The sequence below is a fragment of the Myxocyprinus asiaticus genome, chromosome 3 (assembly GCF_019703515.2).
Source record: "Myxocyprinus asiaticus isolate MX2 ecotype Aquarium Trade chromosome 3, UBuf_Myxa_2, whole genome shotgun sequence".
In the NCBI taxonomy this organism is placed as follows: Eukaryota; Metazoa; Chordata; class Actinopteri; order Cypriniformes; family Catostomidae; genus Myxocyprinus; species Myxocyprinus asiaticus.
The window spans coordinates 33939464-34463700 of NC_059346.1; the positions used below are offsets into that span (position 1 = coordinate 33939464).

A 524237-nucleotide genomic window follows, 5' to 3' on the forward strand; every position below is an offset into this window, starting at 1 on the left:
TTTTTCATTAACACTATTCAGACCACACAATAGCCTTTGGGTTATTTTTGCATTGGTTTCTTTTCTTTTTTCTTTTTTTTCTTTTTTAATCATATTAATAACAGTATTACATTAACAAAATAGTTAATTCTGAAAGTCTGGTTTCATTAAGCTGCTTTTGAAGTGTTGCAATGCAAAAGGGGGAGTAAAACCACATAACTTTCCATTATCAGCTGCTCAAGTATTGACTACATTCTTAAATGAAAATTGGTAAAATTTGGGGAATCTCATGACCCCACTTAGACAGCCCATCTGAAACGTCCATAAATTAGGTGACTAAGCAGACTTTTGAAAGACTTAACTGAGTAAATGCAGTCTCTTACAATTTCCTTAATATGATAAATAGAATCAAGTTAGTATATTAGTAAGGATGATAAAATCAATAGATCTTTCTTAATATTTAAACAGGGGAGACCACAGCTAGTTGTCACTTTTTACTCCAGTGGTTATTTCTTATATATTTTCTTTCTTTTTGTTAGTTTCTGTATACAACATATCTTAAAGTCTTGGCTTGAAAAAAAAAAAAAAAGAAAAAAGCTATTGATAATTTTTATATTCAAGTTTTATTTATTTAATGAAATATTACTCAATTCAATTTGATGAAATTTGTTATGAAATTGAAATGTGTAAATCTTAAAAATAGGCTCAAATATTTTTTAAGTGCATGTGACTTTAATAAAAATACCTTTGTCCTAAGAACAAATTTAAACCTTTTGGTAAAAATCTACCTTCAAAATATCATTAAACCTTGCCTTAATATGTGCCAGTATGGTTTGATTATTTTTGCTTGTTTACTCAAGAACTATACCAAAAAATGTATGATATAGGGTAGAATTCATAAAACATAAATCTAGGTGTTTAAAAACAACATTCAAAACCTCTGCTGGTGAAAATTGGACTTTTGACACCAAATCTAATTGTCACTGAGATATGGCCCTTGTGGCAACTTACCTGTGTGACAACTAGCCCTGGTCTTTCCTACAGCTTACAGTAAATAGTAGCTAACCACTTAAATACTGAAGACCAGAGCAGAGGTCAATACTATATATAAGAGTGCATGTGAACAGGATTCGAAGTGGGTTTGGATTTGGTATATTCTTATTGCATTTTGTCTTAAAAAGGCAACTATACCATCAGAAGCCCTTACCAATCTCTGTATAAGATCTGGTCATTTTTCATATGCTCTATATGCTCTTTGGGGTGCCATCACATGTGTCAAAGTGGTATTGCCAAATTTTCACGCCAAGGCGTATAACGGTAAAATAAGTGGGCTACCTGCTATAAAAGCATGTTTTTTTAATTTTGTGGTCAATGACATAAGCAAATTGTCACTACATTCTAGTAATTGCATACATTTACTGCCTGTTACTTAAATGTCTTCGCACATACAGTACATGTTATCAGGGCCACCTGCAGGATTTTATCTCTGGGTACACAGAGAAAGCTGACCAAGTAAAGAAGTGAACCCTTATTGTCTAGGGGGGTCCGGGGGCATGCACCCCTGAGACAAAGCGTTCAGTTCTGGTGACTTTGAGAGAAGCATTTATGTCTTCTTCAACATGTAACTATTAGCTACAAAGCATTTCTAAATTACTTGTTCACGTGACACAACACAAGTTAAATTTTCTCAAAGTTACCTCTCAAAAATGTGCCTTTTGTTTCAACTTATTGTAGATATCCACTTCATCCAGCACTCTCAAAAATCAAATCAAAATCAAATCAAATCAAATCAAATAAAATCAAATTAAAAAAATCAAACGAAGTCAAATCACTTTATTGTCACTCAACCATATACACAAGTGCAACAGTGGGTGAAAGTCTTGGGTGCAGTTCTGAGCAACATAGCAGTCATGACAGCGATGAGACATATACCAATTTACAATAAACATCAGGTTTACGCAACACAATTTACATATCTAATATACACATAATTACACACAACACACTATACAAATATAATATACAATATACAGTATACAATACACACAATATAGAATACACAGTATACAATAAAAATAGTATATCTAAAATATACAGTAGGTTGTATTGTACTGTATTGACATTCAGGCTGTTGGTTGATAGTCAGTTGCCAGTGTGTTGTTAAGAGAGAATATAATTTATGACAGTGCAGTCTGAGGCTAATAAAGTGCAGTGCTGATGTATATTGATTGTGAGAGATCAAGAGTTCAAAATTTGATTGCTTGGGGGAAGAAACTGTCATGAAATTGGCTGGTGCGGGTCCTGATGCTGCGATACCGCCTGCCTGATGGTAGCAGTGAGAGCAGCCCATGGCTCGGGTGGCTGGAGTCTCTGTTTTTTCTCTGTATTCTAAATTATCCCAAAACTATTTTACTGTGTGAGACACAATCCTAAATCTCACAGGGGGCTACTTTTCTCAATTCTTACCGTTTTATTCAAATGGAAAGATTTACAGCCTACATTATGGCCCTTCTCTTTAGTCACTTGTTTCCCAGCAAGACATTATGCCTTCAAGTGCTATGTAGCTCTGAGAGTTTCCGGCATCCCACCACCTCCCCATCTCCTCCTATCTATTCCATCAATACTAATCCAGTCCGGGGGGTATTCAAGCTCGGGTCAAGTCTCGAGCCTCGAGCCCTTCGCCCTGGACAGCGAGCCACTCATGTTTACACTATCCTTAATACAGGATTACATCCAATCTGGCCTATAATTTAAATTAGTCCCTTACAACCCTACTCTAGATAACATGTCATTATTAAGCGCCATAATTTGTTTCTCTTTTTGCCCTGTTATTGTACCTTTCCAAGATGCTACCCCATTGATGATTAATAAGTGTGATCTATTCACTGACTTTAGATTGCCAATTCTATATGTCAAGCTAAGGAACATTCAGAATTTGTTGATGTATTTAATATACAACGTCTTGGTGCTGTGAAGATGGATATTTTGTTATTTCTGTTTTTATTGTAATGTAAAAAATGCAACAAAAAAGACTTTAATGTAAACAAATGTAATTCCATTAACAAAATGCTTTTTTTTTTTAATGTTTGCAAATCAGTAGCAAAATGGTTACTACGGGATTCTCTGTGGAAATGCAATTGTATCACAAATTCATGGACATTTGTAATTTGAAAGTGATTTAAATAAATGCACTTGTACTTACTGCAATAAAGCTTGACATCTTAATCCATAAAAACTATTCATGGGCGTTTGCTTAAGTGTTGTCACCCATCATAGTCTTCATGCCATCCCCTGGCACCCCATAAAAAGTTTTCTAGATCCACCCCTGATGTCAGGTGATGGAGAAGAGGGATGTAACAGGTGTTCTGTTTTAAGCATTTCTTTTTACTTTGAGTAGTTCTGTTAGCATTAAACACACAAAGCATTTTTTGCTGTTTTTGCCTTTCTTGTCAAAGGTGCTGTTTTATAAGGGTGCACCACGGTGTGACAAAACTAGATTGCTCCAATGTCGTGCCCTTGCACTGTATAAACAGGAGTGATTATTTTATCACGTCGCTTGCTTGCAGAGATGCGGTTTATCGCCATTTCATGTGTAATTAACAGGTTTATAAACCCCCCACCTTCAACACAACACACCTTCTGTTCCCCACATTAAGAAAATATAATCGATGAAATATGCATACTCCAGCATTAGACGATCCACCATAAACCCTTTTAACATGTCTACTGGGTCTAGCCCTTCTAAATGAAGAATCTTATTTTTTCTCATAACCAAATTGCCATCTTTGCCTTGCCAAAAATAAAATTCAATAACACCACTTTGTTTATTACTGGCACAATATTTTGGCCCAAATATAAAAACACACTCCATTCAAAATGCACCAGTGGAAACGTACAATAAACGGTGTCATCTGTTTCAATATGGGTGCCGAAACGAAAATGCGCCGCTCGTGGAGGATGTGTGAACCCGGCGTAAACGCTAATCAGTCCTATAAACAGGCCGGCAGCAGTAAAGCACCACCCATCACCTGTCAGTCAACTGCTGCTCTAAAACAAGAGTTTAAACTTTGCCAATTATGAGCGGCTTTAAAAAGAAATAACCGTCTGATCTGGAAATGTTAAAAAGTGGATATAAACACAATCACTAGAACTTCACGGATCTTCTTCAGTGTGTCTGATATCAACACTAGGGTGACCATACGTCCTCTTTTTCCCAGACATGTCCTCTTTTTTGGACCTTAAAAAAGCGTGCGGCCGGGATTTCTAAATTTGCGAAAATGTCCGGGATTCGGCTTTTGTTGCATTATGATGTGCATGTGGTCTAATACTTCATTGTGTGTGCACGCATATTTGCATTGCTTTAACCCCTCTTTGTAAGCCCTGTCTTCTCGCACACCAATTGGTCGATTATAAGAGGATTGCAGCAACTATTGGCCAAATTCCTGCCTGTCAATCTCCCCGTGAACGAGCAAAGCGCTGTTGTTTTTGGCATCAAACAGTTGCTTGACAGTAGCAGCAAATGACAGCTGAGTGGAAACAATGCCCAAACATAAGTGCAAATTTACAGAAGATTTGCACAAAAAATTCCCATGCTTTCGTCCAGGTCGAGATCCGTGGGAAGCAGAATGTATGACATGTAAAGCTGGCACTTATGTGTCAGCTGCTAATAAAGGTGCAAGTGATTTAGAAGCACACATTAGCTCTGCAAAGCATAAAGGGTCAGCAAAAGGTGAAAGTTCATCAGGTAAATTAACGGACTACTTTTTGCGACCAGGTAAAATTGTTATCACATTGCTTCATTTTCCATGGCCATTCAAAATAGCAGTAATAGTAAATGAAGGTACACTTATGGCATCAAATATTTTATTTTAGTACATGGACATTCAAAAGTATGTTGGAAATTTTTATTTATTTATATATATTTATGTTATGCTAATAGAGTGTCTTTTTCACTGTATTAAAGTTTGCATTCATAGTAACACTGTTTTGATCCCTACCCCACACTGACATAATGATGCATGTCGTTATGAAACAGAGACCCTCCCCTCCAAATCCGAACACAAGTGGTCACAGGAGACGCATTTAAGTGCCCAGGTGTAAACAGCGATGTGTCTCACCTGACCACATGTGATCGGATCACCTGAGAAACATCGTAATACCAGATGGAAACGGGACCTAAAAATTGACGCCGGATATATTCTTTGCACTCCCACTTCACCTGTATTCACCCTTTCTGAAAGTAATACAAAGGTTTACAAATACAACTAACAAGCAAAACAATCATCAATCAATCAATGTTAAGATAATGAAAGTGTCTTGTTTTCCTGAAAATATATATATAGAAATGCTTCATTATATAAAAAGATCCATATTTCAACCCAGTGAACATAAAAAATGTTAGTTCTTTAGTTCTTCCATTTAGGGCTGGTATGACTGGCAGCATAATTTCTGCTGAGGATGATGTAATTTCTTTGAGAATGGAAATAAAAGGGATTTCCCATGGTAGCCCATATAAGCAAAGCCACTTTCAGATTAAAATCCATCATAGTTATCATCTTGAGATCAAACATGAGCCGGTACATCTTATTCCTGTCCTTGATCTTTCTGGTCTGCATAGCTTTCACTGAGGGTAAGTTATTTTTTGACACATACTGTTCTGTTAACCCATATATTTTAGGCCAGGCCTACATTTGTATAGCCTGTTTTATGGTTTATCCTTTCTTCGAACTAACATCCAAAAGTTAATCCTGACTCAAAATGTTATAATCAGTCTGAAATAAGTATTAATTATAATAATTACCTTAAACCTTAGCATAGACTATTTTCTTCATTCTCGTTGGGTAATTTTGTGATTCAGACATATCTTCTATAGCATTATAAGCACGTTCCGTGTAGACCTGTCAATTCTATGCTCTTTTGTCATAATAGTGAAATATCAGACAAACATGACAAGCAATCAGGTCACCTAAACAATAAGTTAGATATTTTACTCTTCAGTAATAACATCCAAATGGGGTACCATCCAGTTTTATTAAAAGTTTGTGTTAATCTCTGCTTGTAGGGAAACACATGTTCATGAGCAAGTGATGCCTGTGTTCCAAATTACATGAAAAGCTGAGGGCTGGAAACATCAAGGAGTGGAAAGTGCATAAACCAAGTGCATTCTGTGACACCGCTGAGATTATGTAATCTGATTTTAATTCAGAATGTGTGCGTGGGTGTGTGTGTACATATTTAACTATACTTTGGAGACAATTTGCACCCAGAAGTACACTAAAAAAATGAACCTAAAATTGGGCTTCATCTGGTAACATCTAAATTAACTGCTTTTATTACAGTAAAGTCAAAAATATTTTTTTAAATCACAAAATAACCTGAATAGATTAGTTTACAGCAACAATCTTTCTAAATTTTATGGGTTAGATCAGGTAGAAATAGCTTCTTAAACAATTGGAGGTTATCACTTTTCACAGTGTAGAAAATCTAACATTTGTGATGTTCTCATTTGTGAAAAAGTATTTATAAATTAAGTAAATAATGTTTTTTTTTTTTTCCTTCCTAGGAATTCTAAGAATGCAAAAAGTTTTCTTTTAGGGGTTAGGGTGTGAGTTAGAATTTAGTAGTAATTATAATCAACTGTATGAAAAAATAATAGAAATCTATGGAATGTCCCCATTCAGATAGCTAAGTTAACGTGTGTGTGCACGCGCATGCATGCCAGTATGTGTTCTACAGCTTTGATAAGTGCAAACTAAAAGCTCTATATTTTGCTCACAGTGTGACTTTGAAGAAACCTCCAGTCAAAGTCTGCCTGAATCCTGAATCACAACAGGGATGTGGAATGAAATCTATACAATAAACTCAAACCTGGATAGCTGAGCACCAAGTACAAGTAAATAATTATATAAATAAAATGCCAGCCTTTGCTTGTGTTCATAAAGTTCTTAAATCAGAACTTAAACATCAAAATTCTAGTTATTGTAATACATCCTGGGAAACCTTGTGTATTACAATATTAAAATATAAGAACAAAACCTGTTAAATCTAGAGAGCTGACAATAATCAGTTTAGCCAATGGATTATTTAGTTGTCTCAATTCAATTTTAAAGAAATTTATTTATTTTGTTAATATAACTTAAGTCAAAGCAAAAAGATAGCTAGCTTTATTTAAGTTGAGTGAACTTATTTTCTTTTCTTTTTGAGTGAAGCTTGTGGTTTAGCAGAAATAATTAAGATAAGACAATCTGTGTAAAAAATGAAATTTTGATGAAATGAAAAAATGAAATGACCTCCATGCTTTGGAGGTCACTGTACTGTCCCAATTAGAACAGCAGATGGCACTAAAAGAATTAACATTTAGGTATTAATTTTGCAACATAGTTGACTTTAGTGGCTCCAAAAAGAATTTGAACAGTTAAGCCATACTTATAGAACAAATGTATGAATGTCTTTGTATTAAATAACAAAATATCAAAACAAGTGGCATTTTAAATAAATTATATAATAGACATTACAGCCATTAATGGAATACTGTATGTGCAATATGTGGCCAGGATGAGACATTTAAAGGGATAGTTCATCCAAAAATGGAAATTCTCTCATCGTTTACTCACCCTCATGCCATCCAAAATGTGTATAACTTTCTTTCTTCTGCAGAACACAAACAAAGATTTTTAGAAGAATATCTCAGCTCTGTTGATCCTTACAACTGAATGGTGGCCAGAACTTTGAAGCTAAATTTAAAAAAAAAAAAAATCACATAAAAGCAGCATAAAAGTAATCCATAAGTGGTTTAATAAACATCTTCTGAAGTGATAGGTGTGGGTGAGAGACAGATCAAAATGTCAGTCCTTTTTTTTTTTTTTGTTTGTTTTTTTTTTACCATGTACATGTGTAGATTTATAGTAAAAAAGGAATTAAATATTGATCTGTTTCTCACCCACACCTATCATATCGCTTCAGAAGATGTATATTAAACCACTTAAGTCTTATGGATTACTTTTATGCTTTTATATGATTTTCTGAGCTTCAAAGTTCTGGGCACCATTCAGTTGTAAGGATCAACAGAGCTCTTTGTTTGTGTTCTGCAGAAGAAAGAAAGTCAAACACATTTGAAATGGCATGAGGGTGAGTAAATGATGAGAGAATTACCTACTTAGTCATAGGGAAACAAAGAGAATATGACACAAGACAAACCGAAAATGAGCCTAAGCATAAAGCAGCCATAAAAGTGTTGACCACAACTGTCAACATCAAAGCAAAAGCTAATTATGTTCTCTAACTCATTAATTGGGCAAATTATCAATGCAGGTAACACTTTACAATAAGGTTTGTTAACGTTAACTACATTAGAAAACATGAACTAACAATGAACAATACTTTTACAGAATTTGATAATCTTGGTTAATGTTAATTTCAACATATACTAATACATTGTTCAAATGAAAAGTTGTACAGTTGTGGCCAAAAATACTGGCACCCTTGGTAAATATGAGCAAAGAAAGCTGTGAAAAAAAATCTGCATTGTTTATCCTTTTGATCTTTCATTCAAAAAAGTAAAACCTTTCATTGAAGTAAAACAATTGAAACGGGAAATATCTCATTATTAAATAAATATTTTTCACCAAAACGCATTAGCAAGAATTATTGGCACCCTTTTATTCGATACTTTTTGCAACCTCCCTTTGCCAAGATAACAGCTCTGAGTCTTCTCTTATAATGCCTAATGAGGTTGGAGAACACCTGGCAAGGGATCTTGAGACCATTCCTCCATACAGAATCTCTCCAGATCCTTCAAATTCAGAGATCCATGTTGGTGGACTCTCACCCCACAAATTTTCTATGGGGTTCAGGTCAGGGGACTAGGATAGCCATGGCAAAACCTTGATTTTGTGGTCAGTGAACCATTTTTGTGTCGATTTTGATGTTTGTTTTGGATCACTGTAATGCTGGAAGATCCAACCAGGGCCCATTGTAAGCTTTCTGGCAGAGGCAGCCAGGTTTTTATCTTTTGGTATTTGATAGAGCCCATGATGCCATATATCCGAACAAGATGTCCAGGACCTCTGGCAGAAAAACAGTCCCACAACATTAAAGATCCAGCACCACATTTAACTGTGGGCACTGGGTACTTCTTCATCTCTGTGTGTGCCAAATCCATCTCTGGTGTTTGCTGCCAAAAAGCTTTTTTTTTTTTTTTTTTTTTGTTTCATCTGACCATAGAACCCGGTCAAATTTGATGTTCCAGTAGTGTCTGGCAAACTGAAGACTCTTGAGTTTGTTGTTGGATGAGAGCAGATGCTTTTTTTCTTGAAACCCTCCCAAACAACTTGCGGTGATGTAATGATCCGGATTTGGAATTCCCATGTTTTGCTATCCAGGATCAGGTAATCCATCTTACTTTTGTGCCAGATTACATCTGCTCTGTGCTGCCTGCCTCACTGGACTCATTGCAGTTTGCATACCGCAACAACGGCTCCACTGATGATGCCATTGCATCTACACTACACACTGCTCTCTCCCACCTGGAAAAAAGGAACACATATGTGAGAATTCTGTTTGTAGACTACAGCTCAGCATTCAACACCATAGTGTCCTCCAAGCTTGATGTGAAACAACTCTGGGCTTAAACAGCTCACTGTGCAGCTGGATCCTGGACTTCCTGTCAAGCAGACGCCAGGTGGTTAGAATGGGCAGCAACATCCCTCATCACTGACCCTCAACACTGGAGCCCCACAGGGCTGTGTTCTCAGCCCACTCCTGTATTCCCTGTACGCACATGACTGTGTGGCAACACATAGCTCCAGTGCCATTATTAAGTTTGCTGATGATATGACGGTGGTAGGTCTGATCACTGACAATGATGAAACAGCCTACAGAGAGGAGGTGCACACTCTGACATGCTGGTGTCAGGAGTACAACCTCTCCTTCAACGTCAGCAAGACCAAGGAGCTTGTGGTGGACTTCAGGGGAAGAGACAGAGAACAGAGTCCCATCACGGAGAGAGTCAGCAGCTTCAAGTTCCTCAGTGTCTACATCACAGAGGAACTCACATGGTCCATCCACACTGAGGCCGTTGTGAAGAAGGCTCACCAGTGCTTCTTCTTCCTGAGACGGCTGAGGAAGTTTGGAATGAACCACCACATCCTCACATGGTTCAACACCAGCACTGCAGAGAGCATCCTGACTGGCTATATCATTGCCTGGTACGGCAACAGCACTGTCCTCAACCACAAAGCCCTGCAAAGGGTGGTGCGAACTGCCAGGCACATCATCGGAGGTGAGCTTACCTCCCTCCAGGACATATATACCAGGCGGTGTGTGAAAAAAGCTCGGAGGATCATCAGAGACTCCAGCCACCCGAGCCATGGGCTGCTCTCACTGCTACTATCAGGCAGGTGGTATCGCAGCATCAGGACCCGCACCAGCCGACTCCATGACAGCTTCTTCCCCCAAGCAATCAGATTTTGAACTCTTGATCTCTCACGATCAATATACATCAGCACTGCACTTTATTAGCCTCAGACTGGACTGTCATAAATTATATTCTCTCTTAACAACACACTGGCAACTGACTATCAACCGACAGCCTGAATGTCAATACAGCACAATACAACCTACTGTATATTTTAGATATACTATTTTTATTGTATACTGTGTATTCTACACTGTGTATATTTGTATTCTATATTGTGTGTATTGTATATTGTACATTGTATATTATTATTTGTATATTGTGTTGTGTGTAATTATGTGTATATTATATATGTAAATTGTGTTGTGCAAACCTGATGTTTATTGTAAATTGGTATATGTCTCATCGCTGTCATGACTGCTATGTTGCTCGGAACTGCACCCAAGACTTTCACCCACTGTTGCACTTGTGTATATGGTTGAGTGACAATAAAGGGATTTGATTTGATTTTGATAGCTATGTAAGGAACAACAGGTTGAATAGCAAGTGTGGGGTTTCTTTAAATGTTTTTATTTGAAGAGACAGAAAACAGCACAATAAAACAATACAAACATCCCCCTCCATTTTCAATTTCTTTTAAACAGACAGACCCTTCATCTGACCCACAACAAATAAATAAAACCAAACAAACATACATTATTCACAAATACATTGTGGATATTTTGAACACGTGTTTTAAATCATAAAAAGGCTAAATGTCTACTAGTTAACAAAATAAAGAATGTTCAGAGGAGTTCTTCATTTGTGGAGAGACCAGCTTTTTGAAGCCCTGCTTTTAGGATGTGGATATCAAGTCCGGCTTTGGTTTGCTGTAGTTGGGTAAGAGTGTTGCCTGTACTGTCCTGCACAACATCACTACCAGGTGCAATGTCCCTCTCTGTGATGACGTTTATGATGCACCTGAGCCTGTTGAAGACCCAGACCAACCTCCGCTGTTCTCTCAGAATGAGGGACTGACTGGACATGCAATAAGAGATGCAATTGTTAGAAACTACTTTTGACTGGTTAATCTCTGATGATTGTGTCATTATGATTAATATACAGTGATAAATGACGGTTAAAATTAAATATATTATTTTTGCTTGATATTGACAGCTGTTTGGGGATTATTTTATGGGGACAAAATCTTTTTGTTTTTTTTTACTCTACTGTACTGAAATGCTTAATAGGTAGCCTAATGTCTACTTGATCTACTTTAACATTGTAAAGGCTAAACAAATCAAGTGAAAAATATAAATAAATGTATATATACTAAATGATACAAATGTTGTATTATTTGACCAATTTTAAAGTTTTATTACATTTTGTTCCTGAAATCCACCCTGAATCCACCCTTCTGCCGGGATCAGGATAATCCTGATTATTTGGATCAAAGGTATCCCAATCCTACTAAAAAGTTCTGAACAACACATACTGAAGGTTTGATCCAGATTAAAATCAAGACTGGATTACGTGATCAAATCTGATTTCAGAATCCTTTTTTTTTTCTTTTCATTTGAACAACATTTGATTCAATCCGATAGCCAAAATCAGATCAGATTACTTCTGAACAACTGGGCCTTGTTGATTGGAACTTGTTAATTATTGCCCTGATGGTGGAAATGGCATTTCCAATGCTTTAGCTATTTTCTTATAGACTTAACCCACTGTGACTGATGATTAAAGGAATTTGGCCTGTGTGTTACCTCATATTTATTCCCCTGTGAAACAGGAAGTCATGGCTGCACAATTTCATGTTCCTAGTCACCCAGGTGCACTAAAAAATGTAAAATATGAATGGGAATATACTTCAGATATATTTTACTCTGAATTTCTAGGTGTGCCAATAATTGTGGCCAATGTGTCTTGGAGAAAAATATTTATTCAATTATGAGATATTTCCCCTCTTTCAATTGTTTCACTTAAATTAAAGGTTAGATTTTTGTGAATGTTTTGAATGAAAAATCAAAAGGATAAACAATGCAGATATTTTTTTTTTTTCACAGCCTTCTTTGCTCATATTTACCAAGGTTGCCAATATTTTTGGCCACCACTGTATATGTTAACATTAGTAAATGCACTATAAACTAACATGCACTAACAATTAATTTTTATAGACTTACATTCACAAAGATTAATAAATGCTGTAAAAAATATATTGCTTATTGTAAGTCCATGATACCTACACTGTAAAAACATCCCGTTGTTTTTACAAAAAAAAAAAAAAAAAGAAAACAACACTAGCAGCTGTGGTTGCTAGAATAATTATGATATATAATACATTTACAGTAAAAATGTAAACAATTTTACAGAACAACCTGCAAATTTAACAGTTTAAAACGGTTGTTTATACCGTATATTTTACAGCGCAGTACCGTCATTTATATTATTAAATGATAAACTTCATGTTAACCATCCAAAACTGTCTCATTTTATAATGTATTGTTAATCACTGTAGTAACTAGAGAAGGGCACATGATAACATGAAGTTCATCAACAGTAGCCCATCCAGGAGCAATGGCCAATAAACATGTAGAGACAGTGTGCTCAGTGTCACTCACATAAACACTAAACACCATCAGGGTAACACATGTGAAATTAAAATAATGCAATAAACATGAACTAAACTACATCAAATATAACACAGAACACCCCAAAGTATATAACTGACATTAAAAATAAGAAGAAACATAACTATTCCCATAAAATATAATGAAATGTAATGGGTCACGCAGGGAATTCTGGGTTTTTTACCTTAATTTTAACAATAATTTACCGTAAGTACATGTACTCTCTTGTTAAACATAGTATAAATTGTAACCGTTAATTATATGGGAAAATTATACTTTTTACATCTAAAAATTTAATTTTGACATGTTTTGACAAGTTTTGTCTTTTTAAATATATATTTAAAACAATATACCGATATTTTACGGTAACTAATCGTTAACCAATTTACGTTTTTTTTAAAAAAAATTTTTTATATACTGTAGCAGTCTTCTACTGTTAAAATTACGGACATTTCTTACAGTGTAATGCATTAACTAATGTTAACGAATGGAGCCTTATTGAAAACCTCTGTTTAGGGTCTGGGTATTCTGATTATTATCCAGACCTTGGGAATGTATGATCAGTGGTAATAATAATCTTATGTAAAATTCTTTATACCATATGTGGTTGGAAATGGGAAGATGTGTTGTTTGTGCATGGTGGGAAAAAGAAAATTACAGACATCAGGTTGATTTTCTTTTTGAAACAAGAACACGATAAACATGAATATTTGGTTCTGTATTTCTACAAGCTAGAAACTGTTGAAATAAAACATACTGTACTGTATCTTCTGTCATTCCTTTTCTCATGTGAACAGGCATGGGAAATTGTATATGTTACACTGGAGAGAACATTTAGAGCTGTGACATCAACAGTGACATCAATAATGTGGGGAGAGGGAAAATAGACTATGGGATAGCTAATCACATAACAGTAATCATGCCTTGAGACAATTCATTTAATAGAGTCCTGATGAGTAATCTATAAAGTGTGAGTCATATAACAGCATCTTTACGTATACAGTAGAAATGAGTGGAACTTTGTGTGGTTACAATCCACAGAGTGCACCCACACCTGCTAAATATCAGTCCATAAAGCAGCATCTATTTCATGATCAGAAAGTGGAACTAATGCCTCAAACCTCCAGTGTAGGCAGACAACATACATTTATAACACCTACGTAGACTTCTAATGAACATGACATTAAAACCATACTTGCTGCTTTGGATATTATGGACAGGGTTGGGAGGGTTACTTTTGAAATGTATTCCACTACAAATTACAGAATACATGCTGTAAAATGTAATTTGTAACATATTCCGTTAGATTACTCAATGTCAGTAAGGTTTTCTAAATACTTTGGATTACTTCTTCAGCACTGGTAGATTTTTTCACTTGTTTTGACTATAAAAACTCTGCTAGTACAGTAAGACAAAATACACATGTTAAAAATACATTCTCTGAAAAAATGAAATATCTCATACAGTGTTGTTTCTAAAACAAAATAAATCAAATTGATCTTGTTTTAAGGATTTTTAGATATTTTTACAGGAAAACAAATACAAAAATTATTATCAAGAATACAATTTTTGCCCTAATATCAAAGGTCTTACAAGAAAAAAAGAAATTATGATCCAAAGTGAATTTTCTTGATAAAAAAATATGATCGTGCCTGGTAACGTGCATGTAAAATGTCTAGAAATAGCATTTTAGCTTAGCGTAAAACTGACAATTTACACAAGGTTTATTTCTATTTCTTCTGCTCCAAACTTACTTCAAACTTACTTCTCTGTCTGCTCATATGAATGTAACACATCATAAGAAAGTGTTTCACCGCTGTTCAAATGCACTTTGGATCGCATCATTTATATGAATAAATGTTTTCTATCTGAAAGGACTAAATATTAAATGAAACAAATTACAATAAAATGCAAAGTAATCTCTTCAGTAATTAAAATACTTTTTGAATGTAACTGTATTCTAATTACCAATGATTTAAATTGTATCTGTAATGGAATACAGTTACTTATATTTTGTATTTTAAATACGTATTCCCATTACATGTATTCCGTTACTCCCCAACCCTGATTATGGATAATATTTCAGAGAAACATTAACATAATAGGATTTTTGCAAGTTATTCAGTTTACTTAATGCAAAAATGACATTAATTAAAAAAGCAACACAATCCCAGAAGATTTAATTATGTTCTATTCAATTAAATTTGTAAAATTGGAGTTTACTTAATCCATTTGAGTTCAGACTACATAAATGCCTTTTGTTGCATTGATGAAACTGGGCAACAGATTTCCATTTCCCAGCATGCTATGATTGGGACTGGATGGGGTGAACAAATGTTATAATTAAATGTTTTTTATGCATTTTTGAGCAAGATGAGAATAGGAGGAGATTTGTTAATCTTTAATGATGAGTGTATATGTTAGACTAGAGAGTTTTGGGGGTTAACATTGTGGTGAAGATTGGTGCTTGTGCTGAAGTTGAGGGTGGACTTTCAATTCTGAGTGATTATGATTCGAGCGCTGCTTAGCTCTATAAGCATTTGCTATCAAATTGACAATGCAACAGTTTCACTGTCCTTACACTTGCTCACATGGCATGCTAATGATTAATAAAATAAATTATGTTGGACTAACATAAGAAAATTTATAAGATTAAATAGTAGTAAATTAAGTTTGAAGAACCTAATAAAGTTGATTTAAAACTACTACAGTATTGATTTGACCTAATCCAACTAAATTATGTTGGCTGAATGAAACTGACGTAATTTGAATGAAAGAAATAAAACTGCTTGTAAAAACATTCTCAATTCAATTACATTAATTTTTTAGTGAATAAAAAAATTTATATACTTGTGTTGCTCTGAAAGCAAAAAGAGCCTTTTGATTTAACAAACAGAAATCCTTTATTGGCCTGGACAGATATTGGTAAAGTTTAGACAAGCCTTGGACTTACTAATAAGTTAGCTCACAGAAAAGAAAAAAAAAAAATTTTTTTTTGTTTTTTATAAATTACGTTTTCAAATATTGACCAGTTTGGTATTCTCAGGTCATTGTGTAAACATTAATTACATTTCTTCAAACTGTCACTATGCTGCCCTGGTAGAAATGTGCTCACCTGACACTTCTCATTTCCATGATAAACACACAGATTTTATTTTATTTTTTTAGATAAAGAAGAAACAGTTGTTCTCTAAAATGCTTGCTGCAATAGTAACCTAATTATATCCGTTTCAGGGAAAGTGTTTATTTGTTATAGAAAATATAAATTGTACACCTAATATATATATTAGGTGTCTCTCTCTCTATACATATATATATATATATATGTATAGAGAGAGAGAGAGAGAGAGAGAGAGAGAGAGAGTTGAGGTAGCCTACTCAAGTTTGGACTCGGATTCAAGATGCATTTTTACTCGGACTTGGTTCGGACTTGATTGACTCGAGTCTTTCAGACTTGGGATTTTTTTCAGAGTCCATGACATTTGTGATGAAATGAATAAATAAATAAATAAATAACAAAACAGAAATTAATCTCTGTCTGCATGCAGCTGTATTAGCCCCTGAAGTAGTAGACGTAGCAAACACACGCACACACACACATACACACGTGTACAGGCACACTCAACAGTCAACCAATACGCCTGAATGTTACTACAGAGACTACTGTATAACATCGACTACCAAGGTGGCTTGCACGACAAAAACATAAGACGGTTATGTATCCAATATAATATAAACTAAACAAGGCAGTTTCACACGACACGGGAACCTGACAATTGGTAAAATTGTGTGTGGCCTTTGTGCAGCCAAGATGGTGCTTGCATTGCGATTTCATCGTGGTTAAAAACTTAAAATCAAGAACTTCACTGAGTCACCCACATCATGTCCCTCACAGTTTACTAAACAGCATATCGAAATAAAAATACATAAAAATAGTATTAATATTGGATATTATGTCTTGCAATGTATCTACACATGTAGGTGAACTTGAACTGGTCCATAATAGCTTGATGAATTTAACTGTGTAACTTTTTAAATAGTCGGGGAAAAAAAGCGTTATTGCTAAAGCAGAAAACAACTCAGATAAACAGCACCTATTTATTATTGATTGACTACTTTCAAAACATTGACGAGCTGCTTAAAATCCATTCTTTTACAGCATTTGTCCACCATTCACAACATTCAACCATACACAATAAAATATTAGGATATTTTGGGCAGTGAAGTGTTTTGTTTATAATTTAATTATAGACTATAAAATAAATGTATTATTCGATGACAGAGTTTGTGTATGAAGCTAAACTTCATGTTACGAGATGAATTTAGTTGGTTATGACGTTTTTATTTTAAAAGTTTATTTTATTTTTATTGTAAACCACCGGGTAACTTATGCACGTCATTTTATCAAGAAAATTCATGTTGGATCATAATTTTTTATTATTATATTTTATCATTCCTACTATGTAGTACATTAACATGTTCCCATCATACATGTATGTGTCTGAATATACTTTATTGGATAAAACATTAAACTTATTTACAATTTAATTGGATATTGAAGATGTTAATAATATTTAAATGTATTTATTTTTTATTTTTAATGATAATATTTAAGCACTGAAAATTAAAATTAAAATGTTTTAAGTTTTCCTGGTCCCACTTAATATTATGTCTCTTTACTATGTACTAACATTAAAATACATATAATACAATGTGTTTATTGTGTATCTGTAACATAGACAGTGAAAAGTTAATAGTAAAAAAGGACAGCAAAGCAAACATTTATACTGAATCTAGTCAGTGATCTTGATAACAGAGCTGCAATTACTTCCTTTAATTCTTTCAATGTGTTAGACCCAGATGTCAACTTGTATCCTGAACAAACTGTAGATGCCATTAAATTTCATTGGACAATTGTCTTTTTTTTAGCCTATATCTCTGTCACTTTTGAAGAACAATTCTGTTAAATGTATTACTCAAAATAATTATTATTTATGTTTTTGCGTTTAAAGAAGTGCTCAATGAAATTTTCTTTGGTTGGTATTTAAAGATTTCAGCCTGATTGCAGACCAACGCGGCTGCTGCTCAATCAAATATCAATTATTATTATTATTTTTATCTTCTGCAGCAGCAGCTGCGAGACGCACACGATTTAGGTAAATGAGCAACACGAAGAACTGCCCTGCATTGTGTGGTTTCCCGCAAATTTACTAGAAAATCATGTCTGTGATGACATGGCCCTAATATTATCAGTGGGTTTTTCCAGTGTTTTTGGATGTAGCATTTGCAGTCAAATTGTGAGATGTAATTTCTCAGCGAGTGCTAATTACTACTGTGCTGACTCATGTACTCTATTTTCCCAAAATCAGTCAGCAGATAGAGAAAAAAGATTCAGAAAGAAATCTCAGTATTAGACATTATTTCTTTAGATAGGGATAATTTTAAATAAAACGAAATTAAATTGAATTGACCAATTGAAAATTAAATAGAAATAAAAACAATTAAAATTCTAAACATAATAACCTTGGTTGTAATGACTAAGGCAGTTTTCACTTTCTTTGGTGTATGTTTGAGTGGAAGGGGAAAAAGCAACAAATAATTTAAATGTCAACAGAACGCAATAAGAATTGTGTTGAAGGACAGTTTTGTCTTCATACACTTAAAGCATATGCTTTCATCTGAAACCACTTTGAAGTTCATCAGGATACTAATCATAAAATATATATATGAAAGACAACAGAGGTGTTTTTGATACATTTATATTGACAAACTGTTTTTCTTATTTGTGAAGTTTAAAATAAGCTTAAAATATTGATGTTGAGTTTACAGTTAATTTTTATTCAGATTCATGAACAGATTCATTTGGACTCCGACTCGACTCTGACTCGGTCTGTTATGGACTCAATTTTGAGTCCAACTTGGCCCCTTTTGGACTCGGACTCAACTCAGACTTGATTTTTAAAGACTCGGACTTGACTATGGTGGACTCGAACCCAACTATATATATATATATATATATACAGGGTTGGGAAGTAACAGAATACATGTAACGGGATTACGTATTTAAAATACAAAATATAAGTAACTGTATTACACTACAGTTACAATTTAAATCATTGGTAATTAGAATACAGTTACATTCAAAAAGTATTTTGATTACTGAAGAGATTACTTTGCATTTTATTGTAATTTGTTTCATTTAATATTTAGTCCTTTCAGATGGAAAACATTTATACATATAAATGATGCGATCCAAAGAGCGTTTGAACAGCGGTGAAACACTTTCTTATGATGTGTTACATTCATACGAGCAGACAGAGAAGTAAGTTTGAAGTAAGTTTGGAGCAGAAGAAATAGAAATAAACCTTGTGTAAATTGTCAGCTTTATGCTAAGCTAAAATTTTATTTCTAGCCATTTTACATGCACGTTACCAGGCACGATCATATTTTTTTATCAAGAAAATTCATGTTGGATCAATTTCTTTTTTCTAGTAAGACCTTTGATATTAGGGCAAAAATCATATTCTTGATAATAATTTTTGTATTGTTTTCCTGTAAAAAAAAAAGAAAAATCCTTAAAACAAGATCAATTTGATTTATCTTGTTTTAGAAACATCACTGCATAAGATTTAGGTTTTTCAGAGAATGTATTTTTAACATGTGTATTTTGTCTTACTGTACTGGCAGAGTTTTTATAGTCAAAACAAGTAAAAAAATCTGCCGGTGCTGAAGAAGTAATCCAAAGTATTTAGAATTCGTTGCTGACCTTGCGTAATCGAACGGAATACGTTACAAATTACATTTTACAGCATGTATTCTGTAATCCGTAGTGGAATACATATCAAAAGTAACCCTCCCAACCCTATATACAGTGCATCCGGAAAGTATTCACAGCGCTTCACTTTTTCCACATTTTGTTATGTTACAGCCTTATTCCAAAATGGATTAAATTCATTATTTTCCTCAAAATTCTACAAACAATACCCCATAATGACAATGTGAAAGAAGTTTGTTTGAAATCTTTGCAAATTTATTAAAAATAAAAACGAAAAAAATCACATGTACATAAGTATTCACAGCCTTTGCCATGACACTCAGAATTGAGCTCAGGTGCATCCTGTTTCCACTGATCATTTTGAGATGTTTCTACACTTTGAATGGAGTCCACCTGTGGTAAATTCAGTTGATTGAACATGATTTGGAAAGGCACACACCTGTCTATATAAGGTCCCACAGTTAAAAGTGAACGTCAGAGCACAAACCAAGCCATGAAGTCCAAGGAATTGTCTGTAGGGTAGAGTGGCCAGACGGAAGCCACTCCTCAGAAAAAGGCACATGACAGCCCGCCTGGAGTTTGCCAAAAGGCACCTGAAGGACTCTCAGACCATGAGAAACAAAGATTGAACTCTTTGGCCTGAATGGCAAGCGTCATGTCTGGAGGAAACCAGGCACCGCTCATCACCTGGCCAATACCATCCCTACAGTGAAGCATGGTGGTGGCAGCATCATGCTGTGGGGATGTTTTTCAGCGGCAGGAACTGGGAGACTAGTCAGGATCGAGGGAAAGATGAATGCAGCAATGTACAGAGACCTCCTTGATGAAAACCTGCTCCAGAGCGCTCTGGACCTCAGACTGGGGCGAAGGTTAATCTTCCAACAGGACAACAACCCTAAGCACACAGCCAAGATAACAAAGGAGTGGCTCCGGGACAACTCTGTGAATGTCCTTGAGTGGCCCAGCTAGAGCCCAGACTTGAACCTGATTGAACATCTCTAGAGAGATCTGAAAATGGCTGTGCACCGATGCTCCCCATCCAACCTGATGGAGCTTGAGAGGTCCTGCAAAGAAGAATGGGAGAAACTGCCCAAAAATAGGTGTGTGAAGCTTGTAGCATCATACTCAAAAAGACTTGAGGCTGTAATTGGTGCCAAAGGTGCTTCAAAAAAGTATTGAGCAAAGGCTGTGAATACTTATGTACGTGATTTATTTTTTTTCGTTTTTTATTTTTAATACATTTGCAAAGATTTCAAACAAACTACTTTCACGTTGTCATTATAGGATATTGTTTGTAGAATTGAGGAAAATAATGAATTTAATCCATTTTGGAATAAGGCTGTAACATAACAAAATGTGGAAAAAGTGAAGCGCTGTGAATACTTTCCGGATGCACTGTGTGTATATATATATATATATATATATATATATATATATATATATATATATATATATATATATATATCAGTGGCGGGCTGTGCATTTAAAGTCTAGGCCTTCAGTGAGATTCATGCCATTAAGAAAACACAGTTTCACGATGACACCCTATGCCTTTGGGCATCATACATTATGTTGCAGCTAACTAATTATACCAATTAACATTTTAAAAACACGTCCACACACGAAAGCCAGAACTTGAAACAACACTTAATGCTCAAGCAAGCCTAATTTTAACTTCAGCATGACTGTTTGTGAAATGAATGTCTCCCGAACAGACATCCAAAAATCATAATATTTCATATTTCTACCAAGGAGGTCTATAATACCTGGAAAAATCTATCTAATAATATTTGCGATTTAAATGTTGCTTGAAATAAATTTCATTTCGTCAGGGTTCGTCATGCTGCGTTCCATTCAAGTTGGATATGGGATATTCCTACTTGATATCTCCAACCATAAATGCATTCAATTCCCCGATATTCGGAACTGCAACTCTCCCGTTAGCGTAGCAGGGGTTTAACTCACATTAGAGATGTCTCCTAGCAACCCAACTGATAAACAATGCTGCAGCACTAGCATTTGTGTTTCAGGTGTACGATTATCAAAAGAGATTATAATGTTTTATACACCTGTTTCAGCAGGCATTTGTTAAACAAGCTTTAATATCATGTAATGTGGAAACAAACTAATTTATCGATATTACTTAATAAAGTGAATGTTTATCACTTACTTTGTATATCTCCCTGAGTGTCGACATGTTTGTGTGACATCATGCCCCTGCATCTCGGTGAAATCGGAGTTGAGAATTTCTGCACAAGCCAACAAGTTGTAATTCTGACTTTAAGATGCATTCCATTTAAATGTAAAGCATGATTGCGTCACTCAAGGCCAGCTAGAAGGCCTCGATCGGGACATATCCTAAAGATCACACCCACCAAGAACAAATAAATCAATCTGATTGGCTGATGAATCTGACAATCTGACATTAGACGTGCATTCATTTGCACTGTTGAGGGATTCTGTGGAAGTTCTGAAGGCCTGACAGGGTGGAGCTCAGACTCACACGCTGCTTCGGATTCGGGCATTTGATTTGTGAAACAGTTGTCACGCTTCGCTTGTAAGCATCAAGGAATAAATTCTGACCGGATAAACTTTTCATTTTTCTCTATTTGTTTGAAGATTAATTAGGAGTGGAAAGTGATTAAAAATACATAGGCAAAAAGGTGATTGAGAATGAAAGGATGAAAAATAATTATTTCTTTGGCATGTTAGGCCAGCAGAGAAGACTTTGCTGGCCCTGACAATTCGCCACTGATATATATATATATATATACTGTATACATATGTTGGGTTCAACATTATGCTCCAAAATGCCTTGGTGATTGTTTGATTTCATTGTGCCAGCCAATGATTCATCAAAACACTAACTGATATTCCAATCTTAATCTTAAAATAAGACTACTAAGGAAAATACATTTGAAAACTATTACAATGGTTGTACCATCATCAGTGGCTGACAGTGAGGTGGTTCAGTGCCACAAATGTTAATTTCTTTATTGTTCGGAAATTCCTCAGATTATTATAGATGGAATGAGATACTTCAGTTACGGAAAAATGAGAGCTATTGTGCTCAGATCTGTGCTGTCTTAAAATAAACAAAATCTTCAGCTCTACACAGGCCAGCATTTTCTGTTCCTTTATTTAGCTATTTCTGTCTGTCCTACATGGCAATAGTGTTTACCATCAATCAAACTATTTTGGTAAACAAGTTTCAGCAAAAAAATTCATAAGTTGAAAATTTATTAAATTCACTTAAAAAAAAAAAAACTGTTAAACATAGATGGAAATGTGAGTCTATGGCATGAGCTCAAGTCACAAAAAATACTTTTGACTTCACATTTGCTTTTAAATAAATTTTATGTTAGGGTTTTACAGTCCCTGACTTATTTTTTTAAATAAATGTATATATTTCATGAGAGTATATCTCACTGATATGAGACCACGTTATATTTTACACTAGTGACACTTATTTTACACAGATCCCCTGCCCTAGCCCACAGCTCTGGTGTTGAATGAATTGTCACATTTAATTGTTTCAGATTAGACTGTTTGACCTTTACATCTAAAAAGTGGTAACCTTTTATTGTTACCTTAAAATCTATTTCTACCTGATCAAACTGTTAAAATTAGTTTTGTTGTTTTACCCTAATGTATTCAGCCTGATTCAGAGTTTAATAATATTTTTGACTTGAATAAAACCAGACAATTTAGATTGTACCACATGGTTTTTAGTGAAGCGATTAAATCAGTCTTTCCTTAGACATCACAACACAAATGTCAATTTACAGTATATTTGTGTACAGCATATCTAGAGAGGAAGGTGAGGCCACTGTGGTGCCACGTTGATGAAGAAACATCTCATTTCAATCCCCAAAACTAAAAACATGAAACTGAAATTTCTACAATTCAAAACCCTTCAAGAGAATGCAAACCAATTACAATGTGAAACAGTGAAAGTTCATGTTTATGGCCAATCCATTGTTATCAGTTGTGTGATAAATAATACATGTCCCCACCAAGAGCAACAAACATGAAAAAAATGAGCATTATTTATGTTTGTACAATGAATGTATGTATTTATGTATATGTTTGTGTGCATGCATGTATGTACTTTTATCTAATTGAAAAACTACTGAATGTATTGCTATCATTTCTGGTTATTGACATTTTATTAAATTGATTTTATCTTACAACATACAGTATGTTTGGAAAGATGAAAGATGGAAATTATTTATCCCAATGTCACTTTTAAACATTTAATAATGATGTGTTAAAACTTTCTTGACTAATCATGCATTAATTATTACCAAAGTATTACCCAAATACATTAATGGGATTGAGAATTACATTGCTTTGATATATAAAGTCTCCAAAAATAATATGGGATGTATAGATGAAATAAATCATATGTAATGCTATAATGTGAAATTAAATGACATGATTGTCTTTCCATCTTTGCTTAAAGCTAGATAATTATTTTCCTTCGACTGGTAAATTCCAACTCATATGCATATTTGTTTTTCACCCACTTGTCATTATGGGTTCCATTACTTCCTCTTCTGAACATCAATATAAGCTGGGCAGAGGATGTCTCTCATCCTAGACCTGCTCCACTGCACCTCTGATCTCAGCCTTAACATGTCACTGCGCACATATTTACTGGCAAACTCGAGTGTACTGAATGCTACTGTGTGATATTCATGTAGTCACAAATTCTGTAATCAGAAGCTTCCCACAAAACCTGTGAATAATATTGTTTTGAAATAAAGATTTCACAACCTTCTTCCTTGAAAAAGGACATTTTTAATGTCTTTAAGATGGAAAGACAAGGACAAGACATTCAGTTGACTGTGATTTTATTGTATAAACAGGCCACATGTAGCACCTCTAAATTTAAGGTGTAAAATTACCACAATAAAGATGAGTTTTGTTTTCCACATTAGCATTTGTTGTTTTTTAAACCAAACGAGATTTACAAAACCTGTGCTCCTCAGCTGAGAAGTAACTGCAAGAAAAGGCCATTGTTTAACACAAAAGTCAATGATAATTGCCTATAGGATATTGCAGTCATCATACAGGGAACAAATTCTCTTGTTTGGCTATTCTAGTCATAGTACCTTGGTAAAACAATGCTTTACATCGCCCAACAATCATGCCTTCTTCAGTCCTTCATCAATGGTAACACCAGTCCTTGGGTCCATATAAAGACTACTGCTATTTTCCACATGCTTTTACTTCTACTTTAAAAACACAAACTGAACATTCAGGATTAAAAAGAGTTTGGCAGTCAGTAAATATATTCAGCTGGTATAAATGCAGAATTCGCTCTTAGCAACATTCGAATTAAAGGGGAATAACATTTGTCCACCAATCTGACGAAATTTGGAGAACAGACATGAACCCAATATATCCCTGGGTGAGGAACACTTGTTTTTGTGGGCATTACTTGATTGGTTTCAAACATATTGAAGTGCAAAAAACATTCAGGTAGCAGTTTTAAAGGGAACCAGGGAAACAATTTTAAAGTAATTTCCTCTTCAGTGTACAGTATGTCAGTTCATAGCAAATATTTGGAAGATTTAGCATTTTTTTGGAAAAGCACTGGTAAACCACATCTTTTTTTCATAAGAATATTATAAGTGGATAAATGCAACTTTAGAAGACTTAAGATGTCTCTCCAGTGAAGAGAAGAGATGGATGAATGGATGGAAGGGTGCTGGGATGCTGGTGCTGCTGGCTCATTCTGTAAGCGTCTTGCTTTCACAGGCAGTACTACAGTAAAAAAGATGGTTCAGACTAGGCACAGTTTTATCAAAGTGGTGTGCACTTTATGCAATTCAGTATTTCTTATAATGTTCTGTAAAACTGTAAAAGAATGCTGTTTATGATCTTATACAGTGTGGATGGTTGTAAGATTAGGTGTGGGTAATTTTTGGAGAAATTTTACAATGCCAAACATTGCTTCGTTGTTTGCATATTGTTTTGTTGTTTTTGTTTTTTCTGATAGCCATCAACATGTCAGTAAAATATTAGGGTGGTGTCATTATCCTAACCAAAAATGGACTTGTAAGCAAAATTGACAGGGGCAGAAGTTTCTGGTTATGTGGTTTATGTATTTTTTGTTTGTATTTTTTAAGATTAATGGCAGTAAGTTAAAAGTGACATGCATCACACAGATTACAGTAGCTCTGACCTTTTCCTTATGAAACTATTTACTCATACCAGCTCACAAAACACTAAGCAAAGCACAGTCTGATAAAGCATGTTAGGGCAACTAGCCATGGCTTGGTGTCATATAGCTTAGGTGTGTTGGTTGATACTAAACCCAAAGTTTGTGGTGTAGAAATAGACAGCTACTAATAGCAAAGGGCAACTTATGCTCCTAATAGTGCCTATAATAAAAACGCTTTGGTCCAGCATTTTTACGAAGCACAAAATCTCGTTTAAGACGTTTTAATGATTGCTTGCTTGGAGAAAATTTGTTTAGTTTATTAAAGGAATATTCTGGGTTCAGTACAAGTTAAGCTCATTCAAAGGAATTTGTCGCATAATGTTGATTACCACAAAAATGTATTTGGACTTAAAAATAAAAATCGTTATTACAGTGAGGCACTTACAATGGAAATGAATGTGGCCAATTTTTTGAGGGTTTAAAGGCCGAAATGTGAAGCCTATAATTTTATAAAAGTACTTACATCAATTCTTGTTACAACTCATGTATTATTTGCGCTGTAAAGTTGTTTAAATCATAGTTTTTACAGCCATTTAAGGGTTTTAGGGTTTGTTGACATTGCATTGTCATGGCTTTGTAAAACTGGCTATAACTTTACACAGAAAAGGTTAGTACATGATTTTATCACACTAAAATCATGTTAACACATATTGTTCATGCCTTGTGGCTATACTTTTGAAAAAGTGTGTATTTTAACATTCAAAAATTGGCTCCCATTCACTTCCATAGTAAGTGCCTCACTGTAACCAAGATTTTTCTTTTTTTAAAAGGAGGGGCAAGTCAAAATTAACTTTGTGGTAATCAATATTATGCCACAAATGCTTTTGATTGAGCTTAACTTGTATTGAACCTGGAATATTCCTTTAATGTTTTATTTCACAAGAAACAATTCATTTTCTAACGAACAATAACATTAATGCCTCTAATATCAAATAAACTTTTTAGAAAAAGAAACACAAATTCAACTTATGCAAAGTCAATTAAGTGTAATTTAGTGAAAGCTGATATCTTAGTTGGCTGCCTCAAGAACCATAAAAAATGACAGATACAACATTGTCTCTAACAATGGCAATGCTCTTGATATGTATACTTATGCCAAACAAATGAGATAATGTCCTATCTAGAGTTGACAATGGCTAGGTTAACTATAGAAGCAATTATAGATTGTACCTTTAATAGCAATCACCTTGGCCAATCAGTGATTCTGTTGTCTATTGGCTTGTTACCGAGAACCATGTTATCTTTGCACTGTGTCAGTTCAAATCTGTGCTGGGATGTTATCTGGATGTTATTGCAAGCAGCCGGAGAAAACAGCAAACATAAACAGCTTGGTTATAATCAGTAGGGCTGGGATCCTCTTTAATAGTGTAAATTCTGTATTTAACAAAGACAATTTTTGTATAACATTTTACATTGTACTTTTAAGAATTTTCTAATAAAAATAGATTTGAAATTGAATGGCATAATTAAGGTTTGATGGAATTTTAAAGAGGATGCTGACCAAAACAGAAACAGCCTTTTTTGTTTTGTTTAGTAATACTCATGTGGTGGTTGAAACTGTTACACTACATAAGACATCGGTCTTTGCATAATTTGCACACTTCTACCATTGCTATAATGACATGTGGCTACACATTCTCACATTCAGATTCGGACAAACTGATCGATCTCCCTGAATGCAGCATTTATCACCGATACACAGTGAAGAATCCCAACCCTAATTTGGAATAAGGCTTTTGTTTTGGAAAAAAGTCATAATAATATCATAAAATCCTGTGCAAATGTTAAAAAAGGAACAAAGTGGATAATTTGAGGGCTTTATGATAAAGGTTCGTCCATGGATGGGGGCTTTAGGAGAGTAGGGGAAGGGGGCTGCACTACCTGTGGACAGGCAGATGCAACCCATTGAGGGAGGGCAAAGGTGGGTGGTACTCCAGCTGAGCAAGGAGGGAAAAGTGATCGGAGGGGATGTGAGGGTGGGGGCAGCCGGTTATGCTGTTATCTTTCAGCCACTGAGACTCTAGTGGACCCAGAACTCCCAGAATGCTCATGTGTGTCTTAGAGAAGAAGATGTAGTCAATCACACCCTAAAAAAAAAGAAAAAAAAAACAAAAAAAAAGAGGATGATGGAAGTTATTATTATAACGATGTAAGATTGAAAGCTGTCAAGCGCTTGGGGGTGGGGGTGCAATCAGAAACACATTTAATAATAAAATGTGAGAGAATGAACACTTGTAATGGTAAATATGACATGCTCATTCACAGAAGGGTAAGAAATTTACCTGAGCTTAAGGTAAAAATGCCCCAGAAATAATAATAAAAAAATAAAAAAAATTCACCTGTTTAATGTCTATTATCTAAAATTTGATATATTTCATGTTCCAGATAAACCTCGAACACACTGTGTGACCATTTCAATTAATTGATTCGAAAGAAGTATTTAACATAAATAGAAGCTGAATGTTATATGGAAGACAAAATATAAAAAACAAAAAAAAGTAAAACTAGACAGCAAAAATCACCCTCTAATAAATAAAGTTAAAGATATTGACATTATTGACTCATCCTCATGTTATTCCAAACCTGTATGACTTTCTTTATTCTGTGGAACACAAAAGATGTTAGGCAATATGTTAACTTCAGTCACCATTTACTTTTACTGTATAAAAAAAGAGCAGCATCAGTATTCTTCAAAATTTCTACTATTGAGTTCCACAGAAGAATGAAAGTCATGTGGGCTTTGAATGACAAGAGGCTGAGTAAATGACAACAGAATTTTCATTTTTGGGTGAACTATCCCTTTAATTTCTGACACTGATACACAGTAAAAAAAAAAAAGTATTTGCTGCACTGACATTATTTAATCTTTTTTAAAACTGCCCTACTTTCTGAAATGAATCAAACAAATATGAATAACCCTTTGAAATGGCTGACATCTAAGTATGCCCTCACTTTGAAGTCGTAAGTGTAGTTGGTGTAGGGCATCAGATTCCCCTCGTAGGCGCTTTTCAGCTGGAAACTGTGCGTGATACTGCCGTCGGGCTTGACATTTTTGCTGTTGCAGCTGAAGTTGGTTAAACAATCACTGTAGCGTAGTTCCTTAAAGTCTTTGTGATTTTCTGAAACACCACCATTGCTCAGATACTCCACTACACCTGTGAGGAAAGGCCAGGAAACCTAGTGATGCTGAGACAAGAGCTTTATGTCAAATCTAACTGAGGCAAGAGTTTGTCAATATTCCTCTTTAGACTGAGAATGACAACTAACATTAATCAGGTTTCTCACACCTTTTGACCAATGAATTTCCATGACTTATTCCATTCCAGAATTTCCATGACTTTTCCAGGCCTGGAAATTACAATTTTAATATTCCCTGATATTTCCAGGTTTTCCATGACAGTGGGAATGCTGATTTACGGTGGCAGTGGGATATATTTACTCACAGTTTTTCATATCCAAGTGTATATGTACAGAAAATGCATGTACACTGTAGTTAACTTTCAAAGGAGACCGGGTTTATGTCTGTAGTACAAAGTGTCCACGAATTGCATCTATTTTATTTAAATATGTCATTTTTCAGGCATGTGCAAATAAATCAGCAGTCCCATGTCCAAACGTCGGTGTGTGCAAAATGGCTTTTGTGCCATGAACATGCTGGACTGTGTAGCAGCGGCTCAGAAAACAAAATTAAAATCTCATATATTATTGATTGGTCAGTTTTCTTCGTCAGACAAAGAAAGAAAAAAAAGTAGGACTCCTCTCTGTAAAAAAACAATTCTGTGTGTTCACTGATGGGTCGATATGAATCCATTGTTTCTATTTAAAATCTTGTTTGCACTGAACATTCGCTACAATGTTACTAGACTCAAAGGAATAGCTCAACCAAAAATTAAAATTCTCTCATCATTAAATCTGCACTACAATTGAAGTCAGAAGTTTACATACACTTTTGCCAAATACATTTAATCTCAGTTTTTCACAAGTCCTGACATTTAATCGTAGAAAACATTCCCTGTCTTAGGTCAGTTAGGATCACTACTTTATTTTAAGAATGTGAAATGTCAGAATAATAGTCGAGAGAATGATTTATTTCAGCTTTTATATCTTTCATCACATTCCCAGTGGGTAAGTAGTTTGCATATAATTTGTTAGTATTTTGTAGCATTGCCTTTGAATTGTTTAACTTGGGTCAAATATTTTGGGTAGTCTTCCACAAGCTGGAATTTTGGCCCATTCCTCCAGACAGAACTGGTGTAACTAAGTCAGGTTTGTAGGCCTCCTTGCTCGCACACGCTTTATCAGTTTTGCCCACAAATTTTCTAACGGATTGAGGTCAGGGCTTTGTGATGGCCACTCCAATACCTTGACTTTGCTGTCCTTAAGCCATTTTGCCACAACTTTGGGGTATGCTCGGGGTCATTGTCCATTTGGAAGACCCATTTGTGACTGAGCTTTAACTTCTTGGCAGATGTCTTGAGAAGTTGCTTAAATATATCCACATAATTTTCCTTCCTTATGATGCCATTTATTTTGTGAAGTGCGCCAGTCCCTCCTGCAGCAAAGTACCCCCACAACATGATGCTGCCACCTCCATGCTTCAAGGTTGGGATGGTGTTCTTCGGCTTGCAAGGCTCCAAACATAACGATGGTCATTATGGCCAAACAGTTCAATTTTGTTTCATTAGACCAGAGGACATCTTTGTCCCCATGTACACTTGCAAACTGTAGTCTGGCTTTTTTATGGTGGTTTTGGAGCAGTGGCTTCTTCCTTGCTGAATAGCCTTTCAGGTTGTGTCAATTAGGACTCATTTTACTGTGGATATTGATACTTGTCTACAGGTTTCCTCCAGCATCTTCACAAGGTCCTTTGCTGTTGTTCTGGGATTGATCTGCACTTTTCGCACTACACTGTGTTTATTTCTAGGAGACAGACTGTGTCTCCTTCCTGAAGGGTATGATGGCTGTGTGGTCCCATGGTGTTTATACTTGCATACTATTGTTTGTACAGATGAACGTGGTACCTTCAGGTGTTTGGAAATTGCTCCCAGGTATGAACCAGACTTGTGGAGGTCCACAGTTTTTTTTTCTGAGGTCTTGGCTGATTTCTTTTGATTTTCCCATGATATCAAGCAAAGAGGCACTGAGTTTGAAGGTGGGCCTTAAAATACATCCACAGGTACACCTCCAATTCAGTACACCTCCAATCAGAAGCTAATTGGCTAATTGTCTAAAGGCTTGACATCATTTTCTGGAATTTTCCAAGCTGCTTAAAGGCACAGTTAACTTAGTGCATGAAAACTTCTGATCCACTGGAATTGTGATATAGTCAATTAAAAAAAAATACATTTAATGACTTCAACCTAAGTGTATGTAAACTTCTGACTTCAACTGTATGTAAGATTTTTTTTTGGTTACAATTAACAAAAGGTCTGGCTGTGTTGTAAGAAGCAGGAAACGAGAGCGACAGCAGTGGAGTGAAATCACTCTCCTAATGAATTTAACTATTTTTTCTGTTTGGTGAAGTTGTTTACCTGCTATAATGCTTGGATATATTTTCTGGTAGGGTTGTTGAAGCTTTTATTGTTTGTCATGCTTTAATTAATAAAAAATTACTTATGTGCACCGACTGCGATGTATTTATAAGTTCCCTTTTTTCAGTGAAGTTACTGTTACATGTTTACTAAGACTTCTGAGTATTTTATAACATTGCCGCAGTTTCTAGATTCCCAAATTGTGTGTCTCTAAGTGTGTGTGCCGCTGTTTTCTTAGGCTTTTTTTTTGTTTTGTTCATTTTTTACCTCAGTCACAGAAATGCACAAATTGTTGTCACTTTACTATTTTTTTTTTGTATTTATTTATTTTTATTTTTTTTTGAGGCTTATATATTGATCTGTTTCTCACCCACACCTATCATATTGCTTCTGAAGATTTGGATTTAACCACTGGAGTCTTATGGATTTCTTTTATGCTGCCTTCATGTGATGTTTTGAGCTTCAAAATGTTGGTTCCCATTCACTTGCATTGTGAGGACCTAAAGCTGAAATATTCTTCTAAAAATCTTAGTTGTGTTCAGCAGAAGAGAGAAAGTCATACACATCTGGGATGGCATGAGGGTGAGTAAATGATGAGAGAATTTGAATTTTTTTGGTGAACTATCCCTTTAAGAGGTGGAAAAGTCAGTTGCCTGCATCAACTCCATGGGTGTCCATTTATGGCGTGCTGCTGTGCTCTGAATTCTCAGACTTGTCTTAGTAAAAACTTACACAATAAAGAATCCACATGTACTTGTTCTAACTGTACCCATTAATTGAATGGAATGTTAGAAAGTTTACCTTTAATTACTAGTTAACTGAAAAAATATTAACTCACACATACATTTTTTTTGCTTGCCTCTACACTGATGACATACAGTTTAAGGAACCTACCAGAGTCTGGGAGTGAGTTGAGGTCAGCACACAGGACTATAGGGATGAAGCTGGTGTCTGAAGTGGGTGAGGCAGAGCTGATGGAGCCTGAAGCCTTTTCAGCAATGCTCTTCAGCTCAGACAGTAGCATCATGGTCTGGATGAGCTTCACATCGGAGTACTCTGGATCCCAGTGCATGTGGGCATTAGCTACCAGCAGGAGTTGTTTCTCTGGAGGCTGCTTTAAACCTGCAATTTAACACCAGTAATGAGTATGGGACAAAAATATATTTTCACTGAAGAACTAACAAACGAGCTGCTATAGTTTTGTAACTAAAACCTACATCAGATCTTTTATTATCAAAGTCAACACTGCTAGTTCAGAGAAAGGTAAAAACTGCACACAAACACAGGAAACTAGGGTTTAAAAGTGCAATATACAATGCAATATTTTTAAATCACAAAAACATCCTAGACTGCAAATTTCACAGATTTCCCAGAAAATAGGAAGCAAACTGAAGAAGAGGAATAAAGAATTCTATGAACCAGGGTCAGAATCCAAATCACCCCTGATAAATGTATTTTCATGAACAACAACAAAAACTATTGGAAGCCCTAACAAATTTTCAATTAAACAAAACAATAAAGTGTACATGGTGAAGAAATGAATATGTAAAGATTGCCATCAGTGAAATCAAATGAAGCACTGAATTGTTCTGTAGAATCAATGTATTCCAGCATTACTAATGATCAAAAGTTTGACAGCATAAATGTTTTTATTTTAAGTCAGATTGTATTATCAATAACACAGGGAGACTGCAATTTATGTTACTTTTTTCTCCCCAATTTGGCATGCCCAGTTCCCAATGCACTCTAAGTCCTCGTGGTGGTGTAGTGACTCGCCTCAATCCGGGTAGCGGAGGACAAATCTCAGTTACCTCCGCGTCTGAGACCGTCAATCCACGCATCTTATCACATGGCTTGTTGAGCGCGTTACTGCGGAGACCTAGCGTGTGTGGAGCCTCACCCTATTCTCCGCAGCATCCATGCACATCTCACCACGTGCCCCACCGAGAGCGAGAACCACATTATAGCGACCACGAGGAGGTTAACCCAATTTGACTCTACCCACTCTAGCAACTGGGTCAATTGGTTGCTTAGGAAGCCTGACTGGAGTCACTCAAAACACCCTGGATTCAAAAATGTATGTTCCTTTTAAGGTTTTCAATGTCCAGATATGCATTCATTTCTAAACATGTCAGACAGAGAAATTATTTGAAAAAATAAATTGGTGCAATTGTTAACGTTAGTTACAACGTTGAGTTGTTTTTAGGGTCAAAATTAATTATGCTGTCACATTACAAGTATGATCCAATTTATTGTCTGTAGTTGTGGTTGCACAATGTTGACCATCGTGAATGGCCAGAACAGAACACATTCACGCAACAGATCAACAGATGCACACGGGAATCCACACATGCACGCACACACGGGCTCAATTTACATATCCACACACAAGAAGAATGCACAAATATACGGGTTTCTTTGCTCACAATACTATCCACAAGTACCTAAAGTTTATGTGTAATTTAATACACAAATAAATGCTGAGCCGTTTGTCTTGGTATTCTTCTTCGAGAATGTCTGGTCTGCAGTCTTGACACACACAATGCTGGGGGCGTGGTTTAGCGTGGCTGACAGCAAATGCCCATTAATTAAAATGAAGGGAAATATCCAGTAGATTTGTCTATTATTATTTTTTAAGAACAAAAAAGAAAAGAAAAAAAAAGAAAAAAATGTGTTCAGAATGTTCAGTTTCGACCAAGAATTTTCATTTCTCAAGTGTAATGTTGTTATAGATTACATTGTTGTTACACATATAATCTCTATAATCTGAAATAAGTGTTTTATGTTTCTATTTATAATAAAATTAAATTTTTATCCATAATGGCAAAGCCCCATTTTCAGCTGCCATTACTCCAGTCTACTAAGAAAATAATATGTCACATAATCCTTAAGAAATCATTTAATATGTTAACTTAGTACTAAAGTAACAATTCTTTTTGTTAGAACGGTTAAAATGGTTGTGCTACGTAATGAAGTGTGGAAATCGCAATAGTGTCTTTTTCCTGCTGAGGTGTTTTTTTTAGTTACTGTACAGTAAGGTTACTTTACACTTGCAAGTCAAATTTCGGTTTTAAAAATAACCAAAAAGAAACATATTTCCCCTCAAATTCTTCAATCTATTGTTCGTTTGAGAGATGAAGGCTATTCCATCCATGCACTTCTGTTTTGAAAGAATAAAACAAACTTGATCCAACTGGGACAGAGAGAGAAGTGGACAACCAAGAAGCACAACAAGAATACAAGTACATCAGAGTCTCTAATTTTAGAAAAAGACTCCTCACAGGTCCTAAACTAGCAGCTTTAATTAACAGTATATACTGAACACTTACATTGCTGCAAGTAGAGGATTCTTGGATGAACATGAATTTTGAATACATCATTTATTTTAAAAGAAACAGGCAATTGTAGGGGACATTTCCACCATTGCATTGTGTCATGTTTTGTGATAACACAAAATAAACATTTTCAAGTTTGTGATCTACTGCCACCTACAGAAAAACGATTCAAATCAGTTCAATGTCAATCAAAGGATTGTGAATCAATGTCCTTACCACTAGCAAACAGGTCTTTTTTCACCTCCAATAGGACGGCTACTCCTATGTTATCTTTGGTCATGACTCTATTAAGCATAACCTCAGAGCCCTCAGAGTTTGCCATGGCAACCTGATTGAACTCCACTGTGTGTTTCTGCACCAGAGCAAATCTAAAATAAAAAAGCCACAAAATAAACTTGATGTCATTATACTGAAATTGTTATATTTGTTTATGTGGTGTTGGGCATTTCACTTTAAACCCTCAAAGAAAACGAGGAGACACTTACTTCTCAGTTTTGAAAAACACAGCACAGCCGTCCACATGTTTCCTCTCCTGTTCTGACACAAGTTTGGCACGAGACTTTGGACAGAAAAAGCCATCATATCCACGCTCTTTCAATGTTTCCAGAAAGAAAGTGTAGTACTGCTCTGTTTCCACCTCCTGCACAGGCAGTTGGAGAATTAGCATTGGAACAAAGTGGAAAACACTGCAGGTTTCAAAGCACCATACGCAAATTAAAGGAATAGTTCACCCAAAAATGAAAATTCTCTCATCATTTACTCACCCATATGCCGTCCCAGACGTGTATCACTTTCTTCTGCTGAACACAAACAAGGATTTTTAGAAAAATATTTCTGGTCTCTAGGTCCATACAATGCAAATGAATGGTGGCCAGAACTAAATCCATATCTTCAGAAGCGATATGATAGGTGTGGGTGAGAAACAGATAAGCATTTAAGTACTATTTTTTACTATAAATCTCCACTTTCACTTTCACATTTTTCTTCTTTTGTTATTGGTGATTCTAATTATTCCTGCATATAGCTACCTACTGGGCAGGGAGGAGAATTTATAGTAAAAAAAAAAAAAAAAAGGACTTAAATATTGATCTGATTCTCACCCAAACCTATCATATCACTTCTGAAAATATGGATTTAACCATTGGAGTCATATGGATTACTTTTATGCTGCCTTTATATGCTTTTTGGACCTTCAAAGTTCTGGCCACCATTCACATGCATTGTATAGATCTATAGAGTTGAGATATTGTTCTAAAAATCTTCGTTTTTCTTTTTTTCAGCAGAAGAAAAAGTCACACACTGGGATGACATGAGGGTGAGTAAAAGATGAGAGAATTTTCGTTTTTTGGTGAACTATCCCTTTAAGAGGAAATCATTACATCTCAGATTACTGAGTTTCAATGAATAGCAGCTGTATATTCTATTAAAGGGCTATTTCACCCAAAAAAAGTCATCATATCCTCACCAACACGTTGTTCCAAAGCAGTGTGACTTTCTTTCTTCTTTGGAACACAAAAGGAGATGTTTGGCAGTATGTTAGTCATTATTCACTTTTATTGCATCTTTTTCCATACAATGAAAGTGAATGGTGACTGAGGTGGTCATTCTGCCTAACATTTTCTTTTGTGTTCCATGGAAGTCATAGGGGTTTGAAAATACATAAGGGTGAGTAAATGATGACAGAATATGTATTGTTGGGTGAACTATCCCCATAAAAGGTGTTGATGCCCAAATGAGAAGTTACAGGCTAGAGAGGTAAGTCACAAGGTTGCTGATTGTAATCAATACTTTAAGGTTCTTTTGAAACATCTACAAAAACAACAACAGCAGCAACCTGCAGGCTGATGATGTCAGCGTCACAGTTAGTGATCTCTTCCATGATGCCTTTCTTCCTGTATTCCCAGTTAAGGGCCCAGGTGGGACAGTAGCCGTACAACTGCCTTGTTGCATACTTGTCACACAATACATTGTAGCACATAACTGTGAACACAGCTTGAGAAGAAAGAGATGTAATATTAGCTTTGTTGGTAAAATCAGGCTTATAACACCAGTGAAGTACTGGCGATTAGTACCTGTGGGCATCATTTGGTCTCGCTCCTTCAACGTGATCCAAGGTCTTTGGGGGAGTTGTTCTGGGTGGACTAATTTTAGGATGGGAAATAGTGGAAGAAATGTAAATGAATAACTTTGCGCTTTGTATTGACAGATCTGTGTTCATCTGTATCGTATTAACAAGCCAGTATGTACCCACGTCCGTTATTACCTGCTAGATTGTCAAGCATGTAATTCAATAACTTTCTTGTTCCATCAGGCTCCTGATAAAGGCTGAGTATATCCTGGGATAATGGATTACCTGGGAAAGAATAATCAGATCATAATGAAATTAAATATGCATGTTTGTCCTTTATGTATAATGTAACATTTGTCTGAGTAAAAAAAAAAAAAAAAAGACTTCACCTTTGAGACCGAGGGTTTGCAACTGAAACAGCCGACCAAGTTCATAAGGCAAAACTCGTAAACAATTGTTGTTCAAAAGCAATTCCCTGGAAGAAATGTTGAAAAATTTAAATAACCAGTTTCCTTCACGAAACACATTTTTACCATGTAACAAGGTGTATGTTTAGGCTAATTGAATAAAATCTAAGCTTCACACAGGTCTTAACTACAGGGCTCCCACGCTGTTTGATCAATTAATTTCCATTGACTTTTCCAGTTTTTATTGATTACTGGATATTTAAAACTCATTTTGATTTTTAGATTTGCTAATGAATCATTCAGACTGATTTGTAAACTGGTTTGACCTATTCATTGAAAATCACTGACTCAAGAGAATTACTCGCTTACAAATTGGACATCTCTTTGGCTTGCGAGGACATTTCACTCTACATAAGAGCAATTTTAGTCTACACAAGAACAGTATATAGCTGACAGAGCAGAACATAACTGGAACAAAGCATTTTATTCACTACAGAAATTTTCATGACTTTTCAAGGTCTGGAAAGAAATTTTAAAATTCCCTGATATTTGAGGTTTTCAATAACCGTGGGAACCCTGTAACCACAAAAGTCTGCAGAGATTGATTAGTTTGTCTATCAGTGTTCCTCTTTAACTATCACTTACCTGAGAGTCACCATGTTGCCGAGTTCTGCTGGCAGGCTGCGCAGTTTGTTGGAGGACAGGTTCAGGTAGACAAGATGGGGTAGCTTCGCGATTTCAGGAGGAATCCGGCTAAGGTTGTTGTTATTGATGTGAAGAGCAGTCAAATGTGTCAGCGCCCATAGTGAACTGCTCAGGATTCTGACCCGCCCTGTCCCATGGAGGACATCAGAAACATAAACACAGAATAAACACTTTTTCACCAAATATCCCAGGGAACACACATACTGATAAATGTATACCTTAAATGCACTGTAAGTCGCTTTAGATACAGTACACAAGCGTCTGCCAAATGCATTATTGTAGCCTAAATTTAAAGGTGCTGTAAGCAATTTTAGAATTCTGAAGCTTTCACGTGACTGAACCGTTGAATTAGCCACACCGCCTCATTCCAAAACCTCGCCTTCCGAAGAAAATTGAGACAAAAATCGTGTCAAACAGCAGTATTGTTTGTACTTTGGCTGTCAAATTCAACAGTGGCACGATAGAGCCCTCAACTGACAAATATTATGAATCATAGCCTCAATGAACTATTTAAAATAGTCCTTTAAATGAGAATGAGCAAAATGATTGACAGGTGAAAAGCGTCAATGTCCGCAGACACATTTTTGTTTGTTGTTTACAAAGTCTACAGCTGTCACAGAGACCGGTGAGATATCTCAGGACACTTATTTCATTAATAAGGAGGAGGAACATTTTTGCATATGTTTCCATGAAAAAATTGCTTACAGAACCTTTAAGATGGAAACAAAACTTTGTAATCAAGCAATTTGGGAAGCTTTATGTTACTACACCTCAACAAAGAAATACTTCTGACAAAAGCATCAATTAATGTCTGTCACATAGAAACTATTGCACAAAATCATCAGATTCACTTGGATGATTTATTAATTAATTGCTCTCATGTCAAGGTTCCTTCATGGATTGATGGATGGTGCACCATTCATTATTGAATGGAGCATGCCAGTTCAATTCCATTTCAATTCCAGAATTTCGATAGAATTTGAATTGAGATAGCAAAAAGGATGCAGAACTGCAATTCAAATATGAATTTGAGGAAGTAGAATTCAAATGGATTGAAATTTGTTCATCTGTTTTTAAGTTTATTTTAAAGAATATATTTGATAACATATTATCATATGCATAACAAATGGGTATATTTCCAGAAACATTACACTATAAAAAACGTTGTTTTTTTTTTAAATATATATATCAAGTAATCAGTGCTGAAAAACATGAAAGATTCACTTTATTTTTTTTTATTTTTATTTTTTGTGGCAACTTTCATTAATGCATAGCAGGGAGTTGGATTAATGCGTGGATTAATGTTCAGACTGGTCTACACAAAATTTTGAGTCCCATTTACCCTCTTCCCAGGATGCACTGGGGCAAGAAAAATATGGTTGCATTGTCTGGCCATTTGCTTGTTGTTCTGCGATGTCAGGATGAGTGTGTTTCTCTAATAACATTTTCAGTTTGTTGATTGTTACCCTTGTCATGTTTAACATACCAAGTGTCGAGTTCTCTGTGTGCCATTTTAAAAATACTTTATATGTTTTTTTTCTCATAAGTGTTCATGTGATGAGTAAAGATGTGATATTATTGTTTTAAGACAGTAAGCACCCCATATTTAACAGTTTAAAACCATGTAAATAAAGGAAGCCATTTTCATAGGACTAAGTCGGCAGAGTTTAGGAAATCTTAATAAAGTAAGTATTTCTTAAATATGTAAATTGAATATGCAATATGCACATCTAATTTGTAAAAGTCATGGCAGGTTGACATTTTAAGTTCAGTATATTTAATCAGTTAAAAGCAATGCAAACTTAATTTCTTTAAGTTCTACAAACACATCACTTTTTACACTATAAATAATGAATAATAAATATAATAAAATGTAATCATGTTTAAAATGCCACTTATAGAAATTTGTATTACATTCATTTCACTATATTTAATACATTTTCATTTTATGGATCATTGTGGAACACTTTATTTAGAGCAGTGCTGATTTTCTTAATATATTAAACAATAAATAGATTCACATTTTGAATTTATTTTTATGAAGCTATCTGAAAACAATGTGATGGACCATTTCTGGGGCTGTACAGCAAAAACAAAACCTTTTGATGGCTATGTTCATTTAATTATTTATTTTTAGAAAGAAATTTCATGGCTATAAATTAAAAATATATATTTCTACATATTAGGGAATAGATAGGCATACTTGGTCAAAAATGATAATGTAATTATTTGTTACAAAATGTGTCTTGGACTAATGAAATTGTGTAGTGTGATTGTGTTGAATTTCTTTAAAGTGGAATTCAGTAAATTTCACTTTCTATCATTCCAATTCCAATTCTAACTGATGAATTGAAAGGGAGGTTCATTCTGAAATTCTAAATTTTGCACAACCCTAATGGATAGATGGATAAATTATTTCAGTTAACGATAATACAAATTAAACATGGTATACTGTATGGCACATTTACAAAAATATGTTCATTTTTTAAGTTGAAGAATAAAGAAAATTTTCATAATGTTACAACAGAATCTACTGACTGACTGGAATAGCATTACTAACCAGAAATCTCTAACTCGGTCCAGTGCGACTTCTTCCCACTGGCCGCCTCCTCAGCTGACATGATGGTATATAATCTGCGCAGGTCTGGAGGATCATATTTTTCTTTTGGCATGCCTCTTAATCTGAAAATGTATGCAGAAAATGAATGATTACAGCACCAGACAGTAGAGATAAATAAAAGATAAATATCTGTATGAATAATTATAAACTCAAAAGTAACTTGAAAGTCTGATCTTTGAGTCAAATTGCAGTCTGTAATTGTGGGGGTCAGTTTGGGAAAGCCGCAAGAATAACTCCCAGACCGCCTTTAGAGCAAGATGACATTATGTAAACATTATGTAAATCATACAATAAACAAACAAGCTTTTGCTTGTGGTGACCTCCTCATTTCATGCACCCTCTGAAAATAACTTAGTGTACTGACAACAGTTGATTGTAAAGATGGCAAAGAAGTTGTATTTAAAATAAAGCTAATTTTAAATGAAAACAATATGCATCTACTGAGTGGAAAGGCTGCAAATGATCCGCATATTAGATAGTTTCTAAAATGCAGGACAGCTTGAGAGAGATCCTGAGTGCTTACTGAGAGCAGACAGCTGATGTTTACACACTGATATATTGAACTGTTTGAGTAGCGGATACCTCTCATGACAAGCCAAAACATCATTGTACTTAAAGAGTTTAACTTTGAGAGACACCCCAGACATTTCTTATTAAACTATCTTAAATTATCAGATGCAAAAAGACACATAACATGCACCCAGCATGCTATTAATAGGTAAAGCCATGGCAGAGCTTTTTTGCCTTGTATAGAAAGAACACGCGCTGCACTGTCGCAGCTGTTACATACATAAATGCAGACTGCCAAAGTGGACAACAGAAAGCTGTCTGGGCGGCGGTATCAAGCATAACATATTACTTTTTGCATTATAGCTTGTCATGCAATATGCAAATGAACGCAGGATTATAATAATGACAGCTGAGGGGTTACGTAACCTGTTTTTTGATGTTTCAAAGTAACTTTTATGACTGGTAAAAACATACTAAAACAAAGTTCTGAACTGATCATCGAATCGTAGTTGCACTTGCTTTTAATATCCCCTTTATTTAATTTATATAACTACAGCAACCGCAGCAGCGAGACCTTCAACAACGAAGTACAGTCAGTTGTCAACAACGAATTACTCTAGTGGACAAATAACGGGGCTTGTTCAGTGTAAGGCATATTCTTCTTCTTAAAATGTCAGTGAATGCAAACAAAAGTTATGATCTAGGCCTGGATTATTTAGATAAGTTTTGTTGGTGAGCGAGCCGACAACAACAACAACATGGAGCAGATCTGGCCATGCAACCAGTTCAGTTCAGAGGTTCCTCGTATAACCAAATAAGGTCATCTATTAATCAGCAGACAAAATTTTGCTTATATAGATTTAACCACTGGCCAGTTAACAGCGCACACTCTCTTTAACTGATCCTCTAGTCTAGAAGTAGAGAGCTGGAGGCACCAGACTCATGTGACACCGATCATCTACAAGAACGCAGTAACAACACGTAGGAATGCAGTAAATATGCAGGAGGCTCTTACCTGCATTCGGGAGGCGGGAGAGGAACTGTTGGTGTGAGATGATCAGACTGTGACCGATCCTCATCCTGAGAGTCGGCCAGAAGGAAGACGACACTCAGCGCTTCCGCTCCAGTCGACAGACCCCTTTCAAACACTCAGCTACTGAGAGCTTTACTTTAGGGGGAAAATATTGTGCTCTTTTAATAAAACGATGTATAGAACACGGTTTCAATAAGATAAGAGTCTCTTTCACGAGAATAACTTTTTCCTGCAACTGTGTTTTACTTTAAACGTGCAACTTTTCTGTAAATAAGCCAGTGTGGTTGTATTATACGAAATAAATAGGTAAAAAAAAAAAAAAAGGTAAATAGTTGCTATGTTTTTCTAATAGTTTTTCTTTTTTCATTTGACTAATTAAATAACTAAGCTAAAATAAGATGATTGTGAAAAGGAAAACAAAACATAAACAAATGATTTAAAATACTTTTTTGTACATAACATTTTTGTTTATACATTCGTGTACAATCATTTTAGACTCAAGCAATACATGTTTTTGGGTGGGAAAGCATAGATTATTTTATTTTATCTATCAGGTAGGAGAGAGCGTAACTACTAGCGTGTTACGACAGTAAGTCACCGTTTGCGGATACCATGCAAATGAATGGTGAGAGCCGTAAACTGACGCCTACCTGTCGCAAAATTGTACGTGTCTTCTCTTATAAAACAGCAATTTTATCGTAGTAAACTCCACACAAAGTTCATTCCAAAACTATTGTTTAGTGTAAAACAAGATTAGCGGACAGGCGGTGAATTCATTAAGTGATGAGCTGTTTCCTCACAAAAGCAGTTATTCTGCAACTGAAACATCTCTTCTCTAGGCATCCATTAAAAAACGGCCTCTATTCTGTTCGCCTGCCACCTTATTTTGCAACGCGGAAGTAAGCAGCGGTTGCATTTCCGGCGAATGTGTAAAAGTTCTGCTGTTATTGACCGCAATGCAAATAAATAGAAGGATAATAATACCAGAATTTAGTGATATAGGTTTATAAACTATCACACAACCACAGGATGTACAGCAGAATGATGGCCTAATGTCTGATAATTTTCTAACTAAAGCATTTATTGTAAAAAAGTAAGTAAATCATTCACTTGTTGCTGTGTGTTGTTGGATTAAAGAGACGGTAATAAAATCTGCTTCTTTACCGAGATCGTAACGATGCAGTGTTTCTTGTCTCCATGTATACCTCCATTCATATGTACCTGTATAACCTCCGATGATGCCTTCATTTATTTCCAAAGGCGATGTTTCATAAGCCATGCTGAATGTTGATCTGCGTGTCTGTTTACTATACACCGCTAAGAAAGAGAGAATGCTCTCTGACAAGAACGGAGTGTAAAATGCATTTATTAATTTGCTAAATTGTAACTTACCTATAGCTGGTGCAACCGGGCCCTGATCTCTCATTCATTCTGCCTGTGCAACAGTATGTGATAAAATGATGGCAAAATGCGATAAACGGTAAAACTATATGTGGTCAAAACCAATGAGTTTATGAAAATCATAATTAATGATAAAAATATGACGACATATATTGCCATTATATTTTCACATTCTAAAGGTTGTAGTAAGCTGCTATTGGACAGACTAAAGAGGAAATTATTACAGTAGCCCAATGCCTTATCATATGAGTGCAGTAATCAATTATTTTAGGGGGAAAAAAAGAAAAAGAAATCATAAAAATTCAACAAAATGATATTTTCACATTCCAAAGGTTGTATTAAACTGCTATTGGACAGACTGACATACTACAGATTAAATTATGATGAGAAAAAGATGAGAAACAGTTCATGCTTCCTGTACCACAGGCTCAATGGTAGATGAGGCATTATAAATTCTGATCGAAGCAGACAGGAAAGATCTCAGGTATCACTTCCTAGAGCAATGTGCTCTAAGAAACGCTGTTGTGCAGAGGATGCTGTAACAACCTCTTATCTGCCACTGACTCCAGTTAATTTGAAAGTCCAGTTGTACGGTTGTTTTTCCTCATCATGTTCTTCACACTTTCTGAGTCATCTGCTCTGATGTACTGTTGCCTCCTGTGCCTGGCTTATAATCAGACTCAGGTTGTCCTTTTTTCCCTTCAAAATCCACCACCAGCACTTTTATGTTTGTGATTTTCAGCTACTTTTGGTTCACACTAAAACACTAGACAAAGTAATCTATCTACCTCCTTTTTGTTTTCAGAGTCAGATCCATTTTCAAACATACACCTTGTTGAAGAATAATATTAATACAAGAACTTAATACAAGAGCTTACTCTTCAATACAACAAATATGTGTTGTTGTATGAGTAGTATCTCTGTAACTGGTTATTTCACAGGACATTTAATTTTATTTAAAGTAAGATTTCACATAAAAGTTATTTTACTGTGATAATAAATCAGCAATATGACATGTTAATTAATGTTTGTATACATTAACTTAACTTGTGATTGAAATGATTGAATTTATCATGTTAATACTGTCATAAATTGTTTCAGAAATTCTCTACTTTTCCCTTAATAAAACTGGCAAAATTTCTATACTAACATAGTTTATCACAATTATTATAATTGTATTACTACTTTAAGACAATTTTATATTAATTTTAGGTCTTCTTCAAAGAATGTGTGGGACCAGTTTGGTGTTGTATGTAGTTTTGTTAGAGTAAATAACATAATAAATTGTTACAAATTAATGTTATTTGAGTGACATTAAGGTGGTTATTTAATAAATACAATGGCTGTTTAAATAGGTGGTTGTTTCAGTTAGGACCACTTTCATCAAGTGTATAACTTTATTGACAGCTGAAGCAATCTGTTGGATGTATGGTTCTGTTCTTGGCCCTTCCTGTCCATCCATGCAGCCATGCATTGTCTGTGTGGGGAGAGCAACCCCTCTGTCTCCACCCCCTGGGATAACAGAACAGATCCAGCATAATTACATTACAACATGGTTTCATTTGCATTTATGTACATTATTATTATTATTTTTTTATCATTTGTTGACACTTCATATAACTCAGGTGTCAGGGTCCACGGAGAGGATAGGATTACCAATTAAGTACATGAATTTGTAGTGAAAGTCTAATCAGCAGGTGAAATGATGAAATCTGGGTAAGTAAAACATAGCAAGTGTCACAAAACAGGGGAGATCACAGACTGAAATAATGACAAGATGTTAAATTTTTAAACCAAGCTTAATCAACAGCATTTGTGGCATATTGTTGATTACATAAAACATTATTTTAACTTTGCACTCCTTTACTTTATAAATGCACGAAATCTGGGTCACAGTGAGCCACATAAAATGACAGTGAAAAGGGGCCAATTGGTAAATATTAAAAACTCACTATTTCAAAGTTATAGCCATATATACTGTATGTAAAGAATATGCATGTTAACATGATTTTAGTGTGAGAAATCACTTACAAATCTTTTCTTTGTGTAAAGCAATATCCAATTAAACAATGTTTTTGCCACGGGGGCTTCATGCCGTACACCTTAAAACCATGAAATGACCCAAGCAATGACTGTTTAAACAACTTTACAGTTGTAAGAGCTTTAATAAATGTTCAGTCTTCAAATTTTTACACTTGCCCCATTCACTTCAATAGTAAATGGCCCACAATAACGAGTGAAAATCAATGTTTGTGGTAATTAACATTATGTAAAAAATGCTGTCAATTGAACTTGTTTTGATAGGAAATACTGTAATAGTTTCATCTGTAGTAAGTCAGTCTGTCTAATAGCAGCTTACTACAACCTTTGGAACGTGAAAATATCATTTTGTAGATTTTTTTTATTTAAATTAATTTTTTTGCAGCTTACTACAACGTTTGGAATATGAAAACTTGTTTTACTGGGTTTTTATGTATAACTTGCCATCAACGGAATGAACAATTGGACACCACCTATGTTTTAGCATAGTGGGTGGAATTTGCAGACGGTCCCTTACTTGCTAGGCTGTAGAATTTCAGAATGAACCTCCCTTTCTGCCATACAGTATACCATGTTTAATTTGTATTATCGTTAACTGAAATAATTTATCCATCTATCCATTAGGGTTGTGCAAAATTTAGAATTTCAGAATGAACCTCCCTTTCAATTCATCAGTTAGAATTGGAATTGGAATGATAGAAAGTGAAATTTACTGAATTCCACTTTAAAGAAATTCAACACAATCACACTACACAATTTCATTAGTCCAAGACACATTTTGTAACAAATAATTACATTATCATTTTTGACCAAGTATGCCTATCTATTCCCTAATATGTAGAAATATATATTTTTAATTTATAGCCATGAAATTTCTTTCTAAAAATAAATAATTAAATGAACATAGCCATCAAAAGGTTTTGTTTTTGCTGTACAGCCCCAGAAATGGTCCATCACATTGTTTTCAGATAGCTTCATAAAAATAAATTCAAAATGTGAATCTATTTATTGTTTAATATATTAAGAAAATCAGCACTGCTCTAAATAAAGTGTTCCACAATGATCCATAAAATGAAAATGTATTAAATATAGTGAAATGAATGTAATACAAATTTCTATAAGTGGCATTTTAAACATGATTACATTTTATTATATTTATTATTCATTATTTATAGTGTAAAAAGTGATGTGTTTGTAGAACTTAAAGAAATTAAGTTTGCATTGCTTTTAACTGATTAAATATACTGAACTTAAAATGTCAACCTGCCATGACTTTTACAAATTAGATGTGCATATTGCATATTCAATTTACATATTTAAGAAATACTTACTTTATTAAGATTTCCTAAACTCTGCCGACTTAGTCCTATGAAAATGGCTTCCTTTATTTACATGGTTTTAAACTGTTAAATATGGGGTGCTTACTGTCTTAAAACAATAATATCACATCTTTACTCATCACATGAACACTTATGAGAAAAAAAACATATAAAGTATTTTTAAAATGGCACACAGAGAACTCGACACTTGGTATGTTAAACATGACAAGGGTAACAATCAACAAACTGAAAATGTTATTAGAGAAACACACTCATCCTGACATCGCAGAACAACAAGCAAATGGCCAGACAATGCAACCATATTTTTCTTGCCCCAGTGCATCCTGGGAAGAGGGTAAATGGGACTCAAAATTTTGTGTAGACCAGTCTGAACATTAATCCACGCATTAATCCAACTCCCTGCTATGCATTAATGAAAGTTGCCACAAAAAATAAAAATAAAAAAAAAATAAAGTGAATCTTTCATGTTTTTCAGCACTGATTACTTGATATATATATTTTAAAAAAAAACAACGTTTTTTATAGTGTAATGTTTCTGGAAATATACCCATTTGTTATGCATATGATAATATGTTATCAAATATATTCTTTAAAATAAACTTAAAAACAGATGAACAAATTTCAATCCATTTGAATTCTACTTCCTCAAATTCATATTTGAATTGCAGTTCTGCATCCTTTTTGCTATCTCAATTCAAATTCTATCGAAATTCTGGAATTGAAATGGAATTGAACTGGCATGCTCCATTCAATAATGAATGGTGCACCATCCATCAATCCATGAAGGAACCTTGACATGAGAGCAATTAATTAATAAATCATCCAAGTGAATCTGATGATTTTGTGCAATAGTTTCTATGTGACAGACATTAATTGATGCTTTTGTCAGAAGTATTTCTTTGTTGAGGTGTAGTAACATAAAGCTTCCCAAATTGCTTGATTACAAAGTTTTGTTTCCATCTTAAAGGTTCTGTAAGCAATTTTTTCATGGAAACATATGCAAAAATGTTCCTCCTCCTTATTAATGAAATAAGTGTCCTGAGATATCTCACCGGTCTCTGTGACAGCTGTAGACTTTGTAAACAACAAACAAAAATGTGTCTGCGGACATTGACGCTTTTCACCTGTCAATCATTTTGCTCATTCTCATTTAAAGGACTATTTTAAATAGTTCATTGAGGCTATGATTCATAATATTTGTCAGTTGAGGGCTCTATCGTGCCACTGTTGAATTTGACAGCCAAAGTACAAACAATACTGCCGTTTTGCACGATTTTTGTCTCAAAATTTTCTTCGGAAGGCGAGGTTTTGGAATGAGGCGGTGTGGCTAATTCAACGGTTCAGTCACGTGAAAGCTTCAGAATTCTAAAATTGCTTACAGCACCTTTAAATTTAGGCTACAATAATGCATTTGGCAGACGCTTGTGTACTGTATCTAAAGCGACTTACAGTGCATTTAAGGTATACATTTATCAGTATGTGTGTTCCCTGGGATATTTGGTGAAAAAGTGTTTATTCTGTGTTTATGTTTCTGATGTCCTCCATGGGACAGGGCGGGTCAGAATCCTGAGCAGTTCACTATGGGCGCTGACACATTTGACTGCTCTTCACATCAATAACAACAACCTTAGCCGGATTCCTCCTGAAATCGCGAAGCTACCCCATCTTGTCTACCTGAACCTGTCCTCCAACAAACTGCGCAGCCTGCCAGCAGAACTCGGCAACATGGTGACTCTCAGGTAAGTGATAGTTAAAGAGGAACACTGATAGACAAACTAATCAATCTCTGCAGACTTTTGTGGTTACAGGGTTCCCACGGTTATTGAAAACCTCAAATATCAGGGAATTTTAAAATTTCTTTCCAGACCTTGAAAAGTCATGAAAATTTCTGTAGTGAATAAAATGCTTTGTTCCAGTTATGTTCTGCTCTGTCAGCTATATACTGTTCTTGTGTAGACTAAAATTGCTCTTATGTAGAGTGAAATGTCCTCGCAAGCCAAAGAGATGTCCAATTTGTAAGCGAGTAATTCTCTTGAGTCAGTGATTTTCAATGAATAGGTCAAACCAGTTTACAAATCAGTCTGAATGATTCATTAGCAAATCTAAAAATCAAAATGAGTTTTAAATATCCAGTAATCAATAAAAACTGGAAAAGTCAATGGAAATTAATTGATCAAACAGCGTGGGAGCCCTGTAGTTAAGACCTGTGTGAAGCTTAGATTTTATTCAATTAGCCTAAACATACACCTTGTTACATGGTAAAAATGTGTTTCGTGAAGGAAACTGGTTATTTAAATTTTTCAACATTTCTTCCAGGGAATTGCTTTTGAACAACAATTGTTTACGAGTTTTGCCTTATGAACTTGGTCGGCTGTTTCAGTTGCAAACCCTCGGTCTCAAAGGTGAAGTCTTTTTTTTTTTTTTTTTACTCAGACAAATGTTACATTATACATAAAGGACAAACATGCATATTTAATTTCATTATGATCTGATTATTCTTTCCCAGGTAATCCATTATCCCAGGATATACTCAGCCTTTATCAGGAGCCTGATGGAACAAGAAAGTTATTGAATTACATGCTTGACAATCTAGCAGGTAATAACGGACGTGGGTACATACTGGCTTGTTAATACGATACAGATGAACACAGATCTGTCAATACAAAGCGCAAAGTTATTCATTTACATTTCTTCCACTATTTCCCATCCTAAAATTAGTCCACCCAGAACAACTCCCCCAAAGACCTTGGATCACGTTGAAGGAGCGAGACCAAATGATGCCCACAGGTACTAATCGCCAGTACTTCTCTGGTGTTATAAGCCTGATTTTACCAACAAAGCTAATATTACATCTCTTTCTTCTCAAGCTGTGTTCACAGTTATGTGCTACAATGTATTGTGTGACAAGTATGCAACAAGGCAGTTGTACGGCTACTGTCTCACCTGGGCCCTTAACTGGGAATACAGGAAGAAAGGCATCATGGAAGAGATCACTAACTGTGACACTGACATCATCAGCCTGCAGGTTGCTGCTGTTGTTGTTTTTGTAGATGTTTCAAAAGAACCTTAAAGTATTGATTACAATCAGCAACCTTGTGACTTACCTTTCTAGCCTGTAACCTCTCATTTGGGCATCAACACCATTTAGGGGGATAGTTCACCCAACAATACATATTCTGTCATCATTTACTCACCCTTATGTATTTTCAAACCCCTATGACTTCCATGGAACACAAAAGAAAATGTTAGGCAGAATGACCGCCTCAGTCACCATTCACTTTCATTGTATGGAAAAAGATGCAATAAAACATACTGCCAAACATCTCCTTTTGTGTTCCAAAGAAGAAAGAAAGTCACACTGCTTTGGATCGACATGTTGGTGAGGATATGATGACTTTTTTGGGTGAAATAGCCCTTTAATAGAATATACAGCTGCTATTCTTTGAAACTAAGTAATCTGAGTTGTAATGATTTCCTCTTAAAGGGATAGTTCACCAAAAAACGAAAATTCTCTCATCTTTTACTCACCCTCATGTCATCCCAGTGTGACTTTCTTTCTTCTGCTGAAAAAAGAAAAACGAGGATTTTTAGAACAATATCTCAACTCTATAGATCTATACAATGCATGTGAATGGTGGCCAGAACTTTGAAGGTCCAAAAAGTATATAAAGGCAGCATAAAAGTAATCCATATGACTCAAATGGTTAAATCCATATTTTCAGAAGTGATATGATAGGTTTGGGTGAAAATCAGATCAATATTTAAGTCCTTTTTTTTTTTTTTACTATAAATTCTCCTCCCTGTCCAGTAGGTAGCTATATGCAGGAAGAATTAGAATCACCAAAAACAAAAGAAGAAAAATGTGGAAGCGAAAGTGGAGATTTATAGTAAAAATGATGAGAGAATTTTCATTTTTGGGTGAACTATCCCTTTAATTTGCGTATGGTGCTTTAGAAACCTGCAATGTTTTCCACTTTGTTCCAATGCTAATTCTCCAACTGCCTGTGCAGGAGGTGGAAACAGAGCAGTACTACACTTTCTTTCTGGAAACATTGAAAGAGCGTCTCGTGCCAAACTTGTGTCAGAACAGGAGAGGAAACATGTGGACGGCTGTGCTGTGTTTTTCAAAACCGAGAAGTGTCTCTTTGTTTTCTTTGAGGGTTTAAAGTGAAATGCCCAACACCACATAAACAAATATAACAATTTCAGTATAATGACATCAAGTTTATTTTGTGCCCTTTTTATTTTAGATTTGCTCTGGTGCAGAAACACACAGTGGAGTTCAATCAGGTTGCCATGGCAAACTCTGAGGGCTCTGAGGTTATGCTTAATAGAGTCATGACCAAAGATAACATAGGAGTAGCTTATTTTGTGTTATCGCAAAACTTGACACAATGCAGTCGTGGAAATGTCCCCTACAATTGCCTGTTTCTTTTAAAATAAACGATGTATTCAAAACTCATGTTCATCCAAGAATCCTCTACTTGCAGCAATGTAAGTGTTCAGTATATACTGTTAATTAAAGCTGCTAGTTTAGGACCTGTGAGGAGTCTTTTTCTAAAATTAGAGACTCTGATGTACTTGTATTCTTGTTGTGCTTCTTGGTTGTCCACTTCTCTCTCTGTCCCAGTTGGATCAAGTTTGTTTTATTCTTTCAAATCAGAAGTGCATGGATGGAATAGCCTTCATCTCTCAAACGAACAATAGATTGAAGAATTTGAGGGGAAATATGTTTCTTTTTGGTTATTTTTAAAACCGAAATTTGACTTGCAAGTGTAAAGTAACCTTACTGTACAGTAACTAAAAAAAACACCTCAGCAGGAAAAAGACACTATTGCGATTTCCACACTTCATTACGTAGCACAACCATTTTAACCGTTCTAACAAAAAGAATTGTTACTTTAGTACTAAGTTAACATATTAAATGATTTCTTAAGGATTATGTGACATATTATTTTCTTAGTAGACTGGAGTAATGGCAGCTGAAAATGGGGCTTTGCCATTATGGATAAAAATTTAATTTTATTATAAATAGAAACATAAAACACTTATTTCAGATTATAGAGATTATATGTGTAACAACAATGTAATCTATAACAACATTACACTTGAGAAATGAAAATTCTTGGTCGAAATTGAACATTCTGAACACATTTTTTTCTTTTTTTTTCTTTTCTTTTTTGTTCTTAAAAAATAATAATAGACAAATCTACTGGATATTTCCCTTCATTTTAATTAATGGGCATTTGCTGTCAGCCACGCTAAACCACACCCCTAGCATTGTGTGTGTCAAGACTGCAGACCAGACATTCTCGAAGAAGAATACCAAGACAAACGGCTCAGCATTTATTTGTGTATTAAATTACACATAAAATTTAGGTACTTGTGGATAGTATTGTGAGCAAAGAAACCCGTATATTTGTGCATTCTTCTTGTGTGTGGATATGTAAATTGAGCCCGTGTGTGCGTGCATGTGTGGATTCCCGTGTGCATCTGTTGATCTGTTGCGTGAATGTGTTCTGTTCTGGCCATTCACGATGGTCAACATTGTGCAACCACAACTACAGACAATAAATTGGATCATACTTGTAATGTGACAGCATAATTAATTTTGACCCTAAAAACAACTCAACGTTGTAACTAACGTTAACAATTGCACCAATTTATTTTTTCAAATAATTTCTCTGTCTGACATGTTTAGAAATGAATGCATATCTGGACATTGAAAACCTAAAAAGGAACATACATTTTTGAATCCAGGGTGTTTTGAGTGACTCCAGTCAGGCTTCCTAAGCAACCAATTGACCCAGTTGCTAGAGTGGGTAGAGTCAAATTGGGTTAACCTCCTCGTGGTCGCTATAATGTGGTTCTCGCTCTCGGTGGGGCACGTGGTGAGATGTGCATGGATGCTGCGGAGAATAGGGTGAGCCTCCACACACGCTAGGTCTCCGCAGTAACGCGCTCAACAAGCCATGTGATAAGATGCGTGGATTGACGGTCTCAGACGCGGAGGTAACTGAGATTTGTCCTCCGCTACCCGGATTGAGGCGAGTCACTACACCACCACGAGGACTTAGAGTGCATTGGGATCTGGGCATGCCAAATTGGGGAGAAAAAAGTAACATAAATTGCAGTCTCCCTGTGTTATTGATAATACAATCTGACTTAAAATAAAAACATTTATGCTGTCAAACTTTTGATCATTAGTAATGCTGGAATACATTGATTCTACAGAACAATTCAATGCTTCATTTGATTTCACTGATGGCAATCTTTACATATTCATTTCTTCACCATGTACACTTTATTGTTTTGTTTAATTGAAAATTTGTTAGGGCTTCCAATAGTTTTTGTTGTTGTTCATGAAAATACATTTATCAGGGGTGATTTGGATTCTGACCCTGGTTCATAGAATTCTTTATTCCTCTTCTTCAGTTTGCTTCCTATTTTCTGGGAAATCTGTGAAATTTGCAGTCTAGGATGTTTTTGTGATTTAAAAATATTGCATTGTATATTGCACTTTTAAACCCTAGTTTCCTGTGTTTGTGTGCAGTTTTTACCTTTCTCTGAACTAGCAGTGTTGACTTTGATAATAAAAGATCTGATGTAGGTTTTAGTTACAAAACTACAGCAGCTCGTTTGTTAGTTCTTCAATGAAAATATATTTTTGTCCCATATTCATTACTGGTGTTAAATTGGTTTAAAGCAGCCTCCAGAGAAACAACTCCTGCTGGTAGCTAAAGCCCACATGCACTGGGATCCAGAGTACTCCGATGTGAAGCTCATCCAGACCATGATGCTACTGTCTGATCTGAAGACCATTGCTGAAAAGGCAGATGTGTATGACTTTCTTTCTTCTGCTGAGCACAAACTAAGATTTTTAGAAGATATTTCAGCTTTAGGTCCTCACAATGCAAGTGAATGGGTACCAACATTTTGAAGCTCACAATTTCACATGAAGGCAGCATGAAAGAAATCCATAAGACTCCAGTGGTTAAATCCAAATCTTCAGAAGCAATATGATAGGTGTGGGTGAGAAACAGATCAATATGTAAGCAAAAAAACAAAAAAAAAGTAAAGCGACAACAACTTGTGCATTGCTGTGACTGAGGTAAAAAAAAAAAAAAAGCCTAAGAAAACAGCGGCACACACACTTAGAGACACACAGTTTGGGAATCTAGAAACTGCGGCAGTGTTATAAAATACTCAGAAGTCATGAGTATTAGTAAACATGTAACAGTAACTTCACTCAAGAAAAAAAAACTAAACTTAACACATCGCAGTCGGTGCACATAAGTAGTTTTTGATTCATTAAAGCATGACAAACAATAAAAGCTTCAACAACCCTACCAGAAAATATATCCAAGCATTATAGCAGGTAAACAACTACGCCAAACAGAAAAAATTGTTAAATTCATTAAGAGAGTGATTTCACTCCGCTGCTATCTGCGACTGGACTGACTGACAGCTGTCGCTCTCGCTTCCTGCTTCTTACGACACAGCCAGACCTTCTTTCTCAGCTTACGGATATGACGTAAACATGCAAGGACGAATGACGTATGCCTTCGATTTCACACCAAATCCGAACCGAAAGCTCAAATTCTCTCAAAATAAAAATCATTATTGTAGTCTTACTGTAGTGAATCGGTGTAAGATAAAGACATGGTTTTGAACATGGATTTTTTTTTGTACTAACTCAATAATGAACTTTTGTTAATTGTAACCAAAAAAATCTTACATACAGTTGAAGTCAGAAGTTTACATACACTTTTTTTTTTAATAATTTTTTAACCACTCCACAGATTTAATATTAGCAAACTATAGTTTTGGCAAGTCGTTTAGGACATCTACTTTGTGCATGACAATTGTACATTGTGCATCCAACAATTGTTTACAGACTGACTGTTTCACTTTTAATTGACAATTTTAATTTTGGGGTGAACTATTCCTTTGAGTCTAGTAACGCTGTAGCGAATGTTCAACGCAAACAAGATTTTAAATAGAAACAATGGATTCCTATGGACCTATTCACAGTGGGCTCGAACACCCGTCAGCGAACACACAGAATTGTTTTTATGGAGAGGAGTCCTACTTTTTTTTCTTTCTTTGTCTGATGAAGAAAACTGACCAATCAATAATATATGATATTTTAATGTTTTCTGAGCCGCTGCTACACAATCCAGCATATTGATGGCACAAAAGCCATTTTGCACACACTGACATTTGGACATGGAACTGCTGTTTTATTTGCATATGCCTGAAATATGACATATTTAAATAAAATAGATGCAAATCATGGACACTTTGGTCTCCTTTGAAAGTTAACTACAGTGTACATGCACCTCTGCTTTTTGAAAAAAGGCCAGTGGGAATTGGCGAGTGGAATTTGCATGCCACTTTCCCGGACAAACGGGGTAAAAGGAGCTGGTATGCAACCACTCATTCAGGTTTTGTGCTGAGGAGCCGAGACAAAGTCCCGGACATTTCAGTGGGTAGTTCAGCATTGTGGCAAGAGGGACACAACGTCTCGTTCCCTGAACCAGGAAATCTGCTTCTTGCCTCCACTGGCTTCTCCCCATTCGAGCTGCTGAATGGGCGATGCCCTCGCGGCGTGCTTGATGTATTGCGAGAGGCCTGGGAGGAGGGGCCTTCAAACAGCAAAAATGAAATTCAGTACGTTCTTGATCTTAGAGCAAAACTCCACACTTTGGGGCAGCTAACACAGGAGAATTTGCTCCAAGCTTAAGAACGACAGCACCGACTGTATGACAGGGGAACTCAGCTAAGGGAATTTGCACCGGGAGATAAAGTGCTTGTATTGCTTCCCACATCGAGCTCTAAATTACTCGCCAAGTGGCAAGGACCCTTTGAGGTCACACGACGAGTGGGAGATCTCGATTATGAGGTTAAATGAACCGATAGAGGGGGCGCACATCAAATATACCACCTCAATCTCCTGAAATTGTGGAGGGAGGTGGTTCCCGTGACGTTGGCTACGGTAGTTCCTGAGAAGGCGGAGCTCGGACCGGAGGTGAGTTCAAAACATAAACAGTTCACCCTGGTCACTTGCAGAGACCACCTCTCACCGAGTCAACTCGCGGAGGTTGCTAGGTTGCAACAGGAGTTTGCGGATGTGTTCTCCCCTCTACCGGGACGTACAAACCTCATCCATCACCACATCGAGGCCGAGCCAGGGGTCGTGGTATGTAGCCGCCCCTATCGATTATCCGAACACAAGAAGAAAATCGTTCGGGAAGAATTGGATGCAATGCTCGATATGGGGGTAATAGAAGAATCCCACAGCGATTGGTCCAGCCCAGTTGTTCTAGTGCCTAAGAGCGACAGGTCTGTGTGATTCTGTGTGGATTATAGGAAAGTCAACGCGGTGTCTAAATTTGATGCATATCCAATGCCTCACGTTAATGAGTTGCTCGATCGGTTGGGCACTGCTCGTTTTTATTCGACATTGGATTTGATGAAGGGTTATTGGCAGATCCCCTTGACACCAATTTCCCGTGAGAAAACCGCCTTCTCCACACCGTTTGGATTACACCAATTTGTGACATTTCCGTTCGGTTAGTTTGGGGACCCGGCTACGTTTCAGAGTCTCATGGACCGAATCCTCAGACCACATTCAGCTTACGCCGCTGCCTATTTAGATGACATCATCATTTATAGCAATGATTGGCAGCGGCACATGCAACATCTGAGGGCTGTTCTGAGATCGCTGCGCCGAGCGGGACTCACAGCGAACCCAAAGAAGTGCGCGATTGGACGGGTGGAGGTACGGTATCTGGGGTTCCACTTGGGCCACGGGCAGGTGCATCCCCAAATTGACAAGACAGTGGCGATTGCGACCTGCCCGAGACCCAAGACTAAGAAGGGGGTGAGACAGTTCCTGGGGCTGGCTGGCTGTTGTAGAAGGTTCGTACCTAATTATTCGGACATCACCAGCCCGCTGACTGATCTCACTAAAAGGGAGCTCCAGACCCGGTCCAATGGACGGAGCAGTGTCAGCGGGCATTCACGCAAGTTAAAGCCGCACTTTGCGGGGGGCCGCTTTTACATTCACCTGACTTCTCTCTCCCTTTTGTTTTACAGACAGATGCTTCAGACAGAGGGCTGGGGGCCGTACTCTCGCAAGTGGTGGAGGGGGAGGAGCGCCCGGTGCTGTACATTAGCAGTAAGATCTCGTTGAGGGAAACTAAGTACAGCACCGTGGAAAAGGGTGGAAACCGATACTACCTGTTGGGGCGGGCCTTCACCCTCTGTTCCGATCACACCCCACTCCAGTGGCTCCACCGCATGAAAGATACCAATGCCCGGATCACCCGTTGGTATCTAGCTCTTCAGCCGTTTAAGTTCAAGGTGGTCCACAGACCGGGAGCGCAGATGGCTGTCGCCGACTTCCTTTCCAGGAATGGGGGGAGTGGTAGGCAGGCCGGATGCCGCCCCGGCCTGAGTCGGGCGGTGGGGATATGTGGCAGCGGGGGCGTGGCCAAGCATCTCTCCGGAGAGAGAGAAAGCGGTAAGGGTGCTTACACCTGAGTTAAATTATGTCTAACATCTGTCTCTAATTTCAGTGAGCACGGGGAGAGCGGCATAAATAAAGCCACACAGCAAGTAGACGGGAGAGAGAGCCTGGGCACCAGAGAGTGAAGTGAAGACTTAATTATTGTAAATGTTGAGAGTTTATTTTGTGAAGTGGCTTACTGAACAACATAAAAAGCTCTAAGAGTGTACACCTGCTGTAGAGAGAGAAATAAATTCCTTGTCGGCTCCCACACCCGGGGAACTGGTCTCACTGGCTGAAGTCCTCCTCGTCTGCATGGGGCAGGAACGGGACCTGGAGAAAGAGCAGAACGAGAGGAGAACCAGGAAATCTGCTTCTCGCCTCCTCCTTCCACGGAGAAGTGTTACAATCTCCCTGAGTGTCGACATGTTTGTGTGACATCATGCCCCTGCATCTCGGCGAAATCGGAGTTGAGAATTTCTGCATGAGCCTACAAGTTCTAATTCTGACTTTAAGATGCATTCCATTGCACTTTTACTAGTAGGAAGTTGTAAAATCCGACTTTCCGAGTTGAATGGAATGCAGCACTACTTTTCAAAACTTGATCCGACACTGAATGCTCAAGCAGCCTAATTTACACTTAGAAAACTGATGTTGCTATAACAATGCAAAAAGCACTTACCAATTTGCTTGAAGTGAAAATCAGTCCTCCTTTCCTGTTTAATAAATTAAGCAATCACACGGTCATGCAGAACATCTCTTGTTTTTAAATCCATAAGGATCTCTTTCTCAACGGCAATACCAGCAGTGATGACAGCCGACTCGTCAGCAATATCTTGTGCTCTTCGCTTTCAAATTACATCACTTAAAGCGTGATTGCATCACTCAAGGCCAGCTAGAAGGCCTCGACTGGGACATATCCTAAAGATCACACCCACCAAGAACAAATAAATCAGTCTGACTGGCTGTTGAATCTGACAATCTGACTTTAGATGTGCATTAATTTGCACTGTTGAGGGATTCTGTGGAAGTTCTGAAGGCCTGACGGGGTGGAGCTCAAACTCACACGCTGCTTCGGACTCGGGCAGGTGATTTGTGAAACAGCTGTCACGCTTCGCTTGTAAGCATCAAGGAATAAATTCTGACTGGATAAACTTTTCGTTTTTCTCTATTTGTTTGTAGATTAATTAAGAGTGGAAAGTGATTAAAAATACATAGGCAAAAAGGTGATTGAGAATGATAGGATGAAAATTATTTATTTATTTGGCATGTTAGGCCAGCAGAAAAGGCTTTGCTGGCCCTGAGAATTCGCCACTGATTTTGTTATTTTGGAAATTCCTCAGATTATTATAGATGGAATGAGATACTTCAGTTACGGAAAAATGAGAGCTATTGTGCTCAGATCTGTGCTGTCTTAAAATAAACAAAATCTTCAGCTCTACACAGGCCAGCATTTTCTGTTCCTTTATTTAGCTATTTCTGTCTGTCCTACATGGCAATAGTGTTTACCATCAAACTATTTTGGTAAACAAGTTTCAGCAAAAAAATTCATAAGTTGAAAATGTATTAAATTCACTTAAAAAAAAAAAACTGTTAAACATAGATGGAAATGTGAGTCTATGGCATGAGCTCAAGTCACAAAAAATACTTTTGACTTCACATTTGCTTTTAAATAAATTTTATGTTAGGGTTTTACAGTCCCTGACTTATTTTTTTAAATAAATGTATATATTTCATGAGAGTATATCTCACTGATATGAGACCACGTTATATTTTACACTAGTGACACTTATTTTACACAGATCCCCTGCCCTAGCCCACAGCTCTGGTGTTGAATGAATTGTCACATTTAATTGTTTCAGATTAGACTGTTTGACCTTTACATCTAAAAAGTGGTAACCTTTTATTGTTACCTTAAAATCTATTTCTACCTGATCAAACTGTTAAAATTAGTTTTGTTGTTTTACCCTAATGTATTCAGCCTGATTCAGAGTTTAATAATATTTTTGACTTGAATAAAACCAGACAATTTAGATTGTACCACATGGTTTTTAGTGAAGCGATTAAATCAGTCTTTCCTTAGACATCACAACACAAATGTCAATTTACAGTATATTTGTGTACAGCATATCTAGAGAGGAAGGTGAGGCCACTGTGGTGCCACGTTGATGAAGAAACATCTCATTTCAATCCCCAAAACTAAAAACATGAAACTGAAATTTCTACAATTCAAAACCCTTCAAGAGAATGCAAACCAATTGCAATGTGAAACAGTGAAAGTTCATGTTTATGGCCAATCCATTGTTATCAGTTGTGTGATAAATAATACATGTCCCCACCAAGAGCAACAAACATGAAAAGAATGAGCATTATTTATGTTTGTACAATGAATGTATGTATTTATGTATATGTTTGTGTGCATGCATGTATGTACTTTTATCTAATTGAAAAACTACTGAATGTATTGCTATCATTTCTGGTTATTGACATTTTATTAAATTGATTTTATCTTACAACATGCAGTATGTTTGGAAAGATGAAAGATGGAAATTATTTATCCCAATGTCACTTTTAAACATTTAATAATGATGTGTTAAAACTTTCTTGACTAATCATGCATTAATTATTACCAAAGTATTACCCAAATACATTAATGGGATTGAGAATTACATTGCTTTGATATATAAAGTCTCCAAAAATAATATGGGATGTATAGATGAAATAAATCATATGTAATGCTATAATGTGAAATTAAATGACATGATTGTCTTTCCATCTTTGCTTAAAGCTAGATAATTATTTTCCTTCGACTGGTAAATTCCAACTCATATGCATATTTGTTTTTCACCCACTTGTCATTATGGGTTCCATTACTTCCTCTTCTGAACATCAATATAAGCTGGGCAGAGGATGTCTCTCATCCTAGACCTGCTCCACTGCACCTCTGATCTCAGCCTTAACATGTCACTGCGCACATATTTACTGCTGGCAGCTGTTACAGTCTGCTGCTTCTCAACTCTGCTTGGTAAGAGACTTTTGCCCAACATCACTATCTTAATATCATACTTAAGATTATTATTAATTCTCATATTTAATTTGCCTTTTGTTTCATTATAATTGTTATTTTATTTTTTGTTTCAAACTTACTATACAAAACTTCTTTCAGCCATCTCAATGGAAGGCTTTACTCCCAATAACAAGTGTCACTGTCTGATCACCACTGATCACTTCATTCCACCTCAGTTTTTCAAGAGGATTGAGATCCTGCCTCCAGGAGCACACTGCCGCAAAACAGAGATCCTGTGAGTTATGCTGTTTGCTCACACACACTTCCATCACAGACATGGTGGAAATGTACTAGGGGGTGCACGTTTCCTTTGTTATGACAAACCTCAGAGCTCTCAAAAATTCATTTGATTATATGCATATTAGCCCATGCAACCCAAGATGAGCTCAGACAAATAAATGTCACTTAAAGAGCATCAAAAGTAGGTTAAGTTTAGTTATCCTAAGTGGTTTGTTGCAACAATTGCAAGTTATTTCATACAGTATATTCAAGTTCACAGACGTTTCTCTAAATTCCTCAGAATCACCAAAAAGGACAACAAAACCGTTTGTGTTGACCCCAAAGCAAAATGGATCAACAATGTCGTCTCTAAAGTGATGAAGAGGTAGGATATTCAGTTTGTCCCTAAAAAAATCCCAAAATCAATATGTGAGATAAGTCAATCTAGACAGTCTGATCTACAGTAGGCTACAGTACCTACTTTAAATGTGATTGAAAGATTTGACCTCCTTTTCTAACTTTCTTCTTCTTTTGTTTCTTTTTTTTCAGCAAAAGAGCTGTAAAGGAAACTACTGTACCCACCGTGGCATAAATCAACAGAGACAAGAGTGACCACAACAAAGATATTTTCCATATTCTCAACTTTTCCTGTCATTCAAAGGGCAAACTCGAGTGTACTGAATGCTACTGTGTGATATTCATGTAGTCACAAATTCTGTAATCAGAAGCTTCCCACAAAACCTGTGAATAATATTGTTTTGAAATAAAGATTTCACAACCTTCTTCCTTGAAAAAGGACATTTTTAATGTCTTTAAGATGGAAAGACAAGGACAAGACATTCAGTTGACTGTGATTTTATTGTATAAACAGGCCACATGTAGCACCTCTAAATTTAAGGTGTAAAATTACCACAATAAAGATGAGTTTTGTTTTCCACATTAGCATTTGTTGTTTTTTAAACCAAACGAGATTTACAAAACCTGTGCTCCTCAGCTGAGAAGTAACTGCAAGAAAAGGCCATTGTTTAACACAAAAGTCAATGATAATTGCCTATAGGATATTGCAGTCATCATACAGGGAACAAATTCTCTTGTTTGGCTATTCTAGTCATAGTACCTTGGTAAAACAATGCTTTACATCGCCCAACAATCATGCCTTCTTCAGTCCTTCATCAATGGTAACACCAGTCCTTGGGTCCATATAAAGACTACTGCTATTTCCCACATGCTTTTACTTCTACTTTAAAAACACAAACTGAACATTCAGGATTAAAAAGAGTTTGGCAGTCAGTAAATATATTCAGCTGGTATAAATGCAGAATTCGCTCTTAGCAACATTCGAATTAAAGGGGAATAACATTTGTCCACCAATCTGATGAAATTTGGAGAACAGACATGAACCCAATATATCCCTGGGTGAGGAACACTTGTTTTTGTGGGCATTACTTGATTGGTTTCAAACATATTAAATGTTGGTGGCATCCAAGCATTCATTCAGTTTGCATGTCCTAACTTAAAAAACACTATTGTTTGACTCCAGCCAGATCTCCTAAGCAACCAAATTGGTCCGGTTGCTAGGAGGGTAGAGTCACATGGGGCAACCTCCTCGTGATCGCTATAATGTGGTTCGTTCTCGGTCTCTTCTAGGGTAAGTCAGCATATCTAATAGCAGCCTTCTACAACCTTTACAATATGAATATAATATCTTGGTAAAATTTCAGCATTTTTTTCTAAAATAATTGAACACTGTACGCATAATTGGACATGCTGGCTTCAAACGTAGAAAGTGAGCCATCACGCCGGCAGTCTACTGCAACCAGGGCCGGAGTGGGATTCATATTCAGCCCGGGATGTCATGTCCAAGTCAGCCCACACCCAAAAGGGGGGTTGGAGGTGAAGGTGATAACAATAAAACAAGATCACAGCAAAAATATGCAATATATGTAATTACTTGAAAATTATTTAAGCTCTCCATGTCATTATACCACATACAGCATTCACTAAGATTTTAACTTTGTCATAAGACATCATTGTATGTGTTGTAAAAATAAGTCAATGTTAAATGGATATTTGATCATTTCCTCACCCTCATGCCATCCCAGGTGTGTATGACTTTCTTTTGCAGAACATGAATGAAGATGTTTAGAAGAACTGTTGGTCCATTCAATGCAAGTAAATGAGAAGCAGTGAGAAACAGATCAATAATTAAGTCATTTTTTTACTATAAATCTCCAATTTCACTTTCATAAGCACTCTTCTCTCTTAAGAGTTTTTCTTCTGTTTTTGGTGATTTACATAAGCATATCGCGCCCTACTGGGCAGGGAGGAGAATTTATAGTTTATAGAGAATTTATAGAGAATTTATAAACTTAAATATTGATCTGTTTCTCACCCACCCCTATCATATCGCTTCTGAAGACATGGATTAAACCACTGGAGTTGTATGGATTACTTTTATGCTGCATTTATGTGATTTTTGTACCTTCTGAGTTCTGATCACCATTCACTTGCATTGAAAGGACCAACAGAACTGAGAAATTCTTCTAAAAAGCTTAATTTGTGTTCAGCAGAAGACAGAAAGTCATACACATCTGGGATGGCATGAGGGTGTGTAAATGATGAGAGAAATTTCATTTTTGGGTGAACTAAGTTTATTTTAAAGACTATCTAGGCACATAATAACACTGTAGAACTTTAAATGTGTATAACTCTTTCAAGATGTACAGGCTCACACTTTAAATGGTCAGTGCTTTGTATTTTAGAAATTTAAATAGCAACAGATCCAGTGAAACAATTAAGGTTGAGTGATTGTTTTTACATGCCATTCAAAAACGTGCCATTTTACAGCGATAAGAGTGAAATAAAAGACTAAAAATAACACATTTGTACTTTTCTTTTACTTGGAATGTAAATGTTCAGGACAACGGCAAAATGGTTACTGTCCTTTTAAGAGGGTTTTATCGCATGATACAACACTGAAGGCACTCTGTGCAGTTTGTTTCGTTGACTTTAATCTTTTGAGAGCTGTATAGTCCCATTATTTTCATACTGTGTTGTGCCGTTGCATCTGTATTAATTTACTTTACGTATTCTGTTATTTTGTAACAAAAAATAATTTTGCTATTATCATTCTGCACTGCAAGGGAAGAGGATTTCAGAGATTAATTTATTGAGATTGTGAGACTGCAGTCAGTATTAAACTTGTGATGATCTTGTACCTGAAGCACGTTCATCCATTCAGCTATTAGTAGCCTATCTGTTCTCGATGGATCTTCCGTGATCCTTCCCGCGCTGTCAAGTGAAGCGGAACAACATCAGTTTCGTCTCTCACATGCTACTCTCTCATTTGTTTGGGTGTGAGATGATAAAATACAGACTGTGTCCGCTATAATACGGAACGCAATTCTGATCCTTTAAATACCGGATGTTACGGACTGTTGGCAATTGTTATGGGACATATGATAAAAGTTTGTCAATCAACATGCGGTCCTAAGCGGCCCAGTTTTTGACCGGCCCAGCGGGAATTCTCCCGATCTTCCCTATTGCCACTCTGGCCCTGACTGCAACCTTTAGAATGAGAAAATACTTTTTTAATAACAGCGTTTGTTATGTTAGAATAAACAAGTCAATTGAATGAACGCTTGGACACTGGCGTTTTAGCGCAGTTTGTGACATTTGTAGATGGTCCCTTACAACACCGTACTTAAAACTTTTCCCGCTCACTGTTTTTGCTCTCTGTGTTATAAAGTGTACCATTACTGTTTTGCTGAGTGACAAACCACTCACAATTTTCAGTAATTGAGCATTTGGAATTAATTTTGAAATAATTGCGCAAGTGGGCAGAGAACCAGTCCTTTCCGTTTCGACTGAATTGCCGTTGTGTTTTCTGAATTGCCGTTGTGTTTTCTGAATTGCCGTTGTGTTTTCTGATTTGCTGTTTTGTTTTCTAACTTGTTGTTTTGTTTCTGGATTTGGTGTTGTGTTTTCTGATTTGCCGTTGTGTTTTATGATTTGTTAATGTGTTTATGAATAGTTGTCTGGATTTGCTGTTGTGTTTTTAGATTTGTTCTTTTGTTTTGCACTTCACGGCCACCGTACTTCTCTGTTGGCCTAACATGCCAAATAAATAAATATTTTTCCTTTCATTGTCAAACACCTTTTTGCCTATGTATTTTTAATCACTTTCCTCTCTTAATTAATATACAATCAAACAGAAAAAATGAAAAGTTTATCCAGTCAGAATTTATTCCTTGATGCTTACAAGCGAAGCGTGACAACTGTTTCACAAATCACATACCCGAAACAGCGCGTGAGTTTAAGTTCCACCCCGTCAGGCCTTCAGAACTTCCACAGAATCCCTCAACAGTGCAAATGAATGCACGTCTAATGTCAGATAGTCAGATTCATCAGCCAATCAGATTGATATATTTGTTCTTGGTGGGTGTGATCTTTAGGATATGTCCCAGTCAAGGCCTTCTAGCTGGCCTTGATTGACGCAATCACGCTTTAAGTGACGTAATTTGAAAGCGAAGAGCGCGAGATGTTGCTGACAGTCGGCTGTCATCATCATTGAGAAAGAGATCCTTATGGATTTAAAATCACGAGATGTTCTGCATGACCGTGTGATTGCTTAATTTATTAAACAGGAAAGGAGGGCTGATTTTCACTTCAAGCAAGCTGGTAAGTGCTTTTTGCATTGTTATAGCAACATCAAGAGTTTTCAAAGTGTAAATTAGGCTTCTTGAGCATTCAGTGTTGGATCAAGTTTTGTAAAGTAGTGCTGCATTCCATTCAACTTGGAAAGTCGGATTTTACAACTTCCTACTAGGAAAAGTGCAATGGAATGCATCTTGAAGTCAGAATTACAACTTGTAGGCTCGTGCAGAAATTCTCAACTCTGATTTCGCTGAGATGCAGGGGCATGATGTCACACAAACATGTCGACACTCAGGGAGATATACAAAGTAAGTGATAAACATTCACTTTATTAAGTAATATCGATAAATTAGTTTGTTTCCACATTACATTAAAGCTTGTTTAACAAATGCCTGCTGAAACAGGTGTATAAAACATTATAATCTCTTTTGATAATCGTACACCTGAAGCACAATTGCTAGTGCTGCAGCATTGTTTATTAGTTGGGTTGATAGGAGACATTTCTAATGAGAGTCAAACCCCTGCTAAGCTAACGGGAGCATTGCAGTTCTGAATATCGAGGAATGGTTGGAGATATTAAGTAGGAATATCCCATATCCAACTTGAATGGAACGCAGCATAACCATGTACCCTGACGAAACAAAATGTATTGCAAGCAATATTTACATCTAAAATATTATTAGATAGATTTTTCCAGGTATTATAGACATCCTTGGTAGATTCATATGAAAAATTATGATTTTTGGATGTCTGTTCGGGAGACATTCATTTCACAACAGTCATGCTGCAGTTTGCTTGAGCATTAAGTGTCGTTTCAAGTTTTGGCTTTCGTGTTTGGACGTGTTTTTAAAATGTTAATTGGTATTATTAGTTAGCTGCGACATAATGTATGATGCCCAAAGACATAGGGCGTCATTGTGAAACTGTGTTTTCTTAATGGCATGAATCACACTATATATATATATATATATATATATATATATATATATATATATATATATATGTATATAGTTGGGTTCGAGTCCACCTTAGTCGAGTCCGAGTCTTTAAACAATCAAGTCTGAGTTGAGTCCGAGTCCAAAAGGGGCTGAGTCGGACTCAAGACCGAGTCCATAACAGGCCGAGTCCGAGTCCAAATGAATCTGTTCATGAATCTGAATAAAAATTAACTGTAAACTCAACATCAATATTTTAAGCTTATTTTAAACTTCACAAATAAGAAAAATAGTTTGTCAATATAAATGTATCAAAAACACCTCTGTTGTCTTTCATATATATATTTTATGATTAGTATCCCGATGAACAGACTTCAAAGTGGTTTCAGATGAAAGCATATGCTTTAGGTGTATGAATACAAAACTGTCCTTCAGCATACTTTTTATTGCATTCTGTTGACATATATTTGTTGCTTTTTCCCCTTCCACTCAAACATACACCAAAGAAAGTGAAAACTGCCTTAGTCATTACAACCAAGGTTATTATGTTTAGAATTTTAATTGTTTTTATTTCTACTTAATTTTCAATTGGTCAATTCAATTTAATTTCGTTTTATTTAAAATTATCCCTATCTAAAGAAATAATGTCTAATACTGAGATTTCTTTCTGAATCTTTTTTCTCTATCTGCTGACTGATTTTAGGAAAATAGAGTACATGAGTCAGCACAGTAGTAATTAGCACTTGCTGAGAAATTACATCTCACAATTTGACTGCAAATGCTACATCCAAAAACACTGGAAAACCCCACTGATAATATTAGGGCCATGTCATCACAGACATGATTTTCTAGTAAATTTGCGGGAAACCACACAATGCAGGGCAGTTCTGCGTGCTGCTCGTGAACCTAAATCCCTGATGCGTCCGTGTGCGTCTCGCAGCTGCTGCTGCAGAAGATAAACATAATAATAATGTAACAGACACCCAGACTCGTAGATGGCGTTGAACCCGGAGGCAGTGTTTATTGGAACAAACAAACAAAGTAAGAGATTAACTAAGGTGAATTATATATCAAACACAGAGTGGATATAAATAACAGAGACCTTGGGGAATCATCGGAGTAGCGATGGAGCAGGAACCAGGAAGACATAGCACGGGAACGTCTTCAAGGAAGATAACAGCGATAGCAGGTAAGTTAGTCTGTTTTCTAAATCGAGACCAGATGAAGAAAGAAAGGAGAATCCGGCTTTTATGTAGTGGAGCTGATTGATGCAGTGATGAGGGGCAGGTGCAGGTGATCAGTACTCAGGGAAGAGGGATGGTAGAATATTAGTGTTGGAAGTGGCAGGTAGATCCATGACACTATTCCCACCTCCTCCATGGAATGCTCCAGAGGGATGTGCTTCCCGACGCTGTGGACAACCACGTCCATGAGGAGCTGGACGATCTGGGTGAGTATCGTGGAAGTTGGAAAGAAGGGTGGGGTCCAGGATGTCGTCTCGAGGTATCCATGATCTTTCCTCGGGACCGTAACCCTCCCAATCAACGAGGTACTCGAGATGACCCCTACGGCGTCGGGAGTCCAGGTTGTCTCGGACTGCGAAGATCGGTCCATATTCCAGGAGTAGCGGCTGGGGAGGATTGTCAGCAGGATCAGATTCTGAGGAGTGAGGAGAGAAGGATGGGTGGTAAGGTTTCAGAAGAGAAACATGGAAAGCAGGATGGATGCGATATTCGGGGGGCAGATGGGTTGGAAAGTGACAGGGTTAATTTGTCTGGTAATAGTGAAGGGACCAATGTAACAGGGACTTAGCTTTTTGCATGGGAGGCGCAGCCTGATGACCTTCGTGGAGAGCCACACTTTCTGTCCGGGATGGTAAGTGGGAGTGGAGATCTCCGGGTATCTTCAAGGACTTTCTGGTGGCGCACAGCCCGTTGCAGGTGGTGGTGAGCCAAGTCCCAGACCCTCTCACTCTCTCTAAACCAATGGTCGACAGCTGGTAACTCTGATGGTTCTCCTGACCATGGAAAGGGAGGAGGTTGGTAGCCAAGTACGCACTGGAAGGGTGTAAGGTTAGTGGAGAGCCGACGAAGAGAGTTCTGTGTGTACTTGGCCCAGTACAGGAAACGACTCCAACGGTTCTGGTGGCGATGGCAGAAGGTTCTGAGGAAGCGACTGATCTCCTGAATATTCTTTTCTGTCTGAGCGTTACTCTGTGGATGGTAACCGGAGGAGAGACTGATGGTTGCACCTAAGAGTGAAAAGAAAGCCCTCCAGACTCTGGAGATGAACTGCGGGCTTCTGTCGGAAACCATATCCTCTGGGATACCATAATTGTGGAAAACGTGATTAAAGAGGGTTTCAGCGGTTTCTAGGGCAGTGGGAAGTCTGGACTGTTTTGATTCCAGAGAGGTTGTGCCCACTGCAGTGCTTGTCCAGTCAACAAAGAGATAATGTAAGTCACCTTAACCCATTCTGTGGGAAATCGTTGCAACTGCATCTCCAGAGCGAGCGTACACTGGGTCAAGAAGCCGCTGCATTTCTCCGCCGATCCAGAGTATGGCGATGGGTTAACCACGGGACTGGCGGAATAGACCGAAGAAGGAATTGCAGAAGTGCCGGAGGTTATCGGTGGTGCTGTGGGATCCATACAGTGAGTGATTGCTCGCTGAAATGCATCAACCAGCTCCTGGATGGGGTCCGGACCTGCTGGGTTCATGATTTTAGGTGGTCTGGTCTTCTGTAACAGACACCCAGATTCGTAGATGGCGTTGAACCCGGAGGCAGTGTTTATTGGAACAAAAAAACAATGTCAGAGATTAACTGATGTGAATTATATATCAAACACAGAGTGGATATAAATAACAGAGACCTTGGGGAATCGTCGGAGTAGCGATGGAGCAGGAACCAGGAAGAAATAGCACGGGAACGTCTTCAAGGAAGATAACAGCGATAGCAGGTAAGTTAGTCTGTTTTCTAAATTGAGACCAGACGAAGAGTGAAAGGAGAATTGGGCTTTTATGTAGTGGAGCTGGTTGATGCAGCGATGAGGGGCAGGTGCAGGTGATCAATACTCAGGGGAGAAGGATGGTAGAATATTAGTGCTGGAAGTGCCAGGTAGATCCATGACAAATAATAATTGATATTTGATTGAGCGGCAGCTGTATTGGTCTGCAATCAGTCTGAAATCTTTAAATACCAACCAAAGAAAATTTCACTGAGCACTTCTTTAAATGCAAAAACATGGAAAGTAATAATTTTGAGTAATACATTTAACAGAATTGTTCTTCAAAAGTGTCAGAGACGTGCATAAGTTACCTGGTGACGTGCATAAGTTACCCGGTGGTTTACAATAAAAATAAAATAAACATTTAAAATAAAAACGTCATAACCAACTAAATTCATCTCATAACATGAAGTTTAGCTTCATACACAAACTCTGTCATCGAATAATACATTTATTTTATAGTCTATAATTAAATTATAAACAAAACACTTCACTGCCCAAAATATCCTAATATTTTATTGTGTATGGTTGAATGTTGTGAATGGTGGACAAATGCTGTAAAAGAATGGATTTTAAGCAGCTCGTCAATGTTTTGAAAGTAGTCAATCAATAATAAATAGGTGCTGTTTATCTGAGTTGTTTTCTGCTTTAGCAATAACGCTTTTTTCCCCCGACTATTTAAAAAGTTACACAGTTAAATTCATCAAGCTATTATGGACCAGTTCAAGTTCACCTACATGTGTAGATACATTACAAGACATAATATCCAATATTAATACTATTTTTATGTATTTTTATTTCGATATGCTGTTTAGTAAACTGTGAGGGACATGATGTGGGTGACTCAGTGAAGTTCTTGATTTTAAGTTTTTAACCACGATGAAATCGCAATGCAAGCACCATCTTGGCTGCACAAAGGCCACACACAATTTTACCAATTGTCAGGTTCCCGTGTCGTGTGAAACTGCCTTGTTTATTTTATATTATATTGGATACATACCCGTCTTATGTTTTTGTCGTGCAAGCCACCTTGGTAGTCGATGTTATACAGTAGTCTCTGTAGTAACATTCAGGCGTATTGGTTGACTGTTGAGTGTGCCTGTGCACGTGTGTATGTGTGTGTGCGTGTGTTTGCTACGTCTACTACTTCAGGGGCTAATACAGCTGCATGCAGACAGATATTAATTTCTGTTTTGTTATTTATTTATTTATTTATTCATTTCATCACAAATGTCATGGACTCGGCTGGACTCGGAAAAAATACAGAGTCCGCGTCAAGTCCTTGTAAAAATGCATCCGAGTCTGTGACAAGTACAAGTCCATTCAAATTGTACTCGTGACTCGGACTCGAATCCGAGTCCAAACTCGAGTAGCCTACCCCAACTCTCTCTCTCTCTCTCTCTATACATACATATATATATATATATATATATATATGGTATTTAGGTGTACAATTTATATTTTCTATAACAAATAAACACTTTCCCTGAAACGGATGTAATTAGGTTACTATCGCAGCAAGCATTTTAGAGAACAACTGTTTCTTCTTTATCTAAAAAAATAAAATAAAATCTGTGTGTTTATCATGGAAATGAGAAGTGTCAGGTGAGCACATTTCTACCAGGGCAGCATAGTGACAGTTTGAAGATCAGAATTGTAATTCATTTTTACACAATGACCTGAGAATACCAAACTGGTCAATATTTGAAAACTTAATTTATAAAAAACAATTATTAATTTTTTTTTTTCTTTTCTGTGAGCTAACTTATTAGTAAGTCCAAGGCTTGTCTAACCTTTACCAATATCTGTCCAGGCCAATAAAGGATTTCTGTTTGTTAAATCAAAAGGCTCTTTTTGCTTTCAGAGCAACACAAGTATATACATTTTTTTTATTCACTAAAAAATTAATGTAATTGAATTGAGAATGTTTTTACAAGCAGTTTTATTTCTTTCATTCAAATTACGTCAGTTTCATTCAGCCAACATAATTTAGTTGGATTAGGTCAAATCAATACTGTAGTAGTTTTAAATCAACTTTATTAGGTTCTTCAAACTTAATTTACTACTATTTAATCTTATACATTTTCTTATGTTAGTCCAACATAATTTATTTTATTAATCATTAGCATGCCATGTGAGCAAGTGTAAGGACAGTGAAACTGTTGCATTGTCAATTTGATAGCAAATGCTTATAGAGCTAAGCAGCGCTCGAATCATAATCACTCAGAATTGAAAGTCCACCCTCAACTTCAGCACAAGCACCAATCTTCACCACAATGTTAACCCCCAAAACTCTCCAGTCTAACATATACACTCATCATTAAAGATTAACAAATCTCCTCCTATTCTCATCTTGCTCAAAAATGCATAAAAAACATTTAATTATAACATTTGTTCACCCCATCCAGTCCCAATCATAGCATGCTGGGAAATGGAAATCTGTTGCCCAGTTTCATCAATGCTACAAAAGGTATTTATGTAGTCTGAACTCAAATGGATTAAATAAACTTCAATTTTACAAATTTAATTGAATAGAACGTAATTAAATCTTCTGGGATTGTGTTGCTTTAGTTTATTTTAATTAAGTAAACTGAACAACTTGCAAAAATCCTATTATGTTAATGTTTCTCTGAAATATTATCCATAATCAGGGTTGGGGAGTAACGGAATACATGTAATGGGATTACGTATTTAAAATACAAAATATAAGTAACTGTATTCCATTACAGATACAATTTAAATCATTGGTAATTAGAATACAGTTACATTCAAAAAGTATTTTAATTACTGAAGAGATTACTTTGCATTTTATTGTAATTTGTTTCATTTAATATTTAGTCCTTTCAGATGGAAAACATTTATTCATATAAATGATGTGATCCAAAGTGCATTTGAACAGCGGTGAAACACTTTCTTATGATGTGTTACATTCATATGAGCAGACAGAGAAGTAAGTTTGAAGTAAGTTTGGAGCAGAAGAAATAGAAATAAACCTTGTGTAAATTGTCAGTTTTACGCTAAGCTAAAATGTTATTTCTAGACATTTTACATGCACGTTACCAGGCACGATCATATTTTTTTATCAAGAAAATTCACTTTGGATCATAATTTCTTTTTTTCTTGTAAGACCTTTGATATTAGGGCAAAAATTGTATTCTTGATAATAATTTTTGTATTTGTTTTCCTGTAAAAATATCTAAAAATCCTTAAAACAAGATCAATTTGATTTATTTTGTTTTAGAAACAACACTGTATGAGATATTTCGTTTTTTCAGAGAATGTATTTTTAACATGTGTATTTTGTCTTACTGTACTGGCAGAGTTTTTATAGTCAAAACAAGTGAAAAAATCTACCAGTGCTGAAGTAATCCAAAGTATTTAGAAAACCTTACTGACATTGAGTAATCTAACGGAATATGTTACAAATTACATTTTACAGCATGTATTCTGTAATTTGTAGTGGAATACATTTCAAAAGTAACCCTCCCAACCCTGTCCATAATATCCAAAGCAGCAAGTATGGTTTTAATGTCATGTTCATTAGAAGTCTACGTAGGTGTTATAAATGTATGTTGTCTGCCTACACTGGAGGTTTGAGGCATTAGTTCCACTTTCTGATCATGAAATAGATGCTGCTTTATGGACTGATATTTAGCAGGTGTGGGTGCACTCTGTGGATTGTAACCACACAAAGTTCCACTCATTTCTACTGTATACGTAAAGATGCTGTTATATGACTCACACTTTATAGATTACTCATCAGGACTCTATTAAATGAATTGTCTCAAGGCATGATTACTGTTATGTGATTAGCTATCCCATAGTCTATTTTCCCTCTCCCCACATTATTGATGTCACTGTTGATGTCACAGCTCTAAACCTAAATGTTCTCTCCAGTGTAACATATACAATTTCCCGTGCCTGTTCACATGAGAAAAGGAATGACAGAAGATACAGTACAGTATGTTTTATTTCAACAGTTTCTAGCTTGTAGAAATACAGAACCAAATATTCATGTTTATCGTGTTCTTGTTTCAAAAAGAAAATCAACCTGATGTCTGTAATTTTCTTTTTCCCACCATGCACAAACAACACATCTTCCCATTTCCAACCACATATGGTATAAAGAATTTTACATAAGATTATTATTACCACTGATCATACATTCCCAAGGTCTGGATAATAATCAGAATACCCAGACCCTAAACAGAGGTTTTCAATAAGGCTCCATTCGTTAACATTAGTTAATGCATTACACTGTAAGAAATGTCCGTAATTTTAACAGTAGAAGACTGCTACAGTATATAAAAAAAAAAAAAAAAAAACGTAAATTGGTTAACGATTAGTTACCGTAAAATATCGGTATATTTTTTTAAAATATATATTTAAAAAGACAAAACTTGTCAAAACATGTCAAAATTAAATTTTTAGATGTAAAAAGTATAATTTTCCCATATAATTAACGGTTACAATTTATACTATGTTTAACAAGAGAGTACATGTACTTACGGTAAATTATTGTTAAAATTAAGGTAAAAAACCCAGAATTCCCTGCGTGACCCATTACATTTCATTATATTTTATGGGAATAGTTATGTTTCTTCTTATTTTTAATGTCAGTTATATACTTTGGGGTGTTCTGTGTTATATTTGATGTAGTTTAGTTCATGTTTATTGCATAATTTTAATTTCACATGTGTTACCCTGATGGTGTTTAGTGTTTATGTGAGTGACACTGAGCACACTGTCTCTACATGTTTATTGGCCATTGCTCCTGGATGGGCTACTGTTGATGAACTTCATGTCATCATGTGCCCTTCTCTAGTTACTACAGTGATTAACAATACGTAAAGTGAAATGCAGATTTTTACAGTTTTGGATGGTTAACATATTAAGTTGGTCATTTAATTATATAAACGACGGTACTGTGCTGTAAAATATACAGTAAAAACAACAGTTTAAACTGTTAAATGTACAGGTTGTTCTGTAAAGTTGTTTACATTTTTACGCTATATTTTTTATAATTACTCTGGCAACCACAGCTGCCAGTTTTTTTTTTTTTTTTTTTTTTTTTTAAACAACAAGATGTTTTTACAGTGTAGGTATCATGGACTTACAATAAGCAATATATTTTTTTACGGCATTTATCTTTGTTAATGTTAGTCTACAAATAAATAAATAAAAATTAATTGTTAGTGCATGTTAGTTTATAGTGCATTTACTAATGTTAACATATACAGTGGTGGCCAAAAATATTGGCAACTTTGGTAAATATGAGCAAAGGCTGTGAAAAAAAAAAAATCTGCATTGTTTATCCTTTTGATCTTTCATTCAAAACATTCACAAAAATCTAACCTTTAATTTAAGTGAAACAATTGAAAGAGGGGAAATATCTCATAATTGAATAAATATTTTCTCCAAGACACGTTGGCCACAATTATTGGCACACCTAGAAATTCTTATGAGTAAAATATATCTGAAGTATATTCCCATTCATATTTTACATGTTTTAGTGCACCTGGGTGACTAGGAACATGAAATTGTGCAGCCATGGCTTCCTGTTTCACAGGGGCATAAATATGAGGTAACACACAGGCCAAATTCCCTTAATCATCTGTAGTAAGTCAGTCTGTACACTAGCAGCTTACTACAACCTTTAAAATATGAAAATTTATTTTACTGGGTTTTTATGTATAACTTGCACGTCAACGGAATGAACAGTTGGACATCACCTATGTTTTAGCGTAATGGGTGGAATTTGCAGACGGTCCCTTACTTACAGTAGGTTGTAGGCAATGAAAGCGCATCGCAGCGTTTTCAAGCATAATTCTCCAGCCACACCAAGCGTTGACTGTTCTGAGTACAATGATTTATGCATGTATAGTATTGTTATATACAGTTGCATTCAAAATTATTCAACCCCCCTGACCAGCAATACATTCTAGTGATGTGAATTAAAACACATCAACTAAAACCTCAGTAAACAGTCAAAGTAAGTTTTTAATACACATTAGAGAACAAAGAGTTCAGTTTACCAAAATTTTAAAATAAAAAATAACTAATTATCTCCACAAATGACATGTCAAAAATATTCAACCCCCAAAGTCAATCATTTGTGAAGCATCCTTCACGCTTAATAACAGCAATTAAATGTTTCAGGTAAATGTTCTCAGACTTCGGACACCTCTCTATTAGAATTTTTACACATTTCTCATGAGCAAAAGCCTCCAGCTCATTGACATTCTTTAGTTTCTGTGCTACCACTGCTTCCTTGAAATCCCAACAAAATTTGAAAAATTTCGATTGCAACTGTACCCTTTAACTCAACTGTGCTAGTGATATCTTTGTAAGATTGTCACCTGCAGAGAACGTGGGTAAGAGAAAATTAATATCCAACAAATATCGAACCTAAAACTAACTTTACCCCGCTGGCAAAGTGTCATGTGCAGTAAATACCTGAGCTGTGTCAAAGTCAGACAGCGCAACAGCGCGTGCACCTGTAGTACAGGAGCCAGCAGCATTTACCATGACCACTAGTCTGTTATAGTTATGCTTTTATGAATATATGCTGTATGTCTGAATGAAGGATAAAGTATGCATTTTAAATATTAGACAATGTGGACTATGGATTGAGTGGTTCCATGATAACCACATTAACTACAGCTAGTGTTACTAATGTAAAATCATAATAACTTAAAATGTGACCACTTCAAACAGTGTGAGTTTACAGAGGATTTTTAATTATTTTATTTAGTTAATTGTTTTTGGTTGTTTTAGTGTTTGTTTGTTTTTGACTACAGTGGAGGCTTTTTCCAATTTCTCACAGTTTTATTGTAGTAACTATGGTATTTTGGCAGAAACCATAGATTTTTTTTAAGGTAGTTGTCCTAATTATCACCTTCATCTGTCTCCTTATGTTTCCTTATTTTGTCTTAAAGGTATAGTTCACCCTAAAATGAAAATTGTCTCATAATTTACTCACCTTCATGCCATCCCAGATGTGTATGATATTCTTTCTTCTGCTGAACTCAAACAAAGATTTTTAGAAGTGATATTTTAGGTGTGGGTGAGGAAAAAAAAGAATATTTAAGTCAATATTTCAGAATGTGAAAGTGTGGAGATTTATAGTAAAAAAGGACTTAACTATTGATCTGTTTCTCACCCACACCTATCATATCGCTTTTGAAGACATATTTAACCACTTGAGTCATATGGATTACTTTTATGCTGCCTTTATGTGATTTTTGGAATTTCTAAGGTCTGGTCACAATTCACTTGCATTGTATGGACCTACAGAGCTGAGATATTCTCAGTAGGGGTTAATGCAATCTTCATTTGTGTTCAGCAGAAGAAAGAAAGTCACACACATCTGGGATGGAATGAGGGAGTGAGAGTAAATGATGAGAGAATTTTCATTTTTGGATGAACTATCCTTTTACCCTGAGTGTAACAAGTAATCAGATTGTTGTGATCATGAATACATCATCTGAGTTTGTCGGTTTAATTGTGTTATGCTTGTGCCTGTTTTCACACACACAGTATTATCAAGATGTCAGAGTCAGTTTTCCATACCCCATGCTCCCTCAGTCTCCTGTAGCTCACTGACTGCACACAGACAGCAGATCCTACGCTGCTGCATCTGCTAATTGAGTCCTCTGTATCTCTGCATTTTGCTGCATTCAGCTTTCCTTCAACCCTCACCAGTCCCCTAGTCCCTGCTGCTGAAAAACACCCCCACAACATGATGCTACCACCACCATGCTTCACCGTTGGGATGGTATTGCGCAGGTGATGAGCGGTGCCTGGTTTCCTCCAGACATGACACTTGGAATTGAGGCCAAACAGTTCAGTCATCGTTTCATCAGACCAGAGAATCTTGTTTCTCACAGTCTGAGAGTCCTATAGATGCTTTTTTATGTGTCTTGCACTGAGGAGAGGCTTCCGTCAGGACACTCTGCCATAAAGCCCAGATCGGTGGGGTGTTGCAGTGATGGTTGTCCTTCTGCAAGTTTCTCCCATCTCCACACATGATCTCTGGAGCTCAAACAGAGTGACCATCAGGTTCTTGGTCTCCTCTCTTACCAAGGCCCTTCTCCCCCAATTGCTCAGTTTAGCCAGGCAGCCAGCTCTAGAAAGAGTCCTGGTTGTTCCAGACTTCTTCCATTTAAGAATTATGGAGGCCACTGTGCTCTTGGGAACCTTCAATGCCTTCCCTAGATCTGTGCATCGACACAGTCCTCTCTCTGAACTCTGCAGGCAGTTTCTTTGACCTCATGGCTTGGTTTTTGCTCTGATATGCATTTTCAGCTGTGAGACCTTATATAGACAGGTGTGTGCCTTTCCAAATCATGTCCAATTCATTGAATTTGCCACAGGTGGTGTACATCAAAGTGTAGAAACATCTCAAAGATGATCCAGAGAAATGGGATGCACCTGAGCTAAATTTCAAGTGTCATAGCAAAGGCTCTGAATACTTATGTCAGTGTGATATTTCAGTTTTTTCTTTTTAATAAATGTGCAGAGTTATCAAAAAAATCTGGTTTTTGCTTTGTCATTATGGGGTATGGAGTGTAGATTGATGTGAACATTTAAAAAAAAAAAAAACATTTTAGCATAAGGCTGCAACATAACAAAATATGGAAAAAAAAATGAAGGGGTCTGAACACTTTCTGAATGCACTGTAGTTTCTCTTTAACCTTTAGCCTTTAATAACCTTTAGCTTGCTCACTGGGAGTTGTAAGGCAATATTCTCTGTAAAACTTCTTAGAACAATAGTTATTGTGAAAAGTGCTATACAAATACATTTGAATTGAGTTTAAACTTCTTTCTTGCTATAGTGAAATGACAATATAAACACCAAGTATTTAATTTTCATATAAAGCTTACAATTTTTCTTACAAAAGTATAAATGGGTCTTTATACATGAAAATGTAAAGATGCCTTTATATTTTAGGAAGGGGGTCTCTCACAAGAAGTGATATAGCTGTGTGCTATTCCATTAAAAATAAACACCTTTAAAGATTATTTTGTGCAAATGCCTAGACTGTTTTGAATTTCTTTGAACATCATGACAAATAATGACCACATGTTCATAAGCATTTTCATTCTCTAAAAGTAGATTTGACTTTGACTATAGGCCGAAAGTTTTTATCGTATATCTTGGCATCAGTAAAATTAATTGTATCTTTTCTTTCATCTTCAAGGGCCATTTATTGAGCAAGCAGTTGTCTGCAGTAGGACAAGTGAGGGTTTGCACATCAAAATTGAGGAATTACTACCACAGGAACACAAAAAGGCATGAGATTTTTGCTTTTGTTTATATTTGTATTGTACAAAACAATTACACTGTAATAAAATGTGATCATGTTCAACTGTGTGTTTATTATGTTGCGAGTATTTACTTTAGAACAAGTAGAAGTATGTTCTAGGTAGGGGTGCAACAGAGCTACAGGCCTACTGTGGTCATAGAGGCCACCTTAAACACTAAGGTTGGCAGAGAAGAGAGCTACAGAATGCCTGTATTACAACTGTTTTTTTAGTTTTTTATCCATGAGTGAGTGGGTTTGTTGTGAAGAATGTGTAAAGTGGACCCACATTGACTGCCTCAATAATAATGGAGATCCTTTTAGGAAATTAATTTGTGAAAGTATTTATTTAATAAATCTTACTCAGAAAATATTTTGCTAATCAAAAATGTTTGCATATGGTATCAAATTGTGCCCTGAAACTATAGATCTTACTTAGAGTATCACCATGTTTAATTTTTGATTGGAATAAAAACTGGGTTGTCTGGAATAGGACAGTCTGTTAAATGTGTTGTAATGTTGTCTAAATTGGTGTTGACGAAACTAATATTTTTGCAGACAAAAACACCTGAAAACATGAGCTGAGAATTAGATGTGATCTAGGACCTTTATACAGCGTTATACATTGCATGCTATTGAAGAGACTAGTTTATCTCTCACAGTCTTGTTTTCATTCAAAAATGTAATATTGTGCTGCTCTGTGTATGGTCTATTGCCCCTATTTCTAAACTAAACCTCTCTGGGGCCTTTTGAGAGGTATAAGCTCCAGCACCCTTTATATTTTCATGATTTTTTAATTGAAAACAAGCTTCTTTTAGCATTAATTTCACGCAAATTGTGTTGCTTCGTCAATATTCAATAAAAAATATGTTTTTGATCATCATACAACTTGAACAGAAAAGAGGATATTTCTGTGCACTACTTTTCAACACCAGGTGGCAATAGATACTGTCATACACAAAGTCAGCTTTAACAATGATTACACTGCTTGTAGCCTACATAGGAATAATAACTGTACTGCTTTGTCAAAATTTTTGTCATTTTCCAAATACCTTATAGAACACACATGTAAAGGACTAAGCTGAATAAAGAAGTGTTTTTCTGTAATATTTACTTTACACTTAATCATAAGCATTTAATTAGAAAAAAAGCATGTCTTTAAAAGTCATCTTTGCCTTAAGAGATTTTAAATAACCAAAAACAACTGAAAATAAACATGTTTATGGGATGAAATTGGGACTCCACTTGGAAATGCATTATTCTGTAGGTAGGAAATTTGACTGTAGCAAAAAGACATAATCCCTCTTTTTAATCTTACTGTAATAATCTGTTTTTGCTGCATTGTGACATTAACCATAAATAAGGGCATTTTAAGTTTTTGATTAACATAAGTATGAATTAAGTGTATTTATTAAGCATTTATATCATGTACGTTAAAATGCTCCCTGTTTGTCGAGTATTGCATTAAATGCTTTTTCATGTTGTTATAACTGCATAACACTAATTTATAATGCATTTCTAAATGATGTATTTGTCAGTAATAATCTACTCCTTTATAAACCCGTAACAAATGGAACATTAATGTAAAGTGTTACTAAAATTTCTGTTTTTATTCATGTGTGAGCACTGACCAAGGATCAAATTGCACAGTTACACATGACTCTGACCATGTCACATAAATTGCAATATGTATTGTATAACTAAATGTTATGTATATTGTATATGTATAACTAATTTCTAAATCTTCATTCTAATGTATGTACAACTATGTTGTATAATTTGCTTATCCAACAAAACATGACATATATGTATGCTACTGGATGTTGAATATTCACACATAAATTCATTAGTTAAGAAAAGAGCTTATCTTTCTATTCTAATTCTATTAACTTTAGAAAAAAAAGAAAAAAAAAAAACTCCACAGATGAAGAGAAAAAAAAAAAAAAAAAAAAAAACCGTATGTGGCCACAGGTTTTGTTCCCACGTACAGCTAAAGGAGGAGGGGGCTTCTGAACTCATGAATGCAGCTGGTAGCGTCTCCAATAACTCACTTTAAAGCGCACCTAGTACGTTCAAAGCGACTGTGGTTGTTAGGGCTTGTTCCTCTGTAATTATTCGTGTACAAGTCTTCTTTGCCATGGGTCCGTACTTTTAAGAGACAGCATTTTCGTGTGTGAACCGCTCTCTAATGGGAAGTTTCGTTGATCATAAAGTTGGAGAGCGCACTGGACTGCATCTATTCGGACTGGACGCTTCCCAGTAACGAAACCGACCGACTTACTGCAATACTTTAAGCTCAGGCACTGGTGCATCATTGATTTGAAGGCAACGATGAAACGCTCGAATTCACATTCAAGTTAAAGTGATTCTTTTGAGCATTTGGATTCAGATAACACTTTCTAAAGGGAATATGGGTCCTGTTTGGATCCTTATTGCTGCTTTTATTGGATATAGCACCAGCTTGCCTGGAGTAGAAGGTTGGTGTGCGTCTTGTCTTGATTTCACTGAATTCAGTGGTAAATGTCTTGCCTAATATAAAACCGGCATATCCATGCACATGTGTTTTAAGTGGTTAATTGCAATCAAATAGATTTACAAATGCGCACAAATCCGTTTAGCGTTAAAATAGGTGATCACATTAGCGATGCTTAATACAAAGAATTATATTGCATACTGTTTAATAATTGCATGACTGTTGACTGGGGTTTTCCTCTGTTCCACAGTAGCTACAAACATCTTAGATCTCCTCACATCAACTTATACATGTGATAGCTACATAACAAGTGCATACTAGAACTTACTAGTGATTACAATAGCTGAGTTATTTGACAGTGACAGTTAACAGTAATTGTAACAAAAGCTGATTTTGTGCTTGCCTTTCTTTGAGTTGTAAAACTTTGATTTATTCTTCAAAAACACTCCACACAATTTTCAAAAGATTTTTAGACATTCCTGAATCATATGCTCAGAAATATGCTCTCTATAAAATAAACACAGATCTTCTTGCTATCTGAAATGAATGATCTTGAAACCAGGAAAACATATAAAAACACATGAATTGTCTACACTGATAAGGATAGTTTTGAACACTATGCGTGCATAAGTACCCAGCATGATCCCTAGAAATATCTATGTTGACAGGAGAAGTTAATATCATATATTGAATGGAAAACTGATCAAGGTTATAATATTCTGACATCCTTTCTTTTTACCATTTGATAGTAAACCGTTAAATTCCATTTGAAAATCTTTTGTGTTGTCTCACAATGGGAGACAGGAAGGGCGTTCATGAATGCCCAAGACATTGTCTGAGACATGATTGCCATGACAGTGACATTTATACAGAAGTAGGCTAATAATGAACTTGTCAATTGGACTGTTAGTGAAAGCTAATGCATTGATTCTTTTCCACTCTTGTTCATCTCATTGTCTTCATCCACAGGAGCGTGTGTCCATCAAGGCTCATTGTTTGCGGTACGTATCCATTCCTCCTCTTAATTGTTTTTTGCTTCCTTTTAATCTGAGTATTAATGTACCTGGGTTGAGATCTAGGGCTTTAAGCAATAATTCTGGCCCATTTATGCAAGCCGGACATTGTGCCATTAATTATTAAGGAGACCATTATCACAGCACTGGCACTGAAAGGAGTCACCTGATAAAGTATTAGAATAGGCCTAACAGTCACTACAGTTATATTTGAGAAGATGTGCCTCATAAATAATGAACACATGCTGACTTTGTGAATTGAAATGAGTGTGAGATGGTCTAGATTATGTATCTTGAGAAATGGCTGGTAGAAAGAGAAAGAATTCAGATAGCTCTTCTACAGCTCAGTGCAATTTGCAGTCTCTCTGGTTTCCATGCATTTGTTTATCCTCATTTGTCACATTGCGTGGTTATGAATAATGAGATTGCCCTTTCGTTGTTCCCTTTACAGATCTGATTGTAATTTGGATGTTAACATTTGTGTGTAATTTTGAACTTCATCCATGATTACTTGCAGGAATAATAACTTCATAAGTGCTTAGAAACTGGTAAAATTGGGGGGCCAGGATAGCTCAGCGAGTATTGACGCTGTCTACCACCCCTGGAGTCGCGAGTTCGAATCCAGGGTGTGCTGAGTGACTCCAGCCAGGTCTCCTAAGCAACCGAATTGTCCCGGTTGCTAGGGAGGGTAGAGTCACATGGGGTAACCTCCTTGTGGTCACGATTACTGGTTCTCACTCTCAGTGGGGTGCGTGGTAAGTTGTGCGTGGATCACGGAGAGTAGCATGAGCCTCCACATGCTGTGAGTCTCCGCGATGTCATGCACAGTGAGCCACGTGATAAGATGTGCGGATTGACTGTCTCAGAAGTGGAGGCAACTGAGACTTGTCCTCCACCACCCGGATTGAGGTGAGTAACTGCGCCACCACGAGGACCTACTAAGTAGTGGGAATTGGGCATTCCAAATTGGGAGAAAAGGGGATAAAAAAGAAACTGGTAAAATTATTTGGGGAACGCTGGCTTGTGTTATAACAGAGGAAATATTTCAAAGATTCCTGGTGGAGCAGCTGGTAGTTCTTTTGAAAAATGTTAACAACCTTCATACTTAAAATTGTGGTGCACAACAGGTTTTCTTCATGTTTTAATGGTGAATAATAACAAATTTCACTCTCTGCCATTGTGTAATGACAGTATTTAAAAGCAATGTAAACACACAGCAGCAGGATTCCTCTGTCACTGCCCTGAGAACTGTGCTATGGCTCTGAATGGTATGTGTGCATAATGCCCTGTAACTCGGCTCCTCCTGGGATTGAAGAGGCTTTGTGGTAAAAAAACGGGGAGAGGGTTGGGAAAACGGTTGTGGGCAGGTGGAGGCATGCTGGAGGGAGTCAGGAAGAGGCTCTTTGGAGTTCAAAAGAAAAATCAGCCAAAACACCTGGACAAGGAGCCAAAGTATCCTGATAAAACAAGAGAAAATTTTAAGGATTTAGGGAACAATTATGGATTCAATCTCTATAGAAATCAAAAGAACTAATAAAGATAACAAATTAATAGTTGAAAACAGTTTAATGTGGCTGTACGGTTAAAGCTGAGTATACCAGTGGTATTGTGAGTCTTAAAATTTTTAATTGTTTTAGGTTATTTGAGTATTAGAAATTTATTAAAGGAATATTCCGGGTTCAGTACAAGTTAAGCTCAATCGACAGAATTTGTGGTATGATATTGACATCCACAAAAATGTATTTTGCCTTGCCCCTTTTCTTTAAAAAAAGCAACAGTCTTGGTTCCAGTGAGGCACTTACAATGGAAGTGAATGGGGCCAATCCATAAACTTTAAAGTACTCACTGTTTTAAAAATATAGCCACAAGACAAACGATATGCGTGTTAACATGATTTTAGTGTGATAACATTGCTTGGTAACCTTTTTTGTGTAAAGTTATAGCCAATTTTACAACTTTGTTGCCATGACGATGTGATGTCAACAAACCCTAAACCCTCTATATGACTGTAAAATTATAATTTAAACAAATTTACATCTCAAGTAATACATAAGTTTTGACAAAGAATTAATGTAATTGCTTTCATAAAACTATAAGCTTCACATTTCTGCCTTTAAAACATCCAACAATTGGCCCCATTCACTTCTATTGTAAGTGCCTTACTGTAACCCAGATTTTTGCTTTTTTTAAAGAAAAAGTGGGATGAGTCAAAATTATTTTTGCAGTAATCAACATTAACTTGTATTGAACATGGAATGTTCCTTTAGCATTTTACTTGAGTGTGCTCAGTAGGGTTTTTTTTTTTTTTTTTTTTTTTTTTCAACTATTTGTCTGCCTGGTATAATAATATTGAAAGTAAAGATCACAGTAGCCAGTAAGATCTTTTTTTGTTTTTTGTAATTAAATATAACAGTGGCATGAAGTTGTAATTTTAATCAAGGCTTGTAATTTGAAGGCCCTGTTGAGAGTTATTTGGCAATTGGTCCAAAGTGCTTTCTACAATTATTAATGATTGTGAAACAGAGAGTATACAACTGGAACAAAAACACTATATGACATGACAGATGCTGAGATTTCTCAGGAGTGTTTAATTTCTCAATATTCTGCATGCGAACAGTCCATGCAATTAATACAGTACAAAGATTTATGAGACCCAGTGCAATAACACTCACCCTTTCTATTATGCAGTACATTCTAAAATAAAGTACAACACCACATCTAAACATATCATGCGTGCCCTAGGGCACGAATTCCTTGCATTGCAAGTAGTCCGCCTCTAAGCAATCGAAATGTAGGGCAACTCAAGAATAGAACTGACTAAACACAGGCCACCAGAAATGACACAGGCGGATTTTGAATGTTTGATTGGGTTTATATGGCAATAGAAATATTTAGGAAATTGTCATGCATAATTTTCCACTCTATACTGGTTTGTTCCATAGTCCATAATGTAGTGCAATTCACTGCATGCTTAGAGTGCAAACGTAGAGTAAAATTAATTAATTAATTAATTGAAATGGAAAAATGTGTTATAAACTACTTTCTGCATAATTTCTGCTTATATAAAATACAGAATATTTGCCTTTGTATGATGAAAACAGATTTGGGAACAAAAATACATTATATTTTTATAAACCGATTATATATATATATATATATATATATATATATATATATATATATATATATATATATATATATATATATATATGTGTAGTGTGTGTGTGTGTGTGTGTGTGTGTGTGTGTGTGTGCATTCAGAAAGTATTCAGACCCCTTCATTTTTTTCACATTTTGTTATGTTGCAGCCTTATGCTAAAATGTTTTAAATAATTTTTTTCCATCAGTCTACACTCCATACCCCATAATGACAAAGCAAAAACCAGATTTTTGACAACTTTGTTTATTTATTAAAAAGAATAATCCGAAATATCACATTGACATAAGTATTCAGACCCCTTTGCTATGACACTTGAAATTTAGCTCAGGTGCATCCCGTTTCTCTGGATCATCTTTGGAATGTTTCACTTTGATTGGAGTCCACCTGTGGCAAATTCAATTGAGTGGACATGATTTGGAAAGGCACACACTTATCTATATAAGGTCTCACAGCTGAAAATGCATATCAGAGCAAAAACCAAGCCATGACGTCAAAGGAACTGCTTGCAGAGCTCAGAGATAGGACTGTGTCGAGGCACAGATCTGTGGAAGGCTACAAAAAATGTAGGCTGCATTGAAGGTTCCCAAGAGCACAGTGGCCTCCATAATCCAAAGAGAGATAAACTCCAGGTGTCATATGGCATTTTAAGAGAGTCATTGTCTATTTATCAGGATTCGGTGAAAAAGGCTAGGAAACAATATTTTTCTGATTTAATTACCAAAAACTGTCACAAGCCTCGAGTTTTATTTATTACTATTAACTCTGTGATCAATCTGATTAATATTTAATGCACTGATGTGTCTTTTAATACCTGTGAAAATGTTCTTAATTTTTTTTTAATTTTTAATTTTTAATTTTTTTGTAAATAAGATTGTTGATATTAGATCACATATTGTGCATTTTACTTATGACCCATCGGCCCCTTTTATATGTCCTGCTGTTTTTAATCAATTTGAACCGGTTTCTATCCTTTTTCTTGCTGAAATTGTAGGCCAAATGAAGCCTACTAATTGTCCCTGTGATGTGATACCATCTAGGCTTTTCAAACAGGTTTTTCGGCCTAGTATCCTGACTATAATTAATAGTAGTCTTGAAACAGGATCAGTGCCACTGTATCTTAAACATGCTGTATTGCAGCCTCTTCTTAAAAAACCAAACATGGATCAGCCAGTTTTAGCAAACTTTAGACCGATTTCTAAATTGCCATTTCTTTCTAAGGTCCTAGAGAAAGTTGCTCTTAGCCAGTTGCATAGTTTCTTGGTCCAAAATGCTGTTTTTGAGGCTTTCCAGTCTGGATTTAAAGCTCAACATAGTACAGAATCAGCTTTGTTAAAAGTACTTTGACATCTTTTTATTAGTTGATTCAGGACACTCTGTGATATTTATGCTTTTAGACCTTAGTGCAGCATTTGATACTATAGATCATGGGATCCTTATCTCCTGCCTTGAGGAGGTGGTGCGTATTCAGGGTACTGCTCTTAAATGGTTCAAGTCTTTTTTGTCAAATAGAAGTTTTTCGATCAATATTGGCCAGGTTTTTTCTTCTTCAGCCACTCTTACTAGCTGGGTTCCACAAGGGTCCATCCTTGGCCCTATCTTGTTTTCGCTATATATGTTGCCCTAAGGGTCTATTTTTAATAAGCATGGTATTTCTTTCCACTGCTTTGCAGATGTCATGCAAATCTATATGCCCCTGAGAAAAGATGATATGAGTGCTCTAGATTCACTTTTGAATTGTTTAAATGACATTAAAGCCTGGATGTCGGTACATTTTTTAAATCTAAATAAAAGTAAAATGGAGATTTTTTGGTTTGGGGGATCTGATGTCCCTGACATTTTTAAACTAGGTAAACTGGCCCCTTTTTGTAAACTAGGTTTTCTGTTTGACAATTCTCTGAAATTAACTCAGAGAACTCAAACAGATTAACTCAGTTGTCAAATCGAGTTTTTTTCATTTACGATTATTGGCAAAGGTGAAGCCTTTTCTTTCTTTTAGTGATTTTGAGAAGGCAATTCATGCCTTTGTCTCAGTAATGCTAGATTACTGTAACTCTTTATACGTTGGTGTTAGCCAATCATCATTATCTCGGCTGCAATTAGTCCAGAATGCCGCTGCTAGGCTTCTGATGGGCACTCGTAAGCGAGAGCATATTTCGATTTTAAGATTCTTATATTTGTTTTTAAATCTCTGAATGAGTTAGCACCCTCTTATTTGTCAGAACTCCTGCACATACATAAGCCTTCAAGGTCTCTTAGGTCTTCTGACCAGATGGTTCTGACTGTTCCCAGGTCTAGGCTGAAGCTAAGGGGCGATCGTGCATTTGCAGTAGCTGCCCCGAAGCGTTGGAATGAATTACTGCTCCACATGAGGTTAGCTCCAACTTTAAATATTTTTAAATGTCGGCTGAAAACGCACCTTTTCTCTCTAGCATTTGAGTAAATTGAGTTTTGTTGACTTGCTGTACATTTTTGTTTTTCTTTTCTGTTAACATTTAATTTTCTTTTGTATTTTTTCTTTTTTTGTGTGGTTTATTTTGTTATTCGTTTATTTGTCTTTCTCTTGGGGTTTTATATTATTTACTTTTATTATTGTACAGCACATTGATCAACGGACTGTGGTTTTAATAGTGCTTTATAAATAAATAAATAAATAAACTAAATTCTTTAATGGAAGAAGTTTGGAATAACCAGGACTCTTCCTAGAGCTGGCCGCCCAGCCAAACTGAGCAATTGGGGGAGAAGGGCCTTGGTAAGAGAGGTGACCAAGAACCCGATGGTCACACTGGTTGAACTCCAGAGATCATGTATGGAAATGGGAGAAACTTGCAGAAGGACAACCATCACTGCAACACTCCACCAATCTGATCTTTATGGCAGAGTGGCCAAACGGAAGCTCTCCTCAGTGTAAGACACATAAAAAAAATACCTAAAGGACTCTCATACTGAGAGAAACAAGATTCTCTGGTCTGATGAAACGAAGACTGAACTGTTTGGCCTCAGTTCCAAGCAGCATGTCAGGAGGAAACCAGGCTCTGCTCATCACCTGCAAAATACCATCCCAACGGTGAAGCATGGTGGTGGTAGCATCATGCTGTGGGGGTGTTTTTCTGCAGCAGGGACTGGGGGCTGGTCAGGGTTGAAGGAAAGCTGAATGCAGCAAAATACAGAGATATCCTTAATGAAAACCTCGTCCAGAGCACTCAGGACCTCAGACTGCGCCGAAGGTTCACCTTTCAACAGGACAATTACCCCAAGCACACAGCCAAGACAAGAGTGGCTTAGGGACAACTCTGTGAAAGTCCTTGAGTGGCCCAGCCAGAGCCTGGACTTGAACCTAATCGAACATTTCTGGAGAGACCTGAAAATGGCTGTCCACTGACGGTCCCGATCCAACCTGACAGAACTTGAGAGGATCTGTAGAGAAGAATGGCAGAAAATCCTGAGTACTGAGTTAAGGGTCTGAATACTTATGGGTCTGAATACTTATGTCAATGTGATATTTACATTTTTGTTTTGTTTTTATTATAAATTTGCAAGTTATCAAAAATCTGTTTTTTGCTTTGTCATTATGCGGTATGGAGTGTAGATTGATGTGACAAAAAAATAATTTAAAGCATTTTAGCATAAGGCTGCAACATAATTTTTTTTGAAAAAAATGAAGGGATCTGAATACTATCTGAATGCACTGTATTTATACACTCACTGAGCACTTTATTAGAAACACTATGGTCCTAATAATGTGTCTGACGTGGTCTTCTGCTTTTGTAGCACATCCACCTCAAGGTTCGACGTATTGTGCATTCTGATATGCTATTCTGCTCACTACAGTTGTACAGAGTGGTTATCTGAGTTACTGTAGCCTTTCTGTCAGCCTGAATCAGTCTAGCCATTCTCCGTTGACCTTTACTATCAACAAGGCGTTTCCATCCACAGAACTGCCGCTCACTGGATTTTGTTTTTCCAGCACGATTCTAAGTAAACTCTAGAAAATGTTGAGCGTGAAAATCCCAGGAGATCAGCAGTTACAGAAATACTCAAACCGGCATGTCTGGTACCAACAATCATGCAACGTTTGAAATCGCTGAGATCACATTTTTTATGTGAACGTTAACTGAAGCTCCTGACCTGTGTCTGCATTATTTTATGCATTGCACTGCTGCCACATGATTGGCTGATTAGATAATCACAGGAATAAGTAGGTGTACAGGTGTTCCTAATAAAGTGCACAGTGAGTGTATATAAACATACTTTATATGTATATTTCTCAATATCTTGTTCAGGGGACTTTCATGTTTTGAATGCATTTTACCTCCACAAGCATTCAGTCACATCTGCTGAGAATACAGCATCACTAAAGTTGAACTGGATTATTTGTTTAAGCCTGACAGTAATTCTTCAGTGGCAGTAGGGTCGCCAGTAACTGACATTCATCCTGGTGCTTTCACCCGTGCCACCCATGATGTTAGAAATCCCTCCTGTCTTTCAGGAGGGCAGCCATGTTTCTCAGAGGATAAAGCACTGAGCTTCAATACCTCAAGGCACATTGAGGTTGTCCTTGACTTAAGACCTATTAGGGTGTTTTCTAATTTTACTATGTTCACATAACCTCTGTTTAATGGCACAGGTCATTAAATACCTAGCTGGCCCATTTTATTATGTCTCAATGCACATAGATCTGAAGTTGAAACCTAATCTTGTATAATTTTTTATGGCCTTGTCAAAAAAAAAATTCAGAAATATGAATCAAAACAAGAGAATGACAAGAACATGTCCTCTTCAGATAATTTATATTCTTGGTTGATAGTAGTAACAAACATTTTATTCACTTATTTATTCTACTTTTACATAGCCACAGATTTGGTTGGATTTTATAGTGGGTGAGCTAGACTTGTTGATGCAGACTTGTTAAATTAATGGGCTGACTTAGTTCCAAAGGTTTTTTGATGTGAATAACTTCACATGGCTTTACTTGCAGGTGCTGAACCCTTTCTGGTCTACTGAACATAAGATTTTGCCCCACTGATTTAGCTAAACAGCAATTCCCATGGGCACAGAGCACACAGTGCTATTTGACTTAGCTGAAAGTGGCTTAGCAGCCTTTAAATTCCTGGATCCAGAATACTTAAAGAGAGCAGAGATTTTGAATTATTTCTCAAGCTTGCACATACTAGATTTGTCTTTCTTGTTAAAAAGCAAACACCCTGCTTGGCTAATAGACAAACACTCGAACAGCCTGAACTGTCAAACACCTTCTCAGACAACTAGTTCTGGCCTGACAGACTTATTTCTGAGTTGTTTGTCTAGAGGTCAGTGGTTTTTGTTCCCCAGTTCATTCCCAGTGATTATCTTACCACTCTGAGGTGAAGTAGGTTTGCATCTTGTCCATTGCTGTGAACAGATTCCTAGTCTTAAAGGGTGTGCATTCTTAAACCATGACCTAACAGAAACAACTAACTTTTGTCTAACTCCAATAATGTCCATCATGTTGAGACACCTGCATTCTCCACCATTCATTGTGCTGCGTCTAGCTTTTTTGACATGTTCAGTGTGAACAGCCCCTTTGGCCAGCCTTAAATGAATGTCTTGTATGTTTTGCAGATTGAAACCGCAAATGTTTACCTAAGGCTTCCTTGTGGTTTGAATCATGGTTTTCCTCAGATTATATTTTTACTCCAGCATATTCAGAGGGTTCAGCGTTCTATCAGGTGTCAAGAACATTTCTGGAAATGAACTCTTGATGAGAAGAGTTAGGCTACCTGTTGGTTTCCCTTAAGTGCAGCTGCTGGCAGAAGTCAACTTTCCAGCAGTCAGAATAATTCATGTTCAGACATGATTCATTTTGACATTTAGGATTCAACAATTGATGCACTACAATTGAATTCCCTGCTGATCGACCAAAAACATATGAGAACTGCTGAGAGATTAAGTGACAGGCCTCATTTCAAAGGTCAGTTTTAGGTATAATTGTCAGTCTTGTAAAGTCCTCTGGTGCAAAGAGCTCTTTATTTAATTTACAAATACTTTTGAGAAAATTTGAGGAAAGTTATGCTAGCTGTGAAAATATACTAATGTCAGAGGCTCCACAGCATCTCCACTGTCATTATTTGCACATCTGTAACTTCTCTGCTATTGTTTCCGTTGTGTTTTTGAACATGGCTCCCTCTGAATTCCATGGAGACAAGTGGAGGTGAAAAGACAGAGGTGTGGAAAGATGGCTGCTTGAGGAAAGAGCAAGCCAGACGGGGCCTGTCTTTGGCTCCAGTCTCCTCCCCCCTAAAGTGCCTAATTTTGGTTCTTGCTCATGTTCCTCTTCTTAGTGCAAAACAAAGCCTCCACGGTGTGGCCTGCCACCCAAGACATTGGGACTGAGTTTGCACTTGTTTTGCTGGTACAAAGAGATCTTCACACTTCAAATCTTTTAGGTCTTGGCTATAGTCCCAACTGATAACAAGGGATCTAACATGAGGTCTCAGCCAAGGAGTCTCTTCCAACTTAACTAGAGGCAAGCCCCCGGCAGGTTAATACAGCAAAATGAATAACCTTTATAATCAGCATTCATTTTGTTGATTCAGGCTGGCATTTTTGAATGGTAATTTAGGCATGATTTGTGGTTGAATTAAGATGCTTGATTGTGATCTTGATTGTGGCTTTGAATTTAATTACAAAGCACCTTTCAGAGTGTCTAATGGAAACTCCTCTTGTTTTGGCAGAAAACTCAATGTTGGTTTCAGATGTGGAAATATTAATCGTCCTCGTGAATGGCCCCTTATCATCAGTGGTATTTTGAACACAGCAGTCAGTCTAAACTCTTTGAATGCTCTTTGCTCTATAGACAAACCTGAACTCTGCTATTAGCAGAACTGGTCTTAAAACATAAGATACCAATCTCATTTCACCATGGCTAAGATGCACTGCAGACAGTCTCAAGTTTAAACCAACAGATAAAAAATTTCTAAGTCGAGGATTCACACAGTTGAGCATCATTCACAGTTGTTTTGCAATGCATTCTTGTAAAAACACTAAGTGACTACATTATTTACGGAACTTAAACAGATAGTTCACCCAAAAATAAAAATTCTCTCATCATTTACTCACCCTCATGTCATCCCAGATGTGTATAACTTTCTTTCTTCTGCTGATCTCAAATGAAGATTTTTAGAAGAATTTCTCAGCTCTGGTGTTCCTTTCAATGCAAGTGAATTGGTACCAAAACTTTGAAGGTCCAAAAGCACAGAAAGGCATCATGAAAGTAATCCATAAGAATCCAGTGGTTAAATCCAAGTCTTCAGAAGCGATATGATAAGTATGGGTGAAAAACAGATCAATATTTTAGTCTTTTTTTACTATTAATCTCCACTTTTTTGTTTTTGGTGATTCGCATTCTTCCTGCATATTGCCACTTACTGGGCACTGAGGAGAATTTATTGTAAAAAAAAAAAAAAAAAGAAATGAAAAAAAAAAGGACTTAAATATTGATCTGTTTTCCACCCACACCTATCATATCACTTCTGAACAAATAGATTTAACAACTGTAGTCTTATGGATTACTTTTAAACTGCCTTCATGTGCTTTTTGGACCACAGGCGGTGGTCTGAGTATGGTTTGTTAATAGGTTCTTTTGTGGTTCGATTGATTTGTGATGTGAAAACGAAGAGGTACCAATCCGCTTTGCATTTTGTTGTGACATAGCTAAGTACATCGGTGCTTGCCATACATAGCTGTGTTACATAATCGCCTGACTGAGATTATGTGATCGAACTGCGATTATTGTGTACTTTAAATTCCAATCACATTTTACTGACCAAATGAATGAATTTTAAGCAAATGTAGAAATATCATGACCACGACCGCGTTGTGTCTCATATCTTGTATTATCTGAGCACTCCAATCCAAACTAACTGTGGATCAGCCGGACTTGAGCAGCATCTGAAGAGCATGTGAAGAACTGTGATGCGTGTGCTGTCTGTGGAGGTTCGGGTCAAACTCCTGCGAAAATACAAGCAAGTATTTTGATAGTGAACAAGCGCTCCGTTAAGACTTTATTTTTAAGTTCATGAAATGGCACATGTTTAGGGTTCATTCATACATGCAGTGTTAATGACATGCAGAAGACATGCTTTATACCTGTGGAGAAACAAATTTTCAAATACTCATAAAATCTAAAACATTTTCCTTCATGTGAAATAAGGGTTCAGGGGTTTAATCTGAGAGCCTTAACATGTGAAAGTGAAGAATTTAGGACAGATATATACTGCATTACTATTGCATAATAAAATAAATTAGAATAGAATAGAATTTACTGTCTGTGTTATATTAAAAACAGTGTAAATAAAAACTCGACCAAAAAGGAGAGACATGTTTTAAGTATTTTTTAACATTTAAAATATTATTTTTCATGTAATTTTGTCCCTGTGCAATAATGTAATGTTTTAAAGCCTTATAGGAAATCATATTGCCTTATTTTTATTATGATTCCAAGTTAAATATTAATAAATTACTACTTAAGGTGTATGTGAATTAAGCACACACATACACCTTAAGAAGTATGACAATTTATCATCATGATCACAATATGTATGACAATTTATTGTTAGCCAAATGTCTTAATCGTGACTGCCATGGGATCTGAGTTCTTAAGGAGTTGTGGTGTGAACATCAAAGGGTCTGAGATCACGTCAAAGCAAAGAGGACCTAAAAAGAAACTGGGTCCTCTTTTAAGTCCACTTACAATTTAAACACAAAAAGCACTGAGGTCATTTGCAGCTGGTTCCCTTTTTGGTCCACTTTAACTGAACTGGGTTTGGTTAATTTAAAACGGACTATATGTGAAATTACCCTTAAATTCTTTTGAGCATTGTCTTAAGCATCTCAAGCATTTTAAAAGGGTTTATTGTCAATGTTTACTTGTTTAATTTTGATTTAAAAAATTTTTTTTATTGTTTTTATTTATTTTATTTTTTTTTGCATAGCTGCATGTATGCTGTTTAGTTCTTTTTATTAGAAGCTATTGAGATACAATGTTCAAATACCGAACCTCACAAACAGTTTACAAACATTTACCTTAGACCCCAATGCACTTAAAACACTGAATAAAAAATGAGACAATGCTATTTGTATGCAAGAAGCTTAGTGTGTATCTTGCATTTACCACATTATTCATTTAAAATACAAGGGATTTTTTATTTAGAAATGTTTATTTCCACATGTTATCTAAAAAAGACCCCTTCAGACCTCCCCCGATGAAAAGCCTCCCTAAAGGGTGTTTTTTTAAGGAGTGCATGAGAATAAAGAAAGACGGTGGGGGTTCCAAACAACACACAATGGAGTGGGAGGGTTCAGTGAGGGCTCTAAAGGTTAGTGACCTTTACACCATGGATCTTCTCGTAAGCAATACAGGTGTGGGGGTCAAATCTTGACAAGAAGTTTGTGACGAGTGACTATGTTAGTCTTGTGTATTTTAGTAATAGAATGGTCACAGAAATAGTTTTGAATCTAAATAGGCTATATTTAACTCATTAAGGAAGTAATCATTCTCATTCCCTGTTTTTGACTCACCAGATTGAGTTCATTGTCATGAAAGTATTTTATAGCAATCTTTTTATTTAGATGTTCTTTCAGTTTTCCTTGATCATTAAACTTCTGAAAGTTTAAGAAATTATATACTCATCTACATGAAAGATGTTTTTCACAAACTGACTTTGAAAAAAAATGAAAGTAGATCAAAGCTTGTCCTGAGTTGAACTAGTTTAAGCTTAACTTGGGTTAGGCTTATTTTAAGATATAGGGGCTTTTTAACAGAGGGCTGCCCAGCAAGCTCTTAGCCCTTGCTTTTCAGTGGTGTCAAGATGCCACAAACAAACCTGTGAGCGTATTTATAGCAGGCAATTACATCTGCTCGGGGTCATGCCCCCTGTGCCTTTGGACACAGGCATTCTTTATCTTGTCCTCTGGAAATAGCCGACAGCCTCTACATCTTTACAGAGAATCAAGTCAGCACAGTGTGCTTACATTTGTAGCAGTCAGACAAGGTAAACAAGCCCCTAGGATTCCTCATTTCCCTCCATACTCATGGATCCACAGACATCATTAATCTCATCAGTTCAAAGCCGCCTGTGCCTGCAAGCTCAGTTCAAGAGCCAAGGCCACTGAATCAGTGTTTTCCACAGCTTTCCCACTTTTAATTAGGTAGAAGGAGAAGTCGGACATCTGTATTAACATGCATCTCAAATGTGTCTCCTGTGACCACATGTGCTCGGATTTTGTCGAGGAGAGGGTCTTTGATTTTGTGACTGCATACATCACTTTATCAACTTAGATGTTGTCTCCTGCATATATACACTTCTGAGCACTTTATTAGGAACACTATGGTCCTAATAAAGTTCCAGACACAGTTCCACAACAAGGTTCGACATGTTGTGCATTCTGAGATGCTATTCTGCTCACTACAATTGTACAGAGTGGTTATTTGAGTTACCGTAGCCTTTCTGTCAGCTTGAACCAGTCTGGCCATTCTCCGTTGACATCTCTCATCAACATGGCGTTTCCATCCGCAGATCTGCCACTCACTGGATTTTTTTGTTTTTGCCACTATTCTGAATAAACTCTTAGACTGTTGTGCGTGAAAATCCCTGGAGATCAGCAGTTACAGAAATACTCAAACCAGCCCAACTGGCACCAACAATCATGCTACGGTCAAAATCACTGAGTTCACATTTTTTCCCCGTTTTGATGTTTGATGTGAACATTAACGTTATCTGCATGATTTTATGCATTGCACTGCTGCCACATGATTGGCTGATTATATAATCGCATGAATATGTAGGTGTACAGGTGTTCCTAATAAAGTGCTCTGTGAGTGTATGTATGGGCTTTTCCTAATTTTTCAACTGGATGTTTTTTTTTTTTTTTTTATAAGCTGTACCTAGCTTACAAAACCCTTGGATTGGCAGAATAATTATGTGAATTATGTATATAATTAGGTGGTCCTTTTATGTTGTCTGGGGCACATAAAGATGCATTTGTGTTTATTGTGGCCACATGCATCCCAGACCACCTCCAAAAGTAGCCTGGTTGATTGGACCACAATGCATTGCGACACATTGGACTCTCTTTGCCCCTGTATTTAGAGTTGTGCACTTGTGATTGGATCATCAGAGATGGATGTACACAAGGCCACAGTCATGGTGATATCAAATTTAGGATTTGCTATCTACCAATATAAATGGTGCTGTTTTATATTATATTGTTTAAACACAGAACATTTTTTTTCAACAGGCCCAGAGAAGATTAAAATATTTACTGTCATAATATAGGGGACTAAAATATTCCACAGTCTTCCAAGTATTCCAGTATTTAAGTTTCTGAGTCTCAAAAGGCTCTTTTTACATTTGAAAGGATATTTAAAGAAAATAATAACATCCATCTCAAAAACAAAAATATAAAAAAGAATACTAATTAATTCATAGGTGTAATGGATTTTAAGTATCAAATGACTGCAACAACAGTAAAATAAAAGATTTTGTATCACATACTGTATATTTTAGTATACTATTTCTCCAAAAACAAGCTTGTTTTCATCTTTTAAGGCCAAATTATATAATGATAATGGTAGTAATAATGGTAGATATCCTGATAGTAATAATGTTACTTTTACAGCTGTTGTATTAAACCAGTGTGTGTACTAGAATGTATATAACATAGAGCACATTCTTTCAGCATCCCTTTTTTCCATATCATTTGCTTTACCGCTATGGCTTTTTTATGTGTTGCTTGTATTCGAATATCAACAGTCTTATGTCTATCTACTGTACATTGCCTGTTCAGATTTCCTTAAAGCTTTTCTCTGATTGGTTGGTACGTTTTCTTCACTGTGAGTGTTTTTCACAACAAACATGTGAATAGGCCTTCTGAGCTCTCTGGACCCTAAATAATGCAGTTTGTAGATTGTTTTCAATTACTAATGCATGAGACATGTATGGACAAACGTATATGGATTCTTTGCAGGATACATACAGTATAGTGATACTAAAATATTCGCACCAAAAAAATTACATTTTTTCAGTTTGTTTGTTTCCTAAAATCAAACTCATAACCTTTGTGTTGCTAGCAACATGCTCTTCCAATTGAGCTAGAGAAATATACTGAAAGAGCTACATAGGACCCATATTCTCTATTTTTATATAGAGAATATTTCTTCTCTCATGGATCTTTGTTGAAAAGAATGTCCTTGTTCTGAGTGGTGTCTGTCTTTAGTCTCTGGCCAATGGTTGGTTAATGACCAGTTTCTGTAGAATGATTTACAGGTAGACAGGGCATTGAGACTGGTAGTGCTCAATTTCTCAGCATTCCCTGTGGTTATCCCACGCTTGTCTTTACCTCACCGCCTGTCTTTCCTCTTCCCCGCTCCTCTTATCCATCTTCACATCAAGCAAAAAACACTCTGCCCCTCTCTGTTCAGGTGTCATGATAGTTATTGTTAGCAGTACAGAACACCTGGATATGGTCTGCTATGCCTCTTAATGGGAAAAACTGTAATTTGCAGCGGAAGAATTGTAAAAAAAGAGAGGAAGGGAAGGGGAGGGATTTTCCTTTAAGGTATTTTCAGAGGCAAGTGCAGATCTGTCATTAAGTTAGTGTGTTTAGTCATTTCACAGGTGCATGGGCGAAAATTATCATTTGCACAATTGAGAAAAAAGCCCATTTGAGAGAAACTGAAAATGTTTTATGGGAAATGTAATTTATCCATAGAAAGTTTGCATTTTAATTCCTTCACCTGGCAGTTTTAGGTTTTTATAGAGTAGTACTAATTTTATATTGCCATAAAAGCAGGGGTAACAATGCTTCCAAACCTAATATGATGCGACCAGTAAAATGTCTGTCCACACTGGACATGAAACTGGAAATGGATTTTGGATGAGATCGCATGGAGGGCGGGGCTGCCCAGCATGATAAATAGAAATCAAGTGCTCAACGAAATGTTCTCCATCAGATCTCCCTTTTAATACACATTTTTTCTGTGCTTAAGATGTGTTTGAAGTAAAATGGTGCTGAAATGATCAAAGCAGTAAGCATTCAAGCTTTTCCTCTGTGCAGTCAGTGCTGAAGGACAAGGCTTCAGCATCAGGGGCCCTTGAGAGAGCCATGAATAATTCTCTGAGCTATTTACTCTTGGGTTAGAGTTTGAGGACACATTTGCTGACTTTGATAAGCTAGATCCAGGATTGTCATTCCTTTCAAATAATTTCATGGAGATGGAAATGTTTCTGAGCAGTTATATGAGTCATGTTACCTGGATTCCAATGAGATAGAGATTAGGGATGTGCAAAACTGTATTTTTTACAAATGAACTAGTAGGTGGGTTGCCTGAACGAGTTCACTAATCAGTCTTAAAGAAGGCCTGTAAAATTAGTCTGGTTTTGGGATGACCTGACCCCAATCAGACATGTTGAATGAGGGCATTTACTTAAGATGCTTTCCTGTGCTCAAAAATAGCTGGACGAGCACCAGTGAGTGGAACAGTGTGCAGGAGTCTTAAGACACATTTTCTATAGTTGGACAGTTTGGAACTTGACATGGCATCTTAAAAACGCAGCGCACGTGGTGGGACACTCAAATTTTTTTGTATCAGTTTAAATGTGGTTACGTTTTTCTGTGTGCAAATGATATAGCATTTTTACATTTTTACTCCAATGATGGTTAGGCTTAGGGTTTGGGTTTGGCCATATGGTTAATAAAATATGCCTTTTCTGTTTTACATGTAAAATCTATTACATGAAATACACTGTATTACATCATTTACAACTAAAAGCAACTCACAGTAAAACTCGCTTTTGGTGCTACTCTGTGGACATTTCACTGGCAAACTGGAGTTCACGCATGTGTATGTTCAACAACACTTCCAGGTTCGGCCACTGGGGACAGTAGTTTGCATTTCTGTAAGCACAGACTGATTTGAAGAACTTTTAACCTACAGTACTTTCGCCAAATTCACAGTGAGATCAGTATGAATTAATGCTAATATTTGTAAAAGATTTTAATGTTAAAATGCTTTCTTCTATCCCATCTTTATATCTAGAGATAACTATGTCATTGGTAGGTTGATTTCCCTGAAAATTGTAAACGCTGTTGTTCTGTTGCAATTTCCATACTTGCTCTGTTTGAATGAGTGACCCCGTCCAGCTTGACACAGCAACATCGGCTCAACCAACTCTAATTAGTTGACCTTACTTATATTTTTCAAGGCAATTGGTTTGCATGCTTTTTCTAAGTAAACATACTTATTTGGCTCAAGTAAACTGAACTTAATTTTTTAAGTACTGTTAACTAGTTACAAGTAAACTTAACTCATCTGTGATTAACGTATCGTTGTGTTGATTAAATGATTTAAAATGGGTTATAACATATATATTATACAGTGTAAAGGAATTTATGACTGGACTCTAGGTTAGCCATATGGCACATTGGATTCTATTCAGCACTTCTTAGTGCACATACGTAAATCTGCACTTTTGTAAAGTACAATTAAATAATGAAGAATGGCTTAAACTTAATAGGCTCCAAGTTCAAAAGAGGCAATACTAATCACCCTCATGGTCAGGGGCGGACTGGCCGTCGGGAGCATTGGGCATTTTCCTGGTTGGCCACTGGGTAATTTGGGCCGGCCTGTTGCTGCGCAAGTACCGGCCCATCCCACAGGCAATATAGGCGGCCACCCTGGGCTCCAACATGCCCGCACAGACCCCATTATAGAGTGAATATTCAAAAACTCTGTAAAGTCAATACAATGGCATATATTTTGAAAAACTGAAATTACTTTTATTTTGAATTTACTTACACATCGTAACGCATTCCCGTATGTGCACATTAACGCCGTGTCATGTGTGTACCTCATTATTTGACACACAAATCACAATAATGGTGACAACCAAAGACAACATATTAAGAATAAGATGAGCTCTGAATAATCAAAAAATGACAAATAACTGCAAGTTACAACAAATACAATAAAAGCAGCATATATAAAATCTGCAAACAGTAAAGCTATGAGCAGTACATAGTCATTTACATAATTTATTCATACCACAGGGAGCTGAAGTGCGGCTTGCTGAATAATGCTCATGCCTGATAAAAATGCAGAAAATAAGTCATGAAAAATATTACTTTGTGGCTATTTGAGTCTTTGAGGCTTACTTTGTTTAAAGGATAACAGAAACAGCACTTGTAAAAGCATTGGGCTTTTTACTTTTACTCAAGAATAATCTGGGGAAGGAATTAAAACACTGCAGACATAAAGATGCAACAAACTCACATAGAGTGAAAATATGAGCAATTAATCTGCAAAATATCTGCAAAGTTCTACACTTTAAGAGGTGTGTTTATTTTGTTTTACATATATTTATATTTGTTTATATTTATATATGTACATATTCTGGCCAAGTTTGTTTTCATTGATTTTTTTTCCCAAATAAACATTTACACATAGTTATGAGAGTAAATTACAGGACATTTTAAGCATTGTCATCAGTGTCCTGCTGTGTGACACTTTCTTCATCTAACTATTTTAAACAACATTTTATGATCTTGTATAGCTATATATATGTACATATACTGTATAATATATTATTATTATACTTGTTGTTTCCACAACCTCATATTAACTAAGATAATAGTTTATTTGCACTTCTAGAAAAAAAGTTGAAAGGTGATTAAGATCTTTAAAAACTTGTCATGTACATTTTAACCTAACATCTGTATGTTGGGAAAAAGTTTTTAGACATGTTATTTGTCTGAGCTATAAAGTGCTTATTTTAGTGCTTTCTCTAAAAAAATCCATTCATCACATTTACAGTGGTTTTATATTTGTTAAAGTTATGACAATTTTTGAACTGTGGGGCCCATTGTCATGACTAGCAGTCAATAGAATTTTATTTTATTTTATTTATTTATTTATTTATTTTTTAACACAAAAATTGGTAATTGAGCTGGAAAATGAAATCAATGAGCCGGTGTGTTATGGTGTGGTGTCTTGTGGGCCGGGTTTGGTGGGCCGCTCTGGGCCAGAAAGTCAAGGGTCACTTTTTAGTCCCAGTCTGCCCTGCTCATGGTGATTACACAAAAATCTCAATTATCAACCAGCTACAACAAAACAACAACAGTACTCATAAGAATTAAAACTACATATATTTTTAAACAAAAAAGTATTATTTTTCTACATAAGTTCCCTTGTTTTAAACAAACATACATAATGTATTTAAGTGCAAGGGCTTATGGGTATTCCACACAGCTGCAATTTTGTATTTGATAATTCTGAGTTAGTATTACTCAATGCCAAATTTTAAATAATGTATATTTTTGAGTTATGATTCCAAAATGTGACATTTGAAGTACTGTTTAATTAGGACCACTTAATGACAACTTTAGGATTTAGAGAGTAACGGTAACTTAATTAAAACTAGTAAGAACTGTAAAAACTTAAGCTCAAGTTGAGTAAACAATTTTTTTTTACAGTTTAAGATTAGTATTAGTATTTGCAGTGAATGATGTGAGTTTGGGGCAGGACTTTCTGTTTTTTTCCAACCAACGGCAGACGGAGGGTGTATTTGGGTGTATTGTTTGAAAACAATGTTTGTTTGTTTTTTTGCAGTTCTCTTGGTGAAGCTAGTGTCGCAGAGATTACACTTTATCTTTAAAAAAATAAATAAATAAATAAATATATATATATACACTGTATGCATGAAATTTTTTTGATAAACTAGTTAACTTCATTAATTGACTAGTCAAGTTACTAGTTGACCATCATGACCCATCCCTAACAGAGATGGCGGACCTCTCTCTGCAAAATTAAATGAACCATGTTTCTCATTAAACCATTAAAATAAAGTTGTTTACAATGTGGGAATAAAGGGAGTGCAAGTATTGAAACAGATTAATTTTAATTGGCTGAACTTTTGATGTGATATAAATTATAAACATGGTTTATATATGTTATTTCTTTTTGAATGTCCACATAAGCAATACCACATCAATTCACCATTCATGGTCAAGCAGGAGTTCAGAGCCTAAATTGGGTTTAACAGCCAGACAGACGTTCCACTCCCTACCCTGGAGTCATACCATAACAAAGACATATTAATGAATGCCAGAGGCACTCAAGCTAAGCCAAATACAAAAGCCTCTTCTTTTTGACCCCCCAGAAGAAAAGATTTAACATTTGGTACCCAATGTTTCTTTACAGCTGAACCCATGGAAAAGGAGTGATAATGACAGACTAGAGCTTCCACCAACCCCTACTTCATCCTACTTTTATGTGCGAGGATCAGAGAAAAAGAACTGTTGAGTGTCTCAAGTCGTAAAGCATGCTTCATCTATCATTATGTACATTTTTGCATTGATCATGTTGGAAGTTTGGCTCAGAGAAGCACTATAACTCTTCTCAATTGTGTTAGTTTTGAATGTCAAAGAAATTTCTTTTTATTTTTGGAAGTTACCGGTACATGAAATTATGTGATTCTGGCTTGTAAGTAATATTGGTAAAGCATAGTGTTAAAAACTAAATTTTGCTAAATGTTGGAGGAAACAGATCTTATATGATTATTAATGGGGCTTAAACATATCATTATAATAGGGACATTAAAAGTGCTATTGTGTCATGCTGCATAATTTGCTGGGAATAATTTGCTGTGAATAACTTAATGAGATATATTATTATTCTTGGGATATTCTTGGGATCTCACAAGCAAGAATCTAAATTTTTTTATTCCTTCCCAAAAGGAGCTCTTACAAACTCAACTAGGTTGGAGAACTCTGCTCTAAACACATAACAATAGTTCCATTAAAAGTGTTTCACAGTCTTTTTTAACCAATACTAGAGAACAGGATTTCTATTGTGCCTCAGCAACAGTAGCATGTTCCAACCCTCAGCTTTAAAGTTATGTGCTTAACATTAAGAGCTTACAAAAAGAATACTAAGTTGTCCTTTGAGAGGGCCATGTCGCTGTTTTTTCTCTCATACAAAAATGGGTCAGAAGGTTGACAGGTGTAAGCAGTCAATAGGGGAATGTTTTATTGAACAGACTTCTTCTGGAATAGAAGTGTTTTGCATTGACGGTCACTTGTTTAAAGAGAGAGTAATAGTTTAACAGACAGATAAGATATCCACTGAAGTGCTAAATATGTAGACTCAACCCAAATCCACAGAGAGGATGAGTGAGTGCTTACTGTAAGAACTGATTTAATATTGAAGGGGTGTGTGATTCATAAAGCGTTCACTTGTTTAAAAAGTTGTTGTAATGTGGCATCATAATTCTGTCAGCCATGAGCAGTCCTCTTGCCCTGTCCATGAGACAAATTGATAAATTAAAGGATGGAGTCACAGTGACGCATAGTATGACTCTCTCTTAGCTGTGGTAGGCATGTTGCCCAGTAGAGGTGAATAATGAACTAGAGAAGTCCCTACATCTCCTATCATAACCATTGCAAAGCAGTTATCTCCAGATTGTCCCAGGAGAATTGTGCCTGGCAAGATGCACTTTGAAACAACTTTTTTTTTAAGTAACTTTGGACAAGAGTAATGGTAAGCAACTAATCTAAAAGGGTATTTTAGTTTTTCTATAGGTTCCTTTGTCATTGTAGGATTGCAATGTAACTGTTCAGTCATGATATCAAATAGAGTGCAACAGTCTGGTTCCGGAAGTAAAAATCCCATTCATTTAATCTATAGACAAATAGATTTTGATATTAACAATAACTTATAAACCTTTAAAGACAGACCTACCGTGAGCACCGAGGTTGTTAATCCATGGTATCTGCTTGTGTTGAAGCCATCAGTCAGTGTTATTTTAACTTCATTGTTTAAAAATCACATTTAATAGTAAAATTCCTGGTAAACAACTACACTACCCATGGTACAGCAGTAAAAGATCCACCAATCAGAGAACTGCGGCCAAGCAAGCCCACGAAAAAAGCCCGGAAGAGACCGCCCTCTTTCATGACGCACTCTAAGTGACGAATTAGAGTCGGTCTTCCTTCACCCTCAAACTACCTATTAGTATATATTGGAATATTTTGCAATAAACTTCAAATATATTGTTTCTATACTTATAACCAAAAACCTAAAATCAATAGTTTTATATATTTCCATTGGTTTTTATCTGATTATGTCATCCGCAATGCTTCATGGGATTGTAGTTCATGATTTGGTGATGTCGGACGCCGAGGACTCGACCGGGCTGCCGCCTTTGGGTGTGGCAGCCTGGTCTGAGGCCGACGCGGAGCTGACCGCCATGCTTGCCCGGGCTGCCGCAAGTGTTGGGCTTAAGTGGAACCCTCCACCCGCCCCTGAGCACTCGTGGCTTGACGTCTGGTTTCTGGGTTCGGCGCACCACTCGCGGCCACGCCCCCCTCCAGTCACCTTCTTCCCGGAAGTGCATGACAAGCTGACGCGATCGCTGCCCGAACCCGATCCTTCAGTTCGTCTGCTCTCACTACCCTGGACGGTGGGGCGGCTGAGGGTTATGCCGTGATACCCCAGGTGGATAAGGCGATCGTGGGACACCTGTGCCCGCTGAGCACCACCAACTGGCGGAGTCAACCGGCACTCCCTTTCCGAGCCTGTAGGAAGACGTCATCTCTGGCGACTAAAGCCTACAGCGCTGCCGGTCAGGCCGCCTCCGCCCTGCACACCATGGCCCTCTTACAGGTCCATCAGGCCAAGGCTTTGAAAGAGCTAGGGTAGTTCTGATCCCGGTGTGCTACAAGAGCTGCGCTCGGCAGTTCGAGCCCCTAGAGTCAGTCGAGTTAAAGGCCGTCTCATTGAAGACCGCCCTCCTGACCGCGCTCACTTCCATCAAGAGGGTCGGGGACCTGCAAGCGTTCTCTGTCAGCGAAGAGTGCCTAGAGTTCGGTCTGGAAGACTCTCACGTGATCCTGAGACCCTGACCGGGCTATGTGCCCAAGGTTCCCACGACCCCTTTTAGGGATCAGGTGGTGAGCCTGCAAGCGCTGCCCCCGGAGGAGGCAGACCCAGCCTTATCGTTGCTGTGTCCGGTGCGTGCTTTGCGCATCTACTTGGTTCGCACGCAGAGCTTTAGAAGCTCCGAGCAGCTCTTTGTCTGCTTCGGCGGACAGTGGAAAGGGAACACTGTCTCCAAACAGAGGCTTGCCCATTGGATCGTGGACGCCATCGCTTTGGCCTACCAGACCCAGTCTGTGCCCGCCCCCTTGCGAGTTCGAGCACACTCCACAAGGAGTGTGGCATCCTCGTGGGCACTGGCCAATGGCACCTCTCTAGCAGACATCTGTAGAGCAGCGGGCTGGGCAATACCCAATACCTTCGCGAGATTTTACAATCTCCGGGTTGAGCCGGTTTCGTCCCGTGTTCTTTCAGGTACGAACAGGTAAGTTTTGTTACACGGGGCAGCTGGCCGGGTGTACCGCTTGTGTATAGCACCTTTCCCCTCCATGATTTGAAGCTGTGCGCTCTTCTCTCCCATGCGTGTTCATGACCTGTGAACCCTGGATGTCCTTCCTCCTAGCCCTCTGGCTCACGATTTCAGCGGAGGAATTCGTAGTCAGACCCAGTACATGTGCTAACATGCCCTGTACTTGGGTAAGTGCTCCACAGGTCTCAGTTACCCCGGTAACCTCCTGTGATGTATCTTTCACGGTATGGTCTCCTTTTTTCGGTAGACCCGTGTCTCCCATGGCAGAGCCCTCTCTGCCCCGGTCGCTGCATTTGTAGAGCTCCTGCCCTTCGAAGGGCAGGACCTACCACCGCGCCTCTTCCATGTGCGGCCTTAGGCCCATATGACGTATTCGCCACTTTTTTACCCTCCCCTTCAGGGCAGGGTGTGGCCTCCGCGGCGTCTTTTCCTCCTGAAAGAAAAGGAATGGAAAAGAACGCCTTCCCCAGCGCATTTTATGAGCATTTAAAGGCCCCAGCCAAATCTAATTTTCCGTGGAGAGAAAAACTTAGAGAGAAAAGGCCGCGGCTGCTCCCATACTAGATACGTCTCCTTCCCCCCCTTAGGGTTGTTGGGAATTACATGACGTTTTGGGGTGTCTGGGAAGGCTATGTGCAGTCCGAGTGCATCTGTTCCTACGCTCACAGTAGCTTGCCTATACCTGTATCGGCAGTTCACGTAGCACAGTTCAGCCAATGTGGCATTTCATATAGGGACCCCTAGTGTCACTACATCAACACAATGTCGAGTGAGTGACAGAAGGGGAACGTCTCGGTTACTGTCGTAACCTCCGTTCCCTGATGGAGGGAACGAGACGTTGTGTCCCTCTTGCCACAGGCTGAACTACACTGTTGTAATGGCCAGGACCTTGTATCGGCTCCTCAGTGCAAAAATCTGAATGAATCCGCATCCCAGCCTCCCTTTTATACCCATATGTTGGGGGGAGTGGCATGCAAATTCCACTCGCCAATTCTCAGTGGCCTTTTCTCAAAGATCTGAAGGTGTCTCTAGCTCTCAAGATCGACCCCTAGTGTCATTACATCGACACAACGTCTCGTTCCCTCCATCAGGGAACGGAGGTTACGACAGTAACCGAGACGTTCTTTTGAATTGGTTGAATTTTATTCTGTTTACATATTCTATTTTTAATATTGTATACATTCTAAATATATTTCCTGCCCTTTGTGTTACTTTTTGGGATATTCCTTTTTTGGACATCGGAAATACCAGCATTACATGCCAGTCATGGTCAAGCAAGTAGTCAAACAAATAGCAAATAGTCAAACCAGACAAATGTCCCACTCCCTGCCCTAAAGTCCATAACAAAGCCATAATAATGAGCACCAGGGGCATACAAGTTAAACAACATACAACAGCCTCCTCTTTCTGACCCGCCAGAAGAAAGGAAAAGACTCAGCATTTGGTACCCATTGTTTCTTTACATCTGAACAAAAGGAAAAGAGTGATTCTGAATTCAGATAGACCAAAGCTTCCACCAACTCCCTACTTTAGCCTATGTTGTTTTGTTTATATGTGTAGATCACTGAAAAAAAAAAAAAAAAAACGGTTGAGTGTCCCAAGTGGTCTGCAGTGAAAGAAGTGTGAAGTAGCATATCACTTTGCATGTTTCTTTATGTTGAGATGCTTTTTTGATGAACACATTATGGTACTTTAGAAGTGTGCAATGCCAGACATTGTACCTCCAGGCAGAGGAGGGGAATGATGTTGTACTTGTATATTATCCTTTCACATCCTTTCTTGAACAAGGAGTTCACTGAAAGTATTAGATTTTACATTCACTCCCAAAAATGTAAAGTGATAAACTCCCACATGGATCTCCCACAGAGCAACACTACGGATCACAGAATGAAAATTGCAAGTTTAAACACTAAGTTCTCTCCTATTTAGTGAAAAAAAAAAAAAAAAACTTGTTTGAAAGCTCATGTTACCAATTCTGACACGTCATTTTAACATTTCTGATGCAATCCAGGGGATGATACATATTTTTTAAACATATTTTTGTTGTTTGTTTTATTTGCTTTTTTTATTTACATCTAGATTCATGGATTTTGACCTGTTTATTTATATTAGTTCCACAAAAAATTGTTGGAGCCTTTCATAGGTTAAAGATAATGTTGTGGAATTTCTGTGTGGAATTGCAAAAATAACTAGATAAAAAAAATGTGTGGACAAACTTTAGGTTGCCTTGAAAAAGCCTGGTCTGAAAGTTTTAAATAAACCTCATTCACACTGGGCTCTGATCCAGGGATGTCGGCGTGATCAATGCCGGGGAGCATTCTGTGTGAACGCAAGCCGGTCCCGGAATGCCTGAAAATTTGATCCCGGGATCAGACCCTAGTAACATTGCCGGGGTCAATCCCGGGACGTGTCTGTGTGAACAAAAGCAGAGCCAGTACCGTGAAGGGTGTGTGTCGTAGTGATGACGTATTTATCATGCGAAGGAGAACGTTTGTGTGCAGAATAGAGATTCAACAGTTTTACGGTGTACCGCAGTATAAAAAACATATGGCTGTCATAAACCGTTGCTATTTATTTTTCATTCACGGCATTGTGTGACTTGACTCAAATCATTGTTTGATTTTTTTTTTTAAAGTTAAGATATTAACGCTTTCATTGAAAATATTAGTTAAATAAATAAAACAATCGGCTACATTTACAGCTTCACCAACCTGACGTGATAAAATAAATTCATTTTTCATTCAGAGCGCAGCACACCGAATGTCGGAACTTTATTTCCCCCTCATATATGGTGCAGTTGAAGTCCGCGATATAGAAATACATTGGGTATTTAAAATAATAATGATGGTTGCTCAGTTTGTAAATTGTGACACAAAAAAATTGCCGTCTCATGCAGGGAACACTCCAAACCTGAAGGGAGAGCTGTGGCTTTGTTGTGTATTCATTGTCAAGTGTCAAAATTACTGCTATATGACAAAGTTAATAAATTACTTTTATTGACATAATATTTTAGTTTATCTTCTATTTATTTTAAATCAAATACAGTTGTTATAGGGGGATTTACACTGTAATATGGTCGTGTTACCTGTCACCGTAGGCAGGGCACATTCAACATTTCACCTTCCTTTTTTCCTGCAGATTGTACCAGACATGTGTAAAATTAATGTGAAAAAATAAAAATACTTCGAACCCCAAGTGTATTTACACAAACGTAAGAAAACCAAAAAGTGTTCGTTTGTGCCCTGCTCTCCCCTACAACCTTGGTGAACATCATTCCACAGAAATCTGTAGTGAAAATACAGTAGGTTACTAAAAGACCCCCTTACATAAGAAACACAACCAAATACACTTTTTCCAGTTTTGAAATGACTCAGCATAGCTTTTTAGGTGACTAACTCGCCACAGCGCTTGCAAACTTATGACAGGCCAACTGTTTGTTCATACATTTATTTCCTTAACCCTACAAAGGGCATGAACATATCGATACAGGAAATTAATTTATTGCTATTTTCCAACACATTAAGTTCCAAATGATACATTTCTGTTTTTCTCCAAAAATAGCTTTTATTTTCAATTTTACAGCTTGTAGAAATCATGATCGAAAAGATGACATTTGCCTCGATACTTCTCAATGCTTAATCGCAGAGCAGCCATTAGCATACAATGTGTATATTACCAATACGTTTTATTTGTAAAGTTTAACAAGTATTTAAGGCATAGCCTACAGAAAAAAATGGCAGTTCTAGTCCAAAAAAAAAAAAAAAAGAAAAAGAAAAACGCCAACAAATAAATTGCAAATTAATAATCATTATTGATTGTAATAAATGCTAATGTCTGAAGAAAAAAAAAAAGTATAGTTTTACCTTGTCGGTGTAAGCTAGGAAGGTAAGCTCGTTAAGGATCAAAATAAATTACAAATGTGATTACTGAATCGAATCCACACAGATGATTAAATTAGCCTAACCATCAGTTTAGTTGTGCCCAATGCAGTTTATTTGTTTACAAGAGGATTATAGATCGGGCTTCTCGAGAGAAAAGACGCGGTTAGCAGTAAACTCAAGACGCTTTACATTAGATGTCACACCGTGATGTCACTTTGGTCTTTACGATTGTCCTGGGATGTGTGTGAATGCAGGCACAGATTATGGGAAAGCTCTTACAGTGTGAATGAACAAATTTTGCAGTCCCAGAACAGTTGCTGGAATGACTTTTCCTGGGATTAATACCGGGATCTCTGTGTGAAAGGGGCGATAGATATATGGTTGGATGGGTAGATGGATGGATGGATGGATGGATGGATGGATAGATAGATAGATAGATAGATAGATAGATGGATGGATGGATGTTCTGGGTGGTTGCTAGGTGGTTGTTAGGGTGTTATGGGTGGTTACATTCTTATATCTCAAAGAAACACAACAACAAGAGCGCATCCTCCAAATTAGCCAAATGTGGTGGACCAGTTCACATTTTGTTACCTCCATTCAGGGTATTAAACAGGGATGTGGGTGCCAGAGATGAGGGGTCCCAGGGGGCAGAAAGGGGGATAGGCTTTTGTCACTGTAAACCAACTATGCGCCCCACAAAGAGATGGCAAAGCTGAGTTATGTGCAAAATTCTGCAACAGTGAGTCGACTGGTCACCATGAATACGTCCATTGTTAGAACCCCCCTGAATGTGTTCTAAAGGAGCTGATCCCATTCCAAAACCTGCCCCTCCATCCTCATGATCCACCCCATTTATCTTCCAAGCATTTCTGCTTTCTTCCCTTTCGCTGAGGTTCAAAGAGTTAGGCCATTCTCAGATGTGCTTACCAAAGCACATATGCCAGAGAGCCCAGTGGCGGATTTAGGCATGGGTGACATGGGCAGCCACCCGGGTCGGCATCTTGAGGGGGGTGGCACGGGTCAACAACTTTTGTTAGCAGGAGGTGGGGTGGGGGGTGCTGAAGCGGGTTTCACTGCTGCTGAGAGAGCCATTAACTGTGTCCACAAAGGCTGTCAACAATATGCAAGACAACAGCTTCATCTCCAAGATTTGCTGTGAAAAAAATTCAAAGTTTTGGTCCACCAAAGCAATTTACTCAGATATTTATTGTCAACTTTGGATGCTGTTGTGTGAAAGCAAGCCGAGTGCATAGTTGAATTACGGACTGGGCCAATGGGGCCAGTGCCCAGGGGCTACAAGGTCTCGCGGCCCATCAACTTTGAAAACAAAGTTTATATATGCTTAACTAAGTGGACCCCTCAGCAGAGCCCTGTGAGGTCCTCCAGCCCTCTTATAGGACCCTTTTGCCTTCCTGTTTCTAATTAATTTTTTTGAGCAACTCTTTAACCTTATAATGCCACACGTTTCCTATTTGATACATGACTTTCTAAAGCCTCCACATCATCATCACAATGTGTATGATTTGTCTGCTGTCTCCTGGTGAAAGTTTTCATGCTGTACTGGACGTAGAAGACCTACCATCACGATTTGATGGACTCGTCTTTTTTATGTGAAATCGTTGCTGATTTTGAAGTAAAATTAACAATAATGTTTATTTTGATACTGATATTTCAAAATTAATATTTACTGAATTCAAGCAACTTGTGCTTAAAATTGTATTATTTTGTGGAGAAATAGGTTTAGGCTAAACAGGTTCAAAAAATATACTTTTTTGACTATTATTTCATATGTTAGGCTTTATATGGTTAAGCTTTATTCTTTGTATATAAGGGCTGTTGAACAAAAATGTGTATTATACTCTTCATTGCTATAATTCATGTTTGCCCTTCATTACAAAAAATAACTTGGCTTAGGTGGTTGGGAAAAGTAAAATATTGATATTTTACTTTGTGTGGTTCAAAAGTACTGATTAAACTAGATATGTAAAGTTTGTCAAAACAAACTATAATGTTGGTCTGACCAAACCTTGTCTGAAAGTTTAAAATAGTTTTAAATGCTAAATTAAATGCTTAATTACATTTTTACAGGTTTTACAACGAGAAAGAAAGAAAGAAAGAAAGAAAGAAAAGAGCATCTTAAACGATATAAAAGGGCTTGTGTGTAAGTTTTGACAGCTGAAGTTTGAAATCACAAACATTCCAAAACAGACTCGTAGCTCATTTTAACATTATGTCAAGTTAATGTAGTATAGGGAATTTTTGGACACTTTGAAAAGGCATAAATGATGCATTTGCAGTCGTTCCAAACAGAATTTCCCAAAAAATGACCAAATGACCACTATTTTTGAGCCCCACACCTTTCAGCCATTCAAAGCTCTCACGATGGAGGGTAAAGTCTTTGAAGGAAGGTATAGTGTGTAGGGATAATCACTTCTGAATGGAACGCACCCCATCATTCAGATGAGTTGAAAAGATAGCTGTTTCTCACCCAAACCTATTATATCACTTATCGCTTCTTATATGACTTCTGAAGATATTAATTTAACCACTGGAGTCTTATGGCTTACTTTTTTGTTTCCTTCATGTGGTTTTTGGAGCTTCAAAGTTCTGGTCACCATTCACTTGCATTGTATGGACCTACAGAGCTGAGATATTTTTCTAAAAATCTTTGTTTGTGCTCAGCTGAAGAAAGAAAGTCATTCACATCTTGGATTGCATGATGGTGTGTAAATAAAAAGAGAATTTTCTCACATAGCCTGTCCCTCTGGCCGAGATGAAGAAGGGGTTTTACAGCCCCTACTTCATTGTACCGAAAAAAGGCGGTGGGTTGCGGCCAATCTTGGACCTGCGAGTACTGAACCGGGTTTACACAGACTCCCATTCAAGATGCTGACGCAAAAACGCATTCTGGCGATTGTCCGGCATCAAGATTGGTTCGCGGTGGTAGACCTGAAGGACGCGTACTTCCACGTCTCAATTCTACCTCGACACAGACCCTTCCTGCGGTTTGCATTCGAGGGTCAGGCATATAGCCCCGTTAAGGGAAGTGGGCATTCGCATCCTCAACTATTTTGATGATTGGCTAATCTTAGCTCACTCTCGGGATGTGTTGTGTGCACACAGGGACCTGGTGCTCTCACACCTCAGCCGACTAGGGCTTCGGGTCAACTGGGAAAAGAGCAAGCTCCTCCCGGTTCAGAGCATCTCTTTTCTCGGCTTGGAGTTGGACTTAGTCTCGTTGACGGCGCGCCTCACGAACGAGTGTGCACAGTCGGTGCTGACCTGTTTGAAGGCGTTCAGACAGAAGACAGTGGTTTCACTGAAACTCTTTCAGAGGCTTCTGGGGCATATGGCATCCTCAGCGGTGGCCACTCTGCTCAGGTTGATGCATATGAGACCGCTTCAGCACTGGCTTCAGACTCGAGTCCCGAGATGAGCATGGTGCCACGGGACACATCGCGTGGCCATCACGCCGATCTGTCACCGCCTCTTCAGCCCTTGGACCGACCTCACGTTTCTATGGGCAGGCGTTCCCCTAGAGCAGGTCTCCAAGTGTGTCATGGTTGCGACAGACACCTCCAAAACAGGCTGAGGCACTGTATGCAACGGGCACGCAGCCACCGGCTTATGGACGGGCCCGCGGCTGCGTTGGCACATCAACTGCCTCGAGTTGCTGGCAATTCTGCTCGCCCTTTGGAGGTTTCAACCGTTGATCCAGGGCAAGCATGTGTTAGTTCGGACAGACAACACGGCAACGGTAGCATATGTCAACCGTCAAGGCGGTCTGCGCTCCCATTGTATGTCACAACTCGCCTGCCGTCTCCTCCTCTGGAGTCAGCAGCACCTCATGTCGCTGCGAGCCACTCACATCCCGGGCGACCTCAACACTGCAGCAGACGCGCTGTCATGGCAGGTTACCCTCAGGGTAGAGTGTAGACTCCACCCTCAGGTGGTCCAGCTGATTTGGAGTCGATTCGGGCATACACAGGTAGACCTGTTCGCCTCCCAAGAATCCTCCCACTGCCCGCTCTGGTACGCCCTGACCGAGGCACCTCTCGGTATAGATGCGCTGGCACACAGCTGGGCCCCTGGAATTCGCAAATATGCGTTCCCCCCAGTGAGCCTACTTGCACAGACCCTGTGCAAGGTCATGGAGGACAAGGAGCAGGTCGACCTGGTAGCACCCTACTGGCCCACCCAGATGCGGTTCTCGGACCTCACGCTCCTCGTGACAGCCCCCCCGTGGTGGTAGACACGATCACTCAGGCTAGGGCCCCCTCTACGAGGCGCCTGTATGCCTTTAAGTGGCGTCTGTTCGCTAAGTGGTGTTCTTCCCGACAGGTAGACCCCCAGAGATGCTCAGTCGGATCGGTGCTTTCCTTCCTGCAGGAGAGGTTGGAAGGACGGCTGTCCCCCTCCACCTTGAAGGTTTATGTAGCTGCTATAGTGGCACACCATGACACAGTGGACGGTAAGTCCTTAGGGAAGCACGACCTGATCATCAGGTTCCTCAGAGGCGCCAGGAGGTTGAATCCCTTCAGACCGCATCACACACTGCCAATTCACGTAACACAGTTCAGCCAGTTGCTGCGTTTCATATATAGGTGCCCCTAGTTTCACTACATTGACACAACGTCGAGTGAGTGACAGATAGGGAATGTTCTGGTTACTTGCGTAGCCTCTGTTCCCTGATGGAGGGAACAAGACGTTGTGTCCCTCCTGCCACAACGCTGAACTACCCGCTGAAATGGCTGGGACCTTGTCTTGGCTCCTCAGCACAAAACCTGAATGAGTGGTTGCATACCAGCTCCTTTTATACCCGTATGTCCGGGGGAGTGGTATGCAAATACCACTCGCCAATTTTCATTGGCCTTTTATCAAAGACCAGAGGTGTCTCAGGCTCCCAAGAGTGACCCCTAGTGTCACTACATCGACACAACCTCTCATTCCCTCCATCAGGGAACGGAGGTTACTAAAGTAACCAGGATGTTTCTTTACCACATCCGTGCTGTGTGTTTGAATTAATCTGACTGTACATAACAGAACAGGTATTAAAAGAGACTTAAATCAATGAAAATAGATTGCATAGATCTCAACTTAAAAAGATAGTTGGACCAGGGGGGCCCTAAAAGAAAATTGGCCCCGGCACCCTTGCTAGTCATAATCCGCCCTTGACCAAGTGAAGGGGGTGGTTGGATTTATGCACACACCAGCAAGACTCTGTCCCTATTTTTTACTTGGCTTTGATTTCATTTGTTGAAGTAAGAAGGCACCATTGTTTCTCTGAATGGTTCCCTGATGAATAGAGGGTCTCACCACACTGTATGTCCAAGTGCTATTTCACTCAATTGCATGATGCTCATCTTCAAAGTAAAGAAACTGATTTTTAGCAATTGCACATACTGCTTTTGCACATCTTGTCACAACAATATATATACTGCTAGTTTTTATACATAATAGAAGCGATGCAGGATCAACAGCTTTGATTCCAGATCTTCTCTCTTGCTGTTGTGCTATGTTCAACACATTAGACATATTCTCTGCTTCCAGTGTGACTCAGGCTTTCACATGTCCCTTATACTAATTTTTCATGTCTAACACTAGATTTTTGGCTTTGGTAGAGCTCTGGTCATGTTTCAAAATGCCATTTGTGCCTTTATGCTTTAAATCTTAGATATCAACAGTAACAGCATTAAAGTAATAGTTCACCCCAAAATTTAAATTCTGTCATCATTCAATCAAACATTCATGTTGTTTCTAACCCTTGTGACTTTCTTTCTTCAGACGAACACAAAAGGAGATGTTTAGGACTGATAGCCTCAGTCACCATTTACTTTCACTGAATCTCTTTTCCATACAAGGAAAGTGAATGGTGACTAAGGGGTCAGGGGTCAACAATAAGGATTATTTTCTGCTGGCACAGTTGGCCAGTAGTTTTTACTTGCCCTGCCAATATTTGCAGTGGCCTCACCACAAAAAGTTATGGGGCGAATTAACCAAACAGTTGCACCACTTTTGCTTGTGGTATTTCAGTGCAAAAACGTACGTCTTATTCACTAATCACCCGCAATCTAGTTGAAGCAGGCCCAATCAGCACTGAAAATGCACTGTGTCTTAAGTATTTAAATTAAGTTATTGTCATTTCTTTCTGTGCAAACACACCTCTTTTCTGTGTAAATTAGGCTCATTAGGCTCATAAAGATCATGCTTCATTCACAGAAATTACCAGGCTCAATTTGTATCATGCCTTTACCGCCTGATTAAAGCAGGCAGTAAAATTAATTTTATTTAAAAGAGATGTTTGTGTATATTTTCTGTCGATCATACCAGCTGTAATTAATTAAATAATGATCAACTGATGGAGAAGAGCGTTATAACCAGTGCTTAATTTGTAAGTGAAGAATTGCCAGATTAAAAACGATGATTATGAGACGTGGAAACCAATGCTGACCATACTACCTCAGCTTTCCTTGATCACACAATGATGTCACTAAACGCTGACCCATGGGCCACCTAGGCTCTTTTACGATTATATGAAAATTAATTTCATATCACAATTGAATGTGTAAGTGGATGCGTTTCTAAGCGATATATGGACCCTAAGCGCAGCCATACACAGGGTCGGGGAGTAACGGAATACATGTAACGGGAATACGTATTTAAAATACAAAATATAAGTAACTGTATTCCACTACAGTTACAATTTAAATCATTGGTATTTAGAATACAGTTACATTCGAAAAGTATTTTGATTACTGAAGAGATTACTTTGCATTTTATTGTCATTTGTTTCGTTTAATATTTAGTCCTTTCAGATAGAAAACATGTATACATATAAATGATGCGATCCAAAGTGCATTTGAACAGCGGTGAAACACTTTCTTATGATGTGTTACATTCATACGAGCAGACAGAGAAATAAGTTTGAAGCAGAAGAAATAGAAATAAACCTTGTGTAAATTGTCAGTTTTACGCTAAGCTAAAATGCTATTTCTAGCCATTTTACATGCACGTTACCAGGCACGATCATATTTTTTTATCAAGAAAATTACGTTGGATCATAATTTCTTTTTTTCTAGTAAGACCTTTGATATTAGGGCAAAAATCGTATTCTTGATAATAATTTTTTTTATTGTTTTCCTGTAAAAATATCTAAAAATCCTTAAAACAAGATCAATTTGATTAATCTTGTTTTAGAAACAACACTGCATAAGATATTTAGGTTTTTCAGAGAATGTATTTTTAACATGTGTATTTTGTCTTACTGTACTGGCAGAGTTTTTAATAGTAAAAATCTACCAGTGCTGAAGAAGTAATCCAAAGTATTTAGAATACGTTACTGACATTGAGTAATCTTACAGAATACGTTAAAAAATTATGTACAGCATGTATTCTGTAATCTGTAGTGGAATACATTTCAAAAGTAACCCTTCCAACCCTGGCCATACAATAGGAAAGCTGATAAATACACAAAATATAAACAGGAGATATATATAATAATAGACTCTCCAACATTGGTTATCTGCATCACAGGCATGCTTGAACATTACAGAAAGTTGCATCTCTCAGTTCATCCCTTTTAGGGCAACACAATAAAAAATATTAAACTCACTAATTTGTTGTTGGACGACTTGTGAAACTTCCTGTCCCATTGTTGTGTATCTTTAAATGATTTCTGTCCTCTGACTTTTTTTTTATATCTGCTGTCTTCAGTAAACCTTGGTCATTCAAATGCTCCCAAACAGATGATTAAAGATGCATTTATGATGGTTATGAGTCTAGCAGATCAAGTTCATCTGTTATATTTTGGAGTTTGTGTGATTAAACCCCAGTTTCACATGAATTAAAAGTTCCTCCTGATTAGCATTGCTATTAGCAGTGTCGTCCAGTGGTGCATTTTCATTTTCTTGGGAACTCTTTTGATCAGGAACACTATCAGCTTTATTTTATTTACTTGATTGTCTTTTTGACATTTTTGCTGAAATTAGCCTATATTTATAAGGAAATTTTGCCAGTTAGACACGCTCGCCCTGCGCTTTCTTATGCTCAGTGCGCATGCAACTACAAGCATCTACCAATGAGAGAGATTTTGCACCAATTAAGAAAGCCGGCACACCTGCACGCTCTCTCTCCCTCCCTCTCTCTCTCTCTCTCTCTCTCTCTCTCAAACAGACTCAAACACACACACACACAAACATATATGCATACCTGGCAATAAAGCTGATTCTGATTCTGATTTTGACACATGTTGAAGTGGCTATCCTTATGAGGACTCTTCATAGACATAATGATTTTTATACTGTACAAATTATAGATTCTATCCCCTAACCCTAAACCTACTCCTAAACCTAACCCTCACAAAAAACTTTCTGCATTTTTCAATAAAAAAAAAAAAAGTCGTTTAGTATGTTTTTTTAAGCTATTTGAATTATGGGGACACTAGAAATGTCCTCATAAACTACATTTATAGCATAATACCCTTGTAATTACCAGTTTGTAACCTAAAAATGTCCCCGTAAACCACCCAAACCCACCTGCCCCACACACACACACACACACACACATACAGACTGTTGCAGTTTGACAATGCTCTGGTTAATGCCAGATCGTCTAAATTAAACAACAAATAAGTTTAGGGTTAGGGTTAGGTTTAGTTTAACCAAGGTAAAGTTTAAATCAGCAGAATTTGCAACAAAATTCAATACATCATAAATCATAGAAAATCAAGTATGTTTAAGTTTGTTAGATATAAACATACATGTACAAGATTAATTGACAGCGCAGCACTGGCCCGAATTTGGCAAGTGACAGTTCTGTCAACTGGCTTGAAAATTTCTCACACTGGCCTTGGACCAGCAGGCCAAACCTTTTTGTTGAGCCCTGCTGTTTGTGTTCCACGGAAGAAAGTCATAAGGGTTTAGAACAACATGAGGGTGAGTAAATGATGACAGATGTCTTTTAAATTAACTATTCCTTTAATCAATAAACAAAAACGTCTAAAGAGAGAATATACTTTTATCTCAAGGTAGTTGAGCCTGTTGTTTAAAGGGGACACCTCAAGTGGAATTCAGTTATAGTCAGTTGTATTTTGGTCAAAGTCCTGATCAAATCCAAATCATATACAAAAAACCTAGCAGGGCTAGCAAAGCTTTGGGTTTACTGTGCTTTTAAGTGGTGCCAGTGGATTGCTGTGCCATTGTGTGTGGATGGGATGGGTTAGATGCCTGGAGTTTTCTGGAAGGCAGCCACTTATCCAGCTATGTGTGTCCAGGGACCTACCCAAAGCGTGACACATGCTAGGTAGCAGCAGTGCTAGTGCTGACACATGGCGCCATGCTTCAAGGCCATTTTTTAAATTGAACTCTGCAAAAAGGTCACATGTTGTCCCTAGAAATGCACAGCAACAGTACAATGTGAGATCATCTTATTAAACAACACATTCAAAATTTAGGACTTGAGTCCATTAGGATACACATTTACTAATCTCAGGATGTGATAGTGAGAGAAAGTAAAAGTATGATGATCCTGCTGAAAAGACCATGAATTTCCATGCTGGTTTATGCTGGTTAGTGCAAATTTGATATTGGTAATGCATAGCCATTCTGTACTCCAGCAAAACTAAGCTGACGAAGCTGGTTGACCAGCAGGTTTTCCATAAAATGCAGCAGTGTGTCTAGTCTTCAGTCAGCCAAAAAGGGCTCATGTAACTCCACTCTTGATTTCACTCCACTGGCTACCTATAGCTGCCCGCATCAAATTCAAGGCGTTGACTCTGGCATTCAGGACAGCCAATGGAACCGCACACACTTACTTCAGTTCACTTCTACAGATTTATGCTCCAACTCGCTCTCTGCAGTCTATGAATGAGCGTGCCTTGTGGTCCCATCACAAAGAGGCTCAAAGTCTATTTCACAATCGTTCACTTTCTCTGTTCCTCTTTGGTGGAATGAGCTTCCAACCTTCACATGATCTGCCGATACCATCTCAACATTCAAGAACCAGCTGAAAACATCTAATCCACAAGCACTTAACCAATCCACACTAATTGCACTTGCACTTACTGTAAAAAAATCTTTCTCTGCCTCTTTCTTCTGCGCTAGCAGAAATCTGTAGCTGATTCCACTCTGTGTCTTTGTGCAAAATCACAGCTATAATGAAACATCTGCTCTCAGAACTATTTGTAGAACAGGAGGTCAGGGAGATAAACACTTGCATGTTACATTCAGTGTTGTCTATCTCACAGGAAGCTGTGTGATAAGCTTGATTTGTGTGAACTCTAGCTTGTCAGAGTGAGTAAGCACAGAAGCAAAGATGTTGTCTGGAGCCTGTCCTTTTTTCATTTCTCTTGTGTGCAGGTTCTCTACTCCTGGGCTTTCTCTGTTTCTAGTTGTTTGGACCTCATAATGGTTAAAAGTATGTTAGCTCAAGAGACTCTGTCGGAAGAAGTGCATAGGAAGGTCAGATGTTTTCTGTCTTGTAGCATGAATTGCTGCACTTACAAAAAAGTAATTAAGGTGTGCTCTGATGAACCATGCTAGAGAGGTAAACTCATGGGTAGTGAAAGCACCTCTATCTATGGGAGCAACTCCACTCCCATCACATCCTGGGAACAAGTGCCTTTCAAAACGGCCTCCACTCCTTGATAGAGCTGTTAGGAACAAGAGTGCCTGTCTCTTGTTTTAATCTCAAACAAAATTTCAAAGCCTCTCCTTGAGGTCTGACTAGATTGAAAGCTTTAGCACACTAAGCCAAATGCACACTACACAAGTCAGCATCCTGCGATGCACAGTCTTATGTTGTCTGTCGTGTTAGTGCGCACACTACATGACTGATCGCAGACTGGGTATTTCAACTACACTATCCTTCATCTCCGACTGAAACTAAGATCCAAAAATTACAAACTCAACACACGTAGCTGAAAAAATCTGCTGAAAGTGATGATGAGACAGGGGTTCGGAAGACATGGGTGATGTTTTGTTTTATTTTCAAATTATTTTTTGTCTCCTGCTTCCCAATGCCTTGTTCTCCTCTTGCGAGATTTCAAGCAGGTTTGAAATCCGTTGTAGCATCTAAGACTTGTTAGGGGTTGTCACAGAAGTGTGCATACTACTCAACTGTTTGTTGTGCAGTCTGAGACTTCTAGTCATAGACCAGTTGCAGACTCAAAAGATCAATGGAGATTAGCTTGAGTTGTGTAGTCTCCACTAGGCTTAAAACAAAAACATTAATATCAGCTCTCCTTGGCTGATGTTTGCTCACCAAGCTTTAAACCTTGACTTGACCTTCAAGTCAACATGAAATTCTGTTCACAACCCATTTTATTTCTGTAATGTGACAGATTGTGAGTGAAATAGGATGTTTAAAGGGATAGTTCACCCAAAAATGAAAATGTTCTCATCATTTACTTACACCCTCCTGCCATCCCAGATGTGTATGACTTTCTTCTGCTGAACACAAACAAAGATTTTTAGAAGAATATCTCAGCTCTGTAGGTCCATACAATGCAAGTTTTTTTTTTTTTTACTATCAATTCTCCACCCTGCCTAGTAGGTGGCGATATGCACGGGGAATGTGAATGATGTGGAAATGGAAGTGAAAGTGGAGATTTATAGTAAAAAAGGACGTAAATATAGTTGTTTACCCACACCTATCATATCGCTTCAGAAGATGTGGATTTAACCACTGGAGTCGTATGGATGATTTTTATGCTGCCTTTATAAGCTTTTCTGACCTTCAAAGTTCTGGTTACCATTAATTTGTATTGTATGGACCTACAGAGCAGAGATGTTCTTCTAAAAATCTTCTTTTTTGTTCAGCAGAAGAAAGAAAGTCATACACATCTGGGATGGCATGAGTAAATGATGAGAGAATTTTCATTTTTGGGTGAACTATTCCTGTAGAGAAAAAACTGTAGGGTGGGATTTGATCGTGAGTTTTATATATTGGATTGTTAAAAAAAAAAAAGAGGCCGGTACATACTGTACCAGAAAAGAAGCCAAAAAGGAAAGTCGTTTCAGAGACACAGAACAAATTTTTACATTTTGATAAAAGATTATAAAACAATAATTATAAGACTATAGATTATAAGATTATGTTTATTTATTGGGGATAACATGCACCGATGAATTGTGCACAATAGGTAACACTTTACAATAATGTTTCATTTGTTAACATTAGTTAACAACAATAGTTAACATGAACTAACAATAAACAATACTTTTACAGCATTTATTTAATGTTTAATTCCTGCTTATGTTCTTAAAACTAAATATACATAATATTTTTGTATTTACACAACTATTTATACAGTAAGTTGAAATTTGATATCCCAAAGGGTCAGAAAAAGTAGAGGTCACTGTTTACCTCTGGGTGGTTTGTATGGTCTTTACTTAAAGGTACAGTATGTAACAATTTTCATGTAATATTCACCTTTTTGGCCAATGTGTGAACGGCTTGTAACACAACTTAAAAAATGAGCCCTTCCTGGACTTCCTAGGTTGCCTATTAAAGCCTGTATACTGATTTTCACGGTTTTGCCGGGAAAATCCAAAGGATGTGATGTTTATGCGCGCTCCCGAGAACCTCACTTCAGTGCTTCTCTTCCGCTATTCCACAGCGACAACAAACTGCAACACTAGGTAACGTTATCTTAGAGATGGAATCCAGCAAACGTCCGGCTCCCATCACAACACCGACTCCTACACAAACTCTGAGTAAGCCAAAAAAAAAAAAAAAAAAAATGTATCTACTGAATCCCGTCTGGCTAACGGGAACGTGATCGTGGTCGAGCGAAAACTAGAGTGAACATCGGCAGGGCATTTGATTCCTGGAGGGACCTTCGTTCGGTTTGGGAATCAAAACGACCCTGAATTGGCATTCTTCTTATTGGACAGGTAAGCTTACATAACTACAAAGCATGTGAAATATAGTGCCATAAGGATTGATCTGTGTAATTTTAGCTAACTTGATCTTGCCTGCTAACGCTGATGAATTGCAAGCTGCCTTGCTTTGTAACTTTAAAATAATGTCAATGATCTTCTCTTTATACTAAAAGTTAGGTATGCAGAATAAATTTTAGCAAATACGCTGGTTTCTTGATCGCAGTACAAAATATGACATACAAAACATACAATAGTGCAACAGTAAACTGTCTGCTATAGTTCGGTAGTATGTAGCTGTATGTGTGTATCAGTATGCTATGTTAGTTGATAAGTAGTTTTAGTTTAGTCTCAAAGTTTGTAGTAAAACAATCATAACTGTGTAATTTTAATTATTCTACCTCATCTGTCAGCATGATGCCGAGGAATCATGTTCAGTCTCTTTGTACGTTAAGTCATTATTTTGGCCGATGTTCGCTTGCTCGTGTCCCTATGGAGTGTGTGCATGAGCGCGAGCACGAGCAACGGGTAGCTGACTGCAGTTCACTTAACAGCCACAGGAGTCATTAATAACAAGGGTTTCTGAATCTTACGTACTGCACCTTTAAATATGAGAAATAATTAAAAGAAGTGAACCAGATTTTGTGTGGTCTGTTATTCATTCAAGCTATAAACATTTACTTATGGTTAAGCTATAATATGTCATGTATGGATTTTACCCCTACCTAAAGATCTACAGTAGATGAGGGCATGTGACATTTGCAAGATAAAGTTAGCTTGGTATTTGCTAAACAACTCAGATATTGATGCTAGAAGTATGGATTGGTAGTGAGGGTTGCTCAGACTGAATCTTAACACGCTGTAGCCTTTGGCTCAGCTCCAACAACACATGCCCATTATTTACATTTTTAGCATTTCTAATGTTTCTAGTTGCTATTCCCTTGAGTACCTGACTATCTCTGAGGTCAGGGTAAAGTAGCCAGGAAAATGTATCTCAAAATTGCACCATGACTACTACAGTCTTTCTTCTCTTTTTCTCCCACTGTCAGCTGTGTTTATTCATCTAAAATATGGATGATTTCTTTTTTTTTTAAACCAATACCCTGCCTAAAAAATACATCTTGAACCAGCCTAAGCTGCTTTGCTGGTCTTAGTACGTTTAAGCTGTTCTTCAAATAGTCTAGCCCAGTGGTTCCTAACCCTGTTCCTGGAGGCCCCTCAACACTACACATTTTGGATATCTTCCTAATCAAACAAATCTGATTTAACTCATCCGCTTGTTAGTGGAGACTCCAAGATCTGAATTGGGTGTGTCAGAAAAGGGAGATATGCAAAATGTGCAGTGTTGTGGGGCATCCAGGAACAGGGTTGGGAACCGGGGTCCAGTCTACCATCATGACCAAGCTGGTCTTCTGCTGGTCAAGCTGGTCTCCCAGCCTCCCAGATGCTCAGCTGGTTTAGCTGGGCGGCCAGCTGGTCTTTAAGCCTGACCAGTGGAAAAGTGCCCACAGTCCTTCTAAAATCAGCCAACAGACCAATTAAGACCAGCCATCCATCTTTGACAGGTTTAAAGGGACAGTTCACCCAAAAATGAAAATTCTCCCATCGTTTACTCACCCTTATACCATCCCAAATGTGTATGACTTTCTTTCTTCTGTAGAACACAAATGAAGATTTTTAAAATAATATCTCAACTCTGTTGGTCCTCACAATGCACGTAAATGGTTGACACAACTTTGAAGCTCCAGAAATCACATAAAGACCACATAAAAGTAATCCATATGACTCCAGTGGTTAAATCCATATCTTCAGAAGCAATATGATAGGTGTGAGTGAGAAACAGGTCAATATTTAAGTATTTTTTATTTCATTTTTTACCATAAATCTCCACTTTCCCTGAAAGTGGAGATTTATAGTAAAAGTTAAAGTGGAGATGTATGGTAAAAAAGGACTTAAATATTGATCTATTTCTAACCCACACCTATCATATCGCTTCTGAAGATATGGATTTTACCACTGTAGTCATATGGATTACTTTTATGCCGACTTGTGATTTTTAGAGCTTCAAATGCCTGGTCACCATTCGCTTGCATTGTAAAGAACCAACAGAGCTGAAATATTCTTCTAAAAGTCTTATTTTTTGTTCAGCAGAAGAAAGAAAGTTATACACATCTGGGATGGCATGAGGGTGAGAAAATGATGAGAGAATTTTCATTTTTGGGTGAACTATCCCTTTAAGCTGTTTTTTTTTTTTTTTTTTTTTTTCAGCAGGGTAATACTCTGTTGAAAATAATATGGCATTGTAGGCTCATTCATTAAAATAACATACACCTAATAAGATACTATATATTTTTAAGTCCTAACCATTAAATCGCAATCATTCAATTACCTAATCCCCAAATGGAATAAAAAAAAGTAAAAAACAGATCCCAGAAAATGTCCCATGTCTTCCATTGATTTTACAAACAGATGGTGCAACCCCAAAGTCACACCTTTGGTTGAGCCAGTGTTGGTGTGTCAGGCTGGATTGGCCACTCAAACTAGAAATGTTAATTATAGTGCCACAGTATTATAGTTTTAGGTGAAATCAACCTACAAATGGCTTACTTATAGTTGTCACTGCATATTAAGCTGGCATACGAGAAAACATTTTAAACAATTAAACAGATCAGCTTTAAATGAATCTATGCTGATATTTTTGCAGTTGTTCTTTTTATAGGGTTCTCCGAAATGTAGGCAGTCCCTTATTTAGAAATGCTGTTTGAAGCCAGCACACAGTATTACTGTAGCCCTTGTCCCTAAATACATCACAAGGCATCTGAGGCATATAAGTGTTAGCTATTTCCTTTATGGAGTCACAAATAGCTGGCCAGCAGTATCGTATTTGCCCCTCAAATGTAGGCCAGTCCATAAAGGGTTCACTACAGTCATTACTGACCAGTCCACTGGCACCCAGCAATCAATGAGAGGAATGTTGTACAGGTGTCGCTGTTTCTCAAAAGGCATGAGTGTGTGTTTCTTACATGCAGTGTGTACAGCATGCATATAACATCTCTGTCTCTGAGTTACGACTCTGTAGAACATACAATAGTCTAACTATTAAAACATTATTATTTGTGTGAGTTGTTCACCCTAAGGGTAGGCTCGATATTCATACTGTATTATTTACCTCCTATATACAGTTTCGACAAAGCTAAAATAGAAAACATATTTTCCGCCTTGGCGCCAGGGTCATCTGTTTTTCCTGATGTGTTCAAAGCCAGTACACTAAAATAATCTGTTCTCTGGATATCAAAAAGAGTATCACAGGGTTGGCTAAATATGGATGGGACTGAATTAAATATAACCGAACACCTGCTTCAGCTATCCAAAGGGTAGGCCTATAGGTAAAGCATCATTCCCAGAGCTTAGATATCAGCAAGATTTCATGTCATCAGCACGTGCTTTAATGTACTATAAGAAGTCATTATTACATCAGACTGAAGGGAAATTGGTAATGTTTTAATATATGAGAGGTAAAAAGAGGTAAATTTTTTCTTGAATTGGGTGTTAGGTGTATTGATTTTAGTCTGACATTTTAAAGGCTGGGAGGGGAGAGGACAATTTGAAATAGCTGTGTTCAGCTCCTCAGACTGTTGAAAGTTAAATCCGTCTTTGAAAACGTCATCTTAAATTGTTAAGCCTACCCCTCAGACTTGTAAATTTTGGAAGCAACTCCTCACTGGGCAGGATGCTATAAACCATCCTAGAGGAGATACCTGAGTTAATCCATTCTTCCATTTCCAAACCGACAAATTGATTGAAACTAAATACCTCTGTGTCCGTGCGGCTCTGTTCCTGCAGGATAATGGACTGTAATGTGAAGGAAATTACTGTGCCATTCAGTGCCAGTCAAGGCTATCCCTGCATGGGCCATGATTACCCTGTATGACACTTTCTCTTACAGGGTTATTAGTAGTGGTGGGGAATCAATATTTCAAAGTATTGCAGTATTTTACCTCACAATACTGCATTCATAATCTAATGCAAAGAATCAATATTTTTTGTGACATTTTTGAAAAATGAATCAATTGCAAGTGTTTGAGAAGATATTGAGAAAGATATTGCAGCATTAGGTCAACGGACACTTGATTATTTCTGTTTGCCCAAATTGTAAACTCAGAATGAGCAAAGTGTAATATTTGTTTCATTTGTAAGGATTTATGTAAAGTGAATGTAAAATTCATGTAGTGAATTTTTTTTTCATGTTGCTTCCAAAAGTTCATGCACCCTGAAATCAACCCCATTCAGCTGAATTACTGACAGGCACCATCTCCGATTAGACATTTTCATCCATTCAAGTTAGAACACATTTCCCTCTAGCGCTACTGATAGCGAATTGTGTGAGCAATTGCACGGTTCTGGTCCCCTGGGAACCAAAAGTTATCACATTCACAAAAACAATAGTGAGGGTGATTTGGGACTCTAAAATAAAAAAAAAATTACTCCATTGACGGTTAGATTTAAAGTTGGGGTTTATGATTCACATTGTAGTTAGCCAGCAGGGTTGGGCTGTAATGGAATATATGTAACAGTGTTATATTCAGCATACAAAAATTAAGTAACTGTATTCAGCCCCTGTTATGTTTTCAAGCACCTGTATTCAGAATACAGTCACTTTATACAATTTTGTTAGAATACTATTAGAATACTTCTCTCACAATGACCATGGTCCATTTTTAAAGTAAAATGGACCACGGTAATCATGAGAGAAGTATTCTAAAAGTATCCTAACAAATAGTTTGTTTTTTTGACACAATCATTACATTCGAGCGCATGATACATTGTTTCGCACGACTGTAATTGCTGTGTAAATACATTTATTTCATGGATCATACGAAGCGATTCACCAAAAAATCTAAAATTGACAATTAAATTAAAAGTAAAAGAAAAGTAAAAGAATTAAAAGCACCCCAAAAATAAAAGTGTCAGTAATAAAAGTCCAAAATATGAAAGCAAGCCTAGTTAAAATCTATATATATATATATATATATATATATATATATATATATATATATATATATATATATATATTACATTGTTGTCACAGGACCTCACTATGTTAATTTCTGCAAGTGGCATCCAGTTATCATCTCGAAAATACGGTAATTTGCATTTCATATCCAATTTTGTGTCAAAATGTGTACATTTTTGTTAGTCCAATCAAATAATGGGTTAAGAAGAAGAAGAAGAAAAAAAAAACACAAGTGCTTATGCTCTATGTGACATCTATGGCTCCACTATGAGGTCAATAAAGTAAGTGTGTCCTTCATCAAATACAGTACATTCTGTGACAGTACCTGGTTTTGGACACAGCTTATATCTTCAGAAGCAATATGATAAGTGGAGGTGAGAATCAGATCAATATTTAAGTCTTTTTTTACCATAAATATCCACTTTCACATTCTTTCACATTTTGAAAGTGTAAGTGGAGATTTATGGGAAAAAATTACTAAACTATTGATTTAAAAGTTTCATTTTTGGGTTTACTGTCCCTTAAAGCCTCATATTCAAGGAATTACAACTGATTTATAGTATATATAGACCTTGTTCGCTCTATTAAAACATAATTGTGTATGTTTTAATGGAGTGGAGACACAGCAGTTTTTAAGATGGCACTCTTTGAAGCTGAAGAGCTGATTTGTGCACAATGGTACAAAAAACAGAATGAGAAGTTGTTATATTCATCATTGTTAGAGATTAATTGCGACCATGTTAACTTCCACTCACTTAAAGTAATGTTTCATTCCAGAATCCATCTGCTTATGTATGTAGAGGCAGATTTACAAGCACTCACTCAAGAACAGCCTATGGAAATGTTTAATTGTAGTTGCATACCTGAATTCTCCAGGACCTGAGGGCACAGTTGTTGTGTCACATGCAAACATACTCATACTGCCACTGCAAATATATTCCCCCCATTAAGACTGCCATACAACATGATGTGTTTACACTCAGGTTAGCCTATGTTCAAGTAAAAAAAAAAAAAAAAAAAAAAAAAAGGTTCTATAATCATTTCAAGCCTCCAGGGAGAGGTGTATTGAGAGAAAAAAGTTATTATTTCGGGATACTGTAGCAGAAAAATCACTAGCTCTCAGTGAATATCTTCTCAGTTATTCAGGAAATTTGTTATATGCTAGCTTTGCTGAAAAAAAAAAAGGCAGTAATTCTAAGTATACATTGAGCTTTTGAGACACAATTTCAGGGACCCCATGTATAAATGTTTATAGATACAAAATGGGGGTCAAAAGTGTGTATGCTTTTTCTTTCACGTACATTTTACGTAAAAACTTGACCTGCTGTGAACATATGTGTCCTCAATGCTTTGTATGTACTTGGATGTCTAAACAGTGAATTAAACACGTTTCCAAAATGTGCAGGTTATGATCGGAAAGTAATTTGCTGTAATCACAATTACAAATCCAATCAGCACAATTAACTGGACTCATGCTGAAGTACTACTTAATGAAATTACATTCATCAATAGAAATCACTTTAATTTCATCAGCATGCAGTTAATCTGCAATGTGGAAATAGCTCTGACCAACATGTCTAGTTCTGAGGAAGTCAAGTTTATCAGATGGTAGTGTTGGTAACTGACTTCAAACTCAGGCTGTGCGTATCATCTTTTATTCATTCAACACTCAGATTCTGGCTCTTCACACCCAGATGGAGCGAGAGACGACATTGCTTTCCACATTTATGGTGATAGAACAGGCCAGTGGAATGATAAAACTCTATGAAAATGAATGGACTCCTTGCTTTGTACAGTCTAACTAAGGTTTGTCTCATTGTGTGCAGTACAGCAGAACATTGACTTTCTGACTCCCAAATGCAGTAATGAATGCAATCCTGAGTGTTTGATGCAACAGCAATTTAAAGACTTTTTGACGTTGTAGTCCAATGTGAAGAATGGTGAGCCTTGTGCACTATTTTTACTTAATTAAACTTTTGAAAAAGCTCTGTCAATAAGCTTTTTTTTCCTTCAGTTTAGCATGTACGCTATATGCACAGCCTGTGCCATCCTTTTCTGTGTTGCAGGCATGTACAGGAGTTCAAAAGTCTGAGTCCATATGAATAGAAATTGTTATTCAAAGTCTGATTAAACCTAGAAATAAACAATGTTTTAGGATTTTGAAAACGTATAAAACAAACTAAAAAACATATCATATAAGCTAATTTGTGACATCGACTATGTTAGATTTCATTGATTCCATTGAAGCACACAAGAATTCTTTGGAACATTCTCAAATCATGCGGGGATAACATGGATCATCAGATTTTGCACAAATTTATGGATACCATGCCAGCTCGATTGAATGTTTTCTTTAAACCAAAAGAGGCAGATACCAAATATTAGGAAATCTGGATAATATAATTAGTAATAATAATTACTAATAATTACTACTACTACTAATAGTAAGTAATAATAATTATATAATATAATTTGCAAAAATTTGAAAAATGCTATTGAACCCCACTAATAGCCTGTAAGTAACACTTTAATTGTGAGTACACAATTATGCTGTATTAGTATGGATGGAAGCTTCACAAAGTTGTATACAGGAAGCCCAAAAGCTTAAGCTCTAGGAGCATTGCTGATTAACAATTTACTCTTGTTAATGTTCTATGAAGCAAGGTGTATTCAAGCAATAAAAAGTGAATTGTATCAATTACCCAAAGTACCCCTTTTAATCCCAAACATATGCTTATAATCCTCTTAGGCCTTTTCTGTAAAATGTCCTTCATTCCTTGCATGCCCTCGAATGCTGTCTGTGGGAGGAATGATATGGCTCATTGCAGTTGTCCTTGAAGTTTGACATTCGTCAGTCCCCAGTTCTCCAGCCCCCAGTGGGGTTCGGCTCAGCCGCAGGCCCCTTTGAGTGCTGCTCAAAGGGTTTGTGGGATTGACCGCAGCTTTTTCTCATAGTCATTCTGTGTATCGCCTGCTTCCTGTGGCTGGCACCTGCTGGCCTCTCAAGCTGTCAAAACCCTGGGCAATTTGTAATCCGTGCATCCTCATTTCCACCCAGAGGCCTTGTCATAGCCTAGTCTGTTTTCAGTACACAGTTATATTGATAATGCAGGTGGACATGTGCACAGTCATGCATATACACTAGCTATAGTATATATATATCATGTATTTTATACTTTAAACCATTTTTGATGGTGATTAAAGGGATAGTTCACCTAAAAATTCTCTCATTATTTACTACCACTCATGCCATCAAAGATGTGCTTTCTTTCTTCAGCAGAACACAAACGAAGATTTTTAGAAGAATATCTCAGCTCTGTAGGTCCTTGCAATGCAAATGGATGGTGATCAGGCCTTTGTAGCTCCAAAAATCGCATAAAGGAAACATAAAAGTAATCCATAAGACTCCAGTGGTTAAATCTATATCTTCAGAAGCAATATGGTAAGTGTGGGTGAGAAACAGATCAAATTTAAGTCCTTTATTTCTTAAATCTTCACTTTCAGATGTGAAAGTGAAACTAAACAGTCACCACATGTGGCTTTCGGATGTAAAAGTGAAAGTGGAGATTTAGAGTAAAAAAAGGACATAAATATTGATCTGTTTCTCACCGACTCCTGTCATATCACTTCTGAAGATATGGATTTAACCTCTGGAGTCATATGGATTACTTATATGTTTCCTTCAGAGGTGGATAGAGTAGCCAAAAACTGTACTCAAATAAAAGCACAATTACTTCAAAAAAATAATTACTCAAGTAGAAGAAAAAGTACTAATTTAAATAATTACTTGAGTAAGCGTAAGAAAGTATCCAATTAAAAGAGTACTCAAGTAGTGAGTAACTCCTTACTTTCACAAATGATATAATAAACGTTTACTCCCCTATATTCCATTACATAATACACATTGAACGTACTACAGAATTATTATTATTATTAATCGAAATTCTGTCATCATTCACCATCATGTTGTTCCAAACCCATATGACTTTCTTTCTTCCATGCAACACAATAAGGAGATATTAGACAGAATGTTTGCCTGAGTCACTATTTACTTTCAGTGAATGTTTATATATATATATATATATATATATATATATATATATATATATATATATATATATATATATATATATATGTATATTGAAAGTGAATTGTAACTGAGACTGTCAGTCCCTAACATTCCGTCTAACATATTTTGTGTTCCACATAATACAAAGCCTCACACTGGTTTGGAACAACATGAGGGTAGAGAAATGATGACAGAATATTAAATTATGGCTGAGCTATCACTTTAAAGAAATAGTTTACCCAAAAATGAAAATTCTCTCATCATTTACAGTACTCACCCTCATGCCATCCCAGATGTGTATGACTTCCTTTCTTCCGCAGAACAAAATTCAGATTTTAAAAGAATATTTTTATTTTTTAATATTTTAAATTTTGATGCTCCAAAAAGCACATAAAGGCAGCATAAAAGTAATCCATAAGACTCCAGTGGATAAATTAATGTATTGGTATGATAGGTGTGGGTGAGAAACAGATCAATATTTGTCCATTTTTGCTAGACAGCAGGGGGTGATATGCAGAGAAGAATGTGAATCACCAAAAACACAAGAAGAAGAATGTGAAAGTGATCTGTTTCTCTGTTTCTCATCCACATTTCTCATATCACATCACTTCTGAAGATAGTGGTTTAACCACTGGAGTCTTATGGATTACTTTCATGCTGACTTATGTTTGTTTCTTTAGCTTTAAAATGTTGTCACCCATTCACTTGCATTGTATGGACCTACAGAGCTGAGAAATTCTTCTAAAAATCTTCATTTGAGTTCAGCAGATGAAAGAAAGTCATACACATCTGGGGTGGCAAGATATGAATTAGTCAATAAGAAGAGAGGTTTGGAAACATTTCTAGTAATTATTACAGTGAAAATGTGAAAATGTCCCACAAGGACATTATATATAATGCTGAAATATAAACCAAAGCAAGATCATGCTTTATTAATACCTGCTTTCGCTATTTCATAGCTTTTAAAGTCCTGTGCGGATTCTTATTTCAGTGTAGTTACAGTTTTCAGTGTCATAAGTATTTAGATTATTAGTTCTGTACAGCAGTACTGCCGCTCTCTAAATGCAGAGGATGCAGCCTGTGTAGGGCACCAACTCCTGTCGTGGAACACTCGCTGTGTCTGAAACCGCCCCTATCCACTGTATAGTGCACTATTTCAAGTGTCCGCTATTTTGTAGGAGTGTCTGAATTCTGAGTGAGCCACTCGTTCCTTATTTTTGTTCACTCATTATTACCCACAATGCACTCTAATTTAAAGTCAACAATGGTTAATTTCCCACAATCCACCACGGGAAAGACGTATGAGCTGGAAGTTTACTGCTTCCTCCACTCCTGCAATGATTTATTTCATGCTGAATGTAGTAAATTACTTTTTGACAAACCATTACTTGATTAAAATAACATAATAACATATAGAGAGTTTAAAATGTACTCTTCATTTGATAAAATGTGCTTACTCTTTATATTAACACACAGTATATATTAAAAATGACAAACAGAATGAATATTTATTGTATTAATATATTATTTGATAAGAATAACAAGTAAGGCCCAAGTATTTTAAAATTTCAAATGTGAGGTTCCTGCGACAGCCCCAGAGATCCGACACTCACGTCCGAATTCACTGATTTCGTTCACTTACTGCTGAGATATAGTGCACTAACTGCCATTCACTATATAGGAAATAGTGAATGAGTGAACGATTGCGAACACAGCCACTCTCTTCGCCATACGATTGTCTCGCGCCCGCACATCTCACACACGCGCGCACACCTCGCACCTCCCTGTGCACGCGCAGAAATGCTGTCTGTTCGCGCTTCAGTTGTCGATCATGTGAATGGCAGTGATTTACACTTAACTTGGATGTTTACATGGATTTATACAGTTAATCCGCCTGAAGTAGCTGGATAGTTTCCAGTACCCCCGCGAGGGCGCGGAGTAAATGCATAAATACTGCTTATTACATGCAGGATGCGGGACAAAGTGCACTGATATATTGCTGCACTGATTTAAAAATGTACACTTAAAAACTGATGTCATAAGAGCCCAGTTACATTATCACCCTGAAAAAAGTAAGAGGCAATAATTGAGAAAAGCTGGTCTGATTGAGATACGCAAACAATGAAAGAGTAATACTATTTTTGATGTGTTTGTGTCACGGGTACAACCCTCATCCCCCACCCCCAATTTTCAAAAATGAAATTAGGGCCCTGAATGTCACATATACTATATAGTATTGTTTACATACATTCATCTAGAAATAACAACACTTGAGACTTTCTATAAAACATGGAGTGACAATCAGTGTCAGTATACAAATATGCGACCTTTGATTAAAAAAAGTGCCAATGTATCAGAATAAAGATGGTGAGTAGTAAATTGATGTCTGTCTACTGTCTTCTGTGTTGCATAGCATTCCTTGACATAGCACTGTTACATAAACAATAGTCTGAGGGTGCATTTTAGTCAATAGTCGAGAGCGACAGAAGTTCCTGAGTGTTTTTGATTGTTTTCATTTTACACATTTTATATAAAAATGAAAAAATTAAAAAAACGTTTCCTTTATTTTAATCTGACATTGATATAGCAGCTCATGAGCCCCTGGTTGGAAAACCCTGATCTAGATGAAACTGGTAAAAATAAAAAATTTACCTAATTATGAATGCTGAGAAACATGAAAAGATTTTGATTGTGCCATTCCTTCTGGAGAAAAGGAGTTAGCAAAATTTAATAAATAAACTTTAATAAAAAATATATATATTTATATTCTAAATGTATACATTATTTTAAAAGCAAATAGTTTCTTTTGTGAATGGAATGCCCTGTTGTTATAAATCTGTTTGATCAACCATATAGCACATAAGCGTTAACCATTAACAAACGCAACATTGCCTGCATTCTTTAGTATCGGAAATGGCTCGCTCACTAGCGGTTACTTTTTCCATGGCAAAACTCTCACATTGTCTGCCAGAACCCACCCCAAGAACAGGATTTACAACTATTTCTTGTGAAAAATTTACCATCACTCTCTTTCATGGTTAGAGAAATTTCACAGCCTGATCCTTCTAGAGAGCATTCTTTGGTCACACAAAACGATTCTGAGTTTCTGAGGTGATTACAAGAGATTTACCTGGGTAGAGTGTGGTGGTCTTGTTGTTTTCCTCTCATCTTATATGTTTTTAGCATTAATAATTAAATGGCTGCATTATGCACTCACACTGAGGTGAAGCGAACTTTGATTTTTGAAAAATTTCACTGCTGTGCCTTGGATGGCCATGTTCAACTCAACTCAAAACACATACTTTTTTGTAGTTTTTATTAACCCTTCAATTGTCTTAGGGTCATATTTGACCAAGTACAGAAAGAAAGAATATGTTAAAAATACAGCATTGTTTTTGGTACTGGAACCAAACATTGTGACTTTGTCAAGACCATCAAAACAAACAAATATAATAGAAAATGTATTTTTGTATGTAATTGTTTACAAAAAATAATTTAAAATAAATTGTTCCTTCCATTGTCTTGATGGGCCAATTTTGACCCACATGGGAAGAACCAGTTGTGACCTTTCTTCTTCTGACTTTCTGGATGTTATACAGCTTTAAATAGTTTTTTGTACATCTGTGAATCAAATTTGTCCTAAAAATATTTCAAATTTTCTCAGATTTAGCCCCAAGCCCCATACTGTTCTCTTTTTCCCCCACCTGCTCACTGCGTACTGCATCTTTCCCACAAATTGCAGACTTTCCTATCACATGGGGTTTGTGCACACATGCACATGTCCACACACACAGAGAGAGTATTTTTTACAGCTTTGAACAGGTAATATGGATTTTTTTGCAATGGATGTGAAAGTGGTCCCATTTGACTGCTGAAAAAAGCGATAGTGATTCATTTGTGAAATAGGCATGTTCTAAAATTGGAACTCTAAAATGTACATTGTTGATTTTCTACTAACAGGATGAATCAGAAATTGTTTTAATATAGTTGATATATTATAAAATGCCAAAAGTGATTGAAATAGATGTAAATTGAGACATCCTTGGCCAATGTCTATCAAGTTTTCAAACTTTTCTTTAAATAAAAAATATTTTAAAATGATTGTAACAGGGTTCAGGATGGGCAAGGAGGAGGTGGGAACCGACAGAACAGTCAACATAACTTTAATGACATAAATCAACTTAAACATAAATACACAGACACACACACACACACACACACACACACACACACACACACACACACACACAGCGGTTGCATGCGTCGCTCTCTCTCTTTCTCTTGAACTGGTGCCTCTGGCTCATCTTTATCCCCCTCCCGGCTTATAAGGACAATTCAGCGCCGGGCGTGCGTTCTCACGTCCCGGCCACGACCTCCTCCTCGTCACAATTATGTTGCTCCATTAATATTCAGTATATATAATTTTTTTCCTCTATCATTATACGCTTTGAGACCACTATAAAACAATTTAAAATAAAATTGTTAAGGGGGGTCTTTAGTGCCATTGTACACTAATCAAGAATTAATGCATTTTGAATGGTGTTCAATATAGGTCAAAAATGACCTGAAGGACAAAATGAGGGTGCAGTTTCTTAAGACAATAGGAGGGTTAAGGGAGTAGAAATAATCCCAGAGGCAAATTTTATTGCTTAGATGTTGCACTTTCATGAATAAGGAGACTTAAAGGAGCTCTCTGTAATGTTTCATTTAAGTATAAACTTTAAGATGTTCTTTTTAAATATGCTTTGGAGTAATAAAAATAGACACAAATGAGACAAACCTGTTGACATACCCATACAGTAAGAGTATAAAGCCATAAATAAAAGTGGATAGAACAGACCGGATGAATGTTAGAATTCATACTGAAAACTAAGACTGTTAAATAGCAGATTTTGGTATCTTGGCAAGGTTTGAGACAGTGTTGATAGAAGATATACAAGTGAAATTCTTGGGTCTTTTTCTCAGGAGAAAAATCTGAGAAGCAGGAGATGTCTTAATTTCTTCTCCAATTAATCTCATTGCTGTCTAGTAAAAACAACATATACTGTATCATTTTTTCCTATGGGGTATCACGCGGTTGACGTAAGTGAAGCATTGGTGACAGAACACAGCCACTTAAAGCTTCAATAACAGTGACATTGATATAGTTCATGCTTTAATGTTTTAAACATAAGTTAAAGCTCTTGCCTCTTTCATCTCTTTTTGATTAGATATAATGAGCTATAAGACAGAAAAAGTGAATTATTGAAAAATCTGTCTGTGCTGGTCATGGTGTTCGGCCACATCCAGTGGAGTTGACTCCACTGTTGAAAGACATTTATATCAAAAAAATGTTTGATCATGTTCCTTTTCCTCCTTATTTTCATTACTGCTTCTTCCTTTCCTTTTTATCTGAACACTCAGTGTCTCCATTTATACACTCATATGCATCAACTACTGTATATCAATGGCACCATTATTTAGCTACCCCCCAGTCAAATTGAAAGTTGACTGTGATCAGCTAAAATGTCCTTGATATATCTGAATGCTCTCTGTACTGTTGGCTCTGTGAATTTTAATACACAGCCCTTTCAAAGGGTTAGGTTAAATGTTGATAGGCCTATTCAATGGCATTTGAAACTTTCTCTTTGTCAGTTTTAGAGCTGACAACCACATTTATGCTGGTCATTCACAACAATAATAAGATTTGATGAAATTTTGCATTGCTTTTACTTCAATGAGATCAGGTTAGTTGTCAATAAAATTATAGAGCTGAAGACTGGTAGGTTTCAAAGTCATTGACAAAGGAAATTTCCAGTGGTGTGCAGAGTCGGAATAGTGTTGCAACATAAAACTGCTAAATTAAAGCTATCATTTATTGTTTTCTCTTCATTTTAGAGCTGAGCTACATGTCTTGACAACATTCGTTTTACAGTCATAATTTCATTCTTTACAATGGGGGCTAGACTGCGGTAAAGATTTTGAATTGCACATGGGAAAAAATATTATTCTGGTGAAGGTGAGGGATGATTCACATTTTGTTTTTTCATTAGACATATCTCTACTCATTCAGAAGGCAGTAATTATCATATTTGCTTTTTAAATGGAACAACAAAATACAGTTCTATTGTTCTATTTTTTGCAGGCTATTAAAGAGATAGGACACCCAAAAATGACAATTCTGTTGTAATTTACTCACCCTCATGTTGTTCCAAACCCGAATAGCAAATATCCTGGGGTATCAGAATTACAATTTAAATATGAAAGGAAGAAGACTAAGAACATACTAGATATATGTATAATCCCTTCAGCATTCTTATGATATTTCTTCCTGCTTTAATGTTTTCTTAAACAAGATGTGACCATTTAAGCATATCTGTGTGGTGATAAATAGATTTAGATGTCCTTTAGCTTTCTGGCAACATTATAGTCTCACCGCTTGCCTTGCAAAAATTAGCATATAATATGCTTGGCATGCATTAGAAAAAGGTTGTAGAAGGCAGTTCAAGTGCAGAGACTGAATACATTTAAATGTCTTGAATCCTGGATTTATTCCAGGAACAGGAATCATAGAGCTGTGTCTTCAACATAACACCCATCCCTGAAACATAGCCAGATGTCCTTCATGCATTTTACATCATTTTGTAAGAAAAGAGACATGGGCTCATACAGGGCTTTTTCATACATGCCACACATAGACACATAACACCAACAAATTCTCCTTTCTGCTGAGGAGGTAGGACTGAGAGTGGAATAGAAGACATGGATGTGTTTTCCTGGACTGGCAAAAAAACTTACTAATGGGATTTTTTTTTTGTCTTGCTATCCATCTTGATTCATATTGTGAATCATTCAGTACATTCAGAGAGCAAAATGTGCATGTTTCTTGCCATTTTGTTTTGTGAGAGCACCAGATTTCTCAAGAGAAAAGCCTATATAAAGCCATAATATAGTGTTTATCTGTATTCATGTATTTATGTTTTGTAATTGGATACTTCCCTTTCAAAAAGACCTGCTTTGACCAACACGGCGCTTCACTTGCAAAACAAAAGCTAGTTGACTAGCATGGTCTTTCTGGAGAAGCTGACTGACCAAGGAGATCTGGCTGATTAAACCCTTTAAGGTCGCATCCACACGAATGCATTTTTAGTTGAAAACGCATTGATTTTGCTATGCTTACACCTCTGAGAGGTGACCTCTCATCCATACTAGATCACCGTTTTCCACCATCAAAAACGGAAACTTTCAAAAGTACTTTCTAGTACTGCATTCTTTGGGGAAAAAAGTATGCAGTACTAGAAAGTACAGTACAAAAAACTTAAAGCTGATGTGTGTATTTTTTTTTTTTTTCAATGTCTAAAAGGAGACAACTATAAGTAAGACATTTTTTAAGTTGATTTTACCTAATACCTAGTGTACACTACACGAATCAAGCAAGTCAGCAACTAGTCTGGGACTAAGTCTCAGATCGCAGCACGTGCCCGATGCCGACAGTCATGTAGTGTGCACATTCTTCACTACAACTGATCTCAAACCTATTTGAAATCAGGCTGATGAGTCGTCAGGTGTGTACACTGTCCTAACGAGCAAGAGACAGCCAATAGAGCGCAACAGTGCCCGCCAACTTATTCAGCCATCTGGGTTCCGGAAGTATTTTTCCCATTAATTTTTTTCCATAGACTTTTAATAAAATCCTTCATGAAAGAGTTGTAAGCCATAAACCAAACCAACCAGCTCCGATGCAAATCACAACATCACAAAGTTTGTTTTGAGGCAAAAAAGTATTTGATAATCAGAAAAAAGACAAATGTACAAGTCTGCGTAATTACTGCCTTTCATGAGGGCACGGACTACAATCCCATGAAACATTGCGAATGATGTCACTGAATAAAAAAACTATGGGAATATATAAAACTATTGATTTTAGGTAGTTGATTATAAGTACAGAAAGAATATATTTTATGTTTATTGCCATATATTCTGATATGTACAAACAGATACATTAAGTAGTTTAAGGGTGAAGAGACACTGACTCGATTACATCATTCACAGAGGGTCATGGGAGTGGGCAGTCGCTCCATGGCACGTTTTGTGGTTCTCTGATTTGTGAAGCTTTCTCTGCTGGACCATGGGTAATGTACTGTAGTTGTTTACCATGAATTCCACTATCAAACACGATTTTTAAACAATGAAGTTGAAATAATGCAGACGGATGGCTTCAACCGAAGTATATACCATCGATGAACAACCTCAGAGCTCAAGGTAGGTCTGTCTTTAAAGATTTATAAGTTATTATTGAAAATCAATTAGTCTTTGGAAAAAAAATTAATGGGATTTTTACTTACGGAACCAGACTGTTGTGTCTATGAGCAACAGCCAAAGAAATATACAGTGAGCACAAGAGAGCACTGCATTGGGAAAGAAAAAATGATTAGAAAATAAAATAAACATCAAACTGCTACCCACATCTCCCCACTCGCTCTTTTCTTTCTCCCATTCTGTGCAAATCAGTACCAAAACAGCCGCAAGCCCTTTTTTCATGTAGTTTTTTCCCCATGTTTTCATGAAGAAAAATCTCTTTTTTTCCCTGTGTGTGAGTTTGTGAATGAATTTTGTGATCATAGCTTCAGTCGGGATGATGGTCTTGTAATTGATCCCAGTCTGCGATCAGTTGTGTAGTGTGTGTGCATCAACCTCTGTTTTCTAGAGCGACCCTACTAGCCCTACACAGCAATACTGGCTTAACCAGTGTCATGAGTTTGGGACAGGTCTATTTGTTTGACAACCAAAGGAAAATGGGGGGAGGAGGGAGTTTTCTGGAATCGATTTGAAAATGTACATACTTCAGCTTTAAGAAGTTTCTGTAATACGACCCCAGCATCTGAAACACAACATACTGTGTGCTGTTGAACATCCATGCTGTGTTTTTTTTATTATTTTTTTTTTAAAGGGTATGAATAATTGCAATGTTTTACAATTTTTTTAGACTTCTTTGTCATCCCACATGGCTAATATCCTCCATATAATTGATTTAGTATGTGCTTACTCAAAATTTGTTATACTGTTAATCGGCAGGTAAGATCTTTTATGCTGTATGTTAAGTTGCTTTGGTTGTATCTGTAGTGATCAGCCACTACTTTAGTGGACTAAATTGGCTGGGGACGTTATTTAGCACAATCCTTAATTGAATTAGTGTGTGCAATGGTTCGGTTCTGGCTGATTTCTCAGCGCCTAAATCAAGGCCAGCACAATCTGGACTCAATTACCATCTGCTAGCTTGGCAATTGGCCTTTCGCTTATAGAACTTGAATAGGGAAAACATAATACATGCATACAACTTGCAATCCACTTTGGCCTTGAGGTTGTTCAGCTTTTAATTTGATGTTTTCTCTCAGATAGTTCTTTTATCTCCATTTAAATACCCACTGCTGCTATACCTTATTGAGTAGAAGGCAGTCACATGATACTTTCGAATGATGCAGCAACAAAAGGTAAATTGTTTTCTTTGTTACAGACAGTCTTGAAACATCCACTAAACACAAGAGACCGTTTGTCTGTGGTTAATGGTGTGGATCTGAACTTTACCTTTGAGGCCCACCAGAGATGTCACATTACTTCCTCAACTGATTTATCAAATATGTACTCTCACATAAACTCTTAATGTTCCCTGGAGATAGTGCAGGTACACCTTACCCAGAGTATGCCCCTGTTAGCTTAAACATGTCAACTGGACCAGATCCAGACCTATCCTTAGCTTCGCTAAGTGTCCTTATTTGTCCACTTTTCTCATACCTTATTCTAAGCAGTGCCAGAGGCTTTTTCAAACGTACCTTGTGTTTCAGACAACCCAATACATCAACCAAGCAGCTTTATGACACGGATACACACTCTATCTTTTTTGGGGGGGAAGACTTCCATGTTTATGTGCCTGTGGAGACACCTTTTAGAAAAAATGCAACCACAGTGTTTAGCAAATTAGGTTTCAAAGCTGTCACAATCAGTAAAATCAGTATAAAGAACTCAAAATATGGTTAGCAAGGGCTGAATGCATGCATCAAACTGAATTTGTAATTTGTTAATTTAAGATGCAAAGATTATTGTGATCAGATTCAATGACCACATTTACAGTGCATGCACTTAAGGAAACGTTTTATTTCAGGGTTTTTGCAGAAAGCGGCGTTCAGAAAGGTCATGTAAACGAGAACACCAATTTCCTTACACCATTTAAGGAATTAAGAGAAAGTGGTTTAACACACCTGGGATTCTCCTGGTCTCCGTGGTCATGTAAAAAACATAGTGTTTTTCTAATGGGTGTTTGAAGACAGCGCATGTGCATAAACAGACCAACAACAAGTCAACACAGCGGAAAGAATTCAACATTTCTCGAAGTACACTGGGAAAAGCACATACACTATAAACTATACCCATTTATACACACCAATGTAAAATATCGACTCTCCCTCACATTCAGGTGTATGCGTATTACGTAACATGTATATTACGTTAGAGTGAAACCCCACTATTGCAATGCAGTTCCGCTGCTGGTCGTGATGCAAAGTTAAGGAATCAAAAACAGTAACAACTCTTGAATATCTGGAAATAAAACATAGCAACGGAGGATAAAATAGCAAAGTCTTTCTCGGATACCATGTTAGTTATTTACACAAACATCGCGGGGAAATTATGATGCTGTGGAGAACGCTGCTTACTGACCGAGCCGCATTAATACGGGAGTAAAAATATGCTGCTTATACAATGCATGTAAACCAGAACACTGCTTTCTCACAATAAGTCGCTTCCTGGTGTCCATGTAAAAGTAGTCAATTAGTAAATGCATCACTGCATTTGAAATACAGCATACAGCTGATCAGAAATGTAAAGGGATAGTTCACCCACAAATGAAAATTCTGTCATCATTTACTCACCCTCATGTTGTTACAAACCCCTTTGACTTTCTTTCCTCTGTGGAACACACCAAAAGGAGAATGTTAGCCTTAGTCACCATTCACTTTCCTTGAATGGAAAAAAGATACAATGAAAGTGAATGGTGACTGGAGCTAACAGTCTACCTATCATCTTTGTGTTCCATGGGAAAAAGAAAGACATACGAGCTTGGAAAAACATGAGAGCGAGTAAATGATGACAGCATTTTTTTTTTTTATTTATGTATTTTTTTATTTTTTTGTAAACTATCCTTTTAAGTTGCCAATTTCAAAAAATAAGAATTACAGTTGTTCATTGCTCCTTGAGGAAATGCTTTGTGATAACACATCTAGAAATTAAAGATCTTAAATGTGAGAACCTTTTCCTCATATATAGCTCATACTCAAGAATATAGTCTCATTAGAGAGACATCAGACAGAGACCATTGTATAATTTTATTTTTATGACTACTGCCGTGCTGGGAGCACAATGTTGTAGTTTCTTAATTTGTTGTCATGCCATTAGCTCAAATGTGTTATTCACTCCAAAATGCTTCAAAATCTGCTGGAGAAATACAATACAATCCTCTCTTTGTCATCACTTAAACCAGCTTTTAAATATTCAATAACTCATAGTTTTGCTTACTCATGTAACACACTATTGAACAGGAACAATATCTCAATGAACAAGAAGCACAAGTTTTGGTGGTAGACAACTAAAATGGAAATATTCTTGGTTCCAACTAATTGAGATTGTTTTGTAGGCTTATTTCAGGCTAATTAAAATCTGTTTTGTTCAGATTGGTCTTATTTGATTACCATTTATGAAATCTCTGAAAATAACTAGAGTTTTGTAAGTAATTTACAATAGAGGGTATTATCAAATTATGAGTCAAAAAAGAAATAGTTTTTTTTATAACTTTTTTAATTTTTTTTATCCTGCATAGCTGATGTAAAAACAACCAAAAAAACAAGCTGATTTCCAGAGTCACTTGATATTTGGGCTCCTGCTTAACACTTTAATGTTTTGAAAGGCATTTCCCCCAGTATATCACTATATTCGTCCTAATAGATGCAATGTTGTATTGTCAGCAGAAGAAGATGTTGCGTGCCACACATCAAACAAGGAGCATTTTTAAATCTCTAACAAAAGAGATTCTATCCAGCATTCTGGGCCTCTGGAATCTGGATACCCATGGACAGTTTGCTGAGATATTCACTTACCGTAGATCTATGCGAGTTAGCCATTCAAAGCCACACTGGAGCCATTCCCCATTAAGACATCTGTGCCGAGTGTCACTTTAGAAGCTAGGTGCTGTGCTTAAATGTGCCACCCATCAACACTTACTCAAAATGTCAGTTTGATAAGATGGCTCCTCAGGATAGCTGTCACTGCTGTGTGATTTATAATACAGCACAACTGCTCAGAATGTATGATCAGTAAGAGGAAATCAAATTTTTCTGTACATATCCTTACATAGATCATTGCTCGGCACTGACGTGCACAGAACGTTTTGTTCACAAATCTAAAGGTGCCCTTTTGGTCGAGGGGAGATTTAAGAGCACGCGCTACAGCACAATCTCCCACTGACAGGCTGAAGCGGGCAGCACAACATAGAATGTCCCATTTTATCTCCCCCTACAACTAAGTCCTTGTTGTCTCATAGTTTACAGTGTTTTATTCACCCTTACCGTTATTGAAGCCTTTTCAGAATGCTTGTCTTTGCAAACAGCCTGTTTGAGGACCAGTCCAAACTCCAGGATGGTTCTTCTGATTGGCTCAGGTTGGATTAGTTGCATAAAAAGGCTACATTCCCCTAAAGCAGACTCCTTTGTTTACCTATCTGGTAATCCGATACCCTTTTAAAGAAGTGGGTCCCTTAGGCAAGACAGTTGATACATCTCAAAATAGCAAGGCTACCTCTTTCAGTCTTATCCTCTGATGCTCTAACATGTAATTTATTGTAGGGTATAGGGATGTCTGGGGTTACATATAAGCAGTGTTGTGTGTAATCCAATTACAAAGTAATTAGTAACTGTTATCTAATTATTTTTTAGTCAAAAACAGTTGTGTAATGCATTACATTTTAAATCCTTGTAATCAGATTACAGTTATGTCTTTCAATTAATTTAATTACTTTTAAATACATTAAAATGTTATGCTTATTTCTAATATATTATTTATGTAGAATACATGAATTATGGCGCCTTAACTAGTCATTCTGAAGGAGAAATGTGAGGTGCTGATTGTTTGACTTGTATGTAACAATGAACAAGAGGGGGCCTGGGTAGCTCAGGGAGTTTTGACACTGACTACCACCCCTGGAGTCATGAGTTCAAATCCAGGGTGTGCTGAGTGACTCCAGCCAGGTCTCCTAAGCAACCAAATTGGCCCGGTTGCTGGGAGGGTAGAGTCACATGGGGTAACCTCCTTGTGGTCACGATTAGGGGTTCTCGCTCCCAATGGGGCGTGTGGTAAATTGTGCATGGATCGCGGAGAGTAGCATGAGCCTCCCGTACTGTGAGCCTCTGCAGTGTAATGCATAACGAGCCGTGTGATAAGATGCGTGGATTGACTGTCTCAGAAGCGGAGGCAACTGAGACTTGTCCTCCGCCACCCGGATTGAGGTGAGTAACCGCGCCACCACGAGGACCTAGTAAGTAGTGGGAATTGGGCATTCCAAATTGGGAGAAAAAGGGGATCAAAAAAACAAATAAATAAACAATGACCAAGAAAGAAATAGCGGAAAGTGTTTTAGAATGTAACTTAGAAGTAAATTAATTAGTAATGTGATTACCTTTTCAATTAAATAATTAGGAAAGTAATCTAATTACAATTTTAGAGAAATAATTTGTCATTTGTAGTGGATTACTTTTTTAAGTAACATGTCTTGTATTCCAGTAAAAATATAAATATCCTTTAAACAAGATACATTCACTTGAGAAGTAAAATGGCATATAGTGTTTAGTCTTGTTTTCAGATAAATCGAACAAAATTTTCTGAGATTTATGCTTATAACATGAAAAAAGTATTTGCCAATAGGTTTATTTTGCTTTATTTTTTTAAGTTTAGTTTTCCTATCCCATTGGTATTGCCATGTTTTTGTTCTTGTTTTAAGCATAAACCTCAACATTTGATTAAAAAATCTTATGTTTTATTGCTTCTCAATCTTTTTTTTTTTTTTTTAAGGATATTTAGATATTTTACTGGAAAATAAGACAGACATACAAATTAAGACTTGTTTTTTTGTTTTTTGTTTTTTGCTGTGTAGTGCAGTGCTGTTCAGAATAAGGGTGTTTATACATATACAGTACATAAGGTAATATAATGTACAGTATAAGGATACAGTATAAAATACGCTTATATATGAAGTGCCAATATGTACTGGAGCTGTTTCAAAAAATGATGGTTTTACATTGTTTGGTGGGAAAGGAGGGGGATTTGAGGAACACACATTTCTGGTCAAACCTGTCCATGGAATCTAGAGGAGAGCTTGGACACCGAACTCCTTGACATTAAGCTCTCTAACTTGTACTTGTATTGTTATACAATATACAATACACAATGTGACACTGTCAAGGTTCTGCTTTTTAGTGCAGTGTCATTTCCAACACATGCTCCATAAATTAAAAGATGAAGGAGTTTGGAGTGCTTGAATTTATGTCTTTGTACCTTTCTTCCTATTACAGAACAATACATCATGGAAACCAGACACCTGTCAAGACTGTACCTGTTACAGCGATATTGTCATCTGCAAACCCACTCGCTGCCGAAATCCCCAATGTGACTTTCAGAGGGTAAGGCTGAAGTCTTTGCTCATACCTGGACCACTAAATCAGAGCAATGACAGTGTCTGGATGGATGAGTGGGTTGATAGCTTAAAGGTATGAATGGATGGTTTCATGGATGGGTGAGTGTGATGAATGCGTAAATAATGGAAGTCTTTACTTTTCCTGGTAAACTCTTCTCAATTCCAAGAAAGTTACATATAAGCTTTTTCAACACATGACTAAAAGTCACCTAAGGGAAAAATTCACCCAAAAAATAAAATTCTGTCATTATTTACACACCCGTCTTTATTCTGTGGAACACAAAAGGAGAAATTTTAAAACGTTTTTACAGGATTTCTTTGCCATATAATGAAAGTAAATTGTAACTCCGGTCTATAAAGCTAAAAAAAAAAAAAAAAGAAGAAGAAAACAAAAAACATAATTAACCCATAGTTAACCCCTGGAACTGTGTTCTCCAAAGAACCCTGTTATAAATGTTTTGATCCATTAGGGTTCTTGAGGGTTTCTAAGGGTTTCATTAAGAAAAACATTGGAATTATAGTTTATAGGAAAGCATCGTAAAATAATCTAATTTAGATATCAAGAAGTTTTTGGAGTTACCTTTTTCTGTCATCTCAAAGATCCTTTTTAAGTGTGCATAGCAAAAAACAATACTATTGATTCCTTATTACAGCTAATCGCCCCTGATAAAACTTTCTTAAGTGATCAGGCCTTTCAAATGCTTCATGTCCTAACTTTTGCCATTTCATTATATTTTCAAAATTTTGCCTCATGCATATGTTGTCTCTGGTATGCTATGCACCTGTTATGATATTTCTCTGGATGTTTTCTCAGGGTGAACGCTTGAGAATCCCACCTAACAAGTGCTGTCCAGAATGTTTTGCACAGTTGCCTGGCATCTGCCACCATGAGGGAGTGGTTTATGGGGTAAGTAATGCTCCTGATGACACAACTGCAATGAAAGACGCTAAAGGCCATCCTGTCCCATGGCAGATTTTCCCACTTCTTGTCAAGTACCCGACTCATTGATTGCCTCAGTTTCTGCACAATAGTGTGCTTGTTTGTGTCCCACTCTTGCCTGACAGAGAGAGCTTCCTTATTTGGTCCCAATTACCCCTGCTAAAGAGCCACTTGGTGTTCTGTTTAAAGCTACACTATGTAACTTCTTTTGTTAAAAAATAACAAAATGTTATTAATGAGAGAGTGAAACAAAAATCCATCTTCCAAACCATGTCTTTACCCAAATACACTTTGATAAACCTATAATAATGATTTATCATTCGCCTGTGCGTATTCACGTCATATCCGTACGCAGAGAAAATAAGCTCCGGCTGCTGTAGTGATGTAGTTTATGTAGTTCCTCAATAAGCCAAAAATAAAAAATAATTTAATAGAAAACATCGGCTCACAGCCTTTTCTTTATTGAAAGTATTGCAATACATTGTTATATTATCATTAAGAACAATAACAATATTAATGCTAATAGGTCTAATAATTGAATCTGCAATTAGTGAAAGTGCAGGAGGTCCTGTTTGGAGATGAGCAGGAACAGTTGACTCGCATGGAGGACATGGAGATCCAGATTGTTCAATAACGTTTTTTGTTTTTCTTCAGCAGGCAAAGTTGTGTAGTTTTGTGTATCTGCATACAAACAAAATGTTCATAATTGTTTGAATAAATAAAAAAGGCTACTAATACTGAGAAAAAGAACTAATAAAAAATATGAATATTTATGCGTGAATATTTTAATAATAAAAACAACAATAGTAATAACAATAATAATAGCAGCAACAGCACAAAAAATATGTCATTATATTGACGGCTGTGCCCCTTGACTTTGTATTGCTGACAGAATTTGGCCCTTGGTGAAAACAAATTGGGGAAGCCTGGTATAGTGGCTTAGAACCACATATGACGTGGTACAGTACATCTGCACAAGTTTAAAGATAACAGAGGATAGATTCAAATAATCAGCCATCAGCTGCTTAATCACTTCCTGTGCTGATGTGTTCTGAAGTGGTATGACCCTGTTTGCCCCTACTGAAAAAATTGTTTAAACCATCAAAACCATAATAGATTGGTTTAAGTTGTTGTTGTTATTATTAGCGGGAATATCAACATCACTCTCCAACCATGTCTTGGTCAACTGCTCTGACTGTCTGATTGTCTCTCTCTCTCTCTCTCTCTCAGCATGACAGTCAATGGAGTAATTCCAAATGTTCGGTGTGTACATGTTCTCACGGGAAGGTGGCCTGTGGGCCAATTGCTTGTCCTCCTCTCAGTTGTGAGAGAGACCAAAGTCCCTTCATACCAGATGGAGACTGCTGCCCTATATGTGCTCAGAATGGAGGTACAGTAATCTGACTCGTCTGAGTGGATAACTTCTTTGGATACTATGTTATTTATTATTAATATGATGGAATCCTGCCTGAGTAATTGCTTTCCTCTCCTTCTGTCTCTTGTCTCTTTTCATCAGTCAGTTGTTGCACATAATGAAACTTTTGTGGTATTTTATTTAACACATTACTGTTCTTTTATTGGAGCACATTTCTACAGTCTTAGGAATTATATGTTGACAATAAAATTGTATAAGTATATATACTTTTTCCTTTTTATTGAATCATAAATAAAGAATAATATGTATTTAAGTATTTATTTATTTTACATGGTTCCCTCTGTCATGGAAAACATAGAAACATCAGGGAATTTAAAATGGGGATATCTAGACCTGGAAAAGACATACAAATTAGTTATATATCAAGAAGTCATTTCTACAGTAAATTGAATATACAGTAACACTACAGTACAGTTTACAATAAGATTCCATTTGATAACATTATTTAACAACATTAGTTAACATGAACTAACAATGAACAATACTTTTAAAGCATTTATTAATCTTGGTTAATGTTAATTTTAACATCTAGTAATACATTTTTAAAATCAAAGGTTGTACATGTTAACATTAGTTAATGCACTATGAACTAACAATAACAATGAAAAATTTTATTTTTATGAACTAGAATTAACAAAGATTATTAAATGCTGTAAAAATATATAGTTTATTGGTAGTTCATGATACCCAATGCATTAACTAATGCTTACCAATGGAACCTACCTTATTGTAATGTGTTAGAGAGTATACATTTTTCTAGTTATGCTCTACTCTAAAATGTTTTATTGGCTGGAAATTGCTCTTTGTTAGTGCAATCTCTATAAAATTATAAAAAAAAATGTCCTTATCCAGTAAATAATTGAAAAATTATCTGAAAGTCTTGGAGTCACGTGATGCCATGTGGACGTGTGAACGGCGAGCTCTGCGCACTTTGCTAGTTTTAATACTTTTTATGTCATAAACCGGTGAGATTCGATACACTCTGTTCCATAACTGTTCTAGGAGGACAATATGCCAAAGAATTAAAAATCCTTGGGCTCTGGAGACATTAAAAGACACTTACGTGCTCAAGCTGATGCCCCCGACCAGGCCACGGGCCTGGGAATCGAAATTGTTGGGGAGGTGCGGGAAATGCAGCGGGAGATGCTGAACATGTCAGCAATGCTGATGAAGGTCGTTGCTGACTTGGAGGATCTTGCTGTGATCACTGCCATGGAGGTGAAGTTCACTGATGTGGTTACAAGAGTGGGGGATGTCGAGAAATGGATTGATTACCTGGAGACATTAGAGAGGGAATTATCTGCTAATCCGCTAGCAACCAAGGTGGAAGGTGGAACGTGTCTGGGAGAAGTTGGAGGACATGGAAAACCGTAGCCGGCAGAATAACGTCTGTATCGTTGGAGTCCTGGAGGGAGTAGAGGGACAGGATATGGTGAAATTCCTGGATTGGCTCTTTCCGAATCTGTTCGACATAGCAGGCTATAAGATGGAAATCGAGCGAGCTCACAGAGTTTTTGCTCGGCGATCCACGGAGGGAGACAGGCCCCGATCAATTCTGGCCAAATTTCTGAGATCATCCGATAAAGATCTTGTGTTACGTGAGGCAAGGATTATAAAGGAAGGCTTTCTTGGAAGAACCACAGCATTTTCTTGTTACCAGACTTTGCAAACTCGACAAGAGAGAAACATGATCGATTCAAGGAATTCAAGAAACTTTTACATCAACGGAAGGTCGCTTTTGCACTGATATTCCCGGCCAAATTGAGAATAGAGGCTAAGGATGGCCATAAAACATTCACATGCCCACAGAAAGTGATGTCCTTCATAAAGTCAATGGAGTGAGTAAGTCATCTTGTTGTACTCATGTTGTAACCAAGTGGACTGGCTCACTGAACATTTGCTTGACTGTTTGAGGAATCTGCACGTGTTTTTTGTGCTGGTTCTGCCCAGTGGCTGGAGTTTATCTTGTAGAGTAACACACCTTTCAGGACAGTTTTATGGATGAATCTACATGCTCTTTGCGCTTATTCCGCCTATTGGCTGGAGTTTGTTTTGTGGAGTATTTCTTGCAAAGTCATTGGAGTAAGTCATTTGCTTGTACTCATGTTGCAGCCGAGTGGACCGGCTCACTGAACATTTGCTTGACTGTTTGAAGAATCTGCACGCTTTTTTTGTGCTGGTTCCGCCTAGTGGCTGGAGTTTATTTTGTAGAGTAACACACCTTCAGGACAGTTTTATGGATGAATCTACATGCTCTTTGTGTTTATTCCACCTATTGGCTGGAGTTTGTTTTATAAATTATCTTTTGCTGTGTAATTATGTCTCACAATATTTGTATAGAAACACCGGACTTGAGCAATCCGACGGCAAGGTTGTCGTGGGGGCTCTCGTAGGCGTGCATGGACTGTTTGAGTTTGGAGGGATGGACGCCATTTGCCACTGTCGTGCGTGGGGCTGATGCGCATATTTTTCTTTTTTCTGTTTGTTTTGTTCTAGTGGATGTTCGGGTTTTGATGGTTGCACTAATGTTGAAATGTGGCCTTTAGAATCTTGTTTTTGACACGCACTCTATTTTGTCTTATATGTCAAAATGTCAAATGTTAATATGAGTGGATTGTCTCTCTCCACGTGGAATGTGAATGGGTTGGGGCACCCCATAAAAGAAGAAAGGCTATTTCTCTTCTTAAGCATAAGAAATATGATATAGTGTTTCATCAAGAAACGCATCTTTCTCCGCAGGAAGCTGAACATTTTGGAAAGATATGGGATGGGCATTTTTTTTATAGTGCTGGCTCGAGTAAGAACAGGGGAGTCATTACACTGATAAGTAAACATCTACAATTCAAATATCTCAAACAGAGTAAAGATAAATTAGAGTCATTATTGTTTCAGCTGAAATTCAGGGACAAAGTCTTATTTTGGCTAATATTTATGCACCTAACATTGATGATCAGGGCTTTTTTATAGATCTTGAAGGGATGTTACAAGCTGCTGGCACCCCTCATGATATAATATTGGGAGGAGACTTTAATCTTTTGATGGACTCAGTCCTTGATCATAGTGAAGCAAAAGTGTGCAAGCCCCCAAGAGCGACACTGCGCTTCACAGGATGTGTAAAAATCTTGGTCTTACAGATATTTGCCCATCTGGTTGGGACTATATATTTTTTCCATCAGTCCATAAGATTTAATGTATTCCTTTTGCAAAATCCTGAATTCCAACAAATGCTAAAGGCTGAAATCAATGTCTATATGGAGACCAACTGATCCTCAGTATCCTCTGTGGGCGTGGCTTGGGAAGTACTTAAAGGAATAGTTCACCCAAAAATGAAAATTTGCTGATAATTTACTCACCCTCAGGCCATCCAAGATGTATCTGAGTTTCTTTCTTCATCAAAACAGAGTTTAAGATTTTTAGGATTTCATTTCAGGCCTCCTCCTTTAAACAATGCAAGTGAATGTACTCTATTTTTTGACAGTCCAAAATGAATATTTAGGGTGCACTTCCTAAACTGATGACTGAGCAAAAAAATTATTTTGATTCCGAGATAACCTTGGAGGAGCTTGGCGAGGTAATTAAGGGGCCAGACGGCTTTGCCGCTGAATTTCTTTAGATCTTATGCTACAGAACTGGCTCCACTTTTGCTAGAAGTTAATATGGAATCATTAAAGAATGGAAAGCTTCCGCCAACCGTGACACAAGCCCGGATTAGTCTGATTCTTAAAAAGGACAAAGATCCAAATTGTGTAAGAGTTATTGTCCAATTTCCCTGATCCAGTTAGACGTTAAAATACTGTAAAACAATTTTGGCTAACCGATTAAGTAAATTTATGACATCTCCTATACATATAGATCAGGTGAGGTTTATTCAGGGCCGTAGCTCTTTTGATAACATTAGGCATTTTATGAATATCAAGTGGTCAGTGGCGAATGATCAGACTCCGCTGCCATCTCACTTGATGCCAAAAAGGCATTTGATATGGTAGAATGGGATTATTTTTTTAAGATTTTGGAAATCTAGCGTGCAAAGATGGAGGGAGGTGTGGCGCATAAGCTTTTGCTTTATGCAGATGATATTTTATTATTCATCTCCGACCCTACTAGATCTATGCCTTGTCTCCACAGAATTATGAATTCCTTTTCTAAATTCTCAGGATACAGAGTTAATTGGTCTATATCCGAAGCTTTGGGTCTGACAGATACTGTCCGGTAATGGCTTTTCAGCCAGACGCCTTCCAGTGGCCTAAACAGGGCATTAGGTATTTGGGTATTTTATTCCCAGCAAATTTGTGTGATTTAGTTAGAGTAAATTTTGACTCTTTAATAAAAAGTTTTTCAAGCGATGTGGGCAGGTGGGCTTCATTACATTTATCTATGATTGGAAGGTTAATGTTGTTAAAATGAATTGTATTCCAAAATTCAACTACCTGCTACAATCTCTCCCTATAGATGTCCCCCTCTTTTATTTCAAGCAATTTGATAGCATAGCGAAGTCCTTCATTTGGAATGGTAAACATCTCAGATTACACTTCAGTAAGTTACATAGGCCCATTGACAAAGGTGGGCTAGGCCTACCCAAGATTTTGTTTTATTATTATGCATTCATTCTCAGACATTTGGCTCATTGGACGCTTCCAGCTGAGAGAGCCCCTCCCTGGTTTTGTATTGAACAGGAAGTTCTTGCTCCTATTTTACCATTGCAAAGCCTTTCTATCAAAATAACCGAAGTTAAGTTACACCAGAGTGTTTAATTCAGACATTTATTTAAATGTTGCTTCGAGCATATGGCTGAAACCAAAATGATGTATTAATAAGTCCCCTTTCTGCTGGACAGAGTGGATTGTGTGGGAGGTTAAAATATTCAGTGACCTATATGAGAGTGGAGTGTTGAGATCCTTTGAAAATATGGTTCAACATTTTGGGATTCCCGGGTCTCAATTCTTTAGGTATTTACAGCTATTTTTGGGAGTAGCATACACCCCCCTAAAGCGGCAGATACTCTGGGAGTGGTGATTACTGCTTTTGGAAAAGGTCATGAGGCATCAGTGTATTACTCCCTGCTAATTCAGAGTTTGGTGGACGGAGCTTCATCTTCTCTCAATAGATTATGGGAGAAAGATTTAAACTTGGTACATAAACGTCAAGTCCAAGTGCTGAAAGCCGGGTGTCCATTGCACAGCGTGCCCTAACCCATGTTGGACGCATCCGTGGTCACCACTTTCCACCTGAAAACCTGACCCAGCATCATACACTGCTGATAAAAGTTTGGAGCTGTCCATGGTGCTAGAGCAGCCAGGCAGCGGCGAGTCATGGTGACGCGTATGCGCCCCCAGTGCCAGGCGTATGACTTGGTGCATGGGTTTGAACCAGCACTGGAGAGATCTCATGTGTAAAAGACCAAATGGTATGACGGCAGATGCTGCCACCATAAAACCCAGCATTTTCTGAAAAGACTTCAGTGGAAATGCTTTCCCCAGTTTGAACTGAGACAGACACTGTTGAATGGTCTGGATGCGCTAGCTCGTGAGGTGTGTACGCATGCTCATGGAGTCGAGTTGAACCCCCAAAAAGGAGATTTGTTGGCTGGGAGAAAGTGTGCTCTTCACCCAGTTAATAAGGAGACCCAGGCTGTTCAAATGGTGAAGTGTCAAGTCCCTGTGCTCGCATAGCAGAGCCTCTGATCGGGCCAGCAATAGCCAATCGTCAATTCAATTCAATTAATTTCAAATGTGCTTTATTTGGCATGACAAACATTACAATGTATTGCCAAAGCATTTGCTATGTTTACAATGAATCTTGAACAGATGATTACAAATTATAGAATGACTAAATAAAAGATCAACAAACATATAATGTAGAGTTCTCTCTCTGTGTTTGTGTGTTTGTGCATATGGGTGTTTGAAAGCACATCACTGATTGGTCAACTCCTCCCTCTTCTCTCTCTCTCTCTCTCTCTCTCCCTCATTAATGTGACATTCCTCCATAGCCTCTTGCTCCTGGGAAGGCCGTGAGTATGGAGATGGAGTTGATTGGACACCCAGCCCCTGTACAAAGTGTCAATGCAGAAATGGTCAGACTGAATGCCTGGTTGCAGAGTGTCAGCCTGTTACATGCAAAGCGGTCAGTAACATCTATGAACTGTCAGTTGTGCTCAGTTCATCTCTTTACACGATAACGTCTCCAGTTACTCATGTAACCTCGGTTCCCTGAGATGAAGGAAATGAGATATTGCAATGAATGCTAAGGGGAAAATCACTTTTTGGGTGAAGGAATAGTAGCTTTCTAGACAGAAAGGACTCGCGAAGCGATGGACACCATATCTAGGTTATAAAACCTTGCGAACGTGTTCTACGAAGACCATCCTGCTGCAAAGCATATATCCTGTAGGGATATACCATTTGTCCATGCCCATGAGGAAGCCATGCCTCTATTTGAATGCGCCTTTATGCCAATAGGGCATCTAATGCCTGTGACTCATAAGCGAGGGCGACAGCATCAAAGATCCAGTGAGAGAGCCTTTGTTTGGAAACAGACATGCCTTTTGTGCGTCCTCCATAACAAACGAATTGCTGATCTGACAGTCTAAACTGGCGAGTGCACTCCACATACTTGTGCAATGTTCGCATGGCGCATAATAAATGCGCTAACTGCTCCTCATCCGTATTAGACAGTGGAGAAAAGAAAGCTTGTAGGTGTACTATCTGAGCCCTGAAGGATGTGGAAAACATCTTAGGCACATAGCCTTTTTTGGGTTTGATGGTGGCTTTTGAAAGCCATGGACCGAATTCCAGACATGAACTGTCAACCGACAGCACCTGTATATCACCAACCCGTTTTACTGAGGCCAGTGCCAACAGCAGTGTAGTCTTTAAAGAGAGCACATGCAACTCAATGGATTCCAATGGTTCGAACAGGGGGCTCGTGAACACCCTCAGCACCAAATTTAAGTCCCATGTTGGAACCGTAGCAGGGCGAGGGGGGTTCAAGTGCCTTGAGTCCCTAAGGAACTTTATGATCAGATCATGTCTGCCTATAGAGGAACCAGCCTCTGGGGTGTGAAATGCTGATATGGTCGCTACATAGACCTGAAGCGTTGACGGAGTAAGACCTGCATCCAACTGCTCTTTAAGGGATGTAAGGATCTCCGTTATGGATCAATTCACTAGGTCTTTGTTGCGTGAAGAGCACCAATCTGCAAATGCATGCTGTTTTAGTGCATAGAGGCATCTCATAGATGGCGCTCTAGCTTGCAAAATGGTGTTCATTATAGACTGAGCCAATGCGCTAACTGCTCCTCATCCGTATTAGACGGTGGAGAAAAGAAAGCTTGTAGGTGTACTATCTGAGCCCTGAAGGGTGTGGAAAGCACCATAGGCACATAGCCTTTTTTGGGTTTGATGGTGGCTTTTGAAAGCCCTGGACCGAATTCCAGACATGAACTGTCAACCGACAACACCTGTATATCACCAACCCATTTTACTGAGGCCAGAGCCATTTTGGCACAACCAACAGAACAATTTCCTTGTCCTCTCGGACTTTGCTGATGACAGAGTGAAGGAGATGCACCGGGGGAGATATGTATTTGCGTTTCACCGGCCACTTGTGTCTCCATTCCCCCGCCATCGGTCTCTGGCGCGACAACATGTACGCTCTGGTTCCCGTACCAATTCTTTTTTGTGTTCGGGTAATCGGTACTGCGTACCACTACTCCTGGGGTCGTTTCAGTATTGTGCTGGATGAGATTCACATGACCAGGGAGAGGTGAGAACACGTCGGAGAATCCTCCTTGTAACCTGGCAACCTCCATGACTTGGGATGGTGAGAGGTGGTCTCCACAAGTGACCGGGGTGACTCAATCGTTGGCTTTTAAGTTCGGCCAGAGCTCCTCCCTCTCTGGAACCACCGTCGCCAAAGTCACGGGAACCGCCTCTCTCCATGGTTTTCGGAGGTTGAGGTGGTAAATATGACGTGCTCTGCCTCTATCATTTAATTTCTCCTCATAATCAATTTCCCCACCGAGTGACCTCAAAGGGTCCTTGCCACTTGCCGAGCAATTTAGAGCTTAATGTGGGGAGCAATACAAGGGCTTTATCTCCCGGTGTAAATTCCTGTAGTCGAGTGCCCCTATTATACAGCCGTCTTTGACATTCTTGAGCCTGGAGCAAATTCTCCTGTGTTAATTGCCCAGGTCAACGAACGTATTGAATTTCATTTTTGCTGTTTGAAGATCCCTCCTCCCAGTTTTCCTGTTGGACGTCAAGCACACTGTGTGGTCAACACCATACAATAATTAAAATGGGGAGAACCCCGTGGAGGCTTGCGTGACCTCTCGTACTGCAAATAATAGGGGCTCGAGGCACTTGTCCCAATTTTGAGCATCTTCGTGTACGAATTTATGAATCCAGATTAAATCATTTGACCAAGCCGTCCGTTTGGGGGTGGCAATTGCTGATACGAATCGATATAATCCCCAATAATTCGTACAGTCCGCGTAATGTACGCGACATAAACTTAGTGCCCTAATCAGTGAAGATTTCTTTCGTAATCCCCACTTGGGAGATAATTCTGTAGAGTGCCTCCACATTACTTCATGCTGAAATATTGTGCAGATGCACTGCTTCCGGATATCGCATTGCGTAGTCCACCAGAACCAACACAAATGCCCATGTGCCGTCCGCTCTAATGGCCCAACGAGGTCAATACCAATTCTTTCGAAGGGGACCTCAATCAACGGAAGGGAGCACAATGGAGCTCTTGGGGTGGCCAGCAGATTCACCATCTGACATTCACAGCATGATATGGGTGTCGAGCAGTGCGGCTTTCTCAGCGTCACGTATTTCTGTGAGCGTTAACCAGACATGCCAGTCCAAAACCACCAAATTACCCATCACCTTTCCGATGGCCTGTGCGGTAACTTTAGTAGCTTGCAGCCCCAGATCTGTGGCAGTGAGGAGCTCTTTGACCAAGTCAGGATTCAGGCCTTGCTCATCCACATCTTTGAGGAGCATGGCCTGAAAGACTTGAAGCACTGCCATGCTATGGAGCACCGAACCAGCCTGGCCCGCCACTGAGTAAGCTCTTCCAGCCAGTGTGGACGTCAGTTGGCACCGCTTGGAAGGGTGGGTAGTGCGGGATTTCCATCCCACAGCTGTAAAAGGACAGAGATGAGCTGCAACTGCCTCTTCAATTGGGGGAAGCTTAGCATATCCCTTATCCTCACCGTGGTCCACTTTTTGTGATGACCTGGCTTGCAGACTTCTGGGAAGAACAATGCAGTTCTCCGGCCGTGGGCTGGCGGTGGCTGTCTGCAGGAAACACTCATCTAGGTGAGATTTTACCAGCTCCTCTGGAGGGGACCACTCGAGATCGAGCTTCTCAATCGCCCATGTGAGGACGCGAAGAAGCTCTCTGTCAGTGGCCAGTGCGTGCTCCTCACTCTTGCTTGAGGAAGGGGCTGCAGCATCCTCCATGGACCATTCTCCTATGTCCGATGCCGCGAGGGACATGGCATCATTATTATCGTCAGACCCGCCAAATACGACAACTCTGCGCTCATTCACAGAGTGCCGGAGGTCATTACGTGTATACTGCAGGGTGAAGACGCTGCATGGGAAGAACGTGGGGCTCCTCGGGTTCATCCATCTCTACCTCGTGGCCCTGCCTTGCTTCCTCATGTGGTCCCTCGAGACTTAACACAGAGAAAGTGGTCGGGAGGGCGCGGGAGGTGGAATCATCCCTCAGAATGAGGGTGACCCTAGAGCGGAGCATCTTGAGACTCATTTCCTCACAGTGAGGGCAGTCTGTCCCCATGACAGCTGCTTCGAACGCAGCTCTTGATGGTCTGACGGAGCGATGTATCACTCACAGGAACACTTGCGATATGACATCTTTAAAAAGATGCATATACACAAGCGGCTCTTTTAGTGTGTTTTACATCACTTGGACAGAATTATATTATATATATCGAAAGGATACAACTCCTGCCTGGATGCTGTGGGAAGCAGGTAGATGTCTCGCTGAGCGAAGAACCTGATCCAGCAGCGGTGACTTCTTCACTGGAACATTAGAGGGGGCGGGTGAATCTTCACTCAGGCAAAGAATGTCCTGATGCATCTGCAGGGAATCCCGTCCAATGAAGGGTGTCTGTCGATGGCGAAGAGAGGGCTGATCAAGATGAGATAATCTGTCATAGTCAAGATGATGTCAGTCTTGAAGCAAGAAAATTCTCAAGAAATTATGTTTGAGCACCCACTTATATAGGGCAAATGCACACCTAAATGGGCGGGGCTCAAACATCATTGCCAATCATAGGATTGGCGTTATGATACAAGGGCTTCAACTAGGTCGTGGAAAAGGGATTTTCCTCATAGCGTTCATTGCAATGTCAAGTGAACTGAATCGATAGGGAACTCAGTAACACAACCACAGTGCTGCATTTTTATTTTAGATGTGTAAATATAACCACCGGTTATTGTCCACATCATATTTAACTCTAAAACTAGCGATGTGAATTTGATGAAACCTGTACTAATTGGTTTAAGGGATAGTTCACTCAAAAATGAAAATTCTGTCATTATTTACTCACTCTCATGTCATTCCAAACTTGAATTACTTTCTTCCGTGGACCACAAAAGGAGATGTTTGCCTCAGTCACCATTCACTTTATTTGCATGAAAAAAAAAAGATCCAATGAAAGTGAATGGTGACTGAGGCTAGCATTCTGCCTAACATTTCCTTTTGTGTTCCAAGAAAGAAAATCATTTGAGTTAATAAATTATTTTTTGGGTGAACTATTCTTTTAAGTCTTTATTTGTTCAAATGTTATTACGAATTCAATGAGAATAGTACTTGCCATGAAATAAATAGCATTTTGATGTTCATTCTGTGTGGTATGCAGAATGAGAACCTGGTGGTCCAACCTGGACAGTGCTGTCCCCAGTGTGAGCCGAATCCATGCATGGAAGCTGGGAATGAATACAAGGTAAGCTGAAAATAAGATTATAAAATGTGAAATATACACAGAAATATAAAGACAGAGATAGACAGATGGGAGATAATGTGTGTCTGTATTATGTAAGACCTTTTGAGGAATAGAAAGTAGTGGAGAGAAAGAGAGTGGATAATAAATGGGTAAGCGTGTATTAGAGTGTGTTTATCATTCATGTTGTGGCAGATGTCTTGAGGATAGAGCTGTGTATCTTCGGTCACACAGAGAGTTTGGTGTATGTGGTGTGCCTGTCACTCCCTCCTCTATCCTCCCATCTAGTGATGGGTCATTCGAGAACGAGTCGGCTTTAAGAGCGGCTCTTGTAGGTGAACGTTGGGAGCTGGCTCGCATATCAGAAGAGCCGAATCTATTTATAAAAATATTTTTAAAAAAATTAAGATATGAATAATCAAAAGATTTAAATGAATAGAATTAATGAATTCAAAGAACGAAAAAAGAAATAAAATAATATAGGCCTAAATGTTCAAGCGCACGCACATTCATTCTGACTGTCTGCTCAGACTAACAGCCTCACCTGTTGTTCCTGTCAATCAGACACACAGTGTCAACCAATGAACCAAAGATGCGTGAGGGAGGGCGGAGCCAACTTATTATGTTGTTCAGATTGTATTCGTTTTGAATTGTTACATTTATATGCACTTTGTTTATATACATTAAATGCTATTACATGTGTAATAGCATCCTTCTTTTTTACGTTTATTTCAATTTGTGGGATGCTGCAGTTTTGCAAATTGTTAATTATTTTTCTTTGATATGGTGCAATATTCTATTATGCTGTTCAGATTGTATTCGTTTTGAATGGTTAGATTTATATGCACTTTGTTTATATACATTAAAAAGTTATACTTTAAATGCAAATGCAAACCAATGCATTTTTAAATACATTGTGGTTAAGGTAGAGTATGATTTCATTTAATAATATAATTAGAATTGTTTTAACACCAATCATAGTCAAACTATTGCAAACTGTTTGACTTGAAAAAATACAAAAACCTTTTTTTTAAAGAGCCATTTGGGAGCCAAAAGAGCCGGCTCTTTTTGGTGAGCTGAGCCGAACGAGCCGGCTCACTGAAAAGAGCTGGAATGCCCATCACTACTCCCTTCACACTTCCCTCTTTACCTTGCATCCATCCCTTATTTGTCCCTGCATCATTTACACATACAATAAATATACTGTACTTTAAATCTGTATATGTGGTTTTAGGTACGCACTTGACATTAAATTCTTTCATGAACTACTTTAAACACCATTTAGCTAATTCTTTCTTAATTATTTAGCATGCAGTTATCATGACCATACTAATTTAGAGCCTACATGTGTATTTGTATTTTTTAAATATTATTTGTTACATCCATTTAAAATGAGGTAGTGAAGACGAAAAGGTGACTAAAAATTGTGAACATCTTAAAAGAAATGGTGACCAGTTACAACACCTAAACATACACTTTCTCTTATACGTTCATGTAAATTTTAACTTAAAATCTTGATGTTGATAAAATAAAAGTTACGTTGTACCAACTGATTGATATATATATACAGAACTGGATTGCTGATGAAGTCAAAACATTGAAGCCACTTCGCAGCAATATTACTATGCCCAAACATTCCAATGTGCCTATTGAATTAATAGAAAATCTTCTCTTTTCAGTGAGTAAACAGCCAATCACCGATTTTATGTCTAAAATCTGCTTGTACATCCCAACAACAACAACGTCCAACACTTGTTATGATTTATTTATTTATTTATTCGAGAATTTTTCCTGTTTCTTGAAAGCCCGAGCAAGTTATGTATACCTCTAACAAACTTCAGTGGCGAACAGATCAGCTGAATGTAAACAAGTTCACTGAAACTGAGGTAAAATAAAAACAGATATTTTCAGAGATATTTATTGCGAACATTTAAGTATTTTTTCAGAGTTACTTGTTTCACGTACGGTAAATGTTTTCATTAAAAAGTGCCTTTTTCTCACAGTCACTTGCCTGAGAGTGGGCACTCTCTCTCTCTCACTCTCTCTATCACACACACACAGTGGGTGCGCAGAGAGGGAGAGATACAAAAAAAGCAAAGATGAATTAAACTGATAGGCAAGGTTTAAATAGTAGGTCCCTAAAATGCATGTGAATGGTGATACAACTTTTAAATCTCCAAAAAGAACAGACAGTCAGCATAAACATCATCCATAAGACTCCACTGGTTAAATTAATGTATTCTAAAGTGAACCGATTGCTTTTGGTGTGAAAAATATCAATATTTAAGTACTTCAACTAAATCGTCGCTTTAGTCGGTTAGCAGCAGTATACACATTCACGAGAGGGCGGAATTCACACAGTCTCTCGTGTGACGTATTCGCATTGGCATGTTCAGATGTAATCTCACGTTTTTCTCTTGGTTATGACATCCAGGATGAGCACAGAAACGCACCATTGTGAGTAAACAAACAAATATAAATACAGATCTAAACCAAAACCAGCAGCACTTCTGTTACTCCTACTCAGTTGTAAACAGCGCAGGTCCTCCGGGTGTGTCGCATGTGCGTCTGTTTTTGCGTGAACGTGCCAACGCGATTAGGCTACGTCACACACGCATACTGCTGCTGACCGGAAGCGATGATTTTCTGGTAAAAAGTACTTAAATATTTATCTTTTTCACACCAAAAGTGATCGTTTCGCTTTAGAAGAAACTAATTTAACCGGCAGAGTCGTATGGATGACTGTCTGTGATTTTTAGAGCTTCAAAGCTTGTATCACCTTCCACTTGCATTTTAAGGACCTACTGAGCCAAGATATTTTTATTTATTTTTTATTTTTTTGGATTATCTCTTTTTTTCTCCCAATTTGGAATGCCCAATTCCGGGTGGCAGAGGACGAATCCCAGCTGCCTCCGCGTCTGAGACGTCAACCCTCGCATCTTATCACGTGGCTTGTTGAGCGCATTGCCACAGAGACATAGCGCGTGCGGAGGCTTCATGCCACCCACCGCGGCAACCACGCTCAACTCACCACACGCCCCACTGAGAACGAACCACATTATAGCGAGGACGTTACCCCCTAGCAACCGGGCCAATTTGGTTGCTTAGGAGACCTGGCTGGAATCACTCAGCACACCCTGGGATTCAAACTAGCGAACTCCAGCGGTGGTAACCAGCGTCTTTACCACTGAGCTACCCAGGCCCCTGAGCCAAGGTATTTTTTCTGTTTTTCTTCAAATGTGTTCTGCTGAGGAAAGCCATACACACCTGGGATGGCATGTGGGTGAGTAAATGATGAGAGAATTTAAATTTTTTGGGTGAACTAACCCTTTAAAATAAGCAAATATTAAATTTTTTTCTATTTACATTACAACTTGTGGAAAGTTTTGACGCTTGATGGTCGTTATGCAGCACAATGGGGCAGGCGAATGCTCTGACATCGTGATCCCTGAATATCTTCTCCCTCGTAATGAATATAATCCATAACAAGCATATTAAACATTAATCATGATTGACACTAAAGGGCAAAATGCAACTGTTGTATCGGGAGGTTGGAGACGGTGAACCAACAGCGTTATCAGCTGTGAGTCATTGAGGCTCTATGGCAGTTTGGGCACACCAAGATGGCCGCTCAAACACTTCTGGTGGCGTCACCTCCTGCTTGCAGTTTACCGTTGTGTCAGCGATCCAGTTATATATATCAGTGGTTGTATCCTTACATCTTTGCAACTCCCATACACACACACACACTTCTCTAATACCTCTCTTTAGAAACACAGGTACTGTTACGACCCAAGTTTGGGACCAAAATAAGAAGCCGTTAAAGTAGAAAACAAAAAGGTTGCAATGGCCATGGTAAAAAAAGTTGGATGTTTATTTTTCAATGAAAATAAAGAAAAACTCAACAGTAAATTAAAACCATGCTTAACAAGGACAGGTGAGCTGACTAAATGTAACTATCAATGAACTAAGGGTCAAGAAAGCTTAGTATCTTCCGATGAAAAGAACAAACACAGAAATAAATCTTCCGGGTCAGCTTATTTGCCTACTCTGTCTATTGTAATCTGTTTTCACTAATACAAAAGACAAACTAACCATCCTTTTAAAATAAAAGAAATGAAATCAAAAACAACAAACAAACACAGTAGGGGGTTTCCTGGGGCAGCAGCAGCCATGAAGTGCAGCAAGCACATCTTAAATAAGCAGGACTCCAAGTATAGCTGGTTAGTGGCTCCGCCCACATCTGATTGGCAGCCTCACACAGGAAAAACAGAAGCCAAAAAGCAGGGGATCTGAACAGCACACAAATGTGTACACAAATCTCTCAACACGTGTCATTTAGTGTTGATTTTCCCATAGCAATGCACTCTCAGTGATCACGTCCCACTCAGAGGATTTTGGCTCTTTTGATCACCATGGATTAAGTGAAAGGTTTAGAGAGGATAACATACATTCAGCAGCCTCCTCATCTCCTTTAATTCTTTTTCTTGTTCAGTATAATGGCTGAATATGTCTATTCTATCATGTCATGAATTATGTACTGTAATGTTTTATACTGCTGAAAAACAGCTTTGGGGTTGTCTGAGATATTTTTTTATTTTCTTTTGAAGTGGATGCCACCTGAATTTTAAATAGAGACCTCAGTAGTCTATAGGGGTTCTAATAAAGTAATTTATTGTGTGTGTATGTGTGTGTTCTTAGCACGGTGAGCAGTGGCAAAGGGGAAGCTGTTCTACCTGTGTGTGTGATCGCGGTCACTCTCGATGTCACACGGAGAAGTGCCCTCCTCTCCACTGTGACATGGTCAGTTGAAATATATTACACCCAACACTTCATGTCAGAGACAGTTACTTTTCCAGTGTGGTTACTGAGAAAATCAAGGGGGAATAGCTGTTAGCTAACTGTCTAGTGTCTTTTGCAATATAATACAATTTAACTTGATGCTGATAGCTTATGCTTTTTATGCCTGAAAGGGACAGTTAATTTTTGTCATCCAAGATTGTTTGAGCATGTATTATGCATCTCTCTGTGATGCTCTGGGGGGTTTGGAGTCCATCTCATTTTTTTGCTTTAATACAAAATTCATGATCTTATAAAACTGTGATTCAGAAAAATACTCAGCAAGAACAAACAGACATTTCATTTTTGTGCATTACCTTAATAGAGGTGAATCCTTTTGAGCCTTGAAGACCACATGAAATCAAAATCAAAAGAGTTTTCTGGCTTTTAGTCAATGTTTGTTAGATCTGAAGTCATCTTAATGCTAACGTACTCCTAAATGTTGATCAAATGAACTGTTAGCAGATCTATGTGCTAAAATTTAATTAAACAGTCTTCTCTTTTCTGGCAAAATGGACTAAAAATGGTAATGACCACACAGATATTTGTCCAATCAAATCCTCTCTAGAGTGATAATGCCCTATCCCTAATGCCACCAGCAACAGACTTGCAATTAGCAAATTATTGTTTATGGCTGTGACAAAACTAAAGCCTATAGGCTATTAAAAAACAGGTCCTTCAATATGCCCTGCCCAAGCTTCCTGTTTTAATAGTTAATATGCCACAGGAAAGAAAATGTCCTGGTTACTTTCGTAACCTCCGTTCCCTGATGGAGGGAACGAGACGTTGCGTCGATGTAGTGACATTAGGGGTCACACTTGGGAGCCCCAAACACCTCTGCTTTTTGAATAAAAGCCAATGGAAATTGGCGAGTGGAATTTTCATGCCACTCCCCAGGACATACAGGTATGAAAGGAGCTGGTATGCAACCACTCATTCAGGTTTTGTGCTGAGGAGCCGAGACAAGGTCCCGGCCATTTCAGCGGGTAGTTCAGTGTTGTGGCAAGAGGGACACAATGTCTCGTTCCCTCCATCAGGGAACGGAGGTTACGAAAGTAACCAGGATGTTCCCTATCTGTCACTCACTCGACGTTGTGTCACTAGGGGTCCCTATACAAAACGCCACAACTAGCTGAACTGTGTTACGTGGACTGACTGACTGAATGTTGAACAGTCCTTCGGGAACAAGTTGACTGCCCAAAAAATAGGGACAGGCTAGCCCAGCCGTGGCCACTTTTCCTCCTTTTTCTCCCCAAAAAGAGTGGAATTTGTTAACCAACTGGGGCCATAAATGTCTACATCGGGGGGGTGTCACTCCGAAGGGGAGGACACCGCGAAGACCACATCCCGCCCAGAGAGGGGGGATAATTTTCAGTGGAAATATGTCACATGGTCTTACCGAATCTCATCGGAAGTATGTCATGTGGAGAAGTTCCATGGTACACTATATTGCCAAAAGTATTCGCTCACCCATCCAAATAATTGAATTCAGGTGTTCCAATCACTTCCATGGCCACAGGTGTATAAAATGAAGCACCTAGGCATGCAGACTGCTTCTACAAACATTTGTGAAAGAATGGGCCGCTCTCAGGAGCTGCCCATTCTTTCACAAATGTTTGTAGAAGCAGTCTGCGTGGTACTGTGATAGGATGCCACCTGTGCAACAAGTCCAGTCGTGAAATTTCCTCGCTACTAAATATTCCACAGTCAACTGTCAGTGGTATTATAACAAAGTTGAAGCGATTGGGAATGACAGCAACTCAGCCACAAAGCGGTAGGCCACGTAAAATGACAGAGCGAGGTCAGCGGATGCTGAGGTGCATAGTGCGCAGAGGTCGCCAACTTTCTGCAGAGTCAATCGCTACAGACCTCCAAAGTTCATGTGGCCTTCAGATTAGCTCAAGAACAGTGCGTAGAGAGCTTCATGGAATGGGTTTCCATGGCCGAGCAGCTGCATCCAAGCGATACATCACCAAGTGCAATGCAAAGCGTCGGATGCAGTGGTGTAAAGCACACCGCCACTGGACTCTAGAGCAGTGGAGACGCGTTCTCTGGAGTGACGAATCACGCTTCTCCGTCTGGCAATCTGATGGACGAGTCTGGGTTTGGCGGTTGCCAGGAGAACGGTACTTGTCTGACTGCATTGTGCCAAATGTGAAGTTTGGTGGAGGGGGGATTATGGTGTGGGGTTGTTTTTCAGGAACTGGGCTTGGCCCCTTAGTTCCAGTGAAAGGAACTCTGAATGCTTCAGCATACCAAGAGATTTTGGACAATTCCATGCTCCCAACTTTGTGGGAACAGTTTGGGGATGGCCCCTTCCTGTTCCAACATGACTGCGCACCAGTGCACAAAGCAAGGTCCATAAAGACATGGATGAGCGAGTTTGGTGTGGAAGAACTTGACTGGCCAGCACAGAGTCCTGACCTCAACCTGATAGAGCACCTTTGGGATGAATTAGAGCGAAGACTGCGAGCCAGGCCTTCTCATCAGTGTCTGACCTCACAAATGCGCTTCTGGAAGAATGGTCAAAAATTCCCATAAACACACTCCTAAACCTTGTGGAAATCCTTCCCAGAAGAGTTGAAGCTGTTATAGCTGCAAAGGGTGGGCCGATGTCATATTAAACCCTATGGATTAAGAATGGGATGTCACTTAAGTTCATATGCGTCTAAAGGCAGATGAGCGAATACTTTTGACAATATAGTGTAGGTCCTACCCGAGGGGGAGGAGTTTCTACAAACATGGTGACCGGGTGCAGAGGGGCCTCTGCCAGGAAGACGCAGTTTACCAACAGGGAAACGATTTAGCGGAAGATATTACATGGTGTCACATACAGGGAACCACCACATGTGGAGCACCTACCTCAGTACAGGGCCTAGTTAGCACATGTACTGGGCTGGCAGCGAGTTTCTCCGTAAACTCGTCTGCCACAGGGCTAAGGAGGAAAGTCATTCAGGGATCACAACTTGTGAACATGACTGGGAGTCAAAAGTGCACTTCTTCACCTCATGGGAGGGGAAGGGCGCTATGCGCAAGTGGTACACCCGGCCAGCTGTCCCAGAACTTACCTGTTCGGACCAGACAACACACGGGACGAAACCGGCTCAACCCGGAGATTATAGAACCTCGCAAAGGTGTTGGGTGTTGCCCAGCCCGCTGCTCTGCAGATGTCTGCTAAAGAGGCGCCACTGGTCAGGGCCCAGGAGGCTGCTACACTCCTTGTAGAGTGGGTTCATAGTCCCACGGGGGGCGGCACGTCCTGGGTGTGATATGCCATCATGATGTCGTCAACTACCCAGTGGGCGACAAAGAGCTACTCGGAGCTTCTAAAGCTCTGCGTACGATCCAAATAGATGTGTAAAGCACACACCGGACAAAGCAATGCCAAAGCTGGGTCTGCCTCCTCCTGGGGTGGCGCTTGCAGGTTCACCACCTGATCCCTTAACGGTGTCGTGGGAACCTTGGGCACATAGCCCAGTCGGGTCTCAGGATCACGTGAGAGTAACCCGGACCGAACTCCAGGCACGATTCGCTGACAGAGAACACCTGCAGGTCCCCTACCCTCTTGATAGAAATGAACGCAGTCAGGAGGGCAGTCTTCAAAGAGAGTGCCTTAAGTTCTACTGACTCCAGGGGCTCAACGGGAGCACCCCGTAGACCCCGAAGGACTACAGACAGGTTCCACGAGGGCATGAGGCATGGTCTGGAGGGATTCAACCTCCTAGCGCCTCTCAAGAACCTGATGACCAAGTCGTGCTTCCCCAAATACTTACCATCCACTGCCTCATGATGTGCCGAAATGGCAGCTACATACACCTTCAAGGTGGAAGGGGACAGCCGCCTCTCCAGCCTCTCCTGCAGGAAGGAAAGCATCGATACGACTGCGCATCTCTGGGGGTCTTCGCGTCGGGAAGTACACCACTTAGCGAACAGGCACCACTTCAAGGCATACAGCTGCCTCATAGAGGGAGCCCTAGCCTGAGTGATCGTGTCTACCACTGTTTGTGGTAGGCCACTTAGGTCTTCCACGTCCTATCCAAGGTCCAGACGTGGAGATTCCAGAGGTCTGGTCGCGGGTGCCAGATGGCGCCCCGTCCCTGAGAAAGAAGGTCCTTCCTTAGGGGAATCCGCAGGGGGGGGCTGTCGCTAGGAGCGTGAGGTCCGAGAACCACGTCTGGGTGGGCCAGTAGGGTGCTACTAGGATGATCTGCTCTTCATCCTCCCTGACCTTGCACAGGGTCTGTGCAAGTAGGCACACTGGGGGAAACGCGTATTTGCGTAGTCCAGGGGGGCCAGCTGTGTGCCAGCACGTCTATACTGAGGGGTGCCTCGGTCACGGCATACCAAAGTGGGCAGTGGGAGGATTCCCAGGAAGCAAACAGGTCTACCTGTGCTCGACTGAATCGACTCCAAATCAGCTGGACCACCTGGGGGTGGAGTCTTCACTCTCCCCTGAGCATAACCTGTCGTGACAGCGCATCCACTGCTGTGTTGAGGTCGCCCGGGATGTGAGTGGCTCGTAGCGACTTGAGGCGCTGGTGATTCCAGAGGAGGAGACGGCAGGAGAGTTGTGACATGCAACGGGAGCGTAGACCGCCTTGGTGGTTGTTGTACGCTACCGTCGCCATGTTGTCTTTTCGGACCAACACGTGCTTGCCCTGGATCAACGGCCGGAACTTCCGCAGGGCAAGCAGTACTGCCAACAACTCGGGGCAGAGCCTGAGGCGCCACATCAAGGGGGCTTGAGCCCCGTGGCCGTGCTGAGTCCAGGGACATCGAAGCACTTACCTGGCTCCTTATATCCACCATAAGATTGGCCAGGGAGGGGGGAGGAGGAATATCGTCCCGCAGTCCATCGGAACCAACCCGGTGTGGGCATGTTTGTGCCACAGCTGGACGCGCAGGGGCGGGGGGTCTGCCGCTGGAGGACCGAACCTGCCAAAATGGGACGGTGGACGGTGGTTGTGACGACGGTCATGCACACTTGACATGTGACCCAGAGAACAAGGAAACCACTCTTTTGTTGAAATTTTGGGTACCGCAGCCTCTTGGGTATGCAGCGAAAATGAAACAAAAGATTCTCCTTCCACTCTGGATGGAGTGGTCTTTCTACTAGCTCCGTGGAAGCGGGTCTCTCGCCCCTGGGTTGCCCGTCTCAGGGGCGCTTCGAAGCCTTCCTAGGGTTCTTGGCGGTGTCGCCGAACAGGCCAACCTGGGAGATGGGGGTGTCAAGGAACCGTGTCTTGTCAGCCTTTCTCATGTCGACCAGGTTGAGCCAAAGGTGGCGTTCCTGGACCACCAGGGTGGACATCTCCTGCCCAAGAGACCGCGCCATGACCTTCGTCGCCCAGAGAGTGAGGTCGGTCGCTGAGCGCAGTTCCTGCATCAATCCCGGGTCAGAACTACCCTCGTGCAGCTCTTTTAGCACCTTGGCTTGGTGTACCTGCAGGAGAGCCATGGCGTGCAGGGCAGAGGTGGCTTGTCCAGCGGAACCGTAGGCCTTAGCCGTCAGAGACGATGTAAACCTACAGGCCCTGGATGAGAGCTTCGGGCGCCCGCACCAGGTGATGGCACTCTGCGAGCACAAGTGCACCGCGAGCCACTTATCCACCTGGGGGATCACCGAATACCCCTTGGCCGCCCCACCATTGAGGTTAGTAATAGCGGGGGAGCTGAAAGAGCGGGACCAGGTGGTAAAAGGTGCCCCCATGATCTTGTTAGTTCCTCATGCACTTACGGGAATAAAGGAACCAGGGCAGGGCGCGGCCGTGAGCGGCTCTCTGGGCACAGGAACCAATCATCGAGCCGCGAGGGTTCAGGGGAGAGTGGAGGGTTCCACTCTAGCCCGACGCTCGCGGCTGCCCGGGAAAGCATGTCCGTCATCTCCGCATCGGCCTGAGACTGGGCGACCACACCCGAAGGGGGAAGCCCAGCCGAAACCTCTGCGTCAGAATGGACGAGCCCGCTCTCCGTTGCTGCGCTCAACAACTCATTGTCTTCCCGGGCACCGAATAAGAGGTCGAACTCGCCCTGAGACGAGCCAGCGTTCTCATCCGAGAGCCGACTGGGGCATTCGAGTGTGCTGAGGAATGGGAGGTCCGTGGGGGGTTACCCGGCGGAGGTGGTCCCATTGGAGTCCCCAAATCGCCCCCAGTGCTAACCGACGTGGCCTCATATCCATAGGTAGAAGGACCAAGGCAGGGAGCCACTGGGGTGGCTTGCTTTCTTACGATGGCAAGCCGCGACCACAACTCATGGTCATGGTCATGTTCTCGCAATGAGGACAAGACCCATCCACGAACGAAGTCTCCACATGGGCAGCGCCCAGACACATAAGACAGCGATTGTGGCTGTCAGAAGTGGAGAGATAACGACTGCAACCAGGAATAACACACAAACAGAAAGGCATCTTTAAAAAGACGTTCCGTTGTGCCGCTCTTTTAGAGTTGAAAATATACTCTTTTAGAATATACTCTCTTTTTGCTGTTCTGCCGAAGCGCCCAGGGGCGTTCTCTGCAGTCCACGGGTGCAGAGGGGGAGAAGCCACTGAAATGTGCCGTAAATCCAGCAGACGAGGTGAATGAACTCGGTGATTTCAGCTCAATGAATAGAACCAATTGGCTCCGAAGAGAAAATCTGAATGAGTGGTTGCATACCAGCTCCTTTTATACCCGTATGTCCGGGGGAGTGGCATGCAAATTCCACTCGCCAATTTCCATTGGCCTTTTTTCAAAAAGCAGAGTTATGTTTGGGGCTCCCAAGAGTGACCCCTAGTGTCACTACATCGACACAACATCGAGTGAGTAACAGATAGGGAACTGGGTCTTTAAACAAATATTCTGGGTTAAATGCAGCTTAAATCATCAACATCAGTAACATACTGTCAATTACAATAGTGAATCATTTTGACTCTGTGCTGTAAACTTGCCCCTTAGATTTCCAATGTAAATGCATTACTGTACACACATTATTCCTTTGCTTTTATAAACTGAAGGACAATATTAAATGATTGTGGTAAAATAGGTGTAATGTTATATTATGCGTGTAAACTTGTGTTCTCCTTAGGGTCAGACAAAGGTCAAGCGACCCAGCCAGTGCTGTGAAGACTGTGTCACGTCTAAGGGCAGCTGCCTATATGAGGGCATCATCCGTTACCATGACGATTTGTGGAACGGCACAGGTTGTGAGTTCTGCATGTGTAAAATGGGTCAGGTGCTGTGCCAACGGGTCGAGTGCACCAGATCGGAGTGCCCATGGGTATGTGCCCAAATTTTATACATTTTGATGCAGACCCATCAGCAAGTCATTATTCATTAAAAGACATTATTAACAAGCTCAGATGGGGGATCACCTATATACCACAATTTAAAATGTTGACAATTATTAGGGCAAAATGTACCAGAGAAGTTTGAAATGCCTGTCTAAGTTGAATTTGTTTTTTTGTTTTTTGGGTTATGCATTATATGTATATTCAGTCAATATATTTCAGCTTCTCTATTAATCATAAGGAACACTGAAAGGTTGAGCTCTTTGGAGATTTATTACTTATTAATTGAACTTTTGGCCCAAATCCAGGACAGTCTAAAGGTTATTCTTTTAGAGAGGGAACTCAGACTTAATTGAGTTGTCACTCTACTTTTGTGAACTTTTCTTGGGCCGTAGAGTCATGGTTGGGTTTATGATAGAAGTGCATAGGAGTATTACCAACCTTGTCTCATAGAAAGAATTATACCAGTAGTTCCCAACCTTGTTACTGGAGCACCCCCAACACTACACATTTTGCATCTCCCTTTTCTGACACACCCAATTCAGTTCTTGGAGTCGAGCTGATGTGTTGAATTATTAGGGAGATATCCAAAATGTGTAGTGTTGGGGGGTCTCCAGGAACAGGGATGGGAACCACTGAACTATACTATTACTGCATTTTTGCAGACTGAGTTTTACGTGCAACATTCTACGTTTCGCCACAGTTTCCTGGTGTAATAAACACTAGAGGCGCTAAAACAACAATGCTTTTTTTATTCACGAGTACTACGGCTGATTTTGACTTTATAAACTCTTATTTTTCACTCTGTTACTCACATACTGCTGTGTTGTAATATCAAAAGACTTTTACTCTGACGTATCATTTGACAATGATACATTTTAACACTTGTATTACAGACCCACCTACATTTACACACTTATTCCAACTAGCTTGCACAGTAGCTCACCTGATAGAGTGTTGTACTTTGGACTCGGAAGACCGAGGCCTGAGCCCAGCCAAGCAGGTAAGCTGGCACGTGAGCCTAAAGTGTCATAAAAGTGACACGAAATGACGTGGTTGCTTCAGAATTTGCTTTTAGCACACTATCGGTTAGGTTTAGGTGTTGGTTTATGATAAGGATGTCTGTTTTGTTACAGTACCTCTCCTTTGCTTTTAGGACATTATTGGTTAGGTTTAGGTAAATGTTTTAGGTAAGGGAAGTGCGTTGTACTCATTAAAACCTCCATCTAACTTTTACCTTAAAAATCTCATCTGATTATGATACCATTTCACTCGGAAACTGCAGCGAAACGTGTAATAAGGTACGTAATATAGTTTTGCAAAAATGTTACAAGGGGCACATATTTTTCATGAGTATTACACAAGTTTGAGGGTTTGTTGTTGTGTTACCAGACTTGATAATTACGCATTCCTCTTAGCTCCCTAGTAGCTTTCATAATTAATTTAATACTGACTGCAATTCAATGTACAAACATTATAAATATGATTATATTTTAATGTGTTAATTAAAATGAGAGCTTAAGTCATAGTAATAGAGTATCTGATTAAACAGCACTAAAAACAGCAGGCCTGTCTGTATCTTTTTAATACATTAATCAAACTTTCTGTCACTCCTGTAGTTTCATATTTCACTGAAATCTGTTAATCTGCTTGTAAGACCACCATGACTTCTGTAATCAAACTGTGTTACACTGAAGAAACAACTACAGACTCTCACATGCATGTAAATGACTATTGATAACAGCCACCTATAAAGAACGTCAGTGATAGAATTGGAAACTGCTGAGGTAATTAGAGATTTGTAGTGCTATGCCAGGCAACTAATCATTCCCTTGGGGGTGTTCACACCAAAATTAAATGAGCTCAAATTTCACACCTTGTGCCAGGGAGAAAAACTGGTCCATTTGCCAGGGAAGTGCTGCCCAGAGTGTAAAACCACAACCAGTTCCTGTACATATGCACAGCCAGACCAAAAGGTATGAACCTTATTATGATCTTTTGTTAATCACATTCAGAGGTATTATTATACTTTACATATATGTTCACATTGAATTTATAACAGTATTTAAAAAACAAAAACGATCAAGCAAATCAATACCTCAATCAATCAATCAATCAATCCGACTGTCTTTTTTCATTTAGGGGCAGAAATCCAATGTCAAGAGCTTTAAAAGCCTTGCTGTAAATAAACATGAGAACTTGGTTTATGGTACATATATTTACTATATATATATTGAAACAATTGAGATAACAGAATTATAACATTATTACAGAAAGATTATTACAGGGACCTTGTCCAAGCAAATAATTTTGTTTAATATTTATTTCACCTGTATTTAAACGTAGTTTTCCTTTTTTGAATTAGTAGTCTTTTGTGACAGTGTGTTCTCTGGTTTCAGAATCTGGAGAGTGTCAGAGAGGGGCCATGTCGTGTGTGCCAATGTCAGGATGGTCATGTGACCTGTTACCAGAGCTCCTGTCCCACCTGTCCATTGGGCACCCTCACAATACCTCACAGTGAGCAATGCTGTCCGGAGTGCAATCTAGGTGAGACCTGCATCTGTGTTTGTGTTTGTTTGGCTAACAGCCATGACAAATTAAGCAAATGAATTACCTGAATACCCTCCAATTTATTTTAAAATGAAATTGTTTTTAATTTTTCTATTCCCAGTTTAACAGCATTTCTTTATGTGCCATGTAAAAAAAAAAAAAAAAAAAAAAAAAAAACAAGCATTTGAATCATTGAGAAAATCTTTCTTTATCAGCCCTCCAAGGAATAATTCCTCAGCCATAAAGACAAAACATAGATTTGAGCTCATTGGGAGTGAGATGAGAGCTATAGTATTATATTATATTCTGTGTAGATAACATGGTTATTTAGTTCTGCAGTACTCATGAGACTCGTGGTCTGCTCTATATGCTAAATTTCCCTGTTGATTTCTAGAGAGCAAGGCAACATCTCTCTCTCTCTCTCTCTCTCTCTCTCTTAAGGTGTCTCTTGTTCTCTTAGATAATGAAAAGTATGCATTGATGATTTCTGAACGTGTCCATGTATACATTTTGTTCTTTTTGTATTTAGGTGTTTGTCTAAAGAAATAGGGCAAATTATTGGTTGTTTATATATGTGTGGGTTGACTTTTTTATGCATACAGATTATGCTAATATATCCTCTAAATGCAGCAGTTGATTTTTTACACTCTAGGCAGGTAAATGGTTGTCCTGTTTGCTGTTTACAAAATACCCTTTCCCTTGCTCTGTCTGCATTTACTATCATCACTATTAATCACACATGTTAGGTAACAGCTTGCATGACAATAGTGCCTGTTAGTTAATGTCCTGATTTTATCAAAACGGTGAATGAAGGCAATCTGAATGTACTGTATTAACAGCCACATACTGTTTGTTAACTTGACTGCCTGTAATGAGGAACAGAAGGAGCCCAGCTTCAGTGTTTTATTAGGTATTGATGGCTTGTCTGAGACATAATGACTTGCAGGGTAATTGTGAGAAAAGCTGTGTTGGATTTGTAAGGATTTGCTTGATAGTGTTGATATTATAACACATTTGCACTCCAAGCAAGTAGATTTTTTAAATCAGTGGTGAGTCACAAAGGTCATTCTGGCAAAAACATGCTTATGCTTCAACTGCAAAATTGAGAGTAGGATAGTTATTCAGTAAAACTTATAGATTCACACACTAAAGTGTTTAATTAAAAGTGATTTATGGGGTTATGTCAGAAAAAGATAAAAAGGTTCCTATTTTCTCCCTCTGGATATGAGCCTGACCTTGTCAAGGAAAAATATTATGAATGACCACTAAAGAATCACCAATGCTCCTTGTGTAGTCTCAATGACCAAGTTTTGCATGCACTTAAAAAACGGTTTACTCCAGGATTTTTGCAGTAAGCGGCGTTCAAAAACGTCTTGTATACGAGAACGCTGAATTCCTTACACCGTTTAAGGGATTAGGAGAAAGCGGTTTAACACACCTGGATTTCTCCCGGAGCAGTGGCTTATGTGGCCCTCTTACAGGTTTTTGAGGAGTGCACATGTGCGTGAACAGACCAGATAACAAACGTCATAGGATGGAGCCCATCAACAAGTAAACACAGCGGAAAGAATTAAACTTTTCTGGGAGTACAATGGGAACTATAAACTATACCCAATTATACACACCAATGTAAAATATCGACTGTCCCTCACATTTGCAAATAAGCGCTTGTACACTGGGGGAATCCCAGAGCTACATGAGAGAGAAACCCCACTAGTATTGCAGCACAATTCTGCTTCAGATCATGATAGAAAGCAAAGGAAGCAAACACAGCAAACACACATTGAAATATATGGAAATAAAAAGTGAAGCAACGGAGAATAAAATAGTGAAGTCTTCCTCGGATACCATGTTTGTTAATTACACAAGCGTCATGGGGAAATTACATTGCTGTTGAGAAAGCTGCTTACTGACTGAGCACATAGACAGTAAAGAGTATGCCGCTCACAATAAGCCACTTTCTGGTGTCCATGTAAACGTAGTCAGTGTCTGTTAGGAATCGGTCATGATTGATATCGATAAGTGATGTTTATCTAGATATATCCTCATACTGTATATAGTACTGTGCAAAAGTCTTATACATATTACATGTTTCACAAAAAAGATGGTTATTTGATATATTCTGCTTTAGTGTGTCAATAGGAAATATACATTTTTAGATTTCCAAATATTCCTTTTGCAAATAGAATAGAACAGAAGTAGAACAAGGAGTCCTGCAACATATGGTATGGTCCCCACAGAGCCCAGATCTCAACATTATTGAGTCAGCCTGGGATTACATGAAGAGACAGAAGCAATTGAGACCTAAATTCATAGAAGAACTGTGGCAAGTTCTCCAAGATTCTTGGATCAACCTACGTATCTTCCAACAACCAAGAAGAATGGTGTGCAAGTGTACCTAGGAGAATTGGTGCTGTTTAAAAGGTGCAGGGTGATCACACCAAATATTTAGTTTTTGTTTTACGTTTACTGCATTTTGTATGAAATTAATTCATAATTTATTTTTTATGGCATTATTTTTTTAAAACATTCTCACTATACAACATTTTTCACAACTGCCTAAAACTTTTGCACAGTACTGTATATTTTTGTTGATATTTTTTAATTTTTATGTTTCTTAAGGCCAGTAAGTCAGCAAGTTGTTCAGGCAACCGATCGATTAGTCAATTTTGAAAATAAGTATTTTTTCACACCACTCAATTAAAAATCATTATATCTGTAATGTTTAACTTTGCCCTACTGTCATGTCTCTTGCTCTAGCCTCATGGATGGAGCCAGAAACCTGCTACCCTGTAAATTTACCAGCTCATTTGAAACTGTTTAATTAATTGTGCCAAAGAGAACCATGCTTGGAGGCTCAGGTTTCATTTGGACCATGTGGAGAAGTCATGTGTGCTTTATCAGCAAACCAAAGACTGGGAGGCAATTAATTTGCATGACTATTCACTAGGGAGTTAACACAGTTAGTTTGAGCGTTCTGTATGTGGATTAGGGTGTTCTCTGACTTTGTGCTGGATGTTTGTGTCTGCAGCAGTCCAGTGTCATCAGGACTGTTTAACATGCTCTGGAACAGCAGATCACTGTGACAGCTGTAAGGACCCCTCTGCTCTGCTGATGAATGGACGCTGTCTGCAGGCCTGTCCTAAAGGCTTTTTCCCTCAGGGGAAAGTTTGTGCAGGTATAAAAATAAACACTTTTCCTCCCTTTGCCATTAAATCTGAGTTATTAGCTCTGTTCCAAAATCTAGTGAGATGCCGACTAACTACATAGGCACCCTAACACTCATGGAACCTCATAAGTGACTGATTTCAAATGCTTTACATAGGCAGCAACTCACATAAAGCGCACGGAAGACTTGACTCTTGAATTTATTTCAATAGAGGCAACGAGAAAGGACCAGTGCAATACTTTAATAGGCATAAATATACAGTACATGGCAGAGACAAAGTAAGGGTAAAATAGTCCGTTTTTAATCATTTTTACAAAAAACTTTTTTATTATTATTATTTGGCTATAACAAGGAGTCAGTATTATTAAAGGTATAGCTCGCCCAAAAAGGAAAATTCTTTCATCATTTACTCACCTTCATGCCATCCCAGATGTGTCTGACTTTCTTTCTTCTGCTGAACACTAACAAAGATTTTTAGAAGAGTATTTCAGCTCTGTAGGTCCATATAATGCAAGTGAATGGTTTCCAGACCTTTCGAGCTCCAAAAATCACAAAAATGCAGCATAAATGTAATCCATAAGACTCCAGTGTTTAAATCCATGTTTTCAGAAGCGATATGATAAGTGTGGATGAGAAACAGATCAGTATTTAAGTCTCTTTTTACTATCAATCTCTACTTTCACTTTCACATTCTTCTTCTTTTGTTTTTGCCGATTTGCATTCTTCGTGCATATCACCACCTACTGGGCAGGGAGAAGAATTTATAAAAAAGGACTTAAATATTGATTTGTTTCTCACCCACACCTATCATCAGATGTACGTTATCCGTAGTGCTTATGGTGATGTCTGAAAATGCTTCTTTCATGGACAGCTAATTAGTTTTTGGAACAGAGCAATTATGTCACTCTGTTTTGGTCCCCTTCTTTATTGAGTTTTACCTTTTTTTTTTTTTTACTTCTACTACTCTGCTCTGTTTTCTTAGTTGAGTTATCTTTTACTTCTTAATCTGACTTCCATTCTCACTTTATACTCCTCCTGCTGTTTTCCCAATTCCCACTAACACACCCACCTCTGGCCCTCCTTTGACGCTTATTTTTCTGTCCTCTGACAGCTTATTTTTGCCCCATAACATTTTAAAATCTAGCAAACGCTTTGAGTGAGTTTTGGCAGAAAAAAACATTGCTAATCCTATAGCTTTACTGCTGTGTATGTGTTTGTGAACATGCATTTGGGTCACATTTGTGTCAGTCATTTTAACAAGTTAAAACAGACCTGATCCTCCACTGGAATTTACCATTTCATTAAAGGGCTATTGTTGCTGTCACAGGATAAGACCATTATTTGACAACATTCCTCCCCATCTAAACAGACATGCTTTAAAAGCTGATGTAAAATTAGTCTCTGAGGCACAGAAAAAGATGAAACACTGTTCAGAATTTTTTTTAATGCATTCTTAAATCTGATATGAAGCCTGACCTAGTTTCCTGTGTTTTCACCACATACTCATACACACTATTTCAATTACCGTCTCTGCAAAAATTACAATGTTTTTATGCCCATTTTTTGCATAATGTTTTACTTTCACAGGCATAAACTGTATGCCACAACCCCATCACACTTTACTTTCTTTCTCTGCCAGCCTGTCAACCGTCATGTGCCACCTGTGAGAATGACTTTGAATGCACAGCATGTGGTGGGTCCTTTCTCCTCAGTGGCAGGCAATGTGTGACCACCTGTGAGAGAGGTCTGTTCCAGGACCACACACGCTGTCTCAGTAAGTCAACTGCAGTTAAAGGAATAGTTCACCAAAAATTATACTTCTGTCATCCTTACTCATCCTTTTGTCGTCTCAAACACGTATGACTTTCTTTCTTCCGTGGAACACAAATGAAGATATTTTAATGGAGATATGATGTCTGTCTTTCCATACAATGTAAGTGAATGATGACCAAATTTCCAAACTCCAAAAAGGACATAAAGTCAGCATAAAGGTAATCCATAAGACTCCAGTGACTTAATCAATGCCTTCTGAAGTGATCCAATACATTTTGGGTGAGAACAGACCAAAATGCAACTAATTTTTAACGTACTGCAAGTTCGATTACACTTTCGAGCACTCGACGCATGTGGAGAGGATGTGTAATCGAACTTTAAATCATGATCATGCCTAGAGACTGCAAGATGTACAGTAAAAATGTGTTACATTTTGGTCTGTTCTCACCCAAAATGGATTTGATCACTTTAGAAGACATGGATTAAAACACTCAAGAAAAACTCAGACTCACTCCATTGGTTGAGCCAACATTGCTGTGTTGTGCTGAGCCTGATCTCATAAAAAATTGCGCGACTGGTGAAATGTTTGCAAAATATATTACGTGGGTACGTACTGCAGCGGTTCTGAGGTGAAACGTCCACTATGTGGTGCTAAAAGACGGTTACATTTTCTTCCAAACAAATTATGTTTTTAAAGTTAATGCTCTATCAAGTTTTAATCAGCAAACCCTACTTCCTACCCAAAACCTTAAACCTAAACCTAACCCTAACCTATAGTGTTAAGAAAAGCAAATGTTGGGTGAAAAACACAATTGCTGAAGCAATCGCCTCATTTTGTGGTGCTTCAATGACACCTTCATCTCACGTTTCGACTCACATGCTCTTCAGGACTCGTACACTGGTCCTTGGCATCACAAGTGCAACTCTTTATTAGTTGAGCTATCATGCATTTGATCATGCTTAGACAAGCTTATAAATGTAGTTGGTTATGTAATGCAAATGTTAAAATGTATCGTTTTTTAAGACATGCTCTAGTAAAAGTGTTTTGATATCGTAAGATAACACTGAGTGAGGAACAAGCCAAAAGTAACTGTTTATGCAGCCTGATCTCACATAAAATTCGTCAAGTGTGTGCCGATTTTTCTTTAGCCGAAACTGGTATACGTTGACTGAATTTGAAAACACTGCCTCCAGAGGCTAAAGCGGTAAGTGTTTCAGAGCATATAAACAAGTGTGACATCCATTTATATCCAGGAGAGTTCGCTAGAAGCCAGTTGTAAAAATAATTGTTTTCAGCTGAACGGGGTGTAAAACAGTGAAGAGAAATGCTTATTTTGCCACGAGGGAAAGTAATTGTTGTTGAGCCGTTCCAAATATGTCCGATGGGAGTGAGTCGGCATACTGTTGCCGATCCTAGGGTACCGGAACGTTCGGAAACAGCATGCCAAATTCCCGTGTGATCATGTTGGTTTACGAACTGATAATCTGCCCTTTATCTCATGATTTGTGTAAAAGTGAATAAAAGCCATTGTTCTTGTAGTGCTTTAGTCTAGTGTTCCCTTCACCAGGAAACTACCATGATACGTACAACAAGCCAAGTAAAAATCATTTTGCAAAACATTTAGCTATAGAAACGTGGTTCTATAAGACCAGATTGGTTGTGCTGGTTGGGATGCTCAAACAAACAGAGCAATGTTTTGACCACGGTGTTTACACTTTGGAGGAATCAAACTACCAATGACTTACTTATGGTTGTCTCAGCACATAAGAGAATGTATTTTAACATAAAAAAAATTACATCTCTTTTAATGAAGATCGCTCATTTATTACTGTTACAAAGCGTACTTTGGTGGTACTATGGTACAGATGGTAATATTGTACTATGTTACCACTCTATTCTATACCATGGTGCTGAAACGTTTATGAACCATGATATTGCTGTTGTGTCCAAAACATTGTATTGCTATGGTGGTAAAAAAAAAAAAAAAAAAAAACATGAACCTAAAAAAATTTAAACATTGTGGTGATTTTTGTTGTGAGGAATTATGATGAAATAAGATTAAATAAAATTTGCTTAACCAATCTTAAAATATATGCAATTAATGCAAGTGCATTTAAGACATTTGGACCAAATGTTTGTGCATCATATGCCCATATGAAAGATGTGTTATTCACATTTCTATTTTTGCTCAAACCAGTACTGATATTCATTTCTCATCATTTCTTTATCACAAATACTTTTCCTCTAGAAGATTTTCTTGGACAGCATTTCATTTAATACATTAGTAAAGAAATGAAAGTAAATGTACTTCCTCAATAACCAAAGAGCCACAAGATTAGATTTAGAATTTCTGTTTATTTACTATTAAAGCCATATGGAGCATTAGACGATTGCACCTGCAGTGCATTCACTCCTTGAATAAGAATCAACCTCAGACAAGGTAACTTGCTCTTGACAAGCTACCTGACTATAGCAATCTAATCTTGAGGGGATCATGCATTAGTGACCTGCTAGCTGGTCTGTGACTTTGTGACTGGGAGCACTAGACTGTACACAGCAATTACCCCAGCCCCCACTCTCATTCAATTTCACACTTTAATAAGCCTCTGTCACTGATTGAACCTTAATGTTCTTAAAGGAATATTCCAGGTTCAATACAAGTTAAGCTAAATCAACAGCATTTGTGGCATAATGTTGATTACCACAAAAAATTATTTCATCTCATTCCTTTCTTTAAAAAATCAAAAATCTCTGTTACAGTGAGGCACTTACAATGGAAGTGAATGGGAACAATGAAAGTGAACGTGGCCAATTTTTGAAGGGTTTAAACAGAAATGTGAGGCTTATAATTTTATAAAAGCACTTGCATTAATTCTCCTGTTAAAACTTGTGTATTAACCTTTTTTTTGTTCTTTTTTTTTTACTTCTACTACTCTGCTCTGTTTTCTTAGATGAGTTATCTTTTACTTCTTAATCTGACTTCCATTCTCACTTTATACTCCTCCTGCTGTTTTCCCAATTCCCACTAACACACCCACCTCTGGCCCTCCTTTGACACTTATTTTTCTGTCCTCTTTAGAGCTCTAAAGCTCTAAAGTTGTTTAAATTATAATTTTTATACTCGTTTTAGGGTTTTAGGGTTTTAGGGTTTGTTGACATTACATCATCATGGAAAGTTGTAATATTGGCTATAAATTTACACAGTAAAGGTTTGTAAGTCATTTTTATCACATTAAAATGATGCTTACACTCATATACTGTTTTCTGGCTATACTTTTGAAAAAGTGAGTATTTTAACATTCACTTCCATTGTAAGTGCCTCACTGTAACCTCGGTTTTTGCTTTTTTTTTAAAGGAGGGACGAGTCTAAATAAATTTCTGTGGTAATCAACATTATGCCACAAATGCTCTCGATTGAGCTTAACATGTACACTTTCTGAGCACTTTGTTAAGAACACCTGTACACCTACATATTCATGCAGTTATCTAATCAGCCAGTCATGTGTCAGCAGTGCAATGCATAAAATATTGCAGATACAGGTCAGGAGCTTCAGTTAATGTTCACATCAACTATCTAGAGATGCAAGGGTTCGCCTTATGCAGTTTAAGATTTTACATAGATTTTGTTGGACCCCCTCTAGATTATACAGGAGTGGTCTTAAAGACACACCCACCTGCTGGCGATGCCAGTCAGAAGTTGGAGACACAACCCATGTCTTTTGGGGGGTGTTAAAATCCAAGATTTTTGGCTGAAGGTTCAGAGTTTTGTGTGACGTTTTGGGCACTCAAATTTCACTTTGCCCCAGACTTTGTGTTTTGGGTGATGGGGTGGTCATAAATTTGGGGGACAAATATATAAAAAAATTGGGTTCTGACTAGTATTATGATTGGCAGACAAATTATTTTAAGGGGTTGGAAGTCGGTTGGAACGTCATCATTTCCTGAGTGGTGTGTGGAGATGGAGAGGGTGGCAGCTTTTGAGGAGGTGGCAGGTAGAAGGCTGGGGTTTGGGGACTTGTTTATCAGAAAGTGGGGTAGGTATTTGGCAGTTTTGGGGGACTCTCTGTGAAGGGATGGGGAGAGAGAAGTTTAGTTTAATTATGTATGTTTATTATATATTTCATTTTGTTTGTTTGTTTGTTTGTTTGTGTTTTATTTCATGTGACCACAGGGGTGTTTGTTGGGGGTTAGGGTGGAGTTGGTGTTTGGGGAGGGATATTAGTGGGGGTTAAAACTTAAATGTTGATTCGGTGTGTATGTGTTGTGTTTTTCTTTGTTGTGTTTTTTCTTTCAATCAATAAAAAATGTTAATTACAAAAAAAATGTCACATCAACCATCAGAATGGGGAAAAAATGTGATCTCAGTGATTTCTACCATGACATGGTTGTTGGTGCCAGATGGGCTGGTTTGAGTATTTCTGTAACTGCTTATTTATATGTAAATAAATAATATTATATACAAAAATTTACAATCTAATAATCATCAATCATTTAACATTATCATATAATAATACTTATCATATGCATATAAATATACATATGCATATTTACAGTGCATAAACATATGTACTCTTACATGTCACCACTTGGATATTTTCATATAATAATAAAATACAATTTCAAAAAGTCATGTAAAACGAAATAGAGTTTTGCAGACAGACATGCCCTAATGTGCTGTCACTTATTTTTCTAGTATGCCAATCTTTTCCAAATTACTAAACATCGTTACCTGCCTCTCTTGTTCACACGTTCTTGGCTGTCAAAATATTTTGGTACCATTCCAGCTTCTCAAGGATCTGGGCCAGTTTGGTGCCACTGTATGAGAGTGTGTGGAGAGGTGCCATGTAGAACAGTGAATGCATGTTTCACACTGGGCGCTGTGCCCAGAATCGCAGTTTAATCCTGAACACCAGACTCACATAAAAAATGAGAAAAGGTGTCTTGTGACCTTATTGCTGCTGTTTTAACTTTTTTTTAAATTAATTTTTATTTTTTTATTATTATTTGTAAAATGTATTCATTTTTTTTTTTTTTTTAAATAATAAAAGTACTTTAATTTTATTTATATTTAAAGGTACTCTCAGTAAAAAAAAATTTAAAGTATGTTGATGTATGGCTTACACTGACACCTAGTGGCCTGGATGCTGAATCATTCAAACACAGTAGTTTCAGTTACCAATTCCATGGTAGAAATTCACTATTTACAGTAAGCCAGGATTTATTTAATCCATAAATGAAAGTGTCCAATAACAGGGCAGCAACTGAGATTAAGCGAGTAGTATTCAGCTGGTCATGTCATGCTATCATGGCAGCCCCCATGAGGCGCCCCTGCTCCATGTAGAATAAATTACTATTCATTTCTTTAGAAATAAAATTTTTTAAATGAGGAAAAGAATTTCTGAGTGCACCTTTAAAGGGATAGTTCACCCAAAAAAGCTCATCCTCATGACGCTCTAAACCCTTTCTTGCTTATGTGGAACACAAAAGGAGATTTCTTAATTAATATCTCAGTCCGTCTTTTAAATACAATGGCAGTTGATAGTAGCTGGGTTTACATCCACGTATTTACATGCGCTTTTTGAGATATTGCATAAAAACTGCTGGATGGAAACACCAAGCTGTGAAAAAAATCTCCAAAATGCGCTTAAAAAACATACGCTCACTTGAGGTGGATCATTTGTTTAATTGATAAGAAGAAATGCACATAAATTATGATAGAAACACATTTACCAAATAAACTCCTATTGAATTTATTAGGGATACAAGAAAAAAACTTGTTCATAACTGGACTAACCAGAGGACCAATCATCGCATCTGAAATGTTGCTCTGGTCATCCTGAAATAAAGGTGTCTAGAAAATCCAAAGCCTGCATGAGTTTGCGGAGCAAAAAAGTTGATTACAAACTTGAACTGTGCCGAAGAGCAGGTTTATTGACACTTTTGAAAAATATATTATAGATCCGCAAAGCGAAGACATAAGGAAGGAGGAACGCACACATACAGGTGCATCTCAATAAATTAGAATGTCGTGGAAAAGTTCATTTATTTCAGTAATTCAACTCAAATTGTGAAACTCGTGTATTAAATAAATTCAATGCACACAGACTGAAGTAGTTTAAGTCTTTGGTTCTTTTAATTGTGATGATTTTGGCTCACATTTAACAAAAACCCACCAATTCACTATCTCAAAAAATTAGAATACATCATAAGACCAATAAAAAAACATTTTTAGTGAATTGTTGGCCTTCTGGAAAGTATGTTCATTTACTGTATATGTACTCAATACTTGGTAGGGGCTCCTTTTGCTTTAATTACTGCCTCAATTCGGCGTGGCATGGAGGTGATCAGTTTGTGGCACTGCTGAGGTGGTATGGAAGCCCAGGTTTCTTTGACAGTGGCTTTCAGCTCATCTGCATTTTTTGGTCTCTTGTTTCTCATTTTCCTCTTGACAATACCCCATAGATTATCTATGGGCTTCAGGTCTGGTGAGTTTGCTTGCCAGTCAAGCACACCAACACCATGGTCATTTAACCAACTTTTGGTGCTTTTGGCAGTGTGGGCAGGTGCCAAATCCTGCTGGAAAATGAAATCAGCATCTTTAAAAAGCTGGTCAGCAGAAGGAAGCATGAAGTGCTCCAAAATGTCTTGGTAAACGGGTGCAGTGACTTTGGTTTTCAAAAAACACAATGGACCAACACCAGCAGATGACATTGCACCCCAAATCATCACAGACTGTGGAAACTTAACACTGGACTTCAAGCAACTTGGGCTATGAGCTTCTCCACTCTTCCTCCAGACTCTAGGACCTTGGTTTCCAAATGAAATACAAAACTTGCTCTCATCTGAAAAGAGGACTTTGGAACACTGGGCAACAGTCCAGTACTTCTTCTCCTTAGCCCAGGTAAGACGCCTCTGACATTGTCTGTGGTTCAGGAGTGGCTTAACAAGAGGAATACAACAACTTTAGCCAAATTCCTTGACATGTCTGTGTGTGGTGGCTCTTGATGCCTTGACCCCAGCCTCAGTCCATTCCTTGTGAAGTTCACCCAAATTCTTCAATCGATTTTGCTTGACAATCATAAGGCTGCGGTTCTCTTGGTTGGTTGTGCATCTTTTTCTTCCACACTTTTTCCTTCCACTCAACTTTCTGTTAACATGCTTGGATACAGCACTCTGTGAACAGCCAGCTTCTTTGGCAATGAATGTTTGTGGCTTACCCTCCTTGTGAAGGGTGTCAATGATTGTCTTCTGGACAACTGTCAGATCAGCAGTCTTCCCCATGATTGTGTAGCCTAGTGAACCAAACTGAGAGACCATTTTGAAGGCTCAGGAAACCTTTGCAGGTGTTTTGAGTTGATTAGCTGATTGGCATGTCACCATATTCTAATTTTTTGAGATAGTGAATTGGTGGGTTTTTGTTAAATGTGAGCCAAAATCATCACAATTAAAAGAACCAAAGACTTAAACTACTTCAGTCTGTGTGCATTGAATTTATTTAATACACGAGTTTCACAATTTGAGTTGAATTACTGAAATAAATGAACTTTTCCACGACATTCTAATTTATTGAGATGCACCTGTATAGGGCTGCCAGAACTGTGTGACGCGCTGTCACTCCCAGACATGAGACAAAGTTCTTTTAGAGTGTTTTGTCTGCGTGCTGTAAACCACAAGTAATTTATTAATAAATGAGTCACAGTGGCTACAATTTCTCCGTAAGTGACAAATTTGTTCCTTTGAACACGTGTTGGAAATGCTGCTTTATTCGCACATTGTTTTTGCGATATTATGGTTTTTTGCATATATTTTATTTGCAACTTGGATGGAAATGTAGCTAGTGACTCACTTTAAAGCTTACAAAATGACCCAAAGGTATCATTAAAGTAGTCCATTCAAATCTTGCATCATATTTCAAGTCTTCTAAAGGTTTTGAACAGGTTTAGATTGACATAGGAGTAAGTAAATTTTGATAAAATTTTCATTTGTGGGTGAAGTATTCCTTTAAAATATTTTGAGAAAAATCATTATGAGGCAAAAGAAGAACTAAAATAAGAACTAAATTATTTAAAAAAAAAATAAACATTTCACTGACTAGTACTATTGCTCATGTAAAACTAGTCAAATACTTCTTTTATTGAACAAATATCTCAAATCTTATAACTTAGTGTAAACAAAAATATTACCCCCTCTTTGAGTTCACATTTACCCAAAGCCCAATCAAGCTCTAATCCTTTTCAAATTGAGCTCTGAAATTCACAGTCAGCTGATGTCAGACAGAAACAAAGATATAATTATTAGCATGGATTTGTGTTTGGTGATCACGCTTTAGATCTCAGTAGGCTAGCTTAAGGCCCTCGATTGCATCACTGTGCTTGCTGTGTGGTTCAAAGAGGATTATGTAGGGAAAAGTTAATTAGTGAGTGAGTATAGTTTGAATAAGCATTTGCAACACTTTTTGTATGTGCTTGTGTGTGCTTCAAATCATGAGAATTTGTTTATATATGTGTGTTTGTTTGCAGTTTTTGTACTTTTTACAAGCTCCCAGAGAAAGGTCATCTTTGGTTCTTGTCTGACTGACGTGTTTACCATCACCTTCAAAAGCTAAAGCCTTTTAGCTTTTCCTCACAGAATAGTCTCATCAAAACACAACCAGAACATAAAGTAACCTTGTAAAGCTGGCTCATGCTGATTTTTATCTTGTTTCTTTAGTTTACACAGAATTGAGAGAACTGTTTTTAGCTCTGTGATTCTGAACAGGTTATATACTTCTTCCTACTTCTTTAGGTTGCCATGATTCCTGTTCTTCATGCCAGGGGGCGGGGCCTCAGGATTGTTTGACATGCTCTGACCCCTCCCACTTACTGAAGGATGGATTCTGTGTTACAGACTGTGGCCCTGGCTTCTATGCTAGTCAAGGCAGTTGTTATGGTATGATTGGCATAATTCACATTTTAGTTGGTCTATGCTGGTTTGTTTTTGTGTTGGTCATTAATTTGATCATTAATTTAATTGTAAATGGTTCTTAGCCTGGTTAAATGGCTTTATAATTAAACTATTGTGCTTTTCCTCATAATTAAATAATAGATTATTTCCAGAATTTGGCCCTAACAGTACTTGAGCTGAAACGCTACATTTGCAAATTGTGTTTCTTTTAACAGGTCTTGTGAACAAGTGTGCTACCTCTGCCATTTTTTATTTCGTTTGGGTTCATTTCTAATTAATGATCAAAATTGTGCTGTAAATCATAAAATTGTATTGTATCATTTACAACACAGTTTTTCATAACATTTTACATTTTTAATGGCATTATACCTAGCCTTATTATCATGTTTGTATTGACTATGTCTTGCTGAGTAGAAACAATAGCATGATTTACAAATGTCATCTAGAAAAGATTTAAGCTTCAACCTGACAGCATTACAGCAAATGCAGAATGACACTCTAAATGTCTTTTTTGCAATGGGAGAATTTAAAACTACCTCAGAGACAGCTTGAGAATTGAAAGAATTGTGTTGACGGATGTTGCGCTTGTCTGAATTTCTTTGGACTTTCTAACAATTGGGTAAAAATAGCTTGTGTGTTTTTTTTTATTTTATTTTTTTACTTTGAAAGTATTAAGGCATTTCTGCATGATTGTTTTTTTTTTCCTCCACTTGTATGATTATTGCTCATTTTGTTTGGGAAATTTTAGTCTTATGAAGTGTTTTAAAGTTGTGCCAGCTTGAATCTTTATTACAGTATATATCTATATTTTTATAATATATTTATGTATTTTTATTTTATTTTATTCTACAATATCCTGTTGTAGATTGTGACCCTTCTTGCGTGACCTGTCAACCTGACAACCTCAGCTGCATGAGCTGTACCCCTGAGCATGCACTGCATCATGGCAAATGTATACCACAATGTCCACCACAGCATTACAAGGACAACCATGGCCGTTGCCAAGGTAAAAACATATCTGTTTTCATATTTTGTGCAACGCATCCATGTTGGGTGAATAGAGTTAAACTGGGACACTTCTTGTCATTGAGATGAATGGCAAGAAGTGTCCCAATTTACTTGTATTCACCCTAGATTCACTGGAAACCAGAAACTCATAAATCACTGTTCAAGAAACTTGAAAAAAATTCAAACACAAAAAAAAAAAAGAAAAAAAAAGTTTTTTTGGGGGGGGGGTCTACGTAGTGTCATGTAGAGTCAATTCCTTAAAATTACTTACTTAACCTACTTTATGAGTGGATATATTAATACCCTGTCAAGCTTAATCATGTGGTGTACAGAGCATTTAATCTGCTCTTCAGCCCATTTACATTAATATTTTACAGTACATGTATATTGTTTGAGCAGGTAAATAAAGGGGTAGTTCACCCAAAAATAAAAATTCTGTAATAATTTACTCATCCTTATGTTGTTCTGAACCTGTAATGCTTGCTTTCTTGTTTGGAACACAAAAGGAGATGTTAGGCAATATGTTACTCTCAATCACCATTTACTTTTATTGCATCTTTTTTTCCATACAGTGAAAGTGAATGGTTATTGAGGCTATCGTTCTGCCTAATATCTCCTGTGGTGTTCCACAGAAGAAAGAAAGCCACCTTTAAATGACTTTCTTTCTTCCGCTGGACACAAATAAAGATTTTTATAAGAATATCTTAGCTCTGTGAATGGTGACCAGAACTCCAAAAGCTCAAAAAAGATGATGAAGTTAGCATAAAAGTAATCCATAAGACTCCAGTGGTTTAATCCATGTCTCCTAACATGTCCAGCTGGTTTTGAGTGAGAACAGACCAAAATAGAACTCCTTTTTCACTGTACATCTTGACAACAGTCTCCTTGGCGATCATGATTTCAAGCTTGATTACACTTCCTATAGTGCCAGCTAGCTCTCTGTGCATGTGTCAAGCATTAGGAAGTTTAATCAAGCTTGAAACCATGATCATGCCTAGAGACTGAAATGACAAGATGTATAGTGAAAAAGTAGTTACATTTTGGTCTGTTCTCACCTAAAACCAACTGGATCGCTTTAGAAGACATTGATTAAATCACATGTTTATGCTGACTTTATCTCCTTTTTGGAGTTCTGGTCACCATTCACTTGCATTGTATGGACCTACAGAGCTGAGATATTCTTCTAAAAATCTTTGTTTGTGTTCAGTATAAAAAAGAAAGTCATACACATCTGGGATGGCATGAGCGTGAGTAAGTGATGAGAGAATTTCATTTTTGCGTGAACTATCCCTTTAAGGATTACAGTTAAGTAAAAAACAAAAAACAAACCATAGTACCAATAAAACTTAAGATGCATTAAAGTACAATTTAAGTCGCATTGTTGCACATCAAACTTTGTCTAATGAAATTGCCCCAGAAAGGTTATGGGTTAGAAAGGTCAATGTTGGTTCTTTTGCTTCTATCTCTTAAGATGTCAGTCAGTGAATCCTTTTTACTGACCTGTGACTCTTGTGTTTTCCTCTAGCCTGCCATAGTTTGTGTGCGTCCTGCTCGGGACCCTCTGTGTTTCAGTGCACCACCTGCTCAAGATCTCTCATCCTGAACCAGGGCCAGTGTGTGGAGTCCTGTGGAGTAGGACTGTTCCCCAGGGGTGGACAGTGTCACAGTACGACTGCATTTATACTACTGTCATATTCGTCCCACTGTTACATCATGATGTTGTGGAAACTGGGTCATGATAACAGATCATAGATGTGCTGTCCTAAACATTACTGGTATCGTCAGTAAAATGAGAGTAGAAGGTGGATTCAGGCCTGAAGATTTTTCCTAAATTGCCACAGTATCAGCGTTCTTATTTGAGCAGATAATAATCACATATTTACCAGCTGAACATATTTTAAAATAATAATAATAGTAATAATATATCAGATCCATTATAAAGTCACTGTTAGTAAAGAAATACATGAGGGGTGAATGGCTTTTTTTCTGCAGGGGTTATCTTTTACCTGTAGCTGTCCCTTGCCCCAGTACATCAATCAGCACTGCATTGCAGGATAGTGTGTGTGTCCCGAATACAGATAACCTACAGTGCATCCGGAAAGTATTCACAGCGCTTCACTTTTTCCACATTTTGTTATGTTACAGCCTTATTCCAAAATTGATTAAATTCATTATTTTCCTCAAAATTCTACAAACAATACCCCATAATGACAATGTGAAATAAGTTTGTTTGAAATCTTTGCAAATTTATTAAAAATAAAAAACGAAAAAAAAAATCACATGTACATAAGTATTCACAGCCTTTGCCATGACACTCAAAATTGAGCTCAGGTGCATCCTGTTTCCACTGATCATCCTTGAGATGTTTCTACAACTTGATTGGAGTCCACCTGTGGTAAATTCAGTTGATTGGACATAATTTGGAAAGGCACACACCAGTCTATATAAGGTCCCACAGTTAACAGTGCATGTCAGAGCACAAACCAAGCCATGAAGTCCAAGGAATTGTCTGTAGACCTCCGAGACAGGATTGTATCGAGGCACAGATCTGGGGAAGGGTACAGAAAAATTTCTGCAGCATTGAAGGTCCCAATGAGCACAGTGGCCTCCATCTTCCGTAAATGGAAGAAGTTTGGAACCACCAGGACTCTTTCTAGAGCTAGTCGCCAGGCCAAACTGAGCGATCGGGGGAGAAGGGCCTTAGTCAGGGAGGTGACCAAGAACCCGATGGTCACTCTGACAGAGCTACAGTGTTTCTCTGTGGAGAGAGGAGAACCTTCCAGAAGAACAACCATCTCTGCATCACTCCACCAATCAGGCCGGAAACCAGACGGAAGCCACTCCTCAGTAAAAGGCACATGACAGCCCGCCTGGAGTTTGCCAAAAGGCACCTGAAGGACTCTCAGACCATGAGAAACAAAGATTGAACTCTTTGGCCTGAATGGCAAGCGTCATGTCTGGAGGAAACCAGGCACCGCTCATCACCTGGCCAATACCATCCCTACAGTGAAGCATGGTGGTGGCAGCATCATGCTGTGGGGATGTTTTTCAGCAGCAGGGACTGGGAGACTAGTCAGGATCGAGGGAAAGATGAATGCAGCAATGTACAGAGACATCCTTGATGAAAACCTGCTCCAGAGCACTCTGGAGCTCAGACTGGGGCGAAGGTTCATCTTCCAACAGGACAACGACCCTAAGCACACAGCCAAGATAACAAAGGAGTGGCTACGGGACAACTCTGTGAATGTCCTTGAGTGGCCCAGCCAGAGCCCAGACTTGAACCCGATTGAACATTTCTGGAGAGATCTGAAAATGGCTGTGCACCGACGCTCCCCATCCAACCTGATGGAGCTTGAGAGGTCCTGCAAAGAAGAATGGGAGAAACTGCCCAAAAATAGGTGTGCCAAGCTTGTAGCATCATACTCAAAAAGACTTGAGGCTGTAATTGGTGCCAAAGGTGCTTCAACAAAGTATTGAGCAAAGGCTGTGAATACTTATGTACATGTGTGTGTGTGTGTGTGTGTGTGTGTGTTGTTGTATATATATATATATATATATATATATATATATATATATATATATATATATATATATATATATATTAGTCATTATGGGGTATTGTTTGTAGAATTTTGAGGAAAATAATGAATTTAATCCATTTTGGAATAAGGCTGTAACATAACAAAATGTGGAAAAAGTGAAGCTCTGTGAATACTTCCCGGATGCACTGTACTCTGGAGGTTCTGTGGGAAGAGTAACACTATTTGTTCATAGGAGTGTGTTTGTATTATATACTGGAAGTGTTCCCAAAATTGTCCACAAAAGTGAGTTAAATTTAATAAAACCTGCCTTTGGAGACATCATCAGCTGGGAAAATGATCCATAAATAAAGTAGTCTATAAATAGGTTAGTCTATTTTAGGCTTATTATTATTGGCTTTACATTTAATAACAATAGAAATCTATAGTATGTCCTCAGTAATATATATAAGTAAACATTTGTGTTTATGAAACCTGAAAAATATACATTAATGGGACCTATCTCATGTCTTGTAAAAAAATGCCAAATGTTTAGGATTATGGTTAGTCTATATAATTATCTGAATTTAAATGGATAGTTCACCCAAAAATGAAATTATGTAATCATTTAGTCACCAATGCCATCCCAGATGTGTTTGACTTTCTTCTGTTGAACACAAAGATTTTTAGAAGAATATCTCAGTTCTGTATGTCCACACAATGCAAGTGAATGGTGACCAGAACTCAGAATGTCCAAAAAGGACATAAACATAAAGGCAGAATAAAAGTAGTCCATTTGACTCCAGTGGATAAATCTATATCTTCTGAAGCGATACGATATGTGTGGGTGACATCAGATCAATATTCCTTTTTTTACTGTATATCTACACTTTCACTTTCACATTCCGGTGTGGAGATGACTTTCATTTTCACATTGAGCCATCTACTGGTTGGGGCTTTTCAAAAAAATGACTTAAATATTTATTTCACACCCAGACATATATTACCTCTGAAGACATGGATTTAACCACTGGAGTTTTATGGATTACTTTTATTCTACCTTTATGTCTTTTTTGGACTTTCTGATTTCTGGTCACCATTCACTTGTATTGTATGGACCTACAAAGCTGAGATATTCTTCTAAAAATCTTCATTTGTGTTCAGCAGAAGAAAGAAAGTCATGCACAACTGGGAATAAATGGTGAAAGAATTTTCATTTTTGAGTGAACTAACCTTTAAGAACAAGGAACATTCCCACCATGATATAAAAGCAAACATATGTTTGTGTTTGTACATGCATTTGCACTCTCCTTTTTTTTTCATCTTTTCTCAGCATTTTTTCTCTGTCTGTGCAGTGTGTCATGCTTCCTGCAGGGCCTGTTTGGGTCCTGATTCCTCAGACTGCCTGAGGTGTGTCAAACAGGAAGAAGTTCTGCAGCCTCAGAGTGGACATGTCTCTCACGGGTCCTGTATGTTTGCCTGCAGGCCACATCATCACCTTGACACAGATCACACCTGCAGAGGTGAGCAAACATAATTTTTCTCTGAACATGAGAACACACACATGCACATTGAAGATTGCTCCCTGATTATAAATGATAATATACAAGATTTATTCTGGAAAAATAATCTCCACGCTATTGTGTTGAAAAACACACTGCAGATTGTTTGCATTAGCTGTACCCAATGTCCTCATCTTTGGTGAGTAAAAAACATTTAAAGATTCTTCTGCCGTTCACTCCAAATACACTAGGCTGTTGTGTATGATGTTAAACACCCTGTGGAAAATGGTGATCACTGAAAATTCAGATCTTTACTAAATCACTCCAAAAAGGATTAACAATGACATTTTCTTTACACATTTAAAAAGTAAGCTGTTCTTTTAAAAGGAGTCCCAGTGTGAATTGTCGGAAACAGTGATATTTACATTGTAAAAAGGTCAGGTAACCTTACAGATGTGTTTAATGTGGTAACAGATAAAGTAACTAGTTTTAAATATTAAATAGTCATAAATATTACATAATATGATTGAAACAACTTGATTCAACAATGTCAGATCAGGTAGAAATAGCTCCTTACAATTACAGGTTACCACTTTTTACAGTGTCAAATTTTATATGCTTCAAGTAAAATCAGGCATCAGAAGTGTATAATGTTAAATAGAAAAGATAGAGAACTGTTTAATTCATAGATTCCAATATCATCACTGATACAAAACGCATCCTTAATATAACCACCAATAGCACAGTGAATCTTTTCTGTATTTATGATGTGGCCACATGCTGAGAGCTTAAAGTGTTAGTTCACACAAAAATGAAAATCATTTAGTCACCCTCATGCCATCCCAGATGCGTACGACTTTCTGTCTTCTGCAGAACACAGAGATTTTTAAAGAATATCTCAGTTCTGTTGGTCCATTCAATGCAAGTGAATGGTGGCCAGAACTTTGAAACTCCAAAAAGCACATTAAAGCAGCATAAAAGTAATCCATACGACTCCTGTGGTTAAATCCATGTATTCAGAAAAGATATGATAAGTGTGGGTGAGAAACAGATCAATATTTAAGTCCTTTGTTACTATAAATGCACTTTCACCAGCCCTCCTATACTCATGAGAGGACCGAGTTCTTCTTCTTCTGTTTTTTGTCAATTCACATTTTTTGTGCATATCACCACTTACTGGTTAGGGAGGAGAAAGAAAAAAGGGAGGGATAAAGGAAAGGAAACAAATAAATAAATAACATTTGCACAACAGCCCAGTAGGTGGCTATATGCATGACGAATGCAAATCTGCAAAAACGAAGAAGACCTCTCGTGAACGGGCATAGGGGGAATGTCAAAGTGGAGATTTAGAGTTAAAAAGGACTTAAATATTGACCTGTTTCTCACCTACACTTATTATATCGCTTCTGAAGATATAGATTTAACCAATGGAGTTGTATAGATTGCTTTTATGCTGACTTTAAGTACTTTTTGGAGATTCAACATTTTGGTCACTCTTCACTTTTATTGTAAAGACCAACAGAGCTGAGATATTTTTCTAAAAATCTTCTTTTGTTTTCTGCAGAAGAATGAAAGTCATACACATCTGGGATGGCATGAGAGTGAGTAAATGATGAGAGAATTTTCATTTTTGGGTGAACCATTCCTTTAAGGGATGAAATTTCATCTCTAGTACAGCCACATATGCTACATAAATCTCCCATTTTAGAGGCTGATGGCTCTGACATGCTGTGGACTTCAATTGACCAAAGATAAGCTGAAAATATTTTTCTGAATTTGTTGCTACAAAATATTCAGTTCAATACAATTCAGAAATTCCTCGCTGTCTTGTCTAGGGGTGTGTTCACACTTGTAGTTCGGTTCTCTTGGTCCGGGCCAAAAAATAAAATGATACATTTAGTCCTGGTTCGCTTAGCGTTCACACTGGCATTTTTAACACCGAAACAATACAAAACCAAAGGCATCAGGAAAAAGTCACAACCTGATTGGACAGCTTTTATGAAGTATATTTTTTGACGGAACTTGCCGGTCATCCAAAACAATGTCGGCTGCTGGGCGAAATGCGCTCGTTATATTTATATATGTATATATGGTGGTATTTTTTACCAGCTGAGAACAAACGAAGAGCTAATAAAATGCGTAAAGGTGTCAAAACAGCGCCAGGAATTCCTCCGTTGCACACACAAACGAAGATATGCTGCAAGGACGGCTGACGGCGGTTCTGACACCTGTACCGAACTGTAATGGGTAACATCGCTCCTATCATGAGAAGAACCAGGTATGCTTGAGGTCAGTATTAGGCAAATTATTTCCTGTCTTTGGTCCAGGTTGCGTTCATATATCAATTGAACCGCCCCAGAGTTCGTTTGGAAGCGGACCGAGACCCACTATTCAGGCGGTCTCGGTCCGCTTGTTTTGTGAGCACCAAGGTTCGGATGGCAGCATTCACACTTGTTCAAATGAACCGCACTAACAGAGGAATCGCACCAGAGTTCGTTTTAATCGAACCAAACCTGCCAAGTGTGAACACACCCTAAGGGTAGTGAAAAAGTGACCAACAGGGCGTTTATTCAATGGATCTACTGTCATGAAGCTCAATACTATAATAATGACAGTGCCTCTTTCTTCAGTGAAGTCCTTTGTGTTGAACCAGCATGCTCAGGCAAATGCTGAGCTTCCTCATGTCTACTTGTTTCGGGCGTGTGTGTGTGTGTGTGTGTGTGCGTGCGTGCGTGAGTGTTTGTGTGTGCATGTGCACACAAGGAATTTCCAATGTATAAATCCCTCCATGCTAAAATCAGTTTGTGTGTGTGTGTGTGTGTGTGTGTGTGTGTGTGTGTGTGTTTGGTAGTCTGAGTGACTCAATAGGATGATGATAACCGTAAATAATTATATTTGAATGCTGCTGTAAATTCTGATCCAAAACAAGAGCAAAGTTAAACGTTTGTATATGGTTGTTTAAAGTGTGGGTAACCCTTAATTATAACTTTTATTAAAATAATAATTGTGCATTACATAATGCTTATCAGACCATAAGTTGAGATACAGTAAATTCAAATAGCTAGCTGAAAGTTTGGTTAAACTGTTATTTATAAACATGTTTTTTTAATTACATTTTGTATTATTGTAAGTTAAGGAACCTTTCCAAAGAAACTTTCAAGCACCATTTCTACAATGCCCAGACTCTTAAACCATAGTGTGTCTTTATAAATCGATTAAGAGTGCATTAAAGAATTCAGCCCATCATTGCATTTCCTTACCTCCACGACTTATGTATCATTCTCATCTCTTTGGCTTCATTTCAGAACACACCCCATGGGCTAAAATTTCTTGTAAAGAATGATCAATACAGTATGTGAACTGTTTGGACATGTTTATTGTACATCTGAACTGCATTAAAAAGGCTTAGCCCAATCATCCATGCACTCAATAGAATACATATTGATATAGTACTGGTATTCAGGATGCCTACTGCTCTTCTTGGGGCAACATACTGAATTATGGAAATAGAAAACCCATTTGTGTTGATAAGCAATGAAAACTGCCAAAGCAGACAAATGATTTAAAGACAAGGAAATGACTCTTAGGACACTATGAAGGAAGGTTGCATGTCACAGTATTGATACCTGTGTCCTAAGGGGTTTACTCCAAATAAAGATGATTGTCAAAGGTCTCTGCATGTTTATATTTGTCAGTTTTCCAGTGATTATGTATGTTTGTGTGTGTTGTATGTATGTGTCTTCCAAATGTCTTTCATATTTAAACCTGGAAATAGTATGGACGAGTCTAGACTTCTCACCTGTGACAGTGTTACTTGTTTAAGTCCACTCCTTTCATTCAGTTGTGCACACACTGCTGAGCTCTTGACAGACAGTCCTTTCAGAGGAAATGCATTCTGTCTGTATACACAGCTTGAGGCAGATTGAGCATCATGCCTGTTAAACCTGCTTTCAAATCCAATGATAGTTCCTGAATGTTCCTAAACTTGGGAGGGAATGTACTAGTACCAAATTTGTAAGAATATAAGTAACTAGTCTAAGCAGTGAACCAAGTTGGCTGTAATCCTCATAATGTGTTAGTAGTATTATGTGGTAGTCAGTGCAAGCAATGATAGTAAAAGAGGCAAAAGAGAATTAGGAGAAATGTTCCATGATGTTCCATGTATATTCCATTGTTGTTGTTGTTTCTGAGATTCAATGTGTTCAGTTGTCAAAGTGCCAAAATGAATTTAATGCAGATAGTATTGTTGCCAAAAGTAGGCTATTGTCAGACAGTATCTTGTTGGCAATTCAGAGGATGTGGCCACATAGAAAAGCAGAGTAGAAAAAGATAGAAGAATTCCTTTGCATTATGCAGAGTACAGGTGTGACAATCCATAAACTGAGAATGTTCTGAAAAGCATCCAAACATTCTAAAACAAAAGGCCAGTAAGAATATATTACTTAGTGAAATTAGGATAGACAGAAGAAGATTGAAGGTAGAACATAGGAATCTGTCTGTAAGAGAAAATATTAAAAAGTATCAGGTACCAAATCCATCCATCCATTCATCCATACATTGGCAAGAAAAAGTATGTGAAACCTTTGGAATTAGCTGGTTTTCTGCATTAATTGATCATAAAATGTGATCTCATCTTCGTTAAAGTCACAAGTATGGACAAACACAATATGCTTATGCTAACAACACACAAACAGTTATAATATTTCATGTCTTTATTGAACACATCCCATTAAACATTCACAGTGCTGTGGAAAAAGTAAGTGAACCTTTGGATTTAATAACTGGTTGATCCTCCTTTGGCAGCAGTAACCTAAACCAAGTGTTTTCGGTAGCTGCGGATTAGACCTGCACAAATTTCAGAAGGAATTTTGGACCATTCTTCCTTACAGAACTGCTTCAGCTCAGCCATATTCTTAGTTCTGGTGTGAATGGCTCTTGATGTCATTCCACAGCATCTCTATTGAGTTAAGGTTTGGGCTCTGAGTGGGCCACTCCAAAAGGTGGATTTTCTTTTTTTGAAGCCATTCTGTTGTGAATTTACTTTGATGTAAAGGGTCATTGTCCTACTGCATCACCCAACTTCTACTGAGCTTCAGCTGGCGTACAGCCACCCTGACATTATCCTGTAGGATATCTTGATAAACTTGCAATGATGGCAAGTGGTTCAGGCCCCGAAGCAGCTAAGCTGCCCCAAATCATGATGCTCCCTCCACCGTAATTCACCGGTGGGATGATGTTTTCATGTTAGTATGTGGTGCCCTTTTTATACCATATGTAGTGTTCTTCCCAAACAATTCAACTTTAGTTTCATCAGTCCACAAAACATTTTCCCAGTAGCGTTGTGGAGTGTCAAGGAGGTCTTTGGCAAACTTCAGGCACACAGCAATATTTTTGTTGGAAAGCAGCAGCTTCCTTTGTGGTGTCCTGCAATAGACGCCATGCCTGTTTAATGTATTCCGTATAGTAGACTTATTAACAGGGATGTTAACCAGTTCCAATGATTCCTTCAAGTCTTTAGCTGTCACTCTAGGGTTCTTTTTTTTTTTTTTTACCTCATTGAGCATTCTGCTATGTGCCCTTTGAGTCATCTTGGCTGGACGGCCTCTTCCAGGGAGAGTAGCCACAGTACTAAATCGTCTCCATTTATAGACAATTTGTCTAACTGTGGACAGATGAATAACTAAGCTCTTCGAGATAACTTTTTATTCCTTTACAGTTATATGCAAAGCAACAATTCTTGATTGTAGGTCTTCTGAGATCTCTTTTTTGCGAGGCATGGTCCACATCAATAGATAGTCAAAGTAGCTCCACACTTCCAATCTTGTTTCATTAATTGGATGCAAGGTTTGCCAACTTCTGACTCTAATTAGCTTTTGTTGATGTCATTAGCCTAGGGGTTTACAAACTTTTTCCAACCTAAACTGTGAATGTTTGAATGATTTATTCAGTATGTACAAGAACAATACAATAATTTGTGTGTTTTTAGTTAAAACAGATTGTTTTTTTTCATTATTGTAACTTAAATGAAGATCAAACCAGATTTAAAGACAAATTTATACATAAATGCAGGTAATTCCAAAGGGTTCACATAATTTTTCTTACCACTTTATGTATAAATGTTTTTTTTTGTTGTTATTTTTCACATTTTATCATATCTCACCTAAAACTATCACTTTATCGCCTCTTGTTTCAGAGTGTCACACCTCATGTTCAGACTGCACAGGAGGGAGTTTTCAGAACTGTACTTCCTGTTTGAAACCCAGTGTTCTTTACCAAGGACAGTGTCTCAAAAAGTGTCCCCATGGCTTTCATGCTCAGGACGGCTTCTGCCAAGGTGTGTATTTATATATATATATATATATATATATAAGTTCTTCTGTACTGCTTTGTTCCTGTTTTCCTACATTGTAAATATAGATTTAAAGGTGCCTTTAAAGGTGCTTTTGAGTCCTAGGGACTTTAGTTTTAAAACTGACAGATTACAACTTTTTATTGTATGAACATAACATTAAAACTGTTTGTACAATGTATCATCTTCTGTGTTCAAGGCTACTGAGCAGAAACAGACTTCATTCAATAATCCTCAATAATATATCATGAAATAATTAAATATGTCATACAATTTTGCAATCAGTAAATAAAAGTACAATGAAATGTGAGTAAAAATAAATAAACAAGGCACAAATTGTATTTATTTATTTATATAAAATGAAAAACAACATGAAGTACGTCATGATATACACCTTAAAATGTAAAATAGCTGACAAAAGTATAGCTGTATATACATCATGAAATGCTGAAACAAATAAATAAAAATACAATATAATGTGAGCATTAGTAAATACGATACATGGATTGAAATCCAATGCACCAATCAAAAGCCAAGTAATTCTTTAGCAACTTTGATAGGTGAAAGTGACAGTTTACTTTTTAAGTGACAGATATTTCAATGGGTATTTCATATTATCTTTCAATTTACACATATTTTTAATAATGCCCCCCTTTTATTGTATTTTTATTGATTGATTACAATATTTCATGACATGTTTAGCCTAATTATTCAATTATATATATATATATATATAGTATGTGTATGATTTTTATTTTTTATTTTTTATTGTGTCTGCTGCGTATTAAAATATATTTTAATATGACGATATTGTAAATATTGTAAATATTTTAGTTTAAATGTCAGATATTTCATTCTTTCCTTTACCCTTCAGCCTGTCATCCATCATGTAAGGAGTGCACAGGCCCCTCTCAGGCTGATTGTTCTGCCTGTCCGGCCCATGCCAGTCTCCATAATGGTTACTGCCGTACAAGCTGCCTTGAGGGCCAGTATCTGAACACTGAGAGCTACTGCAGTGGTGAGTGAAAACCTCCTCTGATCATCACCAATACATTGTCAAAATGCTTCCAAGTGACACCTTTGTTCTCAAGTCACTGCACCTGCTTGGATTTAAGGTGTCAAATGGCCAAATTTAGCCCTTGAGGGGGGATTTGGTGTTCAAAGAATATGTCAGCTACTGAGGTAAAGTCAATGCCAAGAGCATGGAATTGGGAAGTGTGTTGGTTCATTTGTAGAATGTGCTCTGAGCTTGTTACATTCCTAAAAGTAGGCACTCCTCTCAGTCTCAATCATAATAGGTCCAAATACATTTTTAAAACAGAAAGAACAAATTGCAATATACATTATATAAAAGTACATTTAAACAGAATACTTGTACTTTTACTTAATTACATTTCTAAAGAAAAAATAGTACTTTTTACTCCTTACAATTTTAAACTTGAAAAGTACTCATTACATTTTTGCAGGTCATTTTCTTTCATCTTACTGGACTGTAGCCGCCTTTTCACTGCATCAGACAGAGGTCAGTCATTATAAATGTAGTGTCCCACAGCGGCTGTGTGGAGTTCCAACCATCTGGATAGGTGGAATTTCAGATCTGATTTGAGCTTTGGATATGTTGAAATATTTGTGCGACTAGACCGTATGTGACCGCCCGACTGAATGTGAAGTATTCATTCAAAACTATGAGCATGAAGTGAGAAACACAGAAGTTTTTTGTCTTAAACTTTATTCTAAATGCCTGCTACTTCTACAGATTGGACATTTATGAAGTCAAAAATTATCATTCACGTTGCAAATATATATACTGTATAAAAACAAAAGGCATGTCATTTATTTCTACACTTGCCTTTGTATTTAAATCATATCTATAAATTTCTGTTCCCTATTTGTTGAATTATTATTGTTGTTGTTAGGCAACTATTAATTATAATAATAACTATAAATCCAGAGATGATAATGATAATACAAATAATGGAAACAATTCACAAAACCAATAACATTTCTAACTTTCTTCGAAGCTTCATTTGAATTTTTTATTTTTTTTTTATCTTTCTCTATGTCTCAAGGGGCTTGATGCTCTGACATCACAATTCGTGAGTGGCTTCTCCAATGCAACGAACACTGCGTGACTATGGTAACGTTTTTGCGAAATAAAATTATGTGGTTCATTACACGTCTCGGGGCAGTTCCGAAGTGAAATGTCCAATGTGTGCTGCTAAAAGCAAGTGAAATGTTCTCTCAAACAGATGAGGTTTTTAAGGTTAATGTTCTATCAATATTTAAATCAACAAATCCGACATCCCTACCCTAAACCTAAACCTAACTGATAGAGTCAGAAAAAGCAAATGTGAAATGAGAAACACAGCCACGTCATTTTGTGGTGCTTCTATGACACTTTCAGCTCACGTGTCGACTTACGTTCTCTTCAGGACTCGTACCCCTGTTCTTTACAATCACAAGTGCAACGCTCTAACAGTTGAGCGACCACACAATTTGATCACGCTCGAACAAGCTTGCAAATGTAGTTGGTTATGTCATGCAAATGTTAAAACGAGTCATGCGCTATAGTAAAAGTGTTTATATGTCACAAGATAGCATTGTGTGAGGAACAGGGTGAAAAGTAAGTGTTTATGAACTGATAATCTTCCATTTTACTCGTGATTTGAGTGAAAGGGTATAAATGTCATTGTTATTTAAGCGCCTCTAGTGTTCATTCCACCAGGAAATTGCCATATTACGTACAACAGGCCACATAAAAATAATTTTGCAAGAATGTAGTTATTGTAACATAATTCTTTGACCAGGTTGTGAATGCCACTGGGGGAGAAATATGACAGTCGTTGGAGACAGTAAAAAGGCGACTTAACAAACCAACCAAATTTAACAACATCCTCTCTCACACAATCTACTCTCTTGATTTTATTCTAGCTAGGACAAAAGTTACTTTTTACTTTTTAAATACTTAAGTACACTTGAATGTGAATACTTTTTTACTTTCACTCAAGTATGTTTTTGGCTAGATACTTGGACTTTTAATTGAGTAAAATGTTCAGTCAGTATCCATACTTTCACTTAAGTATATTTTCTGAGTACTTTTTACACCACTGGAAATAGATGTAAACAAAGATAGCTACAGCTATTTCATATTTTATATCACTGTCAAATAAATATTCATAACTACAGTCTTGAAAAACACAAAATAGGTATCATTGAAAACTTAGAAGCTCTACTTTACAATGCATGTAGGTATTATGACCAAAACTGAACAAGTGCTTTGAAATTTTCAGACAATTCAGAAGTGTTCCGTTTAGATCATTTATTCATTTATTAATAATTTTACACTGTACATATTATTGTTATCGGTAAAAACATCAATCTGATCAAATAGCCATGTGTCTTATGTTGTTGGAAAGCTCTCAAAGAGTAGAATACAACCAGCCTATTTGCTTTACTAGCAGAAAAAATATAGCAACAATATAAAAATATAATGTATATGTCTTTGACATACATGTTACATGTAAACAGATTTTGCATATAAGCCACGTTTTTGCTTATTACTTCACAAAAAATGAACAGAAATATCACATACCATTACTTAGAGGAAGGATTCCTGTTTAAGTATGCACACACACAACCTAATTTATTATTAGATATCATTAGATAATCCACATGGAGCACAGTGTCTGGCTAGAAACACATAAGCTTTCCTGGATCAGATGACTTCATTGGAAATTATGTAGTATGTTGTGCAGCGTCATGGAATGCCAAACCAATCGTATTAGGATTCAGATCACTGCAACCAGAGGTGGAAGTCATCCAAATATGGGCAGAGGGAGAGGATCGTTCACTCTAATTACATATGGCCACCAGGATATGGCACTAATTACTTGATACAGATTCAATGATGGCTCAAATGACATAGAATGGAACTGAATGAGATCTCATTACTCATGTCTGCATGCTTTGGAGATAGAGCATACCTTTAGTCATTGTTGTATTTGATTGTGTAATTAATTCTTGGAGGCTTTTGGACACATGAGGATTTTTTTGGGGACTAGGATAAATTACATTTGTAATGCTATAACTTTTGATTGCTTTGTTGTATCAACAAGAAATTTTACTCAGTTACAGGTGACATGATTGGGAACAAAAACAAGCACTTTTTCGGTGCTACCTTATTTACACCCTGATATATATAATGTCAAATCAGTGATTTTTTTATTTATTTATTTTTTTTTCCAGCAGTTTCTTAGGCTGAGAGTCTCATAATTTATAATAATCTATATCATTATAAAATGACACTATGTGAAATGTCTGATGTCAACCTTTCTTCAAACTGTTGTAAACCTGTATATGATGTTTTGTTATTGAGTGACATTTGTGACTGATTTAACAGTAAATAGCTCTTAAATTGAAGTTTGCAGATGGATATTGAAATAGATCAGGTTGGGTTGGTTTATGTTAATAAACTGTATATTCTGCCTGGCTGCTGTTTATGTGGTGGTGGAATAGTTCAGAAAGACTCTCTGACTGTCACGTCTAGATGTGTTTTTTGTTCATGTTTTTCCATGTCATGTTATGTTATTTCCTGTTTCCCTGCCATGTCATGTGATTCCCTGTTTCCATGTCAAGTCATGTGATTATCCTGTATCCCTCATGTTCATGTGTCCTGTTCCCATTGGTTATAGTATTTGTTATTTGTGGTTCATGGTCATTGTTTTGTTATCTTGTTTATTGTTCAGTCTTGTGATTGGTTGTCTTGTTTACTTGTTACCCATGACTGTGTATTTAAGCCCTCATGTTTGCCATTGTCTCTTGTCAGGTATTGTTTATGTAACGTTGTTTAAGCTAAGTTACATCATCATCATCATCATCATCATCATCATCTGCCTGTCATTGCCAGCATCGTTACACTGACATTGAAATCTTAAAATATATGTGGACTATCTGAATAGCATGACATTTGCAGAGGCAAGAGCCAACAAGGATATACACTAATACCTCATAGCCTGCATATTCTTAGTTGACTTGGCAAATGGTTTTCATTGGTTAATATGCATTGCTTTATTATCTGTGCCCTCAGTGTTTTCATGGCAATGGAGGCAGTCTACTTTTATAGCTGATAAGGAGTGAGAGACGCTATACAGATGAAAAGAGTGTTTACTTTTGCACCTTTAGGAATGTCATGATAAAAATCAGATGATCCCCTTTTTTCTCTATCCCCTCTCCTCTTGGCTCACCTCAGTTTTCTAATGAATGGATTACTGAATTTAGCAGTAAGGCTACACTATATTATAGTTAACAATAATTTGTGCTTTTTTTCTGTCTCTCTGCCTGTTTGTTTGGTTCTCAGAATGTGAGGAGGGATGCCAGCGGTGTGTGGCAGATCTGCAGACTGGCTCTGGCACAGTGTGTTTGTGGTGTAAGGTTCCCAGGATGTTATTGCTTGGAGATCGCTGTGTACCGCAATGCCCACCCAGACACTACCGGTGGCATGGGGCCTGCAAAAGTAGGTGTGAAGCTAAAAAGTGATGTGAATCCAAAGTTTAAAAAAGTATGTTGTTACAACCTTGCAAGACAATGAACTGTATTGAAGAAGGGATTGATTTAGTTCAATCAATTGAATGAAAAATAACATGATTAAAATATGTACTTGTCTCCCACATATCATTTAATTAATTTGACTTTTTTGAATCCATTTATAGTATAAGTTTGTTGAAATTAATGAGTTTATTCAACCAGAAATGCAAATTCTGTCATCATTTACTTGCCCTCATATATCACTTCTACCATGGAACACAAAAGTCTATATTTAGCAGAGCTATAAGTTTTAAGATGTTTCATCATCGTGAACTTCATTATCATTATTGGCATTATCTGACAACACTGATAATTCATCACATCACTCAACCTCATCTGGCTGTTCACCTCTGAGTCTTTTCAAAACAGTGTGCCACTTTATTTCCAGCATTGAGCTTTATTATGTAGATATTATGTCATTCTACTTGATATCTCAATGTAATGCAGAACGCTTGTAGCTGGAGCCTCTGTTTTCATAACCCTGATGCAATTACCTGTGATGCTTTGAAAGTGGCTCCTCTGCTGACAGTGTAGATGAGACGGTGCATTTATTTTTATTAGGGAGTGTGATGTAGAGCTCAACTTTAATTCTAAATCTTTTATGATGTTGATGTGTTCTATAAACTGTTATGACCTTCCTTAGTTGCCAGGCTGTCATGTGATTTCAAGGGAATGTGTATGTATGCAAATGTGTTCATATGTGAGTGTATATTTATAAAGACTCGGTGCGCATATGTATGCGTTAAAGGCAAAAGACCATTAATGGAACATACTTGCACTTTGCGATGCCAAGTGTGTTTGCTGTGTTTGAGGTTATGAAGTTATGTCAAGTTGATAGCGTATCTAGATAGAAATTTCTTCACTGAACACAAGTACTGTGTTTCAGCTGTATTCCTTTTAGTCTTCTTTTATTTTAATGCTATTGTGAAATGTAAATGTGCCTGGCAACAGTTTTGATGAAATTTCAAATCTATATGATCCAATTGTTGCACTCTTCTAAGATTTTAAAACCGTAATAACCAGAATCTGCAAAAACGGACTTCTGCATAAACCATCCTTCTGGATCTTCTACACATATTATTAGTGCTTGAACGATCAGTGTATTTAAGTGTCTGATATCAATATTTAGAGAATAGGGTGTCCGATGGCTTTTGTAATGCTACACAATACGATTTAATAACAGCAAATGAGAAATTAAGCGCTTATTTCACAAAATTCACAAAACAAATTAATTTAAAATAGAAAACATTTATTACCCTTTGAGAAAGTTGTCGATAGTTTTCAGAACAGATACATGGGGAACTACCAGTCAGCCAAGTGGGCACAGTTATCGCCTGAATGCCCGATAATCTTAAAATGGCCACATATGGCAGATTAATCAAATATATCGATTTATCACTACATAATATTTACATCTCCAGTTTACTGTATATTTATAATTATTATAAACAGTGATTTATGATTTAAATAAACAGTGGAAGATGTAAATGAAGCCTTACTCATCCCACCCTTACCAGGCCCTGTTCAGAGACTCTTATATCCAAAGTTTAGGGTCAAAATTATCTGTGATCTCATCTTTATTCTGACTGCCCTGTGCCTGCGTTCTCCAGAATGTCACTCATCCTGTGCGGAGTGCAGTGGGGATGGACTTCTCTCGTGTACTTCCTGTTTGGCCCCTGCTGTTCTGGCCCCATCAGGTCTCTGCAGCCATCGCTGTCCAACTGGATACTACGCTGATGTAAACAGGGTGTGCCAAAGTTAGTACAGCTTACTTTTAATTCAGTTTACCAGACAGCATAATTTACTATCATTCACTATTATCTAGTTTACAGTATACTGCCATCTGCTAAACGTATTCTATCTATCTGTCTGTCTGTCTGTCTGTCTGTCTTTCTTTTTCTTTCTTTCTTTCTCTCTTAACTATTGATTATATGATAATTTTGTGTTTTTAGAGTGTGACAGCCAGTGTCTGAGCTGTGAGATGGCTGGAGTGTGCACATCCTGTAGAGACCCAGCTAAAGTGCTTCTCTTTGGGGAGTGTCAGTATGAGAGCTGTGCTCATCAGTACTACCTCAACACCACCACACGCATATGCAGAGGTGAGTCTTAGCCCAGGTATGCTGCTCTGCACCGTTTTATAATAGTTTTGGATTTAGTTTTTATTTCTATTTTATATAAAAATGTTCTTAACAATTTAGTTTAGGTTTTGTCATTTTTCACAGTTTTTCTGTTAGTTTTAGTTTTCTTAGTGTTTTGTAGTTTAAGTTTAGTTACTTTTTATTTTAGTAAAAATCCGTTTTAGTATTTATATCAGTTAGAGTATAAATGTTGCAAATTTTATAAAATATGATGAATATGGGTAAAGTGACATTTAAGAACATATTCACATTGTATCCATATGTATTTCCTTAATTGATTATAAATCATTACTAAACTTATCTTTAGGGAGTAAAAAAATCAAAGGAATAGTTCACCTGAAAATGAAAATTCTCTCATCATTTACTTATTCTCATGCCATCCCAGATGTGTATAACTTTCTTTCTTCTGCTGAACACAAATAAAGATTTTTAGAAGAATATTTCAGCTCTGTAGATCCATACAATGTCAAAGTCAAAAGGGGCCAAAACTTTGAAGCTCCAAAAAGCATATAAAGGCAGCTTAAAAGTCATGCATAAGACTCTGGTGGTTAAATCCATGTCTACAGAAGTGACATGATAGGTGTGGGTGAGAAACAGATCAATATTTAAGTCCTTTTTTATTGTAAATCTTGACATCAGCTGTCTCCTTGGAAATCATGATTTCAAGCTTGATTATATTTCCCAGCGCCATCTAGCACTCTGCTGACTCTACTAGTAAGTGTAATGGTGCTTGAAATAACGATCGGTCCTGTAGACTGCAATTGCAAGATGTGCAGTGAAAAAGGAGTTACATTTTGGTCTGTTCTCACTTAAGACATTAAACCACTTACGGATAACTTTTATGCTGTCTTTATGTGCTTTTTGGAGTGCCAGAGTTTTGGACCCTGCTGACTTGCAGTGTATGGACCTACAGAGCTTAAGTATTCTTCTAAAAATCTTTGTGTTCAGCAGAAAAAGTCATACATATCTGGAATGGCATGAGGGTGAATAAATGAGAGAATTTTCATTTTAAGGTCAACAATCCCTTTATCTTTTTGAGGTTTTAAATTGATGATTTTACTTTGGGATGTGTGGCAGAGCTCATTTCATGACCACTGGTGGGAAGAACAATGGCAAAGACAATGACAGAAATGTGAAGTAAAACTTAAGATTTTAAAAAATTATAAGTTAACAATGTTATGATGTGAAAGTGTATATGAAAATATAAACATTTATTCCAAATAGATGTAGATGTTTTATAGAGAATCATTTTTCATCTGTCCCACTTTATCAGTACTGCTTAAAAAAAATCTGGGATTTGGTCAAAAGAGGGTCTTCAAAATGTTCGACATCCCAGTATTGAATATTTCTTCATTTTTTGCTTTTGACAAAGGTAGAAGACATCCTAAACTTTCTTTAAAGGTATAATCTTAGGTTATGTGTTGTTTAGATCATAACTTAAAATGTGAAGTAAAATTTCCAAAAGTGTCCCACTTTGCCCATATTCACCCTAGTATAACAAAAAATAAAACGAATGAGATCATTTTTATTTTAGTTAGTTTTGGAGTTATGAAAAAGTATTTTAGTTTTTCCAATAATTTAAGTTTTTATTTTAGTTAACGAAAATGATTTTCATTTTAGTTTTCGTTAACTAATAACACTGGCTCTGCATCTGTCAAACATACACAGTCATATGTTCAAACCATGTCTTCAAATAAAGTCTAATAGGTCAAGTATCTCATTAAGTATTTTCATAAAAACACTAGGATGTGTCATTATAGAGGATAATGGTATTTGTTAATGTTTATCAGTGTTTTAGATAATGTGGTTTGGTATTTGTGAGTGGGCTTAAAGCATCACAGACCACATATGGTGAGACCTTTCTTTCATTTTGTTGGGATTAAGAGAGGTGAGAGGAGATAGAAATAGAGATGTTTTTTCCCTTGAGTAATATGCTGTGTATGTGTCTGAGAGCGAGTGAGAGTGAAGGAGAAATAGAGAAAGGCTGAGTGAGTGTGTTTTGCAGGTATGAAAAGCTGTTTATCCCTGCAGGACAGTGAATGAAGGTTACCTTGACAACATTTGGAAAGAGAACATTAATGGTGTATGTTGTGGTCTGTGTCTCTATGGATGGGCACGGAATAGGGTGACAGTCTGAATGACATTTGGACAAATTAGTGGCTTTTGATACCAGAATACAGCTGAGATTGATTTAAAACAGAGTAAAAATGTTTTGACACAGGATTTTTTTCAGTAAATGAGGGGAGAAATTAATGAGGTTATGTGGATAGAGGAAAATGAGAAAGGCTGTGATAGGGCTTTTTTATGAGCTGAGATGATTTAGAAAGCGAAGTTCTGGTGGTGAGTTCAAATGGTATAAAATGGTCAGGTAAAACTCTCTTTAATAGATGAAATGAGGAATGAACAAAGGTGCAGTCAAACATTTTCTTTTTTCTCACTCTCATTTGATACAGTTCTTATGAGTAAAATCCCTCATACATTTTTTAATATACAGATGCCACTCTCATGCTGAGAATTCATAGTTTAAATAGTTTTTCTCATGCTCTGCAAACACTGTCAGTCCTTGCCTTTTTTCTTTCTAATTTGCTCTTTTACACTTCTTCAATCTCATTCCAGTTTATCATATTTTCTTCTCATATCCCTTCCTCCCACACACCCTCTCTCTAAGAGTGTGACTGGAGCTGTAACGCTTGCCGCGGGCCCCTGCACAGTGACTGTCTGCAGTGCATGGAGGGATACATCCTGCAGGATAGCATTTGTGTGCCGGGCTGCTCCCCAGGATTCTACCAGGATGCTGAGAGATGCCTGAGTCAGTGATCAACAAAAGAACCATTTTCGTTATGAAAGTCTCTCATTATGAGTCTAACCAATAAATTTTCCAGCTCAATACACTTTGAAATTTCAATCTCCCAATCGGTTGTCACAGTCGGGAGTGCCATTGAAGCCCCTGCTGTGTAGTGCCCACATCAGCCGCTGTGCCACTGCCAAAGTTTAATGGCACTTCAATGGATTAGTTATTTCAAATTAGACTAAAAGACAAGTCTATCAGTGTTGCCGTAATTATAGACTGGATTGAAGAAGCCACTGGCTCTCACTTAGAATTCAATTCCACATGTCCATAGATTGATATTAGTGGTTGACCGATATGGGTATTTCATTGGCCAATACCATTACCAATAGAGCAGGGTGCCAGAAGGTCAGTATAAAGCAATATATACAACACAATTTAAAGGTGCAGTATGTAAGATTCAGAAACACTTGTTATTAATGACACCTGTGGCCGTTAAGTGAACTGCAGCCAGCTACCTGTTGCTCGTGCTCGTGCACACCGTCCATAGGGACGCGAGCGAGCGAGCATCGGCCAAAACAATGATGTAACGTACAAAGAGACTGAACGTGATTCACCGGCATCATGCTGACAGATGAGGTAGCATAATTAAAATGACACAGTTATGATTGTTTTACTACAAACTTTGAGACTAAACTAAAACTACTTATCAACTAACATAGCATACTGATACACACATACAGCTACATACTACCGAACTATACCAGACAGTTTACTGTTGCACTATTGTATGTTTTGTATGTCATATGTTGTACTACGATCAAGAAACCAGCGTATTTGCTTAAATTTATCCTGTATACCTGACTTTTAGTATAAAGAGAAGGTCGTTGAAATTATTTGAAAGTTACAAGCAAGGTAGATTGCAATTCGTCAGCATTAGCAGGCAAGATCAAGTTAGCTAAAATTACACAGATCAATCCTTATGGCACTATATTTCACATGCTTTGCAGTTATGTAAGCTTACCTGTCCAATAAGAAGAATGCCAATTTAGGGTCGGTTTTGATCCCCAAAACCGAACGAAGGTCCCTCCAGTAATCAAATGCCCTGCCGATGTTCACTGTAGTTTTCACTCGACCACTATCACATTCCCGCTTAGCCAGACGGGATTCAGTAGATACATTTTTTTTTTTTGGCTTATTCAGAGTTTGTGTATGAGCCGGCCGTTTGCTGGATTCCATCTCTAATATAACGTTACCTAGGGTTGCAGTTTGTTGTCGCTGTTTAATAGCGGAAAGAAGCACTGAGGCAAGGCTCTTGGGAGCGTGCATAAACGTCACATCCTTTGGATTTTCCCGGCAGAACCGACCCGCTCCCTTCGCGTGAAAATCAGTCTACAGGCTTTAATAGGCAGCCTTGGAAGTCTGGGAAGGGCTCATTTTTTAAGTTGCATTACAAGCCGTTCACACATTTGCAAAAAAAAACAAAAGGCGAAAATTACATGAAAATTGTAACATACTGCACCTTTAATGATAGCAAATGCTATCTATACAAAACTGCTTAAATGAAATATTTAGTCAAAATTCACTAATACAAACTAAAAACAGAAATTGTTTATTATCTGGAATTAACTTGGAATTAATACTTCTGTGGGCACAGTTACCGACTGATACTGATAATCTCAGAATGGCCAAATATTGACCATTTAATCGTCCTGGCCGATACGTCGGTCATCACTAATTGATATTACCTTACATTTGTGGCATGTAGTATATAAAAGTTAACTAGTTAACCCACTGAAAGTTAACTGATTAAGCAGAATACAACAGAAAAATTTAAATCCATGATAGTTATAAAGTAAACATTGACAGATTATTAAAAAAAAATGGCTCTAGTCTGTGCCTTATTTAGTACCTCTAAAAAGTAAGAATTTGTATTATAGTGTAAACTGATCTGAAGTCAGATTACTATCTTAGATCACTTTCCTATCTATAATAAGCAAAACATAAAACTTGATCCCATATTCAACATTAATTTAATTTGTGTCTTTAATCTCTTCCTGTCTCTATGAACAGGCTGTGATGAACACTGTGAGCAGTGCCAGGCCACTGACCGATGCCAACGGTGCCAGCTGCCGTATGCCGTGCTGAAAGGGCACTGCGTGCTGGAATGTGGCAAACATCACTTTCTAGATGACACCACTCGTCAGTGCACTGGTGAGTGCTGTGAATTTCATCACTGATCTGAAAGAGTGATTGTGACATTTTAAAGTGGTCATTTTGGCAGGTTACCAACCTGCTGATTTTAAAGCAACTGAATATAGTGTGATGCAGTGTCCTATGGTGTCACACCTGAATGTGATGACAGATTGTTTGCTGTTATTCCCCAGCATGCTCAGCTGGTTGTTTGGAGTGTTTAAATGTTGGTGAGTGTCGCGTCTGTTCTGAGAATCTGTTCCTGAAGGACAGCCGATGCATCCCAGACTGTGGTCATGGATACTATGCTGATCGAAAAACCAGAGCCTGTCATGGTAAACGGGATCTTCTACATCACATATCTGCCAAAAAATACGATTCATTTGTAAAGACTGGATGTTTATAAACCTCATCTTTAGACTCATGGCCAGCATAATTGTTGCAATGCTTTTCATTTGCAGTGAATACTGTATGTTTTCTATGTTTTTAAATGTTTTATAAGTTTACATGGGTTTTTGTGGTCAAAATTCAGACAAACATTCTCACGTTGTTATGTAGTGTAGTCATAGACCTATATAATGGCCAGGCTGATAAACCAGACGTTATTTGGCCATTTTGACCCCTGTCCGCTTGATAGAAGAGTACCTCCCCCTTGTGTCTGTTCTGAAATCTTCTAACATCCTTGTCAGTGGATAATAAACAATTTTTGTTTTCACACATTTGAATTAATTTGTACTGTGAGTTCAAAACAGGGTATATTTGTATATCTCAGTTGTATGATTAAATTGTATTTAGGGTAAATCACATATACATCAGCATTATATCGGCCATCAGCCACCCTGCTCTCTAGTTATCTGCATTGACCATTGAACAGTCCTCATCGATCGACCACTTCTATTATGAATACAGGGGTGTCTGTTAATAAAATCTCAACCACTTATTTTTCTACAGCAAACAGCCGCGCTCCATCCCTCTACATCAATGGCTCTCTGCTGGTTCCTTTTGGTGGAGTTAAGCCTCTGGACCAGGCACTTCTGTCAATCAAGGATGCAGACAGCCATTCAGAGAGCATGCTGCTCCAGCTCCTTCAGCCGCCCAATAACGGCCACCTCGTGATCCTGGAGAACGACAGAGCATGGACAATGGCCAGAAACGACACTTTCACCTTCACTCAGCTCAAACGCAGAGCAGTACGCTTTATTCACGACAAAGAGCAGGCCAAGTAAGTGTGTGTTTGTGTTTTAAGAGCATATTACGTGAAAGTGCATCTTAATATGCAGAGAAGGAATTCATTGCTTGATTTTCCTGAAGATTAGAAACAAAGTCTCTGTGGCTTTATCAAAACATGGCTCTGTTTGTTTGAGCATCCCGACCAGGACTACATAGAATTATTAGTCTCAGCCTAAGACAGCACACCCATGGACTGCCCACAGTCCGTCCTCAAATGTCTGATGCACATAGCGCACAAAATTGGAAAACACTTTCTCGATCAACTCAGCGCAAATCTGATTCGATTGAAATTCCGCAAGTAGACTCACATAGGAACGAGTTTTGTTCAAAAGTTCCGCTTTGATAGAATGATCGCTTTTGAGGACGAAATAATCACAGAATTTGCCCAGGTTTGCCTGGGTAGTGAAATCAAATCTTTTAAGAGTTTCGTTTGAGGCACATAGCAGAAAGTAAAGCAGATATCCACGAGCAGAGCTGCATTTTTGCTTTGTTTACTTAGTTATGTCTGTGAAATTCTTTATAATGAGGTTTTCTGTACAGTACTTGGACTCTAAATACATTTTCTACTATTCTCTTGTGTGTTTTCGTGAAATTGCTTGTGGAGACTCGCACGCAATTATATAAATTATTTTTGCCCCATGTCAGTCTTTTATTATGGTATGATACATCTCTGATAACCCCGCCCCTAAACAAATCAAGTATATTTTTATTTTATTTGTATAGCTTTTCATAACACATTGTTTCAAAACAGTGAAAATTATGCTATAACAGAAAATGAAGCTGTAAAGTCTGTGATGTCTGAGTCGTCATTGTGCAGTTTGATAAAAACGTGATTGTAAATTACGGTTGGAGTCTTGTCTTACGGTTGGAGTTGGCATCAGTTCATCCTCTGTGAAGTCCATCACAGTAGACTGAAGTGTTATCTGGCTGGCACAGGCTCCAGTTAGTCGTCATCACTCAGCAAACAAATAGAATAATATTAGCTATTATCTATATTTCCAATCAAAGGCAGATGGGGTGAGTATTCAGGATACCATTATGTTCCGGATTTGTCATTACGTATGCAGTTCTGTTTGATGATGCAAGAAGTACAGAAATTACACACTGCACCTTTAAATTCAACCAATAAATGCTTTCAAACACTGACATATACCAACCCACAGACTGAGTCTAAGGATTAAGCTGTCTTGTGTAGGTTTGTGTAAGCGAATGCATGCTTGTAAACGGGTGGTGTGTTTTCCTTAGCATTTAAGCAGCAATCCCATGTATTTATGAACTAGATGATATATGGTAGTCTCAAATCATTGAAATAATATTGTTTACAATATTATCATGTAAAAGATCCTGAAATATGTTAGTGAGATGACTCCATTCCTCATTCCTGTGGCACATCTCTGCTTAGACAGCTAGATTTAAGATATTAGTTGACGTTTATACACGGAAAATATCTAAAGAGATGTTTAGCAGCTTTACAAAAATGATGTGATGTTTGTATTGAGACTAATGTTTGTGTAAATGTGTTATGTGTGTGTGTGTGTATGTGTGTGTGTGTGTGTGTGTGTGTGTGCATTGGCGATGGACTGGGTGTGAGTAGTGTGTGCAGTCATTAGCTTTAATTATCTCGGTGAAGTTGATGAGGCGTTTGACAGGACACACACACACACACACACACACACACACACACACACACACACTCCAACCCACAGTGTTCTTAAGCCACAGCACATGCAGCAGTCACTAAGTTAGGCTGACTGCTGACCTTCACATTTCTCTAAACTTTCTCTGTTTTTTTTCTTTCTCTCTTTTTTGGCTCATTTTCCTTCAGCTGTGTGCTTTAATTAAGAAGTAATCTGTGTTCCCTCACACTTCCTCTACCTTTTTATCCCACAAATGTATAACTTTTTCGGTCTTTATCATTCCTCTTTAAAAGCCACTCTGTCTTTTTCTCATTTTATTCTGACACAGAGCAGAGTAATGCTAACTTTTTTCATGTAATTTTCTTTTTCTTTTCAGAACTGGGCAGTTCACGTTAAGGGCAGCAGATCCTCAGCTGTTCTCTCAGCCACAGACTGTTCCTGTGCAAGCCGTCTCCCAGCTGGTACGTACTGTATACACACACGTGTCTATGGTAAGAACAGTGAGTAATGGGGCTTAATTCTGTAGTCACAAAACCATTTAAAACAATAAAAAAGGAGGGGTTAGACAAGTATTAGACTGACATATTAATAGACCAGGCTGTTTAATCGATTCTTTTTTTATTATTGTTATTATTGACCAATAACTGTGTCCGCTTGGCATTCGGGTTCCGGAATTTTAAATGCCATTCATTTTCTCCATAGGCGAACTGATTTTGAACAATAACTCATAAACCTTATAAAAGATCCACCAGTCAGAGAATTGTGGCCAACCATACATGCTCTGAAGCGACCACCTACTCCAATGAAGCACTACCAATGATGTCATTGTGTCGGTCTCGTTACACTTTCAAACTACTTTTTATATTTGTATATATCTTAATACTTTGCAGCAAAATTAAAATGTATTTTTGCTATACTTATAATCAACAACTATTTTGGTTACGTAATTCGCAATACTTCATTGGATTGCAATTCATTCCCTCATTAAAGACATTAAGTTCAAAGTCTTGTACAGTACCTTTTGTCTTTTTGTCCAATTTTCAAATACAGTTTTTCTGCAAATCAAAGCTTTTAAGCTTGTGATTTACCTTGGACCTGGCTGGTTTGGTTCATGGCTTAGAACTCTTTTAAAAGAATTTTATGAAATCCCTATAGAAAAAAAAAATGAATGGGAAAAATACTTCCAGAACCAAGACTGCTGAAAAAGTTTTGCTCTATTAATAGAAGTCTGAACTTTTAGAGGACTTGGACGCAAATCGGATGGATCTTGTATAACCCTGAAGGGCTTTATTTTATGATAATGACCAGTTTACTGTACATTCCTGCTTATCACACAGCAATTTAACAAATAAACGGTTATGAAATGTACATTTGAATTGAATTTATTTGATTGTGTAAGAAGAACGAGATCATGGAGTGATACGAAAGGAATAAAACTAGCACAGCTATGTAGGAAATCAGTTGCCTGGCATTAAATATTTTTGTGGTCATGAGACAAAAATATTTGACTGTGGAATGCTTTTATTGACCAATCAGAATCAAGTATTCCAGAAAGCCCTTAAATAATAAAAGAAAAATAATAATATCAGCATTTTGGTGGTCATCAGTCACCTTGCTCTTTAGACATCTGCATGTTTGTGTGTTAAAATACATACATACATAAAATACCAAAAATACATAAATGTGTTTGTTTGGGCACATACCTAGAGGACTTACACCTATAGTCATTATAGCTGATATCTCCCACTCTCTCTCTCTCTTCGCTCATTCCTCTGCATTGCAGCATTTTATTACACTTCCTAGATACAATCTCCAGAGTGCGGCCGGTGTCTCAATGTCTGACCTCCACCAACACACACACATACACACACACACACACACACACACACACACACACACACACACACACACACAGAGAAACTTGAGCTCCCTAACAGGAATCTAATGGATGTCATTACAACAAATAACACCCAAAATACATTCCCTTCCCTCATGGACTGATTACAGCAGCTCAAGAAGTCAGGGCACTTCCTCTTTCTACTGTTGAGCAAGCAGTTATACAGTAACTGAAATATAGAGGATGAATCTTAAAGCAGAGAGAGAGAGAGGACAGTGAATATATTTATAAGAGAGAGAGAGAGAAAAAAACAGCAATAATCTCAGCCTGAGGGAAAAGTTTCTTGTCTTCTCTGTCTTCACTGTATGGTGGTAAACAACAGTAGCCTGAGTCTTTCCACAGTTCTGCACAGAGGGACTGTGCAACAACAATTTCATTGTAAATGTTAATTAATTTTGGTGAAAAGTAAATATTGTATAATTGTGTGTGACACATAACTGACAGCCTCCGGTGTTGTTTGTAAATGCGGGTTCAAGTACAGCTTGCAACATTTCCTTATCCCATTCTCCTCTCTTCTCCCCATCATTTCCTGTCATCACTCTACTATGCCTATAAATAAAACTGGCCAAAAATAAGAATAGTAGAATGTAGCAGGTAGATGTAAAATGTAAATACAGAAAGTAGATAAGGTGAGTTTGTAGCCTGGCAGGGGGCTTGCACAAAAATGCTCTATATAGACACCCTCCCCTGCGGCAACATCCAATACTTGCATTCATTTGTGTCCATTTTAGTTCAGTTTGGCTCTCAGATGCACAGAAGTCAGCCTCCCATCTCCCTCTTTTTCTCTTCTCATTTTGCCCACAGTAGCCAAATATTGACTGGTTACCTCTGCATGCCTTCCTATTAAACCCTACCACAGTAGTGCCTTTATATCTGTGCTCACACCTAAAGGATGTGTCAGGTAAGATAAAATGACCCAAAGCCAGTGTAGTTGGCCCAGCATTAAGAACACATTCACATCCTGTCTGGCTCTGAAGCGGTTCAATATTGACTCTGGTTAGATGGTTCTTCTGCTGCTGCTAAGAGGACTGGTGAATGATTAAACGTTAGTGGGCACTCAGTTCAAACTCCTCTATGAATGTTTTATGACTTTTTAAACTCAACTTCACAGACAATTGTTGTGATTGATTGTTATAACAAAAGGTTGTTGACGGTAGTGATTTACCGATATTCTTTTTCAATAACCAATGAGTATTATTTTGTTTTAATTATTGTTTATTTTGGCTTTTTGACACAATGATTAATAAATATAAATTAGACTACAAAACAAAAACATCCATTATGAAAAATAATAATAATATTTTTGTAATCATAATATTATTTCTGACAAAGTCAATTATAACAGTTTTTGTTTAAACTTGTATCTGTAAAAAATATTGGTCAAACCGATTATCGGCTTTTGATGAAATATTACATAATTTAGGGGCTCAAATATGAAGTCATAAAATATTACATCTGTTAATACTGACTCTTTCCTCTGTTTTACTGAAACTATGTTTGAAAATTATCCTTATGTTATTTCAACGATTTTTCCTTCCACAGCCCCCCACTGTGATCACCAACCAACTCTTATACATGAACTCTGGCAAGACCGCCGTCATCAGCAGGTCCATTCTTCACATCGATGACCCTGATAACCCACAGGACGTTTTCATCACGGTTCTCAATCCACCTCAACATGGCCACCTGAAACGAGTGCATGGCGATGTGCCGGTAACCCATTTTAAGCTGGAAGATCTAGATCGTGAGCAGCTGCAGTATGTACATGATGGTTCAGAAGGAAAGCAGGACAGACTTCTGCTGCAGGTCAATGATGGACACAGCTACCAGAACATTCTGTTTCACATCAGTATTGCACAGAAGGTATGAACATGACAGGTTTTAGAAGGTTCTATGTGCTTTCTGACATTATAATTTACTTCTTTCCAGTCCTCTAATCTGATTGAGCAAGCTGCATTCCAAGAGTTTTTATATTTAGTATAACAGCACTGGGACGCTTTACTGTTTATATCACTCCATTTGTCAGTTTTTTTTTTTTTGTTGTTTGTTTTTTTGTGGTGTACTTGACAGACTACCAGTTCAGTCAAGACCTCTTCCATCAAGTGCTTTACTTCTATTGACAATTAAAGCAATCTGTTTGTGTTTGTGTTTTGGGGAAACTGCCTGCCCATCCATGTAGCATGCATGGACAGTGTGGGGAGAGCAGCAAATCAATGGCTCCAGCTAAGTCTGGTTCCTCAAGATATTTCTCCCTCCACTACTGACTGACTTTCTTCTGAACACAAACAAAGATTTTTAGAAGAACATCTCAACTCTGTAGGTCCATACAATGCAAATGAATGGTGGCCCGAACTTTGAAGCTCCAAAAAGCACATAAAGGCAGCATAAAAGTAATCCATACGTGGTTTAATATATGTCTTCTGAAGTGATGCAATCACTTTGCATGAGAAACAGATCTGTATTTAAATCCTGTTTTACTATAAATTTTACTTTTGCTTTCAGAATATGAAAGTGGAGATTTATAGTAAAAAAACAAAAGGACTTAAATATTGATCTGTTTCTCACCCACACCTATCATATCATTTCTAAAGATGTATATTTTTTAACCACTAGAGTCATTTGAATTACTTTTATGCTGCCTTTGTGTGATTTTTGGAGCTTCAAAGTTCTGGCCACCATTCACTTGCATTGTATGGACCTACAGAGTTGAGATTCTTCTAAAAATCTTCATTTGCGTTCTGAAGAAGAAAGTCATACATCTGGATTATCATGAGGGTGAGTAAATGATGAGAGAATTTTCATTTTTGGGTGAATCATCCCTTAAACATCTTATGGAGTTTTTACCTTGCCACAGTTGCTGTTGAATTGCTCAGTTGGGGTTTTAAGACATTAAGGCATAATTTTCTTCTTTGGCTTGGTGTGTAGTACTGAATTTCATTTTACCTGGGGCCAAATCACAGCCATGCTAATATTCAGTACATCAGTGCTCTTGCTAAGTGTATTGCTTAGTAGTTTGATTCATCCAAAAATAATTCTTTCATTTTTGAAGAAGATAAAGAACTGATTATTTATGTAATATTCTTGTCAGACTTTTGTGAAATGATATTCTGCTGATCAGAGTTTTATATTTTTTTATCTGCTCGAATGACGTACTCTGTTCAGCTAGACGTTTTGCATTTTTCATTTTGTCTGTGATTTGGAGTTACTTTATTTGATCATTATAAATGTGCCATTTTTGAACTAAAAACTAAATATTATATACCTTATGATTATTTATAGGCCCATCAATGTGTCATGTACTTTAGTTATTTTACATCAAGTGTAAAATAATATTAGGCCATCAGCTTTTAAACGTTTTGGATATAGATCTAAGCTTTTTCACTTAAGTATGGATTCCTGCATTTCACCTGACACTGTATGGCTTGATGATTTTGCCTCAGGCTGCTGCTGCAGTTCTTGATTTATAAGTGATACGTCCACCGTCAGGATGGAATCACTGTAAGATTCATGCATCTACACAGGTGCATTTACACCCAATGGATGAATTCTGTCATAGACTAGATTGCATTGAGTGCTTTTTAATGGTAAATGGTAACTACCACACACAAACACACACACACATGCATGCATACAATCATCACCTCACCTTTTATGCTTGAAATTGCCTTGTCCTGACTATTTGACATGCCCTCAGCCTGCTGATGTCTAGACAGATTGCAGCACTTTGTTCAGTCTTTTCCCAACTCCCCACCATCCCTTTCAAGCTTTGTTCCACCCTACCACATACCCTTATCCACACATCTCTCTGTAGCATCATCAGATTACACCTGCCTTGTTCCCTGCTGCTGCCTGTTATCTCCCATACTGCTGATGCCAAGCAACTTTTGACTAATGGAAGCCCTGTTTCGGGGTAAATATTCTGTTTTCAGATCAATAGGACATTGTTCTGAATGCAGGAATGCAGCAAGGTTCATTGTGCGGAAACTTTAAGACTCCATGAAATCGCTTGACGAGTGCAGTTTTCTGTCCTGTGTTGACGTTTTTCTTATTGAAACAAGCAGTTTGCGTGTGGCATATTAAAGGGTTCATCCCTTTACAAAAGAAAAAAGCAAAAAAAGCAAAAGGCTTTACTTCAATCACAGCAATGAACCATGATTTGCTGCTTGCTAGTAAGTTTCAAGCTAATTGCAGGTGGTTTTAGGAGGAGGGACATTCTTAGAGATCATTTGAATGGACACATGTGTGCAGAATGAGTAATCAAAATATACTATATAGATACAGTACACTACAGATTACAGAATACATGCTCTAAAATATAAAGTAACGTAATCTAAATACTTTGAATTACTTCTGCATTGGCAGATTTTTTCACTTGTTTTTCACTATAAACAATGTGAAAACAATCTGCCAGCACAGTAAAACAAAATACACTTAAATAAAAAAAATATGCTCTGAAAAAGCCTTAATATCTTATGTAGTGTATCTTCTCAAGTAAATTTATCTTAAGGATTTTTTTTTTTTTTTTTTTTTTTTTACAGGCAAATAATTCTTATTAAGAGGAATATTTTGAAGTACATCTTTGCACTAATATCAAAGGTCTAACCAGAGGGAGAAAGATTTAACGTGGATTTTCTTGAAAGAATTCATTATAAAATATAATCATGACATGTAACAGGTATATCTAATAGCTAGAAATAGCATTTTACCTTGATATTATGCTAAATGTTTACATGGAAATTGCACAAGGAACTATTTCTGATGCGTCAAACTTACTTCAAAAACCCACAGAGTGTACTCGGCAACATCTTCCGATTGTTTGTGGAATCTGTTCATAGAATGAGGCAGGAAATCTAATATTTGTAGCTTTCTATATGATGCTACTGGCTACATTGGTTAGTATTTCTCATATGAGCATCCTTTATTCTTGTAAAAATACCCAAACAACATAAAATATGGAGAAACCATATAGCCTTGTAATCGTGTATTTATTGCATTTCTATTTCATCTATCAAAGGGTTTCAAACTCTTTTGTTGCAATGGTGTCAGATCCACCTTTTTTCACTCATAATGGTACGAGAGCAGCCCCTGTCTGCTCATATGAATGTAACACATCATAAGAAGTGTTTCTCTTTACCAGCTCTTCAAACGCTCCTCAGATCACTTCATTTGAAAGCATAAATGTTTTCCAACTGAATAGACTAAATATAAAATGAAACAAATAATAATAAAATGCAAAGCAATCTCATCAGTTACCAAACTACTTTTTTTTAAAGTAACTGTATTATGATTACCAACTATTTAAATTGTAACTTTAGTGGAATACAGTTACTCATATTTTGTATTTTTAAATATGTAATTCCTTTACATATATTCTGTTACTCCCCAACCCTGAGCATATATATATATATATATATATATATATATATATATATATATATATATATATATATATATATATATATATATATATATATATATATATATATATATATATATATATACATACATACATACATACAGTGGTGGAAATGGCCGAGATTCACTGGGGGGACCCTAATGTGGTGGAGGAGGTGAAACTGAAGAACATTCATGAATTATATGTGCATAAAACACCTTTCATTCAACAGAATTTGTGCTTGGAGAGAATTACCTGTGCAGTTCTGTTCAAAATAAAGATACAATGTGCAGGAACCTACACATGGGGTGCAGTCACACAAACCTTTTAAATACATGTGTTAAAGGTTAAAGAAAACTGCAGAATGTTTTAGACCTCTCAGTTTAATGCATTGTTATATGCATGTAAAGTTGTAGGGAAGAGGGAGGATGCAGTTGACACTGACTAAAGAAAGAGGAGACATGAGTTTCTTTTCAAACTGTATTGACAGTAGCATTAATCATATGAAAATATAATCATCAGTGCATTGCAAGGAGCACTAGAGATTGCAAACTACAGAAGATGAAAATTATGCAACTGTGCATTTTCTTTATGGCTACGGAGAGCATTAAAACAAACACTTGACCGGTCAGTGTAATAAAATTTAAAATGGTACAGTAAAAGTCCATAGTGGCTTGATAATCTGCATTAATGACAGGTAAAAAGCTTAATTACATATCTCTATATTGACATACATAGTATCTATTTACAATACACACAACATAACTATGTATATAATGCTTAGTAAGCTATAATAGTAAAATGAGAAAGGACTTTTAAAATAGTCTCAGTGATGCACTGAAATGAAAAATTAACGCATTTGTCCTAAAAAAAAAAAAAAAAGAATTAGAATGCTGTGTTCTGGAACTCTGGTAAGGCACTATATAAATTTAACATTTATTATTATTATTATTTTCATCATCATCATCATCATTATTATTATTTAACTAAATAATGGTGTCCTATCATAAAAATTCCTGATAGACTTATGGGACTTTCACCTGTTTGTAGGCTATATTGATTTTATTTTCATTTCTTTTAATGTCTGAATTTGTATTTATTATTCACTCCAAAATTGTGTGCTTGACATTTCACATTTTGCTTGACGCCTCCTGCCTCCAGAATAATGCTGTTATACATGCACAGACAAACAAAAATTCTGTTTCATGCATATATTAATACCAGAAATGCCAGAAATGCCAACAACATATTCCACAGTTAATGTAGCCTTATATATTATATTATATGTATATATACTGTATATTCTGTATATGTGTGGCTTAAAGACATTTTACCTTTGATTGTGCTTTTGGCTTTGGGAAAAATATCTGTAAGGATTTCTGAAATGGAAAAAGAGAAGGATAAAAGGGGAACTTGACTTTTAATTAGCTTTTTTTTGGAGGGAAGTCCTTTGGCATTTGCGGTCCATGATGCATTTTATCGGTTTACATTGGTGAATAATCCTCAATTTAATGTGGTCTGGAGAAATCAAATACTCCTTTACCCTCTGCCACTTTTGCATTGATCTCAAATAGAGAGATCAGAGAGAAAAAATAGCAGAAACCGTGCTAACGATTGCCTTACATTGACTAAATGTTTGTCAATTATCCTAAAAATGGGCTTTATGCTGTCACATTTAAATTAACTGGATTTATTCAAGTCAATAATGTTATTTTAAGACCCTGTCAAGTCAGGCCATTTTTAATTGTATAGCACAATAGTCTATGTGTAATAGATTTAAAGCCATCTATATACTAAATTTTATTAAGGACTCTTCATGAATTTTCCACTACACAGATTGATGTCTAATCAAATGTCCTCTAGAATTAAAATGTCCCTCCCCCAATACAACCGACTGCCACTGACTAGCTAGTTGTATCATGGCTGTGATGTAACTAAAACAAATGCTTATTTTTTTTAAAAGAGAGATAAGCCTTTCGATATGTACCACCCAAACTTCCAGTTTCAATGGAAATACATCAACACAAGACAGAAAACATGAAGTATGGGGTTTTTAATATGGCTAAATCAACCGGAGTACAATGGGTCACACCAGCCATTATTTAGAACAAGATGTTATTTTGATTCTTCAGTAAAGACCTTACCACGCAGCTGTCAAAATATAGAGGGGATCAGACTCAGCAGGAAGGTAGTGGAAGGGTGCAAAGGTGTTTCTTCTGTGAATCTGAGCTTTCATCTTCACCCATTCTTGAATGTCTTTGATTATCTGTGAAGCAGATGATCTTATTCACCACAATGAGGTCCTCAGCTAACTCAGAGCCCATTAGGATCTCTGTAAAAAAATTTCGTAATTTTAAGGGTAAAAGACTGCAAAAATGCTGCAGTAAAAAAACTTTAATTGGTAAATGGGCTGTTACCTTAAAATATACGGTAAAACATTATAATATATTTAAAAAGACAATACATGCAATTTTACAGTACAATGTTGTAAAAATTACACTTTTTACATGTAAAAAGTATGATTTTACCATAGAATTAACGGTAGAAATGTATATTATGTTTAACAAGAGAGTACATGTACTTTTTACGGTAAGTTATTGTTAGAATTATAGTAAAAAAACAAAACAATAATCGGGCATTCCCAGAATTCCCTGCGTTACCCATCACATTTCATTATATTTTATGGGAACAGTTATGTATAAAAAAAAGTTGCCTCTGAGACAGTCAATCCGCACATTTTATCACATGGCTCGCTGTGCATGACACCACGGAGACTCACAGCATGTGGAGGCTCATGCTACTCTCCGCAATCCACGCACAGCTTACCATGCACCACACTGAGAGTGAGAACCACTAATCGTGACCACGACGAGGTTACCCCATGTGACTCTACCCTCCCTAGCAACCGGGCCAATTTGGTTGCTTAGGAGACCTGGCTGAAGTCAGTCAGCACACCCTGGATTCAAACTCGCGACTCCAGGGGTGGTAGTCAGCGTCAGTACTCGCTGAGGTACCCAGGCCCACGTTTATTTAATTTTTTTAAATCAATTATCTACACTGAGGTGTTCTGTGTTATATCTGATGTAGTTTAGTTTAATGTTTATTGCATTACTTTAATTTCACATGTGTTACCCTGATGGTGTTTAGTGTTTGTGTGAGTGACACTGAGCACTGTCTCTACATGTTTATTGGACATTGCTCTTGGAAAGGCTGATGAACTTCTTGTCATCATGTGCTTTCTGTAAGTGAAAAGCAGATTTTTACAGTTTCAGAAGGTTAAAGTATTACATTTTATATAATTTAATAATACAAATGGTAATGCACCGTAAAATATACAGGCATCAAAATGACATCCCGTAAAGCCTGAAGCGTGGTTACCATTTTGTTTTTACAGTGAATTTCTTGTAACCACAGCTGCTGTAAATTTAACAGGATTTTTTTTTACAGTGTGGCATGATAGCTGAGTAGGTATTAGCTTGATTGTGATTTGCTGGTATCCTTGATGTTTCTCAATGTAACATGCCAGGAAGTCATCATCTTGTAGTATTTGTATGCATTAAAGTGCTCATAAACTAAAACTTCATCCTAATGATAAACTACACCTCCACCATGTGCATGCTGTTATTAGATTAAATAAATCTGCAAATAATCATAATGTGGTGTTATTTTTCACCTATAGGTTGGATTGACTCCTCATCTGCGTTCAGTGCCCAAGACCTGGGTGAGTGAGGGAGGAATGGTGCAGCTGTCTAAGAAGTGTCTCAATGCTCAGTTCAAAAGGACCAGTGACTCTGAAATCCTGTACACAATTCACTCTGACAATGGGCTTCCTAAATATGGTATCATAATTCTATCTATCTATCTATCTATCCATCCATCCATCTTTTTTCTCTCTCTCTCTCTCTCTCTCATTTTTAATTCAATGGCACAAATAAGTCCCTGTTTATAACTGCATCGTGTGCGTGTGTAGGAGAGATTGTGTTGGTGTCTATGCCCGCTGATGGTCCGGTGGAGGCATGGCAGTCATTCCCAGATGGTCAGGATACTACGCCCACCAGCTCATTTACACAGCAGGATGTTAATGAGGGAACTGTCTGGTACAGACACTATGGATCTGGAACACAGAGAGACACTTTTCAGTTTCAGGTAACACACACACACACACACACACACACACACACATACAAATTTATGGCCTTAATGGATAATTCAGTGTTAAATATAAGTTAAGCTCAATCGACAGCATTTGTGGCAAAATGTTGATTACCACAAAAAATTATTTAGACTCGTCCATCCATTTCTTTAAAAGAGGCAACAAATTGAGGTTGCCGTGAGGCACTTACAATGGAATTAAATGGGGGCCATTTTTAGAGGGTTTAAAGGCAGAAATGTGAAGCTTATAATTTTATAAAAGCAATTACATTAATTCTTCTTTTAAAACTCATGTATTATTTGAACTATAAAGTTGTTAAAATCAAAAATTTTTACAGTTCTTGTAGGGTTTGTTGACATTACATCGTCATGGCAACAAAGTTGTAAAATTGGCTGTAACTTTACACACAAAAGGTTAGTAAGTGATTTTATCACACTAAATCATGTTAACATGCATATTGTTTACATATTGTTGCTATACTTTTGAAACAGTGAGAAAGTCAAAATAAATTTTTGTGGTAATCAATATGATGTTACAAATGCTGTCGATTGAGCTTAACTTGTATAGAACCCAGAATACTCTTTAACAATAACACAGCAGTAATATCACCCTGTAGCTCAAGACTGGTTGCCTACTGAAGCTAAGCGGGGTTGAACCTGGTCAGTACCTGGATGGGAGACCTCCTTGCAAAACTAAGGTTGCTGCTGGAAGAGGTATTAGGGAGTCCAGCAGGGGGTGCTCACCCTGTGCTCTTTGTGGGTCCCAATGCACCAGTATAGTGATGGGGATTCTATACTGTAAAAAGGCATTGTCCTTCAAATGAGATGTTAAATTGCGCTCCTGACTCTCTGTGGTCATTAAAAATTACCCTCCCCATTGGTGCTTATCAATCATGGCCTCCTAATAATCCCCATCTGTAAACTGGCTTTATAACTCTACTCTCCACCAATAGCTGGTGTGTGTGGTGAGCGTACTGGTACTCTATGGCTGCTGACACATCATCCAGGTGGATGCTGCACACTGGTGGTGGTTGAGGAGAGTCCCCTGTTCACTGTGTAAAGTGCTTTGAGTGTAGTGTCTGAAAACAGCTATATAAATGTAATGTTCATTCATTCACACAGGTGTGTGATAAACTGCAAAATGTAGTTCATGAGACTCTTAAAAATGTATGCCATGTTGTTCCTCTCAGTGTTTGTGAAATATTTGTAAAAACTTTAGTCTCCTGAACTGTCTGTGTCTAATATCACCCAGAATTAACTTTGTTTGGATATATGAATAAATGTTCAGTTATAGTGGATATTCTGAATAACATGTTTTAAGGACCCCAAATTCTGATTAATTCAGGCACATGCCAGCTAGAAATCAGAATATTGGCTTAATCTGGTGATGGCATTTACATGATGATAACTGGAATATGAACAAATTCTGATGAACATCAGAATATTTTTGTGCATGTAAACAGTCATTTTTCCACTCTATTGCCCAATTGGACTATTTTCTCCAGACTTCTAGCTCTCTTTCACACTCTCAGGCCAATTTGTCCATCTGTCCTACTTCTACTTCAGTATCCACACTGCATTACTTTAGGATAAATGAGCTAATTTGTCTTCAAATCCAGTCTCAAATCAGCATAAGAGGCATTAAAGGACATTCACTCACATTCAATTCATCAGCTCAAACCCCTATTGACTCTTGACACAACATTTTTTTTTTTTTTTGTCCTCCCAAAAATCGCTCTTTCTCATCTTGTTTTTTTTTTACATGGACCATTCCAGTGTAAATAAGAACAGTTAATCATGAACAAACTGAAAATCTGAATGAATAGAGCATCCCTTAAATGTACACTACTTGGCTGCACCCTCACCACAGACTTCATTAAATACAATTTGCGTTTTAATGGTTGAACACAATTTCGTTTATGTCCTTGGGGATGTTATTGTTGTCTTATTATGACCATGAAGTGTTCCAAGAGGTTTGTGCACAAGACTTTGCTTATTTCTAACTTAAAAAAGTTTGTTTGGGAATTGGGCATAATGAAAATTCAATAGCTCAAGAGTAGAGTTTAATATCGATGTTGTACGTGATTCTCTATTTGTATACTGAGCTTCTTTTCCCACACTTTTTTTTTATTACTGATTAATCAGTCATTCTCTAGCAATTTAACTCTAAAAAGTTTTGTGTGCTTTTGTTGGCAGGTTTCAAGTGAGGGTTATCCACAGACTCTGAGTGATATGCAGACTTTCACTATAGGAGTGATGCCGCAAACCCCCGGCCTGCCTCAGCTCTCACCTGGAGCTGACCTGCAGATCACAGTAAGATGCAAAATGCAGGAGATTAAAACATTTTCCAGCTGAAAGAATTTTAAATTATGTTCTGTGTGTCCAGACTTTGATATAAAACTTTTTTTTTTTTTTTTTTGTGGCACTTTTAAAACATGGCTGTTTGTTTGAGCAGCCTGACATAGCAACATTGGTTTAATACATGTTGTAAGTTTGGGTTAGGAGTGCCTGTCTGTCCAAGCAATGGAAGATTGTTTTTACATTCCATTTGGTGCCGCTAGTGGCACAGAGATTATTCACATTACTTTTAAGTATGAGAAAATGTACGTTCTTTGATCTCTGTCTTTTAAAGGGATAAGTAATATCTATTTCAAACATTTGGAGTAAAGGTGAAGTTAAAGGAATATTCCTGTTTCAATAAAAGTTAAGCTTAATCAACAGAATTTGTGGCATAGTGTTAATTACCACAACAACTATTTTCAACTTACACCTTTTCTTTTAAAAAAGCAAAAATCTGGGTAACAATGAGGCACTTACAATGGAAGTGAATGGGGCCAATCCATAAACGTTAAAATACTCAAAAAAGTATAGCCACATGTCGTAAACAATATGCAAGTTAACATGATTTTAGTGTGATAAAATCGCTTAATCTTTTCTGTGTAAGTTTATATCCAATTTTAAAACATCGTTGCTATTACGATGTAATGCCATAAACCCTAAAACCCTAAAAAGACCATAAAAACTACCATTTAAACAACTTTACAGCTCAAATAATAAACCAGTTTTAACAAAATAATTAATGTAAGTGCTTTTATAAAGTTATAAGCTTCACATTTCTGCCTTTAAACCCTCCAAAATTGGCCCATTCAATTCCATTGTAAGTGCTTCACTGTAACTTAGATTTTTGCTTTTTTTAAAGAAATGGAGGGATGAGTCAAAATATGTTTTTTATGGTAATCAACATTATTCCAAAAATTCTGATGATTGAGCTTAACTTTTACCTGGAATATTACTTTAACAAGTAGTGTACATTTAAGGGATGCTCTATTCATTCAGATTTTCAGTTTGTTCATGATTAACTGTTCTTATTTACACTGGAATGGTCCATGTAATCTCTAGACATCATTGTCTTCATCAGTGTAAATGTTTTTGTTGTGTGTGTGTGTGTGTGTGTGTGTGCAGGCACTGGAAGATCGTGTGACTGTGATATCTCCCTCTGCTCTCTCCTTCACTGACTCTGAGACGCCCAGCGACAAGCTTGTCTACAACATCACAGAACCGCTCACCTCAGGCCATGGTAACTAAATCACCATTATTGTCATTGGGGTGAGGAGAGGGGCAATCACAAGCATAATAGAAGCTAGAGAGTTTTGTTTTGTTTGTCTTTTTGTACTACTACATAAATATGGAGTGGAGAATTTTAAAGGTGAAGCTTGATAAAGAAAAGCTAATGAAAGGGTAGACATTTCACTTCTAAGATCATTGTGAGACATTTCGTATGTGGTTCTTTATAACCACAGATACTTAAAAGGAATAGTTCACCCAAAAAATTTATTATTTTTTCTGAAAATTCAGTTATTATAGAAGTCACTATTCAGTGAATAACGTCTAAAATTCTGATCTTTTCCTCATATAATCAGTATCGTATGGCTAGAGAATACTTGGAATATAGTGCACATGTCTGATGGACCACTTTTATAATACAGGTATAGTGGTTATTAACCAGTTAACCAATAAGCCATGAATTAAACAAATGTGAATGCCAAACAGGCATGACAAAGGTCTATACTGGCTGAAACAAAACAGGTTCACATGACAGATGTGCATATTTAGCAATAGTTATTACATCAACATTTGAATGAACAATCGAATATTTCCTTATATTTCGTAACAAATGCATTTTGTGTGGATTGCTTGCACACCAAATTAAGCTAGGAGTTGATAACTTTTGTCAGTTTAACAATGGAAGAATAAAAACATAGCCTACCCACATATTGTGCTGCTGGGGAATCCTAATAATTTTTGCACATTATTATGAAAATGTTTTAGGCACTTGTGAAAAATGTTGCATAGTGAGGATGGCTTCAAAAATAATGCCATAAATAGTTTTCATTGATCAATTAAGGTCAATGCCTTTGCCTTCAAAACGGCAGCAATTTTCCTAGATACAACCATACACATTTTTTATTGGTGTTGGCAGATAGGATGTTCCAAGCTTCTTGGAGAATTCGCCACAGTTATTCTATCTTTTTAGGCTGTCTCAATAGCTTCTGTCTCTTCATGTAATCCCAGACTGACTCAGTGTTCAGTGGGGGGGCTCTGTGGGGGCAATGCCATCTGTTGCAGGGCTCCCTGTTCTTCTATTCTATTTGCTAAAGGAATATTTGGGAGTCTAAAATGTATATATCCTACTGACACACTAAAGCTGAAGATATAAATAATCATCTTAAGACAAATGCTTTTGTGAAACATTTTATGTGCCTAAGACTTGTGCACAGTGCTGTATATATTCATGGGTAGGGGTCAGTATGGTATGTAGCCGGTTGACAGCAAGCACAGGAACCCACTCCGAAGGCACATCTCGCCGTGTATCTCATCTCCCGTGCAACATAAGTGAAATGCGAAGCTTTAAACATATGCTGTTAGATGTAGAGGCTTGCAGATATTTTTTTCATATGGTACCTCATTGTACTCGTGCTACTGCTAAACTTATAAAGTCCTATTTTACAATTTGCATTTGAACATGGACGAAATGGTCCCACAGTGCGTGATATTTCCTTATCATTTAGACTAAGAGGAAGACAATGGTTTGTGTTAACAGCACCCTCATGTGTACACAACATTCCCTATATGTTAAACTCATCAAATTACCTCTCTGTTGGATCTTTAATGAACCTTTCAGTTAATTTTTAACCAATAATATTAGTGGAATTGTAATAGTAATAAGTAATGCAATTTTCAGAGTAATTAGTATAGTAATCTAAATACACTGTAGAAAATGTAATTAGTAGTTAGTAATTAATTACTTTTCTAGAGTAACTTACCCAAAACTGGCCATAGGTTTTCACAGCAGTGCTGATTTAGGGCCATGTATCACGATTGCGAGTGTGATATTGCTTGTATACAACAGTTCAATGATAAAGTACATTTTTTAAAATTAGGAAAAACTGAGTACGGTTATAAAAAAAACGTATTTGTGCATGGAACTACTTTCTTATGCGACGGATCAGAATCTGCCGTTGCTGGTTCAAACCAAATGATGCGTCCAAGCCTTGGTTAGTAATTCAAAAATGTCATTTTAGAACTAGTATCACAGCTTGGGCTGTTTCTTACAAGTTATTGGAGAAACAAGGATGCGTGTGTGTGTGTGTGTGTGTGTGTGTGTGTGTGTGTGTGTGTGTGTGTGAGAGAGAGAGAGAGAGAGAGAGAGAGAGAGAGAGAGAGAGAGAGAAAAATGCATCCTATTTTCTCAGTGGAAAAATAGCCATCCAAGCGGGGATATTCCTCCCTATTTCCCTATACTTTTGCAAAAGTGAGTATTTTAATGTTAAAAAATTGGCCCCATTCACTTCCATTGTAAGTGCCTCACTGGAACCTCAATTTGTGATATTTATTTATTTATTATTATAAAAAAACATTTTAAGAAATAAATAACATTTTGTGGTAATCAACATTATGCCTAAAATGCTTTCGATTGAGCTGAACTTGTATTGAACCCGGAACATTCCTTTAACGTATGCTTGCTGGGAAAATACCAAAACTTCAAAGCCATGCCCACTGACTTCGATGTCCTGTGTCACTGTCGGAAAAACTTACCATAAAATACAAGCTAAATGTTGCTGCTGCAATCAATAACCAGCACTGATCTCTCATTAACTAGACCCTAAATAAACCCAACAGAAGTCAACCTTCTTTGTTTCATTATTTCTCAGCATTTCTCAGCATCTAAGAATCTTTTATCAGCATATCAGCATCGTTTTTTTATTTTAACATTATGATGATGTCACTGTCCTCTCTCAGGTGCAGTGGAGCACAGGGACAGACCATACCACCACGTGCGTCTCTTCACCCAGGCTGACGTCGACAATGGGAAAATTATCTACAGGCCCCCACAAGCCCCCTCCCACCTTCAGGAGCTCTATCAGTACTCTTTTATAGGTTAGTCTTTGACTGGTTGCTCTTAAGAACTGCTTTGCAACAACATACTGACTTCTTAATGTGTGTAGTTTGTGTGGGTAGTTAATTAATGAATATGCCAGTGCACTGTTTATTTGTAACTCTTTTAACTAATTGCTACTTCTGAACAGTCAAACGCAGAGGCTGTGGTATTGTGAATTATGATTAAGTCTGCAAAACTCACCTGTTTATCTTAAACATTTAAATTTGAAATGCCCTCTCACCCTGCTCCCTAATTCAGCAGTTTTTTGTTGTGAAAGTAACCACTAACACTGTTTCATTCCTGCAGGTCTACCAGAGTCAGTGAGCCTCCATTTCACAGGTATATAATCACTTTTAGCTTCTGCAACCCTCCTGCAACTCCTTGCCTTATTTGTCTTTCCATACACACTTCCAGCAGACTCAGATTTCATCTCCTTCTCTTTAACACCATAGACTGATATCTCTATGCCTCTGCGCTGATCCCACATTATCTTGTGTCTTGCTGTTATTTATTTATGGGACCATCTCTCCCATATAAGGGAATATAATTCCCTCTCTCTTTTTGAAGTTCATCCACACGCTTTATTCCGCATGACAGGAGGGTACGATTGTGCATCCATCATCTCACAGCACCCATGAATCAGAGCTGTGGCTCTCACAAACATGCTCATATGCCCTTCTGTGTCTGTATGGAAACTGGGCAATGTAGGGCAGACTAACTTCTTTTAGTACTGTTAGTAATAGTGTGTAAGGGGTTGGAGAAAAAAGCTTGACTGGAGAAGATATCCCACCTGGAAAGAACTGAAGGAATGAAAACAATAAACACACAGTCAGACAGTCACACAGTGTAATGGCTGAAGTTTCTGTTAGCTTGCACATCTTTTTTATTCTGTTCTCTAGCTTTCTGACTGGATGAAATCTTCTGTTTTCTCTCATTTGCATTGAAAGTATTTAAATTGCAACTGTTGATTTAGCGTAGCAGTTACATTTGGAAACAGTTTGTGTTATCGCTTACACCCTTACAGAAAATTACCATGGCAGCAGTTGTTACTGCTATATTACCAGAGTTACTATAGTTACTTTTAGGGATATGCAATAAACATCTGTGACCATCAAGGTATCAACATCTTGGAATGTTGTATGGAATATTGGAAGGTTGCTTATTTTTTCTTGCTTATTCATTGCTTATTCATTCATTGCCAAAGTAAATAAACAGTTATTAAACAGCTGTTACTTTTCTGCTGTACATTATAATGTTTTGAATCCTGATATTACTTGCATGTAAAATTCTTCAGTATTTTAGTGTAGAAAAAACAGCATAGATTTACACCATTGCCAATCCTATTGGTCATTGGTAATAAAGCTTTAAAGTTCATTTCTTTAATATCCTTACCTTTAGTTAGTTGCAGATTGTGGCAGCAATTCCCTGATATGCGTCAACAGTAGCAATTTTTTATTAGTTTATTAAAAACAGTCAAAACAAGCTGGTTTCAAATCCACAACATTTCACACCTGAAAAATATATATATTGACCAACACATCTCACAGAAGCTTGGCTGGCCTAAGGCTGAAACCCTCAAATTGTCCCTTACAATAACTATAGTAACTATGGTTTTTTTGGTTGAAACTGTGTCATGGTAGATTATTTGTAAGGGCAAATCAGAACTGGGTGGTATACTTAAATATTCACATGCAGCAAATTTCACACTTGAGTGCCCACACCTACAGAGCTTTCAAGGTTACAGCAGCTGAAAATGGTAGATATGGATCTCGGCTATAACATTAAAAGGACCCTTCAATGCTGAAATATATATACAGTAGTGAGAATAGTTCACTCAAAAATGAAGATTTTATCATCATTTACTCACCCTCATGCCATCCCAGATGTGTATGACTTTCTTTCTTCAGCTGAACTAAAACAAATATTTTTAGAAAAAAATATCTCAGCTCTGCAGGTCCTTACAATGCAAGTGAATGCTCAAAGCAAGGCCAGAACTTTGAAGGCCCGAAAAGCACATAAAGGCAGCACTCCAGTAGTTAAATCCATATCTTCAGAAGTGATATGATAGGTGTGGGTGAGAAACAGATCAATATTTATGTCCTTTTTTAATATAAATATACACTTTTACATTCTTCTTTTCTTTTTGTCAATTCACAGTCTTTGTGCATATCGTCACCTACTGGGCATGGAAGAGAATTTATAGTAAAAAAAAAAAGATATTAAAATTTTAATATCTTAAATATTGATCTGTTTCTCACCCACACCTATCATATCGCTTCTGAAGATATGGATTTAATTACTGGAGTCATGTGGGTTAATTTTATGCAGCCTTTATGTGCTTTTTGGACCTTCAACATTGTATGGACCTACAGAGCTAAAATATTCTTCAATTCTTAATCTTTGTTTGTGTTCAGCAGAAGAAAGAAAGTCATACACATCTGGGATGGCATGAGAGTAAGTAAATGATGAGAGAATTTTCATTTTTGGGTGAACTATACCTTTAATACTAAATAGGTGTTTGTCCGAAGTTGTCCTTTTAAGTCACATCTTATGATCAAAGTTTGAAAGATAAGGTTGAGATGTTATAGGATCTCTTGTATCTGTTGTATGTTGCATAAGTCTTTCTGTTTCTTTCTCTCTCTCTCTCTGATTCATCCTTCCCATCTCTTTGTTGCATTCATTCATTTGTGCTATACTGAGCTGAAATACAGAAGACAGAACTGGCCTGAAGGTCAACACTAAATTGTGAACGTTCTTGTTCATGTGTGATTTATTCCACTGTCTGAATTATTATCATATGTCAGTGTCTGATGGAGAGCACACCACGCCAGAGATGGACTTTGCTATCCTGCTGCTGGCCAACCATCAGCAGCCGCCAGTCTTTCAGATTCTGGATCCAGTGCTGGAGGTCAGCCTTGGAGGCAGGGCACCAGTGGGTAAGGGCACATGTATTAGGTGATATAATGCAGATATGATATAAATTATTAAAAAAATTAATAATAATAAAAAAAAAATGCTTAAATTAAACAAGCCAAATTTGATCAAAATTCACTGGAAAACAGTCTGTTATCCATTAACAAGGCTGCTGTGTTTCTGAAGTGTGTAAAAAATGACACACTACTTTTAATCGGGCATGTAGACAGGGTTTGCCAATCACATCATGTTAATCATATGATTCACTTAGCAGGAGAAAGCAGTGATGCTTTTCTCCATCTTGTTGTTTTATGAATCAATGTTTTAAACAAGGATGGGAAAACTTGTGTCCATGTCATGTAGGTGGTCGGCAGTTAGCTGTGACAGATGCTGACACAGCCCCTGATGAACTGGAATTTGAGCTGGTAGAGGGACCCCTACATGGCACGCTCCTGAGAGTGGACCTTGGCTCCCAGATCCAGATGGCCAATGGTAAGTACAGCATTCTGTGCTGCTTCTTCTGCAGTGTTCTTTACCTTTTATCATACTTCTTGACCATTTTGGGCTTTATTATTTATCAGAACTTTCCTCCACTTCAGGAGACACCTTCACTTTCAGTGACATCACCAGGAATGTTCTGCAGTACGAGCATGCTGGTCTCACCACTGAGGAGGACTCCATGACCTTCTCTGTGACGGACGGGATCTCCATGACTTCCATTGTGGTGCAGGTCTTGGTGTCAGAAGTCAAAGGTGACGTGCCCAGACGTGACCCTAAGGCCTTGCTTTCTATGGAGGTGGCAGAGAAAAGCAGTACCATTATCAGCCAGTCACACTTCGCTTATCTGGTGAGGAAAGCAATGTTCTGAGATTAGTAGTTTCCAATATGCTTAAAAGCAATTAGTGCTCAAAAGGCTTTATGTCTTTTAGGATGATGAATCTCCAGATGAGAACATCTATGTGCAGTTAGTATCTGTGCCAATGTATGGAATTCTCACCAAAACCAAATTTGAAAAAGACCATGAGGAACTCTACGAATATTCTTCCTTTACAATGGCAGACATCAACAACCATAAAATCAGGTAAACACACTGCATTAGCTGTATTTTATATTCAAAAACAGCTTTAACATTAATTGAATTTAATAGTATTACAATTAAAACTCGTAATAGAACTAATGGCAATAAAATAAATTAAAAAAAAGGATTTGGTTTATTTTTATCTTTCTCAAATTATTAGCAATATTCGTACATGTGCCTTTCCTCCGTTGGCTATGTTAATATTAGACTCCATAAATGAGGCATGTTAAATGTTTAGAGAGCTAAACTGTTTTGGGAGGCTCAAACATGCATTACAACATGAGCTTCTTTAATTGCTTCAAGCCCCGCTGAGAAGTGTTGAATATAAACTCAGCTTGATCGGCTTTAATGCTATAAGAATCTGAAACATAAATATGACACAATTTTCACGAAGTTTTTTGCCATATTTGACTGTATTCCTCTGGTTGTTTCCTTTTTAAGCAAATGGAATATTTAACTTGTTTGGGAGCTAATTTTTCTGTAATTTTTCTAAATGTTTTAATGTGTATTTGTTGACTCGCCCAGCCCTCTCTCACTCTCTCTGCACTCTACACAACTGTTACTTAAGCATTTGAAGTGGTGAACTTATGTCACTGCCAGATCACATCAAAAGTTTGGGAACGGTGTTTGATGTATTGCTTTTTCAAATAGGTATATTACATCCATTGAAACTGGGAACCAACCTGTCACCGACATTTTCCACTTCATTGTTTATGATGGTGAGAACAATCGACTGGAGAACCAGATGTTTACTATCACCATCACTTCTGCTCCGAGGAAGCCACCTGTTGTCACCGTCCGCAGCAGCGTCAAGGTAAGCACTGTCTCCACCTAGCCATTCCAGTGGTTTTAGACAGGGTTCCAACAGTCTTGGAAAGCCTGGAAATATCAGGGATTTTTAAAATTGTGATTCCCAGGCCTGGAAAACTCATGAAAATAAGTGAATTCTTTAAAAGGCATGAAAAATTCTGTAGTGAATATAATTTTTTCTAGTTTTGCTCAGCTCTGTAATGCTTCATTGGCTATATATTGCTCTTTGTGAGTGTTTGTGTCGAGTAAAAGTTGCCCGCAAGTCAGCGTGACAATATTAGTCTGTCCGTTGAGAGTATTTGTACATTAATAAGTGTATAATGGTAATAATTTATATCTATTAATTTTAAAAAGATTGGTGCCTGACATACAAATGGATATCCTTTACAGCTATCTCTATAAAATTGATTTCTTAAAAATCCATATCTGTCAATAATGAAAGACTGGAAAGGTCATGGAAAAATAATTAAAATTCTTTGATCAAAAAGAGCGGGAACCCTGTTGAGATCTTTCCTCTGTTTAGTGCTTTCAATGGTGTTTCCCATGGACAGGTCCAGGAGGGAGGCAGAGTCCAGCTCTCAGCCAATCACATTATTGCATCTGACCCAGACACGCCCAGAAAGGATCTGCTGGTCTGGCTGATCAGCCCACCTAAATATGGCTTCATTGAGAATACCAAACAAGGTGACCCTTCAGTCTGTGCTTGCATGCAGAAATAACATGTGAAAGTCTTCATGTTTAAGATATCAACTAACATTAAATAGGAGTTTCCTTTTCCCAGTCATTCAAAGCCAATGCAGAAGGCTGTGGTTTGTTGCTGATAGCATGATTTAATTCATGAGCAAAGCACTCGTCTCTGTGATAGAGATTTATAGATGTGTAAAATTCTGATTGGATCAGTCATCATTATGCAGAGTTCCTGTTTGAGTGGCGAAGATGAAAGGAGATGCAAATCATAGAGGACCATCAACAGCAAACTACACTTGTACAAAATGTGTTTTCCATCCAAAGCACAGATGCAGTAATACAACTATAATGTTCGCTTTGATGTGTCTACTTTAAGAACACACACTTGTTTTGTGATTTTGTTTTTGTTTTGTTCTTCTGAAGTTCACAGCTGTTTATTCATAAATATTAACAATTTCTTGTCTGGCAACTGTCAGACATTTTGTCTTGTCTTGTTGAGGATGCCACTTGGTTTTTGGTTTTGTTCCATGTTTATTTATTTGGATATTGCGGCCAGAAATGTTCGAAATAAAAGGCCCCATTTACACCTAGCATTAACATGTATTTTCAGTGATGAAATCACAAACTTATAGCCCTTGACCACATTAAAGGGATAGTTCATCCAAAAATTTAAGTTCTCTCATTTACTCACCCTCATACCATCCCAGACGTGTATGACTTTCTTTCTCCTGCTGAACACAAACAAAGATTTTTAGAAGAATATTTCAGCTCTGTAGATCCATATAATGCAAGTGAATGGTGACCCAACCTTTCAAGCTCCAATAATCACATAAAGGCAGCATAAACGGGATCCATACAACTCCAGTTGTTTCAAATATGTCTTCTAAAGTGATGCAATTCCTTTGGGTGAGAAATATTTAAATGATTTTTTTTACTATAAATCTCCACTTTCACTTTCAGAATGTGAAAGTGAAAGTCGAAAAGAAAGAAAAAAAAAAGACTTCAATATTATCATTTCTGAAGACAAAGATTTAACCACTGGAGTCATATGGATTACTTTTATGCATCCTTTATGGAGCTTGAAAGGTCTGGTCACCATTCATTTGTGTTGTATGGACCTACTTAGCTGAAATATTTTTCTAAAAATCTTTGTTTGTGTTCAGCAGAAGAAAGAAAGTCATACACATTTGGGATGGCATGAGGGTGAGTTAATGATGAGAGAAGTTAAATTTTTTGGGTGAAATATCCCTTTAAAAGATATTTGTAATTGCACCCAAGATCCATTGTGATTGGACTGAGATCAGATGACTGAAAAGACATTTAGAGGTGGTGAGGGATGAATTCTGACCACATTTGACAAAGGTTTAAATTCAGATGCATTTTTGTTATCCACATACAACTATGTAAGTAATATGTGTAAGTGGATTGAATCTTTATCTGATCACATTGGAGGTGCTTTAGAATGCAAAGTATAAATGCAATGCAGCTAAAGAATATCCAGATACAATTCTGACACAAAACGCATGATAATGCAAGGTGCCCAAAGTGTTTTGTTTGCTTAATACATTGAGACATGTCCTTTGTTTCCAGCAGTGGGAACGATCGGTGGATCTCATGTGATCAGCCCTGACATCCCCTTTACTATAGAGGACCTGACCTCAGACCAGATATTTTATGTCCAAAACATTCGCCCACTGAACATCCACCAGGATATCTTCAGCTTTTACATCAGTGATGGATTGAGTCAAACAGAGGCTTTTGATGTCACTATAGACATCCAGGTATAATTAAACATTGTTCTATGCAGAGTAAGACTCTGTGGAGTATTATACAGAATATTTTTGTATATGCTCTTACTGTAGCAGATATGCTTTAATTTTTTGTCATTTCAAACCACTTCAAAGCCGTTAATGGCTGGAGCTTTGGTGCAGTGGGAATTACACATGCCATGACGCATAAAGATTCAAAGCTGGCTTGCGTCATGTCCTGATTTCCCCTCTCTCCCCAATGGTTCCTGTCTCACTTTGCTTGCCCTGTCCTTAAAAGGCATTAAAAGCTCCTAAATAAAAGTAAAAAAGCAGTGTTGATTTAATTAGAGCAGACACAGTTCCTTTCAGGGGTGATGTGTTTAACATGACATTTTGGTAACTCTTCAGTTCACCAACTGGAGAAGCAAATTTTTAGTGGATGTATGTAGTCAGTTAATAGTAGCTAGGCAACTGTTCCATCATCCACCCTAATAAGACCTATGAGTAATTGTTTATAGTTGGATCATAGGCCTGTTAAAGCCATTTATCACTTTTGTAATATAACGTTTATAAATAAGACATCATAAGATGTTATTTGACGTTATTTATAGCAAACCAAGGAGGACGGGGTCCCGATCATCTCAGTAAACAGCATCCACCTGGAGGAGAACTCAGGTGTGGTCATCACTAACTCCTCCCTGAATGTGCTGGATCAGGACACACCTGAGAATGAACTTCTCCTCACCATCATCAAGAAACCAACATACGGTCAGTGCATCTTTCTCACTCTCTTTCTTTGCCCCACACTCCCCAGTCTGTCTCACATTCATGTCCAACCTTCAGCAAACATCCATTATCTTCCACATTACCGCTTCTCTGGCTCCTGTATGGCTGATTGACGGTCTTGTCACTGTGCCTCTGCCATATAAAGGAATTGGACAAATGTCACTGACAAGAGAGCCAATGGAAAGGCCACGGCCTATATGGCTGAATTGGATGTCAAGGTGCTCACAGCAGCTCTCTTGAGTATTATTAAGAGTCAGTAGAAGAAATGGAGCTGACAGAGATAAAATGCCGCCATAGTGTCACAGGAGTATGACAGCAGTGCAGTTCCACAAACAAATGGCATAGAGTGACCATTAGAGGTCAAGTGCAGCTTTTATTGAAAATGTGAACTCAAGAAATATGTGTGTTTGTTTTATATATGTGTTTGATAGAGGGAATAAAAATGATGCAAATATGGGAAAGAATGTAGAGTATTAGAATCCATTTCTCTGCAATATTTCCAGTGGTGTGTGTTTGGAGGTTTACATATATCTCCAGAAGTAGCTAAATATGACAAAACCTCCCTTTGGGGACATGTAGGGACATCATCATTTAATTCAAAATAATATATATACTGTATACACTCACTAAGCACTTTATTAGGAACACCTGTACACCTACTTATTCATGCGATTTATCTAATCAGCCAGTTGTGTGGCAGTAGTGCAGTGCATAAGAGAGAGGTCAATAGAGAATGGCCAGACTGGTTTGGGCTGACAGAAAGGCTATGGTAACTCTGATAACCACTCTGTACAATTGTAGTGAGCAGAATAGCATCTCAGAATGCACAACATGGCGAACCTTGAGGCAGATGAGCTACAACAGTACCGAACGTGCCCAACTTTGTCTTCTGCTGTTGTAGCCCTTCCACCTCAAGGTTCAACATGTTGTGCATTCTGAGATGCTATTCTGCTCACTACAATTGTACAGAGTGGTTATCTGAGTTACCACAGACATTATGTCAGCATGAACCAGTCTGGCCAAGTCTATTGACCTCTCTCATCATCAAGGTGATCCGTCCGCAGAACTGCCGCTCACTGGATGTTTATTGTTTTTTGCACCATTCTGATTAAATTCTAGAGACTGTTGTGCTTGAAAATCCCAGGAGATCAGCAGTTACAGAAATACTCAAACCTGCCTGTCTGGCACCAACAATCATGCCACAGTCGAAATCACGGAGATCACATTTTTTCCACATTCTGATGGTTGATGTGAACATTAACTGAAGCTCCTGACCCGTATCTGCTTGATTTTATACATTGCACTGCTGCCAATCGGCTGATTAGATAATCGCATGAATAAGTAGATATACAGGGGTTCCTAATAAAGTGGTTGGTGAGTGTGTGTGTTATAAATCCAAAATATATACAGTAGTCATAAATCTGAATATATTTTTATAATTCTAAATATATAGTTATAAATCCTAAACATACACTGCAGTTATAAAACCGAATATACGTATAGTTGTAAATCTGACTAATATATATATATATATATATATATATATATATATATATATATATATATATATATTATATACACACACACACACACACACACATATATACAATAGTTAGTTCCGGTCCTTGAATCTGATTGGACGAGAGACGTTCCATGAGCACTGATGGTCTCACACTATCAGCACTCGGATGCTTCACTGTGTGTATCACTCCACTTGTGTTCGTGCCATTCTAAACTAAAGTGTAAGAGCAGTGCATATGTGGTAACAGCTACTGTATGTGTCTCTTTTTACATGTATTTTTTTTTTTTTACATTACATATGTTAGCCAGCAGGTGGTGACAAAAGATAATTTTTGTGTGTAATATGAACCAGTTAATGAAGTGAAGTGAATCCACGTCAGCCAGTGTTTACATACAACAGCTCTACGTGATCGCTTGTATCACTACTACACTACTAAAGCTAGGAAATAGCTTTAAACGGCTTTAAACGAACAACTTCAGCATTATGGCTCATCACAGCTGAGAGACACAACAGACTAATTAATTACACAACTCAAGGTGCTTACCTCTTACCGGAGTTTCCACATTGGAGAGGATGTGCTGTTTAAAATGGCGGAGGTTATTGCGGTTTCTATAGTGAGACTCTTGCGCACTGGCTACTGCGAAATAGGGAGAAATACCCCCGCTTGGACGCTATTTTTCCACTGAGAAAGCTGATCTTCAGAAAGTTGACAGCATCTCTGCTTGGGAGTGGCAATAGGTGATCGCACATGCTCCATCTCTCTCTCTCTCTCTCTCTCTCTCTCTCTCTCTCTCACACACACACACACATCCTTGTTTATCCAATAACTTGTAAGAAACAGCACAAGCCGTGATACTATTTCTCAAGTGACATTTTTGAATTAATAACAGAGGCTTAGACACATCATTTGGTTTGAACCAGCAAAGATAGATTCTGATCCGTCGTGTAAGAAAGTAGTTCCATGCACAAATGCGTTTTCATGAATGTACTCAGTTTTTCCAGATTTTTTAAAATGTATTTGTTCATTGAACTGTTGTATACAGTTGTGCTCAAAAGTTTGCATACCCTTGGAGAATTGGTAATATATGTACCATTTTTAAAGAAAACATGAGTGAGCAGGCAAAACACATTTCTTTTATTTCTTATGGGATTCATATTCAACTGTAGGTTATAACAAAATGGCACAATCATAAAACAAAACATGGCAACAAAGAAAAAAATGAAATGACCCCTGTTCAAAAGTCTGCATACCCTTAGTTCTTAATACTGTGTATTGAACCTTTAGCATCAATGACAGCGTGCAGTCTTTTGTAATAGTTGTCTACGAGGCCACAAATTCTTGCAGGTGGTATAGCTGCCCATTCATCTTGGCAAAATGCCTCCAGGTCATGCAAAGTTTTTGGTCATCTTGCATGAACCGCACGTTTGAGATCTCCCCAGAGTGGCTCGATGATATTTAGGTCAGGAGACTGTGATGGCCACTCCAGAACCTTCACCTTTTTCTGCTGTAACCACTGGAGGGCCAACTTGGCCTTGTGGTTAGGGTCATTGTCGTGCTGGAAAGTCCAAGAGCGTCCCATGCGCAGCTTTCATGCAGAAGAATGCAAATTGTCTGCCAGTATTTTCTGATAACATGCTACATTCATCTTGCCATCAATTTTCACAAGATTCCCGTGCCTTTAGAGCTCATACACCCCCAAAACATCAGTGAGCCACCACCATGCTTCGCAGTGGGGATGGTATTCTTTTCACTATAGGCCTTGTTGACCCCTCTCCAAACATAGCGCTTATGGTTGTGACCATAAAGCTCTATTTTGGTCTCGTCACTCCAAATTACAGTGTGCCAGAAGCTGTGAGGCATGTCAAGGTGTTGTTGGGCATATTGTAACTGGGCTTTTTTGTGGCATTGGCTTCTTTCTGGCAACTCGACCATGCAGCAAATTTTTGTTCAAGTATCGTCGTATTGTGCTCCTTGAAACAACCACACCGTCTTTTTCCAGAGCAGCCTGTATTTCTCCTGAGGTTACCTGTGGTTTTTTCTTTGTATCCTGAACAATTCTTCTGGCAGTTGTGGCTGAAGTCTTTCTTGGTCTACCTGACCTTGGCTTGGTATCAAGAGATCCCCAAATTTTCTACTTCTTAATAAGTGATTGAACAGTACTGACTGGCATTTTCAAGGCTTTGGATATATTTTTATATCCTTTTCCATCTTTATAAAGTTCCATTACCTTGTTACACAGGTCTTTTGACAGTTCTTTTCTGCTCCCCATGGCTCAGTATCTAGCCTGCTCAGTGCATCCACATAAGAGCTAACAAACTCATTGACTATTTATACACAGACACTAATTGCAATTTAAAAAGCCACAGGTGTGGGAAATTAACTTTTAATTGCCATTTAAACCTGTGAGTGTCACCTTGTATGTCTGTAACTAGGCCAAACATTAAAGGGTGTGTAAACTTTTGATCAGGGCCATTTGGGTGACTTCTGTTACCATTATGATTTAAAAAGGAGCCAAACAACTATGTGATAATAAATGGCTTCATATGATCACTATCCTTAAAATAAGAATTTTTTTTGCAAGATCAGTCATATTTTCAAAATCAATGCCAAAATTACACAATTTCTGCCAGGGTATGCAAACTTTTGAGCACAACTGTATAAGCAATATCACACTCGCAATTGTGCTATATGGCCCTAAATCAGCACTGCTGCGGCCGAATCACAGCAGTGCTGATGTAGGGCCATATCGCACTCTTGCTCGTGTGATATTGCTTATATATATACACATACACATACATACAGGGTTGGAAGGGTTACTTTTGAAATGTATTCCACTACAGATTACATGCTGTAAAATTTAATTTGTAATGTATTCCATTAGATTACTCAAGGTCAGTAACGTATTCTAAATACTTTGGATTACTTCTTCTGCACTGGTAGATTTTTTCACTTGTTTTGACTATAAAAACTCTGCCAGTATAGTAAGACAAAATACACATGTTAAAAATACATTCTCTGAAAAACCTAAATATCTTATGCAGTGTTGCTTCTAAAACTAGATCAATCTAATTGATCTTATTTTAAGGATTTTTTGATATTTTTACAGGGAAACAAATACATTATTATCAAGAATACGATTTTTGCCCTAATATCAAAGGTCTTACTAGAAAAAAGAAATTGATCCAACATGAATTTTCTTGATAAAAAAATATGATCGTGCCTGGTAACATGTGCATGTAAAATGGCTAGAAATAGCATTTTAGCTTAGCATAAAGCTGACAATTTTCACAAGGTTTATTTCTATTTCTTCTGCTCCAAACTTCTCTGTCTGCTCATATGAATGTAACACATCATAAGAAAGTGTTTCACCACTGTTCAAATGCACTTTGGATCGCATCATTTATATGTATAAATGTTTTCCATCTGAAAGGACTAAATATTAAATGAAACAAATGACTATAAAATGCAAAGTAATCTCTTCAGTAATCAAAATACTTTTTGAATGTAACTGTATTCTAATTACCAATGATTTAAATTGTAACTGTAGTGGAATACAGTTACTTATATTTTGTATTTTAAATACGTATTCCCGTTACTTGTATTTCGTTGCTTCCCAACCCTATATATATATCTTCATATTTTTTAAAGGATGTTCTGTTCACTGATTTTAGTACAATGGCAGTTGAAAGTGACTCACTTTAAAGCTTAAAGCACCCAAAAGTGTCAATTTTTTGGTGTACTAATTCTTTTCAATGGAAGAAATGCTTTCTCACTCTTTCTGTCAGGGTTCAGAAAGAAGAGGATTCAATTTGCAGGGTAATACAAAGTTTATTGGGAAAACGGGAGTTCAACGGGAAACAAACAGCAGAGGGATAGACTGGACAAGGTCCACAGTCAATGACGGTTGCAGGTAGCATAGACAAAGTCCATGGAACGGTAACGCCCAACCAAGAGCAGTCCGCACAGGAGGTCAAGGATGATGGCGAATGAGACGGGGAGCAATGGGCAGTGGTGGCAGGTGAGGCAGGGAGATGGCAGCAGGGAAGCCGGTGGTGACGGGAAGATAAGCATTGTCCAGCAGCCAGGGAAACTGAAAAAAACAAAACAAAAAAACAAAAAAAAATCCCACACACTCAAAACTGATCTGAAGGAGATAAAAAATAAATAAATAACCTATTAACTATGCAAAGTAAAAGTGTAGAAAAAGGGTAAAGAGTAAATAAACTGGATAAAACTAAAAATCAAAACACGGCTGGATAACAAGCAGGGCTCAAGACACAGCAAAAGAAAAGCAAAATAGAAATAACTTGGAATCCAAAGCAAAATCAAAACTGAAGAAAATAAGGCTGGACTAGGTAACTAGACCACCAGAAACAGCAAGATGAAAAGCAAGACGTGAACAACAAGATGCATAAACACGATCTGGCACGGAACAAAAACCATGAAGGGAATATAAAGGGAAGCTAATGAGGGGTAACACATGAGTGTAATAATGAACTAACAGGGTAACAAGAGGGCAGGGCGACAACTGGCAGTTGAACGCATGGCAAACACAACAGAACAACATGTGCAGAAGCACATGGCGAACGAACGCAAACACCACACACCGAAGCGTGGGTGAACAAACAAGACAGCCATGCGCTCTGGACGAACAACAGCACAGACACAAACACAACTAGGCTGACCAAACCGGCATCCTGACACTTTCTCACTCTCTCTCTTTCTCTTTCTTTCTTTCTCTCTCTCTCTCTCTCTCTCTCTCAGAGGAAAGACTATAGTTGTAAATCTGAAAATATTTCTCTAAATATAGTCTTAATATATAAATTATACATATTATAAATCTGACTATATATAAATAAAAAAATATATATTCAGATTTACAACTATATATTCAGGATTTATATTAATGTACTGTATATTCTGATTTATAACTATATATTCACAGTTAAATGTATTTATTCAGGATTTATAACTATGTATTCAGATTAAAAACCATATAAGTATATATTTGGATTTATGGTAACATTTTACAATAAGGTACCATTTGTTAACATTAGTTAATGCATTAGGTATCATGAATAAATAATTAACTGTATATTTTTACAGCATTTATTAATCTTTGTTAATGTTAGTTAATAAAAATACAATTGTTCATTGTTAGTTCAATGTTAGTTCATAGTGCATTAACTAATGTTAACTAATACAACTTTTGATTTTAAAAATGTATTAGTATATGTTGAAATTAACATTAAATAATATGAATAAATGCTTAATATTATTGTTCATTGTTAGTTCATGTTAAATGGTGTTGTTAACTAATGTTAACAAATGGAACCTTATTGTAAAGTGTTACCGGATTTATAAGTATGCAGTAAATTCAGATTTATAACCGTATAAATAATTGTATTATACAGGTGCATCTCAATAAATTAGAATGTCGTGGAAAAGTTCATTTATTTCAGTAATTCAACTCAAATTGTGAAACTCGTGTATTAAATAAATTCAATGCACACAGACTGAAGTAGTTTAAGTCTTTGGTTCTTTTAATTGTGATGATTTTGGCTCACATTTAACAAAAACCCACCAATTCACTATCTCAAAAAATTAGAATATGGTGACATGCCAATCAGCTAATCAACTCAAAACACCTGCAAAGGTTTCCTGAGCCTTCAAAATGGTCTCTCAGTTTGGTTCACTAGGCTACACAATCATGGGGAAGACTGCTGATCTGACAGTTGTCCAGAAGACAATCATTGACACCCTTCACAAGGAGGGTAAGCCACAAACATTCATTGCCAAAGAAGCTGGCTGTTCACAGAGTGCTGTATCCAAGCATGTTAACAGAAAGTTGAGTGGAAGGAAAAAGTGTGGAAGAAAAAGATGCACAACCAACCGAGAGAACCGCAGCCTTATGAGGATTGTCAAGCAAAATCGATTCAAGAATTTGGGTGAACTTCACAAGGAATGGACTGAGGCTGGGGTCAAGGCATCAAGAGCCACCACACACAGACGTGTCAAGGAATTTGGCTACAGTCACCGTATTCCTCTTGTTAAGCCACTCCTGAACCACAGACAACGTCAGAGGCGTCTTACCTGGGCTAAGGAGAAGAAGAACTGGACTGTTGCCCAGTGGTCCAAAGTCCTCTTTTCAGATGAGAGCAAGTTTTCATTTGGAAACCAAGGTCCTAGAGTCTGGAGGAAGGGTGGAGAAGCTCATAGCCCAAGTTGCTTGAAGTCCAGTGTTAAGTGTCCACAGTCTGTGCTGATTTGGGGTGCAATGTCATCTGCTGGTGTTGGTCCGTTGTGTTTTTTGAAAACCAAAGTCACTGCACCCGTTTACCAAGAAATTTTGGAGCACTTCATGCTTCCTTCTGCTGACCAGCTTTTTAAAGATGCTGCTTTCATTTTCCAGCAGGATTTGGCACCTGCCCACACTGCCAAAAGCACCAAAAGTTGGTTAAATGACCATGGTGTTGGTGTGCTTGACTGGCCAGCAAACTCACCAGACCTGAACCCCATAGAGAATCTATGGGGTATTGTCAAGAGGAAAATGAGAAACAAGAGACCAAAAAATGCAGATGAGCTGAAGGCCACTGTCAAAGAAACCTGGGCTTCCATCCCACCTCAGCAGTGCCATAAACTGATCACCTCCATGCCACGCCGAATTGAGGCAGTAATTAAAGCAAAAGGAGCCCCTACCAAGTATTGAGTACATATACAGTAAATGAACATACTTTCCAGGAGGCCAACAATTCACTAAAAAAAATTTTTTATTGGTCTTATGATGTATTCTAATTTGTTGAGATAGTGAATTGGTGGGTTTTTGTTAAATGTGAGCCAAAATCATCACAATTAAAAGAACCAAAGACTTAAACTACTTCAGTCTGTGTGCATTGAATTTATTTAATACATGAGTTTCACAATTTGAGTTGAATTACTGAAATAAATTAACTTTTCCACGACATTCTAATTTATTGAGATGCACCTGTATGTAATTCTATAAAATGTGTGTGTGTTTTTGTCTCCATAGGGAAGCTACGCAGACGGCAGTTCTACTCGCAGCCTTTAGAGAATGGCAAGATCCTTCAGCAAGGATCCACCTTCACCTACCAGGATGTTCTAGACGAGCTTCTGATCTACACTCCAGATGGGCGTAGTTCTGGGACAGACGAAATCCAGTTTTCAGTTACTGATGGCATATATACCGAGACAGGCAGTCTAGAGTTCAGCATGGACATTAGGAAGAGAGAAGGCCCTAGAGTCACTATTAACAGAGGACTACAGATTGCAGCAGGTAAATATACAGCTACATTGCATTGCTCTTGAACACACTCCAACCTGCAGCCATATTATTCCAGGTTACTAGGAGGGGACACTTCATTTTCAGTAGTCTTCATTGTATTAAACATGATTTATGAAAAAAAAATTTTGCATCAACTATTTAACTGTTGCTGATTGTAGTGACATTTCTAAAGTAACATTTCCATGAAGAGAGGAATTGCTTGCATCACATCCTACTGGCATCCAGTAATCCAATCCACATAGATTTTATCCATTGCACTGCAAAAAATCATTATCTTAATCCGTATTTTTGTTTATTTTGTTCGTAAAAATGTAAAAATATCCTAAAAACAAGATCAATTTTCTTGAGAAGAAACATTGTGTTAGATAACAAGACATTTTTACACCATAGGCAAATTGTTTTCTCAAGCATCAGCTAAATTTAGTTAGATGTATGCTTAAAAAAGGAACAGTATGCCTATGGGGTTAGAAAAATAAACTTAATTTAATATGAAAAACAATTCTTAATATTTTATGCAAGTTTAACTCAAGTTTTTCAAGATGTTTACATATTTTTACTTGAAAACAAGACAAAAATACTGATAAAGAAAATTAACATTGTATAATTAAGATCTTTTTATCTTCATTAGGATGCACCAATTACACATTTCCTCTCCATTATATCTATAATACCATATATTATATATTTCTATACAGAGTAAAAGCTAATATATAACTTGAATGCCTTTTGTCATTTCTGTTATCCGTCGTATTCATATTTCTTGTTCCTTTCAACAGGTTCATCATCTAAGATCACAGAGCAGCATCTGAAAGGCACAGATATAGACTCAGATAACCTTAAGCTTCGGTTCACCCTTACAAAAGACCCGAGCGTGGGATCTCTGCTGCTGACTTCAGGCAGAAACAAGGCTCAAATAACTGTCAAAGGACCTGTCACCAGCTTCACCCAGGATGACATCAACAAAGGTTTTTGCCTCAGTTGCTCTCTTTCCCACTCATACATAATCATCCATAGGGAATGTCTGAGTAGAGATGCAATGTCTCATGTGGTTTTACATCTTGCCTGTCAGGCTATGTGGAATACATTCATGAAAAGGGAGAGAGTGGAGGGAGCTTCTCTTTCAAGTTCAACCTGGAGGATCCGGAGGGAAACCGAGTCATTGACCAGTCTTTCTCCATTAGTGTTCTGGGTATGCCGAGAAGTTATTTAAGGGCATGCCAAGATACATGTTCAGGAATGTTAGAAAAGTGTTTTTAAAAGGGATATTTCACCCAAAAATTTAAATTCTGTCATTTACTCACCCTCATGTTGTTTCAGACATTCTTTCTTATGCTGAACACAAAAGGATATATATTAAAGGATGTTCTGTTCATCTGTTCACTGATTTCAGTACAATGGCAGTTGATAGTGACTCACTTTAAAGCTTAACAAAGCACCCAAAAGTGTAATTGGAAATGCATAGGATAGGTGATTGACTGGATAAGAAACGAACCGAAATGTAGTTATTTTACTGTGAAAATCTTGACTTTTCATATTTCAGCTTGTTTCTCACTAAAACCTATCATTTGTCTTCAGAAGACTTGGAATATGACACAATTCGCATGGACTACTTTTATGACACTTTTGGGTCCTGTTTTAAGCTTTGAAGTGAGTCACTCTCAACTGATATTGTATTGAAACCAGCAAACGGTAACATCCTTTAAAATCCCTCGCTTTGTGTTTCGCAGAAGAAAGACAAATGGGTTTGGAACAATAATGTCTTTGAGTTAATGATGACCATTTAAAGGAATAAATGCTCTCTCTCTCTCTCTCTCTCTCTCTCTCTCTCTCAGAGGACAGACTCCCTCCCACAGTGGTGGTTAATAAGGGTTTGGTTTTGGATGAGAATTCTTTAAAGAAGTTAACAACATTGCAGCTCTCCTCTACTGATCAGGACAGTGAGCCGGGTGAACTCATATATAGAATCACCAAACAGCCCCAGCTCGGCCATCTAGAACATTCCAACAAACCAGGTACACAAACACACACATGCATATACACTTCATAAATCAGGACTATTCAACTCCGTTCCTGGAAGGCTGTCGTCCTGCAAAGTTCAGCTGTAACCCTAATCAAACACACCCAAACCAACTAATCAAGGTCTTCAGGGCATTTAAAAAAATTACAGGCAAGTGTGTAAGGGAAGAGTTTGAACTAAACTCTGCAGAACAGTGGCCCTCCAGGAAGGGATTTGAATAACCCTTCCATATATCTTATGCATTTTGTATTCAGCCATTTCAGTTGGTCTGTGGGGCATTTATAGTGGTGGCAAATGAGTTTACATTATTATTTGATATCGACTGCAGTATATGAAGGGAGTTTCACAGATACTTGATGCTGTTGCAGAAACACGCATTAGCATGTTTACTCAAACTGGCCTTAATACAACACAGAGCCTGTATCACACACTCACAAATCTGTCACATAAATACACACACAAAAATACTGCTTCTTCTTAAACAAAGAAGTATAATATATTTTGTACATTAAGTGCATGTTGCGTGCAGTGGTAAGTATGACCCACACTAATTGTACTTACCACTGCACTCAACATGCACTTAATGTATAAAAAAGAAAAAAAGAAAAAGAAAATCCCTGTCTTTCTCTTTCTTCTGTGCTAGCAACTTTACTACTCCATCCACTGTGAGAACTTGGCAGTCCTATACTGCAGATATTGACAAACTTTGTATGACAAATTGTTGCTATGTGTCTCATTTGTAAGTCGCTTTGGATAAAAGCGTCTGCTAAATGACTAAATGTAAATGTAAGTGTAACAAATAAACACACACACACAGGTACTACAGTGTCGTTATTGTTCATGCTTGTATAGAGAAGAATTATTCAAAAGAAGCAGGAGAGATCATAATGTATATTTATAGTCTGCAGAGCTGATGCTCTGTGGGGGGCAGTATGTTTATAAATGTTGGCACAGCTGACCAGTGCTAAATGGTTGCATTTTGAGGTCGCACTTTAAAAGTCTTTTATTATGCGCTGCCGATTTCTACTGCATATGGGAAACATGAAAAGCAGAGAACTCTGAAAGAGCGTTACCAGGCTGAACCAATCATCTGCGCATTACAGATTGGTTTTCGACTAGCATTACAGAACAATTTGAACAGCGCTCGCTGCGCGAACCAGTTTGAAGCGCAGCACGACCTGACCCATTTGAATTCGGTACAGAGTTCTCCATTACAAACTGCTGACGCAACACAAATTACTCCATGCTTTAAAGGATAGTGCCCAAAAAATTAGAATTCTGTCATTTACTCACTCTCATGTTTTTCCAAATCTGTATGACTTCCTGTGACAAGGTTTTTATACTCTCTCAAGGAGGAAGCGGGGGCCAGGTGACTAGTTCTTGTAATCCTTTACTTTTACAATGTTTTTCAGCGTAAGTCAAACAGTTTGCTTTTTTTAGCCCACACAAAAATGCACACACACAAGTTCAGGCTCGTCTCTCTCTCTCTCTCCCCTCCGGCGGTCTGGATTGCCCTTTAAATCCCTCTCTGCTCTCACTGCAAACACAAAACAGCTGTTAGAGGTGATTTTCCACAGGTGTCAATCCTTAACGCACCCACTCTCTCGACCTCGCTCTCCACAGATGTCGCTTGGTCACACCCCCTTCACCACAGTTCTTTTCTTCCATGGAACTCATAATGAGATTTTAGGCAGAATAATAGCCTCCGTGAACATTCATGTTCATTACATCTTTTTTCCATACAAAGAAAGAGAATGGTGACTGAGACTGTCATTCTTCATGGCATCATTTGTGTTGCATGCAAGAAAGAAAGTCACGAGTTCGAAACAACATTAGGGTGAATAAATGATGACAGAATTTAATTTTTTTTTTGAACTGTCCCTTTTAGCTACTTTATATCATATTAAACAACCCCGACATTCTAAACAGCATTGATGAGAAAAAAACAGGAGAACACTTTGTGCCATGCCAAAGGTAATTAGAAGACTTCAATCCACTCATCCTTGAGTCCCTTCATCTGTAAAACCTTATAATTTGATGTAAACTGCAGTATATGAAGTGGTGGGCTGCAGGTCACTGGGGAGTTTCACTGTGGCTGGATGTTCTTTCAGGAACACGTATCAGCACGTTCACCCAGGCTGACCTGACTTCTCGCAACATTCAGTATGTCCATACCAGTGAAGAGGAGATACACTCAGATGACTTCACCTTCACTGTTTCTGATGGAGCTAATGAGGTACACACACATACTGCACACACTCACAAATATGTAAATAAATGCACAAACTTATTCTTTATCACATTGACTCACATGGATATAAACAGGTAAAGATGGGTTCAAAGGTTTGAGTCCACATTCAAAATCTGGGATTCAAAATCTAATTGAAACAATCTAATTAAAACAAAGTTTTAGGATTATGAAAATCCTAAAAAAATAAAATAAAAAATCCTGAAAAATGTTAAACAAAGAAATGTCATGACATTAAATGAATCTATTAAATAATTAATGTTCTGCACTGTCTCTTGGTCACTAATAAAATAAACAAATATGACACTGAACCTGTAAAATCCTTGGTCAGATTTCCTTGTTTGCAAAGATACTCTTTGGAGCATTGTCAAATTATGCTGGATAACATGAATCAGCATGTTTTGCACAAACTTGTGGAGTCCTTGCAAGCTCGAGTGAATGCTGTCATTACTAATTCATATAATGTTTTCAATTTTATTTTTCACTTCAGTTACTGATAGTATAATTTGTAATTAAAAACTGTATTAAAGGAATATTCCGGGTTCAAAACAAGTTAAGCTCAATCGAATCATTTGTGGCATAATGTTGATTACCACAAACATTTTTGACTTGTCCCTCCTTTTCTTTAAAAAAGGCAAAAATCTGAGTTATAGTAAGATACTTAAAATGGAAGTGAATGGGACCAATCAGTAAACGTTAAAATACTCACTGTTTCAAAAGTATAGCCACAAGACATAAGCAATATGCATTTTTATATGATTTTAGTGTGATAAAATAATTTACTAAACTTTTCTGTGTAAAGTTATATCCAATTTTACAACTTCGTTACCATAACGATGTAATGTCAACAAACCCTAAAATTACTGTAAAAATGACTATTTAAACAACTTTACAGCTCAAATAATACATGAGTTTTAACAGAAGTATTAATGTAAGTGCTTTTATAAAATTATAAGCTACCTTTAAACCCTCCAAAAATTGGCCACATTCACTTCAGTTGTAAGTGCCTCAGTGTAACATCGATTTTTGCTTTTTTGAAAGAAAAGGAGGGACGATTCGAAATAATTTGTGGTGGTAATCAACATTATGGCACAAATGCTGTCGATTGAGCTGAACTTGTATTGAACCCGGAAAATTCCTTTAAATTAGAAAAATGAAAAATAGAAGCATTTCCACACTTGAACCCTTTGAACCCCACTGTACATATACACCCTTTTTTATATATTTCTCATTCCACACCTACAACACACACACATCCTCCTACAGTAACCTCACCCCTCCCTCTCCCCTTTTCACATCCTTTCTTCCCATTACAAACACACACACACAAACATTAATAAGGTAAAAGAGATAAACAAACTGGAGCATTAATGTTATCCCACAGTTTTACACTTTTTACCATTTAGAATTTGAAATGAGTTTCAAAAACACTATGTATTTGCATTGTGCTGCTCAATAAATGTACACATTTTCTGTGGTCCCTTTAATCAAATTGTCATATAATGGTAAATAAAATCAGCACTTTAATTTAATTATCAGTTTGGCTTTAGTAACCAATGGACTAAAACTGCTTTGATTCATGGTCACTCTGTTTCTGTACAGTTATCTCTGACTGGTTGATTGCAAATACAGTATCAAAATATAGCTGCAGGCTTTTTGTTCCCCATGAGAAATTAGGCATGTACACCAAAAGAATTGGTGTACATTTCAGAAGAATTGGACAAATGGGGTGGAAATGCCATCACTTTGAAAATGGGACTTTTGGGCGTGGCCTGTAGCACCCCCTAAGGGCAAATGTGGGCCATTCTTGGTGTGGGGTTCCCAGTGGCCTGTAGTATCGATGTGCCAAATTAGAACATTTTTGACTGGTGACTTTGAGATATTGGGGCGCAAGGAGAATAATAATAATAATAATAATAATAAAACCACCAATAGCAATAGGTTTCCTCCTACTGGAGGAATCCTATTTAATGAGAAATTAGATTCTGTGCTACAGAACATATGAAAAAAACAGCAACAACATTTAATTATTACACACAGCAGGGTAATCAGGATCAGTTATTGGTTCATCTTGAAGCGCTTTATTTTGCGGTCATAATTTTGCATTTATAATCTATATTATAATGACTGTCTGACTGTAATTTCTCCTTTACTTATGTCTTTACTTGTGTCCTAAGTAACTGATGTAAATATTTGAGTGTGAAATGTTGTGTATGTCTTCCAGGTCTCACAAACTTTCTACATCACGATCCGACCAGTGGACGACTCTCTGCCCGTACTACTGGTGCCGGGGATGAGGGTTCAGGAGGGAGTGAGGAAGACTATCACTGAGTTTGAGCTGAAGGTTACAGATGCTGACACTGAGGTATTACTATGACAAGACAGATGCATTTATGCATTCTTTATAAAATGTAAAATAATTTTTTTTTTTATACATTATTGTTTAAAGACAACTGTATGTTTATTGCTGTTGTAATGGGTTTCAATGCAATTTGAATATGCATTGCTTACAACTTTTATCTAATTTAATTGCATATGTCTGTCCTCATATGTTTCTTAGTGCTGATTTTATTTCATTTCTAACATTTTAAGTCTCTCTCTCTCTCTCTCTATCTCTCTCTTGAAATCTATTAGGAGGACTCTGTTACGTTCACTATTGTTCAGGCTCCTCGTCATGGTACCATTGAGCGCACAAGTAATGGTCAACATTACCGTCAAACAAACACTTTCACCATGGACGACATCTATCAGAACCGCATCAGTTACAACCATGACGGCAGTAACTCACTCAAAGACAGATTCACCTTCACTGTTGGTGACGGCACCAACATGTTCTTCATCATCAAAGAGGGTGGAAAAGAGGTTGGTAGACTTCCAAGTTATTTGAGAGCTTGTCTATGTGGCTAGTTGTCATGACTACAGTTGTCTTCAGTGTTATTTTAATGACTGTTGTTTCTGTGGGCCTGTGAGGACCTTTCAGATCAGTGGTTTAGCATTACTGATCATGACTCGTGAAATTGTAACTGTGGTCTGCACTCAATATTGAATATTTGGTTACCACCATGGAGGGACATATTTATGCAAATTTCCCAACAAACAAAGTTATAATTCCACAAATCTTCTTGTGAGGATGGTCCTTCACCAAAAAGCTTAAAGGAATATTCTGCAATTTAAAGATTTACTTATCTTTTAAAAAATAAAAAAAGTTACAGTGAGGCACTTACAATGGAAGTGAATGGGGCCAATTTGTGGAGGGTTTAAATGCAGAAATGTGAAGCTTATAATTTTATACAAGCGCTTTCGTTAATTGTTCTTTTAAAGCTTGTGTAATATTTGAGCTGTAAAGTTTTTTAGATTGTCGTTTTTATGGTTATTTTAGGATTTACAGTGTTACATTGTCATGGCAAAAAAAGTTGTAAATTTAGATATAACTTTACACAGAAAAGGTTAGTAAAGATTTTATCACACTAAAATCATGTTAACACGCATGTTTTGGGTATCTTGTGGGTATACTTTTGAAAAAGTGAGTATTTTAATGTTTACGGGTTGGCCCCATTTACTTACAATGTAAGATATTTGCTTCTTTTTTTTTTTTTAAGAAAAGGAGGGACAAGTCAAAATAAGTTTTTGTGGTAATCAACATTATGCCACAAATGCCGTCAATTGAGCTTAACTTGTCTTGAACCCGGTACATTCCTTTAATTAATTCAGAGAATTTAATATATCATATTTCACATAAAAATGCCAGAGGTTTAGGGTTAGGGCTAAAGTTAGGGTAAGTCTGCAGCAGGGTCAGAAATTGACAAGGGTTAAAAATGCTGCAGAAAGTGACAAAAAATGCACTTAGATATATAAAATGTGGGGGAATCATTTTGTATCTGTTATCTAACATTTCTTAAAATTTAAAACTGTTTTAAATTTGTTACTAAAACTGTTAGTGACCTGTCAACTGACAAGTGTCATTAAAAGAATAGCTTATATGAAATGATTTGTGATATTAAACGTAACAGCCGTAATTGTTCAGATTTAGAATTTATTGAAATTAATTTAATTAATTTTTTTTTTACATAAATGGACATGTGTTTTTATATGGCTATAAAAATATACCATCATAAAGGTAAAAAAAAAAAATAAATAATAACACTTAAAATTAAAATTAATTCCAGGGGGCAGATATCACCCATTAATAGCAAAGTAAATTTACACTGGTCTGTTGTGATTTTAATAAGCTTATTAAAATAATTTTATAACATACATCAATGGTTGGTCCTCACAAATGCTGTACTGTATATGAACACAAGTCTGTGTGTGTTTGAGCGATTGTGTTTTGTTCATTTCTTTATATTCATAAAACTTCCTGGTTACTTTCGTAACCTCCGTTCCCTGATGGAGGGAACGAGACATTGTGCCGATGTAGTGACACTAGGGGTCGCCCTTGGGAGCCCCAAACACCTCTGATCTTTGAGAAAAGGCCAATGGGAATTTGAGTGGAATTTACATGCCACTCCCCCAGACATACGGGTATAAAAGGAGCTGGCTTGCAACCACTCATTCAGGTTTTGTGCTGAGGAGCCGAGACAAGGTCCCGTCCATTTCAGTGGGTAGTTCAGTGTTGTGGCAGGAGAGACACAATGTCTCGTTCCCACCATCAGGGAACGGAGGTTACGAAAGTAACAGGACGTTCCCTATCTGTCACTCACTCGACGCTGTGTCAATGTAGTGACCCTAGGGGTCCTTATACAAAATGCCACAACTAGCTGAACTGCGTTACGTGAACTGGCGGTGCAAGATGGGCAGACCATTGTGTGCCTCGTAGCCAGCGCACCCGGCCGTCATGCAACCTCCCCCAATGCAAAGAAAAGAGATGCTCTGAACTGGGGTGAGCTTGCTCTTTTCCCAGTTGACCCGAAGCCCCAGCCGGCTGAGGTGGCTGAGCACCAAGTCCCTGTGTGCACACAACAAATCCCGAGAGTGAGCTAGAATCAGCCAGTCATCGAGATAGTTGAGGATGCAGATACCCAATTCCCTTAGCAGGGCAAGGGCTGCCTCTGCGACTTTCGTGAAGGCACGAGGTGACGGACAGACCGAAGGGGAGGACCTTGTACTGGTACACCCAGCCCTCGAAAGCAAACCGCAGGAAGGGCCTGTGTCGAGGTAAAACCAAGACGTGGAAGTACGCGTCCTTCAGGTCTACCGCCACGAACCAATCTCGATGGCGTACGCTAAAATGCGTTTTTGCGTCAGCATCTTGAACGGGAGTCTGTGCAAGGCCCGGTTCAGTACTCGCAGGTACAAGATTGGCCGCAACCCACCGCCTTTCTTTGTTACGATGAAGTAGGGGCTGTAAAACCCCTTCATCTCGGCAGGAGGGACAGGCTCTACCGCGTCCCTTCTACGGAAGGACGCAAGGCAGCGGCGTTCTCCCCCATCACGAGGTGAAGCGGACGCCATTGAACATGGGCAGATGCCTGGCAAACTGAATCGCGTAGCTGAGTCGGACGGTTCTGGTCAGCCACCGTAACAGGTTGGGGAGCACAAGCCATGCCCCCAAGCTCCGGACGAGGGGGACCAAGGGAACAATCGCGTCGTACGTACCAGCGGGGGGGGGCGGAGCCTGAGGCGCCACTTTGGGGGGGCTCGAGCCCCGAACTTGTGGCCGTGCTGAGTCAAATCACTTACCTGGCTCCTGAGGGTGGGAGCCCTGTTGAGTCCTCGGCGTCAGACTGGACGAGCCCGCTCTCCGATGCTGCGATCGAGAGCTCATCCTCTTTGCGGCAGTCTCATCCCAGAATTCGACTGGGGCACACGTGCGTACTGGGGAATAGAAGGTCCATGGGGGGGAGAAGCTCCCATTGAGGTCCCCAAATCGCCCCCAGTGCTAACCGCTGCGGCCTCATACCTGTAGGTAGAAGGACCGAGACAGGGAGCCGCTGGGGTGGCTTTCCCTCTAACGAAGGAAAGCCATGACTGCAACGTTGCCATGGTCATGTTCTCGCAATGAGGACATGACCCATCCACGAACAATGTCTCCATGTGGGCAGCGCCCAAGCATGTGAGACAGCGATCGTGGCCGTCAGAAGCGGAGAGATAGCGACCACAACCAGAAATTATACACCAATGGAAAGGCATCTTTAAAAAGACGCTCCGTCTGTCCCACTCTTTTAGTAGGAAAATGTACTCTTTTATTTGGAAGAATATACTAATTTAGCTGCTGAAGCACCCAGGGGCGTTCTCTGCACACCACCGGTGCAAGAGGGGGAGAAACTGCTGTAATGCGCCGTAAATCCAACAGCTTTCGAGGTGAGTGGATCGGCGGAGGAATTCAGCTCGCTGAAACACAACCGCTCGGCTCTGAAGAAAAATCTGAATGAGTGGTTGCAATCCAGCTCCTTTTATAGCTGAATGTCCGGGGGAGTGGCATGTAAATTCCTCTCACCAATTCCCATTGGCCTTTTCTCAAAGATCAGAGATGTTTGGGGCTCTCAAGGGCGACCTCTAATGTCACTACATCAACACAATGTCGAGTGAGTGACAGATAGGGAAATACGGATATGGATTATCTTAAAGGATCCAGTCCCTTTGTATAACCTACCCCACTTCCTATCACGCCTTCCTCTTTGTCTCTCCCTCTTTCCCCATCATAATAACTCCATCTATCAGCAATTACTTTTTCCTCTTCTAGCTGAGTAAGCTTACTGTCAGCTGCTCTGGGAGGTAAATAGTCTCTCAGTGGACACTGGAAAAGGGGTACCTCACCTTGTCATAAAATGACAAAATATCAGCCCTATGACAGTATTTAATCAGGGAGGCCTGGAACACCATTACTCAGCACTTTAGAAAGCTAGACTTACTGTACATTAGAATTTAAATAGACTTGGCTTGAGGGGTGAACCAAGAGATTAAAGTGAGTGTTGTTGGTAAATCAGAAGCAATTACTCTTATAGGAATTCATGGAACATGTTTCTATCAGCCAAGAGATTTAATGCTTGTCCTTTGTTTCAGGTTGTCACAGCTGCTCCACAAAAGTTTAAAATCGACATTTTACCTGTTGATGATGGAACCCCTAGAATTGTCACCAACCTGGGCCTGCAATGGCTGGAGTACATGGACAATAAGGTCGACAATCACTGTTGAACCAAACACAGTTTATATTTAAAATCACATAGCAGCTGGATTAATCCAAGTGATTGCTCAGTCAGCTGTACTGAGATGTTGACAAACAGTGGTGCACTTCTGCCTCCCTCTGGCTTTTCCTTGCATGACCACAAAAGTGAAAGAATTTTGCACTGTTACAGTATTCACTGTAAACTAAGTACTAAATAACATTTTGATGTGAACTACGATTACAGGCCACCAATCTGATCTCAAAGAAGGAGCTCCTCACTATTGATCCAGACACTGATGATGGACAGCTGACTTATGAAGTCACAACCGAACCAAAACACGGTTACCTAGAGAGTAAACTCAAGCCTGGCAAGCCTATCACCTCTTTCACGCAAGGTATTACTGACACTACACAGAGGATAAAATCAAATGCTGTCATTTGTGGCATTAACTTGCATTGAACCTGGAATATTGCTTAAAATAATGCTGTCTTGCAGCTGACATTAACCTGAGCCTTATCCATTACGTTCTGAATGAGAACAACGTTAAGGAGACTATGGACAACTTCAAATTCCTTGTGAAGGACAGCAAGCCCAACATCGTCAGTGACAATGTGTTCCACATTCAGTGGTCCCTAATCAGCTTTGAGCACAAGAGGTATGTCAGTCTTGAATTTTGTCCTTGAGGAAATCACAAACTGTGCTTATTTCAGTTTATGAACAGTGACATAGAACAAATACAGTAAATAACATTTTATTTTATGAGAAAACAAATCAACTAAAATTTCTGTATAAAATGAATAATCTTTACTTTGTGGTCTTCTGTCTGCAGCTACAATGTGAGTGAGAAAGATGGAACCGTGTCAGTCACAGTAAAGAGGACTGGCAATCTGAACCAATATGCCATTGTGCTGTGCCGTACCGAGGAGGGCGCTGCAACCTCCACCTCCAGCATGGGCTCTCAGCCTGGGCAGCAGGACTATGTTGAATACGCAGGACAGGTACAGTATGTCCTAATTTTGATTGGTTAGCTGATCAGAGGCTGTCCTTTCATAATACAGTTTATTACACATAATCAAAATCTCCTTGATTTAATGGACAGATTGTGAGCAGGTTTCCCACGGTCACAGAAAACCTAGAAATATCAAGGAACTTTAAAATTTAGTTTTTCAGGCCTGGAAAAGTCATAGAAATTTCTGTAATGAATATACATTTTTCTAGTCATGCTGTGCTTTAAAATATTTATTTGGCTAAATATTACTCTATTGTAGAGAAAAACTTGCTCACAAGTCATATTGATGTCTGAGTCAAAAATTTCTGGAAAGATTTTGTTAGTATAGAACATTCAGAAGCTAAATATTCAGAAGCTCTTTAATGTGGTTCCCCAGGTTCAGTTTGATGAGAGAGAAGACACTAAGGTGTGCACAATCGTGATCAATGATGACCAGGTCTTTGAGAACACAGAGAGCTTTAACGTGGAGCTGAGTATGCCGGTGTATGCCCTGCTGGGGTCAGTGACCCGAGCTAAAGTTAATATCAATGACACAGAGGATGAACCCACCCTGCAGTTCGATAAGAAGACCTACCACGTCAACGAGAGCACTGGCTTCATCTTTGCTCCTATTGAGAGAAAAGGTCAGTGTAACCAATTCCTACAAAAGGAGTTGTTTCTTTTCAAATGTCTTCTGATAGGTTTCAAATTCTACTCAAAATATCAATCATAGCATCATAATTATATTTACAATTTCTCCTTTCAGTATGAGGGAATGCATAACCGCATAAATTTGTCTGCCTCAAACAGTATTCCCATCACTAAAATGATTTTCAATTTTAAAAGCTCCAATAAAAGATATTTAACAAAATACGAGCTGAATGTTGCTTTTAAAACCTCCAGAATGCCTTTCCTCATAGATTCCTATTGTAAGCGCATTGCTGTATATGCATTTTTTGTTTAAAAATATATTCTCATGTCAGAGATGCTGTCGATAGAGCTGAATCTGCAGTGCCGTGGCAAAATAAATCATATTTTGCCTGAGTTGTGAGCTTGCAGTCTAAATTGAATGTGACGAAATAAAAAGACAGTGTACCACAAAATGAAATAAAGACAAATCGTCTTTATTTTGCGTTGTCTTCGCAACTATCGCAACTTTACAACTATTGTAAATGTTTTGAATTTAGGAACATATGACTCTTACGAGCTAGTTCTTTTAGTAAATTACTTAAAAAGACTCATAAATTCTTATTAAAAAAGCTAAATTAATAAAAACACAGACAGTAAATCTAAAAAAATGTAATAATTATTCATCTTTATCATCAAAGTCATTGTTCATTTGCTAAAGCTCAGATCTTTTTTCTGTTCTTTAGGTGACACCAGCAGCACAGTCTCTGCTCTCTGTTACACTGTGCCTAAATCAGCCAGGGGTAGCAGCCTGCATGCCCTAGAGTCCGGTTCTGACTATAAGACCCGTGGTATGAGCAGTGAGAATCGCATCATCTTCGGTCCAGGAGTGAGCATGTCTACTTGTGACGTAAAGCTGATTGATGACAGTGAGTATGAGCTCTCTGAGGAGTTTGAGCTGGTGCTGTCGGACGCCTCAGACAACGCACACATGGGTGACATCTCGGTGGCTAAAGTCATCATAGATGGGCCAAATGATGCCTCAACTGTCTTCCTGGGCAATGGTTCCTTCACCTTCAGTGAAGATGCAGGTTTGTCAGTAGAGCTGAGCAATATAGCAAAAAAAAAAAAATTATATTGCAATACTTTTTATTTTGTACGTTTTCAATGTAATATTTACATATTTGCTCTGAAATTCTTAAAAGTTTTTTTTCTTCAATGGAACCATAATGCCGATCAAATAGCCATTGTTGCCAATGAGGTTCAAAATATTTAATGCAAGAAGTATAAAACAGTAAAGAATTTTGTTAAAAATAAGCAAGACATGTTTTTCACATTGTTTTTCACTAAATTAACACTAAATGCAGAATATTTAATCATTTTTCTTTATATGCACCAATATATCAATACATATTCATAAACAGCAATATTTACATTATATTAACTATATATACGGTATATTCTTTGCTTAAGCATTTTAATACATGTAAAAGCCACACGGGGACTTCAGTGAACATTTCTGAGAGGTGGCATTAACGAATTTGAGTTTTGAATCAATTCACTGAAACAGATAAGTGAATTACAGAGATCAAACTTACCAACTCTAACACCTTTTTTGCTATTGAAGATGATAGATGCTATTAATATACCTTGCAGCCATATCACCCTGTAGCTTAAGATCGGTTGCCCATTGAAGCTAAGCAGGGCTGAGCCTGGTCAGTACCTGGATGGAAGACCTCATGGAGAAAACTAAGTTTGCTGCTGGAAGAGGTATTATGGAGGCCAGCAGGGGGTGCTCACCCTGCAGTCTGTGTAGGTCCTAATGCCCCAGTATAGTGACAGGGACACTATACTGTAAAAAGGCACCGTCCTTCGGATGAGACGTTAAACCGTGGTCCTGACTCTCTGTGGTCATTAAAAATCCTAGAGCACTTCTCGTAAAGAGTAGGGGCGTAACCCCGGTGTCCTGGCTAAATTCCCCCCATTGGCCCTTCTCAATCATGGCCTCCTAATAATCCCCATCCACTAATTGGCTCTATAACTCTACTCTCTCCTCTCGTACTGGTGCACTATGGCTGCCATTGCATCATCCAGATGGATGCTGCACACTGGTGGTGGTTGAGGAGAGTCCCCTGTTCACTGTGTAAAGCACTTTGAGTGTAGTGTCAGAAAAGAGCTATATAAATGTAATGTTCAGTCAATAAAAAATCTGTTTAAACACTCTCATACTCGCAAAGGAAGTATTGCAAAATGAGTCACAAATTAAGGAAACATAATGGCCAAATGAAAAGTGCATTAATATCACTTCTACATATATTCACAGTGTTGCTTCATTTTAAATAATTGGGAATATATTGTGAATATACATATAATGTATCACCCAGTAGTCTGCATACATTGATTTTACACTGATAACAATGTGTAGCTTTTACTTGTTGACTTTTTGGCATTTCTTGAAATTGTAAGTGTGAAGAGGAACAAGAACAAATCAAAAGCAACTACTTATTTAGAATTTAGTAATCTGTTCAGTACAATACCTATTCAGTATTGATTGTGAGTTATGTTCCCACAGGCACCATTGAAATCCCTGTTCTGAGGCAGGGCAGTGACCTTTCCTCCGTGACCTCTGTGTGGTGTGCCACACGTCCTGCAGAACAGGATTCAGCCACACCTGGCGTGGACTACATACCAAGTTCCAAAAAGGTGGAGTTTAAACCAGGCAAGACTGAGGAGGTAATTAAATTCTAGATTTTTCTCACATGTCTACTGACATAGTGTAAGATGATTGGTTTTTAAAGGATCCATTTCAGTTTAATCACATTAGTAGTCTTATAATTAGATCACTTCCATCTTCTGTTTACTCTTTCCTAGACATGCAGTTTGACTATAATGGATGACATCCAGAATCCTACCATTGAAGGGAAAGAGTCCTTCATCGTGTTTCTTAGCTCTCCCAATGGAGCGATCCTTACTGAGCCATATGAAGCCTCTGTTTACATCACTGATACCACTCAAGACAGTGCGTTCACTTGTCAATTACAATCATAATCACTGATTTAAAGGAATAGGAATTCTTCCATCATTTACTTAGCCTTGTGTTTTGTTCCAAACCTGTATGAATTTCTTCTGTGGAACACAAAAGGAGACTTTAGACAGTTGTATGTAATGTTAGCTTCAGTCACCAGTCACTTTCATTGTATGGAAAAAGATGCAATGAAAGTAAATTGTGACTGAGGCTGTCATTCTGCCCAAGATCTCCTTGTGTGTTCAATGGAAAAAAAGAAAGTCGCGTGGCACCATGCGAGGTTCGGACATGTGAACGGCGAGCTCTGCGCACTTTGCTAGTTCTTAATACTTTTTGTGTCATAAACCGGTGAGATTCGATACACCCTGTCCCATAACTGTTCTAGGAAGACAATATGTCAAAGAATTCAAAATCCTCGGGCTCTGAAGACATTAAAAGACACTTACGTGCTCAAGCTGAAGCCCCTGAGCAACAGGCCGGAAGCCCGGACTCAGTTTGACCAGTGAGGTGAAAGAGATTCAGCGTCAACTATTGAACATGACGGCGATGCTGACGAAGGTCGTTGCTGACTTGGAGGATCTTGCTGTAATACGTCGATCGATCACTGCCATGGAGACGAAATTCACTGAGTTGGTTACAAGAGTGATGGATGTTAAGAAACGGATAGATTATCTGGAGTCATCGGAGAGGGAATTAGCTGCTAATCCGCTAGCGACCAAGGTAGACTTGGAGTATCTCTGGGAATTGAAGACCTTGAGAATCGTAACTGGCAAAATAAAGTCCGAATTGTTGGAATTCCTGAGGACAAAGAAGGCCGAGATATGGTGAAATTCCTAGACGAGCTCTTCCCGAGTCTGCTCGACATAACAGGCCATAAGTTGGAAATCGAGCGAGCTCACAGAGTTCCGGCTCGGAGATCCGCGGAGGGAGACAGGCCCCGATCAATTCTGGTCAAATTTCTGAGATCATCCGATAAAGATCTCATGATACACGAGGTGAGGAGTAAAGGAAGGCTTTCTTGGAAGAACCACAGCATTTTCTTGTTCCCAGACTTTGCACATTGGTCAAGAGAGAAACGGATCGATTCAAGGAATGCAAGAATCTCTTACATCAACGGAAGGTAGATTTTGCACTGATGTTCCCGGCGATCACATAAGCACATTCTTTGATGCTGCAAGCCACTGGCACCCCTCATGATATAATATTGGAAGGAGACTTTAATCTATTGATGGATTCAGTCCTTGATCATAGTGAAGCAAATGTGTGTAAGCCCCCTAGAGCAACAGTGACGCTTCACAGGATGTGTACAAATCTTGGTCTTACAGATATTTGGAGATTTTGAACCCATCTGGTAGGGACAATAATTTTTTTTCATCAGACCATAAGATTTATTCTAGAATAGATTTTTTTAATATAATGTGTAGAGCTTTACTGGTTGTTTAGATCAGTGTTACTATCAGAAATAATTAATAATTATTTCTTTAGTTATTAATTAATATTTAAATTAATTAATTGAATCTAACTCATTAAATCCTCATATGGGGCTCCAGTAAATGTAGTGTGCTACATTTAGGAGCAAGTTTGGTTATTAGCAATAATTAATAATTATTAAAGATAATTATTAATTATTAAAATCAATAGAACATTGATGAGAATCAATGTTAGCTTTTTTTAATCCTTTAAATCAACAATTATCAAAGATAATCGTTAATTGTTAACATCGATGAAACATTAATTAAAATTAACACTAGCTTATTGATCATTCAAATTCAACAATCATCAAAGATAATTATCAATTATCAAAAATCAATAGAATATTAATAAGGATTAACATTGACGGGGCACCACCCTGGAATCAGGGACTAATAACCAGATAGTAAAACAGTCTCAATATTAGATTGTTTTCTTAGGAAAATCGACATCCGAAGAATATCGATTTTTGGGAAAAAACAATGAATGAAGGTTTGAATCCGAGCACTGACATCCCATCAGCATGACACAGGCGTATGCAAAACAAACCAAAACACTTCTCTTTGTAATATAAACAAAGTTTATTTATGCAGTAATATCAATTAATAATTAATACAATGCAGTCGATAAACTTCCGACTTACAACTACAAACTAAACAGTGATATGATTAGATATGGAAATAAAAATAATCCTATAACACATAAGGTGTGTGTGTGTGAGTGTGTGTTTGTGTGTGTGGTTAGTATGAGAGAGAGAGAATTAAGTGACGGCCCTAAAGCCGATTTCTCGATCGTGGGAGAGAAAGCAGCTGTTAGTTTATCACTCAGAGACGCGGTGGACGGCTCGTAAAAGTCCCGCGTTCTTTGACTCTTTAATGGATAACTCAGTTTGCCGGTTTCACCCGCGATGGCGAAAATGCACAACAGTCCAGTTTGGTTGGACCACAATACAGCAAAATGAATTTGTGATAATTAATACCCTGAGTATTAATAATGAGCGGACATGGCGGTCCGTAAACTGTACAAGCAAAAACCTTGAAACACAAGAATAACACACTATAATATTCTATCTCTGCCCAGACGTAAACCTCTTACTTGAATCGCATGAGGACAGAATGTGTGTTCATCCGTCCTTTAATTCCGACCCGGTTCCTTGAGGCTCGGGTGATGACGGGAGGCCGTTTCCTCGCTCTGTTGACGGGTACGGCTGTTGATTCTCGGCGGGCTGGTGGAGAACTCAGAAATGTCGACTTGATTGAAGATGGAAGAGAAATCTTTAATCTCTTCACTTCTGCAGGCAAACGGATGAAGTTGAGGATTGCTCGGCGGTCTCCTTCGGATCCGTTAGAGTGTTCGGTTGAACACAGAGTAATCTCAACTCGACCAGCGAGATGGAGATTGTATGGCCACAGTTTCAAGTCGGACGTTACTTCCTTGTGCCACGAGGTTGCACCTGAGAGCAGCGATGAGCTGCGTCTACACACTGCAAACAAAGTTGCTGGAAGCAAATCCCGGAAGCATTTCAGAGGTATTTCAACTCCTGATGATGTCATGCTTGAGGGACATTCTGTTGTGTGCCTCATCCAGTAGGAGTTGAGAGTTCGATCCTTTAGTGAGCAAGGCTTCATGGGATTTGTAGTCTGTTTTGGACTCCCTTTGTTTGATTTTGGTGCGATTTTTATCAGTATAATTTACGACTTGGAATGTGGGGGCTTGAGTTAGGTTTTTACAACTGTGTTAGGCCTGCCTATGTCTTCTATCTGAATACATGAGGCCCAGCATATATATATATATATATATATATATATATATATATATATATATATATAAAGTCCCTCATTTCATCTGTTGTTGAGTGATCAATTGGAAACATCTTAGTCTCAGATCACACCCTTGTGAGTTTAGAGGTGTTGCCACATACGGAGAAAAATAAATCATATAGTTGGCACTTTAATGAATCCCTTTTGCAAAATCCTGAATTCCAACAAATGTTAAAGGCCAAAATCAGTGTTTATATGGAGACCAACTGGTCTTTAGTATCCTCTGTGGGCGTGGCTTGGGAGGCACTTAAGGCAGTTCTTAGGGGTCGGCTCATACAGTATGCCTCATTCATCAAAAAATCCAAAGCACGAGAACTCGTGGAGTTTTAAGGGAATATTAAAAGTGCCAAGGCAGAGCTGAAGTGCCGAATGTCATCTGATGTCCTCAGAGAATTGACCCGATTGAAATACAGATATAACACTGTTTTGTCACGGAAGGTGGAGTTTTGGCTATTCAGGGCAAGACAGTCATACTTTGAGTCGGGGGACAAAGCAGGAAAACTTATGGCTAGATATATAAATCAGAGAGAGTCTTTTTCTACCATTCCCTCAGTGAAATCTGCTGGTGGTGAAATTGTGACCTCAGCCATTGATATTAATAATGCCTTTAAAGAATTCTACCTTGATCTCTATTCCACGTCTTCGTCTACTGATTAAGATATTAGAAACTTTGTGGAACCATTAGAACTCCCTAAACTGACGACTGAGCAGAAAAATTGTCTTGATTCTGAGATAAAATTGGAGGATTTTGGCAAGGTAATTAAGACCTTGCCCTACAGGCAAGGCTCCGGGGCCAGACGGCTTTGCTGCTGAATTTTTTAGATCTTATGCTACAGAACTGGCTCCACTTTTGCTTTATACGGAATTATTAAAGAATGGAAAGCTTCCGCCAACCATGACACAAGCCCGGATCAGTCTGATTCTTAAAAAGGACAAAGATCCAAGCGAGTGTAAGAGTTAACGTCCAGTTTCCCTGATCCAGCTAGACGTAAAAATATTGTAAAAAATTCTGGCTAACCGATTAAGTAAAGTTATGACATCTCTTATACATATAGATCATGTAGTGTTTATTCGGGGCTACAGCTCTTCTGATAGCATTAGGCATTTAATCAATATCATGTGGTCGGTGGTGAATGATCAGACTCTGGTCGCTGCCATCTAAATTGACGCCGAAAAGGCATTTGATATGGTAGAATGGGATTATCTTTTTAAGATTTTGGAAATATACGGGTTCGGGAATACTTTTATTGGATGGATGAAGTTACTTTATAGATACCCAGTAGCGGCGTTACAAACAAATGGATTAATTTCAGATTATTTTACTCTGGATAGGGGCACCCGGCAGGGTTGCCCTCTTTCCCCATTATTGTTCCGTCTTGCCCTGGAACCATTAGCAGCTGCGATAAGAAGGGAAGATTATTTTCCAGTGGTGGTGGCGGGAGGTATGGCGCATACTCTCCCTGTAGTTTTATATGTGACATTTTGGGTGCTCAAATTTCATTTTGCCCCAGACTCTGTATTTTAGGTGATGGTTGGTCATCAGTATACAGAATAAACCTTGGGTCCTAACCAGTGTTATGATCGCCAGACAAGTGATTTTAAGGGGTTGGAAGTTGGCTGGAGCGTCCTCATTTCAGGAGTGGTGCTTGGAGATGGGGAAGGTGGCAGCTTTTGAAGAAGGGTCATATAGAAGACTGGGGAATTTGAATTTGTTTGTTGGGAAATGGGGCAGATATTTGGCGTTCTTGGAGGGTTCTCAGCATGGATGTGTGGAGAGAGAGGGGTAGTTGTTAATATGTGTGATTATTTTATATATATATATATATATATATATATATATATATATATATATATATATTATTTTATTTTTATTTTTTCCCATTTGTGTGTATGTACTCGTGTGACAACTGGGGTGTTTGTTGAGGGTCGGGTTGGGGAGGGGGAGGGGTGGTAGTGGGAGTTAAATGTTGATTCTGTGTATTTATGTTTTGCTTTTCTGTGTTCAATGGAGGAATCGATAAAAATGTTAATCATAAAAAATAAATAAAAAAAAAAGTAATATGTGTTTGGAACAACATGAGGATGAGTAAATGTTGACCCTTTAGTATTCCTTTGATAACCATGTAACATCACAGTAGTCACTTATGGAGTAAATGCTTTCTCGTTGCAGTACCTAGCATGCAGTTTGAGAAGTTGGCATATACAGTAAAGGAGAAAGATGGTGTCCTGCACATCCCTATTCTTAGGACAGGAGATCTGACGTATAAGTCTTCTGTCCGTTGTTTCACACGCACAATGTCTGCTATGGTGATGGATGACTTTGAGGAAAGGAGAAATACAGATGACTTCAGAATCACCTTCCAAAAAAGGGAGAAGGTACTGCTTCTTTCAAACAAAATGTTTTGTCATTGATTAATGAATTAGATTAAGTCACCAACTTTACATGGCTTTAGTAGGACACAGTGTATTGAGGTGCAGGTCTTGCAAATTCCCTTTTATGAGATGGTCTTGTTTTATATGGCCTCAGTGTTTATGTTAAGGGATAAGAGTAGACAATTTTAAAGTATATTCATGTTGATATTGAAAAATATTGCTTCTGATTGGCAGCTGAAAAATTGTACAGTATTGATTCAAGATGACTCAGTGTTTGAGCCTGAAGAGGCATTCCAGGTCCACCTTGGAAGCCCACAGGGTGACCACTGGATTGGAGCCATGATTGGAGTCAATGACATTGTAACTGTGACCATCACAAATGATGAAGATGGTGAGTAGTTATCTTGTAGCTCAAAAAAATTAAAATTAAAACTATGTAGCATTCAAACTATTTAAAAAAGTTTTTAAAAGTCTGAGTTGTACACCATGCTTTTCAGCACCTACAATTGAGTTTGAGCAAGCCTCATACCAAGTTCGTGAACCCCCTGGTCCAGATGGAATTGAGGTTTTGAATATCAAGGTAATTCGTAAAGGTGACCTTGACCGCACCTCCAAGATCCGGTGCAGCACAAGGGATGGATCTGCCCAGTCAGGTGTGGACTATAACCCCAGGAGTCGAGTCCTCAAGTTCAGCCCTGGTAAGTCATGGCTTCAGCAAGTTCTAATTTGTTGTACCTATACATTATAATTCTGTTTTAATTTCCTCTCTCTTTGCTGATAGGTGTGGACCACATCCTCTTTAAAGTAGAGATCCTGTCCAATGAGGACAGAGAGTGGCATGAGTCTTTCTCGCTGGTCCTTGGTCCTGACGACCCTGTTGAAGCTGTGCTTGGAAAGATAAGCATAGCAACAGTGACTATCCTAGATCAAGAAGCTGCAGGAAGTCTCATCCTTCCAGCTCCACCCATTGTAAGAAACTACTGAATACTTGTTTCGTTTTTTCATTTCCACATTTGCTCTCATTTTATGTATTAAAACTAATGAAGCTTTTCTGATCCATTAATTTGTTTTATATCAGCTATACGAGTTATTTAAGCCTTAAAATAAAAAAATAATTCAGGCCTTTCATTTTTTTATTTTGAAACATTCTGTTTTTTATAACCCTTTAAGCTTGGATGGGCCTGCCGAGAAATATCAAATATCAAATATCGAAATAATTATCAACATATTAGTAACTACAGTCTTGACCAACACAAAATAGGTATTGTAATAAAGCTTAGAAGCTGTACTTTACAATACATGTAGGCATTATGACCAGAACTGAAGAAGTGCTTTGAATTTGCAGACAAATCAGAAGTGTTCCGTTTTGATAATTTATTAATAATTTTGTACTGCACATATTATTGTAATCGGTAAAAACATCAAACTGATCAAATAGCCATGTGCCATATGTCGTTGGAAAGCTCTCAAAAGAGTAGAGTACAACCAGCCTATTTATTTCTCTCTCAGAAAAAAAATATAGCAAGTAATAGCTAAGTATATACCTTTGACATACATGTTATATTTACACAGGTGTTGCTTTTATGGCGCATGTTTGCTTATAACTTCATGAACAATAAACAGAACATAAAATATCACATACCATTAGTTAGAGGAGGTGATTATCTTTAAAACAATCCCACACACAACTTAATCGGATGCATAGATCATTAGATAATCCACACGAAGCACAATGTGCACACAGCACATAATGTGCTATCTGGCCAAAAACACATTAACTTTCCTGGATCAGATGACTTAATCGGAAATTATGTTGTATATTGTCCAGCATCATGGAATGCTAAACCAATCATATTAGGATTCAGATCACTGCAACCTGAGGTGGAAGTCATCCAAATATGGGCAGAGACGACCATTCACTCTAATTACATATGGCCACAAGGAGATGCCACCAAGTACTTGACATTGATTCAATGATGGCTCAAATGACACAGAATGGAACTGAATGAGATCTCGTTACTCATGCCTGTATGCTTTGGAAAGAGAGCATACCTTTAGTCATTGTTGCATTTGCATGTGTAATTAGTTCTTATGTACAATTATTACATTTTATTTGTTTAGAGAGGCTTTTAGACACTTGGAGATGTTTTTGTACACTAGGATAAGTTATATTTGTAATGCTATGACTTTTGATTGCTTTGTCATATCAACACAACATTTTACTCAGTTACAGGTGACATGATTGGAAACAAAAGTTTTTCGGAGCTACCTTATTTACAACCAGAGATATATAATGTCAAATAAATTTTTTTTTTAAAAAAACATATTTGAGTCTCAGAATTTATCAAATTATATCGCTAAAAAAAATTTGACATTTTTCCTTAAAAAGATGCCAAACACTTGGCATTCCTTTTTTTTTTTTTTTGCCGTTATAAGCCTTTGATTTTGGGTATGTCACTCAAACATGAAATCTTTAAAAATGCCCTCAGAGTTTAAAGGGATAATTATTAGATCAACGGATACAGATTAAGATTATTCCTATGTTATAAATATGTGAATATGTTAGAAAAATGCAGATTCAGTTTTTATTTATATCTGCTTTTTGACTCAATAATAACTACATATTCATTAAACTACAACACTAATAACACAATGTGCATTGTATTTTTTATTATTTCTATTACCGTTATAATTAGAGTTTGGCCGATCGTGAATTGTGCCAATACTGATAACTAAGGTGTTGGGAAGTGGCGATAACAGATTAATCGGCCAGTAGTTTTTAAAATCAATTTTATTAAATGTCAAAACAGTTTATTTTTCTTTCTTTACTATGGCAAGCAAAGAGAGAGTCCAAAATGAATAAAATCCCAGTTGCAGTTTGTTCAACCAAGATTGCAATAATAACCTGAAAAAATGAAGAGTTGGTCCATAACGCTGGACTTTTAAGTATAAACAAGCCCAAAACACACCGGGGATATATCGGTCTACCTCTAGTTATAATAATAATAATAATAATAACTATTTTTATTTATGCCATTTATATTTATAAAGAGTTTTATGCTTTAAATCTTCACAAATCTAATTTAATTATTGTTTTGAGCTTCTAACTGTTAGGCTTAAAATGAAATGCATTGGTCACTTGAAAATGAATAGCTGTTACATAAGATTTTTTGTAATTTATTCAAGCAATACAGTATATTATGTTACTTTCCCCATGAACAGTGGGGTAAAGGCATCATTGGGTGCTATTTTTAGAGACCTACCAACTGGTGCCATTTGTTGACCTGATATTAAAGAACCAGTTAAGTAGAAAAGTGTTAATATCTGTAAAGCAAACATTGGTCTGAAACTGATTGTTGGTCTCTCTCTAATGATTACACAAACTCATTTGGACTGTTTGTTCTCCTCACAGGTGGTGTCTCTGTCAGACTATGACTATGTCCAGGAGGTCACTAAGGAGGGCAGTAAAAAGTCTCCATCTCCTGGATATCCTCTGATCTGTGTGACTCCTTGTGACCCACATTACCCCAAATACTCAGTCATGAGAGAGCGCTGTGAGGAGGCAGGCATCAACCAGACCTCCGTCCACTTTAGCTGGGAGGTCGCAACACCTACAGACATCAATGGAGCGCGATCACCCTTTGAGACAGTGACGGATAACACACCTTACACCACAGTCAATCATATGGTTTGTCTAACATTTAGTCTGCTATCTTCTATACAACTGTCAAAATGTGGAATATAAAGTTTGATTACTGTTAACTACAACTTCCCATAATGTAATCAAGTAGTATGCGGTTTGTAACATTCATGTACAATGGCCTCAAAAGATATCTGGATACTTTTAGACACTGAAGTCACACTTAAATTTTTTTTCATTGCATTATATAACAAAATATCAAACCAAGAAGCACCATTTATCTTATTTTTGAAAACTTTATCAGTTGTTATATCATTTAAAACCCAACAAACTTCTTATTGAGGAATGCTTTACTGGAAGAGTGTACTTGTGCTTTATTTCTGTTTATTCTGAAAATATAGATGTTTTGTTATATAATGCAAAGACATTCATATGTTTCATAAGTGTGGCGTTAGTGTCAGTACATTTTGGAGTCACTGTATATGTTAATATGTAATGTGATCTGGAAGAATTTCTGTCGCTGTTACTTTTATCCTTATGTTCTTGGGTATATGTAAATTTTATTGCTTCACAGGTCCTGGACAGTATCTATTTTAGCAGACGTTTCCATGTACGCTGTGTTGCCCATGCCAGAGATAAATCCAGGCACCTGGGCACTCCCCTGAGGAGCAACATTGTTACCATCGGCACTGAGGGCTCAATATGCCACACTCCTGTTACCACAGGAACTGCTCGAGGCTTTCAGGCCCAGTCCTTTATTGCAACTCTGAAATATCTGGATGTGAAACACAAAGAGCATCCAAACAGGTCAGGAGAGACTCTTTGTAAGCAAATGATTATGTAGTCATAGTTTTCTCAAATGAGACTGCAGCTCAAACATTTGTGAAGAACTACATAATTTTTGCCTCTAAGTAAAGCGAGGTTACATTTATGAGTTTGAAAGAACATGAAAAATAAGCCTTTTAGGCAACCGCAGGTCCATAACAACAAATTTGAGTTATGATCAATAAAAGCAGCTTTTATATTTTAAGTTTGTATTTCTTTTCCTCTGAACAGGATCCATATCTCAGTGCAAATCCCTCATCAGGATGGAATGCTTCCTTTGGTGTCCACCTTGCCTCTGCACAACCTGCACTTCCTGCTTTCTGAGTCTATTTACCGTCAGCAGCATGTCTGCTCAAACCTGGTTACACTTAAAGACCTGCAGGGTGTCTCTGGTGAGAAGCCCATACTAGATCAGAGCAGAGACAGCAGATTAAATACATTTTAACATCAAACACATTTTAAATTCTAAGTGAATTAGTTACAAAACATTACTAAAATTTTTCTTTATGTATAATAATTATTACAACTTTTACAGAAGAATGTTTGAATATAGAATCAGTGTGAAATATAATGATTTTAGAATATTGCAGAGACTTTTGTTAGATTTTGGGTAACACACAGATTTAAAAAGGCTATGTGTCGGAGCTGTCCTGATATGAAGCGGAAGCTTGTTCCAGAGTTAGCAAATGCACGATCGCCCTTCAATTTGTAGCAACAACGAGGAACTTTGAGCAGAAGTTGGTCAGCCGACCTAAGTGCTCTAGTAGAAGATTAAGGGACAAGAAGGTCACAGAGATATTCAGGCATGAAACCAGATAGAGCTTTATATACATAGAGCTGAATTTTAAAATCTATCCTCCATTTTATGGGGAGCCATTGTAGGGATGCTAATACTGGTGCAAGGTGGTCAAACTTTCTAGACTCTGTAAGGAGCCTAGCGGCCGCATTCTGGACCAGCTGTAAACGGGACGAAGCAGTTTGAGGCAGTCTGGTATTCAATGAGTTGCAGTAATCTAACCTTGAAGATATTAGCGAGTGAATCACAGTTTCTAGATCTGATTAAGAGAGAAAGTGTTTTACCTTTGCAATTGATCTCAGATGGAAAAAGCTGCTCTTAACAACAGCACTGATCTGTCTATTTAAAAGTAGTGATGAGTCCAAGATCACTCCAAGGCTCATTGCATGATCTTGCACATTTAACGACAGTGGACCTAGCTGGTTGACCAGTCCAGGTAAAGAGGCTGAGAATCAGAACTTCAGTTTTGCTCTCATTTAACTGTAAGAAATTGTCTGCCAGCCAGCACTTAATATCAGCAAAGCAATTTAGGGCATTATCTATTGATGATTTTTTTGTCCAAGCATGCTGGAAAATAAAATTGAGTGTTGTCAGCATAGCAATGATAAGACATGCCATATCTCTGAAAAATTGAGGCCAGTGGGCGCATGTACACAGAGAATAGTAAGAGTCCTAAAATCGACCCTTGAGGGACCCCACATAATAGAGAAGCCGATGTAGAGAAGTTAACAGAAAACATTCTTCCTTTCAAATAAGAGGCAAACCACTGAAGGGCCGTGCCCTGAATGCCAACCATACACTGCAGACGATCTAAAAGAATATCATGATCAATGGTGTCAAATGTGGCACTGAGATCCAATAAAACTAAAACCACGTGTGAGCCTGAATCCAAGGAAAGGAAAATATAATTAGTTACCTTTAACAGTGCAGATTTGGTACTGTGTAGAGATTCTCTCATCATTCTCACCCTCTTGCCATCCCAGATGTGTATGACTTTTTTTCTTCTGCAGAGCACAAATGAAGATTTTCAGGAGAATATCTCAGCTTTGTAGGTCCATAGTGAATGGTGGCTAGAACTTTGAAGGTACAAAAAGCAGAGAAGGCAGCATAAAAATATAATCCATATGGCTCCAATGGGTAAATCCATGTCTTCGGAAGCGATATGATAGGTGTGAGTGAGAAACATTTTTACCATAAATCTCCACTTTCAATGTAATTTCCACATTTTACTTTTTGTTTTTGACGATTCGTATTCTTCGTGCATATCACCACCTACTTGGCAGGGAGGAGAATTTATAGTAAAAAAGGATTTAACTATTGATCTGTTTTTCAACCACACCTATCATATCGCTTTTGAAGACATGGATTAAACCACTGAAGTCATATGGTTTTCTTTTATGCTTCCTTTATGTGCTTTTTGGATGTTCAAATCTGCTAAAAATCTTTGTTTGTGTTCAGCAGAAGAAAGTAAGTCATGGCATGGGGGTGAGTAAATGAAAAGAGGACTTTTATTTTAAGGTTACATATCCTTTTAACATGAACTAACAATTACAATTTTTACAGCATTTATTAATCTTGGTTAATGTTAATTACTACATACTGTACACAAATACATTTGTAACATTAAAAGATGTATACGTTAACATTAGTTAAGGCATTATGATCTACCATGAACACTGCACAATAGTATATTTATAAATCTTGGTTAGTTTTACTTCATAAATGCTGTAGAAAATTATTAGCTCAGGATACATACTGCATTAGCTAATGGTAACATATAGAACTTTATGTAAAGTGTTACCAATAGCCTTTGAGAATGCAATCACATTGTCCTACTCCAGCATGTCCCAGGAATCATGCTTTACATTTCTGAATTAAACATAATTTTCCCACAGAAACTGGCTTCCTCGATGATGTGTCATATGACAGCATATCCCTGGGTCCTGGATATGACCGTCCATACCAATTCAACCCCAATGTGCGAGAACCCAAAACCATTCAGCTATACAAACATCTCAATCTAAAGAGCTGCATATGGACATTTGATGCTTATTATGACATGACAGAGCTGATTGATGTATGTGGAGGATCGGTAACTGCTGACTTTCAGGTTTGTGTCCACCTGTTTTTGTACATGGAAGACCACATGATTTCCATTCCATTTTACCACTTCAACTGACAAAAAAACAAAAACAAAAAAAATTATATATACGATATATATACACTGGCGGCCGAAATTTTGGAATAATGTACAGATTTTGCTGTTTCGGAAGGAAATTGGTACTTTAATTCACCAAAGTGGCATTCAACTGATCACAAAGTATAGTCAGGACATTACTGATGTAAAAAACAGCACCATCACTATTTGAATAAAGTAATTTTTGATCAAATCTAGACAGGCCCCATTTCCAGCAGCCATCACTCCAACACATTATCCTTGAGTAATCATGCTAAATTACTAATTTGGTACTAGAAAATCACTTGCCATTATATCAAACACAGTTGAAAGCTATTTGGTTTGTTAAATGAAGCTTAACATTGTCTTTGTGTTTGTTTTTGAGTTGCCACAGTATGCAATAGACTGGCATGTCTTCAGGTCAATATTAGGTCAAAAATGGCAAAAAAGAAATAACTTTCTCTAGAAACTCGTCAGTCAATCATTGTTTTGAGGAATGAAGGCTATAAAATGCTTGAAATTGCCAAATAAAACTGAAGATTTCATACAAAGGTGTACACAACAGTCTTCAAAGACAAAGGACAACTGGCTCTAACAAGGACAGAAAGAGATGTGGAAGGCCAGATGTACAACTAAACAAGAGGATAAGTACATCAGAGTTTCTAGTTTGAGAAATAGATGCCTCACATGTCCTCTGCTGACAACTTCATTGAATTCTACCCACTCAACACCAGTTTCATGTACAACAGTAAAGAGAAGACTCAGGGGTGCAGGCCTTATGGGAAGAATTGCAAAGAAAAAGCCACTTTTGAAACAGAAAAACAAAAAGAAAAGGTTAGAGTGGACAAAGAAACACAGACATTGGACAGCAGATAATTGGAAAAGAGTGTTATGGATCAGCGTGGGGTGAAATTTCACCTTAGTATCTGGACAAACTGACAGCTAGAATGCCAAGGATCTGCAAAGCTGTCATTGCTGCACGTGGAGGATTTTTTGAAGTAGTTAAATTTTTTTCAAACTGTAATAGTAATTTTTCATGTTATTAATGTCCTGACAATACATTGTGATCAGTTGAATGCCACTTTGGTGAATAAAAGTACCAATTTCTTTCCATAAGATAAAAATCTGTACATTATTCTAAACTTTTGGCCACCTGTGTGTGTATGTATGTACGTGTGTGTGTATATATATATATATATATATATATATATATATATATATATACACTACTGTTCAAAAGTTTAGGGTCACATACTCATTCTTTATTTGTTTTTTATTTTTTATTTATTTATTTTTTTCACATTTTAGAATAATAGTAAAATTATCACAACTATGGAATAATAGAAATGGAAATATGGGAATTATGATTTTGAAAAATCCAAAAACAAAATGGCCACACTTTGCCTAGATTTTGCAGAAATGTACTCTTGGCATTTTCTCAACCAACTTCTTGAGGTATCACCCTGGGATGCTTTTTAAACAGCATTCATCCATTTCAAAAACCTTTATTTATTTATTTATTTATTTATTTATTTTATATAGTTTTGTAATTAAATTCATATGTTGGCACAATTATATTTTTGTCTACAAAACTAATTTCAAACATTTAAGCATACACCTTCAGATCAAAAGGTTTTTAAGATCATGAGAAACATTTCAGGCAAGTGACCCCAAACTTTTGAATGGTAGTGTGTGTGACTGTGTGTGTGTGTGTGTGTATATATATAATAAATCTGATGTGGCTGATTTGAAATGTGCTCAGAGTGTGTGGCTGTGTGTTTGTGCAGATCAGAGACTCTGCCCAGTCGTTCCTGACAGTGCAGGTGCCGCTTTATGTGTCCTACATCTATGTCACGGCTCCACGTGGATGGGCCTCCCTGGAGCACCACACAGAAATGGAGTTCTCCTTCTTCTATGACACAGTCTTATGGAGAACAGGTGTATATTTTGCTTCATCTACAGAGCCAAATTTAAAAAAAAAAAAAAAATTTCAATGTTTTACGTCCACATCTATAGTTAGGATGCAAATAATAGGAACACAGCAAGCAACTAAATTATTTTTCACTTTTCAAGCGGAAGCACGGGCTTTAGGGATAGACCGAAGCAACAACAGCAAAAACACACTCTGACCAACAGAAACTAAATGACCTTAAAAAAATTTTTTTAAAAATACATAAATAAAATACACTTTACATTAATATTGTATTTGTTAATGCAATAGTTTACATGAACTAAGAATTAACAATTTATAAATCTTGGTTAATGTTAATTTTAGAATTTACTAATTTTTTTTTAATAGTAACCTATACAAGTAAAAGTTGTATAGTATATGTTAATGTTAATGTATTATAAATTAACATGAACTAACAATTCTATTCTATTCTATTCTAATTCTATTTTTATTAATGAACATTAACCAAGATTTATAAATTCTGTCAAAATGTATTGCTCATTGTTCATGATACCTAATGCATTTACTGATATTAACAAAAATATTTAATTATAATTTCATTTATCACACATTATACATTTGCACACATACAGTGAAATTCTTTTTTTTCACATATCCCAGCTAAGCTGGGGTCAGAGCGCAGGGTCAGCCATGATACAGCACCCCTGGAGCAGATGGGGTCAAGGGCCTTGCTCAATGGCCCAACAGTGGCAACCTTCTGATCAGTAACCCAGAGCCTTAACCGCTGAGCCACCACTGCTTTACAACCTTATTGTAAAGTGTTACAATATATGGTAAACTTATATTATAGCTAACACTGACTGAATGCTAATAAATGTCTTCTTTACTGCAGGCATTCAGACTGATAGTGTGCTGTCAGCTAGATTACAGATCATTAGGATCTTCATTAGGGATGACGGACGACTGGTGATTGAGTTCAAAACTCACGCCAAGTTCAGAGGTATGTAACAGTAGCAATTTGATCCTATTTCATTGTATCTGTAAATATGATGAAACCTGATGTTTTATCTGAGAAGTATATTTATTTATACTGAAGCCCTCTAGGCTCTCTAGGTGGTAAGAGTTTTGCTACTTCTGTAAGTGTTAGAACTTTCGTCTCCCTCTAGGTCAGTTTGTCCCTGAACATCACACCCTCCCTGGACAGAAGTCTCATGTGCTGGCCCCAGATCATTTGGGAGGCATTGAATTTGACCTGCAGCTAGTTTGGAGTGCACAGTCTTTTGATTCCCCCTACCAACTGTGGAGAGCCACAAGCTCCTACAGCAGGTAAGCAGCTTGAAGTTCAATGCTGTGACATCAAGAGCGTGTCTAACTTCATATCACTGACAACATGTGTTCTGTTTTGCTGTAGAAAAGACTACTCCGGGGAGTACACAGTCTTCCTCATTCCCTGCACAGTACAGCCAACCCAGGCATGGGTCGACTCTGGGGATAAGCCTCTGTCCTGCACCGCCAATGCTCCAGAGAAGTATGTTACCGTGGAGCTTTTCCATTTATAACTCCTTCAGGACACTCAAATGACTCTTGGTGTTGGGAGATGTTTTGTTTGTAGAGCTGAGCTAGCAGGGCTGAACAGTATTGCAGTTGTTTTCTACTTGTTTTACAGGTTTTATCAGATGCATACTGTTCGTTTATGGGTGCGGCTCAATCATCTCCCAGTTTCAGTTGCCAGGGCACTGGCCAGGGTGTTGGCCATGTTTTGGGCTGTCCCATTCTCAAAATCATTACATGTGCACTAAAATTTTTGCACCCTAGAAATTTCTGTAAAATGTCTGTAAAAACCAGTAAGCATAGCTGCTCCATATTTACCCTTAATGTAAATGTGTGTTGAAGTCACTCAAGTCATTAACGGATGAGTACAAGTGTAAATTATTTATAATAGCACTGTACTTTGTAACATCTTCAATGAAAATGCTCACTAGGTCCTCGTGGTGGCACAGTTGCTCACCTCAATTCGGTTGGCAGAGGACAAATCCCAGTTGCCTCCGCTTCTGAGACACTCAGCCCACGCATCTTATCATGTGGCTTGCTGAGCACATTGCCGCAGAGACCTAGCACGTGTGCAGGCTCACGCTATTCCCCGCGATCTCTGCGCACAAGTTACCACGTGCCCCTTCGAGAGTGAGAACCACTATATCGTGACCACGAGGAGGTTAACCCATGTGACTCTACCCTCCCTAGCAGCCGGGCCGATTTGGTTGCTAAGAAGGACTGGCTGGAGTCACTCGGCACAACCTTGATTTGAACTTGCGACTCCAGGGCCATGTTTTTAATTCTAGCTGCATTTTAATGCACAACCTCTTAATTGTGTCACAGGTAATTGAGTCATCAGTGCCCCAGTGTTCAGTGGATCAGCACTCTTGCTAGTGGCCGAATTCGTGTTCACGATATACTGATTCTAGACGTAGGGAGCTTGAGAGCGAGATGAGATGCACCCAATATCCTCAAGAATATTCTACAACTTGCAAGGGCTTGTAACTCCCTTTGTCTTTCAATCGACAGATTCCTGCTGCCCATTGCCTTTCAGCAAACCAACCGCCCTGTTCCTGTAGTCTACTCACTGAATACTGAGTTTCAGCTCTGTAATAATGAGAAAGTGTTCCTAATGGATCCTGCTTTTGCAGAGATGTCTGTGGCTGAGATGGACTATAAAGGAGCATTTTCTATGGGTAAAACCAGAGCAAATAAAAATATAAAGTTGGTTGATTGCCACCATTATTTTTTCCTTCGTTCATTGTGTTTCATTAAATGCAGGTCAAACACTATATGGGAGAGTATTGTGGAATCCTGACCAGAACCTGAATTCGGCCTATAAGCTGCAGCTTGAGAAAGTATACTTGTGTACAGGGCGGGATGGCTATGTGCCCTTCTTTGACCCCACGGGCACCCTGTATAATGAGGGCCCTCAGTATGGCTGCATTCAGCCAAACAAGCACCTCAAACACAGATTCCTGCTTCTGGTATGTAACAGGTTTATTCCCTTCTATTGTATAAGGTCTGGACCAGTTCAACTAGTATAACAAGAGTTTGATGTGGTTACGTTTTAGCTAAACATTAGAAATGCAATCATATTGATGCAACGAGAATAAACCTGTGAAAAGGCTGAAAAGTGAAGTAACAAATAAAGGATATTGTACAGTCTGCCTGTCATTATTACAAATTACACCCTGATAGGGGGATCAGGACCTATGACTCTCTGACTGTCCATTATTATGCTTACTACACAACAGCTGGCCAAATAAATAAACAAATACTGTAAATAAATGGAAATAAAGAACAGGAACACCGAACATACACCGATGAGCCAAAACATTATGACCACCTGCTTAAAATTCTGGTCCTCCGCGTGCCGCCAACAGCACTGACCCGCAGAGGTATGGACTCTATAAGACCACTGAAGGTGTCTTGTGGTATCTGGCACCAAGACATTAGCAGCAGATCCTTCAAATCCTGTAAGTTGCAACCATGGATTGGACTTGTTGGTTCAGTACATCCCAAAGATGCTCAATCGGATTGGTATCTGGGCATTTTGGAGGCCAGGTAGAGGTCTGCACAGGCCTTAAAATGAAACCCGACCCGTACCCGAGACCGTGTGGCCCGACCCTACCCGGCCCGAACAATACCGTCAGATTTTAAGCCGGAACCTGAAATCGCTTGCTATATAATTTCTTCTCCTAGCAAGTACTTTTGCAATAGGCTGTATTTTATGTGAGCATATAGGCAACATTCGTAACAGTACTGAAACAGTAAACATACACAGTTTTAACAAGGCACAGCAGTCCCTTAGGACATTAAAGCAGGAGGGAGAAAAGCATTGCTTTACCATTTATTTGCTGAAACTTCACTTCAGGTGTCTTAACTTTTTTGCGTTTTTGAAAATTAAGGTCTTTAACTTGACATGGTGTTTAAAATATGCCGGTCCTGCACGAGACACTGAAAAAAAGCGGTGCAGATGTCAAAGACATTCGTCCAGCATATGTTTAAAAAATGGGAAAATGGAACAGATGCACGCAAAAACACATTCGGTGTGAACGGCCCCTAACTCGTCCATTTGTGCGTGTCTGTGAGTGAGAGCCATGCGTGAAATAAGTTTGGTACGCCTGTTTATTTTTTCATTAATTACAAACCCGACCTGAACCCGAAGTCCTACTTGAAAAACTGACCGAACCCGGCCCAAAAACTGTTGGGTTCTCAGGTCCCGTTGGGCCTGGGTCGGGTTGCAGACTTTAGGGCACACACCCTGAACTCTTCAACATTATCCTCAAACAATTCCGGAACAATGTGTGCAGTGTGGCAGGGCGCATAAGCCTGCTGAAAGAGGCCACTGCTATCAGGGAATACCATTGCCATGAAGGGGTGTACCTGGTCTGCAACAATGTTTAGGTAGGTGGCACCTGTCAAATTGACGTCCACATGAATGGCTGGACCAGGGATTCCCTGCAGAACATTGCCCAGAGCATCACACTACCTCCACCAGCTTGTCGTCTTCCCACAGTGCATCCTGGTGCCATCACTTCCTCAGGTAAACAGCACACATGTACATGGCTGTCGTTGTGATGTAAAAGAAAAACAGGACTCATCAGACCAGGCGACCTTCTTCCACTGCTCCAAGGTCCAGTTTCGACGCTTGTGTGCCCATTTTAGGCACTTTTGATGGTGGACAGGGTTCATCATGGGCACTCTGACTGGTTTGCAGCTACGCAGCCCTATACGCAGCAGGGTGCGATGCACTGTGTGTTGTGACACAATCCTCCCGTAACCATCCTAAACATTTTCTGTGACTTGTGCCACAGTTGACCTTCTGTCGGTTTGGACCAGATGGGATAGCCTCCGTTGCCCTCGCACATCGATGAGCCTTGGACGCCCAACACCCTGTTGTCGGTTTGTGGTTTGTCTCTCCTCGGACCACTGTCGGTAGGTACTCACCACTGCTGACTGGGAGCACCCCACAGCCTTGCTGTTTCAGAAATGCTCTGACCCAGTCATCTGGCCATAACAATTTGGCCCTTGTCAAAGTCGCTCAGACCTTTACTCCTGCCCATTTTTCCTGCATTCAACACATTGACTACGAGAACTGATTTTTAACTTACCATCTAATCTATCCAGACCTTGACATGTGACCTTGTTAGGAGATAATCACTGTTATTCGCTTCACCTGTGAGTGGTCGTAAAGTTTTGGCTCATCAGTGCAAGTAGGAAAGATTACCTGCAATACCCAGTGAAATATCTGTTTTAGCCTGAATGTGAGGTCATTATTCAGAAATATTTGACCACTAAATTCAGCGATGAATTTAGTGTTAACAAATGATAAAGCAACATTTGAATTTAACTTATAGGACCGGAAGCAGCCTGATGTTTGTGATCACTACTTCCATGATGTTCCCTTTGAGGCCAACTTCGCATCTGACATTCCTGACCTCCAGTCCATGTCTGCGATGCCAGGTGTGGATGGCTTCACCATGAAAGTTGATGCCCTTTACAAGGTCAGTAGTTGCAAGATTCATCCAAAAAATCAAGTTGTTTAACAGACCTTCTTATTAACACATACTAAAATTCCTGGCAAATGTTGGTGCCAAACGATTCAATTCTACCCTTCAGGGAACTGCCTTGATCTGTTTGTTTTGGGAAAGATGCCTGGCTAACAGTCTGCCATATGACTATAGGGAACTTGGCTAAAGGACAAGACTGCTTTTGTTGGATTTTTAAAGAACATTTTTTTTTTTTGCCCTTTTTTTTAGGTTGAAGCAGGGCACCAATGGTACCTTCAGGTGATCTATGTTATTGGACCGGAGTCCGTATCTGCTCCTAGAATTCAACGCTCTGTGACTTATGAGCTAAAGCGAAGTCGCCGAGATATGGTGGATCGTTCAGGTCGCCTAACGCTGGATGAATCCCTAATTTATGACAATGAGGGTGACCAGGTGAAGAATGGAACCAACATGAAGACCTTGAAGCTTGAGGTGGAACCATCAGGAACCTTTAACCCCCAGATGGGAGGATCCATTGGGGGTGGTGTGGCTGCAATTGTCATCCTTCTCCTGGTTCTTCTAGCTTTCTGCCTTGTGGTTAGGAAGTGTCGCAAAGTTGTGAAAAAGAGGCCCACAAAAGCAGTGAAGGATTATCCTCTAAATACCAAGGTGGAAGTTTGCATTGAACGTCTGGAGAAAAACCTCAACAGCAAGCACTGCTCTGTGAGGAATGTCAATGTCCTCAACAAGAATCCTGAGACCTACAAGGTCAATGGGGTGAAGGTCAAACAAGTCAATCTAGAGGGCAAACTTCACAACAACCTGAATGATGGCACTGAAGTTTGACCTTCTCTTTTTATCAACTAGAGTATTTAATGAGAGAAAAAAATAACAATTCAAAAGAAAAAACATTTTCTATTAATATTTGTAATAATGAAATATGATGTTGTTAACGTATTTTTGTATGACCATGAGGGAAAAAAGGGAAAGTATGCTTGCCAGCTATGCAGTGTAAATCATTTCACAACTGAGCTACCTCAAAAAGGAAAAATAACACAAAACAGTGTCATCACATTTGATGTTCCCAGTCTGTGAGTTTCAGTTTCAAATCATTGTTTTCTATGAGTATATTTATACAGCTCAGTGGTAGCTCAGTCATTTTGTTTTATTCTACATAAATGAAAAGTTTGTATTCACTGCTATTTTGTCATGTCAGTAAAAACACATGAAAGTATTAAAGGAAGGATGAGTGGGGGCCTGGGTAGCTCAACGAGTATTGAAGCTGACTACCACCCCTGGAGTCATGAGTTCGAATCCAGAGTGTGCTTAGTGACTCCAGCCAGGTCTCCTAAGCAACCAAATTGGCCCGGTTGCTAGGGAGGGTAGAGTCACATGGGGTAACCTCCTCGTGGTCATGATTAGTGGTTCTCGCTCTCAATGGGGCGCGTGGTAAGTTGTGCGTGGTTCGCGGAGAATAGCATGAGCCTCCACATGCTGTGAGTCTCCACAGTGTCATGCACAGCGAGCCACGTGATAAAATGCGCGGATTGATGTTCTCAGAAGTGGAGGCAACTGAGACTTGTTCTCCGCCACCCGGATTGAAGTGAGTAACCGTGCCACCACGAGGACATAGTAAGCAGTGTGAATTGGGTATGCCAAATTGGGGAGATAAAGGGGATAATATAAAAAATAAAAAAAAAGGAAGGATGAGTGCCTATGTTTTGGACTGGCCGAGTGATGTAAATACGTTTATTAAGTGCAATTACCTGATGACATGGTCATCCCTTGTTTAATCCCTGTATTTTGATCTGGGTTTTAATGCTCTGCCTCATTGTGTAATTTACTTTTTGCCTGATCACCGGCGTGCCATGCTGATACTTGTCAAGTGCGATTTATTTAATTCCAAATCTAAATAGACTGCCCAAAGTGATGCATTTGTTAGTTTGTGTAAACCATCGGTATATGCGTCACCATCAGCCGACGAGAAACCATTTGTTTTGATGAGTTGTATCACTATTGATTATAGATTCGATAACCACTAAAGATGGTCACTTCACTGAAATTCTGTAGCATCGAATACTTTACAACACTGGACAACAAAATGTTTTTTTATTTTTTTTATTTCACATGACTGCTGTCTATACTGATATAACTAAACACTACCAAAAATCTTCACATTTAATTTTTTAGATTGTACCAGATTGCAAGATTTTTCACGGTCCTGATTCAATATTATTTCATGAGATTATTCACATCATGTTATCCTGAATTATTTAGTCTTCTATTCATGGCAAATCATGTATTCAAAAAGGCACATCTATTTGATTTTATTGATTAAATAGTTTGTGCAGATGTTCTAAAACTTCAGTTCTCTCTCTCTTTCTTTGGATTTCATTTAGTTTTGTCCATTACTAAGTGGAGTGCCTATATCAAACAGAAGAAAGGTTTGGAGATAAGAGTTTTGGTTCTATCATATATGGTGAAACCTAATGCCTGTACTTGTGCCTTTTTTAGCAATAAAATAAATGAATAAACCTATTGCTTGTGTGTGGTGCACTGTGCTCAAATTTAATTTGTTTAATGAATCTATCATCAACTTTAAAACCTAATTTTAAAAACTGTGAAGGAGAATTGCATGTGTTGATAACTCTTATTCAGTAAAAAAGATAACTTCACCCCACATATGATTGCTACATTTTACAGTAGCCTAATATTTAATGACAATAATAGCAATAGTTATTATTGGGTTATGGACGATGGTAAATGTTGATTTGGCTTTAATAGGGGGTTATATGCTACAGAACAGTAGCAAAATAAGAGTGCACATTTATTGTGCGTTAAAGGAATATCCTGGGTTATATTTCAAGTTAAGCTCAATGCACAGCATTCGTGGCATAATGTTGATTAACACGAAAAATAATTTAGACTTGTCTGTCCTTATCTTTAAAAAAAAAAAAAAAAACCAACCAAACAAAAGTGAGGTACAAAGGAACAGTGAGGCTCTTACAATGGAAGTGAATGGGGCCAAGTTTTGGAAGGTTTAAAGCAAGGGCATAGCCAGAAAATTACTTTTGGATGGGCCTCAATAGAAATGGATGTGCCAAATTTTCGCCAGCAACAGAAGGCGATGCATTCAACCAGTTCTTTCACACTTTCAGAAAGCAGAATTTATGCATTTTTAACTTTTATAAATATATTTTTGAAGTAAAAAAATTTTTCTGTGTCGGCCCATCCTCGGTTACGTCACTGGTTTAAAGGCAGAAATGTGAAGCTTATCATTTTATAAAAGCACTTACATTAATTATTCTGTTAAAACTTGTGTATTATTTTAGCTGTAAAGTTGTTTAAATTGTAATTTTTTACAGTTGTTTTAGGGTTTGTTGACATTACATTGTCATGGTAACGATGTTGTAAAATTGACTATAACTTTACACAGAAAAGGTTTATAAGTGATTTTATCACACTTAAATCACGATAACACCCATATTTGTTTATGTCTAGTGACTTGAAATAGTTAACGTTTGCAGATTGGAACCCAGATTTTTGCTGCTTCATCTTTTTCTTTTTTCTTTTTTTAAGAAAAGGAGGGTCAAGTCCAACTAATTCTTGTGGTAATCAACATTATGACAAAAGTGCTGTCGATTGAGCTTAACTTGTATTGAACCCGGAATATTCCTTTAAGTTTATATTAGGCTACTACTTTTGACGCTGAGCAAGGGAGAGGCTACATTTTTTGATTATGACATCATGACACTCACACGCCCTTAGGAAAGCTCAGGTGAGGTGAAGTTACAGTCGGAGAAAGGTCCACGTCGTATTAAATTGTATTGCAAAGGTAAGCGCAAAGAGAATTAAAAGATAAAGTTGACAAAACCAATAGGTAGCACTTCGAATGTCAAATGTTGGTTTAATTAACATAACTTTACATGTGCTTGGTAAATTGTGATACAGTCAATGTTAAGCCGCTTTTAGAAATGAACAGTGCATTAATCTGATTGCTGTATGAACCCGCAGTCTCAGGATTCGGAATAATACGCCAATTTTTGTCAAGGCATATTTTGTTGTTATCGTTTTACGTAATGTAAATGTAATTCTGAAGTAAAATAATTAACTTTTTTATTTCTTTGTGTATTTAAAAAGAAAGAGAAAATGAAAAAGTAAAATAAAATAAAAAAAAAGTACGATTATTTGTTATTAATTTAATGCATTCACTTGCACGAGCTATGAACTTGGAGTGTCCATAAAGATCATTTATTAATAATCAATAATCTGAACTACAAATATGTGTTTTTGTGCTTATCACACTGTAGAATAGACTACACACTCCACCAAAAATGGCAGACATGTGGGTAAGCAAAATCTTAAAAGCTGTATTGACTTCCCTGTAGAAAGTGACGTTTAGACACTTAATATTTAGTATTTATTTTTGTAATTATTATTTCTTGTATTGCAGGATGACTTGGAAAGTATAGCGAATGCTCCTTGTTCGTTCACAGCAGCGGTAAATAACTTTAGTCAGTTTTGTTTATATAATTTCATATACTCACATAATTTTCCTAGCAGCTTTTGGCTATATGTATGATTTCTTTGCTCATTGTGTTTCAGTCAGGGGAGAAAGGCAGCATTAAGGCCAAGGCAAACTTCAACGTTAGTGAAGATGTTGCGGCTCTCCGCAAAGCACTGCAAGGCTTAGGTACATCATTTTTGTAGAAGTGTTATGTGTAGTATGTAATATGTGCATTGTATGTGTAACATTATACATATTACCTCGTGATTCTGTTTTGTCCCATCAAACACTTCTGATATGGGTATTTTTATCATTATTTACCAGGTACAAATGAGAACACTGTAATAGACATACTGACCCACAGAAGCAGCACTCAAAAACAGGCCATTTGTAGGGCATACCAAGAAGAAACAAAGAAGGTAAATGTGTCATTGTACTCATTTGTGTGTGTATGTTTGTGTGTGCACCACTGTTAAATGAACAAAATCTGTCTAATTTGTTTGTCTTGACCATAGATGCTTGTCAAAGACCTGAAAGGTGACACCAGTGGCAACTTTGAAAATGTGCTTGTTGCACTCGTAACCCCGCCTGCAGTCTACGATGCTAAAACGTTGATCAAGGCAATGAACGTAAGTTACTTATAGAGGCCTGTGTCCTATTTGTCCCTTTAGATTATCAGTGTACAATATTTTGAGGCAAATTTTAGTTATACATATTTATGTGAACATAGTGCATGTTATGTACAGTTTTATTTACATGTTTTTCCTTGTTTCTCTAATACATTCATAAATTGTTTTCCAGGGTGCTGGAACAGACAACAGCATCCTTATAGAAATATTGTCATCACGGACAAATAAACAAATTAAGGACCTGTCTGCAGCAGTCGCTGATGGTAATGATGAAGATGATAAACCTTTTCTATATTAAAGGAAAACAAAAGTAACCAAATACTTAAGAAAAAAAGTTATAGTTACTTTTCTTCCTATTGCTCAATAGAAACAAAGAAAACCCTGACACAGAACCTAAAATCTGAAGTTTCTGGGCATTATGGCAAAGCCATACTTACGCTTGCTGAGGTAATTATGCACACTTGTACAGTATTTTACTGTTACGTGTGTAGCTGATACTCTGCAAATACTCTGTTAAAGATATCTCATTTGTTTTTATTGACTTCTCTCCCTCTGTAAGGGTGCAAGGAATGAAAGCACCAGTGTGAATGCTGACCAGGCTAGGGAGGATGCAAAGGTATGGAAAACAAATTTTAAAGCTTGAGTTCCTCTTTTAACATTGTAAACAAAAACGAATATTTAGTATTATTTTATTTGCAAGACAATAAAAAATCACATGACATTGAACTGCAGATAAGCTGTCAGAATCCTCTTTGTCCATTTTTATTTCATTTTTTATTAGTATTGTTTTGTAGGTTTTACTAACAATAAATAAATAAACATCGCACACCTGAAAAACTATTGGTAGGTGCATAAGACATCAGCTAAATGATGGGGAAAAAAAGATAAAAACTCTGCAGACTAACATAACCTGCAAAAACATTCAAAATGTATTACGACATTTCAGTCACAGGACCTTCATCAGGCATTTAAAAAGCACAGAATGCAATGCCAGCAAATTTAAAGTATGCCATAATAATTAAAACAGCTATTGACAGTGATGTGGCTAATAACAATAGGATAGACAATGACATTCTAACAAATATTTAGTCAAATTAAAAGTAAAAAAGCCTCCTGATGGAACTATTTTTAAACCAAGGCCTATATAAAGACAAAGCAAATATTCAATTCAAATAAACATGATAAAAAAGAGAAAACACCAGATAATGTTAACCAAATTAACTCAAGATATTAATAAAAAAAAAAGGATTAAATATATATATATTTTTTAATGTATTATCTTGGGTTTACGTTATCTGGTGTTTTCTCTTGTTTTTTATGTTTATTTGAATTGAATATTTTATTTTTCTTTATATTAGCCTGATATTTGTTGGAATGTCATTGTCTATCCTATTGTTATTGGCCATGTCACTGTCAGTAGCAGCTTTAATAAATTAGGACATATTTTAAATGTGTTGGCGTTGCATTCTTTGTTTTTAATGCCCCATTAAGGTTGTGTGACCGAAACTTTGCAATAAAATTATGTTTTTGCAACTTATGTTAGTGTGTGAGAATTTTTTTTATTTTTTTATATTTTTCACTTTTAGTTTCACTAAAAACTGTGGTGTGAAAATATTTTTTGCCCTTATGAATGTTGCTGGAAAGCTTCTCAAGAAATGCCTGTTACACCATAAAGTAATTGTTTAATCTCACCAATCACAAAACAAAGATATATAAACAGCTGATTACCTAGCACCACCATTTTCTCCTCCTTATTTTTATAATTTTGGTAATTAAGTCACCACTTTAAGAACAAAAACATGATTCTCCTGAGTTGAGCAAGTTAAAACCACTTCACAGATTGTGTTGTGTATGATTAGTTGTGAGCATGTGAACACATGAAATATAGTATAAACTGTTAATACAGTATTTAAGTGTTGTTTCCTCCATAGGCTCTCTATCATGCCGGCGAGAAGAAGATGGGAACTGATGAGTCCAAGTTCATCGAGATCCTCTGTAAAAGGAGCATCCCTCAACTGAGACAAAGTAATCCAATTAACCACAAGGGTTTCACTTAGGAACTTAAAACATGGCAAATTTGTTTTGAATATAACTGTAAATGTCCTGTTGCAGCAATAGTGGAATATAAAAACATCAGTGGCAAGACTCTGCAGCAGAGCATTGAGAAGGAAATGTCTGGAAACCTGGAGGACCTGCTGGTTGCCATTGGTATTGTTTTATTTAAGAATTATAAATAGATACTGTATACACTTGGTATTTACACTCTTGGTATTTGACTGTTTTTTCAGCTGTTCATTTGCTCTGACATTCCTAAATGATCAAGTACAAGTTTTTCTTTATAGTGAAGTGTGTGCAGAATACTCCAGCATACTTTGCTGAAAAACTCCATAAAAGCATAAAGGTACGCATAACAACACATTATTCTCTATAATGATGTTAGTACAACACTGACATTTCTATTCAAAATATGACTTTGTTTTATATTTGTAAACCTGCAGGGAGCAGGCACAGATGAAAAAACTCTGATCAGAGTAATGGTCAGCCGTGCAGAGATTGACATGTTGGACATTAGAGCTGAATACAAAAAGCTCTATAAGCATTCACTCCACAATGCAATAAGTGTAAGTATTCTCCTATGATATGCCTCTGTTCTGCTGCTCTGGATTGTTAGATGAGTCTAGCACAGGTTTAAGATATAGCCCAGTAATACCTGACTTCCTCTCATGTTTATTGGTTCAGTCTGAGGTGTTTGTGTAGGACTGGAAGTCTTTTCAACACACTCAAGAGATTATAGCCTTCACAAATGGTGTATTGTCACTAGAAACTGTATAACCACATGAATTAGTGAGGGATTTCCCCTTGACACAGTTAGTTCTGTGTTCATCTGACAATGACAATAAGACCCATTTGTCATCCGTGTCATTGTTGTCCCTTTTTTCCCTCTGTGTCCTCTGCATGGATATGATGCTCCCATCTGTGATGGAATAATACATGCAAATGAAACTCATTTATTGGAGGTGATAGATGACTTACTTGAGAGAGTTTGACTTTAGGTTTTACTATCTCATGTTTAATGATACTACCTGTACTGATTGTCCCAGTTAATATGATTGAAGTGAAACTGTTGATGACTTTGCTCTGCTTAATTTCAGTCAGACGTGTCTGGGAACTTCGGTGAATGCCTGAAGATGATTTGTGGAGGAGAAGACTAGCACAGAAATACTACTGACGATGTCCTGTTTAGTTCCGTCACATCAGGTCATTCCAGTGTAGTCATGTTTCTTTTTCTTTTTTACCCTGTTTACAAAAGCAAGCCCTCAGTGCTTTAATCTTCTTATATCCTTCATAAAATGAGCAATAGCATTTTTTCAGCTTCCTTTGGAGATGTATAATTTATAGTTTATGTCCAGTTCACAAGGACACTGCCAAAAAAGGCTAATTTGTCATCATACTGATGAGGATTTAGACTAAACATCCACTGTTATTTTGCAACTCTGATTTGTCATTTGTGAATGTTAAAACAAAAATATTATGCATATTTATGTATTTGAAACATTTTGTTTAAAAGAAAGTATACATTTTTAATATATTACCTTTTTGAGACTAACACCGTGTCTGCACCAGACACGAGCGGCGTGTGGCATCAAAAGCAATAGAATGCATTATAATCAGTGATGCTGTCTACACTGGAAGTGTCTGTTGCGGTGCTTCGCATCACGCTGACAGTAAGCGGGTGTCCTGTTCTTTTTTGCTCTGCAGGCATTGCCGCTACTCCTGACAACAACTTAAATAAACGGTTTAGAACGTTCATGTTGACGCGTCCAATTTAGACAGCCTCAATCTTCTTATTTTTGTCCTTCTTACATTATGCACATCAGCAAAGTGTTGTAACATATCTGTGCTACTTGAAAATAATATTGTAAAATTATTCATACCATTTTATCTATTTTTTTTTATTTTTTATTATTGGTCAAATAAACCTTGCCCATATCATTTAATCAGATTTTCCCAAAACATTGTCTTTTAATTCATTATTGATGGTACAGTTTACCAGATGTAAATGTCATGAATAAAAATAGATATGTATGAGTATGCATTAGACTTCACTAGCCTATTTGCTTTATTGTTTGGCGTCTAAAAATTTCTTATTCTGTCCATTTGATTCTTGTTTGAGCTGTGTATTCCAGCCTTACCCCATGCCCTTTGGAGGGCTTTTTATTGCGCATTTAAATTATTAAATTATAGCTAACCTTTCCAGTAGATGATGTCGGCCTATAGCTACCCTACTATTGGGTAAAAGATCTAACTTATTTAACTCTATAGATACAACATTAGATTGAAATTTGTCTGTAAATACTCAGTAATTATGCAAAATGTCAGACAATGAGTTTTGAGTTGTTAGACAAGAGTCAAACAAAAGACAATCGTTGTGTATGCCAAATTAAAAAAACAAAAACAAGCAGTGCAAGTCATAACTGCACACATTATGATCGAGATATCAAAAACACTCTTGTGCCAGATAGTGCACAGCATCAAGTCATCTGTTCGAAGAGCTACTGCTGATGAAACTTTGCAGAGTCGGGAGTTATTGAGGTAGAGAAGCGCCTGAGGGAACAGCAGATCCTCATTAATCCCAAGTAATAATCCCAATCAGTCCTCTACCTATCCCTCGACCTATATCTGTAGCTATTATCAGATAGCTGCCACATTTGTACAAGCATTAAATGCATCCAGCTTTGCAGCCCTTGTCACCTTTCTTTTCTAGATATTATATTTAGGGTTATTGTTTTATACATGACTATTTAACTAAGGACAAATTATTTCAATAAATGTTTAATTTAAAAAGGATTCATTTAATAAATGTAGGGTACAATGGGGCTGAAGGCACACCTTAAGAAAAAAGTGCTTTTATTCTGGTCACAAAGTGAATCAAGGTGGCAAGGGAGCCTTTAACCCCACACTTGGGGTAAAAGGCTCCCTGGTGGGCTATAGTGATATCCTGTAAATAAAGGGTCAATAGTTATAGGGCAAAATTTGTAAACTTAATTAAGATAATACTTATTCAAAATAACCACTTCAGGAAAGGGTTCACAATTTCCTTTTAATTTCAAACATGTTTGGCATTTCATAACATCTCAAGTATTCTATAAACAAATTAATCTCCATTGTGATTGTATCAGTCAATGTGAGCCCACTTTAAACATTTTTTATAACAAATCCATTCGCCCCACTTAAGAAATGGGGGCCTTTAATCCCTGGAACAGGGGGGCTTTTTTACCCCAAATAATATCCTTTCACCTATTGGACAGTTATTAATGTATTTTTTTAATTTACTCATCTTGATCAAAATTTAAAATGATAAATAAGTATTTCATCTCAAAATATATGCAATAATTTCAGAGATTTATATTAGCGACGTACATTTGCAAAATTTTATTTAAAATTTCATTAAATATTAGGTCAAATTACCTCAAAATCTAATTAGACAGTTTCTCTGGGATTTAGAGGCACCTGCTCGTCATAGAGCAGTGTTTGACCAGAAGAGGGCAGTGAATTTTCTCGAAGTGAGTAACAAATTTACCTGAGAAGAAGCATCAATGGGATCTTTTAATGGAAGAAAAACAATAAAAATATTATTATTATTTTATTTATTTTTTTAGTAGTTAATATTTTTTTAATTTTAAAACAAAATTTACTATACCATATATTTTATGCCACACTGGCTGATAAATGACCAAAATCACCAGCAGTATTAGGCAAAAACAAACAAAATAAGGTGATTACTGGGCGAGAAAATAATAATAATAATAATAATAGACTAGTTATCATCACGTGGCTGCCTCAATTTACGTAATATCAACGCGTTGTTTGCAGAATCAAGTGTCCTAAAATAATAACAACAATAATAATATAATAAATTTTAAATTGTGTCAAGTTAGAAAGTCATGATAAAGTTATAATATTATAGAATATAGAATATAATCTATTTTTGCTTTTGAAAATTGTACATTAAATTAGACTTCAATGTCACGTTTCTGGTAAATATTTGGGGTAGGCATTCATAAGTAACCTATTGTATAAATTATGTGAACCTATAGGCCTCAGCTATTGTTTCATTAGAATGAAGACAACTAGAGGGAACCTAAATTACACATTGATTAGATGTATACTATGTTCGGTATTTTGTTCTTTGACAGAAAAAATAAAATAATAATAATGTATATAACTGAAGACGATCCGCTATGTGAAATATCCACTTCCTCCCTTTTACCGTGCTTCATCGAGCCCCACACAATTCATTCACACCATTCAAACATCTCGATATGAAGCCAAGTGCTAAACACCTAACGCTGATAGAGTCAGTCATCCGTGCCATCCCATCAGAGAAGAGCGTGTGCGGAACGCATCTCGTTCACACCAATCATGACAATGGGAAGGAGTTGTACACAAGAAAGTTAGGTTGTCAGAGACAGGCGGATTGGGCAATAACAAAACCTCCCACTAATCCTACGACGAGTCACGAGAGTTCGAACTTTATCAGTGTGACTGGGGAGTTCCAGAGCACGAGGGCGCTCACTGCGTTTGAAAAATAAACAAATAACCGTCGCTGCTTGTCTCGAAGTGTTTCGGGATTATTGGTTGTGGTAATATTTTTTTTATGATACACTGTGGTCTTCTTCAAGCAAACAGATGGAGCAAGTCAGCTAGCTTGCTGGCTATCTAAACTATCCGAAGGGGAAGTGGCAGCAGTAATCGCTTCAGAGTTTCGCTATCTGGCTCGACAGCTAGCCTAGCCTTCGCCTAACACACCCACTGTCTGCCTGTTTGTTGTTCACACTGGTTTCAAATAACCTGGACTTCAACCAGCTCCGGCTTTTCGCTCAACTTAAAAGCATGGTTTGGCTAAAAAGAGCATTTGGCTGTTGTTAGCCAGCTAGCGAGGCGAATGGTCTATACACACTGGCTCGCTAGCCAGCCGAAACTAGAGTCGGCCTGACAATACAGCGGCGTGGACTGGATCATTCGTGCTGTTGTCACTCATTAACAACAGACTGCTGTTCTGACGGTTGACTTCTAAGCAGTTGCTCCACTGGCTTTGGGAGAAATAGGAAGCATTCAGCTACGCCTTTCTGTGACTGGCGCATCTCCGGAGAGCAGATCTCTCTCAGCATGCAGGACAAAAGACTGGAGATGAGCAGATTGGAGTTTTAATCACCTTTGGCTGTTTGGAACTGTCTTAAGTGACTGTCCATTTGGGGGAAGGCAGGAACACGGAGGCAAGAATGAAGAAGTTTTCGCGTATGCCAAAGTCAGAGAGCGGAAGTCTCGGGGGTGGGTCTGGATCTGGTACTGGAAGCAGCAACTACATTGGAAAGGTGTTTGCTGTCGGTCGATACCAAGTCACGGTGGAAGAGCTGATCGCTGAAGGTAATGGTTCAATCGAATTGGTGTGGCCCTTAAAAATGGGGTTAAATCAGATGGCAAGCAAAACTTACTTGTGAAGTGTATAAGAGGCGTTTAAACATTTGCTCCAAACATCTGAGCCATAAGCTTTTCAGTGAGGAAAGATCAAGGTACATTAGGCTGTTTGCTGCAGGTTGCACCTCGCCATTTCAACACTTTTACATATTGGGCCTTTTGACCTAACGGTAACGTAGCTCCTTGCCAGGAAAAGAAAAACTAGCTAACGCTAGTCCTTCTTACAACATACAAAACAACCCGGCCACAAAGCAATTAATAGTGTAGTTTGATAAAGATGTTGCCTCTTTTGTCAAATGCTCTGTTTAACTTATTTCTTGGGTATGCCATTGTTATTGATCACATGACATTGTTGCCAATGCAAACGACACAGAACCACAGGGTGCTCACAGACTAGTTCCTTTTTCATCTTGTAAAACTTTAAACGCACACGTTTTGTAAATGATCAGGCAGTTTGTTCTGCCACAAACATCCATTTGGTTTACTGCCATTCAAACTGCCACAAAATAGGGTTTGAGTGTAAAATAAAATGTATCTTAGGGTGCTGTCGTTACACCCCCTTCCCAGTTCAGTTCACAGCTTGTTTGATTCAAGTAGATTTTTCTCACTTAAAGGAATAGGTTACATTCAATAATCATTTTTTTTTTCTTTTTCTCATTTACTCACCATTATGCCATCTGAAACTTGTATTACTACTCGTATCTCTCTCTTGTGTTACATAAACAAAGAAATGTAGATGGAGATATTAGGTGTTTTTGTCCATACAGTGCAAGTCAATGGGTCCAACACTTTCAAGCTCCAAAAAGGACATAAAAGGCAGCATAAAGGTAATCCATACTAGTGATAAACCGATATATCGACCAGGCTGATTAATCGGCTGATATTTGGCCATTTTGCGAGCATCGACCAATAACCGTGTTCACTTGGGCTTTTATCAGAATTGTTAACCTTGTGTTAGTTCCAAAATCTACCAATTGATTTGTCAGTGGGTAGTCAACACTTTTTGTTTTCACATTTTGTTCCTTTTCAAGATTGTGCAAATGTGAGTAACTCTTTGACTATGTGCAACTTTTTACAATGCAAGTAAATCACACACATACAAGACCAAATGTGTTATCCACTTGCTGGTACATTTTCAGATTTCACTCACCTGTGATTGAGTAGTATATTGGTGAAGAAGTTCAGCAGTGAGTTCGTTCACTGCTTGTTGAGAATTAAAGTTTGGCTTTACTTATTCCGTGTAATGTGTCCAAAGAGGAGATCCACGCAATCCATTTGTCACTGAATAGTGTCTCTCTTTTAATGTCCGTTCTGTTCTTTGCAGTCAGTTGTTGATCAGAAACAACAAAAAATAAACATTTGATTCTAATCACAAATAGCATGGATGAGGTAAAGAAGCCTGTGTCAACACCCAGCCCTAATGATAAGAAAAGTATTATTTTTTGGAGTGCTTTAAGAGATTTAGTTTGATGTTTTGATAATGACATCTCTTGACTGAATTAGAGTCACTCTTGACCCTTGAACCACTTTCTTTAATAACAACACATTTAATTAAGTTCAATGTGTATTGTTTTACCCAGCTTCATCATCCAGAATCTTGGATCATTCTGTAGGCTAATTCTGTCATTTCATGTGACTGTGATGCAAGTGATACAATGTTTGTTTCTCACACAAATTTGTGAGTTTCACAGAAGAGCGACTTGGCAGTCCTGAACTTGCTGACTGGACACAATTATTTAATTTCGCTGTCAGTGCAAAAGTTCACCCTCACAAACAACCGTTGATTTTGAAATGTGCTTTCTTCTTTCTTCTCACTGGTTTGCATTTTGTCATGCTAAACCTTTTTTGCAACTTGTTTGATGAACTTGTGGTACATCATTTATCAGATGGTTTTGTAAGTTATAGTTTTATCATGCGCAGACATCTTATAGTATCAATACAGGCCTAAACAGTCATCTGGCTTTGCTCAATCTTGTGCAAGGAATGCAGATTGAAGTTAATTTCAACTTAAAGGAATATTCCGGGTCAATAAAAGTGAAGCTCGATCGACAGCATTTGTGGCAAAATGCTGATTAGTACCACAAAAATTAATTTAGACTCATCCCTCTTTTTCTTTGAATAACAAAAAACAAAAATCAAGGTTTCAGTACATTGTTACATCATCATGGCAATGAAGTTATAACATTGAATATAACTTCAAGGTTAGGTTAATCACGTTAACACGCATATTGTTTACGTCTTGTGGCTATATTTTTGAAACCGTGAGTATTTTAATGTTTACAGATTGGCCCCATTCACTTCCATTGTAAGTGCCTCACTGTAACCCAGATTTGTGCTTTTCTGTTTTTAAAGAAAAGGACGGACGAGTCGATATACATTTTTGTTGTAATCAACATTATGCTACAAATGCTGTCGATTCAGCTTAACTTGTTTTGAACCTGAAATATTAATGTAATTTAATGTTTCCTTGTAAAGGCTTGAACAGAAAGGCACATTATCTGCATGCTGTTCTGGTGATGGAAGGGTTGATTGTGGTCCTTTTATTGTGTTCTTTGAGCACCTGTTGAAAAAGTGTTGGTATGATGTAGTGCCCAGTCCTGTGATGGAAGTAGCTACTTTTGTTATTGCTTATTGAACAAACAACACCGTGCTCTCTTTATATTATTTCAATGAATTATTTCAACCAATACATTAGAGACAGATGTGGAGTTGGCAGAGTGTAGGCTAGAATTTTGATATGGTTCTATCATTCTTTGGGGGCACTATTGTTTTTCACTTGCCCCGTCTACAGTAGCTCTCAGATCCTGCCTATGTGAATATAATGTAATGAGATGACTAAAGCTTTTGAGTGAAGCAATTTCCACTTGAGCAGAAGTGAAATCTGCAATTCAGTGCAAAACTGAATTTCATCTGTTTGTTTGAATAAATATCTTTTGCTGGAATTGTTCAGAGTAATCTGTATACACTGTTCATAGAGCAGTTTTCCTGTATTAAAGGACTCAACAAGCTTTGTGTGGCCACTAATGGCCAGCCACCTGCTCCCATTTCTGCCAAAAAAAAAAAATCTGTTAGGTCTGCTTTCTTTTATGTAAACAAACCTGTCATGACTAGAGTGTTTTGCCCTGTTTTACTTATTCATTATGTGACTGCCAGAATCTGCCTCGATCTTTGATCTTTTACTAAAACACTACCTGTTAGAGATATTTAAAACCAAACTGGTTCAGAGTACTGCTTCATTGTTGTAAGGTCAGTGATGTACATTCTACTGCACTTTTGATTAGAGGGCATATCAACACTGGATATCACTGCATTACTAGACTGACCTTGGATGAGCTGTTTGCAGAGGTGTCAGCCCACTCACTGAGCATGTGCTTGGGGAATGTCATTACTAAGAGACCTTCTGATTTCCTTATCTTCCTTCAAATACACTACTCTGTTATAGGGCCTGTGATCTCAGACTCTTTAACTATGGCCTCCTGACATATGTTGAAGTTATGGCCTCTGTGATGTTTAGTTATTGACAAATGTTCTCTCAGCTTCCCAGCAGTCAGTGTTCTCTATATCCCCCATATTTGTGTGTGTGTGTTGTGTTGTGTGGCATCTTTCAGTTTCAGTACAGCTTATTTAGCAGTCATTGCGATTCATTCGGTTTTATTTTTTCACTTGTAGGTTCATTAATATGATTTTATCTCTTGCTCATCAGTTTGATAGGCCTGCCAGAAATGTTGCTCATCATGTAAGTTTAGTACTTATACACCTTAAAGGGATGGTCATTAAATCAACTAAATCACCTTCATGTTGTTTCAAACCTGTATGACTTTCTTTCCTCAGAAAGAGTCTGAATGTTAGGGAGTGATGGCCTCAGTCTCTATTCGTTTTCATTACAAATTTTTCCATACAATAAAACTGATAGCCTCAGTCACCATTCACTTTTAATGCATCTTTTTCTTAAAATGAAAGTAAACAGTGACTGACACTTTCGTTCTGTCTAACATTTCCTTTTGTGTTCCATGGAAGCCATAAGTGTTCCACCTACAACAAGAGGGGGAATAAATGATGACAGAATTTTCATTTATGGGTGAGCAACACCTGTAAGAAGTCATTTATTCACATTGAATTTGAAAACAGAAGTAAAATGTATGATATATTTTTAAAGTTTTGTAAACAATAATGATACATCAGTTAGTTCCGGTCCTCTAATCTGATTGGACAAGCTGCATTCCAAGAGTGCTGATTTTCTTTGTGTAACAGCACAGGGACTCTTTACCTTTTGTATCACTCTGCTTGTCTGTGTTCATGCCATTCCAGACAATCTGTCAGCAGGGATGGACTGGCTGTAGGGAGCACTGGGACTGTTCCCGATGGGCCTGTAGTCTTGTGCCTATGGCTGAATCACAGCCGGGCTGGTATTAAGTACAACAGCTTGGTATATGCCAAATTGGTGAGGTGCTATTTAAAAAAATATTACAGTTTTTTTTTTTTTGTCTGTGTAACCATGCATCAAAATGGCATCTTTGGCCGGTGAGCAACATCTTGTTTTTTTTTTCAGCATGCGCGCCACATTTTAAGGATGTCGTGTAATATTTCAATTAGTTTTTCTTTAGCTGTTTTCAAAGTAATAATGTGTTGTTTGCTGTGGTCTCTCTGTAGCTCTGTTATAACTTGCAAAGTCCTCTAGTGGCAGTATGTTGGTGAATGAAAATGCTTTCCACTATTCAAAGAAATTAAAAATCCTGTGAAACTAATGGTTTAATTCGAGGTTGACCTAGGTTGGTGTGCCTTCACATGTTATCAAATCCACCCTCTTCTCTTCCATGGTAATTTCTAATGGTAATGATTAGAGTACACATGACCTTATATGTCACTTCCTGTTCTTTATGGCCTGGCTGGATTTGTGTAATCCGATGAACTGCCAGTGGCACTTGTGAGAGATGACAAAGAGGTGATTATCAGGTTTTAACTCTCCTCAACATTTTAGCTGTACCGTAGACATGCAGACAAACATTTCTTACACTGCTTTGAGAAAATAGGTCACTCAAGCTCTGTGAGTCAGTGTGGGGTTGGCATCTCACTAGGGCTGAATGATTTGTACAAAAAATCTAATTGCGATTGTTTAGAAAAAGATTGCGATTTGAACTGCGATATGATAAACATAAAACAAAAAACGTGTGATTCCTTTTAACCAAAACTAAACCATGTTTTTAATGCAGTGAAATGCTCTCATCTGCCTTGCTGTCAACAAAAACCCGGTCTCATGGGATTATTTTAAATGTGTATAGTAAATTGTAGCGGCCAAACATAGAGGTATGTGAAATTACACAAATGTGCAAGTAAAGTAAATCTGGGGTGCTTTAAATAATGTGCTAAATCACGTTAGCACACCTAACTGTGATTTAACACACAGCATTAAATCTCTTTGTGTAAATCAATATGTAGCTAGTTGTTTCCCAACCTTTGAATGTTTTTTGGGGATCTGACCAGGTCCACATGTCCTAAACAAAGCATTTGTTTTTTGCAGACAGAATGGGATTGTAAACATAATGTTGGATGTCTTTTACATCCAATGTACTCTCCCTTGCTGAATGATAATTAATAAACTTAATTTTATAAGTGTATAGTATTAACATTAGAAATTGTTACTGTTTTTTGTTACCCCTCTCTGTGATCCTAGGTTTATTGGTCTTTTGAATTGTTCATTGTTGATTTGTTACAGTTAAACATGAATTGCTCTTCAAACTCATTACCCTTAATTTAATTTGAGAGTTTTTACAAGCAATTTTCATTCAAATTAAGTCAGTTTCATTCAGCCAACATAATTTAGTTGGATTAGGTCAAATCAATATACTATAGTAGTTCAAACTCCACTTTATTAGGTTCATCAAACTAAATTTACTTATGTTTAATTTAATAAATTCATATGTTGGTCTAACTTTAATTTATTGATCATTAGTATATGCTATGTGAGCAAGTGTAAGGACAGTGAATCTGTTGTACTGTCAATTTGATAGCAACTGCTTACAGAGCTAAGCAGCACTCAAATCAAACATCATTTGAAAGTGAAAGTCCACCCTCAACCTAAGTACAAGCGCTAATCTTTACCACAGTGGAAACCCCAAAAACTCGAGCACAACAGACATTTTTAAATACCACTATAACAGAACATAAAACATTAACAAATCTCCTCATTTTCTCATCTTGCGCAAAAAATAATAAAATAACGCTTAATTGTTAACATTTGTTCACCCAATGCAGTCCCATGCAAAGTATGCTGTGAAATGGAAATCCCTTGCCCAGTTTCATCAGTGATACAAAAAGTATTCATGTAGTCTAAACTCAAATGAATTAAGATTTACAAATTTTGCAAATTGAATTGGATAGAACGCAATGAAATGCATTGTGACAAGTTGTGACAAATGTTCTAGAATTGTGTTGCTTAAGTTCATTTTAATTAAGTAAACTGAACAACCTGTAAAAATCCTTTTTTGAGTGCATATTGAAAATAATCCCAGTAGTTACTATCATCATATGGTATCTTTTGTGGTAAAGCGCTGTTCTGTAAAATGGGGGTGGCTCTGAAAAATTGTACTTTGCACTATTCAGGCTCTAGGGTGCTTTTGTTTTTCCTTTTTTGATACATTTGCTTAGACAATTTACAGATATGTGCAGTTTCAGGCATTTTTTTTTTACAAGATATGCACAGAAGAATGATAAACCAAGTGAAGCATTGATGCTTCTTGTTGCTGTTTAAAATGAAATAGTTTTGCTTGCACAAATCTAGAAATAGAGGCCAAGGTTAAGATCAGGGTGACATGTATAAGTAAACTATTTGATGAGTTAAACTTTTGAATAATTTTACTAGTCCGGTATATAAAAAAACCCCCATAATTTTATCAAATTAATTTGAAATACAACCATTATGTTTTATACTGATGAGTAATGAATACTGTTTAAATATAACATTTCTGGTTGTATGTCTTTATTTTTTTTTGACCGTGAAGAGTGACTTTGCCGTTTTTATGAATGCAAGCTTTTGCGTAATCTTTTTTTTTTTTTGTTTGTTTAATCTGACCTTCAGGGTTTAAGTTAAGGGTCTCATAAGTTTTCCAGTGAAATATGCGTTTACTGGTTCAAATGGTTAAATTTAGCTGGAGGACATTTCTCTGGGGGGGAAATGTCCTCCATATGCAGCAGATTTAAAAATGGCACACACAGTAAACATTTTGTGTTCATCTATGAGAGAAAAAATGAAGAACTCTCTGTAAAGTTCCAAAAGAATGACAAGTCAGCCCTGTGTTGGTATAAAGGAAGTTGTCACAAAGTGCAGAATCTCTTAGGTTCTTACCAAAAGCAAACGTCGCTCTATTTTTAGCGGGTCAGCCTTTACCACAGATACATTTGTGAGAATCATTGTGGTGTAACTTGGAGGACCCAAGGGAAACAGATTAGGCAGTGTTCTTCAACAGATATTTGTGATCTGCATGTGGGCCGTTGATATTTATGAAAGATTCCTCTGTAAAAAAATAAGATATGCTTTCAGACCTATGAGATGTCATGCAGATGTCAAAAGAAACAGAAAAAGATGACAGAGATGAAGAGTTAAGACAACTGCTGCATTTAAGTAGCAGTAGTTTAAATGTACATGTGTGATCCTGGCCAAAATGAAGTGAATCCAAACAGATCACGACAGGCTATTATGAATTAAGTGTCATTTTAACTGCCCATGGAATAGGGTTGCGCAGTTTACCGGTACTAATGAGGTACCACGATACAAAAAAAAAAAATGAAAACCGTATGATATCATCTTGTTGCTAATTTCGGTACCATATTACAGTATGCTGTCATTAGCAAAATTATATGAGATGACAAATTTGAGATGAAATCAATGAAAATTTTAGAATAAAATAAAAAAAAACTCTGGATATGGCCAAGTGTGATCATTAAACAGCAGAAAGATGTAATTTAATTAAATATACAGTCACAATGAACAAGAGGTGCCGCTCTGCTCTGTCATCTGCTTCACACACACACACAGGGGCGTGCACACTCACACAAATGCAACACTCACTGCTGGTTCTTAATTTTCATGCAGTGCGTTTAGAGTATAAACAGCTGTTAACACTTAAATGAACTCTGGTGCAGCTTGGAGATTTCAGCTCGAGAGTCGCGACGGGAGTATCCCAGCATTAATGGGAAGCTTGATATAACTAACCCGTCAAAAACAGGAAGAACTTAAAGGTCTGTCAAAATAAAAGTCCCACTAACATAAACTCTTCAACTGGAAGCGTGAAATTGAAGACAGAAAAATATAACTACTGTATAAAAATGTCATATTCAAAAAGAAGCAATAATACTTATAACAATTATGCAATATTAAATGGTTTTATTATTATTATCATCTGTAAGCAGTATCATAAACTTAAGCAGCCTTGTGCCACAGGCAATCAGATTTTTTTTCATTAATGTTTTTTAATACTGTGAAGCTCTGTTGTGCAGCATTTTACCAAAAATAAAATTGCAATTTGTTTTGTAAAAAAAAAAAAGAAGAGATTTTTATTTGATTAAAACTGTGTATCAATTTTATTAAACACCATTTGATAATAAAATGTAATTAAAACATTTAACATAGAAACCAAAAATAATAAAATGGAAAACGCATGATTTGAATCTTTAAGACTTTATGCAGTTCTTTTAATGAAGTAATTTTCTGTGTAATTTCATAAAAAATCTTAGGCTTTTTATTTGTTGATTTATAGTATCGATACTGAGGTACCAGGGCTGGTATCATACCAAAGCCAAAATTTTGGTATTTTAGATCAATTAGATCAGTCAGCATGCATTTGTTCTTGCTGAAAGAGTCCCTGCTTCAATAACCAGCATTGGACCAAATTTGCTTTGAGTAGAATTCTGAAAATCTGAAAACTATAATTGACCAGCTAATTTTTTATGTGCTTGACTGATAAGACTGTTTTGTGTTTGTTTCTGTATATTGTTTTAAGAACATGGAAATGTGTTCTTGTAAATATCACTCAATATGGAAAATGAATAGAGCTGTGGGGTGCTTCTCAGTACCCTTATCGATGCTTCGTCATTTCCTTGCTCCTCTGTCCTTGAGCCCATGACCAGAGGTGCTTCTCATTTCTTTAATTGTACATTCTCTTTTCCTCACTCCTCCGTCTGCAAGCCCATGACCCGGAAACCGATCAAAATCCACCATCATGAAGAATGTATCAATTCTTTAATGCACCTAGAGGACCGAGGATGGAGGAAGCTTACTGAGTACACTTAAAGGAATAGTTCACCCATCAATGAAAATTTGCTGATAATTTACTTACCCTCAGGCCATCCAAGATGTATGAGTTTCTTTCTTCATCAAAACAGAATTTAAGATTTTTAGGATTTCATTTCAGGCCTCCTCCTTTAAACAATGCAAGTGAATGTCCTCCATTTTTTGACGGTCTAAAATGCATATTTAGGGTGCATCAAAATAATCCACACGACTCCAGTCGACAAATAAAGTTCTTCTGAACCCAAACGATTTATTATTTTTAGAAACAAAACAATACTTATATACTTTTCAAATGTTCGCTTCGGTACATCTCTGTGACATGCGCTCATAAGAGGGATGACGTTAGATGTTAGAACCATGGAGCTTGTGGTGGACTTCAGGAGAAAAGACAGAGAACTCACCCCATCACCATCAATGGAGCACCGGTGGAGAGAGTCAGCAGCTTCAAGTTCCTCGGTGTCTACATCACAGAGGAACTCACATGGTCCGGCCACACTGAGGCCATTGTGAAGAAGGCTCATCAGCGCCTCTTCTTCCTGAGACGGCTGAGGAAGTTTGGAATGAACCACCACATCCTCACACGGTTATACACCAGCACTGTAGAGAGCAGCCTAACTGGCTGCATCACTGCCTGGTACGGCAGTAGCACCGCCCACAACCGCAAAGCCCTGCAAAGGGTGGTGCGAACTGCCAGACACATCATTGGAGGTGAGCTTACCTCCCTCCAGGACATATATACCAGGCGTTGTGTGAAAAAAGCTCGGAGGATCATCAGAGACTCCAGCCACCCGAGCCATGGGCTGCTCTCACTGCTACCATCAGGCAGGTGGTATCGCAGCATCAGGACACGCACCAGCTGACTCCATGATAGCTTCTTCCCCCAAGCAATCAGACTTTTGAACTCTTGATCTCTCATGATCAATATATATCAGCACTGCACTTTATTAATCTTATTATCTCACACTGGACTGTCATAAATTATATTCTCTCTTAACAACACACTGGCAACTGACTATCAACCGACAGCCTGAATGTCAATACAGTACAATACAACCTACTGTATATTTTATATATGCTTTATATACTATTTTTATTGTATGTGTATTCTATATTGTGTGTATTGTATACTGTACATTGTATATTATATTTGTATATTGTGTTGTGTGTAATTGTGTATATTAGAAATGAAAAGTGTTGTGTAAATCTAATGTTTATTGTAAATTGGTATCATCAGTGTCATGACTGCTATGTTGCTTGGAACTGCACCCAAGACTTTCACCCACTGCTCCACTTGTGCATATGGTTGTGACACAATAAAAGTGATTTGAATTGATTTGATTTTAATTCTAAAGCATTGTTTTCTGCATTTATATGTTCTGAAAAAAAGTTTTCATATCAGCGCTTATCGGTAAACATATACGCCGATACCGATATATCGGTGAAAGGCTAATATCAGCCAACCGATAAATCAGTCGGGCACTACCTAAAATGCAAAGAACAGTACTGGTATCTGTCTGCCATAAATACATTGCATTAGATGTGAAGAATGTGAGCTGCTTGCTGAAGGCAGTTTTTGTTTAGACACGGAGTAGTGATAAATGCATTAGGGCTGCAGCTAACGATTTTGATAACCGATTAATCGTAAATAATTATTTCCATTAATTGATTAATCCTGTAAAATAAAAAATAAAAACATATTTCCTGTATTTTATTAAAATGTGATTTAAAAATGTTTTTTATTAAGGGCACAAGTATTTGGTTTGATTTACGGTACTGAATTCTACTACACAATTCTATACTTTCACAAAACTTTGAACAAAGCCAGAATCATGAAAGTTAAGTTTGAATTTATTATTATTTATATTATTATTACTTTCAGGACATTTGCAAAACAGTTCCTTCCCTTTACTTGTAAAGCTTATCAGAAAGTACTATTCATTGAAGAGTAAAATTATCCATCAGGGATGGAGTGGGACAAAAAAATCAGCCTAGCTGAGGGCAAAATGACACCAGAATAAAATATGAATAATTCTGTCCAGCTGAAAAAGAAAATTGTTAATGATTACATACATTTTATGTATTTAAAATTCATATTGTAAGTTTTAAAAAGTATAGTCACTCATTACATGTTTCTAAACTATACACTGTATACTACTTTTCGAAAAAACACTTTTAATTGTAGTGTATGCTTATCCAGTAAAATTATGTTTGCCATAGTATAAATTTACTGGTGAAATCAGACATTATATTTGGCATTATCAGGACCCTTAGCATTATTATACATTATATTCAGTATACAGTTCTATATAGTACAATCATCAGATTCACTCTCATGCTGAAAAGTCTCATCTTAGACTTCTTTGTCTAGACATCCTAAGCTCGTTGTTTTACATGTGCTTACATGATGAGAAGAAACAATCTAATACACTTTAAAAGCTGGCACACTTGGACCTCAGACATGTGACATCCATGAAAGCTGCATAATTGATTACATTGAAGCGCACGTGTGTAATCAAAATGATTGCGCTCCCTTTCTTCATTGCAAATGGTTTGATTAACGTGGATGTGTGTGCTCGCATGCTCTGTAAAGTTGAACGGAGACTCGAAGTAGATCAGAATAGCGCCTGACCTGGTAACATATCAGTAATAATCCAGTACAATTTAGGCCAGTCAACAGTGTTATGGGTATGATTATATTGCATGTTAGGCTCATTGCCAGTACCAAAGACTGCACTTTTTGCTTCTGCTTGTACAACACAAAAGTTACAAATTGTTGTTCATTTGCATCATCGGCTGTGTCTGTGGATGACAGACCAAATCACAAACTCTTGGGAGTAAAAATCCCATTCATTTTTTTTCATAGACTAATTGATTTTCAACTATAACTAAAAAAGCTTTAAAGGAAGACCTAACGTGAGCTCAGAGGTCGTGCATCGATGGTATATGCCTTTTGATAAAGCCATTAGTCTGCGTTATTTCAACTTCATTGTTTAAAAATCATGTTTAATAGTGGAATTCCTGGTGGACAGCTACACTACCCATGGTCCACCAGAGAAAGATCCACCAGTGAGAACTGCAGCCAACAAATCCCACCAAACAAGTTCAGCAGCGACCGCCCAGGCTGACACAGTCACAGCAACATCAGCTTAACCAGTGGCATGAGTTTGGCTGGTGGGGGAGTGTTCGGGAAAACCTCAGTCCAACATTTATATCTCAAATAATTGCATATTCAGTATGCACTAGAGGTCGACTGATTGTGGATTTTGCCAATACCTGGTGGAAAGGCATGGAATGTTACAACATTTTCTTAGTCGGCACAGACATAGAGGTCAGAGAACAAAATGAATAAAATCCCAGATCTAGTTTATTAAAAAAAAAAAAAATTTAAAAAATCCCAATAATAATCAGAAAAAAAATAAGATTTGGTGCATAACATGGCACTTTTAACACTAAAAAGCCAGAAACACATCAGGGACTCGTGTTTTGAAATGGAGACTTGGCTCTGTTACAATGCTCTATATTTAATATTTACCAAATTAAGATTTTTATGGCCTATTTATTATTATTATTCACAATATAAAGTTGGAGACAATATATGTGCTGATGAAGGATATTTCAGTATAGTTGTATTTTTCTTTGCATGCCCTCGCTTGTAATTTTGCAAGCATTTACAAGCTCATAATTTTCAGAGGAACACACAGGAATAAAAACTATCGGCAATTATCGGCATAGATTTTTGCCGATAACGATAGTTCTAAAAAGTAACCAGTGTTATTATAGTTAACGAAAACCGAAACTAAATTAAAAAACATTTTTGTTAACTAAAATAAAAATAAAACCTGAAATTATTGAAAACAAACTAAACTTAAATACTTTTTCATAACTCCAATACTACCTAAAATAAAAATAAAAGTCATCTCAAATTCATTTTAATTTTTGAAATACTAGGGTGAATATGGGCAAAGTGGGACACTTTTGGAAATTTTCCATTTCTTGACACTTTTAATTATGATACAAACACACATAACCTTGAAGAAATAATTGAAGAAATGCTTAATATTGGGAAGTGGAACCTTTGAAAACCCTCTTTTTACCAAAGCCCAGATTTTTTTAAGCAGTAAAGTGGGGCAAAGGAAAAATGATTCTCTAGAAAATATCTACAAAGTTTTTTTTTTTTTTTTCTTATTTTCTTATACACTTTTACATAATCATTTACAAACATTACACCTCTAAATTTTTTGTAATTTTCTTTACCATTGCTTTTCCCACCGGTGGTCATGAAATGAGCTCTGCCACACATACCAAAGTAAAATCATCAATTTAAAACCTCAAAAAGTTACAGAGATGGTTTACCCAAAAATGAATATTCTCTCATCATTTACTGACCCTCATACCATTCCAAATGTGTATGACTTTCTTTTCACTGCACATCTTGCAATTGCGGTCTACAGGAATGTTCATGATTTCAAGCTCGATTGCACTTACTAGTAGAGTCACCAGAGTGCTAGATGGTGCTAGAAAGTGTAATCGAGCTTGAAATCATGATTGCCAAGGAGACAGCTGATGTCAAGGTTTACAGTAAAAAAGGACTTAAATATTGATCTGTTTCACACCCACACCTATCTTATCACTTCTGAAGATATGGATTTAACCACTGTAGTCTTATGCATTACTTTTATGCTGCCTTTATGTGCTTTATGGAGCTTACAATTTCTGGCCACCATTCACTTGCATTGTATGGACCTACAGAGCTGAAATATTCTTCTAAAAATATTAATTTGTATTCTGCAGAAGAAAGAAAGACATACACGTCTGGGATGGCATGAGGGTGAGTAAATGATGAGAGAATTTTCATTTTTGGGTGAACTGTCCCTATAATTGTTTACTTCCCAAAAATTAGTTTAGTAATGTTTTAAAATGATTTAAGGAAATTCATATGGATCAAGTTTAAATGTCCTTTAAATGTCACATTACCCAAATTCACCCTGTATTATAAAATTTGCAACATTTACAATCCAAATTAAACATGATAATACAACTAGATAGAGGTAAGAGTGCCCTGAGAAATGTAATGAAGTAAGACTTTTTAAATGATACCAGTAAACTGTGAAATTTTTTTCCTCTACTTGATCTGGAAAAAATATGCCATTCATTAAAATAATGTAATTTAATTGCCAGAATGTTCAGCTATTAAACAAAAATAGTTTTGTGTTGTATCTGTGATTTGTTTATTTTCTACGAAGTAAAAAAGCTGGGTGAACATCCTCTAAGTGTGGTGATATTTTTGCAAGGGGTTGTACAAAATGGTGTTAAATAGCACAGAAGTATGGGATTTGGGACGCAGCTATTGTGTGCTTTTCTGTACCTCTGGAGCCAGTTTAGTGATATTGGCTAAGCATTCTATAGTAAAACAATGCAGACTAATGCTTGTCTCTGTATTAGTCATCAACACCATGCAGCTGCTAGAGAGCTCTCATTTTCTTGCTCAATGCCATGGTGAACCCTGACACACTTTCTGAGCTGAACAGTTTGCTGTGTCTAAGGTCTCTATCCAGTGCTCTTTATCGATTCTTTGTTTGCCCATGCTTTGGGATTGCTTTGGGGAGCTGTGCCGTATCTGCAGCTCATTAGCCAGTACACTACAGTGTGCGAAGACAAGCATCTCTACTGAGAACAGGTTGTGACAAATGTGCAGTGCTACCCAGTTCTGCTGCTGACTGGACTGGTTACAAAAGCCTTATTTTCTTTGCAGTCAAGTAGCCTGGACTGGCTAGAACAATTAGATATTTCACACAAAGATAGTTAGCAGAGGCGAAGTTGGGCTGGTGCAGAGGGGATGTTAGGCTCAGAGCCAAGCAGTTCTTATTGTAGTGGAAGCCTGACTATGTCCTGCTGTTAGGACTGGGTAAAAATATTGGTTTTCCAATGTTATACGATCTTCATTTGAACAATATTGATTCTTAAATCCCAAGATCGATGTTTTACACTACACGCAACCCAAAACAATGTGAAAGAGTAAATCACTCAAATATGAAACCAAATTCTAGTGGTCCACCAATATATCGCAGAGGACGATAAATCGACCGATATTCCGATTGTTTTTTTTGTTTTTTTGAAGGCGCCGAAAATCGCCTGCTTGCATGTGAAGCGACTTGGACATGTAAACGACCAGTCACGGTTTTTGTTGTTGTTACGTGCCATCGTGTTACTACAATAATAGACCGGTGTGCAACACAGTGTCATTTAAACGGTCCACATATCAGAGCCGCGGCAGACACGTTTGAGCTCATAATGTTAAAGTGCTCACCTGTTTCATTCTCCCGCTCCTCAGTAGTTCCCTGTTTTAACTGTCTTGTCTAATGATAAAAAGGCAAATATCTATAAAACTATTATCATATACCGTCTGTAAATATGCATATATCTCGTTAAAACAGATGTAATAAACCTCACACAACTTGAGCAGATCCAGCGTCCTGTGGAGCGCTCCTAAATCTTCCTCTGAAGCACGTATTCTAATAGTCTCTCCTCAGCAGTTCCCTGTAACTTATATCTGCCTTGTCTAATGATAAAAGGCAAATATCAATAAAACTTCTACGTTTGCAAATATGCAGATACCTTGTTTATACAGATGTAATTCACTAACCTCACAAAAATCCAGCATTTTCTTTTTCCTTTGAGCGCTCTTATAATATATTCCTCTGAAGCGCATATCCTATCATCCAGAATCAAAAACTTCAGGATCATGACGGTCAGTCCGTGTCAATCCAAGTAGGCGATCCAGGCCATTTAACTGTCCGAACACGTGAGTGCAACTTCAACGCTGCATCCGAAAACTGTAAAATGCTGCCTCCAGAGGCTGTATACGGAGGTATGATGAAAATAAGGTGCTTTTCAAACTGTTCGGAGACCAGTTTCCTTAAGAGTTCCATTCATTCGAAACAGTTGTCAGTTAAGCCATTAACTGATTAGGCAGCAAGGTAGTAAGTCAGCTGCCTACGTTTTCGGATGCAGCCCAAGGTAAAAGCGCTTCACGTGTGCTATAAGTACGTGTCTTATTCACTATGCACTGTATGTACAATGGTTTTGATTCAGTATTTTTTGAGTAAATGCGATTGCTAACGTGGACATGCCATCCATAGTTGCTGGACTACTGTATATATTAACAGTTTCTTTGTGCAAATAAATTACTAAAATTTGATGACTAAACAGAAATTTGAAGAAACTGCTATCTACCATTTAAAATACAGTATTATTTATTTTATTTTTTTTTGTGAAATTTGAGTAAATATAGTGCTAAATAAGAGTTTTTATTTTTGTTTTGTAATTTTATGTTGTTATTTTACTATATTAAATTGTGTGATATCGGCATTGTATCGGCCTATTGGCGACCCTGCTCTCTGGATATCGGCATCGGCCATTAAAAAAAACCATATCGGTCGAACACTACCAAATTCCACGCTGTGGGACTTAAAATGTCTGTGATTAGCCACTAGCTGGTAAATTTTTGGATTTTACTCACCAGTTATTTAGTATAGTGGTAAAGAACGTTAGCACCAAGGTCCTTTCACTGCGTGTTGAGAGTAAAAGTTTGGTTTGACTCGTTTCGTGTCTTGCGTGTCCAAAGATGAGATGGACACAATCTGTTTGTCATTTAATAATGTCTCTATTAATATCCTCTCTGTACTTGTAAGTTTTTGTAAAAAAAAAAAACAAACAAAAAAAAAAAAATTATTCTTATCAAGCATTGCTCAGATTCTGTCTTGTTACTGTCCGCTTAAAGGAATGTTCCAGGTTCAATACAAGTTAAGCTAAATCGACAGCATTTGTACCATAATGTTGATTACCACAAAAATTAATTTTTACTCGTTCCTCCTTTTCTTTAAGAAAAGCAAAAATCTACGTTACAGTTAAGCACTTACAATGGAAGTGAATGGGGACAATGAAAGTGAACGTGGCCATTTTTTGGAGGGTTTAAACACAGAAATGTGAAGCTTATAATTGTATAAAATTATTTTTTAAAAAAAAAAGAGTTTTTAAAAGAGTTTTCTCCCAATTTGGAATGCCCAATTCCCAATGTGCTTTTTAAGTCCTCGTGGTCGCGTAGTGGTTCGCCTCAGTCCGGGTGGCGGAGGACGAATCCCAGCTGCCTCTGCGTCTGAGATCGTCAATCCGCGCATCTTATCACGTGGCTTGTTGAGCATGTTGCCACGGAGACACAGCGCATGTGGAGGCTTCACGCTATCCACCGCGGCATCCACGCTCAACTCACCACGCGCCCCACCGAGAACAAACCACATTATAGCGATCAGGAGGAGGTTACCCCATGTGACTCTACCCTCCCTAGAAACCAGGCCAATTTGGTTGCTTAGGAGACCTGGCTGTAGTCACTCAGCACACCCTGGGGTTCGAACTAGCGAACTCCAGGGGTGGTAGCCAGCGTCTTTTACCACTGAGCTACCCAGGCCCCCATAAAATTAGTAATATAATAATTTAAGTAAATTAATTTAATTGTGATTAATTGCTCTGTTCTTGGCCCTTTGCTTTTCAATATTTATATGCTGCCCCTTGGTCATATTATCCGTTGTTATGGCTTTAACTACCACTGTTATGCTGATGATCTGCAAATCTATATTTCAGCTTGTTCTGAAGCTGCACTTCCACTGTGCTCACTTAATGATTGTCTCAATGAAATTAAGACCTGGTTACAAACCAGTTGTCTTAAATTCAACATGGATAAGACTGAGGTTATGTTATTTGGTTTACCAGCTCTTGTTAAAAAAATAAAATAAAATAAATACATTCAAATATTAGTATTTCCATTGATGGGGTGCTTTTCAAACCTTTGAAAACCATTCGTAATTTGGGTGTCACTTTTGACCCATCCTTATCATTTCAACCTCACATTTGTTCTCTTATTAAGGCTGTGTTCTTTCACCTCCGTAATATCGCACGTCTCTGCACATTGTTACGTCAGAAAGACACTGAAACTCTGGTCCATGCTTTTATATCCACTCGTCTTGATTATTGTAATTCCCTTTTGATTGGCTAACCCGCTAAACTCCTATTCTTTGTGATTTACGCTGGTTGCCGGCTTCTTCTCGAAAATATAAGATCCTTCTATTAACCTTTAAATGCCTCAATGGCCTTGCACCCCACTATCTCTCTGAATTACTGCAGCCTTACCAACCGATGCGTTCCCTCAGGTCCTCTGGTTCTCAACTTCTTGCTGTCCCCAGATTTCATCTTTCCTCTATGTGTGGTAGATCCTTTAGTGTCATGGCACCGAAACTCTGGAACTCACTCCCTTTAGAGCTCCATATTATTTCTTCCATCTCGGCTTTCAAGTCTCGGTTGAAAGCGTATCTATTCTTGCAGTCCTTTTTGTTTTTTCTACCTCTTAATGTTTTGTTTGTTTGTTGTGATTTACTGTTTGTTTCTGAGTTGTCACTCTGTTTATGCATATTTTGTTGTTATGATGTCATTCTATTGTAAAGCGAACTTGAGTTGTGGGAAAGGTGCCTAATAAATAAGTAAATGAGGAACGAGTCTAAATAAATTTTTGTTGTAATCAACATTATGCCACAAATGCTGTCGATTGAGCTGAACTTGTATTGAACCTGGAACATTCCTTTAACCAATGTATAGAGACTATCATTACTGATCTGCCGTCATCTTAAAGAGATGGTAGCATGTGTTTTTTTTAACTTTGTTTGTGAACTGAAATTGAATCGAATCTGGAAACCTGTATCAATACCCAGCCCTACCTGCTGTACATGGACATAGAGGACATGTGGTACATGAATGGAAAGTGTCACTCTTTTAAAAGTGTCTTTTTAAAATGTCATGTATTTCAGTCCTTAGTCCGACTAAAATCGTACCAGTCTGATTTTTGTCTGACCCTTTCTAGATCCCCTTCAATTTGATTATCGAGCAAACAGGTCTGTGGATGATGCAGTCAACATGGGATTGCGTCATATCCTGCAACATCTGGACAGACCAGGGACATATGCAAGGATCCTTTTTGTGGATATCAGTTTGGCTTTCAACACCATCATCCCAGCTATTCTCCGGACTAAACTACACCAACTCTCTGTTCCCATGTCTATCTGTCAGTGGATTACCAGCTTTCTGACGTACAGGCAGCAGCTTGTGAGACAGGGGAAACTCACTTCCAGCACCTGCACAGCACTGGTGCCCCCCAGGGATGTGTGCTCTCCCCACTACTCTTCTCCCTCTACACCAATGACTGCATCGCCAAGGACCCCTCTGTCAAGCTCCTGAAGTTTGCAGATGACACCAGTGTCATCAGCCTCATCCGAGATGAAGATGAGTCTGCATACAGAAGTGAGGTTGAACAGCTGGTGCAGTCAAAACAACCTTGAGCTGAACACGCTCAAAACAGTGGAGATGATTGTGGACTTTAGGAGAAACAACCCAACACTGACCTCCCTCACTATTCTAAACAGCACTGTGGCAGCAGTGGAGTCATTCAAGTTCTTGGGCACTACCATCTCACAGGACCTGAAGTGGGAGACACACATTGATTCCATTGTGAAAAAGGCCCAGCAGAGGTTGTACTTCCTTTGCCAGTTGAGGAAGTTCAACCTACCACAGGTGCTGCTGATACAGTTCTACTCAGCAGTCATTGAGTCTGTCCTCTGCACTTCAATAAGTGTCTGGTTTGGTTCAGCTACGAAATCAGACATCAGAAGACTACAAAGGACAGTTCGGACTGCTGAGAGGATTATTGGTTGCCCCCTGCCCCCCCTTCAAGAATTATACACTTCCAGAGTGAGGAAAAAGGCTGGAAAAATCACTCTGGCCCCCACTCACCCTGCCCATTACCTTTTTGAACTATTGCCTTCTGGCCGATGCTTCAGAGCTCTGAGAACCAGAACCGTCAGGCACAGGAACAGTTTTTTCCCTCAGGCTATCCATCTCATGAACAGTTAAATTGCCCCATTGAGCAATAATTATGTGCAATACACAGTTTAGTCTTTTTTATATTCATCCAACACATCCAGCCTCTTCTGCCATTTCATTCCTCTGAAAAAAATAAATAAAATATTTGCACTGTAAATAACATATTTGTATTTGCACTGTACATAACAGATAACACATTTTTATTAGATTGCACTACGTATGTGTATATGTATGTGTGTGTATGTACATATGTGTATAACTATTTTTTATTTTTCATTATTATCTATGTCTTGCTGCTATTTTTGTATTGTTTTTGTATTGTTGTACACTGGAAGCTCCTGTCACCAAGACAAATTCCTTGTATGTGTAAGCATACTTGGCAATAAAGCTGATTCTGATTCTGACAGCAATTAATTGGCCTTGGCAAGCGAGCCGAGCCGATACTAAATGTGACGTCAAAACCCTGCAGATCACTGATTGGTCAGAGAGAATCGTCACTACCAGCATCACTGGATTTGCGACACGGGACATCAACCCGCTAGTTTTAAATTGAGCAACTTTGACAGCAATATCATTTGTTCACGTGACTTTCGAATTGTAAAAATAAATGGCTGTGCGCAAAACCACGCCGTGGTCAATAAACGAGGTGCAGATGTTCCTCTCGTTAGCGACGAACGAAACGAAAAAGTCTTTCAGGAAGTGTCTCAGCTGTTGGCCGCACACGGCTACCACCGGACCTACCAACAGCCAGAGTGGTTCAAACAGAAGAAAGTGGAAGTGGTTCGACCAAATGGATGCTATCGATGGCAATAGACCGGCGAGCAATGGGAGGGAGAGTGCCCTGGACTCGGTGTTGTTGGAGTCCACGATGGAGGATGGTATGTTTTGTTACGTTAACTTTATATTCTGCTTGAAAGCTTCACTTTATTTAGTTGAGCAGCTACTGGAAAGCTTGCTTCTAAAACAACCAGGCCAATTTAACTGTTACACTTGTGTAAAATCACCATGCAATAACTGCTTTATGCAGCACAATGAGCGAGTAGCTAACAGCTAGAGGTCATGTTATTGTTTATGGTCAGTAATGTTTGTGTCACATTTAAGATGATGTCATGGCAGTAGAGGCGGCGCAACTATGATGATCAGCCTATAATCCCACCCACGTTGAAGCGGCACTAAACTGCAGTGGTAAAGCAAGCTCAGAAAAGTAAAGCGAGCAGAGTCGAACTGTAACGTGCCGTGGAAAAGTGCCAATTGACTCCGTTGATGTCCTTTCTTCAAATATTAAATTACGCATTGTGACGTGTATACCGTATTTTCCGGAATATGAGTCGCTGTCAAACGCAACTCCTCACATACGTTTCATCATGTAGTAAAAATATTCAGTTAGTGAACTGGATAGTTAGTGCAGAGCGAAGTTTTCTAATATCAGAAATATCCACAGATAAACAGTCTTTAACGTTAATGAATGAATAGAATTCAACAGGCATACTGATTTTCTCAGACTAAAAGCTGTTTATTTGTATACAGCATAGAGTTACAATGCATAGAGATGCGTATTTGCTGAGGTTGTCTTCATAACTGAGCGTCTGATGTTGAGCAGCTGAAGGGAAGTCGGGACTTGGGTGGCTGATTCCGGGTCCTAGTGCCTGATGCATTAACCCTCTGTCAGTGTGACTTATACAGAGATGTGACTTATCTGTGTTTTTTTGTTTGTTTTTGTTTTGTTTGAACAACGTGATTTTGACCAGGTGCAACTTATACTCGGGTGCGACTTCATTTCCGGAAAATACGGTACTTGGACATACATATGAAGACTGTAACTCAACTATGCAACAACCAGCTGTAGCTCAATTGTAACTGCTCATGTAAACGTACTGAGTGAAGAGATACATAATTTATGACTGTGATGACGAGGCACAGTAAGCGTTAGATGGGTCTCACCATGTATGTCCAGAAAGGCTCTGTCAGTCCCCTCCTCTTTGCTGCACATAAACGCTCTGGAAGTTTTTTTTCTTTAACTGATTGAGAGGGATTTTATTGCTGCAACATATCTTGGTGGATTCTACATTATGGTTTAAAGTACATCGTCTAAAAATGTATTCCATTGGATTTCATGCAACATTTCTCTGCCTCTTCAAGGTCTTGATTAGTGGGTCTCCATGCAAATACATTTTCAGTTCAGGGCGGCTAAACAAGCATGAGTTTGTTAGGCAACAAGTGCGGCATTGTAGGTCGTCCTTTGTGTCAGGGCACTCTCTTTTTCTGCGGTTCACTCTGTGACTCAGCATGCTGTTAATGAGAAAAAGCTTGCCAGTCATACATTGCCAGGATTCATTCACCCTGAAACTGATGGGAAAATTGTTGTCCCTCTCCACTTTATGTTGGTGTTCAGAGCTGCTTGCCACCATGTAGGTGGTCAATACTCACATTCATTATGAGTTTCACAACTTGCAAGCATCTTGAAAGCTTAAGCTTGGTGGCTGAGTATTAAACTGTGGAGTGTTTTGAACCTTATTGCAATTGTTTGCAAAAAATGAGCATTTTTCAATTGCATTTCAAATTCATTCTGAAGATGTTGTTTTTACATCTAGAATCAGTTTATCAACACTCATTGCTTTCCACAGTTTACTGTGTCTTCCATCTTCTTTTAATGCTTTTCAGTTTCTCTCTGTGACCTCCTGTGTGTGCTTACTTGAACTTCACTTAAAGGAAATGTACTCATAAATAAAAATGCTGTCATCATTTACTCCATGTTGTTCCAAACCAGTATGGCTTCCTTTCTTCCATAGAATACAAATTTTTGTATTTACGATTGCTGTAACAAAGCAGATAGTCACAGTCTACCGGCAGATTCATATTGTGAAAGATGAGTTTAAGAGATTTAATGCCCATTGCAATGAAGACTTAACCTATGGGGACTAAAGCCATCTTAACACAGCAAAGGTGGCACAGAAACTGCAACTCTGTGTGGCAAAATACTGTGTATTTTCACAGAGCAGGAATAAATGCATTTACACAGCAGTAGCAAATGCATAAATAATGTTATGAGATTCATATTTTAAATGTAAAATTATGAATATAGAAATATGAAATGAATGAAAATATGAATGAATACTCAACCTATGTGTGGACTTCTTTCAAAAAGTCAACCTCCCAATTAGACTTTGGGAAATGTTTAATGTTACTTGAATTGGTGATATTTTATTGCATTTCTGTCTTTGTATTGTTACATATTGTTTGGAAAATGTTAAAGCATTATATTGTTACATATTGTTTTGTTTTCTAAGATGGAAATAGATGCAGTTTGACAAGAAAAGTATATGGTGTCAAATTTCATCATTTTCAAATATGCGATTAATCGCGATTTAACTACAAAGAAAATATTAAAATACTTTAAAATGCAATCGACTGACAGCCCTAATATAGAGAATCACAATGACCCTTGAACACATTTCATGGTGCTATATAGTTCAACCTTTTTTTGTCTTGATAATCTTCATTTACTGCTGCTCCTTCCATTCATTCTGCAGGAAACATGTCTTCCAGTTTTAAGGCCAGTTCACACTGCCTCAACAGATGCCAACAAACACCAACATCCAACAGTTGTTTCATTTTGTCAGATCAGTGTGTTCACTCTGTTGCTGTTTGTTGATGTCTGTTTTCATCTGGTACAATTTTCCAACAAACTCTGACGTAATCTGACTTCATCACGAATCATTGCCATGACGATAAAGTAAAAGTCCCTGCTAACTCATAGAAAATTAATGTGCGCAGGTGCAACTGCATTGGTAGAGCAGGGGAAATGCAGTCAGTCACGATTTATCACATTTTTGTTGCGAACTTTTAAAAAACATTATTTTAGCATTTGTTCTTTTCTCTTTTTCTTTTTTCTTCCCTTTTTTCCCCAATTTGGAATGCCCAATTCCCAGTGCGCTCTAAGTCCTCGTGGTGGCGTAGTGATGCCTCAATCTGGGTGGCGGAGGATGAATCTCAGTTGCCTTCGCATCTGAGACGTCAATCCGCGCATCTTATCACGTGGCTTGTTGAGCGCGCTACCGCAGAGAGTTAGCGCGTGTGGAGGCTTCACGCTGTTCTCCGCGGCATCCACGCACAACTCACCACGCACCCCACCGAGAGCAAGAACCACATTATAGCAACCACGAGGAGGTTACTCCATGTGACTCTACCCTCCCTAGCAACCAGGCCAATTTGGTTGCTTAGGAGACCTGGCTGGAGTCACTCAGCATGCCCTGGATTCGAACTCGCGACTCAAGGGGTGGTAGTCAGCATCAATACTCGCTCAGCTACCCAGGCCCCCCATTTACGTTCTTTTCTAAATAAAGAAAACAATGATGTGTTAGGGTTGGTTGGCTTGTTTCAGCAGTTTGTGTGGATAACACTTGTGAGGGAATATACATACAATTAGGCTGTATCATGAATACATGCTAAACATATTTATTCAATTGAGAATATATATTTATATAATAAATCGTGCGTGTTTAGCTTCATCTGCAACCTCTTCCTTGTCAGGCATCTTCAAAGGCGAACAACAACACGCAAAGACACAAGTGTGTTGGGTTTTGTTGGATCAATGTGAACATGGCAGTTCTCTTTTTCAACATTCTAAATACAACAGCCAACTTTAGAATGTTTGAAGTGTTGGCGTTTGTTGGGGCAATGTGAACCCTTTAGATGAGTAAAAAAAAAAAAAAAAGAGAGAATGGAATGGAATGAACCTATATTAAAAAAATTAGTCTTCCGTGTTCTTCGGAAATTAAAAGTGAGACTGTGGTGATGGATTTAAAATTGTTCAGCTACAACTCTCATTTCTGTGGCAGTGTAGTGGCAGTGTAGTTAACAGAATAAAGCTCTTCATATCTCATTTCAGGGATTCCCAACCTTTTTTGACATTCAAGATTAACCTTTAAGTAAAGTTATTTACTTGAAATACCCCCTGTGATTTCAAGCAATGTTGTAGCCTTTCAATAAATATAATGGATAATACATTTATTATAAAATCCAGCATCTTTGTAAAAAGAAACCCTTCCTTATGTGCTTATGTGTGTAATCGATGATTATCACTGGACAAACTGCCCATTAGCTGGGATTGATAAGCATCTGAATTAACCTTTAATTATGGTTGTGTATGGCAGGAGGTTTCTCCATGGTGTTTCTGGCCCGCACACACAGTGGAGTAAGATGTGCCCTGAAAAGGATGTATGTGAACAATATACATGATCTGAACATCTTCAAGCGGGAGATCACTATCATGGTGAGTCAAGCAGGTTGTGTTTTTAGGTGAGGGCAATAGTACATTAGGGTCCCACTTATCCCAAAATATTACAGAAAGTGCCATGTGACCTACAGGTATGTTCATACAGCTTCAGACCATAATATTTCATGTAAAGATACAAAGAGATGTTGATATTCAGTGTTATTGGTTAACTTCTGTGCTCTTGTATGCCCCCACAGAAAGAGTTGTCAGGCCACAAGAACATAGTCCGGTATCTTGACTCAACTACCAATGCAGTGGGAGACAGTGTATGGGAGGTTCTGATTCTTATGGAGTATTGCAAGGGTAATACAAATCTAAAAATGATCTATGTTCATGTGTAAATGTGTGTTCTATTATTCATGGGGCACAAACTCAACTGTAAATTTAGGTTATTTTACTTTTAAACTTATGATACCTTATAAAGTCTATGTTAAACAGTAGGAATGTGACAGACTTTATGAAAGGGTTTCAGTTTTGGCTGAAATCATACTTTTATCAGTTTGCTGCATAGGTTGTACCTAATTGTTAAAATATTTTCAGAGAGATTTGTTGTTCAGTTCAAAAATCTTCAAGTGAAATACTTTACCAAAAGAAGTAACTTTAACAGTGCAATATGTGCAAAACTATTTTGATAAAGGTTGTAAAGGTGTTAATTTGATTCAATTTTTTTGTGTTGTCCAGCTGGTCAGGTGGTGAAACAGATGAACCAGCGGCTGCACGTAGGATTCACTGAGGCAGAGGTGCTTGGCATGTTCTGTGACACCTGTGAAGCGGTGGCCAGGCTCCACCAGTGCAAAACTCCAATAATCCACAGAGACCTGAAGGTACAGCAGAGAAACGATATAAGTAATGTTACAGACAAGTGGGTCTAGATGATTTGCATACAGTTCATTCCTTAAGTTAAATGTTTCACTAAAGGAGGAGTTGGTGTGAAGCACAAACATGTCTGCGTGTTAATCTTCGTGATTTCATAATTGTTAAAGTGCACGCTGGATGATCACTTATTCTCTTTTGTCTCACTGTGTTTGCCTAGAAGGGTAAATTTAGGACACTCCTTATCAGAGTAGTGGACCTTGTCTTAACCATTTCTGCTCAACTCTGTGTTACCAGACATGATCTCTCTAAGCAGTTACTATAGTCTCAAACATAATTACTAGCAAACATTAGTGAAACCCAGGCAAAGGCTAGCCTGTTATGCTTTGTCTGTGAAAAGCATCAGCACTTCAAAGAGGCATGGCTGCCTTTTTGGCAGAAAACTGTGGGAACAGGCCAACAGTGCCATTCAACAGAATGCTCTTTTCCCACCAGTCAAAACCAATCACAGTCTAAAATAATTGGGAAATCATTGAACACTGAAGTGGAAGAAATTTGTTTGTTTACTCAGGGATATCCTGTCATCATCTACTTACCCTTATGTCACTCAAAAGTGTTGTACTGCAAAATATCCAGGCTGTGTTAGCTTTCTCTGAAAACAAGACTATATCTTCTGTCGTATATCAATATCTCATATAAAAAACAATATCTTATGCACTTCTGCTTTTCAAGTATTTATTTCATATTTTAAGGATGCTAAGATATTTTTACAGGAAAATAAGACAAAAATACTCAGTAAGAAAATAATTTGTTGGAGTGTGCTTGTTCAAGATGTTTCCAATAAACTAGTAGCAACCGGTTTACTACCTTGAGCTTTAATGGCAGGAAGTCATCAGAATACTAATACTATCTTTTGGATATTGATATGAAGATAATGCTGAGAAGGTTATTGAGCTTGACACACCAGTACCAGCATTAACACAATATAGTACTTGATTACATTTCCTTCCTGTCCTGCCAGTGTCTTTCGATTGTTGGAATCCAGTTGGATCTATCAACAAGGTTACTGAGACTGGTTCGAATATGTGTATGTTGGCAGGTAGAAAACATCCTCCTAAATGACCAGGGAAACTACGTCTTGTGTGACTTTGGAAGTGCCACACATAAAGTGCTGCTTCCACATAAAGATGGAATAACCGCCGTGGAGGATGAGATCAAGAAGTAAGACTCTTTCTACAATACTCAGAGGAGTTATGGTTGCATGCCTTGCTATAGGGCACAATGGCGATGGTTCATGGCTTGCTCCTTTTAGTTTTAAAACCAGCAACCTTCCAATTATCAGCCCAAAGCACATGGCAGAAACCCATCCAAGGACCTGCATGCCTTGATAAAATGCCCCTTTGTCTTACACTAGCAGCAAATGTAAATTTTTACAGTGCAAGGAATTATGGAGATGTTCTTGTCCAGAACAACCTACAAAATGTGTTAAACTTGTCAAGATGGTCATTTCTTGTTACTTAATCTGCTGTCAGGAAGTCAATGCTTTTAAACTTTCCACTGCTTTCATTCTACTCTGCTTAGATACACGACTCTTTCATATCGTGCCCCAGAGATGATTAACCTGTACCAAGGGAAAGCCATCACCACAAAGGCTGATATCTGGGTAAGCAATGAAACACACATATTCACACCTTACTGTCTAACTTGCAGACATGCTGCAGAGCTGGTTTGGTATGCCAAACCGGTTTCCTCTCAGGGGTGTGCTTTACATAAGTCCTTTAAATCCTGGCTTTGTTTCAAAGTTGTTCCTTTTATTGATGTTGCTGTACACTAATATAGATATGTGTAGCATTCATTTTGTAAATTATACTGTGTAACGTTTCAAGCATAAACGTGTCCATACTTTGAAATTAAAAAATAACTGTAAGGATCAAGATGCAGTCAATCACTTACCAAAACGTGTTCACTAGAGCTGAAGAGCATATGGGGCTGATGGAAAAAAGTCTGTAGCTTCCTGATTACTGGCTGCATTGTAAAGACAGGAATGAGGGCTTCCTCATAAACTTCCTCTTTAACACTGACATGCTGCGAAAGACGTAGCCTAGCCTCATTTCACAACTCCCTCTTCCAAAAAAGTTAAAAATGCTGGACGTTAGAACAGAAATGAAACCGTTATCTCTACAGTTTCATGGAAGGTCTGTTTGTGATTAATTTCACTAGTGCAGATGGTTGCAGTTCATGGTCATTGTGTCAAAACATGCTCCAGTGGAAAAAGGAAATGTATGACATTACTTCCTGCCCATTTGCTTCCTCTGAAAATAGAAAGAATACTCAGAATTCATCTTGGATAACACAGAGCAGCTGTCAGCTCTATAAGTGTTGTCACAGTGTAGTATTTACTAATTGGAGCAACCTGTAATCATTCAAATGCATTGAATATTTTATGTTTGGCTTGTTTTTGAGTGGAATTAACAGTTTTTATCTCTCTCTTTCTCTTTTATTCTCTCTCTCTTTCTCCCAGGCACTTGGATGCTTGTTGTACAAGCTGTGTTTCTTCACACTTCCATTTGGGGAGAGTCAAGTCGCCATATGCGATGGAACCTTCGCTGTTCCGGACAGTTCAAAATTCTCCTATAAGTTGCACTGTTTAATCAGTAAGCTGCTTTCAAAGATGTGAAAACTTTGTGAAACTAAACATGTGAAATTCATTATTTTGTGGAATAATATGGTTTAACAAATGAGTGTGTACTGAAGGGCTGGTGAAGTTTTTTGAGTTTGATATTATGGTTAAGTTAAACAATTACCCTCTGGTAATAAAGAGGTACTGCATGCTTGTGTCCTTGCTCACCTTAATAGTGAGTTTATTCGCAACCGTCTCTTCTCAGCTATATTCTCTGCATGTAGAAGTTGGTCTGGATAGATACTGAGGGCCTATAATTATATTTGTATAGTTGCTATAGGTCTAAAGTTCCTATTAAAGCTGAAATGTGGATTTAAGCACCAGTAATCCATCAGATGACTCATAACTTTTGTACATTTTCTTTCTTAAAGGATACATGTTGGAGCCTGATCAAGAAAAGAGACCTGACATCTATCAAGTCTCTTACTTTGCCTTTCGGTTAGCTGGAAAGGAGTGTCCAGTGCCAAATCTCTTTGTAAGTTACTCCCCACATTAGAGTGTGGAAAGCCAATTGATTTTAAAGAATTGTTTATCTATTCCCATTTTTTCCCCTTAGCATCATTTGTAAATATGATTGAGTGTTTGGCTGCTTTCTCCCATACAGAACTCTCCCCTTCCCACCTCCTTGCCAGAGCCCTTTACTGCTAGTGATATTGCTGCTAAGAAGAGCCTGACGAAAGCCAGGTATCATTTTTAGAGCTTTATCTATGAATTTCAGATTACTTAATTGCTGTTCTTAACTTGGAATTTTTAATTTTTTTATTATAATTTTTTTAATCAGAATAACAGATTCAGTTGGACCAACAGAAACGTCAATTGCACCCAGGCAAAGACCAAAAGCTGCAAATAGTAACGTTTTGCCTTTGGCCAGCTCTGTAACTCCTGTGAAAATGACTGTACCCTCAGGTACAGACAGTAATGGCCAGAAAGGTGAGTGAAAGAAGCTGTTTTTCTGAAATATTGTGTATGTGCATTAGGGGAACTCTGCGTTGACTGCCGACAGTATGTGTGTGCTTGTCTCAGATCCTGGAAATGGGCAGCAGTCAACTGCGCAGATGCCGAGCAGCAGTCAACAGAACAGAGTATTACAGCAGCTGCAGCCTGGAGACCTCAGACTACAACAGTTACAGCATCATCAACAACAACAGCAGCAGTACAATATGCACCACCATCAACAAGAAGTCACTGCTCAACAGCTACAGTACATGCAACAGGTACTGAGTACCTCAGGAATTCAAGACTCCTGTTCAGTGCACCAATGTGTAGCACTACCAGGTCTTATTAAAGGTTTCAAGCCTCCCTGGAGGAGGAGGGGGGTCACACACATTCTTTATAGATAATATGTCTCAAATTCAAACCAATATCCTTCTGATCTTTAAGAGAAATTAAAGGACTAATTTCTTCAAGCCAATGCATGAAGCATTTTCTTTGACTCAGTTAAGTGATTTACAGAGGATGCCTGTGACATAAAATGTGCTTTCTATTAGAGCATGACCAGTTGTGACTGTCAAATGGTCCTTGTTTGGATCGAACATTGTGGTCTGCTGTTGAACACATGATGACTGCATTGTTTACACATAATAAACACAACCTAGAATGCGGTGGCAGTGTTTGCATTCAGCATTTGTAGGTTTCTATGCAAACCCTAATAAACATGCTTGTAGTTTTGTTTATAAGGAATGATCTCCTGTTTGAGAAAGCTCATTTGAATGGCATAAAGTTCCTAAATGCAATACTTTGAATTTCACGATGTAAAATATAATCTGTAAATTTACACAATGAGATAGGCAGAAATATGATAGTTCTTTTGAAGTTTGCCAGTATTAACTGTTTGGATTAAAGATTTACTCATCTTAAAACATATTTTTTATTTTTTATTCTCAATTTGTTGCATAATATTGATAACCACAAACATTTATTTTGACTTGCCTTTCCTTTTCTTTAAAAAAAGCAAAAATCTGGGTCCAAACTGTAGGTCCATTAAATGCAAGTGAATGGTGATCAGGCCTTTGACGCAAATAAAGTCAGCATAAACATAACCCATTAGACTACAGTGGTTAAATCAATGTCTTGTGAACTGAACCAGTTGATTTTGGGTGAGAACAGAGCAAAAAGTAACTCCTTATTCACTGTATATCTTAACAGTCTTCTTGGTTATCATGATTTCAAGCTCGATCACACTTCCTATAGCGCCATCTAGCACTCTGCTCATGCGTCAAGAACTAGGAAATGTAATCGAGCTTGAAATCATGATCGTGCCTAGAGACTGTAATGGCAAGATGTACAGTAAAAAAAATGAGGTTTTTTTTTGGTCTGCTCTCATGCAAAACCAACTAGATTCACTCCAGAAGACATCGATTAAATCACTGGTGTCAAATAGATTACTTTTATGCTGACCTTTCACCATTTGCTTGCATTGTATGGATCTGCAGAGCTGAAATATTCTTCTGAAAATCTTTTTCAACAGAAGAATTTTTTTTTTTTATACACATCTGTGATGGCATGGGGGTGAGTAAATGTTGAGAATTTTCAAAAGTATTTTTTTTTGTTTTTTTTTGGTAATCAACATTATGCCACAAATGCTGTTGATTGAGCTTAATTTAACCAGAATATTCCTTGAAAAACAAAATTAACAATGGTAATCTGTAAATTGAATAACTCTCTTTCTGCCCAGTGATTGAAAGACAGTCAATTACTGTAGACAGTCACAGTCTCCGAATTTCAAAAGGCTAGCAATACTACAGTGTTTTTATTACTTTATCTCAACATGTTTGACATCTTGTTGTCAAGAGGTCACACCTTCTGTCCCGAACCATAAATATATGTTATGTGATTGGATACACCTTCTGACAGCACTGTCACTCAACATTGACAAGAAGCATAAATTTGACACCCGAGCGTTTCACGAGTATCCATTGACACCTCTGTCTCTCTCATTTCCCCCCCTCCCATGCTCTCTTTTACAGTATCATCAGGCCATGCAGCAGAGTCTTCAGATGCAGCAGCAGCATATGCTTCAGCAGCAGATGATGATGCAGCAGCAGCCCATATATCAAGCCCAGCAGCAACAGCAGGCTCACTATACTGCCCTGGTAAGACACCTCAGACACCTGGAACATCAGTGGCAGGGCCATTTGTTTTCTTTTTAGAGAGAAAATTAGATGTAGTTTTAAGGGGTAATGTGCCTGAAAAAGAGCTAAATTTCTTTATTTTAACCTTGTGAAGAAATTAAAAAAATTAATGCTGGAACATGTGGCAGTCTGTGTCCTCAACGAGACAGAAAAATGGTGGCACATTTTCTCATTTTAATTTAGCCTCCATATGAATGTCATTAGGTTATCTAGTATATTGTCTTTTAATTAATCTTTTTTTTTTCTTAGAAGTCTGAAATTAGACCGTGTTTGCCTTAAATGCTTATTTGGCCACACTCACTGAAGCAGGTTTCTGTGCCAGACAGTTTCCTTTGCCAAGAGCATGTCACCTAGTCATAACTGTCAACAATTCCTTTGAATTCTACTAATGCTATACGAGGAAATGTTGCTAGCTGACTTTCACTAAACACATAATGTTAAGGCAGAACAATTTTTAGCTCATTTTCCACTGAATGGTTACCATCTGTTTAATTTCAGATGCAATCTGCTCCGTGCAAAACCATCAGGGTTTGAATGAGGTGGTGAAATCGACCGATTCTCTGTGTTAAATCTTAACATATGAGGCAATTACACTGTAGGGATATTCAAAGGCCTCTGTGGCACTCTTTCTGTTTATCTGTGTGTCTTTTTCTAACTCCCTGTGTCCTCATGGTCATTGTGTATGGAGAAAACACACTTTATCGTATGGTAAGCTAAAAAGATTTAAGAACAAAATGCAGTACCTTTTCAAATCCAATTTGAAAAATGTAATTAATTTTGTTAAAGGGAAAGTTCATCCAAAAATAAAATTCTCTCATCATTACTCACCCTCATGCCCTCTAAGATGGGTATGACTTTCTTCTGCTGAACACAAATGCAGATTTTTAGAAGAATATCTCCGCTCTGTAGGTCCATACAATGCAAGTGAATGGTGATCAAGTTTTCGAAAGCTCCAAAAAAAAGAGATGAAGTCAGCATAAAAGTTATCCATAAGACTCCAGTAGTTTAATCAGTGTCTTCTGAAGATATGCAGTTGGTTTTGGGTGAGAACAGAAAAATGTAACTCCTTTTTCACTGTACATCTTGACAGCAGTCTCCTATAGCGCAATCTGGTGCTCTGCCCATGCGTCAAGCACTAGGAAGTGTAATCAAGCTTGAAATTGTGATTTTGCCTAGAGACTGCAATGATGAGATGTACACTGATAAAGGAGTTATATTTTTGTCTGTTATTACCCAAAACCAAATGAATTGCTTCAGAAGACATAGATTAAACCCCTGGAGTCTTATGGATTACTTTTATGCTGACTTTATGTCCTTTTGGAGCTTCAAAGACCTGAAATCACCATTCACTTGCATTGTATATCTTTGTGTTCGGCAGAAGAAAGTCATACACATTTGGGATGGTGTGATGGTAAGTAAATGATGAAAGAATTTTAATTTTTGGGTGAAGTATCACTTTAAATTCAAAACCTTTCAAAACAAACAAACATGTTGTAAGAGTTCATTGGGTTACTATGAACTGTATCTTCACCTAGAAATGATGACTTATAGCCCAAATGCATTATTGTCGCCATTATTGGCAGTAGGGCAAGTTTGTGTCTCCCATGCCTAAAGCCTTAGAGCATGAAATGTCTTTGCTCTTCTTTTAAATGTTTACCAGTTTGCTTGTAACTCAAACATCTTTTATACAGCTGTTTTGGTAGATAAAGACCATGGCTTTAGAAAGTGTCATTAGGCTCAGATTTACACAGTAATACAAAAATCATTGTTTACGCTCTGTCAAAGGATGCAAGTGAAGTTCAGAAGATGAACGAGTACAAGCACACCACAAGCATGATTAAAACTGCCTATATAAATGGGTCCACAGTTTACCACTTACATTTTAAAAGTTTGGCTTTGGTTTCTCTTAACAGATGCATCAGTACCAGCAGGCCTTTGCCCAGCAGCAGCAGCTGCAGTGTGCTCCAGTTCAACAGGTACCCTATATCTCCCCCCTGGAGTTCCAGGCCCCACTGGGCTCCTATAAATCTGCCGGACCTTCCCCAGTAGATACGTCCTTCGTTAATATCAGGCAAGAAACTCGTGTACTTTTCCGACACAGTGAATTTTGTACAACTTTTAAAAATACAGCTATGTTATAATTATTCAACCCTATTGCATGTAGCTGTTTCTTAAATATGTAAGACTACACAAGTAATTGTTTTAAAATGAAATTAAGCCATTGCTGTACAATGGCACTTATTTAAGTTTTAAAATGTAAGTTTAGTGTCATAAGCAAAAATGTATTTCTATGCAAAAAATAAGCTGTCAAATAAGCTGTCACAAAAGCTAATAGAGGAGATTATTTCATTACACAAGAAAAGACTATGGCTAAAAGTTCATTTCCAAGGCACTTCAATTTCCAATAGACAAAGTTGGCAGCACCATTCATACAATTTTAAAATATGGTACAACAGCAACCTTCTTGGGTGTGGAAGAAAGCAAAACTTCACCAAGGGAAATGCTGACTTGAATATTCAAGAAGGAATTGGGAAAGACCTGTGGAGTCTTGGAAGAAGGTCTTATGGATGTATGACACTAAACTGAAAATAAGTTTTAGACCCATGGGTCAGCAGTATGTCTTGAATAAGAAAGGCAAGGTCATGACCAGAATGACACCATCCCCACAGTCAAGCATGGAGGTGGGTCAGTCCTGTCATGGGGGTGTTTTGCGGCTGCAGGCTGCTATCCTGACTATGTGACTGATGCCATTGATTCTTTCAGGTATCAGGCCATTTTGGCAAAAATGTGATGCCTTCAGTGTGTATAAATTGAAGCTCTGTGATCACTGGACTTTCCAGTAAGACAATAACACCAAAATCTGGTTCAGGGATGGGTCGTGGAATGGCCCTTTCAGTCCATCTTTAAAATCCCATTGAAAATCTTTGTTGGGATTTCAAGCAAGCAGTGGCAGCACAAAAATCAAAGAAAGTCAATGATCTGGAAGCTTTTGCTCATGAGAAATGTGTAAAGATTCCAGTAGAGTGGTGTCCGAAGCCTGAGAACACTTAACCTGAAACATTTTTTTGATGTTATTAAGGGTAAAGGATGCTCCACAAATGATTGGGGGTTGAATATTTTTGACATGACGTTTGTGGAGAGAATTATTATTATTATTATTATTTTATTTGGGTAAACTGAACTCTTTGTTCTCAGAATCACTCAAATGTGTATTATAAAGTTACTTTGACTGTTTACTGAGGTTTTAGTTGATGTGTTTTACTTCACAACACCAGAATGTAATGCTGGTCAGGGGGGTTGAATAATTTTGATTGCAATTGTGTGTGTAATATATATATATATATATATATATATACACATACATACATACATACACCCCTGGAGTTATGCTCGCAGGTCCAGAACGTATTGAATTTAGTTTTTGCTGTTTGAAGGTCCCTCCTCCCAGTTTTCCCATAGGACGTCGAGCACGCCACGCAGTCGACGCTTGTACAATAATTAGAATGGGGAGAACCCGTGGAGGCTTGCGGGACCACTCATACTGCAAATAATAGGGGCTCGAGCCACTTGTCCCAATTTCGAGCGTCTTTTTGCATGAACTTACGAACCATATTCTTAAGGGTCTGATTAAATTGTTTGACCAAGCCATCTGTTTGGGGGTGGTAAACGCTGGTCCAAATCGATTTAATCCCCAATAACTCGTACAGTTCGCGTAGTGTATGTGACAAATCTAGTGCCCTGATCAGTGAGGATTTCTTTTTGAATCCCCACTCAGGAGATTATTCTGAAGAGTGCCTCCGCAACACTGCGCTGAAATGTTGAGCAGAGGCACTGCCTACGGATATTGTGTTGCATAGTCCACCAGAACCAATACAAAGCAATGCCTGCGTGCCATCCACTCTAATGGCCCGACGAGGTCCATACCAATTCTTTCGAAGGGGACCTCGATTAAAGGAAGGGCTCTCTTGGGTTGGCCGGCGGATTCACCAGCTGACATACACGGCATGCCGCACACCACCTGCGAACATCCCTGTGAATGTGAATGGCCATTAGACAGTTCAGTGTCTTTTCCTGCCATAAGTGACCTGTCATCGGATTATAATAAGCCATCTGGAATAACATATCCCGACGGCTCTGCTGTATTAACAATTGGGTTGTATCCTTCTTGGTCTGATTGTCCTGCGTCTCGATACAACCGATCCTTGATAATTGAAAAATACGTATATATGAGTGCAATGTCTGGCTGGAGGCGCTGATCATCAATCACTTTCACTTGATCAAAGGCATGCTGAAGGGTCGGGTCTCGCATCTGCTCCAGAATCCTCTAAGGGCGGGGAAGCCGAGATTTCACCCTCCCTTGCATCCTCCTGACGTAGACGGCCCTGGCATCACCTCGCCAGCCACAAATCACACACCATACACCAATAAATTTTGTTGCAGGACCCATCCACACACATTCCCCTGTAGTAGTAAATGCCAGCCAATTGGTACCCAAGATTAGTGGATGGGAGAGGTGGGGACTAACCGCAGCCTCGACACTATGCTTTTGTCCCTGAAATTGAATAATGACCATCACTACTGGGTAATTTTGAACATCCCCATGCACACACCTTACCTTCACCCACCGGCTCATATCCAAAGCCTCGGATTGAACCAAGCTTTGTTGAATGGAGGTTTGATTATCCACCAAGGCTTGGTATGTACCCCCCTTAATACTCACAAGTATCCGGTACTCTCCTGCTCGATCGGGGGCAGCCTGTGACGCGTCAGGGTTCTGGACCAATGTCTCCACCTCCATTGTGGGACATCGGCCCTGGAAATGCCTAGGTTCCCTGCAGCTCCAGCAGACCGGCCCAGACTTCACGCCCACACCTGCGGCAGCGGATTCACCAACCTTTGGGGGAGAGCGGAGAGGGTTAGGGAAAACCAGTGGGTTGAATGGCCCATGGGACCGGGGAACTGGTTTTGGGGTAGGAATTCCCCATTTTTGGGGAATAGGAACAGGATGAGTGGAAGGAGAGGGGAAGGGAGGAGATACAGGGCTCGCCAGCCCCCGAATACTCCGCCGTATGGACTGCCTCATCCAGCGACTCCGGTTGGTGGCACAAAACCCACTCCACTGTCCCTTTCGGTGGCCAGGCAAAGAACTGCTCCAGTACCACCAGATAGAGTACCTCCTCGGCGTCACGATCTTCAGCAGCAGCCACCTGCAGCAGGTGTCACGGAGCTGTCGAGCGAATGTGAACTAATGACTGAGCATCAGCGAGAGGAAGTGTTGGTGTTGTTGCTCTGAGCTTAGGCCGACCCATTGCAGGATGGCTTTCTTCAGATCTTTTTACATCAGAAGGTTGGCCACTAAAAGTTGTTGGGCCATGAGTTGAGCTTCCCCAGACAACAGTGGCAGTAGGTGGGCCACCCACTGGGTCCTCGGCCACTTCCATGCTTCGGCCATCTGCTCGAAGAGCTCAATAAAAGCCTCTGGGTCGTCCTGAGGTCCTATCTTGGCCAGGGTGACGTGGCACAGTCATGGATGGGTCCGGGGTCGTGGCGAAAGACCCCTCCTGATGTACCAAGCTCTGTAGCACCTGCCGGTCCTCTGCTTGAACATGGAAGAGTGCCTGGAACCACTGCTCTTGTTCCATACACAGCTCAAGCAGAGACTGATGTTGGGCTTGGTGGATGCTGGCGAGGGTCTTTAACACTTCGGCCAGCGGTGAGGACTCCATGATGGTGTTTTCTTCCTCCTAATCATGGTTTTCGGCACGACTGTGACTCGTCTCTAGCTCTTCTATGGAGGAGGAAGCGGGGGTCAGGTGAACAGTCCACATAATTCTTTATTCACACTTTACACTCTAACACATAAGTTTGCTTTTCAGCACAAACATAATCAAAGGCACACGCGATTACTGCTGCGTGTATCTCTCTTCCTCTCCTCCAGCAGTCTGGACTCCCTTTTTATCCCTCTCCAGCTCTCACTCTAACACAGAACATCTGTTAGAGAGAATTTCCCGTCAGTCCTTACCGTTCTTCCTCTCCCGACCTTGCTCTCCACAGACATCGCTTGGCCATGCCCACATCACCACAGGGGCATTTTACCCATTACTCTGGTGTTGTAATTATTGGCCCATTGAAGTATAACTATTTAAATGTCTGTTTTTTTTGTTTTTGTTGTTGTTGTAGTAGAAACCCAGTGTCCACTATTGATGTCATGAGCCCTCCTCCCCAGACTGTCAGTAACCCTCTTGATATTTCTGGCTGGAACCCATTTAGAGAGGACAGTTTCTCCAAACTCACAGAGGAGGAACTGCTTGATCGAGAGTTTGACCTTCTCAGAGCAAGCAAGTGTCTCCAGGTTTCTTTTTGTGAATCCTGATCACTGAAAATGTAGCTGTGGCCTCCAGTGTTTGAAAATGTGTTCATCTCATCTCCTTCAGCATTCAAATGTCTATCCTCTTATGTTCTGCACCCTCTCCAGCAGAGGGCGTACACACCCTTCTGTATTCCCACACTAATGACGTCTATTTGTCTCCCACCCTTCAGAAAAGCCAGTAGAGAAATCTGTCAGCATGGAGACCAGCAGCACAGAGAGACAGCAGCCAGTACTGCAACCCTCACTCCCTGAGGATCCTTTTGGCTCTGTGCCCTTCCTGGCCAACGCAGGCAAGTTCTAGCAGCTGGCTTGCAAAGGACCCTCACCAAAGCTTCCTGTGTACCATCCTGTCTCTCTCTCTCTTCATCACCGTGCTCCCCTATTCCTTCTCTCTCCAAACCCTTTTCTTTTTTTTTTATTAGATGTGGCCACTACACCACAAATTACTGTCACATCTGGAGCTGGAAGGCAAACAAAATCAGTGTTAATTATAATTAATTAACTATGCACAGGTACATTTACCACAGTTGTGGTCTAGTCATCATTTAAGCAAACCTTGTATATCTTCAAAAACAGGTTTTGTTTCTCACCAATCATAAGGTATAGATAAGATAAGAATATAATTAGACAATATATATTTTGTATTCATATTTAGATATTCCTAGTAGCCCCCAATAGGCCAGAGATATAAATAATAAAATACAAGCATAGAAGTAGAGAAAGAATTAGCAGATTACACATTTATGATTAGGAATTATAAAAGATATAAACTAACAGGATATGTTGTTTTAAGAGTTTATCATTCTAGGGAAACTAAAGCTCTCAAAAACATGGCTTTATAGCACATCCATTTTTGTTGCTAGTGCCTTGTGTATTTTCTATTGTTTTGTTTTTTCTCTTGTTTTTATTTTTATACATTTTTAAAGCTTTGACTTTTGTTTGTTTTTCACTTTTGAAATATAGTCAATTTTTTGTGCTATGCTCTCGCTTTTCAAATCTGCATTTTCAAAATTTTAATTGATTTAGTTTTAACAAATGTTTCAGCCAACTCTTATATACTGTAGTGGTGCAGTTTTACTGTGGAATGTGTGTGTCTAAGTCTAATCTCCATGCCCAGTGAAAGTGACATTTAAGTACTTCGGAACTTATTTGCATTGTTGGTTTAATTTAGGATTTGTTGGCTTTTTTTACTACAGATTTCTGCACATTTTTCAGCCACCTGAAGTGGCTTATTTTAAATTGAGCAGAGCAGAAAAAGTGTTTTTAATTTTGTAAAGAAAATAATATACACAAGGGAATTTATTTTGGCATTAAAAGGTTTTTAAAGGCATCATGTTGGCATGAGAGAATAGCTTTGCAGATTCTTGAGCAACCTAATTTTCCTCTAGCTTTTTTTTTTTTTTTTTAGATCAGTTAGCTACATTTTGTGCTCGAGTTGTTGATAGCAACAGTGAGTGCCAAAAGTTCTCAGGTACAATTTTTATGGACCTCAAATTATAATTTTTTTTGCCATCCTCATAATCACTTTTTTTTACTCGCAAACATGCCAGTTTTTCATGGAGTTTAACACAAGTCTCTCTCCAGTGTTAGAGTTGGCTTTAAACTCCTCATTGAGCCTTGTTTTTCCTTCTTATAATTTACTGTGAAGATACTTTAAGTTGCCAATTTAGGGAATACTGGCAGGTTAACTTGAAATGCTAGAACTTTTTCTGCTTACAAATGTTTTCCATAGAAAACGCTATGTCTAAGAATGTATGAGCCATTTTACATGTTAGCACTGGTAACCTGATCACAGACATATCACATACCATTGTTGCACTCATTCATAATGGCAGCATTGAACCTTAATTAATGTCAAATGGTACATCATTTCATTGTCGGCACATACATTTAGAGGTACTCCCTCTGTGCATTTAGCAAGGGTTTACATAAGGGCTTGCCATAATGTTTACCAAAACTTTATTTTCCCAACGGTAAGTTGACCATAAAGTTTAGTGAATCTATGTTATGGATTCCTAATCTTTATGTACTCATTCATCTCATTACCCACTCAAGTTCTGACTTCACTTTATCAGAACATGTCTGGTAAACTTTGTTTATTTTATTAGAAATTTTGAAAGTGTTTGTAAATATTCTGTATTAGATAAAGACAGCCATAATCAGAAACATCTTGATTGAGTGGGATATTGGTGGACAGCTTAACAGACTTTTGTGGGAAGAACAAATCACTTGTATTAAAAGACTTCTGAACCATATTGTTTACTGTTGTGCAAGTGTAAGCTGAACAATTGTTGAGATTCTTACCAAATCCACTTACATTTAAACTGGAGTTTTAGGTTACTTTTTAAAGTATTTCTTATTAGGTGTGTTGGCACTAAAACTACATGGGCAACAGTTGCTTCATTAATATAATCAGCTTTCATCTCAAACCTCATGTTGCCCCAGAATACACAGTGCAGGTGCAGTCATAGCTGTTTAACAAACTGTTTTTTTATGTTGAATATGTTTCACTTTTGGAGACAAGGATATAGATGACTGTGAAGCAGAACAGAAATTCATAGCTCCACCATTCCTCAGTGATATCTCATCTGTACATGCATACATACAACATTAGTTGCATAAGTTTTTTAATCTTCGGTCTCCTCTTTAAAAACTGATGTAAATACTTGTGTATCAATGTATAACTGAATGTTTCTTTATAAAATGCTAATTATAAATAAAGCTTATTTAAAAGCAATGCTATACTTGTTGATTTTTGTTATAGTACTTCAAAACAGCAGTGTTTGACTTAATGCTTTATTATCGTTGAATTTAAGAAGTTAGAATGTTTTCCACCTTTATACCACAACAGTAAGATGTTCCTCTTATTATATAAAAGCATGGCTGTCTTTGTCTAAAATGTATATATTTCAAACTCCAAACTTTAATACAATGGTGTCAAATGGACCTTTGAAAGACCACAGAAAATATATTTTGCATTTCCGGCAACAGCAAAAGAAAAACTCTTTTCTAATATTTTAGATATATGTAATCTACTATTATGTTTTCACGACTTTCCAAAAGAGGTAAAAAGTAGAGAGCAGAGGATTACAGTAGTCAGAAGAGAGAATGATGCCGAATTTATCGTCACTGCCTCAGCAGCAGTGGTGAATATATTTTTTTTTTTTTTTTTTAAATCAATGCCATGGTAATATAACACAAAGAGTAATGTTATCAATAAACACCTAAATATTTTTTAAAAAGTGCTAGATTTATGCTGCTAAATGAGGCGTAAACATGCATAACAGTCTGGAAAATGGGCTCATTGATCTAAACGGGGTCCCAAAGATTGAATAGTAATTTCATTTCTATTTTTTGATTATAGCATAGTGTCAACCTAATGTCCATGTGAAAATTTGTATAAGGGACAAAGACTGTTAATTAGTGTCACTTTTGTTCATTTGTGTCACTTAAACAGACCTTTGTTCGGTCGCAACATTAGTGTTTGTTTATAGCAATGACAAGACACGTTTTAACATTAACATTTAGGATCAATATTAAATGCTTTATCTGGTCATGATATGTGAAATACTCTCTTGTACAGTTGTGCATAACCTGCTCTGCATACTTTGAATCTCTCAAAGTTCCAAAGCCTAACCCCCCACCCCCGAACAAAACAAAGCTTGCGTGAATTGAAACCATTGTGGATGGATTAAATTGGACACTTATAGAGTACCTCTTTTGTTTTAAACATGATAGCCTATAGTCTGGTGGCAGATTGAAGTAGCAGAATGAGGACCAGTTATCTGCTGTGGTTGTCCTGATGTTTTGTGTAATTTGTGTGCTTAATCTCATTTTTAAATCTTGATTAAGCAGCAAATTGGTCTTTGGGGAAAAAAGGTGCTTAATAGTATAAACAGTAATAATAAACTCTTTTATTGAGTTCAATAATGAATATTTGAAAATTAAGCCTGGTGAAGTTGCATGGGAGGAAAACACATGCTCACATTATGAGGTAAGAGAAAGGAGACTCTAGCATATTACAAATATGTGATCTCTGTCCCTAAATCATTTGCATATATTGTGAAGACAAAAAAGGACAATCAGCTTAGCATCTTTTGAGCTGGGCGAAGGAGGTCTGGGTAATCCGTTGAATGGATATGTGGCTTTCAGAGCAATGCATGTATGACATTTCCATTATGTTCCTTATTCAACCAAAGCAGGGAGAGGTATGGGCATCAACATGGTCAGACATTACATTTACTCAAGCCGTTATGAGCGCTTATCAGATGGGCCTGGACAATCAATAAATTTCTTCTGGTTGTGATCTTCTTATGTGATTAAGGATGTTCCATTATGCTGCCCTTTAGATTGTTGTATTCCAAGAGGTGGGCGTGATATGTTGTAATCCGGAGAGTCTAAACAGATGCTGTCTTACATTTTTTCCTCCAAGCTTCAGACTTCTTCGCAAACCACTGCACTTTTCCTCCCTTGATGTCCTTGTTCTACCCTCACATTTTTGCATCTGTCTTGATATTTTTACTATATTAATAGCAGTAGTCATAGTACTTGTTATTTATTTAATTACATATTTAAGTTTGGTTTATTTATATATTTTATTTTTGGAGTTGATCATATACATAATACAGAGTTTGGCTAATCCTGTGTCTTGTGCTGCCAGTTTGGATGGATTTGTTGATAACATATCTGCATCTGTGGCTGCTCAGCAGGGGGAGGATGGCAGTGCCTAGCCCTGTTGAGAATTTCAGGCTTTTAAAATTAGAGAAATATCTCAGTAGTTATACTTGTTGGCAAATGTCGTGATACAGCGTAGAAAGTTACATTAGCTTTGAGTATTTATTCCCTATGTTACTGGTTAATCTAACAGTTAATGTCTTTTAAAAGAATCATTTAAAAGGATGTAGATAATACTGTTTTTTTTAATGTCCGTATCTATTTTTAAACTGACATTAAACGTGTCCTTTCAACAGATATCAGAATTTTGCCAGTGGGTTATAAATCGTTATCTTTAGAGCACTTACTGAGAATTTTCAGGGAAAGTGCATATTTTTGACCACGTATAATAACATTTTTCATCTTTGCTACTTTTGTTTCAATATTCATAGTAGTAGAATTTGTTGTTTTAAAGGGCATACTGTTGGAATTTTTATTTGAGCAGTGTGTACTGTAAGTGCAGTGATTATTCAGATGTAGCAAATTCTGTTTAATTGTAAAATTACTTAATTTACCAAAGCTAAGAAGCTCCATTACACAAAACAAAAATAAAACCATGGTTTTACTTTTAATTGTATAATGATGCCTCTTTGCTTTTTGAACTCAACATTTCACGGACTTTCATCCTTAAACTGACTCTTGTACAGTGGTAAAAAAAGTATGTAAACCCTTTGAAATTTGCTGGTTTTCTGCATTAATTGGTCTAAAAATGTGATCTCATCTTCATCAAAGTCAGAAGTATAGACAAACACAATGTGCTTAAGCTAACAGCACACAAACAATTTTTGTGTTCAAACTTTATTGAACACATCCCATTAAACATTCACAGTAATGTAGAAAAAATGAACCCTTGGATTTAATAACTAGTGGATCCTCCTTTGGCAGCAATAAGCTTAACCAAGCGTTTCCGGTAGCGGCGGATTAGACCAGCACTATGTTCAAAAGGAATTTTGGACCATTCTTCCTTACAGAACTGCTTCAGCTCAGCCATATTCTTAGGATGTCTGGTGTAAACGGCTCTCTTGAGGTCATTCCACAGCATCTCTATTGGGTTAAGGTCTGGGCTCTGACTGGGCCACTCCAAAAGGTGGATTTTCTTTTCTTTTTTTTTTTTTTTTAAGCCATTCTGTAGTGAATTTACTTTGATGTTAAGGGGCATTGTCCTGCTGCATCACCCAACTTCTACTGAGCTTCAGCTGGCACAGAGCCACCCTGACATTAATCCTGAAGGATATCTTGATAAATTTAGGAATTAATTTTTCCGTTAATGATGGCAAGCGGTCTGCCCCGAAACAGCAAAGCAGCCCCAAATCATGATGCTCCCTCCACTGTACTTCATCGTTAGGATGATGTACCATTGGTATCAGTGACCTTTTTACACCTGCTGTAATGCTGCGTGTTCTTCACAAAAAATTCAGTCTTAGTTTCATCAGTCCACAAGACATTTTCCCAGGAGTGTTGTGGAGTGTTAAGGTGGTCTTTGGCAAACTTCAGGTGCGCAGCAATGTTTTTGTTGGAAAGCAGCAGCTTTCTTCCTGGTGTCCTGCCATCAGGGTTGAGAGGGTTACTTTTGAAATGTATTCCACTACAGATTACAGAATACATGCTGCAAAATGTCATTTGTAACGTATTTCGTGAGATGTTTTGACTATAAAAACTCTGCCAGTACAGTAAGATAAAATACACGTTAAAAATACATTCTCTGAAAAACCTAAATATCTTTTGCAGTGTTGTTTCTAAAATAAGGTAAATCAGATTGATCTTGTTTTAAGGATTTTTAGATATTTTTACAGGAAAACAATACAAAAATTATCAAGAATACGATTTTTTTGCCCTAATATCAAAGGTCTTACTAGAAAAAAAGAAATTATGATCCAACATGAATTCTCTTGATAACAAAATATGATCGTTCTGTAACGATTAAGACAATGTATTTACATGCATTCTATTAGTATGCAGGGTACCTTTAAGACGCTGACCATCTCATTTGCATATGCGTGTGCTGTGTGATTAGAGAGTTACTCAGTCTCTGTGCAGGTGCAGGAGAATGATGACCGATATGCTCTCCCTGACCTTTATTATACTTTTATGTTTTGTGACGCTAATGGTTTGTTAATTTTCTCATGTATGAGAAGAGCGTGCAGCCTGTGTATATGCCATTAAATGTGTGGAATACAGACTTTTGCTGTTTGGCTCCGTGATTTGTCAGACTAAACCATTTATCTCCGGGGAAAAGTGTTATAGTGCCTGGTAACTTGTGCATGTAAAATGGCTAGAAATAGCATTTTAGCTCAGCGTAAAGCTGACAGTTTACACTAGGTTTATTTCTATTTCTTCTCCTCCAAACTTACTTCAAACTTCTCTGTCTGCTCGTATGAATGTAGCACATCATAAGAAAGTGTTTCACCGCTGTTCAAATGCACTTTGGATCACATAATTTATATGTTTAAATGTTTTCCATCTGAAAGGACTAAATATTAAATGAAACAAATGACAATAAAATGCAAAGTAATCTCTTCAGTAATCAAAATACTTTTTGAATGTAACTCTATTCTAGTTACCAATTATTTAAATTGTAACTGTAGTGTAATACAGTTACTTAAACAGTTTATCCGGAAATTATTCACAGCGCTTCACTTTTTCCACATTTTGTTATGTTACAGCCTTATTCCAAAATGGATTAAATTCATTATTTTCCTCAAAATTCTACAAACAATACCCCATAATGACAATGTGAAAGAAGTTTGTTTGAAATCTTTGCAAATTTATTAAAAAAAAAAAAAAATCACATGTACATAAGTATTCACAGCCTTTGCCATGACACTCAAAATTGAGCTCAGGTGCATCGTGTTTCCACTGTTCATCCTTGAGATGTTTCTACAACTTGATTGGAGTCCACCTGTGGTAAATTCAGTTGATTGGACATGATTAGGAAAGGCACACAGCAGTCTATATAAGGTCCCACAGTTAACAGTGCATGTCAGAGCACAAACCAAGCCATGAAGTCCAAGGAATTGTCTGTAGACCTCCGAGACAGGATTGTATCGAGGCACAGATCTGGGGAAGGGTACAGAAAATTTTTTGCAGCATTGAAGGTCCCAATGAGCACAGTGGCCTCCATCATCTGTAAATGGAAGAAGTTTGGAACCACCAGGACTCTTCCTAGAGCTGGCCGCCTGGCCAAACTGAGCGATCGGGGGAGAAGGGCTTTAGTCAGGGAGGTGACCAAGAACCCGATGGTCACTCTGACAGAGCTCCAGCATTTCTCTGTGGAGAGAGGAGAACCTTCCAGAAGAACAACCATCTCTGCAGCACTCCACCAATCAGGCCTGTATGGTAGAGTGGCCAGACGGAAGCCACTCCTCCGTAAAAGGCACATGACAGCCCGCCTGGAGTTTACCAAAAGGCACCTGAAGGACTCTCAGACCATGAGAAACAAAGATTGAACACTTTGGCCTGAATGGCAAGCGTCATGTCTGGAGGAAACCAGGCACCGCTCATCACCTGGCCAATACCATCCCTACAGTGAAGCATGGTGGTGGCAGCATCATGCTGTGGGGATGTTTTTCAGGAACTGGGAGACTAGTCAGGATCGAGGGAAAGATGAATGCAGCAATGTACAGAGACATCCTTGATGAAAACCTGCTCCAGAGCGCTCTGGACCTCAGACTGGGGTGAAGGTTCATCTTCCAACAGGACAACGACCCTAAGCACACAGCCAAGATAACAAAGGAGTGGCTCCGGGACAACTCTGTGAATGTCCTTGAGTGGCCCAGCCAGAACCCAGACTTGAACCCGATTGAACATCTCTGGAGAGATCTGAAAATGGCTGTGCACCGACGCTCCCCATTCAACCTGATGGAGCTTGAGAGGTCCTGCAAAGAAGAATGGGAGAAACTGCCCAAAAATAGGTGTGCCAAGCTTGTAGCATCATACTCAAATAGACTTGAGGCTGTAATTGGTGCCAAAGGTGCTTCAGCAAAGTATTAAGCAAAGGCTGTGAATACTTATGTACGTGTGATTCCCCCCCCCCCCCTTTGCAAATGTATTTTTAATAAATTTGCAAAGATTTCAAACAAACTTCTTTCACGTTGTCATTGTGGGGTATTGTTTGTAGAATTTTGAGGAAAATAATGAATTTAATCCATTTTGGAATAAGGCTGTAACATAACAAAATGTGGAAAAAGTGAAGCGCTGTGAATAATTTCCGGATGCACTCTATTTTGTATTTTAAATACGTATTCCCGTTACATGTATTCCGTTATTCCCCAACACTGCCTGCCACGAACACCATGCCTGTTTAATGTTTTCCTTATAGTAGACTCATGATCAGAGATGTTAACCAGTTCCATTGTTTCCTTCAAGTCTTTAGCTGTCACTCTTTTAACCTCATTTAGCATTGTGCGGTGTGCCCTTTGAGTCATCTTGGCTGGCTGGCCACTTCTAGGGAGAGTAGCCAAAGTACTAAATTGTCTACATTTATAGCAATTTGTCTAACTGTGGACAGATGAATATCTAAGCTCTTCGAGATAACTTTGTAACCCCTTCCAGCTTCATGCAAAGCAACAATTCTTGATCGTTGGTCTTCTGAGATCTAAGACTAAGAATTTTTTTGCAAGGCATGGTCCACATCAGTAGATGCTTTTTGTGAATAGCAACTCAAAATGTTTGTGCTTTTTATAAGTCAAAGTAGCTCTAACCCACACCTCCAATCTCAATTCATTAATTGGATGTTAGGTTTGCCAACTCCTGACTCAAATTAACTTTTGTTGACATCGTTAGCCTAGGGGTTCACATACTTTTTCCAGTCCACACTGTGAATGTTTGAATGATGTATTCAATATATACACAAACAATAAAATAACTTTTGTGTTACTAGTTAAAACAGATTGGGTTTGTTCATTATTGTAACTTAGATGAAGATTAAACCAGATTTTAAGTCAAATTTATACAAGAATGCAGGTAATTCCAAAGGGTTCACATATTTTTATGCCACTGTAGGTATGTAGGTCCATTCCTAGCTTTATTTATAGTGCTCTGTGATTTAAAAGTGAATTACTTATTTTGATTATTTTAGGTTAAATTATTTTATATATTATTAAATGTATTTTATAAAGATTAAATATACTTATTTTAGATTTAACTCTGATTTGTGGCTATTGATGCTACAGGGAGTTGAATGTCTTTTAAGGATCTGATTTTTCTGTTGGAAAGCTCTAGTCAAGCACTAGTCCCAAAACAGTATATTTAAAGTCATATGCTGTGTAAATCAGACATTCACCATCAACCTTGTGTTTTCATCCAGCAGGAGCTGGTGTGCATGCAGCGGATCATCCTATTGAGAATTCCAATGTTGCTGTGGCTGGAATAACAGCCATGCAAGATGCAACTTTGCCATCTGTCAAGCAACACAAACCTGCAAAAAAAAGTAGCTCCAGTAGTTTAGTGCCTCAGAAAGCAGGGGAGGAATCAGAAAGTGATTTTGAGTCCGACCCACCCTCTCCTAAAAGCAGCGAAGACGAGGAGGTGGAAGAGGAAGAAGTTCTTAACAGTGAACATGAAGACACCGAGCCTGAAAACCTGGGTCAGAGGCCATTACTCATGGACTCTGATGAAGAGGAAGAGGAGGACAAACCTAGCTCAGACTCAGACTGTGATCTTAGAAAAGCAAAACTTCAGTCAGAGAGGTCGTTGGATGACAAGGCTGCAGTTTATCCTACAACAATTGTGAAATCCGAATCTAGAGCCAGTGTGATCACTCCTCCCAATTCGCCAAGCATCACAGCACCTGCTGCAAGCATTGTGGATGTTTTTGGTGCTATTCCTTTTGTTGGCAGTGGTCAGCCCAGAGTGTCACCAGAGAACATAGATATTTTTGCCAAAGCCCCTTTTAGGCAGGCAAGCCAGGAGAATGCTGTGGAAGAGACTGATGTATTTACCAAAGCTCCTTTCAACAGAAACCTCTCCAAGTCCAGCAGGAGTGGCGATGGTCCCAGTGGCCAGACGCCACCAGTTTCCCCTGACAGCGTGGATGTATTTGGCTTCTCGCCTTTCCAGCCCAGCCATGAAATACCTACCTCCAGGAACCAGGACGATATTTTTGGCCAAGCACCTTTTGATGAAGCAGCAAGCCCCCAGCAACAGAGTCAGAAACAACGCTGCCTTCAAAAGCTCTCTTCACGGCAAAGGCGCACCAAGCAAGAGACCAGTGGCAACAATGGGAAGCGGCACCACAGCACACCCACTGGTGGCAAGAAGAGCAACAAGCCCAGTTTCCGTACCCCTGAACGGGTGCGAAGGCAGAAGAAGGCTGGAAGAAGGGACTCGCAGAGCAGCAACGAATTCCTCAGTACATCTGACTCCAAAGAGAACATCAGTATTTCCCTGGGTGAGGTAATGGAAAAAGGGGCCGCGCTGCCCCCCGAGGAAGCTTTGTTGGATCCATTTGGTGACAAGCCATTTCATCCACAAGATGGCAGTCGGCACCAGAGCTTAGGAGACAACAAAAGTGAAATCAACTCAGCCAATGGCAGGCCAAGGACCAGCTCCCTACATGGTGTATTTGATGGAAATAAAATAGATGACTTTGGAGCTGTACCCTTTACAGAACTGGTGGTCCAAAGTGGAGCTCAGCAAACCCCACAATTGGATCTTGACCCTTTCGGAGCTGCACCTTTTCCCTCAAAGCAGTGAATGTCTTGTCTTCCGGCACACTTGCAGAGTTAGTACACACATGCAGCTACACTATGCAAAGTCCAAGCAGCCTTCTGAAATTTCCTGTATGGGTGGCAGCTTCTCTGTATATCTGCAGCCCATTGGGACATTTGCCTTTTAATTAGATAACATACTTTTGTAGATTTTGATGTATTTTACAACTGGACAGCTAGAACTCCTTTTTTCATTTTGGTAAATTAAAACTGTGGTGTATGGATGTTTTTGAATAGGCTTTTGAAGCATATTCTTTAGACTTTACTTGCTAGTAAGCCTTCTATGCTGCATCTCAATATGCACTCAGTCAATAAAATTGATATGCGTGTATAAACCTTCATTTGAATAGAATGAAGAGGAAAACAATACCAATTTTATAACTTTGTACTCATTGGCCACTTAGCCAAAGTCTTTTTGTAGGTAATTCCTGCATGATCCACCAACATTAAACACCATGAAGCCTTATATAGGTATGCCCCACCCTGTTTACAGTACCTCCAATTCACAGTGGCTGTTGTAGCTCATGTGTTGATGGAATCATCTAAGTGTAGGCCTTCTCCACTTTAATGTCTTTCACACAGACCATTTTTATAAATTTTTATTATTATTTTATTTTTACATTAAGTGCATTCAGTGTTTTAAATCCTTATGTTCTTTCTACATACACACATGAAAAGGGAATTTCTTTAGAAAATTATGGCCACACCAAAGATGAGTTATTTGCAGTTCATCTTACAACTCATTATGATGAAAACAATAGTTACAATTAACACTGTATTAATTATGCTCTCAAAAATAATTATTCCCCAAGTTGACCCAAAACCTTTTTGATGATGTCAACATCAATAATGCAGATATGTTCAGCTGTACATACCAGTAACCTACAATCGTGAGAATGTAGATGTCTCGTAGAAAGGGAAAATGAAAGAATGTGCTTAATGCAATTTTATATATTTATATATCAACTGTTTGTTTGAAGCCAGTTTTAAAATTCAAAACAACAATAAGGGCACCATGCATGTGGGGTATATATTGAACTGGAAATCAGATGAAAAGATCCATTTGGAAAATACATTTGGGGTATTGCTCAATATTTAAGTGCAGTTGACCAAAAAAAAAAAAAAAGCATTGCTTTACACAATTTATTTTCCTTTTGTTTTCAAAAACTGCAAGACTTGTTCTTTTTACATTTCTTCTTTAATGTGTAGTACTACACTCTCTAACAATGCAATAAAAGGTTTTTTGGGTATCAGTGGCCCATTGTTTTATCTTTGATCAAACAGACTCTATATAACTCATTTTAAGACCTACCTACTGCAACAGCTTATACATTTTGTATTTCTACTAAATTAAATATACAGAACTGTTAAAATGTTAATAAGACAACATTAACATATTTTATTTAGATGACCCTCTTTGTGGGAAAGGCATATCCCAAAATATTCATTCATAGTAAAAATAAAGTAATTTTGACAAATAATTTTGCAGTGTCATGATATAAATTATAAAAATCAGTAACAGACATTATGCTTTGGAAAACAAGAATTGTACAGCTGCACAGTACTTTGCTGTAATGTAGACAGTGTATAATTGAAAAACACTAGCTGGTATGCTTGATGTCAAATCCCTAAAATTAGACAGACCCCACATGATTTCAACTGATGTTTCAGTTCCACTGTGAACTTATGAAATGTAATATATTGAATAGTGTTATGTAATAATACATTGTTAAATTGTTAGTAGTGGTAAATTGAGCAAGATCACAGTTTAAAACCAAAGAAAATAATAAACAAAGGCATCTGCCTACATCAATACAACTGATTATTGCATATGCATATTTGCAAAATTGCAGTGCTGTGCAGCAACCTTCAAAATATTATTTTTCACTTTTTTGCTCAACATTTTACCAATCCCAGAAAAGCCCTCCTTTTACCAAACCTTGTTGGTTTATGTCATGTTTTATAAGAGACATTATAGATCTCGTTTAGACAAAATATTATATGTCAGTGAACGTGTACATATGTCAGTGAAGTTTAATTTACATATTCACAAAAATTGAGATGAAGTACTATTCAGTTTGTGAGGAAGGCTGTACGCTAGCTGCAAAAACAAAAAGTAAAAAAAAATAAAAAAAAAATACAATACTGAATGCTTAATTATTAGCATATAACAAACTTTTTCCCATATACCTGATCAATACTGCTTGTTACCCAAACACAGACACAAAGAACCTTTTTTTGTACTTGTTTTTAATATGTAAAATCCAACTCCTGGCAGATGCTTTGAAGCGATGCTTCACCTTAGCTTTTAAAAGTACCATTTTTAAAAGCCTAACACTGCTTCACACTAAGTGCCTTTTATTTGAAACTATTTAGATTGGAACAGCTAGGCACTTTTGCAACATTTATAAAAAGGTTTATCAAAACAGCTGATAATGTGAAGTAACCCATACACTTCACTATCATATTTCATAAACACTGAATGTGTTAAAGCTTAAAGACATTTCAAAATAGTAAACAACAGTCCTCTTTGCTGACCCTCCTACCCCGATACTCTAGGAATGAAGAGGGTAGTCAGGGCAAGGGTGAGAGTGATGGTAGTTGGTTATGAAGAGTGCAGATTGATGCCACCAGTAGAACATGATCACCAACAGTATGTGCCAGACTTGACTGAACCCAAGTAGTTCAGCTGACCTAGAGATTACAAAAAGATCATTAAGCCTTTAAGATGTTTTTGCATCTCACTCGCCATTCTGTTTAATTACAGCAGCAAGGTATAGTCTTTGGTTTAGTCCACTTTAAACCACACCTCCCCTTTACAGACTTGGTTTAAAAAAAAAAAAAAGGTAATACAAACTTGCCACACTGAGCAGTGACAGTGTCCAACCCCTTTTTTTAGCCATCTTGGTTCCAAAGTACTTTTCCTATTAATTTTTTCCATAGGGATGTAATAAAATCCTTCATAAAAGGGATTCTAAGCCATGAACCAAACAAACCTGCTACGTGGTGAATCACAATATCGCAAACTTTGATTTGAAGCAAAGTATTTGAAAATCAGACAACGGTACAAGACTGTGTACTTAACGTCTTCAATGAGAGAATGAACTACAATTCCATGATGTACAATTTCATGTTTTTAATCACATTAAAAACAATGGAATTTTTTTTTGCTGTCAGGCGATACAATTGTTTAATCGCGATTATTTGCATAATTTTTGTAGTTAATTGCGATTAATCACAGATTTTGAAAATGCTGAAATTTGACTATATATACTTTTTTTTTTCCTATCAAAAAGCATTTCCATCTTAGGAATTTTTTTTTTTTTTAACAATATAATGCTTTATTAACATTTTCCAAACAAAGTTTTCAACAGTATAAAGATTGCATTTTTATTGCAATGGGCATTAAATCTCTTAAACTCTCATCCTCCACAATATTAGTCCGCTGGTAGACTGTGGTTATCCACTTTGCTACAGCAATCGTGAAGCTGCGTTCATGATTCGCGTCAGGGTGTCAGCGTCAAGCACCACTTTGAACTCCACATGAAAAGCACTTGCAGACGAAAACAACTCATTCTACGTTTTGGTGATAGTTAAGACTTGACATGCTTCTGTGGTAATTAAAATGTGCCTTACTTAGGCTGAAAAATACTTGATTTCTATCATACCCCATCTGGGCTTATTTTGTGTACATTGATGCATTTGGCAGACACTTTTATACAAAGTGACTTACAGTACATGAATTACAGGGACAATCCCCCCAGAGCAACCTGGAGTTGGAAGTGCCTTGCTCAAGGACACAATGGTGGTGGCTGTGGGGATCAAACCAGCAACCGTCTGCCTACCAGTTCTGTGCTTTAGCCCACTACGCCACCACCACTCCATAACAAACATGGTATCCGATTTTGTACATCAAATAGCACTAAGAGGTCCTTTCTCCATTTTATAACCGACACTGAATCGCTGTTGTGTGTGTGGTGAAGTGTCTGTCAGTGACCACGTTTACATGTACTTAAGAAAACGGTTAATTCCAGGGTTTTTGCAGAAAGCGGTGTTCTGAAAGGTCATGTAAACGAGAACGGCGATTTCCTTTCACCGTTTAAGGGATTAAGAGAAAAAGAGAAAGCGGTTTAACACATCTAGGTTTCTCCCGGAGAAAGCTGCTTATGTGGCCATGTAAACACATAAGCGCCATTCTAACAGGTTTTTGGGGAGTGCACATGGGCGTGGAAAAGACCGAATAACAAACGTCATAGGATTTAGCCCAACAACAAGTAAAAAAACACAGAGAGTACAGTGAGAAAAGCACATACACTATAAACTATACCCATTTATAAACACCACTGTAAAATATCGATGGTCCCTCACTTTCTCATATATGTGCTCCTACATTGAGGGAATTCTTGAGTTTTACGTAAAGGGAAACCCTACTACTATTGAAGCGCAATTTCACTGCAGGTCGTGATAGAATGGAAAGGAAACAAACATAGCAACTACTCTGGAATATCTGGAAATAAAGCAAAGCAACACAAAATAAAATAGTGTAGACTTCCTCGGACACCATGTTTGTTATTTACACAAGCATCGTGGGGAAATTACATTGCTGTGGAGAAAGCTGCTTACTGACCGAGCCGCATGTATACGGGGTAAAGAATACGCCACTTATACAGTGCAGGTAAACCGGCACGCTGCTTTCTCGCAATATGCCACTTTCTCGTAATAACATGCTTTCTGGTGTCCATGTAAACATAGTCAGTGTAATGACTCTGGGTGGACACATTACAAAGGTTCTGCCCTTACAACTAGTGTTTATGCTGGTTTATGCAATATAATGGTAAATCTGGAAATATCTGGAATTGTTAATCACGATTAAGAAAAAATAACACGTTAAACTTTAATTAATTGCACGCGTTAACACGTTCATTCTGACAGCTCTAGAAAAAATATAAGACTATTGATTTAAAGTTGTTGATTATAAATATAGACAATATATTTAAAATGAATAGTGAAAAATTCAGATATATACTGTACAAGTACACTGCCTGGCCAAAGAAAAAAAGTCACATACTCTAATATTTCATTGGACCACCTTTAGCTTTGATTACGGAGTACATTCGCCGTGGCATTGTTTCGACAACCTTATGTCAATGTCAAGTTTATTTATAAAGCACATTTTAAAACAACTGAGGTTGACTAGAGTGCTGTAAAATAATAGGCATAAGAAAAGCCGATAAAAAGGACAATAACACCAACAAAGAAAAAAAAAGATGAGATAGATAAAGAAAGAACAAACACTCCAAAACAAAGGATTCAGGGTAGATTAAGTGCAGGGTACCCTACCAGGGTAGGTTTTAAGCCTAGATTTAAAAACCGATAGAGATGGAGCAGTCCTGTGATGGCAGGCTGTTCCATAGCTTAGGGCCAGCTATGGCAAAGGCTCTGTCACCTCTTTCCTTCAATCTAAATCTAGGAACAGAGAGCAGTCTGAGATCCCCAGATCTATCTGGATGGCTTGTGTGGGGGCAGAAAAATCTGAAAGATATGGTGGCACCAGGTTGTTTAATGATTTATGAACAAATAATACGATTTTAAAATCAATTCTGTATCAGTGAAACTAAAATTGAAGTGATTTGTTCATATTTACGTCTGCCCTTCAGAAGTCTAGCTGCAGCATTTTGGACCATTTGAAGATGAGAAAGAGATGATCTATTGTTCTCATTCAAATAATACAAAAACATTGCATCATCCAAAATGTTAATTATTTTAGGCAAGCTAATAGAAGCTCAAGGGCATATTTGTCATTGTGCTTTAGTGGAAGATAGATTTAGGTGTTGTCAGCATAGCAGTGAAAAGACATTCCATATTTGTTAAAAATAGAACCCATAGGAAGCATGTATAATGAAAACAAAATGGGGGCAAGAATCAAGCCCTGTGGCACACCACAAGAGAGATGCACAGCAGAGGAGGTATACTGACCAAGACAGACAGAAAAACTTCTATTAGTTAGATAGGACCGAAACCATTTTAGGACTGTAACATGAATACCAGCACAGAGATCAAAGTGTGAAATAAGAATATTGTGATCAACCATATCGAACGCAGAGCTAAGATCTAGAAGGACCAAAGCCATAGAGTCCCCAGAATCCGCCACTAATAAGATATCATTTGAGACTCTCAGTAGCGCAGATTCAGTACTGTGAAGTGTTTTAAAACCACACTGGAAAATTTAATGTATGGAGTTTGTGCTCAAAAAGGTCTGTAGTTGGATTAATACCACTTTCTTCAAAATTTTTGAGATGAAAGGCAGATTAGAAATGGGTCTGAAATTAATTAGGGTATTGGGATCAATATTCGTTTTTTTAAGATATGGTGTCACCGTTGCAAGCTTAAGGCAGTCAGGTACAGTCCCAGTACTAAGACACTTACTTGACGACAGACAGAAGATCGGGCCCAACGGTGTCAATGAGGAAGCGCAGGGGAATAACCTCTCGAGGACAGAGGGTGGGCTTTAAATTTTCAACAATTTCTTTGCAGATCTGGAGAGAGAGGTTCAAACTCACTCCATGAAGCAGAACAGTTTAGTCTCAGACAGGTCATAAATAGAAGGCAAGATCTGTGATCTCATAACAGTAATCTTATTTTTAACGACCCTGGTAAGGGGCAAGATGTAACATAAATAAAGATTGTCTGACAACCAGATTTCTGTTTCCTTCAACTCTTTTTTTTGTTTTTTTTTATTCTGGAAAACACCACAACACAAAGGAAGCAGAAATTGACTTCAGGGTTGAGCAAGGCCAAAACAATAAACAAAACAACTAACTGTACCCAAAAATAACTAAATTGCCTCTCAAAAGAAAAATTAAACAAAAGTACAGAGGTCTTACCTTACTACCTTACTAAACCAATAACCAAGAGAAAAAAAGGTACATGCAGTGAAAACAAATGAAACCCAACCCCTACGGCTTCCGTGGAGAAGAAACAGTTATATACAATATATACACTATTTATAATTATGGGTGTTCACTTGCCACATAAACAAGGTTCAAACTAAAGAAGGACAGGTAAAGAAATGTAATTAGTCACTCTCACAAGTTATAAAACAGCTCAACACACACAGTATAATCACTCTGACACTCTATTCCTCAACTACAACACCACTCCTGAACTAAGGCGTCCATGGAGCATTTCATAGGACGCTCCTCCCGGGAATGACCAATCCGTGCATGCGCCATGGTGCACATCCAATTAGGGCAGAGTCACCTGAGAGAGCAAGAGAGAGACAGACACGCACACACACACACACACACACACACACAGAATAGGCAGCAATACGTCTCTAGACTTAACATTATCGACCAAAAACTTGAGAAAACTTTTACAGAGAGAAACTGATGTCTCAGGAAAGACATTTACAGAAGGTTTAAGGACAGAATTTATGGTAGAAAAAAGAATTTTAGGTCTATGACAATTTTTTTATGATCTCTGAGAAATATTTAGACTTTGCAGCCTTAACGGCTTTCTGAAAAGTAATCAAATTTCGTAGGACACCTGTAGTTTGTCTTTTTTCCATCTGTGTTCTGCTCTTCTGCAGATCTGTCTAAGTGAACGGATTGTGTCATTGAACCAGGGCTCCGGTTTAGATTTGGTAAGTTTAGCCTTTAGTGGAGAAATTGAGTTTAAAATATTTGAACAGGTAGAGCTAAAAAAAAAAATTGAGATGTTCATCAGTATCTAAGTTATGTAAAGAAGATTCCAAAGCTAAGGGTTTACACGCCTCTTTGTATGCTGTGGAAAAGTCTTCGCAGGAATAAGAGGAAAAAAAACGGGTCCAACGAACCAGAGAAGGTGGTTTGTCAGGTAGATCAGGGAGGGACGTGGTGAACAACACAGGTTTATGGTCTGAAAAGCCACTAAACGAAGTTGAAAGAGTCAATAAGATTTAAAAACTCTTTAGAAAAAGGTTTAGAAACACAACATATATGAATGGTAAAATCACCCAACATTAAAATACTGTCGGAATTTGTGACATTTCCCCCCATGAAATCGGCAAATTAATTAATAAAGTCCTTGTTTGGTTGTGGAGGTCGAACCCCCGCAAACAACACTGGGTTAACCAAATCCATTCGGAACAATTGTACTTCAAAGCTGTGGTAGACATCAATGGGTAGAGTGTGGCAGTGAAATATATTTGTAAAAATAGCCACTAGTCCTCCACCTAGTCCGGTTGTCCGAGGGGAGTTAAACAATTTGCAGTCCTGGGCTACTAATTCGGAAAAAGGACTTAAATCTCCCGCCTTTAGCCAAGTCTCAGTCACGAATAAAAGGTCCAAACTGCGTGAGGTGAAAAAATAATTCAATATAAAAGTCTTATTTACCAGCGACCGTGTGTTAATCAGTGCCATCCTGGGCAGCAATGAATCATTGGATAGCTGTGTTACTCGACTCAGCGGGCAAAGATTTCCACCTCAATGAATCCGGGGAGATATATACTGAGGGGGCTTGATAGGAGAGATGGGAGATGGGTTGAATCCACCGATGAGGCTCCTCCTGCGAGTGCCAGACAATGCGGCGGCCGCAGTCCAGCTTGAGCGGAAGGAAGATCGAGTAAGGCTGCTAAGTGGAACCCGAGACCAAGCCGGATTTCAGTTTGACAGCAGTGCCTCCCCGCTTACCATGTCTCCTACAGCGTTTCCTCAGAGGAACATTGAAAGGCCGCCAGTACAGGTAATCAGGAATGTTTGTTGGGAAGGGGGGAGAACAAAGGCGTGGTCCTCTCAAATCAGACCTAGACAGTTCAACAAATGTTCTTCGGATGTCAAGCAGCATTTGACGGTCATAAACAAGCAGAGTGTAGCTATTCTTGATTAAGAAATACATAAGTACCACCAACATTAGAGAGGAGAGTAAACAGCATGCCACATACACTGGCGCCATCTTTGAAATAAGTCATCCAAAGGTCAAAAGGTCATGTGGTCTGATGAGTCCAGACTTATGCAACGTCACAACATTTATTTCCATCCAGAGTTGCATTAATTTTTGGGATCTTGAGATCCTGTATTGATGACAGGAGAGTCGAACCACTCCGTAATGTCTTCTCCAGCACATCCCAAAGACTTTCAATGGGGTTAAGGTCAGGAATCTGTGGTGGCCAATTCATGTGTGAAAATGATTCATCATGCTCCTTAAACCTCTCTTTCACAATTTGAGCCTGATGAATCTTGGCATTGTCATCCTGGAATATGCCCGTGCCATCAGGGAAGAAAAAATCCATTGATGGGATAACCTGGTCATTCAGTACATTCAGGTAGTCAGCTGACTTAATTGTATTGCCGTATAACATTGCTGAGCCTAGACCTGACCATTTGAAGCAACCCCAGATCCTAACACTGCCTCCAGAGGCTTGTACAGGGGTCACTATGCATGATGGGTGCATCGCTTTATGCGCTTCCCTTCTTACCCTGTCACACCCATCACTTTGGAATAGGGTAAAACTGGACTCATCAGACCACATGACCTTTTTCCATTGCTCCACAGTCTAATCTTTAATATACCTAGCAAATTTTTTTTTTTTTTTTTTCGAATAGCCTCACTAACAAGTGGCTTTCTTGTGGCAACACAGCTGTTTAGTCCCAATCCTATAAGTTCTCATCACATTGTGTGTGGAAATGTTCTTTCACTATTAAACATAGTCGTGAGTTCTACTGTCGATTTTTTACGATGTGACTTCAAGCCTTTTAGTGATCTCTGATCACGATCATTCAAGATTTTTTTCCAACCACAATTCTTCCACGAAGCTGACGGTTCACCCATATCCCTCCAGGTTTTAGTAATGCGCTGAAAAGTTCTTAACCCAATTCCAGTGATTTCAGCAATCTCCATAGCTGATTTTTACTTCAGAACCCAACTGTTGCACGCAGTAGTACAAACTGTTATCTGAAAGGTTAAAATTATTAACATTGCCTCTACCTGGAAAATATCGCTCTGGAACTTTGGACATGTAGAATATGATAGCAGCAATAGCAAGTACATACATTATCAGCAGTCTAGCAAGAAAGTCCTAAAATAAAAAAACAACAATTTAAAACATGTCTGTTTAAGATTATCTGCAATGTTGAAAGCATTGGGCATATAATAAAATTTCAATAATGCCAAGAGAGACATTTAGTAGGAACCTTACCTGGACAATGTCTGAGCTGAAACCCCCACTGAGCCAGATCCAATGAAAGGTAGGAATTAGGCCGTATCCTGCTACAGCACAGAATATAACAGAGTGCAGCTTCTGCCACTTCTGGGTAAAGTAATGACGGTGTATCTGAGCGAAGAACACTGCCAGCATCATGGCCAGAACAGTTACCAAATACACCTGCCGCCAGTATTGCAAAGACAGACACAAAAATCATTACAAATTCCCTTTAAACTACATGAACAAGGAGGTCATCTTTATGGGCATAACACAGACAGATAAAAACATCATCTGATGCACAAACAAATTTCACTTGTTCTGCAGGAGAGAGCCAGTGCAAGAAAAAGCAACAGAGTAAACAGTCTCTCTTTCTCTTGGGGCACTTGGCTGATTGAGTAGTCATCCAAAAAGCAAAGCTAAACACTTGGCAGGGGGAGAGTGGAGATGGCTCACCCACGTGTGAATGTCATATGGTGGGGAACAGGAGTGACAGAGTGGGTCCACGAACGCAGCCATCTGCTTTGGACTGGAGCAGATTTCTGCCGCATTCTGGGGCACAATAAGCCAGCACTTCCAATATGTGGGGAGAACCACGTGGAGCAGCGTGGCCAAAAGCGACGGTGCTCGGAAAATAGCAAGTGGGAGTGGAGGGAACGAGAGCAAGCAGCTTGCTCAGGATATCGAAGATTCAAGTTTTCAGAAAACTGCACTGAAATCTCGAAACAAAGAAGATTCAAAGCCAAGTGGCACCTCTTTGGTTTATACAGGCATTACACAGTGAGTCCACAGGGGGTCCATTGAGCAAACTGAAAGGAAGGGAGGAATAATGTATCATACAACTTAATCAAAGACATACTGCTACAGTGTTACAGTTATTTCACAAGGAATGTCAATATGGTACACTTCTTAATGTGTGCACTTCTAACGTTCTTATGATTGAAACCGAGGTAACAATTTACAATAAGGTTGTATTTGTTAACTACATTTGTTAACATGAACTAAGTCAGAGCCGTGGCACAGTGGGTACTGCTTATGACATATAAGATCCATTGGCTCATGGGGACACAAGTTTGTGTCCAGCCTGGGTCATGTCCCAATCCAAACCCCTATAAAAGTCCTATAAAAAATAAAGACTAAAAAGCACAAAAAAAAAAAAAAAAAAAGCATAAACTAACTTAATTAGTATTAATATTAATTATTTTAATAAGAAAAAAGTATTTTATAGCACTTAGGTAATGTTAATTTCAACACATACTAAGTCATATACGTTACCATTAATACATTATGAACAAACATGAACTAACAATGAACAACTGTATCTTCATAAATTAACACTAATCAAGATTCATAAATGCTGTAAAAAATATATTGTTCATTGTTAATTCATGACACCTAACACATTTTCTAATGTCAATGAATAGAAACTTCTTGTAAAGTATTACCTTAATCGCTTATGTGGTGCTTTTCCTTCACTTTTCCTCACCGATATATTGGTTTTACTGATTAATCGGTGCAGATAGTTGCTTTTTGGAGCTATCGGTTATCAGCAAAAATATATGCCGATAGTTTTTAAAAAACATTTTTTATTCTTTTTTTATTTCTCATCAATAAACCTATAAATACTTACATATGGAGCAATGTAATAGAGCCAAGTCTCTTTCATAAAAAAAAATAAGTACAAAAAATGTCCCCGGTGTATTTCGAGCTTGTTTATAGTTAAAAGTCCTGCGTTATGTACCCAATCTTATTTTTTCTGGTTATTATGGGAATGTTGGTTGCACTATAAACTGCTTTTTGGATTTTATTCATTTTGGACTCTTGTAGCCTCAATGTCTCTGTCCTTCATAGTAAGGAAAGAGTAAGAAAATGTTTATCATTGCATAAAGTTAGTTATCAGTATTGGCTAAATTTACAATCAGTCGACCTCTAATAACAACAGGAATGGATAAATCTCCATTCCATCTTAACTCACTACAGAGAAATCATGATTTTCTTCACTAAACAAATATAAACAGTCTCTCTGTGCAGTATTCACAGCACACATCCACACCAGATTGTTTTACTCCTGTTGCACAGGTAACATATGAAAACAAAAGCAGGCCAACCATCTGCTGCTAGAGACCACTGTGGGATGATGCACCTCAAGCCACCTAATTAATCTACCTCTGCTCACCATTGCCATAACCTCCTACTGCACACTACACACACACACAGAGTAGATCTCTCCATGTCATTCACATGGAACACTTTATGACCTACTTGGATCCAACTCTACCCATAAACATTTATTACCCCTGCTTATGAATGGGTAGTTTACCTCCAGCTCCAACCCCCCTCCCATGACCCAGAATGGTTTAACTGGGGCACTCTGTTCACCCTACACCTTCTCCACCACCTCTGTCACAGAACCTTCACGTACATTATTGCAGTAGAGGGTGTAGAATACTCCTGGAACGTAACAGCCTAGAATTCCGACTGAGATTACAGCATAGTCCAGCGCCATCCAGCGGCGACTGGTCTTTTCAGAGTGGTGGCAGCAGAACAGGTGATAGCTCATGGAGCACAGCATGCACACCTGTGAAGTGTTGAAACACAGACATGCCCTTTTTTAATCTACGGAGTCTCATACATGCACAAAATATTCACAATCTATAAAAGCCAGTATAGGAACCACTCAAACCTGCATCGTGAACCTATGCACTTTTTTTTCCTTTATGTGATTGTATGTGTAGGCTTACTGTACAAGTCAGAAGTTTACATACACTTAGGTTGAAGTCATTAAAACTCATTTTTTAACCACTCCACAGATTTACAATTAGCAAACTATAGTTTTGGCAAGTTAAGACATTTACTTTTTGCATGACAAGTAATTTTTCCAACAGTTGTTTACAGACAGATTTCACTTTTTTTCAGGTTTCACTTTTAATTGGCTATATCACAATTCCAGTGGGTCAGAAATGTACATACACTAAGTTAACTGTGCCTTTAAGAAGCTTGGAAAATTCTAGAAAATGATGTTAAGCCTTTAGACAATTAGCAAATTAGCTTCTGATAGGAGGTGTACTGAATTGGAGGTGTACCTGTGGATGTATTTTAAGGCCTACCTTCAAACTCAGTGCCTTTTTGCTTAACATCATTGGAAAATCAAAAGAAATCAGCCAAGACCTCAGAAAAAAAACTGTGGACCTCCACAAGTCTGGTTCATCCTTGGGAGCAATTTCCAAACATCTGAAGGTACCACGTTCATCTGTACAAACAATAGCATGCAAGTATAAACACCATGGGACCACACAGCCATCATACCGCTCAGGAAGCAGATGCATTCTGTCTCCTAGAGTTGAACATAGTTTGGTGCGAAAAGTGCAAATCAATCCCAGAACAACAGCAAAGGACCTTGTGAAGATGCTGGAGTAAACAGGTAGAAAAGTATCTATATCCACAGTAAACGAGTCCTATATCGACATAACCTGAAAGGCTGCTCAGCAAGGAAGAAGCCACTGCTCCAAAACTGCCATAAAAAAGCCAGACTACAGTTTGCAAGTGCACATGGGGACAAAGATCTTACTTTTTGGAGAAATGTCCTCTGGTCTAATGAAACAAAAATTGAACTGTCTGACCATAATGACTATCGTTTGGAGTTAAAATGGTGAGGCTTGCAAGCCGAAGATCACCATCCCAACTGTGAAGCATGGGGGTGTCAGCATCATGTTATGGGGGTGCTGTGCTGCAGGGAGTTCTGGTGCACTTTACAAAATAGATGGCATCATGAGGAAGGAAAATTATGTGGATGTACTGAAGCAACATCTCAAGACATCAGCCAGGAAGTTAAAGCTTGGTTGCAAATGGGTCTTCCAAATGGACAGTGACCCCAAGCATACCTCCAAAGTTGTGGCAAAATGGCTTAAGGACAACAAAGTGAAGGTACTGGAGTGGCCATCACAAAGCCCTGACCTCAATCCGTTAGAAAATTTGTGGGCAGAACTGAAAAAGCGTGTGCGAGCAAGGAGGCCTACAAACCTGACTCAGTTACACCAGTTCTGTCTGGAGGAATGGGCCAGAATTCCAGCAAGTTATTGTGAGAAGTGGTGGAAGGCTACCCAAAATGTTTGACCCAAGTTAAACAATTTAAAGGCAATGCTACCAAATACTAACAAAGTGTGTGTAAACTTCTGACCCACTGGGAATGTGATAAAAGAAACAAAAGCTGAAATAAATCGTCACTACTATTATTCTGACATTTCACATTCTTAAAATGAAGTAGTGATCCTAAAAGACAAGGAATGTTTTCTACAACTAAATGTCAGGAATTGTGAAAAACTGAGTTTAAATGTATTTGGCTAAGGTGTATGTAAACTTCTGACTTCAACTGTATATACAGTATATACTAATATATATATATATATACAGGTGCATCTCAATAAATTAGAATGTCGTGGAAAAGTTCATTTATTTCAGTAATTCAACTCAAATTGTGAAACTCGTGTATTAAATAAATTCAATGCACACAGACTGAAGTAGTTTAAGTCTTTGGTTCTTTTAATTGTGATGATTTTGGCTCACATTTTACAAAAACCCACCAATTCACTATCTCAACAAATTAGAATACATCATAAGACCAATAAAAAAAACATTTTTAGTGAATTGTTGGCCTTCTGGAAAGTATGTTCATTTACTGTATATGTACTCAATACTTGGTAGGGGCTCCTTTTGCTTTAATTACTGCCTCAATTCGGCGTGGCATGGAGGTGATCAGTTTGTGGCACTGCTGAGGTGGTATGGAAGCCCAGGTTTCTTTGACAGTGGCCTTCAGCTCATCTGCATTTTTTGGTCTCTTGTTTCTCATTTTCCTCTTGACAATACCCCATAGATTCTCTATGGGGTTCAGGTCTGGTGAGATTGCTGGCCAGTCAAGCACACCAACACCGTGGTCATTTAACCAACTTTTGGTGCTTTTGGCAGTGTGGGCAGGTGCCAAATCCTGCTGGAAAATGAAATCAGCATCTTTAAAAAGCTGGTCAGTAGAAGGAAGCATGAAGTGCTCCAAAATTTCTTGGTAAACGGGTGCAGTGACTTTGGTTTTCAAAAAACACAATGGACCAACACCAGCAGATGACATTGCACCCCAAATCATCACAGACTGTGGAAACTTAACACTGGACATCAAGCAACTTGGGCTATGAGCTTCTCCACCCTTCCTCCAGACTCTAGGACCTTGGTTTCCAAATGAAATACAAAACTTGCTCTCATCTGAAAAGAGGACTTTGGACCACTGGGCAACAGTCCAGTTCTTCTTCTTCTCAGCCCAGGTAAGACGCCTCTGACGTTGTCTGTGGTTCAGGAGTGGCTTAACAAGAGGAATACGACAACCGTAGCCAAATTCCTTGACACGTCTGTGTGTGGTGGCTCTTGATGCCTTGACCCCAGCCTCAGTCCATTCCTTGTGAAGTTCACCCAAATTCTTGAATCGATTTTGCTTGACAATCCTCATAAGGCTGCGGTTCTCTCGGTTGGTTGTGCATCTTTTTCTTCCACACTTTTTCCTTCCACTCAACTTTCTGTTAACATGCTTGGATACAGCACTCTGTGAACAGCCAGCTTCTTTGGCAATGAATGTTTGTGGCTTACCCTCCTTGTGAAGGGTGTCAATGATTGTCTTCTGGACAACTGTCAGATCAGCAGTCTTCTCCATGATTGTGTAGCCTAGTGAACCAAACTGAGAGACCATTTTGAAGGCTCTGGAAACCTTTGAAGGTGTTTTGAGTTGATTAGCTGATTGGCATGTCACCATATTCTAATTTGTTGAAATAGTGAATTGGTGGGTTTTTGTTAAATGTGAGCCAAAATCATCACAATTAAAAGAACCAAAGACTTAAACTACTTCAGTCTGTGTGCATTGAATTTATTTAATACACGAGTTTCACAATTTGAGTTGAATTACTGAAATAAATGAACTTTTCCACGACATTCTAATTTATTGAGATGCACCTGTATATATATATATATATACAATTCTTATGGTTCTATGAGAGAATATGCACCAATAAAGGCTTTGGAATCGGTTATCCTAGGAGAAATTGTGGTAGTTGAGGCACTTTGCCTAATCCAAATGTTTGAGTGAAGATCTGCCAAAGACAAAAGCTGCTATTTTCTGTCTATTACCGATGGCACTATAGCAGCCTAAAACAGATATAGAATTAGGTCTGAGTTTAGGAGGTGATAAAATCAAAGAAATGTTTTCAGTTGCTAATCCTTGGCCACAGTGAATGCGGAAAATGTGCAAAAAACTGTTTTGCATATCACAACCTTCATATGTAGCCTTTCTGATTAAGAGCACTGATCTATCATCAGTTTTTATTAAAAGGACGATCCAAACAAGCACCCATGGTTACTCATGCCTCATTCTTACAAGTCAAATCATACATACTGCTGTAGGCTATGCACTGCTTGTTAAAGGACAATTATTGTATACGTTCTGACATGCTTAAACATATTTATGCAGCAGCATAGGCTGATATTACCACGTAAAGATGATTTAAGCGGATTTTCCTGTTTGTTTTTATCTGTCAAAAATGACGGGCAGTGTTTGAATTATCCGTCAATATTTTTACATTTGGTAAATGACGGATGTCTTAAAATCGTGGTGCTCTCACGAGACTCAGAAAAAGTAGCGATACCTGCCGCAACGGTCAAAGACGGTTGTCTAACGCATGTTTAAATAGAAAAACAATTACCAAACTGCATATACAAATGCAAAAACAGGCATCTTCCATGAATAATGTGAGTTATTTTATGTGTGCGACTGTGCATCATTGGAAATGTATTATTAACACTTTAAAATAACTTTAATGAAGAACAATAACAAGCATTGTTGCATTATAGGTATATATATTAATCGTAACAGATTATTAGTTAAAACTACAGTACATTCAAAAAGTTATGAAAGTTGGATTAAACTACTGTATTTTCATATATATTTGAATGTTCATGAACTAATATGTTAAGAAGAAGAAAATATTTTTATTTATAAGATAGTCATAAAGGTGATCAGGCAGGACTGATGTTTTTGGCTAACTGAACTTGAAAAAGGTTTATTGAGGTGTCTAATGTCCTTTGTCATGTATCAAGTAAATCCTTTGTTTCTGAATTCCTTTTTTTTTTCTTTCCAATTTGGAATGCCCAATTCCCAATGCTCTCTAGGTCCTTGTAGTGGTGTAGTGACTCCCCACAATCCAGGTGGCGGAGGACAAACCTCAGTTGCCTCCTTGTCTGAGACCGTCAATCCGTGCATCTTATTATGTGGCTTGTTGAGCTTGTTACCGTGGAGACATAGCATGTGGAGGCTTCATGCAATTCTCCGCGGCATCCACGCACAACTCACCATGCGACCCACCAAGAGCCAGAACCACATTATAGCGACCACAAGGAGGTTACCCCATGTGACTCTACCCTCCCTAGAAACCAAGACAACCAGGTTGCTTAGGAGACCTGACTGGAGTCACTCAGCATGCCCTGGATTCGAACTCGCGACTCCAGGGGTGGTAGTCAGCATCTTTACTCACTGAGCTACCCAGGCCCCCCTTATTTCTGAATTCTTAATGCCTACGTGTGCATGTATGTTGTGCTGTGACACATAACCAGTTAACAGTCTTTAAAATAAATAAATAAATAAAGATCTCCAAATGTGGCCCTACATTTTTGAGTGTGCCACTAAAAACGTTCTCTTAGGGGCACGAGCACTCTTAAATAAACATGTTAGTGTAGAGCCCTGATATTTACTTATATGACTGGAGTTTCTCTTTGTTTAGGGCCTTTTAGCCAAGTAGTTTACATTCTTAGACAACAAGTTGTTATTTCACAAATTAGTCAAAGCAAAATAATGCCATGCAGCATGGGCATACCTGGAAGCAGAAGATACCTATGGAGTAGATGACATAGTCCTCCCTAGATGCTCCTAACATAGGCAGCACTGCCAGCAAGTCATAGACTCCCAGTGTAAAGAACAAAAAGAATCCCAACAGATGACTCAGAATGTCCACCGTCTCATTGGACAGAATGAATAGGCTAAAAAAAAAAAAAAATTAAAATGGGATGGGATGGGCATTCTGTCACAGGTGCTACCATTTTATCATTTTACTATTTCAAATCACACCTAAAAACTAAACACAGTATTATTCTCTCAACAGAATGAGCAATACATTTATATCATGTTATTAATATTATGCAAAAATATTGGTTCACTCAAATGTTTAGTATGATATTAAATTACTACACTATGCATAAAGGCACATTCTGAAGACATAAGGATGTGAGTAGGACCTGCACTCACCTTTTAATGCACAGTCTTGAGGTCAGATAGGCTCTTTAGCCATCAGTGATATAAGAATTTTCCCTTAGAAACCCAGGCACCTGCTCATAAGTTTACAGGCGGATTCCTCTGGGCACCAGAACTGGCCAATACTGGTAGCTGCCCAATTCAATGTACTGGGCATTTTTCAGCACCTTTGCTGATGGCATGATGATGATGTCATCCAGTCTCACATTCAAGACACACAAATGCAACAACAGGCTAATAGAGAGATTATTTCATACCACATGTAACCTGAGGCTTTAATCCCTGTCTGTCTTCTATTGTCCTGTGATAATTTTATCAATCCTCTCAAATCCTATAATATTATTTCTTGAATTTTATGATTATAAAGCTAAAATAAATTCTAATAAATAATATTTTGATACCTAATTTCTAAGGCTGGAATGGGTTTTCCTCCCATTTATTTGTTCATTTGGCCTATAAATGCGACACATGAAAAGAAAGGGGTTTTGTCACTCAGTAACAAATCTTGTTGATTTTTTATTTTAATTTTATTTTTTACTCTCTGATTAGCAATAAGCACATTCAACCACTCTCCAGAATGCTCTGTATATTGCGCCTAATATCATTTAGTGAAATGATTCCTTCCTACTGAATGTTTAATTTTGACTTTTTTTTCCTCCACATAAAATCTCAGTTAGGAAAATACTAGCATTTATGGCTGCAACATCACACATTATGTTTTAGCACGTTGTTAAATGATTTGAGACCTGTAGGTGGCAGACTGCTGTCAACACTTTTTAAAGAAGACATCTTTTCATAAACATCTCAGGTGTAAACTTGTGTGATACTCCTCTGGGGCTACAGTCACACTTAATCTTCCCTAAGCTATTACACCCAAGATAATTACCTTCTCAAGTGGGAGTGTGTTCTTCGTTAGCACTCCTAATTCACCTTTCAGCACTTCTCTCTTCAACAGGCTGTCAACAGCATTGCCAAGGCAATTTGTCTGACTCCAGCAAATCCACTGTCAGCAAAAGAGTGGCATCACATTTTTGGTTCCAGTGTCTTTCACCTACGATATTTGTACTAAATGATACTGTCTAGTGAAATTTGGGTCCAAAATAAATCAGAACTAGTTTTTGTAAATTGCTCAGTCAATTTCATATGTTGAATAGTCTGAACTGAACCTTTATTTTAAAAAAGGAATTTCAGAAGTGTCCAAAACTAGCTCCTATATTAACAATAAAATATCTTTTATATTACATGGAGTGGTTCGCCTCATGGGGGCCAGCCAACCCTAATATTGGACCCTTTCACTACTGGAATAAATGAATCGTGGCTGACTGTGAATAGCACCATATTGCAATAAAGCTGTTCGGCCATGACGTCAACTTTTAGGCGAACCCGGAAGGCTAATTTGCTATGGGTTCCCTCTGGATTTTTCGTATGTGTTTTACAATGGGTTTTTTCAACTTATGAGTAAAATAAGGTCTGTTGTAAACATGACGATAAGTGGACGTTTTGTTCTACAACATTAATTACTAATTTTCAAACCTCAAACTTGTTTTTAAAAAGTATGCAATTTAATATGGCTTCAAAGTTCACGTTTGAGGTAGGACTGTGTATAACTTATGTTTTAGAACAAAATCTACGTATTGTCAAGTAATGTTTACCACAGACCTTTTTTTACTCATAAATTGAAAAACCCATTTTAAAAGCCCATAGGAAAATCCTGAGGGAACCCATGGCGAATTCTCTTCGAGGTTTTTGGACTACAACCTAAACTGCTCTATGGCATTGGCAACTGAAAACTTTTGCTTTCGCATGATTCTGCATCCACAACGCTAGGTGTCACTATAAGTCCAAGAGTACTGCCATATTGGCTAGCATAAAAAAAAAAATAATAATAAAAAAAATAAAAAATACTGAGGCCACCTTTAAAGAGATTTTTGCATAGATGTCTTGTCACTCCTGACCCGATTTATTTCAGAATAACCTGTCATTCACAACTTAGCCTTTTTGAACCTCTCTACAACAATGTATTTCATTTTCCACTATGATTTTCTCACTCATCTTCACCCTCTCTCAACCTCATGTTTCTTATATGAATATATTATATATATACATATATTTTAAAGTAGGCATCAAGTCCAATAAAAAGGACTCAGTCTTTGTAGAAGAGATTGGCCAAGTGTCTTGCTGAGAAAAATTCCAGCGAGTAAAAGACATTGCCACCCTGACAGCGGCCTCACTAAGGTCCGTCAGTGCTCCCCTGCTCTAGTCGCTTTTATTTATAATCTCCGCCACAAGACATCTGCTGCCGCCGTGCCTCTGTCCTTGCCGTCCACATGGAGGGTCCACATCAACGTTTCCACCACAACCTGCACCGAAGTCCAGCTTGCAGGCAGAGATGCCACACTTTGCTCCAATAGGATGTGTGTCATATTCGATCCTGCTCCCCGCCGACTGATTAGCACGATATGGCGACGGAGAGAGGCTTTGCGAGCACTCATAGTCTCAGACTGATATTTACAAGATCAGAGTGCCTTTGTTTGTTTGGTGTCTGTTGTCTGGTCACAAGTCTATTTTGGGCAGCTGATGCTTTAAGAGAGCTCTGGAGCTGTCTGACAAGGCCTTGTTTTTTGCCAGTTCCTGAACAGTGGGAAGTCAACAAGGCTCCTGCACCAGCCTTGACTCAAAAATTGTTTTTGAGGGAAAAAAGAAGACCACATGCAGTTTTAAATGCCATTTGCTATGGTTTTCCTGAAAAGAATAACTAGAATAAATACAATATTTTTTTGCTGTGAGGACAGATGTCCTTAAAAGTGTGTTCTCTTTGTATGTGTTTGCGTGTGGTGGAAAAGGTATATTTTTATTATTTCATGAAAGAAAATGAAAAAGACGCCCCTATCCACATGTTATATCCATATGGTTTCACATGAACATATATCTTCAAGGAATAGTTCTGAGTTCAAAACATGTTAAGCTCAATCAATAGCATTTGTGGCATAATGATGATTACTACAAAAGTTAATTTTGACTAGTCTCTCCTTTTCTTTAAAAAAAAAAAAGAAGCAAAAATCAAGGTTACAGTAAGGCACTTACAATGGAAGTGATTGGGGCCAATTTTGGAGGGATTTTAAGGCAAAAAAGTGAAGCTTATAATTTTATAAAAACACACATTCATTATTTTGTTAAAACTCATGTGCTTTTTGAGCTGTAAAGTTGTTTAAATTGTCATTTTTACAGTCATTTTTGTGTTTGTTGACATTAGCCTACATCGTCATTGCAACAAAGTTGTAAAATTGGTTATAACTTCACACTGAAAAGGTTAGTTAGCGATTTGATTATTTTATTACACTACAATTATGTTAACACGCATATTGTTTATGTCTTGTGGCTATACTTTTGAAACAGTGAGTATTTTTACGTTTACGGATTGGCCCCATTCACTTCCATTGTACATGTCTCACTACAACCCAGAGTTTTGCTTTTTTTTAAAGAAAAGGAGGGGCAAGTAAAAATTAATTTCAGTGGAAATCAATATTATGTTACAAATGCTGTCGATTGAGCTTAACTTGTATTGAACCCGAAATATTCCTTTAACTGACAAAATGTGGCAGAGTTACCTATATTCTTACTGCACCTACTTGCACCTGCTCATGTAAAAATTGAGCATGTGCAGTTGTGCAGGATTTCTGCCTGATTGACCTCTAAAATGACTACTTGGAGTAACCAAATGTACTTGATTTAGTTGCAATAAATAATATTTTTGACTTAAATAAAACCAGTTAATTTGGATTTTACCACATGAAGTTCATTTTTATAGTGTATTAACAGTCTTTTGTTGTGTTCACCATATTTTTCTGCTTCACAGAGGTTTAAATGAGTTCAAAGGATGACTGGAGATTTCAGCTTAGTCTTTTTTCTCTGAGAAAGTTCCATCTGCATAACAATATTGAGAGGAATTGAGCTTTAATATAAAGGCATCCTCTTACTTTTTTCACTTATTATCTCTCCAATAAGATGTGCATCTGGCTCCAAGACTATAATTCCCCAGAGGCCAAAAGAAAGGGAAAACAATTTCCACAATAAGCAGGAGATTAGGTCAGACAATGCAATAGTTTTTCTGCATTTAGCATTTGCTGGAACGAGATTAAAATCTTTTTATATTAACGACTGTTTGCTGTATGTCACTTTTGCTGTCAGCATGAAATACTCTAAATCCTCATTTATGGAGAAAATCATAAGCCTGACTATGGGACTCAACTAGACATGCTAAGCTTTTTGGCACTGGGTATGTTTTTCCCCCCTTACCTTTAACAATGCCAAATATGCACTTTGTTCTAAAACTGATTATTATTACGTATTGCTCTTCCGAGCACCATTTTTCTTCTATCACATGTAAAATAAATCAAAAAGTTATTTAAAGAATAGTCCTAGAGGGAAAACTTTTCCCTGTAAAGTTCAGTTCGGTTCTTCTTCTTTTTCTTTCTTTTTTTTTTTAATTTTCTTCCCAAATTTTTTTATTAAAGGTGTATTTTGACCATAATATTATGCTGAAAAAACAAACAAACGAACAAAAAAATAAATAAAATAAAATAAAAATAAAAACGGAAAAAAAAAAACGGTGTGATGTACCAACTACCAATGCTCACCCATAAAAATACATGACATGCTGACTGTCTTCTTAGTCTGTGGCTTTTGTGAAAGATATCAACGGTTTAATATAAACTAAAATGATAAATTGTACTGTTGATCCTAATGCAAGGCGAACTCTGAGTGAAATCATTTTCCTCCTGTAGATGTCACTCTGTATCTACACATTAGGCCTACTTATTTTGATTCATCCACAAAATTGCTATTCAGTCTACTGTGCAGTTTTTTTTAAAAATAGATTCATAGAGAAGATATCAGAAGATAGTGTTTGCTATAAATGTAACACCCAAAAGTTCATTAAAAGCTCATATGTAGCACGCACCATTCGACGATAAAAATGTTTTATAGCTTTAAAATGTAATGTATAATTTAATAAAATTAAAACATCGAAAATAATTAACCATAAACAAATAGCAAAGATAAAGTGTCCTGATTGAGATTTGTTCCTCAGCAGAGTCCTGAAGTGTACGGCTGTGATGGTGAATGATTGTGTATAAAGGTCTAGAAATAGCCACTAGGTGGTACTGTGGCAACTAATTTTGTTGTTATCTACCGTCACAGCTCATCTTTTCTCAACAGGCCAAAAGTACTTACTTTCATAGCCTTCACTCTTAAATAGAATCATTTTCAAATAAAATAAATCCTATTGAAACATTATAAAATGAAGAACTACACGGGAAATCTGAAACGAATGTATTAATTAGCTTACATTGTGATGTGAAGAAAAACTCACTCAGATGAGTTCAATGGAACGAATGAGGCCATTGTCATAACCATTTTCTGATATTTAATACTTGAATAGTGATACATTTCTTATTTGAGTGCTTTTGGGGAACTCTTATCACAGTAATTTATTTTGTCATTCTGACCCTGTGGTTGAACAACCTTCAATACTGCGAATGGATTATTGTTTTTAACTGATGGGGTATCATCATGTTGCAGTCAGTTCATTGTACAGATTAGCATTACCTAGCAACTCTACCTAGAAAATGTATTGAGGGGTAGTCGGAATGAATGATGTTTCTTTTTTCATTTGTGGACAATTACTCCATCTAGCACAGATGCCAATGGAAATTACAGTCGTCTCTTCACAAAATGAATTCCACTGATGTTTTTGATACCTCCATGCAAAATGACTGTTGATGCTTAGTGGTAGATTGCCTAGGACCTGCTGCTTTTCCCTGATATGGAGAGGGGAGAAAGAGAGATTGTGTTTTGGACAGCTGCAGCAGAAGGGAGGGAGACAAGGAGGGGTGTCTGCCCTCCACGGCGCTAGCCTCGGCCCTGAATCTCCTCTCGCCACAGGACTACCCCACGCCCAGGCCTGTCTGCGCGATTGGCACTAATTCAGCAGCGCCAGAGTCTGACCTCAGTTGCAGCGGTGCTTCAAGCTCTAAGGAGACCCAAGGCAATGCGAGGGATTCACCTCAACCAGGGCGGGGAGGGATGACTGGGTAGGTGGGGGTGTCTCAAGGTCAGTTAGGGGGGTCTGGGAATTGGGGTGGAAGGAGAGACTAATGAGATTTTCACTCTCCCTTTCTCTCCGGCACTGGTGGCATCACCTTGCAACTCCTTGTCAATCTACCACCTTTCATCAGCTGAGAAGGACAGAGGGGTGTAGGCGGCCAGAAAAAAAAAAGAAAGAGGAAAAATACTGTTTATTTTTGAACAGGACTGTTAATCTATTTGGACTGGGGTAATAGAACATTTGCCTGGCACCTGCAGAGACACATCTGTGGGAACGTGGGGTTGTGACATTCTGCCTAAATATGCTGAGCTTTCTCTCACCTCTCATCAAACAGTGTGATCTTTATGGACTGTATCATATTGTGCCGTAATGTGCTTTATTGTCCACAGAATAAGCTTTTCTTAAAGGTAATTGGAAACCTGGAAATGGCTGCTATCGGCTGATTTTTAAATACATTATTTCTGAAATGTGGCCTGGGTAATGACCCTGTCGGTGTAAAATGTAAGATTTATCTTGGCAGACAAAATTGATCCATTTCACCTTTGTCTAATGGAAATTTTTATCAGGGATTATCTGTTTATGTAAATGAGCGATTCCCTGGAACAGGGAAATAAAAGGAGCTTGAGAGGGCAGTTAATCTAACACTTGACATGTCAGTGTGGACATAACACACACAGATCTCCCTCTCTCTCTTTCTTTAGTCTCCGTCTCTGTTAAGGTTGGAATGATGGGAGGGAAATAGTCTGTCCCAGACCTCACCAGGCTGCTGAGATCTATTTAAATTGGGGACCTTCATTACCATATTAAGAAAAGACACAGTGGCCACCCACAGAGAAGCAAGATCAGATAAATTCATAGATCAAAATAAAATGCATTACATGTGTATTTTAATTATGATTATTTATCCACTGTATAGAACAGTTGAAGTCAGAAGTTTACATACACTTAGGTTGAAGTCATTAAAACTAATTTTTTAACCACTCCACAGATTTAATATTAGCAAACTATAGTTTTGGCAAGTCATTTAGGACATCTTCTTTGTGCATGACATGAGTAATTTTTCCAACAACTGTTGACAGACAGATTGTTTCTCTTTTAATTGACTATATTACAATTCCAGTGGGTCAGAAGTTTACTTACACTAAGTTAACTGTGCCTTTAAACAGCTTGGAAAATCCCAGAAAATGATGTCAAGCCTTTAGACAATTAGACAATTAGCTTCTGATAGGAGGTGTACCTGTGGATGTATTTTAAGGCCTACCTTCAAACTCAGTGCCTCTGCTTGGCATCATGGGAAAATCAAAAGAAATCAGCCAAGACCTCAGAAAAAAATTGTGGACCTCCACTAGACTGGTTCATCCTTGGGAGCAATTTCCAAAGGCCTGAAGGTACCACGTTCATCTGTTCAAGCAATAGTACGCAAGTATAAACACCATGGGACCAAACAGCCATCATACCGCTCAGGAAGAAGACACATTCTGTCTCCTAGAGATGAACATAGTTTGGTGCGAAAAGTGCAAATCAATCCCAGAACAACAGCAAAGGACCTTGTGAAGATGCTGGAGTAAACAGGTGGAAAATTATCTATATCCACAGAAAAACTAGTCCTATATCGACATAACCTGAAAGGCTGCTCAGCTAGGAAGAAGCCACTGCTCCAAAACTGCCATAAAAAAGCCAGACTACAATTTGCAAGTGCACATGGGGACAAAGATCTTACTTTTTGGAGAAATGTCCTCTGGTCTAATGAAACAAAAATTGAACTGTTTGGCCATAATGACCGTTGTAATATTTGGAGGAAAAAGGATGAGGCTTGCAAGCTGAAGAACACCATCCCAACTGTGAAGCATGGGGGTGGAAGCATCATGTTGTGGGGGCGCTCTGCTGCAGGAGGGACTGGTGCACTTCACAAAATAGATGGCAACATGAGGAAGGAAAATTATGTGTATATATTGAAGCAACATCTCAAGATATCAGCCATGAAGTTAAAGCTCGGTCACAAATGTGTCTTCCAAGTGGACAATGACCCCAAGTATACCTCCAAAGTTGTGGCAAAATGGCTTTAGGACAACAAAATCAAGGTATTGGAGTGGCCATCACAAAGCCCTGACCTCAATCCGATTGAAAATTTGTGGGCAGAACTGAAAAAGCGTGTGCGAGCAAGGAGACCTACAAACCTGACTCAGTTGCACCAGTTCTGTTTGGAGGAATGGGCCAAAATTCCAGCAACTTGTGGAAGTCTACCCAAAACATTTGACCCAAGTTAAACAATTTAAAGGCAATGCTACCGAATACTAACAAAGTGTGTGTAAGATTCTGACCCACTGGGAATGTGATGAAATATATAAAAGCTGAAATAAATAATTCTCTCTACTATTATTCTGATATTTCACATTCTTAAATAATGTAGTGATCCTAACTGACCTAAGACAGGGAATGTTTTCTATGATTAAATGTCAGAAATTGTGAAAAACTGAGTTTAAATGTATTTGGCTAAGGTGTATGTAAGCTTCTGACTTCAACTGTATCTATATTAGTTATAATAATACAAGACTTATATTTGGTCAGTTCAAAATGTATGTAGGCTATATTTTATATGTAGAACATACATATTCTTGAGTATACATAGGCTTTATTCAGTCAGTCTCCTGTGTACATGGCATTTCAGACAGGCTGTCAGTATGTACATGGCTCTGTGACACCTTGGTTGATGCCTTGGCTTCTTTTGGGACCATTTTCTTTAGCGTAGCAAAAATAGACAAAATAACTGGTGTTTAACTAGCCAAATGTATGTTAATTGTTACAAGGCTGCAGGTAATCAAAGTTGTGTTGATATTTGGAACAACAGCATGACTGCAAGTGTGGCATTGTTTTTATACAACAGTTCAACAAACAAGTAAAAATGTTACATTTTAGTCAACAAAAAATAAAATAAAAAAAGGCCAGTTAGTTTGTGCATTTCGCCAGGGAAAATAATTCCAAAAGAGGCCCAAACATCAAGCACAACTTGCTCTCTGCATTCACACTCTGCTTTTGAACTAGTGGTGTTTCATTCATAAACAAATCAACGATCTTGAACAAATATTTTTAGTGAACAAATAATTTTTGTTCACTTCCATTATTTTGGTGGTGAACGGCTCTTTGACTCAGAATGACTCACTCATTGCATAAAAGATGCTCATTTGTCGGCACCCGCTGGCAGAAATATGCAATCTTTAGAAATGGTCACTGAACAAATCAGGGAAAGAAATCAAAATGAACAATCAAATCAAAATTCACACAATTATTTGGAAAGCCACAAAGACGAAGAAGCAGAGTGCTACAAATAGTGAAGCGTCATGCTGTTGGACTGTATAGCAACATTCTTGGATTGCCACTTGTCCAATCAGATTCGAGTACCAGAACTAACCGTTGTATAAAAAAGCCATATCTGACTTGCAATCATGCTGTTGTACTTAATATTAGCATGGCTATGGTTACTTGCAGCTTTGTGCCTATCATTGACTAACAGCCATGTTGATAGTCAGTACAACCAGTACTGCCGCTCCCTATATGCATATTTCGTAGTCTGCTTAGGGCACCAACTCCCTAGGGGTGCACCATCTTACCCTAGTGGGGCACCAGAAACTTCACTGGCTGCCCTTACTCGCACGTTATATGTTATTCAAAGACCCGGTAGCAGTTGCGGAACACAGACGATGGCCTTGCATTTCACCCCCCCCCCCCCCACCTTCTGACAATCCCGGAGCTCTGCGTAGAGCATCAATTTGGCAAGTGGCAGCCCTGAGTACAACAGCACTCTTACTTGTGCAAAATTGCTTAACTATTTGATTGTTTGGTGGCTAATAAACTGAACTGTCAGTTATATGCAAAGTATGCTGTGTTTTCAACAGAGCAACCTATCATTTTCTCCAGAAATGTGTTAATGTGGTGGCTGTCCAGTCTTTGACAGAGTAATCACTTAAAAGAAGGTCGTTTGGATTGACAAGGCCTCCTTGCCCGCATTAGTGGTGCTCTTTTGGATATTATATTTTATGAGGGGCCTTGTGTTGTTGGTAGCATCTCAATGTGACAGCAATGCTATGTTTTGAAATACAGCCCAGGATCTCCACTGAGAGAGACAAATGGAAATTTAGCATGTGCGTGGCTTGTCCCAGGGTGGCCACATTGTCAGCATTACTGAGGCAAACCTAGCCCTGATGGAGTGTCAGACATGTCAGTGTACAGTCCGCTATGGGGAACTCCATCACTGTTCCAACCACTGACTGGTGTCAAGGGGCCCCCAGACAGACTTCATCCCTAAGCCTATCTAAGCCTGTCCATGAAGGGCCAGCAATAATTGAACAGGCTACAGATGCAGAGCAGTGCATGAGGAGCCAACATGGTCTGAGTGCAATATGGCTGGAAGTGATCTAAAAATGCCTCATGTGGTGACCTGTGCTGTTGTGTCACAGCTCATGGCTGGTGTAGTGATTGTTGAATTTCCGGGTTGACTGCTGGTCATACTACTGACTTAAAATTGTATTGTTTTACTGATAGTATGAAAGAATAATGACAAATATTTAAGAAACTGAAGAATATTGACAGTGACATTGACAATCATCCATTCACCGTTAAGTAATTTGCTTTACCTTACATCGTTTTTTGATAACAATGGATTTTGCTTTAAGGATGGGGAATGTTGTTTGGTATGTATGCCACTGCTTTTGCAATCACACACCCACCCAACAGTAAAGTATCTTAATAGGCATCAAATAGTACAGAAAATTACCATCAGGACTTTTCCAAACTTCAGCTCAAATTCTGAAAAGTAAGATGAAAAGCGAATTGCACTTCTCAACTCTAGGTGCAATGGGAGTTTTGTGCAGTTAGAGTTTCAGATCACCAGAGACATTTAAAATGAATCCCAGGCACTAAATGTAGTATCCTCACTCATCAAAGATCATACGGCTCATAAAGGACTACTGTGACAGCTATAAAGAAAAGACCTCACTAATAGACTCAAGCATATACTGTATACACAGATAAGCATATGAATGAGGCAGAATGACTGGGTTTGACTTTACTACATATACAATTTGTATATGTATATTTCAACAAAGGTCTGAACATACTGGATGGACAATAATTTATTGAAATTGTCCCCTGACACTCCTCATAATCCTTTAAACGTCTTTTTTGGCTCTCCATTTCAAACTGTTTGTAAATTGATATTTGGGTCAGTGACAAATAAGCATTTTTGAGTCACAAATATCGAGAAGTTTTCTTAGGGTTGCTCCACTTGACCTAAAAAAATGTGCCTTTTCATAAAATAAAATAAATAAAAAATATCTGATATTTTTCAAAAACTGCACACAGAGTCTTCTTGAGGGTCTAAAGGGGTCTTCTCACCACTTGACTTTGATTTTGTGGATAAATGTTTTTTTTTTTTTTTTTTTTTTAAATTAATAATGTTTTAAAACAAATTTGTTATTTTTAAGAAATAATAATAAAAGATTATTCCAAACTACTGCAAACAATTATTTCAGCTTTTAACGAACCTTTAATTAATTAAATTTTATTTGTACAGTTTCCGGACGTTTACACCACTTAGACCTCAAACATTTTTGACTTAATTGAAACATGTGTTCATACAGATGTATTCAAGTAATTGTTTTGTATGAATTGCGTTTTATATATAATCCTGAAATAATGCTAAATTCTCATTAACAACTGCATGTACGATACAAGACCAAATCTAATGTTCATTTAAAGTAACAATAGCAATGCTTGCAAGCACTTGCTGTAAACAAATTACATTATCATAAGATTCATGGTGCACACAACACCTAAGGCTGCAGTCCAGACATGGCCTATTACTTTAGACTGTTTAGTTTCTCGTTTGCTCCATTCCACCCTGGATGTCAGAGCACCGTCCTGACAGTAATTTGTTGCTAATCAGCTGTCAGCTCACAAGTGATGATGAGGTGATCATTTTGCAGTGGCGGTAGGTAATGGCCTTAAAAGTCACAGAGTCAATGTCAATGGGATCTCTCAGATTCAATCAGGAAGCAGCCATGACGGATGGCCCCTGCTGACAAAACCACTCATTTTGAGCCCAAGCATCTGGGCCCTAGTAAATAACCATCAGAGGGAGGGTCCAAGGGACAGGTCATTAGCCCTGAGAAAAATAAATATATCTTCTCTATGAAGGCTGCAATTCATTTAGTACAGACTAGGAAATTTCACTCAAGATTAAGTATTATGAGCTAATATCAGTCAGAGGAGGCCGTACTGCACAGCACTCTGATGAGATGGAGAGGAAATTTATACATGGGACTTGGTTGGTGAATTTGATTTTAAAGAGCCGATGTGTTGGCTAAAGGGTCGGATGAAAATCCTCTTGTCCCCTGCCCCCTGTGCACTGCGGAGAGAGACCTCAGTCTTAATGTACAAGCTTTTATAAGAGGAGGGCTGTCTTGCACAGAGTCGCTGCCCTCCAGAATGTTCTATGTTCAGCATCTACATCTGTGTAATACAGTACCAACCACACTATCTCTTTGTCTGTCTTCATTTTGTTTAATGAAGAAGAGCTTTAACTAGCTAATAAAGCTTTGCTGGGACAGAAATTCACACCCTGAAGGTTAAACGTTCAGTAACTTGCACTATCACTGCACTAAGTGCTTAGCAAGTCCATTGATCAAATATATGCAGAGAAGGCCCCATTTAGCAAATATAACTTTTCAGATTGTAGTCCTAAAAGCCGGAAGATAATTAGCATTTTTGAGCCATTGGTTCTCACAGGGATGTCCAAAAGGTTTTTAGAATAGGGATTTTTAATGTATGAGTAAAATAAGGTATGTGGTAAACATTACTTGAAGAGACTTTCAAATTTATTTCTCCAACATGAATTACACACAGACATACTTCAAATGCGAATTTTGAAGCTGCAGTGATTTTGTTTTTTAAAACATAATTTGCTAACAAGTTACTAAATAAGTACGAATTGGATAACCGCTGTAGGTCATATGTAGAAACTTGTTAGCTACTATTGTAAAAAGCACAGTGGCTTCAAAATTCACGTTTGAGGTACAGCTGTGTGTAATTTATGTTTTAGAACAAAACATAAAAGTTTCTTCAACACAATAAATACTAATAGTTATCTCGAACTGTAAAAACATTTTTTTTTTACTATTCTTACTAGTTTTAATTAAGTTACCGTTACTCTCAAAACCCTAAAGTGAATAGAATGCAGAAATGCTCAAATATTTATGTACTTTAAACTTTGGCTTCGAGTACTACTAACTCAAAATGATCAAGTACAAAATTGCTATGTGGAATACACATAAGCACTTGGGCTTGAATAAATTATGTATGTTTGGTCAAAACAAGGGAACTTATGTAGAAAAGGATAATTGTAATTTAAAAATGCATATTGTTTTAATTCTTATGACTACTGGTTGTTGTTTTGTTTTAGCTGGTTGATAGTTGTTATTTGTGCAAAGTCACCATAGCCTTTTCACAGACTGTGATGACACGTTTCCGCCTTATTTAGCAGTGTAAATTTCGGATAACATTATGCTTTGTGTTATATTACCCTGGCAAAACGAATTACTACAGCTGCGAAGGGGTTTCTATTACAGCTGCTGAGAGAGTGACAGTAAATTTGGCATCTTCTCGCATTTAACTGTCTTAATCTACTACTCTCTGTTTTTTCCACTTCTGGAAAGTCATTCCAACATAAGAGGTCTTGGAGCAAATGGGTAAGTGAAAATAATATTTGCTGTTGTTGTCTCCCATTCACTCCAATTCACTGCTTTTGACATTTACCCTGCAAATGTTTACATCCTCATTCCAAAATCCGTAGTGTGAAAAAGGTTGATTAGTGTGATTAGTGTTACCTCTGGTGAACTTGGAGCCTGTTAAACTTAAGCCATTCTTCTTTACTCAACAGTACTTTACAAATGTGCAGATTTATGTGCACTAACAAGTACAGATGAGAATCCAATGTATCATATGGCTAACCGAGATTCCAGTCATAATTTCCCTTATACTGTATAAGATGTGCTGTAACTCAATAAAAATAATTAAATAAAAACAATGATACTTTAATCACAGATGAGTTAAGTTTACTTGTAACTAGCTAACATAACTTAATACAATTAAGTTCAGTTTATGTGAGCCAAATAAGTACATTTACTTAAAAAAAGCATGTAAGGCAAGGCAAGGCATGGCAAGTTTATTTATATAGCACATTTCATACACAATGGCAATTCATAGTGCTTTACATAAAAATGATAAAGAAAATACAAGATACATAAAAAAATAAATTTAAAAACCAATTAAGAACATGAAATAAGAATAAAAAGTAATACAATAAATGTAAAAAAATTAAAAATTATTAAAATTAATAAAAAAATAAAAAGAATACTAAATTGTTAATTGTTGTTGACCTTCCCTGGCACAGCAGAGGATAACTAAATTGTTAAATATAAAAGTTAAAATGATTAAAATGAATAAAATAAGAAAAAGAATACAGAAATAAAATGATGCAGTGCAATCAGTAAGTGCAGCACAGTGCTCAGTGAATAAATGCACATTTAATGCAAACTGATTTCCTTAAAAAAGTAGGTCAGCTAATTTTACAATGAATATTCAACACATTATTTTACTCACAAATACAAAATCCCCATTCTTAAAACCCATTGGAAATTCCATAGAGAATCCATGGAGAATTAGACTTCTGAGTTGGCCTGCAAACTGATGTTATCATGACTGAACAGCTCTATAGAGGTCCAAAATATAGCATTATATAGGAATACACTGTTGTTCTGTCTTTCCAAATTGTACACAAATAAAATGCTCTTATTTAATAATACTGTATAGCACTGTAAAATATAATATGCAAAGACAATGTATAAATGACCCAAGTGGCTCTCTGTTGCCATTAATTCAATTAATAGTAATGACTTGTATCCATCATGCCACACTCAACATAAATATTATTATATTAACCTCCAAAAATCTATTCTCATTCTATCAACATAATTAATTTAATCAGAGAGTGGGGGATATCTGAATAATTGACACCAACTCTAAGATATGAAATATTCATATTTTCCCTGCGTGCCTGTAATATGATTGTGAATAACAGGTGACTTCTTCCAAATGACTTTTGGACCAGGCAGGAGGGTGGCATGCTTGCAGTACAGCGGAACCTCCAGGGTTGAGCACTGACCTTCATGCGGTGGTCCGTCTTCACAGATGAGTTCATACATCGTCTCAGTAACACCGACACGCTGGCCATATATATCTTTTTCACGCCAGATCTCACACTCAGCTACTCTGAGGGAAGTGTCATTAGGTATAATGCGTTTTGGCAGACAATATCCAATTTAGAGAGGAGCACAATGGTGGGATAGTGGAGGGCAATGTACCCCCCGTACTCACTAATAAATCTGTTTCTTATATTGTTCGGCTGGTGTATTAGAAATGTTATTGGACACCTGAGTAATATCTGATAGAGAGTGTGTTACGTGACATTTTATATCTGAAAGATAGATTGATACAAAGGTACAGCACAGCATTTAAAGGGATGGTTCACCCAAAAATGAAAATTCTGTCATCTTTTACTCACCCTCATGTTGTTCCAAACAATTTACTTTCTTTCTTCCGTGCAACACAAAAAAAGTTAAACAAGCGGAGTCACCATTTTCTTTCATTGTATTTTTTTTTCGACATACAATGTAAGTGAAGGCTAACATTCTGCCAAACTCTGAAGAATCTTATGAGAAACAGTCATACCATGTGAGGCATCCACTTGCAAAGCCTAAATGACATCACTTTCTCACACAGGGTCTGCTGCTTTCCAACTAATTAAGTTGGACATTTAAAAACTTCTCCAAAGAACAACAGCCAAAATAAAAACTAATCTTCTATTTGTTGTTGGATATCATTAGTGAACAATTAATTAGAATTTTGTTCTGATGTTCCCTTATACTTTGCCAAAGTCCAAAGTGTCTAATGTCCTAAAGCCAGACAGACTGGTGGAAATAATGGTGGATATTTATCTGTGTTTCAGCAGGAGCCAATTCCCTGTTAAAACCTGTCATTGGCTTACAAACAGCTCAGGTGTTGAAATGTTTCTCTGTACCCCCATAAACTATGAGCTGATTACACTAAAACAAAAATTAACTTAAAAATTGTGCTTTATGTGGTAACATCTAAATTAACTGGTTTTATTCTTATTTGAATGAAAAATATCATGTGACATCACTAAATCAAGCTGAATACATTAGGTATTTTAAGGGTAAGATCAGGTAGAAATAGCTCCATAAAGTAACAATTGTAGGTTACCACTTTTTTAGAGTGTAGAAGAATAAGTCAAATAATTCTTTGTTTGAGTTGAGGACAGGAACATGACCTGGGCCAGATTCAAACCCGGGACTCCCACCCAAGCATCACTGCATGTCAAAGCACCTACATTGAAAGCAAAGGCCACAGCTCAGACAGTCAAATAACTCTTACAAAGAAATTACTCAAACACTAGTATAAGAAATAATTAACCGCTTTTATTTTTGCTAGGTTTTATTGATTTGATTAAAATGCATTTTGTGATATTTCAGATGCAGTACAACACATTTCAGGAACTCCCACTTTTTCTTCCACAGTCCATCAGTATGATGCAGTGTTGCTGTTGCTCCATCTGCTAGTGTTAATGCTGTCCATATAACAAGCGCTTGTCAATTTAAACTGTTTTATTGACTCATCTGTTGAGTTAGGCTTTAAACACAATAATCTTTCTCTTTTTTTTTTAATAAATACATTTTCATGAATATATCTCACCCACGTGGTAGGTTGTTGCTTCTCACAGTTAATCACTGGGCAGATAAATCATGCACATATTTGGTGTCCATCTGCTGGGAAGGTACTGCAGCCTTTCCTCCTTTCCATTCGGCCTGATGGACAATAACACCAATGGAAGGCAATGAGATTCAGTGCCAGTAGGCTACACCTCTGCGCTGGAACATGTTTCAACAGGCCAGGATGCACTGTTGCTGGTGCTGTGTAGGGGGGTGTTTGGTGTGATAGCAAAATTTTCTTAGACATTTATTTGCCTGTTTCTACATTATTTATTTATTTATTTGTTTTTTTTTCTAATGCATTCATTCAGTTATAACACTTTACAATAAGGTTCTATATGTTAACATTAGTTAATGCATTGGGTATCATGAACTAACAATGTACAATATTTTATTACAGAATTTTAAAAAATATAATTGTTAATTTTACCTCATGTTAGTTCATAATGCACTAACTAATGTCAACGTATGCAACTTTTCATTTTAAAAATGTATTAATAGGCTATATACTGAAAGTAACATTAACCATGATTAAAAGGATAGTTCACCCAAAAATTCTCTCATCATTTACGCACCCTCATGCCATTCCAGATATGTGTGACTTTCTTTCTCCTGCTGAACACAAACGAATATTTCACCTCTTTAGGTCCATACAATGGTAACAAAAATTTTGAAGCTCAGAAAAGGACATAAAAGCAGTGTAAAATTAATCCATAAGACTCCAGTGGTCATGTCTTCAGAAGCGATATGATATTGGTGAAAAACGGATCAAATTTTAAGTCCTTTTTTACTATATTTTCTCCTTCCTGCCCAGTAGGTGGTGATATGCACGAAGAATGTGAATTGCCAAAAACAAAAGTAGAAGAATTTGAAAGTGGGGATTTATCATAAAAAAGGACTTAAATATTAATCTGTTTCTCACCCACACTTATCATATCACTTCTGAAGATATAGGATTACACCACTGGAGTTTTATGGATTACTTTTACGCTGCCTTTATACCAGAGGTGCCCAAACTTTTCCCTACCAAAAATCCAACTTAACTGAGGGACATGGGCTGAAATATGGGGGGCGTTTTTTACCTTTATAAAGGTATTTTTTTTTCTAACCTTATGATGCTGTCATCCTTTTATGTCAAAAACTTTAATTTAATCAATTAAATTAAAAAATGGCATGTTTCAATAATTACAAAATTGCAAGATCTCTACATTGCATAATGTGCATTGTTACTGAAATTCTTTTTTTCTCATTTACATATTTCCAAATGTTTTGGCTATTAAATTATGAAACAATTCACATTTAACAATGAACATCAGAGTTATGTTCTGTCAAATTAATATTGTATCATTAATAACGTTTTATTTAACATCATGGCTATTTAACACATCCAGATATTATTTTTGTTAATATTATTATTAACTACATTGTAGCATTTGGTATTTTTAGTGCGGGAGCACGACACTGAACTGATGTGAAACGTGAGAAGTGGAGTGCCCATCTGTGGGCGTTAATGGCACGAGCTTCCGCCAATGACTCAGCAACATCTGCACAACGTACGGCACAAAACAAATAATGTTTAGCAAAAATTCAAATGAAAATAGTGATGGATATATTTGGAAATATATCAGATTGCAGGGGAATTTTTTTGCCTACAGCCTCCGTTAATTTCCGACCCTGAATGGAACTAGAAATGGAGATGACAGGTATAACAGGTGTTTAAGTGTCTCTCTTCACCATGCAGCTGGTACATTTCACAAAGCGTTTTTGCTATTTCTGCCTTTCTTGCAAATGTGCTGCATTATGAATAATGAGGGAGCGCCAAGATATGAAAGGCGTTTGCCGTCCGCACTTGCAATGTTAAAATTTTTGTTGATTATTAACAGGAACTATATTGTTTTATCTTGTTGCTCACTTACGGAGACGGTGTAATGCCATTTGCATGTCGAATCAACAGGTTTAGAAAGGTTTATACATCTGTAACATCTTAAGTTCACTAACTATGTGACAAAGCACTTCCTCACTGCGTGTGCTTGCACTAAATTCAATAAGTGCTTAAATGCGCTGCTTACAGCTGCACGAGAGAGAAAGGGAGAGACAGAGCGATTTACTCGCACAGCTTCTGGAATTAGAAGTTTATTGATTTGATTTGCTCATTTGTATCTATTGGTTTACTAATTCGCAGCTACACTGTAAAGAGAAAAAAAGTGTGTGGGAATTTTCTGCATTTTGAATGTGGAACTTGGGGGAATGATTAAAATTGTGCGCAATACCCGCAATACCCGTAATCCTGTGCCGAATTTCATGCCCTGCAAACTGCATTATATTAAAATATTAAAGTTGCCCTGGTTCCCCTCCTTAACTAGCAAGACAAAATCTCTGCAATCTACTAAATTAATGCAATGAAGGCCTACAGAGTTGAAATATTTTTCTAAAAATCTTTGTTTGTGTTCAGCAGAAGAAAGTTAAACACATCTGTGACGGTGTGAAGGTGAGTAAATGATGAGAGATTTGGGTGAACTCTCCCTTTAATATACACTTTAAAAGTATTGTTCACTGTTAGTTCATGTTAAGTAATGTAACGTAGTTACTAATGTTAACAAATGCAACCTTATTGTAAAGTGTTACCCATCCATTTGTTGTTCATTAGTTTGGTTAAATGTCTGTTTTGATTCTTATACTGACTTATTCCTCAGTAACTCTTTTTCTGTAACAGTACTTTATAAAGGTCTATCCAGAACTTAGTCTGAACTAGCTTGGTTGTTGGCTGATTTAGTTCATGAGAAATAATATTCTGGTAGCAAGAAGGGCATCAGTCCATTTAAATCAGTTATAGACAAATTAACCTTTGGATTTTCATAATAATCTTTATTTTTCTCCTCTTGTGATGTGGAGCAGTTTGTTGAAGCTGCTGAATACAATGCTCACAGCACCATTACTTTTTTTTTTTTTTTTTAGCTAAATTCAAGAGAATGCATCAGTGGCTGATAACTGAGGGATCTCAGTTATTCTGTCATGGTCTTTATGACTCACTAAAGAGTGAATCACACATCACATTAGAACGGCTCCTTCAGTGGATGCTTAAAAGCTCCTCTCCTTAAAACTCCCGAGCACCCCATCAATTATTTCCTAAGCAGCCATACTGAAGACATCACTTAGAACAGTGTGAGGGGACGGGACTGTCACCACCATGACAGATGCACTAGAGGCAGAGGGGTCCCCACAGAATGCACTTTGGACCATTTGAGACATGCCACTTATGTGGGATGGGAGAAGAGATCAGGAAAGTGATGTGAATGGTTGTAAGATATCCTGAAGTGATGCCCCTTCAAGCTTGATGGTGTAAAATTTGGCACAGATGCAGGATGTTCACAATATACATTTCTGAATTTGAGCACTGAAATGAAAGGTCACAGTAGAAATTTTTGTGTCTATATTTCATTCCTGCAGTCCCTTAACAGTCTTTACAGCTGTGTATGTGCACACAGACAGGGAATTAGTACACTTGGTCAATTTTAATCTAATGCCTCTGGGGCCACACAGGGGTTAAGTGCAAAGAAATCAAGGGTGCAATGACAGTGGACAGAATGAATTAACCTAGTCATATGCATCTGTCCCTGAAGCTCAAACCTAACACCTGGTGACTGATGGCCCACTTCTAAACTTAAGAGCAGACAAATAAATTAATTGAATGATTATTCAAAGACATATTGTTCAGGCCTGACCAAAAGGAGAGGTCACCTCTAAAAGTATTGATTTGTTTGTTTTTTGTTTTTTCAGTTTAGATTAAAACGGTATAATTTTTATTTTACTTTTCCCTTTATAAATCTATTTGATTTATAAAGGGAAACCTATTTGAATTTTTAACACCATTTCATGTCAAATGTTTTGAAGGACTCAAAAGAAGCCTTGTGTCACTAATTATACAACCAGTACTTTGATGTCCAGTAGTAATTAAAGACTCATTTGGGTCTGGAGAAAATTAATAGTGCATTAACTAATATGAACCAATTAGCTAATAACATGTTAATTAAATCCTTTATTTAAGTTTCTGAGGCATGAAATGCTTAGTCTACTGTGCAAGCCCCGGTCTTCAGGCTTTGTAAAGAGATTATTGCTGTTGTCTATGTACTGTATATGAGAGAGAGAGGAGGATATGAAATGGGATGCTTAATGTTGCACTTGTGAAGTGTTTTCTTAATCTCATTTACTCACATAATGTAAAACACTCTCAAGCGAGTCCTTCCTCTGAAGTGTGTCGCCTGATTTCATTTGCATTGATCAATCATAGTGTGTTAGCAAAACAAAGTGGTAATAAATGAAGATTTGATCAGTCCTACAGATGGGCATTTAAACAACCATATGCTTCCTGCTCCTTTCTGACACAGAGATCTAAATACATAGTGTTGAGCAGGATCAAGAATGGCAGAAAGCCAATACAAACTCATGTCTTGTGTCCCAGATCAGGGAGTTATTTTACTGTGGGCCATTATTGTTCCTTTATATGAAATCAATAGGCCCCTGTGGAATAAAACGCTTGACCTGAAGATTCGTTTTCTCTCTCCCTTCACTATCTTGGGTGGATATGCACCATAAGCTACAAGCCAGTTTTTATTTTCATCTGATTATTGAAAAAAAAAAATAAAAACACTTATTTTTTTCCTTTACAATTAACGCATTCTAGTATTTTTGTCCAAAGGGATACCATAAATAGTGGTAACATCCAGTTGTTACCATACACATTTATTTCTACTTGATCTAACCAAACTACTTTTGTTGGTGTAATCTACACGCTAAAAAGTGGTAACGTTCAACCTTAAGGAGCTACCTGGTCTAACCTTTAAAATTAGCCTTGTTGGAGTAACCCAATGTATTTAGGGTAATTTAGTCATTTTGAATAATTTTTTTAGGCTTGAATGGAATCAGTAAATTTAGATGTTACCACAATAAGCTCACTTTTTAAGTAACCTTCCAAGAATTCTAGTGCATCACACATTCTGTACAATATCTGCAATATTTCACCTTCTTCCTTTTCTGCCTCCCTCTGACAATCGCAATCACCTATCATCAAGGTCCGGAGGCCCAGATCAATACTTTTGATGGAAAGTTATAATCAGCCCTATTAAGTGACAAAGGTTCATTCTGTAACAGCTGGACTGGCGAGAGACTGGAGCTTGTCTGACTAATGAATCGTGAAACAATCAGGCAGTAGCCATTTGTGTTTAGATCTGTAAATATGGCACGGAACAAGTGCCAGACCATTGCTAGAGCTCCAGCTGGGGCCACAGATGGTCTGGATTCAGAGCAGCGCAGGAGCCGTTAGCTCCTCCGTCCCACACTGCACCTCGGCTGTCGCTGAGTGACAACTTCACTTTCGCACTAACTTACCCATTTACCCTACGTTGGGCGCCAAGCATTCTTAAAGTGGCTGATAGGTTCTCTGGGTGGGGGCTCCCCAAGCTCTGGCATTGGTCGAGAGGAGAAAGAAGAACAGAGGAGAGAGAGAAATTGAGGGATGAGAGAGAAAGCAAAGACCTATGACGAAGAGCAATGTGATCTTGCTATTTAAAGACATGATCACCTAATTAACCTTGTAGGGCAATGACTAATTCTGACACCTCACCCACTACAACTGTAGCAAGGTCTGCAATAAATCTCATTAAGTATCTCTTTTTCAAATTTGAACACCAAGGCTAGACGCAGACTCGCTTGTTTTTTTATTTTATTTTTGCTATAGGATTTTAAATATGCACTCTGATTATCAGCGCATCCGTGAAAATGGGCTCATCATCTGACTTTCTGCCTGACAGCTGAATAAATATTCCGTAACATTAAAACAGACAAATAATGGCTCTTTTCAAAGGATTCTTGACATTCATCTGTGCAAATAATGGAAAAGGAGACAGAATGCATTTAATCTGAGAGGCGAGAGACGTCCTTGAGGATAGAGCCATGAAAGGAGATGAACGGTTTATTTAATCTATTTCCAAGGTAAATGATCCTGCGTCACCTTCTACGGCACTGATTTTGACTGAATGCTGTGCCATGCCATTACATCTTCTCAAATTATAACAGTAATGCTAAGCGGATTATCTTTAAAATAGATAACAGTACATAATAGGTGTAATTCCTTTTGGTTTGTTCGAATCCGTGGTTTTCCTATGTGGTGTTTCTGAAACATTGGAATTGCTTTATTCAATTCATTTTGGAATAAGAGAACAATGACTATATAAAGGTTTCATTACCACAGCATAACATGGAGGGAAATTTACATTATGTTGTCTTTATGGTTATGAACGAAGTGAAAGTCAATTTAAAATGTGTAATTTCTGCACTAGTGACACAGAATTGTAAAAATAAAACAGCTTTCCCAAATAAACCCTCCAACTGCCATTGGTTGGACAAACAGATAGTCCCTAAACTAAATTGGTTTATCCAATGTTGCTGTATTAGGCTGGTCGTTATGCTAAAACAAACATGGTAAAGTTTTTATAGCCCTCCAGAGCAACAATGTTAACAATTATCGGGGGAAATTATAAAAATAATGGTTTCATTATAGTTATATCAGCATATTACAGTAAGCTGCTATAGAAGAAAGTATTTCAACATACATTCACAAGCTCACTGGTTCATATAGTCCTAGAATGCATTAAGGTAAACGGATTTGGCAAGCTGTTCATAACGGAGGGGCTCGAGCTCGTGACTGGGCTTGAGCTTTGAGATCCCCCCCTGATCTGATTAAAGCAAAAAATAGAAAGACCATTTTAAAATAATAATTGGGATAAGCGTTATGAAATATAAAGGTGGAGATTGGGAGGTGGAGGGAAGCAGTTACTTATAAATCCTTGGGATATGATTGGCAGACCTAGATGAACAAGCTCATGCCAAACGTACATTTGGAACTTCATAATTACACACATGAGCTTTAACGTAATCATTGCTGAATCCTATTATTAACATTACAGTTATTGACATTCAACATTGTTATTTATTCAAGATGCTTTTTGAAGTGTTTTATGTAATAACACCTTGCGTATACACACACAAAGCAGCAGGAGAGTGCAAGCATCAGGTGAAGATGAAAGTATTTATTGGCATCTAAATGAATATGACCAGGTCAGACAGCTCCTTCAGCCCATATCAGTAATAATAGAGAGCAGGGCCACTGTCCTTGCCTTTTCTCTCTCTCCAAACCTCAGTGAATACCAAACCTGGCCAGTGGAACTTTTCGCAACGTTAACTGTCATGACCCTGCATGGCCAGGCAAAACGGCTTAACTAAGCTGTCAGTTCTAATCAAGCCAATAAAGGACCAGATAAATGTTTATTACATTGTGGGAAAAGATCATTTCTATACTGAAATTGAGGATGACCTTTCCAGATAATTCCTATTTGGCTTTTTTAAATGATGGATAAATCACAGGCCCTTTGTTTGAGGCTGTTGTGGTGGAACCTCACTGAAGGAAGGTGTAAAATTGTAGATACAGTAGTTCTTGCTCTAATCCAAGATACAATTTATTCATACAACCAAAACTCTCAGAAAAGATAATGGTGAGTCAGGGACACAGTACATTTACTGTAAAGTACACTGTAAACCATGTTATCATTACTGGAAAAATCAAGATGTCTTAATTAAACATTACTTGAAATGTCAAGTTTTGGGCTCATAGCTCAAATATCTATACTCTTTGAACTGCTTTATCTTAAAAATCCATAGATTTAAGATTAACGATTAAGTACAAAACTGAGGTTATGAGGAATTCCCATAATTGCGCTTTAATTACTTAATTATGTTTCCTTGGCCAAAGGGAACTTATTGAGGCATTTCATTTTTTTAATTTTTTTTATTAAGAATTCATAGACATTTTAGCTCCTTTGTCCTTATGTTTTTTTGTTGCAAATATTTGTTTCGTGTGATGTCATCATTCGAGCGATCTGTGTCCCTTTTGGTCAAGTTGGACCCTGTTAATTCCAATTTCAGTTCTCCTTGTGCATGTGCAGAAGTACAGACATACTGTATATGCATTTATGTGGGGAATGAAGTTTATTTTTTATGATTCACCAAGAATCAGTTTTAACCCTCTTTATTTGAGCTGTTATTGTATGATCTAAATTTGAGACAATTCAATTAAAATTATTAAGAAACTATATTTAAATAGCAAAACTTGCATCTAGTTACCTTAAATAGTTAAAGGAATGTTCTGGGTTCAATACAAGTTAAGGTCAGTCGACAGAATTTGTGGCATAATATTGATTACCACAAAAATTAGTTTCGACTCATCCCTCCTTTTCTTTAAAAAAAGCAAAAATCTAGGTTTTAGTGAAGCACTTACAACGGAAGTGAATGGGGTCAATGAAAGTGAATGTGGCCAATATTTGGAGGGTTTAAACACAGAAATGTGAAGCGTATAATTTTATAAAAGCACTTGCAGTAATTCTATTAAAACTTGTGTATTATTTGAGCTGTAAAGTTGTTTGAATTGTCAGTCGGTTTAGGGTTTTAGGGTTTGTTGACATTACATTGTCATGGTAATGAAGTTGTAAAATGTACACAGAAAAATGTACACAGAAAAGGTTTGTAAGTGATTTTATCACACTAAAATAAATTTTTTAATTTTTTTTTATTTTTTTATGTCTTGTGGCTTTACTTTTGAACAGTGAGTATTTTACTGTTCAAAAACTGGCACCCCATTCACTTCCATTATAACTGGCTCACTGTAACCAATATTTATGCTGCAATTTCCATACCATACTGTGATATAGCTGGTCAGCATGCTCTCGATGGTGCTCCTATAGAACTTGATGAGGTTAGATGGAGAGAGGCTCCCCATTTTCATCTGCGCAAGAAGTATAAACATTGGTGGGCCCTCCTGGTGAGTGATATGGTGTTGGAAGTTCAGGTGAGATCCTCTGAGATATGCACTCCCAGAAATTTAGAGCTGCCGACTCTCTCTACAACGGAGCCATCGATGGTTAGAGGGGAGTGATTGATGCGATTCTTCCTGAAGTCTACAACAATCTCCTTTGTTTTGTTAACATTAAGGGACAAGTTGTTTTCGCCACACCATACATCCAGTTGGTTCACTTCCTCCCTGTTGAGTGATTCATCATTTTTGCTGATGAGACCCACCACTGTCGTATCATCATCAAATTTAATGATATGGTTAGAGTTGAACTTAGTGGTGCAGTCATGTGTAAACAATGTGAAGAGCAGTGGGCTGAGCACACAGCCTTGTGGGGTGCCTGTGTTCAGTATGATGGTGCTAGAGGTGTTATGGCCTACACAGACAGACTCGGTTTGCTTCAGAAGACTTACTTTTATGGTGCCTAAATATGAATTTTGGACCATCAAACAGCCAGCAGTCTAATTGCACCCATTATCTTGCATTGTATGGACAAAAAGAGCTGAAATGTGTTATAAAAATCTTCACTTCGGTTCTGCTGAAGAAGGAAAAACATACACATCTGGGATGGCTTAAAGGTGAGTCATGAGAGAATTTTCATTTTTGGATGAACTATTCATTTAAGTTCATCCTGTATGAACATCAAGTTAAGTTAATTGCACAAGTTTGGAGACAAAATTATTAAATTCAATTGAGGGAAGAAGTTTACTCAATCAATTGAGTGAAATCAACTTATTAGGCTTTTCAGTGTAGATTATTCTGTGCAATATAGCTTACACCATTTTTTCTCAACTGGTGGGTCGCGACTAAAAAGTGGGTCGCAGGTCTGTTCGGATCTAGACAGCAGGGAAAGAAAAATGCCATGGTTCTCCCATTGAAGATATTTCGGTGGCTGCCCAAGTGATAGCCTATTTTAGGACTCTGCCGAGGCAGATTTAATGATAATCTCACAATCAGCTAAAGGCTTCTCATCTGCACTTTCGCAGGAGTGTAACGGAACCAGCTCGCGATCATGATCTGCTCTTCTCTCTGGCGCGTGCGTGCAACAACCGGGCTTCCCACGATATTGCGGAGCTCAGACCTCAAATCTGATGTGACCAATATAAATTCTAGTGAGACTTTTCTAGTTTAAAGCGTTATGGAGGAAGTCAAGTCGAACCTCTCAAACAGTAGGCAGCCCTGACATGCCACACAGCACTGAGGGGGAAAAGAGCAACACTGTGCTATGCGCTAATTCTTTTTTCATTATACATCATCACCTTTACAAAATTGTTTCATGATTTTACATGAGTAAAAGTAACTGTTATATTTTGACAAAATTTTATAGTTTCATACGAAATAATCTATTAGACCTAATTTTATATCAACAGTGGCAGTTGTAGTTAAAGTTTCAAGATGTATCAGCTAGTATTTATTTTTTCATAAATACTATAATTTGTTATTATTATTACTATTATTTAAGACTAGCTACACTGACCTAACCATGGTAATGAGGAGCCTTTCCTCCTGTGTAATATGTATGTTCTATTTGAAAGATGTTTGAAATTAGAAACAAACAGGATAATAATGGGCTCATACAAGTAAATATGCTCTTCTATTTTTAAAAGGGGGGAGAGAAAACTTCCTGTCGCTTTTGTTGTTGACGTCAGCAACAAAAATTATGTCACTTGATGCATGTCCTTGTACTTGAAAACCATGAACAAAACTATGCAACAATGCGACCCAGGATACATTAAATACAGGTTACATTTTTGCTATGGTGGGTTGCCACTTGATTTCCAATGTAAAACTGGGTCCTGAAGCAAAACCAGTTGAGAACCACTGGCTTACACTATAGCAGAGCTGTTACTTTGAGAGTTCTGCCTCAATCCTCAGGCTACAGCAATATTTGCCCTGGGGAATATAAAAATGTAATTTGACAAAAGTCAACTTTTTCACTCTATTAAATGATTTGAGTTCCGATAACGTTGCAAATTATGCTCTAAAGATCATCTTGATCAGGATTTTTTTTAAAGATATAAATAGGGCACAGTTTTTGTCTTTTCAAACATATTTCTCAACACCACTTTGGTAAAGTGTGAACTGCAGGGTAAATTAAAGGGGGTCGTGCACCGGACGTGTCTGGCAGACGACATGGTGCATTCTAAAATTTGTAACAATTATTTTCTACAAAGATATGCGCACAGCGGCAATGCTCAGCGTCAAAATTCTGCAGAGCATGGAGCGCAACTCGCATAGTTTACCATTAAATTCGACCCTAATCATTATCAAAGGACAAATATTATTTACTCTAGCCATCACAGGATGATATATCACGTATACATATCTTTCATAGAGCTTAGACAATGTATTTTCAGTCACAAGTATGTCCTTTTGTGATTTGACAGCTTGAATGAAAGACCTATCCAAGGCTATATACAGAGAAATTGCATAATAAACATCACCATTTCTAAACGTTCAGTTTGCGCAAATACACCAGTTTCATACACTAACCTGCAAACTCATCAACGTCAATTTGTTCATTCTTGAAGTACAAAAACTTTCGTAACTTTGGGCTGCCTTCTGCTGCGCCGCATCAGCTCATCCTCTGTGCGTGATACCAATGCTTTTCCAACCCGCGACCTGGCTTTAGTAAATGTCATATCACCCTCTTGTGGTCTCCCAATGCTAGTACGTTACACTATTAAACAGAAGGTCAATTGAATGAATTGGAAAGCACACAAATTAGGCTTCTAATTTAAACACTGGCTAATTTTAATATATAGATGCCTCAAAAACATATCGATAAAATAATGTGCAGAGCACATGTCTATAGTAATATAAATAATACTATGGCTTTGGAAAGACAGGGTTAGTGACATAGAGATGAATGAAAGGGGCCCAAAATAAATGGGTTGGCTTTGCAAGTGTCTACATTGTACAGTGCAATAGTGTACACTGGCTTTGCAATAATCAAAATGCATTAATGCAGTTTGGGAAACCTAACCATGGCTTTTAACTTAATATTTAGTTTAGAGCAGTTCTGGACTGCGAAATTGAACACTGATACTCTCCTCCATCACTGATAAAAGGAAAACTCGGAAAGATTGAGAAAATAGGGGGTTTGATACTGGTAGAGGGTCTACAGTCTGACACACAGGCCATTAGATGTGTGCAGTAGCCTGCGAGATGTTTAATCACTTTAATTAGAAGGACACTGAAGGGCATGCTGGTGTGGGATGATGTGGAGAGGTTGATTGTGTTTAGTTGCACCTCATAGCAGGACGTCTCCTCCAAGTGGCTTTTGTCAAGCTTGACTTGCTCTCTTGCTTCATGGTGAAGTAATGTGAGTATAGTGAGTCTGCATATGTCGAAATGTCAAGTTTCTGCTGGATTATGATTTTGGAGTATCTCACGGTATGCTAGGATGAATATTGGGTAAATGAAAGGCTTTAATTTTATCCTTGGACTTACTGAGCCAATCCATATACCTAAACAAATACTAGAAAAGATTTCAAAGAAAAATACTGATTACAATCATAAGATAATAGTTCACTTGAAACACACAAGCCTGGTGGCACACAATGGTGATACAAAATATATTACTGAGTCATTTCATAATACATAATTGGTTCATACTCTAGATACATGTGATTTATGGATTTATCGGTCATAATTGTACACATTTTTCACAGAAATTAATGATTCCGGTAGGCAATACATATACTGTAATAGGTAATGCATATAATCCAATAAAAAGTATATTAACTATAATATACAATATAATTATATACAATATTATATATATGTACAGTATACTGTATAATGTATTCAGTATATTGTTACAAATACAAATCTATACTTTTTGGGATTGTAAAACCTTGCGTAGCTTAATTTTAAGATTAGATAATATTCAGACAAATACACTCTTTCAGAAGACCATGACTGTTGACCATACAGTGGTTGAGATCATGTTTACATAATATCTGTAGAGTACTGTGCCACCATCCTCCATGCAGTCACAACTTAGCATGCGCTCAATGCATATATATTTATATTATAGGTCACATATGCAATGGATTCCACATGCTGAAATTAAAACACACTATCTTAGAAGCTACACTACAGAAATCCATCTGTAACAGGGAAGGGAAAATAAAGACTTATTGAAAATCAAATGATGTATGAACTACCATAAGCACAAAGAAAATGATTCCCTTTGGAAAATTGTGTATTTGCAGAAGATAATTTCTCTGGAACATAGACTGTCTCAGTGCACTTGACCCTCTGTGATTATCTCCTCTATGCTTGAACTCTCCTTGAACTTAGAATAACCATAATACAAGTGGGATATGGCCATCTCCATTGCATCTGGTTATTCTAGCTCCAATTTGCGGCCTAATACAGCAATTACCTTGATCTATGGCTGAAGTCACCCTTTCATATATTAGTATTGGAATCAGCACATTTACTGAAAGAGGCACCTGACTGTGACCCTGCTTTTGCTTTTTAATGTCTTGATTAATTTGAATAATAATTAATTGACTTTCCAGGTCAGACATTTCAAGTGGACAACCCCCGATACATAATCTTCTCATGTAGAAAAAAAGGAGCTTTGTGAGGGATGACAAACCCATAATGTTCTCAGGTTCATCACAAAACTGGTATGTGCTGATTTATTACTCAAAAAAAAAAAAAAAAAATAGAAAGTGAGAGCGAATCTAAGAGAATATTGAATCGGGTTTAAAAGGATGTTATGACCATTTGTAAGAATTTATTAAAATAAGAAACTGGTTCACTCACACTATTGAACATGTAAAATAAATAAATAAATAAAGCAAGAAAGAAAGAAAGAAAGAAAGAGAACTGAGATAATCAAATATTCTGATAAAAAAAAAAAAAAAATCACAGGACATACGGTAGCAATGCAACTTTAAACGGACACATTTAAAGTTTAATTTGAGAACCATTTTGAACCATGTCACAGTGGTAGTGTACATGAGAGCACACTGGAGATCTGGTGTTATTGCAAGTTCTGATCCCATTCCACCTCTCTCTTTCTCCATTTCCCCATATATTTTCTGTCTGTCTGTACTTTGCTATGTAATCAAAGGCAAAAGCCCAAATTATTATTTTTTGATCAATTTTAATAGTTGAAAGAAAGAAAATAAGAAGCTGTGTTCTAACATTGCCTGCACACTTGAAATAAAGAGATAAGACCGAAAGACAGGGACAAGCAGATGACAGCATACAGTTTTACCAGGAGATAAAAAACAGATGGTCACCCTCTGTTTAAACAGAAGAGATTTGAAAACATCTTGGGCCCCAGCAGCTAATAGGTTCTCAGTCTGCAGAGCTTCCACAAGGGCGAGTAGAACAATCACATCATGGCAGTGAGAAGAGCTTTCATTGCAAAAAATAGCTTTTAGACAAAGGACCAGAAGTCCAGTCAAAAATACATAAGCCGCTGCAGTGCGTGGAGTGTAGCGTCGGTGTACATGTGCTTTTGTTGTGCGGATGACCCATGTTCAAATCCCTCTTTTATTCCACTTTTTCCCCATCCTGTTTCCTAAATCCACATTCATATTTCCTTTAATGCTACTTAAAACAATACTTAAAAGTAAATATAAAGGTTTACTTCCTTGCAGTGATTTGGTCATGGTGAAGGTCGGAGAGTTGAAAGTAAGGTTTGAGCCAGGTAAAATTTACCATGGCTTTACTATAGTAATATTGAAGAAACCATGTTTATTTTTTTGGTGGAAGCCATAGTTTTAATGCAATTAACCAAGCTGATACTATGGATACTGTAGTAAACCATGGTTAATGTTTGTAAGGGAAGATTAGGGTTAGGTTTAGGGGTAGGGGTTGGTGTAGTGTCTGTGGGACTCTAAATAAACAAAATAAACATGCTAGTCTTTAAAGGTGCAATCAGTAATTTTTTGAAGTATGTCGAAGTGGCTTACATTGGCTTACACTGACACCTAGTGGCCTGGATGCTGCATCATTCAAACACAATAGTTTTCAGTTACCAATGCCATTGTAGAAATTCACTATGCACAGTAAGCCAGGATTAATTTAATCCATGAATGAAAGTGTCCAATAACAGGACAGTTACTGAGATTAAGCCAGTAGAATTCAGATGGTCATGTGATCATAAAATTGTTGCCCCCATGTGACGCCCCCTGCTCCAGATAGAATAAAAGAGCTTTTATAAGGTTACTGATATGACTGAACTCTTCATTTTACATGAGTGGTCATTATTATATACATACATACAGTATATTTCAAAATTATTATTCATTTCTTTAGAAGTAAATCTTTTTTAAAAAATTACTGAGTGAACCTTTAATTAGAGGTGCAAATAGAATCTCCTACTATTTGCACTGGGGGGCAAATAGCAACTAACACTATTTGCACTTAGTGCAAAGAAGATGCTTTTTATTGCTATGTACACACAGTGACACTCTAAATAGCATCTATTGCTATTTGCACTTCGTGCAAATGTTACCCTAGAAATGTTTCCTGTTTCATTATTTTTATTTTATTTATTTTTTCAAAATTGTTTTACTGTGTAGATTTAGCTGAAATGCTTATAATATGCTGTTTTGACATCTTATCCATATAGCGTGACTATAGCTCTGCTATTAGAGCATGTCGTAACAAAGGTTTAACGTGTTCAATAAACTGTATCTTTTTACAGGGCAATAATTATGAATATGTTCTATAGCTTTTTTTCTTTTTTTTTGTAACAAATGCTTAAAGGTATGTGTCTATATAAAAACTGACTTTCAAAAATGAACCTATACCCTGGGAAATATTCACTGGAGTAAAAAGTGTGACAACTAATAGTTCTGGTCTCCCCTCATGTCTTTATTCAGAAGGATTACTGTTTGAAGGGTCAGACAACACTGGAAAGCCAATTGCCTTCTTGAGTCCTGTTTTCTGTTTTTGACCTTTCTGACTTTGTGTCATTTGGGTTTACTTAATTATGTCATGATTAGCTTTAAAATAATGAAAAGAAGCTCTTGAAGAGGGAAATGTAAAGAAACCTTTTTGAAGGGTCTGTAAAGAGAATTTGTACAGAGGATGTATTATAAATGTGGGGAAAAAGCAGTTTAAAAAGCTGAACACAATGACTCTTTCTACAGTGTCTGGGCTACATATTGCCAGGATGCTTGTACCGTGTTTTACCAATCATAGCCTGCACCTGCAGAGGTAGGGATGAAACTCAGTGTCAGCAATAACACAAAGGACCTTGGTTTAACATTTCGCCCAAGCAATGTCCCCACTTACAGCCTAAAGCTTGCACTTGCTATTCCGGCAAGCTGCTTTAGTCCACAGACTGACAATCTCTCCTCCGGCAGTGCTTGACCATCTGAGACTCAAGCTTATATTAACACACACACACACACACACACACACACACACACACACACACACACACACACACACACACACACTCACACTTACTAGGGCTTATTTTCATTCATGATTTTATTAATACTTGTCATGTTAAAAAAGATGATTTATTCCAATGACTAATATTACAATTATATGAGAAGAAATTAGACAGTTCAGATTATCAAGAATTCTTGACATTATGAGATACTGCATACTATAGAGAACACAACAGATACAGGGGCATGTCAAAATTAATTCAGCTATATTCAATCCACTGTCAAACTCACATGCAAACATTTGTTTTTGTCTCTTTTTGCAGCTCGCCAGTCCAGCCAATCTGCACATATAAACACCCACACATTTTCTCCCTCTTTTTCCACAGCTCTTTGCAAGCAAACTGTTCAAGCCTCTTGCCTGCCAGCCAGTCAAGATGGCCCCCCAGCCCTGCAGCCAATCCCACGGTATGGCACGCAGAAGAAAACCACAGGCCAGCTGATCCTCTCCCCGGCTACCTTCATCTGTTCCTTTGGAAACTTTTGGACATGCATGAATTTTCGAGAGCTTTATGGTCTACTGGGCCGGAGTGTTTTGGGAAGGAAGGAGTGGGGAGAAAGCCCTTGAGTCATATGCAGGCTTCAGAAATCTGTTACTTGATAACCCTGCTACAACAGACCAGTGCTTGTGTGTACAAAAGGCACAAGCTGTGGCTTGAAATGAGGAAAAAGGCTATGGTTAAGCAGAGCTTGGCAGCTACTGTAGCTCCTGTTTTATTGTCTGTCACAGACGGTTAGAGATTTTATGCATATTAGCCCCAGTCAGCATGGTAACATGGCCTTAGCAAGATGCTATTGCAACTGTAAACAATCCTCCTTACAAAGGCTAATGCTAAACAATAACACATCTTATTAGTGATTAATATTTCCACAAAGGCTTTTAGCTTCGATTTGTTGATCTCAGTGTAGAGACCAGTGTTGGGGAGTAACTAACTAAAGCAGTGATGCTACTTAAGGGTAAACTACAGAATTCTGGGCTTTCTATTGGCATCTGTGGTTGAAACACATAACTGCAAGTTACTTGTGGAGAAAATTTTTTATTTTATTTTATTTTTTACGCAAATTGTGCTTCTGCACTACTCATCTGCGCAGATTAATCTGAAGGTTTGAGGTATACTCATGATGGCAAGAGTCACTTACAGTAAAAAAAAAAGTCTTACAAGTAGTATGTCTTCCACCGGACCTTCTTTTCTTTGTTTATGGACTAAAATATATTGTTTAAAAGCCTAAAATTTCCCACCAAATCAAACCCAACAGCTGAATGTAAAATAATCTTTATCATTATTATACTTTTACATCTCTATGTTTTGGAATTGCAATTTAAATAATTTATAAATAACTATATATATGTATGCATACTGTATATAAATATAGCCGTACATTTAAATATATTTATATTTAAATAGCTTGTAGTTAGCTACATTTTATTAATACAGGGCTATAGGATACATTTTCTGTTTAGGAGCGCTCGTGCCCCTAAGTGAAAATTTTTAGGGGCACATTAAAAAATTCTGCATGTGTATATGCTGTTTTTTTAATAGTTTTTCTTTTACTAGACAGAGGTCTTTAACCATTGTGCAGCATCTCATTCTTTTTCTAAAAATCTTGCACATGAGCGCCATGTTTTTAAGACATCTGTCAATACGTTATAAATCAAAATGCTGTCTGTCATTATGACATTTTTGCTTATCTTTCTGTTTTCAGCATTTAATCTTTAATCTCTCCCATTTTTCAGCGCGCATCGTTTTTTCCCCCCGCATTATTCTCTTATCGTGATTCATCTGCGTGCATTTATTTGCGTGCTTCCGCTTTCTATTTTTATTGTGATTAAACTGCGTGCATTTTACCATGCACACCCATTTTCTACTCTGTGTTACCCTAATTATTGCATCGATCTCAAAGCAACGCTTATCAAGAACAAACACAACAACAAACAATTGTGTGAGGGATTTGATTGATCTCAAACCAATGCTGCCCAAGAAGAACAACAACAACAAACAATTGCAGGACCACCACAACAACAGCAAAAATATGCATGAGCGATACACATTGATCTCAAACCCTGAGTTAGAGACACACATCCGAATGATAGCGGATGTCAGTGAGAAAGTGATACCGGTGATACTGTTTTGGATGCAGGTAGAACAGCAAGCAACACACACACTTTGGTTCTGGCTGTAGAGCCCCCCACAGCAGGGCGTTTGGGTGATGTCTTGGTGGCACACTCGCTCAGCAAAGCGACACCACTCTCCCATTCCTGTTAGGGTTTCCAATCGATTCACCCTACTCAGTGATGCACCCACTGAGAATCATGTTGAAAGCACCCTTGTTATAGGAGATTCTATTGTAAGGAACGTGGCAATAGAGACTCCAGCCGTCATTGTTAAATGCATTTTGGGGGCTCAGGCATCTGACATCAGATTAAATTTACAAGTGCTGGCTAATGCTAAATGTAGATTTTCTAAAATTGTTATTCATGTCAGCACTAACAATGTCTGGCTTCACCAGTCGGAGATCACTAGAGATAATGTTAAAGAGGTGTGTGAACTAGCAAAACGATGTCAGACACTGTAATATGCTCTGGCCCCCTCCCTGCTTATCGTGGTAATGAGGTTTATAGTAGATTAGTGTCACTGAATGGCTGGATGTCTGAGTGGTGTCCGGAGAATAACATAGGATTTATTTACAATTGGAAGAGTTTTTGGGGTAGACTTGACCTGCTAAAGAGAGATGGATGCCATCCCTCCAGGGAAGTTGTCACTCTCCTCTCAAGTAATTTGACTCATAGTCTTAATAGTGATAGTGTTTGACTAACTGGGGCCCAGGTCAAGAAGTAGACAAACTGGTTAAACCGAACGTCTGCTAGCTGCCTTGAGACATCACACAGGTCACATAAACTACTACACATAGATCACGCAGATATCAAATAGAGACTGTGTCTGTTCCCCGAACTACCAAACACAAAACTCACTAAATCATTTAGAAAAAATTGTATTAAGGTAAAATTAAGATAAACATCATATAAATGTAGGGCTACTAAACATTAGATATCTTTCAACCAAAGCACTAATTGTAAATGAAATTATTACAAACCATAGTTTGGATGCACTCTGTTTGACTGAAACATGGCTTAAACCAGATGAATATATTAGTTTAAATAAATCTAATTCCCCAGGTTATTGTTATAAACATGAACCTGATCTGAAGGGTTGAGGAGGTGTTGCTACAATTTACAGTGAAGTTTTTGGTGTTACTCAGAGGACAGGATATAAGTTTAAGTCTTTTGAACTAATATTGCTTAATGTGACACCATCAGATACAAATAAAAAAATCTCTGTCCTCTTTTGCCCTTGTTACAGTATATAGATCACCGGGCCATATTCTGATTTCCTTGGTGAATTTGCAAATTTTCTATCAGATCTAGTAGTTACTGAGGATAGAGCTTTAATTGTTGGTAACTTCAACATTCACATAGATAATGAAAATGACACATTGGGATTAGCATTTATCAATATTCTCAACTCTCTTGGAGTCATGTGACAGGACCAACTAATCACCATAATCATACACTAGATTTAATTCTGTCATATGGAGTTGATGTTGATACTATAGAAATTCTACCGCAGAGCGATGACATATCATTACCTTGTCTCTTGTATGCTGTGATCAGCTAATGCTACTCAATCTACACCATGTTATCGTTCAGGTAGAACTATTTTTTCGACCACTAAATATAGTTTTAAAATAATCTTCCAGATTTATCTCATATACTCAGTAAGCCAAAAAGTCTAGAAGAACTTGAAGAATAACAGAAAATATAAATACAGTCTTCTCTAGCACTCTTGATAGTGTCGCCCTCCTTCGATTAAAGAAAATTAAAGAAAAAGGCCAGCACCATGGTACAATGATTACACTCATGCTCGGAAAATAGAGTGAAATCATACAAAATTAGAGGTAGTTCACGGTGCATGGAAGGATGATGTTGCTTTTAGTGTCGGTAGCTACAGACACTAAAAGCTGCCAGGTCAGCATATTTTAGCAAACTCATAGAAAATAACCACAACAATCCTAGATGTTTATTTAGAACTGTGGCTAAATTGGTTAGGAATTACGCCTCGACAGAACCAGATATTCTGTCGCAGCAATAGCAATGACTTCATGAATTTTTTAATGCTAAAATGTAAATAATCAGAAATAAAATTGGAATTATGCAATCGTCTGTCACAGTACCTCGGAAAACAGTGTCTCATAATTTTCCTCACAAGCAACTTCAATCCTTCGCTATCATAGGTCATGAAGAGCTAACAAAACTTATCGAAACATCAAAAGCCACAACATGTATTTTAGATCCAATTCCAAATAAGCTCTTAAAAGAGGTATTCCCTGTAATCTCAGAACCTCTTCTTAATATTATTACCTCTTCTCTGTCCTTAGGACATTATCCAAGAAACTTTCAAATGGCAGTTATCAAACCGCTTATTAAGAAGCCACAGCTTGATCCTGGAGAATAGGCTAATTATAGACCTATTTCAAATCTCCCATTTATGTTGAAAATTCTAGAAAAGGTAGTGTCCTCCCAACTATGTTCATTTCTACAGAGAAATAGTATATATGAACAGTTTCAGTCAGGATTTAGGCCCCATCACAGTACAGAGACTGCACTTGTCAGAGTTACAAATGACTTGCTCTTATCATCTGATCGCGGCTGCATTTCTCTTCTGTTGCTTTTAGATCTTAGTGCTGCCTTCAACACCATATATCACGACATTCTCTTGAATAGGCTTGAGAATTCAGTTGGCATTTGTGGACTTGCATTAGCATGGTTTAGGTCCTATTTAGCAGAATGCTACTACTTTGTCTATGTAAATGAGGAATTGTCAAATCAAACAAAATATGGAGTACCACAGGGATCAGTTTTAGGGCCTCTGCTTTTCTCCTCATATGCTTCCCCTGGGATATACTTCAGGAATCATGGAATAAGTTTCTACTGTTAATGAAGTCAAAGACTGGATGGCCAGAAATTTCCTACTACTCAATTCCAACAAAACAGAGGTACTAATTATTGGACCAAAAACTTCTAAAAATAAGCTGCTAAAACATAATTTGACTCTCGATGGATGTACTATTACATTGTCTTCTACAGTGAAGAACTTAGGTATTATATTTGATACAAATCTGTCCTATGGAAATAAAATTTCCAATGTTTGTAGAACAGCATTCTTCCACTTCAGAAATATTGCTAAGTTATGACACATGCTGTCTGTTGCTGATGCCGATAAACGAATTCATGCGTTCATGATCTCAAGACTAGATTATTATAATGCATTACTGGGAGGATGTCAAGCAAGTTCAATAAATAAACTTCAATTGGTTCAATATGCAGCAGCCAGAGTGCTGACTAGAACCAAGAAATGTGATAATTTTAGCCCCTTTTATCGTTATTACATTGGCTACCTGTTAAATTTCGTATTAATTTAAAAATTTTGTAAACTACATACAAAGCTTTGAAAGGTCTAGCTCCGCAGTACTTAAGTGACCTTCTACCACGCTATATTTCATCACATTTGCAAAATTCTGGCCTGTTAATAGTTCCTAGAATATCAAAATCCACAAAAGGAGGTAGATCCTTTTCCTATTTGGCTGCTTTAGTTAGGTCTGCCAGAACCAGAAACACTTATCATGATTTGTAACTCTGCAAAAAAAATTTAAGGGCATCTACGCTAATATTATTCTATTTGTTTCCCTGTCTCAACCTTGGGATCCATATCCGAGCCAGTAAGATTCAGCTCCGTTCCTACTTAGTGTCGGATTCCACTGCTATGTGCCTCTGAGTGATGATGACTAAATGCAGCCAGTGCCAGCCAGACATCCCTTCAGTCTATTACAATGGACTTCAGAGGATGAACTGATGCCAACTCCAACCATAAGACATGGGATACTTCATATGCCACTGCCCGAACCTTGGACTTAGGATAGACCACACCGAAATGACCTGCTGGTTGAACTGCGATGTACCTCAATGATCTCTGTCTGCATCACCTTGGTCTAATTATGGACTACATTCTTAAAATGGAATAAATAGACTATCAATTAATTGCCAACAAAAGCCTTCATCAGCCAACTAACAAAGGACAATGCATCTATGTGAACTTCTGCAGTTAATCCAGGATGAACTTCAAAGACATTAGTGTCACAGTCTCAGTGAGTCTGCTGGTTTGTTCCTTCTGTGTTTACGTTCTCATGTTTTCAGGTGCTGCTGGCTCGCGGATTCTGCATTTATATGGCCTGATTGTTTCCATGGGAACGCTGATCATGGCAACTTTCTGCAAACAAGTGGCAATTGATCGTGATTTGTTCTCTGCCTTTATTTACCCCACTCTGTTTCGTGTTCATTGCTAGATTGTTGTTGTGTGTTTAGTTACTCACCACTCTCTCTCTGCCCTTGTTGGTCCTGTTGCATATTTTTAATATTGGTTGCCAGTCTTCACCGTAGTGCCCAGATTGTGGTTACCAACCTGTTGGTTGCATCGCTTGCCTTGATGCTTCACCGGAGTATTCCTCATCAGTACTCTACATTAGATCTGCTCTTCACACTACCACTACGCACACAAGCCTACGAACACACCCTCCATCTCCAAGCTGCAGTCGGTGCCGGGTGCCCCTCATGCTTCACCAGCTCTGCTGTGTTTAATTGTTAATAAATTCTGTTTCTTTGCCTTCGCACTTGGATCTCTGGTCTCATCTTTTGACAGAACATTCTAGGATGGATTCAGCAGAGGATGCTGACCTTCGATCTGCACTCGCTCAGCAGGAAGTTTTCTTGGGCCGCCAGCAGGACCAGATCTCTGCCTTCATCAGTGGTCCAACAACTTTGCCTGCCTCCCGATACTGGTTGCACTGCGGAAGCTCCCGCACCGGCCCCAGTGATTACTCCCAGCATTGGATGCTCGGAACCCCGTCTCAACCCTCCTGCTCCATTCTCATGTGTGGCGGGGTCATGCCACACATTCCTCTCTCAGTGTTCACTGTTTTTCTCACTGCAACTCTCCACATTCCCCTCAGAGACAGCAAATGTGGCTTTTGTCATAACACTCCTGTCCAGGAGAGCCAGCAAGTGGGGAACCGCTATGTGGGACAATGGCCGCCCCTGCTGCTCATCATTCCAGGAATTCTTGGCAGAGCTCCGTCAAGTTTCAATCATATGGCCCAAGGCCGATCGAGTGAAATGATCGAGCGCAGTGGGATCAGTTCCTGCATGGTTTACCCGATACCAAGGATGAAATCTACGCCTTGGTCTCCCCGTTTTGATGACCTGGTGGATCTGGCCATTAGAGTGGGCCAGCATCTCATGCTTTGATGCAGCCAATGACGTTCTCCACATCCCAAGCCGCCTGACCATCACCACCACCCCACACCTGCTGCCAGGTCATCGGAACTGCTGTCCGAGGCGGAATCCATGCAGATTAGGAGGACACAGCTGTCACCAGAAGAGAAACAGCGGCGCATCACCAAGGGGGCTGGCGCCGGTCACGTCATCGCAAACTGCCCAGTAAAAGTCAACGCTTGTTGTTAGGAAGGGGCACTACGGATGCTTCTCCTGGCCCGACTGCAGTACGGACTGACCAGCCATTCTGTCTCTGCCTTGGTGGACTCCAGAGCAGAGGGGAATTTCCTGGATGTTGCCACAGCTGCCAGATGGTGGATTCCGGTGGTCAAGCTGGACGAGCCAGATGGTGGATTCTGGTGGTCAAGCTGGTTGAGCCCATCACAGCGTACTCCATCAGTGGCACACCTCTGGCCATCATCACCCATTCCACTAAACCGCTCACCCTCATCTCTGGCAACCATTCGGAACAGCTGTCCTTCCTCCTGGTCCATTCTCCATCAGCACCGGTGGTGTTAGGGCATCCATGGTTGGTAATGCACAATCCTCACATAGACTGTTCAACCAATTCTGTTCTTGCCTGGAGTCCGTATTGTCTGACCCATTGTCTTAACTCTGCTGTCTCTCCTGTCCAGTCTTGTGTCTCATTTCAGGATGAACTGGCAAATTTATCCAGAGTACCTGTGGCATACCATGATCTGAGGGCGGTGTTCAGGCAGTCCCACGCCACGACCCTTCCTCCTCATCGCCTGTATGATTGCACTATCAATCTGCTTCCTGGTACTTCTCCCCCAGGAGGTCAGTTATATTCGCTCTCTGCTCCCGAGAGGGAGGCCATGAATAAATACATTAATGATTCTCTGGCAGCCGGTCTCATCTGTCATTCCTCTTCTCCTGCAGGGGAGGGGTTCTTCTTCATGGAGAAGAAGAACGGCTCCCTTAGACCCTGTATAGATTACCGGGGGCTGAATGACATCATGGTGAAAACAAGGTTATTCTTTGCTGTTGATGTCTTCAGCATTTGTACTCTTGCAGGGAGCGTCCATCTTTACAAAGTTGGACCTATGCAATGCTTATCACCTTGTTCAGATCAGGGAAGGGGATGAGTGGAAGACAGATTTTAACACCCATAGGGGGCACTTTGAATATTCGGCCCCGCTGTCTTCCAGGGGCTCGTGAATGACGTGCTTTGGGACGACCGATTTATGTTTGTTTACTTAGATGATATTCTGATCTTCTCCCAGAATATCAAGGACCATGCACGTCAGGCTGGTGCCTCAGCAACTACTAGAGAACCAGCTGTTCGTTAAAGCAGAGAAGTGTGCTTTTCATGCACAATTGGTTCTGTTCCTGGGGTTCATCATCTCGTCCGTTCATTATTTAAATTGTTTGCCTTTGTAGATCATCATGTGTAGTTATAATATTCTTCACTGAATGCACAATATCAGAGGTGTGACGAGCTGGCTGTAGTTTCTAATGAAATGGCGATAAAAAATTGGCAAACCCCAGAAACCTTTGCAAGGATTTGTGGGAATCTGGGGTTGGCCAATCAGAAACTGCTCTGATCCATGTGCACTACCCCGGACGAGATGATGAACCCCAGGAACAGAACCAATTGTGCATGAAAAGCACACTTCTCTGCTTTAACGAACAGCTGGTTCTCTAGTAGTTGCTGAGGCACCAGCCTGACGTGCATGGTCCTTGATATTCTGGGAGAAGATCAGAATATCATCTAAGTAAACAAACATAAATCGGTCGTCCCAAAGCACGTCATTCACGAGCCCCTGGAAGACAGCGGGGCCGAATATTCAAAGTGCCCCCTATGGGTGTTAAAATCTATCAAACGCCTTTTCGCCGTCAAGTGAGATGGCCGCGACCGGAGTCTGATCATTCGCCACTGACCACATAATATTGATGAGACGCCTAATGTTGTCAGAAGAGCTGCATTCCCTAATAAACCCCACCTGATCTATATGTATAAGAGATGTCATAACTTTACTTAATTGGTTAGCCAGAATTTTTGACAAAATTGTTACATCTAGCTGGATTGGGGAAATTGGACGGTAACTTTTACATTCACTTGGATCTTTGTCCTTTTTAAGAATCAGACTGATCCGGGCTTGTGTCATGGTTGTAAAAAGCTTTCCATTCTTTAATGATTCCGTATTAACTTCTAACAAAAGTGGAGCCAGTTCTGTAGCATAAGATCTAAAAAATTAAGCGGCAAAGCCATCTAGCCCCGGTGCCTTGCCAGTAGGCAGGGCCTTAATTACCTCATCAAGCTCCTCCAAGTTTATCTCAGAATCAAGAGAATTTTTTGCTCAGTCGTCAATTTAGGGAGTTCTAATAGTTCCACAAAGTTTCTAATATCTTCATCAGTAGACAAAGATGTGGAACTATAAAGATCAAGATAAATTCTTTAAAAGCATTATTATTATCAATGGCCAAGGTAAATATTTCACCACCAGCAGATTTCACTGAGGGAATGGTAGAAAAAGACACTCTCTGCTTTATATATCTAGCCAAAAACTTCCCTGCTTTGTCCCCCAACTCAAAGTATGACTGTCTTGCCTTGAACAGCCAAAACTCCACCTTTCCTGACAAAATAGTATTATATCTGTATTTCAATCGGGTCAATTCTCTGAGGCCATCAGACAACATTCGGCACTTCAGCTCTGCCTCAGCACTTTTAATATTCCCTTCTAACTCCACGAGTTCTTGTACTTTGGATTTTTTGGTGAATGAGGCATACTGTATGATCCGACCCCTAAGAACCGCCTTAAGTGCCTCCCAAGCCATGCCCACAGAAGATACCAAGGACCAGTTGGTCTACATATAAACACTGATTTCAGTATTTAATATTTTAAGATTTCTTTTTCTCCGTATGTGGAAACATCTCTAAACTCACCAGGGCGTGATCTGAGGCTAAAATGTTTCCAACTGAGCAATCCACAACAGATGAAATGAGGGACTTGGATATAAAAAAATAAATAAAAAAATCGATTCTAGAATAAATCTTATGGACTGATGAAAAAAATGTATAGTCCCTACCAGATGGGTTAAAAAGTCGCCAGATATCTGCAAGACCAAGATTTGCACACATCCTGTGAAGCATCAGTGTTGCTCTAGGGGGCTTACACACTTTTGCTTCACTATGATCAAGGACTGACTCCATCAAAAGATTAAAGTCTCCTCCCAACATTATATCATGAGGGGTACCAGCAGCTTGCAACATCCCATCAAGATCAATAAAAAAGCCCTGATCATTAATGTTAGGCATGTAAATATTAGCCAAAACCAACCTTTGCCCCAGAATTTCTGCTAAAACAATAATGATTCTCCCTAATTTATCTTTAATCTGTTTGAGATATTTGAATTGTAGATGCTTACTTATCAATGTAATGACTCCCCTGCTCTTACTTGAGCCAGCACTGAAGAAAATATGTCCACCCCATATCTTCCCATATTTTCAGCTTCCTGCGAGGAAAGATGTGTTTCTTGAAGAAACACTATATCACATTTCTTACGCTTAAGAAAAGAAATAACCTTCCGTTTTTTTATGGGGTGCCCCAACCATTCACATTCCATGTGGAGAAAGATAACCCACTCATGTTAACATTTGACATTTTGATATTATAGACAAAATAAATTGTGTGTCAAAAACCAGATTATACAGACCACATTTCAACATTAGTGCAACAATCAAACCCAGAACTCCCCTCCAACCAAACATACAGAAAAAAGAAAAACATGCACATTAACCCCGCGCATGACAGCGCCAACCATCTTCAATCCCTCTAAACTCAAAAGGTCCATGTATGAGAGCCCCCGCAACAACTTTGCCATTGGATTGCTCAAGTCCGGTGACAAATTTTGTAAGGCAAAATTACATAACAGTAAATGCTTTGTAAAACAAACCCCAGCCAATAGGCAGAATAAACACAAAGAATGTGTAGATTCATTCACAGAACTGTCTCGAAGGTGTGTTCCTCCACAAAAAAAATTCCATCGTAATCGATCGACGTATTACAGCGAGATCCTCCAAGTCAGCAACACAGACGCTGAATTTCTCCCTCTGCACCATCCAAATCGAGTCCCCGGTCTGCAGGCCTATCAGAGATTTCAGCTTGAGCATGTAAGTGTCTTTTGATGTCTCCAGAGCCTGAGGATTTTGACTTATTTGCCATATTTACCTCAAAGAACAAATATGTAACTGGGTGTATCGAATCTCACTGGATTATAACATGAAAATAATGAAAAAACTAGCAAAGTGTGCAGAGATCGTCGCTCACACATCTGCTCTTCGCATGGTGTCACGTGACCTCTCACAGAATTATATTTTAAAATACTCAGATGACACTGCTATTTTGAGTTTACTTACAATATCAGCACTATCTACCAGTTGGAAATAAGGTTGTTTGTTGACTGGTGTGATAAAAATGATTTAATAATAAATTAAAAGAAAACAGAGGAGATTGTCTTTGATCTTAAGGGCATAGGTAACCTTGGTTAAGTGATTATACATGGCCAGCAAATTACACAAACACAGTCCTATAAGTATTTGGGTATCTATATAGACAGTTCACTCACTTGGAATACACACATTGAATGGGGTTGTACTCTTCTGCATCAGAGATTTTACTTTTTACATAGATTTTGTTTTTATGGAGTTGATAAAAAAAATTTGTTTTTGGTTTTTCAGTCTGTTTTAGAAAGTATTGTCAGGTACGGAATAAGTGTATGGTTTGGGAATCTTACTGTGAAGCTAAAATCTAAGTTAATACATTTAGTACAGACATCAATGAAAATTATGGGACAGAAAGAGTACCACAACCTCCAGTCTCTATATGAGCAGTGCATACTTAGCCAGGTGAAGAAAATTTGCCGGTTTGTGTCCGCTTGCCCTGTTTGCGCATTTAGCAAAACTTCCTGTCAGCCTCTGGCTGGGCTCCCCCAACTGCTGTCAGTCCCTTTGAGACCCTGGTCCCATATAGCCATGGATTTTGTCACCGGTCTTCCCCCGTCCCATGGCAGCATGGTCGTTATGACCTTGGTAGACCAGTTCTCGAAGGTGGCTTATGTCATTTCCCTCCCCAAATTACCTTCAGCGAGGGAGACAGTGGTTGAGGTCATTAATCACATCTTCCGCATTCATGGCCTCCCGGTCGATATGGTTTCTGACAGGGGACACCAATTCATGTCATGGTTTTGGGCAGAATTCTGCCCAGAGCTGGGGGCTACCATGAGTCTGCCTTCTGGGCTCCATCCCCAGACTAACAGGCAGGCGGTGCGAGCAAATCAAGAGCTTGAAAAGACCTTGCGTTGCGTCGCCTCTTATAATCCGTCTTCTTGGAACTCTCATTTAGTCTGGGTTGAGTATGCCCACAATTCCTTACCATCGGCATCTGGGGGTACTGTCACAGTCTCGGTGAGTCCGCCGGTTTGTTCCGGCATGTTCTCTTCATGTTTTTCAGGTGTCGCTGGCTCATGGAATCAGCATTTCTATGGGAATCCTGATTATTTTCATGGGAACACTGATCCTGCCAACTTTCAGTGGACAAGCGGCACCTGATCATGATTTGTTCTTTGCCAATATTTACCCCACTCTGTTTCATGTTCATTGCTAGATTGTTGTTGTGTGTTTAGTTACTCACCACTCTCTCTCTGCTCTAGTCGGTCCTTTTGCATGTTTTCAATATTGGTTTCCAGACTTGACCGTAGACTGTGGTTTGTGATTACCATCCTGTCGGATGCATCGCTCGCCTTGACGCTTCACCAGAGTATTCCTCATCGGTTATTTCTCTACATTGGATCTGCTCTTCACACTACCACGACACACACAAACCTACGAACACACTATCCTCCAGAGGATTCCTCTCATATCTGCGCTCCACACTACCACTACGCACACAAGCTTATGAACACACCCTCCACTTCCATGCTGCAGTCAGTGCCACATGCCCCTCACACTTTGCCAGCTCTGCTGTGTTTAATTGTTAATAAATTCTGTTTTTTTGCCTCAGTACTTGAATCTCTGGTCTCATCTTTTGGCAGTTAGTCATTAATCTTACAGTTCATAAAAAATCTTTGTTTAAACACTGGCCCTTAACACTTACTTAACACTTAATCAACATCTTATGTAGTTTTGTGTTCCTTACCACAGTCACCTTCGGTTTGCTCACTGGGATTCTAAATACAATTATTATTTAATTATTTATTTTTATACACAATTTATAATAATATTTAATCAAACTACACAATGATGACTCTATGACTTTATAGATATTACAGTTTCATTTTCTGTTAATGCATGATTTTCTATAAAGCTGCTTTGAAACAATGTGTGTTGTGAAAAGCGCTATACAAATAAAAATTACTTGACATAAAAAACAAGTAAGAAACTAATTTAATTTCATTTAATTTAAACTGACTGATCTCAGTTCAGGAGACTCTGTGCTGTCAGTAAAGGGTTAAACACTGTCATGTGACCAAACAACATGGCACCGATCACAGCGCCGTTTGTGTTTGGTTGAAACGCTAACAAAACTACATCTGGTAAGAAACCTAATTAGGTTTTTACATTAAAACCTGTTTGAGTCAAAAGATTAGAGTCCCTAGTTTCATCCTATATATGCATTTTTTAAATGTAAGCGACACAAGTGGACTGTATGCTCAGCTTCATTTAAAATATCTTATATTCACTGTGCACTTGAGAATCAATGGATGCATCCAGAAGCTGGAAAATTTTGCTTTCAGAGGCTGTATACGGAGTTAGAATGAAAATAGGTTCATTTAAAACTGTTCTGAGACCAGTGCAGACAGACAGCACACTGAAGGTTAAGTCAATTACTAAATAGGGAGCAAGGGAGCATCCTATAGCTCTCTATGCAGCTAAGTGAATTTATTCCAAACTTTCTATTTAAAGTTCAGTTTCAGGCTGCAGATGATGTTTGGACCACTCAACATGTTTGGCAGACATAGGACAATGGTAATCAGAACATAGATTCAGACTGTATAATGCAGAATGTAATACTTTGAATCATAATTATTTGTACTAATTTCTAATGTAATGTCTGTAACGTCTCAAAAAAACTCCTGGAAAATAATAAACAAGTTGATGAATTTTTTTATTTACTTAAGCTTGGTATTATTTAAAATTTCAAAATATAGTCCCGCTGTCCACATATGTGGACAACATTTTTTAGGAAAACTCTTTGCTCTAAAAAATAAATAAAAATAAATAATAATAATAATAATAATAATAATAATAATAATATATATATATATATATATATATATATATATATATATATATATATATATATATATATATATATATCTGCTTGTTTATTAAGTGCTACTAGTTACAAATCAAAAAGAGAAATGGAAAATGTACACAGCAGTCATGCTTTGTTCTCAGGAGGTTAAACCATCTTTACATGGTATATCTGCCTATGCAACCTCACACTCTGTGAACCAGTTTCCACCTTGTATTAAGATACAAGTGATCTGATCACATGGGGTCAGGCGAGACATATCGCTGTTTACACCTGGTCACTTAAATGCATCTCCTATGACCACTTGTGTTCGGATTTCGATGGGAAGGTCCCTGATTTTATGACGACATACATCAATCATTGTCATTGTATTACTGCATGATAATAAACCCCCCAAAAGTCAGAATACACAAGGAAAGCACAAACAAAACCGGCACAATGTTTCTCCCATATGCAGTAGAAATTTTATCTAAGCACAAACAGAAAAATTGTCAGTTATCTTAGCTGAGTACGTGTGTTATCAGAACTTCATATGTGTGTGCTTTCATCTGTGTCACTGCATCTTGATATCAGACACACTGAAGAAAATCTGTGAAGTTCTTGTGCTTGTGTATGTATCTGCTTTTTTAAATTTTCCGATCTGACACTTTTGTCCTTTTAAAGCAGCACGCAACTGGCAAAGTTTAACATTCTTGTTTTAGCACAGCGGTTGATTGACAGGTGTGGGGTGGTGCTTCACTGCTGTCCAGGACGCAATCAGAATGGAATAACATTTACACATAAAATGCGATGTGGTCACATGCATTTTTAGCTACCTCCATATGTGTTTTTTGTGATCCGATCACAAAAACTTTTAAACCCTGTTTAGACCTGTTTTTAACACTGGTCACTTATGATTGGATCACCCGAAACATATCTGTGATGAGGAGGAGGGTGGGGCCGGGCCATGACTATGCACGTCCGGCCCCCAGTCGGGCTAATCAGCCGAGGAGAGGGATAAATGCAGCAGAACATGGCAGTTTGGGAGAGAGAGAGCCACATGCAGCTGCCATGTGTGTGTTTGTGTTGTGTGTCTTTTTGTTTAAATTAAATATTATTTTGACTGTTCAGCCAGTTCCCACCTCCTCCTTTCCCAACTTTAACCTTGTTACAGTATCTTAATACCAGGAGTAAACAGGGTGTATCGGTCTGTGCATGCACTGAGAGAGAGAAAGAGACAGAGAGAGAGAGAGAGAGAGAGAGAGAGAGAGAGAGAGAGAGAGAGAGAGAGGGAGCGCTAACAGCCATGTGAGAGTGAGAAAACTGCGCTCGTAATGCAAAAATGTCTAATAAACTACACTTGCAAGCTACAGTTTCAAAGTTGTTTTCCCAACTCTACTAGAGACATATTAACTGTCCCAGGAAGTGTCACGTTATCTCTACTTGTTCCTCTACCTCATTTGCTACATTGCTACCTAAGGAATAGCAGCTTATTACTAAAACCTCCATCCTCCCCTTCCTAAAAAGAGGAATAACTGGCTGTGTGCAAATAGATTATGATGAACTGCTTGAACTGCAATTAAGGCAGAGGGAAGGGAAGGAGATGACAGCAGTTTAGACAACAAAATGGGCGACTGCAGCTGCAGCTGCTCTGTGGTTTAATGCAGTAATTGATCGACTCTGCCTGTCACTAGAGGGATCAGAATAAAAACTTAAATTACCATCATTAGGGCCCTTCTAATTGCTGCATCCCGTGCAAAAACTGTTTTTGATGTTATTATAAAACAGCTCTTCTGTTATCTAATTTGTTCGGGCAGATATTCCCTTCCTTTGATAGAGGAACAAATTAGAATTTGGCTTCACTATTGAATGGTAAATCTAGACAGGGACCGGTTGATTGATGCCATAATATGAACATAATCACAGCTAAGCATTATTTCATTACACAGGTGCAGTCATTATGCATCTTAAAGTGTTTGTTTGCAAATTTGCATCAATCAGATTCATCCACTGAGAGCATCTTGATATATATACTGATTATATGATTGCATACTCAATAGTGGAGTAATAATCAACTAATTCTCATGAGCAATTAAACATTTAATTATTCTACCATAGTTATAATACAGTGAATGTCATGGGTATGATGTGAAGCCTAGTGCTCTATATAAATTCATTAATTCAAGGACACATGTTCAAGCAAGACCTCTCTCTCTCTCTCTCTCTCTCTCTCTCTCTCTCTCTCTCTGTGTGTGTGTGTGTGTGTGTGCGCTCTGCCCCCAGCTCTGTCTCATTAGGTGAAATATGCAGTACAAATGTAAAAAAAATATATATATATATACTGTATATATACATATATGCTGAACTTGCACATTGGTCTACTGCTTCCACTAAGACTGACAAGGTCTCTGAGTGCTGGAAAGATCTTTGCCCTTGTGCTAAACCACCACTCGTTATGAACCAGCACAAGAGCCTTTTTCCAGCCTCACAGAATCATCAAGATGAAAAACTGGAGAGCATCACAAAAGGATGAATTGTGTTGTGCCTCTAAGCGAAACTGTACACGTACATGTAAACCTACCATGGACATTCAGAGATCAGTGCCAATAATCAAGTATTAATGATTATTAAATCTGTATATACTGGAGTTGAGTAATTGGAAGGTTAATCGACGAGCAACGTCAGTGGAGTCAGATTTATCAGTTTCTATTTATCTCTTCTTGGGAGGTGGCAGGTTTACAGTAAATACCCTCTGTCCCCCTAATTTCCTAATGATGGGGATAATGATGGAGAATGGTGGAGCCATTAACAGGGACAGGCTCTGTGCATCACTCTGTCAGCTCTGTCTCTCTGAGGCCTTCAATGAGAAGTGATGGGACCCAGTTACTCAGACCACCCTCCCACCACCCCCAAAACATAAAATCATCCACAAAAAGCTACTTAGCTATGAAACACCAAGAGTAACTTGATGAAGGTTCCCTGATAGCACATACTCAGTACGACGTCATCCAGATGCCTATTTGATGTGGCCATTTTCATCTGGAAGATGTCATTTTTTGAGTGTTTGCTCATCTGCAATTCATTCCTAAAATGTTTTTTGTTGGATGTCACAAGGACATCCAGCAGATGCTTTTGAGACCTTACTTATTTGGAATGTTGTAAAATCAGCTTTTTTTTTTTTTTTTTTAAGATGTTTATCAGATGTTTCTACACAATAATTAGAACAATGCTTCCCAGATCTTTTAAACCATGTGTGGTCATGTCTTGAAGGTGTATGTATTTTAAAGTTGGGTATGTTAATTTAGCCAATGATATACCTTACTCTCTATAATGTGTATATAGTACAGCTGTTATCAGCGCGTTAACGCATGCAATTTTTTAAAAATGTTTAACACATAAATTTTTCTTTAATGCAATTTCACATTAGATTCTGATATTTTATTCAGCTCTGTGTAAGTGCTGAACACTGGATGGTTGCGATGTGTTCGGGGTCATTACACTGAGGCATACACAAAACAAACCCAAACCCAGGACTTGTGAAAAGCTGCAGTCATATGACTCGATGGAGTGAAGCATCAGTGTTTTCCCGGCGCTTTGTTGCTCTTCCGTCATACTGACGTCTCATATGAAGTGTCATTACATGGACAGTGCCAACAATTAGAGCAAAAGAAGACATTCTCTGCAGTGGTTTTTATGTGGTGTTCAAAACGGCACAAATCATGTAAATAAAGGTCAACCTATACTCAATACTCAACCTATGGGGACTAGTTCTTTCAATTAGTCAACCTCACAATAAGACTTTGGGAAACGTTTAATGTTACTTGAATTCGTGTTATTTTAGTGCATTTTTATATTTATATTGTGGAATAATTTGTTTGGTAAATGTTAATAAAACCTTATTGTTACATATTGTTTTCTTGTCTTTTCTAAGAAGAAACTAAATGCATTTTGACAGTAAAAGAAGTGTATATAGAGTAACATTTTATAGAGTCGTGTTTCGGCACTGCTCTTCTGGCGGATGAATCTCATGATTTGAGCTTAACTGGATGTCACCTGTGTGTGATCATGACTGAGAGTTATTCAGAGCCGGAGTCATAACGTGCTGTTTTCATGTTGATATTATGTTATACAATTAAACATTTAAAACTGAAGTATTACTTGCTTTGATGAAGATAAAAAAACATTCCTATTTACTGTACATATTTTGAATAAATTAAATTTACATTTATAGCCCTTTTCTGACACTACACTAAAGCGCTTTTACACAGAGAACGGGGAACTCAATCACCTCAATCACTTCCAGTATATTTTAATATGATTTTTCAAGTGTTTTATATCAAATTAATGTTTGTATTGTACTACACTTAAAATCGTGATATGGCTGATATGATTTCAATGGAAGACTTTATATTATATTATATTATATTATACTATATTATATTATATTATATAGCCTCATTTGATAATGCAAGTGAACCGTAATACTCCAATAGTATGTCTATGCAATACACAAAATAACACCATAAACTAAAACATAAAACAAGGATTCAGTAATGATGGGGATACAATATACTTTATTAAACATGAAAATATGCTTAAATATGCAATATAACAATTACAAGAAGTCCATTTCAGAAGTCATAAATATTAGAAAACATGTCACAATAACTTCCCCTGACAACGTAGATACATTGCAATCGGTTAACACACAAGTAATGCTCAACTCAAACAAGCATGACAAGCAATATTAGCTTCAACAACCCTACCAGGCAACATATACAAGCATTATAGCAGGTAAAACACTTCGCCAAACAGATTGCTGTCACTAATCCAGAACATTAATCCAGACTTCAGCGATACTGTCCCGGACTGTGTGAGTGTGACTGACTGAACTAAACATAGTTTCTCCAGCCGGAACATGAGACAGCCGGTTCTTCTTTCCTGTGTTTACGGACATGACGTAATGATGCAAGGATTTACGTCATAAGCCAGCAATTTCACACCAAATTCGACCCGACATCTCAAAATACAAATAATTTTTATAGGGTTACCCTAGTGATTCGGGGTAAGTTAAGGACATTGTTTTGAACACTGATTGTTTATGTACTCAAACAATAACCAAAAACCAAATAAATTAACCAAAAAATCTTATGTGGTGCAGCTTTAACTTTCACAAAGCAAAGCTCCCTCCTCTGTCCACTCAGAACATTTATTTAAACTAAGATGTAAAACAGCTTCAGAAATTTTCAGTGCCTATTGCAACTTGGCCCGGCCAGACATTGTGAAGTAATAAGGAGGAAGTAGGACAGGTAACACCAAAGGAAGAAGATAGGTGGTACCTTGATACAAAAATGCTGTCTGATAAGCCATTGACTAACTGGGAAGTGAGGCAACAAGGCAGCTGCCTGAAGTTTCAGACACAGACATTGTGCCTGGCATAGCTTGGGTTGAATATGAATATGAATTAAGTTATGTAACATTGGTTACTAACTGAAGGCGACAACTGGTACAGTAAGTGAACGCTAGCCATAGTGGGATTACCGCTTACCCCTTGCACATTCGATCAGCCCACTGCCAAAGCTCTTTATTTTACAAAATTTAAAGATTACCTCCCAAATTGTGGTGGGGACAAAGTTCTTCTTACTAAAAGATTACTTCTGCCAACATATAGAGGAGTGGGAATTCTCTTAACATTATATAAGTTCTGTATATCCTTGCTCTGCACATCTCCTTATTTTAAATAGAACTATTAAATAAATACTGTCAGTAAAACATCGAATCCAGTTCAAGAGAACTAGGCCCTTTTTTCAACTACACCTCCCCCATCCCCAAAAACAAATGGCTATTAAACACAAGAACATTCTCTGTGAATGTTGCTTTTGGCAAAATGTGACTGCTGACACTGTGAAGCTGTCATGCTGATGTTCTTCAAATCCATCGGCCTAATTCGTGCAGGTCTCACACCTGACCATTTTGACCAGTAATGATTGACACTTCAGCCTCCTGGTAACACCTTGGGACCAGACCATGGCACCTCCTGCCATGAAGATGAAGATATCAAGAGTGAAACTGCAGTGTTAATCCTCGGGCCTTGGCTCAGCCTACAAGATCTGACTCAGACTGGGCTTCTGTCTTGTCAGGGCAGTAACGAGATCCTGAGTGACTTAGGTCCTCTGGTGATGTCAGACCTGAAGCTAGAGAACAGTATCTTTCTGAGTGTCTCAATGTAAGATCTTCAGTCACGGTAGCAGAACTCATTTCAGCGTTTTACTAAGAGTTTACTCAGTTTTTACAGACAGAAGACAAGAGCTGAGGTAGGCAACTGAGAAAAAAGCACATTTGCGTTCTTTTGCTTACCCATTCTGTTCTTTGCAAGAGCTAATTTTATCTTCAACAGCTTTTTTGTTTTGAGGGGTAATATTTAGTAAAACTGTGTTGATATAATCATCTATCCTTTTTCTCACACTACTGCATCAATGCTTTAAATCCTTGCATTTATTTTTATTTATGTATGCAGTGTGCATACAATTTCCTTAAATTTAATTTAGCAGGTCATCTAAATAAGTGGAAAAATTGGTATTTCAGATATAAAATTGGCATTTCTCTTCTCTTCTAATAATTTGAATGAATGAATGAATGTTGTTTTAAGTATTTGTTCCAGAACCTGGTGTTTTTTCTTCCTTAGTTCGGTTGATTTATGCATATATGCACACGGCAATCAAACTCAAAAACAGTGGGTTCGATAACACCTTAACGAGTTATAGTCTTGATCTGATTTCAAACAAACTCTTATGGTGAAAATGCAATCCGATCTAACGGACCAACGAACCAACCAAAATCCCTATTATAACCATGAGCATGCCTGATCTCTGAAAAAGAAATCTGTAGGTCAGCACATCACTATAATTCAAACTCAAAACATACTGTAGATTAAGCATTTCGTTAGATACTGGAAACCTTTTTAGCAACTATTAGATTTAATTGCACGTTTAATAAAGGTGTTATTTAATAATTCCTGAGGCAATTTTAGTGTGATTGTTTCTCTCTGTTGTATAGCGTCATAACGGACACAGGTAGGACTTTTGCCCATAAACAACTTTTTGACAGCGAGAGAAAGAGAGCTCTGTGACCATGAGAACAGGTACTTTTCAATGCAGAAACAACGGAAAAGTAACAAATGATGGACATACGTAACTATAAAGGAAATTTTACAACTCCTATCCATCCATCCATCCATCCATCCACGACGGATAATGATTATTTGTTTCGCAACCTCTGACTGGAACATGCAGTCTGTATGTGGAGTTATTTTGCTTAACCTTGACATAAAAATATAAAAAAAGAGTACTGGTTGACACAATTCTAAATGGTATATAATTTTAATGAAGGGACAGTTTGCTCACATGTGACTTTTATTAACCCAATTTTGGTCCGTTTTGAAATGTTGCCTTGTGAAGGAGAACCGAACCAAAGAAAAAAAAAAAAGGCACTATCGTGAACATGCTAGTTGTCTCTTGTGCATTTGCCGCAGTTTTAATATTGTAAAGCATTACAATGTATTAAATGTAATTGCATCGTAGTGATATCAGCAGTTGGTGATACCCAGCCCTAATATTTAGCGTTGTCATGTGCCGTGGTACATATTTAATGATGATCAGAGAGAAAATCTGTGAATGTGAGCTGATGCTCAGAAGCAATTATTAGTTGAAAAACATATTTTGAATAAGCTCAAAGCTTGATGACACAGTTTAATGATCTGTTTATTCTTGCCTCACAGATGCCCACAAAACCACACTGACTTTTGATTTAGTGAGCACTCTTGCACTTACACAGGCACATGCATCTTACTTTAATCAAGAACGTCCTCTTCATTCTCTCACCCCGTCCTCCTCATCTCAGCCACACACACTCTGTTTCTTCCTACAACTCAAATTAACTGCGGAAATATAATCAGTTTTCTGACAGATTATATACTTTATGGGTGATGGGTTAGGTAGATATTTGAAAAATTGAGCATTCAAAGCAAAACCCAGTGGACCGTGTAAAAGCTCTTAGTGTTCAAGGGAGAGGGATTCAATATACGTATGTTAAAACAGCCAGATACTCTCATGAGGGGAAGTCAAGGTGTCGTGAGAGATGTAATCTCAGAACCGAGATTTCTGCTCTCTGAACCTAACCCTTATATGTATTTATAGGGAGTGTTGCTTGAGTGATAATTTAAGTGATATGATTTTATTCTAGAGCAAAAGGTTCCAGCTCAGTGAATTTGTGGTAATATCATATGGTTGGTTACATTGGGTTATGTTTTTTGTATAAATAAGCACGGCTCACAGAGAGCTTTACAGAATTATTTTTTTTTTTTACCCCCTAATAAAGCACTTCAGGCCACAGGCGACCCTCATATTAGGATATTATTGGAAAGAGATTTCATTGCTGCTAAGGAGTATAGTTTACAGCAAAATTCTACTAAAGATTGGTGGGATGGGGGTGTCAAGTAGATTTCTTCAAGTTGCCTTGCCTTTCAGCTGCAAACATAAATATTAACCTTAACACATTACATTTAAAAATTATTATTAGAGTATGAAAAAGCTGTTTCCTAATGCAGCTTTCACACCGAACGCATCCTTGCGCAAAAATAGCTAGACCAGCACCACGAATGGAACAGAACATTTAACTTGACTTGGTGCTGCAAATACAGTTAGATGCTGTGCAAAGATCAAAGACATCTGTCTAGTGCATATTTATGTGGTAAAACAACGGAAAAACAGCACGGACAGACGCAAAAATATGTTTGGTGTGAACGGCCTCTTTGAAGTTAGTTAATCTAAATTTGTATTTAGTTTCAAACTTCAGTGTTTTAATTTATATACAGAGCTTTGTTGTATATGTATAACTGCTCAGCCATCACCAGAGGGCTTGAAGGCACAGGTTCCACAGATTAAGTCGAGGGAGTTCCCTTGACCTTTTCGTCAAATCCCACACTGTTTGAGGTGTACAAGCATAATTAAATGGCACAGTTTTGATGCTGTCTCATCTTTCCATGCCAGTCGCACACCCATTCACTGCTGTTCATTAGCCAAGTTTAAGATGTTGGGGGCAGAGGTTAATGACAGCAACCACCAAGGCCTGAATAATATTGTTTATCTTTTCCATTGCTTTTTTCTAGCTGCATGTTCAAAAATGTTGCTGTTGCTTGCGACACTATCAGTAATGAGGAGATGTTGATGTTGGTTCTTGTTAGTTGTGTACATTGTCAGGAAAAATTCGCAGTGACATTTAGCCATTAGCTCCATGCTGAATTGGACAAACGAACAAAAACGCAAATCATATCCAATTAAGCGAGGCATGAAACGGTGAAACCCTAGCAGGAGATTTTACAGGCAGCACACGAGAAAAGGTCAAGCTCCGGCAGAACAGGGCACAGTTAGACGACTGATTACGACTAACAAGCTCTTTGCTTTAGTCTGAATTAGCTGCATTACACAAAGACCCCCCCCCCCAGTCAATACAAACCCACACCATTTATTAGATGGATATAAGAAAAGGAAGTTTTGCTCACTATCTTACTATATCATAAATATGTATAATTTGAAAAAGCAAACTGATGTTAATTGATGTCTTAACTTGATGTCTTTTTAAACTATAAATCTGCCTCTTTGAAATCCTTTAATATTGATCAATAAATGAAAAGCAAAAAATTAAAATAAAATAAAATTACCCAGGTTACAATATAGATGCAAGTATATAGGATGGTTTAATATGGATGAGAAACAAAACACTCATTTCAATTTCAAGATAACCTAATTAACCTAAATGTAGAGAACATAGATGCCAATAATATACAGAAAATATCACAAGATTTACAGGTGCTTTCCCCAAACACTACTGTAACATTTTCAGCTGATACAAGTTACCATACAGATCTCCTAAACAATAAGGAAAACTCTCAATTTGTGTCTTTGTGACATTAAATTGTCATTCAGTTCATACTGTGATCTCTAGTACAAGCATATACTGTAGTTTAATTTGTTCTGACATTTTCACAAACTGTGATGACACATTCTTCCTTAATTTATCAGTGTAAATCTAGCAAACTCTCTTAATTTTAATGTACACAGAGCTGCTCAATGTGGCAGAGTTGGTTCCATCATGGAAAGGTGTGAGGTTGTTAATAATCCAGCAAACTTTAAGTGGCAGGTACAGAGGATGCTAAAAGTCAAAGGCAGTTATGGAAGCCAATAAGATCATTTTAACATACATGTTAAAAGGATGGTCGCCCAAAAAAAAAATAAATAAATAAATAAATAAATAAATAAAAACTGTTAAATAATCATTTACTCAACCTCATGTTGGTCCAAACCTGTAAGACTTTCTTCCGTGGAACACAAAAGGAGATGATGAGCCCCAGTCACCATTCACTTTCACTATGTGGAAAAAAAAGATGCAATGAAAGAGAATGGTGACTGAGACTATCATACTGCCTAACATCACCTAGTGTGTTCCACGGAAGTTATGCTGGTTTGGAAAAAAATGAGGGTGAGTTGAAGGACTCCCATCACTTAAAGCAGGCCTATTCAACTTCCAGCTTTTCTGCCAAATCTGCACTGCTTGAAATTTTTTTAGTGGCCTGTGTGAATTTGTCAGTTGTCTTAGGTGCTGTTCACACCGCATTTTAAATTGTTTTACTATGTTAACTTGCACTAGACGGACATTGTGGTCTCAAAGATGGACTCAAAAAGGACTCAAGATGGCGCCGAGTATGGCTGCTGCGTTGCGAGCTCCGACACAACTTAGCAATGGTTTGTTTGTTTTGTTTACAATTCTTATGTTTTTTGTCTTGGATGTTGCCTGCCTTATTGTCTACGACAGACAAACACTTTTGGACATTGGCTCAGCGATCTCACACCGTAAACCGGACTTCACATTCCTCAATGCCGACCCGCTGTTTACAAACACGCAAGCGGAGCCCTTTGTCTGGGCAGCACGGCCGCGGAAACGCAGGAGGAAAAGGGGAAACAGAGCCGGCGTCCTCATCAGAGTAAGACGCCGCGCAAATCGACCCCCGCTACCCACTATTCTACTGGCAAATGTTCAGTCTCTGGATAACAAGCTCTGCGAGCTGAAAGCGCGGATCTCTTTCCAACGAGAGACGAGGGACTGCTGCGTTATCTGCCTTACGGAAACTTGGATGTCTGCGGAGATTCCAGACTCAGCCATTGAACCCGCGGGGTTCTCCATGCTCCGAGCGGACAGAGCGAAAGACCTCTCAGGTAAAACTAGAGGAGGTGGTGTATGTTTTATGATCAACAAATCCTGGTGTGATCAGAGGAACATACATTCTATCAAGTCTTTCTGTTCTCCTGATCTGGAATTTCTTATGCTTCTGTGTCGACCATTCTGGCTACCGAGGGAATTCACAGCGGTCATTATCACTGCTGTGTACATCCCCCCACAAGCCGACACAGACCGGGCACTCAAGGAACTGTATGGGAGTATAAGTGAGCAGGAAACCGCGCACCCTGAGGCCGCGTTCATTGTGACCGGGGACTTTAATAAAGCCAGTTTAAAATCAGTCGCACCAAAATATCACCAGCACATTAGTTTCAACACACGAGGGGACCGGGTTTTGGACCATTGCTACTCTCCGTTCCGGGATGGCTACAAATCCCTCCCCCGCCCACCATTTGGCAAATCGGACCACTCTTCCATTCTGCTTCTGCCCGCTTACAAGCAGAAACTGAAACAGGAAGCACCCACCCTCAGAACGATCCAGTGCTGGTCGGACCAATCAGACTCTACGCTACAAGACTGTTTTGATCGCACGGACTGGGAGATGTTCTGGTCCGCCTCTGATGACGACATCGAGCTTTACGCTGATAGCGTAATGTGCTTCATCAGAACGTGTGTAGAGGAAGTGATTCCGACCAGAACTGTGCGAATCTATCCGAATCAGAAGCCGTGGATCAACAGCGATGTTCGCGCAGCACTTAATGTGCGGACCTCCGCTTTTAATTCCGGGAACGCGGAGGAGCATAAACAAGCCAGTTATGCCCTCCGAAAAACTATCAAAACAGCAAAACGCCAGTACAGGAGTAAGATTGAAGGACAGTTTAACACCACCAACTCTAGAAGCATGTGGCAGGGAATTAACATCATCACGGACTTTAAAGGGAATAAAAACTCCGCCATGAACACCGCTGCCTCTCTACCGGATGAGCTAAATACTTTTTATGCTCGTTTCGAGGGAAATAACACCGCCCTCGCGGAGAGAGCTCTCACGGCCGAAGCTACAGAGGTTAGTTCACTCTCCGTCTCTGTAGCGGATGTAACCCGATCATTCCGACGGGTGAATATCCGCAAAGCCGCGGGTCCAGACGGCATTCCGGGCCGCGTCATCAGAGCGTGCGCGAACCAGCTGGCTGGTGTTTTTACGGACATTTTCAACCTTTCCCTCTCTTTGTCTGTAGTCCCCACATGCTTTAAAACATCCACCATTGTGCCTGTTCCAAAACAATCGAAAATAACTTGTTTAAATGACTGGCGTCCTGTTGCTCTGACCCCCATCATCAGCAAATGTTTTGAGAGACTAATCAGAGATTACATCTGCTCTGTATTACCACTCAATCTTGACCCGCTGCAGTTTGCTTACCGTAACAACCGCTCCACTGATGATGCCATTGCATCTACAATACACACTGCTCTCTCCCACCTGGAAAAAAAGAACACTTATGTGAGAATGCTGTTTGTAGACTACAGCTCAGCATTCAACACCATAGTGCCCTCCAAGCTAGATGAGAAACTCCGGGCTCTGGGCTTAAACAGCTCGCTGTGCAGCTGGATCCTGGACTTCCTGTCAAGCAGACGCCAGGTGGTTAGAATAGGCAGCAACATCTCCTCATCACTGACCCTCAACACTGGAGCCCCACAGGGCTGTGTTCTCAGCCCACTACTGTATTCCTTGTACACACATGACTGTGTGGCAACACATAGCTCCAATGCCATCATTAAGTTTGCTGATGACACGACGGTGGTAGGTCTGATCACTGACAATGATGAAACAGCCTACAGAGAGGAGGTGCACACTCTGACACACTGGTGTCAGGAGCACAACCTCTCCCTCAACGTCAGTAAGACAAAGGAGCTTGTGGTGGACTTCAGGGGAAAAGACAGAGAACACAGTCCAATCACCATCAATGGAGCACCAGTGGAGAGAGTCAGCAGCTTCAAGTTCCTGGGTGTCCACATCACTGAGGAACTCACATGGTCCGTCCACACTGAAGTCGTTGTGAAGAAGGCTCATCAGCGCCTTTTCTTCCTGAGACGGCTGAGGAAGTTTGGAATGAACCGCCACATCCTCACACGGTTCTACACCTGCACTGTGGAGAGCATCCTGACTGGCTGTATCTCCGCCTGGTACGGCAATAGCACTGCCCACAATCGCAAAGCACTGCAAAGGGTGGTGCGAACTGCCAAACACATCATCGGAGGTGAGCTTCCCTCCCTCCAGGAAATATATACAAGGCGGTGTGTGAAAAAAGCTCGGAGGATCATCAGAGACTCCAGCCACCCGAGCCATGGGCTGTTCTCACTGCTACCATCAGGTAGGCGGTATCGCAGCATCAGGACCCGCACCAGCCGACTCCATGATAGCTTCTTCCCCCAAGCAATCAGACTTCTGAACTCTTGATCTCCCACGATCAAAATACATCATCCCTGCACTTTATTACTCTTTTATCTCACACCGGACTGTCATAAATTATATTACTGTCATTATATTATGTCTCTCTTAACAACTTACTATCAACCGACAGCCTGAATGTCAATACAGTACAATACTGTACATTCTATATATATACTTTTTTCATATATATTTTAATTTTTATTGAATAATGTGTATCTATATAGTATCTATATAGTAAAAAACAAAAAAAACAAAAAACAAAAACAGCATATTGTATACTGTGCAATGTATGTTATTATTGTATATTGTTGAGTGTAATTGTGTATAACAGATGTTTAAATTGTGTTGTGTTAATTTGATGTTTTAAGTTGTGTAATTATGTATAACAGATGTTTAAATTGTGTTGTGTTAATTTGATGTTTTAAGTCGAGTTTAATTATGTATAACAGATGTTTAAATTGTGTTGTGTTAATTTGATGTTTATTGTAGATTGGCGTATGTCTCATCACTGTCACGACTGCTATGTTGATCGGAACTGCACCCAAGAATTTCACACACCATTGCACTTGTGTATATGGCTGTGTGACAATAAAGTGATTTGATTTTGATTTGATTTGATTTGTGTCACTTCTCAATGTTTTTACAGTGTCTCATGCAGGAGCGCCATGTTTTTTAGTCAATTTAAGAGTTTGCTCTACAAATAATCATTATCCATCAATTTGACAGAATGGGAAGATTAAAGAACTAAAATCATGGATGACTGAAAAGTATGAGTTCAATGAAACAGAAAAGTACTATTCATTAATTTGGTCAAGAAAACATTTGATTTAAAAATTCAAAAGTTTAAATCATTGCATCTTTTACAAACTTCACTGCTATTAAAGCAATATCACACAAGCAAGAGTGGTGTATGGCCCTGTATCAGCATGATGAGTGTGATATACATCCTATTTTCTCTGTGTAAAAATAGCCGTTGGAGCGGGGTCCTCCCTAAGTATTTAGCGGTAGCTGGTTCGTTTTCTCCTCCGCCATGTTGAATGTTTACATCTCCTTTTAATGCGGAAACTCCAGTAGGCAAGCATCTTGAGTATGTGTGATTAACTTCATCTGTTGTGTCTCTCAGCTGTGTACAAGCCTTAATGCTGAAGCTGTTAGTTTGACTGTATTTCCCAACTGTTGTGTAGTAGTAGTATTCCGAGCAATCATGGAGTGAGACAATGCCGATGACTTCAAAGAAACCGCTAGCTGACTGACAACGCAGACTCAAATGAACATCTGTTAGACTTTTGTCGCCACCTGCTGGCTCAAATCTTTAATGTCACAGGAAAAAATTTAAAGATGCACATCTAGCTGCTTTTAGACATTTGCACTGCTTTAGTTTACTTTAGTTTACGATGCCACAAACACATGTGGAGTGATACAAACAGTAAAGCATCCGAGTGCTGCTGTTCTGAGACAGTACTCTTGGAACGCCTCTTGTCCAATCAGATTCGAGGACCAGAACTAACTGCTGTACAATATTTAATATAATGTTTAGTATCAATCTGATTTACTCTCTGATATGGACCAATTTTGAAAGCACTTTTTAGTTGATTTACTTTATTTTGTCTCAAGTTATCTGTATTTTTTTTCCTAGAATTTCCTGCTCATGATAAAAACAAATTAAAGCTATAAACACAGATGTTTTATTTATATAGTGAACAAATATTATAGGCCTACTCTAACATGATATCTGAAATACGTTTTTCATTAACAAAATATTCTGGCTTGGCCCGCATGCCCTAAAGATTTTTTCCATCTGACCCACTTGTAAAGGTTGGACATGACAATCCTAAAGCACAGCCTATATTCATTAACCTATTAGCAATTGAAATGTTTTAAAATCAGGGAACATGTTTCACAAAACTCCTTTCTGCTCTTAAAGAGAAGAAAGATATCTCAACAAATTCTACAGCCAAAACGATAGTCAAAACATCAAGTGTGCGTACATATTCATTAAAGAAGATTTAAATATTTTGCAAAAGCCAAAACACACCAAAATGATGAAGTCATATTCCTGGCAGTGACTCTCCAGATGATGTTTCTTGTTTTCAGGCACACAAAAATATAAAGATGACAATACACAGCTGTGTCACCTATGATTATATGACACTGCACAACCGCACTGCAACAGAGACGAAATGGACTTTACTCCGACAGGACGGCCTGGATTGAAAATACACCATCTTATTTTTGGAAGGACCCTTTATCTCTTGTCCTGCTTCTCTCTTTCTCTCTCTGTTTGTCTTGCCCTCCCTTTCTCCCATTCTCCTGGCAGGCTGACCAGCCATAAGGTGGGGTGGTGCCTGAGGATAATGGCAGCAGAAGGCAGGGGAAGCGGACATCTGGCAAATGCTGCCCCAATATGTTTCTATGAAAGAGGCGAGGAATTTTCAGAAGACACAACGCTTACCCGTACGACACGCTCGGCGGCAAAAAGAGGAAGATAAAAAATAAATTTAGTTAACATCTTGCCCGTTTCACCCTGCGATGCACATTTCAGTGTGCAAGGACTGATTGCAGCTGCCATTAACAAAAACGTAGTGGGAGAAAGCGTATCGTTAATTAGGAGAAATCATGTGTTGCCTCCTAAAGCTAATTCAGTAAGCACAGATGTGGTCCAGAATTATTTAACCCACTCTGTAGATTTCAGTGTTTCCCAGTGTGTGGCAAACTCACTTGCTTCTTTTCTTTCTTTCTGTTTCTTTCTTTTTTTGCTGGAAACATATTGTTCATTTGAAATGCAAATGTGCTTTTTCTGTGTCCAATCATGTAAGTTCTAATGAGGTGTAAAATATGTACATTAATGACAGAGAGTTATTTAGTTCTAGGGGCAAAAAATTGCTCCTAATCATTGCCTACATTGTTGAGACAACAAAGCACTTCATTCTGCTGGCTCATTAGGTTTAGAGTGGATCATGCTATGAAAAAAAGGCAGCCAGCATACTGAACTAGCATTGTCTGTCTCCTACCGTCTTGATATACTACAACAATAAGAAACATTTTAATGGGGTTTGTGGAGCCTCAGTTAAATGAAAGCTTAAAGTATTTGCATCGAATTAAGTGCCATTAACCTACATGTAACAGCGTGTCATTTTATATGCTGTAATTATTGTTTAGAGGATTAAGGGGGAACTAAATAACTATAAACAAGTATGAAAGAGAGTTCTTTAAATACAGACTATTAATCAGTTATAAAGGTGAAATAAAGGTCACTGGGAACAATTATATCTACTTTCTAATAATTATGGGCACACTTCTCAAAATTTTGCCAGTTATCCCCTTGACAGTGCCACAAACAGGCTGTGTGAAATGTCATGGTTACTTGTGTAACCTCCATTCCCTGATGGAGGGAACGAGACGTTGTGTCGATGTAGTGACACTAGGGGTCACTCTTGGGAGCCCGAGACACCTCTGGTCTTTGATAAAAGGCCAATGAAAATTGGTGAGTGGTATTTGCATGCCACTCCCCCGGACATACGGGTATAAAAGGAGCTGGTATGCAACCACTCATTCAGGTTTTATGCTGAGGAGCTGATATAAGGTCCGGCCAATTCAGCAGGTAGTTCAGCGTTGTGGCAGGAGGGACACAATGTCTCGTTCCCTCCATCAGGGAACGGAGGTTATGCAAGTAACCGTGACATTCCCTATCTGTCACTCACTCGACGTTGTGTCGATGTAGTGACACTAGGGGTCCCTATACGAAATGCCACAACTGGCTGAACTGTGTTACGTGAACTGGCGGTGTGTGGTGGGCAGACTGCTGTGTGTCTCATAGCCAGCGCACCAGGTCGACACGTAACCTCCCCCAACATAGTTATGAGTGTCGAACGGCCTTTTTTGGGGACAAGTCAACTACCCAAAGATAGAGACAGGCTTAACCCAGTCGTGGCCTCTTTTCCCCTTCTCTTTTTCCACTCCCTAAAAAAGAAGGGGGATTATCTGACTGGGCCGCCAGGTCTAGTCGGGGGGTGTCCCTCCCAAGGGGAAGACACCGCGGAGACCACACCTCGCCCAAAGGGGGGGGGATATTTAAGTGGAAGAATACGTCACATGGTCTTTCCAACCATGTGGAGAGCCTTCAAGGTAGATCCTGCCCAATGGGGGAGGAGTTACTACAAACATGGACACTGGGGCAGAGGGGTTCTGCCCAAGGAAGATGCAGTTTGCCAGCAGGGAAACGAACTAGCGGAAGATATATATCGCATGGGGTTAGCCTTACAGGGAACCGCCACATGCGGAGCACCTACCCCAGAACAGGGCTCTTAGTTAGCGCGTGAACTGGGCAGGCAGCAAGTCTCTCCAAAAACTCGACTGCCACAGGGCTCGGAGGAAGTCAACCAGGGAACAAAGTTTGTGAACACTACTGGGAATTAATGCTCCAAGGGAGTCATCTATCCCGGGCTTATCCGCTTGTGTTGCGTGCCACTACCTGGGATGAAACCGGTTCCACCCGGAGGTTGTAGAACCTTGCACAGGTGTTGGGTGTTGCCCAGCCCACTGCTCTGCAAATGTCTGTTAGAGGCACCCCTGGCCAGGGCCCAGGAAGCCACTACACCCCTGGTAGAATGGGCTGGTAGCCCTACCAGGGGTGGCATGTCCTAGGCGACATATGCCCTAGTTATGGCGTCAATGAGCCAGTGGGCGATCCTCTGCTTGGAGACAGCGCTTCCTTTCCGCTGTGCACCAAAGCAGACAAAGAGCTGCTCAGAGATTCTAAAGCTATGCGTGCGATCCAAATAGATGCGTAAAGCGCGCACCGGACACAGCGATGACAGGGCTGGGTCTGCCTCCTCCTGGGGCAGCGCTTGCAGGTTCACCACCTGGTCCCTAAAGGGGCGGTGGGAACCTTGGGCACATAGCCCGGTCAGGGTCTCAGGATCACGTGAGAGTAACCTGGACCGAACTCCAGGCATGTTTCGCTGACAGGGAACGCTTGCAGGTCACCTACCCTCTTGAAGGAAGTGAGCGCAGTCAGGAGGGCAGTCTTCAAGGAGAGTTCCTTAAGCTCGGCTGACTGCAAAGGCGCAAAGGGGGGCTCTCTGTAGACCCTGAAGAACTACAGAGGTCCGATGAGGGAACGAGGCACGGTCTGGAGGGATTCAGCCTCCTGGCATCTCTTAGGAACCTGATGATCAGGTCGTGCTTTCCTAAGAACTTACCGTCAACTGCGTCATGGTGTGCTGCTATGGTGGCAACATACACCTTCAAGGTGGAAGGGGACAGCCTCCCTTCCAACCTCTCCTGCAGGAAGGAAAGCACTGATCCGACTGTGCATCTCTGGGGGTCTACCCGATGGGAAGAACACCACTTAGCGAACAGACACCACTTAAAGGCATACAGGCGCCTTGTAGAGGGGGCCCTAGCCTGAGTGATCGTGTCTACCACCACAGGTGGTAGACCACAGGTGGTAGACCGATTAAGTCTTCCACGTCCCGTCCAGGGGCCAGACATGGAGATTCCAGAGGTCTGGGCACGGGTGCCAGATGGTGCCCCATCCCTGAGAAAGAAGTCCTTCCTCAGGGGAATTCGCCAGGGGGGAGCTGTCACGAGGATTGTGAGGTTCGAGCACCATGTCTGGGCGGGCCAGTAGGGTGCTACCAGAACGATCTGCTCCTCGTCCTCCCTGACCTTGCACAGGGTCTGTGCAAGCAAGCTCACTTGGAGAAACGCATATTTGCGCATGCCAGGGGGCCAGCTGTGTGCCAGCGCATCTATGCCGAGGGGGGCCTCGGTCAGGGCGTACCAGAGTGGGTAGTGGGGAGGGTTCTTGGGAGGCAAACAGGTGCCTGGGCCTGTCGAATCGACTCCAAATCAGCTGGATCACCTGAGGGTGGAGTCTCCACTCTCCCCTGAGGGTAACATGTCATGACAGCACGTCCGCTGTAGTATTGAGGTTGCCCGGGGTGAGTGGCTTGCAGCGACTTGAAGTGCTACTGACTCCAGAGGAGGAGACATACAACAAGGCGGTTGTCATATGGTACCGTTGTCATGTTGTCTGTCTGAACTAACACGTGCTTGCCCTGGATCAACGGCCGAAACCTCCGCAAGGCGAGCAGAATTGCCAACAACTCGAGGCAGTTGATGTGCCAATGCAGTCGTGGACCCGTCCAGAGACCGGCGGCTGCGTGCCCATTGCAAACAGCACCCCAGCCCGTTTTGGAGGCATCTGTCGTGACCACGACGCACCTGGAGACCAGGCCTAGAGGAACACCTGCCCGTAGAAACGAGAGGTCGGTCCAAGGGCTGAAAAGATGGTGACAGACCGCCATGATGACCATGCGACATGTCCCATGGCGCCATGCCCATTCTGGGACTCGAGTCTGGAGCCAGTGCTGAAGCAACCTCATATGCATCAACCCGAGCGGGGTGGCCACCGCCGAGGATGCCATATGCCCCAGGAGCCTCTGAAAAGTTTCAGTGGAACCGCTGTTTTCTGTTTGAACGCCTTCAAACAGGCCAGCACCGACTGGGCTCGCTCATTTGTAAGGCGCGCCTTCAAGGAGACTGAGTCCAACTCCAAACCGAGAAAAGAGATGCTCTGAACCGGGAGGAGCTTGCTCTTTTCCTAGTTGACCCGAAGCCCTAGTCAGCTGAGGTGTGAGAGCACCAGGTCTCTGTGTGCGCACAACATTATTATACTGGATTAGCCAGTCGTCGAGATAGTTGAGAACGCGAATGCCCACCTCCCTTAATGGGGCAAGGGCAGCCTCTGCGACCTTCGTAAAGACGCAAGGAGTCAGGGACAGGCCGAAAGGGAGGACTTTGTACTGATACGCCTGACTCTCGGATGCAAACCGCAGGAAGGGTCTGTGTCGAGGAAGGATCGAGACGTGAGAGTACGCATGCCGGATGCTTGCCGGAATGCGTTTTTGCGTCAGCATCTTGAACGGGAGTCTGTGTAAAGCCTAGTTCAGAACTCACAGGTCCAAGATTGGCCGCAACCCACCACCTTTTTTTGGTACGATGAAGTAGGGGCTGAAAAACCCCTTCTTCATCTCGGCTGGAGGGACAGGTTCTATCGCGCCCTTCAGTAGGAGGGTAGCGATCTTTGTGCAAGGTAGCAGCATTTTCGTCTTTCACCAAGGTGAAGTGGACACCACTGAACCTGGGCGGACGCCCGGCAAAGTGAATCGCGCAGCCGAGTCATACGGACCGGAACAGCCCTCGCGACGGATTGGAAAGCACAAGCCATGCGTCCAAGTTCCGCGCAAGGGGGACCAAAGGGACAATGTCATCGGACGTACCGGCAGGTGGGGCATCGCAGCGGGGCGGAGCTTGGAGATAGGGAAGTGTAAACATATAATTGGTATTTAACAGTGGCAAAAGTGACTACTGCATGGTATAAATACATCAAGACAGAATTAAAAGTGCACTCAGTAATATTTGGTTCATGTTGCACAGGCCGATATGGCAGTCATCATGGACTTATACTGACATCTAGCAGCGTGGAAGCAGCATCAAGCAAAAGCAAAGGTTTTAACTTGTAGACGCCATTGTAGAAATTTGCTATTCACATTCAGCCATGATTAATTTATTTGGCATAACAGGGGGCTTAAGATGAGTATTTCTCTGCTGGTCGTGTGATTTCACATTTTTGCCCCATGAGGGGATCTGCTCCATGTAAAACAGCTTTTGTTAGGCTTCTGAATCTTCATCTCATGTGAGTATAAATGGTACCCATTTAATCCCACAAAATTTTGTTTGAAATATGCAGGGTCAAAAAAGAGTTGTTGTATTTTACAAAAAGTTTTCAATTGTAAATTTGAGGAGTGGTGCAAATAGTCACGTGACCAGAGCCATTTAATTCCACTGTGCTCCTCTAAAGATTATGTCTATGTCAAATCTCCATAAAAGGAAGCAAATAAAACCTATCATGATACACTTAAGGTCCAGGTATACTTTGTTTTTCCACGTTCTGGATCAGATTGTGCCTGGCAGACTGCGTTACCTTTCTGAATATACTTTTCTGACCGCGAACGAATAGGAACGCGTTCAACGCATGCGCACTACAACTGCTTTGTGACACTCTTTTAGTTCAGTCAATGGGCAGCACATTGATATAGTGACACTAGGGGTCACTCTTGGGAGCCAATGAAAAAGGCCAATGAAAATTGGCGAGTGGTATTTGCATGCCATTCCCCCGGACATACGGGTATAAAAGGAGCTGGTATGCAACCACTCATTCAGATTTTCTCTTCAGAGCTGAACGGTCATGCTCATTGAGCTGAATTCTCACGACTGTTCATTCACCTCTGCTGGATCTGACGGCGCATTTCAGCGGCTTCTCCCTCCTCTGCACTGGTGCACTGCAGAGAATGCCCCTGGGCGCTTCGGCAGAAAAAAGAGAGTATATTTTTCTGAAAGAGTATATTTCTCTAAAAGAGCGGCACATGGAATGTCTTTTTAAAGACGCGTCTTTTTAAAGATGACTTTCCCATTGTGTGTTATTCCTGGTTGTGGTCCTTACCTCTCAACTTCAGACAGTCACGATCGCTGTCTTTCGTGTCTGGGTGCGACCCACATGGAGGCAGCGTTCGTGGATGGTTCATGTTCTCACTGCGAGAACATGACCATGGCAACGTTGCGGTCGCGGCTTGCTTTTGTAAGAAAGCAAGCCACCCCAGTGGCTCCCCGCCTCGGTCCTTCTACCTACAGGTTTGAGGCCAGCGTGGCCAGCACTGGGGGCAATTTGGGGACTCCAATGGGATCGCCTCCGCCAGATATCCCCCCGCGGACCTCCAATTCCCCAGCACGCTCGTCTGCCCCGAAGGGCTTCCGGATGAGTCCACCGGCTCGTCTCACGGAGAGTTCGACCTCTTGTTCGGAGCCCGTGAAGCTGATGAGCTCTCGAGTGCAGCATCAGAGAGTGGGCTTGTCCAGTCGGATGCAGAAGCCTCAGCTGGGCTCCCCCACTCGGGGTCTATTGCCCAGTCACAGGCTGATGCAGAGATGACGGACATGCTTTCCCGGGCGGCCGCGTGCGTCGGGCTAAAGTGGAACCCTCCACTCTCCCCACGAAGCGATGTGTCCAACTCCAAACTGAGAAAAGAGATGCAAAAGAGACTCTGTGCAAGGTCAGGGAGGACGAAGAGCAGGTCATCCTGGTAGCACCCTACTGGCCCACCCAGACGTGGTTCTCGGACCTCACGCTCCTTGCGACAGCCCCCCCTGCAAATTCACCTGAGGAAGGACCTTCTTTCTCAGGGACGGGGCACCATCTGGCACCCGCGACCAGACCTCTGGAATCTCCATGTCTGGCCCCTGGACGGGATGCGGAAGACCTAAGCACTCTACCACCCGCGTGGTAGACACGATCACTCAGGCTAGGGCCCCCTCTATGAGGCGCCTGTATGCCTTTAAGTGGCGTCTGTTCGTTAAGTGGTGTTCTTCCCGACGGGAAGACCCCCAGAGATGCGCAGTTGGATCGGTGCTTTCCTTCCTGCAGGAGAGGTTGGAAGGGCGGCTGTCCCCTTCCACCTTGAAGGTGTACATTGCTGCTATAGCAGCACACCACGACACAGTGGACGGTAAGTCCTTAGGGAAGCATGACCTGATCATCAGGTTCCTGAGAGGCGCCAGGAGGCTGAACCCCTCCAGACCGTGCCTCATTCCATCATGGGACCTCTCTGTTGTTCTTCAGGGTCTACAGAGAGCCCCCTTTGAGCCTTTGCAGTCAGCTGAGCTTAAGGCACTCTCCTTGAAGACTGCCCTCCTGACTGCACTCACTTCCATCAAGTGGGTAGGAGACCTGCAAGCATTCTCTGTCAGCGAAACGTGCCTGGAGTTCGGTCCGGGCTACTCTCACGTGATCTTGAGACCCCGACCGGGCTATGTGCCCAAGCTTCCCACGACCCCTTTTAGGGACCAGGTGGTGAACCTGCGAGCGCTGCCCCAGGAGGAGGCAGACCCAGCCCTTTCGTTGCTTTGGTGCACAGCAGAAAGGAAGCACTGTCTCCAATCAGAGGATCACCCACTGGCTCATAGCTATGGCATATCATGCCCAGGACGTGCCGCCCCCGGTAGGGCTTTGAGCCCATTCTGCCAGGGGTGAAGTGGCCTCCTGGGCCCTGGCCAGGGGTGCCTCTCTAACAGACATTTGCAGAGCAGTGGGCTGGGCAACACCCAACACCTTTGCAAGGTTCTACAACCTCCGGGTGGAACCGGTTTCGTCCCAGGTAGTGACAGGCAATACAAGCAGATAAGCCTGGGATACTGGCTAGGTGTATCGCTTGCACATAGCGCCTTTCACCTCCTCTGTGCTGAAGACGTGTGCCATTAATTCCCAGTAGTGTTCACAAACTATGTTCCCTGGTTGACTTCCTCTGAGCCCTGTGGCAGTCGAGTTTTCGGAGCGACTCGCTGCCGGCCCAGTACACGTGCTAACTAAGAGCACTGTTCTGGGGTAGGTGTTCCGCATGTGGCAGTTTCCTGTAAGGTAACCCCATGCGATGTATATCTTCCGCTAATTCGTTTTCCTGTTGGCAAACTGCGTCTTCCTTGGGCATAGCCCCTCTGCCACAGTCTCCATGTTTGTAGTAACTCCTCTACCGTTGGGTAGGATCTACCATGAGACTCTCCACATGGTCGGAAAGACCATGTGACGTATTTTTCCACTTAAATATCCCCCCCTCTCTTTAGGCGAGGTGTGGTTTCCACTGTGTCCTCCCCTTGGGAGGGACACCCCCCGACTAGACCTGGTGGCCCAGTTGGATAATGCCCCTTGTTTTGTAGGGAGTGGGAAAAAAAGAAGGGGAAAAGAGGCCACGACTGGGTTAGCCTGTCTCTATCTTTGGGTTAGTCGACTTGTCCCCAAAGGGCTGTTCGACACTCAAAACTATGTTGGGGGAGGTAACGTGTCGGCCTGGTGCGCTGGCTATGAGGCACACAGTCGTCTGCCCATCACACACCACCAGTTCACGTAACACAGTTCAGCCAGTTGTGCCATTTTGTGTAGGGACCCCTAGTGTCACTACATCGACACAACGTCGAGTGAGTGACAGATAGGGAATGTCCTGGTTACTTGCATAACCTCCGTTCCCTGATGGAGGGAACGAGACGTTGTGTCCCTCCTGCCACAACGCTGAACTACCCGCTGAAATGGCCGGACCTTGTCTCGGCTCCTCAGCATAAAACCTGAATGAGTGGTTGTATACCAGCTCCTTTTATACCCGTATGTCTGGGGGAGTGGCATGCAAATACCACTCGCCAATTTTCATTGGCCTTTTATCAAAGACCAGGGGTGTTTCGGGCTCCCAAGAGTGACCCCATCAGGGAATGGAGGTTACGCAAGTAACCAGGATGACTCCCATTATAAAATTGCAAATTTAAAAGTAATATTACAATAAATGAAATAAAATAAAAGTAAAAATAAATATGCAATTATTGTTTTCCCCCACAATTGCTTATAAAAATAATAAATTAATAATAAATTTAATTTAATAATAATTAAATTAAATTAAATTAAATTAAATAATTAATTAAATTATGTTAACTTATTGTTTGCAATTTCCTATTCGGTCATATTGAGCAACTGAGCAAAATGACTGTATCACACTTACTCTGTATTTTCCCACCACTTACAAATGTGACCAAAAATAAATCACATACTTTTACTAACTTATTTAAACAATTTTTAGAAAAGGCATACATTTTCTTTCATTGGGTTATCTAAGGAGTAAAATACATGTGCCCACTCACCTGTGAAAAATTTGGGATTAAATGGTTTTAAATGAATAATAATAATAATAATAATAATAATAATAAATAAATAAATAAATAAATAAATAATAAAAATACTATTCATTTCTTTATGTGTAAAAAAGTATAGTCAGAGTGTAAAAAGTCAAGTCAATACAATACAAGAAGGAACAGTAAAGGAAGAAATCAATCAGAGTGTTTATAGATTTCATATGAATGCAGACTATTTTAAAGGTGCTCTCAGTAACTTTTGTCATGTTGGACTTACACTGACACCTAGCGGCTTGGATGCAGCATCATTTAAAATCAATAGTTTTCAGTTTCAGATGCCATTGTAGAAATTTAGCATTCACAGTCAGCCATGATTACTTTAATCAGTGAGTGAAAGTGTCAAATACAGGACGGTTACTGAGAATAACATCTTGTCCTAACCAGTCCTAACCTCGACATGCAATAAAAGGTATCTTTTCCGTCACACAACGAGCGACATGGCATTCTATTTTTGAAATAATTTATATTTCTGCGACATCCCGCCGGGCAGAACAGTCAACAAATGGTTCTAAAATTATTATTTTAATAGTATACTGTATTACAGCTGGCATCTCACTAGCCGGTTCAGAACAACTTGATTTTGGCTGAGGGTGTCACACACCTACCGTATGGCAGAGGGGTGAAATACCGGCTCATTCTGACTTTCTCTCTGCTTCTCTGTCACGTGGAGATCAGCGAAATAACAACAGGAATAATGCGTGAACATAAACCCTGGTAACAGACTGAATTTGGAAACAAGTAAAATTTTCTGTAAAAAATACAGTGACAGTGTTTGAAGCCTGTATATTTTACGGTTCACTACTGTTTATATTATTAAATGATCTAAACTTAATATTCTAACCTTCCGGAACTATACAAATCCACTTTTCACTTTAAAATGTATTGTTTAACACCAGAGTAACTGCAGAAGTTCACATGATGACTTAAAGTTGTGACATTGTGCATGTTCACAGGGCAGCCCATATATGCTTGTAAAGTGCTGGTACAGTGTCCTGCTCCCGCGAAACTCTATAATTTTTACCAATAATTATACTGTAAAATCATACTTTTTACATCTAAAAAACATTTTTACCATAAATGTTAAGGTAACTACCTGCTAGCCAATTAACTTTTATTACTGTCGCATTTTCCCATTCTTTTTCCATTTAACTTGCATACATTTTTTACAGTGTAAAACAATACACTAGTTTTGTTATAGCCTTACATTTTTCTTCAAAGTTAGTGGGCCAAAGACAGTATGCTACAGTATACACATGGGACTGTCCAGGAGTCTCTTGTTAGCATTAAGCATGTCGCGAATGTTCTCCAACCAACAAGCTTCCAGTTCATAAACCACAGCTCATGTTCTCATTATAAGCTCCGGAAGAGGCAATACGGATATGTGGACATGGTCACACATCAGCAGATGGAAATGAGTTCAGTGGAGAATGAGTGGGCTTTGTGTGACTGGCTGCTCTGACAATGCACTCTGTCTCTGTTCGAGATGGATTAGAAAGCAGAGGAATCTTCAACATGGAGAACAACATGGAGAGACCACAAAAGTGTTACATGTATAGTACTTGAGTAATTACTTTATGCAATTGAACATTATACTCTGTCAACACAGGATAAATGCAGGGGTGTTATGTGCCTATTGCTTGGAGGGAGCACCAGTAGCTTAATAGTTCTACATTTAATCATTAGATTTTTTGTTTAGCATGCAAGGGGACCCAGGTTAAAATCTCGACCTAATACTGTATGTTATTTTTTGTAACTAAGCAAAATTGCAACTTAACTTGACAGCCTTTGAACACCATGCATTTTCATGAGTTTGTAAAGGAGCAGCTTGGACATTTTGAACTACTTTTTTGTTCCACGGGAAAAAGATCATATTGTACAATACGGTTGTATTTGTTAACATTACTTAATGCAATTAGTTGACATGAACTAACAATGGACAATACTTTTACAGTTTTTATTAATATTGTTTTATTTTTATTTCTACATACACAAATAAAAAAATGTACATTTAAAGTTTAACGTTAACCAGGATTAATATATGCTTTAAAAAAATAATTATTAAATGTTTTATTAGTTCATGATACCTAATGCATTATCTATAATGTTAACTAATAGAACCTTACTGTAAAGTGTTACCAGATCATATAATTTTCTAGCGGCATGAGGGTGGGTAGATGATGACAGAATGCTCAGTTTAAAGCAGATAATTTATAAAAGATGTTATTTGATTGAACTGACCAAATGTAAACATCTGAATGCAGGATTTCTGCCACAGTGTTTTAGGCAAACGTCATGGTTACTTGCATAACCTCCGTTCCCTGATGAAGGGAACAAGACGTTGTGTCGATGTAGTGACACTAGGAGTCACTCTTGGGAGCCTGAGACACCTTTGGTCTTTGATAAAAGGCCAATGAAAATTGGTGAGTGGTATTTGCATGTCACTCCCCTGGACATATGGGTATAAAAGGAGCTGGTATGCAACCACTCATTCAGGTTTTATGCTGAGGAGCCGAGACAAGGTCCAGCCATTTCAGCGGGTAGTTCAGCGTTGTGGCAGGAGGGACACAACATCTCGTTCCCTCCATCTGGGAACGGAGGCTATGCAAGTAACCAGGCCATTCCCTATCTACGTTGTGTCGATGTAGTGACACTAGGGGTCCCTATACAAAACACCACAACTGGCTGAACTGTGTTATGTGAACTGGCGGTGTGTGGTGGGTAGACCACTGTGTGCCTCGTAGCCAGCACACCAGGTCGACACGTAACCTCCCCCAACATAGTTATGAGTGTCGAACAGCCCTTTGGGGACAAGTCAACTACCCAAAAGATAGAGACAGGCTAACCCAGTCATGGCCTCTTTTCCCCTTCTCTTTTTCCACTCCCTAAAAAAGAAGAGGGATTATCCGACTGGGCCGCCAGGTCTAGTCGGGGGGAACCAGGGAACATAGTTTGTGAACACTACTGGGAATTAATGCCGCATGTCTTCAGCTCAAAAGGAGGTGGAAGGCGCTATGTGCAAGCAATACACCTGGCCGGCTATCCCGGGCTTATCCACTTTTATTGCGTGCCATTACCTAGGACGAAACCGGTTCCACCCGGAGGTTGTAGAACCTTGCAAAGGTGTTGGGTGTTGCCCAGCCTGCTGCTCTGCAAATGTCTGTTAGAGAGGCACCCCTGGCCAGGGCCCAGGAGGCCGCTACATCCCTGGTAGAATGGGCTCGTAGCCCTACCGGGGGCGGCATGTCCTGGGCGTGATGTGCCATAGTTATGGTGTCAATGAGCCAGTGGGCGATCCTCTGCTTGGAGACGGTGCTTCCTTTCCATTGTGCACCAAAGCAGACAAAAAGCTGCTCAGAGATCCTAAAGCTCCACGTGTGATCCAAATAGATGCGTAAAGTGCGCACCAGACACAACAACAACAGGGCTGGGTCTGCCTCCTCCTGAGGCAGCGCTTGCAGGTTCACCACCTGGTCCCTAAAAGGGGTCGTGGGAAGCTTGGGCATATAGCCCAGTCGGGGTCTCAGGATTATGTGAGAGTAGCCCGGACCGAACTCCAGGCACGTTTCGCTGACAAAGAACGCTTGCAGGTCTCCTACCCTCTTGATGGAAGTGAGCGCAGTCAGGAGGGCAGTCTTCAAGGAGAGTGCCTTAAGCTCAGCTGACTACAAAGGCTCAAAGGGGGCTCTCTGTAGACCCTGAAGAACTACAGAGAGATCCCATGAGGGAACGAGGCGCGGTCTGGAGGAATTCAGCCTCCTGGCACCTCTTAGGAACCTGATGATCAGGTCATACTTCCCTAAGGACTTACCATCAACTGCATCGTGGTGTGCTGCTATGGCGGCAACGTACACCTTCAAGGTGGAAGGGGACAGCCTCCCTTCCAACCTCTCCTGCAGGAAGGAAAGCACAGATCTGACTGTGCATCTCTGGGGGTCTTCCCGTCGAGATGAACACCACTTAGCGAACAGAGCCAGCTGTGTGCCAGTGCGTTTAGAGCGGGCAGTGGGAGGATTCTTGGGAGGCGAACAGGTGCACATGTGCCTGTCCAAATCAACTCCAAATCAGCCATTTGGAGTCTCCACTCTCCCCTGAGGGTAACCTGCCGTGACAGCGCGTCCACTGTAGTGTTGAGGTATGAAGGGCGGAGGCGTCTTGTCCAGCGGCACCGTAGGCCTTGGCCATCAGAGACGATGTAAACCTACAGGCCTTGGATGGAGGCTTTGGGCACCCGTGACAGGTGGCGGCGCTCTGGGGGCATAGGTGCACCGTGAGCGCATTTATCAACTGGGGGACTGCCGAATAGCCCTTGGCCACCCCACCATTGAGGGTAGTGAGGGCAGGGAAGCTGAAAAGATCAGGATCGGGCAGTAAATAAGTGCCTCCCATGACCTTGACAGCTCATCATGCACTTCCGGGAAGAAAGGAACGGGGGCAGGGCGTGGCTTCAAGCGGCGCCGTGAGCCCAGGAACCAATCATCGAGCCGCAAGGGTTCAGGGAAGAGCAGAAGGTTCCATTCTAGCTGACGCTCGCGGCTGCCCGGGAAAGCATGTCGTCATCTCCGCATCAGCCTGTGACTGGGCAAACGTCCCCGAAGGGAGGAGCCCAGCTGAGGCTTCCGCGTCCGACTGGACGTGCCCACTCTCCAATGCTGCGCTCGAGAGCTCATCACTTTCGCGGGCTCCGAATAAGAGGTCGAACTCGCCGTGAGACGAGCCGGCGGACTAATCCGGAAGGGGGGACCGAGGCGGGGAGCCTCTGGGGTGGCTTGCTTTCTTACGAAGGCGAGCCGTGACCGCATCGTTGCCATGGACATGTCCTCGCAATGATTACATGACCATCCACGAACGCTGTCTCCGCGTGAGCAGTGCCCAGACATGAAAGACAGTGATTGTGACCGTCAGAAGGCAAGAGATAATGAGCGCAACCAGGAATAACACACAAAGGAAAGGCATCTTTAAAAAGACGCATCTTTAAAAAGACATTCCGTGTGTGCTGCTCTTTTAGAGAAATATACTCTTATTTCTGCCGAAGCGCCCAGGGGCATTCTCTGCAGTGCACCAGTGCAGAGGGGGGAGAAGCCGCTGAAATGCGGCGTCAGATCCAGCAGAGGTGAATGAACAGTCGTGGGAATTCAGCTCAGTGAGCATGACCGTTCAGCTCCGAAGAGAAAATCTGAATGAGTGTTTGCATACCAGCTCCTTTTATACCCGTATGTCTGGGGGAGTGGCATGCAAATACCACTCGCCAATTTTCATTGGCCTTTTATCAAAGACCAGAGGTGTCTCGGGCTCCCAAGAGTGATCCCTAGTGTCACTACATCGACACAACGTCGAGTGAGTGACAGATAGGGAACACTTTTTTTACCTACATTATTCATGCAGTTTACTTGTCAAAGATACAAATATTTATATTTTTTATTCATTTATTTACTTTTTTATTTATTTTTTAGAAAGTTGCATTGAAAATCTACTTGACTCAAAAAGTTTAATGGGTATGAGTTATTCATTCAATAAATAGTGCTACACTTCAATTTTTTATACTTTAAAATGTGACATACTTTAGCAAGTGACGGCAACAATAATAACCTAAACAGGCATTTCACCTCTTTAAAGGGGGTGTTAGAAGACTTTTGCTGTTTTAGCAATTTTCATACAACAGCACATGGCTTGAAGGCACCATTGTTATTTATTTAATGTAACGTTTTTGCTTACTGTCATAATGAAACATTCAGAACTTTGTCCGAAGCTACCTGAAAGCCTTATTTGAGCAATTTACTTAGTTAGCAGCATCCATTAAATAAACGCTGATAAATGTCATAAAAATTATACTCATAGAATTATATGAACTTTTTCCCCTCACATTTATGTTGCATGTCTTCTGTGTTTCAGCAATGTTGATGTCAGCTTTTATTTTGTTTCGTTAACTCGTGATTAGCCTAAAGCAATTGTTTTTGCTTCCACTACTCCTTATATGGTAAGTGCCAACGTAAGCCAAAACAGAGCTTTTGGCAAAAATCACTTATGTGTGCTCAACAATATATTAAAAAAGCATAGCTAATTGTTTCTTAAAAGAAAGAACCATCAAAAAGTGGTTGTGTCAAATATTTTTCTCTGACTAGAAAGTATTCAGGTTTGAACCAAAAGATAAATGTATTAAGAAGAGACTTGCATTACCGTTGTTTTGTAGTGCAAATACTGCACATGGAATAAACATAAACATCCCTACATAGGGCTCAGTATTGTGGTTATTTCTCTGGGGTGGTCTACTGTATGACATTTTCTTCTTTACATATAAACATGATTCATGAAATAAAGGCAATGTGAACTGTATCCTCTGTCTAAAATCTATACCATATTTTCATACTGCACAAATCATTGAAATACTGTAAGCCCCTCCTCCAGTGTTGCATATGTTCTTGTGTATTTATAATGGTAAAAGGGAACCATTCATATTGCATATCCATTTTCTCCCTATAACCCCACACATATCATATATTTTCTGACAAATGCTATGAACTAGCCAGTGACCGCCACACTCTGGAGCTCTACATCTGTTTAGTCTCATTACTATGCATAGTGCCCAAAGCTATACATTCCCCAGTCTCCCAAAGACTCAGATTGAGGCTAGGCTAGCCAGCACTGACAGCTTACATTCCCTCTTACTGTTTAGTCTGAGCCATCAGGCTAATCCCTCTAGCAACAGCTGTCCTTTAGCATCATAGATGCTAACTTCCCCTTTGACAAAAACAAAACAGGATCTTCAGTGTCAACAACGATTTACCAAAAGCCATAGCTAACATCTTCAAAATTTTCATATCTCGAACCACTTCAGGCTGATACTTTAAAATCAACAAACGGCATCGTGCGCTCATATGTATGCTAATTGAGTTTTTTCCATTGTTAAAGAAGTTCTGCATCAATATTCCTCTTGAACTTGATCAGCATACAAGAGGGAGGGAAAGTGGGAAACAATGTGAATGAGGCAGGAGAAGAGAAAAGAAAATAAATCTGTTAATTAATACATTCTGGCTAAAAAGGGCTTGGAGGATCATCTGAATGGGCCTGAAGAGTCATTGACAGACACTGGAAAAATCCTCTGAGAGTTTAAATTTCCGTGTATGGCCAATCTACAGTCTTCTTCATGAATTTAATGCATCTATCACAAAGCGCTTGAGAGCCGCCCAAGCTATGAAGGGCTGGGACTCATGGAATGACCTCTGTGACCTACATCTACCCTGACACATAAGTGCTCAGCTAAGTTCAACAGCTACTTGGAAAAGCTGGCCGGCTGAAAGAAGGCACTAATTAGGGTGGGAAACATGGATGACAGTGTCCCTCAAGAGCTGGCACACAGTATGAGTGTATACTGAACCTTGTCATGTAGGTCAGTTTGAAGCTTTTAGCATAGCCATGCATATTAATGGATGCTTTTTCTTTCTCAAACACACACACACACAATCACAGGAGGCTATCCCCTGCCTTTTGGCTCAAGAGGCTTTGGATGAATTAACAGTGGGCTGTTTCTAAAAACATATGCATTATAAATTGAGATTACTGCTACATACTAGAGCTGTGTTAAAAATATTGATATGAAGTTACATTGCCATGCTCTCCTTGCCGATGCGCGTATCGATGCAGCTGCATCTGAATCGATATTATGCATCACTCTGAAGTTTGAGTGTAGCCTATCAAGTACATTACTTGATGCAAGTTGGCTTTCAATCACCTGAGCAGGAGTAGACCACCACATTTATATTGGATGAGACTCTTTCAATCGACAGCAAAAACCAAAATCTAAAATATATGTGCATTTTGGCTTTCGCCTAAACTCGACATTTGGGAGTACAACATGACTCACGCAATATCCAAATACAGCTAAACGAAAGTACTGCGTAACGCAATAAACCTCCATCTACCAGTACAAATGTCAAGATAAAGCTGGCAATATGTGCTTCTTTCACTCTCAACCACTGTATTAACCTAAAAATGGGTACTTGTTGAACAGTGGCAGGTGATTTAGCTCAGCTTCATGCTGGCCTATAAGTTTAAGACCCCGTTCGCACCATTTAGCGCTGTCCACTTGTGATTGGATCTCCCAAGACGGATGTTAATACAAGGTCAGAACAGGGCAAGAGTGACATTTGACAAGAGATGTTGTTGCTTAGACACAAAGACACGTGATTGAAGGAACACATTTGATTATATTTTGAAGAGCAGAATGAAGAAAAGCGGCCGGTGCGGCTCTAATTAACTGTCTGTTGAGATGTTCAGTGGTGCTCTGCCACTCATGAGCTATAAGCGCCTTCACTCACAGAACGCGTGTATGAAGAGTTTTCTTTCTTCTCTACGTCAGTGGCATTCAAACCATTTTGTTCTTTATATGAGTACTGCAAATGATCTCAGGGCATCTCAGAAGGTGCTCTGAGTTTAAATCACTTTTTGCACTGCCTATAAGCAATGACACTTCCTGTATATTTATAAATGTGGCCTAAAATATGGGCTATACGAGTTTTACTAATTACAATTTCATGATATGATTATTTACAACTCTTCATTTGAATACAAGAACAGTGTGTAAAAGTGAGTTGTGTTTGACTTGTGTTAAGACTCAATGTGTTTAATCATAGAGGCTTTGCCTTACCTGTGCACACTTTAAAAATGTATTATTAATTTAAAAAGATTATTTTAAACTACAGTAAGGGTAGCACATAACACTTTAAAAGCCGAAAGAAAGAAAAGGGCCTATAAAAGTAATTGACTTTTTGGTTGCAGAATTATTTATTTAGCTTTTCTTATTATCTTTATGGAACTTATTGAGTTTTGAATGACGCAAAATGATATGCTTTGCCAAAACTGTTATACATTTTACTATAAACAACTGTTATACAAATTATGCTCAGGAGAAATTCAGTTCAAAATTAACATGTATCGCAGTACGTATCATATCGTGGCCTTTGTACTGTATTGTGATGCATATCATATCATGACGTTGTTGTTGATACACAGCCTAGATACCTGTAGCATTCTTAGCATAGTGCCCAAATAAAGGCCCACATGGTTAAAGAGTGATGAAATTGCCATGAATTAATTCATTACAGAGGTGTAGAGACTGAGGGAAGAATATGTTGGATGTTGTAAAAAAAGAGGACCTAATAATTCTGAATAACAGACAACACACTCCACCTGTAACAACTCTCTTTCTTTTTGCTACATTGGAATAGAATATATTTATGGACCCAAAAAAAAAAAAAAAAAAAAAAAAAATTGGACACTAAGGCCACACTTAAAAATGTATCCATGCATTTGCATTATAGTGGCATTTATTTAAAATAAATATAGCACAAACACTAGGGCTGTGCTGAGACAAAAATTAATATATCACAATATTTTACTTACGATATTGTATTGATATGTTGTATCCCTGTATATCGGTATGCTTCTATGACACTCGAAAGAGACTGAAACTGAATCCGCAGATTCACTCTTTCTCTGCCATTTCAATCGTGATCCAATTATGATATTCTAATATGTCGCAATATATTGACCCTGAAAAATCTATCATGAACTTATCGGATTGTGAGGTGGTTGTTGATACCCAGCCCTAACAAACACAAAGCAAAACAGTTCAAATAAATACATTTTGATAGGTTTTAAATAGTGCTGTCAGTCGATAACATTTTTTATTCGTGATTAATCACATAATTTTTCGTAGTTAATTGCAGATTTTGAAAGTGCTGAAATTTGACTCTAAATATACTTATTTTCCAGTCAAAATGGAAATTTTCCCTCTTAGAAAAGAAAACCGTAAGAAATGCTTTTAATAAAGCATTATGTAACAATATGCTTTATTAACATTTTCCAAACAAAGCCTTCCACAGTATAAAGATAGAAATCACTAAAATAGCACCAATTCAAGTTACATTAAATGTTTTCCAAAGTCTAATTGGGAATTTGACTTATTGAAAGAACTAGCCCCAACATAGGTTGCATATAATTGCAATGGGCATTAAATCATGAAGCCACATTCATAATTCGTGTCAGGGCATCAGCACCAGCATCAAGCACCGCTTTGAACTCCACATGAAAAGAGCTCGCAGACAAAAACATCTTATTCTGTGTTTGGTGGTAGTTAAGACTAAAATGCGCCTGACATAGGCTGAAAAATACTTGATTTCTGTCACAAGTTCCATCTAGGCTTGTTTTATACAACAAATAAAAAAGAGCTCCTTTCCCCATCACTTTATCACTGACACTGAATCACTGCTGTGTGTGTTTGTAGTGTATGTGTCAGTGTAATGACTCTGTGCGGACACATCACAAAGGGTCCGCCCTTCCAACCAGTGTTTATGCTGGTTTATGCTGTATTAACGGTAAATGCGTTAATCCGTGATTAAGAAAAAATTAAGTGTTAAACTTTTTTAATTAATTGCATGCGTTAACGCAGAACATGTTTTAAATTATTAATCGACAAATATTGTTCGTAATTAAGACGAAATGTAATTCCACACATTCTGGTTGTCAAACATTAGTGAAATATGTCCACACAAAAGTGTGATTAATTTGAACTGTGGTTACTTTGCTAGGACACCTGTGTCAACTTGAGGGTAACAGACTTCATACATTCAATAAAATGGCCTTCTAGTTGGTTAAAAGTAATTACAAATATAGCTCGGTTTGATATTTTGTTATCTAATGCAATGAAATATTTTTAAGTGAGACTTAAATGTCCAAAAGTGTCTAAATACTTTTTATTGTGTGTATATATGGATAAAAAATAGAAATACTTCTATTCTGAGATTTGTGGCAGAGTTAGCTAGTTGTTTAGAGGTTCTAACACAGAGAGCTTTTTTGAAGTTTTCATTGTCCAAGAGTGTTTGCTCACTGCATGCTCAGATCTACTCTGATTTCCTCACAGACAGTGGGATTTGGTTGGCATGGATCTTCAGCTAGGCCTCACGCATTGTATGGTCGGCTGTCACTCACCAACAGCCTTGTTTACTCCAAAACATCAGTCCTCCCCTCTCTCCAACTCTCCTGTGCTCTCCCCTCTTTTTGATCCCACTGATATGTGTCTCTTTGAAAGTTGCAATCCGAGACGTGTGATGTACATCGGTGGTAATCGGATAAGTTGGGCAGCATCCTCCTGCTATCTTTCCAAAACAACATCTCCACTCAACTGTGTGCCAGAGTGCAACTGTCACATTACAAGCCAAGGAAATGTGTTCCACAGCTCTGAGCTGTAAACACAAATTGTAGGAAAGAAAGAAAATATCGAGCAAGCTGAAAGATGTTTTGCATGACAGAAAATCGCTAATGCTTTCAGGCGAGGCCAGAACTGGGGGGGGGGGCCAGACAAATCGGCATTCTGTTGTCTGTTCAAACTCTTTAACCAATTAAAATGGCAGAGCAGAGTGCATATATTAATATGCATGACAGAATGGCAGATTAGGAGGGGGAAAAATACTATGGCTAATTATGTGGTCAACCGTCTGCCATGATGCCATTGTACCTTCCATTTAATTTGCACATAAAACCTCACCTTCATGATGGCAAGATGCGTTTTTGATCTCACAGTCAAAACCGAAAGCTTTCAAGTGCATTGTTTTAATGAGGCACAGAACATTTGGAGTTTTTCTCTGGGCTAGAAAAGAACTGGGGAAAATACAGAGCACCATTTTTCAGCCTTATTTGACATTCGTTCATAATGAGATAACAGCCCTATTGCTCTATATCTATTAACTGAGTGAGTCATTATTGTTTAGCTACCTCCCCATAGCTATCTTATGGGCAATTCCAAATTTTTTTGTAATTTGTAAAAAGTTTATTTTATTGTAATATGCTATGGCTTCCAGCATGCTTCTATTATTTTTATTTTTATTTTTTTATTTTTTTTTACCAATTATTTGTATACTTTCAGGTTAAAATAAGCAAACACTGATAAACAAATTTTATACATATGTTTTTCTGTTGAAAATGAAGTATCAAAAATAATTAAAGGAATATTCCAGGTTCAATACAAGTTAAGCTCAATTAGAAGCATTTGTGGCATAATATTGGTTACCACAAAAATACATTTTGACTTGTCCCTCCTTTTCTTTAAAAAAGACAAAAATCTTGGTTAAAGTGAGGCACTTACAAATGAAGTGAATGGGGCCAGTCAGTAAACATTAAAATACTCACTATTTCAAAAGTATAGCCACAAGACATAAACAATATGTGTGTTAACTTGATTTTAGTGTGACAAAATCGTTTACTAACCTTTCTGTGTAAAGTTATAGCCAATTTTACAATCTCGTTGCCATGATGATGTAATGTCAACAAACCCTAAAACCTTTAATTGACTGTAAAAATTATGATTTAAACAAATGTTCAGCTCAAATAATACATGAGTTTTAACAGAAGACTTAATATAATGCTTTTATAAAATTATATGCTTCGCATTTCTGTGTTTAAACTCTCCAATAATTGGCCCCATTCACCTCCATTGTAAGTGCCTTACTGTAACTTCGATTTTTGCTTTTTTAAAGAAAAGGACAGATTAGTAGAAATTATTTTCTGTGGTAATCAACATCATCCACAATTGCTGTCGACTGAGCTTAACTTGTATTGAACCTTGAATATTTCTTTAAATACATGCTTCTACACGAATTTGTCACTGGTGGCAAGCAGTAAGAATAAGTAACTTCAAAAGAATAAGACCAAAAATACACTTAGGAAGAGCAAAAAATAAAATAAATAAATAAATAAAAATAAAATAAAAAGAATTCCCCCCAATATTGAGACATTGCAGTGGTCTATTAGTATGAGTTTTTCAATGGTAAAGTCTAAAGTTATACATATGGTCCTCCGCTGAATATGTGGTTACATTCTTGATTTCACTATGGAAAAAGACAATTTTCTCATATAGTGAATATTTTTGAGAGTCTTGGGACCACAACTGGGAGACAAAAACAATAAGTGCATTAAAGTTGTTTCTTATCATCACTTTCCCAGACCATTCTAGGCCTTCACATCTCTCTGTCTGCATCAGGTCTAGCAAATGGTTTATTTCTGAGAAAGAGACAAAAACAAAAAACCAAAAACAAAAAAATCCCTGCCTCCATCTTTTTTTATTCATAAATATCAAGCCGAATCTGCAGAGCTTGCCAGAACTGCAGCTCATCCAAAGTCATTTGCAGCAAAGTCCATTATCATCATCACTTCTGGTGATGAATTCCCCGTGATGGTAGCACAGTTCGCTGCAGCCTGCACACATAATGACATTCTGCTCTCTCTGGCAGGGCTCCCGTACAGATAGCTCACTCTAAACCATCTGAGTGACAGACAATGCACCACTGCAGTACAGTCAAGAGCTTATATGTCTTTAAAAAGGGGTGAGAGTAAGTTATAAAATTTTTCTAGTGCTGCTACCAGTACCTTATGTTTATTTGAGGAAAACAAATAGTATTCCAGTTGCAGCTGTGCCCGAGTAGTTAGTGCAAATACTCTGACACACTGAGCCATGGTGCTCACATGGATGACGTGAGTTTCAATCTGGCTTGTGACACTTCCAGATTCTCGTCTTTTTGCAGTAAAAGATAGTGAGCTGCCTACAGAGGCAACATTTTAGGGTATCATAGACATGCTCCAGATATTTATGTGTGCTACTGTACATATTTTTATGCTTCTCCGAGAACACTGCAAAATTCCCAGTGTTAAATTAACACTCATCAGAGTACATATTGTCCCAATCTACAGGAGTGTAAAAGTAACCATGAAGCAGTGTTAAACTTTGTGTAGTGTTTAATGTTGAATTGGCCAAACAGTCAATTAAATAATCTAGCTACACTCTCCAAGTGATGACTGATCATTAGTGATGACACCTGGTGTTAACAAGCAGAGTCAACTGAAGAAAAGAGGGAGAGACAACAAGAACAGGAAAACAAGAGAACAAACCAGAAAACAGCACAGTTGAATCTGTCTTACAGTCACACCACCTTAGACGGAAATAAACTGCAAATAAAATATGTTATTGGACAACAATCTTTTAATATGTCATGTGAGGATGCTTAAGAATTTGGAGTTATTTTTTTTTATTTATTTTTTTTATTATATGTGTATGAAAGTTATTTTTTGAAAATGAATAGAGGTTTGGCTTTATTTAGTGTTGCTGGTGTCATTTAATTGTTTAATTTGCAGTCACCATTATGGTGATTAGTGTTATCTTTGGTTAGACACTTGAACATTGGAAACAATGGCTATATTTTGTTTGGAAGGCTGCATGCTAGATAGGATGCGTGCTTTGAAAGCTGCGGTATACCAAGCATCCTCCTTGAAACAAGTCTCATTTAAATAAGAGGGCCTTCGTTGGACAAACAAAAATATAATGTAACGTAACATGGTTGCTATGACAGCACGCTACTCTTTAACAAGCGCAAGCGCTTTGAGTGAAAAGGTAACAAGTTCCCTTTGGAAGGGAATATATGAGGTAAAATTTAGGAGAGTTATAAAGATGTAGACAGAAAACAGTAGTTTTAGTCTAATACTTTATTTTAATTATATATTAATGTAATTATACATGTTGCACCCATCTACTGAGGTACTTCATCTTGGGAATTAACATTACTTGCATTTGAACATCATATTTATGGGCAAATTGGTGTAATTTTTGTTTAGACATTTCCGTTAAAGCAAAGAATTGTGGGTTGTGAGTGCCCAGAAGAATACACCTCATGCATCCTCCGAATTCCCGTGAAAGAAGGTCGCATTCAAAGGCTGCATTCAAGTGTCCTACTCATTTTATGAAACGAGACAGCCTCGATGACTTATGCGGCCGACAAATGCGACCTCCGGAGGACGCAGCCTTCCGAACGAGACACAGCCACTGTATATGATTTTTTTTCCAACCAGTTCAGTATTGTTCAAAAGATTCATTGTGATGGAAAGCATAATTTTGGATGAGTTTACGTATTCCTCAATACATTTTTACTAAATTATACAGACTCATAAATTAAACACTTTGAAATCCAAGTTTTATTTGGAGCTTTAATTTTAAATACTGACCAAATGTGATTATAAAGATGGAGCAATGCACATTGTTGTGACAAGGTGAACAGAGTGTAGCTAGATTATTTAATTGACTGTTTGGCCAATTCAACATTAAACACTACACAGAATAGATTTAACTGCTTCAGTGGTAGTGTTATACTCCTGTACATTGGGACAATATGTACTCTGAGGAGTGTTAATTTAACATGGGATTATACAGTGTATCACACTGGTAGCTTAGCAACATGCTAGTTATAGTACTCTTTTAAAATCAGTTGCGAGTCGAGTCTCACATAGTTGCTGCCTAAATAGAGCATTCCAGATTAGTCACTTATGAGGTTCCATGATGGTTCAGATGCTGCCTTAGTAGGTAACTGCCTATGTAGGCAGTAGGTAGAAATGCAGCCCACTGGGTTTTTTTAACAGGGCTTTAACCTCCCCATCATTTCTTGACCTCTCTCCATTTTCCACTCAGTAAAAAGTGCCAAGATCCCAAAAATATAATAATTTATAAAAGGAATGATATTTCAAGGGACTGCTAGGGTTCAGAACTAAGAGCAGGTTAGATATTAAGGACAGCACATTGCTTAGTTTTGTAGGGAAATTTGGTTAATGTAAATGTACACAGTATGGGTTAAAGTGTCCGTGTACCTCCATCTTATGTAAAGAATTTTATAATGGGATTAGCTGCGTTTGACAACAATTACAACAAAGATATATGACAAATAATTTGATTATTTGTCTGAATAAAATTCTCCACCATTAACAACGTAATTCAACAGCTCGTTGTGTCCGCACACAATTTATATTGTAAGGAATTAGCTTTAATAAGTGATTAATATTATTAATGATTATGATTAACTTATTGGAGTAATATTATTCTCGTGGCTTATTGAAAATAAAATCACAAATATTTTAGATATGATTCTAAACTTTGAAGCAAGATCTTTTAAAATCAAGTGACAAGATTATTTATCAAAATATACCACGGTCAACTTAACTTTGAATACAAACAAGACTTCATTGCTAATCTAAACATAAAAACTAATCTAACACATACAAACATGAAACAGGTTGGTGAGTAAAGTGAACAGAGTGACTTGAATTGAAATGATCTATACAGAGAAAATGAACTTTATGGAGTCTGTAGACAATGCCTTGAGAACCATTGATACTTAATTCAGTCTAATTCGATTTGGAATCAGGTAACTTGACTAATATATTAAAGAGACCACCAGTACTTTCAGCAAAGTCTGGAGATGTACTTAAATGTCGTTGAGTTTCCTTGCATTGCTTGGTTCTTTGGCTCTTAGTAGAAAGTTCTGGTTGTTCCGTAGATGTTTTGGACCTCTGTTAAGATCGTGGATGTCTGTTGTCAGTTACATCGATGGATGATGAGGCGGGCTTTGAAGCGAGACCTTCTGCATGGAAGACTCGTGGCTCCCATCACATGTGTGGGTCGTAGCACAAAGAAAAGAAGAAGTTCCTCAGACCTTGCCATCTGAGCCTTCTTGGACTTCTACATGGTACGGAACTTGAGGGGCAAGAGGCTACAAGCCACGAGGGCAAGACCGTGGAGGATGCAGAGCTGCAGAGGAAATGAAGAAGCAAGAGAAGCGAGCGAAGAAGAAGAGTGCATTCTTCCTTGGTACCAGAGTCTTTAGTGTAGACTGGCCGCACCCCAAAGGTGTCCTGAGCCAATAAGAAGTGCCTTTTCGGAGTCACATGGTCAACTCTTTCCTTCCTTTTCAAAGTTGATTTACAATCCTTTGTGTAAAAGATTCTTAAAAGTTCCTGCTCGAAAATGTACATGTTTTAACCATACATTTTGTATCTTGGATACAACTGAATATACCACAAATTAATTAACATAAACATTCCTGAAATGCAAAAAGAATCTCAAAGATAGTAAACATGAGAATAATAATAATAATTGCAATGGTAATAATATTCATGATAAGTGATTACAAGAGTAACAAGAATAAATCATATGGTTAAAGCCAGGACAACCTTACATGAGGTAGTATGACCATCTCCAATGTTAGTTCAGTTTCATATCTCACTCTCTTGAGTGTAACCTCGAGAAGAAGGGTCCCTCCCTTCTTTTGCTCTTATACTGAGAGCTCCAAATGGGATGCCATATAAAAAGTTATAATAGTTCATTCATTGGTTTCACTTGTCAGGGTTTAGTGTCAGGTTACGCCTGGGATATAAAATTATCTTGCATGCTTTGTCCAACATGCATAGAGTCAAAAGTTCGGTGCCTTTGTGGAAGTTCAGAATGTCATGCTGAGTCTGCCCCATGTCACTGTCCCGTGGGTTGCAGGGGCCTCTCTGACCAATGGCCCTTTTGTTTTAAATCAAGCATTATCTCAAATCAACAACCTAAAGGGAGATTCAGTCTCCCAAGTGGGGACTCCCCGAAGGGAGTGTGATCTTGGACAAGTCTCCTTTGTTCGCTTTATTGACCAGATGAGGTTCATCTCATTTAGCTGGGCCATGCCTAACTTTAGGGTGCCATTTTTGCAGTCTCTTAGTTTTAAGGGTTTGAGGAATTCCAGGGTTAAACGGTTGGGTTTTCCTGGATTCAAGTAATTTTGCATTGCAATTGTTCATTTTTGTGCACTGAATATACTACAGTTAGAAGGAGATATTGTTTTTATATTTTGTTACCCTCCCCACAATGCATTGTTAGTTCCACACACCACAGATGTGTTACCACCCACTGTGGTTCAGTCTCTGGCTTTGCAGCATGCTCAGCTTGAAGCCTAAGGCCTTAGCTGCACAGTTACAATAATGGAAGGAGACATCTTACTGCAGTACTGCGTACATGAAGTAGAACATCTGACTTCTCAGTGAAAGAAAAAAGAGATAGAGAGAAAAAACAGCTTTATAAGCATCAGGCTGTCAGTGATGGAAGAAATTAAGGTTGATGCCGCATGAAAAGAAATGTATGAGGAAGAGCGAAGCCAATAACTTCCAAAAGGCTATAGGATGGAGTCATTCGCTGTGAAATAAAACAGTCTGTGGACACTGTAAGTCTGTCCTGTCCACTCCTGCCTAGCTCAGCAGAACATGGTCCTTACTTGCAAGGAGCTTGTCCAGCTGCCTGCTATCAGGGCTGTATCATCTGAGGCAGGTTACTGAGACCCCATTATAAGAGGTCAGAATTATTATCTGCTTTGTTAATGCTTTTACATTTGGTTGGTGTAATCAAGAAATGAGAAAGACAAAGGAGTGGCAATAAGTGGAAATATGGAATGAAAACTTGATTGACAACATAAGAACACTGTTTTATATATTTTTAAACGTGTTACCTGTATGTTTATAGATGTATGTTTACAGTGATAAGAGCAGCCTCAAATGCCCAAACACTTTTTGGAAAGTGGAATAAAAATGCCTGAAGATGACACTACCAATAGCTCATCATTGGCAATTTCTAACAAAGGCATGGCAAAGTGTCCTTCTCCTATAGCTGACAACTGGTGATGGTCACCAGGTGGGATATGTTATCCTAACAGTCTGGAACTCTGCTGAATTATTTGCTGATAGATATAAACAGCTGTTATTCTTGGTAATGGAAAGCAATTAGAAACATCTGCACACTTGGCGGTGGGCGATGCCTTCCTAAACCACCCTGTTCCCAGGTGTCACTGGGAAATAATTACATCATCAGAACAGCGCTGGGCCTCCAGGACTGGTACTGATCTGTGAAGAACATGAATGTAACCCCTTCCGTGGCAAAAGTGCACAAGAGAGAGGCAGAAATGAGTACAGCTGCATTTTCAGCCTTCCCTTCTAACACTGATGTCTGTAATTTATTAGATGTTAAAATTACCTCATATCACTGCCAAATATGCAGTCAACTATAAGTAAGCAATTTGTAGGTTGATTTCCCCTAAAAGTGTAATACTGTTGTTCTGTGGCGCTATCAAAACATTCCTCTGTTTAAGCGGCTTAACAGCGTGACACAGCAATATTGTCTCAACCAGTGGTGTAGGTTCAGAGTGGAACTATCTGTGTGTACAACCAATGTATCAATGCAAGACAGTAGCAGTTTTTTGGAATTTGTCTGAAAACAATGATTATTTTTGTAATTCTGTTTGGTGGCAAAGAAATTACACACTTTGATGCCTTAAAAGTTTTGGTATTAATTAATATTAATTAACAACATGTACTTATTATAGGTTTAGGGTTTAGTTTAGGGTTAGTTGCTTGTAATTATGCATCATTTACTGTTATTACTATAGTCAATACATGTAATATGTATAAGGACACTGTAAAATAAAGTGTTACCAAAGTTTTACCCCAAGAAAGGAATAGTAGTTTAAAAAAATATGGGGTGGGGGTTGGGGTACTGGTGGACCCCTAGTGACTGATGTTGGAAACACAGGCAACAAAATATAAGTATAATATATATATATATATATATATATATATATATATATATATATATATATATATATATATATATATATATTACACATTTTCAGATATTTCCTATTAGATGCAACATGTAAATGAAGGAAAAACAATGCCAGGGATATTGGAAAAAACATTTAATGCTGTTTTGCAGAAGAAAAAAATAACAATGAAAAGATGGCAGGAAAGCCCTTTTTCTCCCCTTTATGACTAATTTTTCTACTGTTTTGCACCTACACACTGTTTGTCTCTCGCATCCAGAAGTGTCTGACTGACAAGTTTCTAAAAACTAAACTGTAGATACTGCTGACTGCAGTAGGCCTACACTCTGGTTTTAATGTTTCATGTCATTGTTGCACTTGTGGCAGATATTTCATTTTTCAATTCCACCTAATAAAGAGTGCAAATGACTTTACTTTTGTTAAATATCCCGTTCCGTGCGCACACGTGTGTATGTACGAGTGAGCAAGAGATAGAAACAGAGAGAAATCGAGGGAGGGAGCAGCGCTGCTGCTCTGATCCGATCAGCTCCATTTCCGTTTTTAGAAAATTACACTGAACAGAACGAAGCATTAAAATGTCAGATTGAATATATGAATTACTACAGCGTTAAAAAATAACTGTGTTAAATGACGCATTTACTTAATCACATGTTTTTGAAGGAGCAAATGTGCAAATTAGCTTTCAGGGCATCTCCTGTTGCATCCAGTGGGTCAGATCCCCCTGTAATTCACACCAAGTTTAAAATATGTACACTGAAGAAGTAGAACTGCACATTTTTTATTATATTATATTATATTATATTATATTATATTATATTATATTATAGATCAGTTTGATCAAAACGGTGCTGTTGCTTTTAATCAATAAAAAGGGAATAATACAACTTCATTTATATTTTAATGTTTTTTTTTTTGTTTTTTTTTCTTTTGTTTTTTTTTGCCTTGATCTAGCACCTGTTGAAGATGTGTTGGATGTGCATGCATTTTCTCTCTTTCATATACACTGGCATGAGATAGAAACTGCATTTGTATCTGTAGCCTAATATGAGTTGTTTTATTTACATAGAGCTGGGCTACCTCATGGGGGTTGCCATGATTACATGACTAGCCAGAAACTACTGAACTGATCTCACTCTTCCTATTATCAAACTATTTTATGCAGAGAAAAAAATAATCAAGCCTGACTGTGAACTGCATATTTCTACAATAGCATCAGTAAACGAAAACTTGCTTTCATGATGTTGCATCCACACTAACAGATGTCAGAATAAGTCCAAGATGACTGCCATATTATCCAGCTTTCCACATTTGTTTACATTTACATTTGCTTACAATACAGTATTTTCATTGTCATGTCATTTACTAATTACCATATCCTTAGTACTTTGTGTACTGTAATACTTGTGTGTCTCTTCTCGTCACAGCCTGTACTTCACTAAATATATTTTCTTTTCTTGAAGCTCAGGTAAAATATATGACACTGACCTTTACACACAGCTCCCTCACCTCAGTAATAGGAGGACCCCACTGTGTGGAGTCTGTTGAATTACTTACTGATGCATGCCTGTGGATCTTCCTGGATACAGTATATCACCAGCCCCCTGGTGAGAGCTCTCCTCAGCTGTAAATACCATCAGTCTCTGCCACCCTGGAGAGAGCCAGAAGACGGCAGTCTGGAGGGTCACAGTTCAGCAGACACAGACATGGCTGTTTTGGTAACAGGGAAATGACTGCTTGCCTTTGATTTTGCCTTGGTATGTTACAAAGAGATTGACAGAATATTGTTTGCCTAGTCTGATTATACCTGTATAAACTGCATTACTTTAATTATTTTATTTTAATCAAATTGCTTAACTTACTTCTATGTAGCCTATATGTTCACAAGCATATACCTATGACATCAGGAGTGTTGGGGGCCTTTTCTTTTTTTTTCTTGCGTCTGTCTGCACTGTATTCAATTGTTTTTCTCGGTTAATGTGTGCAAGATGGTCGTCTCATTTTTTTTTCATCATCTTCCATCAAGCTAACAAAACCGTCAACTTTTAAAAATGCATCTCGAGACACATGCATTCCTAAATGACTTTTATTCATCATTGCTTTGAGTTTTGTTTTAACACGAGAACGGTCTGAATGGCCCTTTGGGGGCCACTTTAACTTTGTTCAGTAGTGTGACAGTAGCTGCTATAACAATAGTGTAAATATTATACTATTAATACTTACTTTTGCCAACGACTAGCCAGGTATCGCAATATTATAATTATTTTTTTTTTAATTGTATTGAGCACCTTTGTGGCCAAAGAGCTCAAGGTAACAATCAAACATGCACTCTCGCATACGAAGCACAGGAAAGTCCGAATCATTCTACTGAATAAAATCAGTTAAAAAATGATTCACCGAGTTCCTGCGCAGTTGTGCCTGCAAGGTATTCATGTTTTATTTTTTGCTGCTGTTCATCAAGTTTTTAACTCAGATTTAGAAAATCTAACTGTTTTTTCTAGCTTTTTTGGTTGTTTTTAATATACACTTACCATTACAATTTAATGCTGTCATCGTAATTGAGATTCGCATTGTTTTTGTGCCAGATAATTGTTGCTCTGATTACAAAAATATAGTCCTACATAGTGATATATTTAGAAAGACATTGCCCTCTCAAACAGCTTCAATATTAGCTACTTTTTGTTAGTAGCTTACAGAGCTTTACTGTGGCTTAATTACTTGAAAGTATGTAGCTACTCAACATTGTCACTCAGAATGTCTCTATATGCAGCTAAATGTCAATAACTAAAATGGCATGTTGTGTTCATTTATGTAATGAATTTGTGCAAAATGTTGTGTTATATAGAGGGCCAAATTACCCAAAAATTAAATTATTAAATAAATTATCCAATACCTTATGAAATCATTAAGAACTATAAACTTATTTAATTAATCATTAAATGTCTAGTATATTTTTAGCATTAGTTTCCATCCATTTTAATTTGACTACAGTATCAAATGATTAAATTGATAAATATATCACTAAATAAAGTGATAAATAAAGTCAGTTTATTTATCTTTTATTTTTTATCAGTATATTTATCAGTTTATTCATTTATCACTAAATAAATCAAAATAAATGTAATTTGATTTTTTATTGACGCACGAGCTTTGTGTCTTTGTCATTTCCAGGGTTAAGGTTATCGGCACGTCTCTCAATGAAAATTAAATACAACGGAAATTTATTGATTTATTTAGTGATATATTTATCAATTTAATCATTTGATACTGTAGTTTTTAATGATTTCCTTATGTATTTAATGATCTAACATAGAACTTCCAAATATTCCATCTCAAAAAAATGTTTATGGCCTTCACTACTATAATCAAGTTGTGTCAGAAGTACAAACATCATTACATATTCCACATCCCTCTGCCTTTGGACAGGAGATACAAACTGCTGTAGCACTAAACATTATGTTTGTCCCTTTGTTCTATCCACACTGTAATCCCCCAGGCAACAAGCATAAAATGTCAGTCAGTACAGATGAGTCCAGAGGCAGCCTGATGAGACACGCAAGCTGGATGTGTTGATTTTAGCTGGCATACCTGTCACAGAAAGCTACAACTGCAGTTCAGAAATAAGGCTGCTAGTGCCACATGAGGCCATATGGTGATATAGTGACACACACACACACACACACACACACACACACACACACACACACGCAGGTTGGACAATATGTTTGAATGTCCATCCATTCATCCATCCATCTACTGTATCCATCCATCCATCCTTCCATCCATCTATCCATCTACTGTATCCATCTATCCATCCATCCATCCATCTACTGTATCGATCCATCTATCCATCCATCCTTCCATCCATCTATCCATCTACTGTATCCATCTATCCATCCATCCATCCATCTACTGTATCGATCCATCTATCCATCCATCCATCCATCCATCCAAACGTTAGATAAAGAGTGCATAGCTCATTCAATTTTCTTCCACACAACACAAAAATGACATTACTTTAATTCCAATACCCTGATGTAATTACTTGGGGCCACTATTTATCTTTTCATACACATGTTCAGAGTGTATCAGACGTACTTCATTGGACAACTTCACAATTCCCCTTTAGCAGAACATCTTACTTGATGAAAAGCAGAATTACGAATTGTTGTAAAACGTGGGATGTAATGTATTACAAGCAACAGAAGTATTCCAGCACAGATGGTACATTCAGCTTTTTAATAATAAAATCTGCTTCTGTGTTATTTAAAATATTACAATAACCTTTCCACTAATCCCCTGACTTTGGGCTGGTACACCTGAATGACTGCATCACAATCCCTGCCCCTTGATAACATATTAGGATTATAGCTCAGACTTTATATCTCAGTTTTGTCCCCCATCTTTCTCATAAATACGTTAGATAAGCATATCTGTTTAATTTCATTCTCTTTGACCGCTGGATTACACAGAAACAGTTGATTGTCAAAGCAGACACACAGACAAACATCTGCATAAGAATTTATCAGATGTAATATTATATTTGGACTACTGAGCAATTACATTCTTTCTGTGAGCACATGCTGCATAGCACATCAGTGAGTCAGGTACATGTAATATGTTTGAAATAAAGGACTGCATGTTTTATCACAATGAAAATTTAATCCAAGGATACATACACTATACTGCCCTACAAAGGCAAACACTTGGTTTTAGTGTGGATACTGTAATTACAGCAATTTTGATGTTTTCTCTGACTATGGCAGCATAGTTAAGCCAAACTTGTCTGTCACAGATTAAATCATAGTCTAAGAGACCTGATTTCGGTCATGACCTACCACCTGCAGTTTATTCAAAAATGAAAGATTTTATATTGTCTTTCAATGTAATATAAGCACATTGTCTAGGTTTTTCAGGCTAGAAAAGCCTCCTCCATGCTCCTTTACTTGCGTGCTGTGCAAAATATTGCAGCCCCTGCATGTTGTAGTGATTTCCCTCAAACTTGGCAGATGGTCCTCCCTGTCTCCCCCTCCCCCTTTCCCACTGTCCTCCCATTACCTGGTATCTGGCACCTGAGTCTATAGGGAATAATGCCATGCAATGTCTGACTACCACAGCCTCAACATAGCGACAAAAACAGGCTTCTCTGGGCTTGACCTCTCAAAGCAAATCACACACATCTAAATCATTGGAGCTAGATCCCTTCTGAAGAGCAAGAGATGTTTCTCTCCCCAAGACTAATGTGAAAATATGCCCTGCAACTCAGTTACTATGTGTTATTTAGTGGCATAACTGCTAGCAAAACACATAACACAAAGGTCCTTATGGCGACTGTAGCCTGTCTTAGTGCTGATTTAATTATAAAGCTCACGTCTTTTGAACACTACGAGGGACATTAATGGAGAAACTAATAGCTTATGTACAACACATCTATATCAGTGACATCTTGCCTTGTCCCTGAAAAGATTTGCCTGCAAGGCTGAAGTAGTTCTTCTGGAGACATGCCCTTCACTGCACATTTCTACCTTGTCAAAGTGAGCAGTATAAACAGCTTCCAGTTAGTCTTAATATAGTTTAATCTAATGTACTCTGGTTGACAAAGTGAAATATCATGCAAAAGCGCAATCTGTATTAGAGAAGGAAACTGATGTTGAATGTGTGTATGTGTGTGTGTTTGTGTGTGTGTGTGTGTGTGTGTGTGTGTGTTTGTGTGTGTGTGTGTGGGCAGGTTTGGGCAGTTTACAAGGACTTTTTTTTAGGCTATAAACTGGTAATTACAAGTGTATTATGCTATAAATGTGGTTTATGAGGACATTTCTAGTGTCCCCATAATTCAAATCGCTTAAAAAACATACTAAACTATGTTTTTTTTGAAAATGTAAAAATGCAGAAAGTTTTTTGTGAGGGTTAGGTTTAGGGGTAGGGGTAAGGTTAGGGGACAGAATCTATAGTTTGTACAGTATAAAAATCATTATGTCTATGGAGAGTCCTCAAAATGATAGCTGCACCAACATGCGAGTGTGTGTGTGTGTGTGTGTGTGTGTGTGTGAGTGTGTGTGTTGGAAGCAGGTTGGTCTCCAGGGTTTGGATGTGCTTGCTGTGCAGTTACATTTACAATAAACCATTGCATATAAAAAAGATAAAGAGAGGTGACAAACAAATTGGTATGTTTAAAGTACACATAAGGATAAAAAGCAATATATTAAAGGAATAGGTCACCCAAAAATGAAAATTCTCAGATCATTTACTCACCCGCATGCCATCCCAGATGTGTATGACTTTATTTCTTCTGCTGAACACAAACAAAGATTTTTAGAATAATACTCTTCTCAGCTCTGTAGGTCCATAAAATGCAAATGAATGGTGGCCATGAAATTTTGTACTTTTTTACTATAAATTCTCCTCCCTGCCCTGTAGGTAGAGATATGCACAAAAAATGTGAATCTCCAAAAACAAAAGAAGAAGAATGTGAAAGTGGAGATTTATAGTAAAAAAGAATTTAAATGTTGATCTGTTTCTCACCCACACCTATAACACTGCCTGGCCAAAACAAAAATCACTTACTCTAATATTTCATTGGACCGCCTTTAGCTTTGATAACACCACACATTCGTCATGGCATTGTTTTGACAACCTTGTGCAACGTCACAAAATTTATTTCCATCCAGAGTTGCATTAATTTTTGGCAGAGATCTTGTATTTATGACGGGAGATTTGAACCACTCCGCAATGTCTTCTCCAGAACATCCCAAAGACTTTCAATGGGGTTAAGGTCAGGATTCTGTGGTGGCCAATTCATGTGTGAAAATGATTCCTCATGCTCCCTGAACCACTCTTTCACAATTTGTGCCCGATGAATCTTGGCATTGTCCTCCTGGAATATGCCTGTGCCGTCAGGGAGGAAAAAATCCATTGATGGGATAACCTGGTCATTCAGTACATTCAGGTTGTCAGCTGACTTCATTTTATTGCCGCATAACATTGCTGAGCCTAGACCTGACCAATTGAAGCAAACCCAGATCATAAAACTGCCTACAGAAGCTTGTACAGTGGGCACTATGCATGAATGGGTGCATCGCTTCATGCGCTTCCGTTCTTACCCTGATGTGCCCATCGCTTTAGAATAGGGTCAATCTGGACTCATCAGACCTTTTTCCATTGCTCCACAGTCCAATATTTATGCTCCATAGCAAATTGAAGTAGTTTTTTTCTGATTAGCCTCACTAACAAGTGGATTTCTTGTGGCCACACAGCTGTTTAGTCCCAATACTGTAAGTTTTCGTCGCATTGTGCGTGTGGAAATACTTTCACTATTAAACATAGCCGTGAGTTCTACTGTCAATTTTTATGATGTGACTTCACCAAAGAGTTTGAACTATCACGATCATTCAAGATTTTTTGGCCAGGCAGTGTATATCGCTTATGAAGATAATGATTTAACCACTGGAGACATATGGATTATTTTTCTGCTGCCTTTCTATGCTTTTTGGACCTTAAAAATTCTGGCCACCATTCACTCTCATTGTATGGACCTATAGAGCTGAGATATTAAAAAAAAAAAAAAAAAAAATCTTTGTTTGTGTTCAGCAGAAGAAAGAAAGTTATACACATCTGGAATGGAACGAGGGAGAGTAAATGATGAGAGAATTTTCATTTTTGGGTGAACTATTCCTTTACCTAGATTTTTTCACCTTTCTTCTGAATGCAGAAGTGTTCCATGATTAATAAAAATAATAATAATAATAATAACATTAATATGAAAAAAAATTCAACTTGAGCAGTTACAATTAATAACAATTACCAAAAAAGACCATGGAACTATAATGGTGGTTTGGAGATTGTACCATGGTTAAACCATGTGTTTGGACATATACCACCACGGTAGCACCATGGTATTTTTTAAAGTAACTTGGAGTATCATGTAAATACCATGGTACATGTATATAGTAATCATTCAGTACCATTGTACAGTATATATAAAGTACTACAGTATTACCATCTGATACCGTCACTATACCGTGGTACTGCCACATTACTTTTTCGTAAGGGATCAGGTTAACTTATCCTCAGCATCATAGCTTCCATTTATCCAAGATCCCAAATATATACTGTAATAAAATGCATACTAAGCATGTAAATGAAAACCTTGTGTAACTTCGGGCAATGTCAAGGAAGCAGGGCATTAAATCATTCTTAGAAAGATAACATGGCCTTCTATTTCATTTCAATAGCTTTATAAAGAGTCATTCTCTCTCTCTCTTAGATGGGAAGACTGGCACTTTTAGCTGTAGACCTTCACTGTCTGCTGATATAAATCTTAGCAGTATTTTAATTACCTTTCTAGATACAGAATGTATTAAAATTGCTTTAAGTCTGTGGAGCTCAACTTGATTTAAAAAAGATGTAATGTGACCACTTTGGGGATGAGATGATTTTTTAAAAAGCAAGACTGAAACAAATGTCTTTTTCTAAGGCTACATACACATTAATCTGGATACACTTTTTGAAACGCTCTCCATCCATTTTAAGCGTTTTCCAAAAGTTGCTTGTCTACACAAACATATTCAAACTCTTATATCCCCTTACTGCACAAAAATTGCCATTCTATGTATAATCTGAAATATATCTGTCCACATGTTCCGTCGCCGGACACCAATTCCGAGTAAACTTCCGGTCGCCTTTGAAAGAGTGCAATGTGAAGGTTGCACAAAGTAACATTTATCTTTAACAACGCTATCAAAGTGAATAGCAGGCACATGCTACAACATGGGCAGTCAACTTGATTGTTTTAGATTGAATAAATCACATGACTGCATCACATGACAACAAATACGTCATTGTTTTCAGATATATCCATTTCTCCTGTCCACACTACAAGGCGAAGACGGCATTTTCAAATTTATCCCCCTGGGAGAACGTTTTCGAAAAGCTCCATTTTCACTGTCAAAAACGCCGTCTCAGTTTGGACGGAAGGTCAGAATGTAGAGAAAAAGATGCATTTTCAAACGAAAATATATTACTGTGGACATGGCCTTAGAACCTCTAATTATGTAAGTATAAGAGTTAAATATTTGGCAACCAGTGCTAGTGAACTTTGACAAATCTGTTGACAACAGCATTATAAATGTTTCCTCTCTCTCTCTGTGTAGTTTGGTTCTTCTTAATGGAAGAATGTGATTTGATTACATCAAGCATCTCACAGTTTGACCACATCCTTGTGAGAGCATTTTTTTTTTTTTTTTTTTTTTTTTTTGGGGGTTTTTCCCCATCCCAATTTGGAATGCCCAATTCCCAATGCACTCTAAGTCCTCGTGGTCACATAGTGATTCGCCTCAGTCCGGGTGGCAGAGGACGAATCCAAGTTGCCTCCGCGTCTGAGACAGTCAATCTGCGCATCTTATCACGTGGCTTGTTGAGCGCGTGTGGAGGCTTCACGCCCAATTCACCATGCGCCCCACCGAGAACAAACCACATTATAGCGACCACGAGGAGGCTACCCCATGTGACTCTACCCTCCCTAGCAACCGGGCCAATTTGGTTGCTTAGGATACCTGGCTGGAGTCACTCAGCACGCCCTGGGATTCGAACTAGCGAACTAGCGAACGCCAGGGGTGGTAGCCAGCGTATTTTACCACTGAGCTACCCAGGCCCTGTGAGAGCATCATTTTTGTTTTAAAGACAAAGGCAAGATGTATCACCTGCTCTCTCAAGGTTCATTTTAGTAGTAAATAACTACAATAGTAACATTAGTTGGTGTAAAATACACATTCTGTGCAGTATCTGATTACCCTTTATAGACCTAAGTTTGGAAGCCTGCAACAGTATCATGTGCTCTGGCTGTGGTCCATGCTGATCTGTGGACCAATGGCAAAAAGCTGAGTCTGAAAATAGCCTGGCAGAAACTGCAGTCCCAAATGGAGAAATAGCCTGCTAAGTTATCGCTATTAGCAAAGTGAAAAGGACAGTGCTGACTGCAAAGCTAAAATGAGCCCCTTTTGAAAATCTTTTTTTTTTTTTAGATTTGTCCCAACTGTCCAGTTGTACCATGCTACAAACCTCTATGGGCCTTGCTTAGCAAAGCATGTACCTTCAGGGTTGGGAGGGTTACTTTTGAAATGTATTCCATTACAGAATACAGAATACATGCTCTAAAATGTAATTTGTAATGTATTCCGTTAGATTACTCAAGGTCAGTAACGTATTCTAAATACTTTGGATTACTTCTTCAGCACTGGTAGATTTTTTCACTTGTTTTGACTATAAAAACTCTGCCAGTACAGTAAGATAAAATACACATGTTAAAAATACATTCTCTGAAAAACCTAAATATCTTATGCTGTGTTGTTTCTAAAACAAGGTAAATCAAATTGATCTTGTTTTAATTATTTTTTAGATATTTTTACAGGAAAACAATACAAAAATTATTATCAAGTACAGGTGCATCTCAATAAATTAGAATGTCGTGGAAAAGTTCATTTATTTCAGTAATTCAACTCAAATTGTGAAACTCGTGTATTAAATAAATTCAATGCACACAGACTGAAGTAGTTTAAGTCTTTGGTTCTTTTAATTGTGATGATTTTGGCTCACATTTAACAAAAACCCACCAATTCACTATCTCAAAAAATTAGAATACATCATAAGACCAATAAAAAAAACATTTTTAGTGAACTGTTGGCCTTCTGGAAAGTATGTTCATTTACTGTATATGTACTCAATACTTGGTAGGGGCTCCTTTTGCTTTAATTACTGCCTCAATTCAGCGTGGCATGGAGGTGATCAGTTTGTGGCACTGCTGAGGTGGTATGGAAGCCCCGGTTTCTTTGACAGTGGCCTTCAGCTCATCTGCATTTTTTGGTCTCTTGTTTCTCATTTTCCTCTTGACAGTACCCCATAGATTTTCTATGGGGTTCAGGTCTGGTGAGTTTGCTGGCCAGTCAAGCACACCAACACCATGGTCATTTAACCAACTTTTGGTGCTTTTGGCAGTGTGGGCAGGTGCCAAATCCTGCTGGAAAATGAAATCAGCATCTTTAAAAAGCTGGTCAGCAGAAGGAAGCATGAAATGCTCCAAAATTTCTTGGTAAACGGGTGCAGTGACTTTGGTTTTCAAAAAACACAATGGACCAACACCAGCAGATGACATTGCACCCCAAATCATCACAGACTGTGGAAACTTAACACTGGACTTCAAGCAACTTGGGCTATGAGCTTCTCCACCCTTCCTCCAGACTCTAGGACCTTGGTTTCCAAATGAAATACAAAACTTGCTCTCATCTGAAAAGAGGACTTTGGACCACTGGGCAACAGTCCAGTTCTTCTTCTCCTTAGCCCAGGTAAGACGCCTCTGACATTGTCTGTGGTTCAGGAGTGGCTTAACAAGAGGAATACGACAACTGTAGCCAAATTCCTTGACACGTCTGTGTGTGGTGGCTCTTAATGCCTTGACCCCAGCCTCAGTCCATTCCTTGTGAAGTTCACCCAAATTCTTGAATCGATTTTGCTTGACAATCCTCATAAGGCTGCGGTTCTCTCGGTTGGTTGTCCATCTTTTTCTTCCACACTTTTTCCTTCCACTCAACTTTCTGTTAACATGCTTGGATACAGCACTCTGTGAACAGCCAGCTTCTTTGGCAATGAATGTTTGTGGCTTACCCTCCTTGTGAAGGGTGTCAATGATTGTCTTCTGGACAACTGTCAGATCAGCAGTCTTCCCCATGATTGTGTAGCCTAGTGAACCAAACTGAGAGACCATTTTGAAGGCTCAGGAAACCTTTGCAGGTGTTTTGAGTTGATTAGCTGATTGGCATGTCACCATATTCTAATTATTTGAGATAGTGAATTGGTGGGTTTTTGTTAAATGTGAGCCAAAATCATCACAATTAAAAGAACCAAAGACTTAAACTACTTCAGTCTGTGTGCATTGAAATTATTTAATACACGAGTTTCACAATTTGAGTTGAATTACTGAAATAAATGAACTTTTCCACGACATTCTAATTTATTGAGATGCACCTGTATATTATTTTTGCTCTAATATCAAAGGTCTTACTAGAAAAAAGAAATAATGATCCAACGTGAATTTTCTTGATAAAAAATATGATCGTGCCTGGTAACGTGCATGTAAAATGGCTGGAAATAGCATTTTAGCTTAGCGTAAAGCTGACAATTTACACAAGGTTTATTTCTATTTCTTCTGCTCCAAACTTACTTCAAACTTCCTCTCTGCCTGCTCGTATGAATGTAACACATCATAAGAAAGTGTTTCACCGCTGTTCAAATGCACTTTGGATCGCATCATTTATATGTATACATGTTTTCTATCTGAAAGGACTAAATATTAAATGAAACAAATGACAATAAAATGCAAAGTAATCTCTTCAGTAATCAAAATACTTTTTGAATGTAACTGTATTCTAAATACCAATGATTTAAATTGTAACTGTAGTGGAATACAGTTACTTATATTTTGTATTTTAAATACGTATTCCTGTTACATGTATTCCGTTACTCCCCAACCCTGTGTACCCACAATGATACTTCACAAACTTGCATGACATTTTGTATCCTTTTAGCTCAAAATAAATCCATATAGTTTCAGGAAACAGACCTAAGCCTGTGGAATTGACCTAAAAAAATCCAACTTCCAAATGTATTTACACTGAGTTCTGAGGACTCTCGGCATATTAATCCCAATCATGTATTTTATAGAAATATGTTCATGTTGGTGTTTAAATAAGCATGTCATTATTCCCCCAGATTTCTTCAATCTTCTTTCAGTTCAATTATGTTTCAGTCTAGTCCTGATCCAAAGTGGCGTTTAGATTGGGTTAAATTATATTCCATCCTCCAATCATGTCAATCTACAGGATTTTATTTCTGGTTGGTTGTTTTGTTCAATAATATTTATTTTGATTCTGGTTCAAAAGTTTATTCTTTTGATATATCATATCTCACACAAAATAAAAATACATACATAAGATCGGCATTAAGATGTATTATTTTGTGCATACTGACAAAAGTTAAGATGTTTTAGAATCTTAGAATTTATGAAACAATTTATAATCTCTTCATGTAAATTTATCTCTGTTAATAATTTTTGTGAGTCAAAAATAATTATGGCTTGTGTGTAAGGCATCACTTTTAGGGAGGCACATAGTTGACATTATGAATTTGACCCACAGTTACACTTACAGAAACTCTTAAAGCACATGTAGAGCAGAAGTACACACAAGTCAGCAATTTTTATATTTGAGATGTTTAACATTAAGAGTTTCATATTTATGAATATCTGTGAAAATGCTCCAGTACAGCTGACCTGCAGATAAACATAAGCATGTTTAAGCATGTTGCATAATCCCCATCATTACCCAGTGTATTGTTTAATTGGTATATTAGCACAAGATAGGGAGATGTAAACCACTCTTGTTATGATCTACTTTATCAATTTAAAGCTAAAAGGGTTACACAGGAGTATCATACTCAATACATTTTTCCCAGTAGGTCTCCAGTTTAATTGTTTGCCATTTTTGAGTCAACAGTGATTTTGTTTTTATAAAACCATAAAATGACAGGCCATCACTGCAATCCATTTATGAGGCCTGCAAAAAGTAGTATCTAGTTCTATAGTTCATGCATACATTATTAATTACATTTAGCAGTCATCGTTCAATTCCTGAACTGATCACAAATTTGGCTAACTCTGCATTTTGTTCAAATGTCTGATCGATTACCATTGTGAACAACCTCCTAAATTCTCTTACTCTCTCAAAGTTTGATTTAAACCACAGCTTCAGCAAAACATATTGCCAGTTTGCCATACTTTGATTAATGTAATTTTTATTTTTTTCTGTCCACTGCTACATCAGGAACACAATGAGGAGGTTAGTGAAGACTAAGTAAAAGAAGTGTGATTTAAAAAGGAAACAAGCTCCCATGGGCTTTGACTCTGTCCCGGATTAAGCTGATAAGAGTGCGCCATATTGAAAAGAGGCTCAAGAAAACATGAACATTTTCACTGGACAGATTATACACTGAGTAGACAGATGTTTACAGGGCTTCGTAATGTTTCAAAATATATAAATAAACAGACAAACACATGGTGTGTGGTAATGGGAGGGATTTTCCTGAAGGGCCCTGAGGCTGTTGCTGAAATTAGATGGCACGAGAGGAGAGGCCTCATCAGCAAGTTTATGTGCATGTTAACCAAGTGAAAATATAGGAGACTCTCATAGACTTTCTGAATTATGCATAATCAGATAAGGTGTATCTTGGGGCAGCATTATCTTTTGCAGCATATGGTGCAGTTCGCTTTAGAATATTCCCCACGGAAGCTCGGTATTATGCACAATGCGCTGTCTGTGTAGACTTGCACTTTCCTTATCCTTATATAAAACATTTTATCTAGGTTAACTTTTGCTTATTTACAGAATGGGCTTTTTAATACAAGGGGGTGGAATAATATACTTAACTCTGGCAGATGTCAGCATATCCAAACAGGGATGGTGTATGTATATCTACTTTAAAGCCTAAAGCCTTGTAATATGGTGTTGTATAAATGACCTATTCTCTTTGTGGCATAGCTTATAATTCTAATTGTTGTAAATCACCTTAAGTATTTAACACTGCATTTGCATGTCAAATATATACATTAAGGCATAGAGACACAGTGATTTGTAAAAGACCAGCATAACTTTGCATAAAACTATAGTATTGTTAGTCACATCAGAGCAAGAGTGAATATGAATATTGACTATCAAACTGCTGGCTGACTGTATGGTTTAACAAACAAATAAACAGTAAACTATAAACAAAGGCAAACAGTAAGTTCATTTGCAGCTTTAATGATAAATGAAGCTCATTTCTGTTTTATGTGGGGGCCAGCAAGTCAGGCACATTTAATTTGTTACTGTAATAACATAAACATCAATCTGTCTCAACTGCTGCTTAAACGACTGTGTAACCTTTACAGCCTTGTTAAAGAAAGACCTTCCATAATAACATCAATAACATAACTTTCCTTTCACTGGCTTGCCATACTTTTTTAATGTTGAGTCAAAAGGTGTTTGCTCACATCCTCTGAAAAAAACCTACCGAAAATAAAGAGAGGTATTAAAATCATTGAACTTTTAAAAGATTCCAAAATTGCCATGAACAACAACAGATTGAGACCCATAAAAGTGGTATAAAGCCTTTATTACTTAGTGACATTCTGGCATAATGGAAATATTTTACAATGCTTCTCCTTTATGGACCGTGATCCACTATAAATTATATTATGCAAAAAACATCATCATCAGGGATGGCATTAACCGTCTTCGCTTAACAGGTTCTGTGAAAAACGGGTTAGTTTGCTGCATGTACCCTGGAACAAAATTCAATTTGCCACCATATTTTAATGCTAAATTTTTATTATCTTGCAAGCATATGCTGAAATAGACACAACTGATGGAGCTAGCTGCTGGGCAGCGTGATCATCATGACTTTCCATATTTATTTGAATAATAGAATTAGACAAATAGTTTGTGACCTTAGTCAAGGACTTCGCTGGCAGTGAGGAAACTAGCAGCACATTGCAAACAGTACTAGCCCCCAGCACCAAGCTGTGAATATGCAAAGCTCTCGTGTTCTTTTTTCAGGCTTTCAAAACAAAATATGAAATTGTTTGGAAACCTTTTGCCTCATAGGGGCATCGCTGGGCAGTGTCGCAGACTGCTTAGGTTTGCAAAATTTTGATGCCTCTGTTTTAGTTCAGCATATGCCAAAATCTGCTAAATCTGCAGAAGGGTATTGTTTGTAGTGTCCTTTTTTATGGTGATGTCAAAGAGGACACACAAAAAACAAACAGCAGTGCAAAATAGAATAATCTATGACTTTTAGTCCAGATGTCTACGATGTAGTCTGATACTGAGAGATATTATAACAATGCAAGTACAGTAAATGGATGTATTAAAACTAGAGTTGTCTGAATTAATGTTTTTACACATGTGATTAATGTAAAAAGTTTACACGTTATTTTTTTCTTAATCATGATTTACGCATTTACCGTTAATAAAGCAGAAACCAGCACAAACAATTGTTGGAAGGGTGGAACCTTTGTAATGTGTCCACCTGGATTTGTTACACTAAAAGACACTTCACAACACACACGCAACAGCATTTCCCTTTCAGTGATAAAATGATGGAGAAATTAGCTCTTAATGCTATTTGAAAAGATAAAAGCCAAGATGGGACTTGTGATAGAAATCAAGTATTTTTCAGCTTATGTAAAGTGCATTTTAATTACCACAGAAGCACATCAAGTCTCAACTATCACCAAAATGCAAAATGAGACGTTTTTGTCTGTAAGCACTTTTCATATGGAGTTCAAAGTGGCGCTGACACCCTGATGTGAATCATGAACTAGTTCTTTCAATTAGTCAAACTCCCACTCAGGCTTTGGGAAACATTTAATGTTACATGAATTGGTGTTATTTTAGTGAATTTCTGTCTTTATACAATGGAAGGCTTTGTTTGGAAAATGTTAATAAAGCATTAAATTGTTATATATTGTTTTCTTCCCTAAGATGTAAATAAATGCATTTTGACAGGAAAAAAGTATATATAGTGTCAAATTTCAGCACTTTCAAAATCTACGATTAATCACGATTAATAAAATAAAATAAAATTGTGATTAATCGTGATTAAAAAAATGAATCGACTGACAGCAGTAATTAAAACTAATTCATTTTTCATTGTTTGTCAGCCTAAAAGAAAGGGACATGCATTGTCTGTTTTTTAAATTTCACGTTTTTCCATTGTTGCTTTTTACACGACCTAATGTTGTTCCAAACCCAAATGACTTTCTTTCTTCCATGGAACACAAAAGGAGATGCTAGGCAGAATGCTTGCCTCAGTCACTTACACCTTTTGTCTATACAATGCAAGTGAATGGTGACTGAGGCTGTCATTCTGCCTAATATCTCATTTTGTGTTCCATGGAGTAAAGAAAGTCATAGTGGTTTGGAACAACATGAGGGTGAGTAAATGATGACAGAATTTCCATTTTTGTGTGAACTATCCCTTTAAATGTAACTATTGTGAAACATGCCACAGTTTTCTTTGCCCCGAAACTGAATGTAAGATGCATGGGTAGGAGGATGTGTGAACAAGAGACAGGTGGAAATGGGGGCGGGACTTACAAGGGCTCATATTGAGACTGAGGAGGTATTGACCGATTTATTCCATGCGCTGTCATGGCAGGATCATTGCAGATAATTACAGGAGGATCTGCATGATCGGCTGTCACAGATTTTGCTGACATCTGTCTGTGGCTGGCAAGCACATGATGACCAAGGTGTGAATCACAAAACAGATTTACTTTACAATAAGATAATCATGACACATCTTATTTTAGAAAAGTGTTTGGAAAGCAGCTCAGACTTTGTATACAGAATGCGTTCCTTATTAGTTGCAATAAAAGATTAAATACTGTAGTCCTTATCACCAGTTCTGCACTTGTGAATAAAACTCTTGACAATTATAAAAGTGCTCTTGCATCATGAAAAGCCGTGAGCTGTCATAAGCTGTTTGTTGGAAAGGGCATCATTTACTAAAAGCAATATCAATCAGGTTTCACAAGATGGATTATTTATCCCAGGATATAATTGCATGGCTCATAACAGCCATTTTGGGATTAAGGAAATTAATTTCAGTTTGCAGCAGCGGACAGCTTGTACACAATTACTGATAAGTCAGGCTAAGAGGTAAGAAAAGGATCCTCAATATGGACCACTGGAGTTTTTTGATTCAGCCTTCATCTGAGAGGCTCAGATATTATCTCTTAGCTAAATCCTTTCTTCATTTCATCTTGGAGATCAGAACAATATGCTTAAACATATGGCCCTAAATTACTGGCAATAACATCGTAACATAAGTCATTCAGATTAACACAGCAACCTGCATCATTTGCCTTTTTTCCCTCTCTTCGTTTCAAGAGGTCTTCATACATGATTCAATATCAGATTTTCATTATTGTGTGTTCAAGGAAAGTCCTGAGTCCCATGGGAATTTTCTGTAATGAAGCTCAAACATCTGAAAATAATACAAATCTGCGCCTTTGAGAATACAGAACGTTCCTTTGATTTATATGGAATATTGCAATATTACTACCAGTTGATAAACTCTATTCTTTGCATTGTTAAACTTAAAGGGATAGTTCACCCAAAAATGAAAATTCTGTCATTATTTACTCATCCACATGTTGTTTCAAACCAGTATGACTTACTGTGGAACACAAAAGGAGATGATTGGCAGAATGTTAGCCTCAGTCACTATTCACTCATATTGCATCTTTTTTCATACAATGAAAGTGAATGGTGACTGAGACCAAGGCATCCCTTTTGTGTTCCATACATTGCAAGTTGGTCTGAAGCTGAATAAATACTAGGAAATTAGAACCACGTCATAAATATGCACACATATTGGTATTTCATTTTCTGAACATACAGTGGAGCAGTATTCGTTGAAGACTATTAAATTCAAACAACTTGTAAAAGTGTTAAGTGAAAACTCATTTGCTAATGACAGAAGATGAACATTTTATAGTTAAGTCACATGCTTGTTTTGGAATTGTTTATTGTGTCCCACCACTTTTAGCGGAAATTATTCTCACTTTCAATTTACCACCAAAAGTGTTTATGACAGATCAGATGTGAGCAAGCAACTACATTTCAGCAGAGCTATTTTTGTTTTAATGTATGTGAGTCAATTTATTGTGTCGTAAAAGGCCACCGTAAACTGTGTGCTGAAGCTAATGAGTATGACATTATCACATCATTACACCAGCTGGCATAATTGAGCATGTGTTGTTTGTCATAATATACGATGCCATGCTTAACAGTTATTGGCTGTTTGCATTAGCAACTTCCTGAAGAACTTTGGAAACTGTGAACTCAAATTCCTCAGCGATGTCTTTATGAGTTGTACTGTACTTGCTTGATTTGATTATTGGGATCTACGCCCCTGCTGTAATGCGTTTTCCTCCACACAAAACAAAGACTTTTAAAAATGCTCTCCATAACCGTATACTTTGGAAAACAATGACGTTAGAAACTGAAAATGGAGGTTTCAAACTTGAACGGATTAGTGTGGACGTGGCAAGAGACCGCTGACCCTATAGTCAGATAGAATGTGAAACTGTTTTGGATTTACATATAGCACCTAACTAATCAGTTTAAAAATGAGGGTGATTCATTAGATGTTGGATATAAAAAAACCAAGAACAAATATTATATTTAGGAACAAATTCCTTTGCATTCCTTGTAGAGGCTACCAAGCACTTAGGGTGAATACAGCAAAATTGGGACATATTCTGATCATTTATAATTTGCATAATTTTAAATATGATTACTTAACCCCTCACACAATGCCATTTTATATAGCTAAAGATCTCCACTACACTATACAGAGAAAAACCACAAAAATATTAAATAAGAAAACATTTAATTGTCCCACTTTACCTGTATTCACCCTACATTTCAATACAGCTCAAAATGACCAAAGTACTCTGTTCAGACATTTAAATCCTATTTAAAAAAAAAAACAAAAAAACAAAAACAAATCTAATATAGCTTGCTCACCCCATTTTCCTCCTAAGACAAAGTGTAGCCCTCCATACTCAATCAACTCTGCTCACCATCAGTCCTGGAGCAGAGCACAGCTACACCCAGCACGTAGCAACACCCCACACCATCTCAAGGTCGCTTCCACCTTCAGCTTTGAAGGATGATGGGCGAGCCCAGAGTCTGCCTCACCCTGGCCTCTTTCCCTTGAAAGATGGGTTGAGAGGGCGTGGCAAACCCCTGCCGCTCAATAACTGGTACCAAATGTTGCTATCTCACAAAGGTGCTGACCCTTGAGCAGGCAAAGTCCCAGGGCACCTCACTGCTGAGCAGGAGGACAGGCAGACAGCTTTCTTCTGTCAGCCCGCTCAAGATAAAGATCCCCCACCATCCTGTGAACAGTGAGGAAACTTCGGACCAAAAAAAGAAATATGGAAAAGGAGGACTTTGACTTCGTTTATGACCTAGACAAACTTTTATGAACATGTTGAAGTGTTACAAATCCCTCATCCCTTTTTAATCTATTAGTAATGTGTTTCTTCAGTGTTTTTTTTTTTAAAATTTATTATTTTGACTCTAGTGGTAGTTTAGAGCTATTTTTAGAGGTGTGTTGTTTAAAAAGTTTTCAGAAATGAGACTAGGATAGCGAGACATCGAAACAAAGCTAGCACTCAAATTACATTTAAAGCATAAAGTTAAAAAAGCTCTTTATTCTGTTTCGAGTTCTGTAGATCAGCTGATTGAGCATGGAGCAAGCAATGCCAATGTCACTTTTTTATTTATTTTTTTATTTCCAGAAACACACTAACTGAAATATCTATACCTTGAATGAATTGTAAGCCACTTTGGATAAAAAGCATCTGTCAAATGCATAAATGTTAAATGTAAATTATTCTCTCAGTTATGGGATAGCTTTATTTTAAAACAGAATCCAAAATCGTTATCAACCCGTCTTGTGCACCGGCTGTCTCACTTTAGTATTCTCATACTAGCCTGAAACTCCCGGACTGAGCTCTATCATTCTTGATGGGAAGAAGCTGCATAATTAATTTGTATATTCCGTGGTGACAGATGTTTGATTTTGGCCATAAAAGTAATTAATAAGGGGAGTCAAGAGAGGCAGATTGTTTGAAGATTATTTATGAAGACCTCCCTCTCCCCCTGGTGGCTGGGGGAGTGTCACCTCTCCTTCACACCCCCTTGTCTTCACCTGCTCCCTGAGACACAGATGTTTGTCTGAGGCAGATGACCCCAAACACACGTTTAGAATCCGTCCCTTAAGGGAATGGCCATGCGGCGGCACAGAGAATGAGAGAGAGTCTGTGCAAGGATTTCACTTCTGTCTAACCACAGGCATTACATGGGGCTTAAGGGGTTTAATTCATATTACAATGGCACCATCTCTGCTTTTATTTGATCTGGAAGACCACCTGATTACTAGGAACTAAGTGGCTTAAGGTTTCAGAGAAATGTGTGACAGCTGTTGAAGGGAGTCTTGTTGAATAAGTGTGTTTGCGTGCACAGGGGCTGCGGCTGTGAAGGTATAAATGGATAGAGGTGTGAACATATGAAGTACTGGAATACTGAATACATTTGTTCTTACCTATCTGAGTTAAAGGGAATGTTCACTTTTTTCCAAAAATGAAAAACATCTCTCATCATTTACTCCCATTGCCATCCCAGATGTGTATGATTTTCTTTCTTCTGCTGAACACAAACAAAGATTAAAATATAAATATATCTCATCTCTGTAGGTCCAAACAATGCAAGTGAATGGTCGCCAGAACTTTAAATGTCCATAAAGCATATAAGTAAACCATACAACTCCAGTGGTTAAATCCATGTCTTCAGAAGCGAAATGATAGGTGAGGCAGAGAAACAGATCCATATTTCAGTCCTTTTTTTTATACTATCAATCTCCGCTTTCACATTTTGCTTCGTTTTTTTTTTTTTTTTTGCCGATTCATTTTTTTTTTCCTGCATATTGCCACCTACTGAGCAGGGAGGAGAATTTATAGTAAAAAGGACTTAAATATTGACCTGTTTCTCACCCACACTTATCACATTGCTTCTGAAGAAATGTAGTTAACCACTGGAGTCTTATGGATTACTTTTATACTGTGTTTATGTGCTTTTTGGATCTTCAAAGGTCTGGCTACCTTTCACTTGCATTGTATGGACCTACAGAGTTGAGATATTCTTCTAAAAATCTTTGTGTTCAGCAGAAGAAAGAAAGTCATACACATCTAGGATGGCATGGGGGTGAGTAAATGATGAGATCATTTTCATTTTTGGGTCATTTTCAACTATTCCTTTAAGTCCTTACTAACTTACTCTGTCCATTCCCTGTCTCAGAAGTTGTTTTCAGTGCACCTGTTCTGTTCCACTTTTTAATTGCATTGGCAGATTACTACAGGTACATTCAGTATTTTTTGTTTAAATTGTCCTGCTAATATGGCAGTTGTCTTGGACATCTAATGATACTTATTAGCGCTGATGCAACATCATGCAGAAGCAAACATTTTCAGTTAGCTGTGCTATTGTAGAAATGGCTATTCGCAATCAGCCATGATTCATTCCGTGAAGGGTTTTGGAGATAAAATGAGTAGTATTCGACTGTATTCTTATTAGTCAGAGTCATGTGATTTCAGTATGTCAGCTTCCATGAGGAACCCACAATCAGCATTTATTAGGCTACTGACATGACAGAAATCTTCATCTCAATGCATGATTTTAAACATATTTTTTAAAAGCACTATTGATTTTCAGTGAGGAAAAAAATTACTGTGTGCACCAATCTATAAAAATTTTAATGCAACTATTCACTCAACTATTTTTTTTTTTTTTTTTTTTTTACAACACAACTGATAATCATCAATGGATCGTGATTAAATATGCCATAAACACACACACACACACATACACACACACACACACACACACACACACACACACACACTTGTTGGTGCGGCTATCCTTATGAGGACTCTCCACAGACATAATGATTTTTATACTATATGAACTATAGATTCTATCCACTAACCCTAACTCTCACAAAAAACTTTCTGCATTTTTACATTTTCAAAAAAAGCATAGTTTAGTATGTTTTTTTTAAGCAATTTGTATTATGGGGACACTAGAAATGTCCTCATAAACCACATTTATAACATAATACCCTTGTAATTACCACTTTGTAACCTAAAATTTTTTCCTCGTAAACCACCCAAACCCACCCACCCACCCACACACACACACACACACACACACACACACACACACACTTGGAGTAAAAGGAAGCCTAATCAAATTCAGATCACTGTTTTGCAACAGCATGGTGGCTACAATTTATGCCTCAATCTCGGCTGGAAATTCTGCATTTCTTGTCCTATATTTTTGTGTGGCTGGGTGTGTGTGCTTGTGTGCCAAGGATAATAATAAACTATAATGGATTCCAAACAGAGACGACAGCGAGTGAATGTAATTTCCTCAATGTGGGGATAAATCAGGAGGCTGAGGGTTTTACTGGAAAGTTCTTGTGGCTATTCAAATCTGCTGGTGTGATTGAAGCAATCAGAGTGGATCGCTGGACAGTAATTCGACAGAAGGTTAGCGCAGGTGACCCGCCACAATATGATCTTGTTTATAGGCGGAAATTGCGGCAAGATTACTCTCTGGGGTCTTATTAGACAGGGTGTGATTAAAGATGAAGCTTTGGTGTCCAGTGTGGTTGGAAGTGGTGTCTGGAATTTTGATCATTGTTTTATATGTAATATGCTGCCATAAAAATGTTTTAACAACAACACAGGTGGGTTTTGTTAGCTGGTTAGCCTAATAGCCTCATAGTAAGAGTGAGGGGCTTACATTAATTCAGAGCAGGGCTTCCATGCAGGATTACGAGCATTAGACAGTATCTAAATGATAATAGTGATAGCAGATACCATACATAGACAGACAGTCTGGGATTAAGAGTCCACTGATCCCTCTCAATAATGACTCTTTTGGGAGAGAGGGACACACCAAGCTCGGCCAAATCAAGGTGTCATGGAGTCTAATAGAGGCGCTGCCCTACATTCACTGCCATCTGACACAGATACAGGAGTCTATTTCAGAATCATTCATTCCAAAGTTAAAGTTTTTCTCATGGTCAAAGTTCAAAATAAAATTGCTTTTTATTTTTATTATTTTTCACACCAGGATATAAAATAGAACTTTTTAAATTAATGATATAATTAAAAAAATATGTTTATATCAATACAATATTTTTTATAACCCATAACTGATATTGTACTGTAATTATTACAAATATTATAAATATTTATTACAATAATGCATTATTATAACATCATTCAAATGGTTAAGTTCAGTTAATGTGTTTTCTGGTGTCTGCATTGTTTTTACATTGTGAGAGGGAACACTTCTTTCCCAAACACCCCAACACACATTAGTACAATATTAAATCCCACATGCTTGTGCTTATGGAGTACTTGATTAAAAAACAACTGTATAGAATTGTTCAAAAACCAGCAATGTATCTGAAATTAATTGACAGTAATAAATTGTATCATACCTGTACATCCAGACATGGATTCAATCTATCAGACAGTGGCGAATTCTCAGGGCCAGCAAAGCCTTCTCTGCTGGCCTAACATGCCAAATAAATAAATATTTTTCATCCTTTCATTCTGTCACCTTTTTGCCTATGTATTTTTAATCGCTTTCCACTCTTAATTTATCTACAAACAAATAGAGAAAAAAAAAGTTTATCCAGTCAGAATTTATTCCTTGATGCTTACAAGCAAAGTGTGACAACTGTTTCACAAATCACATGCCCGAAGCAGTGCGTGAGTTTGAGCTCCACCCCGTCAGGCCTTCAGAATTTCCACAGAATCCCTCAACAGTGCAAATGAATGCACATCTAATGTCAGATTGTCAGATTCATCAGCCAGTCAGATTGATATATTTGTTCTTGGTGGGTGTGATCTTTAGGATATGTCCCGGTCGAGGCCTTCTAGCTGGCCTTGATTGACGCAATCACGCTTTAAGTGATGTAATTTGAAAGCAAAGAGCGCGAGATGTTGCTGACGAGTCGGCTGTCATCACCATTGAGAAAGAGATCCTTATGGATTTAAAATCATGAGATGTTCTGCATGACCGTGTGATTGCTTAATTTATTAAACAGGAAAGGAGGACTGATTTTCACTTCAAGCAAATTGGTAAGTGCTTTTTGCATTGTTATAGCAACATCAGGAGTTTTCTAAGTGTAAATTAGGCTGCTTGAGCATTCAGTGTCAGATCAAGTTTTGAAAAGTAGTGCTGCATTCCATTCAACTCGGAAAGTCGGATTTTACAACTTCCTACTAGGAAAAGTGCAATGGAATGCATCTTAAAGTCAGAATCACAACTTGTAGGCTCGTGCAGAAATTCTCATCTAGGATTTCGCTGAGATGCAGGGGCATGATGTCACACAAACATGTCGACACTCAGGGAGATATACAAAGTAAGTGATAAACATTCACTTTATTAAGTAATATCGCCAAATGAGTTTGTTTCCACATTACATGATATCAAAGCTTGTTTAACAAATGCCTGCAGAAACAGGTGTATAAAACATTATAATCTCTTTTGATAATCGTACGCCTGAAGCACAAATGCTAGCGCTGCACAGCCTTGTTTAACAGTTGGGTTGCTAGGAGACATCTCTAATGAGAGTCAAACCCCTGCTAAGCTAACGGGAGCATTGCAGTTTTGTTTCCTTAAATGTCATCTTCCGGAATGAATATCCCACATCCAACTTGAATGGAACGCAGCATAACTGTGTACACTGACGAAACAAAATGTATTGCAAGCAACATTTAAATCTCAAATATTATTAGATAGATTTTTCCAGGTATTATAGACCTCCTTGGTAGAAATATGAAATATTATGATTTTTGAATGTCTGATCAGGAGACAGGTTAAAATTAGGCTTGCTTGAGCATTAAGTGTCGTTTCAAGTTCTGGCTTTCGTGCGTGGATGTGTTTTTAAAATCTCAATTGGTATTACTAGTTAGCTGCGACATAATGTATGATGCCCAAAGGCATATGGTGCAACTGTTTTCTTAATGGGATGAATCACACTGAAGGCCTGGACTTAAAATGCATGGCCCACCACTGCTATCAGATAAATAGAGATTTAATATAATGAAGAAGGTGATCATAAAAGGATACATTTGCATACTAATTAACACTTGCCAATATTCTTGCCAATAAGAAGGGATTGGGGTAATTTATTAAAAAATGGTCTAATAATGAAGTCAGGACTTTGTGGTTTGATGACCTTAACATGCACACATTTTCACACTTGTTTTCAGCAAAGTACTTTTTGACTTTTAAAGCTATGCTGAATTGTGCTTAATAACTCACTTTAATGTGAAGCTCGGACACTTCATTTTGCACTAATTTCATGGAACAATGCATTAATTTTAATCAGAACTTCCCTAAGATGTTCCGCATTCTTCATTTTTTTTTCTTGACCTACTGATAAATGAAACATAGAGAAAAATCTTACAATGACATACTACTGAAATAAAGATGTTGTCCAATAATGCTGCTCATTTATTCAAGTGGAAATCAAAATTTAAATGAAATCGTAATAGTTACCACCACCAGGACCTGAGCCCGAGTCATGGAGATCACCATCACTAACTTGTACTATGCATTAAAAGGCATAGTTCACCCAAAAATGTAAATTCTATCACTATTCACTCACTCTCATGTTGAGCTAAACCCATATGACTTTCTTTCTTATGTGGAACACAAAAGGAGATGATATGCAAAATGTAAGTCTCAGTCACTATTCACTTTCATTGCATCCTATTTTTCATAAAATGAAAGTGAATGGTGACTGGCACTAACATCTCCCTCTGTGTTCCACGGAAGAAACTATCCCCGTCTTACCAATTTGCAAGTTGCTCCTGAAGGGCAATGTATTCTGTATTGCCAGATATCTGGAGTATTTATCTGGTATGACTGTCTGGATGATGTGGACATCATCATAACATGAAAACAACTAAGAAAAAAGAAAGACCGTCAAAAATGTCCTTTGATTGTAACAGATGCACCGTCTTAAGCGAAGCAACAATCTTCTTGTTTAATAAGAAGAATACATCTGTTCATGGTTCAAGCCTTCTGCTTCTTATTGCAACAGAATATCTACAACTCCATGTTTCACAGTAGCACAATGTTAAACCTCTCTACTGCAATATGTAATTAAACTCAGGCAGCATGTTTCTAATCCTAAAGGCTATTATAGATTTATTAAGGCTGGGACATTGTCTGAACCCACAATAGCATTTTTTTTTTTATTCTGTCTATGCTCACCTCCTAAGCACCACAAACCTCTAAATGCAGTTAAATTGGTGGATAAATGGTTTTACATAGATGAGTGCTTGGTTGCCGGCCCGGTTTTGTATTTGGTCTAAAGAGGATAGAGCTTATCTCTTAACACCGAAAAGTGTAATTATTCACAATGCTTAGCGTCTATAGTTATTACAAATGACATAGCTGTGAACCTGTCTACAGTTACATTAGAAAGTAAAAATGTAGAATATATGTATGTAAGTCTTTAATTACTGGATAGTCCGTTTGCACCCCTGAAGGATTAAAGTACGAAGGATATGTGATTATTATGTGCTCTATATTTGAACACGGCTGCATCTGTGATTAAAACTGACCTATCCCTCAGACAAATTGCTTTGAAATTCGGTGAATACTTAAGTTAATTGGTACTTGTGTTTTCTGGCCCTTGTTGCTCAGTTGTGTGTGTGTGGTGTCAGTGAGGGATGATGTAACCTTTAGCCTGCTTTTGACAGAAGGACACTTTTCAGCTGGATTCATCTCTGGTACTCCACGTTGCACCGAGCAGTTGGACCCTCCGTCCTTTCTGTCACACCACAGGCAGGAGAATCATCTGAGTCTGGTCTCAATGTTAATGTATTCCTTCTTATTTGACTTTTTAAAAGGCTTTTACCTAATTATCATCACATGGACCAGAACAGGGGTAGAAAGAGGAGACACAAAAGGAGGTCATCTTTGGCAGTGTTGGCAAGCAGCCTACACCCAAGCACCACTACAGCGGCCATCGTTCCGGCTGATGATACATTTTCCCCTTGAACACGATGTCAATATGTTGATGTTCCTGCCTTTATTAAGATACCATCCAACTGATAACAAGTCCTGCTGCGTGTTACCAACATAAATAATTAGTGCAGAGACCAAGGAACGGCAGGTGGCTTTTGGCACAAAGAAATAATCATACTTGATGTGGAAAATATAGTAAAAGGAGCCATCTGTTCCCAGCAGGGGGACAGGGTGAAAAAAACACGTTAACATATTGTCACTAACGTTATGAAATACACAGTTAATAATTCAGTCATGCTCTCGACTCTGGCCACTTGTTTAAAGGATATGAAATGAGCGAAGGTGCCCATCTTGATGCCTGAATTAACCTCAATTTTTTATTTATTTACTTGTCAAACAGGTGTAGGGAGGTCATGTCTGGTAAATATTATGACGCAAACAGCAGATCTGTTTTGAGATTAGCAGCGTGTGAAGAGGACATGGAAATGGAGTAGGACACTTGATGGAAATTTACTTAAGTCATGTCACATGATGAAAACTGGAGGCAATTTTTATCGCCTGCAAAAAAGTTGCACCTGGATTGCTACCCGTCACCCTTCATGATGTTATATATGAAAATATATGTGCTCTCTCAGGTATCTTGGACAAAACAAATACAGGTTTAAATGTTACATTTAAAGGGGTCTGAGAAGTCACAATGCTCAATATGGCAGCTAGAAAAGGAAGTCTTGCATTTGTATGAAAATAGCCAATTGCCTTTTTGATAGAGGCAATGCCTGTTGACCAGCCTGTAAAACACTTTTTTTTTTTTTTTTATGATTTAAAGAAGCAAAATTTATGATAAAATTGTTGTCAGATTTTATTGGTGATTTGAAACCTAAGCTTGTTTTGGAGATTTTGGTCTTTCCCCATCCATTAGAAAAGAGTTCTACTTGAATGCCTAGAATAAAAATTTACTGGAGGTGTTACCACACTCTTTGAAGAAGCTATTTCCAGTCATGAAAGTGCAGCTCCTATCTACACGAATAAAGAAACACCGAAATCTCCAAAACATATTTAAAATCAGCAGTAAAATCTGTCAACAATGATATCATAAATATCTTTCTCAGCTTGTATAGCTAAGGCGCATGCTCGTTGATTGACAGGCAATGTCTATATCTAAAAGGTGATTGGCTCTTTTACCTGTAAGGCGGGAATTCCTTTCTACCTTCGTTGACAGTTGGGTGTTCCAATTTCTCCCATTCATTTTAATAGAAGTGGCCCGTCTCAGCTAAATTGTCTTTGATTTTCACTTGGTTCAAAGAACCCTTTAGGGTTCTTTTAATCCTTAAAAAAGATCTATATAGAACATTGTTGGGGTTCCAAATACTGTATGAAGCAAGCAATTTAATCCTTTAGGGTTCTATATAAAAGCATTTCCTGGGAGCATTCCAGAGTTGGCCGCCAGTGGACTGACTTACTAGAAAGACTTTGGTGAAAATGTTCAGTATAGAACCTTTTCAGGGTTTAAAATTTAGAATCATAATAATTCGTTTTTGTTTAATTTATTGCCAAAACATTAATGGATATGTGAAGTAGATACTATCAGCCTGATCTCATGAAATTTACGTGACAATGTCAAAATTTTTGCTAACCAAAATCATGTGCTTTGTTACACATTTGGCTGCACTTCCCCAGTGAAATGTCCAGCAGGGGGCACCAAAAGCGAGTAAAATGATGTTGTAATCAGACTAGGTTTTTAAGTTGAATATTAGATGGATGTTTTAATGAGTAAGTAGTACCTCCATAACCTAAAACTTTATCCTAAACCTAACCAATAGTGTCCTAAAAGATAAATGAGAGGTGAACAAAACAAACATCCTTACTCTAAACCAACACCTAAACCTAAAAGATAGTTTTAGAAAAGATAAATGAGAGGTGAACAAACAAGACTTCCTTACCCTTAATGGCTAAACTTAAGTGATATAAAAGCAAATTTGACATGAAAAGCACATTTAATGTTGCTTCTATGGTACTTCTGCTTCACTTTCAATTCAAACATCCTTGGCTGGGCTTGAGGCTCGGTCTTTGAGTTTAAATTCCAACACTCTATCAGATGAGCTACCATAGAAGTTAATCACAATGGAATAAGTGTGTTAATGTATTTGCGCTTCTATTAAAAGTGTTAAAATGTGTAGTTTTTCAAATGATGTGTTAGAGTAAAAGTGTTTTGATGTAATAACAGCAGGGTGTGAGTAATAGAGCGAAAAAAAAGTGTTTATAAAGCTATAAACAGCCATGGTACCCGTGATTTGTGTGAGCATGAATAAAACCTACAGTTGATGTAACTCCTCGACTGCAGCAAAACGTAGAAAGTGGCACGTAAAACTCAGTATGCAAATTGTCGTTATAGTAATGTTCAATCTATGAGACTAGGTTGCATACTGTACATACAGTACAACCCTCTGGCTAGTAAATTTTAGTTTTTACTCACCAGACATTTGACTAGACATGTAAGCGTAATGCAACTGCAAACTGAAAAAGATATTAAGAAAACTGGGAGAGGGGTGTCTGTTCACATATGCAATATACAGTGTATGACTTTATGAGTTATAATATGTTAAAATGTATGTTTTGTACCATAATATGCATAATTTGTTTTTCATTTTTTAAATTATTTTAATTTGTAAAAATTCAAACAAATTCCATGTTTTATCAGTTTATATGAATCACAAAATTGCATATATGATAATAATACTGTCACAGTCTGTCTCCCTCATGTTTCCTAGGACTCTTATTTTGAAGTGTTTCCCCCGGACTTCGTTACCCAGTATGCACTGCCCTCATCACTGCCATCTGTTCCTGATTGTTTTCACCTGTTTTCAATTCCCTCATTAGCTTTTGTTTGTATAAATACCCTTTAGTTTTTGCACTCCTTTGTCAGTTCTTGTTTGTTGTTGTTTTGAATTCCCATTTGTTGTTTCGCTGTCATCAGTTTTATTAAAGACTGCAAATAAATCCTATGTCTCCTGTCTCATCACAGCAACCATTCGTTACAAATATGTGCTGTTATTGTTTAATATATATATATATATATATATTTATAATTATTTTATTTTTTTTATAAACAAAATATTCACAAGGTTGGAACCTAAAAACCTTAATAGTGCTCTAATGGAATTGTGCCAAAAGAGTTCTTTCTTTTGTAAATAGAACCTTTTTTGGCATAAAGGTAAAAACAAAAACAAAAACATATGGTTCTACATAGAACCCCAATGAACCTTTTTTTATTTTTTTACGGCCGCTTAATTAACTGACTTAATGACTCTGGTAGTCATATAGCCTAATTAAATATCAGACCACCCTGACTGACACAACAACGCCTGTTCGTTGTTCATCAACTTTGGCCGCCAAATTGCATTGAAGCAATAATGAGGAAGCAAGATTTATACAATTACCCCTAAAATTCTTAAGAGTAAAATGTGGAACAGTCCACCTACCCTTATGCTGTTGGCTGTGGTGTCGCAGCTGTTGCTCTGCATATCTTTTAGAAAGATTCCAACATTAGTAAAGTGCCTGTGCCTGAGTGGCACATTTCAGTGCAGATTGTTTTGTGAACTTATTTAATGATGAAGGCTGTTATTATAGACTGCTATTTCCGACTGTATTGGTGCTTCAAACACACTCACTCTGCTTTAAATGTTACATTAATATATACATTTGGAGGTATGCTCAGGGCATGAATCTAAAAGACAGAGTTATTCCCATCAGGGTTAGATTACTCCAGAAGAACACATGCACCGCATGAGGTCATTTTTATTGCACTGATATTGCTGACATTGCTATTGTGTTATGATGAGGGTTTTTTAACCAGGTGGACAAAGACATTCACTATAACTATAACAAAGATGTGATTTATTTCTGTGCCTCTTGGTTCATTCATTTTGACTAACAGTATACAGAACGGTTTTAGCTAATGTAAAACCAGTGTCGATTGTAAATAAGAAGCTGCATTTCTCAAATCTCTACCAGTTCATCTGAATGACTAATTTTCTTTGGATTGGTTTAAAAGTAATACTCTGTTACACCTCACCAACAGAGTAACAAAGGAACAAAAACACTATAAATGGAAACTCTCACCTGTAATCCTTCATTCAATGAAATGTCAATCCATGTTTTATTGTTGTTAAAGAGAACATGTTTGAGTTTTTAGCAGAAATTCCAGTCTTGAAAATCTGCACCTCTTTAGATTTTGCAGGGAACATCATTCCTAATACTGTGACAAACACGACAGGTCCTCCGAGTCTTCCTTGAAACCAAAAGGAAACACTCCTTTACCCAGGAGCAAAGAAGCCATTACAGCCTGTAGAGAAAGATTTAATAGGTGTCATAATTTATCATGTAAACCGAAAACTGTTTCTTAATTAAGTATGTGCGTTAATGAATTTTTTAATTTGCTCCCTGTAAGTACTTTGCTATGCTAATTGCAATATTATTCACATTAGTTATCGGCTATTGCCCTTGGCTATTTGCTGTAGTAGGAGAGGGACGTTTTACGTCCTCCCATCTAAAGTTCATTAACTCATCAAACCTGAACTATTTAAATTTAAAGACAACAGTGTCGTCTGTTCCCAAAGATTCAATTTCTTATTACATGATTAAGAACATTGCTGATTAATGCAGGACTAAAAAGTAGTTAACACTCAATCAATTGATCTTTTTGTGTCAATTGTGGGTCAGTCATTTCAATATTTCATTAAAATATAACAAAGATTAGGCACTCTTTGGGGATGTTCCTAATTGCAATAAAGAGGTTAGTGTGAATAACTTTCATAATCCTCCATTTAACCCATATTTAAGTCTTTAATGTAGTGACCAACCAAATAATTCTGCAATTGTGCTTCTCTGTCAAATCCTTCTAAAGTAACATATTAAAAAAGGCTTTGTCCCCTTTACTCAAAACTGTATGTTAAGCTTTAACATCGTGTACTTCATTTACTGACACAGCTTGCACTGGAAAGCCCTACATGTTTCCTGTCCTGGTTCTTCACACAAGTGCATTACTTAGCAAGAAAACCTGTCCCACTAATGCTGATACCAAGATGCTCTAACCACATGGAAGCATTAAGAACAAAAATAAATATAAAATCTGTGAACATTACCAGATAATGTTGTAGAACCATCTGCAGAGAAATTTATTTTAATATTCAGTTGGGGATCCTACTCGCTGACATTAAGAGACCCGTAATCCCTAGTAGATTAAATTAAATGTAAGCTCAGAGTATTTATCTCAAGTTATTGTTTTCATCAGCACTAAAGATATTGTTCCCCACCACAAAATACTGAACGAGGCTTTTCACTCTTGATTTAACGCAATTTTATTTCATCTTTAATCTGTAAACAGCATGTTAGTTTTATGGTTTTTAACTACACTTCACTCAATGGTGGAAAAATATGCATTTTTGGGTATTAAAATAAATCTTCTGTTACTGTTATTTAAAAGCAGAAGGACTATTACAAAAACGCTCAACAGCCATTTATCATCTCCCACAGTGGATATTGTGATAATGGCATAACTTTTTTTTTTTAATACCTATGCCTAAGATATCACAGTTTTGGGCAAAATTATGTCATATGTTTGATTTTAATAAAAGAGGTCATACATTTTGGGTTATTAAAACAGCGTAAGGCTAAAAGAGGAAACTAACGAGACATTAGTTGCTGTCTCTAACAACCAAAAGCGAAATTAAGTGTTTTCAAAACACTTAATTTAGTTTTTTTTTAAAAATTTTTTTTATACAAAACATGACCTTTATTGCACCATAGTTCATATCATAAGTGTAGTGCCCAGCTGTTAAAGTGGTATTATGTATTGCAAAAAGTGACGAAACAAGTGTCCCAAGAGCTTAGAAACCTGCTGAGTAATGTTGTTTAAGGGAAGAGATCAGCAACAGAGTCTCTCTCTAAACTGAAGTTAAACCTGAGAGAAAGAAACATCTAATAACATAACTTTACTTGCCTAAAATCACTGCTTCAAGCATCTTTTGGTTTGTAATCCATCACTGGTCCATTTTTATATTTCTCCTCTCAAATTATCTTTCAAATGAAGCTCAGTGTGTCTGACCAAGCCGTTCAAACAACTGGAAGACATCACAAGTTAAACACTCATTATTTTAATTTGATGCTAATCATGTGTTAATGAGACTAATCCTTGCAATGATTCAGGTAATTTGCTTAATGGCTGCCCAGAGTACAGATTACGGTAATCAGTCACGTTTGATAAGACGTCTGTTGCAGAGAGGAGGAAGTTTTCAGGTATGAAAGTAATTCAGAGAAAGAAGCACAACTGTGATAAGATAAATCCTTCACCTCCTTTATATCCAATCCAATTCAAACAGATAAAGGCCTTAAATGCATAGTTTACCCCAAAATTTACATTTTCTCATCATTTACTCACCCTCATGCCATCCCAGATGTGTATGACTAAGACTAAACAAAGATTTGTTCCTTTGATCACTTTGGATAAAAGCATCTGCTAAATGACTAAATGTAAATGTAAAGATAAAGATTATAAAGGCAGCATAAAAGTAATCCATATGACTCGAGTGGTTAAATACATATCTTCAGAAGCGATATGATAGGTGTAGGTTAGAAACAGGTCAATATTAAAGTCCCTTTTTTTTTTTTTTTTTACTATAAATTCTTCTCCCTACCCAGTAGGCGGCTATATGGATGAAGAATTCGAATCTCCAAAAACAAAAGAAGAAGAAAGTGAAAGTGGAGATTTATTGTAATAAAGGACTTAAATCTGCTTCTCACCCACACTTATCATATCGCTTCTGAACCACTGGAGTTGTATGGATTACTTTTTTACTTTTATGCTGCCTTTATATGCTTGTTGGACCTTCAAAGTTCTGGCCACCATTCACTTGCATTGTATGGACATCCAGAGATGTCTTTTTAAAAATTAATCTTTTGTGTTCAGCAGAAGAAAGAAAGTCATACACATCTGGGATGTCATGAGGGTGAGTAAATGATGAGAGAATTTTCATTTTTAGGTGAACTATCACTTTAAAATTAATAAGCATTCCTTTGATTAAAAACTGTTTAAGTACAGTCTGTTGAAGCTTGATCATCATCTATTGTCTCTTCATCCATGCAATTGCAATAGTTTATACAATGATTATACAGTTCCGGTCCTCCGATTGGACAAGCAGCATTACAAGGGTGATGATATTTAGTATAACTGCACTGGGACACTTAACTCTTTGTATCTTTCAGCTTGTCTGTGTTTGCGGTATTCTTGACAGGCTGCAAAACTGCCCATACTGTGTCTAAAATGTTAAGTTACTTGACATTATCTTTTTGTTTATAGAACTGCAATATAAAAGCAATGTCACTAGCAAATATCAGCATGGCTGCGATTTTGCCACGCAACTGATAATCAGTACAGCACTTTTGGTCGTGTGATATTTCTTACTGCTACATAGTATTTATCATCCACAACTTGCAGCTCTTTATTATGTGAGATCACGTAAATCTTAATTCTCATAAAACCAAGTACAGTTAGCTCTGACATTTTAGATGTTAATTTTAAGGATCATGACCAAATGTTGTAATTTTCTTCCCTTTGAGAGTGTTTGAGAGCCCTTGTTGAATTATGAAGCATGGCGATTCACAAGGAGACCAAAGACAATCTTTAAGCAACATAGATAGTTGTTCAGAATGGAGACACAGAGAACTTGAGACCTGCTATAGTGTACATTGCCTCTCTGGAAATCCAGAGTAAACACCCCCATGCTGACAAATGACAGCAGCATAATGACCAATAAGTGCTAACAAATATAAATAGGTGCTGCTTACATTTAACTGTCATCAAAACAAATGCTTGTTAGGGTTTTATGGGTTCATATTTGAATGATAAATATCTCATTACTGTTGCAAATCTGAATATTTTCCAGACTTCAATTTAATATATTCTCAGGATTTTGCTCTCTTTATTTTGACGACAATATTTATATTGAACAGAACAGTAGAAATGAATTACAAAATGTATTTTGTTTTACACTATACCAAAATGATGATGAAACACACTTAAAATATTGCACATTTTAAAACATTTTATAATCTATAACCATCATATAATTTATCGCCAAATATATACATAATGCATGATGTCATGCACACACACTTTTAATTGAAATTTAGCTCCTATTACGACACATTTATGAAACAGGGACATATGTAAATTTGTTCCCAAAACAAACAAATATAGAAACAAAAGGCTGTTGTCATAGTATTTGAGCAGCTTCATGCAGAGCATACCATAGTACTTATAAGAGGTGACAATGATGAGCTTCTGTCACAAAAATTGAGGGATAACCTATATTTCCCTTACTAATCCAGCCTGAAATGTGTAAATACCCATATAGGGTCTTAAGGTTTCTTTTCAACCTGATATCTCACTGTGATGCATAGTTAATTGTGTCCGGCTGAGGCTTACACTTTTTAGCTTGCTGGGTGACAATGGACTTATGTGGCGTTCATATCTGGCAAAGAGGATTTGGTTTCACAGATTGCCACACAGCTCTCATATCTCACTGTGGGCGATATGCTTTGAAGCATTACTTGCTTTCAGCACCACTCTAGCATGAACCATGTCCAAGCTTCCTACTCTGATAGTGGAGGAAGCACCAATAAGCTCTCAATTGATTAACAGAGCAACCACTAACACTTGCTATTAAAGAGATTACAAAAGTGAACCCTAAGCCTGTAGTTTTAATTCACATTATTGTTGGGTAGCTAGATCTCTACTTACAGTAGATGTGAATGTAGATTATAAAAGGGTTATATCCATTAAGTGGATCAGTACAATTTGTAATATTACATTTCCCCTGCTTCAAGTGCAAATGTAATTTAGGAGTGTCAGTTCTTTTTGTGGGCCATTTGCACCATTATTTATACATTGATCTGCATTGTATGGACACTGTCAAACTTTTCTCTCAATGTTCAGGGTAGGCTGTTTTAGATTAGTTCTGTTTTTTTTTTCCTTGTGACAACAGCTAAGTATTTAGCAAATGAGGTTCAGATAAATGTTTCTCTTTTGAGTAAGCTGAATAAGTTAGTAACACTATGGGTATTGCCAAATATGAAAGACATCCGTGCATTTTGTATTATTATGTTGGTTACATTGATCTTGCCAGGATTTATCATTCTTTATCTAGATTGAGCTGAACATATTTTGAGATGGGAGATATTTTATAACAGCTTGACAGAGAGTTTAGACTGATAGCAAAGTAGTAATACATTCAGTATATTCCACTGTGCCAGCTGTGTGAATGTATCCACATTAGGCCTTATCTTTATTGCAGCTGTTTGCGCCTTCCTCAGACTGCAGTAGTTTATGAAGCCATCTACTGATTGGAGTTGGTATTACACCCCTACTTCCAGCTGCCCAGTTTTGACTGTTATTTTCTGCTTTGTGTAGTTCCCACTTATAGTAACAAGATCTCTTGATATAGCATGCATCATAATCTGCAACATATTCCCTTCATAAACTGAAAAAAGCACCTAAAGAGGATGAATATAAAACTCTTCTTTAAGCCGCTTTCATGTCATACAGGCAGATGAATGGAACTGAGCAATTACTATATTGAGGTCATGATGGTAAGGACCGAATCATATTCCCTTGAGAAGAATCCATCTTTATATAGAGGAATACAGGAATACTGGACTTAGTATTTTGACTTAAAATTACATTGAAATCCCTTGGTCTGTTTAGTTTTTTTCTCTGTCTACATTTTACACATTAAAAAGCAGACACATGCAGTTGATACCACAAGACGATTTATTACATATTCATTTATTGCTTGATCTAACCCTTAAAATGACTATAGTTAGGTTGATTTAGTTATATTAAATAATATATTTAACTTTAATAAAACAATACAATTCAATTCCAATTCACAAGCTCTCAATTTGGTTCGATTCCGATTTCGATATCAATTCATATGGGTATATTTCAATTATAATGTCCCTTTTGCTTGTAATTTTCTACCAGCTAATACTGTTAATTATACAGGTGACCTTCTAACTAGGTAGATTATGAAAATGTAAATTTTACTAATAATATTTTATTCGTTTTTCATCATTTTGGTCACATTTTAGCTTTCTAAAAATGAATCAATTCAAATCAATGTATTCAATAAATTAGTATTATATTATACTGTATATGTTATATTTTGTTACATGGTTATTGTTCAATTGCATAATTTGTATTTATAAGTATTTATAATGAACCCGGTACTGTCTCTTTAAGTAAACCGGCATTTCTGTACAGAGCGTCTGTAAATGAGAATCGAATAGCTCTATCTCATCCCTGCTATGCCTCATTAGAAATAAATGTTTATTTTTATATGTTTTTGATCAACAACTGACTGTAGAGAACAGAAAGGGTATTAAAAGAGACATTTTTCAATAAGAAATGGGTTGCGTGGATCTTGTCTTTGAACACACATTACACAAAACAGTTTTTACACTCAACACGCAGTAAAAGGATCTCACTTCTGAATAATCCACCACCTTACTACATAATTACTGGAGAGTGAAATCTAAACATTTACAAGCCAGTTACCAAATATATACAGTACATTTTTAGTCACAAATTTGGTTTGCGAATGCAAGTGATTTCCTCTCATTATAGTAGTGGGTTGCGAATAGAGTAAAAGATTGAACTTGGAGATCATTCAAATGAAGATTTGATTTTGAAGATTATTTTTACGCAGTCCTTGGCATTGACAATGCACAAAAGTGCAGAGAAGGGGCTTAATTTATTCACTAAATCTGCAAAGATGAGGTCACACAGTTAACCTGATATGGATGCAGGTTGACAATTCTCTGATTTAATATGGCAATGTTACAAACTGCTGTTATACATTTCATGCAGTAATTTCTGTATAGCATAAATCAAAGAAAAATGGCAATTTTTTACTCTTCAAACAACTGCAATCGCAACTTGTGAACCAATTATCCTTGCACTTATGAAGATTTCAGTCTATGTAACTTGGATGGATGTCTTATACTTTCTCCTGCATTGTCCAATCAGAGTTGAAACTCCCTTGATAACATGCTCTTAACAGGACTCCGGTCCTCCTCTGAGTCTGCTCAAGAAATATTGCTACGCATCAGAGTAGTGAATGCTGGGATAGAAAAGCCTTGAGGGGAAAAGGGAGTCTGTTTGTCAGAGAAAGTACTAGAGCTTCAACCTGCGTCACTTTGGATTCCTCCACACACTATATGATCCTCCCAATTCCTTGCTAGCCTAGAGACAAAAATCCAGGCATAGCGGCCCGCAACATCACATAGACGTGACAAATGATTGATTCCTTCCTAATTCCCTCAAATAAGATGTGTGGGGATGAGAAGAACGATAAATGGCAGCGAGAAGTGGAGAGCGGGATGAAGTGGAAAGTGATTAGCAATGCCACCCTGTGTCAGGTAAACTCCCTGCTTGTAGCTAACTGGACATGTCAGGCAAGCTAAATGTTATGCTGTCTGCCTATGACAATGGGGTTAAAGATGTGGCCTAGAAATGCTGGGCTAGGATGTAACGAGGGAGAACAAGTCATTGTTCTGTGAAACATCATGCTAATTGTCGTAAGGGAATATCCTAGTGGTGAATATGAGGATGGATAGGCTAGAACTTTGAAACAAAGTAAGAAAGAATGGCGCTGGTCCTGAATGAAACATTCCCCTAAGTCTCACGTTTTCCCACAAACTGAACAACAATAGAGCAGTGAATTAGTTGAACTGGCAGCAAGTCTTACAGAGTTTCACTGGTAGTTTATTTTTTACTGTCATTGTAATGGAATCACAATGAGGTGAGCCATAAAAGCAATTGGAGGTCTGGCACCATTTGTGTGCAATGGCATCAAATAAGTAAATTCACTCAAATATATTACTTCTTTATTTTTGGATGTAATACTCTTTAAAATACATTACCATTTATAGAGTATTGTAGCTAATGGCAATATTTCCTTTCAGACCCAAAAACATACTGTAAACCTTACAGGGAATTGCATCAGACAGTCAGTGGGCTGTGAATGAAACTCAGGCCAGGTTGCCTTACCCTGGGAAGAAGTGTAGAATTGCTGATAACTGCCATCCTTCACAACACTTGACCTGTCCAAAACTGTCATCTAAGATGCAATGCTTTTTTTTTTTTTTTATAAATATAGTCCGATAAACAACTATGCACCTCCCCAATCGTTTATTCAATTAAACTCAAATTTATTTGTATAGCACTTTTTACAATAACATTTTTTCAAAGCAGCTTTAACAAAGTCTAGCACTATATTCAATCAGTATTGCCTTCTTTTCAGCCCTTTTTGGTGATAGCTTTTCCTTAGCATATTTGTAAACTGTTGTACTTGATTTAGCCTCCTAAGTTGATACCATCAGACCTCACTGGTTCTCAATGTGCCTCATGACATGATGTTTGGTTTGATGTTTGAATTTATTGACGTTTGGCTTTATTTTACTGACGTAGCTGCCATATTTGATTTTGGCACTTTATAAATGATTTAGTTTGATTTGATTTGGGAGTGAATAAAGACTTAAATTTAGTTCTGTTCATCACAGAAAGTAATTGCATTGCTTAAGAAGACTTGGAACATAGTGCAAGAGTGACAGAATTTTCAGACATTTCATTTTTTGGGTGAACTATTCCTTTCACAGGAGAGAGAGACAAAGAGAGGAATATGAATATAGTACAACAATGAATTATGCTCAAGGATAATATGTAACTATACATTAAGATACACTTCTCAGCATTTCCCTATTTAATGTTTGGTCGGGTTGAATGTACTCTTATTTGACAACATGTTTATTTTAATTGTATATTTGGATTGAATAGTTGCAAACAGCTTAAAGGGGTAGTATGAAAATTCACTCATCATTTTCTCACCTCATGCCAACCCAGATGTGTTTAACTTTCTTTCTTCTGCAGAACACAAATGAAGATTTTTAAAAGAATATCTCAGCTCTTTTGGTTCTTATGCAAGTCAATGGTGACCAGAACTTTGAAGGTCCAAAAATCACATAAAGACCACATTAAAGTTACCCATATGACTCCAGTGGTTAAGTCCATAACTTCAGAAGCGATATGAAAGTTGTGGGTGAGAAACAGATCAGTATTTAAGTCCTGTTTTTTAACCACAAATCTTTACTTTTACTTTCAAAATGTGAAATAATGTAAAAGAGGAGATGTATAGTAAAAAAAAAAAAAAAGACTTAATTTGATCTGTTTCTCACCAACATGTTTTATATTGCTGCTGAAGATATGGATTAAACCACTGGAGTCTTATGGATTACTCTGATATGACCTTTATCTGATTTTTGTGCTTCAAAGGTCTGATCAACATTCACTTGCATTTTAATGACCAACATAGCTGAGATATTCTTCTAAAAATCTTTGTTTGTGTTCAGCAGAAGAAAGAAAGTTATACACTTCTGGGATGGCATGAGGGTGAGTAAATGGGTGAACTATCCCTTTAAGTGTTTATTTAATGTTTATTGTTCAGTGCCAAGAAGGCATACTGTAAGTGCACTTACATTATGTGTTACATAAAAATCCTGAAAATTCAGTTGATTTATGCATCACTAGTTATAATTTCAGTACTGCTCTGTTATGTTCTTTTGGCAGTGAATAAAGCTCATGTTGTCATGGCTCCGGTGAGTTTGTCGGTTTACACATGTAGAGCTAATAGACTGTAGAAAGCTTGTATTCACTCAAGACCACTCTATTTCCAGTGTTTCACTGTCTTATCCAATTTTTGAACAATAGTGGCGTTTGTGAGGTCAGGTGTTTAAAAACATGCAAAACATTACAAAGACTTAGAATGCCTATAATGAAATGTTGATATAAATCAAATAATCATAAATTAGTAATTTTCTTTAAAAATGTAATGTCAGTATATATACAAATTGTGATGGCAGCATGAGACCTGCAGCTATTAAAAATCAGATGAAATTGTCTTAGCCCTCAGTCCCTAAATTTAACCTTTATCTAACAAGTGTCTTCACTGGTAAACCACATCAGTGTATACAATTTAGGTGAAGCCAGGTTCAATTCTTTGTTCGTGACAATATTTCTGAATCGTTTAAATATCCAGTCATTCGTGTGAGCTGAGAAGAGGGAGTGAACTAATAGTTCATTTCTGGAGTCTTTTAGCAGCGGCCATTGGCTGGGCAAACAGCAGATGTGATGGACTGGTTGCAAATTGCAGATGATAGATGCAAATTGCTGTCTTTGACCGCTTTCCAGTGTCCAATCTGGCTGGGAGAGAGGTCTTGATTTCCTCTCATAGCATCGCAAGTGCTCACAAACACAGAATGCAACACTGTTGAAACTTTTCAAGAGATCCATTAAGTCACTTGATTGACCCTTCTGCTGATGAAGTTGTTATTTGTGGGATACTTATGCAACATTTCATGAGAAAGATTAGAATTGCAGGACGACCGTTCCTATTATGGGCATCTAGAATGAAGTTGATTTATTTGAAAAGCTGTATACATTATAGTAGTTTACAATGATGCATATTATTTAAGGATTCTAATCAAACTGATAGTTCCAACTCTACATTTTGTTTGGATAAGTTGCAAATGAAGCCATTGTGAAATTACTTTAAAAGAATAGTTCACCCATAATTAAAAATCCTGTCATAATTAACTTACCATCATGTCATTCCAAACCTGTATGTCTTTCTTTCTTAAGGCGCTGTCACATTTACCTTTGCACGGCGAAATACAGCGGACAAAGAAGGCATGGGTGGATTTTGAGAGTGTGTGAAACCAGCAAAAAAGGAATTGCCAATCAGCGTCTTTTTTTAATGCTGAACTTTATACTCTGGGAGAGTGAAGTTAAAAAGAAGCTCACTGCTAAAATAATATCCTTGTCCATTGTAAATATTTAGTGTAGCTGTGTACGAAGCACCACCCACACAGAGGTCACTGCCAAACCAAGCAACTTCCTATTGGTCAATGAGGTGAATTCACCTGTTGAAGTTCACCAAACTTGAACTCCATGTCTGTGTCTGAAACCAAAGGTAAGCTTCCTTATTGTCTCGCTGACCTTTCAGTCAATGACTTAACAGACAGCGTTTACGTATGAAGGTATCTCTGGAAACTGGTTTCGGATAGGCTTCCTAGGCAGCGCTATGTCACATTGTTGCCAGGATGCCAGCATTCATTCAGTCCAACCGAACCACAAAGGTCTAATAATCTAGAACAAATCAAGAGAGTTTTGGCAATAACCAAGCATATATTTAATAACTACAATAGTACTTTCTCGATAGAAATGGAATAAAAAGTTGGAAAAAGTGGAAAAAAACGTATATTTATACACAAACTGGCTATCAACTGCCTCTTTCTTCAGCCCAACCGCTGTAGATCGGTATGCACAAGATTGTGGGATTTGATAGGCAGTGGAGGTTACATCTATAATGCCTTCAAAAATCGATCAGATGAAGGTATCCCAGTAGACAGGAAGTGACACGAATATTGGATTTGGAAGTGCCTTGGTCCCTTCCTACCTCCGTATACACCCTCCAGATGCAGCAATTTCCAGGTTTCGGATGCAGCCCACGTGAATCCACGAGGGGAAATTCTTCGTCACAGGAAGTCCATCACGCTAAATTCACCATCGTTCTGATTCCCTTATTTCGCCCGTGGAATTTCGCTGTGTGAAAGTATATATGACTGCACCTATATGCAGAACACAATTTTTTTTTTTAAATGAATATCACGTTCACAGTGGCATGCATTGTTTAGTGCTACAAACAATGCTTGAAGTTCTCACGTGAACACGTGTACCACTATGAATAAGCTTTGTTCATGCACTCATGAACACACAATGGACGTCCAGATTTTCACTGAAAAATGAATAATTTGGGTTGTTTCTCTCATAAAACCTATTGTATGCCTTCAGAAAACTTGGAATATGAAGCACAACCATGTTGAGTACTTTTATGGTACCTTTAGGTGCTTTTCTAAGTTCTGAATTAAATCACTAACAACTGCCATTGTTCTGACAGATCAGGATATTCATAGGAAAGAAAGTCATATGGGTTTGGAATGACTTGAAGGAGAGTAAATTATAACCAAATTTTCATTTTTGGGTAAACTATTCCTTTTAACGCACATCAGTGACCGCACATATTTTAGTTGCTACTTGCTTGGCAACCGCACCAGCCTAGTGAACTATATTACTTGCTGGGAAAAATGCATTTAGGTTATTCTTAATAATAAATGTAACCTTTTATTGAACATTAGTGACTTTTATCATAGTTCTGTTCCCTCATGGTCAGAGCATTACCGTAAATTTATAATTGGTGGTTTTACCAATGCGGTTTTACTCCACTTCTTTTCGTGCCTAAGAACACTCCTTACCCGTGGTAAATTCATTGTAACACAAAGCCTCTCATGGCTTATTGCTTTATTATAAAAAAATAAGCTACTGAATGACTATAATTGCAGTAAAACATAAAATTGTTCTTCTGAAGAAAAAGGAGCCAAATAAATGAGTAAGCAAAATGTTGATTGAGGTAATTGTTGATCATATGATATTTAATGTGCAAAAACTTTGTGTTCTAAAGGCTTTGATGAATCCAGCTCGTATCCATGAAAATAAAAGCTATGTGGTGTAACCATAATTTGCTGGCGATCCCCTTCACTGAATACCATTCCGATGAAACCTTTTGTATTCATTTTAAGCCTGACTCCCCTGATTAAACTCCTTTACATGATGAGTGCGTGGGGGTGTGCAAGGGAGGTGATTTTATAAAATGGTGATAAGTGTAATTACTCCTGTTGCTAATTGTTCTTGTTAAATTGATGCACTTGCCATCATTAGCAAGCCGCTGCGCTACCGTTACCGCTAGCCTCCACCCGATCAATTATTCAGGCCCATTTGCGTTTAAATCTGTCACTGACACTTTACATTGTGTGTGCTAGCTTGTAGCAGCACTTGGATACATCATAGAGAGGGGCTGCCCTCCTGAGAGAGCTACTTTCACGAAGACTATTTCCTGTGCAGTGCTGGGTGTACTTTTGACATGTCACTTAAAATCAGAACGAACCTCTTCAGAGCTGGATGTTCCCTTGTCTTAAATAAATGAACGCATGTCTTGTGGAAACCATTTTACACCCCAAGGTCTTTTAAAATACATCTTGTTTTTCTTACCATAGAAGGCATGTAAAATAGGAAAGCAATTGCAGGTGGTGTTACAATAAAAGCCCCTGCTACAACATGGAGTCTGTTGAGTGAAACACAATAGCTATAACTGTACCCTGAGAAACAGGATGGTAATATCACAAGATTGTACATGAATTATATTTTGCTAGCATGCAGGTTGTATCTCTGCCAGCTATATCTCATTTTCTCCACTAAAACCAAACTTTAATGTCAGGTGAGGATAAAGCCTTTGTAATTATTAAGGATTGCTTAAGGTGTGTTGTTGATTTCTAGAGCGCTGTGGTTTCCAACCATTTTGACTCCAAGGCCTCCCATTGTCCAAGACAGTTTTCAAGAACTATTTTCTTGATAATATTTTGTAATAATTTCAAGAACTGGCAGCTGACATGTTTTGATTTGTAATATTTTAATTAAGTTATTTTCATTATTTATAAGTTATAGGCTAATATAACTTATTTTAATGGAATGTTCTAGTTAAAGCATGTACATTAATTATTTTGTTAAAATTCAATTATTAAAGTTAAACAAGTATAAAGTTGTTTGAACTGTTGTTATTGCGGGACTACAGGGTTCATGGCATTACGTCGACATGGCAACGAAGTTGAAAAATTGGATTTAACTTTACACAGAAAAGGTTAGTAAGCGAATTTATAACACTAAAACATATTAACACGTATATTGTTTATGTCTTGTGGCTATTCTTTTGAAACAGTGAGTATTTACATTTTTACAGATTGGCCCCATTCACTTTCATTGTAAGTTTCTCACTGTAACCCAGAGTTTTGCTTTTTTTTAAAAAAAGAAAAGGAGGGACAAGTCCAAAATAATTTTATGCTACAAATGCAGTAGATTGGGCTTAACTTGTATTGAACCCTGAGTATAGCTTTATGTATTTTAAATAATCTTGTGGTCCCCTTGATAATTTGCTGAGGCCCCTTTTTGGGCCATGGCCACCTGGTTGAGGACCACTGCTCATGAGTAATATATGGATTAGGGCACCTATGTCTGTTTTCACCAGTGTAGACATGGTGGATATAATGTAAGTTTAATTTTTACCAGTAGTAACTAAATAGTTATCACAGTTTCAAAAATCACATACACGAAAAAAATGTCATGATGTCTGAGAATCTGTAGGTGTCAGTCATGGTTTTGTTTGGGTTACCTTTTTAGACCAGTTCTGAATATTGAACTGGTCTATGACATACAGGTTGACATACAGGTCACATCTGTGACATACAGATTACATTTACATGTATACATTTTTACAAATGCTTTTATCCAAAGTGATTTACAGTGCAATCCATGTATACATTTTATCAGTATGTGTTGCCTGCATCAAACCCATGACTTTGGCAGTGCTGGTTTTAAGCACAGGGCAGATAACTGGGTGCTGGTCTGATCCCTACGAGGAATGTTGCTCTACAAGTATTGTCCCTTTAACGGGGGTATACAGTATGTTACTTGATTAAAGCATTTTCTGAACATAAATTGTAACTATTCTTTTTAAATATAATTTAAGTAACTTTAGCAATTGGGTGATTATTTTTTTCCTTCAGATTTTTTTATTTAAAATACAAGAATACAAATTTATTTAGTCAACGTAAGGTCAGAAATAGATGGGTCATTCTCAAAAAATGTAGACTTTCTGACTTAAAATGCTGAAATTTAAAATTGAGTTCAGTTCAGTTTTCACCCATAAAAGCTGAGGGCAGTGGCGGATTTAGGCATGGGCGACATGGGAACGGCATCTTGCCCTTGCCCCTCCCTCTTGACATTATTTTTTATTTGTAAAGGACAACTTTACTGTTGTTCTTAATTTTATTATTATTATTTTTTTTATTTTATTTTTCACGAATGAAGCAAGGGTTGTAATACCAGTGACAAATTCTCTAAAAAGATTCATTTTCTAAGATGATGTCAATACTGTAGCATCACAAAACACACCACTGATCAAAATCATAAATAATTTTCAATAAAAATCTTTCACATGAACATTAAACAATGTAACACAAATGACATAAAAAATAAACAATTACAGTTAAAATGTAAATTAATAACTTTTTCAACATCAATGTATGCACATTTAAGCAGCCTCTTCTTCCTCTGAACTTTGACCATGGAAGTTATTTTCCACACCTTTTTGTATTTTTAAAAAACAAGTTTTTTAACATTAATAACACCAATGACATGAAATCAAGGGACTTCTTTTAAAATTATTTAAATTAAATATTATTTACTAATTATTTTGTTTTGCTTTTTGCACACTTGTTATGCCTTGCACTAATGCTTGACCTGAGAAAACAAAATGAGTAAAAAATAACTGTAAATGTCATAGAAGTGGTTTACCAAATAAAGGGGACAAGGGTTTTTTTCAGGCAACTGACAAATTCAAATATATATTTTCAAAAACATGTAAAACAATATAAAGTCAAACCATTTCATATTATTTTTATAAAAGGTTAGGTTATAGAATGATGCCTTTTAAACTGGATTTCTTGACTATTTGAAATCTTTTTCATGACTGAAATGTTTGTCACCATATTTTGATAATGACCCAGATTTGAATTTGGCCAAAGTGATTACTTAATACATTTGAACAGAAAGTGCTTAAAAAGGAGCAATGCAATATTTGCCCAGCAGTCAGCAATCTTGTGTTGAAGAACTCTAGAAATGTCACTTTCCATTAGAATGACGTTTATTAAATTTTTGTGCCAAAAAAAAAAAACAAAAAAAAAACAACAACATATTTTTATTGAATGCACTCTTTTCCTATGTCATCTCACAGGTTGAAAAGGCCTGCCATTTCAAACCTTGCAGGTTGAAGGGGCATTATCAAAACCTTCTAAACATTTCAGTATGCTAGACTGTGACACTGGACCAAGTTCACTTAGAAAGCTGAATTGGAAAAGGTCAGTGTGTGTGTATGTGTTTGTTTGGGTATGTGCGTGTGTTCGCTCCGCACTAACAGACAGTGCAAGCTGGCAGGACGGCAGTGGATCCATGGCAGCTGTTTTGTTCAATGTTTCATGCTCTCAGCCACAGCTGCTTCAAATGAGAGTTAATATTGCAGGGGGGCCCTTCCACTCCGGACTGGCCTTGTCACATACACTGAGTGTCAGCCTCTCTTGCTATGACACTGGCTGAGAGGACACTTCTCTCCCTCTATCTCTGGGAGACAGTCAAGGAGTCCGTCTGTCCTCTCGGATCTGGTCTGGGAGACAGAGTGAGTGTGAACGTTGTCCTCTCGTCAAGAGAAAGAATAAGAATAGGCCCTGAAAATATGCAGACTGCTGACATAGGCTTCTTTGCAACTACTGGTCAGCTTCAGTGTTTGTGTGAAGTGAAATATGGCTTCTGGCTGATGGGCTGCGCAACAACTACAGCTGTGATGCAATGGTGCTTGGTAAAAGTACGCAGTAGCCACCATTAGAGGCACTATTAGGAACAGACATCATTTCAATACATGAAATTGAAATATTTGCAGTCAGTGAATATAACTGGTTAAAAATCTGTTGCTGATTACAAATGCTCATACCTATGAAAGTAATATGAAACATTCAATTTAAATATTTAAAATGATATATTTAAATTTTGAATAGCGTGACATATATTAACGGGCGATTGATGCATGACACGCCCATGGACTTTTTATTTTTATTATTATTAACATAAAGATTTTAGGTTCAAATGTATGGTAGGTAGTTTTATTTTATGCATAACAATTGATGATTACACATGCTCATACATATAAAAGTAAATTGAAACATAAAATTTTTTAAAAACAAAGTTTTGAGTGGTGTGAAATTAATGAACGGGTTGTTACATTTTAGTCAATAATTTAAGTTAAATTTCAATGAATGGATGAGGAACAGTGTATATTTTATGGGCTTTGACTGGTCACCATTTCTTTCAAGTTTTTTCACCACATTTATTCACATTTTTGTCTGCACTAGAATTAAAAGGGTGTGTGACTCCCGTTGAATGTAGCATCAAATTATAAGTTGTATTAAGATGCTTAAAAATGTGTGCATAACAAACATTACATGCTGATGCACACACACACACACACACACACACACACACACACACAATGGGGTGAGTATAACTGGATGTGCTCCATCCACATTGGTGCAGCTGCATGAGAGAAACAGATGCTGAACTCTCCCAAACACCCTGCGTGTCTCATGCCATCTATCAGGGGAAAAGAGAGTAGCCATCTCAGCCTGTAGAGTCACCACAGCGATGCTTTTGACAAAGACATCTGTAAGATGGCACAGACACACAACCCCATTGCACACACACTGTGGTATGGCCGCTGCCAGGGCACAGACAAGCATGGATTAGGAACAGTTGTATCTGTCGTCCAAATGTCATAATGAGAAATACAGAAAGATGTTTGTTTGGCAGGATTGCTTAATATTTCTTCAGTGTCTTGATGTGTCATGATAAAAAGAATTAAATTTGGCCAAAAAATAAAATAATAAAAAAATAAAAAGACCAAATGAAGGATAAAATTTTTTTAATGGAAATATTGAGAATATTGCGAAAATAATGCTTATTTTAGATGTCACTTGTTGCTGAAAAAACAATAGTTTTTATATTATATTCCCTAATGGATTTATTCACTGTATGACCATCCATAATTACTGACAAATCATCTTAAATCATCTTAGCCTCCAGTGTATTAACCAAAAGTTATGGATATTAATGTCCGCGGTGTGTATTTTCTCATGTAACACATTGAATTTCTGTTAAAAATTACTTCAAACAGTCTGTGGCTCATACAATGGGATCATCAGTTTCACCGTGCATAAATTAATGCTCTTCTCTCATTTTCTGCAAAGCCAGACGGTCGTTGTGTTTCATAGAACAATTTGTCTTGTGTTGGAATCTCTCCCTGCTACATCCCCCATATGGCCATTCTCAAGGAGAAACATTTCTGTCACTGCTAGTATCCTGTCCGGCAGGGTCAAGTAGTCATTTATTCTTCTCTCCTCACTCAAGCATATAAACAGTGTCAAAACTGTATTGAATTATTGTTTCTGAATGAATACATTTTCAAAACCTCAATATAAATGTCAACAGATCGATATATCTAGGAATGTGAGAAGCAGTCCAAAAGGCAGCACAATTAGTCTGATTAATTATTAGTAATTCAATCATTTTAATGTGTTGGATGAACAGATCATTTAAAGGAATATTTCAGGTTCGACAAGTTAAGCTCAATCAACAGCATTTGTGGCATAATGTTGATTACCACAAAAAATAATTTCGATTCATCCCTCCTTTTCTTAAAAAATAGCAAAAATTGAAGTTGCAGTGAGGCACTTACAATGGAAGTGAATGGGGCCAATTGTTTGAGGATTTAAAGGCAGATATTTGAAGCTTATAATTTTATAAAAGCAATTACATTAATTCTTCTGTTACAATTCGTGTATTATTTGAACTGTAAAGTAGTCTAAATTGTCATTTTAGGGTTTTCAGTGTTACGTTGTCATGGCAATGGAGGTGTAAAGTTGGCTATAACTATACACAGAAAAGGTTAGTACATGATTTTATAACACTAAAATCATGTTAACACATATTGTGTATGTCTTGTGGTTATACTTTTGAAACAGTGAGTATTTAAATGTTTAAGGATTAACCCCATTTACTTCCATTATAAGTGCCTCACTGGAAGCCAGATTTTGTTTTATTTTTTTTTCTTAAGAAAAGGAGGGACAATTGAAATACATTTTTGTGGTTCTCAACATTATGCATAAATACTGTTGATTGAGCTTAACTTGTATTGAACCTGGAACCTTCCTTTAAACATGCTGCACAAAAATGAGCATTTTAAATAATAATCTTGCTATTTAACAGCATTTTTTCTTCATCTGAAGGAGGGAAGTATTAAAGCCAAAGCCAAATATGAATGTCATTATACAGGTTTAGTCTAGATATTGTGATTTTTTAAAAACAACTCAGTTCGAAATTTCACAGGTTCAATTCAGCAATTAAAAAATATTTTACTAAATTCTTTCCTCTGTAGCAGTTATGAAGGACATGAGTAAAATTCCCTCAAATCTAAAACACAGTTCTGTCCTACAATCCTTCCTCATTATCTATATAATTTTGTGGCTAAATAGCATGCAGGTAATATGACAGTATAACAAAAGAACATTATGGAAAATGTTATTGAAAAATTTCTTTAAAGTGTAAATTGTTACATATTCCACATACATATTTAAACATAAAAATAGACAAGCTGCTGGATTATCTGATGCTGGCACACATATTTGTGCATTTCTAGTTCTGAAAGTTATTTACTTCTGGGACAAAACACAGAGAACAAGCCAAATCACTGTAAGTTGGAAGATGCTCACTAGATTTAATTATATTTTGACTTTTTCAAATGTATGAAATGCAAACTAGAAAATACTACCTAATACAGGCACTGATTTTTATTCAAACTGCGAGGGTTGCACTCTTGTCTTATGACTCAATTACATGCACTCAATCATAAAACAAGCAGCCAAACAACAGACTCAGAATTCACTGCAGGATGCAGAAGATCTTTACAAGTGAGATGTAGCTGGCTTAGACTTCCCAGACAGCCAATATGAAAATACAAATGTATGCATATAAACAAATTATCTAAAATACACTGTATCTGAACTTGTGAAAAAATTGCACATGGTTAAAATGTATATATTAAATCCCATGCATGGCACAGAAATATCACAAAAGCTTATGTTCTCAAATTTCATCCATATTTGCCTCTTCATTCTACAGTAGCACATGTCACGTGAAGACTTCTTTTACAGTATAATGTATGTGTACAGTAAGGCTTAAATTAGCTGTCATTGCTAATTCTGAGCATCTGTTTGCCGAGATCCTCATTGGGCTTGTAGTGAGTCGTGACCCAATGCAGATCTAGTGGATGCGTTTTATGGCCATTGAGACACAGGGATGAAATATACATGCTGAGGCAGAAAAGAGCACATTAAAAATTATGGCTCTAAATTATGAATCACATAGTTGTTGCCAATAAAGCAATCATTGCCAGTAAACACTTTGTTGGGCGGCAATCTATGTTATGAGAGAAACTTACAAATATGTATTGCTTTTCCTGAACCACTGTAAAACAGTTTGATATTGTAAAATACAGCCATTGACTTTTCACAACACTAGACCTGTAGCTATATTCTGTGAAAGCAGGATAAATAAAATATATATACAGCATATCTCAGATTCTCTAAAAAAGCTTAGCACGTTATTGAAATTACCACATACTTAAAATCCTCATTACAATACGACATTTGTGGTTACAGCATTTCATTCTCATATGCAGATATATGCATGATAAAAGCCCAGTAATCACAAATTTCTAAATTAATTCAGTGTACAGTGTCCTGCATGCTGACATATGACTTCATAGAAGGCAGTCTTGAACAGTGGGCTTTTGGGTTCACCATAGTGCATCAGTCACAATCTATAACAGCACCCCCTTCCTAAATGCATTATGTAAAGCAGACAGTTAATTATAAGCCAGCCTTTGGATTTGGAGTTAATTAATTTTCAAAGCGCATCAATTATAAGTTAATTGGGTTACATGCCTAGACCCAGTGGAGCAACCATAAAAGAGTAAAGATCCAACTGTCCTCTGTTTCAGTTTCTTATTTATATATAGACATTTTACATTTTCATCATTTTATCATTTATAGGGGAGATTTTAACATCGGTAACTTCAATCCCTGTAAAAAAATAAAATAAAATGACAACACTATTTATGCATAATTATATCAATTTAACAAAACATGAACTGGTTAAGAAATAACAAAAAGAGACTTGATATACTCTAATGTTTATCAAAGTACAATGAGCCAAGGCTTTACAAAATAAAAATAAAAATTCTGTAATTATTTACCCTCCCTCATGTTGTTCCAAACCTGTATGACTTTCTTTCTTATGCGGAACACAGAAGGAGATTTAAGGAACAGCGTTAGCCTCAGTCACCACTTTCTGTCATTGTATGTGAAAGAACAACATCAACATTCTCCAAAATGTATCCTTTGTGTTCCATGGAAGAAAGTAAAGTCATACACATTCTGAATGATATGAGGGTGAGTAATTGATGACAGAATTTTCATTTTGGGTGGACTATCTCTTTAAAATGTCTTCACTGAAAAATAAAACCTTCAAATAATAGATTGGATAAAAATGGTGAATAACAAAATAATGATGCCACGCTGTAATTCTATCCCAGTTCCTTTTGCTTTCATTATGACCTGACTGCTGTTTACTCCCCTTGACCATCAATTGTGGTCCAGCAGATTGGTTGGGACAGACTTTAACATGTCACTGGGTTTAACTCTTATGAAAAAGGATGACCTTCAAATAATGAGATGTGCCTGCAGGGCCCTCTCGCCTGCCTGTAAAGAACTCCACAGCTGTGAGTCGCTCATTCTCTCTTTTCACTCTCTCTTTCTCTCCATCTCTCACCTGGTGTGCCCTGTGTGGGGGGTGAGAGCGACCGTCAGTGATATCTACCCCCAACCTCCAGCCCCTGTCTAACTGCATGACAAAACAACAGAGTGAATAAAGAAAACAAACATCCAGTGAGAACAGACAGCAGCTTGAAAGCAATAGGTATCAGGGGATTCACTGTTCTTCCTGTAAAGTCTGTGGAATATTTTATCTGATAATAATCTAATTTAGTATATCTGAGGATTGAAAAAAAAAATATTTTTTTCTCATCTTGGTTTATGAGTGCAATCTCAGAATCTGAATAATGAATATTATTTGACAGTTTTGTTATTTTTTTCATCATCAGGTTCGAGGGTTGAATAATTGTGGTTTGATTATGATTTCTAGGTGTTTACAGCTGAATAATTCTGGATTAAATTAAATATGAATAGGATTAAAATACTAGGTTTAAATAATAACAGATTATATGATTGGATGTTTTATTCTGAGAAAAAATATTGGACCTAAATGCAAATAACAAATGTATTTATTTAATGATTTATTACAGAAAGGGCCAATAGATTAGATGAAGGTTACGGTGACGATGGCAGGTGCACTATGGCCGAGGGCGGACTGGGACTGAAATGTGGCCCTGAACTTTCTGGCCCAGAGTTACCCACCAAACCTGGCCCGCAACACACTACACCATAACACACCTGCTCATTGATTAGATTTTCCAGATAAATAATAATAAAAAAAAATTAAAAAAAAAGAAGACATTTCTATTGACTGCTAGTCATGACAATGGGCCCCACAGTGCACAAATTGTCATAATTTTAAAACATATAAATACTGTAAATGTGATGAGTGGATTTTTAGAGAACGCACGAAAAATAAGCAAAACTGTTTTTCCCAACATACAGATGTTAGGTTAAAATGTACATGACAAGTTTTTAAAGATCTTAATCACCTTTCAACTTTTTTCTAGAAGTGCAAATAAACTATTATCTTAGTTAATATGAGGTTGTGGAAACAACAAGTTTAATAATAATATATTATATATGTATATATAGCTATACAAGATAATAAAATGTTGTTTAAAATAGTTAGATGTCACACAGCAGGACATTAATGACAGTGCTTACAATTTCATGTCAGTTACCCACATAACTAAGTGTAAATGTTTATTTAAAAAAATAAAAATGAAAATAAAGTTTGCCAGAACATGTACATATATAAATATAAACATAAACAAATAGAAATACATGTAAAACAAAATAAACATACCTGTACCTCTTAAAAGTGTAGATCTTTGCAGATATTTTGAAGATTAATTGCTCAAATTTTCACTCTATGTGAGTTTGTTGCATCTTTATGTCTGCAGTGTTTTAATTCCTTCCCCAGATTAATCTTGAGTAAAAGTAAAAAGCCCAATGCTTTTACAAGTGCTGTTTCTGTTATCCTTTAAACAAAGTAAGCCTCAAAGACTCAAATAGCCACAAAGTAATATTTTTCATGACTTATTTTCTGCATTTTTATCAGGTGTGAGCATTATTCAGCAAGCCGCACTTCAGCTCCCTGTGATATGAATAAATTATGCAAATGACTGTACTGCTCATAGCTTTACTGTTTGTCAATTATATTTACACTGCTGTTATTGTATTTGTTGTAACTTGAAGTTATTTGTCATTTAGTGATTATTCAGAGCTCATCTTATACTTAATATGTTGTCTTTGGTTGTCACCATTTTTGTGATTTGTATGACAAATAATGAGGTCCATGTGAGGTAGGAGTTAATGCACACACAGATATGCATTACAATGTGCAAGAAATTTCAAATTTAAATTAATTTCAGTTTTTCAAAATAAAAGCAATTTTAATAGCTTTACCTTACAAAGTTTGGTGAATATTCACTCTGTAATTGGGTCCGCGCAGCCATGTTGGAGCCCAGGGTGGCCGCTTATATCGCCTGTAGGACGGGGCGGTACTTGTGCAGCAATGGGCCGGCCTAAATTACCAGCAGGAAAACGCCCGGTGCTCCTGACAGCCAGTCCACCTCGGGCTATGACACTTTAAAAACAGAAAGGTTTTTAGAAAATATCCCCTAAAATGTTGAGATACCAGTTCAATTTTTTTATTTTTAAAGAGTCAGCGTAAGCTTTACTAATGAACTTCTTAGTAGAGATGTGGTTCATAAAAATGAAATTCATGGCTTGACACTTCTATCCAGGACTCTGAGTCCTGTGAACTTACAGTATGTAATATTGATTAATGAAGAAATGTATCACATTGATCGTGAACATTTTCCAAAATGAAAATTATTGAATTACAGCAGTTTGGCTTTTAATGGATCCTCAACTCATAAAAAGTAAGACATAAAGATTGCTTCAGACCTGCTCAATTAAAACTGGGAGGGTGGTGGTCAGCCTTCTGCCTCTCAGGACATGAGTTATGGAGCCCAGTGTGTCTTTTTAGTGCAAAGGAGTTGAAGTTCAGCAAACTTGATCAGCGAAGTTCACGTTCTTCGATCTCAAACACAAACAGGTTACATTATCAGTGTTGGGTAAGTTACTTATCCACTACAAATTACAAATTAATTCTCTAAAATTACAATCAGATTACTTCATTGAAAAATTAATCATATTACTAATTACTTTAAGTTACTTTCTAAACACTTTTCCGTATGATACAAGTCATACACTCAACACCTAACATTTCTACTTCACAATGACTTATGTATTCTACATAAATAATATATTAGAAATAAGCATAACCCTATAATGTACTCAAAAGTAATTAATTGAAACTGTAATTTAATTACAAGAATTTAAAATGTAATGCATTACACAAATTTTTGACTAAAAAGCAATTAGATTACAGTAACTAATTACTTTGTACACCCAACACTGTACATTATATGCTTAGCTACTTTTTTTTTTAATCTACGTACAGACGTTTTATCTAGTGCAATGTTTCATTGCTTCAACATATTCAAGCTGAAGAGAGTAAGTTGAATGAGATCATCAAGAATACTATAATGTCTAGTTCAAGATGAAGTTATTTGTAGGTAATTTCCTGGAAAAATCATACATAGCTACACATATACAGTACATATACTGTACATACAGAAGATGTGATACTCTGCTATACATAGGCTATATGTTATACAGCAAGCTTAAATCGTGTATTTTAGTTAGGAGATACTGACCACCTGGGGTATGACTAATTCACAGAGACAAACAAATTGTTTGTTGGGTGGGTGCTTCAAAAGCTGTGTTTTCTTTTTTGTTTTTTTGTTTTTTTGTTTTTTTATTTGTGAGAAAATCATAATCACATAACACATTGCAGCTGTTGGCTGTTAAGGATTATGGTGAAGGTGATGTTAGCCAGGGGATTAGCACATTTTCATTTGAGCAGCATTTAACTGTATGTCATAATAAGTGAAACAGTTTTATAGAGTAAAAAAATATTATTATTATTATTTTGAGTGGTTCAGGATTTGGTAAATTATGCTTATAACTAAATAACAGGTGCTGGTTAAGGCATTAGTATTTTTTTAAATAGACTATTTATATGATTACAAAATATTAGTATGTATGCTTTGGCAAATGCATTGGAGCTACAAAAAAAAAAAAAAAAAAAACACGTACAAAATTATTTGTTCAGACTTAATAGAAGTCTTAGTTTAATAGTGTTGTTGTTTTGTTATCAGTAGTTGTGTTTTGATTGAAGTCACTATTATGGTGATTAGTGTTCTCTTGAGCTGGCACCTTGGACCTTCTTTATTATTATATTATGTTCTTCCAGCCAGTCAATTTATGTTTAAGTAAAAGACAAGTTGTTGCACTGTGCTACTTGGAAGACAAAACCTAAGCGTAGCCTGAATGTCTGATCCTACCTTGCAAATGGCACTATATGTGGCAATAGTGATGCATTACACATAAAAGCAAAAACAATAAAGGATATTTCAGCAAAATTATATCAAATTGAGTGTTTGATGTTTTTGATGAAGTTACAGCATAACTTGAGTTTGATGAAGTTACAGTATAACTGGAGTTGTTATCAAGACACACAGATATCAACTCTCGGCATACAAAACGCAACAATGGTGACAATTAACAAACATACTTTTACGTAAATAAGTAAGAGCTGAACATTAAAATCCAAGTAACTTAGACTACAACAAAAACAACGTCAAAATAATCTAGAACATATTAAAAAATCAAAGTAATTTCTTCATGCCGCAGTGCATGCTGGGAACATAGCTGTAAATTTCAGCAACAGTAGATAGTATGTAATTTGACAGCTATTTGCTGCTAAATTACAGTTGTATACTGTAGCTGTAAAAACAGTATATAGCTGTTAATTTCAGCAACAGCAAGACACTGTTAATTTTACAGTAACATGCTGGCAACCCTGCTGCCAGTTCTTTACTGTTTTTTGACGGGAAAATCTTTAAAATTGTAGTAAATCCTCTTTTGGTGACTGTTGTTGTTGCACCTATGGTGAGAAGAGTTCAGCCCCAAACAATCACAACACAACCTCTGACTTTTTAGTACATTGTTTATTTTTTACTTGCCCATTATTATCACTTTAAACTTGAAAGTCATATTCAAAACATCACTTACCAGAAGACTACCAAGTGTATTTTTGAAGACTAATTTCTATATGAGTGAGAAGGGTAAAAGTGGATAAAGAAAAACAGACAGTCTTATTTGAAAGTCCACATGCAGATATTTAAATAGTTCCCATGAAAATATGAGGTGAAATTGTATATTTCATCCCGCTTGCATAGTAAGACAAAACTGTATCCGGAAGCAACTGTTTAATTCATCTCTGGGGAAGCAGTTTCCAGTTTTTATCAGGAAATGATCTGTGTACATTAAACATCTAATTTGTGGGTAAAAAAAAAAAAGAGAGCATTACAGTAATAGATGCAGTATATGAAAAAAAAAACAAAAAAAAGAAGGATTTTCTTCAGTCCTGAATACCTACTAATCTGTTAAAATTCTAAATATAATGAATTCTTTACCTGAACCAGAAAAATGGATAACAGACAAAAGTTAGTGGTTAAGCATAAAAACGCTTTTTTAAATTATTTGAATTGCTGTTGGCCATAGTGCAGATATCAGCCAGAATAGTTCTACTACACGTGATTTAACCTAATCAATGAAAATAGAATCATAATACAGATTATCATTTTGATTGTCCTAAAGCTTTGACATTGACTGAAGGTCATAAACATGTTGTCATTGAACTATTTGTCTGTTATGCCCCCCCCTCCAATAATTCCTACTGTTTTGAGGATTAACTGAAGTAAAGGTAGCATGTTGATACTGGTAGATCTTTGCCTTTTTCGCTGCTCACTGACCCAGTTCATTAGATAAAATGGCTTGCTTTCACCCCACCTTGCGCCTCTACCATTCACTGAGGATCAAGCATTTATAATCCCAGGATTTTATATCCACCAAAACAGCTTGGTCCCATCAGCAAATTGCGATGGCATATGGTAAAGGTTTATGATTCATCTGGCTCTTGCATAGCAATGAGGCCCCATCATCCATCAAAAAACACAGGGAAAATATTGTAATGTTAAACGATGCCAGCAACTGGGTGAGGTGCTGCTAGCTGTGTAGGCGGGCTGTGTTTGTGCTCAGAGAACTTGGAGCAGCTGAGGTAGTAATGTGTGTTCTCTCAGTGCAACTCTCTGGTGGACAGGCTGGATTATGGGCATTGCTGGCTTCAATACGCCCAATCTGAGCTGGACCAAACTGGAATGGACTGCATTCCTCCATTTGCCCTCATAAAGGACAGTTAGAAAATTGTCTTAAATGTGTTGCTGACTGGTTTACTGCTGATTTGAGGGTGAATCATCTCCTGATCATTTAGCGAATATCTGGTAATTTTCTGCAAATTAAAGGACATTATAAAAGGGAAAATAAGAAACCTTGAAACACAAAATTTTACCTAACATTTTTCTGATCTGCAACCTCACATATTTCAGCACATTGCCAAAACATCTGCTCTAAAATTCTAAAAGCTGTTTCGGGCTTCAGATGACACAAAGCCTCTATAAACAACAGATAAAATCACCTCCAGCCATTGTTTCTCTCCATGCCCATTAACTGAACTTTTCTGACCAGTGGCAAGGTGACTTCTCTTAGCTGCTGCAAGTCCCACCCTCACTGTATTGCTCCTAATTTTGGATTGGCTGAGAGACTTGTCAGTCATCTTGTGTATTACGTTGTGTGGACAGCAATATTTTTGCTCTCATTCTACAGTCATAAATGAACTGACACTTGTATCTTGGTTTTTATCATTAACAGACGGAGCTATTCGCCCACCCCCAACCCTCCTACTGAGGTGAGTGTGCTGGCGTCAGGGTCAGCTATGCCTCATGGTCGTTATTTGTTTTTTAAATTATTATTATTATTTTTGAGCTGTGCTGCATAAAAATGTATGTGAGAGAGATTAAGAAAAAATATATATTGTGTAAACTCACTAAAACAGCTAATAATAGTTGTAAGTGCTAAAAAACTTGGAGTAAAAAAAATAAAAAAAATAAAAAAAAAAACAGTAATCCTCCACCTGCACTTGCCACATGTAGCACTGTGCAACAAAATACGTGAGGAGGATTAGACATTATTCACTTTGAAACGCAATGCATTAAATAAGGTGTCAAGTCTAACAAGATGGTTTTAAAAGAAACTCTTGATGCCAGAGGTCATTTTTGCAGTATTTGATCACATGCAGTTACCCACAAATCTTAGACAACTGTGAAAAGTGGGATTACCTGTAAGCCTAGACTGGCTTAACAGAGAACAGCTGCATTAATCTGCCCTTTCAATGAAAGAATATTGAGGAAGTGGGGATTCTATTTAATGGCATTTCAGTCAGGACCACTTCCGTCAAATAAATACTTTACTTGAATACTTGAATGAATACTTTATTCACTTATAGACAATTGAAGCAATCTGTTGGTGTTGGCGGTGTGGTTCTGTTCTGGGTGAAACTCTCCGCCCATCCATGCAGCCATGAATGGACAGAGTAGGGAGTGCAGCGAATAAACCCCCCACAGGGGTAACAGGACAGACCCAGCAGAAATATTATAAAATTGTAAAAAAAAAATTAAACATTCTGACAGTGCAACATGGTACAATCACTCATTGTATAAGATTAAATAACACTTAACAGAACTTCGAATACTGTTTATCAAGTTAAAAAATCTAGAGCAAGGCACAATAGCACATTGAAGATGGGAAATCCAACTGGCAATCAATAGTTGTCTTAGTGCACAGAATTAACGAGACTGATGTAGAGAAAAACTGGGGATGGAGGAGGGTGTTCAGTGCAGCTTGCATCCATGCAAAGGAAAGGCAGCTAAGACAATGAATAAATGGACAACTGAAATAGACCCGTTCTAATAGGTGTCTTAATTGTATCTGCAGACGTCATGGTCAGCTGAGTTTGACAAATCGCCTGAACTGACGCTATGCTTGATTTATTAGGCAAAAAAAAAGCTAATTTAGAATAATATAAACTTGACAGTTCTGCATTTTAACATATAGGCTATTTGAAGTCACAAATCTAGTTTCTAGAGCATCTCCATGGTATGTACAGTATTTGCGATAAAACAACAGATATTTTAAAGAGGTCATATCATGAGGAGTCAAATTTTCTTTGATCATTTGAGGTAAAAGAGTACATTGTACTTTGTAAACATATTGTTACATTTCCTCCACAGTCCAGAAAAAACATTTTAAGCATCCTTGTTCTATACATTATATTACATATACATCAGGCACATGAAAACATTACACAACTGCCTATATTTCCATGTCAACAATGCCAATTCAGCGTTAAGAACATTAGTCTGCCCAGTCTCAGTAAGGTAACGAGGAGGCAATATATATTATTCCTGAATGCCAGAAACAACCTGGCTGTGTAGCACCTTCCACTCTGCGTAACCTTCTGAAGAATCCCAATGTTAGGAATAAGTGGTTGAAGTTTATTTTTTATTTAGTTTGATCTTAATGGTTTGTTCGTCAAATTTCAGCGCAGATTTTTTTGTGAACATGTAAAAATGGATGCTGGCTCTGCAAAAGTGCCAATGGATGGGGTTGCACAAACTATATTGTTTTGAACCCCAAGAGAAAACCTCCAGCACGTAAGTAATTGCAGCACAGCGCTGACAGCGTGATCACATGGGAAGTTGACGTGTTGCTTCCGAATATTCCACTTACACTAAAATCAAGCCCATTCTGACAAAGTACCCAAAAAGTAATCTCAGTCACATTAACAACGTTAAGCGCAATTCTGAGGTTGCATATTTGCTCAAAAATGTCATTTTTATTCCACTGAGCTAGGAGTTGGAGTTTGGGTTAGGGGGTAGAGTTAATAAAATATGCATTCCTGTTGACTGTATAACATTATTTACAACTAAAAATGCTACTGTATTTTGGTGCCACTCTGTGGACATTTTACCCTGAAACTGGTGCTCACACATGTTCAACAATACTTCCAGCTTTGGCCACAGGGGGAAGTGTTTCAAATTTCGGTATGCACAGATCGATTTCAGCAGCAAAACTTTTGACCTACTGTTGCCGAATTCACAGTGAGATCAGTCTCATGCAAAGAGGCCATTTACATATAAGCCATAAATGCATGGCAGCAAAACACGGCTCATTAAATTTAGCCAGTGGAAAATGGTCTTAAGAAACTTACAGTAATTATTACTGTGTTTGGTTCCCCATTACTAACTTTATATGGGGATCGTGGGCGGGCGGGGGGGGGGGGGGGGGGGGGGGGATGATATAATAAAAAAAGTATGATATGAACCCTTTATTTCCAAACTTTGAAGTTCCACTTAATCAAATTTGAAGAGGAATTAAAATTGTTATAATTCAGCATTTACAGCCCATAACACATCCATCAGACAGTGTGAACCAATAATAATGAGCCATGTCACTCAAATCGTTTTCTTAGCTTAAGTAGAAAATCTACTTTTTGTGACCCAACATTGCATTAAAGGCACAAGTAATGACTTTAAAAGAAGTGATTTTACAGCCAAAGCAAGGTGCGTGAAACTTCTCTTATGCCTCATTTTAAGGGGAAATTATGAGCTGCACTGATCAGTAGAAAGCTTTTGGTCACGCATTGTTGGGGTATGAGGCACAGTTATAGAGCAGGGGTAGGTATGAATAATGGTTGAATAAATGGTTAACAAGGGCCTTGTGGGGCTGGATGGACAGTGCAGAATGTGTTTTGTGTGTTAGCTATGGGTGATGGACAGGTTGGGGTGATATGCAATATAAATCACCAACCTATAATGTAAGAACCATTTCATGTAAGTAAGAGCTTATATGAGAAGATCCCGCAGCTATGCATGTAAAATTAGAATCCAAATTTCAAGCACCTTAATGACAAAGTGTATTTAGAGTCGCTGAGGTTTATAAAGGAGATTATAAAACTGTCCAATCATGATGGCATTTCTGCTGCTGTAAGTTTCC

General features: G+C 37.9%; 5 protein-coding genes, 1 long non-coding RNA gene and 2 pseudogenes across 14 annotated transcripts; 5 read left to right on the top strand and 3 right to left on the bottom strand.

Moving 5' to 3' along the window:
* Nucleotides 1-24616: 24616 nt before the first annotated feature.
* On the bottom strand, nt 24617-42518 carry LOC127429540 (CCR4-NOT transcription complex subunit 6-like). Of its 2 annotated transcripts, XM_051678652.1 has the most exons (13): nt 42201-42496; nt 40616-40737; nt 37996-38182; nt 37333-37418; nt 37139-37228; nt 36948-37016; nt 36710-36867; nt 35361-35515; nt 35092-35243; nt 32435-32662; nt 28962-29164; nt 27891-28096; nt 25378-25549 (listed from the first exon to the last, which is right to left on the bottom strand). In XM_051678652.1, exons 2-13 carry the CDS (start codon nt 40725-40727, stop codon nt 25516-25518), a joined length of 1680 nt encoding a protein of 559 aa, XP_051534612.1. In that variant the 5' UTR covers nt 40728-40737; nt 42201-42496; the 3' UTR covers nt 25378-25515. The 2 variants fall into 2 exon arrangements, with proteins under 2 accessions (XP_051534619.1, XP_051534612.1); XM_051678659.1 differs by lacking the exons at nt 27891-28096; nt 28962-29164 and having other exon boundaries at nt 24617-25549; nt 42201-42518.
* Nucleotides 42519-47230: 4712 nt separating this feature from the next.
* LOC127420629 (CCR4-NOT transcription complex subunit 6-like) lies at nt 47231-60814 on the top strand (annotated as a pseudogene).
* Nucleotides 60474-61390, top strand: LOC127420638 (interleukin-8-like). The gene is made up of 4 exons (XM_051663052.1): nt 60474-60537; nt 60679-60814; nt 61100-61183; nt 61348-61390. The coding sequence occupies exons 1-4, from the start codon at nt 60474-60476 to the stop codon at nt 61388-61390; spliced, it is 327 nt and encodes a 108-aa protein (XP_051519012.1).
* Nucleotides 61391-80785: 19395 nt separating this feature from the next.
* Nucleotides 80786-289997, top strand: LOC127429960 (extracellular matrix organizing protein FRAS1-like). Its single transcript, XM_051679361.1, has 73 exons — nt 80786-81178; nt 82144-82175; nt 146221-146328; nt 147157-147249; nt 148513-148672; nt 154704-154837; nt 159615-159698; nt 164397-164498; nt 171600-171791; nt 173688-173777; nt 174201-174348; nt 177386-177529; nt 179160-179294; nt 188079-188222; nt 189103-189243; nt 190771-190911; nt 194119-194286; nt 200459-200599; nt 201489-201632; nt 205971-206126; nt 207808-207954; nt 208150-208296; nt 211004-211144; nt 213197-213337; nt 213511-213651; nt 214268-214538; nt 216560-216644; nt 219623-219943; nt 227155-227314; nt 227446-227621; nt 229824-229940; nt 231090-231204; nt 233928-234065; nt 234373-234405; nt 236871-237002; nt 237343-237471; nt 237579-237826; nt 237909-238060; nt 238709-238871; nt 239419-239551; nt 241145-241335; nt 241914-242070; nt 250642-250905; nt 251691-251879; nt 251984-252103; nt 252747-252926; nt 255043-255167; nt 257404-257544; nt 257814-258041; nt 262182-262295; nt 262529-262679; nt 262781-262940; nt 263115-263283; nt 263671-263917; nt 264647-264991; nt 266473-266633; nt 266772-266919; nt 272386-272591; nt 272823-272979; nt 273086-273286; nt 273370-273557; nt 276001-276276; nt 276803-277035; nt 277285-277445; nt 279745-279959; nt 281813-281963; nt 282830-282937; nt 283104-283263; nt 283349-283465; nt 284500-284666; nt 284752-284957; nt 287334-287480; nt 287736-289997. Exons 1-73 carry the CDS (start codon nt 81112-81114, stop codon nt 288309-288311), a joined length of 11973 nt encoding a protein of 3990 aa, XP_051535321.1. The 5' UTR covers nt 80786-81111; the 3' UTR covers nt 288312-289997.
* Nucleotides 289998-291193: 1196 nt separating this feature from the next.
* On the top strand, nt 291194-296707 carry LOC127429729 (annexin A3-like). Its single transcript, XM_051678854.1, has 14 exons — nt 291194-291300; nt 291776-291814; nt 291919-291966; nt 292071-292158; nt 292297-292391; nt 292488-292601; nt 292774-292864; nt 292969-293048; nt 293161-293217; nt 294533-294626; nt 294714-294809; nt 294944-295002; nt 295100-295222; nt 295754-296707. The coding sequence occupies exons 2-14, from the start codon at nt 291800-291802 to the stop codon at nt 295811-295813; spliced, it is 1020 nt and encodes a 339-aa protein (XP_051534814.1). The 5' UTR covers nt 291194-291300; nt 291776-291799; the 3' UTR covers nt 295814-296707.
* Nucleotides 296708-299090: 2383 nt separating this feature from the next.
* On the top strand, nt 299091-351228 carry LOC127429383 (BMP-2-inducible protein kinase-like). 7 transcript variants are annotated; one of them, XM_051678383.1, is made up of 17 exons: nt 299890-300029; nt 319274-321167; nt 325443-325561; nt 325762-325867; nt 326246-326388; nt 327399-327598; nt 327959-328040; nt 328899-329031; nt 329429-329532; nt 329662-329741; nt 329839-329987; nt 330081-330271; nt 332024-332149; nt 334102-334259; nt 338369-338526; nt 338729-338848; nt 348577-351228. In XM_051678383.1, exons 2-17 carry the CDS (start codon nt 320897-320899, stop codon nt 349962-349964), a joined length of 3528 nt encoding a protein of 1175 aa, XP_051534343.1. In that variant the 5' UTR covers nt 299890-300029; nt 319274-320896; the 3' UTR covers nt 349965-351228. The 7 variants fall into 7 exon arrangements, with proteins under 7 accessions (XP_051534386.1, XP_051534395.1, XP_051534343.1 ...); XM_051678426.1 differs by lacking the exon at nt 319274-321167 and having other exon boundaries at nt 299091-300029; XM_051678435.1 differs by lacking the exon at nt 319274-321167 and having other exon boundaries at nt 299092-300029; nt 327477-327598.
* Nucleotides 351229-352432: 1204 nt separating this feature from the next.
* On the bottom strand, nt 352433-368675 carry LOC127429819 (progestin and adipoQ receptor family member 3-like; annotated as a pseudogene).
* A 143860-nt stretch (nt 368676-512535) lies between these two features.
* On the bottom strand, nt 512536-517404 carry LOC127429980 (uncharacterized). Of its 2 annotated transcripts, none has more exons than XR_007895385.1 (3): nt 517122-517404; nt 516618-516798; nt 512536-514774 (listed from the first exon to the last, which is right to left on the bottom strand). It is a non-coding gene; the product is annotated as an uncharacterized LOC127429980 (long non-coding RNA). The 2 variants fall into 2 exon arrangements; XR_007895384.1 differs by having other exon boundaries at nt 512536-514836.
* Nucleotides 517405-524237: the final 6833 nt, after the last annotated feature.

What these genes read in the sequence shown, in the direction of transcription:
- LOC127429540 (XM_051678652.1), bottom strand. Translation starts at nt 40,727, where the DNA reads ATGCCAAAAGAAAAATATGATCCTCCAGACCTGCGCAGATTATATACC. An exon ending in GTGTTTTTCAAAACTGAGAA is followed by an intron (nt 35,244 to 35,360) that starts GTAAGTGTCTCC and finishes TTTTTATTTTAG; the next exon opens with ATTTGCTCTGGTGCAGAAAC. An exon ending in ACTACACTTACGACTTCAAA is followed by an intron (nt 28,097 to 28,961) that starts GTGAGGGCATAC and finishes CTTTTTTTTTAG; the next exon opens with GGTGTGATTGACTACATCTT.
- LOC127420638 (XM_051663052.1), top strand. Translation starts at nt 60,474, where the DNA reads ATGTCACTGCGCACATATTTACTGCTGGCAGCTGTTACAGTCTGCTGC. An exon ending in CTGCTTCTCAACTCTGCTTG is followed by an intron (nt 60,538 to 60,678) that starts GTAAGAGACTTT and finishes AACTTCTTTCAG; the next exon opens with CCATCTCAATGGAAGGCTTT. An exon ending in TGCCGCAAAACAGAGATCCT is followed by an intron (nt 60,815 to 61,099) that starts GTGAGTTATGCT and finishes TAAATTCCTCAG; the next exon opens with AATCACCAAAAAGGACAACA.
- LOC127429960 (XM_051679361.1), top strand. Translation starts at nt 81,112, where the DNA reads ATGGGTCCTGTTTGGATCCTTATTGCTGCTTTTATTGGATATAGCACC. An exon ending in CCCAATGTGACTTTCAGAGG is followed by an intron (nt 146,329 to 147,156) that starts GTAAGGCTGAAG and finishes ATGTTTTCTCAG; the next exon opens with GGTGAACGCTTGAGAATCCC. An exon ending in AAGTTGATGCCCTTTACAAG is followed by an intron (nt 287,481 to 287,735) that starts GTCAGTAGTTGC and finishes CCTTTTTTTTAG; the next exon opens with GTTGAAGCAGGGCACCAATG.
- LOC127429729 (XM_051678854.1), top strand. An exon ending in ACCAAGAAGAAACAAAGAAG is followed by an intron (nt 292,392 to 292,487) that starts GTAAATGTGTCA and finishes TCTTGACCATAG; the next exon opens with ATGCTTGTCAAAGACCTGAA. An exon ending in AGGCTAGGGAGGATGCAAAG is followed by an intron (nt 293,218 to 294,532) that starts GTATGGAAAACA and finishes TTTCCTCCATAG; the next exon opens with GCTCTCTATCATGCCGGCGA.
- LOC127429383 (XM_051678383.1), top strand. Translation starts at nt 320,897, where the DNA reads ATGGCTGTGCGCAAAACCACGCCGTGGTCAATAAACGAGGTGCAGATG. An exon ending in TAATCCACAGAGACCTGAAG is followed by an intron (nt 326,389 to 327,398) that starts GTACAGCAGAGA and finishes CTGTCCTGCCAG; the next exon opens with TGTCTTTCGATTGTTGGAAT. An exon ending in GTTTGACCTTCTCAGAGCAA is followed by an intron (nt 338,527 to 338,728) that starts GCAAGTGTCTCC and finishes CCCACCCTTCAG; the next exon opens with AAAAGCCAGTAGAGAAATCT.